Source organism: Marmota monax, unplaced genomic scaffold (assembly GCF_021218885.2).
Source record: "Marmota monax isolate L192 unplaced genomic scaffold, Marmota_monax_Labrador192_F-V1.1 WCK01_AAM20220418_F8-fsc00081, whole genome shotgun sequence".
Lineage (NCBI taxonomy): Eukaryota > Metazoa > Chordata > Mammalia > Rodentia > Sciuridae > Marmota > Marmota monax.
In genome coordinates, this window is record NW_026695234.1 from 4,767,971 (window position 1) to 5,316,436 (window position 548,466).

Consider the following 548,466-nt stretch of genomic DNA (forward strand, 5'->3'; position numbering starts at 1 on the left):
TTTCTTATTTCAATATAGGGTCTCACTAAGTTGCTGAGGTTGGCCTCGAATTTGGGAGTCTCCTGCCTCAGCCTCCCAAGTCACTGGGATTATAGGTGTGTGCCACCATACCTGGTGTTATGGTTTGGATGTGAGGTGTCTCTCAAAAGCTCACATGTGAGGCAATGTAAATGGTTTAAAAGGGGAAATAATTGGGTTGTGAGAGCCTTAACCCAATCAATGAATTTCAGTGGTATTAAGGATTGGATTAATTGGTGATAATTGAAGGCATGTAGGGTGTGGCTGGAGGAGGTCGGCATTGGGCGTGATTTGGGGGTATATATTTTGTATTTGGCAATTGGAGATATCACTCTCTGCTTGCTGATTATCATGTGGGCTGCTTCCCTCTGTCACACTCTTCCACCATGATGTTCTGCCTCACCTTGAGCCCTGAGGAATGGAGTCTGCTGTCTTTAGACCGAGACCTCTGAAACCATGAGCCCCCAAATAAACTTTTCCTCCTCTACAATTGCCCTGGTTGGGTCTTTTAGTCACAGCAGCAAAAAAACTGACTAAAACACCTGTTTTTATCCTGCTTTCCCATACTTGTGCTCTGTGTGTAGCCACCTCCTACACTGTTGGCCTGTGTGGCCAGTAGAATGCAGCAGAAGTAGCTGAGCACAGTGGCACATGCTTGTATTCCCAGAACTTGGGAGGCTGAGGCAGGAAGAGCTCTTGGGCCCAGGAGTTTGAGGTCAGCTTGGACAACAAGGCGAGACCCTGTCTCAGGCAAAAAAAAAATAAAACAAATAAAACAAAACAACAAATACAGCAGAAGAGATTAGACCTCACTTCTGAGGCTGGCCATAAGAGGCAGCTCACCTTTCCCTTGCTCACTTGGGAGGACCTACATGAAGTAATGTCCCTGTGGCAAGAGGCTGAGGCCCCAAGCAATACCAGGGGAATGAGGTCCTCCATTCAGCTTCAGTGAAATCTTAAATGACTGCACCTAGGCCCACACCATCACTGCAGTTTTTCAAGACAGTCAGCGAGAACCACCCAGCTGTCTTTCCCAGATTCTTTTCCCTGAATAAATGTTTGTATTGATAAGTTACTAAGTTTGGGGGTAATTGGGTAGACAGTAATAGATAACTAATACCAATGCCTTGGGAAATGTCCAGTAGGGCATGTTCATAATTGAGCATCTGAGTCTGGAACACAGAGGACTAGGGGATACCTAGGGAGGGAAGTGGGATGGTTAAAATCATCACTGTGGAGGAATATTCCTTGAAGAATAGGAGAGGGAAGGAGAAGGCAGCCATGGACAAGCTTCTGGGGGAGAAGGTAAAGAAGCTGGGTGTGAAGAAAAGAAAAAGGTAAAGGACAGACAGAGGAAGAGAAGCTGATGAAGGAAGAATGAAAATTAGGAAAACCAGGGATTGGGTGGAGAGTTTTAAAAAGGAGGTATTGCTGGGCATGGTGGTGCCCTCAGGGGTGGTGCCTATCTGTAATCCTAGCCCTTGGGAGGCTGACACAGGACATCGCAAGTTCAAGGCCAGTCTCAACAGTTCAGCAAGACCCTGTCTCAAAACAAAATGTAAATAAAGGGCCAGGGATGTGGCTCAGTTGTAGAGCAATTACCTAGCATGTTGGAGGCCCTGGGTTCAATCTCTAGCACTGCCAAAAAAAAAAAAAAAAGGTGTCAAGATGAAGAGAGCAGGACCGAAGGCGAGCAGTGAAAACATGTCCAGAGGAGCCTGGCATCTTGGGGCTCTGTGTATCTGTGCATCCTTGGAGACAGCAGTTTTCTGCAGGTGAGGAAGGAGAAACCAGAATGTCAGATCCTGAAGGGGACAGGGAGATAGGATCTAGGGTTAGAACAGTGCAGACAGCTCTTGGAAGAAGCTGGCTAGGAAAGAAAGGAGACCGCTAACTGGAGGGACTCTGGGGTACAGGAAAGCCTTATCTGTTTTGTTTTGAAGTTAAAAACAGTTGAAAAATAAGTGGGTAATATTGATGGAGAACCTTCTGGAAGAGGAAGAAAATGGGATTCTGATCAGGAGAGTGGAGGCATTAGCCTTGGCCACAGGAGTGACATTCCCCATGGAAAGAAGAATAGGGACAATAATGCCCCCCAAATGCTATACTTTGGGGGGAGTTGAGTAGGGAAGGGAAGTTATAAGTTAAGGGAGCTCCCTCCTGAAGGCCTGTAGTTTTTGAGAAGAAACTCACTCACTACAGAGAAGAATTTGGGGGCAAAGAGGTATAAGAGTTTGAAATAGTTGTTTTGGGGGTCAGAGGTTCCAAAGGCCCTTGGTAGGGATGATCCAGCTGAGTTTGAGGCCAACTGGTCTTTAGTGGCACCAACTATATTAGTCAGGGTTCTCCAGAGAAACTGAATCCATACTATGTGTATGTATAGAAAGAGAGAAATATTTTAAGAAATTGACTCACGTGATTGTGAGCCTTGGCAAGTCCAAAATCTGATGGTAGGGGGCAGTTTAGCAGACTGGAGACTCAAAAAGAGCTTCAGTTCAGGTCCAAAGTCAGTCTTCTGGTAGAATTCCTTCTTTCTTAGGAGATATCAGTCTTTGTTCTATTAGGGCCTGTTTGGACAAGGCCCACCTAGGTTACCAAGGGTAATCTGCTTTACTCAAAGTCTATTTATTGAAATATTAATCTCATCCAAAAGACACCATCACAGAAACATCCAGAATGATATTTGACTCAATCCAAACTCAGAACACCATGGGCCAGCTAGGTGGAAAATTAACCATCATATAAACCTTGACAATTTTTTTTTTCAAATTACTTAAGGCAAACTCAGAAGGTCAGGGGTTGAATGTTTTATCTCATAAGCAGAAGCTAGAGCAGAAAAACAAAAAATAAATATTGGGTGGATCTCCTAAAAATCAAAGGGAGAGCAAAGGAAAAAGGACCAAGGGATAAGAGGGAGGGAGGAAGGGGGGAAGTAATGGGGAGTGATACTGGACAAATTATATTGTTATATTGTGTGCATGTACAATTATGTAACAACAGTTCTCATCATTATGTACAACTATAATACACCAATAAAAAATGAGGGGAAAAAAGTAGTGGCACCCTTTCTTCCCATCATGGACTACTTCTGTAGGAATCTGTTATATTCTGTAGATTTGCTCCCAGATTTTATATATATATATATATATATATATATATATATATATATATATATATATATATATAATGATGGATATTTATTTTTTATTTATTTATATGTGGTGCTGAGAATCAGAGCCAGTGCCTCACACATGGTAGGCAAGTGCTCTACCACTGAGCCACAACCTGAGACCTCAGAATATATTTTTAAGTGCATGAAAAAACAGGTTTAGAAAGGAAACCAATTATTTCAAATACATTTACAAAAGTTTAAAAAATCTGTTATGTATGATATATGTATTTCTTTATAATGTATTTAAATGTATAATTGATACTTAAAACAACCATAAATTTGAAGTAGTGTTGAAAGTAAAAAAATATTAGCTATAGAGAACAATGGATATTATTTGAAAATAAACTTTTTAAAAAAAACATTTATTTTTTAGAAGTAGTTGGATATAATACCTTTATTTTATTTATTTATTTTTATGCGGTGCTGAGGATCAAACCCAGGGCCTCGCACATGCTAAGTGAGCACTCTGCCGCTGAACCACAATCCCAGCCCCTGAAAATAAACTTTAAAAATAAACTAGATTTCTTGCTGGGCACAGTGGCACACACCTGTAATCCCAGCAGTTTGGGAGGCTGAAGCAGGAGGATCATGAGTTCAAAGCCAGCCTCAGCAACTGAATGAGGTCCTAAACAACTCGGTGAGACCCTGTCTCTAAATAAAATATTAAAAAGGGGGAAATGGGCTGTGGATGTGGCTCAGTGGTTAAGCGCCTTTGGGTTTAATCCACCATAGCAAAAAAGAAAAAAAAAAGAAAGAAAGAAAAAGAAAAGAAAAAAGAGAGATGTCTCTTGGTGATCAAGCCATAAAATTTATAATGAAGTATGTTTTTCTATACGTCAAAAAAGTTAAGCAAGCTAATCACTCATTTCTGTTTATACTTCTCATGTTATATAATCTGAAATGCTTGCATCTATTGCAATAAAGATTTAAATGAAAAAAATTAACCATCACATCAACCTTGACATTTTGGGAGTTTTTCAAATTATTAACAGCTTGAGTGAAGGAATGATAATACTGTCAGGTTGTATTGACTTCGGGTTGGGATTTTCAAAGCAAAGAAAGTGTGGGTACTGGTGAGAGTGATGGGACGGATAATAAGATCCGGGCTAGTGATGCACAGGAGTGCAGAGGCAAAGGGAGGAGCACGGAGCCAAGGAGAGTGGGCTGGCGCTGAACACAGATGGTGACCAACTAGTGATCGCTGAGGAGAGAAAGCCCAGGTCCTCACTGCAGTTGGGTGGGTCAAAATACTGTGAGGCCAGGAGAGGGCTTCAGACCCAGCTGCCTCCAGGGACCAGGCAGAAAACAGAAACAGCAGAAAGAGGGGCCAACTGGAGGAGTGTAGCTGAACAAGTCCTCAACGAGGCCATTCCTGGCTCTTGAAAAATTGTGTTGGTGTAAGGGGCAACTAATTGTTTCCTAGTTGGCCTCATTGTTTCAAGAAGTTCCAGAAATCTGGATTTTTAGGTAAAAATGTCCTTATTTTCACAATTTTAACACATTATTAAAATGTACTTTCACTAAATATATATATTTCAAAGCCTTCAGGGACCCCAGGCTGTGCCATCTGGGACAGAGTGTTGGAAGGGCAGAATTTTTGCCAAGTGAGCAAGAAGGAAGGTGTCTTAGTCCATTTTGTGTTGCTATAACAAAATACCTGAGGCTTGGTGAGTTACATATTTAAAAAAAATATTTAGCTCTCAGTATTGGAAGCAGGCAAATTCAAGATCATGGCAACAGCATCTATTTAGCTTCTGTGAGGGTCACATTCTCATGGAATAGAAGTGGAAGAGGAAACAACCATGTACAGAAGAAGTCAAGCACATGAGGGTGGTATCTATTTATAAAGAGCAATCAGCTCCTGAGAGAAGCAATTCATTCCCATGATACCTAACCCACCCCCAGGAGACAGGAATTAATCCCTTCCTAGAGTGCTACTCCCATGACTTCACCACCTCCTAATAGACCCCACCACTTCTCAATACCACTACGCTGGGGACCAAGCTTCCAGCACAAGAACCTTGGGGTACAAACAATATCTAAACCATACAAGGACATCTGGAGCCGAGGGGATAGTGGCTGGAGGTTTCTAGCAAAGTGTTCACTGTAGCCAGAGAACAGAGCTCTGCTAAGAAAGGATTGCACAGGAACGGGGCAGGGTGGAGGAGTGAGGATCCATTGCTCTGGAAAGGCCTGACCCACGTGTTTTCTGCAGACATGAGGGGTCTCTGACAGGATTTAAGCAGGGAAGTGACATACGTTTAATTATTGAAAGATTACCCTGAGACTAGGTGGAGGCTTGATTTGGGGTAACTGAGCCTAAAGAAGAGCTCATGCACACAGGAATAAAGACTGGGCTGGGATGTAGAGCATTCGCTTGCCCATCATGCACAAGGTCCTGGGTTCCATTCCCAGCACTGAGGGGGTGGGGTGGGGGAAATGGTACAAATTCACATGAATTAATTTAATTAGCAAATGTTTATTAAACGATTGTGTGCTAAGCACTGGACATGCAGAGGTGAGACTAGCTGTCACTGAAATTAGGGTCTGATGGGAAACAGTGCTGAGGAGACTCTACCCACTACCGCATTGCACCAGGAGTTCAGGAGGAGAATAAGAACAGCTGTTATTTATGAATGAGCTTCCCATGTGCCCGGCACTGTACTAAATCCTTTACATATACTTTCTTTTCTCTCCCTTCTTCCCTTCCTTCCTCCCCCACCCCCTTTCTTTCTGGTATTGGACTGAGACCAGGGGTGCTCTTCTACTGAGCTACATCTCCTGTTCTTTTTACTTTTCATTTTGAGACAAGGTCTTGCTAAATTGCTTAGGGCCTCACTACATTGCCTAGGCTGGTCTCAACTTGTGATCCTCCTGCCTCAGCCTTCTGCATAGCTGGGATTACAGGCGTGCACCATCATGCCTGAATTTACATATATTTTCTTGTTTATTCCTCATAACAACTTCTGAGGGGTAGGAACTGTCATTCTCATCGGATTCATTGATGAAACCTCAGCACAGAAAAGGTAAGTAAACTTGCCAAAGAGGCTCCTTATCAAAGGGGCAATTGACATGGATGTTGGGCGGGAGTTCTGGAAGGGCTTCCTGGAGGGAGTGGTGAATATGTGGAGACCTTAAAAGTTGAGTAAGAGCAAGGTGCAGGGAGAGGTGGAGAGGGGAGACCTAAAAGAACTAGGGAAGGAGAGGCTTAAAGAATTGCAAAGACTTAAAGTCAGAGATGGACCCGTTGGAGGTTTAGAGTTTAATTTAATTTGGAGAAGTCACTGGAGAAGTAGCCGAGACTAGATGAAGAGATTTAAAATCCCTTAAGAAAGTGTGTGTGTGTGTGTGTGTGTGTGTGCATTATCTTGTTATTGCTGTTGTCATTTGTGGTACTGGGGCTCCAGTGATGATTAGGCGGGGAGGACATGCCTTGGGCAGCTGGATAGAGGAAAGCACTATCACTAGCTGGGGAAGAGACTGTGGGCAGAGGCTGAGGTGGACATGCTTCTGTGAACTTGCTAGTTGAGGTACCTGACAGACAATGGGTGGAGGTCTGGGGAAGATGGTTGGATGCACGCTCTGGGGAGCAAGGAAAAAAAGGAGCCTGTAAAGGAGATCCAGAAACTTCCAGAAAAGAAAAAAGAAAAGAGCCAGGAGGGAATGGTTTCCCAGGTGCCCAAGTGTGGGGGGGAACAATTGCAGAAGACAGTACGGCAATATCAGGACCTCAGGGAATCAAGGAGATTTGAAATGTGCTCCTTGGATCTGGCAAGTAGGAGCCACAGGAGATCCTTTCAAACTGGAGGCGCGTGGATGAGGGACAGGGCTGCACAAGAGGCTGCTGAAGGACTAAATGGCTGTGGGGAGATGGATCTAGGACTCCATGAAAGGCTTCTTAAGCCAGACAGCCTGAGGAGGTCAAGAGAAGGGGAAGGACAGGGGAAGGTCTCCCCTCCCTGCAGTTCCTTAAACCTTTTTGGCTCCTCATGGGCCCCTGTATGGATTGCCTGATGGGCATATGGAGGGAGGGTCAGGGGGCTTCCTGGGAGATGGGTAGACTGTGGAGAAGGCCTGATGATGCAGCAGGAGTGAGCTGATCCTGGAGCTCCTTCCCAGAAGGGGTATGAGGACAGAGACCTGGGGTCTCCAGTCCAGTGGCTAAAGGACCCAAGAGAACTGTGACTTTTTTTTTTTTTTAGTTGTAAATGGACACAATTCTTTTATTTTATTTATATGCGGTGCCGGGAATCAAACCCAGTGCCTCACACAAGCTAGGCAAGTGCTCTACCACTGAGCCACAACCCCAGCCCTGAGCTGTGACCTTTAACCCCTCTTAGAGTCCAGCATTTCCAACTCTCCAATCCAAACAGGGTCTTCCAGGTTAGAGTGTGACCCAAAGCAGTCCCCAGAGTGAACAGGGAGATGTTTCATGAGAGCTACCAGGAAGAAGAGCAAGACATGATGGGTAGGGGCCAGGAAAGCTTTTAAATCTGGCCCCATTTCCTTCTCCTGAGGTGGGTAGGTGGTCTTATCATGCCTCCCAGGCCACAGCCCTAAACATGGCCTTCTTCCACCTTCCCAGGCCCTGTTTGATATGCACATCAGATATGGTGCCCTTTGCAAAACTGTTTTTTTGTTCAGAAGCCCAAGGAGGGGGAGGGAGGGAAGGCGCTGCCTCCTCTTTCCTCCCTCCTCCTCCTGCCACTTCTACTTGCAGGGACCTGCAGGCAAATACCAACCCCAGTCACTCTCACTGGCTAGCTACAGACGGCAAACACAGGGCTGCCACTTCCCTAGCTCCCCACATAGCTGTGTTCAGAGTTTCTCCTCAGCTGCCGGAAACGGCCTGGCCTCTGAGCTTCCCACTACCCACCACAGGGCCTCTCAACCCCAGCCCAGCCTGTTCCCCAAGCCTGGAGCTCAGAGCTCCCCTGTGCCTCCCAGAGTCTGAGCCTGGCTGGCTGTGACATATTTGCCTCATGTCTCCCCACTTCTCTGTATCTCTAAGAATAGAGGCAGACCTTGCACTAGTCCATTCTTTGAGCAGCTCCTATGACCTGTAAGGGTGCAGGAAAAACCAGGGAGAGGGGAAGCAGGCTCCTGAGGTAGGCAGTGGGCTAGGAGAGCAAATGTCTCTGGAACAGATGGGCCAGGGCTATACCTCCTGTTGTCTGCTACTTCCAGCTAATGACCTTGATCTCAGTTTCCTGTCTTTAAATGGAGGTGGTGGCAAGGATGAATTAAAGGAGGCAGCAAGTGCCCAGGACAGTTGGGCACATAGTAGGTGCTTAAAACAAATTCCTGTCTCTTGCTCTTTGAGCCTCTGAAGAAGAGGTAGGATCAAATAAACCAGGGCCCTTGGAGAGAAGCCTCTAAGAGGAAGGGCCACCTTGGGGGATAGGGACACAGGTCTATTCTATTTCACTCCAGGGAGAAGGGCTGAGCTGTGCCTGAGCCCTGGGCCCCTCCTGTGCTGCTGCTCTTGTGTTCCTTGCCTGGCTGGGGAGGGGGAGAGACCCTCAGGAAAGGTGTTCCTCACAGGTGGAAGGAAGTTTGGTGGGGAGCCCGATGTGGCGGAGTGCCTCTGGGCCTTCAACACCCGCCCCCCACGGACTCCCCCAACTCATAATCCGATTTATATTCCTATTTCCTCCTCTGGACCTGTCACCATGGCAACAGTTTTCTCAGTTGCACTTCATCAGCTTGTCGGCAAATCTTTTTTTTTCTGCCCCCTCCTTCAGTCTCTCTTTCTTCTTCCTCTGGGGGTCTGCTTTTCCGTGGACTCAGGGTGCTCACCTGTGTCCTTATCGCTCAGCTTCTCCGATTCTCCTTTGCTCCTTAAGGACACCCTGCATCCTCTGTCCAGACCTCTTTCTGTAGCCTCCCTTCTGTCTCTTCCTTCTCAACTCCACATATGTAGCAACCAGTGGGGGTTGGACAAGAACCTGTGTCCCTCCTGCTATCAGGGCAGAGAAGGGAGAGCCCTGGAGGGGCAGAGTTAAGTGGGGTGTGGGTCTGTCTGCAGTGATGCAGTTGGTGGGTGGCCTGTTCATCTCTGGCCAGGGGCTGGGAACAGTGGGGAGGGACAGCAGTATTGGGCAGTTTCTTCTTCAGCCCTATGTCAGAATCATGATGGCCCTGGGGTGTCCTGTGAGGCACTGCCCTTGTTTGCTTCCCAAATCATTGTCAGAGACCTCAGCCAACGCCTACAATTACCACTGACAAGGGGTGCTTCCTGAAAACCCGACTTTGGCCAACTTCTCTCCCTCCCAAGTTCCAATCAAATCTCTCCACCTCCTCACCAGTTACACCTATTGGAATATCCTACTATCATGCCTAATTCAATAACCCTAAACATGAACCGTCTTCCCCAAACCATCATCCCTCTTTGTACTCCCCTGTCACTACTCAATGTAAAAATCTTGGTGCTTCCTGTTGGTATATCGCTTCATGTCCTGTAACTTTCACAGGATGCAGCATGGTGTCAACGTGTCAGGGTATAGGTACCCCTCTCTGTCATTCTCCGTAGTCCAGAGTGTATCAATTCTCCTTGTGAAATGCCATTCATATCTGCCTCGGTTCCTTTGCCATTCCAAGTATATCACCTTATACCAAACACCCAGCAAGCCATCCTAGGCCCTCACTGCTGTCCCTGAGGTGGATGCCTCTCTTGCGCCTACTGTAATCCCTACTCAGAAATCAGCCCTGTCTTAAGTACAGCTTTCTTCTCCTTCTCCTCACCCCTCCTTAGTTTTCTTCTTCCTGTATTGAGCATCTTACCTTGTTCTATGTTCTACGCTCTTCATATGTGGAATCCCGATCTTCACAATACTTTATAAATGAGATATTATCCCATTTTAATGAAGAAGAAATCAGTGCTTGGAGTGATTGATTTCTTCGATGCTCTTCAGTTAGTAAGCCAGAGCCAGAACGCAAATCTAGATTTGTAGAGTTCCCAAGGTAGTGTTTTTTGCCCATATTACTCTTCTACTCAAACACTTCTGATCCTATTTCCTTATTTTTCCATTAAGCTTTCAAGGCTTATTCTGATCTGACTCCATCCCATACAAATATGTCTCCTACCTACGTATACATATATCTTGCTTTTCTTCCTTTCTTTCTTTCTTCCCCTCCCTCCCTCCCACCCCTTTCTTTCTTTCTTTCTTTCTTCAAGCCAGGGCACTCTACCACCGAACTACATTCCCAGCCCTTTTTATTTTATTTTGAGACAGGTCTTGCAAAGTTGCCCAGATTGACCTCAAATGTGATCCTCCTGCCTCAGTCTCCTGAGTCAATCTTGCTACTTCTCAATGTGACATGAATTGGTATCAATGAAAAACATTTGTGCACTTTAGGGATTGTTTTCATCTCTGTCCTGTTAACTATTTTGATCAGCACCTTAAGTGAAGATCTAATATCACAATTCACAGATAACAAGCCTGGAAGGATAGTAGACATTGAAAGACAGGATAAAGATCCATAAATTGGCTCCAAGCATAGAATGATAGGTAAACCAAATAAGATGAAATGTTCAGAAATGCTAGTAAGAGCTGGCACAGTGTTGCAAGCCTGTAATCCCAGTGGCTCGGGAGGTTGAGGCAGGAGGATCACAAGTTCAAAGCCAGTCTTGGCAACTTAGCGAGGTGCTAAGCAACTCAGTGAGACCCTGTCTCTAAATAAAATACAAAATAGGGCTGGGGATGTGGTTCAGTGGTTGAGTGCCCTTGAGTTCAATCCCTGGTACCAACAATCAAACAAAACTAAACAAAGCAAAAACTTAAGACCTTAGTAGCACATAATGGGCCAGGCATGACCTAGAGGTAGTTTCAGTGAAAAAGAATCAGGGTTTCAGTAAGAAATATTTTGCTGGAAATATGGCATTTGGAATAAAGGACAGGACAGACACTCCTGCTTTACTCTGTGTTGGTCAGATGTTATCATGAAGTCACTGTTTAGTGAACTGGAAATGTTTGAGCTAAAGAAGATAAGAGTCAGGGTCACTGAAGCTCAAATATGTGAAGAATTAGACTTACATTGTGTGACCCCCATGATATAATACATGGACCACCAGGAACTCAAAGTGAAGTTCAGCTCAAAGTGAAGTTCAGCTCAAAGTGAAGTTCAGTTCAGTGGAGACCACTGGGAGAGAGGGTTCAGCTCAGAGGAAGGAAAAGCAGATGCTCATAAATGAAATGGGCTGTCTCGGGAGGCAATAAGCTCTCCATTCCTGGGGATGTTCGAGATGATTCTGGGACACTGCTTGCCAGAAATGTCGGCAGGGAGTTCCACACCAGAAAGAATTTGAACTTGGTAGTTGGCTTTTTTTTTAAACAATTTTTTAAAAATATTTATTTTTCAATTGTAGTTGGACACAATACCTTTATTTTATTTATTTATTTTTATGTGGTGCTGAGGATCGAAACCAGGGCCTCACACATGCTAGGCAAGAGCTCTACCTCTGAGCCACAACCCCAGCTCCTACGTAGTTGGTTTTTGATGTCTAAGAACAGGATTGCTCCTGCTTGTGCTCTTCTTGTGCCCCTTACCCAGCCCTCTGTGCTCCCTGGTACCCACCTGGCCTCTCCTTCCAGACTCAGGTCAGTTTCCTCATTCTCCATCTCCCCGAGCTTGCAACCTGAACTGACTGCATAACCTCCACACCTTTTCATTATTTAGCATTCTTTATTGTGCTTTCATTATCCCCAACTCATTTGCCCCTAGAGGATAGATACCTATGTTATCTGTGACAGGATAAAAGCTTCCTAATCATTAGTTGGATACAGTAGTGCAAATCTGTAATTCCAACTATTTGGGAGGTTGAGGCAAGACCATCACAAGTTCAAAGTTGGCTTGAGCTACTTAGTAAGACACTGAATGAAATAAAATAAAAAGGTTTGGGGATGTAGCTCAGTGGTAGAGCACATGCCTAGCAGGTGTGAGACCCTGGTTTGATCCCCAGTACTACAAAACAAACCAAAACCAAACCCAAAAAAAACCTAAAAATTGACTGCCCCCAGCCTTCCTCTGCCCCGCCTCCTCTCACCCCCAAGATAATTTTATCCCTCACCTGTTGCTGGAAATCTTGTCTTGGCCTGCTCCTCCCAGGGCTTTTGTAATACAGAACTAGGAGGACAGGACAGTAGGTGAGAGAGGGAAGAAGAAAATAATGAAAGTGGAGTGTCTCCACCAATCCATGCAGTGTGCAAGTGGGAGATGACCGTGGACAGAGGAAGACAAAAGCTCTGTTGACTACCAAGGACCGAGGGGCTGATTTGGAGTTTCAGAGTGACCGTGACTGTTGCAAGGTGTAGCAAAGCAGCAAAAGAAAGAGAATTTGAACACATGTGGTTGTAGGTTATGAACTGGACAGCCTTCCAAAGATACAAGTAAAACCTATAATTCAGTTTTACAATTATGATCAGTGTTTGGGTTGTAGGGGTCCAGAATAGATTCAGCTCACACATCCTGTAACTTTCATAGGACTAAGCATAGTACCATGGTGTAAGTGCCCTAGTTCATAGCACCCCAGTCCCTGCAGATAGCACACACATGGTCCCGAAGCTGTGGGATCCTGAAAAAGGACCTCTGAGCTATGTATGTGTGTGTGTGTGTATATATATATATATATATATATATATATTTTAGAGAGAGAGAGATAATTTTTTTAATATTTATTTTTTAGTTTTTGGCGGACACAACATCTTTATTTGTATGTGATCGAACCCGGGCTGCACACATGCTAGGCGAGCGCGCTACCGCTTGAGCCACATCCCCAGCCCCTCTGAGCTATGTTTTTTAAAAACACTTCCCAAGCTTGGATTTCAAGTTACAAAAGGCCTAGGAGTTAGGTTATGGGTCTCAACAGAACTTGAAGGCTAGGGAAGTTAATCAGTGTTAATCAGTTTACTTCAAGTCACAGACCAGGTTTTAGGTCTGACTGGTACTTTGACTATGCCTGGCCCAGGGCTTTGTCCATAATCCAGGGATGCCTTTTTAAAATGACCCAGGGGTCTATATGCATGTCAATAGGGTTAGGCTTGGAGAAAAAAGGGGGTACCTGGGAGACTAGCAGTTCTGAGCACCACGTCCAGGCTCTGGGGGGTCCAGATAAGGAGGCCAAGCCTGCCTTCCCAGATCTTATGGCCTCACAGGGAAATGAGCCAGACACAGGAACAAGTCCAATGGAAAGTTGGAAACAAGTGCTATGGTGGTGTCGTGGAAAGAGTCTGGATGTGGAATTAGACTTCCAGCTATCACTCATCCACCACGTGATCTCAGGCAAGTCCTTTCACCAGTGTGTAAGACTTTCACCTGTGTGTAAGCCTGTCACCTCTTAAAAATATCAGTTCTGTAGTGCTACATATAAGAGAAAAGTAATGTAAGCACTGCCCCCCAAAGCACTCTGCTCCCAGAAGTATCTCAGAAAGACTCTTGCCTTTAACACAAGAATTAAATGGCAAGAATTATGTTCCCAGGACTTAGAACTTCCAGACCAATGGGCAGCAGGCAAAGAGTAGGCTTGACTGGTTTGGACTTCTTTTGAGGATCCTGCCTCTGATAACTTCTCCTAGTTTTATGCTTATTTATTTTGTGGTGCTGGGGATCAAACCCAGGACCCTGCACACACTAGGCAAGCACCTGCTTCTGGGTTTAAGAACTCTGCCCCCTCCCCATGCTGGTCAAAGCTAAGTGTTTATCCCTCTCAACAAGCCTGCTATCTAATTGCGGTCTTCAGAATAAAGATCTTGGAGCTAAATTCAACCCATCTTTCTTTCTTTTTAATATTTGAAGAAAACCAAGATCTTGCCTGAGAGGTAGGTTAAAAAAGAACAAGAAGAATGAAGTAAGGCCCAGAGAGTGGGACTGACTAGGCCAATATCACATACTCTGGACTCTGAGGCCCATCTTCTTTCTTTGGGGACTTGGAGAATTTATTACCAAGGGATTTTATGGAAATTAAGCCTTTAGTGATCTCTTATGACATCTGGTCTAGACCTCTTGCTGCAATCCTGTCTATCTTTGGAACTCCAGTAAGATATGTTCTGTCTGCCTGGATTGAACCACACCTGAGGCTTGTATGAAGTCTCAGTTCAGATGGTGATCCATATTGCAGTTACCCAAAACACGGGTAAGGTCTTTCCTAAGTGCTCCCTAAGCCCTAGTTACACTGAATTGAAATCCTCTCTTTACCTGTCTGTCCCCAGCTAGGCTGTCAGCTGTATAAGAGTAAGGACCTTATCTGTTTTGTCACTAACATATGTCTAGTTCTAGTCCAGTGACTGGCACATAGTAGATCTCAATAGGTATTTGTTGAATGAATAAGTAGGCAGAGTCCTCCATCAGAAAGGAGTTCCTGGAAGAAAAGGCAAATAAATAAGTTAAATATCACAATGTACAAAATGACAGAATTGTCTCCCATTGGGTGAACTGCCTATGCAGGTACCGTAAATCTTAGAAGACAATAGAAAATGAGAAGAGAAGCCAGGTGTGCCTGTAATCCCAGCATCTTGGGAGGCTGAGGCAGGAGGATTGGAAGTTCAAAGCCAGTGTCAGGAAAAGTGAGGTATAAGCAACTCAGTGAGACCCTGTCTCTAAATAAAATACAAAATAGGGCTGGGGGTGGTTCAGTGGCCAAGTGCCTGAGTTCAATCCCCAATACCAAAAAAAAAAGAAAGAAAGAAAATGAGAAGTGAGGCAATTGAAGATGGGGGTGGGAGGAGAAAGGGAACCCTTCAAATCCTTGGCTTTGCTAACCTGAGAGGGCTTTTAGATGGGAAGAGATGCAGCCATGCTGGGAATAAGAGGAAGTGGCTGTGAGCTCCTAGGCTCCAGCAAGGAGAGTCTTTTTATGGGGCGAGATCCAGAAGATGGCTTCACTTAGGAGGGAAACTTAAGGAACAAGGTAGGAGCTGGTAGGAGCTTTGGACCTGGCCTGAGGGTTGTATCTGATGCTGGGATTTAGAGGGAGTAAGAGCTCTGAAACAGCCTGGGGCAAAAAAGGAAAGAAGGTGTGTGTGTGTTGGGGGGGGGGGGCAGCTTCCTCCTCTAACCCCCTCTATTATATGGAGATCCTGAGAGGTCAGGACTTGGTGTCTTCTGTTTTATTCCATGCCCTCCTTCAGGTGTCTCGAATACTTGGGTCCCGTAAGTAGAGTTCCTAGGATAAGGATATGGAAGCGTCTGGCAGCCTTCTGAGTGGGGACAGCACGATAGGCAGGGATAGTGGGAGCTCCCTCTCCGCACCCCCTAGAAGGATCTCTCTCCCTTGGAAGAGGAGGACTTTAGCTTCTAGCAGTTCACAAAGTCGTCCTTCCGCGAACCTCCACGTGAACAGACTTTTGCCAACGGTTGCTAAGCCTGATCTAGCCACCAGGGGGCAAAAGGAAAGCAGCCCTTAAGGTCAGTGTCCCCCGTCTTCCCCACCCACTCGCACCTGAGGCCAAGAAGGGCGGTGCCTCACCTGGCTGTCAAGTTGAGCCCAGGAGCTTCATTAACTCCTTCCTGCCTAGTCTGCAGTACCTCTCGGGCAGAATCATTCGTAGCAGAACTTGGGGGACAAATCTAACAGAGGAGGGGGTCTAGGTAGAGGTGAAGTCAGATTTTCCAGGAACTCAGTTCCTTGTGCTAGCTGGAGCTGGGGAAGGTAAACATTCGGTTGGGGTGCAAGCCCCTCTGTCAGTGAAAGAGGCAAGGGCTGTGGTCACCTGAGAGGGGGCCTTAGAGGAGGGATATAGAGGAGAAAGCTCAGGTAGCTTCCAAACCCAGACTTCCGGGATCCCAGCAGCCTTCTATCCGCCAGGGGCCCCCGGCCCCAACTAGTGGGTGAAGGCGGGGAGGGTGGCCAGAGAGTGGAGGACCGACATAGAAGATGGGAGCGGGGAGGGTAGACGGTTAAGATTGGGCAAAAAGTGGACTGGATTTCACAGTTCCAGGTGCGCGGCTTTGCGTGTGGCTCCTCCTGTACCAGACAGCCGGTCAGGGTCTGACCAGCACAAGTTCCGGGATGGCGTTCCGGGCCACAAGGCGTTAAATTGTGGGTGGGAGTGGGATCTGGAGTCCCTCCCTCCCTCCTTCTTTCCTTCGCAGCGTCACCACCTCAGACTCCACCGAGCTGGAGTGCAAGGAGTTAAGTCAGCCCGCAATCTGCAAGACTGGAGCCTGAGAGGGGGAGGGGGAGGAGGGGGGAGAGCGGGAGAAGGGGGAAGCAGACTGCAGGGAGACAGCGCCAGGAACCCCCTCCCCAGGGACCTGGCCCCTGGGCCCCCAGCCCCAAAAGAGGCCCTGCCCACCCGGGGTCGTGCTCTCTTCCCTCGCCCTGCCCCCGCCCTACAGCTTTGTGTCCCCAGGAGGGTGGGCTGCAGGATTTCCAGCCAAGCCTTGGCTGCCTGCTCAGTTTTTCCAAACCCTCCAGTCGGGGAAGGCGGGAGCTCTGTCAGGATAAAAGTCCCTCCCCCGCTGCCCCCGTCGGCCCCCTCTCTCAGCCTCCCGTTTCCTGCACCCGCACCTTTTCCAAACTCCTTTCCCTTTCCAACCTTGGCCCCTGCGCCCCCTAGCCCCACCTCTGTTGGCTCCCAAGTTCCAAGTTCAGGTTGGAGGGGATCTAGTGGATCCCATAATCTTAGGCGCTGGTAAAGCCACACTCCACAAGCCGACCCTGAGACCTTAGGGACGCCGGCGCGACTCCCCAGCCTGGCGCCCGCCCCATCCTAGAACACGGCCCCAGGCCACCAGAGAAGGTGGCTCTGGGATCCCGCCCCGGGATGGAGACGGTGCTTGGGGCGCCGGCAGAGCTAGGCAGCAGGCTCTGGGCTGCAGGTGCCAGGTCCTACAGCAGGCTTCGAGGAGGGGGCAAAGTGTTCCGAGCGCTGGCACGGTGCTGTCCAGCAAGTCTATTATATAATAATCACCATCTATCAGGAAGCCAGGCAGCTGGAGAGAGTAGGGAAGCCAGGATGCCCGGATCTGCTCTTCCTCCAGGGCCCAGGAAGGTGTCTCCACCGAGATGGGGGTGAAATGATGTGGGGGGTCGAGGGGCAACTGAGGGGCGCCAGGCAATCCGACTGCTGCCTCGAAAACCCCGCCCTCATAACGCTGACTGACAGTACGCTGAACCAATGATTGAAGCCATTGTGGGGCTCCGGGTTAACCCTTTCTTGGGTACCTGGTTGCTTCAGCGCGTAGAGTCGCTTCCCAGGAAATGCTCCCCTGGCCCGACCCGCTCCCACCTTCTCAAGCTACTGAACGAGCAGGTGAGGAACGTCGGCTGGAAGATCCGTTTTTCCCAGTAATTCCAGTAACAGGAAGATACGTAATTTCATGGCTAGGGCCTCCCCTACCCCCATCCCCAAAGTAAATAAATTATAACACAAGATGTGGTTGTGGGTACACACTGTGTTTCCAGAAAAAGCCCCTAATGGCGCTGGCACAGCCACAGTGAGCCACGAACAGGCAACCTCACACACCCTTACCCGTGCCGGCACGTCCACCCACAAATGCCCACACCGACTCTCGCTGACACACCTGTGACATCCCTCGTGACACAGTGACACACAGATATACGGAAACACAGTGGTTCCCCGAGTTCTCCAGTAGAGGGAGCTGCTCGATTCCAGCAATGGGCCTCTCGCCTCCTTTTTCGCTCCAGGGTTCCACCCAGAACTCGTGGCTGCCCAGAGCTCTGCTCGGCATCTCGACCTGGAACCTACGCTGGGGGAATGAGTCACAGCCCCACCCTGGGGAGCGCTCAGCTCCACATGGCTGCTCCACAGAACATACCGAACACTCTTGAACTTGACTGTGTACCACATTTGAGACCCCTTGCAACGAGTCCACCCTCATCCCTACAAACATTGTTTTCTGGACCTACTATGAATTGAACTTGTGCCAAAAGGATCTGAAAAGGCCCATGTGGCTTGTCATATACGTGATACTGACCCAAGTAAATGGAGTGGACCCTCCTAAAAACTATTATGTTTTAGGACCGGCCCTCTGCTTTGAGATCCAGTCTATCCCCTGGGGATCCTGGAGAAAAGAAAAGAAATTAAACCCTAATTCCAGAGCCAGGTACTATCCTAGGTGCTGGGATAGTCACTCTGGGCTTCAGTTTCATCACCTTTAAATGAAGATAAGACTTAACTCAGAATTATGACGATTCAACCCCTATCCTAGCACAGTTCTTAGTAGGCACTTGGGAAAGTTCTGTTGATTGGATTAAAGCATGATCCTGAGATAATGTTCATGAAAGTGCTTTGTAAACTGTGATTGTGTTAGGCACACAGGAAAGGTTATGTTATCATCTGTTTGTCAGGGTATCTTCATCCCCCTACTACACACACATTTGAGCCTCCCCAGACCTTGCTCAGTACCTAGTTTCTGGCACCATCAATCCATCAAGTCAAGATTTACTGAAGTTCTACTATGAACCTACCCAGGACTTGAGCCAACCTTGGGTGAACACAGAGGATAGAAGGCATAGTCTGAGCCCTTAAGAATCTTTTGGAACCAACCAGACATACACACAGGAGAAACAAGGAAAATACAAGTAAGCATTCAGATGGGTGGTGCACAAATAATAGGTGGTCAGAAGAGAGGGAGGTCACTAGAGTTTTCTGGAGAGAGAGGACAATGGGAACAGAAAGGAGCAAATAGAGTTGTTAGTTTCATTTCCTTCTGAAATAGTCAATGCTTATCAATTGTTGGTATTAATTCTGGGTGGGTGGGGAAGGTATCCAGGGATAAAGAAATCCAACTTCTAGTCCTGGGCTTACCATGGTCTAGTTGTGTAATTCTGAGTAAATCCTTATATAATGCAAGTCTCAGTTTCCTCATCTGTGTAATGGGGTCAAAATATCTTTCTTGCAAGTTCATGATGAACACTGAAATAACATGTGATATGTTTTTAAAAAGTGCCTTATAATTTCTTTTTCAATGTATCTACTATTCTATAGGTGGAGGGGGGGGAGAAAGCCTTTTAAGTTTAGGAGAAATTTCTTTTGAGAAGACAAAGGTTTCACTTCCACAAACATTTTCTTACCATCCACTTTACACCCCTGCTGAGACTTGAGATGAAAATTCAGTCTATGTCCTCATGGTGTACTGGGGGGGGAGAGAGAGAGAGAGAGAGAGAGAGAGAGAGAGAGAGAGAGAGATGAATAAAAGAGATGTTCAGTGCATAATGGATGTGGGTGGGTACATTGAAGAGGGAAGCCTGTGCGGGGTGTGTGTGTGTGTGTGTGTGTGTGTGTGTGTGTGTGTCCAGGCAACTCCATCCAGTCCGCACATATAGTAGGGTAGGTTTGTGGGACCTCTCCCTAGCCTGGGATGCTGTTGGTGCGTCTCCTCCCCAGTCCTCAGGAATGGGTAGGAGAGAAAGACAGAAGCCCCCCTCCCCGCCCCCGGGCCAACCTGCCTCGCGCTAGCCGGCTGGGCGCCTTACCGAGTCAGACCACTGGGAGGCTGGGGGAGCCGGGTTGGGCGAGGAGACCAGCGAGATGGGGGAGCTCTTATTTTGACAGGGGCCTCTCCGGGCTCTGGTATGAAGGCAGAAGGAGGCAGCCAGAGAGCCCCGATGCTTATTCAGGCTGGGGAGAGGAGCCGAGTGGAGGGGCGAGCGAGGCTCCGGCAGTGCAAGGGAGCCCGGGGAGGCGGCGGCGCGCGGCGGAGCCAGTGGCCGGACATGCCCCGGACTCGGGGCCGCTGCACCACCGCCGCCGCCCGGAGCCAGCCGGCCGGACGCCCGCACGCCTGGGTCCCCCGGCGCCGCTCCGCCCGGGGGCTGCGACCCGGACCCTCGGCGTCCGACCAACAATAAGCGCCTAGACAGCCCCCTCCCCGCCCCGCGCCCGCCGTCCCCGCGGGCCTCGGGGAAAGTGAAAGGAGGAGGAGAAGGAAGGAAGGAAGGACGGAAGGAAGGAAGGAAGGGAGGAGGAGCTGGAGCAGGACTCCGAGCTGTGAGGTTCGGGGCCGAGACCCCAGCCCCGAGCCCCGGCCGGAGCGGGTGTGCACCCTCTCCCGCCGCTGCCCGGCGCCCACGACCATGCTCCGCCGTCGGGAGGCAGGAACCCAGGCTCCCAGCGATCCCCGGATACCCTCTCCCGGGCCGGGCTGGTATTGAGATCAAGGCATCCAGGATCAAAAGATTACCGCCTGCCCGCCCTCTCCGCACGTCCAAGTGGCAAGCAGGAGGACCCCAATCCACCCTCCGACCCTCACCTGGTCATGGCTTCCAGCTCCGGCCTGGCGTGAGGACCCCCGACCCGCGCGAGGTGAGGGGTGGGCTGGGGGCTAGGGCGAAAGTCATGGCAGGTCAGCAGCAGCGTGAGGAGGGAGATCCAGTTTGAATCGGGGAGGGGAAACACAGTCTGATTGTTTCTTGCCTTCTGGCACGCACCCCCAGACTGTTCAAGGGGAGGGGGACGCCCCCAGGGTCAGTGGAGGCTACTCGTAGGCCCCCAATTAGGTTGGCAGCCCCAAAGCATAGGGAGAAGGGCTTAGGGGCAGCCTGGGGACCCTGCCACCCTAGCATAGAGAACAAGGCCGGCCTTGGGCCAGCTGGAGCAGCGAACCCTGCCCTGGGGGCTTCTGGGAGATGTAGTCCCCCTCCCAGGCTCAACAACCCCCTGGGTCCCAGCACCCCAGCACTTCTTCCTTGGCTGATGGGAGCTTCCAGAAGGAGATGGGTTGGGGCTGGAGAGAGCTGGGGTCACCCTCTGCCCCCAGACACTGCCTTTGAGCAGCAGGAGCCCAGAGACTGGGGGAGCCTTCTCTGCCAAGGATTCTGAGTGCTGTGGGCTTGGCTGGGGGTGGGGCAGTCACAGTTCCTTGGAGGTGTCCCTGTACTGCTAAGGGGAGGTGGCCCCTGCCTTGGTCCAAACAAGCCTTTGGGAAGAATGTGAGGAAGAAAAGTGAGACTTAGGCCTTTTTCCAAATGGGTAGTACTACCTCAGGGCTGCTGGAATTTGGTTTCAGGCAACAGGGAAGTCGGGTCTCCCCTTCTCCCTCTTGGGGGCTGAGAAGGGGAATGTCCCTTAAAGTCTGGGAGTCTGGAGGGTGTCTCCCTGGAGCAGTGAAGCCAGGATCAGCTTCTGTCTGTCTGTCCAGCTTCCTTCCTTCCGGGTTTTTCTGACACCCCCTCCCTCCCTCCTCCTCCTGTCTGTCTGCTGCTTGGGGTGTGTGTCTGTGTCCCTGTCTGGGGGGCCTCTGCTGCAGGAGGAAAGGTGTTCTTCTGACAGAGGTGAGCTGGACTTGTGCCTGAGCCCTGGGAAAGGGTCTCTGCAGCCCCCTTGATCTTTTTCCTTCCTTCCCTCCTAACCTTGTCACACTGATTTACCTGGGAAGGCTGTCTGCATTGTATCTGCCAAAATCCCACTAATGTCTCTGAGCAGCTCTTTCAAAGATACTTGGGTCTGGGGTTGGGGTGGTGAGGGCTTCCATTCTCCTTCTTCTTTCCATCTCCTTGACTCTCCAAGGAGCAGCCACTTCCTCAGGGCAGGGATTCCTCTGCTATCCCCCAGCACAGGCTTGGCTGCCTTCTCTGGGTCAGGACCATGATTTCATGGCCCCAGGGGAAGAGCATGCTGAGTCCCAGTCTTCCTGATGTCTGTTCTGAGGCCTGGCTGATAGAAGCCTTAGGACTGAGTGAGCCTGGAAGAGGAAGGTGAGGGGCAAAGTGGGAGGCAGGGATCTGGTACTAGGAAGGAAGGCATTGCCTTCCCCAAGTGATCTGTCTCCTTGGCCTAGGAGGACCAGACCTGAAAGCCCAGCTTTTTGGCCACTTCCTTCTAGGGGATTCTCAGTTACCCCAATTGGGATACGGGTTCATGTTGGGAGAAGTGCTGGTGAAGGGCAGCAGACCTATAATCTTGGGTCCAGAGTGACTCTTGTGCCCCAGGTAGCAGGGGCCCTATAGCTGGAAATGGGTTCTAGAGGTCCATAGGAAAGCTCAGAACAAGTCTCTAATTACTGGCGTGGAAAATCTGGGAGTGGGCAGATATGCAGGGTCCTAAAGAAGGATTGGTGGTCCAGCCACAGAAATCTGGGGTTCAGCACATCAGTGCTAATTTGGAAACCAGTGATTTTGCTTGCTGAAAGTGCATTGGGCACCCATGACTCTGCTTAGCTAGTTCCTGCCACCTGGTACCTGAGTTAGGCAGGAACTCTAGGCCCGTGGCTCAACTTCCATGACCAGGCAGGGCAGTAGCCTTCTGGGCAGAGGCCTAGCGGGTGGCAGTGTCGACTCAGCAAGGGCTGGAATGCCTGGCACCTGCTTTAGATTAAAGGAGATGCTGTGTAAAGGGGGGGCTGCCTGCCTTTGGGGGGAGTGGCTGGGATGGAGCTCCAGGGAGCCCTGGAGGGTGGTGGGAGGAAAGTGCTAAGGGCTGCAGGCAGCAGCAGCTCTGGCAAGAGTGGAGGGAGCCAGTGCTCACCAGCTCTACAGGCTCTCTCCCGGGAGTCTAAGTGGAGAAGCTGGGACACCACCCCCCACACACTGCCTCTGGCGCCTGCAGGCTGAAGTTCTGTCCCAGCGCCCTGGGGCAGCTCTGGGGAGCCATGGTGTCTGTGTCCAGTCTTCCCAGGATCAGAAGAGGCCCTCAAGGAGGTGGAGGGCACTGTGGGGTTCCTGCTGCCCTGATGCCGTGTTCACTCTCCCTGAAGCTCTTTGGTTGCTGATAGTGAGGAACCTCAAGAGCCTGGGCACCCAAGGGTGACAGGAAAATGGCATCCCTTGCTTCCTTGTACCAGAACCCTGGGCACTGCCCTGTTGCTGACCAGGGGTGGGGGATGAATAAAGGGGGATGGCACCGTGGGAAAGTGGGCAGCTGTGGGAGCGAAGCAGCTACAGGCTGGGTGCCGCAGGCAGGGAGCCTCTGCCAGCCCGCTCTCCCTGGGGTGGGGCTGGCTGTTCCAGGGACTGGCTCAACCTGTTGAGCACCTGGCTGCTCTAGCTTGGCATCTGTGCCCCTGCCTGCCAGACCCAACAGCTGCCCACCCATAGCTACTCTGGAGATTCACACCAGGGGTCTGTGGAAAGAGACTCAGATTGGCTCTAGGGACCACAAGGGCTCTTGTCACGGCTGAGTATCTCTTCATGGAGTGCTAAGTTTTCCTACGTCCCAACCTCTAAGCCCCACAGCTGAGGCTTCAGAGCTGGATAGCCAGGGTCATGGGCTGAGGGGCTAGGTGAAGAAGGCCATAGCCTTGGAGCAGCTGAACTGCTGCATGTCACTTGGATGGGCGGCCCTGAAGGCAGCCTGGAGTTATAGCCTGGAATTTCCTCTGCTGGGTGCCAGGGCCAGGCCTCTACAGCCCCGCCCCCAGCCTGGCCTGACCTCCCCTCTCCCCCCTCCCTCTGTGAGCTCTGCTGACTTTCCCTAGAGGTTGGGGGAGGGGCAGTAAGGGCATCCTGGCTGCCATGGGAGGGGTAACTTCCTGGGTGTGGGGTATGTTGTGTTTCACTGCCTCAGTCTCCCCTAGGGGCCTCTTGTGGAGAATAGGGAAGTCTTGGTCCCTTACCCTATCCTGAATTTGTGGAGTCCTGGAAGACGCCTAACTCTGCAGGCCTGGGCTGCCCCCCACCCTCTCTGACCCCTTAGTTTTCAGCCTACACTGGGGCTCTTCTAGCAGCCAGGGAAGCAGAGCCATAGGCTATCTTGGAGTAGAGAAAGTGGTCACTGCCACTGTCAGTGGCAGGAGCCAAGGCCTCTCCTTTGTCTCCTGTCCTGCAGCTCAGGCCCTCCCTGTCTGGCTCTGGGCCGGCTGTACCTCCTAACCTTGGTGTCTCTTTCTGGGCCCCCTTTCTAATGGTCTGGGACTCAGTCTTCTCCTGCCAGGGTTGGTAGCCCTGGGCGAGCCTGTCTTCCCCTCCCCCTCACTCTCCACCCCCCAGCCTCTACTGGGAATGGCCCTGAATCCAGCATTTCTAGCATTTCGAAACCAGGATTGTTTTGAAATCCCTGTGTGCTTCTCCACCCCCTCTAACTCCCCCGCCCCCAGGGGTTGTCCTCTAATCTGACTTCACGCTGTGCGTTGTGTGGTGGCTCCTTTGAGTTTGTGTGCTAGCACATGGCCATGTACTACTTTGTGTGTATGTGGCTGTGCGTGTATCCCAGAGTAGGTGTATCTTCTTTTGGCAGTTCTGTGTGACTGGCCAGTATCCTGGATGTTTCCTGACCTCTCTTGAGCTGTCTGTACATTTGGGCATCTCTGTGGGTCTTAAGGGGCTACTTGTGAAGAGTTTCGGGTATAAGGAGATACTTTGAATGTGCCTGTTTACTGGTTGCATGCATCTGGGGGTATCTGTGAGGAATGTGTGCTGGGGTGTGTCTGCGATGTGTGCATGTGCTTGTGCTCACACACTCACTCCTGTGCTTTGCATCTCCCCCCTCCCTGGGAACATGTCTGGGGTGTGTAGTCACAGGTCTCCTGCAGCTCCCTGGGACATGGAGTCCTCTGCCCTTTGATAGGGAGGTTTCTTGGAGCAGGGCCGAGGCTTCTGGCAATTCTGTGGTCCTTGGAGTGGGGAGACTTTGGGATAAATGGTTTTTGCCAAGACCTGGAGTTTCTCCTTTTCCCTCTCCCTCTGCCCTTTGCTGCCAGGGGCCTGACAACACCAGTCCACCCTCTTGTCCTAAGGATACAGTGGTGGCAGTTACAGTGTAACAGTGCTCTAAAGTAAAGGGCTAGGGAAAGGAGAGTGACCCCTTCACCCCTAAGAGCATTTGCTTCATTGGGGACAGGGAACAGCCAACCAGATGGAAACTGCAAGCTTGGTAGCAAATTTAAGGTTCAGAACAGTTGATTTCCCCCGCTAGGGGCAAATAACAAAATAAGATAAGACACTCATATTTTCAGCCTGAGCCAAAGACAGAGGACCATGGAATCCAGGCCCAGGCATTTGGGGTGGGACCAGCTGCTATTGTATCCTTGATCCAGGGAAGTCCTTCTTGATGTTTTATCTCATTCCCTCCTACTGCAGTTAGACTGTGTTCTGCAGGAGGGGAGGGCCCAAGGGTTTTATTTTTTGTTTGTTTGTTTCTTTTTTGGTACTGAGGATCAAACCCAGGGGTGCTTTACCACTGAGCCACATCCCCATCCCATTTTATATTTTTTTATTTTGAGACAGGTTCTTGCCAAGTTGCTTAGGGCCTCACCTGGTTGCTGAGGTTTAGCTTTGAACTTGTGATCCTCCTGCCTCAGAGCCGCTGAAAGTATAGGCCCACCATGCCCAGCTATTTTTTGTTTCTTTTGGGCAAAGCAAGGGTGGTGATGGTGGATTTATATTTGTGTGGGATATGGGCTCTAGAAGCCCTGAAACCTTGTTCTGACTCAGTTTCCCATTCTGGAATCTCAGGCAATAACTGAATGCTTTCCTCTAGAAGTATATGTGGCAAGCCAGGGAGGAAGAAGAGGGCCAAGGCAGGGGCTGTTTGTATGGTTTGAAGACCTGTGGAGACAGCAGCAGGGGTGAGCATGAGGATAGGCTGTTCCTTTTAACCCCCCTCCCTGTGGCCTCTGGTCCAGGGCACAGTGGGAAGGAGGGAGGGGGAGAGGCACAGGTTGGCACAGTGTTCAGTGACCCAGCAGGGGGAGGGCCTTGGCAAGGACTTTTCAGTTTGTTTCTCAATCTGTCTCTGAGACACGCACACACACACACGTCACCGCAGACACCTTCAGGAGAGGAGCCCAGAAAAGTCACCCAGGTGTTGGTAGGACAGGGTGGTGCCAGATGGGGCCATGTGGAACCAGCCGTGTTCTTATAGGCTGATGCCCTGTGCCCTGTGCTACCGGTCCCCTAACACTGAAAACTGAGCCCAGCCAGAGGACCCCTCCCAGCAGCCCTGGGAGCAACACAGGCTGGAGAGGGTTAAGTCTGGTTGGCAGGGACCCCCCCCCCCCACACACACACACCAGTGCAGTAAGAGAGAGGGAGGGGTGGTTAGCAGCTTGCTCTAGTTGGCGTCTCTCCCAGAATTCTTCGGAAAAGAACTCCCCTTTGACCCCCAGTACAAACTGAGCCCAGCCACCAGCTTCCCTCCCGCCTACTGTGGGAGCTTCACCCAGCCCCCTTTGTTGAACTGCTCACCCCAGGCCCTCCCACCCAGACCAGGTCCCCAGGACTTTGTGTCTTCAGGGAACCAGGGTTATAGCCAAAGAGACCACACAGGGACATAGGCCCTGCAGCTATTCTTTTTCCTGACATAGGGTAACCTGGGGGTGGCTGCTTTTGGAAGCCAGGGTCCTCAGGCCTCCCTGGCCTCCCTCCCCCAGGTCCTCAGGCCAGGTCGTGGGAGTCCTCTGCCTCTCCTCTCTCCCTGTGGGGCCAAGCTCTCAGGGAGCTCTGAGGTCTTCCAGTGCTTCTCCTTTCCTGCTTCCAGGATAGGGAGGGGAGTGGCGTTGTGGGGCAACTGGGTCAGGCTTGGCTCCCAGCCAGTCCACAGAAGTCCTAGGGGGTGGGGGTTCTGAGCAGCACAGAGACTTCCTGGAGCTGCAGGCTGTGTGTACGTGTCTACATGTTTATGTTGTGGGGGCGCTGGGGCTGGGGTTCTGGGAGGAGCAGGGGCATGGATTGCTGGTCTGGGGCTTCTAGCTGTGACCCTCTCTCCACAGGGAGCCCCCTTCCCAGATCACACCCTTGAGCCTGAGCCCGACACATACTTTTCCAGAGGTGAGAGGTCCATGTGCTCTGTGTGTCCTTTTTGGCCTCCCTGATCTGTGTCTGCAGCCGCTGCAGCATCCTGGCTTAGCCTCCTGCCTGGCAGTTTGTCTTTTGGGCTCCCTTCTCCTGGCTTTCTGCCTCCCCCCTTCTCCTGCATTCCCTTCCTCCCAGAGGAGGGGTCGTTTCTAGCTCCTATTGGGCAAATAGCCTTCAACTTAGGACTGGGAGGGATTGGGGGCAGGGCTGGGACAGGAAGGGTTAAAGCTGGACTCCAGTGAAGGGCCAGTACTATTCCAAGCTGCATCTTTCCCTGGGAAAGTGGGAGAGTCATCCCAGCCCCCCTGGAGGGCAAGGTAGATTTCCCGCTCCCTGGCTTTGGCCTCTCCTGGCTCAGTCAAACTGCCAGCCACCCCAGTGTGATTTCTGCTGCCCAGGCCCTGTAGGTGCACCTCACATACACAAGTACAAGCATGTGTTCGTGCGCGCGCGCGCACACACACACACACACACACACACACAGTTCTCTCTCTCAGCCTCCCTCCCTCCCCTTCTTCCTTACTTAGCAACAACTCCCTGAATTCATAACAAACACTCCTGTGGGCTCCTGTTGGACTAGGGAAAGCTAAAGGAAGCCAGGGATAGGGAGGTGCTTCTCCTGGACCGACCTCAGGAAGGAGAGGCTTCTAGTCCGTTCACCTAATGGCCCCTTCCCTGCTGGAGGCCACTACCCCATGGAACAGGGAGGAAGTGGACTTGCTTTCAACTCAGGCCATGAAAAAAGTGGGGATCAGTGGACAGGTGTGGCTGAGCAGGTGGGTGCGGAGCAGGGCTTGAACTCCACCCTTCCCTGGCAGGTCAAACTTGACCTTTGACCCTTACCTGGGTTTGAGAGGGACCTCAGACTCCATTCTAGCCTAGGGCATCTCTCAGCAGGGATTCTGTTCTGTTGACCTGGAAATTTGCCTTGTGACCTTGCTGACTGTTAGGGACCTGGATGGGTGAGGAGGTAACGGATTGGAGTGGGCGGGGCTGCTGCTAGTACCAAGAACTTTGCTCTCTGGTAGCTTAGGCCAGGCAGGGCACCTGTGTAGAGCGGGTGAGGCACAGTGCTTCTTTGATCTCCTCCCCTGGCAGGAACTGTGACCTCCAGTGCTGGACCTGGACTCATGGGGAACGGAGGGAGGGTGTGTGGGATGAGGATGAGAGACTGGAACGCTTATTTCCATCGCAGCAGGAGGACTGATACCATGGCGCATCTGCATTGTGCATTGGTTAAGAACCCAGTTGCCAAGTTCATCTAGCTCTTCTGACTATGGGCTGTATGTCTTGGGCAAGCTCCTTAATTTCCTGTTCCTCCCTTTTCTTACCTGTAAGATATGAATAATAAAAGTTGCTTTCTAGGGCCAGGCATTGGGACCTGTGCTTTTGGTCTCAACTACGTCAGAGGCTGAGGCAAAAGGATCCCTTGAGTCTAGAGGTTTGAGGGTAGCCTGGGAAACATAATAAGACTCTGTCTCCCTAGTAGTAGTAGTAATAACAATAATAATAGTGATACTAATAAGTACTTTTTACTAGTTGTTCTGAGGATTCAGTTGTACAAGGCAAGTGAAGGACTTGAGTGAAGGCTCAGTAAATGTTTGGGATCCCCTTCCTTGTTATTTGCCAGACTCTTCACAGGAGCTCTTGACCTTCCCAGGGGCTTTAGCAGGGGAAGGCTGGAGAATGGGCCTCCAGCACTTTCCAGCACTCCTGAGTCCTCGACTCTAATACCATTCCAGACACAACTTCTTGCTGCCTCAGTTTCCCCACTGTTGATGTCAGATGACACCTTGATTGCAAGGTTTCCAGATGGCCAGGAGACCTGGAGAAGGTTAGGGAGCTATGGACTTTCTCCCTACCTCCCCACACTTTTCAGGGCTGAGCCCTCCCTCCCCCAGGCTGTTTCCTCCCGGTCAGCTTCAGCACCCCTCCCACCATCCATCCCCTGCTGCTCTGTTCTTTCATCTGGCTGAACAAGACACTCAGTCCTTAAATGACTTCAATGGCTGCCTCCTCTCCTTCCTGGCCTAGGGGTCAGGGTCCTTCCTTGGGGAGAAGAGTGGTAGTGTGGAGCTGTGCTATGGATGGTGGTTGTTAGGCCTGCCTCAGGTCTCAGGGTTCCCTGGATTCCCTGTCTGGGCATTTTTCTTTTTCTTGAGTGTGGAGGGGCAATGCCTGGGCCTGTATGCATAGAGAAGCCCAAGTGGGCATGCCTGGCACCTGCTGGCTGCAGAGGGTCAAGGGTATCCTTAGGTCCAGAGAGCAGCAGAGTCATCAGCATCCGTGGTGTCCAGAAATTCTCCCAGAGCTGTGTGGGGGAGTGTGGGCCGTGCTGGAGAGAGTCCTGCTTTAGGGCTGGAGGTTGTAGCTCAGTGGTAGAGCATTGCTTAGCACATGTGAGGCCTTGGGTTTGATCCCCAGTACTGCAACAAAAGAGAAAGAGAAAGAAAGTAAGTTATTTAGTTTTGCCTTAGCCTGTATGCCCTGGAGCAAAGAATGCCACTGGGTGCCCAGAGCTCCCAAAGGCCTTGGGATGGGAATGGGTAGTGGAGGGACTGAGCCTTGGGAACTTCTGCTTGAGGAGCCCTGGAGTAGATAGTGTCACTTACAGTGAGGGGAGCTATGTAAAAAGATGGGTGGAAATCTAGGGATTAAGATGTGGCAGAAGTGCCTGGGATACCAAAGCACCTGGGTCTGAGGCCTAGGTTTGCTGGCTGGTGCCCTCTCTGGTCTGGCACCAAGAGAGATGAGCTAGAGCCCCTGGCTATGCTCCCTACTTTCTTCTGGAATAGAGAGGATCTCCTTCTTCTATGAGCCAGGGGTTGGGGGTGGTCAGAGATCACTGTCTGCACGGGCCATGCCTCACTGCTGGGCTGGCCATGCCTTCAGTGCCCAGCCTCTGGGGCCTGTTTCTTGGGCAGGCTGGGGCTATTTTTGGGATTGGGCTGGGGCTCTGGGGCTGGTTTCAGATGTTCCAATGTGAACAGGAGAAAATGGGAACAGATGGCTGGAGGGTTCTGATCAGCGGGTCCTGCTGGGAGCAGGTTATTTTTAGGAACTTGTTAACCCTTTGGGAGCTTGTGGGGCCACCCTGAGAGGTATAGCTCTCTCTAGCTTAGAAGAGAACAGGTCTTTTTCCTGGATCTCCTAGTTTCCAGAACTGCTTGTCAATTGCCCTTTTCTTTCTCTCAGGCCCTCCACTCTTTAAAGAAGCCCATGGTGAGTGAATAGGCCATGTTTCCTCCCAGCCCAACACTGCAGGGGGATTACCAAGGGGTCAGGCAGGGAGAGGGGTGTTTGATGGAGGGGATGCTGGTCATTGTGGAAGGGAAATCCCCTTCACTTGCCTCCTGGGGTTTTAGACACGAACCTGAGGCTAAGAGAGTGCACAGCTGCTCTCTGGGTTCCTGCTTTGGGTTTGAGTATGTCAGTGAGCCTAGGGGTGCCCAGGGGCATGGTAGCAGAGGGAGCTGGCCTCGTCAAGGAGACCAGAGGAAAAGCTGAGTCTTTGTACTCGGTAAAACTAATATGATGCTCATGGGCCTTGCTGACTCGGATACTAGAAGGGCAAATATCTTGACAGTGCCTACTTTTACCACATACCCATGTATTTGGGTGCTATTGCAAGAGATTAAATTAAAATTAAAATTAAAAAATTAAAGACCATCTCCTGATGGTCAGAGGAGATTCTGAGTGAATCTTAGTTATTTTATTAGTTAGTTCCACTACCGTATCTCACTCTGTAAACTTATCTTCATTTCAGAGTTGGGAATGTAGCTCAGTGGTAGAGTGTTTGCTTAGCATGTACGAGGCCCTAGGTTTGATCCCCAGCAACCAGCACACACACACTCACACACTCACACACTCATCTGCATTTTGTAGATGAGGCTTGGAGGGATGAAGGTATGGATAGGGTCTCATAGCTCAGAAGGGATAGAGTGTGATTGGCCCCTGTCTGCCTGACTGCAAAGCCAGTTCATATTCCACTATACCATGGTGCCTACCAGGATCCCAGGCTGTGGAGGCCACTAGTCTACCTCAGAGTACAGGTTTATGGAAAAGGTGTGGAAAAGGAGGCCTGGGGGCAGGGGACCCTGCCTGACACTGTTCTTACAATCCCCTAAAGCCCTTCTTGCCTGAGGGTGCCAGGACTGACACCAGAAACCCCATTTGGCCTTCCTGTCTCCCCTGCAGGAGGATCACAGGCATACATCCTGTCTCATCACCCCACCCCCACCCTGTCCTGGCCCACATGCCCCTGCTTCCTGGAGGGTCATGGCAGTCTGGATGTCAACGTGGGCAGAACTCAATAGCCCTCTAGGTGCTGCTGGTGCCAAGAGTTTAGGCCAGGCAGGCAAGGTGAGGGTGCTGGAAGGATGTGTACCTGGGGGAGAGAGCAGAGCCCACCCGGCAGGCAGGCGGGCAGGCAGGCGTTGGGTGAGGTCCCGCCCCATGGTGCGCTGGCTGTGCCAGCAGCCTGCCCGCACTCCACTCCTCCCACAATGGCTCCATTGTTCCGAGCAGCCAGGCAGTTTGGAGGAGGTTCCTCGGCCACCCCTACCCCCCTAAACAGGGGCCAGATTAACCCCTTGGAGGACTGAAGCCAGGTGATGGCCACAGGGAGCGTCCCTGCTCTTCTCTCCCTGTTCTGAGAATCCAGGCTTGTGAAGTCACCTCCCACCCATGTGTACCATACAGGAGGCCACCTCCTGAGATACAGGTCCCCCACAGAGTAGAAGTAGCACCTAGACCCTCTCCCACCCCCAATTTAGTACAGGTGCCAGGGGGCAGGAAGTGCCAATGGGGTGGCAGGCGGAGACCAGATATATTTGGGCCTGGTGGGGCTAATTCCAGCTACCACCGCCTGCCCTACTGGCTCCTGAGCTCCTTTCCTTCCTGTGAAACCAGAGCTGGGTTGGGCCTAGCTCAGGATTTCGGTGGATTTAAAGAGGCAGCACCATCCCTGCCAGCTGGGCTTCTTCTCCCCATCCCCAGGTAGAGAGTGACAGAGAGCCTAGCACACAACTCTTGCCCCGGGCTAACCCCTGGCCCTGGCCTCTGTTGGGGTACCAGGCTTTTGGCACTCCTCTCTCCCAAAGCCTTGGGCGGGTGGGGTGGGCGGGGGTGGGCTGTGGTTTCCTGTGTTGGCTGTTTGTGCCTGGCCCAGAGTGCCCGCCGCCTGCCTGGGCTTCCTGCCCTGTCTTGTTTCCTTGTGCCCCCCACCCTCTCCCCACCCCTTCCCTCAAGGGGAGGAACAGCCAGGCATTGGGCAGCAGTCTTTGGGGGCACCCCTCTGCCAGGGCATGATTACTTCCCCAGGCCTGGCTACACTGGTAATGGTTGAAGGAGCCAAGAGAAGTGAGGTGACCTCAGGCCTGTCCAGGCAATGCCACTTGTCCCTGCAGGCTCCAGAAGGGACAGTGGACCAGTTTGGGCAGAACTGCCTTCCCCCAGGCACTGTGTTCAAAGATCCCAGACTGGAGGGGTCTAGGACCAGGAGTTTCCTTGGTTCTGCAGGGTTAGAGTTGCCTGACCTTACCCTGGGGCTATAGGTGGAGTGGGGCTGGAAACTCCCAGGCAAAACCTCCCAAGCAAAAATGGTTGATTTGCATGGTCTCCTTTAGCTGGGTGTGGGGGGAAATGGGGAAAGTTGCAAGGAACCAGAGCCAGGGGAAGGCCCTCAGAGCCTGGAAGTCCCCATATAGAGGGTCCCTGAGCAACACCTTGGTCCTTGAGCAGATTTCCTGCTGGGCTATGAATCCTTGACCTCCCCACCCCGCTGAGTCACCACCTCAGGAAGAGGAAGTGACCTGAGTGGTAGAGGAGAGGTCTAAGGACCAGGGAGTCCTGACACCCAAGAGAAAGGAGACTTGGGGACTTGTCTTGGGGGCTGTATCTCCTTGAGCCAGAGGCCAAGGATCTCATCCCAGTTGCCCTCAGTAGGGCCCTATCCTTCTTCCCATCATGGGGTTCCTAGCTGCTCATTTTCCTCTTATAGAGGTGCCTTCACACTGTGTGTGGGTACATGGTCCCTTCAAAGCATTTTCTGGTTGCTTCTTTGGGGTGTTCCCCCCACCTCTGTGATGCTGAGGATGGAACCTAGGCCTTGGGCATGCTGATCAAGTGCTCTAACTTCTCAGTGAGGGGCATCTCCAGCCTGAGGGTGATTTCCAGCAGGGCAATGTGACTGACCCTGACCTGTAGGCCAGTTGGTCAACCAAGCAATTTCCCGCTGGTGTGTGAATGCCTGCCCTGCCTTTAGCAGTCTATCCACCTGGAGGTTCTGGGCACTGAGCCTTCCTGGTTTCTCTCCTCTACCTGGGGTCAGGCCCATTTTGACCCTTAGGCAGCTGGCTCCCACCCTCTTGTTACACAGCCAGGGCAGTGATCTTAGGCTTTCTCAGCCATCTTGCCTGGAGGCACATTTTTCTGGGTATGCTACTGGCCTTTCACTCAGGTGACTTGCACCTGCTCCCTGTTTGTGAGCACACGTCGCCTCCCCCCACCCTATTGCCCAAAAGTGACCGTTCCCAGAGTTCCCTTCCTTTCTTTTCACTGTCTCAGGGGCTCCAGACCTACTGCTAGGAAGGCCCCTTCATTGTTTAAAAACCTCCCACCAGGAATCAGCTCTCCTGCCTTCCCTGGCCAGGTCTTCCCAGTGTCTTCTGGGACTGTGTGAAGGAGGAGGGGGTCTTTGGGAGCTGGGGCCAACTCCTGAGGGGTTGAGGGGGGAGGTGTGAGATGGGAAAGTCCTGACTCATCCGTGCTTGACTCAGCTCGCACTGGGGCTGGGTGGGAGCAGGGAGTGGAGGCCTAGAGGAGAGGGCAACTCAAAGAATCTTCTGGAGAGGAGCCTTAGCCTCACTGGGGCCACTGGAGAGGACTAATTTTCTACCAGCTCCTCTACAAATATTACAGGTTCCCAAATTTTGAGGTTGTTAATAGAAGTTAGTGGGTGGCCTTTGCCCTACCCTGACCCCCTTACACTGGATGGGACACAGCAACTGGAATGTAGTAAGTCCGCTTATCTGGTGTAGGCTCAGATGAACAGTCATGGCTCCCAGGTGACAAAGCAGTGCCTGGGGTCCTGTACCAATGCTGTCACCTGAACCAAAAGCAAATTATTTCCTTACCCCAGACCTCAGTTTCCTCATTGTGAAATGGGGGTAGTTTTGAAAATCCACCAGGGGGTGAGGTGAGAGCCTGGAATACCTTTCAACCATAGGCCCATCCCTAAGCCCAGGTGTCTCCAGTGACTTCTGCCTCTGCTTTTCCCTGGTTGTGATGCGGGCTTAGGCGCCAGGGTGGGGGTGGGTTTTCTTCCCAGCCTGGCTATGGACTTTGGAACCTTCCCTGAGGAGCCTTTCTCTCTAGAGGTACGGCTGGAGTGGGAAAGTCTATGTGTTCTTGGGTGAAGTTAGGGTTAGACTCCCACAGGGTGGCGGGTGGGGCCCCCTCCACCCGAGGTCCCAGACTAGGTTCCCGCAGCCACACAGGGAGCTGCGGGAGTGTGCACGGGTGTGTCTGGTAAGGCCTGTCACCGGACAACGCTCCTGAGGCCAAGACTCCTCCCCTTCCCTCCCCCACCTTTTACCGGGATCTGCTGCTGAAGGAGGGGGAGGGGACCGAGCAGGGGGTGGTTGGGTGAGGCGTCTGTGTTTGTCTAAGTCTGTTTGTTGGTGTATCTATGGCCCTGTGTGTTTCTTTGTGACTGTAAAGCTCAACTTTCTATGGCTCCCTCTTAGCGGGGCCTCAGTCTTCGCATCTGCTCAATGAGTCCTTGAGCTCCCACTCGGCTCGCTGGCGGCCCGGTGTCTGTGCGCTCCACAGTGGTCGGTGGCTCCTGTCCCAGCAGCGCTGCTGGGGCCTCCCGCATACTTCCACGGGCTGGCCGTGAGCGCGCCTCTAGTTTCCTGGGCTCCGTGCGTGTCTTTGTCTCCCTGTCCACGTGTGAGCTGTGAGAGTGTGAGTCAGAGTTCGGGTACTTGTGGGTCTCTGAGCCCCAGCCCCACCGCGCCAAGAGCCCGCCGCCGGCCGGCGCGCGCAAAGCCCCTCGCGGGACTTGTCCGTGTGTCTGTCCGCGCGCGCAGGCCGTGAAGAACCACGCTGCAGCCCTGTCCTCCTCCTGCTCCCTGCTCGCTGCCTCGCTGGCTCTGTCGCTTGCTCGCTCTGCCTCTCCGCTGGGGCTCTGCCGAAGGGGGCGGGGTGGGGGTGCAGGGCGGGGGGAGGGGAGGCTCCTGCATTCTTGCGGTCGGGGAGGAATCTGAGCCAGCGTTACTGGTCTCCAGAAGAGCCCAGCTGCAGCCCCGGGGCCCCGCCAGGCCTCTCGCTGCCCGCCTGGGCCTGCTGGGATGGGCACGGGCTAGGCCTCGAGCTGGGGGCGGGGCATTGCCCCCCACCCCGGGCCCCTCGGCGGCTGGAGCGCCCAGGGACTGGGCGCAGCGTTGGGGCGGGGCGTGAGGGATTCCCGAGCCTAGGGTGAGGGGCGTGTCAGGGAGCGGGAGTCCCCCAGGGGCCCTGAGCAGACCTCGCGGCCGCCCCACGCGGCACCTTTGCAACCTAGCCTTTTAGTGAATTCTGCGTCTGCATCCCGTGGGGGGCCAGGGTGGCTTGCTGGAGACTGCAAGCTCCCTGAGGGCAAGGTGCGGGAGGGATGGGGTTAGGACTGGTCCTTAGGATCGTGACCCGATCTCGTAGTCTTCCTTTTCCAGTCCCACCCTACCTTATCCAGTTCCCTAGTCTCAGGGCTATTGGGTCCTCCCTTCTCCCCTCCCCCTCTCATACCCCCTCCCCAAGTCACAAGTTTTCTCTTTGGGGCTTGTTGCTGCAGTCCGTGCTTCAGTACCGAGTACCTGGCTGGGCCCTGGGCACGCACAGGGGCCGTAGCCCCACTGTGTGTGGGAGCCATGAGGATCCTGGCTAACAAGACAAGGTGTGTGGGTGACGTGGAGGGCGGGATATGTGTGTGGAGAGCGGGGAAGGGAAGGGTCCAGTGGTGATGGGACCGAGCTGTGCTGGTTTGGGGAGCAAGTCCACCTGGACACCTGGCTCCCGAGCCACCAGTGGACTACAGCGGGGGTGGAGTGGGAAGAAGGCCTAGCCCCAGGCAGGAGCCGCTGCCAACCTTAGCACCCAGGCCCAGGGGTCAGCGGGGACTGGCAGTCAGCTATGCCTGCTGCTTCTGGTCCCTTCTAGCTCTTCCCTCCAAAAACGGTTAGAGCAGACCCCCATCCACCCTACTGTGGGGTCCGATGGCGCCCCCTGGCCTCAGTCTAGCTGAGGGTGGAGGCTGGAGTGGGGGTGGTGCCTGCCTCCCTCCTCCTCTCCTGGAGAAGCCGGCAGACAGGGCCAGGCGGCAGCAGCAGGACAGCAGAGCTGAAATAAATCTGAGCTGGTGTGGAATGAGGGGGGATAAATATCCTCTCCCGTGATGTGATCTTTCCAGCGGCTATTAATAGGTCTCCGGGGAGGGGGAGGCGGTGGGGGGAGCGGGCTGGAGCTTAAAGGGCCCGCAGTCTAGGCTGCAGGAATCCTTGGCTTCAAGCTGCACTCCCGTCTGCTTGACACGCCGCTCCCCTCCCCCCTCCTGCTCCTGCCTGCCCGCCAGGCCTGCCGGCCCACCCTCTTCAGGTCTTCCCCTCTTGTTCTGGGGAGCTGTCTGGACCAGTGGGTACCACTCTCAAGTGTGCTTTCCCTACCTCCCCAGGGGAGTAGGGCTGGGACATGAGCAGTGTCGCACAGGTCCTGTGTTCCTTCTCTGTCTGTGTTGGGACACATGGGAGTTGAGGTTTGGGACCTCAGAAAGAATCTGAAGACAGTAAACCCTAGAAGAGAGGGTGCTAAAGTATTGGTTAGGTGCTGGGGGACAGGTTTGCCAGAGAAGTTTGCAGTCTGATGGATACTGGGCCTGTAGTGGGCAATTTCTGTCAACTGCAGACCTGGTTTTCATTTGAATTGTGGGAGCTGTGGGGAGGTTGCCCCATCTCCCCTCCCCAAGGTGGGCAAGGGCATCAACTCTTGTCTGAGGGTCCATGGAGGGACATAGGGAATAGCTGGTGGTCTTGATACTACTCATCCCCCCATATTCACCATTAATTAAAACAGGATGAGACAATTAAAATCCAGGCATACCTAGCCCCTAGTAAGGTTAACTTTTCACATCTCTCCTACCTTCTCCCAGGTTACCCCACCCCAGGAGGAGAGAAGCTCCAGGGAGCCCGCCGCTGTCTCCCCGCGGCCACTGCCCCCCTGCCCCAGCCAAGCCAATGCACCCAGAAAATAAATTGACCAATCATGGCAAGACAGGGAATGGCGGGGCCCAATCCCAGCACCAGAATGTGAACCAAGGACCCACCTGCAACCTGGGCTCGAAGGGCGTGGGGGCGGGGAGCCATGGGGCCAAAGCCAACCAGATCTCACCTAGCAACTCAAGTCTGAAGAACCCCCAAGCAGGGGTGCCCTCTTTCAGCTCGCACAAGGGCAAGGTGAAGCGGGAGCGGAGCGTGTCTGTGGACTCTGGAGAGCAGCGGGAGGCTGGGACCCCATCCCTGGATTCAGAGGCCAAAGGTACCTCATTTCATTATCCTCAAAACCTTTGCAACATCTAATCCAAGCCTAAATTGGCCAGGAGACCATCTCTCTGCCCCCTTGCCTAATCCTCATCCCATGTCTCTTCAGTATTTATGCACTGGCACCTTTCCCTTATCCCCATCCCACCCGTGGAAGGGCCACATAGAATGATGGGCTTCTGGTCTCATTCTGTCCTGCCTTCCCACCACAGACCCACACACCTCCCAAAACCTCCTGGTCGCCTGGCTCCTGGCTAGTGGGAACTGTTTGGGAACAGGCACTGGGGCCTGGAAGGGTGGATGCAGCTTCCCCCTCCCCCCCCCAGCCCTAATTAGAACCAGTTGTGGTTGGGGATTATGCTGTGCTTGGTGTTGGGGGGGGAGGGGAGACAAGCAGCTGGGGCTGGAGACAGAAATCAGAAACAAATGGTGGTGTGGTGGGGGCTATGAACTGGCAAAGTGCCCACCATGGTCTGGGCAGTGCCCTCTGGGGTGTGGCATCTGGAGAACGGGCTTGGGAGGGACCCTGGGTTGGGGAGAACAGGACCTCTGTGCACTCAGTCTTACCCCTGCCTGCCTGCATCCTGCCTGAGCAGAGGTGGCACCCCGGAGTAAGCGGCGCTGTGTCCTGGAGCGGAAGCAGCCATACAGTGGGGACGAATGGTGCTCTGGACCTGACAGTGAAGAGGATGACAAGCCCATTGGGGCCACCCACAGTGAGTGTCCATTGATGCCATGATGCTGTGGCTCATGGTTTCCCCAGGGATAGCTGCCCTAAGGAAGCCTCCTACTTGAGTCTGGGAAAAAATACCAAGAGCCAGGATTCCAGGCTTCCTCTCTCCTATCTACCTCTTAGACTGTCTCCTGAACTGTCTCTAGCCTCTACCTTCCCTGCGCTCAGTGGTTGTCTCTCCTTAGGGACCCCTGTGGGGTGGGGCTCTCTTAGGTGGCTACTTTCCTGTCCAACTCACCTGAACCTTTACCATGAATTCCTGGCCTATGCTGCCATCTACTGGTCAGCAGAGAGAGGTGAGGCTCCAACCTCACTGGGAGTTTGGACAAGTTGGATCCGCTGTGCAAAGCAGTGCTAAGCCTGGGTGTGAGTTGACACTTGGCTGGATCTCTGGTGCCCTTTCCTAATCTCTGACTGACTCCAGCAAGTACCTGGGGTGTGTTACTAGGAAGAGGAGTGGTGGTTGTGGATAGATGCCCACTCCTCACGTTCTTTTATCGATCAATGTTCTTTTATCGATCAATACCTGGGCCTTCGTGAGTGATGGGGAGAACGGGCACAGCCACTGACCTTAGGAAGCCTGCATTAATTTATTTGGCGCTTTTCCTTCAAAATTTACATCTTTTTTTTTTTTTTTTATGGGGTTGGGGGCAACTTAATGCATAAGAAACTAGCCAGAAGCTGGGGATGATGCCACACACCTGTAATCCTAGTGACTTGGAAGACAGAGGCAGGAGGATCACAAGTTCGAGGACAGCCTCAGCAACTTAGCGAGATCCTGTCCAAAATAAAATATGAAAAAGGGTCTGGGGGGCTGGGATTGTGGCTTAGTGGTAACACACTTGCCTGGCATGGGTGAGGCACTGAGTTCGATTCTCAGCACTGCAAATAAATAAATAAAGGTCCATCAACATCTAAAAAAAATATTTAAAAAGAAAAAAGGGTCTGGGGATGTAGACAGTGTTAAGCACCCTGGGTTCAATCCCCAGTACCAAAAAAAAAAAAAAAAACCTAAAAGAAAAAATAGAAATAAAGAAACATCAGAGAATGTTAAGTTGTGAACTTCTTGAAGTTAGGGACCATAGAAAGGAGAAAGAAAAAATATACTGGCCACTTCATTGAATCCTTACATCCTTATTGCAGAGGAGGAAACGGCAAATGTGGAATGATTGCACCATGTTGGGGAGGGAAAACGCTGGCTGAGATTTCAAAGACTATCTAGTCCCAGGTCCCCTCTCTCAGGTGGGACTGCCTGGTGGCCCTTGGCCTCTGGCTAAATCCTTCAATGGTAGAACCTTCACTGCTTCCTAGGAGAGGACCCCTCCCACACTTCTCATTCACTTTTGTAATATTAGACTACACCTTGTAGAAACTTTGGAAAACATAGGTAGGCGCAAAGAAATTATACTAAAATTCCATACCAAACCACAATGACTATTTTAGTTTTAATGCTATTGGATTCTTGAAGAGTTCTTAATGGAGGGGCAGAACAGTGCTGACATTAATAGCATAAGGTCAGAGATCAGACTGCCTAGGTTGCATCCTAGAGCCTCCACTTTTTTTTTTTTAATATTTATTTTTTAGTTGTAGTTGGACACAATACCTTTATTTTATTTATTTTTATGTAGTGCTGAGGATCAAACCCTGGGCCTTGAACGTGCTAGGTGAACGTGCTAGGTGAATGCTCTACCGCTGAGCCACAACCCCAGCCCAACCACTTGTTATTTGTATAAATTTTGGGAAAGGACCTCAGTTTCTCCTCTATAATCTTTGCCCAGTGTGGTGGCATATGTCTGTAATCCCAGCTTGGGAAGCTGAGGCAGGAGGATTGCAAGTTCAAAGGCAGCCTCAGCAAAAGCAAGGTGCTAAGCAACTCAGTGAATCCCTGTCTCTAAATAAAACACAAAATAGGGCTGGGGATGTGGCTCAGTGGTTGAGTGCCCCTGAGTTCAATTCCCAGTACCCCCCCACCAAAATAATAATCTTTATCTCAAAGATAAGAGGTAAGAGGAGTAAGTTCATACATGTAACACACTTAGAACAGCATTAACTTGTATTTTTATTGTTGTACTAGAAAGTTCCTTATTGATATAAACTCTGACTCCCTCCCCATGCCTTGTAGCCAGGAGCCTGTTATGCATGCTGAGTTTATATTGTCTACTTCCCAGGGCAGCCCTCATCATTGAGGTCTGTTCTCATGTCTCCCCCAGGACAAACTTTTGGTTCTGCTTTTCTATGTGAAATTGGGGAAACAGGGTCCAGAGCAGAGCCAATATGTGGTGGGTCAATCAGAGGTTTATCCAAGAAGGGATCCTGATGATGAGCTATCGGAGGGTGCCCCTAGCCTGGCACAGGGAGGCAGCTTTAGGCGGTGGTCTTGTGTTACCTGACAGTACTGTTATTGTCTGCAGGCCAGGGCCTTTGACTGGTTTATCTTGGCATGGGAATGGGTCCACCCACTTACCTAGACCCATTGATATCCAGTTGTGGATCTTTTGTAGGCTAGGACTGAGAGTCAAGTTTGTGGCTATGGAATAGAACTTTTGGTGCTGAGAGTAGCGGTTCTATTCTGGGAGTGTTCCCAGTGTGTCAGCCCGTGATATTATGAAATATGTATTTGATCTTGCCCTATTTCCTGGCATACAACTCCTCAAATCTTTGGAATCTCCTCAGTGATGTGTGTTTTTATATGCTAATTAGTTCACTGGTGGCTGGCAGCTCTTAGGTAGCTTCTGTATGGGGACTGGTCTCTGGACAGACCAAGGCAGGATTGGACTCTCTGTCCCATTCTCTAATCTGCGGGGCAGGGGAGACTGAGGGTTGAGCTGACCACCCGTGGCCGCTTTGGTATATTATATAGATTATACAGTTATATAACATGGTGGTTCCTGGAAGTTTGCACCTGTGGAAAGAGGGTGGAAGCTGTGCACCCCTTCCCTCATGCCTTGCCCTCTGCAGTTCTTCATCTGTCTCTTTTGTAATGTCTTTTATGATATAAACCAGTAAAGGGAAGTAAAATGTTTCCCTGAGTTCTGTGAGCTGCTTTAGCAGATTAGTAGAATCTCAGGAGTGGGTCCTGGGAATGCCAGTTTGCAGGTTGTTCAGAGGTAGACAACCCAGGGCTTGCAGTTGGCTTGGCATTGGAATCAGGTGGGGGAAGAGGTGGTGGTAGTGGTGGTGGTGGTGGTATTGGTCTTGTGGGCTGGAGCCTTTAACTTGTTCAATCAAATGCTATTGCAGGTAGATAATGTTAGAATTGAACTAGAGGCCACCCAGCTGGAGTCTGCTCCTGCAGAATTGATTGATTGGTTGTTGGTGGGGAGAAATCCCCACATAATTCTTGGTGACCAGAGTCTGCATTTACTGTTTTGTGAGAGGAGAGGGAAAATAGTTTATTTTTCTACATAGCCTTTCTAACCTTCTCCATTTTTCAAATGGATTTTTTTTTTTTTTACTTGTGACATAGTAAATATATTTCTTTGATCTATCCCTTGTACAGGCTGGTTAAATAGTGTTCCCATTGTGTAGGTGAAGAAGCTGAGGCTTAGAGGGAGAACATGTCTTATTCATAAATCACCAAGTCAGTTAGTGGTGGGGCTAGGATGAATCATTGAATCATCAGTTCACGAAACTTCTTTGCTTTCTCTGTGCCTGAGTTACTAGACGGTACATGGACACACACACACACAGACCACAGCAGGAAGGGTCAGAATAGCTAAGGAGGACTTTGGTATGCCTATCCTGGGTTCAAATCCTGGCTCCGCATTAGCTGGGTGTGTGACCTTAGGTGAGTCAGTTCATCCCTGCCAGGCTTGTTTCCTCCTCTGTAACCTAGAGTGTGATGCATTCCTTCCAAAGGTGTGTCAATTACATGAAATCACAACTGTAAGTATCCAGCAGAACACCAGGCATGTGGGAGCCTATTGGTAAGGGCCACATTTTCCCTCTCCCTCCTCTCCCTGTGGACACCACTCTTACCATCCTGGGCAAGGACTGAGCTTTGGCAAACAAGATTGGTGAATATACCAGACTGAAGGAACAAAGGACCCTCAGAAAGGCACTGGGAGGCAGTGGGCTTCCTGGGCAGGAGATGCCAGCTGATTCTCCTTGAATCTGAGACACTCACCCCTTTCCTTTCCTCTCTCTTTTTGCAGATTGTAATGTAGCAGACCCAGCCATGGCGGCCCCACAGCTGGGTCCCGGCCAAACTGCCCAACTGCCCCTGAACGAGAGCAGCGCGCCAGGCCCTCCACATGGCCCCCCACCAGGCCTTCGTCCTGATGCCCCCGGGGGTGGGGGCGGGGGTGTCCCTGGAAAGCCTCCCTCGCAGTTCGTGTACGTCTTCACCACACACCTGGCCAACACGTAAGTGCCTCAGAGGAGACCAGGTCTGCTGTGTCTGCCCAGTGCCCCTCAGCCTGGGGTTCCAAGTGAGCGTGTACAGGGGGGCAGGGTAGGCTGGGTGAGGTGGGGGGCTCCCTCCTACCCACCTCTCTGAGCTGACCATGCCTGGTTCTCTGCTGCAGGGCTGCAGAGGCCGTGTTGCAGGGCCGGGCAGACTCCATCCTTGCCTACCACCAGCAGAATGTGCCCCGGGCCAAGCTTGACCAGGTGAGTGTGGTGCCTGGTTTGGCTCTGAGATTGATTAGGATGTCCCTTACCTATCTTACACTCTGCTTTTGTCCACCTGCAGGCCCCCAAAGTGCCACCCACCCCGGAACCACTGCCCTTGAGCACACCGTCAGCAGGTACCCCACAGTCCCAGCCACCTCCGCTGCCGCCGCCACCACCCCCAGCCCCTGGCAGTGCCCCACCTGCTCTGCCCCCGGAGGGACCTCCTGAGGATACCAGTCAGGACTTGGCCCCCAACTCAGTGGGAGCTGCCAGCACAGGTGGTGGGACTGGGGGCACCCACCCTAACACCCCAACAGCTGCCACCACAAACAACCCTCTGCCTCCCGGAGGAGACCCCAGCAGTGCCCCTGGCCCCACCCTGCTGGGGGAGGCTGCACCCACCGGCAATGGGCAGCGCAGCCTGGTGGGCTCCGAGGGCCTGTCCAAAGAGCAGCTAGAGCATCGGGAGCGTTCCCTGCAGACGCTGAGAGACATTGAGCGGCTGCTGCTCCGCAGTGGAGAGACTGAGCCCTTCCTCAAGGGGCCCCCAGGAGCAGCCAGTGAGGGGGGCCCACCAGCACAAGCCCCTCCTGCCCCCCAGCAGCCACCCACAGCCCCTCCTAGTGGGCTAAAGAAGTATGAGGAACCCTTGCAGTCCATGATTTCACAGACACAGAGCCTCGGGGGTCCACCACTGGAGCATGAAGTGCCTGGGCACCCCCCAGGAGGGGACATGGGCCAGCAGATGAACATGATGATGCAGAGGCTAGGCCAGGATAGCCTGACGCCTGAGCAAGTGGCATGGCGCAAGCTGCAGGAAGAGTACTATGAGGAAAAGCGGCGGAAAGAGGAGCAGATTGGACTGCACGGGGGTCGCCCTCTGCAGGACATGATGGGCATGGGAGGCATGATGGTGAGGGGGCCCCCGCCTCCCTACCACAGCAAGCCTGGGGACCAGTGGCCACCTGGAATGGGCGCACAGCTGCGGGGGCCCATGGACGTCCAAGATCCCATGCAGCTCCGGGGAGGACCTCCCTTCCCTGGTCCCCGTTTCCCAGGCAACCAGATGCAACGGGTGCCTGGGTTTGGGGGCATGCAGAGTATGCCCATGGAGGTACCCATGAATGCCATGCAGAGGCCTGTGAGGCCAGGCATGGGCTGGACTGAAGACTTGCCCCCTATGGGGGGACCCGGCAATTTTGCCCAGAATGCTGTGCCCTACCCAGGTGGGCAGGGTGAGGCGGAGCGATTCATGACCCCTCGGGTTAGGGAGGAGCTGCTACGGCACCAGTTGCTGGAAAAGCGGTCGATGGGCATGCAGCGGCCCCTGGGTATGGCCAGCAGCGGCATGGGGCAGAGCATGGAGATGGAGCGGATGATGCAAGCACACCGACAGATGGATCCTTCCATGTTTCCTGGGCAGATGTCTGGTGGTGAAGGCCTGGCGGGAACACCTATGGGCATGGAGTTTGGTGGAGGTCGTGGCCTCCTGAGCCCACCCATGGGGCAGACTGGGCTGAGGGAGGTGGACCCACCCATGGGGCCAGGCAACCTCAACATGAACATGAACGTGAACATGAACATGAACATGAACCTGAACGTGCAGATGACCCCGCAGCAACAGATGCTGATGTCACAGAAGATGCGGGGTCCTGGGGACATGATGGGGCCTCAGGGCCTCAGTCCTGAGGAGATGGCCCGGGTTCGGGCTCAGAATAGCAGTGGCATGATGGGCGGTCCACAGAAGATGCTAATGCCTTCACAGTTTCCCAACCAGGGCCAGCAAGGATTCTCTGGGGGCCAGGCACCCTACCAAGCCATGCCCCAGGACTTGGGCAATACCCAAGACATGTTTAGCCCTGACCAGAGCTCAATGCCCATGGGCACTGTGGGCACCACTCGGCTCAGCCACATGCCTTTGCCCCCTGCATCCAATCCTCCTCCTGGGTCTGTGCATTCAGCCCCCAGTCGGGGACTGGGCAGACGGCCCTCAGACCTCACCATCAGTATTAATCAGATGGGCTCGCCGGGCATGGGGCACCTAAAGTCACCCACCCTTAGCCAGGTGCACTCACCCCTGGTCACTTCACCCTCCGCCAACCTCAAGTCACCCCAGACTCCCTCGCAGATGGTGCCCTTGCCTTCCGCTAACCCTCCAGGACCTCTCAAATCGCCCCAGGTCCTCAGCTCCTCCCTCAATGTCCGTTCACCCACCGGCTCACCAAGCAGGCTCAAGTCTCCCTCCATGGCGGTGCCTTCTCCAGGCTGGGTGGCTTCGCCCAAGACAGCCATGCCCAGCCCTGGGGTCTCCCAGAATAAGCAGCCGCCTCTCAACATGAACTCTTCTTCCACCCTGGGCAACATGGAACAGGGTGAGTCAGCTGGATAGGCCAGCGGGGTTGCTGGACTCCAGTTGGGCACCTCTGTGGTGGGTAGGCATGGGCTGGGTCAGGTGGTGGTAGTGGTGTTGAACTTTGTCTGAGGCACCATGTACACGTCCCAGGCATTTTGAGGGGTCACACTTGGGACTTGGGATCGCCCCACTGCCTGGGTCCCTGAGGCTATAGGAATTGCTTTGAGTATGGGTGGGCTGTGGTGGTTGTGAGGGGCCTGTGTTCAGTGGGACTGTAGCTGTGCCCGGTGGAGTTAGGTGGAGATTTGGTAGGCTGACCTCTTCCTAAACCCCTAATAAGAGCAGCAAATTCACTTTACCCTCCCCAGTCACTCCCCACTTTCTTTGTCTCCCTGCTTCTATAGGTGCCCTCCCGCCTAGCGGCCCCCGGAGCAGCTCCTCAGCACCTCCTGCCAATCCTCCCAGCGGCCTCATGAACCCCAGCCTACCATTCACTTCCTCCCCAGATCCCACACCTTCCCAGAACCCCCTGTCACTGATGATGTCCCAGATGTCCAAGTACGCCATGCCCAGCTCCACCCCGCTCTACCACAATGCTATCAAGACCATCGCCACCTCAGACGACGAGCTGCTGCCTGACCGGCCCCTGATACCCCCTCCTCCACCATCCCAGGGCTCCGGGCCAGGTGCGAGGACAGGCAGGGGCCACTGGGAATGGGAAGAGTGGGCATGGCCGGGAGTCGCCCCTGTGGTCGTGCTGGCGTCTCCATGCTTCCACAGGGCTGTAGGCATTGGTGTGAGGTCCGGGGCCCTGTTCCCATTCTGGTAGTCATTCAGTGAAACCCAGCCCACAGCACTCAAGTGGTCTTTTCAGCATCCCACAATGTGTCCATGGCAAATGGGGCCAGATCTTGGGCTCTTGCCTTTTAGCTTCAATTTTCCCAGTCCCTTCCCTTGCAACCAAGGGCAGCTGGTCAGTGGTAAAAGGTGGGGAGTGGGGAGAAGGACTGGTTCTGTCTCCCCCAGCTGGTGCACACAGTTCTGACCTCCTTGTCCTCTTTCTTATAGGTATCAGCAACAACCAGCCCAACCAGATGCACCTGAACTCCGCTGCTGCCCAGAGCCCCATGGGCATGAACCTGGCAGGCCAGCAGCCCCTGTCCCATGAGCCCCCACCTACCATGTTGCCCTCTCCCACCCCTCTGGGCTCCAACATTCCACTGCACCCCAATGCACAGGGGACCGGAGGGCCTCCCCAAAACTCAATGATGATGGCTCCAGGGGGCCCAGACTCCCTGAATGCCCCCTGTGGCCCTGTGCCCAGCTCCTCCCAAATGATGCCCTTCCCCCCTCGGCTGCAGCAGCCCCATGGTGCCATGGCCCCTGCTGGGGGTGGGGGCGGGGGACCTGGCCTGCAGCAGCACTACCCTTCAGGCATGCCCCTGCCTCCGGAGGACCTGCCCACCCAGCCGCCGGGCCCCATGCCCCCCCAACAGCATCTAATGGGCAAAGGCATGGCTGGGCGCATGGGAGACGCATACCCACCAGGGGTGCTCCCTGGGGTGGCATCAGTGCTGAACGACCCTGAGCTGAGCGAGGTGATCCGGCCCACCCCGACGGGGATCCCCGAGTTCGACTTGTCAAGGATCATCCCCTCTGAGAAGCCAAGCAGCACCCTCCAGTACTTCCCTAAGAGTGAGAACCAGCCCCCCAAGGCCCAGCCCCCCAATCTGCATCTCATGAACCTGCAGAACATGATGGCGGAACAGACCCCGTCTCGGCCCCCCAACCTCCCGGGCCAGCAGGGCATCCAACGGGGGCTCAACATGTCCATGTGCCACCCTGGACAGATGTCCTTGCTGGGAAGGACAGGTGTGCCCCCACAGCAGGGCATGGTGCCCCACGGCCTGCACCAGGGGGTCATGTCCCCACCACAAGGCCTCATGACCCAGCAGAATTTCATGCTGATGAAGCAACGAGGTGTGGGGGGCGAGGTCTATAGCCAGCCCCCCCATATGCTCTCCCCACAGGGCTCCCTCATGGGCCCCCCTCCCCAGCAGAACCTCATGGTGTCCCACCCCCTGCGGCAGCGCAGTGTGTCTCTGGACAGCCAGATGGGCTACCTCCCAGCGCCGGGCAGCATGGCCAACCTGCCCTTCTAGTCATCCCCTTGGGGGCTGAAGCTGGGCAATATTGCAAATATGCTAACCTTAAAAAAGTTTCTTCCCTCCAGTGTTGGGATGGCCTGGGTCCAGGGTTGGGGTGGAGGGGTGGGAAGGGGCTTGTGTGGGGAGTGGCATTTGTGGAAACCAGATGTGCTGGCAGCTTAGGGGGAAGTGGCAGAGTGGGGTGGGGGGTTTGGGATTGGGGTTTGTTCCGTTTCTGCCTCCAGGACTACCCCTCCCTTCCCTCCGATTCCTATGGAACCTCTATTTTCCCTCTTTCTCTGCACCACCCCCACTTTCAACTATGCTTTGGGTCCTTGGGGGAGAGGTGAAGGAGAGGAAGGGTCTCCCCTTTTTGTCCCTTTGTGCCGCTTTCTCCTCATTGCCCAAGCTCCACTTCTCTCCTCTCGGTGTCTCTGCTCCTCCCGGTTTTCCTTCTGTCTTTTCCTGCCTCATTTCCTTTCCCTGCTGACGTGGCTGACCCCTTCTCCCAACCCCCTCTGCAGGCGGCTGGCCAGGTGGGCAGGTGCCAGCCGGAGCTGTAAATAGAGCGCTGCGCTTTTGTGCTGGTTTGTGCGTGTGCTGTATTTCTGTGTTTTGATAGAAGTCACACAAAAAAAAAAAAACAAAGGATAAAAGAAACCCTTTCCCCTTCTTCAAATGATTGCCCCCTCCATTCCCCTGGACCCAGGGACATGCAGTCCTACACACCCACCCCACTGTTTGCAGTGTCTCTGGGTCCATAAAGGATACCATTTCTGTCCCCTCTCCAAATAGTAAGACAACAAGATGCCCACACCTAAACTGAGGTCACACCACCGAGGCTTCCACCTGGTGAGTCCTAGCAGGGCTGAGACCCCAGGGTGGCAGCCTGTCCGCTGCTGAGTCATTCAGGGAGAAACGTGTGCACGTGTTTTCCCACACCAGTGACATGGCCCCGGCTTCCTGCTGTGGATGTCTGGGTGCCCCTGCTGCTACATCTTAGCCAGAACTTGAAGTCCTTTATCCCCAGTCTGGGATGAAGAAAAGGAAGAAGGGGCAGTATCTGGTGGCCCCCGTGAGTGGAGCCACAGATGAGGTGGTATGATGCCACTGGAACCCATGGCTGCAGTAGCCCTGGGCTAGGTAACCCAGAGTGGGGGGGGCCCTGACTCTTCCAGAGGCCGCCACCTACTTCTTACCAAAGAAGGAAGGAACAGGGTTTGGCTGAGTCAGTCTGCTCCCCTCCAGCCTCCACCCCCTGAGGATGGAATGGGGGAAGTATTGGAGGGGGCTGGGGAGCATCCTGCCGCCTTGACTCGGCCTGCCCACTTGCTGGCAAGGTTCTTCTGCCCAGGCTCAGGGCTATGGACCAGATCTGTCTATGCCACCCAGGCGCAGCCACTGCCTCCCAACCCCCTCTGCTCTTTCCCAGAAGAGCTCCTTACCCGCCACTAGTCAGAGCTGAAGCCATACATGACTGGGTGTTTAGCCCCCCTTGGTCCCAGGAGTAAAAAAACTTCTCCTTTTCTCACTTCCTTTCCTGCCTTGTGAGGTGGCAGGGCAGTTCCCTGGCTGAGGCAGTTTATGCCCTGCCTCCAGGGCCAAGGGTCATTCTAGACAGGGTGTCTTCTACCAGGTCCCAGTCCTTAGCCTTCCTGACCTGCAGGCCTGGCCTCGCCTTGGCAGCTGTAACACAAAGGGAATTCACGCCCACTTCTCCCAGTCTGGTGCTGTCCTCTAGGTCCACCATCAGCCAGGTCAAGCGCCACTTCCTTCTCCAGGGCTGGCTGCAGGCTCCTGACTCCCTTAGCACCTCCCAGGGGCCATGGCCAGGCCCTCTGCATTGGGTAGGGGGGCACCTGTCCTCCATCTGCCCACCCTCCCTCCACCTGGGCCCTATGCCCTGGAGCCCCCACCCCTGTCCCAAGACTGCCCAAACTATCCTCCTTTAAGTGTTTCCTGCTCTGAGGAGAGGGCTCAGACCACAAAGGGCCCAGGGCCCTCCAGGTCCCCTCTTCTCTCACCTCCGCCACTAGCTTCCTAAGGTGAACTCCACAGGTCAGCCTTCTTCCCTCCATCCATGGCCATACCCCCAGCCATTTTGTACCATTATATAAATATATATATATAAATATAAATATATAAATACAATATGTGAAGACATCTTCTTGGTTTTTATTTTGAAACAATTTTTAGGCTTGTTCTGGGGGTCTCTGTGCTGCCTGTACTGTATTGACCTGTTTTATAGGTGCCTTTTTATTAAAAAGAGAAAATTCAGAATCCAACCTTTTGCCTTTTTGCTTCTGTGTCTGGCTCCTCCACTGCCCAGCTTGCTCTTGGATGCTGGGAGAAAAGGGGGGATGCCAGGGCTTCCCCTTCATTCTGTGGTAAGGGCACAGTCCCCCAGGCCATACTTCTGATTTCCAATGGAGGCCTCCAGTGGTCCTGACTGATTTTAGTGGAACTGGGCTATCCAGAGGGTCCCCAGCAAATGCAGGAGTCCCTGATCCTCTACCCCAGATAGAGGCTGAGAGGGAGAGTCCAGAGTGAGCGAGGAGTAGCTTCCTCTGGTTCCATCTGACTAGTATCCTCTGAGGGGCTGGGCATGGCTTCCTGGGGCTTGGGGACTTCCCTGCCCAGGTCTGCTTCTCACACTGCCCTGCCTAAGGTGACACCATGGAGTAGGGGGTGCTGGATGAGATGACTCCAGAGGACCTTTCCAGGGGGCCTCTGTCACCACTCTTACTCATGGCTAAGGGTCCCCTCTGCTGTGGCCAGGACCCTCTGCTCTAATTTCCATGGCCCCATTGATTGTAAGGAGGGTGGCAAGGAAAGAATGAGTCTGCCTCCTTCCATCAGTGCCCAGAGTTCACCAGGACCCTGGATCCTGCCTCCCCTGGCCCAATCTGGGAGCTCTCCACCCACCTCTGTCTGGCCCCGGGGCAGATAAGACAGCTGGCTTTGATTGTCCCTCTCTGGGGGCTTCAGTGGGAGTTTTTCCTTTCTTCCACCAGTCTCCTTTTCTGCTGGCTTGCCTTCTGCTGTTCCTTAGGACACTGGCTAGCTTCCTACTTGGAGTCTGTCCTCTGTAATCCAGGACCCCTTGGCATGGGGCCAACCCATTGCTGTTTTGGTCACTGTCCGTGATCTAAAGAAGATCAGTCCAAGCTTCCTGCTTGGTCAAGACAGCTGCAGAGTTGATCTGGCAGAATGTCCGAATTAAGGAACTAAGAATTGTTAAGGCCACACTCTTGTCACTAGCTGGCCATCTCGGTTTTAATTTCTGCTCATCCCCAGTTCCAGCTTCTCCTGGCTCCATTTGGCATGGGGCATGGGAGGAGAGGTGGGTATCTGTGGCAGTCAGCAGCCCTTAAGAGGATGAGTGTGTTCTGGGAGGGGATTGACTTTCCCTGTGGCCAGGGCTTTGGCCAGCTAGGGTGGGAGGTGTGTGGAGTCCTCTCAGCCCAGGGTGATGCAGATGGGTACAGAGACCTTTGGCTTTGCTTTTGATCTGCTTTCCCTTCCCTGGACTCCAGCCTAGCCTCAGGGCTGGTGGAAGAGTGACAGGGATGTCCTAGATAGAAGCTGCCTCCCTGCTGGGAGGTAGCCAATGTAACACTCAGGACCCCAGCTCCTGTTGGAAGGGACTCCACCGCCACTGCCTGCCCCGAAGAAAGCAGAAACAAAGGGGGGTGCTGGGACCTAGAAGGTGGTGAGGGAGGTGGCATTCTCTGACTCAGACAGACTGCTCTTGCGCCAGCCAGGGAAGAGCTGGCACAGGGAAGCAGGGCCGGTGCAACCCAGCTTGGTCAGAAGTCGAGACAGGTCACTTCGAAACTTCACTCCAGCGAAAGTGTAGAGCATGGGGTTGAGGCAGCAGTGGGCCAGGCCCAGGAACTCGCATATGGTGATGGCCACCGGGAGAGAGCCATTCAGCTCACAGCTGTTGTCCACGGCCTTCAGTCTGGCCAGGGTGTCCAGGAAGATGACAATGTGGTAAGGTGACCAGCAGAGAAAGAAGATGCTTGTCACCAGGATGGCCACTCTGACTGCTTTCTGTCGCTGAGGGCGCCGCTGGGCCTGGCATAGTCTGTGTACCACCCCCACATAACACCAGCCCATTACCAGCATTGGCAGCAGAAAGCCCCCAACATGGTAGAGGAAGCGGGAGGTAAACCAGGCATTGGTTTCAGCTTGGTTCTCCTGAGGGAAGGTGCAACGTGGCAGGGAGTCATTGCTGTGGGGTTGGCTGACCTTGGCGAAGAGGATCTCCGGCAAAGCGAAGAGGAAGCCTGCCAGCCAGATGGTTGCACAGGTGATGTGGATGGAGAGGAGGCGGCGGTGACGGTAGGCGTGGACGGCATGAACAATAGCCAGGTAGCGGTCCACAGCGATGCAGGCTAGCAGCAGGCTGCTGCAGTAGAAATTGATCTTGTGCAGAGCAATCACAATTTTGCAGAGGGAGGTTCCCAGGACCCAGCCCACAGAGCCTTCAGCGATAGCAAAGGGCAGGATGAAGACTAGTAGGAGGTCAGCCACCGCCAGGTGGAACAGGAAGGTCTCGGTGGAGCTGCGCGTATGCCGGTGCCGCTCGAGGATCACCAGCACCAGGATGTTGCCCATCAGGCCCAGGAGGAAGATGAGGCTGTAGGCCACAGGCATGAACACAGCCTTGAAGGAAGTCAGTAGGGGCCCCTCAACTGTGGAGCAGAAGTGACTTTCCTGTAGGGGGGTCTCTGTGCTGTCATTGTAGTTGGCAAACTCCTTGTACTGCAAGGACAAGGAGACAGAAGGGTGAGAAACTGAAGACTCCATTTTTCCAGAGGAAGCCTAATGATGTGTAGATGTTTTCTATCCCTCCAGGAGGCTTTTGGCCCTATTCTCTCATACGTCCTGCTGATGAAATTCTAATTTTCTTTGGAGTATCCTTGAACAAATCACTTTGTCATTTCTGACTTCCTTTTTAAATTCTTATCTATCTATCTATCTATCTATCTATCTACCTACCTACCTACCTACCTACCTATGTATTTATTATGATGCTGGGGACGAAACCTAGGGCCTCATGCATGTTAGGCAAGCACTCTATCACAAAGTCACACCCCCCGTCTACAATTTCTGTTATTCATCTGTAAAAGGGATTAATCCCTCACAGGTTGATGATGAGGATGAAAGGAGATATATGCTGTGGATATGCTTTGTAGACTCTAAGGGATTGTGTACCTGTGACTTATTTTTTATTTATGTGTCCTTAGGTATGGAAGGCTGCAGGCTGGGGGACTGGCATCAGGATTGCCATTTGGAGACTGGATCTAGTTGGGACAAGGAGATAACTGTTCCAATTCTGAACAGAATAGAGGGCACTGAAACTGGGGATCCCACTGGCGGGGAGGGAGAGTGGGTACTGATGTGATCTGCTGGTTTCTTCTTGATCTCTCCTCCTATTCCTGCCTGTCTTCATTATCATTGAAATTGTGGTAGCAACCTTCCATCTAGTTTAATCCACACAAGAAACTCAAGACATGCCATATGACTCTTATTTTACAGAGGAGTGTTGCTGAAGATCAGGTTTGTTTGAACTCATGTATATCTACCTCTGGAGCCAATGAGCAGCACCGCCTGGGCTTGCCTTGAAAGATGCCTGGTAGGGGCAGATGCCCATCCCTAGCAAACTCTCTAGGCGAGGTGAGCCCCGGAACAGAAAGCCCAGGGGCAGAAGGAAGTGAAGGAGGCATCAGACCAGGCCCAGGGGAGGGAGGGAGCCTGTTTTAACTGAAGGGGGTGTGCCCACTATGTCTCCGGAAGTTCCCTCCTCCCCATCCTCCTCCTCTCTCCATCAGCCCCCCCACCCCAGCACTCGGGTTGTTTACCAGCTAACCACAGAGGAAGACATGGTGCCTGTTTTCATACCTTTCACTCACAGCTGCCCCTGCACCTGCTCCTCCTCACCTCCCAGATCTGTTCTTCCCACCCTCCCCATCAACCCCCATCCCCGTGCAATGCAAAACCAATGATACCCAACTTTGTGTGTGTGTGTGTGTGTGTGTGTGTGGTATTGGAGATTGAATGCAGGGGTGCTCTACCATTGGGTTACATCCCCAGCCCTTTTACTTATTAATTTTACTTTGAAACAGGGTCTCCTTAAATTGCCAAGGCTGGCCTCAAATTTGTGATCCTCCTGCCTCAGCCTTCCAAATAGCTGGGATTGCAGTCATGAACCACTGTGCCTGGCATAATGCCCAACTTATGTGGGTTCTAAAGACAATTCTATAAATGATCAGCCCCAGGGAGGCAGAGATGGGTGGAGTACTCTGTCCCCTCTCTGGGTGGTCTCACTCAGCCCCCTTTCACGGGGAAAGGGTCTTCCACAAACAGTGGGTCATTCACTGGCTGCCACAGGACTTTCTTGCCACACAGGAGCCCCAAAATGGTTCACACCCTCACTCCCAGTGGTGGGAGAGCCCATTCCCCACTTGGGTCTTTCCTTCTGGTCCCTGAAGAAGATGACTCCATGAGAAGGGGATGGGGAAGATACACAGTGATGCAATGGCAAAGCCATCTGCCACCCCCCCTAGCATTGCCCTCTTGTATCGCCTCAGTCCAGCCTTTCTTCACCCTATTGTTCGGGACTGCCATCTCTCCATGGGTCCCTTTCCTGCCAACTTCTCCACTTCTGTCCACTTCTTGCATGGAGGACAGGGTGAGTCTTCTAACACATAAATCCCAACTGAGTGGCACATGCCCATAGTCCAGCTACTCTGGAAGCTAAGGTGGGAGAATTACTTGAGCCCACGAATTTGAGACCAGCTTGAGCAACATAGTCTCAAAAGCAAAACAACAGCAAAGAAGCCCTCCACAAATCTCATCACATCAGTGTCCTGCTCAAAGTCCCTTCCTGGTTCCCTGCCACCTGTAAGCAGTGTTTGTTTCATTTTGTCTTTATCTATTTTTTTTTTCAATTTCACATTTAATAGCAAGGCCATGATAAGAAAAAGGCTTTTTTTTTTTTTTTTTTTTTTGGTGCTGGGGATTGAACCCAGGGCCTTGTGTATGCAAGGCAAGCACTTTACCATCTGAGCTATATCCCCATCCCAGAAAAAGGTACTTTTGTGATAAGGTTCATCAGGAGAAGAATGGAGTAAGTGGAACTCCTTGCATTCACAACAATGACAGTGTGTACTTGAAAGAAATGAGGCTTCTTGGCAGCTCTCCTTGGCAGGGAAAGATGTTCAATATACATTGCTAAATTCAGAATCAGTTGCAGTCATTCCACACAACATGATTCTGTAGACTTAGCAAGTGCCCTTGATTATATTTAGAATGGTTCATTGGAGTCGAGGATCCAGGTTCTCCTTCTTGCTTTTGAACCAGAACTCTTCAATCTTTTTTTTTTGGGGGGGGGGTAGGGGGATACCAGGGATAGAACTCAGGGGAACTCAACTACTGAGCCACATCCCCAGCCCTATTTTGTATTTTATTACAGGGTCTCATTGAGTTGATTAGCAGATTGCCATTGCTGAGGCTGGCTGTGAACTTGCAATCCTCCTGCCTCAACTTTCCAAGCTGCTGGGATTACAGGCTTGCATCAACACACCCAGCTGGAGCTCTTTACTCTTTATTTATTTATATTTTGGGGGGTGCTGGGGATTGAACCCAGGGCCTTGTGCATGTGAGGCAAGCACTCTACCAAGTGAGCTATATCCCTAGCTCTTGATCTGTTCACTCTTGACTGTGTGGTCAAAAACACAGTTTTTTTTTTTTTTAACTTTGTTTTGTTTATTTATTTATTTTTTAATGTGGTGCTGCGGATTGAACCCAGCGCTTCACACATGTGAGGCAAGCGCTCTGCCACTGAGCCACAACTCCAACCCCCAACACATAGGTTTTTGTTTAAGGAAATTGTTCTATTTTCATTTGCAAGTCATGGACCTCTAGGGTGAGATCTAAACTCCTTTGAGGGCCTTTAAATGCCTCCAAAATGTATATCCCCCTGATCTGTCAAACCTTATCTTCCACGGTACTGTGTTAAGCACTCTGTGTTCCAGGGAGCAACACCCCACCTGCTCCTTCCACCAAACTTTTGCTCAAACTCCTGCTTTGGCCCAGCAGGCCTGTCTCCTCAAGTTTGCCTACATAATTCCTGCCCTTCCTTCAAGATCCAACCTCCTACATACAGCCTTCCTAGCTCCTTGCACAAAATTACAGCCTTGCCTGGGGTCAACAGGACTTAGTCTGCTTTTATATTCTGCAGTTCTTGCCTCTTGCATCTATCTAGGGTTCTTTTTGCCTTCTTGGGAATTGTTTTCAAGAGTCGTTTAATATGACCCATTGGCCTCTTACTGCAATTGAGCAGGAGGTCAAGGGGAAACAGAGGTGAGCCGTCCCCCTGCTGAGCACAGGCTTCAGGCAGGGAGGGGAAATGCGGAGGTTGAGGCAGTTAGTGGGGCTGGACTCCACCTATCTGGGCAGTGGCTGAAGCCTGGCTGCCCCATAGTTCAGGGGAGGGCACAGGACCAGCCAGCCTATCTGGCCCACAGGCTCAACTTCTCACCTGCCCTTCAGAGTATCTAGGCTGATTGGTTATTGACTATTTAAAGTCAACACGTGGAACATCTCTCCAGGGACCCCATCTCCAGAGAACCCAAGTTTGTGGGAAGTGGTCTGTCTCTTTCTCCTTGACAATAGGTATTGGCTTTGCAAAGTGCCCAGAAAGAGGGGAAGATGGGAGGAAGCTGGTTTGAGGGGTACTGGAAGTTGGTAGTACATATCAGCAAGAGGTGTCAAACAGACATTTTGGGGGTTTGTGAGTGACATGTGTTAAAGCCACTTCTCATACACAGGAGTGTATTGCTCCCCCCCAAAAAAACAAAACAAAACAAAACAAAAAAACCCTTAGTAATGCAAGGTTGGCTCTGCCCCTAGTGGAAAGAGATGAGGAGTCAGGAATCCCGAATGCTGTGGGGCCTATACTGCTTACCAGAGCGCTCGTGACTTACAACAGAGGGAGCGCAGGGTGGGCAGCTGGATGACAGGCTCACTCACTTTTTGCCATAAGAAGCAGCAGAAACCCAAGGCCCTCATGCCCACTCTGATGGCAACAGACACCCTGTTTGGACACAGACGGGGGCCCATTTGGGGCCATAGCAGCATGTGGCACCAACAGGCACCCACCAGACCACAACCAACACACAGACCAGGAACCCCTGCCCCAGAGAAGGCAAGAAAACATGATAACTGCAGTGAAGCTGGGCACAGAGCTGGGAATCTAGTTAGAAAATTGCCATGAGTACTGGGGCAGATTGGGGCTAGGGCAGCATCTGGCAGTAGGGTGGGGTAGGGAAGGTGGGGTGCAGAGATTCAAAGTACTTGGCCCAAGGTGGGGTCCACAAATGTTCCTCTTCTCCTTCCCTCCATGTAGGACCCAGGCCCCTCCCTGGCAATTAAGATCTCCAAACCCCATGTGACTTCTGTGAATGATGAGGCCACCTTAGTGCCCTGGGCTGGCCAGGATCTGCTGGCTCAGATTCTCTGTCAGCAGGTATTGCAGGGTGAGGCTGGTGGTCTAGGGCATTCCTCAGGGATCTACCCTGGACTCTCTCCTCCTTAGCACTCTCAGTCCTGCCTGGAATGGAGACAGGGCTGGGGGATACTTTAAACGATGCAGAGTTCTCCATGAGCTGGCACCACAGGCCCAAAGTAATCAGGTGGGATTACATGAGTGAAAATAGAAATGGGTGTGGTGGCAGAGGCCTTTAATCCCAGCAGCTCAGGAGGCTGAGGCAGGAGGATCGCAAGTTCAAAGTCAGGCTCAGTAATTTAGCGAGTTCCTAAACAATTTTGCAAGACTCTGTAAATGAAAATGGCTGATACTAGTGGGTTCAATCCCTGGTACCAAAACAAATAAAAACTCTAGTTTTTCTAAAAACAAACAAAACAGAAAAACCTAAGAAGAACCCCCCCCCCCAAACAAATAAATAAATAAGAGGAGAGAGACAAAGCATCAACTGTCCAGGGAAAAGCGAGGGAAGAGCTGGTCACAACAGTTCGTGAGAAAAGACTTGGGAGTTTGTGGACTGAAAGCTTAAAATGAGTCACTAGAGTGATGTGGCTGACAGCAAGGTAACGTCATCTCTAGGTGAACAGAAGCCTCTGATCGCAAGCCTTTGGTTGGTCTGGACAAGGGATGAGGTAGTCACTTTGCTGAGGGGTTTAGAAGACTGTCCTGGAAGGGAGTTTTCAGGTTCCAGGGGTGTAGAGTCTGGGAAAGAGAACACTGGAGTCCATGAGAGCTGTCTTCAAGAATTAGAAAGAGCCCCCGTGGGCAAGAAGGCAGGGATGGACCCTGGTGTGAGCTTCCAAGGGGGCAGGTAGGAGGAATGGGCTGAAGTTACGGGGTGGAATTTCCGTCAAAGGAGGGATAACTTTCCAATGGCAAAATTGTCTAACACTGGGAAGGAGCCCTTGTGAGTGACAAATGTTTAAGTGAAAGTTCATGGGAAGAAATTCCTGCCTGCCCTGGGAAGGAGGAGACTGGATGTGGCCTTCAGCTGCCTAATGCGCCCAGCTCCTGTTCTGGGCTCCCGGCTCCCAGCTCGCAGCTCCCTGATCCCATTTTGATTCTCCCATCCCTTGCCCAGGACTAGTGGTTCTCAGCATGATCTTTCCCCCCTCAGTACCAGGAGTCTTTTCTCCCCCAGCCTGTCCTGCAACCAGTGAATTTCCCAGCCCTGAGGAGGGGACAGGACTACCCACCAAGCACATGGCTCCCCCAGGCCCAACCTCAGGACTCCAAAGACTGAGTCACCCTGGGCTAGGGAGGCATCTACACACAGAAGCTGATGGGTCATAGCTGTGGCCATGAGGACCACACGTATCTCTGCGTGGACATCCCAGCAGTCAAGAGCTGGAAGTGGAGCAGCCAGGGCCTCTGTCGTTTCATCTTTCAGCCGTGTGAAGGCCCAGGGGTCTAGAGGAGTGAGATTGGGCTCCTGGTGTGAATGTAGGTTTGCACACTCTTCTTCCTGAAGGCCCACACTCTGAAGACCATCTGAAACTCTTGCGGGTCATTTGTTCCAGCTCCTCCTTTTCTCTCTACCCAAGGGTTTTGGCCCTTAAGAGTGTGGCACTGCTCTGGCAGTGGTTTTGGGGGAGACTTTAAGCTACTTTCACCTCTGCATTGAATCTTTAGATTTAAAGGGATCCCCACTTTGCACCTCAATATCAGATTGCATTTTAGGGACTGCAAAGCACCTGCAGACATGTCTCCTAGCAAGTTCTTAAAACTATCTCCTGGGATAGTATTGATTTGAACTATTTCACCCCCCCATTCCTGAAAGAATACTAATTTTTGTGTTCTGATTCTCCATTTCAAATACATGGCTACTTTTTTCTTTCTTTTTTTTATGGACAAATACCTTTATTTTGTTGATTTATTTTTATGTGGTGCTGAGGATAGAACCCAGTGCCTCACAGGTGCAAGGCAAGCGCTCTACTGATGAGCCACAATCTCAGCCCCACATGGCCACTTTGAAAAGCTATCCTGCCAAGAGTGGGGTCAGATCCAGTTTGTGACACCAAGGAAGGCAAGAGAAACTGACAGAATCTCTGTGGTCTGTGTGCCTAAACCTAGATTCCCCCCAATGCTGATCCCTTCCAGGATGGCCTCAGGCCTCTCCCTCATTTCTGACCCCTACAGCTACCCTGCAGTTGGGCCTTCCACTGGGTTCCTCTGGGACTTTTGAGCTGGTTGCTGTGGGGGGGTCCTTCCCTGCCCCTAGGTAAAGCCCAGAAAAGCCTGAGCTGGTTTTGGTTCCTCTTCTTCTCACCTCTTGGGTGAAATGTGACAGTGCATGTGGACTGGATTTGTAGTCTGTGATGCTCTGGTCACACTGAGGTCATGGTTGGTGGTGATGGGGTCAGGTAAAATCAGGTTTGGGGGCTTAGACCAGCCTCCCCCTGCTCTATGGCAGTTGGCTGGTATGTAGGGCAGGGCTGGAGGTATAGTTCATGACCATCCCAGGTCCTGCCTCTACCCAGAGGTAGTGCTTTCTTCAATAAAGCTTCCTCTAGACAGGATCTTCTGTCTGTCTATCTAGACCTGTCTAGACCTACCTTCCCAACAAGGTGGTTCCCTGGCATGTCCACCCTGAGGTCCTGGCTCCTTCTTTCCAGTTCTTAGCCATCTAGATTTTTTTTCTGTTTGTATCCTTCATTTATGAAAATTAACAGCCCACCTGAGGAAAGCAGGCATTTCATTTTATTTTTTGCAGTACTGGAGATTAAACCCAAGAGCACTCTACCACTGAGCTGCATCCTAAGTCCTTTTCATTTTTTATTTTGAGATAGGGTTTCACTAAGTTGTGGAGGCTGGCCTCGAACTTGTGATCCTCGTGCCTCAACCTTCCAAATTGTTGGGATCACAGGCCTGCACCACTGTGCCTGGATGAAAGTAGGCAGCTTAAATGGTCAGAGTTGATCTTAGAATTCAAGAGCAGGAAGGGAACACACGATGGCCAGTTTATGGACAAGAAACCCAGTTCCAACCCCAACACTGAAGTGTAGAACCAAATAATCTGGAAAAATGGACCAGTATTTAGTTTGGACAAAGGCAGGGAGGGGAGTAGGAAGCAAAAGGAATAGAAGAAGCTGGACGGATTCCAGAGGGAAATGTGAGCTAAGGATTCAACTGTACCATAAGTCAACAAATATTTTCTGGGGCCAGGTGTGGTGGCACATGCCTGTAATCCCAGCAGCTTGGGAGGTTGAGGCAGGAGGATCACAAGTTCAAAGCCAGCCTCAGCAACTTAGGAAGGTCCTAAGCAACTTAGCAAGACCTCATCTCAAAATCAAAAAGGGCCAGGGGTGTGGCTCAGTGGTTAAGTGCCCCTGGGTTCAATCCCTGGTACCAAAAAATATTTACTGCAGCAAGGGGTGGCTCAGTTGACTCAGTTGTTGTGGTTTAGTATACACAAGGCCCTGGGTTCCATCCTCAGTTCTATAAAAAAACACAAACTCAAAGCAACTGTTTAAGAAGGCACTCCGGCAGGACCCTTCTGCCTACTCTTCCAGCCCAGAGCCTCTGTGCTATGACGCTGCTAAGGACAGTCTACTGAGCAGTGCTGCTCAGGGCCCTACAGGGAGACTAGGCTGGAGGGGGACGGTCTGCATTCCCAAGGGGACAAGAGCCTCAGAGAGAGAGTATTCAGGAGGTAGGTGAAGAAGGGAGGGGGCACTGGCGGTGGCTGATTGAAGAAAGGCTCCAGAGCCTGCCGGGTTTCAGGACTCCTGGGCTCTTGGCTAGACCCTGATTGAGGGGTCCAGGCACATTCAGATGCCTGGATGAGGACCACCGGCTTAAGGTATAGCATGAAGCCAGTTGCCAGGTCTCTCTCCTTGGGATGGAGCTTTTCTACATGACATGGAACGTGCCCGGTTATCCCCCTGCCACCACCTGCCTCTAGTAGGTCACGCAGTGAAGTGAGGTGTGCAGTTAGGGGAAACTTTTGAGGTTTCTCAGAAGCCAGGAACGGCCAGATCTCCAGGTGGTTATTAAAACATCCAACTGGGTCAGGGCTTGTGGACAGCTTGAAGCTTCGGGTAGAGGACACCTGGCAGCCTATGAGGTGCGGCCAGTGGCCGGCCTGGGGCTGGGGCAGGAGCACATTACCTTGGAGGGCTGTGAGGTTGTAGGTTGATCTGGGGCACAGCCCAGACCTGTGGTTAGACTCAGGGCCGGCTGCGTTGGCGTGCCTCTGGGCAGTCACAGAGGGCCTGAGCTTAGAAGGAGCTCTCACTTGGCTCTGCTGTTGCAATCCTGAAATTACTAACACTTTTTCAACAAGGGGCCCTGCATTTTCATCTGGCATTGGACTTGAGACGTCATCAGCAGGACCTGATTAATAGATGGATTAGTTACACATCTGTTTTAACCGGTTAGATCCCAGAGGCCAGACTTGGTGTAAAGAACCTTTCCCTTCGCTTCACTTCTGCCATGTCCCACTGACACTTCCCAGCCTGTGACCTGGGCAAGAAGAGAGGCAGCTTTTTCCAAGCAACTCTGGGATCACAGTGGGTAGAGTTATAAAAGGAGGGAACTGAACACCTGCTTAGGGTGAACTTAAGGTCAGGAGCCAGGGTCTGAATCCTTTATGACCTAGGCCAGAGTGCAGCTCAGAGTAAAGCCCTTTCACCAGGGATGGCCAAAGACCAAGACAAAGTTTCCAAGAAACCTTCTTAATCAGTCCTCTGCTGCCTGCATACCAGATCCCTCCTTGGGGGTCCTCTGGTCGAGCCACTTCCCACATTCATTATTCAGGAGTTCAGTGACAACCAAGTCAACTGAACCATGATGCTTCATTGTAGAGACTCAAGCGTGCCAGACCCTTTTATTGTGTGTGGTACCGGGGACCATTTTTGTAGCCCACCTAAGAAACCCTTCCAAGAATACCTTACCTCTAGAGACTCCAGTTCTTTGCAGAAGGCTACAACATGCTCTATAAGACATTTATAGGATTCACACAGGGCTCTCTCCCCAACTCTGCAACCCCTGTTCCCCAGCTCTGGCCCCGGGGATCCTCTCCCTTGCTACCATCTGGTCTCATGCTTCCTTGGGTCTAGAACATAATCATTGTCTCACAGATTCCAAAGGTTACTTTCTTCTTGGCTGGGCCATAAGCCATTTGAGGGCAAAGATTAAGTCTTCCACTTATCCATCCAACATAGAATGTCATGCCCTGATGATATAATCATATAGCAAGAGATGAACAGCTCTACATTGATTGATTGATTGTGTAGCAGTGCCAGCCTCCCAACACAAGGACAACCTCCAAAGTGCTTTCCTGTGTAGTCCATTCTTCCAGCCCAAAGAGGTGAGGGGAGGATTTGGTATTGAGAATGGAGAGGCAGAGTCCTGGGTCCCTGGTCATATAGCAAGTCAGGGGAAGCTGCCGGGCCTGGACCTGGGTCTTCCAACTCCTTCTAAAAGATGTCCATCAAGGGCAGCAAGTTTACTTATCCACTGGAATGGAAAATAAAACCTTAAAAGGCAAGAGCTGATGGACCCATCTAGATTCTGTAGATCTACAGTAGAAGGGGACTCCCAAGTTGTCCTCTCTCCCTTAGACTTTGGCATAGAATATTTAGAATTCCAAGTAGGGCCTGGGCAACAGAGAGAAGCCTGCCCCTACTCACCAGGTCTCCCAGGTTGTAGTTTGTGAAGTCCATGTCGAGGGCCAGGGGGTAGTTCATGGCTGCAGCTGTGCGTCACCACGCGCTGGTCACTGACTGATGCTGAGAGGCTCTGCATCTGGTGCCTATGGAGAGGTGGCAGGCGTCAGCTGCAAATTTAAACAAATGACTCGCACGCAGTCTCCTGGGGCTGCCTACGGCCCGCTGCCTGCCTTACCACTCACCAATCATCTTTTTTTTTTTTTTTTCCACTGGGTCTTTTCTGTTTTTTTGAATAAAAAGGGAAAATCCCCCACAGCACCAGTGCTCATCAAGCATTTCAACGTCTTTCCTGGCAACTGTAGTCTCAACTGGGGCTTGGGACTGGCTAGAAGGCTGTCTCTCGCTTCTGTCGCTGCACCTCTGAAGCGACTTGTGCCTTGTGTCAAAAACCACAGCTGACAAGGGAAACTCCCCAAGGAAAAGCAGGAGAAGAGACCTTCCAACCACCTGTCCTCCAAGCCACCTCTAGACCCTTTTCACCTTTCTTACCACCATGGTGACCAACCATCTCTGCTTGCCCAGGACTGAAAGCCCCTGGTCCTGGGGAACCCCTGAGTCCTGGGCAAACCAGGGCCCTCAGTTAACCTACATGCCACCATCCTTTTGCCCAGTCAGGGGCAAACACCCTTCTCTTGCCAGCTGAAGTTTGGAAGAGATAGGTTAGGATTTTTCAAAGGGAACAACCCTAAAACAGTACTGGAAGGCAAAGATGAAATTACCAAAGGAAAGCACAGCTTCAACATAGTCACGGGGTCATTTTCTGATTCTCAAATAACCATGTTCTACCTACGGATGAACTTGGTTGGCATATAAATCATTAACATCGTAGCCTACCTGGCTTGAGAGGACGTCAGAGTTCAATCCCTGGGTTTTCTTCAAGAGGACCCTGTGGCCCAGAGAGGGAGAGTAACTTACCCAGGATCCTGCAGCTAACCAGCGGCAGAGCTCAGACTGTAGTCCCAACTCTACATTCAGCACTTCTCTGCTCCACAGGCTGCTCTGAAAGGCTCCAGGAAACCCTGGCTTTGCCCTGCTGTGGGCCTGGGCCTCTTCTTCTGTGGAGCTCCTTTGTTGATATGGATCCATTTTCCCTCCAGGTCTCTTTTTTGTGGCTTTTCTTCCATGAGAGGGTCCTCACGTGTGGATGTGTTGGTCCACAATGGTGTAAAAATGATGTATGCTCCCAGAGGGACCTGCACAGGGTATACTGTTTCTTTGTGCCCCCTTATTATCACCCTCTTCCAGCCAAATCTCACTGAGATCCTACCTTTTCTAATGTCTTCTCTCACCCTCTCCTCCATGTTCATCATTCCCTTTTCTTGCTTACACTCCTTGTTTCATGTCCCACCTCACCCCCAACACATGTGTCTTTTTCAGGTGGTGTAATTTTTAGCTTCTGTGCTGTCTGTGGGTTGTTCTCCTTCCCTTCTCCATCCACTCCCCTCAAATACTGCTTTACAAGCCAAGGGTGGTGGTGCATGCCTACAATTCCTGTGATTTGGCTGGCTGAGGCAGGAGGACCACAAGTTCAAGGCCAGCCTTAGCAACTTAGTAAGACCCTGTTGCAAAATAAAAAATGAAAAGGGGCTCAATGGGAAAGCACCCCTGGGTTCAATCCCCAGGACAAAAAAAAAAAAAAAAAAAAAACAGAAAGAAACCGCTTTTGAGGAGTAAGAATACTAGAACAAGGGGTCAATGATCCTCTCCAGAACTTCCAGTCCTAAAAGGAAGTGCCTCCAAGTTTCCAGGGTCCTAAGCTTTCTGGGCCTCCTCATCCTGTCGACACTACCCACCATGCTCCTGCCCCTCCAGAACATCAGCATATTCAACGTAGCTTTTGCTACTGTGAGTACATAGATCAGGAAGGATGCAGCATAGAGACTTATGGAATCGAAAGGGACTTTCGATTTGAAGGACAAATCAGACCATCTTCACGCCACCCCCACCCTCAGCAAATATAAGATTCTTGTCACTGCGTCCTCATCAGATGATCACTCAGTATAGCACAAACATCACAGGGAGGGGGTGAGAAATTTGCTCCTTTCAAGAGATTATGATTCAATGTAGGATGGTTGAATGATTAGAAACTTATTCCTCAAGCTGAGTCAAAATTTGTCTTCCTGTAACTCATCCCCAGGGGTCCTGGCTGTGCCTTGGTCCAGATCATAAAGCTCTCCTTCCAATAAGTGCCTCTGAAGACAGATATCACATGCCTGTGAATCTTCTCAGTCCCCCAAAACCCCCCTCCCAACTGCCTTCAACTGTTCTTCAAACACTTGGTTTCTAGGCTCCTCGTCAGCCTATTCTTTGGTCTCTGAGTGACTTCTGGGTCATGGTCCAGATATCCTCTAAGACAAACTCTAGGAAGGTATGGGTTTCCTTGTTAAGACTCCATATTTATATAACTGCAATTCACATGATTTTTTTTCTGTGGGTTCTCGATCCCCTTGACAACAATGTCAATGGCTCTCATTTGTGTGGTTTTAGCTCATTGTTTCAGAGGGAGACTTTTATGACCTTGATTCAATCATCTGGTGATGTGATGACAGCATACAAAAGATATCTTTGGTCCATCCAAGTCCTGATAGAAAACATTAACAAGACAAAGTCAAAGTCAAACCCTGCTTCATGTCATTAGGTACCTATTTTCTTTCTCTCTCTCTCTGTTTATTTTTATTTTATAGTTTATTTATAATATCTCACCAAGTTGCTAAGGTTGGCCTCAAATTCACAATCCTCTTGGCTCAGCCTCTTGAGTCACTGAGATTACAGAGATGCACCACCATGCTTGGCAAACTTCCCTCTTTATAAGCAGTCGATTTGGAGCATTTGTTACAGTAACAGAAAGCTGACTAACACATGATCATATGATCTTCAAACTCATAAAGCCAGACTAGCTTCCCCAAAGTAGAGAGGGCAATGCCTAAGCTACAATCCTGACTTAAAAGATGCAATGGCTGGGCTTCTTCCTGTGTGTGACAATCAGATGGGGTGGGATCCTTCCAGGTGAGGCAGCTCAAATTCTGTTTGTTTGCTATTTATGTTTCATCTATGTGGGATCCTACCACCTGCTTGGTGAGCAGCTTCACCGAGGCTGAATTGTGTTCTAGGTTTCCCATTGAAATGACTATGGGTGGCTTTGCCAAGACTGGGTTTGTGTCTGGTGTGGGTGGCTGCTTGGGATCAGCTTAGTGGAGTTTTCTGTCATTATACTTTGCTGTTCAGAGGTTATATTAAATTTCTAATTGTTCTAGATATTAGATATAATAATCACTTGGGTCTACAGAAAAATTCAACCATTCCACAGAGGTTTGAGGTGTTGCTGTAGGGATAATTTGGGATTTTACCCTGTTCCTTTCTTTAACCTGGTATGCTCTCCTTTGATGTGGGCAGAGACCTTGTTCTCTTCTTTCTCGGTTTCAACAATGCAGAACAGAACTCCACAAGTTACTACCTCATCAGCCTCAGGAAGAATGGGGTGTCCCTCTAGGCCCCCAGAGAGACTCATAATAACATTCACATAGCACTTACCAATATATACAACTGACAATTTTTTTTTTTTTTTTGGTATCAGGGATTGAACTCAGGGGCACTCAACCACTGAGTCACATCCTCAGTCCTTTTTATATTTTATTTAGAGACAGGTTCTCATTGAGTTGCTTAGCGCCTCACTAAGTGGCTGAGGCTGGCTTTGAACTCGCCATCCTCCTGCCTCAGCCTCCCGAGCTGCTGGGATTACAGGCATGCTCCACTGCACCTGGCCTCACCTTACAATTTAAAAAATGTATTTTTAGCTATAGATGGACATGATTTATTTATTTATTTATTTATTTATTTATTTAGTGCTGAGAATCGAACCTAGTGCCCCATACATGCTAGGCAAGTGTTCTTCTACCGAGCCACAACCCCAGCCCATATTATAGTTTTTTTAAAAAAAATATTTTTTAGTTGTAGATGAACACAATACCTTTATTTATTTATTTTTATGTGGTGCTGAGGATCAAACCCAGTGCCTCATATGTACTAGGTAAGTACTCTCCCACTAATCTACAATCCCCAGCCTCTACACCTTATAATTTTTAAAATTAGCTTTACTAAACTTTCATATTTCACTTATTAGGTTTTGTGTGTGTGTGTGTGAGTGTGTGTGTGTGCCAAGGATTGAACCCAGGGGCACTTAACCACTGAGTCACATCCCCAGCCCTTTTTATTTTGAAACAGGGTCTTGCTGAATTGTTTAAGGCCTTGTTAAGTTGCTGAGTCTGGCTTTCAACTCACAATCCTCCTGCTTCAGCCTCCCAAGCCACTGGGATTACAGGTGTATGCCACCTCACCTGGCTTTGTACTTATTCTTTTTTAAAAAAAATACTTCACTTATTCTTTACATTTAATTATATTTAACCTGAATCTATAGCTGTACAAGACCACACAACCTTCTAGAAGAGACTGCTTTGCTAGGGATAGAAAACTATGCCTGAACTCTTCACGGGCTGTTTATCAGGTACTTACTATGTTCCATGAGCTGAGCTAAGTTCTTTACACTATCATTTCCTCTCATCCTCTGAACCGTCTGTAAGTGTTAGATATTGGTATTACCACATTACAGATGTGGAAACTGAGTTTCAGACGGTAGTGGGAAGTAGTATAAATGTTCACAGCTCACTCAGGCAACAGGGACCCAACATCACAAATCAACACAGGAAGTGGGTGGTGAAGGTTGTCATTGCTGGGAGGCAGCACCCACGCATAGCTCCTCTGTCATTAGGTAACAGGTAGGAGTCCGCAGGGAGGAAATGGGCTGCAGGTGCTGGGTAGGCACATCAAGATTACTTCAAGGTAATCAGTGTATTTGGGGGCAGACAGGGTAACCAGGGTTAGAGAGGGACTCCAGTGCTTATCTGCTGAGTATCGAGCTGAGCACTAACGAGAAGGGAGACTAACCCAGGAGCAGTGTCTAACAGAGAAGGCAGAACAGATGCATGTATGGAAGTTTGCACACTGGTATACACGTGCATCTTGAGAACATTTTCAGAGCCCTGTACAAAACTGAACCATGTCAATGAAAACTGTACAGGCTGAGTCCATAAAGCACATGGAGTAAGAAGGATACACACAGCATTCTTTCACACAAGTGCTGTGTGTGAAAGCGCTGGGTAAACTGTGAGGCTGAGTGGGTGACAGAATGTAGATTTCATATCAAGAGGCTCAGGCAGACACCATCCTTGGCCAGCATGGCTGCTGTTAGACCAGGTCCTGCTTAATGTCCTAGGACACACGAACACAGAATGCCAATCAGGACATCCTTAAGATTTTGGTTCTCATCTTCATGCCATAATCACCTGCGGAGCATGGTAAATCAGAATGCTGGGGCCCACTCCCAGAGTATCTGACTCAGGAGGTCTGGGTGGCTCTAAGAATTTGATTTTGTAACGAGTCAAGTGTCCAGCTGATGCTGGTCTGCTGGCCTAGAGCTACCCTTTGAGAACCACTTCCTTAAGGCCACATAGGATTGGTTCGCATGAATGTATCAATTGGTACATTTGCCCTAACAAATGTATCCTGAACTGGAGCTCCCACCCCACCCCAGCAGGTCTCTCAGTCCCTCCACACAGAGTGCCAGAGCTGAGGCCTCTATAGAACAATGGACAGCGCTTCCCACACCCAGCGCACCCAGCTGGTTTTCCCCAGAACACCCGGCTTCCCTCAGGCCTAATTGGAACAGCTGAGATTTCTACTGTGCCTCCCAGACTGCAGTACCTCTCTGTAATCTATAATTGGTGGAACTTAAGCTCTGCTAGTTAACCTTTAGCATGTCATATAATCCTGCCACTTTGGCCATGACTCATAGTAAGAGATATAGTTTATATCACAACCTAGTTGGGACACATGCACATACACCAAATATCATGAACAATGCATAGTATACGTAATATACTCCTATTTTCTACTCTTCCTTCCTTCCCTCTCTATTTCTCTTGCTCTTTTTTATTTTTTTGAATGCAGGCCACTCAACCAAATTGTTTTCATGGATCCATACATAAGGTGCAATCTCCAGGTTGAAAATTACAAATATAACTTTTTGCGTGGGCATTTTGGCACAATTTGTAATCCCAGTGACTCAGGAGACTGAATAAGGAAAAAATCACAAGTTTGAGGCCAACCTCTGCAACTTTGCCAGACTCTGTCTCAAAATATAAATAAATAAATAAATAAAAGGGCTTGGGATGTAGCTTAGTGGTAGAGCACGCCTAGGTTCAATCCCCAGTACCAAAAAAGAAAACAAAACAAATAACAACAACAACAACATCATCTCCAAATATAACTTCTCTGAGCCTTAATTTCCTACCAGGTACACTGTTTGCATGGCCAATCTCAGTATTGTTTGTCTTGAATAATATTGTGCACATGAAAGCCTTTTTTTCCAAGGAGAAATTCTCCATGGGGAAAATGTACTATCACACACATACACACCACTGAAAAAACACACTTGTGCTTTTAAAAGGGGAGTTGGAAAGGAAGGAACTTGAGGCGGAACTGCAGTGGGTATGGAACACCTTGGTGGGGGATGGTGAATATTTGGTCTGGGCTGGAGCAGAGGAAGATGAGGGAGAAGGACAGGAGGCCATAAGCGCAGGTCTGAGAGGCCCCAGAAGCCTGTCTGGGCATTGGGATCACAGAGGGGAAAACTGGGAAATACAGCAGAGCTTTCAGAAACAGCACTTGACAATGACAATGGCATTTAGGGAGGTTTAGTCATTCCCACTTCCAAAAAAGCCTTTATTAATTGCCTATGACATGCCAGGCTTCGGCAGTGAGCAATACAGACTAGCCTAATAAAAAATCTCGAGTGAAGGAGGTGTGGGTCCTGAAATAACTTCTCAGTTAATTATTCCTTGAGCCTCTGCGACATTCCAGGCACTGAACTAGGTGCTGGGAGAGTAATGAGAAACAAAATTAAACGTGGCTCGGGCTCTATCGTAGCTTATGCCCTGTTGAGGAGGCAGGCATTAAACACATAAACCATGTGCCTCGTGATAATAGTAACTTACAGTGTAGTTATGAAAATCCATAAATGCTATGAAGAAAAAGAACAGGGTGCTAGGAGAGCAAATAAGAATGTGAACTCAATCTTCATAAACTAATAACCTCCACCGCAATGCTTCCAGATTAATGTGCAGTTTACGGAGCCCTCTCACATCCTTTGTCTCATGAGGGCCTCAGCCTGTGATGGAAGCCAGCCTAGAGTTCTTAACTTATTTTATTTATGAGAATAATAGCCTCTTCAGATCTCAGGAGTCTATCCAGGTAGAAGGGAACCCCAGCTGGTTCTGACTTAGGACACAGAGCTCTGCCCTCCAAGTAGCAAGAGATGAACTGTCCCCTGGGGGTCAGCTAGCCTGCTGGTTCTGGAGGAGAAAATCAAAAGTAAAATGGTACAAAGTTCATCTTCCCCATTTTCAGTCCTCAGAGTCTTAGCGTGAGGAACTGTGGTCAGTGACTAGTTGGTTAGAGGCTTGACCTTGGGTGGCCCAGAATGGGACAGGCAGGAAACGGCCGAAGTAGGATCGTGATGTGGCCTGTGGCATCCTCAGATGCAGCCGCAGGGTCGCCTGCAGTGAAAGTGAAGAGGGCCCAAGGCGGAGGAGATAGGTCAACGAAACTCCCTACCGCATTCACCTCCGAGATTGGGGACATGGTGAGGCGGCCCACCTGCCATATCAGCACCTTGATCACGGAGCTCATCAGAGAGAGGTTTCCAAATGACTTGGCCCTGCTGCCCCAGGAAGGAAACGTTCTGGGCCGCATCGTGGGGGCAGCTGGGTGTGGGCTAGGCACTTGAAAGAGGGCAAGTGATGACACAGCAGTGGGAGACAGGGCTGCTGACACTGTGGGACCAGCTCCGAGAGCGCAGCGGGGGGGAGCTGCCACCTGTCCTTCCTCACCAAAGGAGGGCATGGACGAACACGATCGAAAGAAGTGCCAGCTCAATAACGTGGCATGTTGAGTCCTCTGTAACCTGACCTAAATTTTCCATTTTTTTCATTTATATATATATATATATATATATATATATATATAGTTGATGGACCTTTATTTTATTCGTTTATTATTTACATGCAGTGCTGAGATTTGAACCCAGTGCCTCACACATGCTAGGTAAGCGCTCTGCCACTGAGCCACAACCCCAGCCCCCATTTTTGTTTTTCAAGTAATAGATATTTATAGAGGGTCAATGGTGTGTTCCCAGTGCTCCCCTCCAACAAGACAGACCCCGGTGCCTTCACTGTACCTGTGCCTCCAGCCTTTCCCTCCTCCACACCCTTGCTTATAAGCTTTCTGTTTCTGAACAGAAAGGACAGCCCTTTCCCCACAGCTCTGATAACCCAGACCTAAATGTCCTTGAGGCCCATCTCAGTGTCCTTTCCTCCAAGAAGTCTTTGAAATCAAACACCTGCCCTGACTTGAGCTAGCACCTACCATATTTCTCATTGTCTCTTTGCACTGTAGTTATTTATGACCATAAGCTCTTATTAGACCCATAGATGACAAAGCCATTTATGATTCCTCTTCTTCCTTCCTTCCTCAAAACTTTTGCACAAGTAGATGCTCAGCAATTGTCATTGACCCATTGACTGAATGAATGAAGAGATGAAGAGGCTACAAGTTGGGGCTGGTGGGGGAGGGGTAGGAAGGGCCAAGGTCTCTCTCCTGAGCGTTTCCATCACAGGGCCTGCTGTGCCCATGCTGGGGTTGCCAACAAGGCCAAGAAAAATGACACAAGCTTTGGATATCAGGTTTGGTGCTTAGTAGGTTCATGACACTTGACATATCTCTGTGTTCAAATAATGTTGTCAGATTATGTGACTGAGAGTCTTTTTTTTTTTTTTTTTTTACCAAGTATCTTTTTTTTAGATGGGGGTAGGTGGCATTGCCTGTTTTTCTCCTCCCCATCCCACATCTGGGAAAGGTGAAAAGGTACTGGGTGGTTTCTGGGCCAGTCAACAAGCAAAGGGTGACCAGACTCTTCTTTGTCATACAGATGTCTGTGTACTTATCCCTTCTTTACTACTGAATGACACCCTTGCACGGTGCCAGGCACAGGATGGACTCAGCAGTCCACGAAGGTAATGAATGGATGGATGAACACATATCCGATGACTGAATCAGTAGTCTCTGGAGTTTATAATCCTACCCAGGAAGGCTGGGGTGTAGTTCAGTGGTAGACCACTTGCCTAGCATGTGCGAGGCCCTGGGTTTGATCCCCAGTGCTGCAAAACAAACAAACAGAAACATTTGCCTAAAATTCTACTCAAGAAACTAAATGATCATAAGCTGCAGCTGTCCCTGTTGCCAGCCTCAGGACAGGAAGAATTCTGTTTTCCATGTGATGATCCAGCCCCACCACCCTCCCGAATCCCCACTGGTGCTGAGGGGATGTGCCCTGCAAAGACAGAGTGGCTCAGAGAGTTCAGCTCCCCCGTGAGGACAGTCACCCTTTGCTTGTTGACTGGCCCAGAAACCACCCAGTGCCTTTTCACCTTTCCCAGATGTGGGCTGGGGCAGAGAAACAGGCAATGGACTGGTCACCAAGAACCAGCCAGTCCAGTGTCTGGAAAATGGACATGGGCCAGACTTCCTGACTCTGGAAACTTCTTTCTGGAGACAGATTCTGGGAGCTGAGCCCTGGTCATCGGCAGAGAAGACTCCTTGTCCTGGGCAATGGGAAAAGAGAGTGGCTGGAGAGATGCCTGGGGACAGGAAAGAAGAGTCCCCACATTGGCCTTGCCAGCCTCCCCTGCACCTAGTTTCTTCTTCAATATAGGCAGAATTTGGAAGCCATCACAAAGAGGGTCTCAGGAATGCACAGTGGCACCAAAGGATAATGAAGGACTCCTCTCTATAATCCAAAGCTACTGCAGGGTGATGTGACATGTGTGGGTGTGTCCTTGAGAGAAACAGGCTTTGCAGCTGCTCATTGGTTGTCACTGAGCTGGAGGAATTTGCAGTCAGATGACCCTTGGGAGGCCAGCCTGTCTCCAACCAAGCAAGCTAAACTGTGAGTAATTCACTGGCAGAAGGCTAATCTGCTCTTCCCTCTGGATCTCAGGGCTCTCATGGGAGTTGCTGGACCCAGGGAGAAGGGGAGAGGTGTCTCCTCACCCCATCCATCCCTAGAACAAGCAGAAGACATGGGGTATGTCACCAGGAGCCATGACCTCAAAGGGCGGGGGGGGGGAGGTTCCAGGCCTCTCTCATTTGTGTCTTAAGTGAAGGCAAATTGTGCCTGGACAGGAAAAGAAAATTTTGTTGTTTTGGGACCCTTTAGGATTTCACCCAGGGGCATCCAACCATTGAGCCACATTCCCAGTCCTTTTTTCGGTACCAAGGATTGAACTCAGGGGTACTTGACCACTGAGCCACATCCCAAGCCCTATTTTGTATTTTATTTAAAGATAGGGTCTCATTGAGTTGCTTAGGGCCTCACCATTGCTGAGGCTGGCTTTGAACTAGCAATCCTCCTGCTTCAGCCTCCTGAGCTACTGGGATTACAGGCGTGTGCCACCATGCCCGGCATTCCCAGCCCTTTTGAGACAGGGTCTCACTAAGTTGCTTAGGGCCTTGCTAAGTTGCTGAGGCTGGCTTTAACTTGTGATCCTTCTGACTCAGCCTCCTGAGCAGCTGGGATTGCAGTTGTGTGCCACTGTGCCCGACTCACACTTTATTTTGTTTCAGAATTTTTAAATGCTTTCTTCTATCCTTACAATAATAATAATAAAAAAATCTAATTACACAATATAAAAACACATTCTTTTAAAACATTATAGCAAAAGCTCTTTGATCAGCACCTACAATCTTACTTCCTACTCGTCTTAGACATAACTGTAAACCAGGCTAGTGTATTACCTGTTCTCTGCACCACAGAAAACATAAGGTCTAGTTTTGGTTTGTTTTTATGTTAAGGATATCATGTTCAAATGGTAGTAAGTTAAAGTTTTATTTTATTTAAGACTCAACAGCACATATAATTGTAAAGCAGCAGGAAAAATCCGTCAGAGTCCTATAACAAGAACTAATATAACTTTTGTGTGCTCTCTTTTTTCTTATACACACGTCTTTCAAATTTGTGAGCATAGTATACATGGGATTTTGTAGCATGCCTTTTCATTTAGCTCATAAACATTGTTTAGAGGTTTTCACTTTCACCATGAAATGTCAATGCTCAAGATTGTTCTTTCTCTGCCCCTTACTGTCTCCAAAATGTTAAAATAATTATTAGAATCAGCATGTATTTGTTAAATTTAATCAATACTTATTATGAAGAATCTTTTATGTTTTGGGTTTTGGTCTAAGCTCTGAGGATGAAGCAGTGAATGCAGATGAAGCTTCCTGTCTTCCAGTTTCGTGGAGCTTATTTTCTAATGGGGTGGGACAGAAAAAGAGTACCCTTAAGAAACTGTATCAGAGCCGAGCGCTGGGGTGCACACCTGTCATCCCAGGGGCTCAGGAGGCTTATGCAGGAGGATCGTGAGTTCAAAGCCAGCCTCAGCAACTTAGCAAGGTGCTACGCAACTTAGCAAGACTCTGTCTCGAAATAAAAAATAAAAAGGGCTGGGATGTTGCTCAGTGGTTAGGCACCCTTGAGTTCAATCCCTGGTACTAAAACAAAAAACATATATCAGGAGGGCATGCTTTAAAAAAGGTCACACAGAAGAGGAAGATAGGGAGGACTGAGGCTACCAGGAGAGTCTTAGTATTTATGAGGGGACCTTTAAAACAAACAGGAGCTGCATCCCAAGCCTTTTTATTTTATTTTATTTTGAAACAGGATCTAAGTTGCTCAGGCTGAACTCAAACTTCCGATCTTCCTGCCTCAGCCTCCTCAGTAGCTGAGATTACAGGAGTGTGCCGTTGCACCTGGTTTTTACTAGAGGACTTTTGAGTGAAAATTTGAAGGTGTTCAGAACATGAGGCAGGAGAATAGCTGGGGTAAAAGTGTATCAGGCAGAACAAGGAACAAAGACTCTGAGGTGTGGGAACTTGCAAGGAGGTCAGGGGTTGTAAAGGAAGATGATAGCAGCGAGAAGATGGGGTAGATTGCAGGGTATCACAGGCCCCAGCAGGTACTTGACTTTTACTCGAAATTGAGAAATACTGGGTTTTGAGGGCAGGAGTGACAGGACCGGCTTTTGCTGAAACAGGCTCATTCTGGATGCTGAGAACAGAATACAAGGAAGTACAAAAAGAAGCAGGGAACCAAGAATTTCATTAGTCCAGGTGAGAGATGGTGGTGATTTGGACCAGGATGGTTAAAGTGGGAGTAGTGATAAGTGATCCCATTCCAGGTATCTTTTGAAGTAAAATCAAGAATTCTGGGTTAATAGATGACTGCAAGGATGGTGGCTGAGCAGGCAGGGACAGGGTTGGCCATAGTGAATGACATAGGAAAAGCCTTGGAAAGAACAAGTTTGGGGCAGAGATCATGAGACCAGTTTTTGGCATATTAGACTTAAGATATCAGATGTCCAAGCAGAGTAGTCTTTTAGGCAGTTGGCTACCTAAATGAAGAGTTCAGAGGAAAAAAATGTGCTTTAGCTACAAATTTGGCAACTGTTTTTTTTTTTTTTTTTCTTCCAGTACTGGGAATTGACTCTAGGGCCTTGCACGCACTAGGCAAGCAGGCTACCACATCCCCAGTCCTCGAGATGTAAATTTGGCCAGTATGTAGTTGGCATTGAAAGACAAGGAAGTGAGTGTAGGCAGCAGAGAGATTAAAGACATGGCCTAGGGCACACTGGGGTTCAGAGGTTACAGAGCAGTGTTAATTCATTTCATCCTCACAACAACCCTCTGAGGGAATTGCTATTCTTGTCATCATTTTTCAAGTGATGAAACTGAGGTATAAAGAAGTTACATCGGGCTGCAGTTACAGCTCAGTGGCAGAGCACTTGCCTAGTACATGTGAGGCACTGGGTTGGATCCTCAGCACCACATAAAAATAAATAAATAAAACAAAGGCATTGTGTCCGTCTACAAATTAGAAGAAGAAGAAGGAGGAGGAGGAGGAGGAGGGGGAGGGGGAGGGGAGGGGGAGGAAGCTGTTGCTAATCACTCACCAAAGCCACATGGCAGAACTGGGATTTGAACAGATAGTCCAGCTCCAACTGTTGTATGCTTAACCTCTGACTCTATGGGCTGACCCAGTCAAATGGGTATATATTATAGGTAAAGAAATTGACTCTTAGGTTAAGTAACTTTTAATATTGGTGGCACATCTGTGATACAGACTCTCACTGACTCTACTTTGAGAGATCTCTTCTTCTTTTTGAAACCCGTGCCTCACATATGCTAGGCCAGTGCTCTCCCTGTCCTTTTTTTTTTGTTTTATTTTGAGACAAGTGCTCACTAAGTTGCCCAGGCTGGCCTTGAACTTGCTATCCTCCTGCCTCAGCCTCCTGAGTTGCTGGGTTATAGGCATGGGCTACTGTACCAAGAAAGATCTTTGCTTTTTCATTCACTCTGCTGGATGACCTGAAAGACATTTAGAAGATGGGGTGAAAGGCTTCTGCCTGTCTCTATTCATGGCCCTTAGACAACTCTCTTTCCCACTCACACAAAAGATTTTTCTGGTAGGCCACTATCCTTGCAGAAATAGGACAACAGGTCTAAGTGCCTAGTCAGTCTCACTTCCTGCACCCCTTTACTTTCTCCCTCTCCTGGGCAGGAAGTTCGTGGTTGGACTTCCAGAGGAAGTCAGGTCTTAAGGTAATTCTAAGGAATGGCTGTGTGGCCATCTGCAAATTGCTTCTCTTCCCATCTCAGTTTTCTCTTCAATAAAACAAGGAGAGTGGGACAGGACAGTGGTTCCCAAATCCAGCTGCATATCTGGGTCACCTCTCCAGGGATTATTTACAGCCTGCAGTGTCTACCACAGCCCCACCGAATCAGACGCTCCAGGGCTGAAGTCCAGGCACACACAATATGGTTCCGAACACCCTGCTTAAGAAGCCCTGAGTAAAATGATCTTGAAGGTTTCTCGGTTCTAACATGCTGTGGTTCTAGGGCCTCATCTTGGGCTGTGTTTCTCTACTGTCTCTCTCAGGGCCCAGCACAAGGTGGGACTCTGAGCAGAAGGCAAAAAAGAAAACAAACCGAACAAACAAAACCTGAGTTCTCATTTCCAGCCATACCAATAACTCAGCTCCAACAAGTTACCCCCAAGTATAAGAGGAACCCTGGGCTTCGGTGTCCTCATTTGAAGAAGAGCAGGGTGGGTGGTCCTCATTCAGTCATCCAGCAAGTATTTCTTGAGCACCAGCTCTGAGAGGCTCTTGGGTCTGAGTCTGTCATGAAGTAGGGCAGCAAGGGCCAGGGTGGGAGGGGGCTGCTGCCAGGCAACGGGTGTCTGTTGCCTAGACTTCTGCACAGGGTTGCCACAGGTCCTGTGTTAGTGCCAGTGTGATAGTGCTCTCTCCCCAGACTCTCTCCCCACCGCTGGCAGCTGTAGCTGGTCTCCACAGCAACACGCAAACCTCCTGGGTTCAGAAAGGGAACTGTAGGCAAAACTGGCCAAATAAAAATTATGAGTTTTTCTAGATAATCCCAATAACAAGTTCTAAGGTATGAGACTAAACAACAATCACAGATCAGCACTCTGATTAGGATGGCAGGACCCCAGTTCCACTCCTGGCTCTGTCCCTTGCCTATTTGATCAGTCTGCTTTTAAAGATCCCCTGGTGACTATATGCACATTATAGTTTGGAAAGCACTGAACTAAAAAACAAAACAACAACAACAACAAAAAACCCAAAACCAAAAAAAAAACTGGGCTCAGAAGGCTCTTGGCAAGAAATGTGTGTGAGACCTACACAAGGGAAGCCAGGTCACTTCTGAGAGACAGCACAGATCATGTGCCTGCATGGGGTGACTTGGTTGGTGAAGATGTCAGTTCTCACGAACATGGTACAGGTCAAAGTGATCAGTGAAGTTCACCTGTGCTGGGAGCCATTAGCCAAGTAGGTATGACAATTTCCTTGCCAGCGTACCCCATGTTGCTGACATGTTGCAGTGACATTGAATGTAGGTGACCTTGCTCAAGGACCAAGGCGGATTAGGGCGTTCCCGGTTTAGGTTCCAGGTTTAAGGTTTAAGATTATTCCTGCTGGGAATAGGGCGTATCCTGCTGCCTGAGTTCCCCTTGAGTTCTCACTGGATTCAGACAGTATATTTTGGAGACAGAAGCCCAGTGGAGGTGGATTTGGGCAGAGAACGTGGATTTGGGCAGAGAACGTGGATTTCCCCAGAACGTGATTGTAGACGGCTGGTGTGAGTTCGGGAATAAAGAGTTGCTGTTTGAATCTACAAGCTGTGTGGTGGCTCGTGATTGTGTGCCCAGCCAGACTGCGGCACACCTGAAAGAATAAGTGGACAAGAAGAGTTTGTTCTTTTCTTTTAAGAAATAAAAATAATGAGATGGGGGCTGGGTTGTGGCTCAGCAGTAGAGCACTCACCTAGCCTGTGCGAGACTCTGGGTTCAATTCTCAGCACCACACAAAAATAAATAAATAAAACAAAGGTGTAGTGCCTAAGTACAAATATATATATATATATATATATATGATGGGATTTGCCCCCTCAGAAATGGTGCTAAGGGGCAGGGTATGAGCTCAATGGTAGCGCGCTTGCCTAGCATGTGTGAGGCCTGGGTTTAATACCTGGCACTGCAGGGGCGGGGGAGGTGGGAAGGAGGTGTTAAGTAAGATTTCAGGTCCTGGAGGAGAAGGAGGAGTCTACACCTTGCTCCACCACTTCCTGGACATGTCACTGCTATGGACTGAATTGTGTCATCCTAGAATTCACGTTCCCTAATGCCCCCTCCCTCTGAGCACAAAGGCCATGTGAGGAACAGCAAGAAGGGAGAGAGCCCTCACTAGACAACCGAACCTGCGGGGGCCATGATCTTGGGCTTTTCAGCCTCTAGAACTTCAAAGATACAATTCTATTGATCAAGTCATGCTGTCCCCCAGCATTTTGTTATGGCAGATAAGCAGACTAGGACAGTCCCTTCAGGGAAGCTTGCTCACATCTCACAGCCTCATCTGTAAAGTGGGAGTGAGAACGTTTATCGCAGCCCAAGCACATTAAATGAGATGCCTTAGGTAAAGCACTTAGCACTGTGCTGCTCCATAAATGACAACTACAATGACAATAACTGTGGCCAGGACGAGAACCATAAAAAGGCAAAATTGACAGATGACCCACAGGCACACCTCAGCATTCCTAAAAGCTCCGGGAGAGAAGCAAAGGACAGTGTTTTTATGTACCATCCTCTGATTTCCCTCACATCTAACTCATAGATTGTATACAGGGGGTGCCTAAAAATATTTATTGGCCGTCTGAACTGGAATTTAATCCATACTAAAGAAGTGTAAGAAAGGACTGTTTTTTGACTGATGCTGGGAGAATCACTTAAGTTTGGGATTAAAATAATCAAACTTTATCATTTTAACCTATAAAGGAGCCTGCAAAATTTTTTTGACCATGACCCATAGTAAGAAAGAGGTGAGATGTTTCAGCCTAGGAAAGGAACTATAGTCATATGTATAAATTCATAGTTAAATCAGAATTTTAAAAATAAAGTAATATTTATCCTTATTATGTCAGGGATTCTATTTTCTCTTGTCTTCTATCCTTGTTTTATTAAAAAGAAAATTCTGGTCTCTATCCAGTAAATTGATCTTACTCTTGTATAAAATCAGAACTCTTGAATGTGGCCTCAAAGCCGGTTGCTGTGGCCTCTTCTGCTGGCCTTTTCTCAGTTCCATCTACGTGGAACAAGTCCATTCCCCTCCAAGCCCCATTTCCCTGGCTTCTTCTGAGCTTCTGTCTCTTATCAGAGTGGGGCTCCCCTCTGGGTTTTCTCAAAACATGTACATATTTGCTATTCTTGGCTCACTATTTGTTCACCTCCCCTCCTTAGTCTTCTAGACTGCAACAACTTTAATACCCAGCACAGTGTCTGGCACAAAGTAAGTGCTCAGTAAATACTTTCTGAACACCCTAAGACCAGAACAAGAGCCAATGCCTCCTAATTAGAGCCTGTGCTTCTGAAGGCCCTGCTCTGACCCTCTTTGGGTCTTTCCCCTCCCTAAAGGAAGCACAGAAAATGTGCCCATGAGGAGCTCCTGCCACAGATATACCCCTAGGTTCCTGGAATTCCTTTCCCAAATGCTCCCAGCCCACTTCCAGGCCTAGCACCCCAGGAACAGAGAGTTACCTCTGAGCGTATCCCTGGGCCTGACAGGTAGCCAAGGGTGGAGGGTAGGGTGGAAGTTGGATATTCCGGTTGGGGTGTCCACGTGTATGCCCTTCAGGCCCTGTTGAGGGATAGGACCCTGGCGTGGATTGGAAGGGCGGCAGATACGCCTCCCTGTAAGATCGGGATTTGGGGTGAAGAGAGAGAGGGAGTCTCCACAGAAGGAAACAACCATGAGCCACTGAGATGCAGAAAGCTCAGTTGTAAGTCTTGAGCGACATGCCCTTGCCCCACCTCCCCACTTGCAAAATAAAGGAATACCCAAGCGCAGGGAAAATTGGCACCACGTGTGTGCCAGCCATCCTGGCTCCAGCCCTAACTACTGCTCCCCTTTAAATATTAGATCTCCCACCCAAGGAGGGGCATCTTACACTTGAGATGGCCCCCATTCTCCCTTGAATGTGTGTCTACTTTCTAAACGATACTTTGTCTATGCCTTTGTCTGGCATGGGCTGAAAAATTTTTGTCACATACGCCAAGAACTCTGCTGGTCTTGGACCCTTCTCCAGAGACCTCTCTTCTCCCGCGACATCTGCACCTCCACATTCCTGCCCCTCGAACCCAGTGCCTCACGTATGCTAGGAAAGTGCACTACCACAGAGCCACAACCCCGGCCCCCTCTTTATAACTTTCAACTACTTGTTCTATGGGCCTCCATCTTGTCCTGGCTTTAGATTTTGGCAGAGATGAGATGACCTGGGTGGACCGTGAGACACCAGGAGTAGGCTTTCCTTTGGATGGGGCTGGGGACACACACACAGTCCCTGGAGTCTCAGTTCTGAAACTTGAAATTCCATTCTTAAAATCTTTGCAGCTTTGTTAGAAATGAAGAGGAAATGAAAACTGTCATTTTAAAGCAATTGTTTAATCCATTGTCATTCTAGGAAAACCGCCTGAGGGGACTTTTAGTTATGCAAATGTAGAGCAGAGCTCCTCTTTAATGGAGGTGCCTGTCTGTGTGTGGCCCTGGGACCCCCTGGAGCTCCACTTCCGGTCAGATAGTGATAGAGGCCCGAGCTATAAGCACAAAGGCATCTCTTCAGATCATTACTTTCCTTTAAGATTTTATGATATAAAAATTAACTTATACAATTAACATTTAATGAGTGATCACCATGTGCCAGAAACCATGAGAAACACTTTGCATGCATTATTGCACTCAGTCTTCCTAAGACCCAATTTGTGTGCGTGTGCACGTGGTGCTAGGGGAATTGAACCCAGGACCTTACACATGCCAGGCAAGCACTCTGCCACCAAGCTACACCTTCATAATACCCACTATCTTAATTTCATTTTGTAGTGGGTAAACTGAGGTTCATAGCGTGTAAGTAACTTGTGCAGAGGTCATGCAATTAACAAGCGGCAGAGCCTGGATTTGAACGTCTCTCTGGCTCCATAGCCTGCACGCCACCTCTATTATCTTTGTCATATTCTGGAAGTTTTCCAGGTTGTTCATGATCCTTGGACATGCAGTGCAGAAACTTGAGTGCCATGTCAAAGATCTGCTCACGCTGGAGCAGAATAGTCGAAACCCTTCTGTGAGGTGCGTGACATTCTGGGCCAACTTTTCTGACCTTGAGAGGAACTTGTTTCTTGACCCAGTAGGTGAGGGATGGAACAACTTCACAACCAGGGCACAAAGATGCTACCTTGGCTGAGCACGGTGGCGCACGCCTATAATCCTAGCTACTCGGAAAATTGAGGCAGAAGTTCAAAGTCAGCGTCAGCAGTTTAGCAAGGCGCTAAGCAACTCAGTGAGACCCTGTCTCTGATAAAATACAAAATAGCGCTAGGGATATGGCTCAGTGATTAAGTGCCCCTGAGTTCAATCCCTGGTACCCCAAAACAAACAAACAAACAAACAAAAAGATGCTACTGTGGCAATAGCAATACCAGAGTAGCCAAGACCCTTTCTCCTCTAGGCCAGACCAGGGAAAGAGTCCCCAGTGACCAGCCAGATTCTGTAGGATGATGTTGAAGAAGGTTAGGTGGTGCTGGCCCCTGGTCGGATACCTCTGGCCAGAGCAAATGGCTGGGGTGAGTAATATTCAGAAAGCTGGAGGAAATCAGCACCCAGACGAGGCTGCCCTCATCCATCCCCTGCAGATGGCTGGGGTTAGACCCTGGTGGAAACCAGTGAACCCAGCAGGGGGTTGTCCTTGTCCTTTTGGTTATGAAAGTCTGAAGGACTTGAGAAAAATTTGTTTGTGGATTTAGCTTTCACTTATTTAAACGTTTCCAAGTCACCTTGTTAGCCAAGTGCAAATGTGCACCTTCTATCCATTCCCCTTCTCTCCATACCCTGTCTCCAAGGAACCCTGCCTATCAGCCCCGGCTCAGTGGTTCCACATCTGTTGATGCTTCTTAACATTATGTTTCAAGCTCTTGGTTCGTGTTTAGCTTGTGGTTCACCTACACCACCAGATCTTTTTCATACAAACGGCTATCAGGCCAGTTCTTCCCAGCCTTTGCTCCCAATGCACGTACAAATGATTAAAAATAAAACAGTATGTAAATATAAGGCATTCCACTTAAAATGTAATTTTGTTTCTGATTTGCTAAAACCAAATGCTGGCAACCGATCTCAGGTGGTTTTTTTTTTGTTTTTTTTTTTTAATCACTGAGTTCCATCTCCAGTCCTTTTAACTTTTTAAAAAAAAATTTTGAGTAGGGTCTCACTAAATTGTACACCCTGGCCTTAAACTTTCTTTTCTTTTTTTTTTTTCATTTTCATTTTTTTAATAGCTACACATGACAGTACAATGATCTTGGCAATTCATACATTTGAATCAATTGGGGTATAATTTCTCATTTTTCTGATTGTACAGATTGCAGAATCACACTGGTCATAGAGTCACCTATACACACACAGCAATCATAATGTCTATTCTATTCTGCTGCCCTTCCTATCCCCCCTTCCCCTCCCCTCCCCTCCCATCATTTCTCTCTATCCAATCCAATGTGACACACTTTGTTTTTTCTTTTTCTCCTTACAACATCATACATGTATTCTGTATAACGATGAGGGTCTCCTTCCATCTTCCATGCAATTCCCCTTCTCCCTCCCCTTCCCTCCCACCTCTCTTCCCTATTTAGTGTAATCTTTTTCTCATGCTCTTCCTCCCTATCCCATTTTGAGTCATCCCCCCCCCTCTTATATCAGAGAAGACATTTGGCATTTGTTTTTTAGGGATTGGCTAGCTTCACTTAGCATAATCTTCTCTAATGCCATCCATTTCCCTGCAAATGCCACGATCTTGTTATTTTTTAGTGCTGAGTAATATTCCAGTGTGTATAAATGCCACAGTTTTTTAATCCATTCATCTATTGAAGGGCATCTAGGTTGGTTCCACAGTCTAGCTATTGTGAATTGTGCTGCTATAAACATTGATCTGGCTGTGTCCCTGTAGTATGCTCTTTTTAGGTCTTTTGGGTATAGTCCGAGAAGGGGAATAGCTGGGTCAAATGGTGGTTCCATTCTCAGTTTTCCAAGGAATCTCCATACTGCTTTCCAAATTGGCTGCACCAATTTGCAGTCCCACCAGCAATGTATGAGTGTGCCTATCCCCCCGCCCCCATCCTCGCCAGCACTTGTTGTTGTTTGACTTCATAATGGCTGCCATTCTCACTGGAGTGAGATGGTATCTTAGAGTAGTTTTAATTTGCATTTCTCTGATTGCTAGAGATGATGAGCATTTTTTCATGTATTTGTTGATTGATATCCTCTTCTGAGAAGTGTCTGTTCAGGTCCTTGGCCCATTTGTTGATTGGGTTATTTGTTTTTTTGTTGTTTAGCTTTTAGAGTTCTTTGTATATCATAGAGACTAGAGCTCTATTTGATGTTTGAGGGGTAAAAATTTGTTTCCAGGATGTAGGCTCCCTATTCACCTCACATATTATTTCTCTTGCTGAGAAAAAACTTTTAGTTTGAATTCGTCCCATTTGTTGATTCTTGGTTTTAACTCTTGTGCTACAGGCGTCTTATTAAGGAATTTGGAGCCCGCTCCCACGTAATGAAGATTAGGGCCAACTTTATTGGCCTTAAACTTTCCATCCTCCCATCTCAGTCACCTGAGATTGAGACAGTAGCTGGGAATACAGGCATATACCATTGTGACTGGCTAAAATTTTGAATTCTATCACCTTTTGTGATACTCCCCTTCCCATCTTTGTATCATCTGCAACACTGATCAGTGCTGATTATTTTGTCCTACTAGGTAATGTTTTGTCCTTAATGTTTTGTCCTATGGCATGATTCTACAACAGAGGTCCCCAAAATGGGGTTCGGGATTCTTAAAGATCCCTGAGGCCCTTTCAGAGGGTCTGTGAGATCAGAATTATTTTCCTAATAATATTAAAATGAACTTTTCACTCTTATTCTGTCATGAACAGACCTGGGTTTACCAGAGGTCAAATGATGTAACAGACTATCTGTAGAAACAATTACAAGAACCCAGTTGTCTTCTAGGAAGATAGAGATTAAAGACATTTTGCAAAAATGTAAAGCAAAACCACCCTTTCTCATTTTTTTTTCCTTTTGGGAAGTAGAGTTACTCTTCTTAAAAAGTTGTCTTAGTCCATTCAGCAGAATCCCTCTGACTAAACAATTTATAGGCAGAAATATATTTCTCACAGTTCTGAGGCTGGGAAATTCAAGACGAAGGTGTCAGCAGATTCAGTGTCTGGTGAGACAGGACAAGCAATTCCGCCTGTTTATCATCAAGGGCACCTTCTATGGGTCCTCATGTGGTAGGAGGGAAGAACAAGCTCCCCCAGCTTCATATATATATATGAAGGATATTAATTCATAAGGTTGGAGCCTATGTGATTTTCTCCCTTGCAAAGGCCACACTTTTTAATCTTTCTTTCTTCTCTCTGTGCTGGCAAGGAAACTGAGGGCCTTTGGCCTGCTGGGCAAACACTCCACCACTGAGCTACACCCCTAGTCTGGGCCATTCCTCTTTTTTTTTTTTTTTTTGGTATCAGAGATTGAACCCAGCGGTGCCTAATCACTGAGCCACATCCCCAGCTCTTTTAATTTTTTTATTTAGAGACAGGGTCTCACTAGGTTGCTTACAGCCTTGCTAATTTGCTGAAACTGGCTTTGAACCTGTTATTTTTTGAACCTGTTATACACCACCTCTGTATTTTATTAGCCTCAGCCTCCCAAACTGCTGGGATTACAGGTGTGCACCACCACACCTGGCTGGGTCACACATCTTGATGGGGTTAAGTTTCAACCCATGAATTTTGGATGGAACACCAACATGATCAGACCATAGCAAAATATCCATATTTTGTTAAAAAACAATATTAGTATACTATGAGCGTATTACTGTTTTTTAAAAGTAAATAATAAAACATTTGACATTTTCACATAATTTTAACTTCTAATGCAATAAATATTAATTGATATAACCTCTATAAACAAAAGTCCTTCAGAGACCTCAAGAATTTTTTTAAAAATTTATTTATTTATTTTAATTTGTTACACATGACAGCAGAATGCATTTCAATTCAGAGTACACATACACAGCACAATTTTTCAGGTCTCTGGTTGTTCACCATTCGTGTCTTCATACATGTACTTAGGAAAATGATGTCCGTCTCATTCCACTGCCTTTCCTACTTGGAGCCCCTCGCTTCCCCTCCCTCCCCTTTGCCCTCTCTACAGATCCTCCATTCCTCCCATGCCCCCCATCCCCTTTATGGAACCTCAATAATTTTTAGGAGTGTAAGGGGGATCCTGAGACCACACAGTATAAGAACCAGGACACTAAGGCTTCTCCTGCAAGCTGGCAGCTAGTCCTTACTCTCTGATTGTCATAAATACTGTAAAAATTCTTTTCAGAAGTGGACACTCTCATTCTAAGACAGAAGCAGGGTGGTTGGGCAGACGCTGGAGATGTAAGACTGAGGTTCCAATCTTGGCTGCGCTACTAACTGGCTGTGTGATTCTAGACAAACTCTTGCCTTCTCTAGGAACCAGTTCCTGCATTTGTAAAATGAAAGGCTTTATGGGATGGACCTCTAAGGTCCACATTGGAGTTTTAAATAGGTAAAAACACTTCCACAAACCTCTGGGGGAGGAAGGAAGGGGCAGGAATTTGTTCTCTGTTTCACGGAAAAGGAAGTTAAGGTCCAGAGATGTTAAGAGAAAGGATTGCTCAAGGACACGTTCTGAGTCAGCATCAGATGCAAAAATAGAAGCCAAGGTCCGTCTTCTGGTCTAGGATTTGGTCCACTCAATGGATAATGTTAATAATAGTATTTGCATGTGTATAACATTTAAAAAATCCTTCTTTTGGGACAACTCTAAACTTAGAAAAGTTGGAAGGGACCGAACAAAAAACCTTCAGGAATTTCATACCATGGTAGCCAGCTTTCAAGATGGCCGAGTGATCCTTACCTGCTGGTATTCTGGCCTCAGGTAGTCCCCGCCCACATTCAGTAGTGCTCACCTGTGTGAACACAACAGGACATCATGTGACTTTGAAACTGTGTCTTAAAAGCCATTGCAGCTTCTACCTCACTCTGTCTTAGATGGCTCTAGGGAAAGCCAGTCATGACAATGAGGACAATAGGTCCCCTGTGGGGAGTCACCTGAGGTGAGGAACTGAGGCACCCTGCCAGCCAGCAGCACCTTCCTGTATCCACGTGAAGTAAAAGTGTGTGAAGGTCCTTGCAGATAGATTATGAGAGGCTGCCAAGTTGTTAGTGGCCTGACGTGCACAGGGGTGGGGTGGTGCAGTGTGGCAACTAGAAGATAATGGCATGAACAGTTCAGAGTTAAAAGCCTGTGCAGATCATCAGCAAACCGAAGCCATGGAGGAATTGATTTGTTGTAGCGAAGAAATCATTCCTGGAAGAGCAGCTTAAATTGGCATCATCAAAGTTTGGATAGTTTGTTGTCATTCCCTGAGGTCCACCAGTCCGCTGACAGCAACAAGTGATTTGAGTAGGGATGTGATGGGAGTCACCCTGTCTGTATCTGTTAGAACCTTGTTGATGGCACTAATCTTGGATCCTTCAAGAAACAAGATACTTTTGTTTACATTTTAGTATGCAGACACAGTTCTAGTGACTTTCACTTGGCCTTCATTCCAGGGAACAGAGAACCCATGTGGGGAGTCTACAAGTTGCTAAGTGTATCTGCTTGGATACCTACTATACTAGTCTGGTTTTTGTTACTACAATTAAGCATCTGAGGCTGGCTACTTTATAAAGAAAAGAGGTTTATTTTGACTTAAGGTTCTGCAGATACAAGGTTAAGAAGCCTCAGAATAAGCTTTCCTTTTTTTTTTTAATACTCAGGATTGAACTCAGGTCCTCTATCCACTGAGTCATAGCTAGAGCCCTTCTTTTTTTTTTTTCCTTCATTCCTCTTTTTTTTATTGGTTGTTCAAAACATTACAAAGCTCTTGACATATCATATTTCATACATTTGATTCAAGTGGGTTATGAACTCCCATTTTTACCCTGTATACAGATTGCAGAATCACATCGGTTACACATCCACATTTTTACATGATGCCATATTAGTAACTGTTGTATTCTGCTACCTTTCCTATCCTCTACTATCCCCCCTCCCCTCCCCTCCCATCTTCTCTCTCTACCCCATCTACTGTAATTCATTTCTCTCCCTTGATTTTTTTTCCCTTTCCCCTCACATCCTCTTGTATGTAATTTTGTATAACAATGAAGGTCTCCTTCCATTTCCATGCAATTTCCCTTCTCTCTCCCTTTCCCTCCCACCTCTCGTCCCTGTTTAATGTTAATCTTTTTCTCATGCTCTTCCTCCCTGCTCTGTTTTTAGTTGCTCTCCTTATATCAAAGAAGACATTTGGCATTTGTTTTTTAGGGATTGGCTAGCTTCACTTAGCATAATCTGCTCTAATACCATCCATTTCCCTGCAAATTCCATGATTTTGTCATTTTTTTAGTGCTGAGTAATACTCCATTGTGTATAAATGCCACATTTTTTAATCCATTCATCTATTGAAGGGCATCTAAGTTGGTTCCACAGTCTAGCTATTGTGAATTGTGCTGCTATGAACATCAATGTAGCAATATCCCTATAGTACGTAGAGCCCTTCTTATTTTAATTTGAGATAGGGTCTAAATAGCCCAGACTGGCCTCAAACTTTTGATCCTCCTGCCTCAGCCTCCTATGTTATTGGGATGACAGGTGTGCATACCACACACAGCCAGAACAAGCCTTTTGATCTTTTATTACTCAAAGAAGCTTCATTCTTTAATTTAGCTTTCTGACTCTGTACTTCTGCCTTTAAACTTTCATAATGATTTTCTGCTCCTCCATAAGGAGAGTACACTTGGTTCTGTCACAAACACACTGAGGACCTGTGGAGCCATCCTAGGCCCTGCTGACAGGTTTTAAGTCTTAGATAATCTCATCAGCACTTCAGGTCTCACAGCATGAACCCCTTGAAGTCTGCCTGGGTGTGTACAACATGCAGATCTGGGTACTTTCCCAGCCTTCTTGGTGTAAATGTAAATGATTCTACTACCAGGAGTTTGAGACAGCTGAGTGTCTTTAGAGGCTGTGCTGTAGGAAAACCTCTGATGTCTATGAAACACTGAATGGTTCTGAGCGTCTCTAGACACTGTCTCTGGAAGTAATGATGGCTCCCTTGCTGGCAGAGTCACAGGATGGTACAGAGCATCACGTGGCAAGAGATCTGGTCTCTCTCTCCTTATAAAGTCGCCAGGATTTACTCATGATAGCTTCATCCTAAAGACTTTAGCTAATGCTAATTACCTCCCAAGGAAACCTCTCTGAATACCCTAGTTGGACTAAGGTTTTGCATCTTAATTCATGGTAGGAATTCAGTTTCAACCTGAGTTCTAGGTGACAAACTGTATTCACACCATAGCAGCTGCTGAGTATATTAAGCGGTAGTGTATATCCACTTATGCATTCTGTAACTGAGGAGATAATGACAGAAAGGATTCTGGGAACCATTAGGCTTGCTGTGAGATGGAGTCAACCCAAAATTCCATACACCATCTCACTTCCATCAATTTCTACTTTGATAATGACACCCAGTAGCATTTGGAATCTCTAGAGATTAGTATCAGTTCAGAGCCAAGTTTCAGTAATTCCTAGAACCTGGTCATTTCCCTTTCCCAATGCATATTCAGCCTGTGCAATAACCACAGATTTTGGGGAAAGGCTAAGAGGAATATTTAAAGTCTAACTTTTTGGTGGTCTAGCAAGTCCTTCCTCAGATGAGCCTAGTCTTCCCTTTACCCAATAGGCTTGGGGCTTAAGACCCATCTACAATGTGAGAATTAGTTAAAGGGCCCTGACTGCTGTCAGAGTCAGACTTCTGTTCACCATTGCCAGACACCTATCACTTGTACAAATCACGTAAGACTCTAGTAGGCCATTTACATCCTAGGGGCACCATGATCAGTGAGACAAAACCATATTCTGAAGTCCAAACCACTCTGATGCCTGCTTTGGCTCTGTGGCCCATTAACTACACTACCACTGTCTTGGTTACTTAGTGCCTCCACTAGGCTCCTGACACACCAATATCCTGTTGTTCCCTTTGCATTAATTCAGGAAGCCCATTTCGATTACTGCATTTCCTGTTCCTTGACTTGCCTTTCAAGAATAGTCACCACAGAGTGACTATTTAGGAGCACTGGAATTCTTCTCATCAAAGCATTTCTCAAACCTTGGTGAAGGGAGTATTCTTTGGACCCTACCAAAGAATATGGTTAGCTGGTTTCACATTACAAATCTACTCTAGTGCTCTGCATACCTTCCTCTTCAGTATTGGGAGTTGTTTTAGTCAGCTTCTATATCTCTGTGACCAAAATACTTGACAAGAGAAACTTAGAGGAGGGAAAGTTTATTTGGGGCTTATGGTTTCAGAGGTCTCAGTCCATAGATGACTGACTCCATTGCTCTGGGGCCAAGGTGAGGTAGCACGCATATCATGGGGGATAGACCCAGAGGAAGAAAGCTGCTCAACTCATGGTGAGTGTCAGGAATCTCAGAGAGAGCGAGAGAGAGACAAAGAGAGAAGAGCATGCCCCCAGTGACCCACTTATTCCAGCCATGGCCCACCTGCCTACAGTTATCACCAGTTAGTCCATTCAAACTAGGATGGACTGATTTGGTTACAGCTCTCATAATTGAACCATTTCATCTCTGAATATTCTTGCACTAACATAGGAGCTTTTGGGGGACACCTCATATCTGAACCATAACTGGAGTTTTGACATCTCAGCTTCTTTTAGTGCAAGACATCTTTGGGTTTCATAGCAGATTTCTAAAGCCCTTCTCTCTTCACTTGTGCACATACGTGAAACCCAGGCTCTCTGCTTAGTGCACCTATTTTGCATTCTTTGATGAGATGGTCAGTCAGGTGTAGCCATAAGAAGAAACAGAAGAGAAGCTCAGGAAAACAAAGCTTATTATACTCACAGGTCCCAGAGGCAGGAGGCGGCAGGATCACATGGGAAAGATGGCAGGATGACAGGGTGACAGTAAACAGGTGGGAGGGAGAAGAATGGGTCTTTATAGGAGAATACACAGGAAAGGCAAGGGGGATAGACAGTTTGGAACTTGCTAGTTTGAATCATTTTGGTGGCTTCAGGTGACAGGGTGGCCCCTAGTTGGCTGGCACCTGGCCTGGGATAAGGCAGTGGCATTTTGGAGTGTAGGGGCCAGATAGAGTTGACTCTGGGCTGGTTTGCATGCATATCAAAGATCCACTCCAAGCTGGGCACCTTGCTATCTCTAAGAATTGCCTAGCCCAGGACGGGGCAGTCTCCCCACAGCCAGAAAAGTTTTTTAACATGTCAAAAAGTCATAACAGGGCTGTATTTCTAATACAGCACCCATATTAATGAATTCAGCCAAGGCCAAATTATATTCTTTCATCCATTCTCATACGGACTCCCTGGATTTATTTGTTTATTTATCTATTTATTTAATTTTATTTTTATTGTTATTTATTTTATTTTGTTTTATTTTTGGTATCAGGAATTGAACCCAGAGGTACTTAACCACTGAGCCACATTCCCACTCCCCTTTTTATTGTATATTTTGAGGCAGGGTCTGGCTAAGTTGCTTAGAGCCTCACTAAGTTGCTGAGGCTGGCTTCAAATTTGCATCCTCCTGCCTTAGCCTTCTGAGTTGCTGGGATTATAGGGGTACAACATTGCACCCAGGCTTCCCTGGATTTTCGTCAGTGTAAACAGGTATTTCAGGGATCTTGATGTAAGGTAAAGAGAATCATTTGCATTATACTTTTCAGCTAGTATAAAATTATGACAAAATAAAAAGGGAAATAATGCATACATTGACCAACTCTCAATGTTTTTGGTGTTGCCTTCTCATGGGTCACGCTGGGGTCCAAGGTAATGCTAGGTTCCAGGAAGACCAGCTGTCCCCCACAAGGCACTACCTCTAGGAAGGTCTTTACAGGTTCTGCAGTAAGGAAGACTAACCACAGATAGAGAAAAAGGGTCACTTTTATTTTTCTAATTAATTAATTAATTAATTTTTTGGTGAAGTAGGATCAGCAATACTCAGGGTTAAAGATCTTCAGCTTCATTGGTATTTATTCCAATGTTCCCATCCTAAGATTTTGGGTCTCTTACCCAATTGCTGTGTTGTTGTCATTATTATTATTATTATTATATTATCACAAAAGACCCTATTAGGTTGTAAGTTTTATTTGCATGAAAATTCAGTTCCTTTAAGGTTTGGGTTATCAGAAATCTTGACCCTGAAGTATAAAAGGTAAGAATTTCTTTTAGGGCAATAATTTAATTTTTTGGTCCCTTTCCCAGTTGGAGGATGGGAATTTAAATCTCTGAGCTCATCATTTTCTTTCTCCAAACTTTCCCCATACGTAGAAGCAACTGACATTTCTCATTATATTCCTATTTCTACCAAAATATTTCTATGGCAGCCAATGTTTGGTTACCCAAAGTCTCTCCTTCCATAAACATTTATCACAGGGGACTACAGGTGAGAATTTAAGTAATCGTTTACCACAGAGATAAGCACTTATGCAGTTAAATTTAATCAGATTCAGAGAACAAGATCTGGAGTCTCATCCTTAAGAGTTTGCCCTGAAACCACAGCCAGTACCAGTAAATGTCTCCATCAGGGAAGCAGAACCACTCTGAACGATGAGATAAGGAATTTATTATGGGATAATACCTTACATAATTGTGGTAGGAACTGGGGAAGTGAAGGGCAGGAGAGCAGTCTGAGCATCAGAAAAGGAACCACCAATGTGGGAAGTCAAACACTTCTAGCCACTAACAGGGCACTACGATGGGAAAGCTCTGGAGGGTCTGTGTGGCCGCCACCTCCATGGGTCCATTACCAAGTATCTGGTGGTAGGTCTGGGGCCACTTGTGGAAAACTGGGTCAACAACTTGAAAGTTTCTGGACACTAATCAGGGAGCACAGCTAGGAGATGCTCATCAATGCTTCTGTCATCTCATCTAACCACAATGACCTTCAGGGAATAATACTTGCTGCTTCATTTCTGCCTTCCAGATTATATGCAAATTCCTCTTTTGGCGAAGTCTAACCTGAAATCATTCAGGGGAGGGGGTTCTGGGAAACATAGTTCCACTTAACCAAATTCACTTTTACAAAGCACAGTAATGGATCCTGGACTGTGAGAAAAACAACCTGTGAAAAACACAGAGGGATCTTCTTGTGGCTCATAAATGTGCTGGTTGGGTTTCCACGCTATTGTGGGAGAGGTTTCTGTCAAACCCTATAATGATGTCAGTTCATTGCCCTCAGGTATAGAAGGAAATTGGGATGATTTTTAAATGGACTATCTGTTAGATGATTAAAAGGGATTAACATTAATTTTTATGTTTGATAATAGCATTGTGGAGAATGTCCACAGTGTAAGAGAATGTCATTATTAGAAGTTAATAAGCTTAGGCCTGGTACAGTGGCGCACACCTATAATCCCAGCTATTTGGGAGGCAGACGCCAGAGGATTACAAATTCAAGGCCAGCCTCAGCAACTTATGGAGGCCCTAAGCAAAAAGTAAGACCCTGTCTCAAAAAATAAAAAAAGCTGGATTTGATTCCCCGGTACCCCTCCAAAAATAAATTATGTTTAAAAATTTAGGGATGAACTTTTGAATGAGATAGCGTTTGTTTATTGGCATTACCTAATAGTTTACCATGGCAAAATGTTAACAATTGTTGAATCTAGGTGGTAGATCTGCAAATTTCCACTTTTCTCTGAATTAAAAAAAATAATAAACTAATAGGGAAAATAAAGGCTTCTCCTCTGGGCCCTCTCCCCCATTGTCCCTAGAAGGATGGCCATGTTAATATTTTCATTCTCCTAGCCCCCAGTTGTAGCTCTGAGGCATTTATCACACCACACTGTATTTCTTTTTCTGGGCCTCTTTTCCCCTCTAAAATTTGCAGTCCCTAAAAGACAAAGATGCTCTCTTCAGGTCTAACTCCTCAGCACTTATTCCTGTACCTGCACAGTGCAGGTGACCCAGGTCAACTCCTTCAGTCAAGAACAGAAGAAAGTCACATTTAGGGAATTTTCTTCAGGGCTACCACCCATCCAGAGTGAAGTTTGGGGGTTTTCAATATTTGGTTTTGAATTTCAAAAGTAATATATGCAAAGTAAAATAATTTGGAATCAAAGTAAAAGATGAAATTACTATTTGATTCTAGTCATATATGTATTCTAATTAAAGTCAAGAGTTTACCCTGGGCTGGGTGCGGTAGTCTGTGGCTCTAATCCCAGCAGTTTGGGAGGCTGAGGCAGAAGGATCCTGAGTTCAAGATCAGCCTCAGCAATATAGTAAGGCCTTAAGCAACTCAGCCAGACCGTGTCTCTAAATAAAATATTAAAAAAACAAAACAAAACAAAACAAAAAAACAGACTGGGGATGTGGCTCAGTGGTTAAGCACGCCTGGGTTCAATTTCCAGTACAAAAAAAAAAAAAAAAAAACAAAAGAAAAGAAAAGAGTTTTGCCTGTCTTTCTAGAGCTATTTCTATGCAGTTAGAAACACATAGGTGTATATGCATGCACACATACACACAGTGACTTCCTTTTTCTGAGATTGCTGAGGATTGAGCCCGGGCCCTCAGGCTTGCTAAGCATATGCTTTACTACTGAGCTAGACCCCAAGCTCCACCCTTTTACCCTAATAATGATATATCATAGAATCTACCCCATCAGTGCATACATAGATCTGCATCCTTCTCTGCACAGGCTACCTAGTAATCCAATATATGGATGTGCATTAGGTTATTTAATCACTAATTTTGGATGAGCATGAAGGTGGAGGAGCAGTTTCCACAAAACCAGTAGCCCAGACAAAAAGGGATTTGGCAACTCCAGTGATCAGAGGAGTATTTATAGCTCAGCCTTGAACTGTGAGTTTGAAGTCAGGGTAACCAGGTAAGGAAGGGACTTCGCCCAATATCTCAGCTTCAACATCTTCAGACTTCCACTGTTCAAGGAAGAAAATAAGGAGCGAGGAGGAGAAAGATCCAAGAGTGAAATTGAGTCACACCAACCAACCAACACGAGACCCTGTGAGCCCCTGAGCTGTGTGCACTAGGATTCCCTCCCATGGCGTCAACATGGTCCCCTCATCCAGAAGCAGCGCACTTTCTGCGAACAACCATGGCCTCCAGGGAACAAGCGAAAGTGATAAGAGCAAGGGCTGGGTTCATCTTGAAGGAGAAAGTCCCACTGGTTTCCCGGTGACAACAGAAAGTTACACAAGCAAATGTCGATGAAATATCACTAATGTTTCTAGGGCAGGCTGGTGTCGTCACTGGTGCAGCCACCCCTTTCGCTTTCCTCATCATTTCTCAAGCACAAAAGCAGGCCCCTTTGGCCCTGGAGCCCTCCCTCCTTTCTGAGAGTCCTCATCCAGGCCAATTATCCAATCTCATCTCCTCTAATTCCTAATACCCATCTGTGTCCCGCTCAGACTGTCACTGGGTTGATAAAAAGACGATGGACTCATGGAGGCTATAAAAATTGGCTGTAATGTTTTGATTGGCATGAGCTCATCAATGTTGATTTACCTTCACTGCCGTGTGAGATGTGTGTTTGTGACCCTGACTACTGATGACAGCAAGTTTCCTTGCAAACAAAGTAAATAGTAATGAGTTTATATGCACATTTTATAGAAATCTAAGGAGTGCTAATCCAACAAATACGTTTTGGAGGCAAAGTGAGAACTTAAGTTGGCAATTTCAAGGTGGGATTCTTGAAATAATGTAACATTGGGATTTCCTGTACTGCCAGGAAATCCCAATGTTCCATTATTTGAATGCTACTCAACATTTATTGGCTTTTTTTAGTATTTGAACATTTGCTATGGGTTACAGTCGTTTGCAAATACTTCAACAGAACAAATGCAGAGAGGAGATGAGAGTACTTGTACAATGAAGTGAAATCAGAAAGTGATCTAAAGTCTGAATTTTCAGAAGTGTTATCAATTTCAACAGTAAAACCAGAGTCAGGACATGCTTTGTAAAAGGAAATGAGCCTGCGTGAAGCAACATGTATTCTAATGCCCAACTTGATGCTTTTGTATGTATTTTTAGTAACTCAACTGATGTCAATGAAAATGAAAAAAATTCTTTTACATTGGGAGTATCTGTTGTGAAACAAAGATTAAGACTACTAGACAGGACCATTGCTGCTTTGTGTGTTTACATTTTTCATTTGAAGAATACTTTTTTTTTTTAACCAGCTGTTTAATTTATTTAAGATTACTTGTTCAAAAACTTACACATATAACCAACTTACACAGACCTTCTTTATCACTTACTTAAACCCTCTTAATTACTTAATCACATAGACTCTCTTATCCAGAAACACATTTTCCCTCTATTAAATCCATACCTAGAACCTTTTATTTTTTCTTTTCCATCTGTTAACCTCCTTTTTTGTTTACATTTTGAAACAATATTTATAAATTTTTGAATTTAAGCAGATTATTTTATAGACATCAACATTTTATTAGGGTCTTTTTGAACACCTAGAAAAACTTATAAGCTTAATTTTAAAGACATCTTTACTTTTATCTGTTTACCCAATTTAAATGAACCATTTGAATCACGTGAATCAAAGATATTTGGATCCATTTTTAAAAAATTTTTTATGAGCACTCCTCATCTGTCAATTGTCATATCACTGCATAATATACGGACATACACACAGACATTCAGACATACAACACATAACACAAGTGTAACACATAACACAATAGTAAAGGCCTTGTAACTTTTCTCAGGTAAAATCTACATTGCAATGTTTAAAAACTCCACAGTTGATCAAAAACAGAACTTATCAGAAAAACATTAACTTGTCTGTAGGATCAAAATCATGCTCAAAAAATACAGAATCTAAGAAAAAGCAAAAGTCCTAAAAAATTGACCAGCCATTAATTAGTAAATGCCATACAATTTACTCTTTGGTTTGGTCTAGTTTGAGTTCCGGTAAAAAGACACTTTTACTCTTTTTTTTTTCCTTGGGCCTCAGATCTGTCTCCTACTGAGCTCCAGGCTTCTTCTATTTGCAATTCAACTTAAATCCTGCCTGAGGTCTGGAAGGAGCAAAGAAAAACTGGAATTCTGAGGAGAAGCCTCGTGCCTAAGGCATTTTAACCTTAAGTCACAATTTTTAGGTTTGGATGTTGAAAATTATGATACAAGTTTAGGATACAATTTACAAAATTTCTTACCTTTACATCTTCCTACACTAGAAAAACTTGCTCACACAAAACTGAAAATGGGATCTCTACCATCAGAAGAAATTTCTTTAGGATCAATAAGCCACTTCCTTTGTTCTGAAGTTCCTAAAGTAATATTAAGTTACATTAAATCACCTGAAAAAAGTTTTAAAAGAGAACCACATACTACCATGTATATCCAAAATTAAGCTTTAAAAATTTCCAAGACTGTTGCTATTTAATGTTATTTTAATAAGCCATACCAAAGTTTCATTCAACACTTTTTTCCTAAATCCTACACACTGAGAGAAAGAGATACCATATCATAATTTACTATCTTTGTCCAAATTAATGCACTGGTATACCTAGTGAAATCTTCTCAGGCTACCCAGTTCAAAAATTGATGAAAAAATAAAACTAAATGATTGGGAGTTACTTGCCAACTTGGAAGTAGAGTTGTTAATTTTCCATCCTAAGTATTTAAGTTTTCTAGCATGAACTATCTGAAATCACAAACTAAACAATTACCTAAACCCAACTTTTAACTGCAAGATTATGCAATGCTTCAAACTCATTTAGATACCAGATTGTTACAATGAAACATCATCTTTTAGACACACATTTAGCCTAGATTATCCAAGAAACAATTTATAATAACCTTTAAAACAGACCAGATAAGAGAAAATCTCCCCAGGTTTTGAACTCCCATTTAATTATGACTCCTATCAGTGGCACCATAGATTTCCCCATGAGTGGACCAGATGTTCTCACATAGGGGCAACTATAGATGTAAAATCAAGGGTCTTGGTGTGGCGACTTTACTGCATTTAGTGTCCCCTTCTTTTTAAGTAGTAGACAGAGATGGAGCAATCCTTACAGTGCAGGGAAGAAATGAGGAGGTTCCCCAAAGCAAAATGGCTTTGGCAGCTGCTGGAAGACCCTCATTATCTCCTTTTACTTACAGGATTAGCTCCTTTGGTTAGGTCCAATCCTGGCAATCTGGCATATCTCCTAACTTTCCAGTAGAGTCAGTTTTTATCTGCCTTAGGTCTTGAAGGGAGAAGGGGTTATGTACTTTGATCGGCCCGAGTTCTCCTCCTGGCATTTCCTGGAGAGGTAATATATTTGGTTTGCCTGTTGGAGCAGATGCAGAGAGGCCAACAGATGGAGATTTTGTGGGTCCTCCTGATTTTTCCTCAGTGAGTCCCCAAGATTTTTTTCTCTTCATGGCAGACATCATAAACTGTTGGCATAATTTAGGATTTTCCCTTAGAGCAAAGAAAATCTTAACATAGGGCACCTCACACAATTTCCTTTTTTTGTAAATTTTATCAAGCTATAAAATTGTATTAAAATTGATACTTCCCTCTGGTGGCCAGGTTTCTCCATCAGAGAGTTTGTATTGAGGCCAGACCAAGAAAATTAGGCGCTTTTTCTTGAGCGTCTGAGGGTCAAATCTATCCCACTTTTTCAATATGCAGGCTAGTGGTGCACCTGGCATATTGGAGAGAGAAGCTCCCACCATGGTGTAGAAGAATCTCGGTCTGGGACCTCCAATATGTTACCACTGTTGGCCGGTGACGAGTCCTTGCTTCTCCAATGTTGAAGAATAACACCAGAGAAGCATGCCAAGGCAAGGGCAGAGTAGAAATTAAAAGTTTATTAAAGGACAGCAGAAAAAACTTCTCCCGGAGGAAGAAGGGGACCCAAGAGTTGGAATCCCGAAGAATACTGTTTTAAGGGATGGGGATGTAGCTCAGGGAGTAGCAAAGCATGTGCTCATCATGCCGAACTGGGTGGGGTTGAACTAGTTTCAATGCCCAGTACACACCCTCCCCCAAAAGCCAACATTTTTGCCATGTCCCCCCTTTTTTTTCACTTTAAAAAAACGGGGATGTGGCTCAAGCGGTAGTGCGCTTGCCTGGCAAGCGTGCGGCCTGGGTTCCATCCTCAGCACCACATACAAAGATGTTGGTCCGCCGGAAAAAAAAAAAACAAAACTAAAAATAAATAAATAAATATTAAAATTCTCTCTCTCTCTCTCTCTTTTAAAAAATATAAAAAATTAAAAGATTGTATTGTATAAATGATATTTTGAAGTATATATACATTATGAAACAACTAAATCTACACGCTTTCAATATATACCATTTCTATATCAATTACAACTCCATGAAGCTGAAAACAAATATTTTAAAAATTATTTGTTTAATTTCTATTATGACAATTATTTTTTTAAAGATAGAGAGAAAAGAGAGAGAGAGAGAGAGAGAATATTTTTTAATATTTATTTTTCAGTTTTCGGTAGACACAACATCTTTATTTAATTTTATGTGGTGCTGAGGATGGAACCCAGCACCCCACGAATGCCAGGCGAGCACGTTACCGCTTGAGCCACATCCCCAGCCCCAAATATGACAATTATTATGGAACAATTTCTATGGTTCAAGTAATAATTTTAATAGCCAATACTTATGGAGGGATTCCTTTAGTATACCTTTCACACAAACCCCAAGATGTAGACATTTTTATTGTGTCCATACTCCAGATGAAAAGAAAGAACTGTAGTAACTAATTCCACATCATAGAGCCCGTAAGTGGTGGGCCTGGAACTTGGTCCCAGGCGGTCTGGCTTTGGTATTTGAGCTCCGAGGCCTGTCTCCAAAACAGGCTTTCTTTCTGATATCTGTAATGCTAGGGATTGAGTTATCAAAGCAAGGTGTGAGATCAGCCACTGGGGAATGGCACAAATGTGTACACAAAATGTTGTGGGTGTTTCTCATTAGAGTGCTTATTTCACTGGAAGTGTTGACTAGAACCCAGATGTCTCAATAGAAGTCCTGCTTACTGTAAAAACAGAAACAAAACAAAAAAACTAATAGTTTGGATACTCTGCCATAGATCTCTTTATGCATATTTGTAAATAAATTACGTACAGGTAAATAATGTCGAGTAGGATCCTATCATTTTCCACCTTAAATTTGCTTTTACAATCAGTCCAGTGTCTCAAGTTAAGCCCATCCCTCCCTTGCCACTAAATAAGCCATGGGGGTATTTGAGTAAACTTTATTTCACTGGAGATTTAACACAGAGGGGCTTTTACCACTGTGTCATGTCCCCAGCTCTTTCTTTCTTTTTTAAAATATTTTTCAGCTGTAGATGGACACAATACCTTTATGTTTTTTATTTATTTTTAATCAAACTCAGTGCCTCACACATGATAGGCAAGCACTCTACCACTGAGCCACAACTGCAGCCCTTAGCTCTTTTTATTTTTTTATTTTGAGACAGAGTCCACTAATTTGCTTAGGGCCTCCCTAAGTTGCTGAGGCTGGCCTTGAACTTGGGGTCCTCCTGCCTCAGCCCCCGAAGTCACTGGGATTATAAGCATGCACCACCGTGCCCGGCTTTTTGCTGTGCCTTTCAAGCTTACCTAATTTGGGTCCTCTCACTTTTCCACCCCCAGTTGGCTTCACTCTCCCACCACTTTCCAGCAACATCAGCCTTCTTTCAGTTCCTCAGATTCACCACACCCTGTCTTGACCCCAGGTCTTTGTCCCTGTTCTTCACTGTGCTCAGAGCACCCTTCTCCAATGGCTTTTCTGGTTAACCCTTACCCACCTTTAAATTAAATGTGAGCTCCTCTTACAGGCTTTTCTTAGACCACCCTCCTCCCTGCTGCTGCCATCAAATATAAATTAGGTTCCCAGCCTGCTCTGCCATCTTTTCTATTCCTTCATGGTCCTTATCATTGTTTGTAGTTATATAATTACTCATGTACACACCGGTTTGATGACTATTGCTCTGACTACATTGTAAGGGCAAGGAGTGTGCCTGCTTTTTTTTTTTTTTTAAACCACTGTGTTGTCTGTACTCTTAGACTGATGTTTGGTACAAAGTTGGCCCTCACTAAGCACTGGTGATAGATACTGTAACCATCAGGAAATTAAGTTCAGCACAATTGTTCTTAGTGAATATGTGACAGCTTTCAGGATCACCAAGTTTTTTGTATTGATCACAAACTTCTTCCAGAATTCTACCTGAAGTCAGCATTGTCATTTATTGTTTCTGAAATCTACCTTTCTTTTTCACAGGTCTATTTAAATCTGAAACTGATCCTCAATGGTTGGGGATGGAGGGAAGATATGCAGAGGAAACCTAAGAGGTATGGCCGCCCAAGACAGTGTATGGACCTTATTTGTTTTAGTTTGGGGTAAAAATAAAGAGAGAACATCACATTTATTTCTATAGACATTAAGAAGACAGGAAGAGAACATTACAAAAACTTTATATCGATTAAAAAAATTTTTTTGGTACTGCAGAGTGAACACAGGAGTGCTCTACTACTGAGGTCTAATTTTATATTTTGAGACAGGGTTCCTCTAAGTTGTCAAGGCTGGGCTTGAACTTGAGGGACCTCCTGCTTCAACTTCCCAAGTGGGTGGGATTACCAGTGTGCATCACCACATCCAGTTATATCAATGAAAATTTAACAACTTAGATGAAATGGACAAATACCTTGAAAAGTGGAAATGACCATACTGACTTATGATGAAATATCTTAATAGTCCTATATCAATTAAACTATTTATTTTAGTAAATAGCTATTTGAGATTTGTAATTGAAAAATCTTCCCTTAAGGCCCAGATGGATTCATCATTAAAAAAAAAAAGTTTTAACAAATTGAACCAAAAGCTACATGTAAAAAGGATCATATATGACATTTCAAAGTGGGTTTAACCTAGGAACACAAGATTGGTTTAACATTTGAAAATCAGTTAATGCAATTCACCTTGTTAATACAATCAAGGGGGAAACTAAATGATTATCTCAACAGATGCATAAAAAGCATTTAACAAAAATCAAAACCAAAATTTACCAAAAAAGAAAAAAAAAGAAAGAAAGAAAGAAACCCAAACTCTACCTAAGACTTTTTTTCCGTTATTCATTCTGTAGCATTACTTCCGTGCTTTCCATGGTGCATCAAGTTTCTTTCTCCGTGGTCAACCAAAAAGTGTCAACTCTCAGTCTTAAATAGCAATTCAAGGTCCTAACGGGCTTAGCACTGTTCTAGGAACTGAGAATGCACTTGTGGATGAGCAGACGTGGTCCTTACCTTGCAGAATTCATGTTCTTGGAAATGGACTTAATTTTACTAAGGGTTCCAGGAAGATTCCTTTCACTTTCATCCTACCCATTCCACTTTCAATAAACTGGTGTGTGAAATCTTCTCCCCTTTCTTTCCCAAATACTCCAAATTTCTTACAGATTAGAGTGAATAATGAGTACACCTACAAATTCTTTTGGTAATTTATCTAGACTCCTGGAAAATACTGAGGCTCATTTATTATCTTGGGGTATCTTGGGCACATTTTGAAGCAGGTACTGGGAATTGAGCCCAGGGGTCTTTACCACTGAGCTATATCCACAGCCTCTTTTTTTCTTTTTAATATATTTAGTTGTAGATGACCAAAATACCTTTTTTTTTTTTTTTGGTGCTGGGGAATCTAACCCAGTGCCTCATGCGTGCTAGGCAAGCACTGTACCACTGAGCCACAACCCCAGCCCTTGAGCCACAACCCTGGCCATAATCCTGGCCCTACAGCCTCTTTTTTTATTATTGTTTTTCATTTTGAGACAGGATTCACTGAATTTCTGAGGGTCTCGCTAAGTTGCTGAGGCTAGCCTTGAACTTGCAATCCTCCTGTCTCAGCCTCCTGAGTCACTGGGACTACAAGTGTGGGCCACTGTACTGGCCTTAAGTTCACATTTAATTTCATTCTCTTTAGTGGATCACTAAACAGGAGTTTTCAATATTAGTTATTTCAAGATTGTATAATCATCACTGCAATCTAAATTTAGAACATTTTTAAGGGCACACTTAAAGAAATCCTGTACTTATCAGTAGTCAATCCAAAACACTTATAAAATGTCTTTATGATTGTCCTTAGCTGTTTTTCTCCCCACTTCCACCCGACAAACCTAATTTAGGGTTTCACTCATGCTTGGTAAGTGCTGTACCACTAAGCTGCGTCTCCAGCTCTTCTTAGCTGGTTTTCTGAAGTCTCAGTTTGAAGAAGGCTGCAGCTTCCCTAGAATGCGCCTATGACTTGCGCATACATTCTCTGATACTTACCTTTGAATTTGCCCTTCTGTTTGCCTCTCTTTGCTTGCAGGATTACCTTGAATGGACCACTCTCCCCTAATCAGGTAGTAGGCTGCCTACTCAGAGCTCCAGCTCCTGGCTGGGGGGAGACAATTGGGCTCTGCTTGTCCTAAGGGAGCTCTTTTCTTCTACACTTTTCAGTTAAATGAGCCAATAAATTCCCTTTAAGCCACTTTGAGTTGGATTTTTGGTTAAAGTGATATGGCACCCTACTTAGGATTCATTTGTCCTTTGTGTGTGTGTGTGTGTGTGTGTGTGTGGTTCTGGGGGCAGAACCCAGACCTTATGCACGCCAAGCAAGCACCCTACTACTAAGCTACCCCTGCAACCTACTTGACAATTTCAAGATAGCTTTAATGAGTTTTACCATATGCCATGTGATCCATCCAATTAAATTGTACATACAAAATGACTTTTAGTTTATTTACAGTTGTGTAAACATCACCACGATAAATTTTATAACATTTTCACAACCCCCTGAGAAAACCATCTGCCTGTTAGCATCACTCTCCATTTCTACCCACGTTGGACCATGTTGGACTCATGACTTCCAGAACTATAAGATAATAAAGTTGTATTGTTTTAAGTCACTACAATAGCAAGAGGAAATAAATAGTGCTTATTTGACATTTGCATATCTTTTTTTGAGAAATGCCTATACAAATATTTGCCTGTTTTACAATTGGATTATGTTACCTTTTTATTGTTGAGGTATTAGAGTACTTTATATATTCTGGATGTAAGCTCTTTATTATATATATGATTAGCAAATATTTTCCACATTCCTTAAGTTGTTTTTCACTTTTTTGACATGTCTTTAGAAGAACAAAAGTATGTAATTCTGATGAAGATCAATTTATTCCTTTTTATTTTGTTGTTTGTGCTTTTGATGTCATATCTAAGAAGGCTTTCCCTGACATAAATAATAAAGATTTATTCCTATGCTCTATTCTAAGAAGTTTATAGTTTTAGCCACAGTGCACACCTGCAATCCCAGCAACTTGGGACACGAGGCACAAGGATCTTAAGTTCCAGGCAAGCCTCAGCAACTTAGTAAAATCCTATCTCAAAATAAAAAGTAAAAAGTACTGGGGATGTAGCTCAGTGGTAAAGTGTCCCTGAGTTCAATCCCCAGTACCAAAAACAACAACAAAAAAAGAATTTATAATTTAAACTTTTACATTTAGTGCTATAATTCAGTTTAGTTAATTTTTGTATTTAGTATAAGGAAGGGGTCCAACTTCATTCTTTTGCTTGTGGATTTTTTACTTGTCCTAGCATTCTTTATTCAAAAGACTCTTCTTTCCACATTGAATTATCTTAGAACCCTTGTTGAAAGTCAATTGACCTTAAAGATAATAGTTTATTTATTTATTTATTTATTTTTAATTTTTATTTATTTTTATTGTTTAATTTTTGGCGGTTTATTTCTGGATTCTCTGATAGTTCCATTGATCTATATATCCATTCTTATGCCAGTATCACAGTCTTCATTACTGTAGCCACTTATTATTATTTTTTTAAACAGAGAGAGAGAAGAGAGAATTTTTTTTTGAGAGAGAGAGAGAGAGAATTTTAATATTTATTTTTTAGTTCTCGGCAGACACAACATCTTTGTTTGTGTGTGGTGCTGAGGATCAAACCCGGGCCGCACACATGCCAGGCGAGCACGCTACCACTTGAGCCACATCCCCAGCCCCAAACACTAATTATTTTTTAATAAAAATTTTATTATAATGGTAATATCATTATAGAAAAACTGGGGGGAAAGAGAAGAAAAAAGTTATTTCCATATTACAAGACAACCACTCACTCTTTTTTTATAGTACTGGAGCTTCAACACAGGGGCATTCTACCAATGAGCCACATCCCCAGCCCTCAAAAAAAAACTAAGGCTGGCTTTGAACATTCAATCCTCCTGCCTCAGCCTCCTAAATTGCTGTGATTACATGTGTATGCCACCATGCCCTGCTTCATCATTCATTCTTAATAAATTAGTAAACAGTATTTTATTCCTTTCTTCTATTTTCTATTTTTTTAACATATCTGAGATTAAATGTATATATATATATATATATATATATATATATACAATTTTTATATTTTGCTCTTCTTACTTAACAATTGAAATAAAAGCATTTTCCCATGGTACTATAACTATAAAACATCTTTCCATGGTCACATTAGTGTTCTACTTTGGGACTATTTGTAACTGATTTAACCAGAATATTAAATAATACTCATATTACTCCATATTTAGATAATACTTTTACTTAAATAAGAGCATTTTTTCATATATAAGTTGTTCCCATCTTTCTCAGTCTTATAAAAACACCACATCATTGTGACTAAACTTTACACCTATTTTGCACAATGTTCTTAGGACAATTTAACAGGAATAGAATTGATATGTATCATCTGATCAGTTCCCTAAAATCCATATTGATTAGTATCACCACCATCAGGCACAGGGACAGCCACTGCACTGCATGCAGCTCATCATCACTGTTCTTGGTTTTTTTTTTTTTTTTTTCTTTTTTTAACTTTTGCAAGTTTTGTAGGTGAATATGGTACCTGGGTTTTTTATATTTGCATTTCTTTTGTTATTAGTGAAGTTGAACATTTTCCCACGTGTCTTTTAGCCTGATATATTTCCTCTTTTGTGAACTGTTCAAGTTCATTTATTTTTTTTTCTTTAGGTGAGTCCTTGATGGATTCTGACTGACTGCTCCACATTCCTAGCTCTCCTATCCGTCCCCAACTCAGCTCATGTGGCTATTTTCTTGAAACATATGGAAAGAGGCTTTCTGAATAAAGTGGACAATAAAGAATATATATAGGGGCTGGGGATGTGGCTCAAGCGGTAGCGCTTGCCTGGCATGCGTGCGGCCCGGGTTCGATCCTAAGCACCACATACAAAGATGTTGTGTCCACCGATAACTAAAAAATAAATATTAAAAAAACTCTCTCTCTCTCTCTCTCTCTCTCTCTCTCTCTCTCTCTCCCTCTCTCACTCTCTCTTTAAAAAAAATAAATAAAATAAAGAATATATAGATAACTGGAGACGGGCTTTTCTTCAGATAAGGGAGGGATGAATAAATGAGATCAAGGGTAAAGCCTTCACTTCTGAAAGGAACAGTAGCCCTCTCTGACCTGTTGTAATAGCCAGAAAAGTTGAAAAATACAGTCCTCAGTAGATACAGCACTATAATCTTAAGAATTTCCATACTTAAAAATCAAGTTCCCCATGTCTTATATAGAACCTTGAAATCCTCAAGATGATGATAAAGATCTAAGTGATAAGCGGGGCTCAGTGTGTGCCTATAATCACAGCTACTCAGGAGGTTGGGGCTGAAAGCTTGAGTATTCAAAGCCAACCTGAGCAGCTTAGTGGGTCCCTGTCTCAAAACAAAACTTTCTTAAAAAGGGCTGGAAACTGGGCACAGTGGTGCATACTTGTAATACCAGTGGCTCAGGAGGCTGAAGCAGGAGGATCATAAGTTCAAAGCCAGCCTCAGCCACTTAGCAAGGCCCTAGGTAACTTAGTGAGTCCCTGTCTCACTCAGTAATTAAGCTGGGGATGTGGCTCAGTAATTAAGCTCCTTGGGTTCAATTCCTGGTTCAAAAGAAAGAGAAAGAAAGTGCGGGCTGGGAGTGTATTTCTGTGGTAGAGTGCTTGTTTAGCAAGTGTGAGGCCCTGGGCTCAATCTAGTACTGCCAAAAAAAAAAAAAAAAAACAACCCAAAAAACAAAAAAACTAACTGGTCTTATATTTGGAAAAGACTTCAAGAAAAGGATGGATCACACAAATGAGAAACCATGATCTATATATGTCCAAGACAGGAAAAGAAAGACTAAATTTAAAATGTCTTAAGACAGATATGAGTTAGATATTAACAAGGACTATCTGTCTTTCAGAAATGTGAATCTCTGGAACAAATCATTATAAACATCTATACATGCTTCTTCAGTTATTTTTCAGGAGAAAATGGATAATTCTTTGATAACTCTGTGTCTTTAGTAGGCATGTCCTAAATGAGAATAGGATGGACTTACTAATAATTTGGATTCTAATCGGACCATGTAAAGTGATGAAGTTGAAAAGTATGACCTCACAGGACTGTGATGTCATCACATCAACTAGCAACTTTTGAATCAGACAGGCTTCTTAGCATGCAGGGGCTCTGGGCATGACTGGGAATCCCACAGAGGTCAAGCTACAAATTGTAGGTAAGGGGGGGAATACCAGACCGGAACCTGACATTTCATACTGCTTCCCTAACAGATCCTTTTCACAGAAACAAGAACTGAAATGCCGCCTGAACAGGCATGCAAAACAGGTCGCTATTTCAGTCTGAATCATGAGCAGGGACCATAGTGGGCCATCTGAAACTGAGGGGCAGAAGAAAACCAAACACCAGGGCATGAGCTGTATGTGACAAAGAATTGAAACTGTCCGGGCAACGGGACGATTCCAAGCACTATCTACGCTGGCAGCAGGGCCAGGAAGCAGAATTTTGCTTCTGGGTTAGAGCCTGTAACAGTGACACAATCATTCTCTCTCTCTGTCCTCTTCCCCAGGATTCCTTCTGTCCTCTTGCCTGCAACAGGACTGTGGAACAGTGGGACAGCGTCTCAGCAGTGCTTCGCCTCTCACTGCAGCGCTGCCCTGTCACCTGGTGCTCATCTTCTCCCAGCTCCCAGCCTAGGGTCACAACAGACTGCTTCATTGCCACTCAGCACTGTGCCTGAGTGGCCAGCCACGTCGTCTGTACCCTGGAGTGTTTACGCACTCAGTAGCCCAGCGATGCCAGGATCTGCCAACGTGCCTCGGATTTATTCTGCTTTCTTTGGCTGTTAAGAACTGGATATTTCTTGTTAAACAAACCACAGAAGGTGCTGATAGAATTCCCATGGTTCCCTCTCAAAGTACTTTTCCTGTCTTTTTCCTTTCAAGTCATTTTCCTTCTTTCTACTGCTCTTGCTCATCTCACCTTCTGGAAAACCCTTCCTAACCCTGACCAAGACCTACTCACTCAGGTTCCTGTCCACCTCTCCTATCATCATCAGAAAAAAATTTCATTCAGGCTCCAGCTGCCTCCTAACCAGGGAAGCTGAAGGAATATTTAAAACAAGTGAACTCATTTTAATGTTAGCTTAAGTTACGCAAATGTCATTAGTACATAGTAGGCTCTGAATGTATTTAACTTATTTGAAATGAAATGCAGAAGCACTATGTGCACTTGAGAGCCAAGGAAAATTTAACTTTTAAATTATTTATGCACATGTAATTATCAAAATCTCCAACTCTTAATTTAGACAGACCCCAATTTAGACCTAAGTTTAATTACCGGTTGTGACCTTGGAAAACTCACTTCACTTCTCTGAACTGCCTTATCTATAAAATGAAAATCATAATAACATGTCCCACAGGGCTTTTGAGAAGATTAAATGTGATACTGTATGTAAATGAGCCCTGTGCTCATACTGAACGGTTATAGGCTCAACTGCATCATTCTGACTGTATGGACGTATCTGTCATATCTTCTCTCTGTGCACCTCTGATTTTTAACCATGATTTTTATGAGGCGGGGGGTGCCAGAATGACCCTCTGTGGGAGTGGATTTCCCTAGCTGACTGATCTCACATGCGTACACCCAAGAGAGTTCAGATACAACCCCATGGTATTGGGGTAGATTCAAGAAAAGGGTTCAGATCATTGAATTTGAGACATAAGATTAATACCTGTGTAATGAACAAACAATGCTATACCAGGCTCTGATACATAGTTGCTAACTTTTGGAAACATTATTTATTTATTCATTCATTTGCCCAAACATTTTCTGAAAAATCTCTTATGTCTCAGGCTATGATGGGGTTGTAGCTCAGTAGCAGAGCACTTGCCTGGCACATGTGAGGCACTGGGTTCAGTCCTCAACCCCACATAAAAATAAATAAAACAAAAGGTATTGTGTCCATCTACAACTAAAAATATTTTTTAAAAAATACCATGTTCCTTTCCATATACAAATGATGAGACAAATTGGACTCATTCACTGGAAAACACTTCAATTCAATGATGTAAGGGAACATTGTGCTTTATTACAACAGAATTAGAACCACCAGCATCCAGAGAGGAAGAACATCCTGAAGCTGCCACCGTTTCTGCCTCCCTCAGGTTTCCCATCTTTGTAGTTCCTCTCTGGCCCAAGCACAGATTTAAAAACTGCTGCTGTTAGATGAAACAGATTAGAATTCCCCCCAAAATATTTACTAAATAAAAGAGAGAACAAGAGAACATTTTTGAAAGCACTCTGAAACAGTGCTATGACTTTGGAAAATTATTTGACAGTATCTACTAAGACAGACCAAATCATGCATACCCCTTAGGAACTGGCAATTTTAGAAGAAGTATGTCTAATGTGCTTTTTTCTGTATGTGTTAGAATGTTAATAACAGCACTGTTTGTTAAAGCCAAACACTGGAAACAGCCTCAGTGTCCATATGCAATAGGAAGAATAAGTTAGAGCATCTTCACCCAGTGGAGTACCACATGGTACAAGAACAAACAAACTAGAACTACTTGCAATAGAAGTGTGAGCTCACCAATGAAACGTTGAGTGAAGGAATCCAGACACAAAAGAGGATCCCCTGGATGAATCCATGTATCTCATGTTCTAAAACAGTCAAAACAATTCGAAGGTGTTTAAAATTAAGTTGGTGATTGTTGTTGGAGCTAATGACTGAAGGGGGCACAGAGACTCTTGGGGAGCCAGTAATGTTCTATTTCTTTGATATTGTTTACACGAGTGAAAATTCACTGGGTGTACGCTTGTGATTTGTGCTCTTTATGTACAGTACACTTCAATAAAGGTTTCTTAGAAAATAATTAAAACAAACTGATTTCCTGATCATTCTATAACTAACTCGCTCATGAGTTAGGTTTGAATAATCTACAGTCCATTCTCAGAGACTGCACAAATGCCCAGGCATTTTGCATATGTTCCTATTTTCTCAGTCCCTTGAATACCTGCTAGGAGCAGGTGTGGTGTTACTTCCTACCACACAAGAGCTAATGTCTAGACAGCTCTGACCCCTTTCTTGGTGGACTAGCTCACTACTTCCCTGAGTCTTTCCAGGTCTTATCTACTAACCGAGGGATTTTTCCATCCCCAGAAGATTGGTAGAATGCAGGTGAATGTTTATATCCAGTGAACAAGCATATCTTTTGGGTAAGATCTCAACCCTTATATCTAAGGGGTTCTTTGTTCCTAATGTAAGCTCAATAATAAAATAATGCTTAAACAAAACATTAATTCATTCAAAGCCAGAAATTTATCGAGGCTATAAGCAACTCAACGAGACCCTTTCTCAAAACAAAAAATAAGAAGGACTAGGGATGTGGCTCAGTGGTTAAGCACTTCTGGGTTCAATCCTTGGTACCAAAACAATAAACAAACAAAAACAAAACAATAATTCTTATATCCATACCATAAGTTCTCCACCCCTTTTCAACATGAGGTTCCATGAGAGCAGGAATTTTATTTTATTTACTTCTTTATTTTATGTCACTCATGGCTGCTATAGCCGCAGCACCTAGAATAGTTCCTGATACATAATAGGCACTCAATAAAAATTTCTCGAATAAAACAAATATATTCAAAGAGAAGCAGCATAGCACAGAGAAGGAGAGAGTCTGTCATAGAATAAAATTGCTTTGGTTCAAATCCAAGCTCTTCCACTTATAAACATCAGACAAGTTATTTAATTTACCCATACCTTAGTTTCCTTACATATAAACTGGAGATGGTACTAGCATCTTTGGGTTACTATGAAATTTAAAGAACACTTGTAAAGGTAATACATACAATTTTTTGGTAACCTCTGTGTCAAAAGTGGCATAACTCTTAAGGAAAATTAAGTTCTCCTGATCATTTATGGGGCATACAATAGTATAAGTAATAAAAAAAAGTTAATAAAAACAAATAAATGGAATGGAGAAAACTTGTTTTAAAAATGGGATTCTTTATATATATATATATATATATATATATATATATATGTGTGTGTGTGTGTGTGTGTGTGTGTGTGTGTGTGTGTGTATTAGTTGTAAATGGACTAATACCTTTATTTTATATATTTAATTTTATGTGGTGCTGAGGATTGAACCCAGTGCCTCACAGTGCTAGGCAAGCACCCTATCATTGAGCTACAACCCCAGTCCAAAAAATTTTTTTAATTATTAAAATTTAAGATCCCAGGAAAATTTTCTGTAGGTATACATGAGCTTATTCTAAAATTTACATGGGAAAGCAAAGGAACTGGGATGGTTAAAATAATTCTGAAAAATAAAAATAAAATTGAAGAAATCACTCTGAGACTCACTGTGAAACTATGGTAATCAAGATAGTACATAGTGAGAGACACACAGATCAATAATTAATGCATCCAGGTTGGGGAACCCACAAACAGGAATAAATCCCCACAGGAAGAGACCCCCACAAACAGGAATAAACCCCCATAAACCCCCCTTTTGGTTAAAGGGCAAAAGAAAGAAGGAAGAGTAACCTTTCAACAAAGGTCCTGGAGAAACTGGGCGTCCATATGCAAAAGTGGGTGGGGGAATACTTGACTATCTTATAGAAAGATATATCCAAATGGATTGTGAATAAAACTAATATAAATATATTCAAATTATAAATGTATAATGTGAAAAAAGTCAATCACTGTATCATTTCATTTATATGGCATTCTCAAAATGACAACTATAGCTGGGGATATAGCTCAGTTGGTAGAGTGCTTGCTTTGCATGCATAAGGCCCTGGGTTCGATCCCCAGCAAAAAAAAAAAAAAAATCCCCAATGTTCAAAATGACAACTATAGAGATTGAAAAGTGGTTAGTGTTTGTGAGGGGATACGGATGGTGGTGTGTGTGTATGTGTGTTGCTCACAAATATAAAAGAGAACACAAGTGTGTTTTGTTGTGGTGATAGTACATTTCCTTATCATAATTGTAATGGGTTTACAAATCTATACACAGTTTAAAATTGCCCCAAATCACATGTATACACATATACAAGTGAATGTATACAAAAATGGCAAAAACTGTAGGTCTGTGGTTTATTGTTCCATTGTCAATTTCCTGGTTTTCAGGTTATACTACATTTCTGGCAGATGTTACCATCAGGGGACGCTGCATGAAGGGCAAGCAGACCTCTATGTACTATTGTTTTAAATTCTTGTGTATCATAATTATTTCAAAATTTTACAAATAAAAAAATGGAAAACACATAGTAAGTGATATAAAACAAATGCTCAATGCACATTATTATTCCCTTTTTAATTATTTTCATTATTATAATAAGAGAATTATTCAGCCATACTTATCTGGCATAGAGTAAGCAATTGATAAATATTTGTTGGAAGAATTAATGAGATGGTGAATGAATGATGGGTTCAGGGAAAAGATGGAAGAGTGATTTAAAAATTGATTCCATAGGAAGTAGCTATCATGGAACTTTCATTTTACTGGGAGAAACAGATGTGTAAAGGCCTCATGGAAGTAGTGATTTTGAATTGAGACGGAGAATAGATAGAGAAAAAGGATGAATAATACAATAGGATATGAGAATACAAGGAGAGACTGAGGAAGACTCTGAATTCATCTAAATAGTATGGTCCCAGGCACATGCAGTGGCATTCGCCTGTGGTCCCAGCTGCTGGGGAGGTTGAGGGGAGAGAATCCCTTAAACCAAGTAGTTTGAGACCAATCTGGGCAACAAAGAGAAACATATCTCAAAAAAAAAAAAAAAAAAAATTAAAGCGAAACAATAGTGTGGTCCCTTATCTGTAGGCACCCAAGTGTCATTAAAGAGTTTGTGTAAGATGACTCCGGTAGCAAAGTGAATGGTGGATGACCACAGAAAGTGTGTAGGGCAAGTGAAAAAAATATATAGCTCCTACTAGGAGATTACAGTTTAATTCTAAGCCAATAAGCGTGAATTGATATCAACATGTCAGCAATAATATAGCTACACCACTTTTCTCTGATCTATGTAGGCTTTCTAGTGGAAGGAAATCCCAACAAAAGGGGAAAAAAGATGAAGAAAGGTGAATTCTCCATTTTGGCTTCTATCTATTTTGTAGACTTTCAGTGGTAGAGTGCTGTGCTTGCCTAGCATGTGCAAGGCCCTGGGTTCCAACCCAGTACCAAACCCAAAAGACAAAAAAGGATTGAAATGAAGTCATTGTATGTGTCTGTCTCCAGAGATAGCTCCTAATGTCCCAAAATACCTTTATTGCAGAAAAAAAAATATTTAAAGCATTAAACCTAAAAACCAGTCATTTCTATAAAGATGAATTTTTAGAAACCTCTGCAACCTGCTACCTTAAGGTCCAGTTGAGAATGTCATAATTTGGGGATTTGTACTTCTCTTTATTTCTCCACCTGGCCTATTTCCTGTTTCTAGGGTACTTTGGTTGCCATGGAAACATAAACAAATACACTAATTTCCTCTAGTGGGACTGCTGAATTTCACCCTTAGCTCTGCCCCTGGTTTCTTTCATGGTCACTGCCACAAGATGCAGTTCAGTTACACTTTGCATCTTCCCATAAAGCTGTCTTCTCCCCCAGCTTCCCCTCCCAATCTCCCTCTTCTGGTGTGGATCCACTCTTTTTTTTTTTAAAGATATATATTTTAATTGTATATGGACATACCTGTATTCTATTTATTTATTTTTATGTGGCGTGGAGGATCAAACCCAGTGTCTCACAAATGCTACGCAAACGCTTAACCACTGAGCTACAGTCCTAGCCCCCTGGATCCACTCTAGACTGTATGGATATTTGCCTCCCAACTCATACATTCTGTGTGCAAAGGAACCTCCATGACTAGGATTGATTTTTGTAAAGATTTGTGTGTGTGTTTTTAAATAGATCTGTATTTATTGGAATTAGGAATTATACTTTGGGTATTACTGTTTCATTTCCTATTAAATAGTTACATAAGGCAATTGTAATTTTCTATATATACAAAAGAAGTTTTTAAATCTGTTCTTTTTAGATATACATGACAGTAGAGTGCATTTTGACATATTAAGATATACATGGAGTATAACTTATTCTAACTAAGATCTCTTTCTTGTGGTTGTTTGTGATGTGGAGTTTCACTGGTTGTGTATTCATATATGAGTATAGGAAAGTTACATTCAATTCATTCTATTATCTTTCCTATTCCCATCCCCCCTCCCTTCCCTTCATTCCCCTTTGATTAATCCACTGAACTTCTATTCTGCCCAACCCCTCCATTATGTGTTGACATCTGCATATCAGAGAGAAAATTGGGCCTTTGGTTTTTTTGGGATTTGCTTAGGAAATAGTGATTTTTATGCATAGGAATATAAATGGCACAGAACTTAAAGAAAGCAGTGAGATGTATACATATTGGCACAAAATAATGATCCACAACAAATTCAGAACTAGGTTGTCACAAAGCCCAAATGCAAAGGAAAAGGATTGAGGGGAGCAATCAAAGTCTGGAAGGTTCACAAATGAACTATGTATTAACTATTCTCTGTCTTTCCTTCTTCTTCTCCCCTCTTCTTCCTAGTATAGTCATGACTTGGGGAAGGGTGTGGTGACACACTGCGTAGAGTATGGCCACACTCCTGACAGCTCCAGGGAGGAGAGTTGACTCTGAACAGAAGCTCCTGAAAAGTCCTGCAGCAACAGGAGGCTGTAACATCAGAGCTTATTTGGAAGATGGGAAAAGGGAGAAACACTTCTGGGACAAGCTCTGTCAGCATGAAAATCAACAAGCTAAGCACCTGCCTGTCCTTTGTGTTGCCCAGAGCAAGTTCCAAAACACGCCCAACTAAGGAGGAAACTGCAAAAGAAAACCAAAGAGATTCAACACAGATGTATAAAGAGAGATGTGTTTACATCTTATATGTGAGTAGAGTGAGTATATTTTTAGAGTAGCATGTTCTGGCCAAGCAAGCTTAACATGAAAACATGAAGATTGCTCTACCTTAGTAGACCCACCCAACTCAATATTCTGTCTTTGAGAGCGGAAATGAAAACATAGTTATTGTGTAGAGTTTAATGTGTAAACAACTAACTTGGTTCTCATTAAACACTGTCTTGTAATAAACCTACATTATATTCCCTAGCAGGAAAGAGTCCCTGCTAAATCACCCACCTGGGGACTTTGAGGGAAGTCATTCTGGATAGACTTCTCCAATCACTTGTTTTATTTTTATGTTTTTGGTGGCGCTTGGGATTGAACCCAGGGCCTTGTACATGCTAGGCAAGCACTCTACCAGCCGAGCTATATCCTCAGCCCCACTAGTTTTATTTTTTAACATATATAAATCTTTTAAAAATAGATAATAATGATAATAATGGTTCAATGAAGTTTTCAGAACTACTTTACTATATAACAAATGTCCCAGAAAACTGTACTTCAAAAGTTTTTATGCAGGATTTTTATAGTTTTTCCTGTCAATTTTCCTGTTATTCACTCCCATATCTCTCTGCTTGTAGCTCTATTAGCTTTATATTAGACTCGCCTTCCCTCTTCTCTCATAAACTCCTAATCTGCATGGGCAGGTGATAATTGTTACATTTGCACCATTCATCCCAAGTTATAAAGTGCTCACCTGACATTTGCAATCATTATCTATTGGCCACAGCCCAATCAGAATATTCTGTCTCCATGACTAATTAATAATTGGTTTAGGAATGGACACAAGCTGGATCTGTTAGAATCTGCCCTGGGCTTTTTGTCAGAGTGAGTGATCAGGACAGCAGTTTTCTCGAACTTATCTCAATACTATAAAAACCAGGTAAACCTGAGCTGCCAGAGTCCACCCTGCTGCCACATGAAGAGTCTAGCACAGAGGAAAACAGCTGAGAGAAGGAGAAGGACAGGCTTGACAACATCATTTGACTAGCTTACTCCTCCAGGACTTTGCCGCTTGCATGAGCTCTCCCCACCCACTGACTTGGTGTTTACATTTTTGTTTTATTTAAATTAGTTTCAAAAATTGGTTTAAGTTGGATTTCTGCCTTTTGTAACCAAAAGAATTCTGACAAATACAAACTTTACATTAACATTTCTGTAGTTTGGTTCTTTCTTTTTTTTTTCCCCATCAGAGATGGAACCCAGGGGCGCTTAACCACAGAGCCACATCCCCAGACCTTTTAATATTTTATTTAGAGACAGGGTCTTGCTGAGTTGCTTAGGGCCTTGCTAAATTGCTCAGGCTGGCTTTGAACTCATGATCCTCCTGCCTCAGCTTCCCAAGCTGCTGGGATTACAAGCATTTGTCACCACGCCCAGCAGTTTATTGGTTTTATAGATTGAGAAATTAATGATTTAACGCATAATGAATATAGTTTTATTATAAGTAAAGATCTTCACCTGTCTCACATTTTTTATATAGAACTTTCTATACCATGTAGAATCAAATGTGTTAAAATTCCATATAAAACAAAAGAAAGTATGCTCTGAGAAGGGGTCCACACACATCATGAAGCCTAAATATTCAAAATTTCATTAATACTTGCCAAACAGATTTGTTGAGGCCAGTCTCCTTTCTCTGGACCCCACAGCATGATTTCAGCTAGTAGAGGCCCCAGGACTGCCTGGGGAAATTTTTTTCCGAAACAAAGGATCCCTCAAAAGTTTTCAACAGTTTTAATTTGAACCTTTTTCCCCCAATGTGTAAAGGCTTTTCTTTTTAAAGTTTTGCTTCCCCCCACCCATCGTTTTAAAAAATCTATGCTATAAAACTTATATCTATGCTATATAAACACACACACACAAACTTACACACATACAACCAAAAATAGTACATCTTTGTTCCTCTCTCTTGCTTTTCCACAGGCAACACTTTCCACTCTTTTAACTGATTCTTTTGTTTTCCACCATATTTATTTTATGCTTGGCTTTCCAGAATATTTTAAAGAACATAGTTATATGGCTACTGCTGATTTTTCTGTTTAAGACATTATCTATTGGATTACTCATTATGGAAGATGAGGATTTATCTCTCTTTCAAACACACACTCATACACCTATCCCACCACTACCATATGTTTATATGTCTCATCCACCATTCCCAATATAATTATATCAGAATTTTGGTTATTAAATTGTTAAGAAAAATCTCAGATAAGTTAAATTTAACAAAGTTTACTTGAGCAAGAAAAGTATTCTACACCTGGGCAGCATGCCCAACTAAAGTTGGTTTAGAACACCCTACCCCACCACGCGTGAAAGTTATATTTATAGCCAGAGATTCCGGAAGTAACATACAAGAAACCACCTTATTGGCTGCAATCAGTGTTTGCCTTACATGGGCATGATGTGATAAGTTGGCAGTTTGTGATTGCCTGAGACCCAGTTATCTGTTACAAGAATATAATGTAAGTTAGTTTGCAGTTTGCTTAAATACCAAGTTAGTTTGTAGTTGGCTAATACAGAGAGGCAGCATTGAGTGAAATTTTATCACCCAGGTATAGAAAAAGACTGAGAACAAATTTTTCAGTTTAATAATCTCACTAAGATTATTAAGTCATTATGACTATGTAAATGCCTTTCACAAATGAGTTACATAGTATGCTATGATACTTTTCTTTTTCTGCAAAACTCTTTGCTGCCCTGAAGTTAATGTACAATATTTTGGATGTGCCTGAGTTTTGACTGCAATCCATCACATAAGGCCCGGTGTGAAATCTTCTACTTGGGGTGTCCTTGCTGGTGCTTAGAAAGTTTCAGATATTGGAGCATTTGGGATTTGGGGTTTTCAGAGTAAGGATGTTTAACCAGTATTGCCCTTTACAATAAAAGGATTCAATCCAAACAGTACATTGCATTTACTGCTTCTTTTAAACTGAACAGTTATTTGAGGTTTCCTTGTCTTTCACGACTTGAAAATATTTTTTTTTAACAGGCCAGTTGCTTATAGAATATCCTTAGGTTTGAGTTTCCTTGTGATTGAATCCAGGTCATACATTTTCCAGGAGGAAGCAGGAACAGTACAGAAGTGATTTGTGTTCTTGTTGCCTTCTATCTGGTAGATCCTGATTTCAATTTGTTCCGTTATTTAAAATGCTAATTTTGACCACTTGATTAAAGTGGTGTCTGTTAGGATTTTCCACTGCAAATTTTGTAATTAGTATATATTTTGTGGATAGGTACTTTAAGGTTATGTATATAGCCTGTTTCCCCTCAATACTTTACTCTTTATTTTTAGTTTTTATTTTATTTTTTAACTGAGTGATTATTACTATGATGGTTGCCTAGTGGTGATTTTTCAATTCCATTATTTCTTCTAAATTTAATCATTTTCACTTTACTATAAAAAGTTCTCTTCATTTATTTATTTATTTTAAATTATCTTGATTTTTTAAAAAAATATTTTTTTTAGATGTAGACAGACACAATATCTTTATTTTATTTATTTATTTTTATGTGGTGCTGAGGATGGAACCCAGGGCCTCACATGTGCTAGGCAAGTGCTTTACTGCTGAGCCACAACCCCAGCCCACTATCTTGATATTTTATATTATATTGATATGGACTATTCATTCTATTTAATTTAGTAGATTATACTTTTTTAATATCATTATTTATTTTGATGCTCAGATTTGGTTGAGGGAATCCCCTTTAAACCCCTTCTACATCTTTGTGACATTTCTTCAGCATTCTTTAAGTACTCCTTAGATTTTGACCCAACAAGATGGTCCCAGTTTATCTTGTACTTTTTTAATTTCAGTCCTGGAGTCAACCACGTACCCGAGGATCCGTGGTTTCTTTTGGTGGAGAATGGTATTTAGAGACCAAAATGTGGGCTCTAGAGGTGTTCATTGCTATTGGAATGCAGCTGTTTCCAAGATCTCTTGGTAAGAAAGCTAGGAGGGTGCTGGGGTTGTGGCTCACTGGTAGAGCGCTTGCCTAGCACACATGAGGCACTGGGTTTGATTCCCCAGCACACATAAGAAAACTAAATAAATGAAATAAAGGTATTGTGTCCATCTACAACTAAAAATATTTACTTAAAAAAAAAGAAAGTTAAGGAATATGTGTATGTGTACACATGCACACATGCATCTGTATTTATTTATCTACCCAACACCACAGTTTGTTTTTTTTCATTCTCATATCTGTAAATTTCTTCTTGTTCAGTGAGAAGTCTGGCTCCCATTGTCCTCGATATATGCATTTATTTTATCAACATCCTGTGTATAATCAATGTCCTGTTTTTGCTGTTTCAACCTGGCCTTCCCTGAGGACTGCCTCATGTCATTTGACTCTAAAACCCCCTTGCAGACACCTGCACTCTAGGACACACCTCATTCTGTTTTGGCACCTATAATCCGTTTGGGGGTCACTGTCACATATAGCCCCTACTTGGGCTCTAACACACCACATGGACTGTGAGGATGGATGACTCCTCACCCTCCTCAGATGAAGATCTCCAAGCTGTACCACGTGGTTGCTACTGCTCCTTCAGACAGATACCCTGCTTGCCCTGCTCAGTCTCTGGCACCCAGGTCTTCTCATCCTTCTTAGGCTCCAAAAACCCCACACGGGTGTTCACTTTGCTTTAGGGTTTTGGAATAAATTAGGAAGCCATGAAGACTGGAAATAGGCTTTTGTGTAGTCTGTTTTAAGAATCCTTTTTACTGTTTGCCTTGCTGTCTCCTTCATATTAAAAGGACGCCTGCCCCGCCCAGGCTTGGGGGTGCCCTCCTTAACTCCCATGTGCTCTTCCAGGCTGCTGCTGCTGCCCCTGCACCCCCTGCCCTTGCACTCCTTACTCTGTTCAGGCTCAACACCTGTGTAGATTTCTCCTTACCCTGCCTAGGCCCCAGAACTTCACTCCTCACTGCCACTGACATCAATTGTCCTCTACCCCCCAGAAGCTATTCTCATCCTTCAGCTCTCATAGCCCCTACACAGATGTCCACCTTGTTCTAGGCTTTTGGAATAAATTAGTCAGGAGGAAGGGAAGTGAGAGAGGAAGACAGGAAGTAGGCTTTTGTGTAGTCTGGTTTAAGTACTCTTTTTTGCTTTTTCTGTTCTTTTTACTATCTTCTTCATATTAAGAGGACTTCCTCAGATACCTAGTGATTTTTGACTGTTTCGCTCTCTCTGTAGGAGGATGAGGGTTGCTTATCATTTGGGCACTTTATTGACCCTGTTGGGCAGTTGCATTGAGAAATGTCCAAAGGCAGTATCCGGATGTCTTGTCAGTTTTGCCCGCTCCAGACACTACACCTCTAATGTTCTGCTGGGAGAAGGGATGAGGCAGGAAGGAGTTCCTTGGAAACCCTGAAGGTTTTACTTTGTGGGGATCTGAGGAGGTCTGGAGGAGAACTTCACTCAGACCTTCCAGGCTCGAATCCATTGCAGGAAAGAATTTAAGGATGAGTCAGGTATCAGTTCCTGAACCATTTGAAAGTTCTTTAGTAAAAATCAGGTTGCTTCTTGGCTTTCTCTCCTCAGCTTGTTACCACGCCCTGGTCTTACACTGCTTGGGTAGCCTAGCGGGATTTCTACCCTGCCCTAATCTTGCTTGTCTTTAAGCACAGGATACCTGAAGTCCAGAAGTTCCTGTTTAGGTGGGCTGGCTGAAACTGGTTGGATCAAAGAGGGCTGCCAGAGTGCCTCCCCCAGAACTCTAACTTCATTATAATAAGAGATGCCTTTCACAAATGAGTTATTTGTATGCTATGATACTTTCCTTTTTCTGCCTAGCAGGATTTCTAGGCTCCAAAAACCCTCAATTAGCCTCTTCCTTCCCCTCATTTCTTTTACTCTGTATCTATAACTTCCTGACCCCCATGAGTGAGAAGTTGATTTGTGAGTTTATCTCCCCCTTTTATTCTTAGCCATGTTTAACCTGTCCTCTCTTATTGGATTTCCAGTGTGAACTTTCAGGCTTTTAACTGCCTCCATGTCTCTGTCCCCAGTCACATGTAATGCTTTTAATCCATATAAATCTTTTTTTTTTTCCTTTCCGTTTCTTTCTTTTTGTTTTTTGGTACCAGGGATTGAATTCAGGGGCACTTAACCACTAAGCCCACATCCCAAACCCTTTTTATTTTTTATTTCGAGACAGGGCCTCTCTAAGTTGCCAAGGTTGTTCTTAAACTTGAGATCCTTCTGCCTCAGCCTCTTGAGTCACCGGAACTATATGCATGTGCCGCCATGCCTGGCTCCTCATCCTTTTACTTCTTTTATTTTCTTCCATTTGATTCTTCTTACCATTGACCTCCTGGCCATTTCTTTCACTGTGTCCTATAGAATCCATGGCAGTAGTAGCCTCACCTCAAATTTATCCCTAAGGGCTGTTGGATTCTTCCTTCTAAATATTCCTACAGTCTGCTTCCTGTCTTGTGCCACACTTGATCCTATCTCAAACCCTCCCTTCTCACCTGGATTACCTTCTGATTTTCCTGCCTCTGCTTCAGCTCCATTCCTAGGTGTTCTCATTTCTTTTATAAAATAAAAATGTGATCATGGCACCCCATTGCTTAAAACCCATTCCCAGGATCATGGTTTTACAAGAAATCATGTGCTCTCAAAGTCTTTGCAGTCCCCACTCTCTTGCCTGACATTCCTTTCTGTCACCTGCCTTGCCCCTGCAGGCTTCGTGTTTTGACCACCTGTTTTAATGACTATCCATGCCATCAGGTAAGACAAACTCCTTACCTGACCTACAAGACTGTTCATGATGTGGCCCCCATTTCCCTGTTTACAGCCTCATATTTCTTCATAACTATTCTCCAGCCAACTGAGCTACTTTTACTTCAAGTCAGCCAAACTCCAGCCTGCCTTTGGGCTTTTTTATTCTCATTCTCCCTCTCCCATTGATCTGGCTAATTCTGACTCACCCTTTGGGTCTCAATTTAGACATAATTTCCTTTGAGAAGTCTCGCCAGTTATGTGCCCCCATGGGCTCTTACAGGGTACAAGTTGAAGGACAGCATGGGTAGCATAGTGAGACCCCGTTGCAAAACCAAAGTTTAAAAAAGGGCTGGGGGTGCAGTTCAGCACTTGAGTGCCTGTGTAGCACTCGTGAGGTCCCAGTACTGCAAAAACAATAATAAATTAGAATTTCAAATAAACAACAAATCGTTTTTCAGTTTGTCCCAATTCAATTTTTTTTCTTTTCTTTTTTTTTTTTTTTTCAGTGCTAGGGATGGAATCCAGGGCCTTTTACATGCTAGGCAGGGGCTGTACCACTCAGCTATATCCTCAGCCCCCAAATTCAATATTTGAAACATATTTACATTAAAAAAATCTTTGTTTACACGAAATTCTAATTTAATGGGGTGTCCTTTATTTTAGCTGGCAAGCATGCACCACTGCCCTTTCACCTTCTCTGAAAGCCCCTCTACTTTCAAACTGTTCTACTCAATTGCAATCTATCAGTCATTCATTCCACATTTAAGTTACCCGCTCTATCAGCACATTCTGCATCTTTGTTTGTTTGTTTGTTTTTTTAAAGAGAGAGTGAGAGAGAGAGAGAGAGAAAGTGAGAGAGAATTTTTTAATATTCATTTTTTAGTTTTCAGTGGGCACAACATCTTTGTATGTGGTGCTGAGGATCGAATCCGGGCCGCACGCATGCCAGGCGAGCGCGCTACCGCTTGAGCCATATCCTCAGCCCCACATTCTGCATCTTTGAATTCAACTGCTTTAAGCCAAAAGTATTAGAGATCATGTACAACTAAGTAGAACAAATAATAATACTAAAGTATTAGAGAAAAAATAGCATCTGTACAGAACATGCACAGACTTTTTTCTTATCATTATTCCCTAAACAAAATAACACCTATATACCTAGTATTTGTATTGTATTGGGTATTATAAGTAATCTAGACTTAAAGTATTTGGGAGGATGTATATAGGTTATATACAAATACTATGTCCTTTTGTATCAGAGAGTTGAGCGCCCCCAGATTTTGATATCTGGGGGGAGGTCCTGGGACTAATTCCAAAGGATGATCACACTTATTGAAAAACCAGGTACTAAGAAATGTGCAGAGATGCAACAGCACAAATCCTACAGGGGATGCAGAAGAACACTGCCTTCTAACTGTGTGGTCCTCTTACTTTTTTAAGAAATGATTCTGGGTGTGGTGGCACATGTCTACAATCCCAGTGACTTGGAAGGCTGAGGCAGAAGAATTGCAAATTCAAGGCCAGCCTCAGCCAAACTGTCTCAAACAAAAAAGACTGTGGCTGTAACTCACTGAAAAAGAAACTCTGGATTTAATCCCCAGTACCAAATAATAATAATAATAATAAGAAGAAGAAGAAGAAGAAGAAGAAGAAGAAGAAGAAGAAGAAGACAATGGCAGTGGATATAAACAAAGGGGTTAAATTATAACATTATAATACTTCTAAAGGGCTGGGGATGTGGCTCAAGCGGTAGCGTGCTCGCCTGGCATGCGTGCGGCCCGGGTTCGAGCCTCAGCACCACATACAAACAAAGATGTTGTGTCCGCAGAAAACTAAAAAATAAATATTAAAAAATTCTCTCTCTCTCTTTTTTTAAAAATAATACTTCTAAAATAAAGTTGATCCATTTAATTCAGGGGGTTAGATGAGAAGCATCATAGATAAGACCCCTAAGTTTCTGGGGAGGGGCATGGCTTGTGGTACTAGGATACATGATAAAAGAAGAGGAGGAGATTGGATGTGATCAAAATAAAGGCTAGTGAGATAGAATAGACATATAGGACAAAAGGCAAAGTTACAACAATTTACTTTAAACATCTTAATTAGCTTACTTGAGATTCTAGAACCAGGCAACACTTCATTGCATAAAATAGAATGTGTTCTAATGAGCTAAACAGAAGAGATTGATTTTATAGACAGCAAAGGGGTGAAGAAAACAGAAACACAGAAGAGAGAGTCAATTGCTCATTTTTAAAGTTACTTTCCTTGTAAGGGGGAATAGGAAGGCCAAAATAATAGAAAATCAATACCAGTTTCCTTTTCTGTAAGGATTAAAACAGGGAATTTCATTGTTATGCAATTAGAAACCTGGCTGTTACCTCTGTCTCTTGATTTCTCAGAAGGTCAAGGAACAACTTAGTTTCAGTTAGACAATATGGAACTTTATAGCCTGAGTGACTCCATTTTGATTTTTAGTCTGGTCTGTTGAGAAGTGTAGGAGATTAGTCCAAAACAATGCTTTCGTATAATTTTTGTTTGATATACACAAAGTTGTAAGATGGGACCCCAAACCTGGGTTTGGTCTAGGCTTGGTGGTTGTCAGCACCCTAATGACTGTTTATTCTGCTATGATTTGGGGTGAGATAACCCACAAAGGAGGAAAAAAAAAAAAAAACAAGAAAAGTGGAGTTATGGAAGCCAAGGAAAGAAAATGTGGACAAATAGTGAGCACTACTAATGCCCAATGTATGTGTTTTAAAAGTCCCTCAGGGTACTTGGTGGTATTCTGCTGGGGCTCTGGGAGAGCAAAGAGAGTTAAGGGCAACTGAGTTTAGGAAATCCTGGGTTAAACAGATTTAAACACATTGATTTTTATGTAGAAATTTACATTAGCATGTTAATTCACATTGTGAACTCCCCATAGGGAAACATTTTCATGCATTCATTTTAGCAAATATTACACATCTTTTGGACGCCTGGAATTATGAGGTCATCACAGTAACAAAACAGACAGTGTTCTTACCCTCAAGAATTCTCAGATAAGATAGATATAAATTAATTGCACTGTGCTAAGTGGTTGGCTTTGAAGCACAAGATTCTACAAAAGTGTGTAAGAGGAGGAACAAGGATACACTTTTTCACTAGAGCAGCTCAAGGGATTAGTGTAGTGCAGAATAAAATTTAGGAAATGTGGCTGTGGAAAGGTCAAGTGGCTGAGAATGGGAGCATATGTCACTGGATTAACAATAAAGGTCACTGATGATACCGGTGAGAGCTGTTTTACAATCCAGGTGGATGAAGTCTAGACAGAACTTACCCTTTTTTGGCAGAAGAAATAGGGCAGGAGCTTGGGGGGCAGGAGCTTGGGGGCAGGAGGAGACATGGTCTAGGGAAAGATGTCTTCAGTCTGGGAAATCAAACTATTTGCAAGTTAAAATGATGAAATCAAAAGAGCTAGGCACTTTGCAATTAAAGACAGTGAGGATGCTGGAAATGACAGTAAGTAGCATTGCCTGTGATCCCAGTTACTCAGAAGACTGAAGAAGGAGGATCACAAGTTCAAGACCAGCCTGGGCAACTTAGTGAGACCCCATCTTAAAAGAAAAAAGAAAAAGAATTGTGGTGTGGCTAAGTGGTAGAATATCCCTGGGTTCAATGCCCCAAAATTAACTAATAAAATTTAATTAATAAAAAATAAAGATAGTGAGAGTACTATACAAACATTGTGAATGTTTGTATAGTACATTCTCTTGCTCTAGGATCTGTACGAGGCACTTGGGACACAATGGAGAACAGAATACACTTGGTCCCTGCTCACTGGCAGTTTACATTCTGACAGGGGAGTCAAATAATAAGCAAGTCAGCAAATGAAGAAATTAAATAATTAGATAATTTTTAAAAATCCGATCTTGTGAGAGAGAGCAAGGTGAGATGGGTGACTTTGAGGTATGAACTTGAAGACCTGAAGAATAAGAAGGAAAAGCAGGGAGATATGGTCCAGATAAAGGAAACAGTTGGTTCAAAGGTCCTGTAGTGGAAGAGAATTTAGCTGATCAGGATGCCCAAGACCTTTGTGGCTGGAGGAGAATGGGCAACTAGGGGAGTGGCATGAACTAAAGTAGGAGGGGAAAACAGACTTCAGATCCTGTAGAAACCAGGCATGGTGGCGTATACCTGTAATCCCAGTGGTTTGGGAGGCTGAGGCAGGAAGATTGTGAGTTCAAACCAGCCTCAGCAACTTAGGGAGGCACTAAGCAACTGGGTGAGACCCAGTCTTTAAATTAAATACAAAATAGAGCTGGAGATGTGGCTCAGTGATCAAGTGCTCCTGAGTTCAATCCCCAGTACCAAAAAAACAAAAACAAACAAAAAAATGAAAACAGATCATGTAGAGTCTTATAGACCAGGGCAGGGAATTTGGAGCATGTTCTCAGGTGCCACAGTCTGGCTGGGCACAAATAACCGGGAGGTCACGAGCCACATGTAGGTTCAAACAGGAACTACTTTATTGCCAGAACCCAATGGAAACTCCGCAAGAACCAACAGGAACTCAAAAGTAGCAGGCACCCGAGGTAGCAGGAGCTGCCTTATTGCCGGACAGCAGAGGTTTATATACACAACTGAATACACAGCTTGTTTCAATTTAGCATCATCCAGTTACAGCAATCAGTCATTATCTTAATAATTATACACAGCTTAATTTAATTATCATCATCTTAATGGCTTGCTGGCGTTACTTCTCAACCACTCCTTCTGGTAAAATGCCAGGCGCCATCTTGACTTGGTTGTGGCTCTCAACACTCAGGTCACTGGGAAGCTATTGAAAGTGCAGGTTAGTGATGTCATTAACACTTTTTAAATAACATAAAAGTTCCCTGCAGAATAGACTGAGGTAAGGCAAGAGGGTAAATAGCCCAAGGTAGGACACTGCACCAGGAAACAGGCAAAGGAAAGATAATTCTGTCTGCTTAGGGTGGAGGCAATAGGGCACTAAGAAATGGACAGATTCAGAAAATATTTTAGAGGTTGAATCCCTAGGACTTGGTGAGAGATTGATTGTGGGAACAGAGAGAAGAGTCTAGGACAAGGAAGTGGAGACTGAGCTATCAAATAGGTCTTTTGGAAGGGTTATTTCTTAAAGAGCTGACTAAAGGGAAGGGGTAGTTCAATAACCCTATCTGGCCAGGCATGGTAGTGCATGCCTGTAATTCCAGAGGCTTGGGAGACTGGATCAGGAGGATCAAATTCAGCCTCAGCAAATTTTTGAGGCCGTGAGCAACTCAGGGAGACCCTATCTCTATCTAAATATAAAAAGGGGTTGGGAATGTGGGTCAGTGGGTCAATCCCCAGTACCAAAACAAAAACAAAAAGAACCCCATCAGTAAATGTGTACTGAGCTCTACCAAATGTCAGGCCATGTGTTGGACATATAAGGAATGAGACACAGATAGATCCAGTCCTTGTGGAGGACAAATTCACAGCCAGATTAACTCCGAAACCAAGTGATTTGAACAGTAATAGAAATTTGTTCAATGGTGCCAGAGAGGTGGGGGTGATTAACTTTGTTTGGGGTGTTGGAGGGAAGAAATAGCAGAGAAGGAGGTAAGGCTAGAGTCTGCAGGAAACAGTAGAGGGGTAGAGAAGGGAAATTGAGCAACAGAATTCCGAGACCTTGATTTTCCCCTTTATGTATGAGCCCCTCATCTGCTGTGAGTAGGTATAGATTAGAAGGCTTAAAGAAATGCTCTGTCTTCTTGGCTGTGCTCCAGATAGGTGATATGACTGGGTTTGCACTTTAAGCATCCAGCACAATGACCTGGACCTGATGACAGGGCATTTTGTGCTCATGTGGAGTTATCATTGAGGGCATAGGCTCCCAAATCTTGATTTCTCTCAAGACACTTATTATTCACTCTGTAGTATTTAATAAACATTTATTGTATACCTGGCATTGAATAAATTAATGAAAAATGAATTAATAAAAAAGGATAAGCTGTTGAATGAACAAGAATTATACCTAGTCATTGACACCAGAAACAAGATTTAAATAAAAATTTGAGAACTTATTTACATTAGCTAGTCACCTTTAGCATTAAAACAAGCTTTGGAGCTGCCTAGAATGCCTACTATAAAAACAGCTGTTGTTACTGAGGCTTGCCATGAGTGAGGTCCTATGCTAAGCATTTTATAGGTGTTTCTCATTTACTCTTCTTACAGTCTCCCCTGAGGCATGTATCATCCCTTTTACAGATCAGAAAGCAGACTTGGGGAGGTTGGAGAACTAAGGAATTCAAACCCAGGTCTTATTATTCCAAAGTCATTCTTCTCCTACTTCTGAAAGGCAATGTGGTTTTGTATAAAGATTACTTGATCATTTGTCCCAATATCCTTGTAGTTACTGAAAATGATAGGTGTAAAGGACAATGGAAAAGCTCTGTAAACTCAACAAGCCAAAACAACCGTTTACCTATTAGCAGGACCCTAGCGGCCAGTCACAGAAGAGAAGGGAGGAGAGAGAGAGAGGGAGAGAGGGAGAGAGGGAGCGAGGGAGCGAGGGGGAGAGGGGGAGAGGGGGAGATGGGGAGAGGGGGGGAGGGGGAGAGGGGGGGGGGGAGAGGGGGGAGGGGGAGAGAGGGAGAGGGGAGGGGGAGAGAGAGAGAGAGAGAGAGGGGAGGGGCAGAGAGAGGGAGGGGGAAGGAGGGAGGGGAAGGAGGGAGGGAGAGGGAGGGAGAGCAGGAACAGGGTGTTGATATTTATGGGCTTAACATAGGATGAGGAGGAGCAAGGCAAGTGGGCTGTTACTTCTTCATTGGCTGAGAGTTTGAGCCACTTCAGGGATTGGAGGTGCGCCATTCAAAGTTCGCGCCATTCACAGGGATTGGAGGTGACGGTTCTCGCGCCATTCAGTGCGTCATGGACCTGAGCTCCCGGAAGAGAAGCAGTCTGGGCGCCATCTTTACCAACAATAGGAGTGAAGATATCTGAAACTACATGGAAGAACATGGAGATGTGCATTTCAAAACACAGAAAGTGATCTTGACACTCATGTCACCGACTGTGGTATAACCTACTACCATTGTCAAAATTTCTCTCTTCTGCAAATTAAACATCCAATCAATATTGACATCTTTATATCAACTGGTTTACAAATAAGAACTGGTTCTGCTGTGTGGAACGGAGAACTATAAAATATGATACCTACTTTAAAAAAGCTTTTGATCTACTACAAGGAACACAATAAACTAAAAACAAAACAAAACAAAAACTCAGTAAAGGCAAACAAACCAGTCCATACTTGGGTATTATATTGTATAGTATGGTCACTAAACAAAGACATTGAGACATGACATTTGGAGTTCTCTGAGAAATGGGAAGGTAATATTATTATTATTATTTTTTAATATTTATTTTTTAGTTCTTGGTGGCAGACACAACATCTTTGTTTGTATGTGGTGCTGAGGATCGAACCCAGGCCACACACATGCCCAGGCAAGCGCGCTACCGCTTGAGCCACATCCCCAGCCCGGAAGGTAATATTATTGAACTTTTTTTTAAAAAAAATTGGGCTGCCCTTCAGTAGATGAATGGATAAAGAAAATGTGGTATATTTACACAATGAAATGTACTCAGCATTAAAAGAGTAAAATCATGGCATTTGCAGGTAAATGGATGGAGTTGGATAATATAATGCTAAGTAAAGTAAGCCAATTCCAAATGCCAAATGCCTTCTCTGATATAAAGATGCTGATTCATAATGGGGATGGGTGGGGAAGCACGGGAGGAATAGATGAACTTTAGATAGGGCAAATGGGAGGGAGGGGAAAGGCGGGATATGGGGGTAGGAAAGACAGTGGAATGAGACAAACTTCATTACCCTACGTACGTATGAAAACACAAATGGTGTGACTCTACTTTGTGTTCAACCAGAGACATGAAAAATTGTGCTCTATTTGTGTAATATGAATTGAATTGCATTCTGCTGTCATATATAACTAATTAGAATAAATAAAATTTAAAAATTAAAAAAAATTGGGCTGGGGTTATGGTTCAGTGGTAAAGTGCTTGCCTAGCATCTGTGAGGCACTGGATTTGATTCTCAGCACTACATATAAATAAATAAATAAAGATCCATCAACAACTAATAAAAAAAATGACACATTTACTATATGTAGATATTATACTAGTCTCTTCACATACATTATCTTATTGTAATCTATTATCCAGTCCATTTACCAAATACTTTCTGAATTCTACTACGTGTATGAAAAATATTTTACTGACTGTTTTTGATTAAAGATGAATGTGTTGGGCTGGGGATGTGGCTCAAGCGGTAGCGTGCTCGCCTGGCGTGCGTGCGGCCCGGGTTCGATCCTCAGCACCACATACAAACAAAGATGTTGTATCCGCCAATAACTAAAAAATAAATATTAAAAAAATTTAAAAAAAAAAGATGAATGTGCCTTTGTTTCTATCCTCATTGGGCTTGGAAATAAGAACTGTTTACAAATGTCTTATGATTCAAAGCTATAAAGACTGTGATTCTACAGTTTAGCTATTGTGAATTGTGTTGCTATAAACATTGATGTGGCTGTGTCCCTGTAGTATGCTATTTTTAAGTCCTTTGGGAATAGGCCGAAGAAAGGGATAGCTGGGTCAAATGGTGGTTTCCCAATTTTCCAAGAAATCTCCATACTGCTTTCCATATTGGCTGCATCAATTTGCAATGCCACCAGCAGTTATGAATGTGCCTTTTCCCCCATATCCTTGCCAACACTTATTGTTGTTTGTATGCATAATAGCTGCCATTCTGACTGGAGTGAGATGCCAACCTAGATGCCCTTCAATAGATGAATGAATCAAAAAAATGTGGCATATATGCACAATGAAATATTACTCAGCAATAAAAGAGAATAAAATCAATTATTTTCAGGTAAATGGATGGAGTTAGAGAAGATAATGCTAAGTGAAGTTAGTCAATCCCAAAAAAACAAATGCTGAATGTTTTTTTCTGATATTAGGAGGTTGATTCATAGTGGACTAGGGAGTGGGAGCATGGGAGGAATAGAACTCTAGATAGGGCAGAGGGGTTGGAGACAAAGTGAGGGTGAAAAACCAGCCTCTATCTCAGAGCAAAGCCTGTCCAAGGAAGGGACATGGCCTTTGTCCTTGGAAAAACCCACAGAGCACTCCTAAGCACATTCCCACCCTGCTAAGTTGTTTATCTACAAATAACAAGAGAGATCTTCTTCGCCAGGTGTCCCTGACTCAGTCAGGCTAGGTGGGGATCCAGAGCAGCCCCATAGCAGCCACCAATCAGCAATGAGACAGGGAAATACCTGGGATGCCAGATAACCCTCCCAGTAGTTTATGGTGGTTGATAACAAGTTGGGAAACCATGTAGTTCAGCACGTACACCCCTCTTGGCTTAAACCAATCAGTTCAAACGAATACCCCTTTTGTACTGACCAATCACCCCTACCCAACTTGTTCCCGCCAGTGAATGTGCTAATCATGTTTTAGAGTTGTTATTTGATTTTCCCGCGGTGTGTGATGATTTACTAAAAGAGGCTATGATGTATGTGAAGTCCCTGTCCTCTCCAAAGAATGTATAAAAATGCTGCAAACCCTGGGCTCGGGGCCTCTCAGCGTCACCAGTTGCTGTGTGTGCGCGCGCGGAGGACCGAGCTAGCTCCCAATAAACACCTCTTTGCTGCTTACATCGATCTTGGGTCTCTGGTTGTCTTTGGGGGTCCCAAATAACAAGGGGGCATGGGGTTAGAAATGATGGTGGATGTGATGATCATTGTTATCCCAAGTACAGGTACAAAGACATGAATTGGTGTGAATATACTGTGTATAAACCAGAGATATGAAAAATTGTGCTCTATATGTGTAATAAGAATTGTAATGCATTCTGTTCTCATAGATAGATAGGTAGATAGATAGATAAGACTGTGATTCTATAATTTATTGTCCAAGTTGGGAAACTTTTGAGGATAAGTGAGCACACTATTAATAATTATGCTGCAAAAACCCAGACTATTCTGAACCAACCTGGTTGTACCACCTTAGCAATGAAGGAGCTTTGAGTGGTGGGAACCCAAAGGAACATTTGGAATTAAGCATCAAAGCTCAGTGGGAAAGTGGATCTGAGTTGCGTGTACTTCTTGGGAGGGTAGAGACAATAAATGTGAATAAAATAACTCCAGATAATTTAATGGATACCCAGTAAGGAAGAAGGGACGCCATTTTAAGTAGTGTCCCATCAGGTAAGACATGTAGGAAGAGGTAATATTTAAGCTGAAAGAAAAAATGAAATTAAAAAAGTCAAAGACAATTTTTGTTTTTCTTCTTTTTGGTACTAGAGATCAAACCCAGGAATGCTTTACTACTGAGCTACATCCCCAGCCCTTTTTTTATTTTATTTATTCTATTATTTTATTTATTTATTTACTTGGTACCATCAATTGAACCCACTTAGCCACATCCCCAGCCCTTTTTATTTTTTATTTTGAGATAGGGTCTCACTAAGTTGCTTAGGGCTTTGTTAAGATGCTAAGGCTGGCTTTGAATTTGTAATCCTCCAGCCTCAGCCTCCTGAGTTGCGGAACTACAGGTGTGTGCAACCATACCAGCTCTCAAAGACAAATCTTTTTTTTCCATGTAGCCAATAATTTTTTAAATTTATTTATTTTTAAATACACAACAACAGTAGAATGCATTACAATCCTTATTACATATACATCACAATTTTCGTATCTCTCTATATAAAGTATGTTCATGCCAAATTATGCCATTATACATGTACTCTTTTTTTGCATTACAATTCTTAATACACATATATACCACAATTTTTCATATCTCTGTATATAAGGTATGTTGGCATCAAATTCAAATATTCATACATGTATTTTGTATAATTATGACCATCACATTCCACCATCTTTGCTAATCCCCTTCCCTCTCCCTTTCCCTCCCACCCTTCTTCCCTATCTAGAAATAATCTATTCCTCCCATGCTCTCCCTCCCTACCCCACTTTGAGTTACCCCCCTTATATCAGAGAAAACATTTGGTATTTGTTTTTTTGGGATTGGCTAACTTCACTTAGCATTATATGCTCTAATGCCATCCATTTACCTGCAAATACTATGATTTTGTTAATTTTTAGTGCTGAGTAATATTCCATTGTGTTAAAATGCCACACTTTTTTTTATCCATTCATCCACTGAAGGACATCTAGGTTGGCTCCACAGTTTAGCTATTGTGAATTGTGCTGCTTATAAACATTGATGTGGCTGTGTCCCTGTAGTACGCTGTTTTCAGGTCCGAGAAGGAATAGCTGGGTCAAATGATGGTTCCACTCCCAGATTTCCAAGGAATCTCCATACTGCTTTCCAAATTGGCTGCACCAATTTGCAGTCACACCAGCAATGTATGAGTGTACCTTTTTTCCCACATCCTCGCCAACACTTCTTGTTGTTTGTCTTCATAATAGCTGCCATTCTGACTGGAGTCAGATGATATCTTAGAGTAGTTTTGATTTACATTTCTTTGATTGCTAGAGATAATGAGCATTTTTTTCATATATTTGTTGATTGATTGTATATCCTCTTCAGAGAAGTGTCTGTTCAGGTCCTTGGCCCATTTATTGATTGGATTATTTCTTTTTTTGGTGCTTAGCTTGTTGAATTCTTTATATACCCTAGAGATTAGTGCTCTATCTGATGTGTTAGGGGTAAAGATTTGCTCCCAGGATGTAGGCTTCCTGTTCACCTCACAGATTATTTCTTTTGCTGAGAAAAAACTTTTTAGTTTGAATCCATCCCATTTGTTGATTCTTGGTTTTAATTCTTTTTTTTTAAATTTTTAATATTTATTTTTCAGCGGACACAACATCTTCGTTTGTATGTGGTGCTGAGGATCGAATCGGGGCCGCACGCATGCCAGGCGAGCACACTACCGCTTGAGCCACATCCCCAGACCCTTGGTTCTAATTCTTGTGCTATAGGAGTCTTATTATGGAAGCTGGGGCCTAATCCCACGTGATGAAGTTTAGGGCCTACTTTTTCTTCTATTAGACGCAGAGTCTTTGGTTTAATTCCTAGATCCGTGATCCATTTTGAGTTAACTTTTGTGCATGCTGAGAGATAGGGATTCAATTTCATTTTGTTGCATATGGATTTCCAGTTTTCCCAGCACCATTTGTTGAAGATGATATCTTTTCTCCAGTGCATGTTTTTGGCAATTTTGTCTAATATAAGATAGTTGTAATTTTGTGGGTTAGTCTCTGTGTCCTCTATTCTACCATTGGTCTACTGGCCTGTTTTGGTGCCAGTACCATTCTGTTTTTGTTACTATTGCTCTGTAGTGTAGTTTAAGGTCTGGTAGGGATAAAGACAAATCTTGAGAATATTTTTTTTTTTTTCATTTTTGGGTACCTGGGATTGAACCCAGAGCACTTAACCACTGAGATACATTCCCAGCCCTTTTATATATTTTATTTAGAGACAGGGTCTCGATGAGTTGCTGAGGCTGGCTTTGAACTCGCCACCCTCTGCCTCGGCCTCTTGAGCCGCTGGGATTACAGGTGTGTACCACCGCACCTGGCTGGAGAATACTTTATCTCAAACATAATCAAGTCTACACTAGCTAAATGGGAGAATCTCCATCTATACTAGGTCAAGGGGATGGAGTCTCTATTTACAATGGCTCAAGATGGGGGCAGAAGATATTCCTGATGGACCCAGAGGTGCTCCTGGCTGGAACCTGTGTGGAGAAGCCTGAGCCAGTTTGCACACCTCACTCCTGCAACTATTTGAGTCCACACCTAACAAATGCCCAAGCCATGACGTCAGAATCCACAGGGTTCAGGGTCTTCTGGCTATCCATTGGTTTATCTATCTCAGCTCTGCATTTCTGTTGGACCACTGTTTTTGAATCTAGCATGTTTCTGCCCTCCTTCCATTGAAGCACTTTTTTTTTTTCTAAATGCTGGCCCACAGAAGCATGACATGTAACAACAGTTATTGAATGAAGTGGCGATCTTTGTTGTTGTCAGGGGATTGCTCTGAGGAAGTATGCTGGGAGGACATGCTGCTGTCTGCAGTGACCCACCTAATGAGGATTGTACAGGGGTTGGGCCTATGGGACACAAGATCATGAGGGGAGACTATGCTGGAAGTGGGTGTCCTTGAATGCAGGAAGTGAAGATGAATGGTGGCACATGCTGGCACTTCTACTGCCCTTCTTCCTTGACTGCTTGACCACTTCAGTCAGCTGCTGCTCACCAGGCAAGAGGAAGGTGGGAATGGCAAGCTCACTGATACACTGATACTCCTTGTTTGGGTGGACATTGGAAGTATCTGCAGGGCCTGGGCGAGGCCCAATCCCCTGACATACAGGCTTTACCTTAAACCTGCAGCCTGCCCCAAGTTATCTGGTGCTGGAATATGAGATACATAGTTATGGCCTCATTGTGGTTTTGATTTGCTAGGGACACCCAGGTATGATAGGGGTCGTAACCCATGTCAAACATGATTGTCATAATTGTGAGATTCAGGTATTTGGGGAGTGGCTCACTAGAATGACTGGGTGAAGAGTCTTAACCTTGGCTCAAACATGGGTACCCCATCATTTGCTCTGTGGACGTCTGCATAGAATACACCATCAATATTTGATTTATGAGGCTTCATGTACCCTTGGAAACATGCAGGGGAATGTCATTGCTATTAATGGGTGGCTCCCTGTGACCATAAAATACAGAATAATATCCTGGCTCCAGATATCCACTGGGAGGGCCCTCATATTCTTTCTACTGGGTGACTTCAGGAGCAAAGTACAGGAAGAGCACCCTAGAACTTCTTCAGTTTCTGCTCAACTGTGAACCTGGTGCTCAGGCCAAAGTCAATGAGTTTGATGTTGTCACTGGCATCCATCAGGATGTTCTCTGCCTTCAGTTCTAGGTGCTCCAGGCCCTTCTCATGGCAGTAGACATAACACTGGAGAGCTATCTGAACTCTAGGCCTCCTCCTCCTGCATGCCACCAGCCTCTGGGTTCTGGTGCTGTGGCTATCCCTCACCATGATGATGTAGATATTTTCCATGGTCTCAATGACCTGAAAAAGCTGGATCACACTTCAGTGTCCCATGGCCATCATCATATCCCGTTCAGATAGGATGGGGATGTTCAGCTACCTTCGTTTGGACTTTCACTGCCATCTCCATTTCAGTGAGGAGATAGCAGGCTAGTTTCACCTGTGCAAAACCCCCCTGCTCGATGGCCATCAGGACCTGATAATGGTCCATGAAGGTGGTCTCAGCAGGAGCTGGGCCCCTGTAGCAGTAGTAAATAGAATAGTAGACTATTCTCACTACACATCCTGAGACAAACCAACAACTAAGGATGCTAGCTAAAAACAAGACAAAAGAAAACAACAAATAAACAAAACAGAATAAATAAATAAACCAGTGTCAGAAGACCACAACCACCAGCCACCAACCACCAACCATCAAATGTGCTATCTGGGTGCCCGAAAGTGTCACCACCAAAGCTTCCTGTACTTATGGACAAAAATCCAACTATAGCCAGCCTCTTACATACTCAGTGTTTGAAAATTTCCTCACAGTGGCTCCTTCTGAGGTCAGAGAAGGAAATGTCCTAGTCACTAGGCATAATTCCCAGTGGTCATCTCACTTTTTCGCTTTCAGGACCTTTTTGAGTTTCATAATAAAAAAAGGACATCTGGGATTGTGTCTCAGTGGTAAAGCATTTGCTTAGCATGTGTGAGGCACTGGGTTTGATTCTCAGTACTACATACAACTAAATAAATAAATAATAAAGTTCCATCAACAAATATATATATGGACTCCTGAAGCTTTTTGCTTCAGTGGGTTATGAAGGCTGATATTTACTTGTTTAGAAATTAAGATTTGTAGGATACTTAAAAAAAAAAAAGGACCCAAAGATCAGTAGCCCTAACTTCCATTCACAGGGTTAGGAGGAGGGTGTTCTAAGGGCTTCCTACTTATTCTAAATGGAAATGGGAGGGGTTTAAATTTTATTCTAAAGGTAATGGAGAGTCACTGAAGACTCTTGCAGTAGAAAGTGATATTACTGGGAAAATTATTCTGGCATAGCTGGGAGCAGTGGCCCACGCTTGTACTCTCAGTGGCTCAGGAGGCTAAGGTAGGAGGATTGTGTGTTCAAATCCAGCCTCAGCAACTATGTGAGCAGCTTAGCAAGACCCTGTCTCAAAATAAAATATAAAAAAGGTTGGGATGTGGCCAGTGGTTAGTGACCCTGAGTGCAATCCTGGGAAGATGGGGGAGCAATAACAACAAAGAGGCAGTGAAGAAAATGTAGCTACAGAGTAAGGAATGGACAGGATTTTGCAACAGCATGCCACCTATGCTGCTTGTCCCTAGGAGTTCATCAGTGAATGCTGTTCTTCCTTTTCTATCAGCAGGAAAAATTGTTTCAGTTTGTTGTTTAGAATGGAGAAAAACTTGAGCATCAGTCAAATTTGACAGGCAGAACCAACATATTGAGAGACAGTAAAAACATAAAGAAAAAAGGTGACTGATAGAATATTTTATTTAAAGATAGATTTAAGGGGCAAATTAGCCTAAGTTGGAGATGTGATACTGTATCTTCCAGGACAGAAACGTATAGAAGTCCGTGGAGCAAGTTTACATAGTTCCTATGAAATGGCTTTGGTTTGAAGGTTGGCTTATGGATAAAAGAATAGATTTGAAATGCTGCTATGGGAGATAATTATTCTTTAATAACTGTGGTTCTTATCCTTGTCTGCAAATTAAGAACATGTGTGTAATCTTGAAGCAAAAAAATGATGCTAGATCCCAGCCCGAAAGATTCTGGATTCTTTTTTTTTTTTTTTTTGGTGGGGGACACCGAGGATTGAACTCAGAGGCACTTGACCACTGAGCCACAACCCTAGCCCTGTTTTGTATTTTATTTAGAGTCAGGGTCTCACTGAATTGCTTAGTGACTCATTTTTGATAAAGCTGTCTTTGAACTTGTGATTCTCCTACCTCAGCTTCCCAAGCTGCTGGAATTACAGGAGTGGGCCATGACTTCTGGATTCTGATTTAATTCCTCTAGATGGGCCCCAGGCATTATTTAAGAGTCTCTGTTGCCTGTAATGATCATCCATGCCTGAGAACCACCAGTAAATCTTGGGGAGCAGCAGAAAGGGCATAACTGAGGTACAGGAGCAGGAACTTGTTGAGCCAATCAGCCTAGTAACTGGGCTCTCTCTAGAACCCATGTGCTGGGGCAGAAGCTGTGAGTTTACAGTGTGACACTGGTTTACTAAGGTAGGGCACAGAGCTGAAGAAGCAAGATGTGATCGACTGGAGAAATAGAATTGAATTGAACAACCTCAGGTTGAAATCTGATGGAAGATGTTCAAAGTCTATAAAATATCAATAGCAATACCAACTAAAATTTCTGAGTGCTACCTGCAATTACTAAAATAAGTGATTTTTGCAAATTCTCATTTGCACTTACTATAGTTCTCAGTCCTATTATCCACATTTTATAATGGGGAAACTGAGGCTCAGAAGTTAAGAGACTTTTTCAAGTTTATGGAGTTAATAAGTTGTGGCACTGGAAATTGAACTCAGATCTGTCTGATTCCAGAAGCTGAGCTCTGGTTGGTTATGAATGAAAGAGTGGGAAGCTTGGTGGCATCAGGACTTGGAGTCAATATATGCGCTGGACTTTCAGCAGGACTTAGACCCAGAGGAAAGGAGATAAAAGGGCTTCTAACTAAGGAAAGCAATGGAAGGTGTGTGTCGGGGGAGTGGGGGCGGAAGTGTTCTATGAAGAGACCAGAGCAGCAAATGTTTGCGGGGAGAAAGCAGGAAGTCAGATTGTATAAGTACATTGACAGTCCTTATCTATCAACGGACTGTAGATTTGATGTAGTAAATAAACTAGGAGTGGAGCACTCACCTGTAACCCCAGCAGCTCAGAAGGCTGAGGCAGGAGGATGGTGAGTTCAAAGCCAGCCTCAGCAATTCAGTGAGTACCTAAGCAACTTAGCAAGACCCTATCTCAAAATAAAGTATAAAAAGTGTTGGGAATGTGGCTCAGTGGTTAAATGCCCCTGGGTTCAAGAGAGAGAGAGAGAGAGAGAGAGAGAGAGAGAGAGAGAGAGAGAGAGAGAGAGAGAGAGAAAGAAACTGAGAAACACTAAAGGGGGACATGGGGGATTACTTAGGGGATGGCTAACATAATAAAAAGTAGCCTTTAAAGTTCATCAAACAAGCCAATCGCAAAAAAACAAATGCCGAATGTTTTTTCTGGTATAAGGAGGCTGACTCATAGTGGGATAGGGAGGGGGAGCTTGGGAGGATTAGATGAATTCTAGATAGGGAAGAAGGGTGGGAGGGAAAGGGAGGGGGCAGGGGATTAGCAAGGATGGTGGAATGTGATGGGCATCATTATCCAAAGTACATGTATGAAGACTCGAATTGGGTGTCAACATATTTTATATACAGAGATATGAAAAATTGTGATATACATGTGTATTAAGAATTGTAATGCAAAAAAAAACCCAAAGTACACATATAAAGGCATAAATTGGCGTGAACATACTTTATATACAGAGATATGAAAAATCGGGCGCTATATGTGTAATAAGAATTGTAATGCATTCCACTGCTGCTGTGTATTTAAAAAAATAAAATCAATAAAAAATTAAAAAAAAATAAAGTGCATCAAACCGATGAAGAACTAGGAAAGTCAATATGGAGATCTCTGCACTGAAGAGATCCCTTTGTTCCTGTCCTCAGGATGCAATTGCCCACTCCTTAGCCAGAAGCCCCCTTCCCAGCACGCATGACAGTTCTATTTTCAAGGATCAATAAAAGGCTCTGCAAAGTGTCAAGCAGCAGGAAACCGGAGCTGGGCAGTATTCATGATTGTTCAGGCTTCCTGTAAAGAAGTTTATTGAGAAATTAGAATCTTGTCAGAGTCTTGGGTACAAAGGGACCATGGTAAACATATCAATGACATTGCAATTCAACAAGATCACAATATTGCTTGTCTGTAGCTGCCCTTGAATTAACTCATAAAGTACCCAAGGGGGTCAAGTCATCTGAGACAAAAAAATGCATTAGTTTTTTATCGATCCGAGTTGACCACAGTATTTTTATGCCTAAAAATTTAGTTTCCAGACTTCAGTGTCTTCCTAGGCATACACTATTTTCAAGTCAATAAATAAGTTAAAATTGCTGATGCACAGTAATCTTAGGAAAACTGAAAAGGCAAAATGAGTAGCTAGAATTCTCTTTGATGACCACACATATATAATGCTGAGACCTAATGAGGCTGAAAAACACCTGGTGAGCTGAGTTTGCTAGCTGGTCTTAGTGAGGGGCTGTTATCTGTCCTAAGGAACCAAACTCTACAGTTTGAGAAAATGTGTCCAACCCACATACTTCCCTTCTTATATCTTACTCTGGAGGTAGAACATTTATTCCTGCAAAAAGTGCCTGCTGTGGTCTCAGGGATTAGAGACCTCAGCACAGTCTGTCACCTCTCTGAGGACTCCTTAGTAAGCCTTCAGTAGATGCTGCTGCTTCATTTTCTTCAGGTATATAACCTGAAAAGGCAATCTTTACCTGCTATAAAGTCCAAAGAAAACAGGATTTGCCTCCTTGGACTCATTTGCCTTTTAGTGACCATCAGATGTTACTCAATCACTTTTGGCAAAGAACTTCACATCATAGAACCATCTTGGGAAAAGCAGAATATAACACTGGAAATCACTGAAAGAGGGTAAATGCTATACTATAAAGCTTAGCCAGGTGGGATATAATCATTTTATTGAGAACATGGCATGGGTAAAACTTTTTTTTTTCTTTCTTTTTTTTTATGTGGTACTTGGGATTGAACCCAGGGGCCCAAGGGTACTCTTTTCCAGAGCTACATCCCAGTCCTTTTTATTTACAGATAGGGTCTCACTAAGTTGCCCAGTTTGGCCTACAATTTGTGATCCTGCACCCTCATCCCTCCCAATTTCCACAGCTGGGATTATAGGCAAGTGCCACTGAGTCTTAATTTTTTTTTTTTTTTAGTGCTGAGGATTGAACCCAGGGCCTTCAGCATGCTAGGCAAGTGCTCTACCACTGAGCCACATCCCCCAATTTTTTTCTTTTATGTAATAAACACATTTGTCTGTAATTTGAGTTAAACTAGTTTTTAAACATCCCAGAAAGTTAAGAGTATGGAATCCAATTCAGCATGTTAAAAACATTTGGGTATTTAGCTGGGCATAGTGGCACACAGCTGTAATCCCAGCAACTACGGAGGTTAAGGCAGGTAGATTTCAAGTTCAAAGCTAGTCTCAGCAACTTAAAAAGGCCATAAGAACTTAGTGAGACCCTGTTTCAAAATAAAACACAAAGCTGGGCACGATGGTGCACGACTATAACTCCAGTGAATTGGGTGCCTGAGGCAGGAGGATCACGATTCAAAGCAAGCCTCAGCAACAGCAAGGCTCTAAGCAACTCAGTGAGACCCTGTCTCTAATAAAATACAAAATAGGGCTAGGGATGTGGCTCAATGGTCGAGTGCCTCTGAGTTCAATCCCCTGTACCAATAAGTAAATAAATAAATAAGACTGAGGATGTAGCTCAGTGATTAAGTGCCCCTAGGTTCCATCGCTAATACAAACAAACAAACAAACAAAAATCAAAACCACACATTTGAGTGTTTAGATATTATCACACAACCAAACATTCCAGGTCCAAACCACTTGGAATTCTAGGTTCTAAATACTTTAAATTGAAGTAAAAAATGAAGCCAAGTTTTTTTCTTTATAGGAAAATAAATGAGGTCAGGATATGAGATTGGTGAATATGTACTGAGAGGACCCAGGATTGTGACTGGATTCCAGGTAGCATTTTTAGTCCCATCTCATTTTTAGGAGAAATAAATAAAAGAATCCTATTGTGAACCAGCACAGTGGCCCTTGCCTGTAATCCCAGCAGCTAGGGAGGCTGAGATAGGAGGATAACGAATTCAAAGCCAGCCTCAGCAAGGGTGAGGCACTAAGTGACTCAGTGAGACCCTGTCTCTAAATAAAATACAAAATAGGGCTGGGGATGTGGCTCGGTGGTCCAGTGGCCCTGAGTTAAATCCCCCTCACCCCCGCCAAAAAAAAAAAAAAAAAAGAATCCTATTGTGTTTCAAGTGGAGATATTAAATACCACAAACCTATCTGTTGATGTTTTTCCTTTTTAAAATGTATCTCCTAAAGACAGGTTCAGTAGGAGTCCCCCAATAGTCAAGACCTAATACTTTAGTTAACACCTTCATAGTTCAAAGTCCAAAAAGTGCGATGGGTTGGAGTAGGAATTTGGTAGTTAGATTGACTAAAAAATATCATGAAGACAGGCAAGTGTCACATGCCTGTAATCCTAGTGACTCTGGAGGCTGAGGCAGGAGGATTGCAAGTTCAAGGTCAGGCTAAGCAACTTAGCAAGGCCCTCAGCAACTTCTGAAACCTGTCTTAAAATAAATAAAATAAATAAATAATAAAAATGGCAGGGGCTGGGTGCTGTGGCCCATGCCTGTAATCCCAGCAGCTCAGGAGGCTAAGACAAGAGGATCATGAGTTCAAAGTCAGCCTCAGCAATTTAGTGAGGCCCTACACAACTCATGGAGACCCTGTCCCTAAATAAAATATAAAAAGGGCTGGGGAACGTGGCTCAGTGGTTAAGCACCCCTCGGTTCAAACCCCATTACCAAGAAACAAAACACGGAAATGGTCAATACATTTTGGAAAATTGCTTAATAGGTAAGTTCACTGGGGATAGTACACACTCCAGGAACAATATTTACTACAGACCATCCACAGCTACTAAACTCAATATTAACTAAAAGACCAAAGGACTGAATTTCTTTAACATCTTATAAATATAAGAGTACCATATGCATTAACAAACAATTCACATGTATTTCTAAAGTATCATATTCTGTGTGATTCTTGCTAATCTGTTTGAACTAGGGAAAAAATGTATTGAGACAGTTGGACCTATCAACCACTAAAATGGTACCCCAAACATCTAAGCATTCATAGCTTTTTTTTAATATTTATTTTTTAGTTGTAGTTGGACATGATACCTTTATTTTACTATTCTTATGTGGTGCTGAGGATCAAACCCAGGGCCTCACACGTGCTAGGCAAGCACTCAACCACTGAGCCACAACCCCAGCCCCATAGCTTAATTCTAAACCATTTGTGACTCCGACCAGAAAACTGAAAAGGGTTGACATAAATGAGTAATGAAGGTATTTGACTATCTTAAAACATTATGAAGGCCAGGCACAGTGGTGCATGCCTGTAATCCCAGCAACTCAGGAGATTTAGGCAGGATTCCAAGTTCAAAGCCAGCCTCAAGAACTTAGGCCCTAAGCAACTCAAGAAGATAATATCTAAATGATATATAAAAAAAGGGTTGGGGATGTGGGTCAGCGGAAAAACACCCCTAGGTTCAATTCCTGGTACCAAAACCAAAACAAAACAAAAAATTATTACGAATCTTTAAACACTTTAGCTCCTTAAGTATTGTTTTTGTCATTACCTCAACCTGATTTCTTTTGAAGGTTACAGTTTACCTGTGGATGTGAACCCCATTCCTTTGCCCAGTTCCATTCCTTGAGTGGCCTAGGAGAGACCCCACCAGGTAGATGACTTAGACATTTCACCCTCCAATTCATTTCTTGGCCCACCTCCCCTTCACCTGTCTGATACTTGGGAAGAGTAGAGGAACACTGTCTCACACATTACCACCTTATTCAGAAGCCACTCAGTCCCCTTCTCTCTAGAATGAGCACAACGTACAGGGTTATTCCCTTGCACCAGTAGGTGTTTTACAAACTGGGTGGGACTGGGTGTAGCTCAGTGGTGGAGCACTTGCTTAGCCATGTGTGAGACCCTTGGTTCAATTCCCAGCACCCCAAAAAATGATTTTAAAAAATATGGGTGGGAGATGACATGCTTTATATTTGGAATTTAAATTTTTTTCAAGGGAAGCTTTTCAATCCCAACAGTGTTTTTAAGTATTGTTTTTGTGTTCCACAGCATTCTCATTGTATGGAAATAAATGAGGACCAACGAAGGAAAACAGGTTAATAAAACCTTGCTATCGCAAGGGAGTCAGATGCCATCACTTGGTTTGGTAGATAGACTCAGGCCGACCAAGGAACTGGAAAACTTCTGTGAAAGGGGGGGAAAAAAAAAAAAAAAAAAAAAAAAAGGAAGGCTTTAGATCAGCTCCGATTGGAGGTTGTTGGCACCAGGAAGTTGGAGGAGGGCTAGAGAGGTAATGCGTCTTTTGTAATTGGTTTAGAGAGCATATTTGGCGTCCTCTGATTGGTCCTGAGTTGGAAGCCGCGGTTAAAAATATATGGAAGGTGCCAAACACAAAGTCCTGACCATCCTGGGATATAGAGGTACTAGGTCGGAGTTCTATTATCACATACGGTTTGGCCTGGGTCCCTTAGTACATTCAGTCGCTCAGCTGAGTGAGACCCAGGGTCTTACTTTCCCTTGACCTAGTTAGCTTTTAAACAGTCCAGGATCTGAGATGATGGGAATGAATGCTCCAATTCCTTTATAAATATCTTTACAGTGAGAGTCAGGAGAACCACCACCACCCTTCTTCTGGTTCCGCATTTGCTTGCAGAACTATTTCGCTTGTAACAGACTTTTCAGAAGTATTCCTCCCCTAGTGGAGAATCAGCCCGTTTCTCCACAACCGCTCACGGGCGGCAAAAGCGAAGGGTCGCGCCCTCGCCCCTCCCCGGCGTGCCTTCTCCGCTCCATACTCCCCATCAGGGGCAAACTGGGCACAGCCCCAGCTCCCACGTTTCCCCCAGATGCGCCCTCAGGACCCAGTCCCTCTCCAGGGCACCCTCTCGGCCCCCGCACGCCCTCCCGTCCGGGCCTGCCCCGTCCGGGCCAGGCCCCTTCCGGCCCCGCGGCAGGCGCGCGCCGGCGCCTCCAGGCCATTAGTTCCGCGCGTTCCTGGATGGAGGCGCACCCCAAGGGGCTCGGGCGCGGCCCCAGCACCGCAGCTGCCTCCCCGATCCGCAGGAGCTGTCAGGTCAGCATCCCGTCCCCGAGCCCGATCAGACTGTTTTCAGAACGTGCCCTTGGTCAGGACTAAGCAGGTCCTCCTCATAGCCCCTGAAGTTCCCTTTAGGGCGAAGTCAGGGCAACTCTTCCCAGCCACCATTCCCCAACCACTTCTCAGCTGTGGAAAAAGCAGCCTTCTGTCCCTTCCGGAAGGAGCCAGGGTTTCCCCTCGAGCTTCTCTCTCGTCGGCGCCAGAGAACGGCCCCCCGTTTTCTCCTCAGCGAGCGTTCCCGGCAGGGTTGTTCCCGCCGCCAAGCCGGCAGGCCGTGACGCCGCAGAGGCGGCGGCCGAGCTCTCGCCATCTTGAGTGGAGGAGGAGCCGAGGCCGCCGCCATGCGGAGAAGGCTGGGAAGGAGGGAGGGAGGCAGCGGCGAGGGAGGGGGCAGAGGAGCCGAGTTAGCTCAGCCCGGCGACGACTTCGGCGGCACGGCGAGCGCGGGCAGCAGCGGAGGTAGGGCTGGGAGCCCGCGGCGCGGGTGTGGGCGGCTCGGCCCCCGAAGCGGGCGGGGGCGGGGCGGGGGCGGGCGGAGGCCTTTGCGAGGGGCCGGGTGGGGGCGGGCGGAGGTTTCGGAGGAGGAAGGAGCCGCCGCCATTTTGGGAGCTTCGAGTTAACAATAAAGGACCGAGGGTGCCGAGCGGCAGTGGCCTCGGTGGTAGGACTCGGGCCGAGCCGCGGGGTGTGGGGTGAGGCGGTGGGGCCGAGGCCAGCGGTGCCCTGGGGGCTGCGGGGAGCCCCTCGGGCCGGCGAGGGGGGGCTCTCTGGGGCGGAGGCCTGAGGCCTCTCCGGGCCTTGGGAGGAAAGCTGGCGGCAGCTGTGTGGGGTGGGGGCCCCTGAGAGGAGTGGAATATAGGAATGTGGTGCGCGGCGGGGCCGGGAGGATAGGCGGGCCAAGAGCTCGCAGGAGCTTGGTAGAAGATGATGGAAAAGGGTGCCAAAAGGGGCGGCAGGGACCGGGGGTGGGGGTGATGGTGGAGGTTATAGGGTACGAGGCGGCCCTATAGGGGGCGGCAGGGATATGCCGTATTTAAAGGTTCGGTTCAGAGGAGGACCGGCAGCTGCTTGATTGCAGTAGACCTTGTAGGTTAGTAACACGGTGCTTAGGGAGTCCCCGAGTCGTGGAGGAAAGTAGGGGCTTTTTGGGTTTGGGGGAGCCTCCTAGGGACCTTACAGGGGGAGTCCCTATTGTTTCCAACCGGCGGAGCTCGTTCCTGACTCTTGTTGCGCAGATAGGATTGCACGGCCCCAACCCTTTGTGTTTCTGGTTCGAGGGAGCTGACTTGAATGTGTGTGGTTGGGGGAGGGGGGGGGCCAAGAAATTATCGCCCTGTAGTTATGGGTCTTCAATCATTGGCTTGTCTCTTTCTCCTATCTCCCCTTTTTCTTCTACAGTCTCCTTTTCCCTTAAGAGTAAATCCCAGTCACTCCAACTAGCTGCCAAAGCTTAAAGAAGAAATTGCGCTGCATTTGCAAACAAAAGCTCTTGTTGGAGATGACGATACTGTTTTGGGTGTGAAACTGTCAATTGCTAACTACGATCTGGGAAGTGTTGTAATTAACTCCAACAGGGACTCCTCCCAAGTAGTCTACGTTCCTTCGGGTTTTTGAAAAACGTAGAAATGTAACTTGGAATTGTAAATTGGGAAGGGGGTAGGAGGAATAGTTCTTTCTCTGAGACATAAAGCTGCAATGCAGGTGTCAGTTTAAGAAGGGAGCAGTTATCTCATTTTGGATTTAAGGAGATAGGAAGTCTTACTGTGCTTGATGGACAATGACGACTATCGCTCAGTCTTTAGAGGTTCCTTCTTCATCATCGTCTTAGTGCTTTGCAAACAAGAAAATCTCCCTGTATGAACTATGTGATATTGTTGATCATAATATAAACCTTTTCAATACAGAAAAGTGGATCTTAACCATGTAAACAGATAATAGGGGTCAGGGAAACTTCTAAATAAACAGCTCAGTGTATGTGATACAATCAGGATTTGCTTGTGAGCAACTTGTTAAAAAAAATTTTTTTAAAGGTAAATGTAACTAGGGAGCTTTTCTCCCTAGTTTTTTGAGTTATCTTGGCTTTAAATTTTTGAGATTTTGATGTATGGCAAAACTCATCATCACTGATTAAGCTAGTATTGGGGGGGTAGAGGAGAAAAGGAAGAGGGTTAAAAAATAACTGTTGGACTTTTGTTTTCTGGTATAAGTTGTTATTAAGCTTTAAAATTTTTTATTTTGGGGAACAATTGAAAAATAGAGGAAGTTGACCAGATCTTTTTAAGAACTAGTAATTAGATTTACTACTCTGGGTTGTTTGGAAAGTTTTATTGAAGTCACTAGTGTGTTTAGCTTTTTACAGTGTTTTGGTTTTTTTTTTTTTTAACAGGAAATTTACTTTTTTTAAAAGATGCAATTTTAAATTAGGATGTACTTTTTGAAAAGTGTTATTGAGAAGTAACTAGTAACTTTTTAGTTTCCAGGTTTTATTAAGGTAACTAAAGATTTTCTTGGCTGTTTTTGAAGGCATGTCCATATCCTATTTATTGTTTTAAAGGACAAAAACTTAAGGGAAAAAAAGAATATATTTCTTCATAAAGTTCAATAGTTGAAATTCAGAAGGGAACAAAAGTTTGTTTTTTTTTTTTTCTGAAAGCACAATGTTCAAGTTAAAAGCTAATTTAACTCTTCAAGGGCTCTTGGTTGCTGTCAGAAAAATAAAAAAAAGAACAAATTGCCTTGTTCAAATCTAGAATTACATTAAATAGATTGATATTTCACTGAGTTGTAATGTGATTAAGTATAATGAATCATTAACTTTTAGAGGTGGCAGAGACTTGTAGAGAATTCATTAGGGAGGAAACTGTTTTTTTCCTTTTTTTTTTTTGGTACTGGGTTTGAACTCAGGGTCATTTAACCACTGAGCCACATCCCCAGCCCTTTTTTTGTTTTATATTTAGAGACAGGGTCTCACTGAATTGCTTAGGGCCTCATTAAGTTGCTGAGGCTGGCTTTGAACTTGTGATCCTCCTGCCTCAGCCTCCCCAGCCACTGGGATTATAGGCCTGCGCCACTACACCCAGCTCAGATTGTTTTTTGACTAGTAATGCTAATTTAATCATAGTATCTTTCCACGATATTTAATAATACTATTTAATCATAGTATATTTCCACCATAATTTTCTATGGGTTGCTTTGATCTCACATTTTTAATGGTTTGAGATTGGTCTCACTACTGACTGGTTTTTGAGGCAGCTCATCACTGTCTCTCCTAGCTTCGTTAGTGATTTGACCTAAGTTGGCAGTATTCTTATTTTTTTAAAAGATGACAGTTCTAAAGAAATTCTTTAAAAGGGAAACAGTTTTCTTCTTAACTTTCCTGTGTGTGCTAACTTAATTTTTTCTTTGTTTCAGATTGAAGTGAGTGAATTCAGATATTACTCAAGCTTGTTAGAGGGCTTTTTAAAAATAAAAAGTTGATTCGGTGCATGACAGCAAGTTACTGCTGCTTACCGTTCAGAGACTTACAGGTGCTTGCCTGCATTGCAATAAAGGACTCATATATTGAGCAAGACTTATTTATCTCTTCGTTTTGGAGAGCCTAATAAACTGTTATTACAGTTTCTCTACTGACTTTCAAAAGTTTTGAAGTTTGAAAGAGACACCTTTGCAATTAACACAGCATGAGCACGGCCAGAACAGAGAACCCTGTTATAATGGGTCTGTCCAGTCAAAACGGTCAGCTGAGGGGCCCTGTGAAGCCCAGTGGTGGCCCCGGAGGAGGGGGCACACAGTCACAGCAACAGATGAACCAGTTGAAAAACACCAACACAATCAATAATGGCACTCAGCAGCAAGCACAGAGTATGACCACCACTATTAAGTAAGTGTTAGAAAATAATAAACCCACTGTGGAACCAAGATTTCTTTTTCTGTTATTTAGACCTTAATGTAATCATTTTGATTGTAAAGAGGAAGATGACTGTTTTATGGTCAGTAGATATTTATAGTAGAATAACATAATTTCGCAAGTAATGCACATAGGCACAGGTGATGTATATTAATTTTGTGTAAATTATTTTTGGAAACATTATTGACTTTCCTAATTGTTATATAGGTATTAGCTGGATTTGTTACAAATGAATGAAATTATCAGATTCATTTTGTTTTTGTCAATGTTGTTTTTCCAGTGTTAACACTGCATCTTACCCTAATTTAAATTTTAAACAGCAGTTTTAAAACCAATTGGAAATTTTTTTTAAGAAGCTAATTTGAGGGGCTGGGGATGTGGCTCAAGCGGTAGCGCGCTCGCCTGGCATGCGTGCGGCCCAGGTTCGATCCTCAGCACCACATACAAACAAAGATGTTGTGTCCGCCGAGAACTAAAAAATAAATATTAAAAAATTCTCTCTCCTCTCTCTCTCTCCCACTCTTTCTTTAAAAAAAAAAAAAGAAGCTAATTTGAAGACTCAATTTTTTTTTTTTAATTTTTTTTATTGGTTGTTCAAAACATTATAAAGCTCTTGACATATCATATTTCATACATTAGATTCAAGTTGGTTATGAACTCCCAATTTTACCCCAAATACAGATTGCAGAATCACATCGGTTACACATCCACATTTTTACATAATGCCCTATTAGTAACTGTTGTATTCTGCTACCTTTCCTATCCTCTACCATCCCCCCTCCCTCCCCTCCCATCTTCTCTCTCTACCCCATCCACTGTAATTCATATCTCTAAGACTCAATTTTTAAAACATGACCAGCCTTAGAAAATTTATTCATAACTTTTTTAGTTCATGGATATTCATTTTTCCCTCCTTTTTAATTTTTTTTCACGAATACACAAATCAAAGGGAACTTAGGATATTTAAACTCTTGGAAACACATTTTTGAACAGTCCCAAACCATTTGTTGGCTCAGGCTTAAGAGCTTCATGTCACTACAGAGTATATTTTAAAGCTGAGTGTAGCCTAATTGTCCTCTTTAAGTGTTATTTGAATGGTAATTGTCACTCCAAATATTCAGTATAGGGAATTGATACTTAGACTCTTGATCCCCGTCAAGGTTTGGCTTTTTGTTAAAAATATAACATGAGCATATGATGATGATACTTAACTGAAGTATATATTTATTATAACCCAGATCTTTTCATTTCCTAGGGTAAAATGGTTTCAGAATATCATAAAGATGATTACTGCTATATGGCTCACTAGTGACATATAAGAATTAATTCCTGTCAGCAACTTAGGGAGACTGTTTCAAAGTGCAAGCGGGGATGTAGCTCAATGATAAAGCACCCCTGGGATCAAAAAATAAAGTAAAAATCCCCCACCTCCAACAGAACTTGGATGCCTACTGGGAGAATTGAGATTTTTGCATTTTATTTTTAAGAAGTATGTTTTAATTGGTATGAAAATGAACAGTATTTTCTGAATTATAGTTTGTTTTGACAAAATATGAATAGGCTAGCAAAATTTAGATTGGTTTTATTTCTTGAGGATAGGAAATGTAAAGCTTTGCTACTTCATTATAAAAGTATTTTCCAATTTAAAAATTCTTTTGTAAGACAATAGTGGGTTTTAATCTTTTTCTTCCCTCTGGGATTAATGGTTTCTTTTTAGTTCTGTTGGTTCTCCAGATTTCACTTTCGTGTGCCACCTCTTTAATGAAGCCTTCTAAAATTACATCTACTGTTTTAACTCTTATCACTTATTTTAAATTGTTATTTTACGTTTTAAGATTACAAATACCTTGTGGGCAGGTTTTGTTTTGTATCTTATCCAACATGTACTATTGAATTTGAATGCTCAGGCTGGCTTTCTAGGATGTTGAATTGAAATTTTTACTCAAAGTTTGATGGTATAGCCTGAGATGAAAGGCTTTGGAATTGGTAAGCAAGGGTAACCTGTGTTAGGGTATTTGTATTATGTTGGCTCTAACTTTAAGTAAAATAAATTAACCCTTTGAGATGTTTTGAACAGCAACTATTGAGTTCTTATATTGCTATATATTCTTATATTGGTTCTTATATTCTTATATTGAGTACTTTATATGTTAAAAAATTGTTAGCAACCCATTTTATTTTAGAAATAGAGATTTATAGATGTTTATAAAAGGTTAAGAACTAATAAGTAATAGTCAGGACTTGAACTTTTTAAGTTGAGGTACATTTTTCCTTAGCCTTCTGAATTGCTGGGAATTAGGCACCTTGGTTTTAACTAGTCACCAAAAGTTACAAACTAAAGTGCCTACAGAATAGCGTGCCAGATTATAAGGTTCTTGCCATATTTAAAGGGACAGCTGCTTGATTTTAAACTCAAGTTATAAAGCTTTAATAAACAACATGTTACCCTGTTAAGAATTTGAAAGAGTGTTGCTAAGATTCCAGAGTTTTTTCCTTTTTTGTGGTATTAGGGATCAAACCCAGAGAAGCTTCCAGTTTCTAAAGAAATCTGATGTATCTCCTATTTTTTAAATGTTAGCAGCTAATTTAAATTAAAATACTGTGTAGGTTAAACAAAACACGTTTTGATGTTGCTCTGTATAATACACTGTATACTACACTGCTTCTCCTAAAAGGTTGGATGCCTTGATTGATTGATTGTGGATGGATGGATGCTGGGGATTGAACCCAGGGCAGATGCTCTTCTTCTGAGCCAAGTCCCCAGCCCTTTTTATTTTTTATTTTGAGACAGGATTTCACTCAAACTTGTAATCCTCCTGTCATCAGCCTCCCCAGTAGCTGGGGTTACAGGCATGCGTTATGATGCCCAGCAAGATGGATGCCTTTAAACTCTTCTGTTCCTGATTTTTGATCCCTATATTGTGTTTTTCCTAAGATCACTTCCACTGAAGTTAACTCTCTTGTTAACTATATTCTTAAATACCAGTATATGACAGTATATGAAATTACTGTGCTTTTTAGAACTTAATAATTATCTTGTATTATCGAACTGTCAGGTAGGAGGCTAGGGAGTTTGATATTCACATTTACTATATTTTCCCTCTAGACCTGGTGATGACTGGAAAAAGACTTTAAAACTCCCTCCAAAGGATCTAAGAATCAAAACTTCGGTAAGTTGGGTATAGAATTCAAGTGTAAAAATGGTGGGTAAACTAGAAGTAGTTCCTTTGTAATAGGACAGTAGACATTGAGTTTACTTTAAATAAAAATGGTTGAAATTATTCATATATGTTGGGCTGACACAATTTTTTTGTTTTTACCATTTTTGGGTGGAATTATATATTATGTTGTAAAAAAATAACATGTTTATAAATATGCATATTTTACCTAATTTTCTCAAAAATTTCCTTTCTTCCCAGCAACCTAGTGAGATATTCAGGTTAGGCATTACACCCACTTTGGTATAAGAACTTGGAAATTTAAAGAAGTTAGTTTTTTTTTAACTCAAGTGTTCTCAATCAGGAGTGCTTTTTTGTCTCCCAAGGGACATTTAGATAGCTAGAAACATTTTTGTTTATCTCCCCTGGTGGATACAGGACACCATTTTAAAACAGAATTTTCTTTATACTGAACTTAAGAAACCTAGATGTAGCTGAAGAGTGGTAGAGCTAGGGTTTGACTTAACATTTTGTGGTCAGCAATTCATAGCATTGATACTTGTTTAGAAATAACAGTATTCTACCAGTCTTAGAAGACTAGGACCAGAGTTCCTTTTCCCAAAGCATAATTTTAAAGTGGCTTGTCTGTGTTGAAGGAAAAGTGGTTATTCTCTAGGAAAAGGTGAGATATAGATTAAAACAGTAATAATTAATATATATTTAAGTATGTAAAGAGTTAAAGTCTCCTAGATAATAATCTCAGTGACTCAGGGGGCTAAGGAAGGAGGATAACAAGTTCAAAGCCAGCCTCAGCAACTTAGCAAAGCCCTAAGCACTTAGCAAGACCCTACCTCAAAAAAATAAATAAATAGGGCTGGGGATGTGGCTCAAGCGGTAGCGCTCTCGCCTGGCATGTGTGCGGCCCGGGTTCGATCCTCAGCACCACATACAAACAAAGATGTTGTGTCCACTGAAAACTAAAAAATAAATATTAAAGATTCTCTCTCAAAAATAAATAAGTAAATAGATAAATAAATAAATAAATGGCCTGGTGGCGGGGCTGGCGTTATAGCTCAGTGGTAGAGCACTTGTCTCAAATGAGTGGGACACTGGGTTCAATCCTCAACACCAAATAAACAAGTAAATAAATAAATAAATGTATTGTTTATCTACAATAAAATGTATATATATATATATATATATATATATATATATATAACATTTTTCTTTAATTTAAAATAAAATGGGCCTCAGATATAACTCAGTGGTTAAACACCCCTGGATTCAATTCCTAGTACCAAAATAAATAAATAAATTTAGATTTAAAAACATGCTAACTACCAAACACAGTTGTACCATATTTTATTGTTTGTTTAATTAGGATGTGACCTCCACAAAAGGAAATGAGTTTGAAGATTACTGTTTGAAACGGGAGTTATTGATGGGAATTTTTGAAATGGGCTGGGAAAAGCCATCTCCTATTCAGGTATGTTTACTCTTTTTATCATATATATACATATATGGTTATGTTTCACACATTACAAACTTTCTTTCTGATCTGTGGCAGTGGTGTAACTTTTCTCTCTTGTCTACATACCTATACACACTATTTTTCTGAAAATTTTAAGGTTGAGTTATAGAATTACGTCCTTTACCTCTAAATCTTTCTGTGGATATTTCCTAAGAACAGGAATATTCTTTAACTACAGTATTGTTATCATTAATCATTAATTTTAACATTGATACATATCATTTATATTCTAATTAATAATTGACCCCAAAATACCTTTAATAGCTTTTTTTTTCTATCTGGTACAGAATCTAGTCTGGAATCAAGTATTGCTTTTTTTTTGTGTGTGTGTGTGTGTGTGTGTAGTGGGGGGTCTGGGTTTTGTGTGTGTGGTGGTGCTGGGTTTTTTTTAGCATTTTTTTAATTTTTACATAATTTTTTTTAGCATTATATTTTTATTTTTACATAACTTTTTGATTCCTTTTGACATGATTATACATATACAGGAAATTTTATTTCAGTCCCCATTTTCTCTCTAGTTATTGTTTCTTTTTTTTTTTTTTTTAGAGAGAGAATTTTTATTTATCTATTTATTTTTAGTTTTCGGCAGACACAACATCTTTGTTTGTATGTGGTGCTGAGGATCGAACCCGGGCCGTGCGTATGCCAGGCGAGCGCGCTACCGCTTGAGCCACATCCCCAGCCCTAGTTATTGTTTCTTTAACCTGTTTTTTAATCATGACCTGTTTTTTTTTTTTTCCCTCTTGGGACATTAACACATTAAAACAGCCCCTTTCTTTTTTCCTGATAGGGAAAAGGAGTTTCTCCTGTGGGTTTTTCTGATATTTCCATGTGATTAGCTTCAAGTTATGTTTTCTCAGCTAGAATATTGAAGAAGTCATGTTATAGTCTTCTCAAAGTATCACACTTAAAGATGTACATATTGTTCCTCTAGTTAATTGGTGGCCTTGTCAAAGTGTTATCTGATTTTTATTTATTTGTTTGTTTGTTTATTGCTACTATCTAATTACTACTTTTCTAAAACAGACAAAGCAGCCTGGGGCACATGTGAGGACTGTGCAAATATTCTGCTCTTCATCAAAATTTCCTCATTTAAACATCTTTCTATGATTCTTACTTGGTCTCATCTCCTCTTATGGGTTATAATGAGTTTCTGGCTGTAGCACATCATCCATATTTGACCCTTTTATAAAGAAGAGCCTTCTCTTTCCCCCACCCTGTTTATCTGTTGTCAGTATGAACTCATTAATTCCCTTTTTAACTGATATTTTTATGCCCAGATTGCCTAAACATTTGTCCTTTGAAAACATTTTCATGCCAGTTCTTATGTTTTTGTGATGTACTCCTTTGATTTTTCTTTAGCACTTTCTTACTTTTTGGCATGATACCAGGATTATCTTATGCTTGATAGTGCCCCAGCCTTGAAATTCAAGGAGCCCTGATTTCTTTTTAATGGGAAATAGTATTGGGAACCATGTTGTAGGCACTGGGTACACATTTTGCTACTTTAATCTTTTCAGTGAAAACAAGTAAGTGCATGTGCATTTGCACGTACTTATGTATAAGCACATACTATACCTGTACCAGTTTGATGAAGACAACAGATGTAAGTTGAATCCATGCTGTGCTGAGGTCAAATGCTGTGACATTACTGAGTATTTTATCATTGAACAAGCATGTATTGAGTGACCTAGAAAGTGTTAAACACTTGAAATTCTGTGATAAATAAGGTTTCAATCCTAAAGTCTGGTGGAAGGGACAGCTAATTAGTTGTATAGATGATTTCAATATAATATGATGTGTACCTTTCTATGGTTGCATTTGATTGTAGCCATTAGAGTATGGAAGGACAACCTAATAAGAAGTGGTCTTATTCTAGGCTGTGAGGTAGTAGTTCCCCAGAGATGAACATGTGCTTTTGCCTGCAAAAACACTTGGAGATGGCCATAAACTGAGGCAGGTCTGAATGGCTTAGGAAGCTGTAATGGATGCATTACAACAATTTATATTTAGTTCCTTCTTAGAAGGGAACTTTCAAATGTCCTCAGTTTTGTTATCTGTTTACCACCTGGCTTAGGAGTTTAGCCAAACCTGATTTATTAGAGTGGGTGAAGAAGGAATATAATTCCTTAGAGGGAATTTGGGTTGCTGTTAGGAAAGGGCTACTGGGTAAAATGAAACATAGTAATCATACCTATTGATCAGTTCCTAAACCTTAAAGTGGAACATAGACTTAAAAGAGACCCCTAAAGTTGTGGGGTTTATTGTTTTTTGAGAAGGAGACAGTGACTTGAGATCTAAATCACATACAGTTCACACATTTAAAGAAAACAGTTCTGGGCTGGGGATGTGGCTCAAGCGGTAGCGCGCTCGCCTGGCATGCGTGCTGCGGCCCGGGTTCGATCCTCAGCACCACATACAAAGATGTTGTGTCCTCCAATAACTAAAAAATAAATATTAAAAATTCTCTCTCTCTTTAAAAAAAAAAAAAAAGGACCCTTATGTCTAGACCCATTAAAAGAATCTCTGGGGTAGAGCGTCAAGCAACTGCATAGATTTAAAAAAAAAGAAAATAGTTCATTAATTTTGTGTTGAGTTGTATGATCATTGCCACAATTGGTTCCCCCCCACCCAAAAGAAACACTTTCAGCAATCACCCCTTATTTTCCTACAGCTTTAAGCAACTGCTAATTTTTTTTTGGCAGTAGCGGGGACTGAACCAAGGGGCCTCATGCATTCTGAGCAAATATTCTGCCACTGAGCTGCATCCCCAACCATAAATCTACTTTCTGTTCCTATAAATTTGCATCTTTAGCTGGGCGTAGTGGCACATGCTTGTAATCCCAGTTACTTGAGTCTGAAGCAGGAGGATCACAAGTTCAAGGCCAGCATGGGCAAATTAGGAAGACCCTGTGTCAAAACAATAAATACATGCACGCATGCATACATACATGTGTATGGCTGGGGATATAGCTTAGTGATAGAGCACCTGAGTTCAGTTCCCAGTCCTGAAGGGGGAGGGAGCCCTTTTTGGACATTTCATATACATAGAATCATACAGTGTGTGGTCTGTGACTGGCTTCTCTCATTTAGTGTAATGGTTTCAGGGTCTTTTCGTGTTGTAATAAGCATCAGTCCTCCATTCATAATTTTGCCCTCGTTATTTTCAAAAGTATTATCCTTTAAAAACCTGACCCAGACAGAGACCATCCTTCTTAACTTTTCAATAATATAGAATTGAATAGTGTACAATTAGCTTCTTAAAAACCACAGTCCACAAGTACCACACAACCACAGAAGAGGGTGAACCTGTGGGAGTAGTTGGAATCTCTGAAACAACTAAAGATTAACAAAGTTGACTCAAATCCTGAAGGAAGGGAGAAATAAAGACCCAAGGGGTCAAAGGTTTTTGTCTTGACTGCGTTACCCTAATAAGCAGATTATTTAATCTGTCTGTAAGACTAAAGTAACAGTATTAGAACTGGATCATTTTCATGGGTCTGACAGCTATGTTATTTTGCCCATCTGGAACCTATCTGACTTGTATGACTGGCGTTCTAGATAGAAATGGTATCATGGTGGGAGATGGAAGTTAAGCTGCTTATTAATTATTTATAAATTAATAATTTAAAGTACTGGAGACATTTCTTTCAATCATTAGCCTAGATGTAGAAGGAATAAAATATGTTAGTGATTGTGAATCTGTTTTATTTATTTTCCTAATTTTTTAGTTTTGCAAATTAAAAATTCTGTCCCATTTCCTCTTAACATAATTTTTCGGTCATTCATTTTAAAGTGAAAATTTAACTTCAGGTCACACTGGGTGGACTTTTCTTACTAAAAAGTAAGAAGTGTCATAACATCATTAAATTAGAATGAGAAGGCTAGTTATGTCTAATTAGCTGGCCTGTAAAGTCAAATTGTGGTGGAAGAGTGGCAGAATATATTATTTTTTACTTGATATTTGCCTTAAGATAGAGAATTACAGAGAGTTCAAAACAAACTTTCAAATGTGTAAAACCTTAGTTTTTTAGATGAACTATCCTTCCAGCATATATTGTTTTCTAATATAAAGAGAATCTTATCGAATGACTGGTATAGTGTGTTTGAGATGCTGTTGTCTATTATTTGTTTATAGAAATTTTTTTGGTTTTGGTACTGAGGATGACCCCAAGGATGCTGTACTATTGATCTGTGTCCCCAGACCTTTTGTATTTATTCTTCCTTTCATTTTCTTCTCTGCACATGTGTACTTAATTTTTAATAACTGATGGGAATCCTTTACTGTGTTCCAAGTTAATAGGAAGTATAGTTATCTTTGTAAAACATGCATGACAAAGTAAGCTAAATATGAAAATGAGAAGTCATTAAAGATATGACCATAGGATGAGATAACCAAAATAGGATTGAACTCCCAGTTGAGCACATTTCAGGATAAAGAAGTTTGGTGTAAGACATATCAGACATTGGGGGTTTATGTACTATATAAGTAAATGGACCGGAGGTTAAACATTTCCAGCCTATTTCTGTTTTATGCAAATATAAGCTAAGTTACTATTTTTGGTTTTGGTGCTAGAGATTGCACCTTGGGCACACACTTTTACCATTGAGCTACACCTCCAACCCAATCTACAAAGTCAGATAGGCTGACTGGTTTGAAAATATTATCTATTGTCATTCCTTGGCATTGTTGGTGGGTTGGTTTTTTTGGTATTTTTTTTTCCCCCTTTTTAAGGGAGGAGAGTCTGGGGGCATGTGCCGGGGATTGAACTCTCAGGTACTCGACTACTGAGCTACATCCCCAGCCCTGTTTTTATATTTTATTTAGAGATAGAGTCTCAATGAGTTGCTTAGAGCCTCACTGTTGCTGAGGCTCACTTTGAACTCGAACTCCTCCTACCTGAGCCTCCTGAGCTGCTGGGTTCCCCCAGTATGTGGGGTTTTGTTTGTTTGTTTGATTTTTGTTTTTATATTTTTTTTAGTTGTAGATGGACACAATACCTTTATTTTATGTGGTGCTGAGGATTGAATCCAATGCCTCTTAATGTGTGAGGCGAGCGCTCTGCCACTGAGCCACAATCCTAGCGCCTGCCCCCCATTTTTAAAGAAATATTCTTTGCCTTTTTGTCCATACGTTCAGGTTCTGTTTATGGTCCTTTCTGTTTCCTCCATCTTCTTTGTACACACATATACATTCACATAGTTATTATATTGGGACACAACTTAAAATATACCCCTTTTTTGTGGTGCTGGGGATTGAACCTAGGGTCTTGTGCATGGGAGGTAAGCACTCTATCAGCTGAGCTATATCCCCAGCCCTAAAATGTATCCTTATGAGTTGTGGATATTGGTTGACAATGATGGTGCTGTTCACTGGTCCTGTTAATTTACTTTGATTTTTGTTATTCATGTAAAGTAGAAATGTAAGACACTTAAAAGCAATACCAAAATATACTTATTTTAGAGAAGAATTAGCTTGTATACTGCTTTTATTCAAAAAAATTTTGCATTATCTTGTCTTTTAGGAGGAGAGCATTCCCATTGCTTTGTCTGGAAGGGATATCTTAGCTAGAGCAAAAAATGGAACAGGCAAGAGCGGTGCCTACCTCATTCCCTTACTTGAACGGCTAGACCTGAAGAAGGACAATATACAAGGTTAGTTGGAGAAAAGTTTGTTTTTCTTTTATTTTTAGTTGTATATGAACACAGGATATCTTTATTTATTTTTATGTGGTGCTGAGGATTGATCCCAGTATCTCACACACGTGAGACAAGCACTTTACCACTGAGCTATAGCCTCAGCCCCAAGTTTGTTTTTATTTTAAAGTAGAAATGGCAGTTTAAATCTTGGAACCATGTAGAAGATATTCCTGTCTTTTTTGCAACAGAATTTACATAGTCTGGAGTAATTTTCTTGTTGTTGACAACATTGCACTGACATAATCAAACTAAGTACTAATGCCCTATTGGTAGGAAATTAGTGGACATTCTTAAAAACTGTAGAACTGAATTGTTTCTTGTCATAGCTGTGAGTCTGCAGAGTTCCTGGTAGAAACCTGAACAATCTTGCTTTAAAGTTGTGATTTGGAGATTTTAAGTCTTGTAGAGAAAAAATAAATTTCTGTAGTTGTACCCAGGGTAAGCTAATAGAATTAAGATGTCACCATAAAGCATTTCTTAAGTATTCCACTTTCTTGATCTATAATTATCACTTTTCCATTCTTTCCTATGGTGCAAATATAGAAAGAACCTGGGCAGTTGGAGTTTCCTACTTGGATGCTTAAATTAGTGAATCTCTCCCTGTCAAACAAATGTAATTAGGACTTGTTAAGAATATTGTTAATGATCTTTTAGGCCTGTGATAATTAGACTTAATATCTCTCAGTATCTGATTTACAAGGAACATTATTTTTATATCTTCTTAAACTCTTGACATTCTTTTTTTTTTTTTTCCTTCCATTTTCTGTTCCCTGATATTTTCTAGCAATGGTGATTGTTCCCACTAGAGAACTTGCTCTACAGGTCAGTCAAATTTGCATCCAGGTCAGCAAACACATGGGAGGGGCCAAAGTGATGGCAACCACAGGAGGAACCAATTTACGGGATGACATAATGCGTCTTGATGATACAGGTAGGAAATGGTTAATATAAAGTACAATAGTTCTCTTATAATTTTAGTCACATGTTGCTTCCTTACAGTAAATTAGTAAAAATTGTTAAAAATTAAGATAACAGATACATTGCAATAGAAAATGAAAAGAGATGATTTTATTCAATAAAGGGCAAATTGATTATTGAAAGGTTTTTAATGTAAGTAGTAATTTTTTAATGTAACTGAAAATAGTAAATTTATATTTATCTAATTTGTAAGGCTGAAAAATAATGGTAATGGTTAACATCAGTTATTGGAAATATAGGCTGTCTTACAATTTGGGAGTATAAATTGATCTCTGTTGTGGGCAGTTTGGCATTATATCTCCGTATTATAAATGTATATTTTCAAGAATTTTTCCTGAAGAAATAATTGGGTAAGTACAAGACTAGATAGATATAGATAGATATAGATATATGGATATATGGTTATTTACTAAATGGTGTATAGTGCTGAAAAAATCAGATTACTCTAAATAAATTGGCTAATACATTGGACTTCGATCTGAATGGACTTCCATGTAGCCATTAAAGAGTGAAAATGATTGGTGTTCACTTCTATGACGAGATCTCCATGTACATACTGAATGTAAAGGTAACAACTAGCAAGAAAGAGATTACTTAAAAGATCATACAGATTTTTGTCAGAATTTTATATATAATTATCTCTTTAATTGATACTTTTTTTATATTGCACAACTGTTAAAAATTGTCATTTTATCATTATAACAGTATCGCCTGAATCTCCTGTTCTAGATTAGAGGTATTTCTATTAGTATTTATTGTGGATTGTCCTCAGACAGGATGTATGTCCCCTATTTGGAGCAAATGATTTGGGAAGCTGTAGCTCACCCAGTGTAGAAGTGCAGTAAAGTTTTTTTTTTTTTTTTTAGCTGTCTTGAGGTAAAATGGAAATAGAAAGCCTAAAACACATCCTTGTGTCTTTTTATATTACTCCCATCCCAATGACAGTGTTTATGTTAAAGCCTTTACAGTCCTTTTGGTCCAAACTAAAATTAATGAGAATAATGTTTCTAAATCTTGTTGTAGTGCATGTGGTGATTGCTACCCCTGGCAGAATCCTGGATCTGATCAAGAAAGGAGTAGCAAAGGTTGATCATGTCCAGATGATAGTATTGGATGAGGTAATGTCTCCATTTGGAAAGATATTTTTCTGTACAATTCTATGCTTTGCTTATATTTTCCAGTGAAACAGCAAAGTCTGTTTCTGTTTATGACCTAATAACATGACTAATCAAGTTTAAACTGGTTTGCTTATAAAAAAAAACATGTTTATCTTCCAAGGTAGTAGATGATGGGCATTTATAGGAATTCGGCCTCTTTTTCCCTTAGGGATACCAGATAAGTTTTTTTTGTTTTTGTTTTTAAGCAGTTGGACACAGTACCTTTTAAGATGAGGAGTTACTGAATAACCTCAAAGCCAAGTTGATTATAATACTGTCTGTAAATCCCATTAATCTTTAACGCTTTATATTGGGTTTTTTTTTTTTTTTTGGTCACATGTATTATCTGAATAGGTTATAAGTGCCTTTTAAGAACTTGCTCAACTTTCTATCACTGGAATCTGATAGTGTTTTATAAATGTAGAATATCAGTGTTAAATGTTCTGGCATAGTTAGTTTTCCCATTTGGATTGTGTGGTAAGAAGATAACCCAGCTTAATAGTTGTGGAAACCAAGGTTCAAAATGATTGAGTAATATCCCAACACAGCTAATGAATAAAGGAGACATTTCAACCCAGATGGTTTGACTCTAGAACCTATATTTTAAATATAGGTTTTAAATATATATTTTAAATATAGGTTTTAAATATATATTTTAAATATATATTTTATACTACCCTTTTAATGGGAATCACCTGAAAAATTCTGTCACGGGGATGGGGGGTGGCTTCAGTCTAGAATTTTTTTCTTTTTCCTAAAAAAATAGGGATTATAGACTTTTCCCTTTCTGGATCAGTGGGAGTTTGTCTTGGTGCCATTGTACTTTGTGCAGTGTTGGAGTGAACTTATTTATAACCAGGAATGTTCTATGGATGTTTTTGTTGGATTATGCTTTATTCTTTGTCCACACTACACATCAACCAACGACGTTATACATTAATTCATTGTCTTAAAAATTGTCTTCTCTTTGTACTATAGGCAGATAAGTTGCTGTCGCAGGATTTTGTGCAGATAATGGAGGATATTATTCTCACGCTACCTAAAAACAGGCAGATTTTACTATATTCTGCTACTTTCCCTCTTAGTGTACAAAAGTTCATGGTAAGTATAAATCTGTACTTGTAATCAGTGCCATCCTGTTGCCTTGTATGCTTTTACCCATAGTTACATCTTAGAGTATACGCTTTACACTGGTTATTTCAAGTTTTTGGCTTTTTGAGTTGAAGGGAGAAAAATACTGCTTTCCTTTAAGTGTGTTTCTTCTTATTTTCAGAATTCCCATTTGCAGAAACCCTATGAGATAAACCTGATGGAGGAACTAACTCTGAAGGGAGTAACCCAGTACTACGCATATGTAACTGAGCGCCAAAAAGTACACTGCCTCAACACACTTTTTTCCAGGGTAAGTAGTAGATTTCTGTTGCTGAATATTTTCTATCATTTATTCCCAGTAAAAAAAGTTAAATGAATTTTGCTTTGATCTTCAGTAAATAGCAGTTTTAGTTGTTGACCTGAAGTTGAAACTTTATAATCAACACAGACACTTTTAGTCTACAATAATGTAACCTTACTTACAGTTATCCTTATTATTCACAGTCTGTTTATGAATTTGCCTGGTCACTAAAATTATTTATAGCTCCAAAATCAATGCTGAATGCACTTTCATGATCATTTGAATTATGCAGGTTGGCCATAAATTGACTCACTTGACATGTACATTTCCCAACTAAAGGTCTGGGAAGATGACACTCTGCTTTCTTGTTTTAGCTCTCATACTGTAAACAAGTGTCCATTTGGCACTCTTAATGCCATATTTATCAAATTTTTGTATTTTTTCTTTATATATATAGATAATGTATATTTTAGTTGTAGTTGGACTCAATATCTTTATTTATTTTTATGTGGTGCTGAGGATTGAGCCCAGGGCCTCGCACGTGTTAGGCAAGCGCTCTACCGCTGAGCAACAACCTCAGCCCCAAATTTTTGTGTTTTTTATTATTTTGTTTTCGTGTTGATGATTCACTATTTCACATGGCCCCTTCACATAGTGCTGAAGAGTTTGCTCACTGCTCCTAAACACGAGACTAATTTGCCTTGTAGAGAAAATGTAGGTTGGATAAGCTTTTGGCAGTCATGAGTTATAATCATTATATAATTATCTGCAATTATTAAGTAAACAAAACATTTACAGTTTTTATAACTTTCCATCTGATATCATAAGATTCCAAATTTTAGGCCTTTTAAAAATTTTTTGGTACCGGGGATTGGACACAGGTGCATTTAACTACTGAGCCACATCCCCAGCCCTTGTTTCTTAATATATTTTATGGCAGGGGGTGGGGGGTGCTTGTTGAGTTGCTTAGGGTAATCTGCCATCATGCTGGCATTTTTCTTCTTTGCTAGTTACTAGCAAAACAAAATGAAAGTCTTTGCTTTTCTTTCTCATACTAATTAATTTTTTCTGTGCTCAGCTTCAGATAAACCAGTCGATCATTTTCTGTAACTCTTCTCAGCGAGTTGAATTGCTAGCCAAGAAGATTTCTCAACTGGGTTATTCCTGCTTCTATATCCATGCTAAAATGAGGCAGGTGAGTATAAAGTGGACTTGAACAGATTTACAAAAATAATCTAATTATTTCTTGGATTTTATTTTATTTATTCATTTCTAAAGATTGAACCTGGGGTGCTTTACCACTGAACAACATCCCCAGTCCTTTTTATTTTGAGACAGGGTCCTGTCAAATTGCCCAGGCTGTCCTTGATATTGCAATCCCGCCTCTGCCTCTTGAGTTGCTGGGATTATAGGCATGCACCAGTGTACTGGGCTGGGTTTGGTGATTTTTTGTTGTTTTTTTAATTTATTTTTTAGATGTGGTTGGACACAACACCTTTATTTCACTTGTTTATTTTTTTATGTGGTTCTGAGGTTCGAACCCAGGGTCTTGCACAAGCGAGGCAAGCGTTCTACCGCTGAGCCACAACTCCAGCCCCATGGGCTGTTTTGTTTTAATATGCCTCCAAATGCCCTGAATTTAAGAATAGACTATTCTTCACTGAGGGTATAGCTCAGTGGCAATGAAAGGCCCTGGGTTCAATCTTCAGCACCAGGAGGAGAGAAAAATAGTATTGTTCTTTAGTAGCAAAGGCCCCTTCATTATAACACTCCCTAAGGTTCAGTTATCTAAAAATAAAAAGGGGTAATGGTATACTCATACCTTAGAAGGTGCAAAAAGATTGAGAATAATGTGTGAGTAAGTGTATTCTAAGCTATCAGGCGTGATAGAGAAGTGAAATTTTATTCCTTTTTCCTAGGTAAGCTCTAGATGTGCATTGTTGCATACAATAACCACATATAGAGCGCTCACCTAGCACATGCGAGGCCCTGGGTTCGATCCTCAGCACCACATAAAAATAGATATTTTAAAAAATTAGTTAAAGTGAAAATTAAAAATTAGGGGCTGAGGTTGTGACTCAGCGGTAGAGCTCATGCCTACCACATGTGAGGCCCTAGGTTTGATCCTCAGCACCACATAAAAATAAATAAAGATATGGAATCCAACTACAACTAAAAAAAAATATATTAAAATAAAGGACAGGCTGGGGTTGTGGCTCAGTGGTAGAGTGCTTGCCTCGCATGTGTGAGACCCTGGGTTTGATCCTCAGCACTACATAAAAATAAACAAAATAAAGATATTGTACCCATGTAGAACTAAAAAAATTAAAAAAAAAAAAAAAAAAGGGCTGGGGCTATAGCTCAGTGGTAGAGCGCCTGCCTCACACTCATGAGGCACTGGGTTCGATCCTCAGCACCACATAAAAATAAATCTATTTATTTATTTATTTTTTTAAGGAAAATTAAAAATTAGTTTCTTAGACAAATTAGCAATATTGCAGGGGCTCAGTTAACTACCTGTGGCTAGTGACTTTCATATTGGAGAGTAATGAAGAACATTTCCTTTATTACAGAAAGCTCTGGTCTAGATTTTTAACTTATTGTTATAATAATTTCCTCTTATCTGCGGAGGTACCACGATCCTCAGTAGATGCCTGAAACTTCATAAAACCATCTCTAAATTCTGTTTTTTCTATATATTACACACTTATAGATTAGTCATGGTGATTAGTAATGGTAATAAAATGGAATAATTATGCAATAGACTATAATGTCATATTACTGATGCCTCTCAAAATATCTTACTATACTAAACTCACCCTTCTTATAATGATGTGAGGTTGTTAAATGAAACGGGGTGAATCACATAGGCATTATGAGTGATGCAACTTTGGCTCTTACATAAGAGTTGCTTGAATACAGGCACTATGACAGTTGATCTGATAACTGAGATAGCTAAGTGATGTGGGTAGTGTATACAGTAGTATGTGCACTGTGGATATATGGACAAAGGGATTGTTCATGTCCCAGACAGAGTGGTGCAAGATTTCATCACTCTTCAAAAGGGCGTGCAATTTAAAACTTACAATTGAATTTCTGGGGTTTCTTATCCATTTAATATTTTTGGTTTATTTTGCTACATGAAGAAAAACAAACTGAAAAGGCAGGTAGACAGTCAAGTCAGACAAAGCAAATGGATTTAGTACCCTTCCATCTCTACTCTTGGAATCTTATTGGTATGAGATTAATATGGGTAACAGACTATGGAAAAGCAAAACAAAGGATAAGACTGAGCTATTGTATATGGTCCCCAAACTGATAGGTCCCCCCCCCCCCCCATAAAAGTTAGTATAGACTGATTAAGACATTAGATTTGGTTTTGAAGGGACCTTAATGTCATGGGCTAGGGATGTAGGTCAGTGGTAGAGTGCTTACCTAGCATGTGCAAGGTCCTGGGTTCGATCCTCCATACCACAAATGAAAGAGAAAATAAAGCTTAATGTCGTGGATCATTTTGGTGTAAAGAACTGATTGAAGCGAGGTGTATTGGTGCATGCCTATAATTCTAAGGATCCAGAAGTCTGAGACAAGAGGACCACAAGTTCAAGAGCAGCCTTGGCAACTTAGCAAGACCCTTTCTCAAAAGGTTAGGGGTGTAGCTCACTAGTAGAATGTCCCTGGGTTCAGTTCCCAGTACCACAGGAAGTTAGATGTTAAAAAAGGACTGGTTAGGAGACACAATGACCAAAAATTTGTGCTATGTATTAGTTTTAATTAAATGGAGTGCTTTTCTTCCTAGGAACATCGAAATCGTGTGTTTCATGATTTCCGAAATGGCTTATGCCGCAATCTTGTTTGCACTGGTAAGTATTTTTTTATGTTTCTTTTACCTATTGTTTTTTTCCCCATACTTCTGTTTGCTTTTTTATGTATCATACAATGTAGCTTGTGATGTAGACCAGCATAGCCTACTACCACTTTGAGAATTTCTGAAATTAAGAATGAACCTTTGTTAACCCCCAAAGTTGGGCTCCTTATCTGAATCTGCAGAATACTTGTCTGATATCTATCTATTTATTTATTTTTGTTCTTTTTAGTTATACATGACATAAATTGTATTTTGACTATTATATATGCACAGAGTATAATTTCCCATTTTTCTGGTGAGCACACGCCCTATCACTGGTCATGTATTTATATATAAACATAGGAAATTTTGTCCGATTCATTCTACTGTTTTTGCCATTCCCATCCCCTCATCCTTCTCCCCCACTGGCACTCTTTTAAATTATTTTTGGAATTTGTGTTTTGTTGTTTATTTTTTTTAACATTTATTTTTAGTTGTAGTTGGACACAATACCTTTATTCTCTGTTTATTTATTTTTATGTGGTGCTGAGGATCGAACCCAGGGCCTCGCACCTGCTAGGCAAGTGCTCTACTGCTGAACCACAATCCCAGCCCCAAGAATTTGTGTGTTTTTTGAGTAGTTTTAGCATACAGGAATGAGCTAACACAAAAAGAATACTAAGAAATTCCGTATGTTTTTTGAAAAGAAAAATAAAAAAGAAATTAACGTGTTTTTGAAGTTGTCTTTTTGTTTTTCCTCAGAAACAGACTAGTCTATTTTGGTTTATTTTGCTACATGAAGAAAAATAAACTGAAAAGACAGGTAGACAGTCAAGTCAGACAAAGCAAATGGATTCAGTACCCTTCCATCTCTACACTTGGAATCTTATTGGTATGAGATTAATAATCTAGTGTATATTGCCAGGCGCATTGGCTGACGCCTATAATCCCAGTGGCTTGAGAGGGTGAGGCAGGAGGATCACGAGTTCAACACCAGTATCAGCAACAGTAAGGCGCTAAGCAACTCAGACCCTGTCTCTAAATAAAATACAAAAATAGGGCTGGGTGCCCCTGAATTCAATCCCTTGTACCAAAAAAGAAAAGAAAAAAACTAGTTGTAAAATGGAGCACTTGGAATTTGAGATATATATACAGAAGAATACACTAATTTGTACAATAATTGATTAAATTTTGCCTATGTATACACTCAAACAACAGTCACTCAGATAAAGTTTTAGAATATTTAAAAATCTGGATTTTTATAAAAATGCTATTCTAGAAATAAACTTCAATATTTTTCTCCCGGAATATTAAATTGTGGTGATTGACAAAAAGAAAGAAAGTGATTACAAAACATCTTGCATATTTATAGTGTCTTTGCCTTACATCTGAAAGGACGATTGACCTTTAAGTATACTTAAAATATAAGTAACCTGATTTAATGGAAAAGATATTAGACTCCTTGAGTTCAGAGATTAGGTTCCAGTCCTCAGTTTTGTTTTGTGTTTTTCCTTTAAACTTCTAATTGTGACCTGGGGCAAGTCCTATTTTCTCTTTTATACTGTCTCAGAATTTATAGAGAAATGGTACCAATTGTCATCAGGCATTCCCTTATTAGAGAGTGAATTACTCTTTTTTTTTTTTTTTTTTTTTAATTTGGTACTGAGGATTGAACCCAGTGGTACTCAATCACTGAGCCACATCCCCAGCCCTTTTTTATATTTTATTTAGAGACAGGGTCTCACTGAGTTGCTAAGACTGGCTTTGAACTTGCAATCCTCTTGCTTCAGCCTCCAGAGCCACTGGGATTACAGGTGCCCAGCAGTTTTTCTTTAAGAAAAGGAATTTGAGGCTGAGAAGCCATGGATTCAATCTCTAGTTCCCAAAAATAAAATAGTAAAAGTTCTTAGCATTTGCACATTGAAAAGAATTGTTACACTGGTTAGTTGGTTTTATTTTTAATAGTTAATTACATGGTTGCCCTCAGATAAGGTTTTGGAATGCTAATACTTTGTCCTTTCTGTTTTTTCAGGATAGTGTGTAATATATAAACATTTAAATTTTACCCTTTCTTCAGGGAGCAGTGATTTAATCAGACACAAAAAGACAAACAGCTTTAAGGCAAGGCTTCCACACTTTTTCTTTAAAATGCCAGGTAGTAAATATTTTAGACTGTACACAATATGGTGTCTGTTTACAAGTAATCTCAACTCTGTCATTGTAGTTCAAAAGCAGCCTTAGTACATTAATCAAAGGGCGTAATTTTATTGCAGTCAAACTTTACTTACAAAAAAATATTAGTTGGGCTGGATTCAAAAGAGAGGAAAAAGTGATGAGCAAGTATGAAGTACAAATAATAAGAAATCGTAAGTGTTCATTGGAATGCACAGTAAATTATTAGCTGTGAGGTGGTTTGAGAAGAGATGTAATTTTAATTAGCTTTATAACCTGGGTAAGTTTTAGACCTGCAGAAGAAGAAATTTTAAGTTAGGTGACTGGGATTTTTTAAATAAATGATCCATAGAGGGCCTAGAAGGTAAGTTTGAGAAAGAACAAGTGAATGAGTTTGGTAGAAATGTATTAGAGAATTAAATTAGGACCAACTTGGGGACCTCAACTGTCAATTTAGATTTTATCTAATAACAATTTTTTTGGTTGGAAGTTGGGTGCCAGAGGTTGAACTACGGGGCACTCAACCACTGAGCTACATCCCCAGCCCTGTTTTGTGTTTATTTTTTATTTTGAAACAGGGTCTAGCTAAGTTACCAAGCCTGGCCCCAAACTTGCCATCCCCTTGACTCAGCCTTCCAAGTAGCTGGGATTAAAGACATGTGACACCATGCCCAGCTGTCATGGAGCTGATAGAAATAATAGCTAGGTTTACTTGTTTCTATCTAGGTCTCCACCCACAGAATTTGAACTAGCTTAGTAATTATGGGTCTAGAAAGGAATAGAAGGAATTTTGCCCATTAACTTACTTCAAGTCTGTTGTAAATCATTTAGCAGAGTGGAATGAATGCTAAACAAAACATGCTGATTAGTGAAATTATCTCTTTTTGAAGTAAAGTATAAATCTTAGATTAAATGCTAGAAAATAGACTAAAGGAAATTACTGTTTACTCCTGAGGCTTCTTTATGAATTTAATATACCAGTCATCACGGTCATGTTCCTGCATTTGTGCAATTACCTTAGGCCATTATTTAAAACTCACTTACAGGGGCTAGGGATATAGCTCAGTTGGTAGAGCACTTGCCTAGCATGTGAAAATCCCTGGGTTCAATCCCCAAGACCACCAAAAAACCCCACAAAACTTATAGGAATGGAAAAGGGTAATTTGTGAGTTGTAATCATGAAAGGTATTGTCAATAATTTGCAAGTGCATGTTAATAACTGAAATTTTAAAACTTAGGTTACAAGAAATGTGTTTAAAATATGGTGTCAAGAAGAAGCATGTTTAAATTAAAAGGTATAATAGAAATTAATCTTTTTATTTGTTTTTTAAAGATCTGTTTACCCGAGGTATTGATATACAAGCTGTGAATGTGGTAATAAATTTTGACTTCCCAAAGCTGGCAGAGACCTATCTTCATCGTATTGGAAGATCAGGTGAGGAAGAGAAAGAGGATGGTTTGTGGGAGTTGGTTTTTGAGAAGTGTGATTACTAAAATTTTGTTCCTTTGTGGAACAGTATAAGGGTTGAGTTTGTAGCTCAGTGGTATATCACTTGCCTAGCATGTACAAGGTCCTGGGTTCTATTCCCAGTGTTGCAAAAAAAAAAAATATATATATATATATATAAAAAATACACTATCTACTATAACAGTGAATTTACACTAATTCAGTCATTTGATTAAAACTCCAGTTTCTAATTCTAAGTAATTTATTAAGAGTTAAAATGACTACTTATTTTAAGATGAAATTAATGTGAAAACTTGACTCATTGGATGGTACTGTGACTGTACTGTTCAGTGTGTGTGTTTTGGCAACTTTTGATGATGTGAGCATCTATTTTGTCACTTGAAGAAGGTAAAATAAAATACAGTGGTTTCTCAGTATCCATGTGGTTTTCGTTCTAGTATTTCATATGAATATCAACATCTGGGTGCTCAAGTTCAAGTCTCTTGTATAAATGGCATGGTATTTGGCACAGAACCTGTGCACGTTGTTCCAGTATACTTAGAAATTTTCCTTAACTTGTTTATAATACCTGATACAATGGAAGTAGTAGTTATACTATGGTATTTAGGGAATAATGGCCAAAAAAAGTCTGTACACACTTAGTGTAATTAGACTTTTTTCCATATATTTTCAATCCGTGGTTGGTTGTATCCGAAGATGTGGAACCCATAGATGCAGAAGGCCAACTGTACTATTTTGGACTGAGATCTGAAGATAACCTGGTAATGAGGAGATCATAAGAAATGTTTTCTTACACTTAGACTGGCACTGAACATAGATATTAATTCTTTGTGTTTTTGCCAGGTTAAAGACTTATGCCTATGTATGTATTATATTTAACTTTTTTTTTTTTTTTTTAAGGTCGCTTTGGTCATCTTGGCTTAGCCATCAACTTGATCACATATGATGATCGTTTCAACCTGAAAAGTATTGAGGAGCAGCTGGGAACAGAAATTAAACCTATTCCAAGCAACATTGACAAGAGTCTGTATGTGGCAGAATACCACAGCGAGCCTGTAGAAGATGAGAAACCTTAACAAGCATGTATGTACTTAACAATAGTGAAGTGAGCAGAACTTTTAAATGTAAAGGAAAGAAATAAGAGTCTTTTTTCCTAGGGGAAATTTGGTATGCCACCATGTATAATTGCAAATAGGGTTTAAAAAAATTAACATAAATGGCATAAAGCAGACATTGCTTAGGTGAGGTAGTACTATCATTAGAGAATATATTAGTGATATTCTGGAATGTAGCTTCCTGATGAGTGTAATAGCAGTACTTAACACACATTTGGATTCCAAAAATAAAGTTAAAAAAAATTATGTATTTAGTTTTGACAGTTATAAAGATGGCTTTTTAAAATGCCCACTCTGATTTCCTGAAGAGCCATCTTTTTTTATCTTCATCCAATTTAATTTGACAATAATTTCAAACCCATAGTAAGCATATTAATATAGCTTAAAGAATTCTCAAATTATTCTTTTCACTTTAACTTTTTCCCTAAGTTAAATATCACTGCAAAACCCTTAGACAAACAAAACTACAAATATTTGTTAGTACTTTGGCATACTATTCAATTCATTTAAATCAATATTTTTTTGAGTTGTCGATAGACCTTTATTTTATTTATTTATTTTTATGTGGTGCTGAGAATTGAACTCAGTGCCTCACACATGGTGGGCAAGCACTCCACCACTGAGCCTTTAAATAAGCATTTTTTCCTTGATGTAATTGTTCCTAATGAGGGCTGCAACATGGACTTTCAGGATCTCATTCTGTCTCAGGAATAGCTAGGAGGAGTTCATTAATTGTACCCAGTGGATATTCGGATATATATTCATTCTCTCTCTCTCTCTCTCTCTCTCTCTCTCTGTATTTATGTGTATATATACATATATATTTTTTTTATATATACACACACACACACACACACCTGTATTTTATTTATTTATTATATGGTGCTGAGGATTGAACCCAGTGCCTAGCACATGTTAGGCGAGAGCTCTACTGCTGAGCCACAACCCTGTCCCCTACCCCCAGTGGATTCTACAGTAAACAAAAATTCAGTAGAAACTACTAGACAGAGATTTGGAATGAGAATTGTGAAATGTATATATCCTAGCTTTCACAAATGTTAATTTTAGATTTCTCCACTCTTTCTGTAGGCTTTATGACAAAACTACAGAACGCTCCTTTGGATCTGTGACACATCGTTTTTTGGGGGGTGCTCTTCTCTTTGTGGGTTTTTCATCTTCTTTTATTTTGGAGCTATGAAGACTTAAAAAGCTCAGACATTTTTCTTTTTTTAACTGGTGAAGAGGAAAAAAACTGAAAAGAAGGAATATACCTTTTTTGTTCCACTGATTTGCACTGTGTGCTGACTGAACATTAGTTGCACTAACTGCTGGTTTTTAAAAAAAAAAATGTTTTTTGGGGGAAAGGGGACAAGGAAGGAGGAAAAAGAAGAGAAGGGGAGAAACCCTAAAAAGAGAAGAATCTTGAACACACAAGCTTGTCTACAATTTCAAAATTCTCCAACAGCTGACTCTTCAAGTGCATTTCAACTTCTCCCTAATTGCTCATCCGTTTTTTAAGCCTGAAGAGCTTATTACTTATTTGTGCGAAGTGCCTTATGCTATAAGACCATTCAGAATATCATCTTTTAGACGCAGCCCGAGGAATCCACAATTTTTCTTCCTTTCTTTTTTCTTTCTTTTTTATTTTTAAATTTTTTTTTATTTTTATTTTTTTGTCTTTCCATTTTGGTTTCAAGTTGAAGTCTCTCTCTTCCCTTTTTACCTAGTACCGAAACCCAGGGCTGAAAGATGAAACTTGCTAGTAATGTTAAACACCATTTTCTTTTTCTTTATGAGGAGGAGTTGATATGCAACTGCAGTTCATCCGCACTGTAAATACATGTATTTAAAAAAAAAAAAAAACAATCCCAAGTAAAAATTTCTTCTGGGCTGAGTAGATACATCATCGCTCCCAAAGGAAAGAGCAGTCTATCATTGCAGGAGCCATATGACAAGCCTTTGTGCTCTATAGCAGAACACTAAAGACTGGTTTACATACGCCTCCATTAGCAGTATGGCACTTGATGTGTAGACGTGATGTCGGAGCCTTGACCCTCTTTCCTCTGTGGCAAAGTGTGTCCCATAGAAAATTGGGTGTGTATACTTGTAAAAACTTTGTAAATAAGTTTTTTTCTGGGTTCATATATATATATATAATATATATATATATATACATATATATATATTATTTTTTTTCTTTGATGAAGGTTGCTGGGATTAAGGGGATTAGAGTGATTATGGGAGCAGCTAAAGATGAGAGGGGCTCAGTTTTCTGCAACACTAAATTCTAAAAAGGAGTACTTTGGCCTCTACTGTAGAAACCAGACATCTATGGGACCCTGTGTTAGAAAAGGGACCCAGAGGTCTGGAATGCACTGTTTGCTGCCACACTGTCACATAGTACATTTGGAGTAGTCTTCACCAGAGAGCAAGAAAATTTAAAAAAATCTAATTAAAGGTGATTTTTTTTTTTTTTTTTTTTTTTTTGAGAAGCTCTCTGATTTTGCTTCTTCCTTTATAAAAGTTTGAGGAACTTTTTCAAACTCTGCAAAAGGGGGCAAAGATTAATCTGTGCAGTGTGGGAATTACGTTAAGTAGCAGTGTCTTTGAGCAGAACATGTATAAAGCATGGATTTGCATTTCAGAATATTAGCCAGTATCAGCTTTGGTAATGTTAGCAGTTCTGGAGCTTAATTTTTCTGTGGATCATCTCCTGTAGTGTATAAATGCGTTGCCCTCTGCCCACCTTGATAAATAAACTTCTGCAGAAATGGGCAACCCCTGAGAGCTGTTAACTTCCATGCTACAGAAAGCTGCTTGCTATCCTCTTGTGTTGTGACAAGAATTGTTATGTCATTTTGCATTGTAAATTGCTGGCAAATGCTTTACAGTCAGTAGTGTTGCTTTAAATTGCGCCCCTCCCAACATGCTTGATGTTTGGCCTGATCTCCAGGCAAAAGGAGTGAGATGAATCAAAACCAGTGAACTTTTTTTTTAAAAAATGTTTTTAATTCCCTTTTAACCCAGTGTACTAGGTCTATCAGGAGGCATCTTGGGGAGGAAAAAAAGCAAAAAAACAAAAATTTTTTTAAAATTGATTTCCATCTTCCATTGTTTTTCAAATCCCTAAAATATTACAGATAAATCCTGCATATGCTTTCATGCTCAGTTCATCTGGAGAAAGAAATCAGTTAATTGAAGTTGCTTTTTTGACTCTGCCTAATTCTAAGGAAAACTATTTGAGACTTGCCCCAAATTGCTTGGGGATCAAAATCCTGCAGATGCCTCCTGATCAGACAGCCCTAACTCCTTAACAGCTGTAGCAAGAGCTGCACAGTACAAACCCAAAAAGAGCAAGCTCCTTTATTTGGCATCCAAGTCACATATGCCCTATCTAGTCAACATTGGTTAATAAACAAAAACCCTATATTAAGGAAGTAACTTTTTTCCAAGGGGGAGGGAACTTTAAAGTTGTCATCTTTTGACCAACATATCTTGGCCTTGTACTGATGCAGCTCTCTTATATCCCCCTCCTGCTGCCGTCTCTGGCAAGATAAGAGGGATCATTCATGTAGAACAAGAAAGGAGTATAAATGCAATTTTGTGTCTCGCCAGAGAGCCTGTGGGTAACTAAACAAAAAGCAGTCGTCTTTGTCAATCTTAAGACTGCTGGCTGGTGCCACATGCCTGTGGGTCCCTCTTAAAGCACAGACTTAAATTGAAAGTATTACTGAAGTACAGCCTCTGTTGAGGAAGTGGCACTTAGAAAACTATCTGGGACACCACAATTGGACACTGTCTTTTAGACAGCTGTCTAGTTTTGGTGCTTGACTTGAATAGGAATTATTAAATGGAAAGATGCTCTAAAGACTAGGTCAAAGCCTAGTCCTTTTTTTTTTTTTTTTTTTTAATCCCTTATAAGGAGCATTGTTACTATTGGAAATTGTCTTCAGATTCTTTCCAGTTTTTGTTTTGTTTTTGTTTTTTCAGTAATGGTTATTTTTCTTCCTAGTGGTTCATTTGGATGAGAACTAGGCCCTGTTTTTATTATTAAAACTACATCCAATTCGTGGTTTAGCTTTCTGGTCACGTAGTAGTGTAGTGGGTTATGGATCATTTATTACACACCTTGCTGCCTCTGAGCCTGTTTTGTTTTTCTCTTGTGTTCTAAAGTGAAACTTTCTTGCCTTTCCCTTTGGTGTGGAATAAGTTTACCCTAAAATGATCTTTGATGGAAAGAAGTGAGGGAGAGGAAAACCAAAATATATTTCCAAATTATTTTCAAGTTGGTCCAAAAGGTTGGGGTGGGTGGGTGGGAGGGTGGTTAATCAGTATTTGTTTTCAGAATGAGATGGGAGCATCTTTCCTCTGCTTTGTGTTTGATACCATCATGCTTGGTTAAAACAAGACAACTCGGCACAAAGCCTTGAGTGTAAATTTTTGGAATCAAAACATCTCATTCTGATCATTTGGTTTAATTTTTCTTTTTTTTTTTTTCTTTTTTCTTTTTTTTAATGTGGGTGGGAGGGGAGGGTACTGTGTCCCAAAGGGGAGGGTGTCTGCACTAAGGATTTAGAAACACTTTGGAAGCTCATAACCTCATCAGAAACTGCCTTTAGCCACACTCCTGACCTTCTAGATGAGTAACAAAAAGATGAAATAAGTTCTTGGGAATGAAGCCATGTTATTTTAATTTGCTGCGTTTTCCAGTGTTCTATGTATCTTTACAGTTGTTATTGTGGAATCATTTTCTTGCCAAATATCTGTCAAGCAAAATTATTGGCCTCGTGGGAGCTGAAGTAAATCAGCTTTTTGGTGAACTTAATGTGTACTGGTGAGCTTGTGTAGTTCTGCTTTATATTCATAAAGATGGGTTCCTTTTTTTTTTTTCTTTTTTTTTTTTTTTTTTTTTAACTCCCAAAGAAAAGCTATACTCTCTGATCTGAAAACTCATCTTTGGGGTAAAGAGTTAAGTGTCCAAAGGTTTTAACTTCATGAGGTCAGAGGGAGCTAGCCTGGAACCTGGACTCTGCCCCTCCACAGCTGACAGATTCCAACAGAAGTGTATTTAAATTCTCCAGTAGACAATGCTGGGAAGGGCAAGGGAGGGGGTAGGGCTGGGTTATTAAGATGCAGGCTACTGTATTTTAACCAGTGATTGTCGGGGAGAGGTGCCTGGACAAAACAAAGTCACTTCCCTTTTTTTTGAAACAAAACAAACTTGAAAAAAAATTTTTGTTTGGTAAAAAGCGGGAGAAAATTCTAGTGTCCCTAGCCACAAGGGACCAGTTCCACTGAGAAGTGAACAGTGGAAATTCAAATTTGAAAATATTTGGGGAAAGGGAAAATTGGCTTTCTGTTAATTGGCAAGTGTTCCAGTGGGACTGTTTTTGATGGGATGTGTTATGTTGTATGTACCAGTATATAGACCAGAGTCTCAATTGAGTTTATAAGGTTCAGAAAAGATGGTTGGTAAAAATCTTGATTTTTGTTAATTTATCTCAATAAAAGCCCACTGGAACTCCAATTGTGTGTGTGCTGTATATCCTTGACAGCAGGCTGCATGTCTCAGTCTGAGAACATTTTACTTAAGTAATTCATATGGTGAAGCAGTCAGATGTTTTCAACAGTATTTCTGTGAGTCCCGATGACTAAAATCTGAGTGTTCATCTATCCTAGATAGTGTCCCGCCATACGTTTACAATCTTCATAGCCTAAATAGAGAACCCAGTAATCAGTTGGGAAGGAGGGAGATGTCCACAATGTCAAGGGATTATGTCATTACCTCCCAAAATTATTCTCAGGCATAAAGCTGAGCACACCAACAAAAACTTAAGAGAACTACAGAATACTGATGAAAGAAATCAGAAGACTTAAATAAAGAAATTCAGACACAAAGCTTCTCACACAGACCTTACCACCCCTCCCCTCAATAATAGAGAACCTAATATTTACGATATATGTTGAAAACCACAAAATATGAAAGAAATCAGACCTAAATGAATGGAGAGAGCAGTAATGGTCATGGATTGGGAAGATACTAAGGTGAGGTTAAATTTGATCTGTATAGATTGTGTTCCCAATCAATCCCAGCAGGCTTTTTTAGTTTTTTATCTTTTATCTGGGGCTGACCTTGAACTTGGAATCCTATGCCTTAACCTCCTGAGTTGCTGAGGTTGGTGTGTGCGACTGCTACATGTTATTTAAAAAATGTTTTTTTAAAAAATGAAGACCTAAAGATATTAAAAACTTGGAAAAACAATTTGTGACCTTGGTTGGGTTCTGCAGAAAGCAGAACATGCTCTTACAATTTAGTTCCAGTAAATTCAGAATTCAAAGAGATTGGCCAAAATTTGCAGCTGGTACATAAGAAAGTCAAATTGGGTGACCTGCCTTCAAACTGAGTTCTTTGACTAGGAAACATTTTAGACTTATGAAGTCACATAAGGGGACAAGCCACCAGTCTTTCTAAGGTGTAAGGAGAATCGATGTGAAAATCACTTAGGATTATTGTACAGGCTGGTATAAGGTCAGATTTCCTTGGGAACAGTTCCTAGATGTGTCTATATTTTCCATTCTGATTACACTAATTACAAGATATATCTGCCTTCCCAAGTCTGTTCTCATCTCAGTCTCCAGAATTGACCTGTATGAATCATGTTAACATTTCTTCTATTCCCTGGCTTCCATTTTTTTTGCTGGCCAGGGGTTCTCTGTGGAAATTGAAGGGAAGAGTAAGGTCCTTTGCGTCCCTAGTTAGAATTAGTGTCCCTCCAGTTCCCTACTTATAAGATTATCTCTGACTGCTTTGTCCCTCAGCTATGATAGGATCTACATGACCCTATCCCTCATTTTCTGCCACTGTCCTCCCCTTGTTAGGTTCTGCTACACTTATTACTTTCTAAATAGATTGTGTATAATAAGCTTGGTTGCAAGTGTGTCATCTTTTTCTGGTTGGAACCCAAATTGACAGAGTAATTGGTACTAGAAGTGACCCCAGGAAACACTTTGAAAATTAAATTCTGGGGTTGAGATAGTCATATCTGATGAGCTCAATGATGTCTTTATGAGGGCTGGTGGAGGAACAGAGGATAGAACCTGACTAATTCACTGCAAATGATGGTGTCACAATTCAGATTTTGACTAGGGATATCATGGAATGAAATGCAGGTAAAAGGAAAGACATGGGGAAATGGGGCTGTGGTGATTATTACAGGGACAATAGGTCCTCAGGCACTTACAGAATCAGAAAATTAAACATGCAATCAACATTCAAAGAGAAGAAGGCTTCCTTGGGAGTTTGAAGGGCCCTCATCTTGAGCTAATTGATTACCATGTCCCTAGGACTGAAATAAACAGCAGCCTAGGAAAGCTTTACTTCATCTGTATAAACAGATCTAGATAGCATAGAGGGAATTGACAACCTCAGCAACTGACCGAATCCACAAATTAATTCCCTGGCCCACAGAAATAAGAAACAATTTGACAGAAAATGCTAAATGGAAGCAACTAGAACTGCCTCTATCAAAGTAGTAAACCAGAAACAATACCACATTCTCTGAAAAGATTGAAGAGACTAGTGCTATCAACAAAGACTGATTTAATGCGTATATTTGGTTTGTGAAGAAGAGGCTAGGAGACTGACAGATTATCAAAAAAATCAGGAGGTGACTTCAACTGCTGTTCCAAATGTTTGCTTTGGTAGAGCAAATCAATATGTCCCCTGCCACCTGTTCACAGCTGTTGTAGTGAAAGCCTTTTTTCTTCAGACTTGATAGTAATAACTGTCAAAAGCAGTTTTCTTTCAGCTGATGGGACCAGTGATACAACTTTATTGTCCTATGCAGGGGCTCTATTACTCCTCTAATCACCTCTGAATGCTATAGATTATCATGCAGGTACACTGTATTATGGAAATACAGAGCAGGATGTACCATTTGCCCTGGATACTTTACTAAAACTCAAGCATATAGTAGGATAGGAAATAAATCCCACTGAAAATCCTGGGCTAGCCTCTTCAGTGAAAATTTCCAAGGTTTCAATGGACTTGGGCATGTTGCAAATATCCCATTCTATGTGAAAGACAAATTGCTGTATCTTAAGAAAGACGTCTTTGAGTGTTGGTAGCATTAGATACTTTGAGTGTGCTAACTTGAACCTGTTCACTGGGAAATCTGACTTGCTTTGCAACACATATAGGTGTTATCACAGGTAGTTCTGACATTAGGGGTCTTCTGATCCAGCAGAGCCAATGATCTTAAAGTATCTGGCAGATAGGGTTGCTTTGTGGAGATTTTGCTATACCCCTTTAGGTGAATGACTGCACAGACCTTGAGGGTTTTTAAAGAAAAGTTATTCCATCCTCTGTAATATTATTCCCCTTTTGAAAAACAGCTCTAGTTTGCCACCAAGACCTTAGTAGGTAGAGCCTGACTATGAGACCACTGAGAGTCACCAGGTTAATATGTAACCTGAGCTGCCCATCATGAACCAAGTGTTGCCTGGCTCACCACACCAAGGCAACTCTGGGCTCTACTGGCTCAGAGATGTTAGTTCCCAAGAGAGGAATACCTCCACCAAGGAGCTCAGCAGTGGTTCCACTGATTGGAAATTGAGACTGTCACCTGCCTACTTTGAGCTTCTCAAGCTAATAAACCAATAGGCAAAGAATGACTTTGTGGTGATTGATTCTGATTTGAATAGTGGACTAACTTTATAACTACATGAAGAGAATAAGGAAGATCATGTCTGTGATGCAGATCCCGCAGGGTGACTGTATAATGTGATAAAAGTTAATGGAAAATAGCCAGGCACAATGGTGGTGCACACCTGTGATCCCAGCTGTCAGGAGGCTGAGGCAGGAGTAAGAAGGAAGTAGTAAACACCATTCATAACAACATGATCAGTGGCAAGAGATGAGAACCATTATAGTTTGGAGTATTTCTTCGTTATTTATTAACCATTTCTTCTCGTTCTCCCTCCTCACATTCTCCACCATCTGAGACAGAACTATTTTTTTTTTTTTTTTTTTTGCTGGAAAAAGCTTTAATTTTTATTTGGTCCAAGGCTTGGGAGGGGCTCCATGGTGGTTAAAAAGCTGCCTAGGGGTTAGAGGGAGAGGCTCAGGCCAAACCCCTGATGCCAGGAGATGCAAAGGAGCCCCATCAAAGGCCACTGTACTCCAGGGCCTCTAGTCATGCTTGAGGGTGAGTCTTTCGAAGAGATACTCCCCCAGGCCAGCCTGGGGGCCTGCCAGACGGTGGAGGTTAGTCAGGTGGTCCCCCATCTTCTTGATGAGCTTCACCTCCTCATCAAGGAAGTGGTTCTCCAGAAAGTCACAGAGATGTGGGTCTGTGCGGGTAGAACCCAAGGCATGAAGATCCAAAATGGCTTGGTTCAGGTTCTTCTCCAGAGCCAAGGCAGCTTCCATGGCGTCCAGGGTGTTGCCCCACTCATCTTGAGAAGGTTTCTGCACGTCCTGGAAGAGGGCGCGGCCGCCGCGCTGGTTTTGCATCTTGAGGAGACGCTCTGAGGCCTCGCGCTTTTCCTCAGCCAACTCGCGGAAGAAGGGGCCCACGCCCTCCAGAGCCACATCGTCACGATCGAAATAGTAGCCCAGAGAGAGGTAGGTGTAGGAGGCGCGCAAATGCAAATTAACCAGGCGGTTGACGGCAGCCTCCACCTCGGTAGAATAATTCTGACGAATCTGGGAGGTCATGGTTGGTCGTCAAGAAGGAGCTAACCACAAAAAACAGAGTTGGCTGGTCCTGGAAGCAGGTCCTGGGCGAACAGATGGTCCCGGAGATTGCAAATGGAGATCAGATTGGAAGGCGGTTGGAAGCTGGAAGAAAAGGGAGTCCCCGGCTCTGTTCCGTCCAAACACTGTTGAAGCAAGAAGCAGATCCGTGGGACCTCCAGGCTCGTTGGTTGAGACAGAACTATTAATAGAGATTAACCATCTTACACAAAGGGGATTTTGACCCAATTAGAAAAGCCTTGAACATCATCTGAAGATAAAGTGTCCTCTTCTAGGGAGAGGTTTAGCATGTGTTTGACTTTTTGATAGACAGTGGAGAACATTCTTCAGAAGCATGATTTTGCTATTGTCTTGTTTGGAAATTAAACATGGCTTTAAAAGAGATGTGATTGGCCATGTGGTGGTGTGTGCCGGTGATCCCAATGACTAGGGAGGCTGAAGCAGGAAGATCACAAGTTTGAGATCAGCCTGGGCAACTTAGTTAAGACCGGGTCTCAAAATTTAAAATGGGGGTGGTGAGGCTGGGGATGTAACTCTGTACATTTGATCCTGGATTCAATTCCTAGTATAGCTAGAGATGGGTGTGGGGTGGAAGGTATGATTAATGCCAGGTTAGCAAGTGGTAGAATATGATGGTTTTGTAACTTGCCCACATAGCTAATGTGGAACTGCATTTCCTAAAATCTCCTGTCCTATAAAGTTCTACTCTGATGGATTTGTAGTTTGCCAACTTGACTAAGCTAAAACTACTTTCCCCAGAATCCTCTTCCCTGTTTGTTTCTGAATCAGAATTGGCCAAAAGAAAATTTGCAAAAGCTTTGAGAATTTGTGGGAAATCAAAGTATGTCAACCCAAAATATGTCACTTTGGCACAACATGTCTTTTGAGCTGAAATAGGAATCCAACAGGAATCAAGAAATTCAGAAAGCAGAGCACGAGAACTTCCTTATCGGACTAAAAGCAGAAACTTCGGCAAAGCGAGGGCTGAGGGCTGCCTAGAGGACACACCACCAGTAGAATAGATTTAAAGGGAGCCCTTGAGGCATTCAGTGAGACTCTCCCACAGCTCCCCACACCCCAAGCCATGGGGTATGGCCCAGAATATCAGCAGCTATGTTTCAAGGACCCAATGGCAGCTGGTGACATCCTGATCAGGAGAATGAAGACGGTAGATAGAACAGGCCTGTCTGCCAGTCTAGAGCACTCTCAATCCTCAGGGGTTACCACCAGCATGCTCCCCTGTAGCACATAAACCCCATATTCTTCTGTCTCTCCAGTCTTGGGAGCAGCAGTTTGTCCTGGGTGCTAATGCTCAGACCTCTCCCTTATGTATCCAAATATCCATAAGCTTAAATAGATAACCATATTGTGGCATACCTGTGTAATGAAATATCAGTCAGCAATAAAAACGGATGAACTATTGACACATGAAATAATAGGAATGAATCTTAGAATAACTGTGATGAGTGAAAGAAGAAGAAAAGAATACATACATTCCCTATAAAAGTCAAATTCTGGAAAATATAAACTGACTCATAGTGACAGGAAGTGAATCACTGGTTGCCCGAGGAGAGAAAGATAGGAGGAAGTAGATGATTGTTAACGTGCATGTGGAAGTTTCTGGGTGTGAGGGATGTTTGTTATCTTGATAGTGAGGATGGTTTTATATTGAAACTAATAAAATTGCAACTTTAAATGTGTGCAGTTTATTTTTAAACAATTATTCTTTAATGAAGTTGTGAAGAAAAATACCTAAAGCAGGGTTTCTGGTTTGGCATATAAGGAGCCTGGAAGTTGCCACATTGTCCTAGCAAGTGAAAAGCTGAACAGACTGAAAAAATAACTCGTCTTGAATCCATAAGAGAAGTGAGGACACAGGATGAACTGCTGCCTCCAAACTGGAGAGACAGGCAGATGCCAGGATCCCAGCTTACCCGGAAGACACACAAGCGGAAAACACATTCGTTTTTTTTTTTTTTTTTCTTACATACATGACAATAGTGGAATGCTTTACAATCATAATTATCCATTCACAACACCATTTTTGTAACTCTGTATATAAAGTATGTTCACTCCAAATTATGCCATTATACATGAGCTCTCTTATTATTATTTTTTTGCATTACAATTCTTAATACACCTTTATACCACAATTTATCTGATTGTATATAAGGTATGTTGACACTAAATTCACATCTTCATACATGTAATTTGTGGAAACCACATTCTTGTTCATGTTCATAAATCAGTAAACTCAGTGTTGTCAAGATGTCAGTCCGTCCCAAACTGAGCTTTAGATTCAGTGCAATCTCAGTCAAGATCCCAGGAAAAGTTGTTTTGTGGATATTGACAACATGATTCTAAAGTTTATATGGAGAGGCCAAAGACCCAGAACAGCCAACACAGTATTGAAGAACAAAGTTGGAGGACTGACACTGTCTCGCTTCAAGACTTGATATAAAGATACAGTAATTGAGCCAGGCACAGTGGCAAATGCCTGTAATCCCAGCAGCTTGGGAGGTGAAGGCAGGAGGATCTCAAGTTCAAAGCCAGCCTCAGCAATTTAGCAAGTGCTAAGCAACTCAGTGTGACCCTGTCTCTAAAAATTTTTTTTAAAAAATACAAAAATAAGGCTGGGGATGTGACTCAGTGATTGAGTGTCCCTGAGTTCAATCCCCGGTACCCCCCCCCCCAAAAAAAAAAAGCTACAGTAATCAAGGCAGAATGATATTAGTTAAAGAATAACCGGGGATGTAGCTCAGAGGTCAAGTCCTAGGCTTGTTCCCCAGAACTGGAAAAAAAAATTAGACAAATAGCTCAATGGAACAGAATAGAGAGCCCAGAAATAGACCCACATAAATACAGTCAACTGATCTTTGACCAAAGAGCAAAAGTAGTAATACAGCAAAAAATTCCAGCCATGCATGCAAGAAAACAAATCTAGACACAGACCTTAAATCCTTCACAAACTGAAATCAAAATGGAGCATAGACCTACATATAAAACACAAAATTATAAACTCCAAGAAGAAAGCATGTTCTTGGGTTTTGTGATGACTTTTTAGTTTCACCACAGTTCTAATTCATGAAAGAAATAATTGTTAGCTGGGCTTTATTGAATTAAAAACCGTTCTGCAAAAGCAAATGTTAAGAGCATGAAAAGACAAGCCACAGACTGAGAAAATATTTGTAAAAGACACACCTGATAAAGATCTGCCATCCAAAATACACAGAGATCTCTTAAAACTCAACAGTAAGAGAGTGAAAACCTGATTTTAAAATGGGCCAAAGAACTTAACAGACACCTCACCAAAGAGCTATATAGATGGCAAAGAAACATGAAAAGATGCTCCATATCAAATTAAAACAACAATAAGGGTTGGGTTTGGTGCTCAGTGGTAAAGCGCTTAACTAGCATGTGTGAGGCTCTGGGTTCGATCCTCAGACCACATAAAAAGACAAATAAATAAAATAAAGGTATTGTGTCTATCTACAACTAAAAAATAATAAGAAGAAGATACCACTACACACCTATTGGAATGACCAAAATCCCAAACACTGACAACACCAAATGCCCCAAGAATGTGGAACAACAGGGACTCTCATTGATTGCTGGTGGAAATGTAAGATAGTACAGCCATTTTGGAAGACAGTCTGGCAGTTTCTTACAAGATAATCATACTTGGACCTCCAGTTCAACAATAGTACTCCTTGTTGTTCACCCAAATAAACTAAAGACATGTTCATTCAAAAGCCTGTGTTTATAGCTTTCTTTATAGCTGTCAAAACCTGGAAGCTACCAAGATGTCCTCCTTCATAAGATGATGGATAAAGAAACTGATACATCTAGACAATGGACTGGATGAAGAGAAAATAGACAAGATGGAAAATAGACAAGAGAAATGAGCTATCAATCCATTAAAGAATCAGAAGGAGCTTAAATGCATTTTATTAAGTGAAAGAAACCTATCGGAAAAGGCTACTTACTGAAAGATTCCAACTATGTGACATTCTGGAAAAGGCAAAATTGGAGACATTAAAAAGATCGGTGGCTGCTAAGAGTTAGCAGAGAAGAAAGGATGAATAAAGTGAAGCACAGAGAATATTTAGGACAATGAAGCTACTCTGTATGTTACTATAATGGTGGATCCACATTATTATATATTTGTCATAGAATATATAATACCAATGCAAACTATGGACTTGTGGAGTGATTATGATGATGCAGATTCATCAATTGTGACAAATGTGTCATTCTTGTGGAAGGTGTCTTTGGGTTTCTCTAGGTGTTTGTTTTGGTTTTTGGTGTTGGAGATTGAACCCAGAGCCTTGCACACGCAAGGCAAGTGTTCTACCACTGAGCTCCACCCCCAGCCCTCCAGGAGTTTGTTCTAAACAAATAAAGACATAGGCAGAAAGGTGTTCTCTCCAGCACTGTTTGTAATAGAAAAGGGAAAGAAGGAATGAATTTAAATGTCTGTATCATCTATTTCATGTTCAGTAATAAGTACTTACATAAAATATAGTCATCCGCACAGTGGAATGCAATGAGGACATTAACATTGTATCATAGTAAAATACACAATGATGTAGGGGAAAAAAAAAACTGTGGTAGACAGATCTTGGCCCCCACTGCCTGGTGTTCACACCTGTGTAATCCCTCCTCAGGTTGGGACCTGACTCACTTCCAGCCAACAGACTATGGAAGGGTGAAAGTGCTTTACAGATGTCATTGAGGTCCCAGGTTAGTTGGTTCTGAAGTGATCCAAAGGAGGATTTCTGTGGGCAGGCCTCAGGAAGTCAGCCGGGAAGACTTTGAAAGAGGAGCCAGTCTTTCTCAGAGGGTCAGAGATGCTCCTGCTATTGCTGGCTTTGGAGAAGTAAGCTTCCATGGTGGAGGGTTTCAGGGCAAGAACTGCTGCGGCGTCCGTCCAGTAGCTGAGTGCTGTCCCTGGCTGAAGGCCAGCAGGAAAACGGGAACCCCAGTTCTATCCTACAGTAGTAGGAGATGAACTCTGCCAACAATCTGAGGGAGCCTGGAGGTGAACATTTCTCCACTTGAGCCTCTGATGAGAACACAGCCCCAGCCAGTCCCTGAGAGCAGCCTAGAATGGCCCTGAAGCAGAGAACCCAGCTAAGCTGTGCCTAAATTCTGACTTACAGAAAGAGGTAATGGCTGTGTGTGGTGGGATACACCTGTAATCCCCGCAGCTCAGGAGGCTATGGTAGGAGGATCTCAGGTTTGAGGACAGCTTCAGCAACTTAGCAAGGCTCTTAGGGCAACTTAGCAAGACCACGATTCAAATTTTTAAAAAAAGGCTGTGGATGTGGCTCAGTGGTTGAGCACCTCTGAGTTCAATCTCTGGTACCAAAGAGAGGGAAAAAAAAAAAAAGAGGCAATGTGTGTTGCGAAGCTGCTAACTTTGTGGTAATTTATTACAGAGCAATAGAAAATTGACATGCATTTTACCTGATAAATAAGCAGTTTATGAAACAATACATGGCACAATCCCATTTTTTACTTAGAAAATGAATCTTGATATATACTAAGAAAAATACCCAGAAAGAACAATGCCAAAGCATACATATTATATAAAGATAGTATAAAATATCCTTATATTTTATGTAAAAATTATTTTATTTATATCTTTAATATAAATAGGTGCATGTAAGCAGTTGAAAGCATTAAAAAAAAGAATAGGGGCTGGGGATGTAGATCAGTGGTACAGGGCTTGCCTAGCACGTAGGAGGCCCAGGGTTCAACTTTCAGTACCATTACAAAAAACAATGAAAAAGGGAGAAAAGAAAGAAAGGTGGTGGCAGAGAGGAATGATGCAAGGAAAGAGAGAAGAAACATATGAAGGAAAGAAGGAGAGAGAGGAAGGAAAAAAGCAAAGGAAGGAGAAGAGTAAAACACTAAGAATGAGCATAATCGTCATGAGCTGTTAACATCTTATCAACCATGAACTACATATGTGACAGTTGCAGACGCCTTTAAGTCCTGATGCACCAGGTTCTGAACAATTATTGCCTTCCATAGTACCCTGGGTGTTCCCCCAACTTGGATAACAAGGTGTGGCTCTGTGAGTAGGAATTACCTGCTGGGGTTCAGTTACACCCACCTGTTCCTTTGTGATCCTTCCCCTTTGCCCTTTTTGGGATAGGACATTCCATGGAACCTCCCCTTGTGTGTCCCCTATATAAGAATAAAGAATTCCAGTGGCTCTCTCCCTTTCCGTGGCCCTTAAGGTCGAAGAGCCGTCATGGGTTTTGAAAAGGTTCTTCTGTGTGTTTGTGTGCTTTCTTTGTCATTTTTTTTTTTTTTTGGTTTTTAAAATAATTTTTATTTTTTAAAAGTAAATTGTACATTACAGGAAAAAAAAACCACACACACACACACACAAGCAAAGAACAAAGTCATCCAGTCACAAGAAGCTTAGTTGGACGTGTCCCTCTAGGTTGTATGCATATATACACAATATCCCATTTTGTGTGATTGAGATTGTGGTGTGTGCTTTTCCACACATCATGAATATTCACCAATTCAAAATCCCGAAGCTACATGAGTATTTTTTGATAACCAAGAATACACTACACCAACTCAATCTGTTATCCTTTCTTGGGGACAAAAATTTCACTGAAGACAGAAATGGCAACAGGCCTCTAGATAGACATATTGGCAGAGTTACAACTAAAACAATTCATTCCCTTAATGCTCAATTTAAAATGAAACAGCAACAGAATACACCAAGCTTGTTTCATTAACAGATTTCTACTACTAAAATATTAGCAATAATGCATGTTCCCAGTGAATTAAAATATTCCTATAGTACAGCCAGAAGATGCACACACACCAGTGGCTTACATCAAAATGTAAATCTTTGAGCACTTGCTTCCATCTTTCTGTGTTTCCCTGTGCCCCTCTGCTGCCAGCCTAATGAACAAGTCCTGATACATAATGCCCACAGATAAAACAATTCCATGTCCAAGATGCATCTTTTCTATCAATTATAACAAAAAGATATTTACAAGTTGGCTAATTCACTAGCACTACTTTTTATGATTCACTGTCACCTCAAGCATCTAGAAAGCTTAGATATTGTGAAATGAAGTATGAACTTTGTGCACAAAAACACAATTTACCAAAAATGTACATATAGATATATGGTTATAATCTAAACCTGTCTTCCAAATATGGAGACTTTAGCAAAGAGCACTTCCCCTCCCCCTTCCTCTTCTCCCTCTTCACCACTCCAGTGACTAAATTCAGGACTATCCCTAGCTCCAAGAGCTGGATTAACAAGGGTCACTCTCAGAAGACAGTTCTTTCTAAAAACTAACAAAAGGACATTTATATAGGGATTATTTTGCTATTGTTAACAAACTTTGGGCATTAGGACTTATCCTTTAATACCCAGCAATATTAACTAAAATGCACATATAACAATGGCTAGACAATCTGAACTAATCTAAAGGGCACCCATTGCTTCTCTATGCATACTTTCTCCTTCCCCTACCCCCGACCCAGTGAACCTTCAACCTACCCTCCAAGACATCAAGTTCAACAATTCCATTCCCCTAAATGGCAACCATTCCTAAGTAGCAACAAAACATACTTAAAGGGCATTACTTTAGCTCTCTACTTTTCCCATGTGTTGTGCACTTTTCAACATCTAGAAACACTAGATGTTCCCAACAAGGACTTAAGTTTCCAACTCTACATACGGTAGCACTGAACAAACTGCAACACTTACTTAACAAAGGCTATACTTTCAAGCAAAACTCCCCCCCACCCCTTTTTTTAAAGGCTAGAATTTGAAAGTGTCTTCCAAACAGTAACATTCTGGCCTAGAACCCTTCCCCTTCTAGTCTTATCAACCAGTGGGTCAGTATATGCATCTGTAATGCTTAGAGATGACTTTTAACAAATTTCACTTTCTAACTGGTTTTAATTATAGTCTTTCCTATGAATATAACAACATGTACTCGGTGTGTTTACTAACTCTACTTTTGTCATACACTGGCAACCTCTTTAGCATCTAGATAGACTAGATGTAAATTAGGACTCATTTGTCCTTTATATACACTATTTACACAGAATAGTAAAACAAAACCCACAAATATAAGGGACAATGGTCAATTCTGCTTCACAGAAAATACACTGGTATAAAGCCCTTTATATTTTCTTTTCCTTCTTCCTCCCTGAACCAGCACAGATATAATATGTACTGTTCAGAGAAGTGTTTTGATCATTCCATTTCCAAAAGACAGTTATTTCCTCATGAATTTTAAAAAAAGATATATAACAAAATGTTTTATTTACTACCTCTACTTTTAACATACTTTGTGCACTTCTAAACATCTAGAAAGACTAGATGTTTCAAATAAGGACTTAAGTTTGTCCACTATGTACATAGTAGTGTTAAATAAACTACACACATGTAACAATGGTTATATCTGAAAGTGTCTTCTAAGTAGGATCATTCTGGCCTAGAATCCTTCATTTCTTCTACTTCTTTCTCCTTTTGTCACATGTGTCACATCTGAGTGTCACATGATATGATGTTACAATTTCATTTCCAAAAGTCCTTTTCAGAAGACTGCCTTTCTATGAATTTTAACACAAAGTGTACAAAACATGTGAGTTTACTAACTCTACTTTTGTCATACATTGGCAACCTCTTTAATATCTAGAGACTAGATATTATAAAATTAGGACTCCTTTGTCCAATATATATACAATATAAACAGTACAGCAAAGTTAAATGAAATGCACGGTACAAGGCAATGGGTAAGCTGAAGTTTTCTAGCACACTCTAACAATGTTAAACACCTTTTGCAACTTCTTCCCTCCCACCTCCCTCAACCCAATCAACAAGTACAACAGACAGTATTCTGTTAAGAGGTGGTTTAACAATTCCAAACACAAAATTTCTCATCAGTTTTTAAAAGCTATTTACAAAAAGTTTCAATTCTACTACTTTTACTTTTAAATATATCAAGCACTTCTAAATATATAGAAGGACTAGATATTCCACATAAGACCCTGTCCACTATTCACACAGCACTGGTAAATAAAATTGCACGCGTAGCAATGGTTAAATATGAGGTATCTTCTAATATGACCATTTTGTCCTTGAACCTCTCCCTCCTCATTTCCTTCTATTTTCAGTCCAGTGGACAAGTACAGGCATATGTAACACTTAGAGATGGTCGAACAAATCCATATCCAAAAGTCTTTTTACAGAGGACAAGCTTTCCTATGAATTTCAACAAAAAAATGTACAAAATGTTCTAATTTTACTAACTACTTGGTCATACACTGGCAACCTCTTTAACATCTAGAGACTAGATGTTACAAAATTGGGACTTATTTGTCCATTATATACACTATATACACAGCAAAAACAAAATTCACAAAACATAGAAAACTGATGTCTGAAAATGTCCAAATATGAACACACTAACCTTTTGCAATTGCTTCCCTCCCACCTCCTCCACATCACTGAGCAAATACAGACAGTAGTATACCGCTCACAGAGGTGGTTTAATAGTTCCATTCCCAAAAGACTATTTCATATGAATTTTAGCAAAAAGATATTTACAAAGTGATATTTTACTACCTCTACGTTTAACATACATCGGGCACTTCTAAACATCTAGACAAGACTAGATGTTTCAAGTAAGGACTCAATTTGTCCACTATGTACATGACAGTCTTGAATACACTGCACACATGTAAGAATAGTTCTAATTTGAAAATGTCTTCAAAATATGAGCATTCTGGCCCTTCACCGACCCAGTGGGCTATAATGCTCAAAATTTTCAGAAGACAATCTTTCCTAGGAATTTTAACACAAAATATTCAAAACTGGTTTACTAATTCTACTTTTGTCATACACTGGCAACCTCTTTAACATCTAGAAAGGCTAGATGTAGATTAGGAGGACTCATTTGTCCTTTATATACACTATGTACACAGCAAAGTGAAACAAAACCCAGACAACTCTTGGCTCTCGGTAAGCACAGTGGCACGGTGCTCCCCAGGACCAGCACACAACTGTACTATTCAACAGGGGTTTGGCTATTGCACCCCCCCCCCCAAAAAAAAGAAACCATTTCATAAGAATTTTAACAAAATAAATTTACAAAATGTGTCATATATTTTACCACTTCTACTTTTAACATATATCAGGCACTTTAGAACATCTAGAAAACCTAGATATTTAAAAAAATATATATTTAGCATTTTCAACTATATATACACTAATGAGTAATAAAATGCACACGCAAAACAATGGTTATTATATGAAAAATGTCTTTTACGTAAAACCAGTCTGGCACAGGACCTCCTTCTCACGGTCAGTCTTCTCCACGTCCAACAACCCACTGAACAAACGTGGACAAGTGTCGCTCCTAGAGGTGGTCTAACAAATTCATTTCAAAGTCACTTCCAGAAAACATTTCTGATTTTTTCAAACAAACGGACATTTACAAGACGTTATTTTCTAACTCTATCATGCGTCAGGCATCCTCTTTACATTTAGAATGTCCAGATGCAGCACAAGTTTTAAAAGGTTGGTGGGCAAGTTGAAAGCAGCTTTTTCATATTATATACACAGGCCTTTTACAAAGGGCCAGAAAATGTCCCCAAAGGGTGGCGGGCGTTTCCAACTGGGTAGATGCGGCTTGTGACTACCGTTTCTCTCTTTGGTAGAACGAACACCAACCGCCCGAGGCCGCTAACCGTTCCACCCGTCGTCGTCTTCCGGGGCTTCGCTCACCTTCCAGGACGGTTCCGGTCTTCGTTGGCCGAGACAAGGTGCGGTCTCGAGGAGCCGGCACTGAGCGCTCACGGAGAGCCCTGGTCTGTGCGGCTCCGCTGTCCAATGCGTGGTCGAGCTTTCAGGCGTCCATCCTCCTTCTTGGGACCTTGAAGCCCCTGCCGGCCTCCGCGGCGTTTGGGCGGCCGCCATTCTTCTCGCCATGCCACGCCCGCCGCCACCCAAAGGCGCCACGTCCCAGGTGGCGGCTTCAGCTGGGACGGGCACGATTGAGCCAGGAGACCCTGCAGCCCTCGGGGTCCGGGGCCCGACAGGTCGCCGCCGCCATCAGGTCATCCATCTGGGTGGCAGGTTCACCGGTCCTTCACAGCCAGGGCCAGCCAGTGGGCACTCGCAGCAGGAGCTCCGGGGCTCTGCAGGAGAGGCCGCGTCCTGTCCTCGGGCCCCCCAGCGCACCCGCCGGCCTGGGGCCGGGGGTCCCAGAGGGCCCGGGGGAGCAGGCCGCACTCCCGTTTCTCACCACGCTCTCTGCCGGAACTCTTCTTTGTCATTTTCTGAAGTTATTGGAATAGTCAGATTTTGTGAACCCAGCATGAGGGCGCCACTGGGTAGGTGGCGATATGGAAGAGCACTTAGCGTATAACAGACGCTTAAAACACACCTTTGGAAGGAAAAGGACCAGAAGGTGGAAGCCGTAATAGCAGCACAATTCCTGAACAGAATAAATAAAAATAAGCCTGTACTAGATACATTTCAGAGAAACCACAGAACATGGACAACAGAGATGATTTTAAAAGTCACCTGACAGATCACCTGGGGCAGAGGCAGGGGGTGGGGGTGAGGGGGTGTCCAGGAAGCAGAACTCTCCATAGCAGCAAGAGAAGGCAGAGCCACTGGAGTTCAGATTCAAAGTGGTGACAAGATATAACTCACGCTGGAATTCAGACCCCACAGAGCCACTTGGGAGGGTTCCTGTTCCCTACTGCTGTTTGAACGTGCTCCAAGATGCCACAGTGTAAAACCCACTGCCACCTCCTCACTCAGGGCACAGTCACTTGTCTGGTCAGGGCTCAGCTGGGACGTCCTGGCTGTGCTGTGTGGTGTTGGGGGTGGGGGGTGGCTCAACTGGGGCCATAGATCCCACAGCCTCACTCACAAACATGGTCCTCAGTGGAAGGGGCTGGAGCCGTTGGTGGCTGGCTGCCATCTCTCTCCCCTTGTTGGCTTTCATCTTTCAGGTTGCCCTGCTCTCTCTCAGTAGGGCAGGGGGACTTGGTTTCATGATGGTTGGATCCCAAGAGAGTCAAAATGGATGCTGCCAGACCTCCAGGCCAAGGCCTGGACCGTCCACCTCCTATTGGTCAAAGCAAGTTACAAGGCCAGCCCAGACACTAGGAGAGGGAAAATCAATTCTGCCTCTCCTTGGGAGGAGTCGGGGCATGCACAGGGCAAAACTGGCCGCCATAACCTCCACAGGTCACCCCAAATGGAGTGCAAGCCAAAAAGGACCTTTTCAGATGAAGACTGGAAGAGTTTCTCCCAGCATCACCAACGGCAGAACTACTGAGATATTTATGGTGAGAGAAAGGAAATGGAGCTCTGGAGTGAGATGTAAAAACAAACCAATGGAACCTGTGGATAAACCAATATGGGCACCGCTGTGGAGAACCACATGACGATGATCCGGAGACAGTGAGAAGCCAGGAGTGACCGGGCCAAGTCCCACTCCCCATAAGGACCGTCCCCCACCATAGTTTCTGATTAATTTTAGTCTTGTCAATAGAAGCAAGCACTTAGAATAGGAATGAAATCCAGCACTTCTAAGCCAAAGAAGCGAACAGATGAATGAAACTTTCAAGTGACAAGAGTCTAAAGAAATTCAAAAGGAGTAGGAAGCAAGAGAAGGGAAACTCAGAACAAGGGAAAATCAAACTTAGATAATCATCACCATCATCATCATCATCATCAAAATAACCTTAAATCACTTAAACTTCTACATTAGAAGGCATTAATGCTCAGACTGAATTTGTGTATTATGATAGCTGAGTCTCAAAAACATACCAGCATTAAAAAAAGGCAGCAAACTGGCAAATGATAGTCAAATACCTTGTCCTTTTTTTGCCCCCAGTACCAGAGATTGAACCCAGAGGCACTTTACAGTGAGTTACATCTCCAGTACTTTTTATTTTTTATTTTAAGACAGGGTCTTTAAGACCTTTAACTTTAAAGAGTTACTCAGGCTGGCCTTAAACTTACAATCTTCCTGTCTCAGCCTGCTAAACTTCTGAGATTACAGGTGTGCACCACTGTACATAAGGTTTTTAATAAAGCAAAGCACTGTGACAGTTCCTAAAAAATTAAACTGAGCACCAGTCATGGTGGTGCATGCCTATGGTCCCTGCGGCTCGGGCAACTAAGGATCACAAGTTCAAAGCCAGCTTCAGCAATTTAGTGAGACCCTAAGCAACTTTAGCAAGACCCAGTCTCAAAATAAAAAAATTAAAAAAGGGCTGGGGATATGGCTCAGTTATTAAGTACTACTGGGTTCAATCCTTGGTATTAAAAAAAAAAAGTCATTAGAATGGTAAATTTTATGTAATGTGCATTTTACCATGATGAAAAACCATGCTTTGTTCCTACACCAAGCTCTGTTCACAGACATATCCAAGAGCAGTGTGACTGTTAGGACTGATCTTTAGGCTCAGGAGGCCAGTCATGTCCAGGGCAAGGAGGAAGATAAAGGAGAGGGAATTCAAGATATTTGGGGTGGACCTGTGATGTTTCCATTCCAAAATCAGGATAAGCACCCCTGGGATCAATCTCCAGTACCCCCCAACAACAACAACAAAAAAATCCGGAATCCAATCTGAAGGAAAGAAGACAAAGCCAGGTGGTAGGCACATTTGTGTTTCTTATATTCTAAACATTCCAATATGCCTTAAAGATTCATAATATAAAGATTTTATCCATAGCTGGTTAAGTTGAAGGGAAGGGGCCCTGCAACCATCTGCACAGTGGAGACTGATCAGATTTTTAGAGACTCAGACTCTAAAGTAGAGAGCTACTTTCCTATAACCCTTTCTATATTCTTTTTCTTTTTGTAGTACCGGGGATTGAACTCAAGGGCACTTGACTACTGGGCCACATCCCCAGCCCCATTTAGAGACAGTGTCTCACTGAGTTGCTTAATGCCTCCCTTTTGCTGAGGCTGCCTTTGAACTTGTGATCCTCCTGCCTCAGCCTCCTAAACTGCTGGGATTACAGTCTGTGCCACCATGCCTGGCATCTTTCTCTTTTCTTTTAACAAAGGGTCTCACTAAGTTGCCTGGGCTGGTCTTGAGCTTGCAATACCCCTGCCTCAGCCCCCTAACCAACAAGAAGTAGAGGCATTTACCATTATGCCCAACATGATAAGTCTGTGTGTGTATGTGAGCATGAGTGTGCGTGTGTACATGGGCATGTGCCTGAACACGCACATGTGTGGTACTGAGGGTGGAACTGGGCCTTGTTGCCTGCTAGACAAGGATGTAACACATCCTGTCCAGGAAGGCAGAACCTGGTGGCCTCAACACCTCCCGAAAGCCTACCTCTCAATACTACTGCATTGGCGTTGAAGTTTCAACAACACTTTTGGAGGGACACACTCTTCAAACCACAGCACAAGGAAACAAAAGGCAAGGGAGTTGGTCATGCCTGGACCTCCCCTTCATGAGAGGAGTCCTTCATGATGAACTGAATGACATTAGACAGGGACTCAGAAATGGGTGATGCCACACAAGTCTCTGGATATGCAAGTTCATGACAATTCTAAGAGCTGGAATTACTTTTGTTGTCTACGTGGAAGGTACTAATTTAGAAAAAACACTCAATTAAGAGTCTGTGGGGCTGGGGATGTGGCTCAAGCGGTAGCGCGCTTGCCTGGCGTGCATGCGGCCCGGGTTCGATCCTCAGCACCACATACAAACAAAGATGTTGTGTCCGCCGAAAACTAAAAAATAAATATTAAAATTCTCTCTCTCTCTTAAAAAAAAAAAAAGAGTCTGTGATACCAAAAACATTGTGTATGCCCAGGTGGCTTTGTGACATCAACAACCAAGGGGGATGGGGTCAGGGCTGCACATTAGAATATTATTGTTGGGGCTGGGGTTGTGGCTCAGCAGTAGAGCGCTCACCTAGCACATGTGAGGCCCTTCAGCACCACATAAAAATAAATCAAATAAAGGTATTATATCCAACTACAATAAAAAATTAATATATTTTTTAAAAGAATATTATTGCTGTAGATTCACATCAAACTTTTATCTTCCACAGTTTAAGTGGAAACCCCATGGGAATCACAAAGAAAGGGCCAGAGCACACACCCCAAGTTAGTGATAGGAACAGAAATGTTCTACTCCAAAAACTTGCCCTGGCAAGCCCTCCACCTGGCCACCCCTCCACCCCTCCAGGCTGATATCTCTGGACATACATCCTCCCCTGCTCCCCTCACCCCACAGGATGTCTGGCTCACTGCTCAGCACCCCTGGAAACTCAGGGTGGCTGAAGAGCCCATCCCTGGGTCAGAACTCTCAAAGGGACAGTCCTGTGGAGCTGCTCAAGAGATAAAGCATCACCTTTGGAAGACGGAACTCCTTGCATGTTACGGTCAAACTAAGAAGCAAGCAGCAGCTCCCAAGCTGTTCTGGGGGAGGCACCCACCCATACCCAGACTCCCATCCTGGTCTGCACCACGGGGTCTCCTTGAGCTATTCTGAGTGTCTCCCCAGGAGTATGCTAGCTGATGGCTCCTCCTGTCAATGGTTCCCTTCTGATATTGGCAGCCGGGCACCATCTGTGTCAGGTCACACAAAAGGTCCACATTTCTGCCCCCAGGCAGCTCAGAGTCTTGTCCACTTTAAGTCACGTGTTGCCCTTGGTGGACCTTAGTAGGTCTCTAAAGTCACTACCAACTTACACATTCCTATAACGACATTACCACCCACTCTTCTGATGCTGCAGGGAGGAGGCCAAGGAATGAAATATCTGATCATTGATGGAGCACCAAATTTATGATAAGATCTGGGAGAGATGGAAATGTATTAGGAACTTACTGAAAAGCATGTCTACCCCAGGAACCTGGGAGAAAGAGCAGAGAAGGCAGCACAGGGGCAAGTCCCAGGAAGGTCCCTAATGTCTATTCCCATGGGGCGGAGAGGCCACTGGAGTCTGGCGGCCTGGATTGCATGAGGCAGCAGCCACAGCAGGTTGCTCGTCTCCCTCCAGCAGCTGCAGCTCCTCCTAGGTGAGACCCCATGGGATCTGACTGAGGACACAGATAAGTGAATGGGCAAGAGTCAACCACCCCATGGCGCCCAGATTGACCTAAACCTCACAGCACCCCACAAGTGTGCACGGAGCTGATTTGTGCTTTGGAAAAGGACATCAAGCAAAGCACATGTGAGATCAAAGGCAGCAGTGCCCCTCCTACTTGGCTTTGCTGGTGTCTCAGCTGTGTGCCCCCAGGGAGCCACTCTACTCCTGAACCACCTTCTGTGGTCCTGCCCTCCACTGGGGGGAGTCACTGGGTCCAAAGGTGCAGGTGGTGTGTGTCCTCCTGGCCCGGGAGCCACTGTTTGTTTTCAGGGCCAGTCTTGGGGGCCTGCACACAGCAACAGAGGCTGCCAGACAGGCGGCCATCCTCTTGGCCACTCCTCTCCAGCCCCTGGTGGTGTCACCAGCAAAGCCAGGGGTCCCGGTTGTGTGTGTGTGGTGGGGTTTGCTGGGTGGAGTGGGAGCTCGGTTGGATGCCATGGCCTGGGAGGACTTGCTTTCTGCCTCCCGCCTGCTGCCGCTTGGCCAGCAGCCGAGCAGAGGGGCCACAAGGCTGGGAGTAGGGGCACTAGGCGGCAGGTCACTCAGGGGAGCGGCAGGCAGGCTGGTTCTTCTGCTGCCCTCTGCCCTGACATCTTGTGCTGCTCAGGCGGCACCTGCAGGCGGGGCAAGAGGGGCCAGGAGCAAAGAGCCAGCCTGCTGGTGCCCCTCCTTGGGTCCAGAGTGAATCTGGAAGGGATGGAGGGGCATGGGCCGGCCCAGGCTGCAGCTGGACCTTACAGCTCACCCCGCACCCCTGGGTTTTCTGGCAGTGGAGCATGAGGTAGGTCGCTATGGCTTCATCAAATGGGCAGTTCGTCACCGACACCCAGGTTTCCTGCAGCCCATAACCCAGGTCCAACATGGGCAGCAAGATGTGGGATCTGGGTACTTGGGGAGAAGCGCAGCAGGAGGACTCACCCTGGCTCAGCCAAGGGTGCCCCAGGATCTGCTCTAGCATGGGCCTGTGCTTGGCCTCCATGGTCAACATCTGGGAGATGAGGCTTCGCACCTTGATGGACAAGTTGGACGGGAGGTTGTACCGGGCCTGCAGGACCTGCTTCTTGAACTGCGCCAAGGTGGTGCCGTTAAACAGGAGTCACCCCATGAGCATGCGGTACAGGAGGACACCCAGGCTCCAGACGTCCACCATGGGGCCTACGTTCTCCTGCCCCTGGTACAGCTCTGGGGCCCAGGAGGTGATGGTGGCACAGAACACATCCAGCTACTGCCCAGCCATGAAACTGCAGACCAGGACAAAGTCACAGAGCTTGATGCTGCCTCTGGCAGGATGTTGTCTGTCTTCAGGTCCCGGTGCACCATGCTCTGTGCAAGGCAGTAGCTCCAGGAGTACACAAATCTGCCATAACTTGAGCCTTGTAAAGACCCCATCCTATGTTCTCTCAAGCGATGCAATTCCTCCTCCTTCCAACTCAATTGGTGTCAAAAGCTTGGTGGCACTTCACTCACACCACCATACTGGAACAAAATGCTCTGCCCCCTGAGACCCATGGCCATATTCCTAACATCTGAGAGCCTGAGAGGAAGGGCTCCTCCAACATCACTTCCTCACAAGTTCCTATCACATTGCTCACCAGAACCTGCCTGGAACCCAGAAGGCAGTGGGTTGGTATTTTCAAAGTGATGAAGGGTGATCCTGTCAGCTAAGCATCCTATGGCCAGAGAGTGTCCTTTCCAGAGGGCAGAGAAACTGAGGCATCCCAGATGCCTCAGTCCCTTCATGCTGCTCTATCCAAATAGCCAGAACTGGATCATTTGGAACCTCAGAAACTGATTGGGATCCACTTCTGAGATCTGAGGAGTCTGAGGAGTCCATGGTCAAGGCTCCAGGAGACCAGTTGTCTAGAGAGGCTTACTTTCTCCTTCCAACGTGGTACCTCGTTGCCAGTGTCCCCATGCTGCTAGAGGGGCAGAGCTTTGAACTCACCCCTTCAAGCCCTTTTCACCTCTCTTTCCTTCTCTCTTCCTTGGTACTAGGCTCTTCCCTCCTTCAGGAGCCTGCAGCAGCCCACACTGATTTGGGGATCTTGTTGACAAGCCTGGGGATGAGCCTCCTGTATGCTTCTGTCTCCCCTGGAAGTTTTCATGTCAGAAGACCCCACCCGCCCATCCTCTTTGAGTGGACCGGTCACATCCCCACTGTAAACCCCAGGAATGGAGGGTGGACAAACTGCTAGAGGAGCCAAGCTGCTAGAAAAGCCAGGGCAGGTGGATAGAGCAAGGAATGCTGCCTTGTTCAGGTGGAGACCTGGAAGTGTGTTTTTCAGGCAGCAGTCAATGCCATGGAAAGTTGGTCAATGTTCAGGGTCAGGGTCTGCTGCCAGAGCTTCCTCCTTCCCCTCGAAGCTCTGCAATGGTTTGAAAGTCCCACCCAAACTCATGCTTAAATTTAATCCCCATTGAGAGGTATTGAGAGATGGGACCAGGTGGGACCTTTAAGAAGTGATGAGGTTGCAAGGGCTGTGCACACGATTTGCCGGCATTCATGAGGCCAAGTGTGGCAAAACCAGGACACGTGTCTCCAAGTCCCCCGCGGAGGGCTGCCTCAGCCTAGTGATCAAGAGCGAGCAGTCCAGGGGTGGCGGGCAGCCTCGTCTCAGATGGCTTTGGTCAAGTTCCGCTGCCCTCGCCCAGGGCACTGATTGAGGGTAGTGCGTGGGAGGTGTTAGACTGTAGTAGTTTCACAGCAGCAGAGAATTGTCTGTGAGGATGAGCTTGTCCTTTTCTGCTTTTTTATTTAGTTTTTTTCACTATTTCTCACCACAACAGAAACTGCTTATCTGCAGGTGCGCAACTATTCTAAGAGATGAACAGCTCGCGGCTTCCCAGCAGGGCTCCGGGGTTCAGCGAGAGCCCAACCCCAGACGCTGCGGACCCATCCTCCAGCCAGATGCAGCTGTCCACGTCCCAAGGCGAGCCATTGGCCATCCATGCCCTTTCCCCTCCTGTCCAAATGGGGCCAAAGCATGCTGCCTGATGAACTTGTTGTTAAAATTTCCAAGTGATTTCGTCATGAGCTATATATCGCCTGGCGCAGGAAGATGCGTAAGACTGTGTGGCAGTTTAACAGATCACTGGGGTCTCTGTGGGGTCGTGAAGTTGAGCATCACCAGCACCCAGAGCTGGAAGTGGGTGGCCAGACAGCCCCAGCCTCACTACCCCTCCAGAGCTCCCAGGAGCTGGTTGCCCAAGAGTGCCAATAAGGTCAGGTGTCTGGAACTGCTTTCCTCTGTGTTGGGGCAAACTGGGAGGCAGCCAATGCGCATGCTCAGCACCACCTGCTGCAGGGATATTTGGATCCATGTGAGTAGGGATATTAGGCTTTTGTTGGTTGTGTGCTAGAGGGTATCCTCTCCCTCCTTTTTCCTCCTTCTTACACCCCTAGAGCTGGGCTGGGGTTAGGACAGGCAGCCAGGAGCACAACAGTACTGGGACATTGGAATCTGGCTGAAAATGTCGTGGGGATGGAGGAACATGTCTTGGCCCGAAGCCACCTGGAGAAGAGAACAAGAGCTGTTCTGTTAGAAACTCCCTTCAGCCATAACACCAGAGCAGTCTGAAAACAACCAAGGGGTTTGTCTGTCTCATATAACAGGATCCCAGGGCTCTGGTGACTCACAGAGACCATAAGGGCCCAGTCAGTCTGTTTCCACCTTCCTGCTCTGCTGAAGCTTGCAGCTGTCCATTGCCTCCTGATTGCAAGGTGGCTTCTGCAGCTCCAGAACATTTCATCTGTCCTTCAGGCAGGAAGAAGGGGGAGGGGTAAAAGGTGAGGAACACCAAGTCAGGTGAATCTTTTTTTTTTTTTTTTTTTTAATACGGGGGATTGAAACCAGGGACATTTTTGCACTGAGTTACAGCCTCAGCTCTTTTGTTTATTTATTTATTTTCAAAATTTGAGACAGAGTCTCACTAAGTTGGTTAGGGCTTAAGTTGCAGAGGCTGTCCTCAAACTTGTGATCCTCTTGCCTCAGCCTCCCAAATCACTGGGATTACAGGCATGTGCACTGCACCTGGACCAGATGAATCTCCTTTAAGGAGCTTTCTCTGAACCCTCTCCAGGGAAAGCAAAAGGGACTTCCTCTTGCTCATCCTGTGGAAAACCAATGTCCAAAGTACAAGTGCTAAGGAGAAAGAAAGGCTCTGTTCAGTAGCCAAAGAATGGAGAAGAGGAATCTCAGCTCACAAATCAGCTTCTCTACTACAGGGTTGAGGGGTTAGAGACATAGGACAGGAACAAGGTAGGAGAGACAGAGGCTAAGGACTGGGGGAATATTCATGTCTTTTCTGGGAATAGGTGGAGATCTTTCAGGAACTCAGGTGCCACCTCTTTTCATTCCTTCTGTAGCAGCTAGAAGGTGTCTTTAACCTTAAGGGGTGACAGGCTAGGGAGACTAGGCAAGTCTAGGTCAAGTTAACCCTGTATTATAGTTTTGGACAGCGCATTTCTCAAATGTTCCACATGTCCACGTGCTGAATAGAATCTGACCAAAGGCTAAGGCAGCAAAGCAGACAGACACAATATGAAGGTAGAGATGCCAAGCCATTTCTTCCCGTTCCAGCCCCCAAACCACGTCTGCAGGCCAAGTGAAGAGTGCGTTTTCAGCAAAAGTGGCCTTCAGGCCAGGTGCAGTAGCACATGCTCATAATCCCATTGGCTTGGGAGGCTGAGGCAGGAGAATCATAGGTTCAGAGCCAGCCTCAGCAACTTAGCAAGGCCCTAAGCAACTCATCAAGACCCTGTCTCTAAATACAATATGAAAAAAGGGCTGGAATATGTCTCAATGGTTAAGTGCCCTGGGGTTAATCCCTGGTGAAAGAAAGAAAGGAAGGAAGGAAGAAAGGAAGAAAGGGAAGGGGCCTTCAGGTCCCTGGAGAGTAGCCTAGGCAACTGTTACCATCATTACAGACACATCAGAGGTGTTACCAACAGCAAAACTAGTGGGAGACTAATAATGTATTGATTGCCAAGTTGTGTAACTTCAAAATCAGTAATTTTTAAGCAAAGTTAGAGAGTTTATTTAGGTTTTCCAGACAGAGGTAGCTCTTCCTTAAAGAAATACGTAGGATCAGAGGGCAATGAGACACACCCAAGATGTTGTCAAAGGGTGCCGGGCCAGTAAATCCCAGCACCATTGGTGACAGGAGTGTACTTTGGGATCAGGTCGTGTTACTAGGAGAAGGAAAGCTGACCCCTTAGGCTCGATAACAAAGCCCTGATCCTAGCCTGGAGTGGGGATGTCTCAGTCCTTCTCTTCCCAGCCTGCAATGCCACCTCAAAGTCAAAGCTGAATAAATAGTTTGAAGTGCTGTTTTTCCCATCAATGCTGTTTCTGCTTATAAATATGTAAAAGACTGGGAAGATCAGGGTGAGCCTTAGAGAATCAGGGCACGGGCAACCCAGGGGGTGGCCAGCAGCTGGGTCCTGGGGCCGAGGCCTAGTCCACATCTAGAGAAGAATGAATACAACTTATGTTTATTGACGGGTCATATGTATTCTGTACACTATTTCTGTGTGAAAGCACTATTTTTCTTTCCTTTTAAATTTGTAAGAGATGTCTATCTATTAAGGATATCAGTATACACACAGCACATTGATTTAAGGGGGACACCAATGATTCAGTCAACATTCCAGGCTCAGGGGCTGGGGCTGTAGCTCAGCAGCAGAGCGCTTGCCTAGCACCCAGTGTGAGGCACTGGGATCCATCCTCAGCACCTCATAAAAATAAATAAATAAAATATATTGTGTCCATCTACAATTAAAAATAAATAATAAATAAATAAATTCCAGGCTCAGGCTGGGTTCTAGGACAGAGCCCTGAGCACTGTGGGAGGAGAGGATCCTACACACAGAACCCTCTGGTGATCATGCCCCCTCTTAAATACGTATACCACCACCACCATACACACAGCAATTGCTCTCAGATTTACGGTTAGAATTTGAGACATTGAGACATTGAAAATTGAGAAGATAACACTTAGAAATATGCATTTCCACCTTTCCCACCCACCCTCAACAAATCAGGAACATATCTATATATATCTATATATATCTATATATATCTATATATATCTATATATATCTATATATATCTATATATATCTATATCTATATATATATATATATATATATTAGTTGTAGACGGATATAATATCTTTATTTATTCATTTTTATGTGTTGGTGAGGATCGAACCTAGTGCCTCAGACATGCAAGGCAAGCGCTCTACCCCTGAGCCACAACCCCCCCCCCCCCCAGGAACTTTTTTAAATAAGAAATCCACATGCCCAACAGCAACCATGCCCTGTGGCTGAGCCCCTCATGACACAGCATTGTATGTCCAGGTCACTCCAGTCTCAGTCACGCTGAGCACACCCTACCTCTCAGAGCCATCCGGCTGCTGGCTTCCTTATCTGCAAACTGTTCACTGACAACTTGGAATTTGAGTTTCACCCACAGATAAAGAGCAAAGCCTTCAATTCATAGTAAATGACCTGAAAAGGAGCTGGGACTTGCCCGAGGGCACACGGCCTGTGGTGCGGTAGCTGAGGCTTCAATCCGGTCTCCTGGGATGCAGTTCTGATTTAAAACGTCTCTTGTAGGGATCTATGAACCCTGGGGATTGCAGGGAAAACGCAGGAGAACACGTGACTTGAATTGGGGTCACCGGTGGCATCTGACTTTGCTGACATAGGCAGCGGCAGTGGGACTCCCCGGCTGGCAGAGAGAAGCCCAGGAGCCCAAGCGTGGTGGGTGCCCCTGACCCCCTGCCCTGTTCCCACGGGGAGAGAGGAAGCCACAGTGGTTGAAGTGAGAACAAGAGGTCGGGCTGGTGCTGTTGGTGGGCAGAGGCGGCTGCAGGCAGCTGCAGCTCACCAGCACCAGGCCCAGAGGCGCACTCTACACCCTTGCTTCAAAATTTGCTGCCATGTGCTGAAATGCAGAAGCGTGCAGACGCTGAGGGTGAGCGCTCAGAGTCCCCGGTGTGTGCAGGAGCAGTGACTCAACTCCAGCCCCAGTCATGCACATCTTTCAGGTGCACATCTTTTGGGCAATTGGGGGTTAAATTTAAAAGAGAGAGAGAGGCCTTGTTGATCCACAGGTGGCGGCTGTGGTTTGACTGTAGATGAGTTTTATTTTTTTTTTTTTTTTGTGGTCCTGGGGATTGAACCCAGGGCCTCACACATGCTAGGCAAGCATTCTGCCACTGAGCTCCACCCCAGCCCTGGTGGCTGTGGTTTGAGTGAAGGAGTAGGGGGAGGGGAGCTGAGCCTTCCTTGTCTTGTACCAGATCTTGGCCAAGTGGGAGGCTCTGCCCTGGGAGGAGAGGGCAGCAGTACACAGGCCAGGGGTCAAGCTGCAGAGGAGCAAGCCCCATGTCCAGCCCCCTCACTACAGGCCCCTGACTCTTTGCCCTAATTCTAGGAGGCTCTGCCATCAGGCATCCTGGCCTGCTTCTGCTGCCAAGTCACCATCTTTGGGCAAGTCTGCCCTACACCCCTGGGAGGTTCTCTGTAAGATGCAGCCTTAGCCTGAAGGAGCCTGGGGCCCCGTTTCCCTGCACAGTTGGCACAGTGTTCAGCATGGAGCCCCCAGACCTGGGACGAGGTGAAGCTGCCTGAGAATGGCCTGTGCACAGTCCAGGAGCTGCTGACCAGAGCCTGCCCTCCAAGTCGCTCCTTGAACCACAGGACTGTTCTAGCAAACATTCTGCCCAGTGTCCCCAGCCTGGGTGTGAGAGGGGGCCTAAGGCCTCCAGAACTCCTGGGTAGGCCCTGACCTGATATTCTCTCTCTCTGCCCCAGGGCAAGTCAGACCTCCCTCCTGAGTCTTGGTTTACATCGCCAACTACAAAGTGAGCCCATCCTGCCTCCTGCAAGCAGGGCGCCAACCACTCTTCATTCCAGGTGGACTTGCGGAGCTGTCTTCGCCCACCCTGATCACCTCACTAGCTCTTGCAAGAAGAGCATGAATGGAAGTTAGATAGGGAGAGAGGCACAAGTCACAGTGAATGCAGCTGAGGAACTGCTCAGGGTGAACAGAGGGTGTTGGACAAGAGGAAGGGGGTGTCTCTGGGGAGCAGAATAGTGGAAGGAACGGTCCCTGATTGGATCAGGGAGGGGACAATCCAGGCATAAAAACTGCATGCAGAGGCCCTGAGGCACCTTTCAAGGATCAGGAAGAAGTTTCTTGTGGCCAGGATAGAGGTGAGAACAGGCTGAGTGTAAGGAGGAGGGGGCTCCCAGAAAGAGGAGACCCTGGTTTGTCTCCAGGGGTAGCCTGGAATGGTGCTGAGTGGTTCGATAAGGGGATTTATTTTGAAGATTGAACTTGTTGGTGATCAGTTGTGGAGCGTGAAGGGAAAGACAGTATCTGGAACAATCAGGCTTTGTCTTGAGCAGTAGCAGTGAGGACTTCAGAGAGGCTGGTTGGCTGAGTGTTTTCTGTTGAGCTCACTGCCATGTCTGGGAGGAGGACCCTCCTTCTCTCAGCCATGTTTGTCACTAGACTTTTAAGACCTCCCAACAAACACACACAAACGTGTTCACACGCACACCGACACACCAGGCCTTCTCCAGTCCCTGGGAACATCACATCAGCGGGCCTGGCCCTGCCCAGGACACTGCCTGGCTCCAAGTTCCCCAGCACTCCAGGGTCCGCAGCGCCACATGCCACAGCCCTGGCAGCAGCAGGCAGTGGCCAGGCTCTGCTCCAGGTCTGCGGCTGCTCGTCCAGGTGGTCAGGGCCTGATCAGGCCAAGCCTTGGTGTCCTCAACCCCCTGCTACTGGCCCTTGAGGACCTGGCTCAACTGGATTCTGAGTAGAAGGCTGACCACCCAGCTTGGCACTGGGCAGGTGACCACCCGGCAGTGACTGAGAGGCTGTGTCCCCCCGTGTCCCCTTATCCTCACATCACAGCTGTCACCAACAAGCCAGATCCAAGGGGCCAGCCTCCACCACAGTGTCTGGCCAAGAGGGAAGGAAACCCCTACGCTTTCCCCAGGTGTGGTAGATATGGAGGAATGTGTCCCGGGAACAGCAAGGGCAGGAGCCGCCGGGGCTTGCACATCAGGTCCTCTCTGCCATTCCTGCCGGCTCTAGTGTGGGAGGTTCAGCGATTCTGAGGAACCAGCAGAAGAGGGTGCAGGTGTTTTCAGGTCAGGGAGGAAGGGGCTGTGCCAGCACAAACATGCTGAACAGCTCTCAGTGCCAGGGAGGGCCAGGGCCTGGGTGAACTTGGGCAAACTGCTGGCTTCTCTTAGCCTCAGAGAAAGGGGAGGAAGTTCCCCACACACAGGGCACGAGTCCCATCCCTGGTGGAGAGGCCTGGCCCAGGAGCTCAGGCAGGGGAGAGCCAGTGGGGAGCGAGTTGGCCACGTGGCACAGGGGGCAGCACTCGGTAGCCTGGAGGTGGCCGCAGTCTAGGTTGGCCTGAGGAGGCTGGGGAGGCTGTTTGGTTGAAACGAGGGGTTAGAGGCAGATATTCCACTTCAGACCTCAGAAGCTCTTTCCTTAGGACCCAAGGGCAGGTCTCTGCTTGTTCAGTCCAAATGCAATGCCACCACCAGGGAACGACTCCCAGGCTGAAAGGTACAGAAACTTGCGGGCCCAGCGCTTGGCCGCCCTCAATGCCCTCCTGTGGGATGAGCAGAAAGGCGCCTGGTTCGACTACGACACAGAGAAGGGCAAGAACCTGGAGTTTTACCCTTCCAACCTCGCCCCGCTCTGGGCCGGCTGCTTCTCTGACCCTGCCACCGTGGACAAGGCTCTGAAATACCTGGAGGTGAGGGACAGCTGGCCGCTCTGAGCCCCTGGAGACAGGACTGCCCTCTACTCACTGAGCAGGGACCTGGCAGGCCAGCCACCTACCCACTGCTGTCTGTGCCTGTCCTGCCTGCGGGTCCCACTCAGGCCACCAGGGGACAGCAGTGAGCCAAGAAGAGGAGGGGAGGAAGGGCCCCTCTGCTCCCTGAGGGCCCAGCATCCTGGCTCCCTGCCCAGGCTCCACCCACAGTCCCAGCAATGTCTGGAACCTTCTAGGACAGCCAGGTCCTAACCTACCAGCATGGGATTCCAACCTCTCTCCGGAACACAGGCCAGCAGTGGGATTTCCCCAATGCCTGGGCCCCCCTGCAGGATCTGGTCATCAGAGGTAGGCAGGTGGGAAGGGGATCTGTGCCAAGGTGGACCCCAGCTGCTCCGGGACTGGGGAGGTGACTTAAGGATGCGGGACCCCTGGTCCTTTCTCTGTTCTCTCTGCCCCGCAGCTAACACATCCTCCCCCCTGTCCAGTATAACCAGCCCTCCTCTCCCTCCAAACCTCAGCCCTGGGTAAAGTGCAGGGTGGCCTCTGGTTCAAGAGGTCTCAGGACCCAGCCAGGCCTCATTCCCTCTGTGGGACAGTAAGATTCAGGCTTCTGTTGTGCCAGGGAAGGGGGCTCTGAAGATTCAGGTTCTGCTTGGGGTGGAGTCTAGGCTTGGCCAAGTCCTCTTCGCCTCGGACCAAGGAAGTGACTTTTCAACTGGCCCAGAATTGGATCCGAACCAACTTTGATGTCCCTCACCTTCCTCCCCCAGGTGAGGTGGGGAAGAGTCAGGCTTGGCAGACCCTGGACTGTGCAGCCAGGACAGTGGCGGCGCCCAGTGGCCACTGCCAGGCACTGCAGGGGCCAGAGCTTCAGGCCAGAGCATCTCCCAAGGGCTCCAAGGCTGGTTGCCTGGGGCTGGAGTGGTGGCTTGGGGACAGCTCCTGACCTACAGCTTGCCCTCTTGTCCCCAGTATGACATCAGCAATGGTGGACAGCCAGGTGGAGGAGGGGAGTATGAAGTTCAGGTGAGCAGGCCAGGGCTGAGCTGGCAACACCTTACAACTCCTGGGCTCCACTGTCCACAAGAACCGACTTGACCCTCTGGGCCCCAGTGTGCCCTGTCTGGGGGCCCACAGGGAGGACCTGACTGGTGCTCCTTGGTACCCCTGGGGATGGGCGGGACAGAGCTCCTGGGGTAGGGAATCCCACACCCTCAAAACAGAGGCTTGGGCTCCCCCGAGATCTGGCCCCACAGGCCTTGCCTGTCTCCAGGAGGGGTTTGGCTGGACCAATGGAATGGCCCTGATGCTCCTGGACCACTATGGTGACCGGCTGACCTCGGGGACCCAGATGACTCCTCAGGTGCCCCCCTGCCTGGGGGCTGCCCTTCTGTTCCACCTCCTGCTCAGCTTCCTGCCGTGGTGACCAGGGACTAGCAGGGTGGCCTCACCACTGCCCCTGCCTGCTGCACTTCCTCCTCTGCCCCATCTCCCAGCCTGCTCTGTTCACAGTGCAGGGGGCAGGGCAGTGGCCTGGAGGCCAGGTGGTGGGGCTGGGGCCCTTCTGGAATCTTTGAAGGGGTGTTAATCCTGCAGGGTAGAGAAGACACCACCCCGCCACCTGTGAACCCCAGCCCCATGCCCCACACAGTCCGTTCTTCCACACACTTACATTATTGTTCTGCTTATTTGTAAATGCTTACCAATACTGAAAAACACCCAGCCTGGCCCAGGCCACAGGGACCCGGGGCTGGGGAGGAGGGCAGGGGAGATGCTGTCAGAATGAATATCTGACTCTGTCTTCAAAGGATTCCAGACCGTAATGGATTCCTCTCTCAAATCAATTTATATTCCTGAGTCTTGTTGAAGACAGTTGAACAATTGGCTTGCAATTAGTGGAGCTTAATTGCTGGGTGTGCTCAGGGAGAGAGCCCTGCCCAGACCTTGGAGTGACTAGGCACACCCAAAGCTCTGGCCCCTCCAAGGAGTCACACCATGGCCTTAACACCTCAGGTAGGTGCCTACAACACATAGGGGACTGTTATAATCCAGTCAGACAGTCCACACATAGGTGAACAAATAATAATGAACTCAAGGAAGAGGAAATGCACAGATTGCTACAATATATAACCTACAATGCCTATTTTTTTCCTTTGGTACTGGGGATTGAACCCAGAGGGGCTTTACCCCTGAGCAACATTCCCAGCCCTTTTTATATTTTTACTTTGAGACAGAGTCTCTCTAAGTTGCTTAGGGCTGACGTGCCAGATTCGTGGGACCCCAATAGATCTCCAGGAGCCGAATCTGATGCAATCACACAAGAGTCTTTATTGCAAGCTGGAGCCTGGACTCACAACCGTTTCCTACGCAGCGGTCCCGAGAGTGAGTCCTGATCCTTAGTTCAGTGAGGATTTATAGGTTTTGGGGGGATACTCTATGCGTCACAACATCACACAGCAAATCATTTCATACTACGGGAAAATCAAACAACAACTCTTAACATTGATTAGTACATTCACTGGCGGGAACAAGTCAGGAAGGGGTGATTGGTTAGTTTAAGTGGTGGATACATTTGAAATGATTGGTTTAGGCAGCAAGAGGTTGCGAGAGTGTATATGCTAAACTGCAGGGTTGCCTAATCATATTATCAATCACCGAAACTACTGGGAGGGTCACCGGGCATTTCAGATATTTTCCCTGTCTCACTCTGATTGGTTGTCGCTATGGTCCGAATCAGGCCTCAAGCATTCTTTTGGTCTTTTCTGGAACTTGCATTAGCTGAGTCATGGACATCTAGTACAGATGAATGACTCAGCAGGGTAGCTTATGTGCCTAGGAACAGGTTTTCCAAGGACAAGGGTCATCCCCTGCCCCCCTTTGGACTGGCCCTGCTCTGAGGTAGAGGCTGGTTTCTCAAAAATGGAGTCACATCAGTTTCTCAGGGCCTTGCTAAGTTGCCAAGGCTGCCGTCCTGTGATCCTCCTGCCTCAGCCTCCTGAGTCACTAGGATTATAGGCATGCACCACCATGCAAGGCCTCAAATGTCTATTTTCTAACAAAAACAAACAAAAATCTGGGATACATGTCAAGAAACGGGAAAGAATGATACACAGCAAAACACATTCACTCAGGCAATAGAAACTGTCTGGGATTGTAACCACGGTCCACTTTATGCTTTGAACATAGCCCTGCTGCTCTGCCACTGCAAGTGATTTTTAAAATGATGTGTTTCTCTCTCTTCCTCTTTCCCTGCTCTTTCCTGATCTCTCCCCCTTCCTGATCTCAGAAGAAACGGAATTACCTTTCTTCCCCACCCTAGGCTGGGTTATCTGTCCTTTGAGGACTCACCCACCGCAGGAAAGAAGTAATCCAGACTTTGGGGATGGTACCAGAAGACCTCAGAAATGGCTATTTCCCAAATTAACACGTGAATTCCCAACTCCAACAGAGAGCATGTGAAATGCAGCCTTTGAGTCACCTCTACAAAAGCCCCCTCACAGCCTCTGGGACAGGAGTGCCCCGTGGTTCACCTTTGCTAGCAAAGCAATCAACTTTCTTTCTCCCTTTTCTCAAAATGGTGTTATTATTGGACCAGCACCCGGGACAAGGACCGAGATTTCCACCACAGGATGTTGTCCCAGTGTTGGAGACTCTAGGACTTGAAGAAATAAACGACAGAAAGATGGCAACTCACATCACATAAAGAATACTGATGGGAAGAAAGACAGAGCCGGAGGAAGAACCCGGTGGGGCGCCTTGTTTCTGGTCTGGCACGGGAGGGTCACTCCATCAAAACAGGTAAACACTGAACAACAGAAAATCGACAATTTCTTAGATCTGCCAGAGAATCAAGGTCACGGGCAAGCCGCTGCTCTCCAACACTGGAGGGGCAGACTGGCAGGTACGGAGAGCTAGTCATGTCTAGCTTTCAACAAAAAAATCCTGGGCAGGGCAGAGGGAGGAGGGGAGGAAACGAGAGGGCTAATGGGAATTGGAATCGAATTCCTTGTCTGTATAATTGTGTCGAAAGGAACCCAGACACCATGTAGAAATATAATGTTCTAAATTTAAAAAAGAAAAGAAGAAGAAGAAAGAAAGAAATGAGAAAGGACGGAGGGGGCTCAGGGAGAAAGAAATGAAAAATGCCAAGGCAGGGCTGGGGACGTGGGTCAGTGGTAAAGCACTTGCTTCGTATGCACAAGGTCTTATGTTCAATCCTCAGCACCTAAATAAATAAGTAAATATATAACAAGGCCTAATAAAAGGCAAAAACAGTTTGAAGAAACTGATAAAGTATCTGAACCAGACTTGGATAGAGCAGCGTGCTGGAATTTTCGGACTGGGGATAACCATATGCTAAGGGTTCTAGTAGAGAAGGGAGACAACGTAAAGGGCACTTAGGCAGTAATAACAGAACGGAGAAAATTCAAAGAAAGAATAAAGGAAGTGCTGCTGTACACTTTGTCCCTCCAGGGGTCCGTGTGCAGAAGGCTTGATGTTCAGGTGGCATTGTTGAAGCAGTGAAAACTTTATAGGTAGAACCTAGAGTGAGGTTCTCAGGTTAATTGTAGGGTGTGCTCTTAGAGGGGCCCCAGTTTCTCTCTGGCTTCCTGTTTGGTGATATAATCTCTGCCATCCACTGCCCTTGCCAGAATCTGCACCATGCTATTTGGACTTTCTGCCTCCAAATCTGTGAGCTAAAGCTCTTTTCTTTATAATGTTAGCCTGCCTCAGGTATTCCATTATAGTAACAAAAAGGAACCCAATAAATTAAAAAACACTGTAACAAGTGAAAAGTGCCTTTGATGAGCTTATCAGACCGGACATGGCTGAGAATCAGTGAACTTGAGGATATGTTAACAGAAACCTCCAAAACTCACCTTTTCATTTATTTGCTGCCATAGTCTCTCAGTGATCTGAGCAGTTAAACATGAGGGATAAAATAATATTGAGCCATTATAAATTGAGGTGAAGTAACTTTTATCTCTTCTACATGGTCTAGACATTGTTTTTGTAAGAAAAAGAAAGAAAGAAACTTCTGAAACTCAAAGACAAAGAAAAAAGCCTGAAACAGAAAAAATACTCAAGCACTGTAGGACAACTACAAAAGGTGCATCATATATTTCGGAAAACAGAAGAAGAAAGCGGGAAGAGGACAGAAGAAATATTCGAAACAATGATGAGAGTCTCTCAATATAATATCAGACACCAAACACTGGATTCCGGAAGCTCAGAGGACACCAAGTAAGAGAGACGTCCCCAAAATCTACACCTAGGCCTCTTAGATCCACACTCACAAATTCAAAGTTAAAGAGAAAAATCCCAAAAGAAGCCAGAGGAAGGAAACACCATGTGTAGCCAGAAGAAGAATTAAATCAGAATTCTTGGAAACCCGAGCAGTGAAAAGAGAGCAGAGTGAAATATTTAAAGTGTAAAGAGAAAAAATAAATAAATAAACCCCATCAACCTAGAATTCTGTATTTTGTGAATGGATCCTTCTGATGAAATGAGATGAAACGAGAACTTACACAGACAAACAAAAAATTGAGTCCTGGGGCAGGAGAGCTACTTTGCACGAAGTGTTTAAAACAAAACAACAACAACAACAACAAAACTTGCAGGGGAAGGAGCTTCATGCAGGCCAGAGGCTGAGACGATATAAACTAGGTAAGAGCATTAGAGAAGGAGCTACGGCAAAATCAAAACTTTTTTTTATTGTATATCGTCTGGGGATCAAACCTGGAGCTTCACACATGCTAAGCACACATCTACCATCTTGGGCCCTATTTTTCATATTCTGACCACAGCCACATATTGAGTGATTGCAGTCAGTGGATAAGTGAGATGAAAGGCCCAGGGCAGCAGGGAGGGAGTCAGGCTACTCGGGTTATTGTGTTCTCACGGCCCAGGAGGTGGCACCGTATTTATTTGAGTGGACTCTAACTTGTCAAAATTTGTCATAGACAGTGAACTCAGTGATTGAAGGAAATTCATAGCACGGACTGCATTTATTAGAAAAGAAGGAAGATCTAAAATCAATAGTCTAAGCTTTCACCTTAGAAAACTAGAAAGAGCAAATTGAATCCCAAGTAAGCAGAAGAAAACAAATAATGAAAAATAGAGCAGAAATCAATGACATGAAAAACAGGGAAGCAAGAGGGAAAATCCATAAAACCTGAAGCTGCTTCTTGAAGACGTCATTATAACTGATAAGTCTCTAGCCCAAGCCAGGCATGGTGGAGCACACCTGAATCAACTCAGGAGACTGAGGCAGGAGGATGGCAAGTTCAAAGCCAGTCTCAGCAATTTAGTGAGGCCCTAAGCAACTCAGTGAGACATTGTCTCAAGATAAAACAGAAAAAGGCTGTGGACGTGACTCAGAGGTTAAACACTCCTGGGTTCATTCCCTAGCACCAGGAAAAAGAAAAGTCTGTAGCCCAGCTGTGAAAAAAAAAGGCATGAATTACTAATGTCAGAAAAGCAGGGGCTGGGGATGTGTCTCAAGCGGTAGTGCGCTCGCCTGGCATGCGTGTGGCCTGGTTTCGATCCTCAGCACCACAAAGATGTTGTGTCCGCCGAAAACTAAAAAATAAATATTAAAAAATTCTCTCTCTCTCTCTCTCTCTCACACACACACACACACACTTTAAAAAAAAGAAGAAAGAAAAGCAATAGGAACATCACCACTGATCCCACAGACATTAAAAGTATAGCAAAAAGCCAGGTACAGTGGCACACACCTGTAATCCCAGCAGCTCGGGAGGCTGAGGCAGGAGGATTGTGAGTTCAAATCCAGCCTCAGCAAACGCGAGGAGCTAAGCAACTCAGTGAGACCCTGTCTCTAAATAAAATACAAAATAGGGCTGGGGATGTGGCTCAGTGGTTGAGTGCCCCTGAGTTCAATCCCTGGTACCAAAACCAAAAAAAGTATAACAAAGAATGTTGTGAACAACACTATGCTCACAAATTTGATAACATAAATAAAATGGACCAGTTCTTTGAAAGACAAACTTTGCCAAAACACAAACAAAAAGAAAGTATTTGAATAGGCCTATAGCTATTAAAGAAATGGAATCAATAATAAGAGGCCAGGCCCAGATGGGTCCACAGATAAATTCTACAAAATGTTTTAGGAAGAAATTATACAAGTTCTCTACAATCTCATCCAGAAGACAGAGGCAGAGAAACTATTTCCTAACTCGTTGTGAAGTTAGCATTACTCCAACACCAAAACTAGACAAAATGTTGTAAGAAAGGAAAACAAATATAGAAGCAAAATTCCTCAAGAAAACTATTTGGCAATTGAATCCAACAATTCATAAAAGGAACAATACACCACCACCTCTTGGGATTTATCCTTCCTATGCAAGGCTGGTTCAACATTTGAAAGTCAACTAATGTAATTCAACACATTCATCCACAGGCTAGAGGGAAGAATTGCATGACTATGTCAATAGATTAGAAAAGGTATTTGGCAAAATACTTTGTAGTCCCAGAGACCTGGGAGGCTGAAACAGGAGGATCCCAAGTGCAAAGCCAGCCTCAGCAACTTAGCAGGGCCCTCAGCAACTTGGTGAGAACCTGTCTCAAAATAAAAAGAAAAAAAGGGGTGGGGTACCGAGCCAGGTGCAGTGATAAGGGCCTGTAAACCCAGTGGCTCAGGAGGCTGAGGCAGGAGGATGGAAATTAGCAAAGGCCCAAGCAACTTAGTGAGACTCTGTCTCTAAATATAATAAAATTTTAAAAAGGGCTCAGGAGTTAAGCACCCCTGAGTTCAATCCCCGCTACCAAAAAAAAAAAAGATCAGTGGTTGGTAGGAGTCAGAGGAGTGGGGGAATGATTTGAAAATGTCCTGTGTGATACGACAGAGGTGGGTACATGCCACTCTACATTTTTTAAGACCTACAGAACCTGTAACACCAAGAGTGAGCCCCAGTGTGTACTTTGGCCTGTGCGTGATGACCACGTGGCACTGGGAGTTTTGATTGTACCACAGGTGCTCTTGTGGGGCCCAGAGCTGACACAGGGGAAGATGGTACCTGTGCAGAATCCCAGGCTCTGGGAATTCTTTTACTTCCTCTTCAAATTTGCTATGAATCTAAAACCAAAAAATCATTCAGTCAGTGACAGATCATATATACTGCTGTGGTTCCATGAGATTTTTGTTTAGTGCAGCTTTAGACTCAGTTTAGCTTTGTTGGACAGAAGATTCTGGGTTTGCACTCCGGGAAGCAGCATGGAGATTCCTCAGAAAACTTGGAATGGAACCACCATTTGACCCAGTTGCCCCACTCTTTGGCATATACCCAAAGGACTAAAATCAGCACATTACAGTGATGTGACTTCATCAAAGTTTATAGCAGCTCAATTCACAACAGCTAAGCTATAGAACCAACCTAGGTGCCCTTGAACAGGTGAATGGATTAAGAAAATGTGGTATATATACACAACAGAATATTACTCAGCCAAAAAGAAGAATGAAATTATGGCATTTGTGGGTAAATAGATGGAACTGGAGACTATCATGCTAAGTGAAATAAGCCAGTCCCCCCCACACACACACACAAAAACAAAGGCCAAATGTTCTCTCTGATATGCAGATGCTGACTCACAATAGTGCACTGGAGAGTGGAGGTTCACTGGATTGGATGGAGGGAGAAGGGGAAAGGGAGGGGGTTGGGAATGGGAAAGACAGTAGAATGAATCGGACATAACTTTCCTGTGTTCATATGTGAATACACAGCCAGCATAACTCCACATCATGTACAACTGCAAGAATGGGAAGTTATATTCCATGTATGTATGATATGTCAAAGACCAAAAAGAACAAATAAAAAAAGGATTCTTGGTTGGCAGGTTTTTCCTTAAGTACTTTAAAGATGCCACTGGCTCCCTTGTTTCTAATGCAAAGTCAGATATTACTTGTGTTGAGGTTTTCCTGTGATGAGTCATTTCTCTTTTGCTTAAAGCCAGAGAGTTTAAAATACAAATTTGTAGAGCTTGAATCTAATAAAGGACTCCCCCATGAACTCAGTTGCTGCAGCAGATTGAAGGTCACTGTGGGTCCTAGTGGGTCACTTTGCTTGGGCACTTGGTACTCCTGGGGCATCTCTGGAGGTCTGCGTTGTTTTGCTTTGTTTAGTTGTTGTTGCTGTTTTGGGGGAGAGTATTGGAGATTGAACTCAGGACTACTTGACCACTGAGCCACATCCCCAGCCCTTTTAAAAATATATTTTATTTAGAGACAGGGTCTCACTAAGTTGCTTAGGGACTTGCTAAATTGCTGAGGTTGGCTTTGAACTCAAGATCTTCCTGCCTCAGCCTCCAGAGCCACTGAGATGACAGGCATGCACCACCAAGCCCTGCTGTAGGTCTGCTTCAGATTGCACTTCTGATACCAATCTGTTAGAACAGAAATTTTAAACAAATTTAATTCAGCAGCATTTATTTGAACAAAGAAGTGATTCATGAGTCAGGCAGCACCCTGAACCAGTAAAGTCAGTATTTACAGGGAGAAAAAGGAAGTGCCATACAGAAATAGCCTATTAGAGAGATGGGAATGGCAGCTCACGACTGTACAGCTACTCTGGAGGCTGGGGCAGGAGGATCGCAAGTTCAAGACCAGTCTCTGTAACATGGAAACTTATGGAGACCTGACTCAAAATGAAGAATGAAAAGGAATGGGGAGCTAGCCCGTGGGTAGAGTGCCCCTGGGTTCAATCCCCAGTGCTGAAGGGCTGGGGATATAGCTCAGTTGGAAGAGTGCTTGCCTCACATGCACAAGACCCAGGGTTAAATGCCAGCAGCACGCACACACACACACGCACACACACACACACACATACACAATCCCACGATACTAAAAACGAAAGAAAGAAAGAGAAAGAAAGAAAGAAAAGAGCCTGATGGGTCTCCACTCAGTGCTTGCCGATTTGAACACACCTGATCAGTTTGAGACCCAACGGCTTGGTTTCAAGAGTTTATTCTCAAGTTAAGTTGCAGACTGGTCAATAACATGTGAAGGTAGTTTGGCCCTTAGGGAGGCAGCTTTAGGCTCAGTTTAATTTCTCAACTCAGGCAAGGTGGCCCAGTTCAGAGAGGCCCCTTGACAGGGCTCCTCTCCCTACCACTGTCACCCCTGATGGCCAGATGTCATACACTTTCTTCCTTCCTTAATTTTTTTTTAAATGATGGTCAAATATGTGTAACATAAAATTTGGCATTTTAGCCATTTTAGGTATACAGTTCAATTATTTATATTACATTCACAGTGCACAACACCTCTGCATTCCTTGAATAAATCTCACTTGCTCATAGTGTATCTCTTTCTAATAAACCATTGGATTTGGTTTATTAGTATTATTTTGTTGAGGACTCTCACACCTGTATGCACAGAGGATATTGGACTGCGATCCTCTTTTCTTGTTATGTCTTTATCTGATTTTGGTGTCAGGGTAATGGTAGCCTCATAAGACAAATTAGGAAGAGTTTGATTTTTGCGGGGGAGGGTACTAATGATTGAACCCATGGGTGCTTAACCACTGAGCCACATCCCAGCCCTTTTTAGTTTAGTTTAGTTTTGTTTTGGGGGGTACCAGGGATTGAACTCAGGAGCACTCAACCACTGTGCCACATCCCCAGCCCTACTCTGTATTTTATTTAGAGACAGGGTCTCGCTGAGTTCCTTAGTACCTTCCATTGCTGAGGCTGCCTTTGGACTGGTGATCCTCCTGCCTCAGACTCCTGAGCCGTTGGGATTACTGGTGTGCATCTGGCTTTATTAGGTTTTTGATCAATTACAAAAACTGAGGCCTCTATAAAGCTGAATTACAGCTTTTCTACAATTATGTAACTTTCCATATTTTCCTTTGATGTCTTAATTATCCCTTTGTCTAAATGACTACTGTTCACACTGACCTGTGATCCTACTTTGATCAAGTGTTTTAAGCCAATTTTTGTTTTTTATTTAAATATTTTTTAGTCATAGATTGTCACAATACCTTTATTTTTCATTTATTTATTTTTATGTGGTGCTGAGGATGGAACCCAGTGCCTCACACATGCGAGACAAGTGCTCTGCCACTGAGCACAATCCTAGCCTGCCATTGTTATTTTTTTACTTCCCCAAATCAAACTCTAAATTCTCTTTCTTGACCTCAAATTAACTTTAGGATTTTCTAGATGAGCTTTTGTGATACCTCAGAAGAATCCCTCTTTCTATAATAAGAGAAATAGTAAACTAATTGGACTTATTTGGTGTATTAGATTATACAGAAAGCATTGTCAATAAGCAATGCTAAGCTGGGCACCGTGGTGCATGTAATCTCAGCAGCTCAAGAGGCTGAGGCAGGAGGATCTTGTGTTCAAAGCCAGCCTCAGCAATTCAGTGAGACCCTGTCTCTAAATAAAAAATATAAAAAAGGGCTGGAGATGAGGCTCAGTGGTTAAGTGCCTCTGGGTTCAATCTCCAGCATAAAAAAAAAAAGCAAAGCTAAACCTTCTTTGAATTATATTTGTATGGATATGTTATTAATAACTGTTTCAGAAGTTGTATGAAACTCACAGAAATCTGCTTGTCCTGGTGTACCACTATTGCTCATAATCATAGTTATTCTTTTTTTTTTTTAAGTTGTAGATGGACACAATATCTTTATTTTCAGCTTGGACTGGGGTTGTGGCTCAGTGGTAGAGTGCTCGCCTAGCATGCATGAGGCACAGGGTTCTATCCTCAGCACTACATACATACATACATATATACATATGTCCATCTACAAACAAGAGAAGTACTTTAAAAATGCCTTTATTTATTTTTATTTTTTTTTTTGTGGTGCTGGGGATTGAACCCAGGGCCTTGTGCATGATATTTATTTATTTTTTAATGTGGTGCTGAGGATCGAACCCAGTGCCTCACATGAGGTAGGAGAGCGCTATGTCACTGAACCACTCCCAGCCCCCACCGTTATTAACTTAAAATGTTATATGCAACAGAATAATAAGTGTCTTTCTCATTGTAATGATCTCTCATCAGATGTTTAATGGTAGTTGTTTTGGGTCTTGTCATAGATGGTTAATGTTCACTATGATATACTTCTGCACAACTAAAAGCCAAAGTATTTTGTCTTCAAGAGATTCACAGCAAGGAATCTGACACTTATATATTTCTGATCACTTTAAGATCACACCGTTAGGCTGGGTGCGTTGGCACAAGCCTTAATCCCAGCAGTTTGGGAGGCTGAGGCAGCAGGATTGAAAGTTCAAAGCCAGCTTAGTTCGAAGTTGAACAGCAAGAGCCTGTCTCTAAATAAAATATAAAAAGGGCTGGGGATGTGGCTCAGTGGTTAAACGTCCCTGGCTTCACTCCAGTACAAAAAAAAAAAAAAATCACACCATTGGATGAACTGGTTCATTAAACTGCTAACTCAACATTAAGCAAAACAAGAATCAATTAGATAACGAGGAAATTATTTGGCAGATTTTCATGCTAAGTCAGCCAGTACTGAGATTAAGACAGGCAATGTGAGTGACATCCAAGTCAAATTGCCTATGACAACCTACTTATTCAATGGTGCTATACACCTGAGTTGGAGGGAAAAACCTGTGTTTAACTGGATGTTCAGACAATGTTAAACACAAACTAGTGGAGAGGCTGCATGGTTGCCTACTCTTTCCTGAGTCCTCAAAATTTCCATTATTAAAAGTTTTTTGTGAAACAATTCATCATGAGAAAGGTAAAATGACCCCATTTATGAGAAAACATGGTTGTGGTGACTGTTCTAGAATTATTAAAATGGTGTATGACAATGTTTGGTATGTCAAGTCCATAATTCAGGTGAGACAATAAAAACCTCAGGTAAGCCACACGTGATGGTGCACACCTGTGATCCAAGTAGTCAGGAGGCTGAGGCAGGAGGATCGCAAGTGTGAGGCCAGACTGTGCGACTTAGTGAGACCCTGTCTCAAAAAAAGTCAAGGGACTGGGGATGTGGCTCAGTATAGACAATTTGCCTAGCATGCGTGGGTTCCATTCCCAGTACCCCAAAGCAAAAACAAAACAAGCTTCAGAGGACACATACCTGGTACCTGCTGGATCATTCGAACACATACAGATGGATTTTATTCAATTGTTACCTTGCTTTCTGCCTGAATAGAAGCTTTCCTGTGAAGGACATTTGGTGCTAGAATAGTAGTGACAAGGTTATTAGAAATGTATTTCCTTTATGGGGCGCGAATGGCAAAGTCCTCACTGATAGAGGTATGAAACTGTGAAGCAATTAAACAAATACAGTGGCATCAGGCAAAGTTAACCGAGAGGACTGGATCGCCCTTGGTCAAAGGTATTGCCCATTGACAGGCTTCAGGTGCCCTCCTCTCGAAAACCTTTGACACCTTATGAAATCATTATCTCCCACTCACAGCCTCTGATACGACTCCACAGGTCAAGGTTCTGGTGCATTATGCCAAAGCATATTTCCACCAGGGAAAAGAAGAGACCCCCCAACTGATGACAACCAGACCTTTCATGATCTAGAACCTAGAGATTGAGGCTCTTGGAAATGACACCACAGAAAGACTGCCCTTGGGCCCCATTGGAGAGGACCACACCAAACGCTTCTCTACAGCAGGACTTCAGGGCCTGAGTCTTGGATCCATGCCTCTCAACTCAGAAGGGCCAGATTCCGGGATCTGCACACCTGTGCAGACCTTACTGTAAAGCTAGCCAGGGAGGAGCTTCCCCAGAAGCAGAGGCATCCCAGATGTGGGCAGCTTTCCCAAGATTGTGGATCAAGACTTCTGTTTCATCATAAAAGTCTAAAATAGTCTCCCTTTCTCCTAGTTCCTGTGTCCCATCCCCCTCCCTTTCCTCACAGGAAAATCCACGGGACCATAATTTGTGGATAGCTTTTGATATGGTCCCTTCCGGTGGAGTTCAAGGGCAGTCTTTCTCTGGTGTTATTTCCAAAAGCCTCAAACTCTCTGGGTTCTAGATGATGAAAGGTCTGGTTGTCATCGTTGGTGGGTCACAAAGGGCCTCTTGTTATTTTTTATTTGTTCTTTTTAGACAATTTAGGACAATAGAGTGTATTTTGACATATTATATATACATGGAGTACAACTAATTCTAATTAGGATCCCGTTCTTGTGGTTGAACACGATATGAGCATAGGTAAGTTATGTCTGATTCATTCTACCGTCTTTCCTATTCTGATCCCCCTCCCTTCCCTTCATTCCCCTTTCTCTAATCCAATGAACTTCTACTCTTCCCTTCCTCACCCTCCCTTGTTGTGGGTTAGCATCTGCATATCAGAGAGAACATTTTTTGGGGGGACTGGCTTATTGCACTTAGCATGATATTCTCCTGTTTCATCCATTGACCGGCAAATTCCATAATTTCCTTCTTCTTTATAACTGAGTAATATTCCACTATATATATGTACCGCATTTTCTTTATCTTTTCACCTGTTGAAGGGCACCTAGTTTGGTTCCATAGCTTAGCTATTGTGAATTGAGCTGCTATAAACATTGATGTGGCCATGTCACTAGAGGATGCTGATTTTTAAGCCCTTTGGGTATATACTGAGGAGTGGGGTAACTGGGTCAAATGGTTGTTCCATTCCAAGTTTTCTGAGGAATCTCCACACTGCTTTCTAGAGTGGTTGCCCCAATTTGCAGTCCTATCAGCAATGTATGAATAAACCTTTCCCTACATCCCCGCCAACATTTATTGTTACTTGTGTTCTTGATGATTGCCATTCTGACTAGAGTTAGATGGAATCTCAGTGTCATTTTAATTTGCATTTCTCTAATTACTAGAGATGTTGAACATTTTTCGACCATTCGTATTTCTTCTGTAAAGTGCCTGTCCAGTTCCTCTGCCCATTTATTGATTGGCTTATGGGTTTTTCTGGAGTTAAGTTTTTTGAGTTCACGAAGGGCTTTTTCTACCTGGTGGAGTATGCTGTGGCGTAAGGCTTTAGACCCTTGCACTGTAGGCTGCCTCAGGGGTTAGGAGCAGGAGTTACATGAGGTTTTATACAGGAGAACAGGCTTTCTATACTCCTGCTCTGGCCAGAAACCAGAGCAGTTGCTGGGTTTGTAGATTAATGCCTCCAAGTCAGGAAACATTTCACTAATGTCAGTGCCTCTTCACCATCCCAGTGACAGCCCCTCGAAGCCCCAAAGGAAGAATGGAAAGCTACCTTGAACTTCTAAACATCACTGCTACTTGACTTCCTGCACTTGCTCAGAATAGGTCCTGTGGTGGTTTGGAGGGATGTTTCCCAAAGACCCCTGTGTTAAAGGCTTCACCCCGGGAGGTGCTGGTGGAAGATGCTGGAGTCTTTGAGAGATGGTGCCTGGAGGGATGTCCTTTAGATCACTGGGGTCCTGCTCTTCAGGGAGACTGTGGGTTCCCAGCCTCTCAGTCTCACTGCTTCCTGGCAAATGGCTTGCTGCACCACATGCTCCTACCATGATGTGCCACCCTCCCTCACCAGAGGCCCCAAGCAAAGGGGTCACTCAATCTTGGACTAGATCCTATAGAAACCCTAAGCCAAAATACATCTTTTTTTCTTTGTAAGTTACTTGCCTCAAGTATTTCATTATTAACATGACTAATACAATACCCGGATTTTTTCCCCAATTACTATCAAATGTATAAGACCTATCGAGTGATGAAAAAGTATTTTGTGCTTCCAGGAAAGAGTCCTCATGACCTGGGGACTATCTACATAGGTATGAGTAATCACTTTATGATTTCACGTATTAAATCCAATAAAGTTCCTTTCCACTAACTGTGTTATGTATCCTTATAGCATATTATTCAGAATCCACCATAAAGTAAGTTTTCTACTGGACCCTGTTCAAGATCAGCACAAAATTACAGGCAAACAAATTTAACTGAACTCTGCTCTAATGACGCCAGGTGGCGCTCTTTCCCAGCCTCTGAGGGCCTCTATTGAGTGGAGGGAGTTTTGCTTACTGTGTTCAGCCTCCTGTCTGGTTGCAGAACCTGGCTATGTGACCTGGCTCTTTCTTGCCTTCCAAATAGCTTTCCCTGAAAGCTCCCAAGATACCTCCCACAATCAGAGGCCTCGGTGTTCAATAACTGGAATTAGTACTAACCTCAAAGCGGATAAAGATAAGTTAGTTTCACCAAGAAATGTTCCCAAAAGTGTTCCTGGGGGTGCAAGAGTATTCTTGGAAGTAGGGTACAAGTGGTATGGAATTTAAAGCTAATCCATAAATTGGGAGAAATCTTGGATTTTGTAGCCAATCATACCTCCCAAGGGTTCAGGTGGGTAGAAGACACTCCAAGGAGGTAAAGAGAACATTTGTGACCAACAAAAGCACTTAACAGCTCATCCTGAAGCTGTAGGTCCCTTTGCCCAAGTTTGAGGTTTACAAACAGTGCTGAACCAACTGAACATTGTCTTGTCTTTTCCCTGACTTTATTACTACAAAAGCTACATTTAAAAGTGACCAAATCCTAGATTTAGTTACTAAATCCTAGATTTGCTCTAGATCCTGCTTCTGGATACATGAAGGAAATTTCTCAGAAGGAAGGAACACAGGAGATATTTCTGAGAGCAGCTAATAGATGGTTTGCAGGCATCCTGAATGGTGGACAATAAGCTGGACTATTCTAATTTTTTTTTATTATTTTTGGTACAGGGGATTGAACTCAGGGGTGATTTACCCCTGAGCTGTATCCCCAGTCCTTTATATTTTTTACTTTGAGATAGGATTTCACTAAATTGCTCATGGTCTTGCAGAGTTGCTAAGGCTGGCCTCAAACTCGTGATCCTCCTGTCCCAACCTCCCAAGTCCATGGGATTCAGGTGCATGACACTAACCCTATCCCCAGTTCCCCATCCCCCCCACTCCAGGGTAATTTTCCAATCTTTTCATTTCTTCCAGTGGGGTATCCAGGTAACTATAACTTGTATTACCAGGCTAACAACAAAAATGGATGCCCCTTTAAATCAAACCATTTTATAGTAACCCATGGTCCTTAATTGCAATCATTCCTGGAACAAAGACTATGACCAATTGAACTAGAATAGTATTGAACTATCTTTATCGTGTGAACTTTGAATTGTTTAATTTTTGTCAGTTAAGTTCATGGAGACATGTGTCAAGAAGCAACTTAAAAAAAAAGTACACTTTTACAAATAACCTATTGAAACTCACCCTTTAAGTGTATGGTAATCAATAGGTGCTTGAATTAGGGTCATGCAGCTACTTACACTGAAACTGGAAAAAAAACCCGCAAAACTCTTTGGGATGTTTCTTACTTTTGAAAAGACTCCTATTTTCCTCAGGGAAGTAATTAATCATTATAATCAAAATCAAAATAAGTCAATGAAAAGGTATTCCTATAATAATAAAATACTTGTTTTGAAGGAAATAACACAAGACAATCCCTGCCTAACAGCGGTTCCACTTACAATTTTTTGACTTTACAATGGTGCAAACATGATAAACATTCAATAAATACCATACTTTAAAAAAAAAAAAAAGCATACATCAGTTTATTGGCATCCTCTCCCAGATTGCCACTATAATCATCTCCCTGGTGTGTTGTATCCCTTCAGAAGTCCTAAATGCGTCTCTGTAGACATCCTTTGTAACTAAATGATTCATATGCACAGAACAACAAAAAGATAAAGCATAAAGCACTGCCCAACCGCCCAACTAATTGGATTTTTGTGAATTGTGAATTTCATACTGAGACAAAACAAGTCCATTATGATGATGGCAGAAAGTGGTATCAGTGTTCAAGGTTTTAGCCAATCCCTTTAAACTGATTAGTTTACCAAAACAAGAACAATTAAAATCGTCCTAAAGCTCCTCCAACAGGTAGGTGAAGGCAGGCTCCCTTGGGAGCACAGTTTCCTAAGCAGTGGCCGAGTCTCAGCCAAGCACTGCACCTGCGCTTTCAGCCAATCACAGGCTGCAAACTTCTCAGACAGGTCCACACGAAGCCAAGGCCAAGCGGTAACCAACCGGGTTATTCCTGCAGGCACTTCCTTCTTCCCTCTGTAAATACTGCTCTGCTGCTCCGGGGAGCTCCCTGAACCTTACTGTTTCCAAGCGCTGCCTGGTTCATGAATCCCTTCTTTGCTCAAAAACGGATAAATTTAGCCGAAGTTCTTTGAAACGTGGCACACACTGCTCAGGCGCTGAGGCTGACAGCCTCCGACCACAAGCCTGTGTCCTGCAGGAGAGGTCACGCCAACCACTAACTCAGAGGTGACAGCCTGCAGGAGGCACCTCCCCGTGGGCCCCCCAAATCCCACCCCGTTGCTTCAAGCCTGAGGCTTGGCCTGCTTGCATCATGGCTGCGCGGCCTCCTTGCTCCAGCCTCCTAACTTGCCTGCCCATCCTCCACCACTCTTCTTCCAAGCAAGCCTGCCGGTTCAGCCAGCTGCCTCCTTGGCTTGGCAAAGCCCTCTCACAGACTGGTGCCAACGCGACCCGCCAGCTTGTCTCACAACCTCCCCTGCAAGGCCAAGTTCTGTGGAGCTGGCCCAGCTTCTCACTATTCCCTTAACAGCACACGGAAATGGCCTCCTGCCCATTCCCTTGGCAAACTCCTATGTGATCTTCAAGACCCACTGGGTCAATCTGACCCATCCCTGCCAGAATGGTTAGGCTGTCCTGGGTTCCCACATTACTCCTGTAGATAATAATGAGGGTCCCTGAGCTTTATGCAACACTGAGGATAGACTCTTCAGCCATTCTGTTTCCAGTGATGAAGAAAGGGTCACCCTCTGAGGCTAGCAGTTTTGGAGCCACACAAGGAACTGGTATCTAGCTCATGGATGTGTGGCCTTAACTATCTCCCTGGCCATCAGGGGCCCATTCCCCTAAACCTAACCACATGACTTTGAGGGACGGGCCGGAGCAGGTGGCCCCAGTTGAAACTGGTGAACAGAAAAGGCAAAAAAAAAGTGGAAAGAGAGGGGTGAGCCCTGTGGCCAGAGATCAGTAGGGGTAGGTAGGCCACATCCCCTCAGGTGGCCACACCTCAAAGCCTGGACTTTGACTGACCTGGATAGGTAGTGAAGCCAGGCTGTGCACAGGGAGCTGGAGGTGCCAGGGCTTGCTCCCTCTGCCACAGTCAGAGCCACCATGGCCTGGAAGACCTGGGAGCTGCACCTGCTGCTTTTGCTGGGGCTGGGACTAAGGTCCCAAGGGGCCCTACCGCCACCCTGTGAGAGGTAGGCTTCTGGGGGCAGGGAGGAGGGCTGGGATGGAAGGCTGGAGTGAGGCCTCAAGCTCTGAGATTCAGCTCTTCAGAGGGAAGAGGGAATTAGGTTTTCTTGTGTAGCAGGCTCTGTGCCAGGCACCAAGCCTCCAGTCCTGGGACAAGGTGAAGCTGCCTGAGAATGGCCTGTGCACGGTCCAGGAGCCTGCTGACCAGAGTCTGTCCTCCAAGCTGCTCTTTGAACCACAGGGCTGTTCTCAGGATTATATTATTCTAGCAAATAGTGATAAGTGCCTCTGGGTCCAGTCCCGGGTACCAAAATAAACAACTGAGCAATGCAGAGATGGGGGGGGAACGTAAACCTATTTCTTTACGTCCCTCTAAGGCCTAAAATGCCAATAAGAGCTGTTCTGTCTGTCAGCAAAAGAGACTGAGGCCCCTGGCTATTGTACAGAATCCCCTGGGAGAAGGCCCTGAACACAGGGGCAAGTTGGACTGATGCCAGGGATCCTGGAAGGCTGCAGGTGTGTCCTAACAGGAAGGGACAAGGCTTTGTGTGGCAGTGCAGGCGGAAATGCTCAAAGTACTGCAAGAGGACCAGGACAGAGGACGCTGCAGTTGAAACATTTCTTATCTGCCACAGAGCAAGATGAAGGCGTAGAAGGCTGCTTACACATCTTTCCATACTCCACAAGGGGGAGCGCCTCAGGAGGGTCCCTGCTAGATAGAGGGCTCTGCTTTTCTGGGGAATTAAGAGAGGTGGGGGGCTGGTATGATGATCCAGTTCTTCCCATGGGGGGAGATGACAGCATAACTATACTTTTTTCCTTGGTACCCACGTCACCTTTCTTTTTATTTTTAATATATATTTTTAGTTGTAGTTGGACACAATACCTTTATTTTATTTATTTATTTTTATGTGATGCTAAGGATCCAACCCAGTGCCTCCCCCATGCTAGGGGAGCGCTCTACCACTGAGCCACAACCCCAGCCCCCCACCCCCAGCCCCGCCACATCACCTTTCTCTATCCTGCGTGATACAATGGTCTCAGTACCAACTGCAAGAAGCTTCGATGATTCCTAAGTTTAGAAAATGTAACTAAACCTTTAAACCTTCATGTGAGAATTTCTAAGGGCCCCGTGGGTGGGCCAGGCCTTCACTCCCTCTGACAATATGGGGCCAGCCGTAGAGGCAGCCGCAGTGCTGAGTTAGCCCACCTGGTCTGTAGGGATGCAGCCCTGCCTATGTGAAGGCACTGAGGGAGAGGCACTTGCTAGACCAGAATTGCTAACTGCAATCTGCACAGGCACAATGGCGGAACCTAAAGTCCTTTCCAAAGGAGGAAATGTTTGGGTATCCATGGAGAGAAGGAAGGATTGCTGCTGAGAGAGGAAGGGAATGAATAGATGGATCAATGATAAGTGCAAAGAGGGAATTCCCCTGTTCCATTAATGTTCTGAAGGAGGCTCAAAGGAAAGGATGACATCGCCTCTTAGTCACTTACACCAAGTGCCTGCCTTGGCACCTGATAAGATCTAATGGAACCCTGTACACCTGAGTGGCCTTATCCTGGAGGACATTTTGTCCTGTGATATGATGATAGCCTGTCATTTAGGGCAATAGGGCTCTAGTGTTATGCCAACATATTTGCACTTTTATTGTTCTGCCATATGGTGATATTGTAAAACATTGGCATTGTTGATACGATTATAATGCTAATATTAATGGTCATATGTATTGTAAAACCACCCATCTCTTCCTCCTTGCTAGTTCCTCTAAATTTTAATTGCAGCATCTTGATGCTGTTTCTTTATCTGTTAAAAAAAAAAATGCTACACCAAACATAAATGCTGAGAAAAAGTATGACTGTTTTGGTGGCCAAAGACTAGGGGGTGGACTGTTGTATAATTAACAGTTTTGTTCTTTGACCTCAGTTCTTGGGAGGTGACCTCTAAACTCTTGGAATTTCCCAAATGATAGGATTGTCTTTGGTATTCATGGCCATCTTATGCTAAATAGCTTTTGCTAAGGAATTGACTCAGCCAGGGGTCAGGCCACTGGGGAAAGCCTGACCACATGGTTAGGAGGCCGGTTCTAAGCCACCTGGTACCAGCCAGACTCCTCCTTCTGGGTGGGGGGCAGGGGCCGGAGATGGATTCCAGTTGTGGTCCATGATTCAATCAGTCTTGCCTACACAATGAAACCCCAAGCTCTGGATACCCAGGATTGGAAAGGAAGTCAACCCGTCACTGGGCGGGAGGGCGATGTGTCCTGATTTTACAAGGAAAAGACGTGGGAGCTTGCCCTCAGGACCTTCCCACACCCCCTTGTGTGTTACTGTTACCGTCCAGGGGTCTTAGGTTCATTGTTTCCAATCAGCAAAGAATTAATGACTGGGACAGAGATAGCAGTTGAACAGAGATGTGTTCCAAGCCACAGCAACAGACTTCAGAAAGGGGCCTGGAGCTGGGAGTCGGCTAGAGAAGTTCTGGATGGTTCTTTTTATGTCTCTGGAATCCCTCCTTTGCTTTTCTTCTCCCCTGCCCATGCTCTCCTCTCTGTTGGTGTTCCCTGTGTCCTTGTGTCTGTCTTACTTTGTCTGTTGGACACACTAAAGGAGCACCAGCTCACAAGCATCTATCTAATTGTGTCTGACTATTTCTCGCCCGTGTCCGTGAGCACTTGCATCAACCAGGAAGTTGACCTCCTTGGCGGACCTTCTCCATGCTCCCTTGGTCTGGAGGCGCTCTGACTTCCTCATTCACCATCCTGCCTGGCCGCCTCCCCCTTCTACATCTCCCTTGTGTTTCTTCATTTCATTATTATGATAACGCTGTTGTGGAGCTGGGGCTTTTCAAGGAACTGAGGCGGGCCCAAAGGCCCCTCTCAAACCCCAATTCTTGTAATCGAGTCAGAAAGATTTCAAACATGTCACTCAGAGTGATGAGTTTATTGAAGGGACACGAAAAGGGAAAGGGGACACTTTCAGGGGAGAGAGTGGATCCTTTCATAGAGGAGGACAGTGTGCCTCTCCTGCACTCCAGTTTTATTGGGGATCCCGGAGAATTCCACCCAGGTCCACCTCTTGACTTTTGACTGACAACAGATTGACAGACTTTCTAGTCCCCATGACCATGACAACTCTATGTCACCTTGGCCCATGGTGACTGGTTATATTAGATTTTTTTTTTAAGAGAGGGAGAGAGAGAGAGAGAGAGAGAGAGAGAGAGAGAGAGAGAGAATTTTTTAATATTTATTTTTTAGTTTTTGGTGGACACAACATCTTTGTTTGTATGTGGTGCTGAGGATCGAACCCGGGCCACACGCATGCCAGGCGAGCATGCTACCACTTGAGCCACATCCCCAGCCCTATATTGGATTCTTAATCATCTTTATAGGTTTTTATGGTTAGGAAGAATTATCCTTATCTTCTGGGATCTGTTCTATGAAAAGGTCACAAATGTCTCTCCCTTCAAAGTAACTTGGGTTCTTCTTATCGATGTTATTTCCTGCCTCCATTTCCTTGCAGATAACAGGGAGTTTGCTGAGGAATGTGACACATAGTCTGTCCACTTAGACCAGGGAGGGCTGCAGGTAAATTGCTTTTTGGTAAAGAAAGCCTGTGGGGTCAACACAGTTGGCCTATTTTATAGAATTATTCTCTTACCCTGTGTTCCCATCATCCTCATCTCTCTGTCTCCTAACAAAACTATAATTTTAAGTATAGTTTGTATACTGTGCTGATTTGTATAAAACTAGAATTGTAAGAATAGCACCTCCCAGGGCTGGGGCTGTGGCTGTGGCTCAGCAGTAATGCACTTGCCTGGCATGTGTGAGGCACTGGGTTCAATTCTCAGCACCACATATAAATAAGTAAAAATAAAGATCTATCAACAATTTAAAAAATTTTTAAAAAAAGAAGAATAGCATCTCCCAGAGTTCCATGAGCCACTTTAGCAAATTACCAAATGTAAGGGATTATGGGAACCCCCAGATTTGCAATGAGTTGTCTGAAGTACAAGTAGTCTGGGGACCCCCAAACATGCAGCTGGCATCTGAAGTGAGTATGGTTTTATTAAGCTGTGCCCTGAAACCTGTGCAGTCCACTCAGCATCACAATTGAATTGCATATACCAACATTCCTCTGACCTCTGCTCTCTTATGACAAAACCATTGTATTTGCTGGGTATTTAGTATAGAATTAAGTGATAGATACAGCAATAATATCAGTCAGTCTGTGCCTGATATGAGAAGAAAGTAATGATGGCTAGGGATAGATTTAAAGAAACTACTAATGTGACCTATTTGCATCTTATGATAAACTTGTGCAGATCTAGCCACGCGTGGTGTGCACACCTGTAATCCCAGCAGCTCGGGAGACAAGCAAGGTGCTAAGCAACTCAGTGACTCAGTGACACTCTGTCTCTAAATAAAATACAAAAATGGTGGGGGGCTGGGGATGTAGCTCAGTGGTTCAGTGTCCCTGAGTTCAATCCCCAGTACCCGCCCCCGCAAAAAAAAAAAAAAAACTGTACAGAACTGATATAGGACATATGAGGCTGGACACCTGAGGAATTTTCAGGAAGCAGTTTTATTTAAACTGCAGTGGTCCAGAGGGGCTAATACCCAAAATTCTCTGGACCTCAAGTCTGGAAATTCTCTTAGATTAATACTCAGCGAGGTGGTTATTACACAGTGGGTGGGTACATGACAGTTATTCCTTGTCCCATGTTTTAGGCTAGACAGAGGTTTTTCAAGTTTTCACCATGGAAAACAGATAATATCTTTAGCACAACAACAAGCTTGGTGGCAGACCTCGCTTTTACAAGAGAGAGAAACTTGGCCTTTACAAGATAGAGGAAGCTTCAAATCACACTGAGTTCTTTGCAGAAATCCTGCTGACATTCTTTGTAAAGATCTTGTTGACTAAGAGAAGCTTGTATGTTACAAATATGGTGGGGGGTTTCTGGAGACACTTAATTATGGTGGGGGTGGGGAGTACTTGGTCTGCATCAGAACTGCTTAGTATAGAAATTAGCAGCAGGTGTGGTGGCACATGCATGTCATCCCAGAGGCAGGAGGATGGCAAGTTCGAGTCCAGCCTCAGCAATTTAGTGAGACTCTGCCTCAAAATAAAAAAAAATTTAAAAAGGGCCAGGATGTGGCTCACTGGAAAAGCACACCTGTGTTCAATGCTCAGTACCAAAAAAAGGAATAAACAAAAATTCCTCTTCAGGCCGGTCACTTTCCATTGGTATTAGATCCTCAGGAAGCTCTGACTCAGTCTCCTAATATGTTCAGTCGTCACTCTCAGTACTATCATATGATTTGTTTATATAAGGTAGTTAACTCTTACCAACAATGCCAGCATTATGCCATATCATAGCATGGTCACAGAACAATTCTGTTTCCTTATAGATGTGCCTGTAAAAATTACAGAGATGTTTTCTATAAAGCCTTCCCAGTAGAAGAATAGACATTATGAATAGACATCAGTGCAGGTGGCATGACTTGATAATTTTCAGGGTTCCAGGTTGGTTGGGGACAAGGCCAGTTACCCTGCCTTAGTTCGCAGGCTTGCACTGAGACTGGTTTCACTGTGTGCACCAATAGTACAGGACCCCCCTCCTACAGGGAGGACATGGTGGTATTCAGAATAGTCCTCTTCTTGCTAACTGGCCTGCAGGGTAAGTAAGGACAGAAATAGTGCATCAGTGCACGTTGCAGGTGCCCCCAGAGAACCCCCACAAGTATGAATGCCCCTAAGATCCCCAGAACTAAGGCCTTGGAGCCTCAGCAGCTGGAATGGGGGGTGTTGCCGTGGTTGCTTTGGTCTTAAGTCTGTGTTCACTAATGAAGAGGCCCTGCTGGGGCAATGCACTGGCCCTTGCCCACGCTGGGTCCAGTCATAATCCAGCATGATTAGCACTTGGCCTGACTCTTCACTAGAGCGTCCTCGTTGGTCATTATTCCAGGATGACTCCTACGGCTTGATCCCCTCCTGGGAGAGAACACAACCTGCTTGATCTAGTTAATAAATCATTTTTCCTCTGAGTGCTGCTCCTCATTAAAAGCATATTCATCTTGTTCCACAGTAGGGGAACCTGTCTCGCCCCAAAGCCCCCTCTGTCTCCTGGCCAGTGGTGTTCAATCCGTCCTGTCATTGCCTTTGAGTGTGGAGGGCCTGAGCGCTGGGTTCCCCACTGAAGAGTGAGAGGCACAGTCGGTCATGGTACTGAGGTGAAACTGAGTATGCTGGATGGGGATGTTCCTCGGGAGCAGTTGGACGGCCAGGTGCTGCCTCGCTTTGATCCCCTTAGAAACCCATCTTCCTCTATTCTGTTGGGTAATCATCTGTCTCCAAAAACAAAGGTGGCCGGCCTCTGTGCATATAGCATGCAGTGGCGGCTCAAGTGTGCTGCTGCTGCCGCTGCTATATTTTGTCCACCGTAACCAGGAACTTTCTAAGCACTTGATTATCAAGGTTTACAGTTACAGTGATTTGTCTGCCACACGGTAAACCACCCACTTCAAAGGGCCAGTAGGGAGAAGTTTCCGGAAATTCTTTCCCAAATGCTCTGCTCTCCTTGTAGTAAATGTAACCTGAACCTAAGAGTCAAAAGACTGGCACATTCCTCAAGTGACATCCAGTCCTCAGCAATTGGTCCAGCTCATCAGCTTATCATATGACCAGCATGTTTCAGAGCAGTGCCACTCGGGTTCCCAAAGCAGGAGGACTCCTGGCAAATGCGTGGCTTCCCGCCCGCAGGCATCTGGTATGCCCATGCTAAGAGACGGTGTTATTCTCTTGTTCCAAGTCCCTCTCAGGCGCCAACGTGATGTTAGGTTTCCTTCACTGCACAGCTCATTTATTTATTTATTCACCTACAGCTACATTTCTCCTCTCCATTACCCATCAGTTTTTTGGTTTTTTTTTTTAATATACTGGGTATCGAACCTAGGGACATTTTACCACTGAGCTATGTCCCCAGCCTTTTTTAGTTTTTGAGACAGGGTCTCAAAGTTGCCTAGGGCCTAGCTAAGTTGCTGAGGCTGGCCTTGAACTGGTATCCTCCTGTCTCAGCTTCCTGAGCTGCTGGAATTCCAGACGTGCGCCACCACACCGGCTTTACATTGTGTTTCTTGATCTGAAGGAAAGTCGCCCAGCAGTCCACAGAGCTGCAGGATCTTCTGTTCCAAGATAGCATTTAATAGAATTCTGAGCATTTGCATCTATACACAGGTGTGCTCTGTCACTTTAGCACCCCCTCTTAAATTTCTATAATGACTCCCATTGGGTTCTGCCCCGTAGGGAGGACATCTCTAATAGTTCAGTTTCTCACTGCCCATCTACCAGGCCATTGGCCACTGCCTGTGAGTCAGTAAAAACCCAAACAGAGGGGGTTTCATCATCCAGCTTTGCCTTCACTGCAGGACAGCAGCACGCAATTCAGACACTGGGCTGATTTGTTCTTACCTTCTTCAGAGATCCTCTGTTAGAGTGAGTGGCCTCTTAAACAAACCCCAAAATCCACCAGCTTTTTGTTGGTCAATAGAGAGCTCCCAGGTGGCCATAGGATCCATCAACCCCTCAGGGCCTGCCAAAGTTGGCTATGGGGGAGGAGAAGCTGCCTGCTCCGGTACAGCGGCCCCTCCTGGCCTCCTTCCTGCGGCACGAAGCTCATCCCTGAGCACCACTGCCATTGCATGAGGAGCTCTTCTGGGCTCCGCTTCTCGATCAGAAAACCCCGTTGTCATCATCAAGACCTTACGGGCATTTCAGGTTTCAGAATAAGTATCCTGCAGTCATGAAGCAGTTTCAGTGAGCATCCAAGAGCAAACTAGTCACTCTTTTACATGGCACCCATTGTACACCACATCTGGAAATTTTCTGGTCTGAAATCTCAAGTTTCCACCGGGTGCAACTCACAGGCTTTTGTTATAACACTTCCTGGTCCTGGTTGATCCACACGAGGCTGTTGTGCAGAGAGTTGGTCCATGCCAGCCCTCCAGGGCTGATTCATCACTGACTGAAGCACTCGGCTTCTTTCTTCACCAGCTGCCCTGCACTGGGTCCAAATAACTACCAGCCGGGGCCTGGCCACTGCGCACTTCCTTCACTATACAAAGACCCTGCTTGTTCGCCCAGCCGTGTCCGTCACTACCTCCCACAAACTGCCACCACAACAAACACACACCAACATGCACGGTCCTTGTCCAGTCCCAGGGAACACTCCCTGAACAGCCTGTTCAGGCTCTAGCCTCTCTCTGACCCTTTTCACCCATGAATGTCGCTGCAGCCAGATTTACTGCCATGGGGAACTCCTGCACCAAGTTCAGATGGCCAAGCTCTTTCCAGACGACAAGCAGTTTGTGGACATGTCGCTCTCCACAGCTCCAGGTGAGGCCACCTCCTACCCAAAGAAGGCAGGGGAGAGCAGGGCGCAGTGGTGCATGCCTGTAATCCCAGTGACTTGGGAGGCTGAGGCAGGAGGATCACAGGTTCAAAGTCAGCCTCAGCAACTTAGCAAGGCCCTAAGGAACTCAGCAAGACCCTGTCTCAGTGGATTCCTGGTACAAAAAAAAAATGGCAAGGGAGAGAGCAGGTGGAGAGGCAGCCTGCTGAGCCCTCCCTCTGCTGGTGCTCTCCAGACCAAGTCCTGCAGAGGTTCAGGGAGCTGGCTGAGGCCCACAACCACAGCATCCCCAGGCAGCAGCTGCAGGAGTTCATACAGCAACACTTTCAGGCTGTGGGGAAGGAGCTGCAGCCTTGGACCCCCGGGGACTGGAAAGAGAGGTATGACTCTGGACAGGGGATGGGAAAGGACCCTTCTGTCAGGACGGCCTCCCTGAACCCTGTGGGGCCGGCACTCTTCCAGTCCCCGCTTCCTGCAGAAGATCTCGGATGCCAAGCTTCGTGTCTGGGCACAGCAGCTGAACCAGATCTGGAAGAAGCTGGGGAAGCAGGTAACACTGTCCTGGGGATGCCCAAGGGTCTGGCCCACAGCTCTGGGAGTGGGAGATGGATGGTTGTTGGGCTCCTGGACCAGACCTCTGCCTCGGGACAGTAACTGCTGCTGCTGTGTGTGGGGAGCCCTCCCTCAGCACAGTCCCAAGGAACTTTCTCCCAATTATTTGAGGCTCAGAGAGGTCCGTAGTTTGTCCACCTGGAGGATCCCCCTGAGTGGTCTCCCAGGACCACCTGAGCGCTCTCCAGTGGCCTGTTTGCTGGCACTGAGAGCTGCTCGAATCACCCTCGACAGCTTGGCCACCTTCTTCCTCACAGGGACCCACCTGTGCCCCGTTCTGCTAGTCCCTCAAAATGACTGAGGCAGGCTGAGCTTCCACTGATACCATGCACACTAGAACTTGGACAAATGGGCAGAGAAAGGAGCTGCTGAGCCCTGTGCAAGCCCCACACTGCTCCTGCCCTTTCTGTCCCTCGGCCTGATTCCTGGGGAAAGGCATTCACCACAGCTGGGGAAGCATTTGAGATTTTGTTCCCACCTGCCAGAGCTGGGGGTGGGAGGCTCGCCCATGGGGCCTGACTTGGATTGGTGATAGCCACAGAGAGGTGGGAGTGGAAGGGAAATGAGGGCCAGCACCCCCTCTCCTGCTTAGGCCCCCAGGTTGCTGCCTGGTGGTCACCTGCCAGGTGCCAAGCTGAGTGGTCAAGGCTTCCACACACCGATAGGTTGAGCCAGGACCCTGAAGGCTGTGGAAGAATGAGGATCCAAAGGCTCCTCATGGCCATGCAGCAGCAGAGACAGATCCTGGCTCCTCAGCCATGGCGCCAGGGCCTCTGCCCCCATCACCATAGCCTCCACCCTTGTGTGGCAGGTAGGCTCCCCTGTACCCTCTCTCCTGACTCCAGATAAAGCCAGAGGTTCTCAGCCAACCTGAACGATTCTCTTTGATCTACTCAAAACACCCCTTCATTGTGCCTGGCGGGCGCTTCGTTGAGTTCTACTACTGGTGAGAATCCTCAGGGGTTGGCAGTGGTGGGGGACGCAGGGATAGTGCCCGACTGGCCTGGCTGTTCAGGGCACGAGGGCTGACACCTGACTGCCCCCTTTCCCAGGGACTCCTACTGGGTAATGGAGGGTCTGCTCCTCTCTGAGATGACAGAGACTGTGAAAGGCATGCTGCAGAACTTCCTGGACCTGGTGAAAACGTAAGCAGGCTCCTTCAGATGGGACTGGGCAAAGCAGGCTTGCAGCTGGATCCGCCTTGGCCATTTCACCAGGCCCCCCCCTTTTTTGGCAGCTATGGGCACATCCCCAATGGCGGGCGCGTGTACTATTTGCAACGGAGTCAACCCCCGCTCCTGACCCTCATGATGGATCGCTACGTGGCTCATACCAACGACATCACTTTCCTACGGTGGGTCCCCCCCACCTTGTGCTGCCCTGCAGGACTACCCTTACTGGAAACCTCCCAGGAGGGGGGCCACCCTGTGCTTGGGCTGAGGCTCCGCTGCCTGCACTGCAGGGAGAACATCGAGACCCTCGCCTTGGAACTGAACTTCTGGACAGTGAATAGGACCATCTCTGTGTACTCAGGGGAAAAGAGCTATAACCTGAATCGCTATTATGTCCCTTTTGGGGGACCCAGGTAGGGAGCTGCGCCCTGCCACACACACACACACAGTCTTCTTTTCCATTCACTCTGGTTTGAGCATCACAGACCCAGGATTGGAGGAGCTGCCATTTAGCCTGGCCTCTCAGATGGGGATGCTGAGAGCCCTGAGCCACCTAGGGCTGTGGGGCCCAAGGGCAGCTGAGTGAAAATAGCTCAGTCTCCTGCTTGAGCAGAGGGGCCGAGCACCTCCTAGTGCTAGTCCGTACCTCTCCTTTTTGCTAGGCCCGAGTCCTATAGCAAAGACGCTGAGCTGGCAGAGACCCTGCCCGAAGGTGAGCAGCACGAGGCTGGGGGGAGGGCAGCTGGGCTCCTACAGTGGGTGTCAGGCCTAGGTCAGCTGCTGCCTTGTTCTGCTCTGTCCTCCCAGGGGACCGAGAGGCTCTGTGGGCCGAGCTCAAGGCTGGGGCTGAGTCTGGCTGGGACTTCTCTTCTCGCTGGCTGGTTGGAGGCCCAAATCCCGACTCACTCAGCAGCATCCGAACCAGCAAATTGGTGCCTGTTGATCTGAATGCCTTCCTGTGCCAGGCAGAGGGGCTGATGAGCAACTTCTACTCCAGCCTGGGTGAGCACAGCCCCCCTGGAGGAGGGGACTGACCAGCTTGGTTTTCTGCCTTGGCTAATGGGCCTGGCGGTAGGGAAGGCCTGCCTGCTCAAACCCCATCATTGGCAAGGTCAGTGAGTCATCTCTGCAGTAGCATAAATGTACTGGGCCCCCCTCATCATCACACTACCCCTCCCCTTCCTACTGTGAGGCCTCAAGGACCTGTGGGGGGACACCCCAGTCCACAAATCCAAATTCTCCCATTCCCTTTTTCTAAAGCTACACCTGGCCCTCTCAGAACCAGGGGGACACACACAGAGAGACCCAGGCAGGCCCAAGGAGCAGTCCAGGGCCATTTGCTCAGGGATTTTATGCCTCAGAGGCTTGAAAAGTGGTGGGCTCTGGAGAGGCATGGCCTCTTGACCAGGATGGCTCAGCCCCTGGGGAGGAGCACAATAATGCAGATTAAAGGAGAGTCAACAAGGGCAGGTCTCTGCTTGTTCAGTCCAAATGCAATGCCACCACCAGGGAACGACTCCCAGGCTGAAAGGTACAGAAACTTGCGGGCCCAGCGCTTGGCCGCCCTCAATGCCCTCCTGTGGGATGAGCAGAAAGGCGCCTGGTTCGACTACGACACAGAGAAGGGCAAGAACCTGGAGTTTTACCCTTCCAACCTCGCCCCGCTCTGGGCCGGCTGCTTCTCTGACCCTGCCACCGTGGACAAGGCTCTGAAATACCTGGAGGTGAGGGACAGCTGGCCGCTCTGAGCCCCTGGAGACAGGACTGCCCTCTACTCACTGAGCAGGGACCTGGCAGGCCAGCCACCTACCCACTGCTGTCTGTGCCTGTCCTGCCTGCGGGTCCCACTCAGGCCACCAGGGGACAGCAGTGAGCCAAGAAGAGGAGGGGAGGAAGGGCCCCTCTGCTCCCTGAGGGCCCAGCATCCTGGCTCCCTGCCCAGGCTCCACCCACAGTCCCAGCAATGTCTGGAACCTTCTAGGACAGCCAGGTCCTGACCTACCAGCATGGGATTCCAACCTCTCTCCGGAACACAGGCCAGCAGTGGGATTTCCCCAATGCCTGGGCCCCCCTGCAGGATCTGGTCATCAGAGGTAGGCAGGTGGGAAGGGGATCTGTGCCAAGGTGGACCCCAGCTGCTCCGGGACTGGGGAGGTGACTTAAGGATGCGGGACCCCTGGTCCTTTCTCTGTTCTCTCTGCCCCGCAGCTAACACATCCTCCCCCCCTGTCCAGTATAACCAGCCCTCCTCTCCCTCCAAACCTGGGCCCAGGGTTGAGTACAGGGTGGCCTCTGGTTCAAGAGGCCACTCTGGCCCCGCTCAAGAGGTCTCAGGACCCAGCCAGGCTTCATTCCCTCCGTGGGGACAGTAAGGCCCAGTCTGTTGTGCCAGGGACGGGGGCTCTGGGGATTCAGGTTCTGCTTGGGGTGGGGTCTAGGCTTGGCCAAGTCCTCTTCGCCTCGGACCCAGGAAGTGGCTTTCCAGCTGGCCCAGAATTGGATCCGAACCAACTTTGATGTCTACTCCCAAAAGTCAGCCATGTATGAGAAGGTGAGCTGGCAGGGGGTGTTCTTTGTCCCTCACCTTCCTCCCCCAGGTGAGGTGGGGAAGAGTCAGGCTTGGCAGACCCTGGACTGTGCAGCCAGGACAGTGGCGGCGCCCAGTGGCCACTGCCAGGCACTGCAGGGGCCAGAGCTTCAGGCCAGAGCATCTCCCAAGGGCTCCAAGGCTGGTTGCCTGGGGCTGGAGTGGTGGCTTGGGGACAGCTCCTGACCTACAGCTTGCCCTCTTGTCCCCAGTATGACATCAGCAATGGTGGACAGCCAGGTGGAGGAGGGGAGTATGAAGTTCAGGTGAGCAGGCCAGGGCTGAGCTGGCCAACACCTTACAACTCCTGGGCTCCACTGTCCACAAGAACCGACTTGACCCTCTGGGCCCCAGTGTGCCCTGTCTGGGGGCCCACAGGGAGGACCTGACTGGTGCTCCTTGGTACCCCTGGGGATGGGCGGGACAGAGCTCCTGGGGTAGGGAATCCCACACCCTCAAAACAGAGGCTTGGGCTCCTCTGAGATCTGGCCCCACAGGCCTTGCCTGTCTCCAGGAGGGGTTTGGCTGGACCAATGGAATGGCCCTGATGCTCCTGGACCACTATGGTGACCGGCTGACCTCAGGGACCCAGATGACTCCTCAGGTGCCCCCCTGCCTGGTGGCTGCCCTTCTGTTCCACCTCCTGCTCAGCTTCCTGCCGTGGTGACCAGGGACTAGCAGGGTGGCCTCACCACTGCCCCTGCCTGCTGCACTTCCTCCTCTGCCCCATCTCCCAGCCTGCTCTGTTCACAGTGCAGGGGGCAGGGCAGTGGCCTGAAGGCCAGGTGGTGGGGCTAGGGCCCTTCTGGAACCCTTGATGGGGTGTTAATCCTGCAGGGTAGAGAAGACACCACCCCGCCACCTGTGAACCCCAGCCCCATGCCCCACACAGTCCGTTCTTCCACACACTTACATAGTCCAAATGCTTTATTGTTCTGCTTATTTGTAAATGCTTACCAATACTGAAAAACACCCAGCCTGGCCCAGGCCACAGGGACCCGGGGCTGGGGAGGAGGGCAGGGGAGGTGGGCTTAGTGTTAAGGCGGCAAAGGGCTGAGGCCAGACAGCTGGAGGCTGGTCCTCCACTCCCCTTTTCCATCATCCTTAGGAGGCTGAAGCGTGGGCAGTGGAGCTCAGGCCAGTCCCTCTGTGGCTCCCTCCTGCCCAGTCCTTCCCTCTGAGAACTCTGAGCCACCCCCCTTCCTGTCCGGAACTCAACCCTGTAGGACCCAGAGGACACCCTTTGGCTTCCTCTCCCAGGTGCTGGCTGTCCCTCTGGTCACAGATCTCCTGCATCATCCCTTCCGGCTCTAGGCAAGGCACGAGTGAAGGGAGAGGGCTGGCGTGGGGTGCCGCAGGCTGCATGTCTGGGGACTAGACACAGGCAGGGGGCGGAGAGGTGCTCAGTCCTTTCCCCCTGCATGAGATTACCCCGCGCCTGGGCTGGAGAGATGATGGCGTGTACCCTCAGATGGCCCATCACTGAGCAGTGGGCTCAGCCATGGAGCCACTGCAGTTAGTATGTAACCATGACAATGAAGCAATCACCATGGAGATCATGGTGATGGTTCTCCAACCAGGGAATGGGGCTGGAACCTCAAGGGTGACACTTGAAGTGTCTGTCCCTCAAGCAAATTAAAAACAGAAACGAGGGAGACAGTGAGGCAGAGGGCGCTGGAGCAGTGCGCTGCCTGCGCTGGTGCCCCACGGGGTGGCTCTGCTCGGCCCCAAGGCCCTGCAGGGCGGAGGCAAGAGGATCTTTGGCAGAATCTGGTACCATAATTAGTCCTTTACAAAGAGAACACAGACTGGGGAGAGCAGGTCAGATTGAGCCTCTGTGGCAGTTCCTCCACGGTGTGGGCCGGGCACCGGGCAGCATTCTGAACAGGAACTGCGAGTTCTGGGCTCCCAGGAGGCAGCAAGTCCCCTCCCACCTTCCTCTTCTGAGCCCAGAAACTCATAGGACTGAATCCCTACAGAGTACCACAAAGTCTTCTTGCACAAAGGCCCTGGCCGCTCCATTACATCCTGCTCCTGTGAGGGCTGGCGCCCGCTGTGCAGCTGCCCACAGGGGCCAGCAGAGCAGCAAGAGGCTGGCGTGGGTCCTGGGGCCAGCCTGAGGGTCCCGGAGGCCACGGCAGTCAGTTCATAAACTGAGTGTAGCCCTCAGCCCCTGTGACGATGACATCCATCCAGATGCGCATGGCCTCCGCAGACGGGGCCACCATGTAGTACAGTCGGTCATGGGTCTTCACGCAGAAGGTGAGGGCTGGGTTCGGGCTCTGTCAAGGGAAGAGAGGAAGGGCTGAGGCAGGGCTCGCCAGCCTGGAATATTCTCCTCACCTGCCTCCTGTCTGCCTTTCCCTCAGCCCCAGGAAACCCCAGAGCTGAAGGCTATGTCCACACGCGCCAGGTGGAATGTTCCCCTTCTCACACCATGGCAGTCCTGGGCTCTCTGTACTGGTTTTTTTTTTTTCTTTTCTTTTTTTAGTACCAGGGATTGGATTGAACTCGGGGATATTCAACCACTGAGCCACATCCCCAGCCCTTTTTTGTATTTTATTTAGAGACAGGATCTCACTGAGTTGCTTAGTGCCTCGCCCTTGCTGAGGCTGACATTGAACTCGAGATCCTCCTGTCTCAGCCTCCCGGGTCACAGGGATTACTGTTTGTTGGTCCCCCTCCAGTTTCAGAAGCGAGTATGAAAGAATAGATCACAAGAAGACACTCCAGTGGGGATCAGAGTTTTTCAGCAAAAAAGAGGCAGGAAAGAGCTATCAGCAAGGTGCCAGGAGGGGACCCAAAGAGCAGAGGTCAGGATAGAGCTGGCATGGGAGGAGCTGGCGAGAAAAAGGTGGCACGCAGTAGGGCTGCTGGCCCCTGCCCCAGACACCTCTTGTTCCCTCCCAGATCTAGTCTGAGGCCCCTTGACCCCTTCTAGCTCCCGCTCTGCACTGCCCGCCCCCACCCCCCACAGCCCAACATCCTGCTGCCACCAGATTCAAGCCCACGGGGGCTTCTTGCTCTCTCTCCTCCCTCAGGCCTGGGCAAGTTAGAGCGATGGAGGGGAGAGTCAAGGTCAGGACAGTGGACTCAGAGGTGTTAATGTATGTAGCTATGGTTACAGGCACGTGGGGAAGGGTACCTCAGTCACCATAGTGAAGTGGAAAAACCTCTTCTGAGAAGGGGAGAGGGAGAAAGGAAGAGGAAAGTGACAAAGAGAACAGGGACTCGGCCGGAGCCTCCACAGAGGGCAGGCTGGAGGCCTTTGCTCCCAGAGTCCAGCTGGCCCACCCTTCCCTGTGGCGGCCCCTGCTGCCCCCCTCTGGTGCTCCACCTCTGACCTTGGCTGCACTGCGCAGGTGGTCATAGTACACTTCCTCGATGGCCTGGAAGTAGATGACCCCCTTCAGCTTCGTCTCATGCTTGTCTGCAAAGGGAATAAGGTCCAGGTGAGGAGGCCCGCCATCCTTCAGGACCCGGGCCTGAACTTCCCCGTCTGGGAAACGGGGTGATGGTCCTAGCCTCCTGGACTCCGAAACAGTGCTCAAAAAGGGAGCCCCGAAGACATGGATAATGCTCAGCACATAATTAGAAAAATGCAAAGTAGAACTCTAGAGAGAGGCCTCTGCTCACCTGTCAGAATGGCAAAAGTATACAAAAAAACACACACCACACTTTTGGCAGGGCTATGGAGAAAGAGGTAGTTTAATAAATGAAAACAGGAATATAAACTAGAAAAACACTTTTGGACAATTTTCTCATGTCTATCAAAATTAGTAGGCAAGTAGTACATGCCTGTAATCCCAACTACTTTGAGGCTAAGGCAAGAGGATCATAAGTTTGAGGCCAGCCTCAACAACTCAGCAAGACCCTAAGCGACTTAGCCCTATCTCAACAGAAAAAAATATAAAGGGCTGGGGATGTGGCTCAGTGGTTAAGTGTCCCTGGGTTCAATTCAGGGGTACTCTACCACTGCAAAAAAAGAAAAGAAAAAATTTAAGCTGATAAATATGCCCCCACCTAGAACAGGGAGCCACTTGAGTTGAACCCAGGGGTGCTCTGCCACTGATCTACCTCCCCAGCCCTTTTTACTTCTACTTTTGAAATAAATGAGACAGGATCATTAAATCATCCAGGTTGGCCTGGAACTTGTGATCTTCTTTCCTCAGCCTCCAAAATCACTGGAATCACAGGTGTGAACACCACACAAGGTTTCAGTCTAAACATTTTCCTGATTGTTTGTTTATTTGAGTGTTGGGGCCAGAACCCAGGCCTTGGACATGCTAAGCAAGTGCTCCTAGGGATGCTTAACCACTGAACTCCATCTCTAGCCCTTTTTATTTTTTATTTTGAGAAAGGTTTTCAGTAAGTTGCTTAGGGCAGTGCTGAGTTGCTGAGGCTGGCCCCATATTTGTAGTCCTTCTGCCTCAACTTCCCAAGTTGCTGGGATTACAGGCATGTACTACGGCACCTGGCCTATATTTTGATTCTTGAACCATATAGATACATTTACTTCATTTTAAAACAGAAAGAAGGCACAACACAGAGCCCTGAAGTGCTCCATAGCACATAGCATCCAGAGGTCGGGGTGGCAGGAAGTGGGAGCATGGCCATTGGATGCAAGAGCAACAGGAAGGGAGAACTTAGGGCCTGGGCCGTCTTTGTGTGGCAAACACTGCGCAATCGCTACAACCGATGCCCTCAACCACGAGCCTGGGTCCTGCAGGAGAGGTCACGCCAATCTCTAACTCAAAGGTGAGAGCCGCAGTAAGCTCCTCCCTGTGGGCTCCTTGGGTAACTTTAAGTCCGGGTCGTGGCTCACCTGCACCCGTGTCATGGCCGCGCTGCCTCCTTGCTCCAGCCTCCTAATGTGCCTGCCCATCCTCCACCACTCTTCTTCCAAGAAAATCTAAGCCTGCCGCTTCAGCCAGCCGCCTCCTCAGCTTGGCAAAGCCCTCTCACAGACTGGTGCCAATGTGACCCGCCAGCTTGTCTCACAACCTCCCCTGCAAGGCCAAGTTCTGTGGAGTTGGCCCAGCTTCTCACTATTCCCTTAACAGCACACGGAAATGGCCTCCTGCCCATTCCCTTGGCAAACTCCTATGTGATCTTCAAGACCCATTGCATGTGTGACCACTATGATGCACTCTCCACATAGAATCTGCTATGCTGAATTGGACCTTCCTCCCTTCATGAATCCGCCTCGCTACCACCAATAGGTTCCAGGCCCACAGCAGGCGCTCAATCATTGTGGAGTGAATGAGCCCTAGGCCCTGGTGTCCGGAGGGAATTCAGAAATTCCTCTCCTAGGAAACAGCGGCACAATAGGGAGAAGGCACAGACAGCCTGTTCATTGGCAGGCATAGCTGGGGAGTCCATGCGCACCTACGCATCCTGGGTTGCCAAGAGTATTAACGTGAGAACACAAACAAAGTATGCGGTGTGGTGTCTGGCACATATTGCACATCTGTCACTGCATCATTATGCCCTGGGCTGATGTCACACGGCAGACAGACCCTGGATAATGGCAGGAGCTCAGAGGAGGTTGGGAACCTCTGCAGTAGGGTAGAGCCATGGAGGCTTTGCAGAGGCAGTGTCTGACCTGATCCAGTCCAGGGGCTTCCAGCAGGAGGCAGGAGGTGGTGTAGGCTGAACAGGCCAGGCCCCTCCAGTCCGGATCCAGCCCCACGCCCATCTCCATCTCTTCCTCGGGACAAGGACCCCGGCTCAAGGCCTGGCCAACAGCTAGGTTCCCATTATCTCCTATTCCTTCCTTCACTGGAAATAGTAACACGCTCTGCCTCCACTTCCTTACCACCCACCTATCCTTGATCTTGTGCAATCTGGCTCCTGCCCCAAGCACAGCAGAAACGTTTCTCTCCACAAGCTCCAGTTCCTGAGTTTAATGGCCTTCAGGCCACATCATTCTTGGCCTTTCGTGCAGCATTCAGTAATGCTGGTGACACCCCCGGCTTCCAAATGCCTGCCCCTTTGGCTGGCTTCCTTCCCTGTATTCACTGCCTGCCTGAACTCGGTCCCCTTTTATTTCATAAACAGTAAGGAAGGTCACATATGCCAAGAGCCAGCCCTGTGGCACCTGACATATGGTGGCACTGGTTTCCTGCTGCCTGCCTCTCCTGTCTCTGCTGGTCTCTCCCCCTTTCCCAAGCGGAGGCCTGCCCTGGATACAGCTCTCTCTCTCTTCTCTGCTCTACCTCGCAGCAGCTGTGAGACCCAGGGAAATCTATCTAACCTCTTTGGGCCTCATTTGTAAAATGGGTGTAAACTTATGCTTTTCTTGTAGGCTTGTTACAAAAATTAAATCACTAAATCAATGCATAGAGGGTGCTTAGCCCATCTCCTGGCTCATACAAGTACCTGATAAACAGGATCTGTTATATTGTAGTTGTTATTATTATCAGTCCAACAAATTCGGCTATCACTCTGCCTCTAATACTTTTTCCACACCTAGAAGTCTCGGAGGACCACAACATCAACAGGCCAAACCTGGAGTTCATCTCCCCAGCTGTGTTTCTCTCTCTTCCAAAAAAGTCCCTCTACCTTCTCAGTCCAGGTAGAAAGGTGGGGACACCTTGCCTCTTCCTCTCTACACCTAGAGCCCAGGGAGGTCAGGGAAGGCTTCTTGGGGTATGTGTGTGGGGGCGGTGATACTTGATAAGGGACCAGGTTAGAGGAAGAAGTGGGACACTCCACATCTGGGTTTCCATGATACCAAATCCTGCAGCCTTTCCCCACTTCCAGGTTTCTAGTGGGATTGCTCTTCCTGGATTTGTGGCAGTGGGACTGTGTGACTCACTGAAAGGCCCTACCCATGGCTTTGGAACAGTTATGATGTGTGTCACTTCTAGGCTGGGGTATTTAATGCCAATGCAAGGCCCATTTAAGTATCTCTTTTCCCTCTGTCACTGTGGCCAGCAATGGTCTAGAAAGACATATTCTAAAGCAAAGACAACCCACAATGTACACCATATACATACTGGGAATAAAAAGGAAGACTGAAATTCTGAGCTACCAGAATTTGAGAACTGGTTGTTACTACAGCTTATCCTTGCTTAACCTGACTAGGATATACTCCAAGAGGTAAAAGTCCAAAAGGAGTTCCAGGGATAGAAACTACACCAGAGACAGAAGAAAGGGAGTTGAGGGAGCAGTAGGGGCCAGTTGTCTATCCCTGGACTATCCTGAGAGCCCCTTGGCACTGCTTAACTGCTTATCTTGGATAATTTCTAAGGGAACTTATCCAAAAGGGCATCCTCAGCCCATCCTGTGCACCTGCATTGTGTGGGGTGTCCCCTATCAGCAAATACACTGTGTTTTGTTTTAATCTTTGTTCAGTGTTTGCCTTCATGGTAGTGAGTTCCAAGGGACAGAGCTTCCACTTTGCTTATCATCAGAACTTACAGTGGTAAGTGAACCATGTAGACTCCATACACTTTCAGGAAGGGGAGGTCAGTTGTCCTGGGTGTTAAATCCCAGGGGTCCCAGTTCTGGGGGCCCCAAGTGGTACTCACCCACATAGTAGGAAAGGGTGCGCTTGAGCCGGTCAAAGACAAACCAGCGCTTCTTCCAGGATTTAATCTTTCCACCCATCTTGACCAAGTAGCCACGGCAGACCTGGTGGGAAGCAGGAGTAAGAAAGGACCCAAAGCGCAGCCCCTAAATCCTTCTCCCTGAGCAGCCTCCATAAGTATGTGCTGTCCCCTGCGCCTGTATCCCCAGGGGCTATTCCCAGTATTTCTTCAGGCCCCAATCTCTCATTAGGCCAGCATACAGGTCCTGGGACACAGACCTCCTGAGGCTGGGAAAGGAACAGAGGCCACTATCCCAAGGCCCCAGGAATGCCTCTGATCACAGGATCCTGTCCCCAGCAGTCTGGGGCCACATCAGCCTAGTACCTTACTGCTGAGCACCACATGCAAGCAGGTATCCACACCATGGCCTGATGACTCGATGTGGGTCTTCAGGTCAAAGTCCTCCTTCCGGATAGGCAGGTAGCGGGTCAGGGGCCGTGCCTGGAGCAGGGAGCAGGGTCAGCATTCTCTTCTCTTTCCCCATCATTCCCTTGTCCTGGCCCCATGGCTTCTCTTGCATCCCCTACAACCTGGCACTCTCTCCCAACCCTCACTCTGTCCCTCAGGTTTCACAGGCCTGATGGCAAAAGTGAAGACTTACATGCTAACTCTACTTAGGCCTGAGCAAAATGCCAAATGAATCCTTGCCTCAGTTTCCCCACCTGGGACCAAGACAGTCATCCTCACCTGGCTCCTGCCCCTCCTTCCTCCTCCCTCCTGGGCTGAACAAAAGACCTGATATGAACATCCTCCAAGAAAAGAAGTCCAATAGGAAATCTGCTCTCTAGAGCTGGGGTGTAACTTGGTGGTGGTATGTGCAAGGCCATGGTCTAATCCCCAGAAATGTAAAAAACAATAAAGCTGGGCATGATGGCACACACCCGTAATGCCATCGACTCGAGAGGCTGAGACAGGAGGATTGCAAGTTCAAAGCCAGCCTAAGCAACTTAGTGAGGCCCTGTCTCAAAAAATGAAAAGGGTTGTCGATGTGGTAAAGCCCCTGGATTCAATCCCTAGAACCCCTAAAAGTAAATAAATAGATAAAATAAATCTGCTCTCCAAATTCAAGTCTTATTCCCATCTGGGCCTCACTATCCTTACATGTAAAAGAACTAGATGATCACTAAGGTCTCCTCCACTTCCCACACTAACTAGAATCCTCAGTCAAGTGGAATGTTTTTTTACTCTTCCTTTCCTCGTAGAATCTTAAAACAGCAGGAAAAGGAAAAATCACAAATTAGTTAAAGAACCACAGAACATACAACTTCTACAAGGAACCCCAAAGATGGACTGATTCTAGCCCCCTCTGATACCAGACACTGGCATCCCCTGCAGCATGACTGAGCCACAGAACAGGGACTGGAAGAGACAGTCACCAACTGAGGCAGGGAAAAGAGAATTAGGCATTTGACAAAGATTCCGAGCTAAGCACAGTGTAATCCCAGCGACTCGGGAGCCTGAGACAGGAGGATCACAAGTTCAAGGCCGGCCTCAGCAATTTAGCAAGATCCTGTCTCAAAACAAAAAATAAAATAAAAAAGGAGCTGGGGTTGCGGCTGAGTGGCAAAGCACCCCAGGATTCAATCCCCAGTACCAAAAAGAAAGAAAGAAAAAAGATTCTGACAACAGAGGTGAACTAACTGAGTCCCTGATTGCTTCTTAATTCCCAAACCCACCCAGGTGATTTGCCCTTTAGCACTTATGTTGTTGTACTGCAGAAAACAGGTGACTGCTTGTCACCACTGTGGGGAGATCCCAGAGAACCCCCACCTGGGGAGGCCTGCAGAGAACCAATCAGAAGGGACGGCTCATCTGGATCCTACAGGTCCTCATAGGGCCAGGGGTTGGGAGCAGGGACACAGGTAGATGCCCTTTCCCAGCCGCATTTCTCCTTCTCCTGGCCCGCGTCTCCTGTGGAAGGGCTAGCTCGGGGCAAGGAGGGATCTCTGTCCGAGGAGAAGCTATGGCCAGGCTCTTGGAGTTGTGAACCCAAAGTCAGAGTGAGGTCATCTACCAACGAGGGATGGAGTGGAAAGATCCCATGCGGCTAGGGCAGGACACCATGGGGTGCCATATGCAAGACAGGCAGCAGGGCAAGTGGGCGAGAGCGGGCAGCACAAATTCACAAAGTGGATGGGGGGCCAGAGAGAAGCCAAGGACGTCACACTGACTCTTGACTCTCAGCTCCCATGTCTGAGAGGCCTGTCCAGACCCTCTTCTCTGACTCCAAGGGTCTGTAGGTGGCCTGCCACAACCTCACAACTCACCCACCACCACCACCACCACCAACACACACACACACACACACAGACTTGAACAAGCTCCAGTGGGTCTGTTTTGGGGGACCAACGGCAATCTTTTTGGGAGAACAATTTTGACAGCCCACCAGAGGACATCCATCCTCCTCTACAGCCTTCACCATCAATCTGACCATTGCCCTACCCTAGCACCCACTCACCTGAGAAAACTGTTTCTCCCGCATCTTGACCTCCTTCTCCACCAGCTGCTGCCTCCGAGCGCTCTCACTCTGCAGCCTCCGTTCCACCTGTTCCCGCCTCCGCCGCTCCTCCTCCAGGGCCTGCCTGCGCAGCTCCATCTCCCTCTCCTGTCCCCAAGGTCAGGGGTCAGTTCCCAAGGAAGCCCTCTGTGCCCCCTGCTGGTCCTCCTCAGGCCTGCAGAGGGCTACAGGAGGCCTGGGACAGTGGCCAGGGCAGAGGAGGCACCGTCCTCAAAGTTCACCTTCTCTGAAAGCCCTGCTGGCTAAGGATAAGCCCTTTAAAGTATGACTGTCCCGGCTTCCAATGCTGGTTCTGCCACCATTATTACCCTCACAGAATCATTAAACTCTCTAAGCCTCAATTGCCTCATCTGGAAAATGGGTTTAAGAATGCCTATACCTGTCAAGCACAGAGGCACACACCTCAAATCCCAGCAGTTCAGGAGGCTGAGGCAGGAGGACTCCAAATTCAAAGCCAGCCTCAGCAACTTAGCAAGGCCCTAAGCAACTTAGCGAGACCCTGTCTCAAAAAATAAAAAGGGTTGGGGATATGGCTCAGTGGTTAAGCACCCCTGGTTCAATCCCTGGTATCAAAAAAGGGGGCATGGGGTGGATTAAAGAATGCCTACTCCTAGGATTGTAATAAAAATTAAATGAGATCATGTATATAAATGTCCATCACTGATCCCAGAAGTAAAGTAGCACTCAATAAATAAATGGAGCTCTTAATACTTTATCTGAATTCCTAGAACATGGATTATTTGACAACTTTTTTTGACAGCTAGTATATTCAGTAGTCCTTCCCTAATCACTGATTTAAGGCCCTTGGAAACTTCAAATTAGTTTTCTGTGTAGTTAATATTTGTTATTGAACCTTAAACTTTATGGGGAAAAATATGATAGGACACCAAGTTCACAAAGAACTTATATAAACCATCCCAAAAGGTATCAGGGTCAATAAAACAATTCCTAAATATGGAGCATGTCTCAATACTTTATATGTCTTAAACAATGCTAAAAATTTTGCCATTTGCAATTTCTTCCCAGCTTAAAACTCAGCAGAACATCTTTCCCTCTCCATTCACCAAGAGATGCTTTGTTCTACTTTGATGTAAATAAGACTGAGAGGTACTCTATTCTGGTCTGCCATCTATATGTTTAGAGTCTTTTAAAACGAACAAACGAAAATCTCTAGCTGCTGACTGTCACTCTCATCTCAAAAGATGAAGAGCAAAACAAAACAAAATATTTTTTTAAAGTAAGCCAAGTGTGGTGGCTTGAGCCCACAAGTTCAATGAGATCACCTGGGCAACAGAGCATGATCCACTAAAATAAATAAATAAATGAAAATAAAGATGCAGAGTGCCTGGTCAGCCTCTGCAGACATTCTGCTGAACTTCTCTCCCAGGAACAGCTTCCCTCTGCCTTTTAGTTGCCCAGGATAAACCACTAGTCCCTCTTTTCTGAATCCCAGCTCCAAGCACACATGAAGAAGATGGGACTTTTCCAGAGCTCCCCAGCCAACACCTCTGCTCTGGCTTGGACAACTGCCTCCTCTCCCATCCTGGGCCTCAACCCCCAGTTCCTGATTTTCCTAACCACCCCCAAGAGGTATGACCTGCTAGACAGAAATCAAACTTCCCATGGTTCCCAAAAATCCCACATAAGGAAGCAATCAGATTGGAAGTTCCCATTCAAGAAATGCACGCTGGACAGGGTCGCTGTGCTGCCTTCCCCATGCTGAAGAGCTGTGAGGCTACATCCTGGACAAACCTCCTGTGCCCATTTGAGGAACACAGACTTTTTAAACACTCTATTCCCAAGGGAACAATGGGCACTTAATGGGGTGAAAGGGCTTGGGACAGAGCACAGGCCCTTGGCAGGCGGAGGGCAGCTCTGGGCCCCACTGCCTTCTGCCTCTTGGCCCAAGTTAGCCTCACCCTAGACTCCATGAGCCGGCTCTTCTCTGCATGAGCTTCTTTTAGCATCTTCTCCATCTCCTCAATCTTGCCCACGTCCAGACCACTGGCACTGGGAGGGAGAAGGAAGAGAGGCTGCATCAATGAGCCAAGGGGACATGGCGGAGGCGGTGGGCCTGGCGCGGAGGTACCTGGACATGTTGTCAGGAGAACAGGCCGAATTGCCCCCAGTGGAGATGCTGGTCTCCATGCTGTCCGAGCTCTCCAGGCTCAGTGTGTCATAAGCGTGCTCACCCTCGTCCCCACGCTCCCGCCCGGCTGGCAGGTGGTGCAGGATGGAGTGGTGCATGAGTGGGGGGTAGCCCGAGGGGCCTGCCTGGAAGGGCACTGCCCCATGCAGGGCATCCCACTGGCACTGCGCCTCCGCCGCCGCTTTCTGCTTCAGCTCAGCCAGCCGCCGCCGCTGCTCCTCGATCACCTGCTGCCCTGCAGGAGAGACAGGTGAGAGTCACAGTGGGCTACCCACCCAACCAGGAGAGGAGATACTAGCATCATCACAAATCATCACAGACAGAGGGAGGAGGCGAGCAGGGACAGGTTAACACAGGGCAGCCCTCTCCCAGCACCAGCTTCCCTGAAGCCCCAACAGCTCCAGACAAGCAACCCTGCCCAGGCTTCGCTGCCCGCACAACTGGCCACAGCGCACAGTCTGGTTTCACCATCCTTTCAGCATCCCGAGCCCACACAGGGCATGAAACTTGGCCAGGTGGTACCCTGGCAGCACGATGGCCAGCTGGCTGCAGCTTACAACCAAGGCCTGATCAGGGGAACAGGACACATGCACCCACTGCCTGCCAGGGGAGGAAGGAGACACGGACGCTGTTGGAGTATCGGGTTGCCAATGCAGCCCCCTGCAACGCAGAAGCAAGAGCAAGAGCAGGACAGAAGGCACCAGAGACAAGGAGCAGAGCTGAGGGCAGCCTGGGCGAGCTAAAGGGGCAAGGCAGCAGGGCCCTGGGCAGGACACATCATGCTGATGCTGGGGCGGGGGTTGCCTGGCCAAAGCAATGCCCTCAGTGACCAACGCTCTACCTGCTGGGTCGTCAGTTGGGAGGGGCTCGGCAGGAAGCAACTCGACTGATGTGGGGAACCCCAGGTAGAGGGTACGGAAGAGAGACACAGGGGGAGAGAGGAGAGAGAGGCACAGACATGGGCTTTTCAAAACAACCAAAATGCAAACGAGCAACAGGGACTCCTGGGTCCCCGGAGCCAATGTCTCAGGGAACCATTCTGGAGGTCTTCCAATCCATCCCCCTGCCTCCAGACAGGGCAATGTCTAGACCTACTTAGTTCAACAAACACTTCCCTTATTGGCTGGACTCTCTAGGAGAGAAGATGTCACAACCCCCTAGACCCTTTGTCCCCTGTTCTGGAGTCTTCTTAATATCCAGTGATGCTCTTCCTTAGGCACCTAATCAAAATCCTTTCTGCTCTTGCCCAGAACCCAGTGAAGGAAAAACAGCCTGTGAAAGGTGGGGAGGGGGGTCCCCCAGGGAGCAGTGGGGCTGGCACCATGGCCACTCACCCTTCTGCTGCAGAGCCAGTTGGCGCTTGGTCTCAATGTCCTGCAATGTGGCTGCCAGGTTGCGGGGAAGGCTGCCAGTGCCATTCTGGGTGAGCAGAGCACTCTACAGAGGGAACAGAGGGCCGTCACGGGGGCTCAGCACCCCACCTCACCCCCAAGGCCTGCATGGGTGGTCTTGGCCTCTCCCCAACATGGCAGTCTCCATTTTCCCACCACTCTGTCCTCAGACCTTTGGAGAAGGGCTACGGCCCAGAGTAGCCACACTGAGCTGTGAGGACGAGGAGGAAGAGCCAGAAGAGGAGGGGAGGGGGCCACTGCGAGTCCGGGGCAGGGGACTGGTGGCCTCACCATCCATCTTGGAACGGTAAACCTGGAGGGAAAAGACACTGCTCTGTGACCTCGGGCTCCCCCACTGGTCACACCCCCTTGTAACCTAGGCAGGCTGTGATCTCAGGTATTGCCTGGCACCGGGCCTCTGAGACCTTCTGGCTCCAGCTAACAAGAGCTTGAGCTTCCTCAGCCAGGCCAGTAGGGAGAGGCTCTCTGCAGCTGCCAGGCCTCTTTCGCAGACCATTTATTCCAAGGCCAATCCTTGGCTCAACCCTGGGTCTGAGAAAGGAACTGTAAATTGACCCATGCAAGGAGTCCATGTCAGTCAGGCAGATCTGCCTAGGACACCAACTGGAGACCAGTGTCCTTCCAGTCCTAGCTCTGCACTAACAGGCTGTGTGACCTCAGGCCATGCACCTCTGGACTCCGGGCCTTGGCTTCCTTATCTGCAAAAGGAAGGGGCAGCTCTAGACTAAATAACTGCCAAGCTCTCTTGCAACACTAACACAGAGAATATGATCTTTGGAGTCAAGAGACCTGACTCTCTGCAACTTTCTAGCCGTGTCACCTTGGCAAGAACACTCATCTTCTCCATGCCCCAGTGTTTGATCCGTAAAATGAGAGTTAACATCATCTCAAAGGTGAGAAGTGAGAATTAACAACACCTCAAAGGCCTGTGGGGGTAATTAAATGAATGAGAACATGTCAGAGTCTCAAGGCAGCTGGACACAGGAGAGGTACCACAGATGTTCTATGAACCAACTTCTCAAAAGGAACACGGAGCCAGATATGGATTACATATGCCAACACATGTAATCCTAGCAATTCAGGGGGCTGAGGCAGGAGGTTTGCAAGCTCAAGGCCAGCCTCAGTAACTCAGTGAGGCCCTAAGGATTTAGTGAGACCCTGTCTTGAAACATAAAAAAAGAGTTGGGAATGTGGCTCAATGGTTAAGTGTCCCTGTGTTCAATCCCCAGGTCTCAGCCTTAGAGGTACAGTGCCTTTACTCAAGAATGAATACTGAATGGTGGAAATCTCAGGCAGGGCAGCAGGTGGTAGGGCAAAGCTTAGGGAGGAGACTGCCTATCACCCTGCCCCATGGTCACCAGCTTGCTGCAGGCTCAGGAAGGCCCTGCCCTCTGTGACAACTCTAAGGAGGCTGGGGCATGTGTCTGGGAATGCAACTTCAGAAGGGGATGTCCCCTTCTTTTCTGTCCCCCAGTGTCACTCCTGAGAAATCAGGAGAACAAAATACTGACTGTTCTCCAAGGACACACTGGTTCTAGCTGCAACAGGCCCAAGAGTGTGGCCCCCATACTGGGAGGAAAGCTCTGGGGAGAAGCCCCTTCCACCCCCTTCCATCATGTCACCCTAGGACTTAGGAGGCTCATCCTCCAGCTGTCCTAAACACCAAGATAGCTGCCCACAGAGAGACCCTCATTGCTCTCTCAGGGCCCAGAGGCCCTCCTTGCCAGGCTGGGATGACCCACTACCCAGAATGCACTGTGTGGCTGAGGGATTAGCAGGAGGACTCAGTGTAGACAGGAGCAAGACTTGGAAGGCTAGATGGTGAGGAGGTTACCTGCAGTTGACGGGAAGCTTTGGCGGGCAGAGGCGGGGGGGAGGAGCGAGGGGAGGCTGCAGTGGGACCAGTCCCCAACCCGGCCATCAGCTCCTGGTACCACTGCTCTAAGTCTACAGCAGGGAGCAGCAGCTTCTCCATCTGAAGGGGCAAGTGGAGGGTGGGGATGAAGAGGAAGGGCCCGGACAGGAGGGGAAAGGTGATGGGAGGAAAAGGGTGCAGGGAGGAGAGGATGGGAGGGAGGATAAAGGAGGGTGAGGAGGGAGAGATGGACAAGGAGGTGAGGGAAGAAAGGAAGGGAGGGAGGGAGAAAGGAGAGCATAAAGAAAAGGAAGAGAAAAACAGTGAGATGACAGTTGGCTTTAAAAGGGCAAAGAGAAACAGGGGACAGCTCCCAGAGCACAGACCCTCACCTGCCAGCCAGCCAGCCCTCAGGCACTGTGCGAGCACTCCCCTAGGGCCAGCCCAGGGCCAAGGCCGGCAAACAAGGGTGGCACACACACAAACAGCCAGCCAGCCATGGTGGGGCAGCAAGAACACACAGACCACCGACCTTGGGTGAAGGCGTGATGGAAGCGAAGGAGGAGGGCAGCGCGGGAGGAAGGCAGGTGGCGGGAACCAGGTCCCGAGAGGCAGAGGCCCAGGGAGGCAGGCCCGGCGCGGGGGCTGGGGGTGTGGGTGAGGTGCCCCACAGCACCTTTAGCTGCTCAAGCGTCACGTACTTGGGGGAAGGCCAGATGCAGAAGGGAATATAAGAGGTTAATGGGACTGGAACCCAAGAGACGCCCTTCCCACAGAGGAGGGAAAGGGAGGAAGCACAGAGCAGAGTCCAGCCCAGGACGGCCAGAGTCCCTGGGCAGGATGCCTTCCCAGAGCAGAAGGCCCGCTCCTCTTGGGGCCATCAGGAGCTGAGAACAGCTCCCTAGGCTCAAGGGAGAAAGGGAACCAGTCTTGACCCCGCTGTGCCAATGTCCTTCTCCCTCATTGCTGAAGACAGACCCTGCTGTTCCTCCACCCCCACCCAGGCCCAAGGGGAAATGGAGGGCATCCACAAGGAGGCCCTTGGGCACAGATGGGCACACTCAGTGGCTGGTACCTCACTGTCAGGCAGGGGCTGTGTGAGCACGCTGGGGGAGGTGGCAGAAGCATAAGGGTCCAAGCGGAAGCACAGCTGGAAAACCTCTGCCAGGCTCACATACTCCTAGGATGCCCGAGGGGGCGATGGGGGGGGGGGGGCAGAAAAAAGGTTAACAGGATTGAACCAGGTTTCTAGCATCCCACGTTCCATGCCAGGCACAGAGCCATCACTCCATGTCAAAACAGAGCCCAGAGCAGGAGTAGGATGCTCACGTTAGCCACCGAGGGCTTTGAGAGCGAAGAGACTTGGAGAGGCCTGACTACTGAAGGCTCCTCCTGACCTCCACTTTGGGACCAAACTGGCATTTAGTCACTGCCTCCAGAATATCCTAAAGGCCCATCCCTGAGTCCTGGCTAAGGCAGGTGAATAAGCTCAGAGAAGATCTTCCAAAAGCCCACAAGGAGCAGCACCCAGTTCCTAGAAACCCTACCCATCTTAACCGCTGAGCATCCCCAGTGGGGCACACACATGCAGCATCGAACACGGGGCACACTGTTCCCCAGGGCCCCTCACACCCCATTCACCGGGGTAGAATTGGAAAAGAGTGAGTAAGTGGAGACCCCACTAGGGCCTCAGAAGGCAACCTCTGAGAAAGAGCAACTAAAAGCCCTGGCAAGAATATGGGCCCACTGCCTAGGGTAAGTACTTGCAAAGATGTTGGCACACTTGACTGAGTTGGGGGACAAGGACAATCATACTTAGAACTTAGAACCTGAGCTCATCTATGTGCTGGAGGCACAGCAGGCACCCACAATATATGCTGGATCAAAGCATAGATTCCTTGGCCTGCCCTATGCAGGGCACCCACGCAGGATGAGCTCCACAGCCAGACTGTCCTCTGGGGTAACTTAAAGGGAAAATGAGCCAGAGTGTCCAGTGTATTGTGAAAACTGATGAGTGGCATGCAGAATACATGCAAATTTAATATGCAAATCAATGTTCTCATTTTGCAAAGGCTGATCAGGCACTCTGTGACGACAGAATGGCACACTCACACAAACTCCCACACTCTGCCCAGCGAAAGGATAGTCATCACACGCCCTTCAGCTGGGCCCTAGGGAGGAGCTGTAGGCAGGAGCTCAGTGGGCATGCAGACAAGGCAGCGGGCAAAGAAGAGCAGGCAGTTAGCTGCAATTACCTCTTGTGCTTTGGGGCAGAGTGGAGTGGAAGCAGACGGGGTGAAGGAGACAGAGGAGACCCCAGCCTGAGAAGACCCCGGGAATGGGCCCAGAGCCTTGGTCCCCAGCCCCATCTCTGAGGATTCGGAGATGAGCAGCTGAGCCTACAGAGAGGGTACATGGTGAGGGGCTCAGCCCAGTCAGCCCACTCAGGCCTAAACTGCTTGTGCAATGAAAGAGATAGGAAGGCTGGAGAGAGGTGGGGAAACCTATCCTAGGTGTACTTCACACACAGCATGTACAGATGGGGAAAGAACTGCTTGAGGGGCCTCAATGCCCACTTCTGAGATGAAAGCCTGTCTCCAGACTACAGCCTAGGGAACCCCAGCATCAGGACCCCTTGATCCCTACCCTGCCCCTTGAGATAAGTCCACACAGCCCGTACCCCACCAAACCCTCACATACATTCAGCCCCCAAAATGATGAGATTGATGACTCCTGAAAGCAACTAATAGGAAGCAAGTTGGTGGCCACAGAGAGCCAATCCCTCAGGGAACTCCTCAAATCTCTCCATTCAGGAAGATGTCATTGGGGTGAAGGTGGCACATGTTGCTCCAGGCCTCCCAGGACCCCTCCCTTGACCAGAAGCTAGGAGCTGACCCAACAATGTTACCTCTTTGAGGGTCGAGGTGGTCTTCGGGAAAGGCCTGCCCCCCGTGAGTGAGTGGTACCTTCTTTCCAGCACAGTCAGTTTCTCCTTTTCCTGTGAGCCCCAAGTGGCAGAGTCAGAGGAAAGAGGGAGCAAGGGTGATAGAGGGGGTACTCTGTGACCGGGGCTCCATGCTGGCAAAGGTCCACCCCAGCCCTCTGTGCTCCCTGCACTCACCCTACTCCCAAGCCCCATCCAACCCAAGGAGCTACCTTCTGCAGCAGCTGCAGGGATGCATTCTTGTCCCGGGCCAGGCGCTCCGACTCCTGCACAGCCTGGGCCCGGATCTGCCCAGCTTGACTGTCCAGGATGGCCAGGCGCTCCTAAGGAGATGGGGTGATTAGTCAGGCCCTGGGAAGATGGGGCTGAGCCCAAGGTGAGGAATGGCTGACTCTCTCCTGCCCAGAGACCCCAGGCTCCGATGAAGGGAATCAACCACCTCTTCACCTTGGCCTTGACTCAACCCAGGAAGACCTGGCTGCCATGGCCAGCTCCATCTCTGCTCCTCCCTCCCTCAACCAGTGACACTGTGCCACCAGGCATTACCACCAGAACCCAGATCCCCAAATCTCCCTTCCCTCACACCATAGCCAATGGGTCCTGAAGCCTAGAGACACTGAATAGCTCCCTGCCTCATGCACCCACAGCCACCACCCAGCTGGGTCCTCTTACCAACCTCCTGCTTCCACTCTCAAATTTCTGATCTATTCTACATTGTCACAAAATGTCTTCCTAAAATGGTCTCTGGCTTTATCTGAGTTTTCTAATCTTTCTAAAAATAATATATATTACTTGAATTCTTTTTTTTTTTTTAAATCCACAACTAAGGTCATACTACCTCTTTCCTCAAAATCTTACAGTGGTTTCTCATTACCCATAGGCTACAGCACAAACTCCTTACCTGGCAACCAGTCCCACCCTTTACAGTTCCCTGCCTGCTTGGCCCTCTGTACCCCTAGCTCGGCATGCTGTATACCTAGCTCTGCGCCTCTGGACTCAGGCCTTCCTCAGTCCAGGAGGGCTGTCTGGGGTTTGTCCACTCATCCTGAGTCTCCTCATCCTCCCAGAACAAATGCTACCCCACCACAAGCCTTCCTTGATCACCAATTTCTTTGCTCCCTTCTCTGTGCTCATATGATTCCACCTCACTGCCCTTCTTATCCTATTGCTATTTGTGAATACATCTGTCTCCACCACCAGCCCCGGCTAACTATAAGATCCAAGGGCAGGACCAGTGTCTTTTCCATCTCTATAACCCCAACAGGGCTTAGCACAGTGCCTCACTCAACAATCATGTGCTGAAAGGAAATGAAAAGACACTAGTGAGGGGGAAGCATGAGGGCTAGGGACAATGGGCTGGGTTATTCCCAGGAGGGTTTTCTGGAAGAGAAGTTCTTAAAGCATCTTCAGAGCAACACATGGGAGAGGAAGGCATGACTCTCTAACCTGGAGTCAGCCCAAGTCAGTGCTGCAGCAGGCCAGGCAGTCCCTCAGCAGGAGTGCCATTTACCGAAAATCTAGTAGGAGCCAGGAACTCTGCTAAATGTTTTGCATTTGTTACCTCATTTTAATCTTATGAGGCAAGTGTTCTTATGCCCATTTCATAAGTGAAAACAGACATATTTAGGAGCAAACATCGTTTAGTTAGTAAGTGGTATAGCTAGAACCAGATCTGTTGGATTCCAAGGCCAGTACTTTCAACCGCTCTGAACCAGAGTAGACAGAGAAGCACAGAGCTCCAGGGCAGACACAGCCTGGGGTGAGACACTGGGAGCCCAGGATGAAGGTTAGGCAAGGCTCACCAGGAGGAGCATGGGGAAGAATGTGACCCCCAGGGCCTCAATGGTTGAGGGCACCCAGAGGCCATGGTGGGCGTGGAGAGAAATGAAGTAGAGCCCACTACCACTGACCCCTCCCAGACTTCCTGAGCTCACATCCACTAGGGCTTCAAAGGCACAAGATCAGTTGATCTAAGGCTCTTTGCTGCACTTCCTCTAGGAGGAAAGAAAAAGAGGCTGAAGAAGTGCCAGCCCTTAGACCCTGTGGGCCACAGTACAAGAAACATGGATTGTGGACCAAGCTGGCCTGGGTTCCAACTCTAACTCTGAAATCCATAGATGGGAGGCTTTGGACAAACTTGGCTTCTGCAGGTCCTAGTTTCCTTGTCTATAAAAAGAGAATAAGAGCACCTGTGAGATGACCTAAGGACAGCAAGGAGGCCTCCTGGTAGGGTCCCTGGCACACACCCATGGGCTTGGGAAATGCCAGTTTTCTTCTTTCCTTGCATCAGCCTTACATTGGAAAGTGGATGCAGCTCTGGGAAGAAAGCATGGACTCTCTGGACTTGGGAGGTCCAGCAGCTCCACTTTTGCCACCAAACCAGCAAGTCCCCCAACTTACCACTTTTGGACACTGTTCCCCAGATCTGCATCCTTACCTTCCACACTCATTTCAGCCAGGCAAACTGCAATGCTTGTATATGGATGCACAAGCTTGAGGCTCAGCCAAGAGCATGTGAACCACCTGGGCTATCTTCTCCATTCCCTCCCCTGCCTCAGCCTAACACACACCTGCCCATCATCCTGTCACCATTTGTGCCTGGTCTGGCTGAGATCAAAAGCAGATTATCAGAGCACTAGTGCAGCAGAACCCACCAGAACACAATACTCAATCCCCTTGATTTATAGCTCAGCCATGTGGAGCCTGAACCAGAAATGGAATCTAGAAGATGCCTATCCTAGGGCCCCAGCTAGCTCTAATATTCAGATCATAGATCTCTATATGTGTCCCAGCCTTACAAGGGCAAGGGCAGGACTGGGGATAGTGGTAGAGTATGTGCTTAGCATGCATGAAGGAGGGGCCCTGGGTTCAATGCCCAAAACTAAAATAAATAAATAATGACAGGAGCAAGCCTCTTCCTCTTCCACTTCATCTTTCTTTTCTTCTTCTTCTTCTTCTTCTTTCTCTTTTTGTGGGGGGGAGGTACTAGGGATTGAGCCCAGGGGCACTCCGCCACTGAGCTACATTCCAGCCCTTTCTATTTTTTTTTTATTTTGAGACAGGGTCTCACCAAGTTTCAAAGGCAGGTCTTGGATTTTTGATCCTCCTGCCTCGGCCTGGCCTCTAAGTGGCTGGGATTACAGGCTTGGGCCACCATCTTTTACTTCTCTGACCAATCAGTGCCCAACTCTCAAGGTGAGCCCACTCCACTTTCTACTGGAAGTCAGAGCTTAATTTTAGCCATCCTTTGTTGAGCACTTTCTACCATCATGTCCTGTTCTGCCTCTACATTCTAATTCTCATAGAATCTTGTTAAACTTCTAATACTACAGACAGGGAAATGAGGCCTCAAAAGTGAAGTTAAGTCTCATTACATCACCAACTTCGATTTTAACGCAGGTTACTGGCCTCCAGCCCCCTTCCCCACGGGCCGCCCTTAGCAGGAGTGGACAGGACACACCTTCCTCTGGGCGACACTTCGCAGCAGCTCGGCCTTGCTCCGCAGCAGCCCCTGGCCCGCCAACTCGCGCTCCTCCTCCACGCGGCTCTCGCGCTCCAGCTGCTGGAACTCCAAGTCTTCAAAGAGCTTTGTCTCCGTCTCCAGGGCCTCTGCCTCCTTCAACGACAGCGACATCGGGAATTGGGTGGTGCTCACAACGCCACTCTGGGCCAGGAAGGCCAGGCCACAGAGGTGTGGGTTTGGGGGGCTGCACCCGGGAAAACTGGGGAAGGCACCTGCCCCCACCCAACTCCCTCTGCTCTTGTTCGGCTGTGCGCCTTTAGCGGGCATCACAGCCTGGAGCTCTGATCCCCCCAACCTTGCCGGTCCCCTCCAAGCCACAGCACAGACCCTGGTGTCCGGCAGGTACTGCAGGGGCCAGACGGTCCCGTCCCACTGCTCTCCTCTCTTCTGTCTGGGCGGTGGCCCGCGGGGGCCGGGGGAGGGGGCTGGTGGAACTGACCCTTCTCAGCTGCTCCTGTAACTGTTCCCGCACTGACTCGGGGCAGTTATCGAGCTGCGTCTGGAGCTCGGCGTAGAGCGCCTGGCGGGCCTCCAGGTGCCTCCGTCCCGCGGCCAGCTCCGCCCTCTCCTGGTCGGCGGGAGGGGAGGGAGGCGGGGCACAGGGGAGAGAGAACACACACTCCTCAACTCCGGCCCGGCGGGGGAGGGGCGCGGGCGCAGCGCGAGACCGCGGGCGGGGCAAGAAATCAAAGAGAAGGAAGAAGAGGGCAGAAAGGGAAAGTGAACAGGGTGGAGGTAGAGGGAGACAGGCCAGAAGCAAAGGTATAAAACAGGGCTCAGTGGCGCAGGGGACAGTGTAAGACAGGCACAGGTGTAGGGCAGGGTGGAAATTTTGGTCTCTTGGAGTTCCTTGAACTAGGAATGTCTGGGTAGGTATTAACGTAAGGCCTTCTGTTGCCTCTCCAAACCAGTCAAGGTCAAAGTTGATTCTACCTGGTAAAGCAGAGCCTCAAGCTTCACGCGCTGCCCAGAGACCAAAATTTAACCCAGGGAGAAAGAGGAGTGATGAGTTAAATCCAGGGGCTGGGGAGGATGTTAGAGCTACAGCAATGCAGCAAGGGGACCCCAGCCCAACACCCTGGCTGCCCTGCAGAGCTGGGTGGGGTGCCAGCTCTGCAGGCTGAATTTCAGCAGGGATGAGGGTTACAATTAGTTCGGCCGTTGCCATGGTAATAGGAGCCCCAGGAGTGAGTACAGAGAGGAGGTGGATGGCTCTGTCTGGGCGAGATGACACTCTGAGGGCGGCAAGGGGGACGAGGGGAGGAGTTGGTGAGTCACCCCTCTAAAGGACAGGCAAAGGAGAAACTGTGATTACTGATACCAAAGCCAAAGTGGGGCCATGGGCTGAGGGCTGTAAAGGGAAAACAAATGAACCTTTTCCACCACCACCATCACTACCACCATCACCAACAGCACCTTCACTGCCACAACCTCAAACAGCTGGGCCCAGAGAGAAGGCAAAGCCCAGGCCTCCAAGCAATCTCAAGTCAATGAGAAGTGAGGACAGGCAGGTTCCTCATGAAATGTTGAGCTTCATCCCTGAGAGTAAGCCCCTACACTGCACTCCACCACTCACCCCGCCTCTTCCCTCCACACCACCCACCCGCCTACCCATCTCCAAAAGAAGGCCCTGATCAGAAGCTCCTGGGGTCCAGGCACTTCCACATTCTTGGACCCTGCCTTTAAAATAAAGGCAGGGTCTAGATGGCCTCTAGGGGAGTGGGGGAAAGATGGGAGAGGCTACCCCTTCTTCTGATTGGGGTATGTGGATTTGGGAAAACTAGGTGGGGAGCCACTGAGTTGACACAGAGGTCCTGTCCAATCCCTCCAAGGCCATGCCCACAACTGGACCTCCTTACCCCTCATCTCCAAAGGGCAGGTGGTTGAAGGAGTACAGCCTGCCTCCCCCTGCTCTGCAGGAAGCTGCTAACTGTCCAGTGGGAGGGGCTGTTCAGGCTGAGCAGTTCTTGAGCCAACCATCCCCCCCCACCACCACCACCTTTAATAGCCCTTCTGCCAATACCCCATAGAGAAAAGTTTAGCTGCTGTGCCCTCCTGCGACTTCCTTTCTGATCAAAATCATAAGATCCCACATCAAGAAAAGAAGGAGACAATATTAGAAGGGAGAGGTCAAGGCACGAGGCACCTGTGGAGTTAGTGCACAAGCAGGCGTGGCTCAGCCCTGCCTGGGTGGCCTGGCAGTTAGGGGCATGCGGAGAGCCCAGGACAGTGATTAGACAGGGCGTTAGTGCAGGCCTGGTTGACAAGCATGGAGTTAATTTGGCACAGAATTTGGGAGTGTGGTTTTGGGGGCCAGAGCCAAAGCTCAAAAAAAAAAAAAAAAAAAAGAATTTTTAAGACTTTCAAAATTGAGGGCAAGAGGAAGATACTCTCAAAAAATCCAAAGGGAAAATTTAATTCTTGGAAAAATACTGTCAAATCCAGAAATAGATGACCCCTCTCCACTTCAGAGCTTTTGGCACGTTGTTGGGCATCTTGGACATGCTGGAATGGCCCCTGTGGGATGGAGCGGCCCCTGCAGGCTGGCACGAAATCTGAAAGGGGCAGGGGCAGGAGCTGGGACCATCTGAGATGGGAGGGTGCGGATTCTGAAGACTTGGGAAGCAGAGGCCTGTGGACCATCTCCCAAAGACCACAACCTAAGCATCTGAGGCATGCTGGAGGAAAGTGTCCTCCAGATGGCGGGACCCAAACTTGAATCACCTCCCAGCACAAGTCCCTCCAGCTGTACTCACTGCCCAAGAAGGGGCCCTGACACTTCCTAAAAGGGCCACGAAGGGCCCAGAATGGCAGGAACCCAGGCACCCAGAGGTAGCACAGAGACCCAGACAGAGAAGACCACAAACACCAGCCCAGCCCCAGGCAGCATCCTTCAAGCTGGTACCTTCCAGAGAGGACTAGGCCCCTGGCCCTCGAGGACCACAGAAACCACCTGGTATGCAGGGTGGATCATAAGGTGAGGGGTTCAGGGCCCCAGGGAAGGCATTTCTCCTTCTCTCCTGGGTCACTGCTTCCTAGCACCAAGCTGGACCAGGTGTGGATTACCTTGTCTCTCTCCTTCTGGATGCCAGTCTCCAAGGCCACCAGCTTCTCCTGTAGTTGGTCCACTGCCTTTTGCTCCTTCTGCAGCAGTGCCCGCTCTGCTTCCCTCTCCCCCTGCAGCAGCGCCCTCTCCATTTCGGCCTGGAGGTAGATACCAAGATCCCTATTAAAACAGTGAACTCGGGCCCCTATTAGGGGCCTGTACCCTACCAGCCAGCTCACCTCTCTGGCCGCTTCTTGTAGCTGCTGCTCTAGCTCCTTCACGTGGACCTTGAGCTGCTCCACACGCCCCAACACCTGAGCCCGCTCCTCTTCTAGGGCTAGCAGCTCTCCTTGGAGCTTGGTGCTAGGTGCATCTTCATGCTGGAGGGGAGGGCAGCAATCAGCCAAGGATGCCCAGTGCCTTCCAAGATAACAGATTAAGAGACCAAACCACATATTCTTCAGGGCACTTAGAAAGAGTGGTTGAACTGAGACAGGAGGCTACCCGCCTGCCTGCCAGGGAAGCCATAAAAGCTCAGCCTCAGGGAATAAAGATTTACCAGAGTGCCAGGCCTGGGTGGGGCCCCAAGGAAAGGCAGGTGAAAAGCCTATTAATAACTCGGGAAAGTCAACACCACCTCTATTCTTTTCCTCGCCTCCTCATTTCTACACCTCTGATCTCTGGTCTCTTCCCAAACAATGCTTTCATTACTTCCCTCCCACTGGGTCCTGGTATTCACCACACCAGCCTCCCTCTAGTACCCTGGCCCTGCCCCTCATCCAGTCCAGTCCCTCAGCCCACCCCACCTCCTGCTGGGTGCTCTCTGTGCTACTGCACTCCTCCTTGAGATTTTCTTCATCTGAGCGCTCCACGCTCTCCCACAGGCGTTGGGCAGCACTTCCAGGCTCCTCGCTACTCCGTCCAGAGGCCACAGTGGCCCCGGCAAAGCCTCGTGAGGGCCTCCGACCTGCCAGTGCCAAAGCTGCAGTGGCCTCCCCAATGCTGGGCAGCTCCCCGGCCTCTGGTCCCCCATCAGCCCGGCTGTACTCAGCACACAGGTTCAGGATGGTCTCCAAGCGCTGGCGCTCCTGGGAAGGGTAGACAGAACAGGGCATGAGGGAGAGGCCGAGCCCTGCGGGGAGGGAGAGCTGGAACACTAAATGCATGGGGCCCAGCGTCAAGTCAGGAGAGCACCAGCCCCAAGAACTGTGGGAGACCAAGGCAAGGTGAGTGCCCCAGAAGTGGACATAAGGAACCAGCCTGTGTGCCACCTGTCCATGTGGCCGGCCCCTCCTATCTTCCTGTTTCCTCTCCCTTCTCATTCTGTCCCAGGATGGGGCTTCCACGTGGTCACAAGGACACACCTGAACACACACAGAGACATATGGGTAGTCAGACTGAAGACCACAATGAGATACATGTCAACTCAGGTGCTCACGCTGACACAGGTACACACAGATCTTACGCACAAGGGCACAATGACACACGGATATGCACACAGGCAGGTGCAGATGCAACGTGTGCACTAGCCCTACTTTAACAGGTAGATACACACACAGACACCAGCCCTGACATGCACAAATACATACTCACACAGATAAACACAGTCCACAAACAGCTGGGTGGGCACCAGCAGACAGACAGGCTGGGAAGCAGACCCAGGGGCCCACAGGACCTGACACTCAGCCCAGACACACATGAAAAAGAGGTATAGCTGAGACCCAGTACTCCCTGTCCCCATCCCAGCTCCAAGCCACCCTCAGATTCCTTACCAGCAGGGAGGGCTGCTGCTAGCTGTTGAATGTGCAGACCCAGATACAAGTGCTCTGTGGCCCTGACACTTACAGCCTTCCCTACACACATCAAGAAGCAGTCACCTCTCAGAAGATGGAGATGTGAGGACAAATAGTGCAACCATGCTCCTGATCAGCGTCCCAGTCTCCATTCACAATACTCCAGCTCTGACTCCTGGTCCTGAGCCTCCCATGGCCCTCTGGGGTCTGTTAACCTCTTCAAAGGTTTCTGACTACATACAGTTCAGCCATGACTCCTCACCCCTCAACACTTACCCGGTTTTCCTCCTGCTGCTTGCCCGGTTCCATGGCAAAAAATGCAGGAACAGAATCCCAGCACCCAGAAGGCTGGGCCCATGCCCTGCCCCCGCCCTAGGACCCAGATAAGCAGCCTGGTTGGGGTGGGAGGGGCAGGGCGGGCAGCCTCCAAGACTTAAAGTGGCAGGTGGGGCAGGTCAGGGCTGGTGGTAAGGTGTGCCTGTGTGACGGGATGGGGGTGGGGAGGCTCAGTGGAAGAGTTGAGGCACTCTGCCTGTGTCTGGGGCCAAGCTCACTGCCCCTCGAAGGAAGAGATCCCAGGGTGGCCAAGCACTGTGGTGTAGGCCAAGGCCAAACAGTGACTGAAGATGTAGCAATGGGAAAGACCGGGAGCCCACTTCCCACCCAGCAGAAGCACACTGTCGCATACCCTCACCCCAAACTGTCCAGCTTCTTCCCGAAGGGTCTCCAGTTCCAGTTCCTCTCCTTAAACCAATCCCACAGTTCCTGGGCCCTCAGGAACCCCATGCTTCCACTCTCAAGGGAAAGTGAGCAGAATCCATTTTCCTGTATGTGGGCTCAAGTATGTATACATTGGCCAGAGCCTCTGGAGCTCCTTGCACTATCTGGAGAATCCCCGGCCCCAACCCAGCTCAGATGCCAACTCCAGCACAGCTGCCCAGAGCCACACCCAGCCCTGCATGCACCCACATGCACACATGCAGATGCATAGGTCACAATCACACATGCCAGCCAGGGGCTGCCCACCCTGTTCTTTCCCTATTCCCTGCTACCATACTCCCAGTTATCCTGCTGGGGCTGAGATGAGCAGCTGCCTTCCATTTGTAGAGGTCAAAAAGAAGCAAGAAAGAAGGACCAGGAGCTATTCTAAAGAACAAGCCTCAATGCCGGAAGAGTTGGGGAACTCTGCCTGTGTCTGGGGCCAAGCTCACTGCCCCTCAAAGGAAGAGATCCCAGGGTGGCCAAGCACTGTGGTGTATGCCTATAATCGCAGAAGCTCAGAGGATGAGGCAAGAGATCACAAGTTCAAAGTCAGCCTCAGCAATTTAGGGACTTAATGAGATCCTGTCTCAAAATACAACAAATAAAGGGCTGGGGATGTGGCTCAGTGGTTAAGCACCTCTGGGTTCAATCCCCAGTACCAAAAAAAGAACAAGCCTCAAGCTGGACATTGTGGTGCACACCTGTAATCTCAGCTACTGGGGAGGCTGAGATGGGGGATCACAAGTTCAAGGTCAGCCTGGTTAACTTAACAAGACCCTCTCTCAAAACAAAATAAATAAATAAATAAAAAGGGATGGGGCAGGCAGTAGTGGAGTGTCCAAGAGTTCAATCCCCAGTACCAAAACGGGGGAAAAAAGCCCAGACAGAGATGGAAAGACAGCAGATTTGGGTTCCAATTCCAACTTTGCCAAAACTTGATGTATTACTTCAGAAAATCCAATTCCCTCTCTGGGCCTCAGCCTTTTCATCCCCACAACCTGCTTCTCAAACTGAGAGATACAAGGCCTCACCATAACTAAAACTAAAAAATAAATATTAAAAAAAAAAGTGGTATGCTTTCCTAGAGATTCATTGTACTCGAGTAAATAATTAAAACTTAGTTTATACATTAAAACAAATGCTCTGTTGTAGAATATATGCAAAATTAGCAAGAATTTAAAATAAAGCCTTAGAGGTTTCAAAGTTACTCTTCAGGGCACCAGAACTATGAGATACTAGTCATTAAGGTGTATCCTGAAGTTGGGGATGCATAAGCCCAGGCCCTATCCAAGGGCCCCCTTGCTCTGCCAGCTGGCCTGCCCACGCCCTGGCAGAGACCCTGCCTTGGATGGTGGCAGTCTCCCTGGCATCTGCTCACCAGCCTCTCCATCTCCTGCTCCCGGAGCCGCTCTTGGCGCTGCCGCCGGTGGTACTCCAGGAGGTCATCTTCATTGTCACTGATCTCTGTGATGCTATTTTTCCTTTCCCTAATGACAGGTACCCGCAAGTCCCCACTGGAGAGCTTCCTCTGGGCATGAGGGCTCTGGCGTGGTGAAGCCCCAGTAAGAGAACCCAGACTATAGGCTGGGCTCAGCCTGCCACTGAAGCTGCCCTTGCGAGGTGCCAAGGACTCCCCCAGGGTAGGTGAGGGACTCCGTGTTCTGCGGCCTCGTGTCCCCAAAGTCAGGGAGAAGTCCTCCGGTGAAGCTCCATGGGCTGCCCACCGCCGGGGCCGTGGACTGTCTGCTACCTCCCTGGTGAGCTTGGGATCTGGGGTGGTCCGAGCAGGCAGTGGGGAGAGAGCTCGTCGGGACAGAGACGGGCTCAAGGGAGGGAGTTCTCGCATACTGTCCAGGCCCCGCCGACCCAGGCGGGGACTCTCAGGAGGCTGCAGGGTGCGGGTGGCTGACCCATCTGAAAATGTTCGGCCCACCAGTTGGCGAGAGGGACTCGTTGTCAATACCCTCTCCGTGCCGGGAGGGTCACGGAAAGGGCTTGGAGGGCGGTCCTGGAGTGTGCTGATCTTGTTGCGAGGAGCAGGAACTGGAGACTGGAACTTGGGGCTGCCAGGAATGCTGGTGGGTTGGCTGCGGGCACCGGCAGCTGGGTATTCACTCAGGCTGATAGCTACCACAGGCAGCTGCCCTCCCAGTCGGGGGCTCTCAGTGGCTTTGCGGGCTTCTGCCAAGACCGTGGCTGAAGGGCTATCAGTCAATAGCCCCCGGAGGCCAGGGCTGGGAGGCCTCTCATGACCTCCTTTTCTACCCAGCCGGGGACTCTCAGAGGAGCGGGCACCACTTGGGCGGGACTGTGGGGGCTGCAGGGCCAAATGGTAGCTGGATGAGCGAGCAGGCACCAGCGGGGGTACAGAAGACAGTCCTGGCTCCTGCCCACTGGGTGAATGGCTGGCACAGCTCCCACTGCTAGCTGGTGAAGAGAGTGGAGAGAAGGCTGGAGAGGTGTTCTCATAGCTGGAGCCCACAGACATGGCCCCAGGACTGGTTGGAGGGGACAGCAGGTAGCGGCCACCATTAGCCATTGGCGACAATGGGGAGGTTGCAGCAGGCTTCTTGCCAGCAGCTCCAGGTTCCTCTAGCACCAGTGAGTCCATGATTTCCTGTAGGTCCTTCTCAATGGAGCTCACTAAAGAACTGTGGCTGGCACAAGCTGGGGGTCCCCGGGTCGCAGGCTGTGGGGTGTGGTTCCCATTCACCAGACTTTCTGATTCAGCTGAGGGAAAATGCAAAGAGGTCTCAGGCTCTGGCCTTGGGCTTTGGAAGCTACATATGCACAAGAGCAAGGACACCACCCCACCTCTTCCAAGCACAGATCTGAAGAAGCCAGGATATCCGGGTTCTTCACCAGGTGCTGGCACCAGCCAGCTCTGCCACTGCTGTGCTCTGTATCCTTAGCCAAGTTACTTGCCCTCAGTGTCTCCTTTTGTAAAGGAAGAAGATGGGCAGGACCCTCCTGGCTCTAACATTTTATGACATAGGACAAAGTTAACAAAATGCCAGGATACATCTAAGCCTAGTTTTTGCCAACTTGCCCCTGGACTAGACTCCTTCCTGTCTTGGTTTTCTCATCGTCCTTACATCCCTCTTCAGGAAGGGTAAGGGGGCATTCTGCATAGGAGATGGGACCTACTGTGGAGTGGGCCAGAAGTTCCAGGGCCTCCTACTCTAATAGGACATCATTTCCTCCCAACACAGCAGCCAGAGACCCAGAGAAAAAAACAAAGCCTCAGGGCTGGGCAAGGGTTGTGCGCTGGAGCCCTCTGTCCAATCAGAGGCAGGGGAGGGATTCAGTGCTAATGGCTGGTTCCTGGAAGCCCCGCTGGCCAGCCACGAGGTGCAGCTCAATGCCTCCAATTATCCCATTAAGCCACGCCAGCAAGAGCCTGCCTTTGCCTGGCCCCTTGTCAACCAACCAGGGGACTGCAGTCCCTGGAACCATTGCCTCAAACAGCTCTGAGAAGTGGCATAACAAGGCTGGGGTGGAGGCAGGGTAAAATTAACCAGGGAGTGGACTAGGAATCTAGGCTTCTGTGCTCCCAGGGGACTAGAAGAGACTGGGGTTGAGAAAGAGGAGAAGGGAACTCCTATGCAAGACAGAGCATGGGTCCAAAATTCTGGGACTGTGTGCAACACAGTCAGATGGGGTTGTCATGGACAGTGTTGATCCCAATGACCACTCAACTTTCTTCAAGTTCCCGGACTATACATTTAGGTCGCTGATAACTACTCCACCAGATGTCCCAGACACATGTGTCCATCTGCCCCATAGCTACATTGGCACCTATAGCCCTGCAGCCATTGAATGCCACTGCAAAGTCTAGAGGGGCAGACTCACTGCCCCCCACCCCTAGGCAGCTGGCTGAGGAGGCCTGTGTTGGTTCCTAGAACAATCACCGATTCTCCTCTGGGGATCAATAATTCACACACAAACTGCAGCTGCTCCTCTGAGTCATCCTCGAGCATGGCAAGGCCTGAGGGTTGGGTAGGGCCCAAGAACATGATCACCAGCAGGTGGGCCCCACCAGGGCTTACTGGGGGTTCAACCTAATGCTCAGGCCATTCTTGAGGGTGAGGTTCCTGGTGGTATCACAAGAAGGCAGGGTCCCAGACACTGAGTGGCCTCTTCTAGGTCAGTAGGATAAAGACAGGCAGACCCCTCTATCCCTCAAGGTACATCAATTCCCAATTTCAGCCAAGCAGCACTGCCTAGGCTCTCTCCCAGTAGCCCCTCTGCCTGGCCTTCTCCAGCAGACTATGGTAGGTGGCAGCGAGACCAGACCCAGTATATTGTCCCACCCTAACACTGTAAGAATGGCTGAAGTGGGCGAGAAGAGGTCAAAGGGGTACCACCAACCCAGCATCTCCCTGCCCCAGACTAGACACCTACCAGAGCCAGGGTTGTAGGGGGGCCCAGGAGCCCGGCCCCCTGCTGGAATCATGCTCTTCATCCACTTGGCTTCAGCAGGGTGGTTAAAGCGGAGGAAGGTGGACTGACCCAGGCACAACATGCAGCCTGCAGAGAAAGCAAATGCTTGCAAGGGACAAGCAGGGACAACCCGCAGCACTAGTAGGTTCACCCCCAGCTCCAAAAAGCAGTTCCCACCTATACTTACAGTGTCCCCACAATGCACACCTGACCCTGCCTGTCTCTGAGCTGGGCCCGTGTGGGGCTCCACAGCACAGAGCAGAGTAGAAAGAACACTGGCAGGCAAGTCCCCAAACTACATCCTCCTAATTCCTCTTCTCACTACCGCCTGTGAGATCTTTCAGTGAAGTTACTTCACCTCCAACTCTAGTTCTCTCCTCAGAAAAATGGGACCATACCACTGAGCTTACTGGGCTAAAAAGACCATGTGTGAAAAATGCCATCAGTGGAGAAAGTTCTTCAGAGAACATGAACACCACAACCTCCTACCCCCAACCTAGATTCATGATACATCCAATCATCTTCTGAATAGAAGGGTTAGTCTGTTTTTTACTGTTTTTCCAGTACTAGGGATTGAACCCAGGGTGCCTTACCACTAAGCTACATCCCCACATCTCCAGCAGTTTGGTTTTCTTTTCTTTTCTTTTTTTTTCTTTTTTGCAGTGCTGGGTATTGAACCCAGGCTTTCATGCATGCTAGGCAAGAACTCGATCCCTGAGCCACACCCCCAGCCCTCCAGCCCTTTTATTTTTAATTTCAAGAAAGAGTCTCACTAAATTGCCCAGGCTGGCCTTGATCCTTCTGCCTCAGCCTCCCAAATCACTGGGATTACAGGTATGCGTCACCATGCCCAGCTAGAAGGGTTAGTTTAAAAGGCAGCAACTACCAGAGTCACAAATAAAACTCTGATATAGTAGACAAGGGAAAAGCCATGGTTTGGTCAGATTCCTTCTTGCTGTGTGGCCTCAGGAGAACTGGCACCCTCTCTGAGAATCTAAGGAGTAACCTCCACCCTGTTTCTTTTTTCTTTCTTTTCAGCACTGGGATTAAACCCAGGGATGCTTTACACTGAGTCACATCCTCAGCCCCTTTTTTATATTTTATTTTGAGACAGGGTCTCACTAAGTTGCTTAGGGCCTTACTAAATTGCTGAGGATAGTCTTGAACTTGTGATCCTCCTTCCTCAGCCTCCTGAGTCACTGGGATTACAGAGGTGCCCCACTGTGCCTGGCCACCCTGTTTCTTGCTTTTTTTTTTTTTTTTTTAACCCTGTTTCTTTTTGACATGGCATCCTCTGGCTATTCCTCTAGTCTCACCTGGAATCCAGTCAGACCCAGACCACTGGGCTCAGTAAAGCCCATTCCCAGGCGGTAGACACAAGCCTAGTCCTGCCCAGGAAGTGTGAGTGCATAGAAGGGGGAGGTTATTATGTGGGAGCCAGAAAATGTAGCCAGGGGCTCAGGAGTGTGCACAGCGGCAGGTGTCCCATCAGGCGCCTAAGCCTGGCTGGCAGAATTCCACCTCCCTGCCATACCAGGTGCTAAAGGACTCCTACAGAAGATGCTATGCTAGGAGAGGCCAGAGCCCCTGCTCTCTACCACCCACCATTCCATTTGTCCACACCCCTGGTCTCAGCCTCCTGTCTACCCAATCCAATGCCACTTGGCACCCCAAACTTCATGCCAGTCTGAGCTAAGACTGGCAGGGAAGTCTACATTCCTGGACGCTGAGACAGTGCAGCTCAGGGAGGCAGCAAGGGCAAAGGGCATCCCAGGCCACGTGGGTACTTTGGCAGGCCCCCTACTGAGAAGCTCAGGAGTCCATTCTTAAGACCCCTGGCATTGCCATGGGGCAGAGGACTAGCAGGATAAGAAGCCCATATCAGACAAAGCCGCTCACTCCCTTGGCACACCCAAAGGCCCGCCCAGGGTGATGGGTGGTTAGGAAAGGGGATTGCCTTCTCTGCCAAGTCACCAATCAGAGAAGCTGATCCAGAGTAATCATAACTGAAATAAATGCCAGTCAACCACACCGTCCACCTAATTACAACCACAGCTGTTTCAGGAACGGCCCTGCCTGGCCCCTCTCCTTCCTTTCAGCCATTTAACAAACTAATTAATGATGAGTTTGCAGGGTCTAGACAGACCCACTCAACTCGAGGTTGATGGAGGGAGAGGGATAGAGGTTAGGAAGAGCCTGAACACACAGTCCAAACTGGGAAGGAGGGGGTGTCTGGGTGGATCCCATCCCAGCAGTGCCAGGCCCACCCAAGAAGGCTGTGGGTATCTATGGACCCTCTTACCCTAGCCCCTATAGGACTGGAGGCACCTGCCCCTCCCCCTACCCCACGTGGGGGTGTGGCCTCGCTCCCTCTGGGCTATAAATAGTGATGCCAGGCAGCAGAGCTAGAGCTGTATTAATAGAGCGGGCAGGAGGGCAGCAGGACTGAGAGCAGCCCAGCTCCTGCCCAAATTAACTTTCTATTTGCACTCAGGGGCCTCAGGCATAGCCCCAACTCTGGCACTATCGCCCCCAGGGGCCTGGCCAGTGGGTATCTGGGAAGAAGTGGCCTCTCTGTCCACTCCTGCTCCACACCCACAAGGCTAGCCCTGTCTAGAAGCCCAGGAACCCAACCAAAGTCATGGTCCCTGACCCCCATGCACAGAGCACCTAAGGTCCAGCTGCTTCAGGTGGGTAGAGAATCTGCACATCTGGAGGGAAAACACTGGGCAAAGGAGAGGGTGGATCCTGCCTCGGAGAGATGCACAGGGGAAACACCACACACCGACACACTCATAGGAACACACACAGAATCATAGGCAGCCATGCTCACTCGCACACACAGAGCGACACTCACTGCCCTGCTGGTCACACATAGAATGGACTGGCCAAAGGGAGGGTGGACGAAGGGAGAATAGGAACAAGAGCCTTGGTTTTTCCCATCAGAGACCCCTCTCGGCCATGACAAGGCTCCCCTCATCCTAACCGTGATCCCTCGACCCCTTGGGAGGCGGATCCCAGGAGGAGACTGCCCAGCGCTAGGAGAGATGAGGTCTGCACAGCTGAGAAGTGGCCCCAAGCCCAGAACCCCACTCAGAAATGTTCAGGGACTCACAACCTTGGAGTCTCACAGCCTCAAGCTCCCAGAGGTCGAGCACCCCATCCCCCTCCTCCTTGCACCCACCCTCCCAGGACGCCCCAGCCGCCAGGGGCTGTGGCTGACCGGGCTGAGCACTCACCGCTGGACCCGGACCTGCGGACGGTTGGCCCCGGCCAGCGCGGGCCCTGCAGGTCCCCGGCCCGCCCGGGGCCTTTGAGCGGGGCGGGCCGACCTCCCGCGCCGCCGGCTCCAGGCTCCGAGCGAGCAGCCAGGCAGCGAGCAGCCGCCAATGCCCAGGGAGGGGCGGGCCGGCCACCAGCGGCGGGGGAAGGGAGCCAGGGAGGGAGGGACAAAGGCGAGGAGGAGGGGAAGAGGAAGTGATGGAGGAGACGAGTGTGGAGCTGGATGGAGAGGCGGGGCGGGGCGGGAGGATGCAGACCGGCAGCAAGCTGGGGATCCCGCGCCAGGGACAGGAGGAAAAGTGGGGCGGAGAGGGAGGAGAGGTTCGAGGGAGGTAACTCCTGAAGGAAAAGTGAGAGGTAAATATAGAGGCCAGAGGTTGAAGAGCCAGGAAGCTGGAGTGAGGCCAAGTGCAGGTTTTGCCCAGGACTCTCTGGGGTAAGTCTGTGGCGGAGGTCTGGGGTTCAGGCCAGTGTCACCTTGGGCCAGTCACACCCTTTGGCCTGGGATGACTTATCTAGAGAATGAGGAGGATGTCCTTAGTGACCATAGAGGACATTCCGTGGTTCTACTGAGGAAGAGTAGAAGAGTGGGGGCCCAGTGGGTTCCAGGTAGGTCACTAGGTTCAGCTCTGGACCTCAGTCTCTACTGTGACAAGGTCACCCAAGCTGGGGACTCAGGTCAAGCAGTGCTCTGTGCAATACAGGCAGCACAGTCCAGATCCTGTCTCCATCCTAAATATCTACTCTTCCAGCCCCTACTCCCCAGAGCTCACCCCCATTGACCCAGGCTGGACCAAAGCATTGCCCCTTCCAAACCAGCCCACTTCCTGGGGCACCCAAGTGCCCTCTCCCCCAATAAAATACCCTTTCTATCTGGAAAACAGTGCCATCTGTCTCTGGTGCCTCCAGGGACAGGCTGAAGATTCTGAGCCAGGCTGGTACCTACCACCCAACTGGAGCCCCAGAGAGTTGCTCTTGTCCCAAGGAACTGACCCTGGACACTAGAATCTTAGGGGACACACCACATTCACCCTGGGACACAATACATGTTAGGCAGCTCACACATCCCCACACCAACTCTCAAAGACATACCAACACTGTTCAGTCACATTGACACCACATCAACTGGGCACAGGGTATCACAAACACTCCATTCCACACAGACCACTCTTATGTCTCACACACATTTATTCTCATGCACACATTCTCCCAGGCCCCACTCCCTGTCTTAGTTTCACTCTTACTCGGGAACAGCTATCCTTTTGCTCAGACCCTGGAGAGACTCTTAAATAAAGTTAATCTCCAGTGGTGCTTGCCTGTGATCCTACCTACTCGGGAAGCTGAGCAGGAGGATCTCAAGTTTAAGGCCAGTCTGGGCAACATAGTGAGACCCCCATTTCAAAACAAAATAAATAAATAAATGTAGCCAGTCGTGGTGGTGTACACCTGTAACCCCAGCAACTCAGGAGGCTGAGGCAGGAGGATCACAAGTTCAAGGCAGCCTCAGCTTAGAGAGATCCTGTCTCAAAATAAATAAATAAATAAATATATGTATGTGTGTGTGTGTGTATGTATGTATGTATATATATATATATATATATATATATATATATATATATATATCACTGTAGCTCACTGGTAAAGTGCCCCTGGGTTCAATCCTTAGAATATAAAAAAGTGTGTGTATGGGCTGGGGCTGTAGCTCAGGGGCAGAGCACTTGCCTAACATATGTGAGGCACTGGGTTCAATCCTCAGCGCCACATAAAAATAAACAAATAAAATACAAGCATTCTGTCCATCTACAATTACAAAAATTTTTTAAAAATAATAAAGTATGTGTATATACACACATACCAGCCTCCTTAGAGAAATAATGAGGGAAATTTTCCACCCTTGCTGAATAGCCGATCACTACACGCAGTCACTGCCATGTTACACACACACACACACACACACACACATATGAAACTTATTCCCCTTCTGAGGGAAAAAGGAAAAACCATATAGGGTCAAATGCAAACTGAGGGGAGGTTTTAGAAAACAAAACCTCCTCAAGGAAGAGTGATTCATAGATCTGGAAACTGTGATGGCCAGCTGGACAGACCCAGGCAGGCAGAGGATGCCCGCCAGTGAGAACCAGGGCAGGAGACAGACACAAGGAAGTGGGAAAGCTCCGAGGCGTCGCTTGGCCTCTCCTTTCTTTGAACCGTATTAGTCAAGATCTTCATCAATCTCCTATCAGAAAGCTTGGAGTCTTCCCTCCCAATTTACAGAAGGAATAATTGATAACTGGGTGGGAGAAGAAGAGGCCCAATGTCCTGGACTCCAGAGAGCACACTCCTCTGCTGGCCCCACACAAGCCCCCACCCACCAATGTGGGGTTTTGAAAGTAAAGGACGCTTGGAGGCAAAGACTGGCAGTGTGCATCAGGAGCAGAAGGGGACCTCCTGTCTAGACAGCCAGCGAGCCAGCGCCCTGAGCTGTGTGGCTTTCTGGACCCTCCCCTTCCTAGTCCCCTCCCTGATCTTTCATGTGGTCTGGCTCTGTGATCCCAGGGTGGGGCAGCCTAGACCCAGATTGAGATTCTGCCTTATTTCCTTGGTCCTATTCCCAGCTCCACCTCTTGCTCTGTAGAGGAGAGGGCAGCATGGGATGTGCCAAGATGCTCCCATACTGGGAGGAATCAAGGTCCCCCTGGGTCCCTCACTTCATGCTCCCATGTTCATAGCCCTAGGATAAAGGTTGGCATCTGCTCTCTGCCCGCCTCCCCCTTCCCCTGGCCCAAGCATACTCCTGCTGGAAGAGCCTGTCACTGCCATCTCTGCCTGTCATGAAGTGTGTCTCTCCAAGTTGCCCATGGCTGGGCACAGTGCCCAGAATGATGTTTCTAAGGCCTGGCCCAGCCAGAGCAGACTCCTTGTTATTCCCAAGACCCCCTCTGTTTTTTAAAGAGGAGGGTCCACTCTATAAGGCCATATAAGAGAAATAAGACAGGGAAAATCCCCCCTCCCCGCCACCCAGTGCTAAGGATGGAATCCAGGGCTTCACACATGCTGAGCAAAGGCTCCAAAACTGAGCCACAAAACCCAGCCCTAAATAGTCCTCACAAGCATCTGCCCACCCGAAGGCATATGGCCAGTGAGTTCTCATATAAACACTGAAGTACACTCATGGGCATTTTGGTACCATCAGTCCTGGATTCACCCCCACACCCACTTGAACACACTGATCTATAAACACAAGGAAAGACACAAACAAATGCAGAAATACACAAGCCTAGAGTCACAAACATATCCGGAGATACGTAAACACACTCCTGTTACACAGACACACAGATAACACATGCACCCCGAGCCACCCAGTTCCCAAGGAAACGCACTCCCAAGAATGTCCGGAGTGGGGCCAGGCAAGGCTGGGCTTGGTGCCTTGCTCCAGAGATGAGACAAGGAAACCCTTAGCTCCTGGAGCCCAGGGAGGGGGAGGGCTTCGGAGAAGAACACCCATTCCTTTGTGCTTCCGCCTACCCCTCCACAGGCTGCCAAGCTTCTGAGACAGGCGAGCCCAGACAAGAAGGCTACTGGGGGGTGGGGGATAAAGGGAGTTTAGGGTCAAAAGAGAGTGGGAGGGTACATACTTGGCAGGGTGGGCTTCTGGCTGAGGAAGGGGGGTCACTGGGGCCACAGGAAATGCTTAAAAATTCCATCATGGCCTCAGGCCCGCCCTCTTCTAAGGGAACTGAAGATGCTCTGGGAAGATCCAACAGAAGCATAGGGAGCACTGCTCACAACTACCCTGCTCACAGCACCAGGGGCAAAGGTGTTCTTAACAATGGAAGCAATGGGATTGGGGGCTGGGGAGTAAGGGCTGGGCCACCTTTGAACTTTGCCCTGCTTCTCCTTATTTCTCTGCTGTCTCACCTGCACGCACCCAAATCCTGGAGTAGATGCTCCCTCTGAGACTGAACCGGACCATCAGGAACCAGATGGCATCATGACCAAAGCCCCATTTCCTGGGTTTCTCTTTCTCAACCAGAGTCAGAAATCCTGAAGCCCTAGAGAAGGCAAGGACTTGCCCTACTGCTGCTGGGGACCTGTCTCTCTGCAGTCTGTTTCCCTACCCTGTGCTCACCTCAGGGGCAGGAGGAAGGAGTGGGGCATGGTCATTCCTAGGCCAATTTTGAAGAAAATGGCACTTAAAGGCCCCAGGCATGTGAATAGAAGGAGCTTGGGAGACAATGGAATGAGTGGGATTTCCCCTGACAAAGGGCTTCTGACCAGTGAGAGTCCCTCTGTGCAGAGCCAGGCATAGTCCAAAGCTCTGGTCTTCATTATAACCTCACCTCTGGCCCCACCCACATCTGCTTTTCTTATTCCTCTGATGGAACAACTCACTGTATGAAATGATGCTCAGAACCTAGTTTCCAGAGGAACTTCCACACCTGGCCTGTCAAAGTGCCACCTGGCCAGCCCTTTACCAGCCTAATAACCATCGTAATTAGGGGTCCTTACACAACAGGGTCTCCCTTGCATAAGAGAATGGCTGGTGCTTTGGGAAACAGAGCGATGACCATATTCATGACAGTCTTGTAGCAGGAACAGGCACGTCCTCAGATTGTGCCATCAGACTCGGCTAACTTGCCCCATTTCCACAGGGGTTTCATCTTCCTCAACAGCTTCTCTAAATTCCCTTTTGGCATCGAGGAACAGTACCATTGATCCTCTTAAGACTGCTGTTCCACTTGCTTATCTCCCAACAACCATTAACAGCCACACACACTCGCTCCCAGGCCCTCTGACAGCAGGAATTAGAGCCTCTTCTCTCCGCATGGTGTGGGGAGGCAAGGTAAGGATACCCAGAAAAGAAAAGCAGGTTGAAGACAAGTCTGGCTGCTGGAGGGGTTTTGTAAGTCCAGAGGCACCTGACTATGACCATTCAGGCAGTTACCATGGTAACCACCACGTTAGGTTTCCCCTACACCCAGCATGCACAAGCTGTGACCAAGAGGCTCCCTCCTCAGTTTAGGGGCGTCAAACCTTACCCTGAGTGAGCCGGGTAGGCTGCCGGATGGGGAGCCCATCAATAGTGCAGGCATTGCCACAAGGATAGAGGGTAAGGGTACCCCGCAGGTTCTCGATGTAGCAGTGCTCTGGAGCCAAGCCTGGACCCTGAAGTGAGATGTCTCTGGCTGCGGAGCCAATCACTGTTCTCCCTGAAGACAGAAGGCAAACTAAATCAGGGGACTGTCCAGGCGGAGGAGGCAGAGAGAGCAAGAAGGGTCACTGTGGGAATCCAGGGAGAATCTCTGCCCACCACAGCTCACCCCTCCTGGGCCCCTGAGTCTGGTTGAGACTGTAAGTGACAAAAGCTCTTCTCAAACAGAAAACTCTGCCTTGGAATGGGAAGGCACAAAGGGCACAGGAGCCAGACTGAGAGAGTAGAAAAGGAGGATACCACCTTTAGTTTCTCTACCCACTAAGTTCCTTTTTCTTTTCCCCCTTCTGGCTGTTCCCTTTTCTTGCTCTCCCCTTTTCCTTCTGCCACCTGCAACCCGTCCCTTCCCTTCCTTCCTCTCACCCAGTGCAGCCTCTCCCCCAGCCCCTCCTTGGCAGAGTCCCTGGGACTGGTATTTGGAGAATGTGGGGAATGTAGTATCACCCAGGCAACAGGTGCAGCCAGGAGAGAAGAGGGGAGGGCAGAAGCTGAGAATTATAGGGAGCCACGCCAGGGCCTCCTCTTGGGAGATGGAGCCCCCTCTTCCATCTCACCATTCTCCACTGGTCCTGCCTCTCACGCAGGCATCATCGTGGAGTGGGATCCCTTTTTCCCTGGGACATACTGGTTGCTAAGAGCAATGTGCTCTCCTTCTTGTTTCTAAACTGATCTTTAATCCTAGAATGGAGCCAGATTATCTACCAAAGAAGGCAGGCGGTCTGGGGAAGCATTGCTGAGACAAGGCCAGCATTGCTGGCAGAGGCAGAAGGGCCCCCAACATATGCAAGGGAATGGCCTCCAGAACAGAATGCCTGTAATGATGAGGGTGGGGAGTCCCTGTCCACGCTTACCTTCCTCCAGTGGCAGAAGGGTGATGGCTGTGCTGAGCCGCCCGCTGCCCAAGCTCACCAGATGCGGTTTGTCCGTTTGCACTTTCAGCCCTTTGCCTGTCTCGATCAGGTCCAAGGGTCCTTTCTGCAGGTAGTGGGGGTAGGAGATGAGCATCATTATAGACATTAGGCCAGCACCTTACCACCCTAGTCCCAGTCGCACCAGCATTCTCTCCAGCCCTTGTCCCTCTCTCTTCAAAGGGCTCTGAGGTGCTGAAAGGCTTAGCACAAAATCTTACACAAAGCATTATTCCACTAAATTGTAATTAGATCTGAATCTAGGCCACTAACTCGCCCCACTGGATTTATCTCAAGTCTTGGCTCAACTGCCCCTTTTGTCTATTAAAACAGAAACAAGGAGAGAAGTGGGGGGCAGAGCACTAGGTAAGGAGGAGGGGGCACTGTAGAGGAGGGCCAGCCCAGCTCCTTTCAGTTTTGTCCCTGGCTATCTACCTGGCTGCTGCTTGCCCCTACTAAACTAAGCTACAAGGAAGGGCGGAGGCATCGATCCAGGATCCAGCCCAGTGATACAGTCCAGGGACAACCTGTAAACCGCTTCTGACTTTCAAAGGGGAGTTTCTAGGTGAACCAATTAACCTGATTCAGATAAAGACTCAGCTGTTAATAGGCTTGGTAACTGGGGAAGGACAGAGAGGAACAGAACTGCTGCTCTCATCCTTAGGCTAGGGCCACAGATGGGTAGAACAGCTGAACACATCCCCATCAATAACCCACTTACGCCATGGCCCCAAACCCACTCACCTGCACCACAACCTGGGTCTTGCATCCAGGGCCTACCTGGCTCCTATTGAGAGCATCCATGGTCCTAGGACTCCAGAGTTCCTGGGGGCACAGGATAAAGGTGAGATGGGGAGCTCAGGGTAGAAGAGGGAAAGAAATAGGCTCTGTGGCAGGGTTCTCAGGGCCGAGGCAGCAGCAGCTACCCCCTCCTCACCAGCCACAACACAGCCACCACACCATACCAGTCCTGGCCCTTGCCAGGGTAAACACAAATAGCCTAATAGGGCCTGGCCTTATTTCTTTCTTTCTTTTTTTTTTTTTTTAAAGAGAGAGAGAGAGAGAGAGAGAGAGAGAGAGAGAGAGAGAGAGAGAGATTTTTTTTAATATTTATTTTTCAGTTCTTGGCGGACACAACATCTTTGTTTGTATGTGGTGCTGAGGATCGAACCCGGGCCACACGCATGCCAGGCGAGCGCGCTACCGCTTGAGCCACATCCCCAGCCCCTGGCCTGTATTTCTGTGCTTCCTTGCTCTGTGCTACCTAGAACTCAAATCTTACCAGCTGAAGACCCCCAGCCAACTGGACCCTTAAGTAGGTTGGGGGAAATCCCACTAATGGGTGGGTAGAAGAGCAAAATCCAGGGAAGCCCCTCCAGGGACACCAGTAGACAAAGAGTCTCCAGGTGGGTAACTTAATTGAAAAGGGCTCCATCCCCCATCCTTTCCTTTTCTTCCTCTGCCTCTTTCCCAGGGGTCTCAGTAGGATGTTTTTTCTTTCTTCCTTCCTTTTGGGAGGGGGTACCAGGGATTGAACCCAGGGGACTTTACTACTAGGCTCTATTCCCAGCCCTTTTTATATTTTTTTAGTTGTAAGTGGACACAATACCTTTTTTTTTTTTTAATGTGGTGCTGAAGATTGAACTCAGTGCCTCATGCATGCTAGGCGAGCTCTCTACCACTGAGCAAGTCCAGCCAACCCTTTTTATTTTTTGAGACAGAGTCTTGCTAAGTTGCCCAGGCTAGCCTTGAAACTTGTGATCCTCCTGCCTCAGTGTGCCCTCTTAAGTTGCTGAGATTATAGGTATGAGCCATTGCCCCAGCTAGCAGGATGTTTTCTTAAAAGAGACACAGGAAAAACACAGCTATTCTTGCCATCTCTGTTTATCTCAACTCTTATGTCTTCTCTTCCCCAGAAAGCAACCTCACCTCAACCTAATCAGCTAAGTCTCAATGGTGACTATTACTGAGAATGTAGGACTATTGTGTTCTTACCTAGCTTGGTGCTGTAGGAAGCTTAGATTCCAGAACCAGAACTTGAATCCCCACCCACCTACCACCACCACCCATCCCTCTTTCCCTGGTTTATGATTCTAGTACCTGAGAAATGTGAGGAAGAACCTTTGTGTGTTACTGTGTGTCTACATGTCCATCATCTGGCCAAAGTGTCAAAGTGAGAAACATTCATTGGCTGCTGAAATATTGCCCGGGAAAGCTAAGGGCTTAGGGAGGTAGATAAGGAAAGCAGGGTGTCCTTATACTGTTTCTTGCTGCCATCTACCAGGTGACTTACAGAGGAAGTAGGGGCAGGAGCCAGCATTCCAGGAAGTGTCTGACCCTGGCAAAGGGTCCCAAGGGCCTCAGTCATGGAGCTACTAAATTTATCCTCCCAGGTTCCACCCTTCCGGGCCAGGACTACATCATCTCCGTCACCATTTCCAACCAAGCTGGCGGAAGAGAGGCCAGAATAGTGCCTGGGGCCCACCCCAAGCTTGCCTGGGAAGAGGGAAAGCAAAGGCCATTAACACACCAAGCCCCAAGCTGGCTTGGCATCTGCCCAGGCATCCTGGCCACAGGGAAGTTTCCAGGGACAGATTGCTATCCTGCTTCCTTAGACTCAGGAAAATCCCTCAGCATTTTCTGAGGGATAGAGACAAGAGAGTGGATTGGGAATGGGGAGTTTATGTAAAATAATGGGTAAAAAAAGTTAAAAAGTACACAATGGTGAAGAAAAGGCATCATCCTTCAGTGAAGAGTTTTATTTTTATTTTTATGTGGTACTGAAGATTGAACCTAGGGGCATTCTATCATTGAGCTACACTGCCAGCCCATTTTATTTTTTATTTTGAGAGAGGGTCTCATTAAATTGATGAGGTTGGCCTTGAATTTGTAATCCTTCTGCCTCAGCCTTCTGAGTGGCTGGGATTATAGTCATGTGCCACCACTCTCAGCTGGAAAAAATTTTAAACTGGGATACTATAGCCTTAAATTCTCTGCTGACTTTATTATTTATTAGCTATAAAATCTTGGACAAGTTATTTAACTTCTCTGATTGTCAAGTCAATCTTCTATAAAACTAATAATAATAATTTTAAAAGATTGGATTAGTGTTTGCCTGAGGCTAAAGGTAGAATAGAGAGTGAATAAATGGGCATAAAGATTTTGAGAGGGTTGATAGAAATGTTTTAAAATTAAATTTTGATGATGGTTGCACAGCTCTGTAAATATACTAAAAAACATTGCACACTTAAATTGGGTGGATTTTATGGTATATAAATCACACATCAATAAAACTGTTAGTTTTAAAAAAAAGATTGGAGATTCAGTATTTTACTAAATGACACTCTACAAAGTGCAAAGCACTATAAAAATGCCAGCTCTTATTATGAGTTGTGTGACCTTGAGCAAGGCACTTCACCTTTCTGGGCCTCAGTTTCTTCATCTGCCACCCTGGAGTGTTTGTCACTCTGAAGCCTTTCCTGTGATCATTTATTTACACCAAAGAAATTCAAGTGGAGATAAAGAATTATGTTGATGGGGAATAAGAGTGATTAGATGAGAGGTGAGAATGGAACAAGGAGGTGAAAGGAGAGGGAGAGATAAGGAGAGAGTTGTAGGAAGAAGATAAGAGAATATGTAGAGACTGGGAGGTGCAAGGCTGTGGCTCCAGCTCAGAAACCTAACCCAAGTCAAGTGTAAGACATCCAAACCAACCTGCCCCAGCACCAGAGCTGCGTTGACTTAGGGGTCTCGCAGCGCCAGAGAGAGCGGCCACCTGGGGGCGTCCCTTCCTCAGACCCCAACCCCAGCCAGGGCGGCTAAGCGGCTCTGCGCCCGGGCGCCCCCAACTGGCTGGCCCGCTTCCGTCCCACCCGGCTGCTACCCACTACCCTCGACTGTAATTACTCACCCGCCCCGGCCTCTGCTGCCTTTCTGGGAAACTCTGCCCCGCCCCGCCGCCAAAAAAAGGCCGCTGTGGTGTGAGTCCCACTCTGGGGCAAGGAAGCCGGCTCCCACACCCTCACACAGATGCCCAAATGCCTCCTCCGGAGCAAGGTGTGGACGCCTAACTGGCCAGATTTGGAGAGCTACAGGGAAGGTCCACGACTGCGTCGAGGAGGTCACCCCGGACTGGCCCCATTGGCCTCCTCGCCTAGCGGGAACGCGCGAGCAGCTGGGCAACACGGGACACCGGTCCCAGCCTTGTCTGCCGAGTGGGGCGCTCAAAGACTCCCCTCGGGACCTCTGCACCCGAATGAGTGAAGTGAGGCCCGGGCCAACCAGCTCTGGCACCTGCAAGCACTGAAGGAGGCTCCTGGGGCTCCCAGTGACGCCCGAGATGCGAGCTCTATAGCCAGCGCCGAGGGAAAGGCCTGTCCCCCGTGGGACCACTGCTTGCGACACCCAAGCCTTTGCGGGTCACTTCGGCGCTCACCTTGGTCCCGGGAGGCCAGCCGAGGCCTCGCCCCCAGTGTCGCATGGCTGTGGCCGTTGGCCTGCGGCGCCGAGCTGGGGTCCTCTCGGCCCGCTGCGGCTTTCGCCTTCCCGGGCACACATCCGCCCTCCGGGAAGGGCCACAGTCAGAGGAAGGAGTCAGGACAGGAAGGAAACTGAGGCTAGGAGCCCAGAGGGCGGGACGCCCGAGAGGGGCGGGGGTGTCCAAAGGCCCCCAGAAAGGAGAAAACTTAAATAAGGGCGTCTGCGAAGGGACTGGGAGGGGAAAGCGACACGCGGGGGGTTGGAGGGGGACGTTTAAGAGTGAGCCTGGGGATAAGAAAAAAATGAAATCAGAGGAGAAGATTAAGTGCAGAGGATGGCGGGGGAGAGACTGAGGATAGACGATGGGGAAAATTGGGAAGGTCCCAGGAGGTAGAGGGGCAGTGGAGGGGGTGACCGTAGAGCGGTAGGTAGGCGAAGTGGAGGAAAAGAGGGAGATTAGGGGCAGGCCAGCGGCCCCACAAGTGGGGGAGAGGAGATGCAGCCAGATGACAGAGGATACAGCCCCAGTAAGAGATGTGAGTGTAGTTTGGGGGTGTGATTTTTAGTTGGGGGATGCGGGAAAGGTACATCTCGTTCACCTCTCTGAAACCGGCAGGTCGCGTGGGATTTCCGTACGCTAGAGGCCCCTGTCACCCTCTTGGTTGCCCTTCCCCAGGCCGCCGGGTGGGACAAGGCCGCAGTGTTGGGCTGACTGCCGCAGCTGCCCCGCCCGCCCTGACTTCGGGACAAGAGGCCTTTCTTTGGTTGGGCAGAGAGAAGGAACCGCTTGTTTGCGCGGAGGGGAAAAGGAATGGCCCCTACACACAGCAGCTTGCAGCTGGGCAGCTGCAGGAAGGGGACTGGCATGTGTGAGGGACTGCATGTGTGAGTGAGGCTGCCTGTGTGGGTGGGGACTAGGTGTGTAAGCGGGGCAGCGTGTGAATGGGGCTGCGTGAGCACGGGGTACGGTTTCCTATACGTGAGTCGTGCAGTGTGAAACGTGTGGTGGGGTCTAGGCGTGTTAAGGTTTCTGCGTGTGTCCCAATAGCGAACGTAGCACAGGGGCTGTGTGTATGTAACGCGTGGGAGTGGAGGGTGGGGAGCTATGTGTGTGTGCTGTGAGGATGCCCGACGTGAGAGCTTGCGCTTGTGTGACAGCTGTGGATGAACCCGCAGTCGGATGAATCAGCCCCCGGGAGCCTCCGGGACCGCTGAGCTAACGGGCCCAGAATGCAGCCCCGCCCCGGCGCCCGGGGTCCCCCGCCGGGCGGTGCGATAGCGAGCCAAGTCCCGGCTAACGCGCCCACCTCCGCGGAAGCGTCTGGGGCGCCTCGGCAACCCTGCGCCCGGCGGCCCCACCCAGTCAGTCGTCCGCCTGCACTTCCCCATCCCGGGGGAGCCCGATGACTTGGCTCAGCCTCGGCTCGGGGGAACTCCGCTAGGCATTCGGATCCAGACCGCGAAGGCGTGGCGAAAACCTGCGACTTACTCTTTCAAGGTGCCCCATGTGGCCTCCGGGACCCCAAAAGACATGGGGTCTTGAAGAGTGCCTGGGAAACCTCAAACTCTCTTCCCATCTCCTGGACAGCCCCAAGGATCCCTCCTGGACTCCCGTTCCTCCGAGCAGGACTCCTTATCCCTTCGAAATCTATCAAGGCGGCTGACCCAGGGACAAGAGCGGATACGCCACTGGGGATCCCCCTTCCTGTGTTCCTGCTTTTGTCGGAGAAGTTGGTGTGGGCTTTGGAGACAAGGGCACGCACGCACACACGCCACCGCAAATGTCCGTCTAGCCGTGGTGGTGCCTAAAGGAGAGTTTGGATCCGCAAATCTCAGAATCCTTTCGGGGGGCGGGGGGGAGTCCACAAGGGCCCCCTCTGGCGGCAACGTTGGCAGCGGCTTGGAAGGGCAAAATCAAGCTGCTCACGGGAAAGCAGCGAAGCTGACTCCCACAAAGCCCTTTTCATCTCCACGCACTCACCTGAGATGTCCCCTCCTTCCCTACGGGTTTCTTCCGAGCTCCCTACTCTAGAGCTGATCTCGCCAGTACCTGGGGACTTTCCCTTATGCGGTCCCAGCCGTGCAGTGAACCTGCCGTGAGAGTAATGAGAGGAGGTGCGCTTACCTCGAGGGGTGAGGGGGACACCGGTCCCTTGGCCCGGCTCCGCAGCGGCGGCCTCAAACTGGGGAGAACACTGTTACTTTTCCTTGGGAGTCCTCTGAGTAGGAGGAGAGTGAGCCTGTCCCGCCCCCCACCCCCGCGAGTCCCCGCCCCCACCCCCGTCCTGTCAGCCTGGCCAGCCAGAGAAGACGCCCTTGTGGGGCTGGAGCCCAAGGTCCCCCACCCACCCTTTCCCACAGCAGCACCTCCCCCCCGCCTGCACAGCGCCCGCTTTGTTCATCTGTACAGCTGGCTCTCCACCGCCACTGCCACCACCACCACCACCACCACCACCACCACCACCACCACCACAGCACACGAGCACACAGCCTTTCCTTCCGCCCTCCCCTCTGGACTCTCCTAGACCACCCTGGACCCCTGTTTTGACGCTGTTTTGAGAGGGTGTTTTTGACAGCTTGCACTCCCTCTTGTCTCCTATTCTCTTCTCTGTCATCTTATATGCCTAAAACCTCCACTGGTTCCCACTGACCCTCCTAGTCGGCGCAGCCCCAACATACTCTCAATTCAACATTTCCTCCAGAACATCTACTGGGGACACCTAGGTCTTCCCTCCTTACCACCTCTCCTCACTCCATTCCAAGGCCCACCATGAAAAGCCACAAATGAGGTTGAGAACCCTGCATATGAGGCTTCACAGTTTCCTAAGAATAGGTAAAGAAGGCATGTTAAAGTGCCACGCAATCTGAAAAGCAGAGGAAAGCCAAGTGGAGTTACTACCACCAGCTCCCCATTAGCTCCACCCCACCACAGATCTACTGGATTGAGGTTGGGCAATGGGGAGGCAGGCTAGAGACACACACAAGCCTATAGTAAGTTGAGTCTTTGAAGAATGAGGGTTAATAAGAGAAAAAAAGAGGAGCATTAAACACTTAAGAGCAGCCTAGAAACTGAGCCTGGTCAGTCATTCTCTGTCTCAATCCCCACCTAGAAATTGAACACTGACAGTGGATCCTTAACTTGCAAAGCCAACTCTTGCCTCAGGAGACTGGCTGGGAGGCCCTAGGGAGCTGAACTCAGCTAGAGTGGATCTCTTTAACCTGAATGCTATAGAGGGACCCCAGAGACTCTTCCTGGCTGAAGGAAGGAGCAGGAAACCCCAAGTCTAGCCTAAATTCCAGCTGAGTGGATAGCAAAAAAATAAATTGTCTTTGAGATGGAAAAGCCTTGTTCTGATCTGGTGGTTTTAGTTTCTGCCCTCTCTCCCTAACCCAGAAACAGCAGGAGTCTGAACAGCAGGAATCCCTGGTCACTCATTGACAGGGCTAGCATTAGCAGGGGGCCCTTCACCACCAGAGACTGATCCAGCCAAGCAGTGGACAAGAAGGGGGAGAGGGGAGGGTGCTTTTTGTTGCTACCTGTTCTAAGCAGTGGAGGTGGGACAGTCAGTTTCCAGTACACACTGTGGGTACCAGGAAACCTCAGGAGTTGGGAGGCAAGCCTCATTCTTCCTCTGTTCATACAGTTTGAGGTTCATGAAAGGACTTTAACTCTGGCCAGCCTTCATGAAGCAGTTCACAACAGTAATTTTCAAGCTATTCTGTTGTGTTTAAAAAAGAAAAAGAAACAAAATTGTTGTATCCCATATACCAACACCCAGCATTTGTGGAGGGGCTCAGATTGGGGTACCTCAGAATTTTTCATTTCCAACCCTAGCTCCTCTTTACTGTCTCGGTAAAGAAGAATTTCAAGGAATAATTGAGCTGATCATAGAGGCAGCTGCTGCTGAGGCAGGGGGTTGAAACAGCACCTAACTGTCCTCACTGTCCTCCCAATCCAGGGACCAGCTGACCCCTTGATGAAGGCTCTGTGCAATGTGTCCCCTCTCCTGCTGTGTTGGGTCTCTATGTTCCCACAGTAAGAGCACTCAGGGGACTGAAGACCTACTGCCCCCATCCCTCCACCCTCTTCCCACTCCACATCTGGAGCCCATCAAATAACTCAGTGCTTTCTCACAGTTACGCAAGAGGTCGAGCAGCTGGGAGCTCAGGAAAGGGGGAGGAAGAGAGGAGAAGAAAGCAGAAAACAGCTTTCCAGGCATGCTTCAGACTTTCCGAAATGGAAGCAGGGGGAGAGGGCAAAGACTGGGTGTGGAAGGAAGAGTGGATTTTTTTCAAGGCCTCTGCACTTGGCTATGAATGTCAGGAGTGGATTCCACACTCCTCCTGCCTTTGCTTTGGCATATTTCTCACTCTGTCCCTCTTCTCAAACTGCACTCCCTCTACCCCAAAAAGAGGTGATTGTTGCTCACACAACTAGCAGTCCCTGTAGATACACACCCTCTCCCACAAAGCTATCCCTTTCTGACTTCTTTGGATTCTGTACTCAGGCATCATTAGTGTTAGGTGTGGTAGCAGCAAAGATGCCAAACAACTCCTCGCTGCATTCAACTTGGGAAAATGTTCAAACTTTGTTTCAGTGGCTGCAAAGCAGCAGAAGCTCCTTTCTCAGCTTGTCCTAGAAAAATTACACAAACCTAATAGATCCAAACTGAGTGGGAAATTTGGGCAGGACAGATGACTGGTTCTGTGTCTGGGGCTTAGGATCTTCCTGTGGGCTGTAAAGAACAAGCATTAAAGGCTTGGGGTACACATAGTGGTAGAAAGCCTGTTGCGTTAGCTCTAGGGCCTGCCTTCAATTTCCATCATCACACTCATTTGGACAAAAGAATGGGAAACAAGACCTGTTTCCATTTCTCTTTGCCTTGGATTTGTAATGCCTTTCTTTCAAATAACTCCTGTCCTGGTTTGGTAACCAACCTGATGTTTCCAGAATTGGATTAAACCACTTAGGAGTTAAGTAGTTAACATGGCAAAAACCTTCTTTTTTGGTGAAGAATGGGAGAAAGTGCCTGGTAGTTTGGCTTCTTTTGTTTGTGAGAGGGAAAACAGCCTGGAATGGGAAAGTTAGTCTAATTTCCCTAAAGGCCTACCTTGTATTTATCACTAACTCCCCAGGGTAAGATAGAAGACATTTATAGAGATGGGGTCTGCCCTTGGGTAACGGGAATGCACAGCAACCAACCTACTTGTAGGTATAATAGGAATTTCAAAGCTCTAGAGTTGTAAATATACTTGCCAAATGAGGTAAGAAGAGGGAATGGACATGTATGTATGTGTATGTGGTGTTACTATAAGATAAATGTGCTTAGTATAGAGGAGTCATTCTGAGTTTTTGCCTCCCTGCCCCCAGTACTAGGGATTGAACCCAGGGCTTCACACATGCTAGGCAAGTGTTCTACCACTGAGCTACATCCCCAGCCTTATGTTTCATTTGATTCCCCTGAAGCCTACCTGAAAAGAAGCCATACTCTCGGGCTGGGACTGTAGCTTAGTAGCAGAGCACTTGCCTAGCATGCATGAGGCACTGGGTTCTATCCTCAGCCCACATTAAAAAAAAAAAAAAAAAAAAAAAGCAAATAAAGGGATTCTGTCCATCTATAACTACAAAAAAAATTAACAAAAACATACTCTCATTTAGACCCATGTTATCACTAGTTGTAGTTAACATTGGTCTAGCTTAGAAAAAGATTTCATAACCAGGTAATCACTGCTTCCAGTTGGATTTTTTTTTTTTGAAGATGAGGACTGTTTCTCTCCTATCTCCTTAAAATAAACCCTGCCAGAGGTGAACTTTAACAAAAGGCTATTCTACATCCACCCTGGAAATCTCTCAGATCCTACCAAGTATGAACAATTTTAAAATCAATTTAAAGGCAAAAATTTCCATCATCAGAGATGGCACAGGTTGAGTTTTGAGATTTGTTGCTAGCAAGAGTGATTTTTTTTAACATGGAACTCCTGTCCAGAGAGGTATGATCCCAATCTTCTCTACATGGGATTAATCAATTCAGAGCATGAACCACAAGCCTCCTACATTAAACAGAATGCTTGACTAGATCTATTTTGCTAGACTCCCTCACAAGAGGCCAACAAAAAAATCCATGTGATATCACAGAGGAATTAGCAACCCTAATTATGACACTTGTGGCATGATTTTGGTATTCTTCACTAGATTAAGGTTACAATCGCAGCAAGGCAAGCCATATTTTAGCATCATTAAATCAGATACTATTTCATTAAGAAAAAAATTCATAATCTTGGCCTTTATCATTACAATGCTTTCATTTTAGACATTTATTATTCAGAGTTCTCTGTTTTCCTAACAATTTGTTTACATTCAATATTTTTCCCAAGTTGAATAAAAGAGGAATAAAAAAGTAAGACACCTTCTCTGAGGGAATTAACAATTCCCAAGGCATTCATTGCCTCTTCTTGGTTCTCTTAAAAAAAAAAAAAAAAAAGAATAACTAGTAATATAGGAATCCACCCAGGACATCATGCATGCTAGCCAAGTACTCTACCATTGAGCTACATTCCCATCCTTTTTCTATTTTGAGACACAGTCTTGCTGTTTCCCAGGTTGACCTACAACTTGTGATCCTCCTTCCTTAGCCTCAAGTAGTTAGGATTATAGGGGTGTCCCACTATGGCCAGCTCCTGATTCACATCTTACCGCTGCCTAACAGGGAGAATAATATGCTGCATAACATTATTCTTTGAAGATGATACTTCATTTTTCTGATTGTACAATTGCCCCTGATAAAATTAAGACTTCAAATTAAGACTCACTGAACCCACAGCCTCCTCCCCAAAGCCATAAATAGTAACAAATTCAAAATCTATGTTGTTAGGAACATATGTGTGCATGCTCAAATGTAGAAAATACATGAGGCGCAATACCTGTAAAATGGAGGAAAAGGCAATGAATACTCTTGCTTAGAGATTATTTTCTCTTAAAAAAAAGTATCATCAATCTTTAATCTTAGATCCTATTACAGCATCCTGAATCAGCAAGCAGACACCTAAGTGTAAGTCAAGAGCCTACTAAACATCTCATTTTATAATACTCTTTATTTGATTAAAGAATTTACTTTCTTTGTGTACACTGGAATGTTATATTCCCTATGTATTTTACAGGGTTACAAAATGTCTTTCATTTTAAATATTACCCCAAAAGTAATTTCAGAAAAAAAAATTGTGAAATTAAACTTGACTTTTTAAAAATCATATAGACAAGCAACTCTCAAACAAAAAAATGGATTAATAAGATTTCTTGCCTACTTAACTACATGACAGACTTCTTGTCCCAGTCCCCTTCCTCAGAAAAACCTCATGTGGAAACCAAGCTAGAGATAAGGATTCTTCCCTGATACAGTTAGGGGAAAGGGAAAGGCCAGAAATTTCTTTGGCAAGCAATTCCAGCCATGGCCATTTGTGATTACTTTGCTTCAAGTACAGTACACTCTTTGCAGGGAGGGCCGGATGTTCAGAGGGAGCAGTGGTCTCCAAACAGCTCAAAGAGCAGGAGGTCATCTATGGGCCTGCAGCCACTCAACCCTCACCCTACCAAGTGCAATACTGGGTTAAAGACCAAAGCTAGGCTGGCTGATGTTGTTCTCCACTGAAAAAGTAATGGATGAAATGGAGCTGAGAAACAATCATTACATGATGATACTCAAAATATTTAGGGGGAGGAAAAAGATTTCAAGAGACAGGCTGGTGGAAAATGGTGGGTTGGCTGCAAGAAACATGGTACACAAGAATAATCCCTCCACAACCAATATAATCAACTGCCTCTTGAAACACTACAACTTCAGTGTTAGAGATGGAGTTTCTCTGATAGTTCAGGGCTAAACAGACTGGCAAAGACTCACTGAACCCACAGCCTCCAAAATCATAACCTCTTTTCTGCTAGAAAGGAGAGGACTGATGAAAGAGTGATCAGGAAGAGGGAGGTGGTGAAGTTGAGGAATGTGAATGGATTCCAAAGACTGTTTTGGCTCAAGTACCCAAAATGTAGAGAACTGGAAGCTTGGGTTGCACTAGCAGCAGACATGATTACATGTAGATGTGAAATTCCTTACTGAACACAACTATTCTTCTCCTAGACATCCTGGAGAGGGGACTGCACCATCTGAAAGCTGCTTCTCAGCTATATTTAATATTGACACAAGTAGGAAAGTCAGGCCTTAAAAGGAAAACAACTTGGCAAATGGTAGAGGGATAGATGGACAGAAAACAACCTTTTCCTTTAACTTCTAGACTCCATACCCCTTAATTAGTTCACCTGTATTGTCCAAAAATCAGTGGGTTAGATAACCTTTGTTCCAGGAGTGCCATATATAATGCCTATGTACAGATGATCCCCGTGCTTGATTGGCTGTACAGAAAGAAAAACTAATGGTAAAGGAAAGGAGTATGAAAGATTAAAATCTTCTACAGAGAAAACTTTCTAAAAACAAATGAAATATGAAATATAACTATATTTAGGGATTAAAAGAAAGGAGCAACTTAGGTGAAAGCAGAGTAAGTGTTTACAGGGGGCATTCTCTGGAGAGCTTGCTTTCCTGCTGGCCAGTAAAATCTGCCAAAGAAATCAGCAGCCTTTCCCTTTATGTCTGTGTCATGTCTTTGTCAAAGAATGTCTCCATGACACTGAAACACTGGGGGTGAGTTGAGGGTCCTTGAGTGCAGAGAACGTGCACTGTATCAGAAAAAAGGGTCTCCAATGGCTTGTAAATTTGGAAAAATTCTTCAGCCACTTTTGGCTTCTTCTTTATAAATTTGAAAATTTTCCTTTCTGGTTCTTTCTTCTTGGTATTACAGGATTTCATACTTATCCACTAGGAAAGTGGTCTCTGTGGAAAACCTGACAGGGCTGTTTCCATCTACCTGGGTCACTTTGGTAACCTAGGAAAATAAACAAAGAATATTGTAAAGCAAAAGGAGGATGATTCTAGTCTCCAAGAAGCTAACTAAATCCTCATTACAGAACAGATCAAGTCCCCTAAACATAGTATTAAAAGTAGCTTAGAAATACTAAAAACTCTTCAAATCATAACTGCAGTTCACTGCCTAACGCTTACCCATCAACATACCCATGACTCATCTGCTCTCCAGAGAAGGAGAAAGGGTAATTTGTCATGAGATGTAGAGCAGAATTAATAATATTAAGTAAAAGCTCCAGAATGAGCGACCACAGCCCAGCTCTACCCTTCAGAACCTATGAAACTCATCAACATTCTATCAAAATGATCAATTAACATGTTAACCCAAAATGCAACATTTTAACTCTTTAATATTATTCATTTCATCTGTTCAAAAAAATTTCTTGTGTTCAATGTTCTATTAAGGTATTCCACAATACTGATTTTCTAAGGCATGGCTGGTTTCTTTCAATGAGATTCTTTTTCTAATAATAGGACCAAATAGGAAAACCCATTTTGGGTTTTAACCCAATACGGATGGGGTTATGCCACTAACTGAGAGTGAGTACTGCTCTTCAGAATCTACAGAAGAAGCTGTAACTTCCCAAGAACTTCCCAGATAAACAGAATCCATATGGGAAAATAAGGTAGTTGCAGAATAACAAAGAAGTCAAATAGACGAGAAGACTCTATAAACTGGGTCCTATTAATGCAAATCGAAACACTAGAGGTGAATTTAAAATGCTAAAGGAACAGTTTACACATTTCCATTGCTCTGTCTACCTAAAAGACAAAGTTTGCAACAGAAATGGTTCATGATTGTTTGCAGTAATTCAGGGAGCCATGCCATAAATAATCTGAAAATTGGCATGTATAAATATGACATAATGAAGCTCACTGTTCTACATAATATACACTAACAAAAATCCAGAGCTTTGGATGTGGCTCAGTGGTAGAAGACTTGCCTAGCATATGTGAAGTCCTGGATTCAATCCCTAACACTGGGAAAAGAAAAAAAAAAAATCCCCAAATCATTTCCATTTGTTAGAACCACTTTTTTTTCCTTTGGTGATGGTGGTGGTGCTAATGACAGGGCTTCCGGCATATTAGGCAAATGCTCCACCAGGGAGCCATAGCCCCACTCTTAAAACTTTCTTTTTCTATGGACTGGGGTTATGGCTCAGTGGTAGAGCGCTTGAACATGTGAGGCACTGGGTTTGATCCTCAGCACCACATAAAACCAAATAAATAAATATATAAAAGAAATACTTAAAAAAAAAACCTTTCTTTTTCTTTTTTTAGATTGACACAATATTCTTATTTCTATTTCTATGTGGTGCTGAGGATTGAACCCAGTGCCTCATGCATGCGAGACAAGTGCTCTATCACTGAGCTAAAATCCCAGCCCTTTCTTTCATTTCTTGGGTAGAACTGAGAACAAGACATTATAAAATCATGCATTGAGTATTTGGACAAATGGATTTTAAAATGGACACAACTAAGTGTATACCCTACAAGTACTTTTATGCACATTCCATATTCAATTTTTTTTGTCTGACCTACATAGAAAATCTTAGGTGAGGCAGGTGAGAAATTTGACCATAATCAATTGGTCAGAAATGGAATCTGCGGGGGACATTAGCTTTGATGATTTTTGCTCTAACATGAAACCATACTGCCCAAAAGCCATCTATCCCACTTTTCTTCTCATACATGCACTCTATTAAAATGGAGTACCTGTATGTTACAGTAATTTTTTTTGGAGATGAAAGAAACTTGAACCGGGAAGAAGTCATTGGGCTGCCCAGCAATGCTAAACTCCAGGCTGCCACTCTTATTTTTGGCATCAATCACTGGCAGGCACCACTCCAAGGTATTTCGTCGACTGTCATGTCGATATTCCCCATCGATCTCACCAATAACTGGTGCACCAACACCGGATCTGTCATGAGAAATATCTGGTCAAGTTAGGTGTCCAGAGATTGAAGAACTGCAAGGAAAACCAACCCCAAATTTGATTACGCTTCTCAAATTCAGCTTCAAGTTTTCTAGAACTGCAATATTTATGCAGTCCTGGAAAAATTAGACTCCCTAATAATAACTTCAATGGTCAAAGTCCCAGCACCCTGGCTAAGGATCTTACTCAATTCTCTGTAGATATGGGTATATACAATGATAGATACTTGGCAGATAAACCTGGGAGCTAATAGGGGACTAATACTGCAAATGAGTGAAGCAGGACATGTTTCCAAAAATTCTACACTAATGATCTGTTATAATTTTAATACAATTCAACTCTCTTTATAGGTAACAATGGAGAATAAAGCAGTATTGGGGAGAGGCAGTACTTTAAACACGTAATGGAGATGAATTTGTCCTGTGAGAGAATTTGTTTTCAGAAAACTGAGAAAGATTCAAAACTGCCTGACGCTGATGCCAAAAGATTTATCTGATTTATAATCAAGTGGACTCTCATTTGATAAATTGAAGCACAATTATCCCTGGGCAAAGTGGAAACATGACGGGAGAAAGAGATATATATGGTTGTCTTTATTCTACAAAAGAATCAGGGCTAGTTTGAATGTACTGTATACCCTCACACATGGCTGACAGGCAGTGTCATCAACTCCTACACATTCTAAATTTACCATCTTTTAATTCACTAGTGACATTCAATGCTTGTATCAGGGGCAAGGTAAATATGGGAGACAGAGAAAACTTTAAGGGTGGCATAAGACATTTATTAACTCTTCTCTATCAATTTTATGGTCCTAGTTCTTTTATATTCCTTCTCTGTGCCCCTTATTCCAATCTGATCTCTTCTAATTTGATCAGTTATAGACAATGGAGTAAAGTGCTGTCTTAAGGGTCTCTTCTACAGACTATTGAACTAAGACACAGGAAACCACTGAAACCACAATTATAGGGTGGACAGAAGGGCCTAAAAATTGTGGCATCCTAAAAATAGTCTAGTAAAATAAATCTTGACAAACAAAACCCCACCTATTACCAATGCCCAAATCCTACAACGTTTCAAGGCAGCCATCTATTGTTCCACAAGAATAACCAAATTGTGAATAACAGGATTTATATGTGCGTGTGTGATATATGTCAATACTTATATCTGTATATATGTCTATTTAACATATATATATGATATTGGTTATAAAGTATATCTTTAAAAATGGAAATAAGAGCCAGGCACATTTATCAAATGAGAATCCACTTGATTATAAATCAGATAAATCTTTTGGCATCTCAGAAAGCTGAGGCAGGAGGATCTAGAGTTCAAAGCCAACCTCAGCAACTTAGTGAGACCCTATCTCTAAATAAAGTCTAAATGAGTATAAAAAATGGCTGGGGTTGGGGGCTGGGGTTGTGGCTCAGCAGTAGAGCGCTCGCCTCACACCCACACGTGTTCGGCCCTAGGTTCGATCCTCAGTACCACATAAAAATAAATAAATACAATGATGGCATTGTGTCCAACTACAACTAAATAATAAATATTAAAAAAAAAAATGGCTGGGGATGTGGCTCAGTGGTTAAGCCCCTGGGTTCAATCCCCAGTACAAAAAAAAAAAAAAAAAAAAAAAAAGAACTAAGAATGACAAATGACAAACCAGACTTGACAATGTAAAGGACTGAGTTAATCAAAAGGGAACAAAAATATAAATTAAGTTAGTACCATTTTCTCCACAACAATAGTAAAGTTCCTCTAAAAAATATACTATTTTTCATAATTAAACCTGGTACTTATTCAGGGTTAAAGGAGTGCAGCTGAGATTCACTGAGGAAGTACAAATGTACAAGTCATTGAAAATGTAACTGAGGAAATAAATTTAAGGTGGAGAGTATTTCAAGATGATCCTGGGGAGTAGGTCATTTAAGTGCATGGCACTAGAGGGGCTGGAGATGTGGCTCAAGTGATAACGCGCTCGCCTGGCATGTGCAGGGCGCTGGGTTTGATCCTCAGCACCACATGAAAATAAAATAAAGATGTTGTGTCCACGGGGGTGGGGGGGAGGAATTACTAGAACTAATTTTGAAGGGGTAACTGGCATTTTCATTTTCTTGATTGTATTGACAGTTGCACAGGTACACATGTCAAAACTTAACCACTTTGCACAACTTAAATATGTGTAGTTTATGTTAATTATACTTAATAAAACTATGAGAAAATTTACTGAAACTGATGTAGATATCTTGTTTCAGCAAGAATCAATAGTTCCACTGAATATATTCTCATCTTTAGTGATAGTTAAGACAGTCAGTGAAAAATAAAAATTCAGTCTGACAGACTCAACTTCTTTGTGAAACAAAACAAAGAAAATGTGACTGAAAAGTGGCTCCTCCTTTTGGAAATCTTCATTATTACATGAAGATGCTAAGAACTAATACCTAGCCCCAGAACTACAACTGGCTTTTTTGTTTGACTGGTTTGAACTGAAAGCCAAAGCTTATACACTCAATGTATTTTAACAAATGTATGCAGTCTTGTAAGCACCATCAAAATCAAGTCATAGAACATTTCCATCATCCCCTGAAATTCCTTCTGTCCTTTTGTAGCCAAATACTTTCCCCTCTACTTCCTGATGTTGTTCTAAGAGTATTACCTTTTCCAGAAAGTCTTGGAAGTAGAATCATATAGTAAGTAGCCTTTGGTGTCTTGCTTCTTTTACAATTGGTCTTTTTAAAAAGCAAATATCTTAGAATGCACTGCAGCAAGGTGCTTCCTCCAAAAAGACCAGTTCTATAAGCTAACATAGGGGACACGATTATGTGGGGGACACCACTTACGGAAGTGGGATGGTGATAACTACATCATTCAGTTCTAAGTTGTCTTCTTGTAGCTCGTATTCTATGTTGACATCACAGCCATTTCCACTCTCTGAGGGCCAGCAATTAACTGAGGAGTAAAGCAAAGCAGTCATACTAGAACATCAGAAAAAAGTAAAATTGCCTCAACATTTTGACTAAAATGAAGTATGGAAAAAGAGTAGATAAAAGTTAAGATGGCAGGGGCTGGGGCTGGGGCTGAGCAGTAGAGCGCTCACCTGGTACATGTGAGGCCCTGGGTTTGGTCCTCAATACCACATAAAAATAAATAAATAAAATGGGGGTGTTGTGTCCAACTATAACTAAAAAATAAAATATTAAAAAAAATGGGGCTGAGATTGTGGCTCAGTGGTAGAGTGCTCACCTACCATGCATGAGGCACTGGGTTCAATCCTTAGCACTACATAAATATAAAATAAAGATACTGTGTCCACCTAAAACTAAAAAATAAATATTAAAAAAAAAAAGGTAAGATGGCAAATCCAAGCTAATTAACATCTGCAGGCTTAAAACATTCTAATATAAACTATATATATGAAAAATTTAAGTGAAGTCAGACACTGTTGTGCACACCTATAATCCCAGCTACCCAGAAGGTAAGAGGATCGAAATTTCAAGGCCAGCCTGGAAAACGTAGTGAGACCCTATCTAAAACGGAGGGGAAAAAAGGGTGGGGTGGAGAGTAAGGGCTGGGAATATAAGCTCAGTGCCTCTGTTTTCAATATCCAGTACCTCAAAAAAACAAAACAAAAACAAAAACAAAAGTAAAGCAAATGATTAAAAGCAATTTTGAAAGGTCATTTTGTCAAAAATAACTTTGCTATGGCAAAGAAAATGAAAGTGCACAAGCTAGGATTATTTCAAGTTTTCAATGTAGACTAGCTCAGTGGAAATGGTTAGAGGCACTTACTTGTCAGTGGAATAAAAGATTCCTCTGTGGTCTGTAGTCTCCACTTTAGCACTCCTACATCACTATTGACTGGAAACGACTTCTCTGGATTCTTTAAGCCAATTAGAGACTCTGAGGTGAAAAGTTTTTTATCCACATTTGGATGGGTCTGGAATGAGTCAGGAAGGAAAACTTAGGTTCAGAAAGGATAAGACAAGAAATAAACTCCCTCTGGGTTTACATGGCCCATAATCTAAACATCTAAGATAAAGTGTCAAAGCTGAGTACCCTGGTGCATACCTATAATCCCTGTAGCTCAGGAAGCTGAGGCAGGAGAATTCCAAGTTTGATGCCAGCCTCAGAAACTTAGCAAGGCCCTAAGCAACTTAACAAGACCTTGTCTCTAAACAGAATATTTAAAAGGACTGGAGATGTGGATCAGGTGTTAAGTGTCCTTGGGTTCAATCTCCAGTACCAAAACAAAGAAACAACTTATAATTGAAAAAGTCAAAGAATAATAACCAGGTCCTTTCCAAAAATACTTCAACAGGGAGCTATTTCTTGCAGAAGACTAAATCAGGGAATAGGAGTGAGGTTCAGTGGTAGGGTGTAACACAAAACAAGTGCATGCGCGCACGCAGAGGATGACTGAAGTCAGATGATAATCAGCTGCCAGGGTCAGATAGCAGTCTTGGCCTTATATAAAAACAGATAAGAAAGGAAAAAGCTAGGGCTAGGGATGTGGCTCAAGCGCCTGGCATGCATGCGGCCCGGGTTCGATCCTCAGCACCACATACAAAACAAAGATGTTGTGTCCGCTGATAACTAAAAAATAAATATTAAAATTCTCTCTCCCTCTCTCTTTAAAAAGAAAGGAAAAAGCTATCTGTAGAGTCTAGCTGTAATTTTGCCTTAGAGAACGTAAGCAATTTAGTGAGACCCTATTTCAAAATAAAAAGAGCTGGGGATGTGGCTCAGTGGTTAAGTGCACCTGGGTTCAATCCCTGGTTTTGGGGAAAAAGTCTCATCTTTTTAAAATAAATTGTATTAGAAGAAAAACAAAATAAGTCACTTCTGGGTAGCAGTCTACATATACTTTAATAGCCAGCAAAGATGTTGTTAAATTATAAAAGCACTGCTTCCAAAAGAGAATTCTGCTGATTGTGGGGAAAATAGACAAAAATACACTTTTCCCTGAAAAGGCTTTGTTGTTGAACAAGATGTAAAATCAACCACCTAAATAAAATGTGAAAAGAACCACCATAATAAGAAGATACAAGGGCTCAAATACATTTAATATTTGTCCACACATATTTATTCTGGTAAGTATTTTATGCACTGTTTATTTATTTCATTATTTATTTAGTTGTTGATAGATCTTTATTTCATTTATATGTGGTGCTGAGAATCGAACCCAGTGCCTCACACATGGCAGGCAAGTGCGCTACCGCTGAGCCACAGCCCCAGCCCTGCACTTTTCAAATATACCATTACTAGATACTGCCATTCATCTAATAAAACAAACTCTGGCAGTTTATAAAGGACAGAATGACTAAACTGATTGTCATACCTGTTTTAATAAAATATCTCCTAGTAAAGTTTTTTGCTAAGTTGCTTATGATCCTCCTGCTTTAGCCATCGGAGTCACTGGGATTACAGGCATGTGCCACTATGCCTGGTAAGAAAACCATATTTCAAGTAAGAAACTAAATTACTTTACTTTTTTCATAATAGTTAAACATCTCTTTGCCGCTATTGTTAGTGATATGAAGAAATCACCTACTAAATTTCAAAAGGATCTTTCATTCAATCCCAATATTTGAAAGTCATTCTAATACTGCTACAGTCTATCACTGAGGAACCACTGTATGTAACATATTAACTTCTTTCCTATGCATCTACAATGGCACTAGCTCTATTACTTAAATAATTTTCTGTATTCTGTGGTTCATGAGGACTTCTAGTTGAGAAACACTATGCTTTGGGTTAGGAATGTAGCTTGGTGATGGGGCACTTGTATACTATGTATAAGCCCATGGCTCAATCTCTAGCATTATAAAAAATTTTTTTAAAAAAAGAGTAAGAAGATGACAACTGTGCTGGGTAGACCAAAGTCTAAATACGTACCTGTAGCTGTACCCCTTTCTTATCTTCATTTTCCACATGAAGACGAATTCGGCCAAATTTGTCATCTGAGATCCTAAGCATGATCATGCCATGCAATTCCATGTTCTGTAATCCTCCATCTCGTCCACAGGTTAGCGTGATCTTTTCTTCAATCTTCATATGCACACTATAAAGAAAAAGTAGTTAATTTGTTGAGAAAGGTAGAAACCAAAACTCTCTTTCTCTGGGTGATTAGCCATCAAAAAATATTTAAGATGCTGCTGCTTTATCAAAATCTAAAGCATTATTCTCTTTGATTCAGCAACTCTCTAGAATTTATTCTATAACTAAATTGTCACCCGTGCAAAACAACGTATTATTATTTTTTAAATATTTATTTATTTATTTATTTTAGTTTTCGGCAGACACATCTTGATTTGATGTGGTGCTGAGGATCGAACCCCCCACCACGCGCATGCCAGGCGAGTGCGCTACCGCTTGAGCCACATCCCCAGCCCCAAAACAATGTATTATTTTTCACAAAAAATTGTTTGTAGACTGGGTATGGCACTATGCACTTATAATCCCAGCAACTCTGGAAACAGAGATAGGAGGACTGCAAGTGTGAGGCCAGCCTGGGCAACTTAGTGAAACCTTGTCTCAAAATAAAAGTAAAAATAAAAAGGGTTGGAGATGTGGTTCAATGGTAGAGTATCTAGTACTACAAAACAACCAACCAAAAATATTATTAATAACAAAAAGAATCATTTGTGGAAAAAAATTGAAGGCATTCCCTCTAAAAACTGGAACAAAACAGGGATGCCATCTTTCACCACTTCTATTTAAACATAGTTCTTGAAACACTGGCCAGAGTAATTACATGAAAGAAACTAAAGGGAAACACAGAGGAAAAGAAGAACTCAAATTGGCACTATTTGCTGATGATATGATTCTATACCTAGAAGATGCCAAAAAAGTTCCACCAGAAAACTTCTAGAACTAGTAAATAAATTCAGCAAAGTAGCACGACATAAAATCAACACCCATAGGGCTGGGGATGTGGCTCAAGCGGTAGCGCGCTCGCCTGGCATGCGTGCGGCCCGGGTTCGATCCTCAGCACCACATACAAACAAAGATGTTGTGTCCGCCGAGAAATTAAAAAAAAAAAAAAAAAAAATCAACACCCATAAATCAAAGGCATTTCTGTATATCAGTGACAAATCCTCAGAAAGGGAAACGAGGAAAACTACCCATTTACAATAGCCTCAAAAAAAACAAAAACAAAACAAAACAACAACAAAAAAAACCCTTAGGAATCAACAAAAGAGGTGAAAGATCTATATAATTAAAATTACAGCACAATTCACAACAGCTAAACTGTGGAACCAACCTAGATGCCCTTCAGTACATGAATGGATAAAGAAAATGTGGTATATATACACAATGGAATATTACTCAGCAATAAAATAGAATAAAATCATGGCATTTGCAGGTAAATATGGATGGAGTTAGAGAAGATAATGCTAAGTGAAGTTAGCCAATTCCAAAAAACCAAATGCCAAATGTTTTCCCTGACACAAGGAGGCTGATTCATAGTGGGATAGAGAGAGGGAGCATGGGAGGAATAGATAAACTCTAGATAGGGCAGGGGTTGGAGGGGAGGGGAAGAGGCATGGGGTTAGAAATGATGGTGGAATGCGATGGTCATTATTATACAGAGTGCATATATGAAGACACACACTGGTGTGAATACACTTTATATACAACCAGAGATATGAAAAATTGTGCTCTATATGTGTAATAAGAATTGTAATACATTCCACTGTCATATATAAATAAAAAAAATTTAAATAATAAAAATTTAATATTTTACTTTTTAAACAATGTATTAAACATGTAATTAAAATCAATGTATTTAATTTTTTATAAAAAATTTTTAAAAAAGAATTATTTGTAGTAAAAAAAGTTTCAATGTCCATCTGTGGGGAACTGCTTAAATATATAAAGGAGGCTGGGGATATAGCTCAGTTGGTAGAGTGCCTGCCTCACATGCACTAGGCCCTGGGTTCAATCCCTAGCACCACAACCTCAGCCCCTACCTGTATGTATGTATGTATATATGTATGTGTTCACCACAAAATAAATAAATACAAGCATACATACATAGATATATAAATACATACATAAAGGTAGGGGCTGAGGTTGTAGCTCAGTGGTAAAGTGCTTGCCTCGTATGTGTGAGGCACTGGGTTCAAACCACATAAAAATAAATATAGATACTGTGTGTTTATCTACAACTAAATAAACATTCTAAAAAAATACATAAAGGTATATCAATATGAATGAGTACAAGGCAGCTGTGGGGGGATGATGAGAAAAAAACTGAAAAATCTTTTTATTTAAAAACAATTTTAAGGGGCTGGGGATGTGGCTCAAGCGGTAGCGTGCTCGCGCCTGGCATGCGTGTGGTCCGGGTTCGGTCCTTAGCACCACATGCAGGCAGGGATGTTGTGTCCGCCGAAAAACTAAAAAATAAGTGTTGAGAAATTCTCTCTCTCTCTTTAAATTAAAAAACAAACAAACAAACAAAACAATTTTAAATTTTAAGAAATTATAGGTGTATGCCTATAATCCAAGTGTCTTGGGAGGCTGGGACAGGAGGATTGCAGGTTCAAAGCCAGCCTCAGCAACTTGGCGAGGCCTTGACCAACTTAGCAACACCCTGTGACTCAATGGTTGAGCCTCCTGGTTTGAATCCCTGGTAAATAATAATAATAATAATAATAATAATAATAATAATAATACTGCAGGGCATGGTGGTACACTCCTGTAATCCCAGTTACATGGGAGGCTGAGGCAGGAAGATAGCAAGTTCCAGGCAAGCCTGTTTTTTAATTTAGGGACACCCTATCTCAAAACAAACACTGAAAAGGCCTGAGGATGCAAAACAGTGGTAGAGCACCCATGGGTGCCCCAATTCCAATAATGATGATGATGATAATAATAATAATAATAATAATAATAATAATAAATCCCTCAAATGAGGAAATTCTTATCTATAAATAATTAAATGCAAAAAAGCAATTAGACAATGTGTTTAGAATGCTACTGCTATGCTTTGTTTTGTTTGGTACTGGGGATTGAACCCAGGGGTGCTCAACCACTGAGCCACATCCCCAGCCCTTTTTTACCTTTAATTTTTGAGACAGGGCATCAATAAGTTACCTAGGGCATTCTTTGCTAAATTGCTGAGACTGGTTTTGAACTCCTGATCCTCTGCCTCAACCTCCCCAGATGCTAGGATTATATCTTTGCACCATGGCACCTGGCTAGAATGCTGCTGCTTTGTATAAAAATGAAAAAGAAGCCAGGTATAGCCTGTAATCCTAGCTACTCAGGAGGCTCAGGTAGGAGGATCTTAAATTTAAAGCCTGCTTGAGCAAATTAGCAAGACTGTCTCAAACTAAAAATTAAAAAGGCTGGGGATGTGGCTCAATGGTTGAATGTCCTTGGTTTCAATCCCCAATACCACAAAAATAAAGGAATAAAAAAAGATACATTTTTATTCTTCTATACATCATAGACTATCTCTTCAGAAGGATACACAAAAAGCTAGTTGATGTCAGTTGCTTCCACAATGAAAAACTTGCATGTCTAGATGGGAGGAATACTTTTTATATTAATGTCTTTTGAAACCTTTTGAATTTTGTGCTATAGGAATATATAACTTAATAACAAAATAAGTAAAATTAAAAAGTGCTGCTACTATGGGTGATTATTAAATACAATCTATCCAAATTCTATAATAAAACTATTTTTAGTTGGGTGAACTTCAGTTCATTCTCTATTTCAACTCTTATTTTCCGCAAAACAAAGGTTTTCAGACTCAAGATCACAAAGGACTGTGTATCTTAAGATAATGCAGGGTCTCATTTTACCTTCACAAGAGTTTTTCTGCACTCAAGAGGTTCTTCATGATTAAAAAGAACCTTAATCTCTAATGTGATAGTCTCCAACCTGTGTTTAAAAGTGTGATGCCTTTGTCTCACTTAAAACAGCCAATAGGGATAGGACAGGCACTTCAGTGAGTCAAGAGAATTATCTGGATGTAACTCTATTCATTTTCACACAGAATAGAACATCTAAAGAGTAAATACTCTACTATTATGTAGACCTAATTGAGGTATCCTCCCAGACTCATCTTTCACTTGACCTCAATACCATCAGCAACAGTAGAAGGTCTGGACTCAAGAGAAGAAATCTGAGTCATGAAAATGTGAACTTGATCAACCACCACTTAAAAATGTTATAAACCACTGTCTCAACCCTGAAATAAAAGACAAACCCAAATATTCTACACCGGGTTCAAATACTTAAAAGGCAAAATATGTTAACCTGCTGTTAAAGTTACATACAAATTTTGGATTAAAGAATGGTTTTTCTTTACAATTTAATTAGAAAAATATGCCAAAATATAGTGCAGAGTCATCAGACCCTTCATTCAAATCCATTTTTAAAACTTTTTTGGTACTAAGGATTGAACTCAGCTACTAAGCTGTATCCTTGTTTTTTTTTTTTTTTGTTTTTTTTTAGTTGTCAATGGACCATTATTTTATACATTTATTTATTGTAGTGCTGAGAATCAAACCCAGTGCCACACATATGCTAGGCAAGTGCTCTACCACTGAGCAACAACCCCAGCCTGCCCAGATTCTTTTTAATTTTCTATTTTGAGACAGGGTCTGCAAAGTTGCTGAGGTTGTCCTCAAACTTGGAATCCTCCTGTCTTAGCCTCCTGAGTCTCTGGGATTACTGGAGTGCGCCACCATGCCCAGCTAATTCAAACTTTATTTTAAGAGACTTGCTCCACGCTAGACAAATCACTTTTGCTTAACTTACCCAATAAAAGGCAAAAACGGGTGACTGAAAAAAAATTTTTAAAATACCTTAAGTTAATATCTAGAATATGTTCTGTATATATCTTTCAAATCAGGAAAAATTAGGGGCTGGGATCAGTTGGTAAAGTCCTTGCCTCATATGCATAAGGTCCTAAGTTCAATCCCCAGCACACACACACACACAAAAAAAACAACCACAATAATAATAATAATAATAATCAGGAAATATTAAAAAGTACAAAAAATGGGACTGAGGGTATAGCTCAGTGGTAGAGTACTTGCTTAGCATGTGTGAGGTCCTCGGGTTCAATCCCCAGTATACCACCCCCCCAAAAAAGAATTTATAGCACATCGAAAGAGGATTTTTTAAAAAATGTAATACTCTACTTACTGAAAGAATTAATTCTTACCTTTCCATATTAATAGGTGGAGCATGCACTTTGGTTGCTTCAGAGGTACGTTTACCCATATTAGAGGACATGATAGTTTCACCTTCAGATTTCAATTTGTCCACAAAGTTATCTACTTCCTTTCCTTTGGCTCCAAGTTTCAAAGCCTTGCTGGGGCCTGAAGGCCTAGGTTGAAGAATACAAAATAAGAACACACATACATATACACAGAAGCCCAAAACATTAATGACCCCACATCAAAGAAGCTTTCCCTGAAGCTATTCTTCATTTATTTTTATGTGATGCTGAGGATCAAACCCACTGCCTCACATGTATGAGGCAAACACTCTACTACTGAGCTCCAGCCGCCCCCGAAGCTATTCTTTTTTTTTTTTTTAGTTGTAGATGAACACGATATCTTTATTTTTTTTTTTTAATATGGTGCTGAAGTTTGAACGCAGTACCTCACACATGTGAGGCAAGCACTCTACCACTGAGCTACAACCTCAGCCCCTGAGCTATTCTTAAGAGGAATGTGAAGTCCTCAAATGGAAAATCCAAACTTCCTACTGTTGGTAGACAAGTAGACTATGATAGTCTAATACGAACCCGCCAAAACTTGATAGTCATTTTAATATGTAAGCTTACAGTACCCAAACCAAATGTGGGTTTTGGGGTTTTTTTTTTTGGTACCAAGGATTAAACCCAGGGATGCTTCGCCACTAAACTACATCCTCAGTCCTTTTTATATTTTATTTAGAGTCAGGATCTCACTAAGTTGATCAAGCCTTGTTAGTTGCTGAACCTGGTTTTGAACTCAAGATCCTCCTGTCTCAGCCTCCCAAGCTGCTGGGATTATAGGTATGCACCAAGGCACCTGGCCCAAATATGCATTTTTTTATTCACATATGATCAGACGAAAACTCTGTAGCTTCCATTCAGATAAAATAACTACACAAACAAAATTCTGCATATAACTTCGTAGTTCAGAGATTCCCCTTAAACATTAAGATTAAACATCCATGTTCCATAAACAGTTAAACACCCCCTCCCTTCCCTACATAAGGCAATTCTAGTAGGAAACTGAGGTCATAGCATGATCTGTAAAAGAACTCTCTTTTACATAAAAGTAGTAATACCACATTCACTAATCACTCCCAAGTATACAAATACAGCCTTCCTCTGGCTGGTAATACACTGGACTATACCTGGCTGGTGCAGGTGCCACTTTTGGTTTATCAGTCTCAATGATGGTTTCTGTGATCATGGCAGCTGTGCTGCCTCCAGATACTGCAGAGCTACCAAATCCCCCAAATCCTGGTGCTTTTTTCCCTTGTCTCTCCGCATCTCTCCGTGCCTGTTGTAATTCTTTTGCTTTACGCCGCATCTCAGCCTTAGCTTCACGTTCTTGAGTCTACAAAAAGAGACATGTGGATATAACTTTGTGTACAAGCTACATTATCAAGTAAAAACAGGAAAATCATATTAGTGAAAGCTAAAAGACATTAAAACCAGCAGTCCCAAAGAAGACCCCACTCACCTCTCTGACTGCTCTGAACACTTTCTCCTCATGAGAATCCATTTCTGTGAAGGTTCTGATCTGTGCCAGGTTAACATTCTCCCGGTATCCCAGGGCAACAATCTCATCAAAAGCAAAAATCAAATCAAAACAGTGCTCAGATATTTCATTCTCCTCTAAGGCTCGGCAATACTCAGGAATCTAATCATGGACAGCAATGGAAAAGAAAGATTTTGCATTTACTAGTAGTTTTTTCCAAGTCTTATTTTTTTTTTGTTAATATTTTTGAGTTGTTGATGGACCTTTATTTATTTGTATGAGGTGCTGAGAATCGAACCTAGTGCGGCACACATGCTAAACAAGCGCGATACCAGTAAGCCACAACCCCAGCCTAAGTCTTATTCTTTGTTTTGTGTGGGGGGTGGGGTGGGGTGGGAGCATGGATTAGACTCAGGGGCACTCGACCACCGAGCCATATCCCCAGCCCAATTTTCTATTTTATTTAGAGACAGGGTCTCACCGAGTTGCTCAATGCCTTGCTTTTTTGCTAAGGTTCGTTTTGAACTTGGGAGGCAAGCGGCTGGGATTACAGGCATGTGCCACCAAACCTGGCTAGGTCTTATTCTTTCAAGTACAGAAATTTCATTAAACCTGAATACCTTTCTTAGCTCCTTCCAGTCTTTATTTTAAGCAAGACTTTGGCATAAAGTCTTTGTTTCTGTGTCTGCATCATTTAGCCTTATCTAAAATACATAGCCAAATAAATTTCCTAAATATAAAGGCACTAGCCATGCATGATGACACATACCTGTAATCCCAGGTACATGGAAGACTGAAGCAGGGAAAAAGTTTGAGATCAGCTGCTTGATAATTTAGTGAGACTGTTACAGCCTGGGGTTGTGGCTCAGTGGCAGAGTACTCGCCTAGAACATGCAAGGGCTGGGTTCAATCCTCAGCACCACATAAAAATAAATAAATAAAATAAAGAAGGAAGGAATGAATTTCTATATTCTCTCCTGGGATACTTAGAGTTCAGGAGAGGACCTAATGTCTGCTGAATGAATAAGGAGTTGGAGCAATAAACTGCTGAAATGGGAGAAGCAGAGCCTACAAACTGATAAGCATAAGCTGTCTTGGAGGAAAAACTAGCTTCACACAAAAATGTGGAACCAAGCCAGGTGTCGGGTCATGCCTGTAATCCCAGCAACTTCGGAGGCTGAGGCAGGATCGCAAGTTCAAGGCAAGTCTCAGCAATTTAGCAAGGTCCTAAGCAACTTAGTGAGATCCTGTCTCAAAATTAAAAATAAGAAGCTCAGTAGTAAAGTGCCTCTGGGTTCAATCTTCCTGTATCAAAAAAAAAAAAAAAGTGGAACCCAGAATTATTACAGAAAGACTCTTACCACTCTTGAGAAGAGCCTTAGGGTCTCCAAATCTTCTAAAATGTTGCTGTTTTTGGTAGTGATTAGTACCATGTACAGTTTCTCCATAGGCTGGTAGACATATCTTACACTCTCCGTTTCAACGAATGTATGCTGTTTTCCAGTGTTCATGAGCTTTGGGAAAGCTGCTAATAAGCCTTCAATCCGAGTTCGGGTCATTTCCACAAACTGTCGAGAAACAATAGCCTTTCCTGCTTTCGTGCAGACTGCTGCTGCCAACAGCACCTGCCGGGAACACACATTATAAGTACTAATTAATATTTCTTCATCTCTGTTTTCTCAGTGTCTCAGGGGATATTATACAGATTTGACATATTCAGGTTATTTAGTAACATGATTACTATTACAATGTTTTCACCTTCCACTGCTTCTTTAATTGTAGTATGTAATTTTTAACATTAATGTAAAGTAGAGGAAAATGAAACTATTATTCCATTTCTCAATAATATACATAAAGAAAATTATTATTTTAAATAATATTTATTTTAATTATTTTAAAATTATTATTTATTAATTAAATAAATAACCTTTTCTAATTCTACATATATATTAGTAATGGGTTGGTTGTGTCCCAGAATTGGGTTATTCTCCGATTTGGCACACCCATAAAGAATAACTTTTTTGGGCTGGGGATGTGGCTCAAGTGGTAGCGCGCTCGCCTGGCATGCGTGCGGCCCGGGTTCGATCCTCAGCACCACATACAGACAAAGATGTTGTGTCCTCCAAATACTAAGAAAATAAATATTAAAATTCTCTCTCTCTCTCTCCCTCTTTCTCACTCTCTCTCACTCTTTCTTAAAAAAAAAAAAGAATAACTTTTTAAAAAATATTTATTTTTTAGTTGTAGTTGGACACAATACCTCTATTTTATTTATTTACTTTTATGTGGTGCTGAGGATCAAACCCAGGGCTTCATACATGCTATGCGAGCGCTCCACCACTAAGCCACAACTCTAGCCCTGGTAACTTTAGTTTTTTTCTAAAAAAAATACAGAAAATTTCCAGTCAAAACAGAAGTCTAGTCTCCGGTACCAAAAAAAAAAAAAAAAAAAAAAAAAAAAATTTTAATTAAAAAAAGTAAAATTAGGGCTGGGGTTGTAGCTCAGTGGTAGAGTGCTCACCTAGTATGCGTGGGGTATTGGGTTCGATCCTCAGCACCACATTAAAATAAAATAAAGATACTGTGTGTACCTAAAACTAAAAGCAGATTAAAGGTTTAAGCAGCCTTTTAAGAAGCCCCTGACCTTTACTTTTTACCTAGAATATGAAACCAATCTAGCCAGTCTAAATTTATCATTTGCATTCCCATCCCCCACTATGCTATTCCCAGATAGTCAAACAATCTGTAAAATAAAAACCTAAATACTAGGCAATGAACAAGACCCAGCAGCCTTCTTCCAGCATTTCATTAGACAAAACAAAGCACCAAACGAAGAAGGGAGACCTTCAATGCCAATACAGAGGAGTAAGAAAATTAAGTACAGAGTCAACAGTCTCTTGAGTGTTAGAATACAAGAGTTCCTAAGCACAAATAACAAAAAAAAGATTTTTACACATTTGGGAAGCCTAAATGCTAAGATATGACCTCTGAAATATCAAAATCCTATTGATGAGACTTTTCATTTTTTTCCTTCTATTTATTTTCAATTTTATAGAAATCTGTCCCCTACAGATGAGCAGTTTGAGGGAAAAAGTCAGTTTGAATAAATATTCTTATAGTTTTAATATATTAATGCTTTTAGAATAATTATAGGAGAACCCATCCTCATCTTTCAAGGATAAATAATTAGGAACTAGGTGTGGTGGCTCACATTGGTAACCCCAGGTACTCAGAGGGTTAAGGCAGGAGGATGACAAGTTCAAGACCAGCCTTGACAATTTAGCAAGACGCTGGCTCAAAATAAAAAATAAAAAGGGTTGGGGTATAGCTCAGTGGTAGAATGCTTGCCTAGCATGTGCAAGGACTACATTCTATCCACGCACAGTTTAAAAAAGGAAGAAGAAAAAGAAGAATTAGGATATTTGGGAGACATTGAACAGCATGCTTATTTCCAAGCAGTAAGATAAAAAACAATTCATTCTAGAAAATGTTTGATTGATACCTTGCACAAGTAATTTCCCTCTATTGAACAGAATTTTGTTTTTACAGATTGATTTACTTCAAATGGGTCCAGGTTTTCTTGTGTGAAATCTCAAAAAATAATATTATCAACTGTTCCATTTCACAAATAATAACCCAAGTTTAGAAAGAAGTAGTGTTAGGAGTTATACAGTTCTGTTTATGTTTATGAAATTTACCTGTTATCCCAAATAAAGTTAGTTTTTTTTAAGTCATAAATCACCAAGCAGTTTGAAAGCTGGCCACGGTGGTGCACACCTGTAATCCCAGCAACTCCTGAGGTTTAGGCAGAATTGCAAATATGAAGCTGGCCTCAGTAACTTAGTGAGACCCTAAGCAACTTAGCAACACCCTATCTCAAAATAAAAAAGTAAAAAGAAGAGGGCTGGTGTTGTAACTCAGTGGTAGAGCACTTGCCTATCACCTGTGAGGCACTGGGTTTGATTCTCAGCATTGCATATAAATAAAATAAAGGTCTACTGACAACTTAAAAAAAAAAAAAAAGTAAAAAGGAATGGAGATGAAGATATTCCTCAGTACTTAAAAAAGTCCCTGGGTACAGTGGAACATGAAAAGCTGAGGTAGAATTATTTGAGCCCAGGAGTTCAAGGCCGTCCTAAGCAACACTGTGAGACCTCCTCTCAAAAACAGACAGCTGGGCTGGGAATGTGTCTTAGTGGTCAAGTGCCCCTGAGTTCAATTCCCAGTACCAAAACAAACAAACAAAAATCAGCTGGACATGGTGGCACATGCCTATAATCCCAGTGACTTGGGAGGCTGATGCAATCTAGCAAGGCCCTAAACAACTAAGACACTGGGATGGGGTTGTGGCTCAGCGGTAGAGCACTTGCCTAGCACATGCTAGGTATGGGTTCAATCCTCATCACCACATAAAAATAAATAAATAAAATTAAGTTATTGTGTCCAACTACAACTAAAAAATATTTAAAAAAAGAATAAGGTTTCTGAGCTGGATGTGGTGGCACACACCTGTAATCCCAATGGCTTGGGAGGCTAAGGCAGGAGGATTGAGAGTTCAAAGCCTGCCTCAACAATTTAGCAAGGCCCTAAGTAACTCAGTGAGACCCTGTCTCTAAATAAATACAAAAAATGGCTGAGGATGTGTCAGTGGTTAAGCACCCCTGAATTCACTCTCCAGTACCAAAAAAAAAAAAAAAAAGAAGTTTCTTATAATTTTGACACACAAATAATGATAATACCCTAGTACCTTACCAGAAATTAATCTAAAAGTATCACCACCCACAGGTTTTGTTTGTATGTCAAAGACTAAACATACTCAAGAAATTTGTTTTCACATTAATTTTTATCATAGGAGGTTCATGTTTCAACCATATACATATGTCTGGCAAAAATAAAAAGAACAAAATTAAAATGTGATTGTTGTTTCACCTTACCAATGACAAGCAAGTAAACTTCTGTGCTGGTTCACTAAGGGTTTAAATGCCATATATTTCCAAATATAAGGTAGATTTATCCCAAAATTCCCCCAGAAAAGAGTTGTACCACACAAAAACTTGTACATGAATGTTGATACTTAACATAATTCATAATACCTAAAAAGTGAAAATCAGCCAGGTGCAGTAGTGCATGCCTGTAATACCACAGCTTAGGAGGCTAAGGCAGGAGGATTGTAAGTTCAAAGCCAGCCTCAGCAAAAATGAGGTGCTAATCAACTTAGGGAGACCCTGTCTCTAAATAAAATACAAAGTAAGGGGGACGAGGCTGAATGGTTGAGTGCACCTGAGTTCAATCCCCAGTATCCTTCCAAAAAGTGAAAATCAATGTCTATCAGCTGATGAATTGGTAAATAAAATAAAGAATATCCATACAACGGAAAAGTTATTTAGTCCTAAAAGGAATGAAGTATTAATACATGCTAACAAAAATGAACCTTGAAAATATTATGCTAAGGAAAAGAAATCAGATGCAAAAGGCCACCTCTTGGGCTAGGTGATGTACTCAATGGCAGAGTGTTGCAAGCTTGATACCCAGCAACCACAGTGCTCCCCACCTCCAAATAGGTTATATGTTACATGATTCCATGTATATGAAATATCCAGAACAAAGTCATAAAGAAATAAACTAGTGATTGCCAGGGGATTAGATAAGGGAAATAGGGAGTGATTACTAATAGGTATAGAGTTTCTTTTTGAGTGATGCAAAGATTCTAAGCTTACAAATTATAAGCCAAAGTACTATAGACTTAGATTACACATGTTCACATTGTAAAACAGTACCATTACTAATAATAAGCATATATCCCATTAAATGATTTATACCACTTCAAGGCAGTGGATTTGTACATTTATGGGCCTGTCCATATTTTGATATTCAAATAATAGAAAATTTTTTCCATAAAAAAGTTTAGGAAAAAATTTACATATTAAGAAATGTATTGATCTTCTAGAATAATAATTCTCTTATGATCCATAGAAAATCAGCTCATAGCAGTGAGAAATATTAAGAAAGGGGAGCATATTGTAAATCCAATTCTTGTACAGCCTTCATTCTCACTCCAAAAGGTTGAGACTAGGGGCTAGGGTTGTGGTAGAGTGCTTGCCTTGAATGAGTGAGGCACTGGGTTTGATTCTCAGCACCACATATAATTAAAAAATAAAGGTCCATCAACAACTAAAATGCATAAAATAAATAAAATTTTTTTAAGGAAAGGTTGAGATAATAGCCCTATGAAGTTATACTCTACTACATTAGAATTTTATGTCTTGAGGCTTATGAGTAAAGATATATCAAATGTTTATCTAGAACAGGATCAAAACTTCAGACCTCAAAGCTCATACCTAACATATGTAATATTAAGGAAGATAAAAAAAACAATGCTTAAAATTCAAGGGTAGTTCTCAGGGTTCAAGCTGTCGTTAAAAACGCCACCACACATGCAGAGAGAATTTAGCTAAAAATTAACATCAAGGGCAACATGAGAGAGAAAAAGGAACAAAAAGATGCATGCTATGGAGGGAGCAACCCATCCACTTTATCGACTGGGCATGTTCAAAGGCTAATTATAGGTATTGGTAATCTTTATTTTAGCCATGTTATTATAAGAATAACTGAATTAACTGGGTATGGTGGTGTATACATGTAATTCCAGCTACTTGGTCAGCTGAGGCAGGAGGATGGCAAGTTCAAGGCCAGCTTAGGCAACTTAGTGAGACCCTGCCTCAAAATAAAAAGGGCTGGGATGTAGCTCAGTAACAGAGCACTCCTGGGTTCAATCCCCAGTACTGGAGGAAAAAAAAAAACTGAATATTTACTGAATATCTTCTCTACTTACTAGATGCTCTCTAGGAATGAAGAAGAAAACAAATTGGCATTCTAATGACAAGAAGTTCAGTAGAGAACATAAAACATTTAAAAACAAAAAATAGAGGAAAAAAACCAAAACTGTAATAGGAGGCAGACTATGGTAAATAACCTGAGAGTTGCTGATAAAGTGCTATGGAAATTCAGAGAAGGAAATTATCTCTAGCTAGTAAGATCAACCTGATGGAAGAAACAGCATCTGAATCATACTTCCATGAATTCAGGGATTTGAGCATGTAAAGATAAACAGTAGGGCTGGGCATGGTAGTACATGCTTTAATCCCAGCATCTTCGGAGGCTGAGGCAGAAGCATCATAAGTTTAAAGCCAGTCTCAGAAACTTAGCAATATCTTGTCTCAAAATAAAATAAAAACCAAAAAGAGCTGGGGATATGGCTCAGTGGTTTAGTACCCCTGGATTCAATCCCCAATTCCTTAAAAAAAAAAAAAAGATAAACAGTATGGTAAAATAGGTCACAAGCAGGAAAACTCTGAGATTCTTTTTTGAGTTGTTCCATCAACTACACATAGCAAAACAAGGCTCCCAAAGTAGAATCAAAATTCCCCATACCAAGTGTGGCATAAACCTCAAACATCCAGGACACCACAATCACAGGGCCCACCAAAGTTGACACAAGTCTGTATTCACTATGTTTCAGTTACTAAAATGGCTAAATGGCATGGTCACCTTAAAACAAGGTATCTATTCTACAGTAAGTTAACATATGTCCAGTTTTTTTTTTTTGGCGGGGGAGGGGGGGGGACAAGGTAGCAGTTCTGGGGATTGAACCCAAGGGCACTGAACCTGAGCCACATCCTCAGCCCTTTTATTTTTTGAGACAGGGTCTTGCTAAATTGCTGAAGCCTGGCTTTGAACTTGCAATCCTCCTACCTCAGCGTCTTGAGCCACTGGGAATACAGGTGTGTGCCACTGTACCCAACAACATGTGTCTTCTTAAATGCTTTGACAAAATAAAAGCTTCTCTTCGTATCAATGTTTACCAATTCCTATCAATTATTAAATATGGCATGTACTAAAAGACAAATTAATTTTTCCTTCTGCAATTTTCTTTGATGAATTTTATTTTTTATAAAATTGATTTTATTTATTTATTTACTTAATTTTTAGAAAAGAACTTTTTAGACTTTTTAAAAAGAAACTGTCAAGAACCCTTGATAGGAGCAACCCCTATCAGGTCCCTTCTCACCTTGTGGGAATTCTCTCTTTTCTTCTCGATTGAATAAATCCTACTCCTTTCAAAAAACAAACAAACAGTTGTAGCCAAACACATTTCTCTTCATATTTACGTGGTTTGAGTACACTATCATTTGTGCAAATTTAGCACTTGGATCAGAAAGTGCCTTGAATAAAGAAACATGGAGAATAAGGTTTCTGTCCTGACTATGCCACCTAATTATGTAATCTTGGGGATTAAGTCAATTGCTTACTGATATATCCCTATATATATTCATATAAACTTACTATTTAATTTTATATGAAATTAAATAGTAAGTTTATATGAAATCCAAAGTGCCTTTTTTTTTTTTTTTTTGGTACCAGCATTGAACACAAGGGTGCTTAACCGCTGAGATGCATCCCCTTTTTATATTTTATTTAGAGACAGGGTCTCACTGAGTTGCTGAGGCTGGCTCTGAACTTGTGATCCTCCTGCCTCAGCCTCCTGAGCTGCTGGGATTACAGGAGTGCGTCACCATGCCCAGCTCCAAAGTGCCTTTTAATCTATAATATTCTATAAATTGTTGAGCAGGATAGGACACATCTATAATTCCAGCAACTTGGGAGCCTGAGGTAGGAGGATCACAAGTTTGAAGCCAACCTCATTAATTTAGCAATACCCTTTTTATTTTTATTTTGATTGAACCCAGTGTGCCATGCTAGGCAAGTGCTCTAACACTGAGCTACTTTCTAGCCCCAAGATTCTGTCTCAAAATAAAAGATAAAAAAAAGAACTGGAGATACAAGCTCATTGATAAAGTGCCTCTGGATTCATTCCCCAGTAACAACAATAACAATAACAACAATAAGATTTATAAGTCTACAATTGGGTAGGCTCAGGTAGGATGACTGAAAGTTCCAGGCCTGCCTGATTAACTTAATGAAATCCTATTTCAAAATAAATTAAAAAGGGTTAAGGATGTAACTCAATGTGTAAGGCCCTGGGTTCAATCCCCACTACCACCCCTAAGTCTAAGCATTTGAAAACTTCACAGTAATAGAAAATGCACAATACTTCTATTTCATACCCACTGCTCCAATAACAACTACTTGGGAACCCTATACTGCTAGAAGGCAAATGGCCTAATCCAAATAAATTGTGTGTGTGATAAGAGACAGAAGAATAACAGGTGGCAGTTCAGCATAAATATACATAATTCTCTAAAAAAAGGGTTTTTTCTTTTGGTACTGCAGACTGAGCCCAGGGGCATTTTACCACTGAGCCACATGCCCAGTCCTTTTTTTCTTTAATTTTTTTTTTATAGTTTTTAGTTATAGATGGACATAATGACTTTATTTTATTTATTTTTATGCGGTGCTGAGATCAAACCCAATAACTCATGCATGCTAGGCAAGTGTTCTAGTATTGAGCCACAACTGTAGCTCCCCAGTCCTTTTTATTTTGAGATAGATCTTGCAAAGTTGCTGAGGTTGGTCTCAAACTTGCAATCCTCTTGCCTTAGCTTCCAGCGTTGCTGGGATTACAAGTGTGTGCTACCACACGGAGCTAAGGTCTTTCTTGAACCTCTAAATGTTTCAGGATTCCAGAATTAAATACACATACATAATTCATGGTTTTAGTAAGGCTACTTTCTACAACTGTCATAGAGGACTATTTTATCTTTCCTATCTATATGAAGTTAATTATAAATAAAACCACAGTGAAGATTACAATAAAATCTAGACCACAAATAAAACCTTAAATTCGAAAAGTAATTTACTCAGGATTTTAAGTCTATCACTTGCGTGTGTGTGTGTATACACATATATTTACTTGTAGGTGGACACAATACCTTTAATTTTTTAATGTGGTGCTGAGGATTGAAGCCAGTGCCTTACGCATGCCAGGTGAGCACTCTATCACTAAGCCACAGCTCCAGCCTTGAGAAATTTTTTTTAAAATGACATTACTGGTTATTACTGTAGTGAATTTCCTATATCAAGACACAGTAGACGATAAATCAATGAAAAATCCTTTTCATTCTCTGCGGTACCCTCAAACAATAATCAAAAAAGATATATAAAGAATACAATAGTTGTGCAGCTACAGTACTGTACATGAAAAAGGAAAAAAGAAAAGCAATACTAATTCCTTAATTAGGACCTATTATTAATAGATAGGATTTCAGTTTCTCCTTCATTATATGTAGATTTAGTCACATAAATTCCAACTCTAGTTTTCTAATAATGAATAATTTTGGGGAACTGTACTTACTGTGATCATTTATATTAATGTCACCACAATAGGTTTGCTGTCTGTACTTAGTAAAGAATAGCATTCTTTAGATAAGTAAAAATTTTAAAGATGGGGGCTACTGTGAGACTTAACATCGAGTTTATTCAAATATAAGTTTAGTGAGAAAAGGAACTGAGTAAAATGATATTTTGACAAATGTTAAGAAAATAAGAACATACTCTCATTACTTTGCAGAAAACTAGAAGGATCAATTTAAGAGATAACTTGCTCACCAGGTGCCCACCTGCCTATAATCCCAGTGGCTTGGAAGGCTGAGGTGGGAGGATCCAGAGTTCAAAGCCAGGCTTAGCAATTTAGTGAGGTCCTAAGTAACTTAGGGAGACCCTGACTTTAAATAAAATATAAAAAAAGGGCTGGGGAAGTCTCGGTGATTAAGTGCCCTGGGTTCAATCCAAAACAAAAACAAAAACAGTTCTTTGTTTTTCATGTTATATGAAATCATCATAACCCCCCACCCCCACCTTTTTTTCTTTTTTTGCAGTACTGGGGATTGAACCCAGGGGCTTGCACATGCTAGGCAAGCACTCCACCACTGAGCTACATCCCCAGCCCATAAACCATTTGTTCATTTATGTATCTATTAAGACTTCACAGTCGAGGATATTTTACACTAACTTCAACAACTTAAGCCAAAGGGAACTTATTTCCCAAAAAAATAATCTTTATGTATCTATAATTTACTTTGAAGTGTATTTTTATAAAGATGGAGAGGAATGGATGGATGAGTAGATGTGTGACAAAGGACGTATAGTGAAATGTTAATTACAGATTCTAGCTGGTAGTTATAAAATTGTTCACTGTAAAGCTCTTCAACTTTTCCAGATGTTTGAAAATTCCATATCAAGGAAAATCAACTTTTAGAAGTTTCAATACAACTTGTAGATCAAAAAGTTCAACCTATTTGGACATGTCTAACATACAGAGATTTCTTTGTAATACAGTAGGATCCAAGAACATTACACAGAAACAATGCCATGTAGACAACAGAAGTTGGGTTTGGTGGCGCACGCCTATAGTCCCAGTGGCTTGGGAGGCTGAGGCAGGAGGATCATGAGTTCAAAGTCAGCCTCAGTGATTTAGCGAGGGCCTAAGCATCTCAGTGAGACCCTGTATCTAAATAAAATGTAAAAAAGGCTGGGAATGTGTCTCAGTGGTGAAGTGCCCCTGGGTTCAATTCCTGGTATCCCCCCCTGCCCCCAAAAGACTTAAGACAGCAGAATGTACTGATACAAATTGCTCTTCTGAGCACATAAAATGGATATCTGGGTCATGCCAAGTCCCTAATAATTCAGAAACACCTGACACAATTGTATGCATATGTGCACATGTCAAAATAATATGTAAAATTTACATATACACGTATAAATATACACATTTATTCATATATATTTATATTACTCAGAAATTTATCATCCCTGAATTATCAATGAATTTTTAAAAAACTAAGTTTCAAGAACATTTTTTTTTTTAATATTTATATTTTAGTTTTCGGTGGACACAGCATCTTTATTTTATTTGTATGTGGTGCTGAGGATCGAACCCAGCGTCCCGCGCATGCCAGGCGAGCGCGCTACCGCTTGAGCCACATCTCCAGCCCTCAAGAACATTTTTTAAAAACAAGATTTTTGTAAAGATCTGTATTTCATTTACATAATACAAGACTTTAACTTTGCTATTAAAATTACAATACAGTCTAAAATAAACTATTAATATGTCCCAAATGTAAAAGAAAATGGAGTTTTTAAAAACAATTACTGTCCAAATATTGAGCCTCCTAGTGGAATTGAAAAAAAAAAAAAGTTTTGACAATTTTACATCTAATACAAAAGTTGTAGGAGGCAAACCTGCTTCATGTAATTTTTATACTTGAGGAAGAAAAAAAATTTTTTTCAATGGTTTCAAGTCCAAACACAAATCTTCCCTCTATCCATGTTCACACCTAAAGACTGTCAGTAGAACTTAGTAAGACTGGCACCAGGGCTGGGGCTGGGGTTGTGGCTCAGTGGTAGAGTGCTGGCCTAGCACGTGAAAGTCCCTGAGTTTGAGCCTCTGCGCCACAAAAAAAATAAATAAATAAAATAAAGGTCTTGTGTTCAACTACAACTAATAAATAAATAAATAAATATTATATATATATATATATATATATATATACATATATATATAAATAAGGATAAAGACTGGCACCAAATTATATTGTCACCTCTTAGATATACAGGAAGATATTTAAATCAAAATATTTATTGTCAAAACAACAACAAAAGGACTTCTTCAAAGGACTGAAGGGCATAAGGTGTACTAAAATAAATTACTAGCTCGTCTGAACCAAGGAATTTCTTCTACTTCATGAATAGCCACAAATCACAGAGCTAAGGCAAGCTAGTGGAGTCAGCAGTTGTGTGTTTTCCCCCATCCTCACCCAAATTAATTTTTCCTATCTCTACAAAGATAATGCATCCGAAGGCAAGTAACAGGTCCCAGAGTACGACCCACCCCTTACTCCTCCTCCTCTGAGGTATCTGATTACTATATGCCACATACACATTTTACTCCACCTGAACAATGTGTTCCTTGAAGACAGAAACCCTGTGTCCTCATAACTCACGTTTTCCCAGTGTTCTATACACAGTCGCACTAACAAGCTCTACTTAAGTGGAAGGTCCTGCGACACTCGCGTCCTAAGAATGAGTGTTAGAAGTTACTCCCCGCTCTGGGCTTCCATTTCCCCCTTTCGAACAAACAAAAGGCAGCTGATAACAGAATGACGGGAACCTCCCGAGAGAGGCCCAGCCATCTGAACGCTCAGGGAACCGGGTGGACATTAGCGCCCAGGGCCCACGCGACAACCACCGCCAGGTTCCCGCAGTCGTTCTCAGGGGCCGGTCCCGGCAGAGGCGGCGGTCCAGCTGGCTGGGGGTAGGGTGCGGCGGCCACGGCCAGAGGGACTGGAGTCGGCTCTCCCGGAGCTCCGGGAAGGCTGGGCGTGGGGCGCGGGCGGCCACACTGCAGTCCCAGGAGAAGCAGCGGGCTCCAGACCCTCGGGGCGGGGCCCCTCCTGCCCCAGCACCAGGCCCGCCGGCAGGGCGAGGGGTCGAGAGAGTCCCGGCCCCCCAGAGTTCGGGCCTGGCTCGCGTCTTACCATGGTGAGGACGGTGGTGGCGCGTACCCGCGCTCTGGCTCCACTGAGGATAGGGCCGGGTCCGGGCAAGGGGAGCACCGGCCGCTCTGGACCTGCTGCCCCCCTGACAGGAGCAGCTGCCGCTTCGCCTCTTACCAAGATGGCGGCCCCGAGCCACGTCTCCAACCGGAAACGGCGCGGGTCAAAGGGCGGAGGGCGGTTCGGCGGGGTGGGGAAAGCCTGGGTACTGGGATGCTGCGCCGGCTTTCCCCCCGACTTAGGGACGGCTCGACTCCAGCCATGGAAGCTGGCACCTCTGTCCTTGCTCACTGTCGTCGCCTTCGTTCATTTTGCGTCACCTCTTACAGTTTATAAAGCCATTCTCACAGCCACTGAATAATATAATATACAAAATAATCTGTGTGTATAAGGGACTAGTATCCAGAATACATAAAGAACTCTAACAACTCAACAATTAAAAAAAAAAAATCTAAAACCGGACAAAGGATTTGAATTGGCATTTCTCGAGAAGATACACAAGTGGCTGATAAAAAAAAAATTAAAAAATGTTTAGCAGGGCTGGGGATGTGGCTCAAGCGGTAGCGCGCTCGCTTGGCATGTGTTTGGCCCAGGTTCCATCCTCAGCACCACATACAAACAAAGATGTTGCGTCCGCCGATAACTAAAAAATAAAAATATTAAAAATTCTCTCTCCTCTCTCACTCTCTTTAAAAAAAAAAAAAATTTTTTTTTTTTTTTGGTTTTGGTTTTGGTACTGGGGATTGAACTCAAAGGCACTTGACTACTGAGCTACATCTCCAGCTCTATTTTGTATTTTATTTAGAGAGGTCTGCGGCTGGTTTTGAACTCTCAATCCTCCTGTCTCAGCCTCCAGAGCCTCTGGATTATAGGCAAGCGTCACAGCATCGGGTTTGAAGCCACTTTAGAACAGTCCTGCAGTTTCTCAGAAAGTCACCACACAATCAGCAAATCCATTGGTACTACATACTGAAGATAATTATAATTCAGCACAAAAATGTGTACTCTAATATTCATAGCAACGTTATTCATAGTAGCCAAAAAGTAGAAACTATTCAAACAAATCCAATCATAAACAGATGGACAAAACGTAGTATGGCACTGAAGTTGAATATTGTTGTTATCCATAAAAAAAGGAATAAAGGCTGGGTGCAGTGGCATATGTCTGTAATCCCAGCTAATCAGAAGGCTGAGGCAAGAGCATGGTAAATTCAAGAGGAGCCTGAGTAATTTTTTTTTTTTTTTTTTTTTTTTTTTTTTTTTTTTTAATATTTATTTTATTTTTTTTAGTTTTCAGTGGACACAACATCTTTTGTATGTATGTGGTGCTGAGGATCGAACCCGGGCCGCACGCATGCCAGGCGAGCGTGCTACCGCTTGAGCCACATCCCCAGCCCGAGCCTGAGTAATTTAGCAAAAGCCTGTCTTAAAAAAAAAAAAGGAGGGAGGGTGGCTAGGGAAATAGCTCAGCCTTGGGTTTGTCTCTAGTGCCACAAATAAACAAAAACTATGTGCGAAAGCAGGGTAGTTATTGTGCTTATGCCCGTTTTGCATGTGAATAAAATGATGACAAGTGTGATTTACCCAAAGTTTCTAAACCAGAACTCAAAGCTAGTCTTCTGATTCTTTCTGAAGTTCTCTCATGACAAATTTCAGGTTTTACAGAACATAATTGATTCAGTAGTTCTGACCTTTATCATTTTATCCCATATCCCTATGGGTTTGACCCTACAACACTCATCCATATTAAACCTACATGTCTGCAATGAAGGATAGCAGCAAATTTGGGGGGTACTTATTTTGTGTCAATTCTTTATATATATTATCTATAATCCTTTACAACAATCCAGATAAAGACACTGAAGATCAAAGAAGTTAAACACTTGCCCAAATTTACACAGACAGTCAGTGGTAAAGCCAGGATTCAAATCAAGCTGTTTTATTATAACACATTGCTTCTTTTTATTTGTGTATTCCTTAATACTTATGGAACACGTAAAAGTTACCAGACATTAATTTCTTTACAGATTATCTAGGAATAAGTGTGATAATAAGAATTCTCTAAGGTAGGTACCATTATTTTCTTCATTTCACCTCTGAGCAAATCAAGGTACAAAGGAAAAATTCTACCAAAGTTCTCATGGCTAGAAAATTTTCAAATGACGTCATAATCCCAACTTCAGAACCTGTACCCTTAGACACTGTATTATAGACTTCCCACTCTTATTCATTTAAATTCCATCTCCAATGGAATGATGACATATTTTAAAACTCTGCATCTCTGGAAGGATTTATGTCAACCTGTATTTTAATTTTTGTTATAAAACACACTTTTTCTTTTTTTGGTATAAGGGATTGAATTCAGTAATGCTCAACCACTGAGCCACAGCCACAGCCCTTTTTATATTTTTATTTTGAGACAGGGTCTTGCTAAGTTGCTGAGGCTGGCTTTGAACTTGTAATCATCCTGCCTCAGCCTCCTGAGCCACTGGGATTGCAGTCATGAACCACCACACCTGGTCAAAACTACATATTTTAAGAAAAATAAACAAATTCTTTTTTTATTTTTGTGGTGCTGGGGATTGAACCCAAGGCCGTGTGCATATGAGGCAAGCACTCTATCAACTGAGCTATATCCCCAGCCTGCAAATTCTTCTGTTTAAAAAAGTAAAATCCTGGGGCTGGGATTGTGGCTCAGCAAGTAGAGTGCTTACCTAGCACATGCGAGGCCCTGGGTTCAATCCTCAGCACCACATAAAAATAAAAAATAAAAAGATATTGTGTGTGTGAGAGAGAGAGAGAGAGAGAGAGAGAGAGAGAGAGAGAGAGAGAGAAATCCTGGGCTGGGGTTGTGATTCATTGGTAAAGCACTTGCTTAGCATGTGAGAGGCCCTCAGTTCAAATCTCAGCACCACATTAAAAAAAGAAAGAAAGACATTGTGTCTAACTACAACTAAAAAAAAATCAATATTTTAAAAAATAAAATCCTTTAAGAATTATTGCCTTGTTGTGGCAGTTTGCAAGGCTTTCACTATAAAATTCAGAAGAGATGCGATTCAATGGTAGAGTGCTTGCCTAGCATTCACCACAACCTGGGTTCCATCCCCACCAAATAAATAAATACATAAATAAGTGAAAGACGGACTGATGCTGATTCTTTGGAAATGTGATGATAGCTGAATTAAATTGAAGGAGAAAATGCATCCCTGCAAGCAGGCTTTGCAAGGAGTGCCTAAGAGGAAGTATATTATAATGGTTTAAAGCAAAGACTTAGGAAAGACTTAGGAGTCAGACTAACCTGCTTTCAGAACTTTCTAGCTGAGTGACTAGGCAAGTTATTTTAACTCTCTAAGCCTTAATTAATTACTAATTACCTGATCTGTAAATTGGCAGTGACATCTATCTCATAAATTTAGGAAGCTAGAAAATACAGAATAGATTATATAATTTCTAAGTGCTTCCACATAGTCAATGCTCATGTGTATATATATATATATATATATATATATATATATATATATATATATAATTTATTAGGGGCAATAACACATAACAAATAGAAAAAAAATTGTAGGTGTGTGTGTGTGTGTGTGTGTGAGTGTGGTGCTGGGACTGAACTCAGGACCTCAAACACACCAAGCAAGTGCTCTACCACTGAAATACATCTTCAATCCTGCAGTTCCATTTTATTTATTTATTTATTTATTTTTAGAGAGAGGGAGAGATAGAGGAGAGAGAGAGACAGAGAGAGAAAAATTTTAATATTTATTTTTTAGTTTTCGGTGGACACAACATCTCTGTTTGTATGTGGTGCTGAGGCATGCCAGGCAAGCTCGCTACCGCTTGAGCCACATCCCCAGCCCCCCATTTTATTTTTTTAATTAATTTTTTAAAATATATTTTTTAGTTGTCAATGGACCTTTATTTATATGTGGTGCTAAGATTTAAACCCAGTGCCTCTCACATGCTACGCAAGCACTCTTCCACTGAGCCACAACCCCAGCCCCTGCAGTTCCATTTTAAACTAGAAGTCTCAGAAGAGGTGACTTTCAATAGCAAAGAAATGGAATTGGGGCTGGGGTTGTGGCTCAGTGGTAGAGCTCTTGCCTAGCACATGTGAGGCACTAGGTTCAATCCTTAGTACCGCATAAAAATAAATAAATAAAGGTATCGTGTCCATCTACAACAAACATAAATAAATAAATAAATGGAATCAACCTGTGTCCATTAACCAGTAAACGTATAAAGTAAAATGTAGTATATACGATTTTTTTCCCCCGTATAGGGGATTTAACCTAGGGGAAGTTAATTACTGAGTCACGTAAAAAAGCCTTTTTTAATTTTTAAGTTTTGTTTTTGAGACAGGGTCTCACCAAGTAACTTAGAGTCTTGCTAAATTGCTGACACTGACCTTAAACTTTCGATCCTCCGGAGGTACCTTAGCATTCTGAATGCTGGGGTTATAGACCTGCACCAAGATGCAGGGCAAAATGTGGTACATATATACAGAGGACTGGGGATGTAGATCAGTGGTAGAGTATTTCCCTAGCATGTGCAAGGCCTTGGGCTCAATCCCTGGTACCTCCCCGTCCCCACACACACTGAAATACTATTCAGCCATAAAAAGGATGAAATTCTGTCATTTGCTATAACATGAATGAAACCGGAGAACATTCTGTTAAGTGAAAAATCCAGGCACAGAAAGACAAAGACCACTTAATCTCACATATATTTGGAATCTAAAAATACTGATTCATACAGAGGCTGAGAATAATAGGAGGGAGAAAGCAAGTGGGAAATATTGGTCAATGGGTACTAAACTGTACCTTGCAGAACTGAATTTTGGTAGAATCATTACAGATAACAATAATGTGCTATGTGCTGTATACTTCAAAAAAGCTAGAAGAAAGGATTTTGAATGTTTTCAAAACAAAGAAATGATAAATGAGGAGAAAGATAAATGAAGAGAACTTGATTTGAAATTACACAATGTATATATGTATGGAAACATCACCTGGTGCTCCAGAAATATGTACAATTTTTAGGCACCAATTAAAAAATTAAATTTGGTGCATGCCCGTAATCCCAGGGTTTGGGAAGCTGAGATAGGAGGATCTCAAATTTAAGGCCAGCCTCAGCAATTTAATGAGGCCCTAAGCAAGTTAGTGAGACCCTGTTTCAAAATAAAATATAAAAATGGCTGGGGATAAGGTTCAGTTGTTAAATACCCCTAGGTTGAATTCCTGCTACCCCATCCAACCCCTTGCAAAAAAAATTAAGACTCTCTCTTCCCTTTCTTAGTTATTAGGGATTGAACCCACCACTGAACTACACTCTCCACCCGCCTGTACTGTTCTTTTGAGTACAGGGGTTGAACCCAGGGGTGTTTTACCACTGAGTTATATCCCTAGTCTTATTACTTTTTTAAATTAAATTAAATTTGTTTATTGTACCAGGGATTGAACTTGGGGCACATAACCACTGAGCCACATCCCCAGCCCTTTCAAAATTTTTTTTTATTTTAGAGACAGGATCTTACTGAGTTGCTTAGGGCCTCACTAAATTGCTGAGGATGGCATTGAAGGTGCCATCCTTCTGCTTCAGTCCACTGGGATTACAGGTATGTGCCACCAAGCCTGGCCCAGCCCTTTTTATTTTGAGACTGGGTCTAGCTAAATTGTTGTGGCTGCCCTTGAAATTGGGATCTTTCTGCTTCAGCCTCCATAGTAGTTGAGATTGTAGATGTGTGCCACTTCACTCTGTCCAATAAGCACTTTTAAAGTTACTTATTATGCAACAATAAAGTAAAAAAAATTAAAAATTAACAAACACACTCAGATCCTGCCTTAAACTCATATGAATTTTTAGTAAATAAAAATATGTGGCCGGGCCCAGCGCGGTGGTGCACAACGTAATCCCAGCGGCTCTGGAGGCTGAGGCAAGAGGATCGCGAGTTCAAAACTAGTCTCAGCAAAAGCAAGGTGCTAAGCAACTCAGTGAGACCCTGTCTCTAAATAAAATATAAAATAGGACTGGGGATGTGGCTCAGGGTTCAAGTGCTCCTGAGTTCAATCCCTGGTACCTCCAAAAACAAAACAAAACAAAACAAAACAAAAAAAGGGCTGGGATGTGGCTCAGTGGTTAAGCATCCCTGAGTTCAATCCCCGGTACCAAAAACAAAACAAACAAATAAACAAACAACACCAGGATACGGTTAAGTTTGAATCTCAGATAAAGGAGGAATAATTTGTTAGTGTAAGTATGCCTCTGTAATGGGACACCGTGGAACCAAGGAGTATAAAATAACATAAAAGCCATAAAAATACCTTAAGGGGTTGGGATTGTGGCTCAGAGGAAGAGCGCTTGCCTTGTATGTGTGAGGCACTGGGTTCGATCCTCAGCACCACATAAAAATAAAATTAAGATATTGTATCCACATATAACTAAAAAATAAATATTAAAAAAAAAGAACCTTAAAAGTGGAGGGGCTGGGAATGTGTAGCTCAATGGTAGAGCACTTGCTTAGCACGGGTGAGGTACTGGGTTTGATCTCTAGCACCGGGGGAAAAAAAAGTGTTTGGAATAACTGGAAAGTATGTCTAAATTCTGATTAGACAGATCTAGGATAAAACGCATGCCTCAGGATCCTTGCTCTTAAACAGGGAAAAACATGATTTCCAATTGGAGGGCTGAAATTAATAAACCAGCTCTGCAACATATGGCCGCTAGGTGCCGCAACAGAAGCATTTGCTGAAACCATAGACAAACAGGAGAGTTGGCCGCCCAAAACGCCCAGAGCCCATTTGGGCTCTTTGATCTCCTTCCGGCGAATAGAGATCCTACGCTGGAAGAGGCGTAAGTGCGGGTGAATGGGAGAGATCTCACGATAGTAGGACCAAGTCTCGCGGTTTTTTCTTTCTTTCTTTTTTTTTTTTTTTTTTCCATTTTACCTAGCGACTGAGAACAGGCCGGTTGCTCCTAGTAGAATCCTTGAAGTGCCCTGTTGTGAGATTGGAGTGAGACCCCAGTCCTAGGCTGGGGTTCTTTCCATATAGAGGAGACGGATTCAGAAGGGCTCCAGGTAATTCGTACTCACCCCATCGGAAAGGGAACGACCTTCCTCCCTCCCAACAGGACGCCTCTTGCCATCTCTATGACAACTCTTCTTCCCTTTCCCCACCCCACTACCAACTGTCCTGTTTCTTTTACTCCCCACGAAACTTAAGTGGAATTTTATCTGCCAAACGAGTGAAGATGGAGGTGACGCTTTTGGATTACTCAGTGGGACCCATAGAGAGACTGCAGTTGACCCTCTCTTCGGGACTCCGCCCCCACCCCCAGCCCGGTCCCAGAGGTGACCACCAAACAGAATTGTTTCTAGAACCTCTATAACCTCCCCTCAGAAAACCCAACAGCTTTTGGAAAAATGACCGAACCTGGGAAGAAAGCCGCTGTCTGCCTTTGCATGTACATCTAACAGCTTTGCGGGAGCTGCTAGAGAAGTCATTTCCCTCCAAGATTCCCTGGGTCCTCAGCCAGCCTGCTGGCAGTTCCTACACAAGAGCTACAGCAGAATGGCTGAATTGTTTGAACCGGGGCCAAGCAGTCTTAAGGAAAGTTTGGATGGGGTTGAAGGTTTTATGTAGAACTGGTGTCTTGGGTGAGGAGGAGGAAACCATGATGGTTTGGAAGGCATTTCCTGGCAGAGTGTTTAATGTACAATCCATGATATGTAATCATATCTCCTTTTGCTTAGACCAAGATTGTTGAGAATCAGGCATATGATGAACGTATAGAGGTTAACGACCCCGAAGAGGTTGCAAGTATTTGTACTCCAACCCCAGGGCAGCAAGGTAAGAGAAGAATGAAGAGGAAAGAAGAGAAATGGTTGTTAAAACAAATAGCAGGATGGATTTCATGTTTGTCTCAAGTTCCTGATTTATAATAGCAAATTTTGACTTTCAGAGTCAGATACTTCATTTGCCGTTGTTTCTGTTTTCTAACTAGTTAAGGAGGGAGAAATCACAGCTTGTTAATTGCAGGATCTTCCTTAACCCAACCCTATCACTTTTACTTCATGTTACTACTCAGCTTATGGTCTGATCTGTAAAGCATTTGCTATTTGTGATGCTAGACATCAAACTCAGGCCTCCTGCATTCTAGACAAGCAGTCTACTACTGATCTCTAGTCCCTGTTGTAGCTGTTGTTTTAACTTATCAAAACTGTTTTTTACACTGCTTCTGCCCTTAATCAGCAACCCTAGCCAAAATATCAACAGAATAGTTTTAGATGATTTGACACCATTCATTTGTTCAACAAACATTTTTCTTTTTTTTAAAGATGGGAGTCTCACTATGTTTTTCAGGCTGGTGTTGAACTCCTGGGCTTAAATGGATCCTCCTGCCTCAGCCACCCAAATACAGGTGCATACCACCACATCTGGATCTGGCTCAACAAAGTTTTTTTTGTGTGTGTGCATTATAATTTTACATAATAGTGGGATTAATAAACATTTTTGAATGCCTACTCTATGTCATGCCAACCTTATGCCTGGCACTGGATATACAGTGTTAAACAAAAGACACATTGTCCCGCCATCCTTCTGCTTGTACTCATGGGAGAAAGATGACAAATGAATTAATTAATAAACATGGCTACAAATGTGATAAGTGCATTGATGGAGAAAAATTGCTGTTAAGGAAAATAATGGTGAGGAAGGAGATTTTTTTTGGTACCAGGGATTGAACCCAGGGATGCTTAACCACTGAGCCACATCCCCAGCCTTTTTGTGTTTGCTTATTTGTTTGTTTTTGTGGTGCTGGGGATTGAACCCAGGTCCTTGTGCATGGGAAACAAACACTGTATCAACTGAGCTATATCTCCAGCCCATTCCAGCCCTTAATTTTTTTTTTAAGTTGTAGTGGACACACTACCTTTATATATATATATATATATATATTTTTTTTTTTTTTTCCAAATGTGCTGAGGATTGAACCTAGTGCCCCACATATGCTAGGCAAGTGCACTACCACTGAGCTACACCCCAGCCCCCTTTTTTAAAAATTTGAGACAGCATCTCACTAAGTTGCTGAAGCTAACCTGGAACTTGCAGTCCTCCTGCCTCAGCCTCCTGAGTTGCTGGGACTCCAGAGGTATACAACTACACCTGTCAAGGGAATGTGTTTTTGATAGGGTAGTCAGGAAAGATAAAAGGAGAAGAGTCCATCATATGGGAGAGGAAAGTGGTATATGGTTAGATTAGAGAGGTAGGCAGGAGGCAAAACAAGTAAACTTTTTTTAAAAAACATTTTTTAGTTATAGGTGAAACCAATACCTTTATTTTATTTTTATGTGGTGCTGAGGATCGAATCCAGTCACAACCCCAGCCCAAACTTTTTTTTTTTGATAAAATTTTCTTAGTTGTAGATGCTACAATGCCTTTATTTTATTTATTTATTTTTATGTGGTGCTGAGGACCAAACCCAGTGCCTCACATATGGTGCCTCTATGACTGAGCCACAATCCCAGGCCAAAACAAAACAAGCACCCTTTAGCAGCTATGTTGCTGTTTTGTTTGTTTGTTTTGGAGTTTTTTTTTGGTTTTTTGGTACCGGGTATTGAACTTGTGGGCACTTAACATAGAGCCACATCCACAGTAATTTTACATTTTATTTAGAGACAGAGTCTCAAGTTACTTAGGGTCTTGCTGCTGAGGCTAGCTTTGATCCTCCTGCCGCAGCCTCTCACGCCCCTGGGATTACAGGCATGCGCTACCATGTCTTATGTTACTGTTTTTAAAATTTATTTATTTTTTAGTACCAGGGATTAAAGTCAGGGGCACTCAACCAATGAGCCACATCCCCAGCCCTATTTTGTATTTTATTTAGAGAAAGGGTCTCACTGAGTTGCTTAGTGCCTCGCTCTTGCTGAGGCTGGCTTTGAATTGGTGATCCTCCTGCCTCAGCCTCCCAAGCCACTGGGTTTATAGGCGAGCGCCACTGCACCCAGCCCCTTTGATCTTTTTTTTTTTTTTAATATTTTTTTTATTTTTTAGTTTTTGGCGGACACAACGTCTTTGTGGTGCTGTGGATCGAACCCGGGCCGCATGCCTGCCAGGCGAGCGTGCTACCGCTTGAGCCACATCCCCAGCCCCCCTTTAATCATTTTAAGTATAAAGTTAATGGCATTAAGTACTTTCACAATGTTGGGTAACTGTCACTACTGCCTATTTTTCCAGAACTTTTTCATCATGCCAACCTATTGAACAGTAACTCCTGATGTCTTTCTTCTGAGTCCCTGGTCCACTATTCACTTTGTTTCTACAATTTGCCTATTCTGCATACTTCATAAGTACAATCATATTGTATTTGTCCTTTTATGACTTCTTTCTTTCTTTTCGTTTTCTTTTTTTCAGTACTGGGGATTGAACCCCATCCCCAGCCCTTTTGTTTTGTTTTGAGGCAGGTGTCACCACGTTGCCCAGTCTGACCTCAAGCTTACAATCTTCCTGCTTTACATTCCCAAGTAGCTGGAAGTAGAGTGTGGGCCACCAAACCAGGCCTGTGGCTGACTTATTTCACGTAGTAAAATCTTTCAAGGTTCATTCATGCTATAGTGTGTCTCAGAACTTCATTCCTTTTTATAGCTGAATCATATTCCGTTGTATGGATATGCTACACTTTGTTTATCTGTTCATCTCTTAATGGATACTAGGGTTGTTTTTACCTTTATGCTGTTGAGAATACTGCTGCTATGTACAGAGGTGTACAAGTGTCTGTTTGAGTCTCTATTTTCAGTTATATTGAATATGTATCTAGTCACCAGGTTTTTGACTTGAGCATCTTTGTACTCTTGCCAGCTGTGGAAATTATAACTTCTTTTCAGTTGGCTAATTTAGTAAGCCAAAAAATGGTGTTTAATTTGCATTTACTTGATTTAGAGTCATCTAACAAGTTTTCATGCCAGTTTATACCTTATATCTGATTATACTTTAATTGTTCAGAATATTTTTATTACTGTTACAGATACTGATTCAGATTCAAATTTATAACTATCTGTTATTTGCCAGGCTCTAGTTTACTTCCTTCTGTGTAAGTTTTATCACTTGATCCTTACAATAGTCCTGGGTAAGAAATATTACTGACCGTACTTAGAGATGGGAGTACTGAGATTGAGAGAGATTAAGGCATTTTGTCCAAGTGAGAGAGTTTTCTATCATATCCAGTCTTCTGAATTAATCCATCACTCTTCTCACTTTACAAATCACTTACCTCATTTTGCCAATGAAAAAACTAATAATAATAATATGCTATAATATGATAGTGACCATATTATACTAATTTACTTATTTATTTTTAACCTTTATTTATTTTTTATGTGGTGCTGAGGATTGAACCCAGTGCCTCACATGTGCAAGACAGGAGCTCTACCACTGAGCTCCAGCCCCAGCCCCAGCCCTATTATACTAATTTAATAAAATTATATTGTAGAGTGGAAGATAATCATCTAGTATAACATCTAACCCAATCCTTTAAGCACAGTAATGTTTAGTAAATATAATTTGAATTGAATTGATACAGCCATTCTTAAAAATCCTGTCCATAGAATAGTTAAAGCATAAAATATTATAAACTAAAACTATTTGTTTTTAAAAATCATTTAAATAGTAACCTAAAACGGAAATTTTTCTTCTAAGGACTTCCTCATTCTGGCTGTCTTCCTAACAAGACTATGGCTGATAATAGCAGTGATGAGTACGAAGAGGAAAATAACAAGGTGCAGTATAACCCACAGCTTCTTGTAGAATTTCTGCTTTAAGTTTTTAATAGGTTATTTGAAATGATATCAGCTCAATAGTGAACATTTCCTGAATGCTCAATGCCAGTGGTTGGGTACATTTGTACTCATGGAGGAAATTCAGGAGCAAAGAGCCTTGAGATTTTGACTTCAGCAAAAATAAATGCTTCTTTTTTGGGGGGTGGGGGTGGGGGTACTGGGGATTGAACCCAGGGGCACTTAACCACTGAGCCACATCCCCAGCCCTTTTATATATTTTATTTAGAGACAGGGTCTCACTGAGTTGCTTAGGGCCTTGCTAAATTGCTGAGGCTGGCTTTGAACTCTTAATCCTCCTGCCTCAGCCTCCCAAGCCACTGGGATTACAGGCATGCGCCACCATGCCTGGCTTTTCTTTTTCTTTTTGAGGTCCTGGGAATGGAACCCAGGGCCTTGTATGTGGTAGGCAAGTGCTCCAACACTGAACTACATCCCTGACCTAAGCCTATCATTACAGATGACTTTTTGGTGAAAATTTGCTATAAAGTCTGCCAGTGCTTCACAAACTTTACTTATAATAAGAATCAACTGGTATACTTACTTTTAAAAATATAGATTCCCAGTCCCTATTCAGAATCTCAAAAGCCAAAGAGAATTTATATTTAATAAGTAGTTCATGTAATTCTCATGTTAAATTAAGAATTATTGGTCTATGAATTTTTTCATCATCAACACTTGTGATATTGCAAATATTTTGTGAAAGAGATTTTAATTTTGAGGTCTTAAGAAACAGATGACCCTATTTTCCTATCAACCTAGGAAATCACCCTGTTTCTGAAAGAAAGTTGGAAAGATACCTCTATCTCTATCCAGGGAGAAGTTGCACGTGTAACAACCTTTTTTTTTTTTTTTAATCAGGGATTGAACCCATGAACTCTTAACACTGAGTCATATCCTCAGCCCTTTTCTTATTTTTTATTTTGAGACAGGGTCTCACTGAGTTGCTTAGGGCCTTGCCAAGTTGCTGAGGCTGGCTTTGAACTTAGATCTTTCTGCTTCAGCCTCCCAAGCCACTGGGATTACTGATGTGTACCTTAACACCTGGCCAATGGTCATATTTTAATTGTCCTTTAAGAAAAGGAACTATCAAAAGTCAATTAAAAAATAAAAAAAAGCTGTCATTTATTTTTAAAAAATCAATTAAAAAAATTTTTTTCAGTATGTTCACAAAAATCTATTTTAAAGTTTTATGACAAGTAAATATGTATATGGTATATGTATGTCTGTTATTTGTGTGCAGAGAGACTGGAAGTATATATACATATACATATATATCATATTTCTATTCTCATCATTTTTTAAAATACCAGTTTGGTAACTGATTTTTTTTTTTCATGATACTTTTTTTTATTAGTATTTATAATGATCTTGACATATCATACATTTGATTCAAATCAATTAAAAAGTTTTAAAAAAAGAAAAGGAACTATAGAAATTCAGGTGAAGAATATTTGAGGTAATACAGGAAGCTGTAAATATATAGGCTGACTTTATAAAAAGACTAAAAAGTAACATTTTAAGGTAGTCTTTCTCCATGACTAGGTACACTGTTTTAGCATCTTATATACATGATAATCTCTTAGGCATTTGATCATAAAAAATCCTCCCCTATTATCTTAAGGATTTTATAAAGCACAACTTTCAAGAAGCAGACAAAAGAAAATAGAAAAGTTTTCTTTAATTGACCTTCAAATTTGGTATATCCGCCCTCAATTGTTTTAGTCTACATGCCTTAGTCAGTATTTAAGCCTCATTTATCTTTCCAGTTTAGTATGTACCCAGCATCAGCAAAAAACCATCTACTTTTGAGTAATCTTTTTTTGGGGAGAGGCAGGTACTACAGATTGAACCCAGGGGCTCTTTATCATTGAGCTACATTCTCAGTCCTTTTTATTTTTTATTTTGAGACAGGTCTCATTAAATTGATCAGGCTAATCTCAAACTTGTATGCCTCTTGCCTTAGCCTGCCAACTCACTAGGATTACAGGCATGCACCATCATGCCTGGCTTGAATGATCTTTAAATCAACAATTAATACTCTTAAAAATTCCTTTTGCCAAACCTGCTTCCTCTGACCAAGGATAATTTTGGCAAATGTTATTCTAGAAGATTCTTATCAATTATATACCAATAGTCATTGACTGAATTCTGCAACAACTGTGTATTATTATCTGTCATAAATATTACAGATAAGTTAGAGTATATTTTTATCTATGTATAATAAATCTGTTATTTGTAGAGGAATATGTGACTGAAAACAGTTTTTGGTGTCTTGGAATGTGCCAAAGTTTTATGTGCCAACAGCTGCTTTACCATAAATGAAATATTTTTAAAAACTGGAATCAGTATAAGCCATATAGCATATGGAAACCAAGCTTTCAAAACATACTTTTAAAGGGGGCCAATTGGTCATCCTTCAGGTCCTAAGGGAGGGAATGCCACAGGCTCCAGGCCACAGAGGCAAAGACATGGACCCCATCCCAACTGCCCCTGCAAGTCCCAAGCGCCACCAGACCCCTTCTCATGGACTTGAGAGGGTGGGTTGGTACATAGACAGCCAGAAGCTCAGAAAGGTAGGTTATATTGCCAAGAGCAAAAGATCCCTTGTCCTGAGATGGAATATATAGTCATTGTACTTAACTTATGGGGGAAGGGAAGGGAAATATGGCTAGGTCAAATACCCCATGAAGAGAAATATCACTGAGCAAAAGTAGAAAACGCATAGTCTCTGAAATTGCTGGTCAGAATTCAGGCTCAGGGTTGATTATGAAATTTCTTTTTTTGATAGTTTCAAGCAGATTACTCTGAGCAGTCTTGCAAATTAAATGCTAGATTTCCTTGTGATCTTTGTGAGTATTAAAACCCTCTAGTTTGTCTTCCCTGTTTCATCTTCCCCCATTTTTTCCTTCAATAATTATTTAGAGTTGTCATCCTCTTCTTGGAAAGTCCCTAAATTTTAGGGTTGAAGCTCTTTGGATAAAGTTTATCAGACCGCTCAGGATCTCCTAAGTAATAAGTATAATAAGTATAATTTGGATAGAATTTGTACCCCAGCTTCAGGTAGATTAATACAGTTGTAGAAAGTGGGGACTCAGTTTGTAGCTAACCAGGAGAAATAGACTCTGATGCCCCTTCTGGAAGTACACCTTCCCTTTCTGGGGACTAGGTGCCAGGTGTTTGGGGGTGGGGGGGTATAGGTTAGAGCACTTTTAGAACTAGGCCTCTGAGTCATATTATATTTCTCTTTGTATGAACATTTCTCTGTCTACCTGCCCTATCCCAGGAGAAAAAGAAGACCTCACAGTTGACACCTCAGCGGGGCTTTAGTGAAAATGACGATGACGATGATGATGACGACTCATCTGAAACTGATTCTGATGATGATGATGATGATGAAGAGCATGGAGCCCCTTTGGAAGGGTGAGGAAAGGCCTATCACTAAGGATACCCATGCCAAGGAGGAAGCATCTCCTTTAAGATACTGGGCTGGGAGGACATCATTTAGAAGTGAAATTGCAGCATCTCTCTTTTTTTTGGTAGTAGGGATTGAATCCAGAGACTCTTTACCACTAGGCTACATCCCAAGTCCTTTTTGTTTTTTATTTTGAGACAGATCTTACTAAGCTACTTTGTCAATGTTCATTACATTCATTACATTTTATTTAATTACAATTAATGTTATGTGTTCTACTGTTTTTTTAATATGTATATTTTTATGTATTAATAGAAATACTTTTAAATAACTGTGCAATATTCAGTTTGACATAATTAACCATCTCCCAAATGATGGATATTTTATTTGTCCCAATCTTTTGCTTAGTAGTAACACTACTAAAAATAAATAAATAAATAAAGTAACACAGCTAAAAACATTTCTGAGCTGGATACAGTGGCACATACCTGCAATTCCAGTGACTCAGGAGGCTGAGGTAGGAGGATTGAAAGTTTAAGGTCAGCCTTGGCAATTCAGCAAGACCTTGTCTCAAAGTAAAAATATAAAAAGGGCTGGAAACATAGCTCAGTGGTAGAGCACCCCTAGGTTCAATTCCTAGTACTGCATAAACAAAAACAAACATAAAAATCCCCCTTGTTTTTTAGTGCAAACTATTTTATATGTCAGAAATTAATATCTTAGGGTGTTGGAGGTATAGCTTAGTGTTAGCATGCATGAGTCTGTGTTAATCCCCAGCACCAGCAAGGAAGAAAATCTTGTTTTACCCTTCAACTTTTCTCATTATCTCTTTCATATAAAAAAGGGAAAGTGACTAGGGATACAGTTCAGGAGGAGAGTGCTTGTCTAGCATGTGTGAGGCCCTGGGTTCAATCCCCAGTACTGCCAATAAATAAATAAATAAATTTAAAAAATAAATAAAAAGGGAAAAACAATATGCTTTTAACATAAAAATTTTAACATAAAAAATTATGCTTTAGATTTTCTCCAGTTTTGTCCTTCAGCATCAAAAACAATTAAGAGCTAATTATAACTGATTTTAAAGTTGCCTTGCAAGCCACCAGGAAAGGCACATGTGGGTGGGGCAGAAGCTAGGTTCAGGGTCACTTCTTGTGGTCACAGGAACACACATGTTGACCCAGGGTTCTGCCATCTCTGCTCTTCTTGGGCATCCTAAAATGAGGTGTTTTCCTTTCCCCAGGGCCTATGATCCTGCAGATTATGAGCATTTGCCAGTTTCCGCTGAGATTAAGGAACTCTTCCAGTACATCAATAGGTGAGAATGAGAACCTTCCAATGAAGCACACTCTGCTACCTTGTCCCTGAACCTTTTCATTCTCTATCCAGTCTGAAACAAGACCAGTTTCCTTGGATTTTTTTTTCAAAAGCCTGAATAGCAAGGAAACATTCTCTACCTGCCTTCACCTTCCCTTGGCAATATCTTTTAGGTACACACCTCAGTTGATTGACCTGGACCACAAACTGAAACCTTTCATTCCTGATTTTATCCCAGCTGTCGGGGATATTGATGCATTCTTAAAGGTACAGTCAGTGTGTCCTAAAAATGACTTATTAGATGTTAGTTCTGATTCATGTCTTCTAATAATTCTGCTAATTCTTTTACTACCATAATATATGTCATTTCATTGCCATTCTTTACCTTGTTCTGTTCTCCAAGTACTTATTGTTGCTAAGTAATACTTTATCATCTCATTATATATTAAAAAAACACTCTCCTGTATTTGCATTCTAATTGTTCATGAATCCAGCTTTGTATTTAAGTTCTCAAAGACCATGTTTTTTTTTCTAGACAATATTCAGTATGATATGATAAACAAGCATGCTTTTTAATACTATAAATAATAATGAACCACAAGACTACTTCCTTTTCAGCTTATTGAAAACAGCAGGTATGGCTTTCTATGGTCCTCATGTTTGTTTTCCTTCTACTTTCCTACCTTTTCCTTAACCAGGTACCACGTCCTGATGGAAAGCCTGACAACCTTGGTTTGTCGGTATTGGATGAACCTTCTACAAAGCAGTCAGATCCTACCGTCCTCTCACTCTGGTTAACAGAGAATTCCAAGCAGCACAACATCACAGTAAGAAACTGGCCTTGGGGCTGGGGTTGTAGCTCAGTGGTAGAGTGCTTGCCTAGCATGTGTGAGGCACTGGGTTCAATCCTCAGCAGCACATAAAAATAAAAAAAATAAAGGTCCAACAACAACTTAAAAAAAAAACTGGCCTTGTACAGGGCTCAGCTGGAGAGGATGGGCCAAGAGTAGAAGCCTTGCCAGCATTTGTATAATTGACTTTACCACCTATTAAAAGGGATGGGTGTGACATCAATCCAGCCCCCTGCCCCACTTTTTTATGGCACTGGGAATTGAACCCAGGGTCTCAATGCTTGTAGGTAAGCCTCTACTTGAGCTACATCTCCAGCCCTTTTAAAAACCTTATTTTGAGACAAGGCTTACTCTAAGTTGCCCAGGCTGGCCTCAAACTCGTTGTTCTCCTATCTTAGCTTCCCAAGTATCTGGGATTATAAGTGTGTTCTACCACACCAAGCCAGCTCCATTTTGTAAAATGAGTTTTATTGAAATATAATTCCATGCCGAAAAATTCACCCTTTTAAATTATAAAATTCATTGGTTTTTAGAATATTTACAGAGTTGTACAACTTTTGTCACTTTTTTTTTTTTTTTAGAGAGAGAGTGAGAAAGAGAGAGAATTTTTTAATATTTATTTTTTAGTTTTCGGCGGACACAACATCTTTGTTTGAATGTGGTGCTGAGGATCGAACCCGGACCGCACGCATGCCAGGCGAGCGCGCTACCACTTGAGCCACATCCCCAGCCCACTTTTGTCACTTTTTATGCCTAGCTAATATTCCTCTGTCTGCATATACATTTTATATATATGATTGTTTCCACTATTTTTTTTTAAATTGAATTCTGGGGTACTCGACCACTGAGCCACATCCCCAGCCCTATTTGATATTTTATTTAGAGACAGGGTCTCATTGAGTTGCTTAGCACCTTGCCATTCATTGCTGAAGCTGGCTTTGAACTCATAATTCTCCTGTCTCAGCCTCTAGGATTACAGGCATGTGCCACTGCAGCTGGCCTGATTGTTTCCACTTTTATTAATAATATTGCCATGAACATTTGCATACAGGTATTTTTGATGTTGATTTTGATTTTTCTTTTTATGATCTGGGGATTGAACCCAGGGCCTTGTGTATATTAGGTAAGCAGCACTCTACCACTGAGCTACATCTCCAGCCCTTTTTATTTTATTTTGAGAGAGGGGTCTCACTAAGTTGCCCAGGCTGAACCTATGATCCTCCTACCTTAACCTCCCATGTAGCTGGGAATATAGGTGTACGCCACTGTGCCTGCCTTCATATACAAGTGTTTGCTTGAGCATCTATTATTATTTCTCTTGAAAATATATGTGGAAATGGAATTGCACAGCCATTCCAAGTGCTGTGTCACTGAGCTGTCCCCACTGAGCTATATTTAACATTTTGGGGAACCATCAAACAGTTTTCCAGAGTGGCAGCACCAGTTTACAATCCCACCAGCAATGAATGAGAGTTTCAGTTTCTCCACATCCTCACCAATGTTTGCTATTGTCTGCCTTTTTAATTCTAGCTTTCTTAGTAGATGTGAAATGGCATTTACTGTGGTCAGCCCTATGACCTCCCCCCCCCCCCCCCCCCCCCGCCCATGGCTCTAGAAAAATTTTTTTTTTATATTTATTTTTTAGTTGCAGGTGGACACAATATCTTTATTTTATTTTTATGTGGTGCTGAGGATCGAACCCAGTGCTTCATGCATGCTAGGCAAACACTCTACTACTGAGCCATACCCCAACTTGGCTTTAGAAAATTTAATTAGGGTTTTTGTTTCAGTCAGCTTTCTGTCACTGTAGATAATTTTTTTATAACTATATTTGATTTGTTTATTTTTATATAGTGCTTAGGAACTATATGTGTGAACCCAGGGCCTCACACATGCTAGGCAAGCATTCTACCACTAAGCCACAACCCCAACCCACTATAGATAATTTATGAAAAGAAAAGATTCAGTTTGGCTCATAGTTTTGGAGGGTTTGGTCCATGATCGACCCTATTGTTTTTGATCTGTGGTGAAGTAGTAAATTATGGCAGAAGTGCCTGGTGGAGCAAAACTGTTCCCTTTCTTTTTTTGCAGAGAGTACCGGGGATTGAACTCAGGGCACTTGATCACCAAGTCACATCCGCAGCCCTATTTTTGTATTTTATTTAGAGACAGGGTCTCACTAAGTTGCCCAGGCTGAACTTATGATCCTCCTGCCTCAGCCTCCCGAGCAGCTGAGATTATAGGCCTGCACCACCACTCCCGGATAAAACTGTTACCCTTCTGATAGCCAGAAAGAAAAAAAAAAGAAGACACTGAGGTCCAATGATCCCCCTTGGGGCACACTCCCAATGACCTAAAGAATTCACAGTTAGGCACCAACTCTTGACCTTTCCACTATCTCCCAATAGCACCACCCTGGGAGCAAGTCTTTACCACTTGGCCCTTTAGAGGACACTTAAGATCCAAACTCGGGCTGGGGATGTGGCTCAAGCGGTAGTGCGCTCGCCTGGCATGCGTGCGATCCAGGTTCGATCCTCAACACCACATTCAAAGAAAGATGTTGTGTCCGCCGAAAACTAAAAAAAATAAATATTAATTCTCTCTCTCTCTCACTCTCACTCTCTCTTTAAAAAAAAAAAAAAAAAAGGCTGAGGATGCACCCCTGGGTTGAATCCCTGGTACAAAAAAAAAAAAGATCCAAACTCAAGTAGTTTCCTTACCCTGCACTTGGCTGCTGTCAGTCCTCTCTTTTCATCAGCTATCTCACATGTACAATAGCAACAGATATGAAGAGCTAGTGAAAAAAAACTTAATTTTAATTAATTTATTTATTGTAGTACTAGGGATAGAACCCAGAGCCTCACACATGCTAGGAAAGTGCTCTACCACTGAGCTACATCCTAGACTAATCCAGTCTATACAAAACAAGAAAGCTACCTTAATATTTATTTTCAGTCAGCTGTCTCTTTATTTTTCTAGCAACATATGAAAGTAAAGAGCCTAGAAGATGCAGAAAAGAATCCCAAAGCCATTGACACATGGATTGAGAGCATCTCTGAGTTACACCGTTCTAAGCCCCCTGCGACTGTGCACTACACCAGGTAAGACAGCATGTTTCTCACCACAGTAACCCATAGTAACTTTCACCACCTATGAACCATTACTTGTGAGGAGAGGTTCAAAGTCTAGGGACAAATTTGATTAACCTGAGATCCTGGAAAAAAAAAGTACACTTTCACTATACTTTTTAGAAATTGAGAAGTTGTCAGTTGCTGGCTCAGATTGCAGGCATAAAGATTGGTAGTTCTCTGTTATCATTATTTAGCCAGTTCCTCCAACCCCAAGCCCTGGGTAAATTTGGTTTGCTCAATCTAGGTTTTCTTGAAATCCTAATATGCCAGATTGAGGATCTCTCCTTTACCCTAAAATATATTGATCCACATGCTGCTGTCATTTGCCTGTGTTTCCTTTTCATATTTAATCTGTACCTTTAGGCCCATGCCCGATATTGACACATTAATGCAGGAGTGGTCCCCAGAGTTTGAAGAACTTTTGGGCAAGGTGAGTATAAAATAGCATGAGGTAAGAGAGTGTGACATTCATTCTAGGGCCCAATGTTTTCTGTATTCCTGTACTACCATTATCATCATTGATTTTTTTCTTTTGGGTCACTGGGGATTGAACTGAGGGGCACTTGACCACTGAGCCACATGCCCAGTCCTATTTTGTATTTTGTTTAGAGACAGAGTCTTATTGAGTTGCTTAGTGCCTCACTTTTACTGAGGCTGGCTTTGAACTCATGATCCTTCTTCCTCAGCCTCCTGAGTTGCAGGATTGTGCCACCATGCCCAGCTCATTGACTTTTTAATTGAAGTTTAATACGCAATCACAAGTATACATGTATTCTAAGTGTTAATCCATCTTTAACTTGGGTAACCAGCACATTGCATTAGTGAACAAAACATTGTCATCATTCTCAGAGCCTCTGTGCTCCCAGATTCTGAGGTAACCAGAGTCTTGTTTTTGACTTTCTCTGAATTTAAAAGTACTTTTTTGTGCCTTCTTTTTTTTAACATTATAAGAGATGCATTCATATTGTTTTGTGTGGTGGTTCATTTGTTCTTGTAACTGTAGTGTGTTCTACCATTTATCACATATATGTATATGACAGTTTATCCATTCTGTAATAGGCATTTGGGTAGTCTCTAAATATTTTGGTCATTAAATAGTGCTATTATGAACATTCTTATGTAACACATACTTTGGGGAACATATGTACTTCCTGCATTATTATTTTAGGTTCCACCTCCACAGGAGCGTTTATGATATTCTAAGAAGCTGTATCTATTTAGAATTACCCAAATTTTTTTTCTCCAATTGCTGGAGATTGAACCCAGGGCTTTGAGTTTGCTAGGCAAGTACTTTACACTGAGCTACATCCCTAGTATTTAAAAAAATACCCAAGAATCAACTTAAGAAGAAACTGTTAAGACCTTTTTGAAAACAATAAAACTTTAATAGAGGACATAATGAGATCTGAATGATGGAGGATTCAATCTTACAGAGCTGCCAGTTCACCCCAATTTCCTATATAAGCGTAGTGTCAATTCTAATTCCATTAGAATTTTGTTGTTTGTTTGTTTGGTACTGTGACTTGAACCCAGGGCCTCCTGCATGGTAGGCAAGTGCTATACCACTGAGCAACTTTCCCAATCCTTTTAAAATTTTGAGACAAGACCAGGTGTGCTGGTGCATGCTTATAATCTCAGCAACTAGGGAGGCTGAGACAGGAGGATTGCAGTTTCAAGGCTAGTGTCAGCAACTTAGTGAGGCCCTAAGCAATTTAATATGACCCTCTCCCAAAATAAAAATGAAAAGTGCTGGGGATGTAGCTCTGTGGTAAAGTATCTCTGGGTTAAATCCCTCACACCAATAAAACAAAATAAAACTCTTTATTGAGATAGAGAGGCCAGCACTGTGGCACATGCCTATAATCCCAGCAACTCAGAAGTCTGTATTAGGAGGATTGCAAGTTTAAGGCCAGCCTCAGCAACTTAGTGTGAAACCTTGTCTCAAAATGAAAATTTAAAAAAGGGCTGGGGATATCTTAGTGACAAAGCACCCCTGGGTTCAATCTTCAGTACAAATAAAATAAAATTTGGAGACAAGGGTCTTGCAAAATTGACCAGGCTTGTCTCAAATTTATGATCCTTCTTCCTCAGCCTCCTGAGTAGCTGGGATTGCAGGCATGTGCCATTATGCCTGGATTTACTATATTTTTTAAAAATTGCAAAGTTCATAATAAAGTTTATATACAGGAATAGGTTTTTAAGACAAATCATGAAAATTTTAGAAAAAAAAAATATGGAGAATTTGCCCTGTCAGAAACCAGAACATATAAAATTATAGTACATTAGAAAATCAAGAATTGGATATTTTCTTTGATATGCAGAAGATGGGGGGGAAGAATATTAAAAAAACAAAGGGCTGGAGCTGTTAGCTCAGTGGTAAAGCACTTGCCTCACACATGTGAGGCACTGAGTTCGATCCTCAGCACCACATAAAAATAAATGAATAAATAAAGATTTTGTGTCCATCTACAACTAAAAATATTAAAAAAAAAAAAAAGGTGGGGGAAATCTTATGGATACAGTAGAGGATAAGGATCAAGAGGGACGGAGAAGGTGAGGGCATGGGAAAGTCTTGGGGAATGAAACGTCAAGTTATGCTGTGTCTTTGTATAACACAATGAATCATATATGTAAGGCACTAATTAATAATAGAAAGAAGATCAATAGAGTAAGTAGGTCAGGGGAGGAAAAGGCAAAATACTGGGGAATGAGATTGATCAAATTATGTTATGTACTTCTATAAATATGACAATGTATCCCACTACTATGTATAACTATAATGTACTAATGAAAATAAATGAATATAAAAAAATTATAGTAAATCAAATAGAAAGTTACTGGAATAGGAATAGACAGGTCAGTGGCACCTATTAATCCAGAAACAAACCCATGTATATATGGGAGTTTCATATAGAAGTTTTTGTTTGTTTTATATTTTGTAGCTCAGGGGATTTTGAACTTATGACCTCACACATGCTAGGCAGGTGTTCTTATACTGAGCCACACCCCCAGCCCTTGATCAGGGAATTAAATAGCTAGATTGTAGTACCTCCATTCAGCGAAATACTATGCAATGGAATATTATTTGGTGTTTTTTGCTCTGATATGAATAAATAGCAATGTATGTATAAGTGTGTGTGTGTATGTGTGTGTCTGTGTGTGTGTGGTAGTGGGGATTAAACCCAGAAGCCTTCTACCATTTAGCCATTCACCTAATCCTTTTTATTTTATTTTGAAACAGGGTCTCACTGAAATTGCTGAGGCAGCCTTTGAATTTGTGGTCCTGTCTCCCAAATTGCTGGGTTTACAGGCAAGCACTACCAGGCCTGGCAGCAATGATATATTGTTAAATGAAAAAAGCAATTGCAGTTGAGCGTGGTGGCATATGCTGTAATCCCAGCAGCTCAGGAGGCTGAGGCAGGAGGATCACGAGTTCAGAGCCAGCCTCAGCAAAAGCGAGGTGTTAAGCAACTCAGTGAGACCCTGTCTCTAAATAAAATACAAAATAGGGCTGGGGATGTGGCTCAGTGGTCAAGGAGTGCCCCTGAGTTCAATCCCCTATACCCTCTCCATCAAAAAAGCAAATTACAGAACTGTGTACACTCTTAATTATTTTATAAAAAAGTTTTAAGAAGCTAATGGTTTTTAAATTGATAAGCTTGGTACTGAGGCTTATGCCTATAATCCCAGAGACTTGGGAGGCTAAGGTGGGAAAATCAAAAATCTGAGGTCAGCTTCAGCAATTTAGTGAGGTCTAAGCAATTTAGCAAGACTCTATCTCAAACTAAAATATTAAAAAGAGGGCTCAGGGGCTGGGGTTATGGCTCAGCGGTAGAGCACTTGCCTTGCACATGTGAGGCCCTGGGTTCAATCCTCAGCACCACATAAAAATAAATAAAATCAGGTATTGTGTCCAACTACATCTTAAAAAAAAAAATAGGGCTCAGGATGTAGTGCAGCTGGTAGAGCCTCCCTGGATTCAATCCCCAATATATATATATATATATATATATATATATATATATATATATATATTTTTTTTTTTTTTTTTTTAAGTAAACTTACAACTTATTTAACTCAAAGCCTGAGTAAAATGATATTTCCATTTTCTCTGTTCCCATGGTGTCCCAGGACCTTTAAGCATTACAATACCAAGTCACTAAATACTTGAGTCATAAACCTGGGACCAGTTTCTTCTTGAATCCAAAATATATTTTTGTGGGCAGTATATGTTGCCCACAAAATCTTTCGGCCCTTCTTGTTTTCTTTTTTTTTTTTTTTAATATTTTTTTAGCTGGACACAATACCTTTATTTTATTTATTTCGTTTTATGTGGTACTGAGGATTGAACCCAGGGCCTCGCATGTGCTAGGCCAGCACTCTCTGCTGAGCCACAACCCCAGCCCCCTTCTTGTTTTTTTAATATTTATTTTTTAGTTGCAGTTGGACACAATACCTTTATTTTACTTACTTATTTTTATGTAGTGCTGAGGATCGAACCCAGGGTCTCGAATGTGCGAGGTGAAGCCCCCAGGCCCTTCTTTGGTAGTAAATTCCATCCCGCTGATTGGGGGTGGGAGTGGGGGAGATGTTGTTTTAGTTTGCTAGGGCTACTGAACAAAGCACCATAGAGTGGGTGGCTTAAACAACAGAAATTTATTTTCTCTCAGTTCTGGAGGCTGGATGTCCAAGGCCAAATCAGCAGCACTGATTTCTTCTAGAGCCTCTCTCCTGGATCATCTACTATTTGTGGCTTCACATAGTCTTCCCTCTGCCAGTGTCAGTGTCAGTGTCCTGATCTCTTCTTGTAAGGACACTAGTCTTACTGCATTAGACCTCATTTTTACTCAGTAAAGATTGCATCTCCAAACAGTTACATTCTGAGGTGCAGAATGAGGGTTTGTTACATTCTAAGGGTTAGGACCTCAACATAGGAATTTGGGGGAACCCAAATTGAACTATAATTCATGTTTTATGCTAGGAGCTCTTTTCCTTCAGAGAGTGGCTCTTTTGGGCTCACTTACACTTTAGCTTTTTTATTGTGGTCTGTCCCACACCTCTTCCAGGTGAGCTTGCCCACGGCAGAGATCGACTGTAGCCTGGCTGAGTACATTGACATGATCTGCGGTAAGGTTCTCTCTCCTTTCCCAGCCCCTCCTCTGGGTAGCTACATCCTAGGCCTTCAGAAGGGCTTGCTGACTCTGGGAAGATGGCATCTTGACTAACAGCCTTCACTTGTGCAGAGTGGCAGCTTCTAGGGGTGTTCAGGCCTATGTGACTACTTGTTGGGTATTTAATCCACAATCATAGTAATATATCCCATGTGGGAAGGGGTTGGCTATCCTAAACAGAAATGCCCCCTAAGTCCCAGAGTTTGTTTGGTTCTGTTCCTGAGAGTTCTTCTTTGTTTCAGCCATCCTAGACATCCCTGTCTATAAGAGTCGGATTCAGTCCCTCCACCTACTCTTCTCTCTCTACTCGGAATTCAAGAACTCACAGGTGAGATGAGGATCGGGGACTGGACTCAAGCTGTAGTGTGGGGTCTCTGCCAGCCTGGGCCTGCTGCAGTTGTTTCCTGTGGCAGTGGGGGAGTTATTATCTTCATGAGTAAGAGCTGCAGAGAAGGCAGAGGATGGGGAAGTATCAGAGATGGGAGTCTCCATGGAACTTGGTGTGGATCTGTGGATTATACCCGTGCTTCAGGAGAACCAAGTGGCCCAATGAATAGAAGCAGGAAAGAAGTTTAAAAAGGGTGGGGGGTCACTTTTGAAGGAGGTGGGCAAATTTCTAGCTATTTTTCAAAGATAGCACAAGGTATCTGTTTGTAAGCAGAACTGGAAGAAGATTAGAAGCTTAAAGGGTTTTAAAAGAGGTTAGTTCTTGTGAGAAAATGTAGCAATTAGCATATTCCAAATACTTAACATTCTCTCTCCCCTTTCTTCATAGCATTTTAAAGCTCTTGCTGAAGGCAAGAAAGCATTTACTCCTCCGTCCAACTGCATCTCCCAAGCTGGAGATGTAGCAGAGACACTAACCTTCAACTAAGGAGAGAGGCCTGTCGGCCACCTGCTCTGCCGCTGGGCTCAGGACCAGGCATGTGCTGCTACCTGTCTGCCAGAGAGCACTTCACACATTTGCTCTTCCTGTCTCAAATTGCCTTCCCAAGAGAGTTACCACTGTGGGGATTTGAGTTAAAAAATTGAATTTCTGAGATTTCCCCAAAGTAAAAGCTGGGAAGAAAGATTAAAAGGTGTTCTTTTGGGGCTAGGGATGAAATTCTTTCTTTTATTCTTAAAGGTAGTTGGCAATGATTTTACAAATAAAATGCTCTGTCAGTTTTGATATAATTCATATTTTTTGTTTTTTAGCCATGGTTCCTGTTTCATTTCTTCTATTGCCCTTATTATTTCCTAAGTGACTAGAATAATGTTGAGGGCTTTAGCCCTCAAGTCTCTCCTCTCTGATCGCCTGTCCTCCTTTCACCTGTTCCTTTTTCTTCCCAAGGCAGGCCACAGAAACTGAATTTGTCTTACCTAAGGCAGATTATGGAAATGTAGTCTTAAATGCTTTGACCTAACTTGGCTGATGGTAGATGTTAAAACATCCATTTCCGAAGATTCTGCCAGTTACTCACAAGGAAGGAATACTAAAGAATCTGAAGACAAGCCTTGCTAGGTTTTCCCACCCAGTTTGTTTGCACTGGGTCATAGCCACCCCTTTTTTTTTTTTAATGAAACAGGAATTGAATCCAGGGGCACTCAATCACTCAGCCACATCCCCATCCCCATCCCCTTTATTTTCTGTTTTGAGACAGGGTCTCGCTAAGTTGCTTAGGGCCTCACTTAATTGTTGAGGCTGGTCTCAAATCTGTGATCCTCCTGCTTCAGCCTCTGGAGTCATTGGGATTATAGGTGTGTACCACAGCACCTGCATGATCCTACCCTTTTTGTCTAAATCACTTCCAGCACAATTGTCTATATTTCACGCATGCCAATGCAATGAAGTCTCCATAAAAACCCAAAGGACAGGGTTGAGAAAGCTTCCAAATATTGGAACAAATGGAAATTCCTGGAAGGTAGCATGCCTGGAGAGGGCATGGAAGCTCTGCATCCCTTCCCTCACCCTTCACCCTACACCTCTCTTGTCTATATCCTTTGATAGGAACTCAAATGCTCCATTAGGGTGTTTTGTTTTTTTTTTTAAATATATATTTATTTATTTTTATGTGGTGCTGAGAATCGAACCCAGTGCCTCACGCATGCCAGGCGAGCACGCTACCACTTGAGCTACATCCCTAGCCCCTCCATTATGTTTTTAAGGAATAACCAGATGTCCCTGTTAGAGCTGAGACTCAGCACTCATAAATTCAGTCATTTCTCTTACTCATGATTTTTATGTTCTATAATGTCACTGCAAACACTGAATTAGCAGATTCCGATCCATTGTTCCTGATACATACAAAGGTGCATGCTGTATTTTCTCTACTTTGTGACTTAAAGACTTCATGTAAGGGCTAGGGGAAAGGCTAGGTGGTAGAGCACTTGCTTGGCATGCACAAAGCCCTGGGTTCCATCCCCAGCACTACAAAAAAAGTTGTTTTTCTTTTTCTTTTCATTTAAAAACATGTTTGACGAGCTGGAAATGTAGCTGAGGAGTGGAGTACTTTCCTAACATTTGCAAAAGTTCTGGGTTCCATCCCCAATGCCACCAAAGTAGAAAAAAAAAAAAAGTCAAATGAAATAAATAGAGACATTCATTCAGTCAAGTTTATTGAATTTTACTGTGTGCCAAGCACAGTCCTAGGCAGTAACATGAGAAAAATCACAAAACAAGATAGTAACAAGGGAAAAATATATTCTGCATCTTGGTAATTTCTGGTTATTTCCATGTTGCTTTTCAAAGCATTCTTGGAACATTTGGGGATATGTGGTCTACCCCTAAATCTTCTGTGCCCACTGTGACCATCTACTAAACAACAGAGGTTGGGCGGGATCAGTGAATTCCTTCTGGTGGAGCAGCCAGGGGTTGGTCACAGCTGGGATCCCACGGGTGGGGGAGGTTTACGCTGAGAGAAAACTGTCAATCCTGAGGGCTCAGGACACTCACAGTGAATAACAGGAAGGCCAAATTTTGGGAAGCCAAGAGGGCCTTGGGGCCCTCTCTTGCCCCCTCCCCGAGGGGATGTGCTTAAAGTGCTAACACTGTAAAAAATGATGCATAGCTTCTTGTTATTCTGGGCACCACCATACTTGCTATCCTGGGGACCACTCTTCCTTCCCGACTTGTGCTAACACCTGGCACTACATCACTGGAAGCCAGGCCAATGGGGAAGTCTAATGCCCGTTGAAGAGGGTCCAGTGTATAACCTGTGATGCCCAAGAGGAGGTGGGGCAAAGGAACAGAGAAGGGCAGAGATGTATGCAGCAAAAGGGACTAATTTGTCCTTGGCCAGGGCCCCTGGGCCAGGGGTTGGCTCCTGTGCAAAGGGCAGTTTGGTTCTATGCAGCAGGCAGGGTACGAGATGTTCCTGAGGGAACAGAGCTGCATAGCACAGAAAGGACATCCAGGACATGCAGGGCCTCCCCCATGCCTACTGTACAAGGTGCTAAGGGGTACTGATACGGGGCATGTAGCCACGCTTGGATGCTGGGTGATACCTGAACACACATGGCCAGAGCGCCACTTGCTAAGGCCCAGTCATCACGTGTAGGCACCCAACCTGAGTTGGCACAGGGGCTTAGTTCTGGCTGGCAGTCTTGCCAATGATACCTGTGCTCCATGGGTCATATCCCAGTGAAGCATATCTTGTGCATGAACAACAGGGGACCCCAGAGAGGAGACCCAGCAAGTGGCAGCTGCATGGCCTCTTCATGCTAGCAGTATAGCCAGGCAGAGGATGACCTGGAAGAGGAGCAGGGGGTTAGGGTGCTCAGGGTGTCCAGAGGCTGGGGTGGGGTGGGGAACTCCCATCTCACCCTTAGCTCAGAGCCAGATCTCATCACTGCTCACGCTGGACACTCGATAGATGTAGCTCAGCATTGGGAGGCGGATGAAGCCTGTGGGGTCAAAGATGCCCAGAGGACTCAGTTCTGGATGGCCCTTGGCACTCTTTGGTCCTTGGCACAGTACAGGGCTTGACTAAAGAAGAGGAAAATGGCAGGCCCTTCCCCAGTACCTCTGCTGGTGAGGAGGCCACCAGGCTCAGGGTCCAGAAGCTCTGGCCGGCTGCTGTTGCGAGCAATTGGCTGGTCTGCTTGTTTCCCTGTTTAAAAACAAAGGGGGTCGTGCCCAGGATGAGGGGTGTGCTTCATGGAACCTAACCCCTCTTTCAAAGCACTTCTGAAGATAAAGTAGGGTCATTCCTGGATGTACCTCTGGAATCTGGAGTGAGGTCATTGAGCTGAAGGTTGGATGGGAGGGACATGTTCTCCCGTGGCAGGCGCACATTGTTGAGTTTCAAGTTGTTGGAGTCACTACAGGATGTACAAAGGCTGAGACATGTGCTGTTGTCAGCAGCCACTGGCTCCTGCTTTGAGGCCCATTCCAGGCCTCCTAAGAACTCCAGGTCCCCACCAGTCCCCAGCCTGTATTTAGGTTCAGCCCATTCAATCCAGTCCCATGAAGAGTTACCTAGAAATCAGAGATGGGCGCCGGGAGGGGCCTGTGGAGAAAGAAACTTCACTGATTCTCAGTGTACTCACCCTTGTTGGGTTCTGCCCTCCTGCCCTTTCACCTCTGATCCTCAGAAAAGTGATTTCAATGCCTAATTTTGGCCCCAAGACCAGAGTGCTCTGCCACTTGCCAGAGATGACCTGTTCTGCCCAGCTCCACCTGCTGGCTGTCCCTGGTGCTCACCCCCCAACCTCCTGCCATTCCTCCAGCCACCCTCTGCCCCACTGCTCCTACCTTTGGTCTTCTTCTCTTTCCTGCAGACCAGGCAGGCCACCAAGGTGCTAAATCCTACTAGGGTGCCCAGGGCAAGCCCTCCAGCCACAACGATGCCCAGCAGTGGCACTTCCACCCGGGTGGCCAGGAGTCCTGCAGGTTGTCCATTGGTTAGATTCCAAATGGGTAGCACCCCCAACCTTGAGACACCATAAACTGAACTACTCTGTCTTCCTTACCCAAGATGGCTGGGACAATTCATTCATAGCACCCACCCAAAGGGCATCAAGTCCTCCCATTTCTGAACCATGATCCCTGTGCCCACCTGAAGCTTTGCTGGGTCAGTTGTTAGCAAAGCTCACCTGGGGCCGGAAGCGAGGCACTGGTGACACCCACATCATTGGTGGCCACCACTGAGAGGTTATGTGCCAGGCTGCGGAGTTGCAGCTGAACAGTATGGTTGGTGAGCCAGGGATAGTTCTGAGCATCCAGCACCAGGAAGTCAGAGGTGTTGACAGTTATTGGCCCATCCTGGTCGATCCAGGTGACATTGGCTGGTGGGTTGGCACGTACCAGGGCAAAGAGGACAACCAGGAGGCCTGGACCTTGAGCTTCCTGGTACTTGGCTCCAACCTGGGCAATCTCCGGTTTAACTAGTGCAAAACAGAGAACAGTACGCTCTCACCACAGCCCTTCATATTCTGGCCCTTTGTTCTCGAATCCAGATAGGAGCCAGAGGCCTGAACCTCTCTTTAGCCAAGGCACTGAGAAACAGGATGGCCAGGCCTATGCTTGAATCCTGGCCCTGTCTCTTACAACTTTTATAACCGTGGGCAAACTGCTTAACCACTTTGTGCTTCAGTTTTCCCATTTGTAAAATGGTAATACAAATAGTAATAATCCCTATAGGATTGCTGTGAGGATAAAGTGAGTTAATATTTGCAAAATGACAAGTGTTTGTTAAAAGTTCTGTGCAACAGCTTCCCCATGGCTGTTGGGGGACCAGGAACCTTTCTTCTTGCCCACCCCAGGGACACTCACATTGCACATTGAGGATGACAGAGGCGTTGGCTGACCGGCCACTGCCTGGGTCCTGTAGGGAGCAATTCAGCTCATGCTGGGCCCGCTGAGCAGTGACAGTAAAGGTGCTAGTGCCTCCAGAGAAGGCCTCCCCGCCCACACTCAGCAGTCTTGAGGTGCTGGCTTCCTGAAGCTGTCCATCCAGGTACCAGGCCAACTGGGGAGTGCCAAGTCCTCCTGACACCCGGCAGGTGAAGGCATGGCGTTCATTCTCCCGAAGTGCCCGTTCAGCCCAGGTCTGACCATCAATTTGTGGCGCCAACTCCCCCCAACCTGGAACACAGCAGGCAGCCTCTGGAAGGAACTGGGAGAAGGGCTGGTTTTGTGCTGTGACTAGGATAAGGTTCCCTAGCTGAGGGGCAACAGGCCAAAAAAACAGGGCACCTGGTTTCTCTCATTAGGGACTGGCTGGACCTAGGGTGGGTCAGTGGGAGGGGGGGCACCTGGCTCTGGAGTGGGTACCCAAATGTTAGATGCAGGCAAGGAGGGGAGGGATGGGTCTCTAATTTCCAGAAGTGCTTGGCCAAGGAATATACAGGGATGTACCTGAGCTCAGAAGGGTTGGCAGGAGCAGCAGTGTGTGCGGGAGGGTAGCTGGGCCCTGAGGCAGCCCCATGGTGGCCGGGCCTGGGCCCAGGCTGCTGAGAGAAGGGGGCAGGCCTGGTGTCAGCCAGATAAAAGCCGACAGGCCTAGCAATTCTTTCAGGAATTTACTCTCCCAAACCAAAAAGGCCCATGCACGCAAACATGAATGTAGACTGGCTCTCGGTGGCGCGGCACCTTCAGCAAAGCCCAAAGGCACATACCTGGATACCCTACGAGCGCAGAATCCAGCACTGAACTGCCAGAGACAAACAGCATACATCCGCAAATACACAGAAGCAAAAATCAACCGTGCAGCCGCACCATACGTATATGCGCGCGCAACAGCGCAACACAGACACACACACACACACACACACACACAGCGTCTACATATGCCCCTCCCCCAAAGGGATCGCCCTTCTCCCGACCCAGTCCTCTCCTGCCGCGTTCCTCCTCCCATCTCTCGTCCTATACCCCTTTCCCCATTCCGATTGATTGCTCAGGTGGACTCGGATGCCGGAGGCAGGGATCGCTGAAGCATCCTTCCCCCGCCTCTCAGGCAGCTCACCTGGCTCCCTCCCGAGTGCAGCCAGAGCAACTGCTCAGGTCTGCAGAGCACCGCGGTCCTCTGAGAGGGCGGGGCCTGCGCCAGGCAGAGCCAATCAATGCCCGACCTCGGGCAGGTGGGCGGCCGTTCTTTCACTGCTCGGCACGTGCTCAGGGCCCGTGAGGGGTCCACCTCAGTACCGCCTCCCCTCACGTGGGCGCGTGGGTAGGACGCAGAAGCAGAAGCAGGTGCAATGGGTGAGGCTCCGCAGCTTTATTGATTCAGGCCCCCTCCCGTCCCCGGACTGACGAGTTCAGCGCCCGTTGCGGGGACTGCGCAGCTGCCCCATCATGTCTGCCAGCATGCGGTTGCACAGCGCGGCGTACGGGTTGAGCAGCACAAGCTGGCGCCTCGCGAAGGGACTGCCCAGCCGTGCCGCCTGCTCGAAGTCCCTACGGGCGTCGTCGTCTCGGCCCTGCAGCCGCGCCAGGAGCCCTCGCTGCACGAAGCCTTGGCGGGCGGCGCGACCCCGGCCGCCACTCAGCGCCAGGGCGCGGTCCAGGTCCGCCTGAGCACCTGTGGTTGGGTGAGCAGGGGTTATTGGCGCGGCCTGGCAGCCTGGCTTGCGAGCCCCCGCCCACCTGCTGCAGCGCGGTTGGGAGAAAAAAAACCGGGATCATCACTGAGGTTGGGCAAATGTTTGAGCTGATTGGAGGGGATTGTTGTTCCTATTACTCAGATGAAGCCTGGAAGGACTGAGAAGACTTGTCCTGGACTGCACCACCACTTAGGGGCAGAGCTGGTACGAAGTTCATGTTTTGCCTTATTCTTATTATTTTTCCACCATAGTTACACCGAAACATGAGTGGAGGACTTTGCTCACCATTATTAGTGAATCTGTCCTATTGACTCCCCAAATAGTGGGTTGTTCATTTCACATATAAGTTACAAAACATTTACTGTGTGTGTCACTGACTCTAAATCCCAGAGTTTAAAAACGTCATTAGCTGCACAACTGTTTCTTAGGCTTTTCCTTTTGTTGGCTTTTTTTCCCTTCTCTTTTCCATTGCACACTTCAGAACAGCTGCTCCCAGGGTTGGGGATGTAGCTCAGTGGTAGAGTACTTTTGCTAGCATGTTCAAAGCGTTGGTTCTAGCCCCAGTACCACAAAACTATTACAACAAAACAATCAGGTTCTTGCTTCTTTATTTCCATGTTTTGATTATCTCTATGATCTGTATTTTTGTACTTAATTTCTTTGGAAGGAGGTCATGGAGCCAGAGCTATCCTGCAGTGTTTTTGTTAATATTCTCATAAAATACTTGGATTGAACACTAAAAGGGGGCTGTGGGGGAATTCTCCATTGTTCCCAGAATGTAGTCCAAATTCTCAAACCTGGTATTCCTGACCCCAGGAACTCCTCCACCACCACTAGTCCTAAGAATCACTAAGCTCCTTGCTAGGCTTCTGTAGTTTCCACCTTTTCATCAGCCTGACTTCTGGTCCCTAACATGACCCCTTCTGTCCCATTGTTCCCACTCTGGCTGGAGTGACTGAAAGCAGCTGATTTGATCTAGTCGCCACCAACAACCCTCCTACAGTGAAACCCATGTTTTCAAGACTCAGTCCTATGAGGGCTGGTCAGACACTCCCAGCCCACTTCCTGCTCCAGACAGCCTGGAGATTTGAAATTCTCCAGAGGGAACCTATGCATGCCTTCAGGGTCCCTGCAGACAGTAACCTTTTCTGAAGCCTTCCCACTTGCCCAGCTAACTCCCACAACTCCCACTCATTCTTCAAAACTTTGGTTGGAGAACAGGTCCCATGCTGACCCTTCTTGAATTTGCCGTGCCAGTAACCTGATTACACATCTGCTGTGCCTGCTGGAGTGAGCTCCTGAGGAGCAGTATCATGCAGGGTTAAGAACCAACCATTGGCACAGTGGTACACATCTGTAATCCCAGTGTCTTGGGAGGCAGAGGCAGGAGAATCGTGAGTTCAAAGCCAGCCTCAGCAAAAGCTGGACACTAAGCAATTCAGTGAGACCCTGTCTCTAAGTAAAATACAAAATAGGGCTGGGGATGTGGCTCAGTGGTTGAGTGCCCCTGAGTTCAATCCCTGGTACCCACAAAAAAAAAAAAAAAAAAGTACCTACCACCTGGTTTAAGTCCCAGCTCTGCCACTTCCTGGCTAGGGGATACTGGGCAAGTTAATCTCTGCATGCTTTAGTTTCATTTTGAAAATGGGGATAACAATAGTACATATCTTATTATAACCTATGTGTGAAGTGTTTAATGCCTAGCAGTAGTAACTACTATATAAATGTTAGCTCTTAATAGCACATCTTTTTCTTCTTTTTAGAGTACTGGAAATTGAACTGAGGGTCTTCCATATGCTAGGCAAGTACTCTACCACTGAATTATATCCTCAGACCTTTTAAATTTTAATTTTGACACGGGGGCTCTCTAAATTGCAGAGTCTGACCTCAAACTTGTGATCCTCTTACCTCTGTCTACTGAGTAGCTGGGATTACAGGTATACAGCGATGCACAGACCCAAATAATGCATCTTTATGTTCTCAACATAGCCTAGGGTCACACAGTAGGCTCTCATTAAATGTTCCTTAAATTAATGAATGGAATGCAATCTCTTCTTTCACAATGGCCTTGAGATTACAGGGCCCATACCACATCTCAGGCTTTTTAGGTAAGAACACCAGCTCCAGAGGGATTTGATGACTCCTGGTCCCTGTTCCCCCATCAACAACCAATTCATTTGTCTGTGCTCTTCAGGGTCCCCTTCTGCAGAGGCTCCTGGGCATTGCCCCTCACCTGCCGTATCTCCCTGGAGCCTCCGGGCCTGGGCACGATTGTTGTAGGCTGAGGCTCTCTCAGGCAGCAGGCAGATGGCTTGGCCAAACCTTTCCAGGGCTGTGCTGAAGTCGCCAGCCTCTGCTGCTATCACTCCCTGAAGCTCTAGGGCCTTAGATTGCTCCAGCTGTGCTCCAGGGAAAACTCCATCTGTGCCAGGGAAGAAGCCAGGTGGGGATACAGGATCGATGTGCAGTTGAGAACAACAACAAAAAGCCTCTCAGAATTCGGAATCTGGAGACCTGAGCCAGAAATGATTGGGTGTGTCACAGCAGGAGTAATTTCATTGTTTGTGGTAGTGGAGCTGAGGTCACCAAGTCTGAGAGTAAGCACTTAGTTTCAAAGGGACCTGGGAAAGGGACCTCAGATGGCTACCCATGGCCAAGAGAATGAAGACCAAACTCCTTTACCTGTAGGTCAGTAACTAGTCATAGTCCCTGAGTTGCAGAGCTTGAATTTGAACCCTGATTCTTCTGGCTCTTCAGTCTGTCCTCAGCTCTGCTTTACTGCCTCCTACTCAAAGCCTGCCAGGACATTACCAGATGGTGAAAATACTCTTAATTTTTACCATGAAGTTTCAGTAAGGCTTAGGCTTCTTTTTCTAGAAATAAGATCAGTTCTCCACTAGGGACCAGTGAGGATGCACTCCCTCAGCAGAAGAGTTAGCTAGTAAGAACATTTAACAAGTGCTTCTTGGAATCATGAAACTCAACCCCTACCCATTGCCCTACTTCTGCCCTCCATTTCATGGAGGATAACATTGTTATAGCAAAGATTTGAGAGTTTAATATCACTCAAGACTATTAAGCCTGGATATGGAAAGAAGTAAGTGGTAAGTTCAGAGGTTTGAGGGGTAATGGACTTGAGAAACCTTGGCCTTCTTCTCTTTGACAGTTTCTGTTGCCAACCCCACTTCTTGGGACACTAAGGAATCCGTCAGCTTCTGATTTGAATCTCAAACCATAATCCAAGGGGTGGAACAAGCAGCCCCGCATTATCACTTCCCTCTCTCATCATGGGAAGGGGGGTGGGGGTAGTGGGCCAGCTTATGTGAAGTGTCGCACACCAAGGTCAAATGCTCACCTTCATCTGCTTCTTCCTTCTCTGCTTCCTCTCCCAAGTCAAACCCAAAAACATCTCCAAATGGGGTATCAGGGTTGAAGATGGCCTGCAACACAGCCTGATCATTTGGGGTCCCCATGGTGCTCAATGCCTAAGTTCCAAAAGGTGACTCAGGATAAGAGGGAAGAAGGAATGAGGGCTGAGCCTCTGCAGGCAGTTTATATAAAAGGGGAAGCTCTGCCTGGGGACCACCCCCATGAGGAATGTCTCTCATTCCTTAGCTTTGATGTGTCAGCTCACCCCCCTTGGCCTGGGGTTAACAACCCCTGGCATGGCAGAATTTGTATAATTATTTCTCAACTGAACCTAGCCCCCAACACAGAATAAACAAATCTAGTTCCAGCCTTAAGGTGGAGTGGAGCAAAGAGAAAGTGCTGAAATGTTTTTATTTTATTATATTCACAGTTATCTTAGAAGTCTTGTTTGACCTCCCCTGGATAAAAGAGGGGGGATATGTAGAAAGTAAAGAACTATTCCCTTGTCCTCTTGACTCCTTGCTCATATTCAGAATGTTAAATTGGGTCCTGAACACACATCATTGCTAAGGGAATAAAATCCTGCAGTTAGAGAACCAGTGTGTGTGGGACCTGAAGGTGGCTATGGGGAACGATTCAGTGATTCCATCTTAAGGAACGATTCAGTGATTCCATCTTAAAACATAGCCCTGTGGAAGGTACTCTGTGATCAGGTCACAGTCCACACCTCTCCCCCTTTCTCCACCCATCAAGGCCAAAAGGAAGTTCAACTATGTGCAGCAATAAACTTGACATGTTTATTAATTAAACTATCACTTAAATAAAAAAAAGTGCATAGAAAATAAACATGTTTAAAAACTCCTTTTTTTTTTACAACTATGTACACTTTTTTACTTTTACATTCAGTCTTTCGTAGAGAGCTTTCAGCATTATTATTTTTTGAACTATTAAAGTATTTTCCTTCGTCCCTGTCACAGGGAGTTAACACTGATGGACTTTAGACACATTTTCCTTTTTTTTTTTTTTTCTATTTTTCTCTAACCAGAAGCTTGGAAGAACACAAGGAAAAAAAAAAAAAACGAAACAAAAGATCTGTTATACATGATAAAGTTGTCAAGAAATGTCTCATTTCTAGAAAAGAAGCTTGTCATCTGTTGAGCTCTTGAAACAATTATTCAACTACCTGTATTTACTAAAGAGACTGTTAAAAGTTCAATAAAAGAAACACCACAAGTCTATTTTCTTGGTTGAAAGACAGAACTAGAGTACCTCGGAACAAGATACCAGGAAAGCACAGAACACAATTTTCCCCTAAATGCAGGTGGTAACCCCAACATTCATAACCAAAAATAGAGAAACAAGGAGCACAGGTGCTGACTGGCAACGTTCATGGGCAGGAAAATCCAGGTGACACCATTTCTGCATCGCTCTGATCCTAGGAATGGCCTGTTTTATCGTCCCTTTGTGGTTTGGGGTTCCCCATTAGAGAATCAGAGGAACGCTGGCCTGATGTTTTCCTGCCACTACCAGCAACTGCAACACAATCCTTATCTATAGTGTTAAGAGAATTAAAAGCCATGGACTGAACTAGGCTTTGTTACATGGTGCATTACTATATTAGTTCCTATATATATCATATTTATATTTATTTGAAAACCAAACAAACAAAAAGGTTGCAAGTTTTTCAGAGTGTGAGACTTGACTGGTATTCATGATTCGGCACAAAACCATCTGCTCAATAACCTTGTATTGCTTTAAAATGAAGGAAATGAAACAAAATTACACCCAGCCCTTTGCAATGACCCGCTTTTCCTTAAAAACAAAAGCAACTTAGTTTATATGAAAAAGAATCCCAAATCAAACTTAAAAGTTAACATCTGACAAGGTTTTCACCTTTAGTATTTTCAGATATTTGATTGAACAAGTCAGTCCTTTAGAAAGATACATTCATTAAAAGTGTGTGTGTGTATGTGTGTGTGTTGTTGTATTTTTTTTTCTTTTTTCTTTTTTTTTTTAAACTCAAGATGGCTGCATGGCGCTCACTGCATTGGCGGGGGGGGGGGGGGGACGTTGACAGAGGAAACAGGGTGGTGGGCTGGGTCCTGGCAAAAGGAGTCTGGATGAAAACTTATAGTGCCAGGGCTTCCCCTTAATTCTTGTTACTGGTCTAAAAACAGGAAGAGGGGTTGTGTTGGACATGGTGGGTACCAACAGAGGGAGCCAAGGGACCAGGTTCCGGCCAAAGGGTCAGTGCCATGCAGCTATTCTGGTTACACAGTTGTTACTGGCCACCAGGAAATGCAGCCACAACAGGTTCTAGCAGCAAAGCGTTGAGTGAGCTGGCTCTCACTGAGAACTGACCAGGTTTGCAGCTGTTATTCCTTAGGGATCTGAGGTGCCCCTTGGGGGATTCTTGGGAATGACCCACCACAATTCCTCAATCTGCATTTCTGTGCAGAAATTCCCTTGGTCACTTTCTAAACAAACTCATGACATGTTTTGGAGATAGAAATGCTGTTTTGCCTCATTCCCTCCCACAGGGAAACCTTAGCTTATCCTCCAAGTTGCTGGCAGGTATGCTGACATTTTGGCAATGGACTCAAGGCTGAGCTGTTAAGAGGGATTTCTCATTTCTGTGGTTGACGGTTGGGGGTGGAAAGGCAAGGCAAACCATCTGCAGCTGGCAGGAGAAGGAAAGGTGTAGGTTCCTCCCCTGACCTCAGGGTTTGGGATTATAGAAAGAGGAGGAGGAGGGGGCTCACAGTACAGCATGGCCTAGCAGGGCAGTAACTAGGTCTATTTAGCTGAGTTTCCCCCACCCTCAGACTGGCCTTTGGGTCTTTCTCAAGATGAATTCATGACCCATCAGTGCATTATTCATTTCAGTAACAAATGCAGCTTAAGGTTTTTTTTTTTTTTTCTTAAAAACAAAAATAGGAATACAAGGATTTACAAAAAAACCTCACACAGTGCAATAATAAAGGAAACCAGACACTAGTGGAACCCCTTGGGCCACTGCATCTTGTTCATGGGCAAAAGGAGGAAGGGAGGTGAGGTCTGGGTAGAGTGCTTTTCCCCAGTCCCCTGCTGGCACTTCTCCACGATGACAAGAAATTCTGCCATCCTGGCCACAGTGCTGGGCTCCCCTGCATGACAGTGGAAATAGTGACAATGTTCCAGCAAAGCCACCAGACAAAGTTCTTAAGGTCACAGAAGGAAAGGGAGCCCAGGATGGAAGGCACAGCAGAGCCATGAGTCCTGGGGCAGAGAGTGCTGGGCTGAGTCGTATTGCTTTGCTAGACTTAACAGAGGAATGGGCTTCTTGTGGCAAGAAAAGGGTGCCCCAGCCTCTACTTGGACTGCACTACTCTGAAACCTTGTGGCAGGGGCAGAGAAAAATCTGCTTTATCGTGAGTGGTCAGACTGTGCTTCAGTTTCAACGGGCTGCCCCAAAAGAGGGCACAAGGGAATCAATGGGTTCTTTGCAGATATGAGGACTTGGTGGGCAGAGGGAAAGGAAAGGAGGTGATCTATGAGGCAGATGGTGATGAAGAATGTCAAGGTGCATTCAACTTGTTAGTTGCTAACTCTGAAGTAGTAAAGATGAGGGACAACGCAAAAGAGCACTGCCTTTCACTACTCTGGGGTCAGTGCCAGAGACAGAGGGACAGTGTGGGAAAGAAGAGAAGAAACTGGTGTGTTAACATACTACAGTAGCCTTTTGAGGAGCTTCAGTGTGGAAGGAGGGGAGTGGCTTAATGGAGCTGGGTGACCTTCCTTCTCCATTATGTCAAAGAGCAGACCCAGGAAACATTACGTCAACAGGGCACAAACAAGCTACACATGAAACAACAAAAAGTACACCTTCCAGGGGGAAGTTGGGCAGGAAAAAAACCAGACTTTGTGTACAGCTGAATATTTTCTCTAACTTCATCCTATGAAAATAAAAAATTATTAAAAACCGATCTTCTTTTAAATTAGGATAATACCGCGGTTTAAAAAATAGCCTTGTCATAAGTGCTTCTCCCTATGAAGTGCTTCTCATAGAAAAATATACAAAATATATTTACATTTATAAAACCTTAAATAGTAAACTGTAAACAGAACAGAGTAAAATCCAATGACTTAATTTAACAGGTTCAGGACTGTCTTGGGGGAAGGAAGAGGAGAAACATTTGATGCTATTTTGACGACATCCTAAGGAGTAATCAGGGCAGTAGTGTCATTTAATTTACTTCATCCATGGATTGCGCACAGGTGGCAGAGGTCCCTCAACACAAGGTGGTCTAGTCCCCAAGTTTTGGGCCTGGAAATCTGATTAGTGTTCTGCCGTCAACTGGTCACTGACCATTTAGAAATTAAGTCTTCCTATGTCTTAACAAGGGGAAAACAAAGTAACCATGCCCTAGGAATGGGGCCCAGGGGTTGTCCTGGTTGTGACACTCTGGTTGTTGCATGATCAAATCCTATTTAAATAACCTTTATCCTCTTCTAAAAAATCATGCTACATATATTTCTTTAAAACTCTCAGAGGAGCTTTATGAAAACTTCTCCAAATTCTGTCTGGTTATGGCCAATGGCTCCTGTCCACTTCCCCACCTGGAGTGCTTACAGGCTCAGGGAACTTTTTGTAGGCACATCCTACGCCCAACAGGGAGTGTCCTTGAGCAGGGAGTCAATCTCCCCTACCACCCAGAAAGAAATGGAAAGCAGTGGGATGAAGGACAGGGAAAGGGAAGAAAGTAGAGTGAAGAGAAGGAATGGAAGAGGGAAGCCGCTCCTACTGTCAAGAAAGGTAATTGGCTGAGATAAGGCTCACTGGGGTAACACTCCCACTCAAAGCCCACAGGCTCAATGTTTGGTAATTAATTGGCACAACCCCAAGACAGCCTTTTGACACCAGAGGTGCTAGGAATCTTGTCTCCCAACTGGAAGTGAACTCTTAAGTGGGAAGATAGTAGGGAAAAATCACCAGACCTTCTCTATTTGTTCAACAGACGGCCACACTTGGGGCCTGATGAGCAAACTATTAGGTATCCAACCAGCCCTGCATCTGGGGTCTTGCCTGACCCCTCACTTATAGTGCTTGGGAAAGGGCCAAGACAAGGATGACAACTTGTTCTCTGAGATGCTCAGGCCTCATCTACCATATAACTAACCCTCTATAGGCTCCTTCCAGACAAATCTCCTAGGGAACCTGTTTCCCACTTTTAATAGCAAACGGGGGGCCCTAGGAAAAAGCCAATCAAGGATCTTCAAGACCTCCTCTCTTCCCCAGGACTACGATCACATAATGATGTGAATATGGGACATAAGGGTGTGAAGCCATCACGGAGGCCCCTCAATTGTGCCCGCTCAATCCTGGAGCTCCTAGATGCTGGAAAAGGCCTTAGCATTGCTTTGGATGGCCCTGGGTCCTAGGACTCCAGCACAGGGGGAGGAGAGCAGCTTTAATTTAGGAACTTCCGGCACTTCTTGGCGCCACAGTTGCAGGGCAGCTTGTTGCTCGCATCCTCAATGGGGAACTTATAGTCATAAGTGAGTTCCTCTCCACGGTAGATTTTACGCATGGCAAAGATGACAATGTGCTTCTGCCCATCAATGTTGATGACCCGAGAGTAGCAGTTAGGCTCACATGAGTGGTTGATGAAGCGTGCAGCATTTCCATGCATGGTGGCATCTACCACCTCTGAGTCATCAATTCGGAACATGTAGCAACCAATGCCCTATACACACAGGAGAAAGAAGAATTTGTTATTTATTTATTTTTGGTGCTAGGATTGAACTCAAAATTTTGCATATGTTAGGTAAGCACTCTTCCTACTGAGCTACATTCCCCGTCCTTTTCTTAATTTTTGCAGTATTGTGAATTGAACCCAGGGGTGCTCTATTACTGAGCAACATTCCATTCCCCACCCCCCCACCCCCACCTTTTAATTTTATTTTGAGACACAGTCTAAGTTGCTGATGCTGGCCTGGAACTTGCAATCCTCCTGCCTCAGCCACAGCCACTGATGAGCAGGTTTTTTACTAACTTATCCAGATTTCTCTCTGTTCATACCCTTCAATACTTCCAGGAGGGGTTCCCAGACTACAGGTACTAGACTAGAGGTTTCTTAATGTCTTCACAGGAAAGATAAACCTAAACTTATGTAGCTATGTACTCTCCCACCCCCAGTATGGGAGATTGAACCCAGGGGTTACTCTACCACTGAGCTACATCCCTGGGACTTTTTATTTTGGGAAGGTCTTGTTAAATTGCCCTAGCTGCCCTCAAACTTGCACTCCTCCTGCTCAGCTTCCTAATTTGCTGAGATTACAGGGGTATGCACTGTGTCACCCTACCTATGTGCTTTTAATCCTGGGATACACTCAGACAAATCTTCAGAGAGAATCTCTGTGTACTAATCCTTAAAGTGGATTCTGAACTTTTATAGGGCCCATTATAAGTTTCAGAGATTTAAAATGCTTTTTAAAAAAGTTTTTGAACTGATAGAATACAGAATTCCTTATGGGACAGTTGATAGTGACTTCCTACAATAAAAGAAAGAACTAAGAGAGTACTCTGGAAGCCTCACCTTGCTATCATAATACTTCTCCCGCTTGTCAGTCTGGATGGAGCGGATGACGTTGCCAGCATACTCAATGACCATCTCTCCAGCATCTATGTTTCTCTTGCAGAAAAGCCCCCGGCCATGGATGGGAGACCTAGGACAGAAGGTGGAACAAAGAGCAGGCACAGAGCTTCAAGTAAGGTTAAGTGAATGAACAAACAATTGGGAACTCTAGACCTATTAGTTCTGCAGGAAAGACAGACACTTGAGAGAGAGAGAAAGAGAGAGAGAGAAAAAAAAGATTTGGATCCCACCTGATTTATGTATTAGCTATGCCAATGGATGGGCAAAGATTAAAAATTTCTCCATTCTGTATCCCACTAGAAGTAGTAGCAGTCTAATTATGTCAAGTTCCTTGTTCAACACAAGGAGTGCCAGGTCCCAGGATATCAGGTTTAGTTAAAAATATCTATAAAAACCTTGCTGAATGAAGAAGGTAAGTCCAGCATTTGATCCTCTTTATTTTAGAAAACTTTTATTAGTTTTCTGTAATTATTTCTAGGATTTTAGCCATACCTGTAGACACCAACTGCTTCCTTAGATGTCTTTTTTAAGTGCCGGAAACGCATAGGCATTGGCAGGTCCATGCTAGTTGCCCTCCTAAAAGACAAGGCATATTACTAATGAATTCTCTTCAGGAAATGTTTTCTGTCTTGAATCAAAGTATTCTAGAGAATATGAATATACTGGTTGATCAATGCCAAGCATAATAAACGCCTAATAAAATGCACTCCTCCCCTTTTAGTACTAGGGATCAAACCCAGGGGTGCTTTACCACTGAGTCACATCCCCAACCCTTTCTATTTCTTGTTTTGAGACAGGGTCTCACCAAATTGCTGAGGCTGGCCTGGAACTTGCAATCTTCCTGCCTCAGCCTCCTGAGACACTAGGATTACATGCCTGGCTGAGGCCCATTTTTAATATACACAACAGTATTTTCTGACCATGATGACTATGGTGAGACATCTAAAACTGATAGCACAGACTATAAAGTAAATATGCTTCTTAAAAAAAAAAAAAAGAGGGCTGGGATTGTGGCTCAGCAGTAGAGCACTCGCCTAGCATGTGCAAGGCAGGCCCTGGGTTTGATCCTCAGCACCACATAAAAATAAATAAATAAAAATAAAGAAATTGTGTCCAACTAAAAAATAAATATTTTTAAAAATAAAAAAAGAAAGAAAATATGCACCTTATAATTATTAAGTTTCTTCTAACTTATATTCCTCTCTTTACTAGCTTGTTACTATTACTGCTTCAGTCTTCTTCAATGTAGCCAGGAAACTGTGATTCATGAAAAACTACACAGTGCCCTGAAACACTTAGGTAAAAGGAAAGAAGGGTACCCTCTCCATGTAAGACTTACCGAGCTGACTTTAGCTGTACCTCTTCCTCTTCCTCATCGTTTGGGTTGTATTCAGGTGGCTGTCGATGTTTAGAAGCCAGGAAGTTAAACATGTCAAATGCTGACTTCCTGGAGTCAAAAGATCAAAACATATTTAGAGAAATGCTTTAATAAAGTAGTATGTAAGACAGTGGTATCATCACTGGAAATCTCAGAGTGCATGGGGAAATAACTGTATCATTAGAAAACTCCAAACTGTTTCCACAAAAAAAGAAACTTGCCTCAGGTGGACTTCAGCCCTGGCTGAGCCATGAGGGTTTAAGGGGGGTTCATTGGCCTCCTCAGGTTTGTGGAAACGGAATTTATAATTCCGACAGTGCTTGGCACCAGATAGCTGCTCAATCAGGAATACAACTGCATCGTGGAGAATCCCCAGCATCCTCAAACCGTTAACACCTGTAGAACAAAAGGCACCTAGATGGTGAGGCATGCAGCCAACAGGAAACTGCACAGAACTTTAATGAAATGCCTGTGTAGAGAGAAACTCTGCCAGAGTATGCTCAAGAAATCAGCATTAGATAGCTGTTAAAATAATGCTGGTACAGATCTATCAATACTGAAAACGTTCATGATAGATGGCTAAGGGAAAAAGTATGCCACCAAACTGAACTGTTTTCTATATGCTCTATACACAGAAATGAGACATGCATTATACTGTTTCATGCTCATAATAGCCACCCAAGGCAGGAGTTCCTAGCTGCTGCTGCTGCTATTTTGTGATACTAGGGATTGAACCCAGGGCATTGTGCATAACAGGCAAGTACTCTACCATTGAGCTATACCCTCAGCTCAATACTAACTTCATTTTAAGGGGAGTAGACCTAGTCTCAGAATTTAATACACCCAAGATCAAAGAGCTAGTGTGTCAAGATTTTGTATAACTCCAAATACAATTCCATTTTTATTTATAAGCAATGGAGTACACATGTAAGCTGATATGTACACAGGTATCTCAATAATTTTTGAAAGGAACATTAGCCACATCCCTAACAGCACAGAACTTTTCTGTGATGTATAGTGAATGCAGGGAGTAACACACTTAATAGCTTCTTTGTTTTTTGCTCAGTTTTAGATATGTGCACAAACCACACAAGGTGAAAAATGTAAAGCTTTAGTAGAAAGTATTGTGGGAGCTCTTAGAGGGAACAATCAGTAGTCAAATACCACACAATGCTTCAGTCAACAACAAATTTTTTTTTTTGTAGTTGTACATGGACAGAATGCCTTTATTTTATTTGTTTATTTTTATGTGGTGCTGACGATCAAACCCAAAGCCTCACACAAGCTAGGCAAGCGCTCTGCCACTGCACCCCAGCCCCCAAAACAACACATTTGATGCCAAATATGATGGTGGTCTCCTGACATTACATTGGAGCTGAAATATTCCTACCCTCCAATGACAAAGCAGCTAACATAACAACCATCATAGTGCCATGTTCCATGTCTGTGGTGATGCAAATCTCCACAAACCTACTGCACTGCTTGTCACATAAAAGTATAGCATATACAATTATGTACAGTACAGAATACTTGATAATGATAATAAATGACGATTACTGGTCTATGCATTTACTCTCCTATAATTTTTAGTGTTATTTTGGACTGGATTCCTACTTATAAAGAAAAAAAAAAAAGTTAATTTTAAAACAGCCTCAGGTAGGCCCCTCAGAAGGCATTCCAGAAGGTATTGCTCTCACAAAAAAAAAAAAAGGATAGCTTCATGTGTTACTGCCCTTAAGTACTTCCAGTAGGACAAGATATGAAGGTGGAAAACAGCCTGTGGTGATGTGTGTGTTTATATAGTTTTTTTTTTTTTTTTTGGTGGTGCTGGGGATTGAACCTAGGGCCTTGTGTATCCGAGGCAAGCACTCTACCAACTAAGCTATATCCCCAGGCCCTAGTCTTTTTTTTTTTTTTTAAATATTTAATTTTCAGTTGTAGTTGGACACAATACTTTTATTTTATTTATTTCTATGTGGTACTGAGGATTGAACCCAGGGCCTCGCACATGCTAGCCGAGTGCTCCACCCCTGAGCCACAACCCCACCCTATATATAGTTTTTTTAACACAAAACCTTTTAAAATTTTAAAATAGAAAAAAATTAAAGAATAAGAATATGGAGAAAAATATTTTTAATACAGCTGTATAACATGTATTAAGCTCTAAAAGTTAAAGTAAAAAAAGTTACAGCAATATGGGGGAGATGACAAGAAAAAAAATTACAGTTAAAAGATAAGGTTATTTATTATAGAAGATAAATACTTTTTATCTCCATTTTTTAATGTTGGGGATTGAACTCAAGGCCTCACACATGTTAAGTATAATGTATTCTATAAGTGTAATCAAGCTTCACCCCCTGCTCAAGAAAAAATAATTAAAAATAAATTTAGGGCTGGGGATGTGGCTCAAGCGGTAGCACGCTCGCCTGGCATGCGTGCGGCCCAGGTTCGATCCTCAGCACCACATACACACAAAGATGTTGTGTCCGTCGAAAACTAAAAAATAAATATTAAAAAATTTTCTCTCTCATTCTCTCTCTTAAAAAAAAAAAAGGTTTTAATAAATAAATAAACAAATAAATAAATTTAGTATAGACTAAGTTACAGATTTTATGAAGTCTACAATTATGTTGTAATCTTTTACATGCACTCACTACTCAAACTATTGTATCAATTGATCCTGATGCTTTGGACTTTTTGTAATGCAAGATGATAAATTATCTTACTGTTTAAATCACTTAAGAGTTGGAGTTTCCATATGTACAGAACATAATGGTCAAAAAAGGACAAAGAGGTGACTCTGAGCAGAAACTTGAAGGATTAATAGGAGTTTGTCAAGCACAAAAGGGAAATTGGGGAAGACAAGAGATGAAGGAGAGCAGGCCATTCCTGGTGGGGGAACTGCATGAACCATGGTATGCTAATGTGAAAACATGTAATGTACATAGTAATAATTATTAGGGTACACAGGTTAAAAATTCAGCTTTCTCAGCCCTAAGCCCTGAGATTCTGATCCACATTTTCAGACCACACATTAAGACACACTGATGGATCTGAACAGAGGACCCTGAATGGTGAGGAAAGTGGTGAGAGCTTAGGCCGAACAGATGGTGCAGGCTGAGCAGGATCTTATCATGTGAGGATTCAAACTGGAAACCTCAGGAGAGCAGGGCCAATCTACTTCTACACAGGATTATATCCTTAGTGCTCACCATGGTGCTGGGCACATCACAGATGTTCAATACCTATTTATTAAAAACAAATACTTAAAGAGATGAAGATTTTGGGGCTGGGGTTGTGGCTCGGTGGTAGAGCACTTGCTTCAAATGTGTAAGGCACTGGGCTCGATTCTTAGCACCACATATAAACAAATGAATAAAATAAAGGTCCATCAACAACTAAAAATAAATAAATAGAGAGAGAGAGAGAGAGAGAGAGAGAGAGATATGAAGATTTTGTTCTACAACCAGTATGTTTGTAAACAGTAAGAGGATTTTGAGATTCCTCTGATGACAACAAATACTATACAGAAGGAGAAAAGGGAGTCTGAGGCACTAGTTATAAGGTATCTTAACATTACAGGTGAGAAAATATTGGGGAAGAAAAAACAGATGGGAATGATGAAGAAAATAAGGATGTCAGAATTGAATGGAGTTGTCTGAGCTGAGCTCTGGGGAATGGTGGAACAGTAGAAGGATTGAATCACAGGTACAATGTGAGAACATGGGAACTGCTGAACAAGCCCAGGGAATATGCAGAGTGAGAAGAAGAAGCCGGGCACCCAGGAAAATCCTAACTTTTTCTTAACTCATTTGCCATCTGTTCTTTTAAAAAATTAAATGTAATTGAGCTAATTTTTAAAAAATTTATAAGTAAGGGCTGAGGATTTAGCTCAGTTGGTAGAGTGCTTGCCTTGCATGCACAAGGCCCTGGGTTCAACACACACACACACACACACACACACACACACACAAAATAATATTGGAGGGCTGTGGTTGTAGCTCAGTTGTAGAGCACCTGCATAGGACATTTGAGGCACTGGGTTTGATCCTCAGCACCACATAAAAATAAAAATAAAGGTACTCTGTCCATATACAACTAAAAAATATATTTATAAAAAATAATCATGGAAATAAAGTGAAACAGTACAAAGAAGTAGAGTTGCCTATTCTAATTCTCCAGGTCCCACTTCTCAGAGGCAACCACTATTACATATATAATTTAAAAGTCTGTATCAGATTTTTTTTTAAAAGCTCAGATTCCTCTTTTTTTCTTTTTAAGAGAGAGAGAGAGAGAGAGAGAGAGAATCTTAAGATTTATTTTTTAGTTATTGGCGGACACAACATCTTTGTATGTGGTGCTGAGGATCGAACCCGGGCCGCACGCATGCCAGGCAAGTGCGCCACCACTTGAGCCACATCCCCAGCCCCCTGTATCAGATTTAAAAGACTATGATCATATGAGATACACACTGTTATCAACATGCCTTTTTAATCAGATTACTTTAGAATTTTTTCTAAATTCCCGTATTGAGGAGTATTTGAGTTGCTTCCAGTTTGGCTCATTGTGGTTTTATTTTACCTCCTTTTTAAAGTTGAAATAGTTTCTCATTGATACTAGGCTTCAAATGATGTAACCTAAAATTTTTTTTAGTACTTTTGTTTGAAGTGAACATGAAGGATTTTAATTAATCTAACACAGAAACCATCCATTGACTTTTTAAAATTTTTTCCAATATTCATCTCTACCCCTCCTATCTTCTTTCAAATTGGTCCTGGGAAGGTAGGTGAAAGGTATTTAAAAGAATTTTTTTTGCTGGGTATGGTAGCACACACCTATGATCCCAACTACTCCAGAGGCTGAGGCAATGAGGAATTCAAATCCAAGGCTAGCCTTGACAACTTAGTAAGATCCTATCTCAGAATAAAAATGGACTGGAGGTGTAGCTTTGTGGTAGAATACTTCTGGGTTCAATCCCAGTATCACACACAAAAAAATCTTTAAAAAAAGAAGTATTTACCTATGATACTTTAGTTTTTTTCTTTTAACAAGGAAGAGAGGATAAGTATTTCAAATACATATTTCAAAATATTAATATTTGTTAATTTTAGATGGCAGGTACTATTACACAGCCTGTGTATTTTCTTGTTTTAATCTTTGTGTGTGTGTGTTTTTTTTTCCTTTCCTTTTGCAGTGCCAGGGATCAAATCCAGTATTGCTTTGCACATACTAGGCAAATGCTCTACCACTGAACTAATCTTCAGTCTTTAGGATTTTTTTAGTTAAAAAAAAAAAAAGTCAAAGACCAGGGGCAGTGACACATACACGTATTTCCAGCAACTCGGGAGGTTGAGACAGAAGGATTACAAGTCTGAGGTTAGCCTCAGCAAGGTAGTGAAACTCTGTCTCAAAATTTTTTAAAAATAATAATAATAATAAAAAGGGGATATAAGTCAGTGGTAAAGTGCTCTTAGATTCACTCCTCAGTACCAAAAAAAAGAAAAAAGAATCTAATAGGTGACTTATCTCCCACAAAATACAAATGGCCAATAACATGAGAAGATAATCTTACTTAATTTTTTTTTTAAAATATTTATTTATTTATTTTAATTCTCGGCGGACACAACATCTTTGTTTGTATGTGGTGCTGAGGATCGAACCCGGGCCGCACGCATGCCAGGCGAGCGCGCTACCGCTTGAGCCACACCCCCAGCCCCATTACTTAATTTTTAAATGCATATTAAAATATGATTCCATCTTGATTAACAAAGATTCAGAAATTGGAAATAGTATAGATAAGAACGGAGAAGGTAGGGCTAAGCGAGGTGGTGCACGCCTGTAATCCCATCGGCTGGGGAGGCAGAGGCAGGAGGATCCCGAGTTCAAAGCCAGCCCCAGCAAAGACGACGGTGCTAAGCAACTCAGTGAGACCCTGTCTCTAAATAGAATAAAAAATAAGACTGGGGATATGGCTCAGTGGTCGAGTGCCTGTTCCAAAAAAAAAAAAAAAAATCCACAATGAGGAGTTGGGGATGTAGTTTACTGGTAGAAAACTTGTCTAGCATGCTTGAAGCTCTAGCACCCCTGCCACACACATACACACACAAACACACACACATCATGAGGTACTATTTTAAATTAACTAGAATATCTAAAATATAAAAAAAACAGGCAATATCAAGTTTTGATAAGGATATGGAGAAACTGGAACCTTTGTATACTGCTGGGAACATGAAATGGTGTAGCCACTTTGGGAAAAAAGAATTCTGTAGTCCTTTAAAAAGTTAAGGAGAGTTATCATATGAACCAGCAATGCCATTTCTAGGTACAGACCCAAGAGAAATAAAAACAGATTTGTACAAAAACTTGTATGTCAATAATCATTAGCAAGAATAAGAAAGTAAAACAACAAACAACCCCAAATATCCATCAACTGATGAATGGATAAGCAAAGTATATTCACACAATGGAATATTATTTGGTAATAAAAAGGAGTGGACTACAACCAGAGTAATGAAAAATTGTGTTCCATATGTGTACTATGCTTGAAATGCATTCAGGCTGGAGTTGTGGCTCAGCAGCCGAGCACTCATCTAGCACATGTGAGGCCCTGGGTTCAATCCTTAGCACCACATAAAAATAAATAAAATAAAGGTATTGTGTCCAACTACAACTAAAAAAAAAAAACAAAAAAACAGAAATACATTCTGCTGTCATGCATAATAAATAAATAAATTAATTAATTAAAAGAAAAAATTTTTAAAAAGGTGGTGCTGAAATGGGCTGAGGATATAGATCAATTGGTAGAGTGTTTGTCTTACAGGCACAAGGCCCTGGGTTCAATCCCCAGCACCACACAGAAAAGAAAGAAAGAAAGAAAGAGAGAGAGAGAAAGAGAGAAAGAGAGAAAGAAAGAGGAGTGGAATATGAATGCAATGTTACAGCAGGCAGGAATCAATCAATCTCTCTCTCTCTCTCAGCTTTTTTTTTTTTTTTTTTTGGTGATAGGGGTCAAACCCAGGCCTTCACAAATGCTAATCCCATGCTCTACATTGAGTTATACTCCCAGCTCAAGAAGGAGCCTTGAAAGCATTGTGAAGTGAAAAGCCAGTCACAAATATATGATTTCCATTTATATGAAAAGGTCTAGAACATGGTGTCAGGGGAAAGAGATGGGGAATTGACTAATAATGAGCAGGAGGGGTTCCTTTCAGTGACTATGAAAATATTCTGGAGTTATAAGGCAATGATGGTTGTGCAATTCTGTGAATACATAAAAACCACCAAATTATACGCTTTAAATGGATGATATGTGAATTATATCTCAAAGCTGTGAAAAATACTTTTTTAAAAAAAGTTTGTTTTTTTTTTTTTTTAAATAGAATCAATTCTATGGCTGAGACTAATAAATTGACAGAATATTCTGAGGGAGGAGTAAAATAATTGCTCTAGTCATTACCTGCAAATGAGAGCTGCTTCAGGCGGGCATTTGATCGAGCTTCCTGGACTTTATCTGTCAGTGATTTCCAGGCATCTAAAAGAAATTAAAAGAAAACTGTAGGCTACAAGATATTCATGCCAACATCTCTTAATACTAACAGTATGCACAGGCATTATACTTAGAATCCCTACAGTTGGAGCACATAACCTGTTCAGACAGTGTTTTGTTGTTTTCTTATGGTTTTAATCAATTGGGTGCATGGGGAAGTAGCTGAGAAGTTACAATAGCCAGTTGTGTTCCCTTCTTAGGTCACAGAAGCAGTCAGGAGATTTCTGCCCTGAGTCCCTAAAGCATTCACATTCTCTGGTGGAAGATTGGGTGCTACACCTAAGCATTTGAAATTAATTGTATTCTGTGACCCTAACCCAAATAGTGAAAAGATGCAACCAGGAATGTGGGTAGTTCATAACCTTAGTTCCTTAAAATTAAGGTCTGGGACTAGAAAACCTTTACAATTACTTTGATTTCTTTTTATTTATTTATTTGTTTGTTAATTCCTTCAATTTCTAACCTAAGATTCTATAATCTTTTAGCTAGGCAAGTGCTCTACCACTGAGCTACAACCCCAGCACTGTACTTCTATAGACCTGCCATTCTACAATTATTTCTCATGTAGAACTCATACTTTTGGCTGGGCATGATGGCACATGCTGTAATCCCAGCAGTTGGGAGGATGAGGCAGGAGAATTGAGAGATTAAAGCCAGGCTCAGTAATTTAGTGAGGCCCTAAGCAACTCAGTGAGACGCTTGCTCTAAAACTAACATTAAAAAAAGGGCTAGGGAGCTGGGGATGTGGCTCAAGGGGTAACGCGCTTGCCTGGCATGCGCAGGGCGCTGGGTTCGATCCTCAGCACCACATAAAAATAAAATAAAGATGTTGCGTCCACCAAAAACTGAAAAATAAATATTAAAAATTTCTCTCTCTCTCTCTCTCTTAAAAAAAAAAAAAAGGGCTGGGGATGTGTCTCAGTGGTTAAGGCCCCTCTACATTAAAAGTACTAGAGAATTTCAAAGAAAAGATCACTGTTGAGTAACTTAGGGTTATCCAAAAACCCATTGAGATTAATAGGATATTGAGTTTAAGTAATAGAAATTAGGTTAGGCAAATAAGAATGGGGAGTAGTTCAATCCCCCATACACCCCCAAAAAAGAAGAGCTCACACTTTCTCATACTTTCAAACTAGCTTTTTTTTTTTTTCCTCCTTACATTATTATTATTTGTACTGGGGATTAAACCCAAGGGTACTTTACCACTGAGCACATTTCCCATTCCTTTTTATTTATTTTTTAGAATTTTGAGACAGGGTCTTGCTAAGTTGCTGAAGCTGGCCTTTAATTTGTGATTCTCCTGCCTCAGTCTCCCAAATCACTGGGATTACAGGCATGTTCCATCACACCTGCTCAGAAGAGACATCTTTTGGGGGAGGTAAGGGGTACCAGGGATTGAACTCAGGGGCACTTAACCACTGAGCCACATCCCCAGCCCTGTTTTGTACTTTATTTAGAGACAGGGTCTCACTGAGTTGCTAGTGCTTCGCTTTTACTGAACCTGGCTTTGAACTTGTGATTCTTCCTGCCTCAGCCTCCGGAGCCACTGGGATTACAGGTGAGTGCCAATGAGCCCAGCTTAGAAAAGTCATCTTTGGCTTTGTCCTCTCCTTATTATCTAAGCAGTCACAAAATGCGTCCATTCTTTCTTTTCCTACATGGGTTTTATTACTTGGCATTTCTATTAGTAATACTCTCATGAATGACTTCTTGCCTCCCAATGTCTCCAGTTCAATCTATCTTGTATGGAGCTACACATTAAACTTTTGAAACTCTGCCTTTATTTTACTCCCCCAGAACTGCAGAGGTCTCAGGGCTTGGAAGTGCAGGTCCTCCAAAACTTGTGACAAATTCACCTTCTCAATTTTTCTTTCACTATTACCTGACATGAATTTCAATGTCAACTTCTCATCTGACACCACTCTAAACCTATCATGTGTGATTACATCTATCTTTGTTTACATCCTTCTTCAAAAGCCCTCCTCCCCATTCCTGTTTGCCTAACCCAATTTCTATTATCTTCTTAAACTCAATCTCCTATTAATCTCCATGGGTTCTTGGATAACCCTAAGTTACTCAGAGTGATCTTTCTTTCCTTTGAGATTCTCTAGTACTTATAACCTAGAGAACATTCCCTACTTTTTCACCTACATACCAGGGATACCAATATGAATAAGAAAGTAAAATCCTTTATGTTAATTAAGTCATAAAAAATGAAAACTTTTACAAAGTAAGGCTTAAGCTAAGAGAGAGGAACATATAAAATTTAAAATGAGCAAGTGGTAATGATACGTACTCTGTATCATTAACTTCTCACATGAATTATGGATATTTCTCTAAGACAAATTTCTAAAGGACACAGAAAATATATAATGCTTCTTAATATCCTTCATAAAATCTGGCACAATCTGTCACACCTCAATGACATAATATATAAGAACAGAGATAGCTGAAACAGGGCCTCTGTTGCTGGGTCTACCTAATTTAACTACTCACCTTCAATACTTTCTGCACAGATTTGAAAGCCATCATCACTTGAAATTTCAAAAACTAGTCCTTTCTTGGGCTTTTTCTCAGCTATGCTTTCCTTCCGCTTTTGTTCTTGCTGGAGCCAAAGCATCAGCGGAGAGCTGAAATTACTTTCTTCTTCTTCTACTGCTTTAGGTTCTATGAGGAGGCAAACGGGAACCAAAGTGGTTGCAATGACAAATGCTTACTGAACACTGATTCTGCAGAGTACATGCACTATCTCTAAGCTAACAACATGTCATTGTTGGTATTACTACTCCCATTCACAGATAAAAAACAGAGGCTCAAAGAGCTTGCCCTCCATCATAGCTAGAAAGTGATTACAACCATTTTATTGTTTTGTTTTCAACATAAAGTCTTGTAGTTTCTGGTATGATAGACAATCTGATAGTTTTCCCATAAGTAATTGTTCTCGGTAGAGTCAAGGCTAAAAAAAAAAATAATGGTTAACATGTGAAGTACTTACTATGTCTCAGATTCTCTTTCAAAAACTTCACAGATGGACTCACATAAACCTTATAACAACCCAGCAAAGTAAGTGTTATTATAATCTCCATTTTAAAGGTAAGAAAACTGAGGCAGAGAAAGGAGAATAACAAGCTAAGTTCACAGAGCTACTGGGTGGCCAGGCAGGGATTCTAACTCATTTGGTTCCAAAGTCCTCATTCTCAGTCCCCACCCTCCCTTGCCTTCCTCCATCAATAGATGTGTCAGCCCCCCTGCAACAGCAGCAAATTATCAGGATGTGACAATAAATCTCATGCCTGGGCCCGTTCTCCACCTTGTTCTCTTCTGAAGAAGAGAACCCTCTATCCAGAAGAGAACCCTCTATGGAACAGGGAAAGGCCTTATATTCATGGCTTCTGATCTTGAATGCAGGGCCCAGTTGTTTCCTGACCGAAATTTGTCACAAAAGATGAAAAGTGCTAGGATATGTACCTGGTGGTGGAACCAAAATCCATCTAATAAAATGGTTCTTGGTTTCCTATGGCAACACCTAAGGGATAAAGTCAGATTATCTCTAGCTATTTAAATTTCATTGTTAAAGCCAGTAGAGCAGAAGAGATTTTACAGGCAATGTTTTGTGTCCCTTAGCTGACAGATGATCACAGATTATGTAGTGGAAGAATGCTAGAAGACAGGTGCTGACTTTCTGTCTAACTTCAACCAATCACTTAACTGCTTGAAGCTTAGAAGTAAAGTAGGTAATTTTAATACTCCTAGCTTAAAATTGTGACTCTAACCAATTAGTCACATACCTGTACTTTCTTGCTCATTTGCTGGATTTTGGGTTGCTGGAATCTCTGGAATAGCTGCTTGTCTAAATGAAAATAAAACCAGGTGTAAGATACAACACCAGCTAGGCATTATATACTGTCCTTGTTCTTGAACATCATTCAGTTGTTAATTATACAAAACTTGTTAAATGACCACCACCACCACCACCATACTACTGAATGGCCCACAAAATAAAACTGTCTTTGATGAGATTCCTTTCCAAATACTGACATTTGCTTTTGAAGTTGTGAAATGTGCTCTTAAAATTCTTCTCATATCGTTAGTTTTAGGAAAAAATGAAAGGACACTTGTCAGAAGCTATTCTACAGTTACTCAAATAAGCTAGCTGGTTTAACTAAAAGTAAGCTGCATGAACTAGTAAACCATCAATTTTCACTTTGTAAAATTAATAGATCTTTAAACAATCCAAATGTGTATCAATATATATTAAATAAAGAAGTTAAATACATCATTATAGATCCTCATAATAGTACTGGAGGCAGCCACTAAAAAAGTGACTTTTACTAGCACAGAAAGATATATAGAAAACAATCCCGTACATGGAAAAAAAAAAAAACAAGAAAAAGATAGTAGCTATGCTGTTATTCCTTTTATATATAAAAAAATACATATTCACATACAAACTAAACCATATATTATTACCAACAGCCACCTTTAGGGAATAGATTGAGAAGGGGTGGGCAGAACAAATAGGAAACTATTATCCAAATGATTCTATGCCCTGATTTTTATAAGCTTTTATTAATTCCATTAAGCAAAAATGAAAACAAAACCAAAGCCTATGAAAATAGGGAGGAACTATTTTTTAAATGACAAAGTTGAGGTATTAATTTTAGAGAATTAATTTTTAAGCTTACCCTGCAGGCTGCCCACATTCCTTTTGTGAAGACTGTTCCACATTAGCTGTATCCTGCTGCTCAGCCTCTGCTCCTGGAGTCCTGGAGTAGAGAAGAAAAGTATTTGTATCTTTGCATGAAACTATAGGTACATATGTTTCAAATTAAATGTGGAGGCCAGTCTAAAGAAATGACTCTATCAAGAGCTGATAAAATTTGTGAGCCGACAATAAATACTTATGGTCGTAAAGGTTAGAATAATGGTTACCTGGAAGGGTACTGACCAAGAGATAGCACAAGGAGCCTTCTGGGGCACTGAAAGTATTCTATATCTTGATCTGAGTGGTGGTGACATAAGTGTATACATATGTAAAAATTCACTTGTAGGCCAGGTGCAGTGGTGCATGCCTGCAATCCCAGTGGCTTGGGAGGCTGATGTAGAAGGATCCTGAGTTCAAAGCCAGCCTCAGCAAATTAGCAAGTCCCTATGTAACTTAGTGAGATTCTATCTCAAAATAAAATATCAAAAAGGGGCCGAGTATGTAGCTCAGTGGCTTGAATGGCCCTGGTTCAATCCCTGATACCAAAAAATAAAATAAAATAAAAATCGCTTGTTGGGGTGAGGTTGTAGCTCAGTGGTATAGTGCTTGCCTAGCCCATGTGAGGCCCTCGATCCAATCCTCAGCACCGTATAAAGATAAATAAATAAAGGTATTGTATCCATCTATAACTAAATATATATACATATATATATATATATATATAAATCACTTGTATATTTTTTTAAATTTTTAAAAAATATTTATTTTTTTAAAAGTTTTTCGGTGGACATAACATCTTTATTTTATTTTCATGTGGTGCTGAGGATCGAACCTAGCGCCCTGCGCATGCCAGGCAAACACGCTACCGCTTGAGCCACATCCCCACCCCCACTTGTATATTTTATATAAGGACATTTTAAAAAAGGACTCTGAGCGTACATCAGGGGGCTTTGCCCACCAGTTAGGAATAAGCATTTTCTAGTATCTGTAAAAACTCGGCAAAAAAGAAACAGGAGCAAACAGCAACACCATTTGAAATCAGAACAAAGTATATTTACAGGTAGAGTTCTATCCAAGAGTCAAACTGTTCACTTGTGGAGTTGAATTTTGCTCTATTAATCACCACTGGTAATTAAAAAAAAAAAATCAAAGTTAATACCTAGAAAACCCAACTAATGCAATTTACTTCCAAAAAGTCCCTCCCCAAAGACTTCTATTTCAACAGCCCCTAATCCAGAGCATAAAATCCTGCAGACACAACAGAGACAATACTGCATGGCTCACCCTATGACTGAGGTCAGGGATGCTGTGTTGGCTTCTTGGTCTGGAATGTGTGCTTCAGAAGAACTGGTCCTCAAATGGGAAACTTTGTGCTTCTTGCCATTCCCTTTATCCAGGGGCAGCTGAATCCGTTTGATTTTTGGTTTGGGTTTAGTGGGGGCCAGCACTGAGGGGCTCCCGGACTGCTGTCCAGAGGATGGAGAGGCCCCTGGAGAGGATGAGCTGGCTTGCATGGCTGAGGGTAAAGCCTTGTTCTGCTCTAGCCCCACATTATTAGGAGCATCTACTGTCTGGGTGAAGTTGGATACCTGGGTCCCAGAAGCAGAATCAAGGTCACGCTGGGAAGAAAGGATCCCGGCTTTGCTGGCCAGGAGCTGGTTCACGTGCTGCAGCTGATAATGTTCTTCTGCCTCGCCAGCTGGTGATGGAGCTGTCAGGCCCGTAGTCTGAGAAGAGGGGAGCACACAGATGCTAGATGCTGCAGTCATTGCAGCAGTAGAGGGAGTCTGTGATGTCGCCATTTGTGGAAACATTCCTGAACTTGGTGGTAGAGCCACAGGCTGTTCCTGAATGCCCAGGCTCTGCTGGCTGGCTTTGATTAGAAGATTGCTTATTGAGCCAATATCTGGAGTACCAAGCAACCTCGGGTTAGTTAAGGTGACATGTCCTGGAACTGATGCACTACTTGTAGGAGTTGTTGTAGTTTGCATGGATACCACATTCAAGACAGAGGAACTGGATGCCAAGCCAGACACAGGCCCTGATGTGAGGTGGCTAGTGTCTTGGCTTATTGTTGATGTGCCCACCGCTGTGGCAGCAGTTCCTCCCACACTCTGTGGTGGTAACAGGGGTGCCTGTTCAAAATACATGATGCCAGATTTAGATCTTTTTATGATGTTGGGGACAGTTCGATGAGATGAAGTATTAAGTGACCCCAAATCTAATAGATTGGGATGATTTGAAAGCTGGGAGGGTGTGAAGTTAATCAGTGTCATATTAGAAACCACATCAGAGGGGGCAATGTTTGAAGGGGTACTAGAGGGAGCAAGTTTTTTATTCTTTCGGGTATGTAGACGAGATATGGGTCTTTTCTTGAGTCCAGAGGAAGGAGTGGCTACTGTGGTATTGAGGTCTGTCCTCTGGCTGGCTTCTGAAACCAAAAGCTGGGGATCTGGAGGAGGCTGAACCCCAATAAGCAGGCCTGAAGGAGGACTGCTGATGTTGGGTGGGAAACTACTTTGAGTAGCTGCAGGGAAGGAATGTAAGTGCTGGTGATGAGGCATGGGGAGCAATCCTTTGCTAGCAGGAGGGAACAGAGGTTGAGAAGTTGGCAAGCTTGGATTTAGTCCTGTGGTTAGGGTGAGGCCACCTCCCATGGGTCCCAATACTGAAGTATTTGTCTCCATCACACTGGGTGTAGAACTAACAGAAGAGGTCAACTGGATTTTTTGGGTCACTCCATTTGGAAGAGTTTGGAGAACATAAAGTGGCTGCATGTTCTGGTTAACAACAATGAGTTTCTCAGTGGCTGGTTTCAGGTGGGGTGGAGTGGTCTGGACAGCTGCATTAGAAATCTGAGATGGGCCGGGACTATCAGTAGAATTGGGCACATACTTCTGGTTCTGGATGGGAACAGTGGGGGAAACAGGTACCTGAAGGCCAGGGGTGCTACTGTTTCGAGTTAAATCTTGACTGTTGCCGTGACCTTGCTCCACTGAACCACAAGGAGGGCTGGAGATGTGGTCTGCATCCATGTGTCCTTGGATAAAGTGATCAGGAGTCATGTGGCCTTCAGGAGTAGGATCTACTCCTGGACTCAGCAGTGCTGAGTCACCTTCAGTGGGGGCTACAGATTTCTCTGTGATGGTTACTCGCTTCTCTCCCGAGTCTGAGATGACAGCCAGTCTACCGGGATTCTGGCTAGGGACCGTAGGACTTCGGGTGGTCAGGACAGAGAGATCAGATGGCAGCTCTAGAGGCAACTCAAACTGCTCCTCTGCTGAGATAGAGGAAGAGACACTACTGTCCACAGGCTCTGTTGTGGGCAGCTGCTGAGAAAATACCTCAAAAAGACCCATGTCCTTTTCCCGATTACTATCAAGACCCAAACCTTCACCAAGATTCAGGAGTTCTGAGGAAGATGACTCTGGGCTCTCACCCAAAGCCTGCATGGATGGAGTATTCTTCAGTACAAAGTCCATAATGTCTGAAGGCAGGATATTCCCACAGTCATCACTGTTGTTATTGTCTGAATCTGATTTCAGAAGCTCAGTATTATAGGTGTCCAATAAATTTTTGTCTGAGGGGGTACTTGTATGGACCCTGCGGCTTGACTCCAATGAGCTGAGCTGAGCTTCTAAGGAATCCTGTCCCTGTGTTTTAACTCTGCTTACTGCATGACAGTTATCCATCTTTGGCTCATTTTTGTGGCCAACAGAACTCTTAATGACATGTTCTTTTTCTCCAGCATCTTCAGGTCGATCAATCTTTAAGTTTTCTGTTCCATTTTCTTTACTACTTCTTTTTGGAATCTGGCTGCTCTTCCTTGTTGTTGCTGTGACACTGGTATCACTCTCTGTCCCATCATCAACACCATCCAACTGTGAAATTTTTGGAAGATCGCATTGCTCCTCTTCCCGAAATAAATTATGGGATGCCAGCCGTTCTTCTCCACCTGAAGAAATGACTGTTCTTGTGAAGTTGTAGTAATACAAGTCGTCCTCATCTGAAGTGCTCAAGTCATCGGCCCCATCCACCTGCCCTTCAGCTGATCTCTTGCCTCGCTTCTTCCCGGTGGAGCTGCTATAGAATGGAATATCTTCTTCGCCATAGGATCTGACTCCATAGAGTGGGGTTAGCCCAAAGAACATGTTAGAACGTGCACGGGCGCTGCGACGGGGATATCTCCTCTTAAAAGAGCCATCCTCCTGAGCTTTGGGGCCATCTGGAAGCATTAAGTTTCTGTCCTGTACTGGAAGATTCTGATAGTTGTTACTTTGAGAATCCTGGGATGAGACATTATTGGGGCTTGGTTGAGCCACTGGCCCATCTCCTGAACTTTCGGAAACTGAAACTGGTTCTGTTGGTGATGCTGACTCTATTTGCAAAGGGGAGGCAGGACCACTTTCTTTCAGTGCATTTTTGGACTGATTCTCACTTTCCATTTTTAAAGGTGTCAATGTCACTTTGACTGTGCGTTTCCGGGGTGCTTGTAATTCCTTGGCAGGTCCTTCTACTTGCATGGATGGAACTTTGGGGACTCCTGAAACAGAAAGGACTTTATCTCCAATCTTATCAGAAGAAACATTATTACATGGCCGTTGCCCCATAAATTCAGAAGTCAAAACCTCATCCACATATTCTGGCTTTAGGTTTCCTTCCTCACCAGTTGTCACCTGTCCAGGTTCCAAAAAAGATTTACTGGCATGCTTTTCTTTGAAAGTTTCTTTACAAGACTTTTTCCCCTTTTGTCTCCTGTCTCTGGAACTAGATGCCACATGTTCACTGATAATGGATGATCTGTTGCTCACTCCAGAAAGCTTTAAGGTTTTGATTTCAGTATCTTCATCTGGAGAAGGATTAGTCAGTTGGGTAGAATCTGTGTGTTGGTCTCGATCATTCCTTTGTCCTCTCAAATGGAGTTGGGGGAAGGAGAGGGCCTCTTTAGAAGAAAATGGCACTGAAGAAGGTTCAGCAAAATTGCTGATTTTACTAGCATTTAATTCTCCAGAAGCTGTGTTATGAACCTGTGGAGCTAATTTAGGAATTCCAGGGTAAGCCAGGTTATGTGCAGATCCCTCTGAACTCTTGGAACTCAGCATTTTGATTTTTTCTCCCTTTAAAGAGGAGCCCTTGGATGTCACATCTGAAGCACCAGAATGCTTCATTTCTGAAGATGAAGATCCATCCAAGTGACTGGTTTTAGAGCCTACAGTGACTACCGTTCTTTGCAAACTTGAAGATGTGGGAGTGCTGTGCCCTACGGTAGCACTTGAATTCAGTGGCCCTAAGTTATGATCAACTGCTTTGGCACTTGACTCAGGATCTGTAGGGGTCCCAATGGTGGAGGCTGAGGAAACACTATTCCTGGAATAAGTATTCCCAGTTCTCATTGGAGACATTATCCTGAGCTTAGACCGCTGGGGTGACAAGGAAGAAGTACTGTGTCGCCTGGAGCCAATGCTTCGCAGTCCAGAGGAGAGTAAAGGATCACCTACTGTGACTATTTCATGAGTGGTTGGGGTAGGACTTCCTGAACAAAAGAGAAAAAGTAAGAAATTCTATTACAGACAGAACAAATATGTGGAAGTCACTGGTTTTAATGACTTGTCTACATGTAACTACAGGTAATTGAAAATCTATTTTCAGGGGCTGAGGCTGTAGTTCAGTGGGCACTGGGTTCAATCCTTAGCACCACATAAAAATAAATAAGGATACTGTGTGTTCATCTACAACTAAATAAATATTTCTTAAAAAAATCTCTTTTCTGTAGCAAAAGTCACCAAGATAAGGTTGCCTAAAAGAATTACAAATTCGTCTTTGGGCTGACCCTGGGTCAAGTAGGTCATTAAAGTCCTTTACCTGCAGAAGGCAATGGCCGACAGCCAGGGGATCTCTGTGTAGGAGAGTAACTGGGTGTTCGAATCCTAGGGACTTTTGAGATGACATGATAATAACAGGAGCTAGAGGCTTGCGAATGAGGAGGTCGGTCTGGTGATGGAGGACTTAGAATTTCAGCTGTACTCTGACTCTCTTTAGATGAACTTTCTGTGGTAGAAAATAAAAACTCTTAAATGAAAAAGATTAAAATAAAATATCAAACAAATGAGACAATAAAAAGCAAGCTATTTGGTAAATGTCAAGCTAGAAACAAAGGAGACCTCCCATATAAATGGCTTTTCTTTCATCTTTCAGTCTCAGTACATACTCCCCAAACTCAAGTCCTGTTTCAACTAAAAACTAACCTAAAAACGATGATGGACTGTGGGCAATGGTCCGATTTTCATCGTGTTCAACAGTGCTGTTGATATCTGGCTCTACAACTGGAGGACGGCATTCCACTATCTTGCACGTGTACACACAGCGCTTGCGAGCATCTGTGGTGCTCCAGTACACTCGGGAACACCTGGCAAACAGATAGGGAAAAATCACAAATGAGAGAACAGAAACAGAAACTGACATTGTCAAACCTCTCCTCATCCTGGGTTACCTGTCTTGATTTAGAGAATTTACCTTTATTTCATGGGTTCTTGGTATAGATTCCACTGATAATGGATGATCTATTGCTCACTCCAGAAAGCTTTAAGGTTTTGACAAGTTTTTGAAGTTCTTACTATTTCTTAGACTCTCAGGAAATAGCACAAGATCTTTTTAAAATTAAATTGTAAGCAGGTACATAAAATAGTAAAATATCCTAAACTCAGAAAAAGAAAAACACCACCACTACTAAAAATAGTTATTAACCTCCACAATGTATACAAAGTGAGGTCCTAAAGTAAAGAACAAACCAGAGGTGTTTCCTTTTGGAGAAACACAAGACAAAAGAAATACAATTGCTTCAAATCTGCTGAATGTTTGTACAATGAGCTGCCAACTACATGTCAAGTATAGTTTGTGTTATCAGAATTAGAATGCAGAATAAATTGAAGCATAAACTGCAAAATGAGACTCCAATAAGGGAGAGGTAGAAGGGTAATTTTGAATTTATACTGTCAGCTTGTAGGATACTTAAACTACCTATTTCATATAAAAGATATAAGTTCTGACTGGAGAATTCGATGATTATTATGGGGACTTAAATTTTAGAAAGATCTATAAAATAAATCCGCAGCACTGTAAAAGAAGCGGGGGGGTGGGGAGGGGGCGGGGATTGGGACAGGATATGAGGTGCTTGATCTGTGAAAAGATCTGGATTTTTGAATCCGAGACTGGGATTTAGAGGAATCTTAAAGAGACTGATCCTGTGTTTTCTATTTAGGTTTTATTTGGAAATTATTCTAAAATTATATCAATAACACTTTGCTTCTTACAGGATTTACCTGACTTGAAAGGTTAGTCCTAATCTACAAGCTAATGAACTAGGGAACTAGGAAAAAAAGTAAATTTTTTACAGCAATTAAAAACTAGCTAACAAGCAATGCCTCTACATTTAATGATCTGTATGTACATAGCTTCAGAGTGCTCAAGTTGTAAGGGTTGCTGTCCTCTCTTTACTCACTGATATCCAATAGGAAAGAGCTTGTCTTCACAGTCAGAGAGATCATTCAGAATTCCTAAGCAGTCAATCGTCATTGAGCCTGATCAAGAAAAGAACTGATTAGAAGTCATAATGGGAGGAATCATTTTATAACTGAGGACTAGAAAGTGCCCAAATAACAACACAGTCCTCCCAATAACCCAGGTCCAGGTCATACCAATCATCATGTGGATATTTTCTGGTTCTAAACCATTGAGGAACTTCCTTCTCAAGCTGATTCCTTCAAAGTCCACAAAGACTCTTCTAAAAACTTCAAATCCATTCTCAGGAACCACCTTAAATAAAAACCCAAGATTGCTGTTAATAGATTGTCTCTTTACACATTATATTCATGGTACTGGCTCTCTCTGAGCATCTCAAAATCACCTTTCAATCTTACTAGAAGCACCTCTTTATTTTTCATAAATAGGTGACCCTTGGAATGCCTAGTAGGAAAAGCAAAACTGAATTTACCATTTTGCTATTTTTTTTTTAGTATTTTTTCCTAAATTCCTGAAGAATTCAAAAAGCTACTATAAGCCATAAAAAGATGTGGAAGAAACTTAAAGGTATATTGTGAATTGGAATAAACTGGTTTGAAAAAGCTACATACTATAGCATTCCAACTATATAGGAAGCTCTGGAAATGGCAAATTCATGGAGACAGTAAAAAGATCAGTGGTTGCCAAGGGTTGGTGGTGTTGACAGGCAGAACACATTCTAGGGCAGTAAAAACATTTGCTTGATATTATAGTGGTGAATACCTGTTATCATACATTTGCCTAAACCCATAGAATGTACACTACCAAGAGTGAACCCAAGTATAAAGTATAGTCGCTGAGTGGTAATGATGTATTGATAGAGGTTCATCAATTGCAACAAATAGACAACTCTGGAGGGGGACACAATTAATGAGGGAGGCTGCATATTGTGTAGAGGCAGGGAGTATATAGGAAATCTCTGTACCTTCTGCTTAATTTTGCAGTGAACCTAACACTGCTTTAAATAAATAAAGTCAAACATATACATAAAAGCAACTAAAGCTATCTCACCTCGCCTTTGATCAAATCCCGATGTCGTTGGCAATACACTTTTTTATCATCCAGGAAGACACAGTTCTTGGCTCGGGAACACATGAAATGATAGTTGCTGGTGCAGGATGTAAGACAGCAACCCACAGTGGCTCCTGGCTTTTGGCAGAATTCACATCGCTTAAAAACAAAACAAAACAAAAAACAGAGCCCTATTCAGACTTTCAGATGTTTTAAATGTTTGTCATCTCCTCTATAGAATCATCCCATTCTCGCTTTCCTAAAACTAATTTTGTTGAATGGTAATCCGTTGAACTCCAGAAAAATCCTGAGGATCAGACTAGCTTCCTCAAATCCTCTCTCTACGACTATCCATACCATACAGCCTTTTAGCTATACATTTAAACACTACAACTGGATTTAGAATTAGATCTAAAACATAATTTTTCTAGGATTAATGACTGATTTACAAGACATGAAACTCTTAAAAATCAATCCTGAAAACATCTCAAAGCAACTCTTTTTTAAAAAGGTTTTACTAGTCAGAAACATAATGGTTCTTCAGTTATTAGACTGACATAACAAACTTATCAAATGACTCCAAGGTTTTCTTCAACTGGCCCTGTATGTTACCACCTTATTTTATTATTCAATCTGGACTCCTCCAGGAAGGACTTTCTGTTTATACTCACCACACAATTTACTACTGCTTCTTTGCAAGTGCTGTTTTGTTTGTTGGACAGCTTGTTTTATAATCCTTCATTTTCTCCTCTCCTTCAAAACAGAGCTTTTAAATTTTTCTCCTGCTGTTTCTGATTACTCTCAACTGCAACTGATCACTTCCCATATCTCTTCTTCATGTATTTATATGAATTTATTCTGTGGAACCTTAGAATATTGACTCAACTGAGGCCTCAGAGATCTCATTCAGTCTAAATCCCCTAATACATTGATACTTTTCTCACATATTTGAATTGTCTCCCAAATTAGGTAATACTTTGTTTTGTATTGCTTTTGTATCCCTTTTCCAAAGATCAGAATAGCAATCTGTCTATAATGTATGTCAATACTTGTTGGCTAACTACTCTGAAGACAGAGTAGTTAGCCAACAAGTACTTTTGTATAGATTGGAAATTTTTATAAATCTAGAGAATATAAAAATGAGCAATGTGGTAAGTTTATATAAATATGCATTGACTTCTTTAAAACCATATTTCTTTACCCACAGAAAGAACACCTAGAAAATGAAAGGACATCTCTTTCATAAAATTTACACATTAAGTTCTTACCAGCTGCTTGCCTCTGATCACAGCCATATGCACATTCTTTAGTGACCCATCATCATCTTCAAACACTTCCGCTGACCACAAAGCACAATTTACATGTGTCCATTCATTTTGGCCAATGTATAGCAAACGGCCAGCATCCTATGAAATAAAAAAATTTTTTTTCTTAATGAATAAAATGTTGGGCTGGGGTTATGGCTCAGTGGTACAGTGTTTGCCTCACACATGTGAGGCACTAGGTTCGATTCTCAGCACCGCATATAAATAAATGAATAGAATACAAGTCCACAAACGTCTAAAAAAATTCTAAAAAAAATAAAGGTCCATCAACAACTAAAATATAATATTAAAAAAAAAGAATAAATTGTCAAAGGAGGCTTTCCTTGATATTAGCTTTACTTCAGAGAAGATTACCTCAAGAAAACAAATTTAATTCTGTAATTTAGGAATGTACACAAAAATCACAATTCAGCTTTCAATGTTTCTGTTTTCTACTTCCCTCTTTCCTAGCTTACTTTTTCTATAGATTGGAAATTTTTATAAATCTAGAGAATATAAAAATGAGCAATGTGGTAAGTTTATATAAATATGCATTGACTTCTTTAAAACCATATTTCAAAACCAATTCTCTCAGACTGTATTAAATAAATACTTTTTGAAAAAAATGAAAGCTTAGCCAGGTGCAGTGGCACACGCCTGTAATCCCAGGGGCTTGGGAGGCTGAGACAAAAGGATCACAAGTTAAAGTCCACCCCCCCCCCCCAATACAAGGACTAAGGATGTAGCTCAGTGGGTAAATTGTCTCTGGGTTAAATCCCCTGCCCTGCTTGCCCAAATTGAAAGCTTACTATGTGCCAAGCATTAAATGAAGGCTTTGCATACATTATTTCATTTAATCCTTACAATCACCGTGAGATAAGCATTATCATCTTCATTTTAAAGCTGTAACTAAGGGTCAGAAATTACACCACTAACTAAGGTCAAAGGGTAGGTGGTAAAGCACAGAAGAGAACCTAGGCTGCCGTCACAGATGGAGCTCTTAACCACTCTGCTGGCTTACATTAAACTAAACAAGCTATGTAAAATGTAACTTATATTTTATTGACTTTCATGAAATTTTTGAGAAACTTCTAATAGAAAATACTGGACATCAGGGCTAGGGATGGAGTTCAGGGGCAGAATGCTTGCTACCATGTGTGAGGCCCTAGGTTCCATCCCAATACCACAAAAAATGAAATAAAATTACTTGACAAATTAATTTAAGGCAAATCAATTAATTTAGCTTTGAATCAACTAAATCAATTATTTAAAAAAAAATTTAAGAGCCACTTTTAAGGAAACATTCATTAAACAGTACTCAGCCAACAAGTGTTGACACAAAGGATAAACCATCCATGTGAAGTGCTTGTTAACTAGGATCTCTGGTCCCAAAATACTTACATTAGCACTGTCATCACCGTACATTAAACATAATGCACACTGTCTATTATCTTCTATGCCTGGGGGTGGGTTCAGCTCTGGACTGTCTTCTCGGCTCCTGTCAGTACCTTGGAACCCAGAAGACATTCAGTTAAAATTAGCAGTACTATTTCTGATTTCCAGCTAAAATAGTGTATAAAAAAATACTTTGGGGAAAAGTGTTCAAAGTTATGCTATTTCAGCATCTACATAATACTCAAATATTTTTACCTTAAGGTCTTGTTAACATCTCAAGTAAGCAAAAACAATGATGCTATTACATTTAAGGATGACCTGAAAATTGGTTTTTGATATCCAAGCATATTAAATTTTTTTTCAAGTATGTTAAATTTAGATTCACAATGTCAATTATTTGCATCTAGCAAAAAATGGATAACTCTTTGGTGCCTTACTCAAAATTGGTGGAGTAGGAGGATGTAGAGGAGTTGGTGAGTCTGGTTCTCCAGGCCCTTTGGGTTTGGGAGCTGGAATGATTTTCTTCATTAAAGGAGGCTGCTCAGTGTGGCTGTTTTCCTCTCGCTCCTGCCACTGAGCATAATTATGGTCAAGTGAAGGTGGAAGCACTGCGTTTGGTAACATCCCACTGCTGAAAATAATTGATTCAACAAGTATTTATTGAACTCCTACAATATACCTAAAACCATAAAAATCAAATTCTTGATATCATCAGGTCTTGGACCCATGTTTGAGCTATTTACAAAATGTAAGAATAAGTCACAGAATTGGAAAACTGCCAAAATACACAGAACTTTAATTTTAATATCATAATCTCAATATATGACTCTTGCCTAAACTTCTAGAAATAATTGATAACCCTTTCAAATATCAAAAACAGGCTGGGGTTTTGGAGCTGTAGCTCAGTGGCAGAGCGCTTGCCTAGCATGTGTGAGGCACTGGGTTTGATCCTCAGCACCACAATAAAGAAAGAAAGAAAGAAAGAAAGAAAGAAAGAAAGAAAGAAAGAAAGAAAGAAAGAAAGGCATGCTATTTGTTTACAACTACAAAAAAAAAACAACAAAAAAAAAACAGGCTGGTGACGTAGCTCAGCAGTAGATTGCTTGCCTAACATGTGCGAGTCCTTGGGTTTCATCCCCAGTACTGTCCTTTTCCCCAAATCAAAAGAATTTACTGGAATAAAATTAAAGGTTAAATATGAAGAATCAAGAGTAGTACACAGCATCGTTTAAACTAAGTAAAACAGAACCCAATTATAACAACTATGCAGCTGTAAGACATATGTTTTGTCCGTATGCCACAAATTAAATAAAATTCCCTAAAACCTAACAAATATGTAAGTGAAAAAAGAGGCAATAGCCTACAATGAACTAAAATGCTGGCTCCAAAACCAGCACTAAAAAGGCATCTCAACAGATTCATTTTTTTTTAATTTTATTTTTTTAGTTGTAGATATACACAATACCTTTGTTTTATTTTTATTTATTTTTATGTGGTGCTGAGAATCGAACCCAGTGCCTCACACAAGCCAGACAAACTAAGTGCTCTACTGCTGAGCCACAACCCTAGCCTTCAACTGATTCATTTTTAATATTAAAACTTCCTAGAACTCTGATTTCTAGTTGACAAGAAAGTACAGTACTTAATTAACTTACTTGCTTGACACTTTATTTGGCTCCCAAAACCTTGACTTTTTGACGCTGAACCATGGAAAAACTCGTTCCATTTGCTAAAAGAAAAACAAACAATGTAAACATGTTACCATTCATTTGGAAACCACAAAAAAACTGACAACTTCACACCAATATCACTGTTAATATTGAAAATAATTTCAGGCTACCAAGGCAAAGAACAATCCACTCAGGCAACTTCCTCCCAAAGAAGCAGAGGAACAAATAAAATTAAAAGGTGTTTTGTACACTTGGCAAAGCAAACAGAAAAGAGAATAAGTCCATTGTATTCATGGAGCAATTAGTCATAGGTAAGCAATAAAAACAGAACTGTTAATATCATTTACCCGAATAAAGAAGGACTTGACCATGCTGTTGGCTTTTTTAATCTCTGGCTGCCCTCCATCTGAATTAATGGCTGCTTGAATGATCTTCACGATATCATCACTGAACTCCAACTGTATACAAAAATAAAATATTAATTATTCATAAAACAGCAAACTCTCAAAATCACTTCCTCTTCCAGCACAGAGATCCAACAGAAAACTCACACCCTATTTTAATAATATAGTGTCATTCCTCTTTGGCTGAGGCCTGTGGGATTCACTTCACAACTAACTTAAAGCAATCAAGAGATGCAAGGCTAATAAGGCAAGAATGCAAACAAATTAGCTCTATCATGGTAAGTTACCTAGACAGGCTCACAATTTTTTACTTGGAACAAAATGAGTATAGAATTGAAGAGCAAATACAGACCATGAGATAACAAATGATAAATCCCTATACATTCTTAAAATCATAAAATTAAGATAATCTATCTATACTTGAATATCATAAAGACACATTATTCAGATTTGAGCTCAAAAGAGAACACATTAACCTCACATTAGCATTTTTCCCATAAACAGTTCTTAGCACTTCCTCTCATAAAAAATAATTTTCAGAGAACTCAGTTGAAAGCCAAATAAAAAAATAACATTTTAAGATATCACCATATAATAACCAACCCTTCTATTGAATCACAGGGCTAAAATAGCTCATATACTTTTAGGTTATTTAAAGCCAGATGACATTTCTAAATATAATACAAATAATTTTTAAAATTTATTTATACCCAGCATCATTCCACAAAGATCTAAGAAAACTAAATTGGCACTTGAAACACTGGTGGTTTGCTGTGGAGACATACCACAGATGTGTAGCTCCCCTGGTCCATTTTCCTCTTGACTCCCTCCAGATCTAAAGGTTGTTGATCATCCTGCTTGCTGAACTCAGTAAGAACTGGGGGATCAGGTCCTTCTGGAGAGCTGCGAGAAGGTATACTCTCCTCTGTCTCAGGGTTTAAGTCTGGAGGCTTCGCAGCCTGTTGCCAGAAAACAGATGTTTCTTTAACCTAACTCTTAAAATGAGGCATCCATGCACATTCTATTAAAGTTAATAAAGATGGTAAAAAAAAGAGAACACAAAAAGAACCAAAGATTTCTCAAAAGTGAAAATGATTTCTGAGAAGTTAAAATAAGCCTAGTACCTAACAGCTTAGTTAGGCTAGCTTAGGAGTTTTCCTTGATAATTTTCAAACCTAGTATAAAGAACTGAAACTGTGGGCTGGGGTTGTAGCTCAGTGGCTACAACTTGCCTAGCATATGTGAAGCACTGGGTTCGATCCTTAGCACCACATTAAAAAAAAAAAAATTTAAATAAAGGCATGCTGTCCATCTACAACTATAAAAAATTTTGAAATTGAAACTATGTCTATAACTCCTTTGGAATATGACATGGATAATTCATTTTCTTACTCAAAAACAACAAAAAAGGAGCTTTATGGTGAAACATCAGCCTCACTTCGAGTTAAAGTTATCTAGGTGGTTCTTTCCATATTATACCTTTTCCAATGACTGACTACTTTATAGACACATAGTTCACAACTTGGACAAAAAGCAGAAGTTTTCAAGTAGATTACTATGCCTGCCTCCCAATATTGCTCTTGCCTCTAGGCTTAAACCTCTCTTAATCCTTCTTCTCTACTCCAGGGAGAATTTTTTTTTTCCCTCTAAATAAACAACTTGACCCGTGGGTAAACTTCTTCACTGGCTCCCCATTATCAACAGAGTAAAAAATCCAAATTTCTTATTATAGTAGCAACGCCTTTGAAGATACAGTCCCTTTCTACTTCCTATTATACAGAAGAACTTATCCTAAAACTTTTCCCTAATGGTTATCACCAAAACAAGTAACTATAAAACTAAAAGAAGAAAAAAGCAAAACAAGAAAAAAAATCCTTTCTATTGTTAGGTAATATAAATATAATACAAATAATTTTAAAAATTTATTTATTTAGGTAAAAACCATGTAAGAACAAGCTTTCAGAAAACAAAATGCAACTTCAGTCTACCTGCCGGAAGCGTAGCAAATGGCTGGTAGTCCGTGAATTCAACAAAGCTGTCAGAACTTGCTTCAGAGAAATCTGTAGCTCTTTTTCAAGAGCCAATCGCCACTCAGCAGGATGCCGCTCAGTACAGTTGACACAAGTGTAGGCCACACTTTCCGGCAAATTAGATAGAATCTCATACATCTCATCTAGGAAAACAAAAAACTACAATAAGGAGGGCCTCTGAAGAGCAAGAGAGGGAGAGAAGGTAAACTATGCCACTGACCTTACTATAAAGCTGTATGTTAGAAACCCACCTAAGAGGCTACAATACTGTAGGACATTGTATACATTGATCTCCCAAAGGGACTTCATTAATTAATACTAATCCAGGATTTGGTTATTCGAGAACCAATAGGTTATGGTACCCACAAAGGACAACAAAGAAGTAAAGGGATGTGTTCAGAAGAAGTGAGCACAAACAATACAATGCTACTTATTCTAAAGACTAAACAATAACTTATTTTTAAAGAACTTTAAATAGCACTACCACAATTTTAGGTTTATAGTGCTCTGGGGGCTATAAATGTAGCAGTACCAAGGGAGAAAGAAACTGTAATAAAAAGACTCCAACCTTCTGTACCTGAAAGATTCTCACATTTGGAATGGACCCAGCGATCACACTTCCCACACTGCATCATCTTACTCTCATAGTCATCATCATCATAACACTTGTCACAGAGAGGGCAGAAGTTTCCTGAAAGCAGAGTAAAGATTGTAGTAGTGCTTTGGGCTCACATACCAATACTTTTAAGGGCCTCAACCTAATCTAAAATCTGTATTCTTCCAGACTAGCATTCACTTCTGAACCGTAGCATGGATCTGCTATGAACCTTGACACATCTACTAAATGTTAAGATTATTCTGGGCTTCTAGAATATTCCTAGGAAAGATTTGTATGTGCCACTATTTCTCTTCTTTAGACCCATTTATAACTGTCATGAGAATACCTTAAACATTTGAAAAAATGTTTAAATTTTCAAAAAGAGGTGGCAATATAGGAGTACACAACAATTAATTTAACTTTTCTCTATTTCCAGTGTTTCTACTGGAAAAGAGCTCTGAGCAGCGTTTTCTAAAATCCAGTATTATATACAGCCTTCATATATTTGCTTTATCTGTGTATCCCCTCTATTATTTATTACTTAATAGAACTCTTTAGGGGCTGGAGTTGTGACTCAGTGGTAGAGTGCTCGCCTAGCACATGTGAGGCATGGGGTTTGATCCTCAGCACTACATAAAAATAAAATAAAGGTATTGTGTCCACCTACAACTAAAAATAAATATATATAAAATAGAACTCTTTAAATTGATCTGCTTATTTTACTTAAAATAATTCTAGTAGTGACTTTATATCATTATTAGTCTAGGTCGATAAAATAACAGCTCTAAGGTATTGGTTACCTTTTTTTTTTCCCCTAGCCTAACTATTAAAGGCTGAGGCGGGAGGATTAAGTACAATCAAATGTATATAAGTCACACTTTGGCTCTATTGGCTTAGAGCATTCATTTGCAGTTAGCTACGATAAAAACTTCCCATGGAAGTTAACAAAATATTCCAGTTTCTAAGTAGTCTCTGCAAAGGAAAGAGCAGCAGTGGGAACATGGAATGTGTCTAACTGGCATCCTTGACACAACAAGTCAGATTCTGTTCTTCATTCCCCAAAGAGGCCAATTCGCTTTCAAAACACCATACACGGGCAAAATTGGATTTTTGGGTACCTTTAGCAAAGAGTTTGGCACAATCATGGCACAGTGAAAAATCATGAGACCACTGTGCATCCCACCCTTTGCCTGGAGTTGTGGATCCACAGCTCTTGCAGCGAACACACTTTGTACATATCTGGAAAAGAAGAAAAGAAATTCAACAGGAATTTTAGTTTAATTAGGGGCTGGGGTTGTGGCTCAGCGGTAGAGTGCCTGCCTAGCACATGCAAGGCCCTGGGATTGATCCTCAGCACCACAAAAAATAAATAAAATAAAGGTATTGTGTCCAACATAATATCTTTATTTAATTTTTTAAAAAATATTTTTTAAAAAATTAAAAATAAAAAGATCACAATGCTACTCATTTCTAGATTTTACTTCTTTATTGAGATGACTTTTCCTAATGAGGCAAAAAAATTATTACACTGAGATACTCAAGCAAGGATATGCCTATTAAAAGTTATATAAGCATAACCAATCCATGACAATTCTTTCTGAAACAGCATAATGTGCGTACTCACCCAAACTTTCTTTTTCTTTGTGGGTTTGGTGGGATAGTTTGGTCCCAGGCACTCAGGGTGATAGCTGTTTCGGCACTTATTACACTCCAGCAGTTGCTATAGGAGAATACAATGGCAAAAAAAGCAGGCATCACATCACCTTCACTAAATACCTCTACTTAGCACCCCATTTCATACATATCTTTAAGTGAGTATAGCACACCATTTGAACAACTTAAAATTTTCTCATACACCACTTACTCAATTAAAATAGAGATTTATTTCCTATGAAAAGCACTCAGTAGGTAAATTATCAGATAGATTTTTGGAATTTTTTCCAGTATCATTTTCTCTGCTAAATTTCCAAAATTCATTTTCCACAGAATCAGGCAATTGATTACACCCAATTAAATAGTCAAAACAGATTAAGTCAGAGGAGAAAAGAATATAGACATAAAACCTCAAAACAGAAGGCAGATATGGAGAGAGGAATCCTCTACTAGTTCTATTATTATGTTTTGTACCTTTGTAGCCTGATGCTGCCTTCCACAAACATGACAGAACTTGCATCGACGACAACACCAATTTTCCAGCTGGTCCTCCAGAGGGCGCTCGTTCTCCTCTAAACAAAACTTGTGGAAGGGCTCACAACACACTTGGCAATACACAAACTAAAGCAAGAAGATGGGAATACAGAAGCATGTCAAAAAACGGTGCAGGAAAAAAATATCAAGCATATCCCACTTAAATACTTTGAATTTTAGGAATCCACTGGTATTATACAGGTTGAGCATCCATAACTCCAAAATTTGAAATTCAAAATGTGCCAAAATCTAAAACATTTTGAGTGCTGATATGAGAAAATCCCATACCTGATCTCCAATGGCTCAATGTACCCAAACTTTGTTTCATGTACAAAATTATTATAAATAATTTATAAAGTTACCTTCAGGCTATGTGTATAAGGTATATGTGAAACAAATGAATTTCATGTTTAGAACTGTGTCTCACCTCCACCATATCTCATTATGTATATGTAAATATTTCAAAACCCCAAAAATAGCCAAAATCCAAAACACTTCTGATCTCAAGTATTTCAGATAAGAGACACTCAACCTGTATTTAACTAAACCCAGTGAATTAAATAGTCAATAGGCAATGCAGAAAATTCAGGGAACTAAAGTAGTAATGACAATAGAATTACAAAGTAATGAAATAAATATGACCTAAGATTTAACAGAAAATGCAAATACCATAGACGACATAAAAACTATGGGAATATAAGGGAGTTGGTTAGGAGGGCTTTAAAAGCTCATTACAATATGCCATATACTCTGTTTTATCCTTTCTATCTGTAATTTTTAAAATAAGTAACTTTCAGTTGCTACAGTGGTGCACATCTGTAATCCCAACACTTGTAAGACTGAGATAGGAGGATCACAAGTTCAAAGCCAGCCTCAGCAACTGAGAAGGCCCTAAGCAACTTAGTGAGACCCTATCTTAAAATAAAAAATAAAAAGGGCTGGGATGTAGCTCTGGAATAAAGTGCCCATAGGTTCAATCCCCTCCCCCAAAAAAGGTTATTTCCAAGTTCATAAAGCACTGTCAAAAATACTGACGAGAACCCCCCAATTTTTGCTTTACTGGGACAATTGATCAAACCTAAATAACTTCCTGATTTTGATAATTAATTACACTGTGGTTACAGAAGAAAATATTCCATGATTTTAGGAAATACAAACTAAGACAATTATTGACAAAAGGGCCATGTCTACAACTTACTCTCAAATTTTTAGGAAAAAAAATTTGTCTATATATATTACAAAAACGTGAATATATTTCATTTCTAATTTAAAAAAAAAAAAATATATATATATACAAAGAGAAACAGAGGAAAAAATTCACTTTTTAGGAATTCTGTAAAATTGTTGTGCACATCTATATATAATTTTGGTTTTTTTTAAAGAATTTTTTTTTAATATTTATTTTTCAGTTTTTGGCGGACACAACATCTTCGTTTGTATGTGGTGCTGAGGATCGAACCCAGGCCGCACACATGCCAGGCAAGCATGCTACCGCTTGAGCCACATCCCCAGCCCCTATATATAATTTCAATTAGAACAATACCACACTAAAAAAAAACATCAATTTAATCATAGAAGCTGAAGGACTGGTACTACAAAAAGTTAAGTTATTCCTGTGGGTAGTGTATGTATGAATGCAAAGCATTAGTCTACAGAGGAAAAAAGAGATACTGTGGACCCCTGACACTTATAAACCCACTATTCTTAGTCTCAGCAACATTTGAAGCAACCCCAGCACTTAGTACAATGTTCCTATGAAACACAAACAAAGTATCTCCTTAATGAACCGAAGACCAGTCAACAACTTGTAATTTTGCTAATGTATAACTACAATAGCAAGTGAGCAGAACTGAGTCTATGCTAGTTCTGAGTATCACTGACTATTCAACATCCAGATTTTAACCAGGCTTTGGATTTTGTTTGTAATTACTGAATACATATGTGATGAATAAAAGTTAACTAGGTATTCAGGAACTTGAGAATTGTATAGGTCTTAAAATTTATCCCTTATCAATGACAAAATACTGCTTCCTATTTAAAATTGTGCTATTCTCTTCCTTTCTCATCCTACTGCATCGACCTCAAGAAGATAAAAACAGAAAACAAAGGCCACCCACAATCCAACTACATTTTAAATATTATGATATAAATCATTCTCCATTTTTCCCCTCCCTCCTTCCCTCCCTCCCTCCCTCCTTTCTTCCTTCCTTCCTGTGCTTTACTACTGAGCCTCATCCTCAATCCTTTTTCATTTTGAAACAGGATCTTTCTAAATTGCTAAGGTTGGCTTTGAACTTATGATCCTCCTGCCTCAGCTTCCCAAGTCACTGGAATTATAGGTATGAGCCACTGTGCCCAGCTCTATGTATATAGTTTAAAAACATTTATTCAAACCCAAATGAGATCATGTATTATGTATACTTTGTAACCTTCTCTTTTCACTCGGTGACCTGTCATGAACATCTATGTTAATATCAGACCATATTATCATATTTGCCCATTATATACATGTCCTATCATTATTTTAACCCAGGCTCCCTATGATAGACTTTCAAGTTGTTTCTATTATTTATATTAACATGAAAAATATGAAATAAAGTCATATATACAAAGATAGAGAGAGTCACAGAGGTAGAGATAATCTGTCAACTTTTCTAAGTATTTCTTTAAGACAAACATGTAAGCCAGGCATGGTGGGACACACCTGTAATCCTAGCTACTTGGGAGACTAAAGCAGCAGGATAATTAAGTTCAAGGCCAGCCTGGGCAACTTAATGAGACTCTGTCTCAAAATGAAAAGGGCTGGGGATATAGCTCAGTAGTAGAGCACTTGCCTACCATGTGTGAGGTATTGGGTTCAATCCTCAGCACCACATAAAAATAAATTAATAAAATAAAGGTATTGTGTCCATCTACAACTAAAAAAAAAAGTTCCCATTTCTGCATGATTCTTTTTACCATGCTTTAATTCCCAGTTTTTGGTTACTAGAAGAATTAAAAATCCTCCCCTACAATGCCACGTTTTTTTGTTTCTCATTTTGTGAATTATCCATTTCTGTCCTTTGCCCACTTTTCACTAGATTTTGTTCCTTACTGTCAAAAAGAGCTTTTTATAAATAAGCGGGTTTTTGTAGTCAATGTGAAACAACCACCAATATTACGTTGTATATACATATAAATATGTAACATTGAATCCCACCATTACATAGAATTATATCAATAAAAAGAGAAAAAGAAGACAAAAAATTAAATAACCATTAACAATATTCCTTTTTATAAAGGGACACTATCATTTTCCTCATGTTTAAACATCTAATAGAAATACCAGAACTCTAATAAAGATTGAATTTAAAAGACTATTACTCTAAAAAGCAGGTTTCTTTCTGAAATCTCCAAAAAACTTTAAAATATTTCATTAGCTGATTTAAACAAGGATAGTACCTGCTAAATACCAACAAAAGGAATAGTTTCTTTTATCACGGCAAAATAATCTGTTACAGTTTCTAGGGTGCAAAGAAGCAGGATACTTACCTCTACATGCCCACTACTGGCACAGAGAAAGCAAACCACCCTGGGTGTTATAGGAACAGAGGTCAAGATTCCTAAGCCTCCCATCTCCCACACGTTTTCTGCTTCACAATCCTCCTGTAGGCAGAGATAAAGATCACTTACACAAGTTTTACAAGAGCCTGGGGGTGTAGCTCAGCAGTAAAGCACTTGTCTAGCATGTATGAGGCCCTGGGTTTAATATCTAGCAGTGCAAAAGAGCAGAAAAGAAAGTTTTATAATGACAAAATGAAGGTAAAAAACATTAATCAAAAGTGATATCAAGAGTTATTTCATTTCAGTGAGTCCAAACATAACTGTTTTTAAATTTTTAAATTTCAGATTCAAACTATCACCTCTTGGTTCAATTCTTAAATATACAGCCAAAATATACTTGGACTGAAATTTCCTTAGTTTTGCTAACTGAAGCAATCATCATAGTTTGAGCATTCCTATGTGAAAGAGTTACTCCCTCAGATACTGCTTAAGATGAACGGGTTTTTCAATGGCTATGTTCTTCAGGAAATTTAGAAACAATGATCACAAGAGTGACTAAAGCTCTTACACACCTGAGCCCATAATGCTAACCTGTAGTTATTACACATTTCTTCAAGTTGGTACTGATTTCCTCTCTTTCAACACTATTCATCACCATTTTCTTTTATTTAAAGGCCATGAATAAACTGCATCATTACTAAATAGCTTTACCTTAAAGTCCACTCTGATCCTGTGGACTCCATCTGCAGGGATTTTTTGCTTAGAACTATTGCCATTTGAGAGAGTGCTGAGTATGTTCAAAGTGCCTGTATTCTCCTGCTTATTGACTGGAGGAGGTTTTTCCTAAGGAGACAAAAGATGGTTATAGAACAAAACCACACCCTACTTGCCTTCACATTTTCAATTAATAAATCTGGAACATATGTTTACAACATAAGTATCCTATAAACAGAGAAGTAATCTTCAGAAAATTCTTAACTTGACTGGGATTGTAACTCAGTGGTACAGCACTTGCCTCACATGCAGGAAGCCCTGGGTTTGATCCCCAGCATCACAAAAAACAAAAACACTTAAATCCTCTGTTTCTGTCCATAATAAATAAAAACAGTATTTTTTTCCACAGGTAAAGATCATTTTTACAGACAAATCTTGATAAAGTATATTATATGTTGAGGACAGAAAGTGACCTGAAGAATAAACACATTCTTAGGTTACAACATGTGAGGTTCACAAAGAAGCAAAGAGAAAAAGACACCCCCCCAAAAAAAAGACATGGGCTAAAGCCTAGGCCTGAAGTTGGTTAATTTTAAGAAATTCCACCACCATTTACATAATTTTCCGTTAATCATGAAAATGTCAAGGACAAGGTTTTTCCCTGCATAACAGAACACAGAAAAACAAATCTCTCCTCACCTTTTCTTTTGGTTTTTGTTTTACAGGAATACTTGGGCGGGGAGCTACTTTTTTCGGTTTGCTTTGCTCTGGACCTAAAGAATTGAAAATATATTGCTATGAATGCTGGCAATGAATACTTTAGGTTCAACTGCTGTGAAGAAAGGGGCATTAGAAAAAAACAAAGAACTCCAAGAGTCACACTGGAAATTAAGATAATCTCTCTCTCTCTCTCTTTTTTTTTTTTTGCTTTTGTTTGTTATTACATAACAGTTAAAAAGAAAGTTAATTTTCTAGAACTGAATACCTCAAACATTTTAGGTTTCCAAATGTTGTTCCAGACACCAGTAGAACCACACTGTATAGCACTGTGGTTCACCATTCCTTCCTGCCTTCCTTGCTTACCTGACTCTGGTGGTACAGGCTGCTTTTTCTTAGGCTCGCTCGGAGTGATCTTGGGAATCTCTTTCCTTGGTGGTGCTGTGCTAGGTGGCTGAGGGGGGATGACTGGTGCTGTCTGGGAGACCTGCTTGCTGGACTTCCTAGAAGCAGGAGTGGTGACTTGTTTGGGCTCAGGCCCGGGTGCAGGGGCATTCCCTTCTTCAATCTTTTCCTCCACTGGCTTTCGAGGTGGAGGCTCATTGCTGCTCTTCTTTGGGGCAGGATCCTCACGTGCTGATGGGGGAGGTTTCTGACTAGAGTCCACCAAGCTTTTCACAATAGTGCTCTCTTTCTTTTCAGTGGTCTTAGACTTTTTCTCTTTCTTTTTCACAGCTAGGGGAACAACACAATAAGATAATCTATAAATATGAGAAAAATTTTTGTTAAAATAGAACAGAAATGTAACATCATCTTGTTCTCAGTTTCCTGCAGCTAAAGTTGGCACTGAAAGACTCAAGAAACAATGCCAAGTTGATCAGCTGAAGTAGCTACATTTTTATTTCTCTAGGAAGTGGGATGAACTACAATTTTTATGAATTTATTTATTTATTTATTTGTACTATGGATTGTCAAACATACCCCCAAATAAGGAAGAGTCAAATAGTCAAATGAACCCCCACGTACCTATCATCTAGCTTCAACAACCATCAACTCCCCGGGAAAGAGTAGAACTTTAAAAGAAAAAAAACAAAACAAACAACAACAACAACAACAAAAAACCCCTAGTATTCTCTTTATACTGAAGGTATACAACAATGACATAAAAGCAGGGACATCTGGGGGAAGGCCTTTTTACAACACTACCTTTAGCTTGCTTCTGAAGGTAGGCTTTGGAAGGCATCCATTGTAGATTCTGACATTTTCGCATCCTAGGAAACAAGGGATAAGCCATAAAATAAATTGCATTTAAAAGAGAAGCAACTGAAACGAGTGATGATTTATCTGCAAAAATCAGTGAATCTTTATTCAAGTTCATCCTAACAGCTGAAATAAGGACTAATTATTACCCAAGTTAAATCTGAGCCTTTAAAATCCTTGGATCAGCAATTTTGCCTACCTTTAGGATCTTAAAAACAGCAAATTATTTTGGAAATGGGCCTCAAATTTGTTGTAATTCAATAGTGACTATTACCACACACAAAATGATCAATTAAAATTTTTTTTAAATATTTATTTTTTAGTTATAGGTGAACATAATATCTTAATTTTATTTTTATGTGGTGCTGGGAATCGAACCCAGAGCCTCACGCATGCTAGGCAAGCGCACTACCGCTGAGCCACAACCCCAGCCACATAAAATTTCTTTTTTTTTAAGGTTTTTTTTTTTTAGTTGTAGATGGACACAATACATTTATCTATCTATCTATCTATCTATCTATCTATCTATCTATGCATGCCGAGGATCAAAATCAGTACCTCACACATGCTAGGGGAGTGCTCTACTACTGAGCCACAACTCTAGCCGCCAATTAATATTTCTTGTAATCATATGAGTACTGCTTCCTTTATAAGATTTAATATTCATATGCACATAAAACTGACTAAAATCACCCAGGTTCTGTCTGCCACTGTAATGCTATAGGTATATCTATCTCATGGCTTTGATAACTGTCATCCTTTGATTTAAATTTAATAAAACAAACTTAATATGAAGTCTAAAATTGTACAGTCTATTCCAACCCCTAAATTCTGTGCAGTTGTGTCCTATTATCATGTACCTTTTTGTAATAACTCACTTTTTACCATTAAAGGACCTAAGACAAAATTCTTCCTTAAGGACAAACCAAAGCACAGAAACTGTCTGCCCTGGTACAGTATTTCCTCCAACTATGCTTTAAAATAATCACTTTCATGTCATTCATTCATTCAGCATCTACTTGTGTCAGGCAATTTATGAGATGTTCAATTACCAAAATTTCTGACTATGTGACTCTTCTGATTCATTTTAAACAAATAAAATCACAGATGGCAAAAGTTTGACTAAAATGGGCGAAAAAATAGTATTCTGAGTCAGAGAGCCCAGAAATTCAGGTAAGATGTCTCTAAAGTTTCCTAACTGTCATGAAGATAAAAGTTGTTTCAATTGGCTCAATAAATATTCTGCTTAAACTTGTCAACTTTTAAGCAGAACCCTTCCAGAACTACACTAATATGGTAGTCACTACTCACATGTGGTTATTTAGATTTAAATTAACTTAAAAGAAATGAAATAAAAATGCAGTTCCTCAGTTAAACCTAGCCACAAGCCAAATGCTCAATAGCCACATGTGGCTAATGAGTACCATATTGAACTGAGCACATACAGAACATTTCCATCACTCCATTCTATTAGACAGCACTGCCCCAGAGCATTCCTTATTTAAGGACAGCCCAAATCTAAACACTTCACAAAACCCAACTCTGCAACTAATCTTGCAGCTCAAGGAGATTCAATACAATCACTTTCAGTTTCCTAATGTATCTTTGCAACAATTCAGGGATAAATAAGAAACCTTCATGATTGAGAGGCCAACACCTCAGAGTAAGACCCACTTACTTGCAGCACTGCTTCTTTATATTGCGGCCACCAAACTTGGGCTTGTCTAAGCAATTAGTGCAAACGCCACAGTCCTCAGGCACCTGGCAGCCAGGACACTGCCCACACCGCCTTGATCTTCGTCCTTTCTTTACTGGAGGTTCCTGAGGGGCCTTGTTTCTGGTGACAGGCTTAATTGGTTTGATGGGTGGAGCAAGAGGTTCAGCATCTTCTGAGCCAGCAATTGATGACTTGTCTGTTAAAGAAATGTGCCATTAATTCCAAAGGAGTATCCATTTCCTTTTTGGAAGTAGAGGGAAAAACCCTTAAAATCCCTTTGAATCATTAGATACATTCAAACTTCATTTTAATTAGTAATCAAAAAATGAAAATACATTTTTTGGAGGGTACTGGGGATTGAACCCAGTGACACTCTACTTTTAAGCTACAGCCCAAGGCCTCCCCTCCTTTTTATTTTTTAATTTTTTCTATTATCTTTAAAAATTTTGAGAGTGACTTGCTAGGTTGCCTAGACTCATGATCCTCCTGCCTCAGCCTCCAAGTTTCTGGGATTACAAGTATGTACCACCACGCAAAAATATTCATATGTAGAACTCAGATTTTTTTCTAAGTAATAATTTAGATGTTTAAAAAGACCTGTACCTTGCAGCTTAATGAAAACAAAAATCCAAATACTGAAAATAAGACAGTCTAACCTAGAATCAAGAACATGAATTGAATGCTTCTAAGGATTCTCTAAATCTCTAAATTTGTTAAAGCTGCAACCCAACATTTCAGAACTATATGGCAATTATGAGAATGTGTCTCACAGACCTCCAATTCCAGGGAGCATAACTGACCAAGGGCCCCTCTGAAATCCAATGATAAAGAGGCTACATGGTTGCTCCCCAGCAGTAAGTTACCAAGTAGGCTTGTTTCTGAGACACACAAGTCTTCTCTGATAGCCAGCTTTGTTGGAAGACTCCCTGACAGCCTTGCCAAACCTAACACTACATGGCAATCTAAGAAGGTTCTGCCCAACCTTCCTTCCCTCTCTTCTTGCACTAGAGTCTGACAGCTCTCCCAGTTTTCCCTGGCTACTTGTCCCTTTTTTTAATCAGGCATTTCCCGTAATAAAATCTTTACACATTTAACACCCTCTAGTTATCTGTTTTTTGAAAGACCCAAACTATGAACAGCCTACTGGTTATCTTTTTTTTTTTTTTAATATTTATTGTTTTAGGTGTAGATGGACACAACACAATGCCTTTATTTTTATGTGGTGTTGAAGATTGAACCGGGTCCCGCCCATGCTAGGTGAGCGCTCTACCGCTGAGCCACAATCCCAGCCCTGCTACTGGGTATCTTGGAAAGACTGGTGAACAAGTCAAAAAACTGTTTATATCCCAATACTAACCCTCTGACCTACCATCATTTCCCATGGAAGACAAAATCTTTTCTCGTTCTTCCCATGGTAAGGCACTCAGGGTGGGCATGTCATCAGGAAACACAGCTCGTTTTCGGCCAAGGGCAACAGCAGCTCTTCTGCAGACATGTTTAATTCGAGGTCCTCGCACAGAGGTCTCTGATGAATCACTTTCTTGACCCTAAACACAAGAAAGGCCAAAAATGATGATGATCATGCATGCTGCAAATATAATTAAATGAAGCCAAGGTATACTTGAGCACTTCATTAGATCCATTATCAAAACATGCAACTAATTACTCCCAGCTGATAAGCCCTATCAATACACAGAAATCAACTACTTCTGCATTCTGAAAATGGCAGCAAAAAGGCCTCTCATCAAAAAACAGAAATCTTCCATTTCCAATTATACTAATTCTTTACAGTTTCCCTCAAAATCCAAGCTGTCAATCTATATTACAAAAAGGTTCAGTCTGGTGTTCTAACTATAGATTGTTTCCTATATTTCCTTATCAACAGAGAAGTGGGTGAAATAGTCTATAAATGAAAATATAAAAGACCATGGCTCCAAACATAAGTATCTCACATACTGAAAAGCCATTGGTCTTATCACCAGAAGGCAAACCAAAACCATCCAACATAGTGTCAGAAATAAGTCTTGTCACACTGCTACTAGAACTCTCAATTGGTAGAATCATTAAATGTAAATATGGCTCAAAGGGGAATTACAACATAAAATCTAAGTTTTTGGCCATCTTAACCTAACTCAGTATGTTGAAATAAATAAATATACATCTACTACAGAACAAAAATTGCTGATCCTGGTAAAAATTAGTTTGGTATGGTGTCAACTTTTTTGAGGGGGTGGGCAGTGGGGTACTGGGTATTGAACTCAGGGGCACTCCACCACTGAGCCACATCCACAGCCCTATTTTGTATTTTATTTAGAGACAGGGTTTCACTGAGTTGCTTAGCGCCTCACTTTTGCTGAGGCTGGCTTTGAACTCGCAATCCTCCTGCCTTAGCCTCCCAAGCTGCTGGGATTACAGGCGTGCGCCACCGGGCCCGGCTTGTTTGGTGTCATCTTAATGAACTGAATTCTACATTTTTTCTGCTCCACAAATTAAGGATAAGCTTCCCATTTGTAAGTCACAAACAAATATTGTCTATTGCTCTAATCACTCACTACACAGAGGAAGAGAATATTCTCGTTTTTCTCTTCTTTGATAAATATTAAAACGTAACTATAAAAATGTACTTTCAAAATTTAAGCCCCAGATTATACCTCAAACAACTCAGCAGTCTGTAATATCGTTCCAACCTATCTTTTAGCTATTTAGTTCACACTTTCTCATATACGTTTTATACTTTTACATCTCTATCCACACTGTTCCCTCTACTTAGAATGTTAATGCCTTCCCATTTTCTAATTATCAAAATCATACCAGTCTTTGAAAAACCATTGCACACACCACCCCTCTACCATACTTTTTACACAATTGGACGTAACTGAGACATTTAGCTTAATTAAATCTAGCCTGCAGAAGGGGTGCAGTAAACTGATAGTTTTAAAGGCAAGGTCAAAGGAGTACCTGTGCTTTGGGCTGGTCAGTTTGTTTAAGACTCTTACTCTTCTCAATCTTGCAGAGCTGGGCTTTGGCCTTTTTTAGGAGGCTGGCAACCCTCTTGTCAGTCATTGGAAGCTTGTCTGCCTGAGCCAACATGGAGCCTATGGAGGAAGTGGAATGTTTAACAGTGCTAGATGAGGGAGTGGAAAGGCAGAGGGTTTTCTCCTTCTCCAGGGATGGGGCAGTTGGGCCGAGGTCCAAGTTGGTTTTTTCCAGATTTCCTCTCCCTTTCTTTATAAGTATTTTGGTTTTGACAGCTGTTGTATCCCCAAGAGTCACAGAAGCAATATCAGTCCCAGAATCAAGTGATGAAGACTTCTTCCGCCCTGTTGCTTTTTTGGCAGAAGATGAAGTGGCAACATCTTCACCAACCACCTTCTCTTTGGAAACCCTACCCACAGGATACAAAGCAGAACTACTCTGAATTTCTGATCCCTTTTTCCTTTTCTCTTTCTTTGACTCCCGCTTATTCTCTTTTTCTCTCTCCCGGTCTCTCTCTCTACTCTTGTCCTTCTCCACGCTCTTCTCAGCATCTCGATCTTTGGACAGCTCCTCAGGGGCCTTGTCTTTATTTCTCCCCCTCTCAGTCTGAGAGCCTGGGGTAAACCAAGGAAAGAGAGGAGTAGGACTACTTGATGAAAATGGCTCTGCTGGAGCACTAGTCGGCTTCCTTGGTCTCTGATTTTTCTCTGGAGATTCCCCAGACTGAGTCAGGGAATGAGAAGGAAAAGTAAAAGTTGGGTTTAAGGCACTAGTGGCAAGAGGACTAACAGAAATGCTTAACGAGGAAGAGACAGAAGACGGGGGGGTGAGAGGTGACAACTCAGAAGTACTTAGCCTTCCGCTTCTTGTCCTCATAGAGTGAGAAGGAGATCTTGGTTCAGATCGAATAGGACTAAACACTTTTCTTTTCCTTTTTCTATTAGATACTCCTGAAGAGGATGTTCCAGCAGAAGTTCGATTACTAGGCAAGGTTACAGACTCAAATATTCTAGAGTGTGCCTCACTTGGAGTAAATCTTGGAGCTCTCAGAAGAGGGCTCCTTTTGTGCATATCAAACCTTGTTCCAGAATGGAGTGGTGAAAACAACCTGGCTGAAGCAGCAGAACCAGATGTAGAAAAACCAGACGCGAAGCCAACATCCTCAGGAGTTAGTGGAGGGGGTCGGAAATTATCAAATATTGGTTTGCGAATCAGACCTTCTTTGGCATACTTTGCTGAGGAAAAGTATTGTGGCTCTGACCTAGAATGCTTTAAAGAAGTCCACCTAAACGTCGGCTCTCGCAAAATAGATTTTCGCTTCCCTTGCATGGGAGCAGCAGAAGCAGGCAAAAACGGTGATGCTAAGGGGATTGTTGGAGGCATAAGCCAGGGTGTGTGGTCAGAGATACTGGAGGCTGGCTGCAGTGGAGGAGGGGGAGTAAGCAGAGGTGGAGGTGGAGAGGAGGAGGTCTGCTGCTGGGGGGCACTCTGCAGAGTTGGTAATTTTTTAGTTGTTCTAGATCCAAAACTTCTCTCTGACACTGAATACCTTCTGCTTCTCCGATCATTACTCTCGTTTTCTGGGGACTGGGAAATAGGCAGTGGAGTATGAACTTCAGGGGTGTCACTCCGCTCTTCAGGAAGTACCTGAATCTCCTCAGAGGCCTGAGAATCTGTGGAAGTAACACTGGGGCTGCTAGATCGGGAGGAGTCTGAAGACATTTGAGAGGAGTGCTGAGAAGCTGCACTTGATTTTTCAGAAGATCCACAGGATGTGGCACTGAATCTACTATTTGGTGTAGACTCCAGCCGGGCAATTTTAATGGGAGGGTCATAATCCTCATCCTCTATAAATCGCCGAGGGGTTTTAATGATCCGTGAGGAGATAGCACTGACAACAGGCATGATGAACTGTCGGATGTTTTTGACCTGTGTCTTCACCTTTCTTCCTTGCAGCTGTGCTGCTTCTTTCTCAATTTTCTTTTGAGCCCCCTTTTTTGCCCTCTGCAAAAGTTGCTTAGCAATTGTTGCATCTGTCCTTTTAGAAGAAGGAATAATCCTGACCGGCTTAATCCTTCGAGGGCTTTGTCTGACAACTGTCTTATCTTCTTTCGTGGGTGGAGGTGTTCCTTCCTTGTCTTTCCGAACCTTCTGGGACTTTTCCAGTTCAGAATTAATGAGGAGACCCGAAGGGGTCTTTATCCGTTCTGTTGATGGAGGCCTTCCTCGCCGTCGTACAATCTGCACCCCTTTCCTTCCTATTTGAAGCTTCCCTGTCTTAAACTTAGACTTGAGAGGAGAGAGTTTACCTGCTCTTAGTTTTTTAATCTTTGTGGCTTGTTGAAATGTAGCAGAAGGTGTCCGTTTAATTTTTTTCAGGCTATCTTCTTTGTTTCCCTTTGGTAACTCTGAAATGTCCTTTCCATGTGTTATTTTGATTTTTACTCCAGGGAATGTGGGAGGTCTTCCTCTTTTCTTTTCTATACTTTTAGAATCTTTCTTCTTGATCTTATCTCCAGATTTGGTCTCTGATTTATTTAGAGGGGAAAACACAGATGGGTCTGGGAGGATAGCTGAATTTCGGTCAGAGCCACTTCTAGGTCTCCCGCGAGGTTTTCGAGGACTAGTTTTAACTGTGTATAGAAATTAAACAATGAAGAGCATATATTTAGCTATGTAGTTCAGGGCTTAACTAAGCTGATTATAATTTAGTACAGGCCATTTTGTACTGAACTCAACTTGGGTCTATTGAGTCAACAGAACATCTTAATTGTGCTTAATTTCACCAAAATTTTGTCTCAAAAAAAAAAAAAAGTAAATAACATTCCTCCTGAAAGAACATTTAATTATTTTTGACACAGAAATCAAGATAATAAGAGGTTTTCCATTGAAAACTAATTTTTCTACAATTTTCAGATGAGCAAGTTCTTTTCTGAAGTAAATTTTTTTCTTTTTCAAAATTATACTACCTTATTCTAGCCACTAACAATAACATTTAGAAATCTGCTTCTAGTAAATAATCTCACTTTTATTTGGGAGGGGGTGTTTACTGGGGGTTGAATTCAGGGGCACTCAACCACTGAGCCATATCCCCAGCTCTATTTTGTGTTTTATTTAGAAACAGGGTCTCATTGAGTTGCTTGGTGCCTTGCTATTGCTGAGGCTGGCTTTGAACTTGAGATCCTCCTGTATCAGCCTCCAGAGCTGCTGAGATTACAGGCATGCACCCCAGCAATCATCCTACCTTTTTACTTCAACATTTTGGCTTTGAATAAATTTGAACAAGGTGCTCTTCAACCAACAACATACTAACTTTCATAGGAAAATTCTCCTGGGCAGCTCAGGATCCTACATATTCAATCTTTTTTACCCAAGTTTTGTTTTGGTTTTGGTGGTGCTGGGGATTGAATCCAGGGCCTTGTGCATGTATGGCAAGCAATCTACCAACTGAGCTATATCTCCAGCCCATATTTTACCAAAGTAAACTAAGAAAGTTTTATTAAATAGGAAAATAATCATTCATAAGATCTCAGAATAAGGTCACTGAACCCAGTGGTATGTGAAGTGACATAATGTGTCCACTAATCTACTTTCCTATCTAGTGACTCTTGAACTACGTAGTCCCAAGTTACAAAAAGATTTAACCTTAACTGATATCAAGAATAAATCAGCAATATATTAAATTAAATTACTTCTATTCTAATAAAGGAAATTTCTAGCTCGATTTGCTACTTATCAACAGGACTCTCAAATACTTACATAAACCTGAATTTTAAAATGTATTAAAATTTCCTATGATATCACATTTTCTCTCTTGACTTTTCAGTGTTTTATAGGCTTTGTTTCGTTTTATTTTTATGGTACTGGGGATGGAACCCTGTGCCTCGTGCATGCTAAGTCCTCTATCACTGAGGTACATTTCCAACTCTCAGTGTTTTACAGGAGAACATTCTTCTGAAACTAAAACTTCCCTGAATAGGGATTGAAAGAGATTTAGGCCAGTATGAACATTTTACGATGGAGCCACTTTCTAACAAAATAGAAATCTACAAAAGTCTTATTGTTGAGCTTTTAAAATATAAATTCATTTCTTACCAATTAACTTAACGAGACTTCCCTTAATAAAGATTCGCAAATCCATTCTCAATATATACTAATATAACAAATGTAACAGACAAGAAGACAGCAGAGAAACTACTTTTCATTTTATAAATAATGAAGGATATCCATATGGCCAAAAAAAAGTACATGATTCAAAGTAAACGGACAGCCAAGAAAAAAAACTTTAGAAGAAATGATCCTAAGAGTTGTAAGTTAAAAATTCATGCCCAGGGCTAGGAATGTAGCTCAGCAGTAGAGTGCTTGCCTCACACATGTGAGGCACTGGGTTAGATTCTCAGCACCACATATAAATAAATAAATAAAATAAAGTTCCATCAACAACTAATGTGTGTGTGTGTATACATGCACACACACACACAAATATATATATACACATATGTGTGTGTATATAAACTCATGCTGTAAAGTACATGAAGAGATTCCTGATTTTGGTAGACTTGAACATGGTTATTCAGAGGGCTTAATCAATCCAAAAAACCTCTTCCACCCTACTTTTTCAAAAAGTGTTGGTAGATAAGTAGAATAAAGCAGAACAGACAGGGTTCCAGCTCTGCAAACTTCCTTAATCCACAACATATCCAAAGAACTCACACGTTGGTTATAAATAAATGTTCATCATATATTTTCTTGGCCTCATTTTGTCCTCTGTAAATGAAGGGTTGGACCAGATGATCCCTAAAATTCCTTTCCAATATGAAGTTTTAAGGATTCAACACATCTTCAAGAAACCACTGCCACAGTCTAAATAGCACAGATACTCAGGTAGTATTGGCAAACTTCTCCCAACTAGAATGGCAATATCAACACCATTTGGATAAAGAATAATTGTGAACTTGGGTATTAGAATTAGATTGCTATGTAACATATCATGACTTTAAGTGTGACCCAAATGCCAGCAAACATCACAAACTAAGTTAAAGAACAAAACCAGCTAACTATATCATATTTACCATATTTAAATACATTGTCTATTCATATAAAATCCAAGATAATCATATAATAAATTGGAATGTCAGCAGGATGGGAGAATGTATGTTCCAACAAAAAATCTTTAGCCCTAGCTGGGTGCAGTGGCGCGTGCCTATAATCCCAGCAGCTCAGGAGGCTGACACAGGAGGACTATGCGTTCAAAGCCAGCTTCAGCAATAGCAAGGCACTAAGCAACTCAGTGAGACCCTGTCTCTAAACAGAATACAAAATAGGGCTGGGGAATGTGGCTCAGTGGCTGAGTGCCCCTTAGTTCAATTCCTCGTACACCCCCGGGCAAAAAAAAATCTTTAAGCCCTGTTCTATACAGAATTGAATTATGCAAGTCAAAAAAATGTTATTTACATTGAGGACCTTCTCTTAGGAAACTGCTTGTAAGTCTAGAATGTCAAGTTATTCTAGATATTTTGTTGGTGAGAACAATGACATATATTGCTAAATAAAAGGAAACACCTCATATAACTTTTATTTTCTGTTATGATTTGGTGTGGATGTCCTCCAAAAGCTCATGTGGGAGACAAATGCAAGAAGGTTCAGAGGACAAGAGATTGGGTTATGAGAACCTTAACCCAATCAGTGAATTAATTCCGATGGGATTAATTGAGTGGTAATTGAAGGCGGGTAGGGTGTGGCTGGATGTGGTGAGTAATTGGGGGCATGCCTTTGGGGTACATATTTTGTATCTGGTGAGTGGAGTCTCTCTCTCTGCTTCTTGATCATCATGTAAGCTGCATCCCTCTGCCTCACTCTTCCACCATGATATTCTGCCTCACCTTGAGCCCCAAGGAATGGACCCAGCTATCCATAAACTGAGATCTCTAAACCGTGAGCCGCCCAAATAAACCTTTCCTTCTCTATAATTGTTCTTGTTAGGTCTTTTAGGCCTAGCAGCGCAAGAGCTAACCACAATGTTTTCTTTCTTTAATATACCTTTTAAGAACCAGATAAAATTGTTTCATATCGTCTAATTTTGTGTTTAGTTCTTTGACAATAGACCAAATTTCACCTGTAAAAAATAATAGCCAAATTATTTCCAAAGGCAGTATATACTAATACATAATACAAAAATGTGTAACTGAGGAAGCACTTAGTAGGGTATCTTCAAACATATCAGGTTTCCCAATCATTCTGTGGAAACCCATTCCCATTCCACAAGTAGCTCCCAGAGAGAAACATACTGAAGAATGAACCACAAGTGACCTGACAGAGCAGCATCCCCCAAAAGTCTAGCTCATAAGCCATTTCCTGTTCCCCGGATTATAGATTATTCTCTACATACCAAGAAGACAAAAAAGAAACCTCAATACCCTAACAAACAAAACTTCAAGACACTGTGAGCTTAAATGGCCATACCTGAAGGAGACCTTGTGGGACTTCGCACTCTGACTTCTTCATCTGAGCCAAAACCTAAGAACTGCTCATCCTACAACAAAGGAAAATTATTTTAAAATCAGAAGCAAAAACACGAACATGAACATATCCCAAAGAAATGCCCAGACTCCTCTGAATGAATTTGGGAAAATTATCCTCTCATATTAAACAACATCCAAAAGGAAGCTATAAAATAACTATTATTGAAATAGATGGGCCCAGCCATACAGCTTCATTACAGACAAATAGGAGCTGTGTAGTAAATGAACAAAGCATTAAAATTTCATCTTTGATGTATAGTACACAGGGGATAATCCTGAAATTTCAAACTACAGATTTAGCCCAAAACAATTAAAGGACAACTTTAATACAATTCAGGTAAGCAAATTAGCACAATGGTAAAAATATATAGCCCCAATGAAACAAACAAATGCTTTTCAACAAATATTTAAGTCTACAGACAGATAAGGAATAACATAAATAACACAATAATTTCCTGCCTACTATTAATAGAGACTGAAAGTGCCATAATTGTCAGTTCCTTAACTCAGGAATTGACATTTAGATGTGATTTCTGTACATCTGAGATACAGAGATTCTCAACATGCATTTTATGGCATCATTTTTAAATGCCCTGTGATAAGAGACTTAATGGTGGGCAGCAGCATTGGTGAAAGAGATCATAAATTGACCACATATAGGTGAAATCCTTTTGCTAAAACTTAGGGAAACATCTTATTTTCAGATCTACTTAGAAAAGACAGAAAAGCAAAAACTTCTCCTTACCTCCAACTTATAATATGCCTTTAAAAAAAACACTAAGGATTCATTCAACTTACTTGGAACAAGTTCTCTATTGAAACAAACTGATTAATAGAAATTCACCAATTCAAAGTAAGTTCTTTCCAGAGAGAAAAGCAGATAAAGAATTTCAGATTCCAAAGACAAAAATCCACATAAAACAAGATCAAAATAAAGAATGAAAAAACAGACTTATTTAAATTTCCAATTAATTTTGGTAAATCCCTAAGTTTCATCAATTAAAGCCCCCCAATTTTCCTCTTAGGAGCTAAGCTCCCATGTATGTGGACAACACTGGTGGATTTTCTGTTTAAGAGTTAGTTCTTTCCCAGGTACTTTAAAGCTGAAGTCAGGTGTTAATCTGTTTAAGTACTTTTCAACCAGGAATATATTAAAAAGTAAATGCAACCTTTTAGATAAATTAGCAATTTCAACTCTTAAATTTAAATACTTTTGAGGAACAAAATATTTGGGGACAAGCCTCTGCCCACTGTCCAGCTGACATGCAATTTGTTTTTGTTTTGTTTTGTTTATATGGTACTAGGGATTGAACCCAGGGGTGCTCTACCACTGAGTTACATCCCCACCCCATTTTTATTTTGAGCAAGGTCTTCTTAAGTTGCCTAGGCTGACCTTGAACTTGCAATGCTTTCCTCAGTCTCCTGAGTAGCTGGACCTCATTGCCTGGCTGAGACATAGTTCTTATTAAACTCTAAAAAAGTTTTTGCTCTGAAATTGCTAATATTAGAGTATTTAAGAAACAGCTAAAATTCTCTTAAAAGAGATTTTAAAACTCATCATAGGGCTGGGGATGTGGCTCAGCAGTACAGCGCTCATCTAACATGCTTGAGGCACTGGGTTCGATCCTCAGGACCACATAAAAAATAAATAAAATAAAGGGATTGTGTCCATCTACAACTAAAAAATAATAATAAAAATATACTAAACCTAAATTTAAGAAATACATACTAGGGCTGGGGTTATAGCTCAGCAGTAGAGCATTTGCCTAGCACTTGTGAGGCCCTGGGTTTGATCCTCAGCACCATATAAAGATAAATAAATAAAATAAAGGCTAAAAAAAGAGAAAGAAATACATACTAGAGGACTTATCCACATAGTTTCTTCCTTTATCAAGAAGTTAAAAGTAGACACTGGGGTTCTGGCTCAGTGGCAGAGCACTTGCCTCGTACATATGAGGCCCTGGGTTTGAACCTCAGCACCACATATAAGTAAACAAATAAAATAAAGATATTGTGTCCATCTACAACTAAAAATATTAAAAGAAGTTAAAAGTAAAATTATTAAATATTTTTACTTCAAAAAAATTTAAAGTGAACTCATTGTGAACATCATTTGTGAATAAGAAAAATCTTATCTCTTCATTTAAAACAACTTCAGACCTAGGAAATGTGGGAACTAACCCCAAATAAATTTCTGCAATGATTTTTCCAGGGTTTATACTTGTAGGTTAGGATATTACCAAAAAAGAAGACAAAACTCAGAAAAGCCTAATTAGTCCAAAAATCGTATCTGGATAAATAAATCCTTCCTGTTGCACACACTGCACTATCATAAGCAACAGGCTTCTTAACTGGCTCCATCACTTTAAACCTGTGGGCTCCCTGGAGAATGTAAACAAGGTAACAGTCTAAAGGATTCAGACTTGCCTCTTAGCCAAAGGACTAAGGTAATAACTATACAAAGAGAGAGAGAGAGAGCACAAGAGAGAGAGCGTGCTACAATTAAGTCCATGTTTGCCACTATGTCATCATAAGCCTGGATAGCCCTGAGGTCAGGAGAGGGCACAGGAGACATATGCTACACTTGACCAAGGAATCTAGGACCTGGGCCCAGACAGTAATTCATCATACCTATTTTTCCTCTTGACAGGGCTTTCTCTGATGGGCACAGCATTCCAAGAAAGAGTATAGACAAGAGCCCTGAAACCCATTATAGGCAAGAGCCCTGAAACCTATTCCTTCTGCACAGTGATGTTCTTGGAGACCAGACTGCCAACACTGTAACATTTTCTTACTTCCAAAGATAGAAAAGACAGAAAAACACCCTTGTTGAGTTGAGCATAATGAATTGCTCACATTTAGCTTCCAGTGATTAAGATGACAAATTAAGCTATCTAATGTAACTTCCTAAGTGAAATCTAATTGTGAATTAATACACATAAAATTTATTACTCCTACCCATAACTCTGGGATAACCAGTTATCTAAGAACTTCCATGCATACATTTACTAGTAAATATCATTTTACTTATAAATATCTTAACATTTGGGATTTTTCTTTTACTGGCAGAATTTTAATTCTTTAGTTGTTGGTTATATTTGTGATGAAGCAGTAGAACTATTTCTTCCACAAAAGCACTTTAACTGGGTTGGGGTTGTGGCTCAGTGGAAGAGTGCTGGCCTAGCACATGTGAAGACCTCGGTTCGATCTTCAGCACCACATAAAAATAAATAAATAAAATAAAGGTTTGGTGTCCATCTACAATTTAAATAAATAAATAAATACACACACACACATATACATACATACACATACATATATATTAAAAGTACACAACTGAACTCAAAATAAGTGTTACAAATAATTATGTTTGAACATGAAATATATTGAAAGCTTTTTTGAAAAATACATTAAATTCTGCATTTCAAGGAATTATGTACTATGGACAGTTTTTCCAACAAAATAATACTTCATTTATTTGTTCTTTCAAAGAACATTTACATCCTTGTCCCAGGGCTATCTGTTCCAGATGCGAAGTTGAGAAAGACATGATTCTTGCTCCAGTACTATCTAAAATAAGAAGCATGTACTATTTCAGTCTTTCTTTTAAAAAAACAAATTCATTATTTTGTCACTAATGAACCATGCACAGTGGTACATGTCTGTAATTTTGGCAAGGTGAGAGGCTGAGGCAGGGAAATGTCAAGTTTGAGGCCAGCCCAGGTGAGATCCTGTCACAAAATAAAAAACAAAAAGGGTTGGGGGTCATAGTTGCATGGTAGAGTGTCCCTAGGCTCAATCCCCAATACTGCTCAAAAAGTCACTACAGGGGTTATGGCTCAGAGGTAGAGCACTCGCCTACCATGCGTGAAGCACTGGGTTCAATTCTCAGCACCACATAAAAATACAATGAAGATATTGTATCTACCTATAATTAAAAAATAAATATTTTTAAAAAGTCACTACAGAACAAAATACCATATAATTCATATTCCAGAATAAAAAATTTGCTTACATCTAAGAATAATTAATTTTTTTCTTACACATGTTTGGTTCATGAAGAAAAACTCAACAAGTTTCAAAATTCTTTGAAAGGATGACAATGTATATTGCTATTCCTCACCATTGTATCTAGCACCACTCCAGGGCTAGCAATTGGCGACCTAAATCATCTGCATTGATTAGATGTGGCACAATTCCTAGTGATACTAGTGATCTGATAAAAATTCAACAATGGGCCAGGCATGGTGGTGCACACGTGTAATCCCAGTGGCTCAGGAGGCTGAGACAGGAAGACTGCGAGTTCAAAGACTGCCTCAGGAACAGCGAGGCGCTAAGCAACTAAGTGAGACCCTGTCTCTAAATAAATTACAGTAGGGCTGGTCATGGGACTCAGTGGTCGAGTGTCCCTTAGTTCAATCCCTGGTACCACCCCCCCCCCAAAAAAAAAAAAAAAAAAAAACAAATTCAACAGATGGATCTCAATGCTCTTTCCTCTCTATCCCAGCTAAAATACAGTTTTCAGTTCCTCCCTTGAGTACTTCCCAATTTACCAGAGTCAAAGAGGAATAAACCATCCACTTCAAGTTCTTCACTTCCTGGGCTAGGTGGAGTTTCCGAAGATACTCTGAAAATTCTATTCAACAATCTTGGCCAACCTTGGCCTCCACAACAAAGCCTGCTATGACCCTGTTCACATCTTTCTTCTTTATCTTCTCTCAAGAGGCTCCTTTGTGATGACACTTCATTAAATGGTAGGTAACCCAAACATGCCCTTTAGCAACTGTATCTTAGCATTTTTCTGTCTGCAAAATCTTTAGTCTCAAGAGCCTAAAAACTCAAATTCCTTCAATTACAAAATTAACTTCAATGAATCAATTGAAAATAACAACAATAACCCGAGACAGTATCAAAAATGCTCCTAAATCACACATTTTTTAAAATTTCTTTTTGAAGAGCTCTAATTATTGGTATCATCAAATATGGTTCAATCAGATGAGCAGGCCACAGGAGAACTAAGAGAATGACTAAGAACAGCTAAAGTTGAAGAAACATCCAGGAGGCAAACTGCACGTCTTGGCAGCTATAATAAGAGTAACACCTCCTCTGTGGGAATTGATTCCAGTTAGCTATCACTTCTGCTGGCACAGTTCCCTTTTGTCTCCTGCTACATGCTCCAAAATACCCTTCTTGATGTTGCATTTCAGAGACACATGCACATAATTACTAGTTTAATGAGTGGAAGGGATTTTAAAAATGCATTCACATGTTTGTCTCCTTCTCAAAGTGTGCACTCTTTGAGGACAGGGACAGTTTCCCTACTCATTTTTGTACTCCTGGTATCTGACATAAATCTGGCACCCAATACATGTTTGTACAATGAAAATAAAGGGAACTGCAATATACTATTTAAAAAATATTAAAATACCTACAATGGTAATAGAACTGTAGTAGACTTCAAAGAATTACACAATATGATTCTCACTTTTAAGAATGTGTAGGGAGGCTGGGTTGTAGCTCAGTGGTAGAGCACTTGCCTAGCATGCGTGAAGCACTGGGTTCCATCCTCAGCACCACATAAAAATAAATAAATAAAATTATTGTGTCCATTTTCAACTAAAAAACATAAATATTTTAAAAAAAAAAGAGTGCGTAGGGACCAGGGGCTTAGCACTGTGATAGAGCATGTGCTTATACTATATTAGCTGAGTTCAATACCCAGCACCAAAAAACACACACAAAAAAGACACAGGGACCAAATTAAAACCACAATGATATCACCTTAGAATGGCTATTATCAAAAAGACAAATGATAGCAAGTATTGGTGAGGATGCAGAGAACAGGGAAACTTTGTGTACCATTGGTAGGAATGCAAATTAATACAGTCATTTTTAAAAATAGTATGGAGATTCCTCAAAAAAAAAAAAAAAAAGACAAAAATAGAATTACCATATAATCCAGCAATCCTTCTTCTGGGTAAATACCCAAAGATATTGAAATTGGCATGTTGAAGAGAGATCTATACTACCAAGTTCATTCCAGCACTATTCACAATAGCCAAGATATGGGGGCAATCTAAGTACCTATTAATGGATGACTGAATAAGGAAAACATGGTCCATATATATATATACATTGGAATACTTTAAAAATAAAGAAATTCTGACAACATAGATGGAAATGAATACATTACATAAAGCGAAATAAGTCAGACACAGGAAGATAAATACTGTGTAATCTCATATGTGGAATCTAAAACAGTTGATCTCATATAAACAGGAGTAGAAAAGTAGTTACAAGAGGCTAGGGGAGAGGAGTGAGGAAAGGAGAGATATTGCTCAGAGGACACAAAGTTTCAATTAAGACTAAAGGAATTAATTTTAGTGTTAGATCTCAGTTAATAATTTAATAATGAGTTAATATTAAATAATGAATAAATTGCTGAAAAAGTGGAACTTTACATTTTCATCACAAAAAAGTAAGTTGGTGAGGTAATGAATATGTTCATTACCTTGAATGAATCTTTCTAGATCAAACCTTAACTCTGGATTGGGTGTGGTGGCGCATGTCTGTAACCCCAGCAGCTCGGAAGGCTGAGACAGGAGAATCACAAGTACAAAGCAAGCCTCAGCAATAGCAAGGCACCTAGCAACTCAGTGAGACCCTGTCTCTTAATTAAAAATAAGACTGGGGATGTGGCTCAATGGTTGAGTGTCCCTGAGTTCAATCCCCCATACCAAAAAAAAAAAAAAAAAGCATAAGAAGAATTCTCTTAGGTTGGGAGACAAATGAAGCCAATCCATTCAATCACTCATATATGAAAATATATGAGTTCCATTACTGAGTAAAGGACAAAGATAAGAAAAGCTTCTAGCCTGGAGCAATGGCACATGCCTATAATCCTAGTGACTCAGGAGGTAGAGGCAGGAGGATTACAAATTCAAAGCCAGACTCAGCAACTTAGCAAAACTCTGTCTCAAAAAATAAAAAGGGCTGGGGATGTAGCTCATTGGTAGAGTGCCCCTGGGTTCAAGTTCCCAAACAAACGACAACAAAAACCCTTCTGCTTTCAACCCTTCTGCAGATGAGTTAATTGATGGAACAGTGTGTTGCCTACTATGTAGAAGAAGACACCTGCTGGAGAAATGCATGTGGGAGCACAACGGAAAGACAACTAACCCAAGTAAGGAGAAAGGGCCAGGAAAGCCATTGCAGACAGGGTGAAAACTTTATCAAGCTTTTGAAGGCTGATAAAATGGGGGGGGGGGTGAGCATGGTGCAGACTGAGAGAGGGGCACAGGGGCACAAAAGAACACAGCATTAGCAAATTATAAACAGCTCTGTATGGCTAGGGTTCTAGCTCAGCTCACATAGAAAAGGGGCAGAAAATACTGGGGAGTGAGGGCAAGAGGCAGATGATAAAAAGGGCCTATATGCCCTCATGAGGTTGAAGTTTATCTTTGAGCAAGGGTGGACTATACCCTGAAGTACCTATGGAGTCACCAACTCTCCATGAACTAAGAGAAGCATGATTAGGATGTTCAAAAGATCATTTTGACACAGTGGAAAAGTAGAGATTGACTTTAAAGCCAGAAATGAGGAGAAAGGACACATTCCGAAGAGAGAGAGATAATTTTAATATTTATTTATTATTATTATTATTTTTTTAGTTATCGTTGGACACAACATCTTTGTTTATATGTGGTGCTGAGGATCGAACCCGAACCCGGGTCACACGCATGCCAGGCGAGCGCGCTATCACTTGAGCCACATCCCCAGCCCCCCCCCACCCCCCCGCCAGGATCGTTAAGAGGCAAAACAGGTAAAGTTTTGATATATAAACAGTTGAGGGAATGGAAAGAATCAATAAAGAAATGCAGGTGTCTGGCTTAGGCTGAACAGGTTTCTGGTGCTATTTATCAAGACTGGAGATACAGAAAGAGGTTTATAGAAGGAAGAAAAGAGATAACTTTAGATATTTGAGTTAGAAATGTCTAAGTTGTCTATAGGAAACAATGATATGGAGAAAATACATCGAACTCAATGAATATATGAATGCTAAAACCGTGCATTTGAATGCCATCACCCAAGGAGATAATACTGAGAATGAAGAAAGAGCACCGAGGAGCAGATACAGCTGAACAATACTCAAGAGAAGGGGGAGCCAAGGAAGCAGTCTAGATGGAATATTCACAGAAGATCATGAACCAAGGGATAAATACACATCAAGGGAAGGTTCAAGCTGGGTAAGAACTGAAATGAAAAGTAGCATATCAAAACTGGGAGGTCACCTGTGACATTACCAAAGCCAATTTCAATACAATGTTAGAAGCAAGAGGAGGCATACTGTACTGGGTTGAGGTAAATTAAAATGAATATAAATTACTCTTGAAAAACTCAGTAATATGAGGAAGAAAAGCTAGGGCATAAGGTAGGGAAAGACCATCACACGAAGATTATTTTGGAGTTGATTATGTTTTTATGCTAAAAGGGGACATAGCAGGAAAGAAGGAACTGAAAATCCTGAAAACCAAATGGTAATAAATGGAAAACTGGAGTTGACGATGAAGACAGCAGTAGGAAAGAATGAATACGCAGCACAAAGGAGGGCAGTGCTCTTGAGAAAGAGGAAAGAGGACTAAGCATGGATTTAGTTGCAGAAAAGCTTACAAGCAGGAGTAAGATTATAAACTCGAAATTACAGGCAAGTTTAAATGTGTATACATATCTTTCAGGTGAGACAACAGATTTCTTTAGAATATCAAGGAGGTTCACAACCAGCAATTTTTTAAGAATATAGTTCAGAAGAAAATAAATCATAATGGTGGTAATAGGCAATAACAGATTAAGAAATGGGGAGAAGCTGGGCATGGTGGTGCATGCCTGTTATCCTAGCAACTAGGGATGCTGAGGCAGAAGAATAGCAAATTGCCTGGCTCAGTACACAGGCCTGTAATCCCAGGGAGGCTTGGGAGGCTGAGTCAGGAAGATCTCAAGTTCAAAGCCAGCCTCAGCAATGGCAAGATGCTAAGCAACTCAGTAAGACCCTGTATCTAAATAAAATACAAAATAGGGCTGGGGATGTGCCTCAGTGGTTGAGTGCCCCTGAGTTCAATACCTGGTACAAAATAAAAAATAGCAAACTGCGTAAGCCTGGGCAATTTGGTGAGACAAAGTCTCAAAAAAAAAAAAAAAAAAAGGAATGGCCTGGGGTTGTAGCCCAGTGGTAGAGTGTAACATGCATGAGGCACTGGGTTTGATACTCAGCATTGCATATAAATAACTAAAATAAAGGTCCATTAACAACTAAAAAATATTTTTAAAAAGTAAAAAAAGAGAGGGCTGGGGCTGAGTGATAGCGCACTTGCCTGGCATGTGTGAGGCACTAAGTTTGATTCTCAGCACCACATGTAAATAAATAAAAGACTATCAACAGCTAAAAAAAATATATTTAAAATAAAAAGGGCTGGGGATAGAGCTCAGTAGTAAAGCACCCCTGGTTCAATCCCCAGTACCGAATTAGTAGTAATAGTAATACTACTACTACTATTACTAAGATGATCAGATGCAAGGATTAGTAAAAACTTACTGGCTTGGACAGGGAAAACCTCAGCAGGGACAAAATGAAAGACAAATCAAGCACTAAAACCTTGTTAATTCCAGGACCGTCTGGTCAGAGCAGGGGCTATCACTGGTTCTTTTTTTTTTAAAAAAAATACTTTTTACATGTTGATGAGCCTTTATTTTATTCATTTATTTATATGCAGTGCTGAGAATCAAACCCAATGCCTCAAACATGCTAGGCAAATGCTCTACACCAAGCCCACTACTGGTTCTTAAATGTAGAAAAGGTCTAACTGTATTGAAGCCTATTCCAGAAATGGATATAATGACCTAGAATAGGAAAAAGATTTTTAAAAAGGAGAGAGCAGTCTACAACCATAATTCAAATGTGACTGGCATTTAGTCATTCAGCAAGTATTTACTGAGTTGTTGCCAATTACCATTCTGGACTCTTAAGATATGCTGACAAAATCCCTCCTTGATGCTACAACCTGGAGAAAGTAAACACTTAATAAATGAATAAATGACACTAAGGCAATAAGGATAGACAGGGGTTAGCTGTGGGATGGTATTTACAAGAATGGTCCAGAACTATTCACTCTAAGCTAAGTTTACCAAAACTAGGTAAACTAAGCACCACAGACTTTGGCTAGATTTGCCTAGCCCATTTTTTTTTTTTTGGTCCATGAATTAAGGTTAAAATAGGTTTTATTATTTTTAAATGTTTGAAAGAAATAAAGGGACTATTTTACTCACAGGAAAATTTTATGAACTTCAAATTTTAGTGTCCATAAAATTTGAATGCACTCATTCATTTATGTATATTGTTCATGGTTAATTCTGCACTAGAACAACAGAAACCACCTGTCTGGCACTTTGCAGAAAATCACTTGCCAAACCTGGTTATACCTAAATGAAGGGGGAAAAACAGTTTGTAAAGACACTGATGGAATAGTATTTTAGTCCAATAGCAAGTACTAAAGCCCAGAGACTGCAATAAGCACAGCACACATGACAGATAGAAAAGGTCAGCATGGCTCTGCAGCAGAATGAATGAGAGTAAGATATGGTGATGAAAAACAAGCTTGATCAGAGGCCAGCTCACATACATATTTGTTGGCCATAGTAAGGAACCTGGATTTTTTTTTTCAAGCAGTACAGAAGACACTGCCAGGTTTAATGTGAATAAATATTATGATGTAATACTGGAATTCATAGTTGCTGTGTGATGAACAAACTCTGGTAAGGAAAGAACAAAAGCAAGGAGAGGAGAGAAAATAGTCCAGCCAAAAGATTATAATGGATAAGTCTAGAGTTTTGGTGGCTGAGTTGCTGAGAGGAAGCTGAGAGCTGGGGTATATCTGGTGCATTGCAGACAGAATTTGCTGATGGCTCAGGTTTGGGATGTGAATAAAACAGAGAAATCAGGGATAACTCTTGTAAAACTTTGGTCTTCAGCAACTGGATATATTAGAGTCATTCCAAAACAAAAGACTAAAACTGGTAAAGGCTTGAGAGAGGGAGGGGAAAAAATTATATATATTTGGTGGTTGTGCTGAGGATGAAACCCAGTGCTTCATGAATTCTAGGCAAGTACTCAACCACTGAGCTATATACCCTGTCTTTTGAGGGAAAAAAATCAAAACATTTTGGACATGGTAAGTGCAAGGTATTTATCAGATATGCAAGTGGTTCCAGGCATACTCGTCTTCTTATGTGCAAACTGAGAATAATAGTGGCACCTCACAGGGTGGTCATGAAGATTAGGTGAGATACATGTGAAATGCTCAGAGTACAATCTGGACCACAATAAACACTCAGTTAATGTTAGCCATGCCTATTGTTATGTAAATGGAAATATCAAATAGGCAGGTGGTTGCACAGGTCTAGAATTCCACCAAATAGTATCAGAGACAAAGATTTTGTTGGTAGTCATATAGATGAAGCCTGGATGAGATCACCAGGAAGAATGTGTAGACAGAGAAGGCAGGCAAAAATAGACTCTTGAGTACCTTCAACATTTAGCAGAAGAGGGGAATTACACAGAATCCTGAAAATTAATAACTGATGAGTTAAGTAGATAAACAGTAAGTATAGTGTTATAGAATCCAAATAAAAAGGGTATGTTTTTATTTTTTTAAATATTTTTTATTTTATAGTTGGACACAATACCTTTATTTCACTCATTTATTTTTACATAGTGCTGAGGATTGAACCCAGGGTCCCGCGTGTGCGATATAAGCACTCTACTGCTGAGCCACAATCCCAGCCCAAAAAACAGGATATTTGAAGAGAGTTATCAGCTGGTTCAAATGATGCCAGGATGAAGACTAAGAAATATCTATTCAACCTAGTAAAATGGAGGTCCTTGAGAATCATGATAAAGAGTTATTTCAGTGGAGTCCTGCGAATAAAAGCCCAATAGGAAAGGTTGAGGAGAGAATGAGAGGTGAGAAAGTAGAGACAGCAATTACACATAGCACTTTGAAAAAGTTCTGTCAAAAGGAGCAAAGAATCAGGTAGTAGCTGGAAGAGGACATAGGTTCAATGGGTTTGAGGGTGGTTTCTGTTTTGTTTGTTTTTTATACTAGGCACTGAATCCAGGGGAATTTAAGCATTGAGCCACATCAACAGTCCTTTTTATATTTTTTAGTTGTAGTTGGACACAGTATCTTTATTTATATTCTTATGTGGTGCTGAGTATTGAACCCAGTGGCTCAAATGTGCTAGGTGAGCACTCTACCACTAAGCCACAACCCCAGCCCCTATTTTTTTGAGATAGGATCTTGCTAAGTTGCCAAGGCTGGCTTGGAGCCTGAAACCCTCCTGCCTCAGTCTCCAAAGCCAATGGGATTATAGGCATGTGTCACCGCACCTGGCCTTTTCAAGAATTTAAAAAAATAATTATATTCAGACAGCTTTATATTGTGATGGCACCAATCCAGTTGTGAGAGATAAACTGCAGATGCAGGAAGAGGTACAATCCTGAATGGATGAGAGGTGATGGAATCCAGAGCTTGAAAGTAGACACTGGTCTTCAACAGAAGGGGGGCACTTTGTACAAAGTGGCAAATAAGGTAGTAGAATTAAAGTTCCCTTTAAACAGGAAGAGAAAAGCTGCTAAATATTTCATATATTTTAAAAAATGTCTTCATTCAGGTGCTGGGGCTGGGGCTGAGTGGTAGAGCACTTGCCTAGCAAGTGCAAGGCCCTGGGTTTGATCCTCAGTACCACATAAAAATAAATGAATAAAATAAAGGTATGGCGTCCAACTACAACTAAAAAATACTGGGCTGGGGATGTGGCTCAAATGGTAACGTGCTCGCCTGGCAGGCACAGAGCACTGGGTTCGATCCTCAGTACCACATAAAAATAAAATAAAGATGTTGTGTCCACCAAAAACTAAAAAATAAATGTTAAAAAATTCTCTCTTTAAAAAAATATAGATATTTTAAAAAATCTTCATTCATTCTTATATTTCATATAATACAACTGCCTCTCAAGAGTCAGTAGTACATCAGTAAATGAAGATTAGTAGCTAAATTACTCCTAAGGACAATTCTGTTAATATTAATTTTGAGAGTTTCAATTTTCAAATAATCAATTTCCAGAATATCTTGCAAAGTACTACAATTTTAGTACTTATGCTCATATTCACACTATTCTTTAAGCTGAACTTATTAAAAAGAAAAGTAGAGCCAGGCATTATGGCACATGCTTGTAATCCTAGCAGTTTAGGAGGCTGAGTCAGGAGGATCACTAGTTCAAAGCCAGCCTCAGCAACAGCAAGGTACTAAGCAACTCAGTGAGACTCTGTCTCTAAATAAAATACAAAATAAGGCTGGGGATGTGGCTCAGTGGTTGAGTGCCCCTGAGTACCAAAAAAAGGTAGATAGTAAGCTCCCTGAGAGAAGAGCTTGTTCAATACTAAAGTCCCAGCACTTAATAATGTGCCTAGAACATAAGATGATCTTTCAAAAGTTAATTCTATTCTCTAATCTCTGTCCTTTTCTTACTTTATAGAGTACAATATTTATGACTGCCATTTAGGAAGATGAGCCTCTTTGCAAGTACTTTTTCATCATTTTTAATATAAGTAAATGTAGTGATACCTGTAAAACATTTCTAAAATATAAAAATAATGATGTGGGATCAATAAGAGAAAAATATATTCAAGCATGGTCAAATATGCAGACATCCAGAGACGAATTTTTTAAGCCAACAAGGTTACTGAAAGTAGTCAAGAAATGTAACATGGAGCTGGTGTAGTGGCTCAGTGGTAGAGCATTCACCTAGCACATGCAAGGCACTGGGTTCAATCCTCAGCACCACATAAAAAGATAAATAAATAAAATAAAGGTACTGTGTCCAATTAAAACTAAAAAATAAACATTAAAAAAAAAATGAGGGCTGGGGATGTGGCTCAAGCAGTAGCCCGCTCGCCTGGCATGCGTGTGGCCCGGGTTCGGGTTCAATCCTCAGCACCACATACAAACAAAGATGTTGTGTCCGCGGAAAACTAAAAAATAAATATTAAAATTCTCTCTCTCTTTAAAAAAAATAAATAAAATAAAAAATTAAAAAAAAAGAAATGAAATGTAACAGTTATTGAATAGATATCCTAGTATCTTGTGAACAGATAGGCAGGGGCAAGGGCTGATTCTCTGAGGTCATTGGTACATCACAGAGAAGAATGGTTTTCTCAATGCATTAACAGAGAGGAAGAGATTTAAACTGCTTTAAATATAATCTCTGCCTGATGTTGAGAATATTAACACAAAAAGATCACCTAGGATTTTAGAGTACAAAGACAATAATACACTTTCTTAAATTACAACAGAAGGTAAAATTTTCATCCATATAAGAATGAAGTCCAATATTCAGATATTTAATTCAATTCTACCTAGCAACTATCACTCAAGAAACACAAATGCTGCCTATTTTGTAATCAGAGGAAGAAGCAGTTCTCCTCATGCCTACTCTACATTAACAAGATCAAGAAGCAAAGATGTCCAGCAGCTTGGGAGGCTGACACAGGAGGATGGCAAGTTCAAAGCCAGTCTCAGTAACTTAGACCCTAAGCAATTCAGCGAGAACTTGTCTCTAAATAAAAGATTAAAAAAGGGCCAGTGGGGGCGCTGGGGATGTGGTTCAAGCGGTAGCCTGGCATGAGTGCGGCCCGGGTTCGATCCTCAGCACCACATACAAACAAAGATGTTGTGTCTGCCGAAAACTAAAAAATAAATATTAAAAAATTCTCTCTCTCTCTCTCTCTCTTAAAAAAAAAAAAAAAAAAAAGGGGCCAGTGGGTGCTGGGATTGTGGCTCAGTGGTGGAGCACTTGCCTAGCATGTGTGAGGCCCTGGGTTCAATTCTCAGCACCACATATAAATAAATGAATAAAATAAAGGCCCATCAACTTCTAAAATAATATTTAAAAACAAAAGGCGGGGGGAGGCTGAGGATTTGGCTCAGTGGTTAAATGCCCCTGAGTTCAATCCCCAGTACAAAAACAAAAACAAACAAACAAAAAAACACACACTGAGCAAAGATGCTCAAAACAGCCATCAAATGAGACAGGTAAACTTTACCCATCCTGCTTCAGATTACATTTTTGTAATCCCAGCAACTCGGGAGGCTGAAACAGGAGGATCATAAACTGGACAACTTAGTGAGACCCTATCTTAAAATAAAAAGAGCTGGGGATGTAGCTCAGTGATAAAGCCAAAAGAAGGAAAAAAGGAAAAGTAGTCATAAAATAGCTTGTCTTTAAAAACTAAACAGAAACAGAAACATGAATGTCTTCAGATATTAAGCTATTCAGATTCTTGGCAATGTCCCTAATTACTTTTCAAAGTCATTAAAAAAAAAAACACAAGAAGGTATATTTCCTCAGTTTCTAAGTCTAAACTGACTTATCAGCAGAAGCAAAAGAAATAAACCCATCTGGCAAACTGTAAAAAATTAAACTAATCATCATAATCACAAGGTTTATACTCCAACAGGAAAAGTACCACAAAATGACCAGATTTATTTGTATAGGGTGAAAAAATTAATCAAACACCAACTTTGTTTTCAGAGATGGTTCTTTTTATTACAAGAGGACTTGGTCCCTCATATGCCAACTTTAAGTAGTTAACTTCAGTTTGAGCCAAATCCTCATTCAACTACAAGTTTCAGTTCTTCTCTTTCAGCTTGTTGTTCTCATCCTGATGCAAAAGTCAAGCTGCATCTTTCCTTCTGGGAAGATGGGCTGTTGGATGACCAACAGCAACTGGGGTAACACCGAAGAAGCCACAACTTCCTTCCCATTCTCAAGGTAAATAGGGTCATCTCTTCTTTTTTCTTTTTGGTGCTGGGGATTAAACCCAGGGCCTTGTGAATGCAAAGCAAGCACTCTACCAACTGAGCTATATCCCCAGCCCCAGTCAAAATGATTTTGATCTAATATTTTTTAGGAATTAATGTTCAAATATAGAAGGTGGGAAATTTTGTGTTCTTAATTTTTTGAAAAGCTAATTGGTGTCTTCAGATTACCACATCATATTTGGAAGTTTGCCATCACATTCTGAGAAGACCACATTAGGTGGCATTAACCCATTTAAAAAAAAAAAAGTCCCTGGTATTTTTTATTATTCTAATAGTAGAGACTCTCAAGAAGAATAAAGAAATCATAATTACTCTTTGTTTTTTTATTTTTTTGCTTTCTGAATTTATACATCTATGACTAGCAATTAAAAGTTACAGGAATAGTATGAATCTGTTCTATTTCCAATTCCCAGAGTTTCTCAGAAGATGGCCAGTTTTACAATGAGGGAGTCAAACTGCCCTTCATTTTATCATCACTTGCAGATTTCCTGAAACAATCCAGCTTCACCTATGAACTCCAGTCATTTTGAGAAAGACTGGTTAAAAGTGTACCCCATTTATTAAAAGAATTTAGAAAATATTTGAAATATATAATTAACCTTAAATAAACCTAGTATCCATTCACCTAAAAGAAAAAAATTCATGCACAGTGCCAGTACTAAATTCAAAAGTGCTAAAGCTTCAATAACCCAACCAAGGTTTTGGAGCTAAATGTTGGTAGGAAAACTAACTGGTGTTAATATCAACTCTGCCCAGAGTTTTGGTGATCTATATGAATAATCCCAATTCAGAGTTTTCATTCTGACTGTACAGGAAATGCTTTCTGCAACCCAACACATCTAAAAAGGTTTCATTCTGAGTGATGCAAGCCCTCCACACAGCCTCAAAAGCCAAGGGTCAGAGGCTTTTTATAAAACTAATTCACATGAAGCAAGATTGGAAATGACTTGCAAGCACTTGTGATAATGCATCCACAGGCAGTGATAATCCTAAGAAGGGATATTTTTGCAGTGTTACTCTTTAATGTAAAACTAAAAATGGCATAAAAGCTACAAATGCTTGTTTTCTACTTTAAGTCCACATCACTGTTTTCCTGATGTTAAGATTTCTCTCTTAGCTCCACTTAATAAAATTTTTATTCTCCTATAAAACCACTACAAAAATCATTATTTCATATAGGCATTTCTCTAGAAACTTACTACTAAAAATTATTTTGTCACAAATCGACAGTTCAAATCAAATACTTTTAGGGAACCAATGAGGTCCTAGGGCCCCTTGGGGAATTAAAAAGTATAAAACATGATCCATGCCTCAAGGAGCGGAATAAGAATACATTTATTGATTCTCAGAAGGGGAAGGTCATAAAAATTCATCTCCAGAGAAGATTATTTTGGTAACTTTTTTACCAACATTGTAATGAAAATGATCATTAGTAGCAAGGTTTACCTACTACTCCTTACTTTATTTTAAGCCTATTTTTTTTTTATTCTAATATCAGTGGAACTAGAAAACAGCTGGTTACCATTCCTAATAATGGATCCATTCATGTTTTCTGAAGTTATAAGTTGCCTCTTAACCTTTCATTTTTTCAACCTTTCCTCATAGGACTGACTTCCAATCACATAATCATCTTTTGAGTCTCCTCAGAACCGTCTCCAAGGTCTCCTCATCCCTTTTAAGTTGAGGAACCTAGAAATGGAAACAACACTCAAGTAAGGGGATGATCAGTGCTAAGTATTATCTACATAAAAGATAATGCCATCCCATCAGGATACCTCAACATCACTTCCACAACCTTATAGGACTTTGTAAACCTTTACAAAGTCCTATAATGGCTCTTAGGCTTTCCTCTGCCATACTTAAATGAGTTTAGTATTTTTTAAAAATTAGTCAAAATTATCCTATCATCTGCAAGTTCTTCTAGCTTATATAGTATATCCTTGCAAAAATGTTCTTTTTGGGGAGGCAGTGGCTCCAGGGATTGAACTCAACCACTGAGCCCCATTGCCAGTCCTATTTTGCATCTTATTTAGAGACAGGGTCTTACTGAGTTGCTTAGCACCTCACTTTTGCTGAGGCTGGCTTTAAACTCTCTATCCTCCTGCCTCAGCCTCCCGAGCTGCTGGGTGGGATTACAGGCATGCACCACCACACCTGGCTACAAAATGTTCTTAAAACTTGTATGTACATTTAATTTTCAATTTAACAAAGTCACTAATCACCTTCTATACAAAAAGTCATCACCGTAAACAATGTAAAACATAAGTGAAAAAAAAAATGATGACCTAGAAATGGTCTCTGCCTTAATGGAATCACAAACTAATAGGGGAAAGATACACACATTCAAAAACTGTTCAGAACAAAAGAAAGCCTGGATATTCTTTGAGGACAGTTATAAAGTGCAATAAGAAGAGGAAATGATAAGTAGAGTTTTCACTAGCATTAGCATCTATGAAAGCTTCATGGGAGAGCTAGGATGTGGGGATCTGAGTTGAGTCACAGAAGATGAATAAGCTATAGGCAGGTCAAGAGGGAAAGACTTTAAGGCAAAGGGAGGGCTTTAAAATGTAGAAAGGCAGGACCACAAAACTCAGGAGAACACCTATTAGCTTAGAATTCCAATGCAGGTACAGCTGAAAAGAGAGTATGGATGTTGAGGAGATAAGGTTCAAGATGTAGAAATGAAGGCCAGCTAGACTACGAAGGGCTGAGAATTTTAAATTGTATATTAGTTAAAAGTCAGAGTTTTAGGAAAATAGTGACATAATCAGATTATATTTAAGAAAACTACTGGCAACCCTGTATAGGGTGAAAAGGGAAGGCAGAGAGACCAGATGTAGGAGATTATCCCAACAATCCATGCAAAGGTAATGAATTTCTATTGGGACTGTAGAAACTGAAAAGTAGGGACAGATTAAGGAAATGCTATCACAGTCTAATGGATGTGACTCAGAAATCCACTGGATGGGGGCAGGAACAAGAAGGACTTGAATAAAGAGCAAGAATGAACTGTCAAGTAGATGTAGGTTAAGATTTTAATCACAGTTTGGCCACATACTAACCATATGACTTAAACTACTTGTCTGCGTGTGCCTCAATTTCTTAATCTGTAAAAGATGGTGTTCTGAGTATATTCACAAACCTTTTTTTTTTTTTTTTTTTTGGTAGTATCGGGGATTGAATACACAGCCAGGTGCATGCTAGGCAAGTGGTCTACCACTAAGTTACATCCTCTGCTCCCTTTTAATTTTATTTTGAAAAAGGGTCTCACCAAATTGTCCAGGCTTACCTGGAACTTGCAATCTTCCTGCTTCAGCCTCCCGATCCTGAATAACTAGGATTATAGCTGTTCACCACCACAACCTGTCAATTTTCTTTTTTTGTGATATGTACAGCAGAACTATATTTTGCCTTCTACAGCATACAGTCCTCTACTAGCTATTCTTAAACTTTAACTTGCTTTGACTATTTGAGGGTTTGGGGGTTTTCTGCAGTACGGAGAATTGAAGCCAGAAGAGTTCTGCCTCAGAGCTACCTCCCCATCTCCTCCCTGACAATTATGCAACTCATGGGGGCATTATTTCTTGGTATCCTACCTGCCTATTTACTTATTCTCCTCCTCCTCTCTTTTTGCCTTGTCCCTAATTATGTTTTGGTTGGACACCAATATTACCAAGATGAGTGGCTGACCTTCAGTTTGGTTCCACTGAATTTACAGAAGAACTCAATATGTGCTAGGACAGACACTTGGGAGGCTGAGGCAGGAAGAGTGCAAGTTCAAAGCAGCTTCAGCATTGGCAAGGCCTTAAGCAATTTAGCAAGATTTTAAAATAAAGAAAAAGGATGGGGATATGACTCAGTGATTAAGAGCCCCTGGGTGCAATTCCCATACAAAAAAAAAAAAGCTGGACACCCAAAGCAAAATTAAGAACATCTTGAAGTCAAGATGTGTGTAGCATTCATGGTGGCAAATGGAGAGAGCTTACAGTACTCAAATGGGCACACATATAAAGGTATACCTCAAAATAATAAAAACCAATTATTTTGGTAGAAAATAAAAAAAGATTACAGTAGTTATGTCCTTTTAGTTTCTTTATTCTAATAATAATGAGGGCTTCCCATGTGCCAGGCAAAGTGCTAAGTGCTTTGCATGCTGGTCTCAATTGAGCTTCACAATAACTTAGAACCTAGATTACCCCTAATTTACAAATGAAAAAAACTGAGAAGTCAAGAAACTTTCCAATACCTCCAGCTAATAAATGGCTAAAATGAGATTCCAGAGCCCACAGTTTTAGTAGCTCTTAAGTACTGTGCTATACTATCTCACACTATTCCAGATTAGATTATATGAGATTCTGCCTCTCCTTTGTAAAGGTGTTTATATATGCATGAATAAAAAATCCTAACCAGAGATCACCAATAGATTTCCTCATTAACTAATCTTAAGAGATATGTTATCCCAAGATTTTAAGGCTTATAATTAAAGGCAATAATCCAGGGACAATGTTGTGTTTGATCTAAAAATTGTCAATATTCACAGATGGACAAAAATTGATACTGGCATGTATAAATATTTGTTCTTCTAGGAGTAAGATGATGACTAACTTTTCCCTAGTTTTTAGAACTGAGATAGTTAAAGGAGAGCCTAATGAAAAAAACGTCTTCAAAAACACTCCTCATGGGTTGGGGTTGTAACTCAGTGGCAGAGCGCATGTGTAAGGCACTGAGTTTGAATCTCAGCATGGCATATAAATTTTTTAAAAAGTCCATCAACAACTAAAAAAAAAAAAAATTTTTTTTGAAAACTCCACTCCACAAGGGTCTTATATTCTCCTAATTCAAGACAGAAAACCATAATTACTTTGATACTATAAAATGAGCATAAAACGATGCTTCAGCAAAGCACCGACAAGGGACAGATCTCTCAAATAGTTCCAATATTAGAAGGGTTCACAATTCTCACTGCTGATAACAAAACATCTCCACCCATGGGCTGGGGCTGTAGCTCAGCGGCAGAGTGCTTGCCTAGCATGTGTGAGGCACTGGGTTCAATCCTCAGCACCACATAAAAATAAATAAATAAAATAAATGTCTATCAATAACTAAAAAACCTCCACCTAAACATTCCAACCAAACACAAAAATCCAAGAAATAGGTAAAATATATGCCAGAAACTCCAAGTCCTGAAATAAATGACAGTGAAATAGATCCTACTCACTGACTGGTGCCTAATAAGGTATTGCTGTAGCAATAATTAAAGGTAATATATCTGGGGAAACCCCTTCAGTCTATTTGTCAAATAGAAAAACAACTACTCATTTCAATGAAAGGGGAATTTTCATACACTGTATATAAAACTGCCAACTAACTCTTATATTTACATCTTTGTTAACTGTTTCCTTAAAACTAAAATTCACCAAGGAGATATATGCAACATCTAAAAAAGTTAAGCCAAACTTGGCTTCTTAAGAAGTTTTGTACTAACCCTACAAGGAGACTTTCATCACCTACAACTACTACAAATCATACAACAAAATTCTCCTTTCAAATACCTTAGTCTATAAAAGCAAATGTTCCACAGTGGCTCTAGCCTCATGGTTGGCTTCCCCTGTTGTGTAACCTGACAAGGTAAAAAGCTCACTGAAATATTTAACAGTGGTGGTATGGATTTCTTTGGATAGGTCAAGAAAAGCAGATCATCCTTTTTAAAAATATAAAGAACCATTTTATGGGAAGTCATTCTCTCAGTCCAAGTGTCTGTGCATTTCCTCAGGGCTTTCTCAGAGACCTTGTTGAAGGGGGAAATGAAAAGGCTGACAAAAGGACCCCTTCTCCCTCCCTATTCCCAGCATAATCTACCTCAGCCACAGGGCCAGTAGCATCCACACAGTCATAAATGCCAGCAATTAGAGAATAAAGCCATAAAACCACCCACTCAGGTATAAGAGTGCAGGCCTCCAGCTTTATTTAATGCATGCCATAAATGATCCTGTACTTCCTTCTTTCAGGTCTTCTTCATGACCAATGAAATGACAATAACAACAACAAAAAAAAATAGTCCTTTGTCTGCCTACCTCATACTGATGTGATCAATGAAACCATCTGGGCCCAGGTGAAGGACTTAAGAATCCTTTTCTTAATAAAAGACTCCCTGTTTCCTCTAGCATGCCACATACAGATATATGAAGGGACCATATTTTGAGCACTTATAGAACTAAAGTCAAATTACTTTTTCCAGTGGGGGAAAAAAGACTTATTCTGAAACTATTCTAGAAGTCAGCCAATTTCTCACTTCTCAAGCAATATTAGCACTACAAGAATATTCTTTAATTAGTTCAACAATTTCTAGAGCCTCCTAAAGTCCATTCTAATCTAAAAAGTTAATTTGAATCTCAAAGCTAACTTTCAGTCTGTTTCAAAAAATCTGACATAATTTAGGAGCAACCAATAATTTCATTTGATTGTCTTCACAACCTGCTGGTACACAAATATCACAAGTCTGTGATTTACTCCATGACAAGATTTCATTCATTAAGCTTCATAAACCAGTCTAGATGAGATCCAAACAAGTGCTTTATATCAGTGAACACATGAGCATCTTCTTTTCTACTAGTGCCTACAGGGTTAAGAATCTGATTAAAATAGGTGTATCATGCCAGACTCATTAGTAATTTAACCTTTCTTAATCCCTGAAAATAACATGCAAACAAAGGAAGGTCCCACCCCAGCAATCCTTAAATAAGTTCCTCCCAAAGTAGTAATGGTCACAAAGCTTCCCCCTTTCTCAAAGGTCCAAGGCACTGGGCTCCACCTTGGCAGAAGAAGAATGAAGAGACAAGATATTCACAAAAGGTTCAATTGAAGGCCTTCAGTTAAGTGCTAGAAGGAAGCTGTGCCAACATTAGTGGAATGTGGGCCGGCTCAAAGAGATCTTAATTAGGAGACCTACAATTAAAACACATCAAGTCTCCAAAAGAGAAGCACTGCAGTCTGTTATGCCTCTGAGCGAAAAAGGCATGATTGCCACCCCCTCTAGCCACAAGGCAAGGGAGGCAACAGATATAGAATCTGCAGTTGTTCTCTGGAAGGACAGCTTCAAGGTGAGCAAATAGATGAGAATTAAGTCAAAATGAGAATATTTTTTCTTAGCTTCCAATCAGAAGGTAAATCACTATTTTGTGAATGATTTCAGCAAGGACCATGTGCTTTAATATAATTCAATGGAAGATAAAGTTACGGACATTTCATAAGGTTTTTAGTGAGAGATGACTGAAAAAGACTGAATTTCTAATGCTCAGTAAAAAACAAAGAAGTTCATTTTGAACATAAAGTAGGGATTTGGACTAATAAATACACTGATCTACTGAACTTTTCATTTAAAAGCTTAAGGAATATACTACTTAGACTGAAAATAATGTACAACAATGAAAACAAGAGCCAAACAAGAAATTTAGCCAAAGAAGAGGGCTTCTCTACACACCAGATAATGTCTGGAATTCCTACAGGTTCTCAGAACTTTGTTTAAAACTATCTTCAAGCCAGGCAGTTGTGTACGTCTGTAGTCCTAGCTGAGGCAGGAGGATTGTTTGAGCTAAGAGTTCAAGGCCAGCTTAGGCAATATAGTGAGACCCCACTTCTTAAACACTTTTTCTTCATTTTTCTTTATTGGTTTTGTTTGTCTTATGTGGTGCTAGAGATCAAACCCAGGGCCTCACAATGCTAGGCCACCGCTCTACCACTGAGCTACATCCCCAACCCTTACGTGTTTCTTATAAATGAAATTGGCTAACTTCAGTTATATTTTTTCCACAAAATCAAAACTTCCCACCAACTTGGAATTTCTCCTAATAATGATGCCAGTTAAGTGGGCAAATGTACAAACTGATATTAAAAATCACAGTGGCTCATGCCTGTAATCCCAGCAGTTTGGGAGACTAAGGCCCTAAGCAATTTAGAATTAAAAATAAAAAGGGCTGGGGATGTGGCTCAGTGGTTAAACATCCCTGGGTTCAATCCCTGGTATCAAAACCAAAAGCAAAAACAAAAACAAATCATCAAACAAGAGCACTGATTCTCGTTCTTGAAATACACACAAAAGAAGAAATTCTGACCTGATCAAAAATTTAATATAAGTCAAGATAACGGAAAAAAAAAGGATTCATGAGCTATTTTGTGCAAAGTTTTCGTTTTACGTATCAGAAATTTAAGATTAAAAATGAATTGTTGGTCTGGAGTTGTAGCTCAGTGGTAGCACATATAAAGCACTGGATTTTATCCTCAGCACCACATAAAAGTAAATAAAATAGAGGTATTGTATCTATCTACAACTAACATACATATATACATATTCTTTTTGTTTCATCAACACAATGACATGTCAATGGGCACAGTGGTGCATGCCTTTAATCACGGTGGCTTGGGAGGCTGAGACAGGAGGATCACAAGCTTGAGGAGCCTCAGCAACTTAGTGAGGAGCCTCAGCAACTTAGCGAGGCTCTGAGCAATTTAATGAGAGCTGTCTCACAATAAAAAATAAAAAGGGCTGGGATATAGTTCAATAGTAAAAGGCCCTTGAATTCAATCATTGGTACAAAAAGAAAAATAAATTGTCCAAGGTCTTCTAACTACCCAGTGACAGAGAAAGGGAGAGAAAGGGCTAAAAATGAACCTCTGATTTCTTAAAGTTCACAATAAAATAAATTCTACTCCTATTATACAGAAAGCCCACATAGGAGATCAGCAACACCTATGTACTTTTAAAAACAATCCCTTCCAGCCAAGAATAGTGGCACAAGCCTGTAATCCCAGCAGCTCGGAAGCTGCAGGATTGCTAGTTCAAAGCCAGCCTCAGCAACTTAATGAGGCCCTAAGCAACTCAATGAGACTCTTTCTCTAAATAAAATACAAAAAAAGGACTGGGGATGTGGCTCAGTGATTAAGCACCCAAAAATTCAATCCATGGTACAAAAAAAAAAAAAAAATCCTGTTTTAACAGAATTTGGTCATGAGGAATTTTTTTAAAATTTTATATATATATATATATATATATATATATATATATATATTATATATATATTTAGTTGTTGATAGACTTTTATTTTTTTCATTTATTTATATGCAGTGCTGAGAATCGAACCTAGTGCCTCACACGAGCTAGGCAAGTGCTCTACCACTGAGCCACAACCCCAGCCCATGAGGAATTCTTAAATACAGTTGTTACCAGAGAGTTATTCAATAGGAGCAAAGTTAGGAATCAATGATAGTAAAAGATAAGTCTCCTCTGGTAACAGAGTCCCAACAGGGAAGTGATATGGAAGTTCTGTCACCTACTTTTATTGGTATTAACTTAAAGGTTTTGTTATGGGCAACTTCTAGTCATTATTCAATTAAAGAAACCACAATTTACTATTTAAAGAGGTCAGGATCATTTGGGGTTATAGAACCATTTCTTCTTCATGAATCTAGACAAGACTTGATATGGAGCTGTGAGCAAGTTCTGAGAAGCAATCTTTAGAATTCTATATCAACCCAGGTGAGCCCTTTTGGAACTTTATCATTGATTTGCAAGATTATATAAGACTAATGCTTAGTTCTTACATTGAAAACTACCAGATCAAAGGAGATAGTCACTCTGGTTTAGCACTAACAACACATCAACCTATACCAGATTGCTTCAAACTACCACATAAAAAGATTACCAAGAGCTCATTCAAGCCTAATCAGAAAAAATTCTGAATTTTAATGTAAGGAGTCAACTACTCTTCTCATAGTTAAGTAGCAAGTACTGTTCAGGCAACAGTTTAAAAAAAAAACCCTTATTAGTATCATCTTATTTAAATTAACTGCAACTCTTGACAAGCTTTACATTATACACTAATGTGAATCAAAATAAAACACCAATTGGCAATCACTTCATAACACCAGTAAATAAGATAATATATAGCACCTGATTAAAACTTTTAAGGTGATTTTTCAATGACCAACAGATAAAATATTCTGGTGCCCAGACATTAGGTCCCTGAATCCAGGTCTCTCTCTTTCTAACCAGTCTCTTGAAAAGCTGTGATTGGAAGTTGTCAGCATAAAACTTTGCTTTAGAATATGTGATAACATTTGGAAGGTGAAATTTGGTCCTTCATTACAAAGTATATAAGCATGTTAAACAAGAAGAAAATGCTTCTTAGGATCCCTTAAAACAGACTAACTTCTCTAAGACAGACTTTCTTATTATACTCAAATATACATGGGGCTAAAATTCTATATATAACCAGGCAAGTCTCAGTTTCTAAAATAAGCAGGTAAATTAATTTTTTTATTTTTATTTTTTTGCTGCTGTATCTTTTAAAAAAACAAAATCAACTCACATTTAAGCACCAACTCCATGCAAGTAACCTGAACGGTTCAGTCTTTTTGTCATGTATGAGGCCTTTGGTTCTCCAACTACATGGGATCTGTGTTGTTAGCTTAAAAAATACAGAATTGGCCTTTCAAAAAAAATAATAATCTACAGCAACCAATAAATAGTCTCAAACAACCCTGCTGATTGCAGCTGCCTTCTGAAGGCTGGGAAAAGGAGGTGGAGATAGAGCAGAGAGAGGCAGGGAGAGGGGACGCTGCTGCTAGCTACATAGCAAGGAACACGCCCCCATCATGTCCTCCTTGCTGTCAGAAGGCGGTTGTTGTCAGTCTCCTGATCAGGCTGCCTTAGAAACATTTTTAAAAAGGAGGCACTAAAAAATGTCAGCTCCTTGAGAGAAGGGGCTGGGGTCCCTGGGATCTCCTCCCTCCCCATCTTCCCAGGATCTTTTGGTAAATCTAAAGGGGTGTGGGGCACAAAAGGCAAAAAGGGGTTTGCCCAGGATATTTTGTGTGCACCAACGGCAGAGCACGCAGGAAACGGCTGGTTGTTATCTTTCCCTTTCTGTTTCAATCAAGAGCACTCCAGAGCAGTAACCCCCTACCCCCCTTCTCCTCAGCCCCTAGCAGCTGCTCTTCCTCCTCCTAGCATCCCCCATCCCGTTATCCCCCCCCTCCCCGTGTTTCAAACTCCCCCTTCTGCATCCAATGGAAAACAAATGCGCAACGCCACTGGCTGAACCTGAACTCAACTTCCCTTCCCAGGGCAACTTTCCATTTTACTAAAGAAGGCTGCATAATGACTGTCAAAAGCATCCCCATTCTACCCCTTTACTAATGGGGAAGGGGCAAAGTCTGGCCCTTCATTCAAACTGGGTTCTCTTATAAGAATCAGAGATAAACCTAACGCCTCCCTCTAAGGAATAACTTTGCTTCATAATTCTCCTCTTTCTCCCAAACCAAAGCAAACACGAGCAAAGTAAAACTGTCCCTTACCTACTCTCCTCACCCCAACCCGGCTTCCCCCATCCCTTGCAAGCCCCAGGATTGGCCTAGGAAAAGGTAGATCAATACTGAAATGTCGAGAAAAAGAAGGGTGGGAGGGAGCTAGGGCTGGAGACTGCGTGCTCTCAGGCGCAGTGGGTGGGGTAGGAGAGCAGCTGCTTCCCATGGGAGGATGCTGCCCAAGTACCCCTACAAACACCTCCCATCACAGGGCCACCTTCCCCAGAGCTGGAGGGAAAGCCTGTTCCTCTCCAAAAGAGTGCTGGAAAGCTGCTCTTCTCAAAGGCTAGGGGACGCTGGACTATTTCCCCTCAAAGATGCCACTGATCCTTCATTCTGAAGGAGGGACTGGGTGGAGTGTTAGGTAGAGTAATTAATTCCCTGCTACCAGTAGACTAGAAACGGTGGCTCTGGAAGATGGGGGAAGAGACCACTGCAGGAGGAGAGCACCGTTATGTTATCTTCGAAGGGAAGGAGGTGAGGGCTGGCAAGGTGGAGAGGAAAGGAGATTTCCCCGTGGGGTAGGGCGGGACGCGGGAGGATCTGTCTGCTGGGGGTGGGGTGGGGGTGGAGGTGAAGGAAGGGGGAGTGGCCGGCAAGGTAAGGACCTGGCGGGGATTAGGCGGGGGCTCGTCAGGTTTTTGGAAGCAAGGTGTTGGGAAGGGACACCAATCCCCAGGGGCTAGAAGAACGGGGCCCTGGACGAGGATACCATCCCAGAGATGCCCGAGAGGAAAAACTGCCCTAGGAGTAACACATCTGCCCAGAGAGGGAGGCGGGGATGTGGCGGGATCAGGTCTCTAGAAGGGAGGGAGGAATCTTGCTCGGATGAGGTAATCTGTGAAAGGGAGGAGGGGTTCAGGCCCGGGATGGGAAACCCCGGCGAGGGGGTCTGTGCCAAGGGATTTGGGGAAGGGTCCGGGGGAGGAGGCGAGGGGCAAACGCCTTGGCCAGAAGGGTCCAAACCCCGGGGTGGGGGCGTCTGGGGTCTGCAGCCCTGTATGGGGATCCCAACATGGGAGGGCTCTTTGCCCCGGGTCAGGGACCTCAGGATGGTTCCAGAATTGGGATGCTCCTCAAACAAGGATGGGGGAGGGGAAGGGGCTCCTCAGAGGGTCGGGACCCCGGACCTGGGGGTTCCTCGCCCCCTTACCTCTCCGCTGCCGCCTCCCCCGCCGCTCTCCCCAAACACTGCCCGGAACCGGCGCAGGTTGGTGCCGATGGCGGCCGAGACCTGCAGCGCCGCGTCGAAGCCCGGGCCCACCCGCAGCAGGGCTGGCCCAGAGGAGGCTGAGGACGATGACGAAGACGAAGACGAGGCGGACGACGAAGAAGCTGCTGAGGCGGCGGCCGCTCCCCCTGGAACCCCAGCCCCGCTGCTTCCCGCCGCCGCCGCCGCCGCCGCGGCCGCCACAGCCGGGGGGGAGGGGGGCGCCCCGGGGCCGCCACCGCCGGCCGGGGGCCCGGGGGGAAGCAGCAGGGCCGGGACGCGTTGCCGCGGGGCGCCCCCTAGGCCCCGGCGCCCCCCGCCGCCGCCGCCCCCGGTGGTCCCGGGTCGGGCGGGGAAGCGCCACCGACAGCTGTGCGCCATGTTCGCCCCGTGAAGTGAAGCAGGAGAGGGAGAGGCGACAACACAGGGGGGCGGGGAGGCGAGGGGGGGTGCTGAGGGCCCCGGAACCTGCCTAACCCGCTCGGCGCCGCCTGGCTGCGCACACCCGGCCTGCCGCTATGCAGACCGCCGGGCCGCGCCTGACCGCCCCGCAATCTGTATACAGGTCTCGGGCCTCCGCATCTGACGCCGGGCGGCTGCTACTCCATGCCGAGGCCAGGGTGGCCTCCTCCAGCCCGCCCGCCCGCCCCGCAACCTGGATAACTGTATGCCCCGCCCTCCGGGAGCGGCATTGCTAGGGAAAAGGAGGGGGGAAGGAAGCCCAGGAGCCCGGAGCGGCGCGCGGGTTCCGGGGAGAGGGGGAGGGGGCTAGGGCTACAGGGAGGATGGAGGCGGAGGGATCCCAGCCGCCTGCAAGCTCGGGAGCCGAGAGGCAGATTACACACGTTCCCGGGACGCGCTGGGAATCGAACCGCCCAGGAGAGCAGCTTCCAGTATAGCGCGGGTGCTGGGTCCGGGAGGAGCAAACCTTCTCCTCCGCCTCAGGGCACGGATACGAGCAGGATTAGCCCGAATCGAACGCCACTGGAATAAGAGCTCTTATTGTACTACATGCAAAACAGAAGCGTTGCCCAGTTTACTATATGCAAAATAGGCCCTCAGTAAACGCGCCTTAAAAAAGGAGCCCCTCCCATCTTCATGCTGGAACTCTCTCTAAAATGCACACACCAAGTGGCAGGTCTCCCGCCACCTCCTGGCCCTACTGTGCACACGGGGCAGAGGAGCTTCTGGCTTTCGTGCCCTTCTGCGGAGTTGGGTTATGTTTCTCCAGTCCAGGCATTGGGGCCACGGCATGCTCCGCTAACGAGGCGGTGTTACAGCGAAGCTGAAGCTGGGTGGCTAACGGGGCCTGGAGGGAAGAGGCGGGCAAAAGCGCCCCCGCCCCTTCTTCCTCCGGTCCCAGCCTGCCGCTGCATGCAAAGCAGACCCTAATGTATGCACACAGAGGGAGGGGGGCTCGCGAACACGTTTCTGATTAAGAGAGGGGGAGAAAAGAGCGTTGGGCATTATGATCCTCGGGTGGAAGGGGCCCGCCAGCGGCGAGCTCTGTGCGCGGGGTTAGCTTGGTGAGGGGGGAGGGGGAAGAAAGGAGGAGGGATAGGGCGGGGGATGAATATCCACCGGATTTACTTTATTGCGGAGGGCGCCTCTAGCAAGGCGTTAGAATCCTGCAAGGCTGGGAAAGCCGCGAAGGGAGGGAGGGGTTTGTGCCGGGAGAACTTGCGTTGGTTGAAGCTGGGGGATCGATACCCAGCCAGCAGGCCCCGGGGCAGCCTCCATCCCCCGCAGTTGAGGTGGAGTTCGCTGGAAGGTCACGCAGCCTTTCTGGACTCCCGCACCGGGACTGCGCACTGCTTGTAATATTACAGCCTGGGGCGGCAAATTTGGGAAGGAGGGGGAGGGTCGTGGTGAGCAGGTTGCAATCAGCTCTGGCCCTCTGGAGGGTGCACTACACGCCTCCAGAGAAGGTCCACGGCCTCCTGGTGCTGAAAACCTACGTCCTTCCAACGTTTGTGCCGAGCGATTGATGGAGTGGGAGATGGAAGGGAGTAGATAAAGGGAGAAGACACAAGCAAACCCCAACTCCCCGAACTCGTCCCGGATCGATCATCGTTCCAACTGGGCAGGATGGGACCCAGATGGTTTGCAAAGCGCACACTCACACAACGCACGCACATAACCAGATTCCGTTGTTACATCGTGTGGTTTACTAGGTGCAAAAACGGGTGAGAGAAGTGGGAGAGTATTAAACGGTAGCTCCAAGACTGCTAAGGACGTAGACACCCCATTGTGGACGATTTCTCCATTACAATATATTTAACGTTGGGCTCTGGGGGTTTTGCTTCAGTGTAGCTGCACTGATCAGTTACAGATTGGCGACCACGTGGAGTCCCTCAAGCATCCTGATTTGTTCCTTCTTCCACTCTGTCTCGCTTATTTTTCTTTTGTATTTGCCGCCCCCCCCCCTTCTTTAATATGCATAACGGTCTGCAGAGGTAGTAGGCAGGGGACTGAGTGACAGGCTTTTATATAACTGTGTCAACAGGATTTCTTCCCGCCCTCCTCCCTTGAGAAAACATAAACGTTCTGAGTAACCTCCTCACTTCAAGCGCACTTCATTTAGCACAGGTGGGAGGTCTGCAGGTTGGGTGGCAGCAGCAGCAAGAATGTCTTTGAAGATTGTGAAGACTCAAGCCTCTGGGCAGGAAAAACTCCTTGAGAAATCATCTAGTTTGTATCTTTGCCTCTAGACTAGTCCAAAAGGAGCCAGAAAAAAATTTTTTGTTTATTGTTGGAGTTTTTAGGGCAGAAATAACAATAGCAACTAACACTTATTGAGTGCTTTCTGTGAGCCTCAGGGGTTTTTTTTGTTTGTTTGTTCGTTTTTGAAAAGAGAGAAAAGTGAATTTATTGAAACATTTGAAGGTTTCCATCAGGCCCACCCATTTCACCTTCAGCATCCAGATGAAAATCCACACCCAGTACAGGTGACACAAAGTTCCATCACAGAGAATGTGAGCCTCAGTATTTTACATGCATTCAATTTTCACCAATCCTATGAGATAATTCTGATTTTACAAGTGGAAAAATTGCACAGGTAATTAGGACCAAAACTCATTGAGGTCTGACACCGATATGCACTAATCAAACTACTGATCATGAAAAGTCATTCTTGGGGCTGGAGGTGTAGCCCAGCATGAGTGAGGCCCTGGGTTCCTTCCCCAGCACCAAAAAAAAAAAAAAAAAAAGGGGGAGGGGGCTGGGGGACAGGGGGACAGTGGGGAGGAGTCTATACTTACTCATAAATTACCTTAAATTACATGGGCTGGGGCTGGGTTTGTAGCTCAGTGGTAGAGTGCTTACTTTGCATATGTGGGGCAATGGGTTTGAACCTCAGCGCCATATAAAAATAAATCAATAAAATGAAGGTATTGTGTCCATCTACAACTAAAAAATAAATTTAAAAAATTACATAGGCTGTATTTATTTTTTAGTTTTAAATTTTAATTCATTTTTCTTGAATACCTAATACATTCAAATGATTAAAGTTTTAAATTAATTTAAAAATCTCATTCCACTAATTCTGAACAACCTCCCCAACCCTTATATATCTTACCCTTTGTAGGGGAAAATGTTATCAGTTGTATATTCTTTTTATTTTTAATTTTTTGTAGTTGTAGATGGACAGCATGCCATCTTTATTTTTATGTGGTGCTGAGGATCAAACTCAGTGCCTCACATGTGTAAGGCAAGCACTCTGCCACTGAGCTACAGTCCCAGGCCAGTTGTATATTCTTCCAGAGATAATCTATGCCTACTCAAACAAGTACACAGAGAAGTTTTTCTGTATGGAAGCATATTAAACCCACTTCCTGTATCTCAATTATTTCATTTAATATAACTTGGAAATCATTTAACTGTAGACAGTTTCTCTATTCTTAGGGCTGTTTCAAATACATGTAGCTTAATTTAACCATTTCTCTATTGGTGACCACTAAAGTTGTTTCTAATCTATTGAATTTCAAACAATGCTGCTGAGTACAACCTTGAACATATATCATTTTGAAAATCTGCAAATATATCTGTAATATACATTTCTAGAAGTGGAATGTTGAGTCAGAAGATGTGTACATTTGTAATCCTGATAGATATTACCAAGTTGTCCCCAAAAGGTTTTACTGATTCATACACTCACTAGCAATGTATAAGAGTCCCTTTTTCTCCACTCCCTTCCTGAAAACATTTTTTAACCTTGATTGTTGCCAACCTAATAAAAATACACATCTTTTAAATTTTTTTCCAAATAACAGAACTAAACTTTTAAAATGGAATCCCAAATTTTGCCCATTTCTGCAAATTCACAAATTATTTCTGGCTTCAAAGGGACCTCCAGATGTTTGCTACTTTTTCCCCTCCCCCAAAGATTTCTCATCGGAAACCAATACTTTGGAGGAATTAACATGGGCTCAGAGTTACAATTAATGACCCATTAATGTATGTAGAGGTCGGGCACAGTGGCACAAGCCTGTAATCCCAGTGGCTCGGGAAGCTGAGGAAGAAGGATGGTGAGTTCAAAGCCAGCCTCAGCAACAGCGAGGCACTAAAGAGCTCTGAGACCCTGTCTCCATAAATAAAATACAAAATAGGGTTAGGGATGTGGCTCAGCAGTTGAGTACCCCTGAGTTCAATCCCTGGTACTAAAAAGAAAAAAAAAATGTTTGCAGAATAAAAGTCCCTTCCTAGCTGCACTCTTGAACCTTGGGATTCATACCAAGGGGTCTGGTTTTATCAGAGGATTTTGACAGTTGCATGTACTGGGCTATTTTTATTTAAAATCAGTTAAACTATCTCCATCTGAAATTGTACCAGTGATCAAAGTTCATATTTTCCAAGGGAAGAATATGACATAATTATTACTTGACTATAGTTGTTTCACCTTTCAGAAACTTGAAAGAAAGGTTGCACTAAAGCATTTTCTTTCCCCCCTCTTCCCAGTTGCCTCTAAATTATACTCGAATAGTAGACTTCTGGTGGGTATCTTTACCTTCAACCTTTGTCCTTTCTAATTTTCATTGTTTCATTTATTTAGTAAGCACCCACTTTGTCCCAGGTACTGTTAGAGTTGGAGACACAAATGTGCTATCTTGCTGGATGTTTGGCTCACGCCTGTAATCCCAGCGACCTGGGAGGCTAAGGCAAGAGGATCTCAAGTTCAAGACCAGCCTCAGCAACTTAGAGAGACCCTGATTCAAAATTTATAAATAAATAAATAAATAAGCTATCTCAAAACTTCACAGAAACACAAAAAAGGTATGGAGTTTTGAGAAACAAGAGCCCTTCAGGGCTATTTGAATGTAAGGTACATGTAGGATAATGACAGAAGGCAACTGGCCAGTTTATATTAAGGAGTTTGGATTTTATCTTAAAAAAATGGAAAAAAAGTTGTGGCGTATGGTGGCACACATCTGTAATTCCAGTGGCTCAGGAGGCTGAGGCAGGAGGATTGCAAGTTCAAAGCCAGCCTCAGCAAAAGTGAGGCACTAAGCAACTCAATTAGACCCTGTCTGTAAATGAAATACAAAATAGGACTGGGTGGGCTGGAGATGTGGCTCAAACCGTAATGCGCTCGCCTGGCATGTGTGGGGCGCTGGGTTTGATCCTCAGCACCACATAAAAATAAAATAAAGATGTTATATCCACCAAAAACTGAAAAATAAATATTAAAAAATTCTCTCTCTCTCTCTTAAAAAAAAACAGGACTGGGGATGTGGCTCACTGTTTGAGTGCCCCTGAGTTCACCCCTGTACCTACCTGCCAAAAAACAAAATAAAATAAAAATGGAAAAATTTCAAGCAGGGTTCAAATTGTTAGAATCTATGAATCTATGTGACATCATGGTAGCAGCTGTGTGTAAGAAGGCAGGATGGTTATTATAACAGTGAGATATGTAAGAGGCAGAAATACAGGTAGGGTATTTCTGACCTCTTCCCAGAACCTCAAACCCATGTATCCATAGGCACTAATCCACTCATGTATAATGAATGGAGTGGAAATAAATGTGCAGAAATGAAGACAGACTCCAGAGAAATTTGGCAAACAGAATGGCTTTTGATGACCACTGGGACGCAGTGGCTACAGAAGAGGGCCTTTCTTGAGTTGTCAGCTAGGGTAGATGGGGATGATGGAGATAACAACTACCAAAATAAGAACAGGAGGAAGGGGAGAGGGGAGGTTTTTGCTCAGAGGTGATGAGTTTGGTTTTGGAGTAGTTGAGTTTGATACCTGCAGGATCTGCAGCTGGGGGCTGGATAAATAAATTTATCTGATAGGCAATTGGATAAATTAGACTAGAGCTCAGGAGAAAATATAGAAAACAAAGACCCGAGACTGAGCAGCACAGAGACAGTACTTAAATCCATGGATACGTATGAGACCCCACAAGAATGTATGTAGCACATAGAAGCAAAGGGTCAAGAGTAGAGCCAGAAGAAACCCAAATCTGTGGGATGAGCTAACCCAAAGTACTCAAAGGAAGGAGATGGAGAAAGAACGAACCCAGTGAGGTAAAAGGGCAGGAGGGAAACCAAAGACAAAGAGCTTCAGAGGAACCATAAACAACATCCAATGCAGCACAGAGGTCCAGAAGAAAGGGGAGTGAGGAGTGTTCATTGTGTTCAGAGGGAAGCCACAGGTGATGTCTGTAAGAGCAGTTGTAGGGGAAAGGTGAAGTCCCAAGTCAGACTGTTAGGTGAGGTGGGAATGGGGAAGGCAAAGAAGAGCAGGGGAGGCAACCCTGAGGAAGTGTTGTTGAAGGAAAGGAACTTTTAGCTGGAGTCCCTTAAGACGTGTTTAAGAATTCATTTAGTTTATTTAATTATTTTGATTTTTTGGGGACCAAGGATTAAACCCAGGGGCACTCTACCACTAAGCCACATCCAAGCTCTTTTTATTTTTTGAGACAGGGTCTCACTAAGTTGCATGGGGCCTTGCTCAGTTGCTGAGACTGGCCTCAAACTTGTGATCCTCCTGCCTCAGCCTCCCAAGCCTCTGAGATGACAGGTGTGCACCAACAAATTTATTTTTAAATTAATTTTTGGTTATTATAACAGTGAGATATGTAAGGCAATAATTTCAAATCTTATGGAAGAGCAAATCAAAAAGTCTAAATATCCCTTCCTTCCCTCCAACAATAGTCCAACTCCCCAAAGGCAGTGACTGTTAAGTTTGTTGTCTGGTATTTCAGAATACATAAAGTATGGATGGATGAAGGGAAGAGAGAGAGAGGATGGGATAGGAAAGACAGTAGAATGAATCCAACATAACTTTCCTATGTTCATATATGAATATACCACCAGTGAAACTCCACATCATGTACAACTGCAAGAATGGGATCCTAATTAGAATAAGGTATACTCCATGTATGTATAATATGTCCAAATACATTCTATTGTTATTTATATCTAAAAAGAACAAATGAAGAAAAAGGTATATGTGTGTACACATATGTATACACAATATGTCCCAGTAGCCTTTCCTTATCTTTCTGACCTTATCTCCTGCCTCTCTGTCCTGGAGCTCATTCTAGCCCTACTTCTTTGACCTCCTTGCAGTTCCTGGAACACAGCAGGCACACTTACACCTTAAGGCTTTTGCACTTGCTGTTCCCTCTGCCTGGAATGTTCTTCCTCCAGATATCCTCTTGGCTCACTCTCTCACTTCCTTCAGATCTCTGCTTAAATGTCCCCTCCTCAGAGGCCACCACTGTCATCTGTGATACCTCACCCTACTTCCTTTTCCTCCACAGCACTTATTACTGAAGATTTGTTTAATATCAGTGTCCCCCACATGGAAGCTCCATGAAGGGAGGGTCTTTGTCTGCTTCACTACTCAGCACCCAGAGTCTAGAACAGGAGGGGACCCTTAACAGAACAGGTACTCAATAAAATATGCAGAGGCATAGAGAGCTGCCACATTACGGTCTTATAGATAACAATATGGTGGGCTGGGGATGTGGCTCAAGCGGTAGCGCGCTTGCCTGGCATGCGTGCGGCCCGGGTTCGATCTTCAGCACCACATACAAAACAAAGATGTTGTGTCCGCCGATAACTAAAAAATAAATATTAAAATTCTCTATCTCTCTCACTCTCTCTTTAAAAAAAAAAACAAAACAATATGGTGATTAAGAGTGCAAGTTTGGGCTGGGGTTGTGGCTCAGTGGTAGAGCGCTTGCCTAGCATGCGTGAGGCACTGGGTTTGATTCTCAGCACCACAATTAAATAAGTAAATAAGTAAATAAAATAAAGGTCCATCAACAACTAATAAAAATATTTTTTTAAAAAAGATTGCAAGTTTGCCTGTAATCCTAGTACTCAGGAGGCTAAAATAAAAGGATCGCGAATTGGAGGCCAGCTTTGTTGAGGTTCAAAGCAACTTAGCAAGACCAAGTCTCAAAATAAAAAAATAAAAGGGCTGGGGATGTGGCTCAGTGGCTAAGCACCCCTGGGTGGTTCAATCCCCAGTACCAAAAAAAGGAAAGACAGGTTCATTACTATATTATTGGTAGTATTCTTTTTCTTCTTCTTTTTATTTTATTATTATGTTTTTTGTGATGCTGGGGTTGTCACCCAGGGCCTCGCATATCCTAGGTAAATGCTTTACCACTGAGCCACACTCCCATCCTGTTGGTAGTATTCTATAAAAGAAATATAGAAGCTCGTCCTTCGGTGCCCTCACTCACCCAGTTCTTCTTCACTCTTGTATGCCTGCTTTTCCGTTTTCTTTCTCTGTCCTTCACCCTTAGACACTGGTGTCTCCTGAGTGCTTGTCATTTCTCTCATTCTCTTAGAATGATCTCACAGTTTTAACTACTACCCAGGCTGCAGAGTGCCATAACTGCCGCCCCAAACCACACTGCTCCCTGGGGCCTCAGACTCTTGCATCCAACTGCGCTGAGCTTTTCCATTCTAATTACTTGGTAGGTTATATGACTCACTAAAGTGTGGGTTCCTCAGGGGCAGGAATAGTTTTTTGGTTATCTTTATCTCTGCTCCTCCAGGCAGGTGTTCTTGGTAGGTCTGCTTTGTAGGTGTTCACAGTCTGGTGAAGGGAAACAAACGATAAATAAATAACTAGATGGAATCAGCTGGAGATGAGTGCTATGTAGGTAGGATAAAAAGTAAAGAGCTAGGAGAAGCTGCAGGGTGGCAGCTGATAAAGGATGGACAGGCTTTAGGTTAAGGTCATAATTGGGGCTGGGGATGTGGCTCAAGTGGTAGTGCGCTCGCCTGGCATGCGTGCAGCCGGGGTTCGATCCTCAGCACCACATACAAACAAAGATGTTGTGTCCGCTGAAAACTGAAAAATAAATATTAAAAAAAATTCTCTCTCTCTCTCTCTCTTAAAAAAAGGTCATAATTGAAAAGGACATTGAAGGAAGTCAGAGAGTGAACCAACTGATGTCTAAGAGAAGAGAATTCGAAGTGTAAATCAGCAAATGCAGAAGCCCTGAGGTACTTGTGTTTGGTGGAGAGTTTGGGGGACAACAGAGAGGCCCAGTGTGACTGGAGAAAGGGGATATAGTGGGTATGGCCACTATAGGATAAGAGAGAAAGAGAGGAGGCAAGAACAAATGGATGAGTAAGTAAGTGAATTGGATACACACACACGTGTATATATATATATATATATATAGAGAGAGAGAGAGTGATATATTACCAGACTGTTGAGATCAGGAAATAAATGGAAGGGAAGCATTAGGAGAACCAACAGAAGAAAGAGGATTCAAAATTCACACACTTCCATCCACTGACAGAGAAGAAGGGTAATGAAAGATAGGTCGGTAGCATGAGAATGAAGGGAAGGTTTTGTTTTTCTTTTTTAACTTTAAACATAGGGAGACTTGAACCTATCTAGTAGCTTGAGGGAAGGACCAAGGAAAAGGAAAAGATAAACGCTTAATGAAGATGTAGCCAGGTTTCTAAAGAGTAACTGATATTCACAGGTGACTCTTCCACATACTCTTCAAGCCACTATGATCTGACTGCCACCTCTGTTGAAACTATTGTCACAAAAGACACCAATGATTTTCTATTTACCAAACTAGTGGACACTTTTCAGGAAGGCTCTTGGTTTCTGTGACCTCACTTACTCTCTCTTGCACTTTCTCCTACTTCTCTGACTTTCCATCTCAAACCCCTAAAATGTTGGTTTCCCATGGTCAGTTGTTGGCTCTACTTTCATTATTTCATTTATTTATTCAAATACTGAATACTTCCAGGTAGTGTTAAGTGCTAGGGATATAGTAATAAACAAAACCTACACAAATGCCTGCCTTCTCTCAGTTTGGGATTTCCTTCTAAGCAATCTCACCTATTCTTGGGTGCTTGTGACTTCTGAATGAACTAACTAATTTCCTGCACTAACTCCTCTTTTGAATTTCAGATACAAGTAACCAGTAATCTGTTGAATGTCTTCACCTGTACATCCTTAAACTGAATTCTTCTTTACACTGAAATTTGTCTCTTCCTGCATTTCTTGTTCTTCTCCTCCTTCTTTTTTTGCAGTATTAGAGCTTGAACCCAGGGCCTTATGCATGATTGAACTACATCCCCAGGTCTTTTTATTTTTACTTATAGACAGGGTCTCACTAAGTTACCAGGCTGGCCTCAAACTTGTGATCCTCCTGGCTCAGCCTTCCTCAGCTGGGGTTATAGGCATTTGCCTCCATGGGCAGCCGGTATTTCTTCTTCTAATTATGTACCCACACTAGCTTCAGGATTACTGCAATAGTTCTCAGTCTTATGCATTGATATAATATTAAAATTCCTAAAATGCAAATCTGACTATATTAATTTCATTCTTAAAATACTTTACTATTCCTATCACTTTCAAGATTCTTTATAATTTGTTCTAACTCTCCCTCATTCCTTGTCTCCAAGACCCATCTATCTATTCCTTGTGTTCCTGCCTCATTGAACCAATTTTATTTATTTCCTTGAATTATATTGTCTGATCCTGCTTTGGAGTATATTCTCTCTGTTTAAAATGTCCTTCTTTCCTTTCTTATCCTTAGTTGACTTCTACACCCAGCTCGGTACTATCCCTCCACTCAAGCATTCCTCAGTCTCTACTGTACAACCCTAGCATAAGATGTGCACTTCTAGCTAGGCAGGAATGGTGGTGCACACCTGTAATCTCAGCACTCTGGAGGCTGAGGCAGGACGATCTTGTGTTCAAAGCCAGCCTCAGCAATTTAGTGAGGCCCTAATTAACTTAGTAAGAACTTATCTCTAGGGCTGGGGATGTGGCTCAAGCGGTAGCGCGCTCGCCTGGCATGCGTGCGGCCTGGGTTCGATCCTCAGCACCACATACAAACAAAGATGTTGTGTCCGCCAAAAAATAAATATTAAAAAAACTCTCTCTCTCTCTCTCTCTTTAAAAAAAAAAAAGAACTTATCTCTAAATAAAATACTAAAAAAGGGATGGGGATGTGGCTCCGTGGTTAAGCATCCTTGGGTTCAGTCTCTGGGACCAAAAAAAGATGCAGACTTTTCTTGTTGATATTTGTTTTGTTTTGTTTTGTTTTGGTTTAGTTTGTTTTTTTGTTACCAGATATTGAACTTAGGAGCATGCAACCACTGAGCCACATCCCCAGCCTTATATTGTATTTTATTTAGAGACAGGGTCTCACTGAGCTGCTTAGCGCCTCGCTTTTGCTGAGGCTGGCTTTGAACTCCCAATCCTCCTGCCTCAGCCTGCCGACCCGCTGGGATTACAGATGTGCACCACCATGCCTGACTTCTCTTGTTCTTTACACACTGTATAAATTGGTACAGTTTGTACTTTTTAAATTTTGCTACAACCTCTTCCAGTAGACTATGAGCCCTTTAAAGACAGGAAACGTCTTTTAAATTTCGGAAACACAAGCAATTAATCTGATGTATAACAAGAATGTAATAAATGTTTGGGCTGAGGTTATGGCTCAGTGGTAGAGTGCTTGCCTACCATGTGTGAGGCGCTGGGTTTAATTCTCTACACTGCATATAAATAAATAAATAAAAGGACTATTGACAACTGAAAAAGAGCAGAAAGGAAGAAAATCAAGTGCAAATATAGAAGGATAGTTTTGGAAAGAATGTGCTAGTTATGTTCCTCTAGGGTAGGAGGAAGGAGGGAAGTCACTACAGGAGAAGGGACAATCAGAAGATCAGTTCAAGGAGAAAGGGAGAAAATTAAAGGAGTTCATGCTGACAGTTTGTATTCTCTTTAACATAGTAGTTACCTAATTTTTTGAAAGACACTGCACACCAATGAAGGTACATAACAATTTCTTTAAATCTCAAATTTCATAACTTTAAAATTCTTTATTGTTCTCTCTCTCTCTCTCCTCTCTCTCTCTCTCTCTTCCCTTCAGTACTGGGGACTAAACCTAGGACCTCGGACATGCTAGGCAAAAACTCTACTATCCCCAGCCCCTTGGTTGTACTGTCTAACTCATGTGCCTTAATCTCTCTGCTCCATTCCAAAGCCCCTCCCATTCTATCATTCCTTTTAATTTTTTCTTTGTATTGACCATGCTGCAGTTCCTGGAATTGGAAACATATTTTTCCCTCCAAATTACTCTTTTTTTTTTAAGAGAGAAAGAGAGAGAGAATTTTTTAATATTTATTTTTTAGTTTTCGGCGGACACAACATCTTTGTTTGTATGTGGTGCTGAGGATGGAACCCGGGCCACACACATGCCAGGCGAGTGCGCTACCGCTTGAGCCACATCCCCAGCCCTCCAAATTACTCTGATTCATTAGACTCTAGCATTACCAAGTGATGTCTGATATTTTTTATCATAGGGAGAAAAGGATAAAAGTTGGGGAATATTATCCCCCACTAAGATGTTTAGCTTTGTGTAAGTCATGCTTAAATCTAACTATATGACTTAAAATTGGTTTAAGATTCCTTTCAACCACCAATGCCAACTTATCTTAGGCTAACAGGACTAGAGTTCAGTTGATCTAATTTAGAACAAATTTTTATCCGTAGATGGGATGGAAAATCTAGGTGAAGATTAAGGTCATGGCCAAGGTACAAGAGGAGGAGGAAGTCTGAGTTAATTATAACCTAGGTTCTGCAGTCTTAATTCCAGGAAGCTGTCCCTTAGCTAGGTGGACAATTTGTTGATTGAGGGATATTCTTAGAGGAACTAGAAGCTACCAGTTCCTGAGTTGTGATATGACTTTCCACAAGTGAAAGTATCAGTATTGAAAGACTAGAAATTCTAAAAGTATGTCACATGGAAAAAAAAAACTTGAATAAATGTTTGATTATTTTTTTCCCAATAATCATGACTGGCCTGAAAGATTTCCCAAAGGTTATCATTTTCAAGACCAGTTGGGTTAGGCTGTTTTGATGTTTTTGAATATACATTATAATGCATGCATTCTGTTTCATTGTTTATTCCTAGGCTTTAGAAAATATTAATATTAGCTGGGCACAGTGGTGCATACTTATAATCCCAGCTGCTTAGGAGGCTGAGGCAGAAAGATGACAAGTTTGAGGCCAGTCTGGTCAACTTGGTGAGACTCTGTCTCAAAATGAAAATAAAGTCAGGGACACATGCCTCTAATCCCAGTGACCTGGGAGGCTGAGGCAGGAGGATCACAAGTTCAAGGCCAGCCTCAGCAACTTAGTGAGATCCTGTCTCAAAATAAAAAGGACTGGAGATGTAACTCAGTGGTAGAGCACTTATCTAGCATGTGTAAAGCCCTGCCTGAGTTCAATCCAGTACCAAATAATAATAATATTACACAATATTAAACATTATACAGTACTCAATAATACTATATTAATAGTACTCAATACTAAACATTATATAGTACTCCATAAATATCTACAATTTTTATGTTTTTGTGTATTGATTAAGAATAAATTTTATTAAATAATACAGCAGGGGAAACAACTGTACAAAAAATAAGGTATATCTTTTAGTAGATAAAAAAGAAAACATACAAACAAAACCATAAGAACAAGGCCATCATTGCACAAAGCAAAGACTTCATACTCTAGTATAAAAAATGTAAGACAAATAAAAAGCTAAATTTCTTATTGTCTTTCACATGCGAACTTATATGAGCTATCAAGTAGATTGGTAGTAAAGTGTTTGCTTAGCACATGCCAGACCCTGGGTTCAACCCCCAGCACCCCCAAAATAAATAAAAACAATTTAATCTGAAAATTCATAAATAGAGACTGGGTAAATGATCAATGGCTAATTAGGCTTTTAAAATGTTTGAATTAGGCATTAACTTCCTCTCTTTTGCTTTATTCTTGTCTCTACTCAGAACACTCTCTATCAATATATAGCCAATCCATTACTTAAGACCCAGAAAGTCATGGTACCCAAAGCTCTGATACATACTACATGGGAGTCATCGTCTGCTCTCACTAAAGTTGAAATGGAGTGTTTTATACTTGGTTTAGAGTTTAGATGTAAGTTTCCAAATAGAAGCATAAAAGGAAACCATCCCCTTCCTCATTCCTGTCCCCAGTGTAATAACCAACTTACATATCCCAGAGTGGAGAGGATGTGGTTAGAAGTAGGGAATAAGGAATCAAGTCCTGCATTCCAGCCCTCTACCCTTGCCTCACTCACCACAGGCAAATGGTTCCACTTCATTTTGTTTTGCACTGAAAATGAGGAGGGTAACATTTTGCTTCATACTTTCTTAAATGAGTAGCGTCTGCTAACCTGCAAGATGCCTTGGCTGTACTTGAGATGGGAAAATGAAGGAAACATGCAGCTGTGAATGGTGTTTTAAAGTGTGTGGGGGGGTTTGTTGCTGATTGGTGTTCTTAGGCCTTTCTGCAAATAATTTTGAGAGATTTACTAGTCAGTCCTTAGAGGCAACTTCCCTCTGGAATGGTGCTACTGGGCAGCGGGGTCAGATGGTGATGGCAGAGCAAACAAACTCAAGGATCCCAAATCAAGGACCATTTGGCTTCAGTGTTTACCTTTAGTGAGTGGGGGTGAAATGTGGATCTTAGGGGGAAGTGGAAATTAGTCCCATTGTAAGTTGTAGTGTAACTTGGGTATCATATAATATATCAGCATATTCAAGGTAGATAAAATCATAAGAGGGTTCAAGATAAAGCAGTCATCACTGATTTCACTTTTCCGTTAGTCCTGGGCTTTACACCGATTTCTTTCCACTGCTCTACTGAAGGTCACTAAAATTGGTACCCTCTCTTCTTCCACCACCACATTATCATTCACTACATCTGAGAACTATATTCATTCGTTTGAGTTCCCAACCCTGTTGAGACCCAAAAATGAGACAATGCACTAAACTGAGGTGGAAATGCAGGTTGTCCTTAGGGGAAATGGGAGCTATTTTAACAAATAGGTTATAATTCAAAATCATATAACAATGCTTTAGTTGCTTTTGGATTTGATGGCAGTGGGATGCCTTAAAATTTGGAGCTTCTGAAGGTAACCTTTCTTAGTTCATGCAAGAAGTTCAAGCCAGTTAGAATATAGATTGCAAGATCCCACTCCAGAGTCTCTGGGATAAAACTTGAGAATTCTCATTTCTAAGATCCCTGGTGATGCTGATGCTGCTCTGGTTCAGGGACCACAGAAACTATTGACCTATGTATATGTTGAAATTACCAAGGATTAAGATGGAGGTAGTATTATAGAGAACAAACCAGGAGACAAAATTGTCAAGAAAAAGAGTGGGGATGGGAGTGGGGCGTGACCTGGTGATTGGTAGAAAACTAAAACTATCAGGACCAGTGAGAATACAGTCTAATTACATGAAACTTTTTTTTTTTTTTTAATGGGGACTGGTTAGAAATTATGTAGCTGAAACAATGTTTGGTAACAAAATGAGATTAAGGCCAAAGGCAGTCCATCAAGGGCCCTGCATGGCAGTGTTTTATGTATGGAGGACTTTTGTCTGATGAGTAGGTCTTGTGTACATTTTCTGCTAAGGTATTATCTTAGGTAGAGCTGTTACTGTACTCACCATAAGAGTGATCACAATCATATCAATTCATGTGCTGGGGAAAATTAAAACCACACTAATTAAGAAATAGTAGGAAGCTTCACAAAGCCATATATTATCTTACATAAGATATCTATTGTCATATATATGTATGTCATACATATGTATATGTCATATGTATGTATATTGTCACATACATGTATATGTCAAAAATATGCATATAAGGGAGGCTCCCATCACTACAAACAACTATACAACTATAATGCACCAATAAAAGAAGCTGAAAAAAATAGAGAGGCTGATATCTAAAGGGACAATACATCTTGGGCTGGAGATGTGGCTCAGTGATAGAGCTCTTGCTTAGTATGCACAAGGCCCTGGTTTCAATCCTCAGTTCCACAAATGAAAAAAACCTCACAAAACTTAAGTAACTTGGTAGTAGAGCAAAACAGGACTGCAATGAGAAAAAATAATATAGAATGAACTGTACACAAAGCAGAGAGGTCAAATAATAGTCATGAGTAAAGAACACAATCAACAGGGGCTCATTATCTGGGCCCCACTTGTGCATCCACCACTTGTTACTCACAGGGTTCTAGCCACATCATTAATATTTCTGTTGTTCAGTTCCTGACTTGTTAAATGGGTATACCATTTATGCCATGTGCTTCAGAGGAAATTTGACTGAATGAGATAGTGCATATGTCTTAAAAATGTAAAGAGCTATACAATATGAAATACTGAAAAAAAAACCAAAAACATATTGGACTAGAAATACAGGCCAAAAGAAAGAATCTGTTATCCAAGGAGAACAATGAGGAGATATATACAACAAAAGATTAAATATGCAATGTGAACAGTTTCACATTAACTTCTGCCCTATCATCTATATTTTTGGTGCTGGTGATCAGACCCAGGGTCTCATGTGTGCTAGGCAAGCACTCTCACACTGAATTATACTCCCCAGAGTTTACTATTAAGTCTTGAAATGATGAAAGCCTCAACAAAAAGCCTTTGCTGTTTATTAACATTTATGTTGTTATTTTTTAGATAGTGGTTTCCTTAGGAATCATATTTCTTGATCATAGTGACTATTTGTAACTATAATCTTCTGTCTCCTTATGCCTACTACTATATAGTTTTATATACTGAGAAAAACACAGGACCATACACTCTTTTTTTTCTGTGTGTGTGGGGCGGTACCGAGGATTGAATGCAGGGGCACTTGACCCACATCCCCAGCCCTAGTTTGTATTTTATTTAGAGATTTAGAGACAGGGTCTCACTGAGTTACTTAGTTCCTTGCTTTTACTGAGGCTGGCTTCGAACTTTCGATCCTCCCGCCTCAGCCTACTGAGCCGCTGAAATTACATACATGTGCTGTCGCACCCAGGGGACCATACACTCTTACGTGCATCCCATGCTTTTTTTGTTTTTGAGACTAGGTCTTGCTAGGCTGGTCCCAGGCTCATGGGCTTGAGTAATCTTCTTGCCTCAGTCTTCTGGGCAGCTGGGACTACAGGTATGCACCACCACACCTGACTCACCCCATGCATTTTCTTTCCTAGGGTTAGGTGGAATTGAAATTGCCAGCTCATACTGCACATTTTAATGGCTTTTTCTTAACTGTGCTTAAGATGTATATCTTAAGATATACACACACACATATTTATTATATTTATTGTTTGCAGTGCTGAGGATTGAACCTGGGTCTCAGGCACACTAGCAAAGTGCTCTACCACTGAGCTACACCCCCACCCTTTTATTGAGATAAAGTTTCACTAAGTTGCCCAGGCCTCCCAAGTAACTGGGATTACAAATGCGTGCTGCCTGACTTAATATTTTATTTTAAAAAATTTTTTGGGCACCAGGGATTGAACTCAGGGATGCTCAACCACTGAGCCGCATCCCCAGCCCTTTTTTGTATTTTATGAGACAGGGTCTCAATGAATTGCTTAGTGCCTCACTGTTGCTGAGGCTGGCTTTGAACTTGTGATCTTCCTGCCTCAGCCACCCCAGCCACTGGAATTACAAGTGGGGCCACTGCGCCAGCAATATTTTTTGTAAAGGCTGTTCTACCTGCCTAGTATACCTTGATCCATTTTTCTTGGCTCTTATTTTCCTGGTTTACTTTAGATACCCATCCCCTCTACAACCCCCTTGAACCTTCTTCTCAAATCTGGATTAGCCTATCCCTCACAGCATATCCCCCACAGCACCAGACTCAACTCTGCAAACAGGTAAGTCTTATTCATGTTTCTTATATAGTGCCTGGAATTAGGAGGTGCACACTGAACATCTGAGTTAAATAATATTTAAGTTGCCAGTGACAAACACTTGGCACCCACATCCAGTGAAAGATTGCTTGAACAGTTCTCCACTAGGAGACAAGGTATGTGGAATTGATAAAGGCAAAAAGAAACAAGCCTGGTGAAGTCAAGTCGCTACTTTAAGGAGCCCACTGCTATTTTAACCTCCTAAGAAAATTCTGTACATGCACTATTAGTCACAAGGGAGCTCAGAGGAGCTCTGTAGGGCAAAGGAGGAGGAAGTACCAGTGAAGTGAATAGTAACGTTTACTTTGAGGACTTTCAGGTGTGAGTATGTGGTTTAAAAAAGTAACATTATATATCATGAATCAACTAGGCCTCTATAGGTTATAAGGAGAGCTAGCGGATTTCACACCTTTTTCTGTTTAATACTTCTGCACTACCTGAAACAGAAATACAGATCATCATCATGGTTGTATTTCTGTGATCTTCTGTTCTGCATATTTTAAGTTACTGAATACTTTTTAAAAGGTTAGTTTCAGTTTTGATCACCTGTGTTTATTGCAGAAGCAGTAAGTTGGGCATTACTTTCAGAAGAGTAGAAACCTCTATGGAAACTTTCTTTTTAAATTATTTTTTTAGTTGTAGATGGATCCTCAACACTATTAAAAGATTAATACTATACTGTGAACCATATTGCTTTCACAAAAAATATGCAACAACTTTTTAGTTATCATTAGTTGGCACTGCATGTTTTGCTATGGCTGTTAAGAGTAGGAGAGGATTAGAAACATGCCAATGAGCCAACCAAGGACTTTAAGGTTCCCAGGCAAAGGCTATGATCAGTTATCTACTATATATATCTCCTATATCCTTAATAAAATGGCTCAAGACAGACTGACACCAATTACTTCTATTTATTTCAAGTCACAATATACTATTTAGACCCATAGATGATGCTAAGTTATAAACTTGTTTAATTATCTGTGGGATCTTTTGAAATAAGTTCTAAAAATCATACAACCAGAAAGATTAACAATACACGTGAAAATTATACTTAAAAATATAGGTCATGGTTCTTATTTACTCTGAACTTCTGTTAAAGATGTTACAAACATTCATATTCAGAACCACCACCACTGTTATTCTTTTTGGGAAAGTAAATACTTTAGTAGACAAGTATCCCAACATTTATAGACACAACTGTTGTCAAATGGGTCAATGATTACAGCAAAGACAAACAATCCAATTTTTCTCTTTGTTAACGTGTCTTCTTTTAAGACAGGTTCTCATCATGTTATCTAGGTTGGCTTCAAACTCTTGAGCTCAACTGACCCTCCTGCCTCAGGCTCTGAAGTTGCTGGGACTAAAGGTTAGAAACATGCCAATGAGCTAACCAAGGACTTTAAGGTTTAAAGTCCAGCTTTTACCGATATGATTTAACTACATCACTCTGGCACATGGTATTACTATATCTTTTGCTATAGCAAGTTCTAGTTCTCTCAAGACTTTTCCCCTCAAGTTTTCTGGAAAGCTTAAATATAATTTTTTTTTTCTGTTAGTATTGGGGATGTAGCCCAGGGAGGCTTTACCACTGAGCTACATCCCCAATCCTTCTTAATTTTGAGACAGGGTCTCACTAAGTTGCTTAGGGCCTTGCTAAGTTACTGAGGCTGGTCTCAAACGTGTGATCCTCCTGCCTCAGCCTCCCAGACTGCTGGGATTAGAGGTGTGTGCCACTGTGACCAATTTTAAATATTATAAAAACATTATCCTCATATATTCACCTACCAGGTTGGTATAGTGACATATTTTCCAGTTTCAGGATAAACAGACATGCATTTATTATTATATTTTTTAGTTGTAGATGAACACAATACCTGTATTCATTTTTGTGTGGTGCTGAGAACCAAACCCAGTGCCTCACATGTGTTAGGCAAGTGCTCTACCACAGAGCTACAACTCCAGTCTCCTAGACATGCATTTAGAGCTATATTAATATATCCCCTAAACAATCAAACTTAATATCAAGAAAAACTGTCCTGGGTAACAGTGGTTCAGACCTGTAATCCCAGTGACTCAGGAGGTTGAGGTAGGAGGATTACAAGTTTGAGGTCAGCTTCAGAAATTTAGCAAAATCCTGGTTCAAAAAATAAAAAGGATTGGGGATATAGCTCAGTGGTAGGGTGCCTCCTGGGTTCAATGACCAGTACCACTCCCTTGACAAAAAAACCCCCAAACCCAAACCCCCAAAACAACAACAAAAACCTATGACCTTTTATACAGTACTTGACAGAAAAAACACTGATATCTGATACATCTTATTCTGATACATCTTTATTCAGATAGCAATCTGATCATATATGGTCCAAGAAAACTCAAATGATAAATCAAATATAATCAGATGTTAAAGATAGGTCTTCAAACGTTATAGCCAACAATGCCACGCTTGCCTATGATCTCTCCGATATAAAACCACATCCATACTTCAGTAGCCACCAAACCATTCAGCACAGCTTCCTGGAAAAAAAAAAGGTAGTACAAAAATTTTTTTTTGCAGTTGTAGATGGACAGCATGCCTTTGTTTATTTGTTTATGTGGTGCTAAGGAATGAACCCAGTGCCTCACATGTGCTAGGCAAGCATTCTGCCACTGAGCTACAGCCTCACCCAAAAAGTAGCACCAATTTTAAGGTACCTTCCTTTCTTTATATATTTAAGACTATTATTTTCTAGGACTAAGTGACATAGAATATAAGGACACTATTCAAACTAGAGGGCAATTTAGTCAAAGCCAAGAGTTAATAATGTTAACTTTGCTTAACTGCTGAGGACCCCTGAACTTTCAAATTTTGTAAGTTAAGTAGTCCAGAGCTTATAAATTCTTTCAAAGCATTCTTTAAAGACCTGAACTGACTTAACCCTTTCATTATTAGTTTATGAGACACTTCATGGGCCCTAAAACGACCCACATCCAGAAATAGCTGACACATTTAGATAGGGCATTGATATGAAAGGATGGCTAAAGGAAGGCCAAATCTCTGAAAAGACATTTCTGCCTGGCTGAAGATAATCTGCTTAAAGATGAAGGACTGTTTTCCCATTTGTATTTCCTTTTTATTCACATATTATTTGGTTTAACTCGAAATATTCAGTACTCAGTTTCACAAATCAACATTTTATTGCCCTAAAAAATATATATACATATGGTTCCAGAAAGCAATGTTTCATACAAGTACAAATATGGACCTTGAAACTGGTTGAAAAAAATACCTTTATATAACAAAATTGAGCCTTTTCCTTTTAGTACTTCTAGAAATGAGTTTTCCCCTACAAAATTAGACCAGAGGTTATTAGAATCTTCTGATAAATAACCATATCTTCCAGGATGTAGATTCTAAAGTCAATAACTATTGTTTAGGCTTTTTATACCCTGTGCTCACTTGACTTATGAATGGCAAATTTAAGTAAACATAAAATTTAAGTTCTAATTTTTATGATATTTAATATTCATGTTAATATGATAACCCAGATTTGGTTAGCTTGCTGACTAATATAGTTTAAGAGATATTGTGGCCGAATTGGGGACAATTCCAGGACTAAAGATGAATAAAAAAGTATAAACCAGGAAGTAAGCAATCATTTAGTATAGTAACCAAAATTGGAAAGGAAGATGTTTTCCAGTTTTAAAAAAATGCTTACTTTTCTGTTATAAGACTATTAGGAAAACCAAGAAATAAAATAGCCAATTATTTCTATGTAGATGACAAAATTAGAAAAGTAAATATCTTCCTTGGCAGTCAAAAAAAAAAAAAAAAGAGACTATCTCTCATTATGTTGGATTCAGTCTCATTGAAAACACACATATTAATCAAAACAATCAGAAAAATCCCAAGGGAAGACATTTGCTGTTATGTACATACGTTTTCACTTAGCCCATAGTTACCTTAACTGTAAGCTGTTTGAAGCTACCAGTTTGAGCACTATTGACTATTTTTTTCAGGCTCTGAATAGCTGTAGGGATCTCAGCAGGGGTTGGAGGAACGAGCTCAACCTTGGCATAATGCCAAAATGTGGCCAATCGAGGCTTGGAGTAAGTCACAGCAGCTGGAAAACAAAACAAAACAAAACAAAAAAACCAGGATGAACTCACTAGAGACCGAAAGAAGCAGATGTGTGGGTTGGACACAAATATTTATTCATGCATCACATTCATTCACTGCTTGTACCAAATGTGCACCCGGTGTGAAAAGTCAAAGCTGCTCCTTGGTAACAAGAGGCTTTTAAAGATGCAGAACACCTGTGTCACAGGGAAGTTCAATCAGGCAGGAAACTATAAGCACATTCAATTATGCTGGGATTTCACTAGTGGCCAGCTAGTATGCTACTTCACTTATGAATGGCAAATCTAATTAACTGTAAAGGTACCAGCATTTGTATTCAAACAGAAGAAAACAGCAGAAATTTATTCATATTTTATTGGTAGAGAGATCAGAAAATCAAGGGAAGAGGTCCAGAAGGGGAATGGGGGGAGGAAGGACCTACACAGAATGGCACCCTTAAGAACAAGATTAAAATTTATCATAATATTGGCTACAAATCTAGACAGAATTATACCAATTAGTATCCATTTTTGGTATCCTCATCAATATGTGCTGGATTAAATCTTTCTCTAACAAAGGCACAGCTGTTCCCTTTAATAAAAGTAAAACCTACATGTATTGTTAAAAGCAGCCCAAACTAGACTCTATTACTAAGCTCAAATTCTTCAAGGCATTAATATTTCAAGAAGAGAGATTTTTTTTTTTTTTTAATTTGATACCAGGGATTGAACCCAAGGGCACTTTACCACTGAGCCATATCCCCAGCCCTTTATTATGAGACAGGATTTAAGTTGCTTAGGGCCTTGATAAATTGATGAGGCTGGCTTTGAACTGGTGGTCTTCCTGCCTCAGTCTCCTGAGTCACTGGGATTATAGGAGTGCACCACCATGCCTGGCAAGAAAATAGACACTTAATAAACTGGGAAGATGTGAGACTAGTGACTTCAGCAAGGTGGAGGAAAAAAAAAAAAAAATCAAGCCAGATGTGGGTGATGCATGCCTATAACTCCAGCAACTTGAGAGATGAAGTAGAAGGATCACAAGTTCAAGGCCAGCCTTAGAAACTTAGTGAGATTTTAGCAATTTAGCCAAACCCTGTCTCAAAATAAAAAGGGCCTGGGATATAGTTCAACTGTAAAACGCACCTGGGTTCTCAGTATGAATAAATAAAATAATAAAATCATAAGAGGAACATAAAAATAGCAAGAAGTTGGAGGTAAGCTCAAAGAGTGCTTGCATGAAGCCTGGGTTTGAGCCCCAGTGCAAAACAAAAACAAACAAAAACCAAAACACAAATCCATGAACATTCATAAAATGTCTATCATTATTATTTTTTTTAATTTATTTTTTTAGTTTTCGTTGGACACAATACCTTAATTTTATTTATTTTTTTAATGTGGTGCTGAGGATTGAACCCAGGGCCTCGCACATGCTAGGCAAATGCTCTACCACTGAGCCACAACCCCAGCCCCCAAATGTCTATTATTTAAAGATGGGTTACCCAAGGTTGTTGGAGTTTTTTCTATTAAATGCCTGTATTTGAGTATTTTACTATTTTCCCCCTTAACTGTAGATGGACACAATACCTTTATTTTATTTATTTTATTTTTTTTATGAAGTGCCAGGGTTCAAACCCCCAGTGCCTCATGCATGTTAGGCAAGCACTCTACCACTAAGCCACAACCCTGGCCCAGGATATTTTACTATTCTTAGAATCACTATCTCCCTGCTGGATGCAGTGGTACACACCTGTAATGCTAACGGTTTTGGAGGCTGAGGCAGGAGGATCACAAGTTTAAAGCCAGCTTCTGCAACTCAATGAGACCTTGTCTCAAAAGGGCTGGAGATGTAGACAGTGCTTAAGCACCCTTGGGTTCAATACTTGGTACCAAAGAGAGGAAAAAAAAATAAGAATCACCATCTTACTTATCCTGTGCTTGGGGCCAGGTAGTAACACTAGGTAGACATGAAACACTAAGAGACTATTCTAAAGAGAACTGCCAATACCTACCAAATGGGACAATTAAAAAGTACAATGTCTTATGAAATAGTCAACAAACCATCTTTAAACTTACCTTCAACACAGATATTTGTCCTTTAAAAACAACAACAACAACAACAACAACAAAAAACCCAAACAAACCCAAATAACTGGGGGCTGGGGATGCAGCTCAGTGGTAGAGCCCTTTGTTTAGCATGTATGATTCCCTGGGTTTGATCCCAGCACTGCAAATCCCTCTCTTCAAAAAGAGGAGTACACTGTACATAAAATACTATTTGAGTTGGTAAATGTTTCTTAGGAGCACAAGTTAATATACAAGGGATGAACAAAACATAAGTAAATGAATGATGGATAGTATGAACCAGATTTCTCAGTGATAAGCAAGAAAAGAAATAAGAATAGCCAGGGGCAGTAAGGTGTGCCTGTAGTCCCAGCTACTCTGGAGGCTGAGATAGGAGGGCTGCTTGAACCCAAGAGTTCAGAGCAAGGGTAGGCAACAAAGTGAGATCCCATCTCATATAAGAAAACAAAAAGTAAAAAACACAATAAAGTTGAGAGGTTATGGGCTGGGGATGTGACTCAAGCAGTAGCGCGCTCATCTGGCATGCTTGCGGCCCGGGTTCGATCCTCAGCACTACATACAAACAAAGATGTTGTGTCTGCCAAAAACTAAAAAATAAATATTAAAGATTCTCTCTCTCTCTCTCTCTTAAAAAAATAAATAAATCTTCTCTGTTAAAAAAAAAAAAAGTTGAGAGGTTATTTTGGGCTGGTGGCATACAGAGGTAGAGCATCATGTGCTCAGCATGTGTAAGGTCCTGGGTTCAAGCCCCAGCACAAAATAAACAAAATCAAAACTCATGCTACTGGATTACAGTTGCAAACATCCACGTGAACTCATGTTCACCTTAATACATGGGTGGTATGCATGCCCCGTATGGATTTGTATACGTATCTTTGTCCACTGACAGCCCCTAGAAGCTAATAGTCTAGTAGCAAGGAACAAACTCAACACCAAATCTTAGTTTCTAAATTCCATTATCAACAAAACAAAACAAAAAACTAGTGCTCCTTGGAGAAATGGCCAATACTAAGGCTGAGCAAGAAAAAAAACCAAGATGAGTCTGAAACACCAGATAAATCCTGAGGGATATTCTTCAGGATACAGAGATAGACACCCCAACAGGGTCAAGATCATGAAAGATGAGGAAAGACTGGAAACTTCAGAAAGTAAGGGGGCACATCAAAGGAACAGAAATGCCAACTTAAAACAGTTCTCAATGGCCAATTTGAGCAAAAAATAAAGAATATTGGATAGGCAAAGTGTGAAATAAATGTAAATGAGCCAATACAGTAAGTGACTGAGTAAATAAACGAAGAAGAGACAAATCTTTCTTATAGAAGAATTCCATTTAATATTTGCAGATATTCCCCCCTACAGGAAATGGACCATCCAACCACCCTGGTTTCTGGCTGCAAACCCTCCTACCCCAGGGGCCAGACATAGTTACTTGCTTCTAAACATCAGGTAGGAGTTAGTGCCAGGCATGAGGTAGCACATGATACTCAGGAGGCTGAAGCAGGACCTGGATCACAAGTTCAAAGCCAGCCTGGACTACTTAGTGAGACCTGCTTCAAATTAAAAAGTAAAAAGGGTTGGGGATGAAGCTCTGGGGAGACAACCCTGGGCTCAATTCCCAGTACTGAAAAACAAACAAAAAACCACTACCACCACAGGAAACCCCAAAGATATAGAAAGGGAAAATAATAACTCTACAGGGGAGGAATATATGAAATGCTACCTAAACCAAGGAATAAAAGCTATTACAAGTGATATTATATAAATACACCTTTCTATAGATTGAGGGTATCTCATCTCTGTGGTATTCTTTCTCAAAATCCATAGTTCCAGACTAATCATGAGAGAAACAGCAGATAAATCCAGATTGAGGGATATTCTTCAGGATACATAGACAGACATCTCAAGACAGTCAAAGTTTTTTGAAAGATGAGGAAAAAATTGGAAATGTCACAAATCAGAGGAGATTAGGAAGACATAACAACTAAATGTGATATCCTAAATTAGATCCTGGAATTACATTTAACACACAGGCCTATTCTATAAAGCAAGATACATTTCCATTTCAACATTCAGAGCCTAGTGAATTCTTCCTTTCTGAGTACTTTTGGAAGAATAAGAAGTTATCTTTCAATTGTTCACAATAACAGAGGAAAAGGATTTACACAACACACACACACACACACACACACATACACACACACTTCTTTTTCTTTTGTGATACTGGGGATTGAACCCAGGGCACTCTATCACTGAGTTATATAGGGTCTTCGTAAGTTGCCAAAGCTGGCCTCAACCTTGTGATTCTCCAGCCTCAGCCTCCAAGTTGCTGGGATTACAGGCGTGCACACCATGCCCAGTAGGGATTATATATTTCATAACAAAAATTTATTTTGTTAATACTTTTCCTTTTGAATTTTATCACAGAAACGAGTTCATTTCCCAATATGTGAAAGCCACTAGGAAAAAAATCCATTTGAAATTATTAAAAGTTTTGCCTTATATTATCCACAAAGTCCAAAGATTGAAGCATTTTTCTTTTTATTTACACAAAAGTATAGAGCTTTTTAAACAGATAATTCAAGGATCTCAGTAATATAAAAAATGCAAATAAAATGGGAAAATGTATAACGTGTCTCACCAATAGACTGTGGGGAACACAGACTGTAGGAAGAGAGAATCAAGTATATACTATTGGGCACTGCAAGATTTTCATTGACTCATTGGTGATGAAGTGAAGAGAGAATGAATAAGAAAATCAGACAGCATAATAGGCTTAAAAACATTGCACGTATTTTTCAGAATTCTGCTTTCTGGCCACAATTCAATTTTGATTAAATTTGAATAAAAACTATTTAGCAATTTGATCTTCAACCACTTACTACAATATACCACAACTAATGAAGAAACGTCAATTTAGCTCATCTCACTCTACGAATAAAATGAAGAACTTACAGAAAACAACTGAAGGTTTACCCACAGAACAGACTATTACTCAGGGCTGTGAATATTCGGGACTGTTCTGGTATATAGCGGGCTACAGTGAGGTTCTTCGAACTGAAAAAAATTCCATGAATGTTAAGCTATAATAACAAAGATTATATTATTTATACGAAAACCTTTCAATGCTTATTGGGACGGGGACACTCATCCATAAAGTCCAATTTCGCCTACAATTCCCTTGGGTTAAAGCAGGGCAGAAGGCAAAGGCACCGTTCAAAGCTCATCCCTGCTTCGACATTTCTACTGACTTTTCAATACTCTCCAATGAGAACAAGACTACCCGATGAGGTCAAATTTATGTACTTTCTCAAGTTTCTGCCCTTCCCCTTCCTATCTCTAACAGAGCCATCCCCTCTGCCTCCCTGTTCTGGGGGATCTAAAGGGGCGTAATGGCGCCGGCCGGGAGGTACTCAAGGCTTCCTTCCCCCTACCCCTCTTCACTGTCGTGGTTAGAATTCAGCTCCTTCTAGGTGGTAAAGAGAACCCAAGATGCAGAGCAGAGGAGATGAGGAGCAGAGGAGATGAGGGTCAGAGGGTCACAATCCTCCCACCCGCTCCCTGCACCGCCAGGCCGTCCCGCCCCGGTTCCTGCAGCTCCCTCAGGTCACCACAGCCCCCTTCTTCCCCTCGGGACCTCTGGGCCTCCCCGTAGCCCGTGTACCGGCCTCGGCAGCCTCACACCGCGCTCACCGTTCACTAGCGCCGGGGCCTTCTCCGCGAGGTTACGCACGAACTGGGCCATGGTTCTAGGGCAGAAGGTCCGTTGCCCCAAAGGCCGGCTGAATGTCACCCCCCGGAAGGACTCACTGCAGGACCCTGTGCCACTTCCAATGTCAGGCCGCCCTTTTCCGCGCCGGCTCAAGATACTTAGATGTCCTAGCGCCTTTGAGGAATCTAGTCAGACAATTTATTTTTTTCAGCCGCGGACAGGAAGTGGATTTGAAAAGACGACACTAGAGGATAAATAGGAAATAATGGGATTCCTCAGAGAAAGAGGCATTTCTCGGGGCAGCCACTCGCGGAGGCCCGGAAGGCCGGGGAGGTGAGGAAGTGCGCATGCGTCTGTGCTTTTTTTTTTTTTTTTTTTGGCGCTGACCCGCACAGTTTTGCTTAGGGTGCTCTGGGAGCTTCTCTGAGGTTGTCAAGGCTGGAAGCCATCGTTAAAATGCTCCTAGATCTACACTGTTTTAGAGGCAGAGAGAGTCCAAGGCCAAACAAAAAGTGCAAAAAGTTGGGTGCCGAGCACACTACAAACCAAATCACTAGACTCAGCCCCCCCCCCTTTTTAACATTTTAGGTAGACATAATATCTTTATTATTATTATTATTATTTTATGTGGTGCTAAGGATTGAACCCAGTGCATGCTAGGCGAGCACTCTACCACTGAGCCACAACCCCAGCCCATGGACTTGGCCCCTCTTTAATTGATGTTTTCTAATGTCAATGTCTTGTATCTAGATTGGAATCCAATTTCCTCAGTTCTTTAACTAGTCACAAGGAGCAGTGCAGTGCAGATAGGAGGGACAAAATCCCTTTGATTGAGGGCTCCTTTATGTCAGGCTTTTTTTTTTTTTTTTTTTTTTTTTTTGGTGCCTGGGATTGAACTCAGGGGCACTCGACCACCGAGCCACATCCCCAGCCCTATTTTGTATTTTATTTAGAGATAGGGTCTCATTGAATTGCTTGGTGCGTCGCTATTGCTGAGGCTGGCTTTGAACTTGAGATCCTCCTGCCTCAGCCTCCCAAGCCGCTGGGATTACAGGCGTCTGCCACCGCGACCATATGCCGGCTTTTCTGAAATTTAACGAAAGTGTGGGTGTGTTAGGTATTACCTTCACCGGGAATGAGATCGATGAATACCTAGGGAGTGCAGAGTTCAGAAACGAAGAGGTAGCAGTGTAAACGCCAAGCGGGGAAACATCAGTATTAGATAGGCATGGTGTGGATCTTAGAGATCCTTGAGGGGTGGTTGAAACTTCATAGTTGAGTATGACTGGAATAAAGAGCTGGAGTTGTAGCTCAGCGGTAGAGTGCTTACCTAGCATGCGTGAGGCGCTGGGTTTGATCTTCAGCACCGCATTAAATAAAAAAATTAATGAATGGAATAAAGATATCGTGTCCAACTACAACTAAAAAATAAATATATAAAAAAGAAATGATATTTGATGAGATGAACAGAAGTTATCCAGGCGAAACATGAGCAAAAGTGAAACTGATGAAATGGTTAAGAGATAAAGAAAAGGTTAACTTAGCAATATGAAAATCTTTGACGTTAACTAGCCGTTTCAAAAACAGGCTAGAAGCCAGAGTGATTGGGTGAAGAAATGTGGCTTTAAGGGAATACAAGTCAGAAAATCAAAGCGGGATGTGGAACTCAAGAAAACCGAACACAGAGGAGGGGAATTCACAAGAGCCCTGAGGCAGGAAAGGTGGTGGAGGAATTAGCCTGGGAACAGTGGGACCTTTCCTACCGATTGGGGTGATGGGAGAAGAGCGTGAAAGTGGAGACTCTGAAGTCTTCTGTTCTCAGGGAAATAGAGAGCAATGTCATCTGGTAATGGGTAGGGTGAGAGAATTTGAGGAAAGAGGTTTAAGTTAAGGACACACAGAAGGTTTGTCAGGAAATGTTCAAGACCACAAGTTTGTGGTTACATCACTCTAAAAAAATTGGGTTGGTTTTGATCCAACAGTGGTCTCTTTCTTGGATACTGGGCTGAGGGGAACAGCCGGATTAATCTAGGCTGAGGTCTTGTATGGATGGGTTATAGAACAAAAAGGGGTCAATAAAGGAGAACATGGTGGAAAATGATTAAAATGAAAGACCTGAGGTTTAGGCCAGCTAAAGAAAATGGAGCCAAACAGGGGCTAATTGGGAAAAAAACGTTTTGAGACTCATCTTCTGAAGTAACTCCAGGGTCCCCCCAGAGGCCTAATGAATTGGGTTAGGTCAGCTAGGTCACAAATTATTTGATATTGATAATACCTACCAAAAAACAGCGTAAGTTAGAGTCCTCTAGATTTTTGAGGTATTTCTGAAACTGCCACTAGCTTTTAATACTATAATAAAATGACAACAAAGGTTGTAAGTCAGGTGTTCATTTATTAAATACAAGTTTGAACAATCACCCCCAGGCAAGTAGGACAAGAAGTAACCTTCCTGGAATGTTTCAAAATAGTTATGTTGATCAAGTTTTACTTTAGTCAACCATTTTGATGTTTTGCTCTTCATTTTGTTTCTAGGTTCCTTTCCTGTTTTGCTGTTAGAGCATGTACATTATTTCCTTGCATGACAACAGTGCAGCATCAGCCTCTGGCTTGTAAAGGCACCCAGTAGACTTATACCCCGAACAGTGGCTGCTTAGAAACCAGCATCAAATAAAGTCATGAAGCTTTTGTAGGGTGTGATCCCAAACAGCAACAGGTGCCTTCACCTGCACCATTAAAATACCTCTAATTTCCTTCAGCTTTCACATATTAAAAACTATACTAAAAAAAAAAAAACTGCTTGATAAAACCTATTTAAATAATTTTCCAAAGTATTAGCCTCTTGGTAAGTTATGAGCAATACCAGAGCTGATTAGAGTCTTCATTTTCCTATCATACTCCAGCAAAGCCAACACATAAAACTATGTATGTCACATATCTACTCTTAAAGATTTAGAACTGCTGCTGAGTTCCGGACAAAGCACCTCCTTACATATCCAAATGCATATATGCACCATATTGTACCAAGATGATAACTTATTTAATGTCTCAATTTTTTTGACATCCTAAGTTACTTCACAGAAAGAAAGAAGGCACAGAGGACACTTGGTTCCTTACCAATAGTGTCCTTAAGCTACACACTTGCTTTTGTGATAAGTTTAAAGATATTCAGCAGCATTAATGGTGCCACAGCTATTCATAAAGAGGCTCAGGAAAAGAGTTTTATATATTACAAAAAAAAAAAAAAAAAAAAAAAGCTTGCCAGAAAAGGCGTACAATCTGAAGGCAAAGTACAAAACAGATACTGGAGGCAGCATAGAGGTTGTTAGCTAGAAAGCTTCTGCAAACAGCTGCCTTCTGAGGTTTTGTGCCCATTTTCCTCTTTATTCTACAAAACTGTTTTTTCCTCCTTCTTAAAATGAAAACATCCTATTAGATTGGATTCGGAAGATAATGCAAGTACATATACGTAGAAGTTTATTTTATACACAGGTCACTCTCAGAGAAAAAAAATAAGGAAAATAAATATGAAATGAAACTGACTTTATAAGTCCTATCAACCCACACCTTAAGGCCTGGGGAACACAATGAATTAATCTTACATTCTGGCATTTTGCAGGTGTCCCAGATTCCCTTTTCATTTATAAGTGCAGCAATAGACGTCTATTTTCTATCATGGGTGGTAGGCCCAATCTGATTTGAGTTTTCCAGCTGATTATCAAAAACACATCAAGGACTCCTTATAGCAACTTGTGCTAGAATATTGTAAAACTACTATCATATTTGAAAGAGGCCGTAGTTAACGATGTCCTCTAAAGAAAGCAATGATCCCTATTTCTAAATTGTATCACTTTTCTTGTCCCTTATGATATCTCTGGGCTTAGATGAATACTAATATAAAGACAATCCATAGGGGAATGTCCCTCACTCGGCATGTTAAGCTACACAATTAAGTAGGGAACTCAGGCCCAACTTGTAAAAGTGGGGTACTTCCACTTACTAACTACTTGGGGCTAAGTGGATACTAAATGGCTTGTGGACAAGGTTTTGCTCAAATTCCTACTTTATTAATTGATGACCCAAGGCTATGTTAGAAGCAGCTCTTAGAGGCCAGGCCACAAGCCCAAACAAACATTAAATATATACATTTTATAGTCTCAGAATTTCACCTGTCTAGAATGAGTATCTGAGTAAACATGGCCACACACTGCATATATCTTACTATGGAAGAGACAACAGAAAGTGGCACTCAATTTATATTATACCAATATAAAAAAGTACATGATATGTATGTATGTGTGAGATATACTGTTGATATTAGTGTCTTATATGATGTTTTTCATGTTTACAATATTTGTTGCCTAACTTCTAATCAGGTCTAGTCTTTGTAACAATAGATTTTTTTTTTTTTTTTTTTTTTTTTTTAAATAATTTTTTTTTATTGTTTAATTTTCGGCGGACACAACATCTTTGTGTGTATGTGGTGCTGAGGATCGAACCCAGGCCGCACGCATACCAGGCGAGCGCGCTACGGCTTGAGCCACATCCCCAGCCCCAACAATAGATTTTTATAAGAGAAAAAAGGTCTAATAGTTTATTAATCCCTTCACCCCATAATTTTTTGACTTAAGTGTCTAAAATGCAAGTTTGCCCAATCATTAATCCTCATAAAAAGGCTGCAGGGCTGAAGTTTTGGTGGTGACAACCCCATGAGAGAGTGTGTGTTTGTGATAATATCTTGAGTTACAAGATAACACAAAATTAAGAGCTATCAACAGAAGTTGCATAAGATTCCTTTTAAAAAAAAATCTATCATCTTATTCAAAAGTCAACACGAACATCAAGGTATCTGCTTTTATGTGAAATGTTGTTTTGTAACATCATAGAGCTATAACAAGTATAAGGGCTTAAGTCCAGATCATGAGGACTAGTAAATTTGCAGGATAATGCAGGATTTTCTGGTTATATCAACTGTCATTGAAATACGTGACACTGCAGACTTACAAAGTACTGCTCACTAAAAATGTCTGGGCAGTACTTGGGGAGAAAAATAGTAAAGTGGAGGGAAGTTTTAGCAGTTGAACTAATAAGGTAGGAAAAATAGGAATAGAGAAAAAAGGCTGAAAATTAGTGATTTATAATCACTGGGTGATTATAAGAAGTATAATTTCCTGCAAGCCAGGGGAGCACTGACAAATTCTCAGAAATCTTAATTATCATAATTTGAGCAAAAGCAGTTCTAAAATTTAATAAAGAAGATAAAAAAAAAAAAAGAAAAAAGAAAAGGAGGAAAGAAAAAAAAAAGGAAAGGAACAGAACTAAAAAAAAAAAAGAAACCAATTGTTTATCTACACTCTGGGGTTGGTTTTTGGTTTGCTTAGTTCACAGTATTTATTCAAGTTGCTCCTTTTGCTGTTGTTTCCTCTCTGCAAGCCACCGTTGGATTTTTTCTTTTAGTTCAGTGTTTGGCCGGATCTGATCCATGGTGAGGGGACTGCGGTTAAAAGGATCTGTTTGGTCACTGGGACAGAGAGAGAGAGAAAGGGGGTTATTTTTATGAGTTCTAGCATCCTAAGCCAAAAATAAAGCATCTTACTTGGACTTTGACTGAAGCTAACCATTCATTGCAACTATGAGTCAAATATTGACCTGGGGATTAGAAAGAGTGAGATGAGAAAAAGAATGATTCAGGAGTTGTCTCTTTTCTTTTTAACAAACTATCTCAACACTGCTTGTTCAGATGACTTTTGATTCCAGTGGCTTAAAAAATGCTATTTTTTTGCATCTGTCACCAGACTTTAGCTTCTCTAAGACAGAGACCCTATACATTCATGTCAATGTAAAACACTATTTGTAGTTTTTTTTTTTTTTCCTTTTTGGAGATGGGGTCTCACTGTTGCCTAGGTTGGCCTCAAATGATCCTCTTGCCTTAACTTCCCTAACAGCTGGGTCTACAGATGCATACTACCATGCTCGGCTAACTATTTGTAGTTTTAGTGACAGATGCAAAAAATAAAAAAACAAAAGATTCATGACATACATTAAGGGCTAATATATCTTCTGTTTATATTCTGAGATAACTACACAATAAAACTTTCACTGACACTTTAGAAAAGACATACCACCTTCTATAGCATCATGCATACAGGGAAAGCTTAATACCTAATACCATGAAGCATAAAATTCATTTTATTATTATTTTTTTCTTTTAGTGGTATTTGGGATTGAACTTAGTAATATTCTGTCTCTGAGATATATCCCCAGTCCTTTTTTCTTAAATCTTATTTTTGAGACAGGGTCTTGCTAAGTTGCTGAGGCTGGCCTTGAAACTTGTGATCTTTTGTCTCAACTTCTTTTTTTTTTAAAATATTTATTTTTTAGTCAGACACAATATCTTTATTTATTTATTTTTGTGTGGTGCTGAGGATCGAACCCAGGGCCTCACATGTGCTAGGCGAGTGCTCTACCCACTGAGCCACAACCCAAGCACTCAACTTCTTAAGTAGCTGGAATTAGAGTTGTGTGCCACAGTACCCAGTTATTTTTTTGATATTTAAAAACTGCCTTAAATCTCGGTCAACTTACGTAACTGTAAAACATGAATAGTCTTTCAATATTCATTTCTATTTAATGCTATACTTAAAAAAGTTAAGGGGTTGACAGGACAATGGAGTATACATGTAGTTCCAGCTACTAAGGAGGCTAAGGCAGGGCAGAACTCCTGCTTGAGGCCAGTTTGGGTGAAATGGTGAGACCCTGTCTCAAAAAGAAAAAGAAAAAAAAAAAAAAAGGAGGTGTTTGGTAGCAAATAAGCTACCATTTATCTTTATTCCTGTCTTTTCTATAGATATTAGGAGGCAACTATCCAAATAGCAAGTGAACTGGGGAAAATTCATAGCTACCCCATGGGTGGGGTTCAAAGAGAGAAACAGAGTTAACTCATATAGTATAAAATCTGAATTAAAGCAAAAAATAAAACCTTTGTCTTTTATATTTAAAAAAAATTTTTTTTAAGTTGTAGCTGAACACAATACCTTTATTTTATTTGTTTATTTTTATGTGGTACTGGAGATCTAACCCAGTGCCTCATGCATTCTAGGCAAGTGCTCTACCACTGAACCACAACCCTGGCCCTGTGTTTTTTACTTTTTATAATTTAAATAAGCTCTGCTTCTGGGGCTGCTTTTGGGAATGACCTACCTGAGCAAATGTCTGGCAATGGTGGACCTATCCACAGTGACTCTGGAAGATGGCAGCACCACAGGGTCAGACATCAGTGTGCTCATGATAGGATCCAGGAACTCATCACAGGCATCTGCATAGGTCTCCTCTTCTTGTTGTTGGAGGTCTGCAAGAGACTGAGAACACAATACCTGTTAGTTAAAGTGTGTTCACAGTACAGCTGAATTCATAATGCTAAAAGGCTATAACTTTCTTTGTATGTGGTGCTGAGGATCGAACCCGGGCCGTACGCATGCCAGGCGAGCGTGCTACCACTTGAGCCACATCCCCAGCCCCTAAAAGGCTATAACTTAATCTTGGTCATTAATAAATCTTGACAGCAATGACAAACCTTAGCTTTATTATTTTTAATTATTATTATTTTTGGTACTGAAGATTGAGCCTAAGGGTGCTTTACTACTGAGTCATATCCCTAGCCCTTTTTATTTTTAATTTTGAGATAGGGTCTGGCTAAATTGCCCATGCTGGCCTCAAAACTTGTAATCCTCCTGCCGTGGTCTCCCGAGTTACTGGGATTAAGATGTGTGCCACCATGCCCAGTTCTTAGTTTTAAATTCTTAGTTTTAAGGTATGTACCATCATGCCTGAGCTCTTACCTTTATTGTTATTTTTTTTTTTAAGAGAGAGAGAGAGAGAGAGACACAGAGAATTTTAATATTTATTTTTTAGTTATCGGCGGACACAACATCTTTGTCTGTATGTGGTACTGAGGATCGAACCCGGGCCGCACGCATGCCAGGCGAAGGCGCTACCGCTTCAGCCACATCCCCAGCCCCTTTATTGTTATTTTTTAAACCAGCCAAAATAGATATTTCAGAAGCAAATTTAATATTGCACCCCAACTCCGAACTTGCAAGTTGGGTCACCTGCTGGCAGTCATGACTAGAAACAGGTATAAGTATTAGCAGGAAAAGAACTATACCATATACAACATCTTTCTGGCAACAGTTCTATTATAAATGCCATAATCAAAAGGGGATGGGAAGGAGGGTTACTTTTTGAGTTAGTCACGCAGCCTGTGTGTGAAAAACAATTTATGGATTTTGATATAAACAGAAACAGGAATTTAAAAGTAGCTTAAACATTTGATCCCTATACCTAAATCCTTAGAGATTCATCTGGCTAAGCTCTAGGCCAAGAATGAAATCTAACTCCATAAAAAAGAAACTTACATCAGTAAGAATATTGATTTTCTTTTCTTTTTCCCTCCCTCCCTTTCTTTTTAGTACTGGGGATTGAATCCAAAGGTGATCTACCACTAAGCTACATTCTCAGCCCTGTTTGAGACAGGGTCTTGCTAAGATGCCTAGACTTGACATCTTTCTGCCTCAGTCTTTGAAGTTACTCAGATTATAAGCATGCTCCACCATACCCAACTCAATAAGAAAGGTTTTTCTATTAGACTTCTGCACCATTTTTCCTTCTTAACCATTTCTGAAGGAGCTGTCATATTCCAACCAAAGGGACTAAGTGAATACAATGCAGTAGTTTAATCTTTAAAATGTATGCCTATTTCAGTGTAAGTTACCTACCAACTACATATGTAGAGAACAGAGAAAGACAAAAATCAGTTACTGAAAACTATGCATCTTGAATTTCATCCTAAAATGTTCTTCTGCATTAACATTCTAAATTTTCAAGTCTACTAGTAACTCTGGGAAGTTTTCATAAAAAGCTTCCAAAAATGTATATTCTTTTCTTTTAGAAGTTGTTTCTTTAATTTCTGTTCTTGTTCTTAGGTGAAAAAAGAGTAATTTTTTGGATATATGTCATGTATATGTATATGTATATATGTTATATACACACGTTATAAATGTGTGTGTATATATATATACACACACACATACGCACACACATATAAAAATATATAAATATATGTTACAGCCAGGCATGGTGGTGTATGCCTATCATTCCAGCAATTTGGGATGCTGAGGCAGGAGGATCTCTAGTTCAAAGCCAGCCTTAGCAACGTTGAAGCGCTAAGCAACTCAGTGAGACCCTGTCTCTAAATGAAATACAAAACAGGGCTGGGATTTGTCTCAGTGGTCAAGTGCCCCCGAGTTTAATCCCAGTACCAAAAAAAAGAAAAAAAAAAAAAGTATAATATATATATACTATATATTGTTATAAAATATATTATACACACACACTATATATATATATATATATAGTTATATAAAAAATATATACAACAAATGTATATATTTTTGGTATTGGGGATTGAACCCAGTATGGCTTAACCACTAAGCCATATCCCTAACCCATTTTATTATTATTTTTTTTGGGACAGGGCCTCACTAAGTTGCTGAGGCTGGCTTTGAATGTGTGATCCTCCTGCCTCAGCCTACTGAATACATACTGGGCAAAATAAGAAGATGGAAGCTCTGGTTACTGACTGACAAAGAAAAATCACCTATTTCTAGTTTCTCAAGGCAAACTTTTTTCTCCCTGAAATAGGGCAAAATTAAGCATAGTTGAGTTGGCAATGTGATTTTTGCAATCAACATTTTGTTACAGTGCTGAGAACTGAACCTAGGGCTCACACATGCTAGGTAAGTGCTCTGTTACTGAGGTACAACCCCAGTCCCTGTCAAAGTGATCTTTTTTGAGTGTATGTATGGTACTAGAGATTAAACTCAGGGCCTCAAATGATCTAGGCAAGTGCTCTACCATGAAGCCACATCTTCAGTCCTTTTTATTTTATTTTGAGGCAGGGTCTCACTAAATTCCAAGGCTGGCCTGGAACTTGTGATCTTTATGCCTCAGCTTCTTATGTAGCTGGTTTTATAGGTGTTTAGCCCCATGCCAGTGACAATGTGATTTTTATTGAGCATATGAGGAAACAAATTCTCTCCTCACCTTGATTTTCTCTGCCAGATTACTAAAAGCCACAATCATATTCCCAGGCTTATTTATTTTCTTCAGGACTCGAACTGTCTGTGCAAAGAGAGTTGGGGAATAGGAACGTCCATCCTTGGGCACAGTGGCACAGAAATTCTCCTCATCCCTGGAAAGTTGGCATTAGAAAGAAACTGAACATTAGAGGGTAGGTTGATGGGAAGATAACAGATGGGCATGGAACAAATGGAACAATCATTCTCATCACTTATCTTATAATGCACTTTTTTTTTTTTTTGTGGTCCTGGGGATTGAATCCAGGGCCTCATGCTTTCAAGGCAAGCACTCTACCACAGAGCCACATCCCCACCCCTATAATGTACTTTTTTAAAAAAATATTTTTTTAGTTGTAGATGGACACAATATCTTTATTTATTTATTTATTTTTATGTGGTGCTGAGGATCGAACTCAGAGCCTCACACTTACTAGGCAAGAGCTCTATTACTGAGCAACAACCCCAGCCTCCGTATAATATACTTTTAATGTAGAAAGACTTCTAATTTTCTAGATAGGATATCTATCAGGTATTCCATGGTCATAAAGGAATACTATTTCCCAAACAACCGTACAATTAGCAAAGTTTATCTTAGTACAGATCAAGGCAGAATGTTGAAAATCCTCAACAATATCCCATGAATCATAAAGTCTCAGTTAATAATATAAAGATTCCTTCATCAACCAACTAGAAGTAACCATTCCTTTTCCACTTCCATGCAATAGCAACCAGTCCTTCTACTATCAAAACATCAGCATCCCTTCTGCTTGCCCAATTGCAATCTCAGGTACCCAAGATTTAAGTAGATAGTGCAGATATCTGATACAAGCTGCTGGGGTTTGAAGTCAAATTCGCTGAAGTCCTTGACTTTTAAGGCACCCATCTTGGGCCCAACCAGGTGCTGCAGGAAGTAGTTCAGCATAGAGATGATGCGCTCAGCCAGAAAAGGATGCACGAAAAGTGATTTGATCTCTGGAAAAAAAGTCAAGAGTTTCTGAAAACTCAATCCATTTAATAATCTTTTACTTATGTCTTGTTTACTCTTTGGAGACCTGTGAGGGCTACTATTTTTTAAATTACATAAGTGATATGTTTTCACTACACAAAGTAGTAGGTAAGCCAAAATCAAAAACAAAAAAGAAAACAAAAACTACCACATAGAGATACTGTTATCATTTTGCTAGATATCCTAGTTTATTTGTCCATATTTATACACATAACATACATCTTTAAGAGAAAAATGATTATAATGTATATTGTATATATAGGATCAAACCCAGTGCCTCACACATGCTAGGCAAGTGCTCTGCCACTGAGCTATAGCCCCAGCCCTCTGTAACCTTTTTCAATAACTATTACAGAGATATCTTACCATTTTAGTAAAGAGAGGTTCCTGTACTATGCAATAGGGTACCAACTGGCCACATGTACTTTTACAATTGATTTATCTATTTTTAGTTATAGGTGGACACAATCACTTTTGTTTATTTTTAATGTGGTGCTGAGGATCATACCTAATGCATCATGCGTGCTAGGAAAGTGCTCTACCACTGAACAACCATTGCCACTTTTACAATTTAAATCAATTAAAATGAAATTAAGGGCTGGGGATGTGGCTCAAGCGGTAGTGTGCTTGCCTGGCATGCGTGCAGCCAGGGTTCGATCCTCAGCACCACATACAAACAAAGATGTTGTGTCCGCCAAAAACTAAAAAATATTAAAAAATTCTCTAAAAAAATAAAAAAATAAAATGAGATTAAAAGTTCAACTCCTCAGTCATATTAGCCAAATTTCAAGTGTTCAACAGTCATGTGTGGCTGCTATGTGTAGCCCTGGGCAGCCCAGAATTATAGATCATTTCCACCATCACAGAAAGTTTTATAGAATAACATTGATTTACACCATTTTCAAAGACTTCATAGTTTTTCAGTTTGTGTTTGCACCATGAGATATTATTTATTTTGCAGTGTTGGGGATGGACCAGGGGCTTTATACATGCTAGGCAAGCCCTCTATTGCTGAGCTACATCCCCAGCCCTTTTCATTGTTTATTGTGAGGCAGGATCTTGCTCAACTGAGTTGGCCTTAAACTTGTGATTCTTGTGCCTGAGACTCCTGAATAGATGGGATTAGAGGCGTGTGCTACTTTGCCCAGCTGGCATTGATCTTCTTTTTGAAGCTTTCCTAGTGATCTGTTTCCCTCTCAAATATAGAGGATACTATCACAGAGTGCACATTCTTAGTTTCAAGTGGGCTGATCCCCCAAGTGAAGCAGATCTTGATGACTCCATTTTTTGTGTGTCCTTACCTGATGTTAGGAAGGCAAGTGTACCAATTGTTTCATTGGACATTATGTTATGAAAACGTGCCAACTGCCCAAACATCTGCAGGCCAGCCTCTTTCTCTCGGCGGGCTTCTGGGGTCAGACTATCCCATTCACCTCGGTCCTTCTCAATCTGCTGGATCTTTATCTTGCTCAAATACTAAAGAAACCAGAGGTGGGATATATTAGAGAAGAAAAGTGCAATTGAAGGAACATGACATTTAAGAGGTCTTGTTTAAAATCCACTCTTAGCTGGGAAAACCAGAGATCATATAAGAGATATGAGTCTTTATTTGTCAGCAAAGCGTGAAGCATAAAAGAACTTTTGATAGCTGGGTGTGGTAATCCCAGTGATTCGGGAGCTTGAGGCAGGAGGATTGCAAATTCAAGGCCAGCCTCAGCAACTAAACAAGACCTTAAGCAACTTAATTTACTGAGACCCTGTCTCAAAAAATAAAAAAGGGATGGGGATGTGGCTCAGTGGCAAAACATCTCTGGATTTAATCCCCAGTACCCAAAAACTAAAAGGAAGAAAAATGGCATAATACAAGAAACCCAGGCCCAAACACTAGGCTACAAGGAAGAAACAATGAATCCTTCCTGAAAGATAAAAAATGAAAAACACAAAACCCCAAAAAACCCCACAAATCAAAACCCATTTATCAAAAATGAAAGCTCTATCAAATATGCAAGATGTCTGGAAGGAGAACCATAATTATTTAAAACTCTACCTCTCATCATCCTTACTGTTATAGCAAACAAGTCAAGTTATATTGTCTCATTGAAAAATGCCATCAGCTTCATTCTTTGGCTCTACTGCTCTTCCTTATCAGGGTCTGTTTATAACAGAACCTGTTTCATTTTCTCAGAAAATCTATTTTAAGAGTGTAAGTTTATGAAAAGAGCAGGAACTTTTCCATAAACCAAACCAATAAGAGGAGCTCATGACTGTCCAATAGGCTACCCTCAGGATTTACCTATCTCATCTTCCTTTAGGTCACTATTGTAGTTTATAGGGAAGGGAAGTTTTTCTGTCTGGGTACCCAGGTTTTTAGTGGAGTAATGAACAGTTTCATATGGATGGTTGAGGAAAAGATGCACTGCAGGAGCTAAGAGACACTCAGCTGTATCTTACATTTCAAGAAACACATGTTTCATAATATAGCCAAGGATTTAGGAGGCAAAACAAACAAACAAACAAACCCCCAAAACACAAACACAAACCAGATACGTTTTAAGTAGTGATAAAAAAATCTGGATCTTTTAGAACAGAGGACTAAAAATCATTGTCTAGTGAACCACTGTTACTGATATCTTTGGATGGAAAAATAGTTGAAACTTACTGACCAAAAACAAGATCTTTTGATTATTTTTTTGGGTGATGCTGGCCTGATGACTTTTGCCAGTGTACCTTGGTTTGGTTTCATCAAACTATGTTTTTAACTCTGCCAAAGTACCCATCCTATGAGGCTTCAATGACCCTTGATCTTTTCTGTGATGGAACAATAACCTAGAAAGCTCCATAATGGTAAACTCAAAAATTTTTGTGTTCAAGACTGGATACTCATGGCACAGGATTGTTCTACAATGATTAAAAAGATCAAAAATATGTACTGACAATGATTTGGTGATATAGTAGCAGTTAAATGTTTGTTTTTTACCTGTATAGCTTCATCCAAAAGGAAGATGGCATCATTCATTAGCAGGTTAAGAAAGCGGAGGAAAAGTGGAGGGTTCATAGCTTCTAAATTCTTAGAGGCATAGTCAGCCAAATCCTATAAGTTCCAGCCCAAGAGAAAACTGTGTCAGTAATAATGAATCACATCATTGGGATTCATCTGACGCAACTGGTTTCACCAAAAATTCTCTTACCTTAATGCTCTCCCGATACGTATCTGTTCCCCACATGTATCTTAGGATGGGATACATGGGACGGCGGTAATTAAACTTCTGTTCAAATTGATGGGGGTCTCCTAAAGTTAAGCAAGAGCAAGAAATCAGTAAGGGTGGTCTATTTGTGAGTGGCTAGGAGTTTATGCCTATGTGCAGTCACTTTCTTCTATCTTGAACGTGTCAAGGTTACTGACAAAATCTTCTCTAGGAGTTTCAAAAAAACTAGAGTTGGACCAAGTGTTTGCTCATTTGCTTACCAACAAAACAAAAACAACAGGGAAACAGATGTAAAAGATATTTTACTCAACAAGGGTAACAGATGCTTCCTCACCCCAATGTGCAGCATGCAAATGAGGCCTCTGTGCTGACTGTGGTGTTGCTGAAAAGTCATGTGCAGAGTGGGACACTACACAATTCCTGCATTCTTCATAGACAATACCCCAACTGTGCAGCCAATTAGTTTTTGATTATTCTGAAATATCAGGTCAGGAGCTAATTTGAGCCTATACTGCATCTGAAGAACCAAAGTCTGGGTCATATAATGAAGAGTGTAAGATTTGGAGTTCAAAGACCCAAATTTTCATTTTGGTTCTACTAAATGCAAGTCTCCACTCCTTTGGGGAAAAAATAGAAATTGTAATATATTGTAATATATGACAAATCTTTGGTTATATAGTTACATAATGAGATAACCACAATAATTTATTGTGCAGTTCTTTAAGTACGATGAAGATTTACATGTACTATTCCACCGAATCATTGCTTTGACTCATTTTATATCTGGTTGTATTACTTATTAGTTACATGACATGGACAAATAATGTAATCTTTTGATTCAGAGGTGAGCAAGTAACAAAGCCAGAAACCAAACAGGGAAAGGTTACTGAGCACAGTGACTCATGTCTGTTATCTCAGCAACTCGGGAGGCTGAGGCAGGAGGATCGAAAGTTCACTGCCAACCTCAGCAAATTGCCAAGACTTCCAGTAACTTAGTGAAACCATGTCTGAAAGTAAACAAAGGACTGGGGTATATCTCAGTGGCAAAGTGCCTCTGGATTCAATTTTCAATATCAAAACAAACAACAATAAAACCCCAAACAAACACAAGTATCGAAAGGTAGCCAGTAAAATGTTAACAGTTCTTTTAAATGTTAGTTATATGTATCATTGGATGGCAGGACATTTCCTTGAAACTGGTCTTATACAATTGCTTAACATATCTTGCCTACTAGTTGTAAGAGGGTACTGTCGAATCAAACAGAGAAGCTCAGGGTTAGAGAGAATCTGAATGCTGCTTGTTGGTATTTTGTTTTGTTTTAGTAAAATAATTTATTTATGGTGCTCAGAATCAAACCCAGTGTCTCACACATGCTAGGCAAGTGCTCTACCACTGACTCCAACCCCAGCCCTGCTGGTATTCTTTTTTTTTTTTTCTTTCTTTTTGGTACCAGGGATTGAACCCAGGGGCATTCAGCCACTGAACCACATCCCTAGCCTATTTTGTATTTTATTTAAAGACAGGGTCCCACTGAGTTGCTTAACATCTCGCCATTGCTGAGGATGGCTTTGAACTTATGATCTTACTGTCTCAGCCTCTGGAGCTACTGGGATTACAGGCGTGCACCAGGGGGCTCTGTGGTATTCTTAATCCAACAATCAGATTTTTAGAAAATTAGATGGTATGGTTAAAATAAAGAATCTCTCAATCATTATAGTCTCATTACAGTATTTTACCATCTTGGGGCAGACACAAATAAGGAGTTAGGTTTTAATCAGATAGCCTAATTTGAGTATAATTTGACTAGTAATATATGGTTGAAAAGAGTATATAGGATTTTTTTTTTTTTTTGGGTGAGATGGACTTATCACTTATTAGTTATATGACATGGACAAATAATGTAATCTTTTGATCATTCATGTCTTCATGTGAAAAATGGGGATAATAAAGTCAAATGGTAACACATTAGTAATATAAAATAGCATTTAGCACCAAGCCTGGCACACAGAAGATATTTGGTAAATGATGGCTTTAAATTTATCTGATGTTCAATAAATGATCAAGCTATGGAACTCCACTGGTATCAATTCTGTAGTTCCCACCTGGCTGCATGATTGCTTTACCTGTGAACTCGATGTCCACAAAAACCTTGATTAGAGCTTCTGCAAGTTGGGGTGCATGTGGAAAATTGCAGAACACACGCTTCCGGTGGAACACACTGGATACCAAGGGATTTGGGGTCTGATCCAGGTGGGGCATCACTGCTTCCAGCACCTCAGCTAGTTTAGCCCTTAAGTGAGGATTCTTCATTCTGCAAAACAGTGCAGAAAGCAAGATGAGTAGATAAACTTAACTCCCAAAGTTATTACTCTGTTCTCTCTACAAGAGGTGCCAACGCATGCTATACTCTCATTATAGGGGAGAAAAAAAAAAAGAGGCACTTCTACAGTTTTAAGTTTGTCAATATTGGGTGATTCAGGGTACACCACTTTTTTTTTTTTTTTGTGGTGCCAGGGATTGAACCCAGGGACTTGTACATGGGAGGCAAGCACTCAACCAACTGAGCTATATCCCCAGCCCACCATTTAACTTTTGAGATGACTGTTTACCAAGTATGAGGGTGAGTACTAAGTTTCTACTTAATACTTAGCCATTCAACTTTCTTGTCTACAATAAGGCATTATTTAAAAAGTACTATTCTCTGACAGTTTCATCTTGGATAAACTTGCCTTGCCAGGCCTTCTGAGGGTAAAGATTAGGTTTTACTTATATTATCTACAATGCTGTAATGTTTGCCTAATCAATACTTTTTGGTTTATGACTAATTACGTTTGCTCAGTTCAGTGACAGGCTGGATTCTACCTACTTTTCATTGATGTGCCTAGGGGAACTGTGGGTCATTCTCTTTATTATGAAGCAATGTGCACTTCTGTACACAGAATTTGTTTCCTTTGGCCTACATATCAGAAAATGAAGAAAGCAATCCTAGAAGTCATAGTATCTTCCTTTGGGAAAGAGGGCTGGAGGTTATGAGTGGGAAGACCAGAGATCAGAAATAACATTGACCTAAGTTTACTGCTCATCCAACTCCGAACAGCAAGAACAAACTTATGTATCATACAATTAGCAGAGGAACATTAGCACCTGACTGCCACTGGTAAGGTTTCTGGCAGTACGGTAACTATTTTAACCAGGGACTAGCAGTGGAATTCCCATCAGGTACCTTAAATGCAGGTTCAAATTCTCTGTGGGCAAAGTCCTTTGCTTATTGTGCCTCTCAACAGTGGGATTTTTGGCTACCCATAAGGATGCTCAGGTGGTTCATTAATGTTAACATAACTTCTGAAGGCAACCCCTTATGATTCAGGCTTGTTTATTTCTTGATTTAGAAGTCTTCTGAATGTTTTGCAGCTCTAAACAGTGACAGAGCCAAGCTTTCAGCACTTCACCTTTCTATGCTCCCAGTGAAAATGGTGATAAAGTGAAGGACATGCTCCAAGGAATCTGCTGATGTCTCCAAGATGTCATCGGCAAAGCGGCGGAGAAAAATGAGGAAATCACCGAGGTTATCTGCAAAAAATTCTGAAAAAAAATATTCACTAGAATTAGCCAAATATCTGTCTGCTGGTATTAAGTAACATTTATATTCCTCTCTTTCATGTTACTTAATGAAGGGTTTAAAAAAAAAAAAAAAATCAAAGGTCTTATTGGTCTTAGGATCTTCTTTAAATGTATGTCATTTTTAATTTTTATCCAAGTAAATATATGAACAGTAGTATACAAAATATTATTAACATTAACATGTGTTAACAGTACCAGGTTACAAGATTAATACAAGGTTAACCATAATTTAATTAATTCTTCAGGTATCTGAAGAATTGCTTATCAAGACTTTTACATTAGGTAACTATGGCAGCCAGTCTCTAGGATGATCCTCATTTCCTGGTATTCATGCCCTCACACAGTCCCTTCCCACATTCTTCTAGAGTAGAAGCTTCACCCTGCAGTATACAGTAGAAGTGATGGTATATCATTTCTAAGATTAGGTTATAAAAGCTTTTAGTTTTCACCGTGGTCACTCACTCTGGGGGAAACCAGTTACCTCATCATGAATGGTACTAAGGAGAGATGTGTGAGGCCTGGAGAAGAGGCTGTTGGCCAAATGTGCAAGAAAATGAGGTCAGTTAACAGCCACATGACAGGGCTTGTAAGTAGATCCTCCAGCTGTAGTTGGATCCTCAAATTCCTATGGCTCTGAATGACAGCTTGGATGCAATCTCAGGGGGTACTCTTGAGCCAGAACCATGCAGCCTAGTGTGCCTGAATTCCTTACCCATGGTAAGTGAAATAATATTTGTTGTTTTAAGCTGATATGTTTTGGGGTAATTTGTGATACAGCAATATTTGTCCAATACAGTGATCAAGAGAATTTAACCTGATTTGATGCATGTCTGCTAACCCCTCACTGACATATAAATACAATCTCCCTTTTAGGTTAACTGATAGATTTTTTTTTTTCTTTCTAAAAAGAGCACAGGAGAGTTACAAATTTGTAAGTTGAATGACAAACCATATAAATGACAGAAACTAACAGCTATGAGAATCCTGGCTTCATTTAATCTTTTTTTTTTTTTATACTGGGAATTGAACCCAGGGGTGCTTTATCACTGAGCTCCATCCTCAACCCTATTTTTTATTTTGAGACAGGGTCTCACTAAGTGCTGAGACTGGCCTTGAACTTGCAATCCTCCTGTCTCAGCTTTCTGAGTTGCTGGGATTACAGGCATGCATGTGCTACTGTGCCTGGCTTTGTTTTAATCTTTTGAAGACTGTTTTCTGATATGCACAGCAGTAGGGTCATAAGGCCAGAGAACATACTGTTAGTAACTTCATACTTTGATCAGTAGATATTTATAAGTTTGAGTTGTTTCTCCAAAAACAAATGATAACTAAGGAAAGATATCTTGAGGACTAAACTTCCAAAGTGACCCAGTTAAACTTAGATGGCTAAAAATAGGAAGTTCCCAAGGGAGAACTGCTTACCTGGCACATAAGCCAAAGAGCTGTAGCCATCTGGCAAAGGAAAAGTTAGCTCTATTGGCTGTGAGCCCTCATTGCCTATGGCCAGTTGAACCAGCAGAACAGCCATGGACACCTGCAAATTTAGGCAGTTTTGTAGCATCTGTGGCTCAGTCATGGCAGTCTTGGTTGAAAGATAGATGGTCATCAGTCGTTCAAACTGTTCACGGAGGTTGTCAGCAGCAGGGCTAGAACTCTGCTGAGCATCCCTCCAGGCAACCTGTAGCCGATGCAGATTTTGGTTGATTTTTACCATCTGATCATGCAACCTGCCCCCAAGAAAGCAGAAGAGACTGGGTCAGGAAGGCTCATAGGGAGATAGTCTAGTTGAGATCATTCTAGAAAAATAAATTCTCATTTATTTATTCTAGCATTCCCTGGGAAAATGTTACCAACTATTCAACACAATTGAAGCTAATTACAAATAGTTAGCAGCCTTCAGCTAAAGTGCACAATTCAAACAGCTGCAACTTAGGTGAGCAGGGTATAAAGTGAGATATTATGTAAAATAAAAATTATTAGGCAAAGTACAAGAAGCCCAGCAGGATAGTTTTACACAACAAAAGTGCAACGATCGTGCTTTGAGGGATTATGAGGATGTCTTACAGTTAGTCTTCAGCTCTCTGTTTAAAATAAAATTAAACCATTCTTCATGAAAGTTCACCCAAATATTCTCTACTGAAAGGAAGACCTATAATTTAAAGCTAAGGATAACTGATTCTATGTGTATAATCCAAAATTATTTCCTTTGATCCTATAGGTAATGTCTAAGGCCAGCTAAGAAACTAGATGACATTCATTTTTGTGTTTGAATCTAAATGGTTAAGTAGATTAAGCACATGCTGAACATTGTCTTATTTAAAATGTCTTATTAGAGAGTTACAAGGTTTCTTTGTCCAAACCTCAAAGAAGTTAAAAACGCTTTATTAGAGAGTTTTCTATATCCACCATTTTTCGGTAATTTGCTGGTTTTTGAAAAATGCCTTTTATTAATTTAAGTATCCTGAGAAGGCATTAAAAACTGCTATTCCTTATACCATTTCCAAGAGCGAGTTGCTACCTCCCACCCTTATTTATGCTGAAAGTCACACTTAGTTAAAAAGGGGGAAAAATTATAGTGACGTAAGGCTAGTCAGAACTAGATCCCTTTGGAAAATTTTAAACTACAGTTCTCAAACCTTCACACTTCTAGAATCTTCTTTATCTTAGATACATAGATGGTCTCACTGGAATCCTTTATTAACATTTTCTTAATTTTTGCCAATTCTGTTTCTTGGCTTTTTCATCAGAAGTAGTAAGTAGCAAAATTTTCAAGAGTAGAAAATGAAACAGAAAATAAAAATAATTCCATTTCCTAAATGACAACAGGAAGACAATGATCTAAAATTTTGAAAATGTAGAAAAAAAAATAGTGTATCTTTAATTTAAAAAAGTTAACAGGTCAAAAATCGAAAATAAATTTAACTGGACAAAGCTGATTCGTGTAAACAAAAATAAATTCAAATAATTCTCTTTTCCTGCTAGATTTTCTAATGCTAGCCTTGAGAATTAAACTCTCTTTTTTTTAAAGAATTTAACCTTTATTTTACTTATTAGTTTGTATGTTGTTCTGAGGCTTGAACCCAGCGCCTCACCTGTGCTAGGCAAGTACTCTACCACTAAGCTCCAGCTCCAGCCCCTAGAATAATTCTCTTAAGACTCACTTTCAACCTTCTGGTTGTAGACACAACTAAATAGTTCATTCCCAAATAGTTCTTTTCTAGTGACAGCAAAAGAATTACCTGTGAAATCCCAAGTACAAGGTATACTCTGTCAGTGCAAGGTTCTCTGTTACAAGGTTGTAGTTCTGGGGAAACTTTGGCTCCTGCACAGCTGGGATCAAACAGGTTTCTTTGTCCAAACCTCAAAGAAGTTAAAAGCAATGGTAAATGGCTTGCCACAGACATGAATCTTGGTCTCCAGTCTCCCCTTATTCTTGTTCAGCTTCCATACTAAACCAGTGACAACTTCTTTAAAACAAATCTCATCACATTACTTTCTCTAAAAATATCTTTTATCTACAGAAATAGTTAAATCTCTTGCTTAATCAATGAAATCACCAAAAATTAAAAATAATTATAGTACTGTAATTTTTCCAAGTGATAGGCAATGGACCAATTGTATTTATTTTATGCTTTTCTATATTTAATATTATTTGCTTTTGAGAAGTATCATTTTTATAATTGCAAGAATCACAAAACTGGAAGAAATATATCAAAATTAAGAAGGGATTTGTTCTGCATGGCAGAATCATGAGTCCTTTATTTTCTTTTTCTCATTTCTCTGAATTGCTCAAGTTTTTCCAATCTGGCCTTAACCTTCTTTTTCCTCAGACCCATTTTCTCCACTTCCTACCACCCACTTCTCATCCTCCTCTGCTCTAAGATACCTGGAACGTCTCATCATTCCTTACTCATGACTTTCCACAGCTTTTACTTCTATGCTTGCTATTCCCTTTGTATAGACTCTTGCTCCTTTGCCTGGTAAAACCCAACTTATCTTTCAAGCTCAGCTATGAAGACCTCCGACTCCTGCAGAATCGATTACTCACTCTTTCTGTGTTCTCAGAGCTTAGTTCTATGGCACATTAAAATTACCTGACTTTTTCTGGAGCCTCTGCAAAGAGGATGGCAGCTGTATTTTATTCATTTTTGTAAAGGATGAATGAATGAATACTGAAGGCTGCCATATCCAGAGAGGTCTCACTAAAGCACAACATTTAAAAGCTAAAGTGTTGATTTTAGAAAACTGCTAGCAGAAGACAACAGTCATTAATATGGTATTATGTAAAAATGTGGATGAGTAACCGATGTGATTCTGTAATGGAAAGTAAGACCTAAGTTTCCCTACTTCCTACTTCAGATTTATATTCAAGAATCATGTGGACAAAGTTAGTCAGTAACCATGGGGATGAGATTATATATCTGTAAAAATAGTTCCTGGGTACCTGAGTTGAAGTCAAGCAGTAATACTGATTTGTTTGCAAGAATATCCCCATGACATGTTTAGAAATTTTCTCTGTCTACTTTATTTCTGATAAATTGTATAATATGCCAAGAAAAAAAAAATTAAACCTTTTTTACACCTCATTTTTTTTTTTTTTTTTTTGAGAAAGAGCTACTTTATAAAAAAGGATAAGGGAGTGAATGCCTTAGAAATTATACACACACACACACACAAACAGTTCTGAGAAGGCCAGTTCCCCCTACCTCTCATGTGTACATTTTTAATTTTTCGTTCTTCATCATTCAACTCCTTCAGGGCACAGTAAGTAGGATTAAAGGTGAGAAGCCGAGAGGACTTGGGTTTGCAAAATGGCTGGCATAGCTTCAGGAGAGCAGCACCCAGATTCAGAAAGAAGGCATCTGAGGCATACATCTGGAAGAAGATTTCTGGCATCTGATTGGCCCAAATCTTGGTGCGGCCTGCATTTGCATGCAAACAGTTTCCCAGCCAGGATAAGATACAGTGTTTGGTTTCTGGAGAGAGCTGGAGTAAGTTCTTCAGCATCTGGTAGATCTTTTCATGGAACTGAGCCATGAACTGTTTGACCAGAAAACACAACCACAGAACATTCCAATTTCACATTTAATTATTTTCTTACTCTCAAACCTTAGCAACTGGCAGTTTCCAAAAATATGCTAATCCTAATCTTTCCCCTCATTCTCCTTGAGCCCCATTCCCTGATTTTAATTTTTAAAAATGTTTCTGGGTATTTAGGAGAAATTTTCTGATCAGCTGCCAAATTGCACACAGCATTACTTAGTTTCATAGCAGTATTTGCTAAACTTTTTCAGCAAAGCACTAGATTATAGTTTTGGCTTTGCTTGTCATATGGTCCTTGAGGCAGTTATTCAACTTTACCATGGTAGCATAAAATCAGGCCACAAACAATACATATATGAATGGATGTGGCCGTGTCCAATAAAATGTTATTTAAAAAAAAAAAAAAACAGGTGACAGGTTGGGTTTGACCACTGCTATAGTTTGCCAACATCTGTTTTACAAAGCTGTGAAGATTAAATGGTGAATGGGAGACTTAAACTATTCCCACTTCAACCATTAAAATGTCTCATGTTGGCCAGATCTCTACTATAATTTATGTCAAGAGGCCCAAACAGAAAGGGCATGGGTCGAGGAAAAGAAAGGGGGATGGAGAAAGGGAGTTATATAAGCTGAGGTTCAGTCAAAAGATTTTAGGAGCTAAGTGGTAAGAAATAGTTCGGTGACAAGAGCAAGAGTTGAGGGGAAGTGGAAGTGCTACCACATAGGGCAAGAGTCACAACAGCTTATTCTCACCCTAAATGGTTTTACCTCCTGCTCTTAGCACATGCTAAAAGAGGGCAATTTCTTCACATCATTATGGAGAAAGTCATCCATACCAATTTGCTTTCCTAAAGAGGCTCAAGCAGCCTTATGTGTATGTGGTTCTTGAGGACATACACAATCTAAGACCAGGGGGCTAGGATATCCCAGGAAACAGTTCGACCTGATGGATGTTGGCCTCCTGTACTTTGATCTCCTGAGGACTGGACCGAGATGGATTCAGGAAGTAGCCATGATTTTCTACCACACCCGGAGTCTTTAATAAGCAGGAGATATTCAGAATGACTCCCAGCAAGGTCTTCTGGTACATCTGCCCATTGCTAGGGTCCTTAGGTTGAATGTACTCTACAAAAACCTGTAGGAGAAGATAAGTACTATTTGTCTGCATGGTAAGATAAAGACAATAAAGTGAGAGGGCCTCAAAGAGTTTTGTCTATACAACCACCAATCCAATTTTCTCTTTTTCTATAAGTAATAGTATAGAATCCTCAGGACAAGGAAGCATCAAGTATTAATTAAATCTCCAATACAATGAATACATACCATCTTTCAGACCTACCTTTGCCATATCCTTTTGCCTAGTGAAATAGAGAAGAATATCTAGATATGCATACAACAGGATCTGGCACAGCTCCAGATCTTTTATTCGGCCCAATAAAATATCAAACACTGGAATCATGACTTCAGGAAATGTTCGAACTTCCTCATCTAGTATCAAGGCTTCAATGACCTCTTCTAGAAATTCAGTTACATCTTCAAAATCTAACAGAAGACATGAAAGAGAAAGGAGGCCATAGGAATTTTTATATGTTTTACATGCTGGTACTCTTTCTCTCCTTCTTTGAGGTGCTGGGGACTAAACCCAGGGCTTTGCACATGCTTGGCAAGTGCTCTACCGCTAAACCATATCCCTATCTTCACAAACTGGTTCTTTTTCTTTTCTTTTTATACTGTGGATTGAACCCAGGACCACTGAGCTACATTCTCAGCCCATTTACTTTTACTTTTGAGAAAGGGTCTTGATAAGTTGCTGAGGCTGACCTTGAACTTAAGAGCCTCTTGCTTCAGCTACCCAAGTTGCTGGGATTACAGGCCTGTGTTACCACATCGGCTACACAATGGCTCTTTACTCTTCTCAAACTCTTTGATAATTCTATTGTTATCAACTCCAAAGATCAAAGTGTGAGGTCTCTTCCTTAATTTATACCAGAACCATAATGGTGCTGAGGCTTTCTAATGAAATTAGAGAAATTTTAAATTTGGAAATCAAAATGTAGAAGCTCAAAGATCTTCTTATGCACTCACGGGCTCCTTGGATGGCTTCCAACATCAAATCTACCAATTGTTCATGGATGTTTTGGTCAACATAGATCTCTGGGGTGAGGAGAACTGTTCGGGTATTTGACACAGTGAGGTTCCTGCACTGTACTGCAAAGGGTAGCAGGTTCTCTGGAACTTTGGTAATCTGCAAACATAAGGAAGAAAGGGAAGAGTAGAGCTTTAGGACCTGGAAAAAGGGTAGATATAAATAGAATGGAAAAGACACCGTGTCCCAAAACAATATTGGTCTCTTGTGGATATCTGCAAATTCATGACAAGACTTGTTCTTTGGCTTAAAAATCACCTACCTATTAAAATTCCAATCTGGAAGTGTCAAGTTCCTATTCTAATGCTTACACCTCAATGGAAATGAATTTATCACTTTACTTTTATTTTTTAAGGGTGTGATATGTAAAGAAGTTTGTAGAGAGAATGGGAGGTATTGGTTAACTGGGGAAAGAGATGAACTCCAATCCACAGAAAGGAGATTAAATTAGAAGACAAAGATACTATAATGTATACAAATCAATATGAAAGACACTGATTCAACTCTGACTTATATGCTAAAGTTATACCCAAGAGGATAATAAAGCATTAAATAGGAATTATTCTTTTACCTCTTCCTTGGCTCTTTGGAAGCAGGAATAAAGGTAACAAAAAATGTGCCTCTCTCCTGCATCTCGATCAGCAGACAGATTTAATGTTGTAGAAGAAGTCATGTTAATCAAGTGGTTTCCTGGATCTTGAAGTAATAAGCGAGCAAAGATGGCCTGTTAAGAAAAATAAACAAATTAAACAAATTCAAAGTTAATCTTAGAACATAAAGAGGTAAAATAATTTTGACAATAGGTTATTACAAGAATCACAAGGTTTAGAGTGAAAAGGAAAAAAGGACCCAGTATCTTATTACTTTAGAAAATGTTAGAAAATAATCGTATATGTAAAGTTATTCTAAATAAAGCCTAAAGTGTTTGGCATAGAACAGGCATTAAAAGACTATTTGTTGAATGGTATTGAGAATCAGTGATTGAACTTACATGTGAAATCTATTACTCTATGTGATTTCTGGCTTCACTCGAAGATACTCAAAATGTGTAAAGTTAAACTGCAAGTTGTTAAGTGTCTTTCCAATCAAACTTTTATCTCTTTAATATTAATCAGGTATTTGGAAGGTACAATGCACTTGCCATGGCTTGGATTCTCCCAAAGATTTATATGTTAAAGACTTGGTCCCTAGGTTAGTGCTGTTGGGAGATGGTGGAACCTTTTAGGAAGTGGAGCCTACTGAGAGGTCCTTAGATCATTGCCCTGAATGTTGAATGGGATTGTCATATCCTAGTCTCTTTCTCTTTGCTCAAAGGTCCATAATAAAAGCAGTTTTGCTTTACCACATGCTCCCACCATAATGTACTGCCTTATCACAGGCCCAAAACAAGGGGGCCAATGGATCATGGACAGGAATCTTCAAACGGGGGTAAAATAAACTTTCTCTTTATAAGTTACTTCTCTTTGTATTACGTCAGAGTGATGGAAAGCTAACAGCATTCTGGATTTTGCAAGGATATAAAGAAGAAAGAGGGCTATAGATACTGCACAGTGGTAGAGCACTTGCCTACCATGGGTAAGGCCACGGATTGGATCCTTAGCATCTTAAAATCACCCCCACCAAAACCAAAGCACAACAAAACAACAAGAACAAAAAACCCTAAGAAGATAGAGATGAGTTTTGTCCTAAAGAATTGAACAGTCTGACAGGTGAGATCAGACAGGTGCCTAAAAAAACACAACATGAAACCGAAAGTGACAATTCTCATTAAGATACATAGAAAGATTAGGAGGATGTAACTCCTATTTGGCAAGCTTTGTAAATAAGATGGCATTTTAACTGTTTGTAAATAATGGGGTATATTTGGATATGTGGCCATAGTAGCGAGAAGATTCCAAAGAAACCAAAAACAACATGAGAGATGGAGGTAAGCAATGTCACAGTTAGAGAATGGTGAGTACAATTTGACTGTATGTTAATTTTTACTGAGGGCACCTGTTAAGAACATAAAAATGGTACCTGCTCAACGTTGCTCATATCAAGCCAGTCTTGATCTTCCAGTTCTACTGCCATTTCTTCCAAATACACACAACGGCTGGGGATGCCATTCCCACTTTTCAAGCTAGGATCACCTGGGAAGTAGTTTTAATCTGATAGGTTAAGGACACTGGGGCAATGTTCCTGGTCTTATACAGACCACTATTTTTTTTTTTTTTGGGGGGGGTGTCTTTTTTTGAGACAGGACCTTGCTTTGGTGCAAAGAATGGCCTTGAATTCCTGGGACCTTAGGTGCATGTAATTATACCCAGTTCCAGATAGTTAATCTTGATAGCCTTTCTCTTAAATCCAGGTTTGATCCAGGTAATACCAGAGTGATCTTGATACACAAAGTAGTATCTAAAGATTTAAGTCCTCCCTCCCTAGCTACAGAGCACCAGCTTTGTTATAAACCTATTGTCATGACATTTAAAGAGTAAATCCCAGACACTGTTCTAACTTTGGGGTTTAACTACAGATACAGCACAGTGGGAAATCACTGTCTAATGTCCCTCAGGGTTCCATGTGAGAAGAAAATGGGTTTGATTACTATTTCCATTTTCCTCTAAAGGTAGTTAATGCAAGTAGTTACATGGCCTAATCATTATCAAAAAGGGAACAAAAATTATATCTGTCTAAATACTGCTTTTAGGTCATATCAAAAGCTTTACAGAAATATAAACACCATGCTCCAGGGAGTACTGTGAAATAATTTAACCACTAGATGAAATAGCTGGAAAGACAGAAGAATGAACAGATTGGCTATAAGTCTATAACTCACTGTTATCCAGAGTAATGAGGAAGATCCTTTGGATCATGTGATTGATGTTGAGTTGCTCACATATCTCTTGCTGTGACCGGAATGAGCGGCTGATCTCAGCCACAGAGTAATCAAATTCATCCAGGCTCTCTGACACACTATTATCCGAATCATCCGGGCTAGCTGGGAGTTCATCTGTCAGAACATGTAAGCTGTTAAACATCCATCTCCCTTTCTTTTAGAGAGAACCAAGGCTACTACCAAAATAATGAAGAATAGGATAATTTCAGATGTGAAACATGTTAATCATCTAATTAGTGAATATCTCAAGTCAGGCAAGTTAAGTGCAGGATTCTGAAATCCCTGGCTATAAATCTTACCATATTTTTCAAAGCAAAAGTTTTATTACTTCTACCCATAATTGTACTCCACACTGCTGGGGAAAAAAAACAGCTTTACCTTCCTTATAGAATCCTAGTGAAGAAAGAATTACCTAATACATTAAAGTGCCTGTAATTATTTTAAATGTCTGGCTTTTTCCAGGAGACACATTTGTTTTAATAACTCAAAACTGTACAGGAGGAGCTGGGGTTGTGCATCAGTGGTAGAACGCTTGCCTAGCATGTGTGAGGCACTGGGTTCGAGCCTCAGCACCATATTAAAAATAAATAAAATAAAGGTATTATGTCCATCTATAACTAAAAAACAAAACAAACAAACACAAAAAACTGCACAAAACGGTACAGGAAAATATAGTATAGAAAGTCTCCTCTGAACCACTTCCCTACAGTCAAACCACTCAACTTAGCTGTGTTCCAGACTCTTATTTTTCTCTTTTTGTGTTCATTATTGTAGTTTTTCTTTTTTCTAAAAAATGGGATCACATAAGACATAATGCTCTTTAGCTAGCCTTTTAACATGTCCTCCCCACCCCCACTGAGGCAGGGTCTCCCTATGTTGCCCAGATTGGTCTTGAACTTGAGATCCTTCTGCCTCAGCCTCTCAGTAGCTAAGATTTTACAGGGATATGTCACTGTGCCCAGCTCTCATTCCTTTCAGTAGCTGCACTATATTGCATTTATCTTACATGCACTGTAACTAATGTAGCTGCCGAAACTCTAGGTTTATTCATTGCCTGATTTGGTTGTTTCCAGCTTTTTTATAATTTCAAATAATACTGCACTTAATGTAACTCTTTGTTCACTTGTGTATTTCTATAGGATAAATTCATAGAAGCAGAACTGCTGGCGCAAAGGACTTGAACATTTTTTTTTTTTTTTTTGCAGTGTTAGGGATCAAACCCAGGGTCTCACCCATGCTAAGTAAGCACTTTATCAATTGAGCTACATCTCTAGCCTGAGCCTGGCCACTTAAAAAGTTTAACATATACTAGTAAATTGCCCTCAAAGATGCACTGATTTATATGCCGACCCACTAGTATATGAGGGAATGTCTGGGGCTGGGAAAGTAGCTCAGTGGTAAGAGCCCCTGGGTTCACTTCCCAGCATTGGGGGAAAAAAAACAAAAACCTGAGAATGTGTGTTCGAATCTCATAAATTTCTTTTTTATTTTCTTTCTTCCTTTTCGTCTTCTTCTCCCCCCCCCCCCAACCCCCCAGTGCTAGGGATTGAACCTGAGGGCTCTATCACTGAGCTACACAGCCAGTCTTTTTTATTTTTTATTTTTATTTTATATTTTATTTGCTAAGTTGCCCAGACTGACCTAGAACTTGCAATCCTCTTGCCCAGTTTCCTGAGTTGCTGAGATTATAGGCATGTGCCACTGTGCCCATTAAATTTTCAAAAATTTCACAGGTAAAAAAATGACCTAATTCAAGCCACATGTGGTGGTATATGCCTATAATCCCAACAACTCAGGAGGCTGAAACAGGAGTATCACAAGTTTGAGGCCAATCTCAGCAACTTAGCAAGGCCTTAAGCAACTTAGATTCTGTCTCAAAATAACAAAATAAAAAGAACTGGGGATGTACCTCAGTGGTTAAGTACCCCTGGCTTAAATCCCCAGTACCAAAAAATAAAATAAAATAAAAATGACATAATTGTTGTTTTAGTAGGCTCAGCTGGGCATGGTGGGCACACATATGGCTCATGCCTATAATCCTAGAAATTTGTGAGGCTAAGATAGGAAGACGGAGGAATTTAAATTTGAGATTGGCCTGGGCAACTTAGTAAGATCCTGTCTCAAAACAAAACAAAACAGCATTAAAAAAGTGAGATTGGTGCACACCTGTAATCCCAGTAACTCAAAGAGGCTTAGGCAGAAGGATCACAAGTTCAAAGCCAGCCTCAGCAACTTAGTGAGGCCCTAAGTAACTTAGTGAGACCCTGTCTCAAAATAAAAACTAAAAAACGCCTGGAGATATTGCTCAGGGTTCAATTCCCTATACTTAAAAAAAAAAAAAAGTGAGATTGGATTTTTTCATCATTTGATTATTGTATATAATATATAAGTTGTTTGTTACAGCTTTTTTTTTTTTCCCTCCCTGGTTTCACTTTTTCCTTATTGACTGAGTCCCTTAAATTTGTTTATAAAGACTGCCTCTTAGAATGCACTCATGTTGAATGATTATAACAGTCAGTACTATAAAAGCCATATGAACTCATATTTCTTTTCTCTTGATAGGATGGGTATTCTGAAAGTCCAGACAAAACTCTCAGAACTAAGAGTTGCTTCAGTATTTTGAGTTCTGAGTTTAGTAAAAGTGAACTTCAATTTTGGAGGTCAAAGGTTTTGGCAAAGTACTAACTGGTGGTGGCAAACAGTTTGGACCTAGTGGCACAATAAAATCAGCATAAACAAACTAAAATGATGAGTTGCCAAAATAGTAACAGAAGGGCATGTGCCTCTGCCTCATTCCCACAGTTTGCCATTTGCAATGCTCTCCACTCGCCAGCCTTACGTCTATTTACTGCTGGTTAAGAAGTTAGCATTGCACTTGTCTCTTGCTTCATCTATCACTCTGTCTACTATAGATCTGTCTTGCCTTTACCTCCTTTTTCTTCAACCCTAATCATAAAGCAAGGACAACTCTGCTATGCATCTGACATTTTTAAAAAATAAAAAAAGGGAAAATATAAACATTCTCCTTTTCTCAAAAGAGAAACACCATTATTCTTTTTGGACAGAGAAGAAAGGACAAATTTGTAGTTTAAAGATTGTGAATGTTTTCAAGACACTATTATATTTAAGAGATACCATAGTAATTATTTTAATCTATGTCTCCTCATAAGAGAAGGAAATGAACTTGACCTTAAATTTGATTTAAAATGAGGTAAGCCACTTTTCTGGTGAGAGATCATTTTGATTTTGTTTCAAAACAGTTTGTTTTAACAGTACTAAGCTACAAAAGAGAGGCAGAAGAATAGAAGAAGTACTTCGCTTGAGAAAGCCTCTTAAGTACTAGGTAAAATGCTTTTATAAATTTTCCTTTTATATCTGCTATCTACAGCTGCTTGTGACTTGTTTTCATACCTACCACCTTGGTTTCCTATGTTAAAAAAAATTTTATTTAAAAAACTTTTACTAGGCTCTTTTTTTTTTTTTTTAATGAAGCAGCTTGACAGCTTTAGGATTACAACTGGCATGTGTTCCTGTGTAACCACCAGTTATCTGATTTCTTTCTAAAAAAGAAGAAAAGGGGAAGGGAAGGCCTCCCAAACAAAAAATCAACAGCAAAAAAATAAATAAATAAACTTCTGTCCTAAACAGACAGACAAAAAACAACTTCTGCCCCAAACTTAAATTCCAATTATAAATTAAGTGTCCAAAGATTACTTAATTTGGGAAGACTCCATTCTAGGTTATCTCATCCGCTGCTACTGACTCCTTCACTTACCAGATTGCTGCTTCAGCTGCTCTTTTTGGATTGCTGCAAACTGCTTGGCATCAGCCAGGGAGCCAAAAAGAGCAGCAAAGGGGTTACTTGAGATGTTGTTGTTATTCTCCTGGTCTGTCATTTCACTTTAAGGTATCCTCCATCCAGACCTAGGGGGAGGGGCTATGCAAAGAACAGGTATTAGACTCAGAAGGGCAGACAACATAACAGCTATAACTTACTATTTCCTCCCCACCACCACCCCCCATTTAAAAAATACAATTAAAAAGGCTTTGGCTCAAGATTTGTCAATTCCCATTTCAAAACTCAAGATGTTTCTGGCAAGATGGTTACAAACCCACCAACTGAACATGATGGTCTGATCTGGGGATAGCTAAAACCACAAAGTCTACAAAAATGTTCAGCTGGAATGCATTTATCTGTCCACATGTTTCCATCTGCTATACCTTTAAGAAAATAGGTTAAACAGAATTATTGAAGTGGTAGAGAGAATTTCTATTAACTGTAACAACAACATGGTACTTAGAAATAATGAGACCTATGGATTTCTATTAAGTCTGTATGCTGGCAGACTAGTTTTCATTCACCATGGGAGGACAAGGTGGAACCCGCTCAGACTTGTATGACTTAAGGTTGAAGCTGGGAATTCCTTAGCTACAAACTCTGGGATTTGGAATGACAAATCAGGATTGGAACTAGATGAGTCTTTAATATATATTAAGGAATTGCTCTCTCATAGTGGGCCTGAAACTGATATTTATTCAATTAAAATCTAAAGAGTCTTTGCTTAATTTTATTTCTACATTTCACTGTTTATCTGATTTTTTACAATACCATAGAAATAAAAATTTCAACTGTCAGGTGTACTGTGGAACATGAAATTGTTAGATACCTCAAACATGTTTAGAAGAGCTGACTTAGCCTGCATTTGTATTCTTCTGATTACATATCCTCATTCAAGGTCAAGTTGAATCAGTGGTACAATGGGATGTACAGAGCTCTCTGAAAGGCTTTTCCCCATAAAAATACAACACTGAAAAGGGTGGGAAGAGACATAGGGCATGAATATTCTGCTTATAAGGATGTTGCTACAAGGACAGAGCCTTAGAAAGAAAGTGGGCAGGGGTATAAGAAAAAAAAAAGTTTGATCTACTCTTAGTTTATTGAGGAGAGACTCCTTATAGAATCATATGAACAAAAGCTAATGCAAATCATAAAGTTACCCTTAATTACGAGAGGAAAAGAGTTTATAACATTTCTGAACAATTCTTCACATCTTCTGCTATTTTTCTGCATAAGAGCTAATGGTTAATTAGCTGTAATAACAGGCAGAATGTCTAGCCTCCTTGCAGTATGATGTAGGACCCTACTGCCTCAAGGAATTGAAATGTCAGCTACTGCTCTCTATGTATTTTATTTTTTGCCATGTATATTTTAATTAATTAATTAATTTTTGTGCTATTGGGGATTAAACCTAGGGGCCCTCTCCCACTGAGCTACATCCCCAGTTCTTTTTACTTTGAGACAGGACTTGCTAAGTTGCCTGGACTGGCCTTGAATTTGTGATCCTCCTGCTTCAGTCTCCTGAGTTGCTGGGATTAAAGATGTGCACCACTACATCCGATTTACCATGCATATTTTATTTGAGATAAATGTGAAAAAGGATGCCTATTTAGTGTTGGAATTAACAATAGTCCTCAAGATGGCTTTCCCCCATGTAACCACTGCACAAGTTTAATTATCACTTCTAATTCAAGTGGAGGTACCATAAATTGTCTCACTGTTAGTTGGCTAATATCAGAGATACCGTGCATTTCAAGGTAAGGTAGTAAGTAGCAAAAAGTGTAGCAAGCTTCTGGTTTTTTTTTTTTTTTTTTGGTCTCCAAAACAATGTCCCATTTTTTCAACATGACACCCTCAAAATTTTCTCTGGATATTCATTCCACTCAGTTCATGGGTTCCAAATGGGTTGTGTATAGGATGTGTATAGGAGTCTGGTCTTCTTAAAGAGTATGGCCAAAGTGACTGATCTAAGAGTTGGCATAAGACCTTATCAAGGCCTGTAAGAGTCAGGCTTTTAACTGAACCTATAGAAAAGGGAACTCTTTCTTTCCTGTTTGGTCGCTAGACTTGTAAGATTAAAACCTAGAGTTGCCATCTTTACAATATCTAAAAAGGCTGATCTTAATTACTAAATTAACAAAGAGAAAAACAGTTGAGAGATGGAAAGAGAAAGTTTTCCACACTTCTCAGTTATAAAATTCAATACATTCCTCTAAATTGCATAAGCCAGTTTGAACATTAAAAAAAAAGAAAAAACAAAAAAACGCTGAAGAGTCCAGATCATTGCAAAGAAGATGCACCATCATGCAGAAAGGAATCTGAAAGCCAGGAATACAGAACATATGGCACAGGCTCTCAAGACCACACACAGAAATAGAGCATTTATCACCATATATGGCATTATGTCCTTCTTTCTCAACACTTCTCTGCCCCATTATATAGAACTGCTACTTTTCTATTACAACTTTATATTTTTTCCTGAGAGTTTCAACTTTCTATATTGTATCCCTAAGCAGATTTTCTGCTTTACTAAACTGTAAACTCTTGGAGTACAGGTTCATATCGGATTAATTTTTCTTCATGTTGGAATTATACTTCACAATCACAAAATCCTAAGTAGATATTTATTGAATGACTCAATCTGACATATAATTATTCCTGAACCCCTTGTCATCAATAGCATTACTCATGATCCTACTTCAAGGTTAAGGGCTTTACTCCTTGTCTTGGGAATGCAGTGGAAGGCAAGTTACAGACCAGGCACTGTGGCTCTTTTGTTTCTAAAGATGTGTAGAATTAAGAATGAAAATATATCTGTTATCTCAAATGTCTGTTGAAAACAAAAAAGGTTTATGCCTACCTCTCTGAACAACTTACTTCCTCCCTTCCTTTCTTTCTTTTGGTGGTGGTGGGGTGGTGGTACCTGGGGATTTAACCCAGAGGCACTTCACCACTGAGTTACATCCCCCAGCTCTTGTTATTTTTATTTGGCAACAGGATCTCTAAATTGCTTAGGGCCTCATAAAGTTGCTGAGGCTGGCCTTGAACTTGCACTCCTCCTATCTCAGCATCCTAAGTTGGTGGGATTACAAGTGTGTGTCACAGCACCTGGATAAGCTCATCTTTTTCATATGTACTTAATATCTATGCAAACTCTTCATAGAAAAAAGGCTAAACTGCATTAACTGCTTACAGGAAAAAGGAGGACTGATCGCTTGAGGAGAACCTTTGTGGAGATACTGCCTTAGATTTATTCAATGAACTTACAAAGTAAATAAGAGTACCTAGATATCACCCACTCCAAAAGAAAGGTCTTTTAAAATGGAACCTTGATATTTTGTTTTAATATTCAATAATGCCCTATTTTAATCCTCGTATTTTCAATTTCCATACAGAGATACAACACTACCCTGTTGTCAGTCTTTGGTGTGGTACAACTAATAATCTTCAGAAGCTTTTGAATTTGATTTTGAATATTTCTGAATAAGTCCTCCTTGAAAACAAATTTTACAATGTATACCCACTGAAAGGGTCTACATCTATATATATCTACCTCTGGTTCTACAGAATTCTTTCACCCTCCCCAGAATCAAGTTTGTTTATAAGCAGTGCTAATAATCCTTTAATGGCCACTGTCAGCTCTTGTGAGCACCCAAATGTTTTAAAACCCCAGTTGACACTATTTTTAAACAGAAATATTTGAAACACTTTGTAAAACTTGAATTGTTAAAATCAAGGCTTGTGAGCTGTAGGTGTAGCTCAGAGGTACAGTGTTTGCCTAGCAAGTGTGAGACCTGGGTTCAATCCTCAACACCACAAAATACATATATATATATATATATATATATATATATATATACATACATACATACATACATATACATACATAAACAAACAAATCACACTCTTTTAAGTCAATCCTGTAAAGTCTCTGTTCTTACAAAGAATAAACAATACATCAAATAAAAATAGGTATAAAAAATGCTACGAGTGTAATATATTCTACCCAATAACACTTTCAGGTGATCCTAATGTAGCAACAAATCCTTTCAACACATCTGTATGCAAGCTAGAAAGACCTTATCAAGTAAGAACTGTGGTACCCAAACAGTTAATGATGGTGAAGCTAAAGACATTTCTGCTCTGGACGTAAAAAACTGATCCCAAAGGGAATACCCATTAAACATTAGCTCCTGAGCTGTGATCAATTTTAGGACTGTCCTCTGAACCCAAGAAAACATGAAGCAGAGTGCCAGGAGCCCATCACTTGCCTTAAGAACTGTCAATATTTTGCCATAAGTACTCAACTGGTTTGATCACTATGTCTGGTGCTTAATTTAACCCTTTTGGCATATGGCTATCTATTGTTTATTCTATATTTTATCCCTCCGGATTCCATAAGGGATTCACTGGGAGGAGGGAGACCCACCCTCAGGGAGCATGTTTTAGAGAAAGGAAGTCAAAAGATATTCTGGCCTTTTCCAGGAGCGGTGTTGCAAAGGGGGACAGAAATGTGCTGAGAAATTAGAAGTTGGAGCAATGTAAAGGTTTCCGAATCAGGGTCAAAGTTCACGAAGGGGAGAGGGTCTCTGGTTAGAAATGCACAGGAGAAGGAATTTGGAAGAGGCCTGTGCTGGCATTCGACTGGCAGAAAAGCTGCCACTGAAGACTCAACGGTCCCCTACCCTCAAGCTAAGTTCTCTCTTACCAGAGCCTGAAGGGCCAGCAGCGACAACACGACAGTCTCAGGGGCCAAAGGGTTCCCACTTCCGACTCAGCATGGCAACCGGAACTGACATCATCACTAAGCGCCTGGGCGTGTGGACTCTCACCTCCGCGCCGGAAGCGGGATGCGTCCGCCCTTGCAGACAAATGGCACGCAAACACCCCCACTGCGCACGCGCTAGCTTGTTTGAAGCCTGCTGGGGCGGGGCGGCAGTGGCCGAAAATGGCCCTGGGATCGGGTTGGGGTCGGAGGTGGGGTCTGTTGGGCGAACTGGTTTGGAAGTTAGTGGTGTATGAGGGTGGTCTTTGGAAATCGTAGCATCTAGCGCAGATATAACTTTGTGATCTCTGGCTCTGGTCGTAAACTCTGTAGGGATTTTCCCACTGGTACCATACCTTTCCGAAGCAGTTTCTGTAACTTTTCGTAGATTATTATTTGTGAAGCAGTAACAATGACAGCAGTAACAACTAAGATTTGAGCATGTGTAGGTGCCAGATAATGTACGATTTTTTAAAAAATTGGATTTTACAGTGGCAACAGCCTACAATCCACAGGTTCGTTTTGAAATATGCAAGAGTAATGGGAGCTGCATACTTTTAAAAACAGAAGCACTGTGCAAGTGAAAAGACAATTCATAAAATGAGAAAAATTTTGTAAGCCATATATGTGATAAAGGATTAATATCAAGAATATATAAAGAACTCCTACAATACATTGACAAAATACCAAACAATCTAATTCACAGATGGGTGAAACACTTGATTAGATATTGCTACAAAGAAGATACCTAACATCAGTAGTCATTGGGGAAATGATGATCAAAACTGTAATAAGATACTGCTTCACTACTACTATTGATGGGTTTTATCAAAAAAATAGAAGACAGATGTTGGTGAAGATGTTAAGTTGGAAGCTTATGCAATTCTGATGGGGATGTAAAAAAAATGCACCACTTGGAAAACAGTTTGATGGTTTCTCAAAAAGTTAAACATAGTATTATCATATGACCCAGCAATTCCACTTCAAAACAGATGCTCAAAAGAATTGAAAGCAGGGACTTAACTGGCACTTGGACACCCGTGTTCATAGTAGCATTATTCATAATAACCAAAAGAGAAAAAAAAAAAAAACCCTGAATGTCTACCTACAAATAAATGATAGACAAAATATATAAATACTGCAGACTATCATTTGATCTTTAAAAGGAATAAATGCATGCCACCACATGGATGGACTTTGAAAACATCATGCTATGTGAAATTAGCCATATATGACAATTCTATATGATTCAACTTACATGTAGTACCCATAATAGGCAAAGTCATAGAGTCAGTCAGTAGAATAAAGATTACCAAGGGATGGTGGAGAAAGGAGTGGGTAATTGTTTTCTAATGAATACAGGATTTTTGTTCAGGATGATGAAAAAGTTCTGGAAATATATATTGGTGATAGCTGTACGGCAATGTGAGGGTATTTAATGTCATTGAATAGTATACTTAAGACTTGTTAAAATGATAAGTTTTATATTATGCATATTTTAACCACATACACACAAAAAGCATTATACAGTCTTTAGAATGCCTACACTGTTCTGGTTCCTTGAGATAACATAGTGAAAAAAAAAAAAGCCAGGTTTTTTTTCCTTCCTGAAACTTATAATCCTTTGAGAGTGGAGTTGTAACATAGTATTTAACTGGGGATGTTGCAGTAGTAGAGCCCTTGTCTAATGTACAGAAGACTTTGGGCTCAATATAAAATAAATTAATGGGTGCAAGATAGATTATTCAATAAATATTTCTGGAATATCTAGGCAGCTATCTATCTGGCTTAAAAGTGGGTTCTATGGAACATGCCTGTAATCTAGCTACTAGGATTGCAAGTTCTAGGCTAGCCTGGTCAATTTTGTGAGACTGCATCAAAATTAAAAATAAAAAAGAGCTGGGGATTGCTGGTTGTGGTAGCACATGTCTGTAATCCCAGCAGCTCAGGAGGTTGAGGAAGGGGGATCATGAGTTCAAAGCTTCAGCAATCTAGTGAGGTCCTCAGTAACTCAGCGAGACCCTGTCTGGCACAGTTCAAATATTTTAACAATATATGATGTGTGGAGTAACAAGCACTTTTGTTTATTGTTATTGGTAGTGTATATTAGTATAACCTCTATGAAGTACACTTTTGTCAACATTTAATAAAACTACAATGCAAATGCATGATGGTTCAACAATTTCATTTATTTGTTCTTGTTATAAATAATCTTTAAGCTTGTTCAAAATGACATTTATCATTAGAGCTAAAACAATAAAACTAAAAATTATAAAAATAAGGCAGGAGAAAAATCTTAGTGATCATGGATTTGGCAAAAACTTCTTAGAGATGACATCACAAATATAATCATTAGGGCTGGGGTCTAGCTCAGTGGTAGAGTGCTTGCCCAGCTGGCACAAGGTCCTGGATTCAATCCTCAGTACCTGGGGGGCAGGGAGTGGGGAAATGCAACACAGCTAGGTGCAGTGACACACGCCAGTAATCTCAGTTTCTTGGGTCTTTGAAGCAGGAAGATTGCAAGGTTCAAGGTCGGTCTACGCAATTTAGACCCTTTAAAAAGGGGGATGGGGAAGGCTGAGGGGTATAATTCAGAGTGTTGGCTTGTACCAATATGTGTGAGGCCCTGGATTTGATACCATGGAGGTAAGTGAAAAGTGCTGGATTTGGTGGTACACTCCTGTAGTCCCAGATACTTGGAAGACTGAAAAGGAAGATTGTAAAATTTCCTGGGCAATTTTGACAGACTCCATCTCAAAAAATTTTAAAAAGTGCTGGGGATGTAGCTCAGTGGTAGAGTCCCTGGGTTCAATTTCCAGTACCAAAAAAAAAAAAAAAAAAAAAAAGTGGAAAAAACTGCAGAAAATATTTCCAAATTATGTATTTGATAAAGAATTTGTATTAAAAAATATGTAAAGAACTTTTTCAACTGAATGGTAAGAAGATAAACAAACCAATTAAAAATGGGCTAAAGATCTAAATAGACATTTCACTAAAGACATATGAACAGCTAATAAATTCATGAATAGATGTTCATTAGCCATTAAGGAAATGCATATTAAGACTATGGTATTGCTGGGTGTGGTGGTGCATGCCTGTAATTCCAGCGGCTCAGGAGGCTAAGGCAGGAGGATGGCAAGTTCAAAGCCAGCCTCAGCAAAAGTGAGCTGCTAAGCAACTCAGGGAGACCCTGTCTCTAAATAAAATACAAAGTACGGCTGGGGATGTGGCTCAGTGGTTGACTACCCCTGAGTTCAATCCCTGGTACCTACCCCCAAAGGCTATGATATTATTTTATATCCACTAAAATAACTATTTTAAAATGGACAGTGATAAGGGCTGGGGTCATGGCTCAGTGGTAGAGCACTTGCCTAGCATGTGTGAGGCAGAGGGTTCAATTCTGAGTACCACATATAAATAAATAAAGATCCATTGACAATTAAAAATATTTTTAAAAATGGACAGTGATAAATATTGGTGAGGATACAGAAAAACAGTGGCCCTTATACATTGTTGATGGGAATGTAAGATAGTTTGGCCAGTTTGGGAAAAAAATTGGCAGTTTCTTAAAATGTTAAACATGAATTTGACATGTAATCTAGAAATTCTTCACTTCTAGTTATCTAACCCAGAAAATTGAAAACATATTTACACAAAGAATTGCTTGAGAATGTACATATTAGCATTATTTATAATAGGCAAAAATGGAAACAACCCAAATGTCCATTTATTGGTGAATGGATAAACAAAATGTGGAGTATCCATAAAATTAATTTCAGCAACAATGAAACAAAATTCTGAAACATGTTATAACATGGATGAACCCTGAAAACATACTAAAGGATGTAAAGATTTCATGCTGATTCCATTTATATGAAATGTTCAGAAAAGGCTGGGTGTGGTGGTGCACACTGCAATCCCAGCAACTCAGGAGGCTGAGAAAAGAGGATGGCAAGTTTGAGGCCAGCCTCAGCAATTTAAGTGAGGCCTAAGCAACTTATTGAGATCTTGTCTCAAAATAATAAACAAAAATGGCTTGGGGTGTTCAGTGGTTAAGCGCCCCTGGGTTCAGTACCTGGTAACAAACAAACAAAAAACAAGACAAAACAAAACAAAAATCAGAAAAGATTTGTGGTTACCTGGGGCTGAGGGTGAGAACAGAGAGATGGCAAAACAGCACATCTTAAGAGAATGATGTTATAAGGAAATGTTCTAAGACTGAATTATGGTAATGGTGAAGGGTAAATTTGCTAAAAATTCTGAGAACAGGTGAATCACTTAAAAATAGGTGAATTTTGTGGCACACAAATTTCAATTCAATGCAATTATTTTAAAATGACAGTAATATGTTAGCCATTGTAGCACTGTTTTAAGAGAAAGATTAGAACCAACTTAAATGTCCATCAATAAATGACTAAAATCAATCTATACAATGTGACTGCATTTTATAGTTATTTTTATTTGGAATATATAATCTTCAGGTTTTATTAGGGGAAATGAAATATATCTAGTATGCTATCATCTATGTGAAAAACAGGGGAAGGGAAAAAAATGTGTATTTGAGAATTTTCTCTTTAATGCCCAGAAGATACACACACACACACACACACACACACCTTTGGGAAGCTATATAAGAAACTGGTTTACCTATGGAGAAGGCAACTGGTAGATAGGAATGCAAGTGAACACTGCATGTTTGAGCCACATGAACTATGACCTATACAAAAACTCAGTAAAAATTTAAACTTAAAAAAAAAAAAAATCTGTTCTAATAGAGGGGTTATTTTTTACTTTCAATTTACATTTTTACCAATAGGTGGCACTCTTGAAACACCACATTGTGCTTATTTTTACAGCCCCCGCCCACCCCGGTTTGAACCCAGGGCCTCACAGAGTTCATACATGCTAGACAGATAAACAAGTGCTCTATTATTGAACCATATCTCCAGCCTTGACTTTTATTTTGAGAAAAACCCAAATTTGCTCTGGTGGCCCCTCCTCTTGGTTTGTCATTTCTGCAATCCTGGAGTTTAGAATTAGGGCTGAAAATCTCTTTGCTGAGAGCTCTCCAAAATGTATTGCTTTGATTCTGAGAACTCAGTAGAAGGAAGAACACCTGGATTAAAAAAAGAAAAATTGCAATTGGTTGGAAAATCAAATAACGCTTTCAGTAAGCCCCAAATAATAATGGGGCTACTACTGGCATCTGCACAGGACAACCCAAAGAATCAACTAGACCAAAATGCTAATAGGATGTGGAGAGACACTAATAAGGTTAATATTTAGCATCTCTGTGGCTTGAGGCCCTGCTCTAAGAGGATTTAGCTACACACAGCATTCATATTTTCTTAGGTCAAGGCAACCAGTACTGGTCTCAGTATTTGTAGAAAAGGGACTCCACAGTCAACTGCTTCTCATGCGTGTCTCTCTCTCTCTCTCTCTCTCTCTCATACACACACACACACACACACACACACACACATCTTTGTAGTTGCTTGGGGAAGAGAGTCATACTTGGCAGCAGTTGGGGGAGAGGAGATGTAAAGGCACTTACTCTGAACTGGTGTTGAAGAACCACCTACTCTTGAGTCCTGAGGTCACTTCTTCCTTTGGTGGTTTCCTTGAAGACGGCTGTACTGGTCATCTTCCCGATCCTTGAGAGGCTGAAGAGGACAGCAAAGTAGTAAACCCATCTTTCCTACCCACTCTTAATTAATATGGTGCATACTGATTGAATTCTTTTTCCTTCCTCTTCTTTCCTCCTCCTCCTCCTCCTCCTCTTCTTCTTTTGGTATTGGGGATTTAATCCAGGGGTGCTCAACCACTGAGCCACATCTCCAGCATTTTTAATTTAAAAATTTTTTAAAGACAGCCTTTAAGTTGCTTCATGTCTTTCTAAGTTGCTGAGGCTGGCTTTGAACTTGAAATCCTTTTGCCTCAGTCTCCTGAGCTGCTGGGATTACAGGTGTGTGCCATTGTACCTGGCTTGTCTGTTTTCTTCCTTTCTTTCTTTCCCTTCCTTCCTTCCTTTCCTTCTTTCTGGTTTGAATCCAGTGGTGCTCTACCTCTGAGCTACATCCCTTCCCTTTTTGTTTTTTTATTTTGAAATACAGTTTTGCTAAATTGCTGAGGCTGGCCTCAAACTGGGATCCTCAGCCTCCCAAGTCTCTGGGATTACAGGTGGGTGTCACCATGCCTGGTTAACTGAATGCTTTTTATGTGCAAGGATATGGAGTGGGTGCTTTATGTTCCTAGGGGCCAAAAGAAGATGAGGAGAGGGAGGATCTGTGTATAGCTTCTTTATGTGTCCCTCTCAGTATATTCTTCAACTTTTCCTCAGTCTCTTTCAGTCCTTCTCTTTATTTTTCCCATTCTGCTCAAAAGGACAATCATCTTATCATTTGGTATGCTGTAAGTGGTTCATTCTCTGAACAGTAGTTTCTAAATGATTTGCTTCTCTCCCTAAGTTTCATCCCAACTAATGATGGCATTGTGTCTTTCATTCCTTATCCCTTACCTGGTAAAGCTGGTCATTGGGCAACAGAGTCTGCTTGTCTGAAGCTGCACAAAAAATAAAATACACATACATAAGAATGATAAATTGACATTGGTATTTTGATAAAATTTTCAATCTCATATTATTTTTTTTTTATTTCTTGGATAAAAACAAAAGGCATATTTGTGTTTAATATTAAAAATATGGTCCATCTGGGCATGGCAGTGCATTCCTAAAATCCCAGTGGCTTAGGAGACAGGCAGGAAGATCATGAGTTCAAAGTCAGCCTTAGCAACTTAGCAAGGCCCTTAGTAACTCAGGGAGACTCTGTCTCTAAATATAAAAAAGGGCTGGGATGTGGCTCCATGGTTAAGTGCCCCTGAACAACAACAACAAAAAGACCATATTCACACAATGGAATACTAAATAGTATAAGAATCAACAATACACAAGAACATGGATAAATCTCATAAGTGTATTTTTGAGTGAGAGAAGCCACGCACAAGAATTCTTATTGCATGAGTTCATTTGCCTAAAGAACAACCACAATGAAATAGGATACATTGATCTCTGTTGTTAGAAGTCAGGATAGTAGTGGGGTAGTGGGATGGGTAGTGGTTGAAAATGATCCTAAGAGGAGCTTCTATGGTGTTGGTGATATTTTCTTTCTTTCTTTATATTTTTTAAAAATTTTAGTTGTTGATGGACCTTTATTTTACTCATTTATTGGTATGTGGTGCTGAGAATCAAACCCAGTGTCTCACACATGCTAGGCAAGCACTCTACCACTGAGCCACAACCCCAGGCCAATACTTTCTTTCTTAAACTGGGTGCTGGATGCATGGATGTTTGTTTTGTTGAATGTTTTCAGCTGTAAGCTTGTGATTCACTTTTCTATATGTAGGTTTTACTTCAGTAAAGAGTTTTCAAAAAACACAGAGAACAAATCAGAGGAAGTTGGGTCTTAGAACAGGTAAATATACTGGGGTAACACCAAATGTCTCTTTCCTGCCTCACCCAAGTCTGCACATTAGCAACATGTGCCAGCATGGTCTCTGTTATTGGATCTATTTTGGTAGGAAGGAAAGGTAAGGTCTTGGGTGGTTCCACATCTCAGGTAAGAACATTTTTTTACCTCCTCATTTTGTTTTTGTGGTGCAGGGGATCTAATCCAGGGACTTCTGCATGCTAGCCAGGTGCTCTACCACTAGGCCATACCCTCAGCCCTCTTTTACCTCTTGACTGGCGAACTCCGTCCTGTCCAGCAATAAAGTAGACTCCAACAGCAAGGAAGAAAATGCTGATGATTTCAGCGAAGATGAAGCCAGATACAGTGGCTGCATTTAGCTCAATGCAGTTCTGACACACTGGGGGAAACCAGGCACAGTGAGGGATGAGCCTCCCATAGGGTGTGAGTGTTGTTCTTCCTGGATCTTTTTCTCTTGCCTACCAGCAACAATGCTTCTGTCTGGGGCGGCAGGCTTCTCCCTCTGTTAGAGGTATGGTTAGGGAAGATCCTTGGACCAAGAACTCAGTGCTTCTCAATGTTCCTCACTGAGAAGTCCTAGGGAAGCCCAGGAACTATGTGGAATAGAAGAAAACCCAGGTCCTGTTCTCCCCACCCCTGTATCCCTCTCTTCACTGCTGCTCACCTTGTAATCTTCCTTACATTCCCACTCCCCCACCCAACTCAGTTTACCAGTGTTGCTAAGCTTCTCCAATTCATGGGACCCAACCAAAAGTAAGCCAGCGTTTACAGGACTAATTATGCTTTTTCAAAAAGATGAGAAAACTGTCTTGTTAAAAAAGCAGCGCCTGTAATCCCAGCGGCTTGGGAGGCTGAGACAGCAGGATTGCGAGTTCAAAGCCAGCCTCAGCAAAAAAGTGAGGTGCTAAAAGTAACTCAGTGAGACCCTGTCTCTAAATGAAATACAAAATAAGGGCTGGGGATGTGGCTCAGTGGTGGAGTGCCCCTGAGTTCAATCCCCCAGCAAAAAAAAAAAAAAAAAGAAGCAAACTGAGATGAAGAGAAATGGCTATTACTGTAGTCACTGTTCAGTATCTATTTCTACCTTCATCCTAGACAGTAATCTCACCAGAAGAGTAAGCACCACTTAATTTCACAACAAACAAACCAAAGGGGATTACATACTTCTATAATAAACTTGGAATGGCTTTGAAGTGTACTCTGATCCTCCACACCAATATATCCCTTGAGGGTCTTTGGCATTACTTCCTATATTGAATGTTTTTTCACTTGTATTTTGGACAAGTGTATTTGGAGAATCTTTAAACCATTGTATGTATTTGTCGGTCAAGTCACAAGTCAGAAGTACTGAACCATCTTCTCGATCTTCATTCACTGTTATCAGACGTTTTTCTGAAAAGGAAAAGCCCGATATTCTGTTAAGGGTCTTGCCTCTGAAATTCTCTCTACCTCAGGGTACCAGGAGAAGACCTTTAGTGTAGTAATAAAGTTGTGCCTCAAACTTCAATGTGTAGTCCTGGTGAGGAGAGATTCTGCATTATAAACATACTCCTAGGAGATGCCAATGCTACTGGCTCGCAGGTCACAGTTACGTGTGACCTGTGTATTTACCAGGTTCTTCTTTCTCCTGCAAGGACCAGACATTGCTTATCTATAGGAAAGCTGCCCAGAACAGGTTGCAGCAGGGCTGATTTGGTGGATAATGGAGATAGCAGCTATCTATCACCCTTCACCTCATCCTTTCTAAAACTGTTTCCTCCTGAGGGACTTTTTATTTTCAGTATTGGGCATTAAATCCAGGCATGCTTTACCACTGAGCCACATCCCTTTTTATTTTTTATTTTGAGACAGGGTCTCACTAATTGCTAAGGGTCTTGCTAAGTTGCTGAGGCTGGTCTGGAACTTGTAATACTCCAAGGAGTTGAGTTTAGAGGTGTGCACTACTTCTGTAGCAAGTCACATTTCTATGAATTTCCTCAGAGTTTGGGGACAGAAAGAAGTCTGTTTTTTCCTACCTTTCTTTGACTGGGCCACAGCACCTGTAGACAACAGAGAGAGGATCAGGTGGGCATGGAGTTATTGTGATGCCCTGAAGTATTCTCATGGTCATTTGAGGTCAAGATCAAGAGGGATTCTAACCCATGGGAATGACAGAATCTGTTCCCACATTCCTGGATGTAGCCTAAATTACTGAATTGAAGTCAACATTATAATGAAGAATTTGTTTGGTTTTTGTCCCAGCTTCCTGGAAGGGAGTTTCTAGCCCTTGGATTTTATGAGTGATGCAGTGCATCTGCTATTCTTGGTACCCACTTGGACTGTACTTGAGCTCATGCTAAGGCAATGACTCAGGATGGGCCTGGTCAAGACCAACCATATGGGGCTTTGAAGTCACTGCTGCCAATCCTGGGAGGGGAGTGGCTGAGATGGAATTCAGTTAACTGGCCAATGATTCAATTAACTGTGACTCTGTGGTGGCACCTCCATAATAACGTAATGGAGCTTCATGGTTGCTGGGAAGGTGATGGGTTCTGATTCCCCAGGGAGAGGCCATAGACACTTTGTGTTTAGAACTTCCCAAGGCCTTGCCCTCTCTGTTTCTTCATTTAGCCGAATATATATATATATATATATATATATATATATATATATATATATTTGCTGTAACAGTAAGTAAAATACTTTCCTGAGTTCTGTGAGTCATTCTAGTACATGTTCAAACATGAGGAGTCATGGGAACTCTCTGGATATACAGCTAGTTTGTCAGTTAGTGAGGTCTGGGGACTCCCGCATTTGTGGGAATACCTTTGCAGGGAGGACAATTTTGTTGGCAGCTATGCTCTTAACTTGTGAGATCTGCCATTAACTCTGGGGGGTTAGCATCCAAATTGTATTGCAGTATATGTAAAGGTATTGACTATACAGCCCAGAATGTTCTATTCTGTTAGCAACTAAAACCCTATCAAGGGGTAAGTGTGGCCAAAGCCTTTGAAGTTGCCTTATTTCTAAAATCTTGGCAATCTATTTCTTATAGAAACCCTGAAAAGTGAGTTTATTATAGAAACCCTGAAAAGTGAGTCCCAGGAAAATGAGCTATTCAATTAGCCCTCAAATCTCTCTCCATAACAGGTTGCATGGTAGAGTAGTACAGATAAATAGCTCTGGAATTAATTCAATTTGATTTAATTCAAACATTTACCGAGCATTATGATGACCTAACATGATAAAGTATTGTGAAGGAAAAGGGTGGTGATGTCAAGAACCAGTTGCTCTTCCAAAGAATTTAAGATGAAGTGGAAAAAATAAGCATATGTAATTAATGTAATAGAACTCATAACTTATCTTTTAGTACTAATGTGAATGCATTTGAAAAAAAATAGAAGCTGTTGTGAGAAATTTGGCTGAATCCTGAAGAACGAACCTGTAAGAATTCATTAGGCAGAGAAAGACATTTGGGGTAGGAAAAAAAACAGGTGAGTGAAGATACAGATTTGGTAAAGGACAAGAGAAGCAGTGTGGCTAGAGGTAGAATGTATGATGAAGAGAGCTGGTCAGGAGTCAAAGTATGATAGAAATTGCTGGAAGGAGTCAACTATCTTAGAATTTTGTGCAGGGCTGAACTGCTTATGAATGGTCCCCAACACAATGCCTACACATGGTAGGAGCTTCTTATTGTTGGACAAATGCCTGAATGCATAAAGGAGTAAATGCAGAAGAAAGGCATAACAGTTAAATAGATTTCTTAGCAGCCCTTCTCCCCAAGAATTGATCACCAAATTGCTTCAAACTCAGATTCCAAAGGAAGGAAATGGAACTATTGCTGATGTTTGTTACATCTGAGTGTTGCTTCCTTTCAGAACTTGAGAGCTCCTATAGCAAAATTTCTGGATTGATTGTTTAGAGAACTGAGCCCAGAGAGGGTTGGAGGCCTTGTTCCAGAGTGCACGCACAGCTCATTGGTGTCTGAGCTGGACCCGGAGCTCACATTTCTATTGCTTGATCCAAAGCTCTTTTCACTATATGCAGCTAAGCTCCCTCCAGCTCCTGGGCTGCCCTCTAACCTGTGTTACCTCTCTCTTTACCCCTTTTCTCTCAGAAATAATTCCACACTCTCCCTGTCTTCTTAAGTTTCCCACTTGGCTATCATCAGCGCAGTTTCAGCGGGTGATATTGCCTTCCACTTAGTTTTTTTTGAGAACACAGGTCCTGTTAGACTTTTCTCCAGCTTCTTTCTCTTTACAAGTCTCCCAATGGCCAAGCCATCTGTATTTCCTTTCTGCTAGTCCCAGCAGGTAATATTGCCTTACCCTCTGTGCCCTTGACTCCCTTCCTAGCTCTGTACTTCCGACATCAACAAATGTGCTCAAGTTTCTCTTACCCTCAAAAATATTTCTTTTTAGACTGTACTTTTACCTCTGCCTCCTGCTCCATCCGACCTGCCTTTCATTCAAGTTTCTTTCAAGAGTAGCCTATACTCACTGCCCTTTGTCACCTGCCTTCATCCATTAGGTTTTCACTCACACTATTCCACCAAAACTGTTCTTATTTAATTACTCATGACTTTTATTTTGCCAGATCCCACAAACTTAAATTTTAAATATGTTGTTATGTGGTTGGACTCTCGATAACATTTCACAGTCTTGGTAATTCTCTCCTCTGGAAGCTGTCTATTCCATGCTTTGTACTCTTCTGATTATTTCAGGTCCTTGATCATTCTTTCATTGCTTTCTTGAGGTTTTTTTTTTCCCCCCTCTAATTATCTCATAAGAGTTGGTGTCTTACAGTTCCATCCTCACATATCACATGGTACTTGTGCAATATCAATAACTATAGTGGTTTTGGCTTCCCTCCATGTGTCCAGACTCCAGATGACCATTGGATATTTTAAACTGGACATTCATTAAGGCAACCCTGATTGCACCTTATGCTTAGTATGGCAACATTGAAATTTAACTCTCTAATTACACCATAAGCTCTTTAGAGCAGAAACTTTTTATTTATCTTTTTATCCTTCTGCACTATCTGCCCATTTGGATCTTACCCATGTTTGTTGACCAGTTGGCCAACTGACCAAGTGAGTGAGTGAGTCATTCACAGGTCTACTGCTAAGCCCATCTCTGAATCAGAGAACAGGTACCTTTCCCTTTCAGTTTTCTTGCCTGTGCCCTTTTGGGCTACATTCAAGCCTAAGATGGCGGCAGCAGGTCTTCTCAGTTAAGCCCTCTATTTTGATTTCTCAGAGATAAGAACCCCTTTGAGACATTACTTCTCTCTAGTTGAGAACAGTAAGAAGTTTCATTTTTGCCTTTCCTTCTTTGAATTCCAGGGTGACTGCTGAGGTAGGTTCAAGGTTAGGATTCCAGCAGCCCTGTCTTTCTGGTGATGGCCTCTACCAGTGAGCCCTTCTCCAGGTTGCCAGACCCCCTAGCGGCTCTTACCTTGAAGAAGAATGATAGCCAGGATGAAGCCAGTCAGACCTTTCCCCTGCTCCATGTCAGTTTCTACTCTTCTTGGCAGAAGTGTGGAGCAAGCCTTAGCAGCCAGCCAGCCTGAGCAGCAACTGGTTTGGCTCCGCCCAGCACCTAGGGCCCCTGCACAAAGGCAAGAACCCAGAGCCTACACCCTCTGCTTCAAGTGTGGGCAGCAGGGGCTTTCTCAGGGCTGCAGGTGCAGATAGATGCCTCTTGTTTTTCTGTTAAGGAGTACAGAGGAGGTGGTAAGGAGGGAGAGGGAGAGAGAACTGAATTTCCACTCAGAGACTTGGCTTGCCCTGAGAACCCCTTTGGATGCTAGGTTTCGGGTATGATCCTGACCTCTTTTCTTCATGAGAGAGATAAACATCCTGCTTCCTGTTGTTGCTAGGATTGCAGCCAGTTGTCACTTGATGCTATAACTAATGACTTTAGGCAGGATTCTTGGGTGCTTGGAGCTGGAACTCCATGTGCAAAAGCACCTCTGACTAGGCCTTCATTCAGGAATTTTTGTCACTATTTTTTTGAGATCATAAAGTGGTGCCTGCCTGGAAGAGAGTAGATGGGAGAATTTCAACAGGACTGCCAGCACATTTCCAGGGGTAAGGCCTGGATTGAGTTTCAAGAATCTGAGGTCCCTGTCTCCCTCATCCAGTCAATCAGTGACCAACAGAAATTCACAGAGCTCTGTTATGTGCCTGTCACAAAATCCCAGCAGTGAGCAGGACAGACATGGCTCAGTCCTATTGTAGAAGTATGGAGTTTCAGATCCCTACAGGTCACAAGGGGAAAAAGTACATTGTCTCCTGGGAAGGCTTAATTTTGCCAGGGAGTTGATTATATTGTTATTAATAACTTCCTCTTACGGAGCACATCTGATGTGGCAGACACTATACAAACACTTTTTTCAAATCCTTATAATGATACTGAGAATGAGGCTCTGGAGAATTCCATGCCTGGCTCTCGAAGTGGAGCTGGGATTCAAGTCTTTGGCTGGCGATGCTCTGAAGTCCAATTTCCCAGTGGCTAGAAGCTGTTCCATCTGGTGTCCCAGTCTGCCCAGGGAAGGGTCCTGAGAAATACCAGAAATGGGAGGAACCTAGCTGATAGGATTGTGCAATGGGGGTCATACCTTCTCTCAAGGGGCTGTGAGAGGTGGCAGTTTTTAACTAGTAAGTAAATGTAGTTAGGTTGTCAACAGGGACTGTGAAGTTCTCATTTTTCACCAATGACTCAGGAAAGGCTGTCCTAAATCTCCATTCACCTCCTAGAAGTCCAGGCAATCTTCTCCATATTCTCTACTTTGACTTCCGTCCCAACCCCAAGCTCCCTGCTCAGAGAAAGAACAATTTGCAACTGCTTCCTTCCTACCCCACCCCTGACCTACTCCTTTCATCAAAGGCAGAGAGCAGAGAGGCAGACATCTTACAGCTCCTCCCCAACTCTTTACTTTTTCCGCATACCCATGAATCATTTGGGGGAAGGTATCTTTCACTCTGGTTGGTAGTTCCTTGACCTGGCTCTATCTGCTGGGTGAATTCTACCAAAAAATGGAACTCAGCAGGTTTCTGTCCCATCTGATACTGGCTGCCATTCTCCATCAAGGTAAGTAAGGCTTCTCCAAGCAGGTGGCGGAAGGTCCCTGCAAAGGACATTACTACTGGGAGAGAGGTCCACTGGAAAGTGCTTCTCAATGTTGTTCCAATTCACCAGGCACCCTAGGTGTCAGGAGGGCAGGGTTGAGAGGTAGAAAAGAGGTGCTTAGCTTCAACTTACTCTAGCCAGGGCACATGTTGGCCCTGAATGTCTCTCTTTAAAGAGCTTAGGCCAGAGATCTGTAGGAAATTGTTCAGTATGTGTGTGCCTTAGTGGAACTATATGCACTCCTTCCAGTATTTTCAGGGCTCTTATTCATTTGTCCATCATTATGTGACCATCTGGAGTCATGTTCCAGGACTCAGGGGAATGCTTTAAGAGAAAAATTAATTTTAGGTTGAGAAAGCAGAAGGGCAGATTGGTGTGTGGAGATCATTACATGGTCAATAGTATACCAATACATCCCTGTTTGTTGTGGTGCAGGGGATTGAACCTAGAGGTGATCTAACAGAGCTACACCCATAGCCCTTTTTTTTTTTATTTTATTTTTTAGTTTTCGGCAGACACAACATCTTTGTTTTGTATGTGGTGCTGAGGATCGAACCTGGGCCACACGCATGCCAGGCGAGCGTGCTATTGCTTGAGCCACATCCCCAGCCCCCATAGCCCTTTTTTATTTTTATTTATCTTAACAGAGGATCCTGTTAAATTGTAGAAGCTGACCTTGAACTTGCTGTTCTTCTGTCTCAGTCTTCTAGCAGCTGGGATTACTGGTGTGCTTCACTGCACCCAGCTCTTGTCTTAAGTTCGTTTTAAAACAGAATCACAGCTGCTTAGGAAGGTGAAGTAGGAGAATTCCTTGAAGTAGGAGAATTTCAAAACCAGCCTGGGCAACATACTGAGACACTGTCTCAAAAAAAAGAAAAGAAAAGAAAAAAAAGTAAACTGAAATGGAGCTGGGGACGTAGCTTAGTGACAGAGCACTAGACTAGCATGTGTGAGGCCCTGGGTTTAATCTCCAGTACCACAAAACAAAAGAAAACAAAACAAGAGAACTCTGAAAATTCCATGTCCCAGAATCCTCTTACTCTCAGGAAAACTGGGTTAAATAGTCATCCTAGGGGCTGGGGTTGTGGCTCAAGTGGTAGCGCGCTGGCCTGGCATGTGCGAGGTACTGGGTTCAATCCTTAGCACCACATAAAAATAAATAAAGATATTGTGTCCACCTAAACAAAAAAATAAATAATTAAAAAAAAAATAAAATAAATAGTCATCCTAATTCACAGCAACCCTGGAACACCCAGCAATCCTGCTAGAAACAATTCCAAAGAAGACATGGCTCTAGGAAGTAAAGTACTTGATATACATATGTCTCCCTGAGTGTGCACACATGTACTCCTGACTTGCTTCAGATGCAGGAGAAATAACTATTTTCTAAGAATGTTTTTATATCCAAATCCCTGAATATGAAGCTCAGGGAGAACATAAGTTTCACTTTTCCCTGGGATGGGTATTATAGATTCCAGTGCCCTTGTGGAGATGCTCTCAGGCTGTCAAAGAAATTCAGTGGCTCTAGAAAGAATCTGGCCTCACCTCTGGCCTTAAACTCCCCACAAGATTTGTGTGTGAAGCCTCAATAATAAATTTGATAAATATATTTTTTCTGTCCTTCTTCTCATAAGCAAGTGTGAAACAACTGAAAATCTTTACATGGGATTTGCTCTCGTAAATCTGGATCGTTGGGCTGGTAGTTTATAGCAGCAACTCCCCACTCCAGCCATCATCTAAAGCCTGGGGAAGGCTTGAGGAGTGAGTGCCCCATTCCTCTGGTGGATATTGGGGAAGAGACAAGGGGGAGGAAAGAGGATGAGTCGTTGAAATGGTAGTGTTATAGGGGATTGATTGGGGAGTAGAATTAGAAGACTTCTAGTAGAATAATTGCAGACCTCTCCAACCTGGGAACATTCTTGAGCCTTTCCAAGTTTCCTGGGAACTGCAGCAGTCTATTCTTCCCTCCTTCTTCTAATCAGTGGTCTGAATGCATTTTCAGGAAGGTTCTTGGATCAACCCAGCTTCACGGCTTCTTCTTTTGCCCCAAGTCCCTCAGGGCCTGCTCTCTGCTTCTACTACGGCTTCATAACCTTCCTGACTGCAGTTCACTTCCTGAACTCTTTCTCTTATCACTTCTGCCTCTCTCATTAGAAACCATGACTATCCTGTACTCCCAAAGTGATCCTCAGCAGAATAGGGGTCTGGTGTAGACCAAACAGCTGTCTCTGATTATGGTATTTTTCTTTCCCTTAGTGAGCCCCTCGAGTCTGAGCCCCTCTGTGGAGGAAATTGAGGACAAGGTGTTTTTGCGTTGCAATTCCAGTGTCGTGTGGCTAGAAGGCACAGTGGGAACAGAGTTAGCAGTCAATAAAAATCTGGACTTGGGAAAACGCATCCTGGACCCACGAGGAACGTATATGTGTGAAGGGATTGACAAGAAGAAGTCCACTCTGCAAATATATTATCGAAGTATGTGCCTCCTGGACCCATTGGATTGGAATGGCGGGCCTCTGAAATGAAACAATCTGTTCTCTAAATAAACTGGGGTTACTCTTGTAATGTCATGAGTCAAATCTGGAGGTCTTCAGAGAGGGAGAGAGAGCTTGATCCAGCAAGGCAGAGTGGTAGGGACCTTGTTACCACAGGCTTGGTTGGCAGAGGGATTTAGCCCATTACCTAGTTTAAGGTTCCATCAAGCCGAGATTACTTCTTGGGTCTCTTTGGGAATTCCTTGGGATAGGGGAGAGAAGGATATAGCAAGGCCATCAGTAGGATCTTAATGAAGTTTGGGTCTTAGTATGAGAGATCCTACGGCTGCCACAGGAGGCAGATATGGTTCCCTGATCTTGGAAACTCTCTACTCCTCCTCTTCCCCAGTGTGCCAGAACTGTGTGGAGCTGCACCCAGGCACCCTGGCTGGCATCATCATTGCTGACATTGTTGCCACTCTGCTCCTTGCTTTGGGAGTCTACTGCTTTACAGGCCATGAGACTGGAAGGCTCTCTGGAGGTTAGTAGAGAAACAGAGAATATAAATCAACAAACTCATGCTCCTTCTGAAGAATGGGGCTGGTGGTAGATTTGGTCTCATCTGGGGGTCATTCTTGCCATGTTCTACCACTGGATATTGAAAAAACTTGTGCACCCATATTGCTCATGTAGACTTTTGAGGGCATGGGAGGGTATGACCAGCTGCAGACCCCTCTGTAGCTTTCATGGGTATCATTAGCCCTTCCCCCCTCACCCCTAATGATACTCCTTCCCTTGTTCTTCTAGCTGTGGACACTCAAACTCTACTGAGGAACGAGCAGCTCTATCAGGTGAGCCCTGAGAGGAGGGAGACAAGATTAGGAGGAGGAGTGAGTGGGAATGGAGAAGCTGACACTATGTGTCATGTGCATTTGTGGAGCGTTCTAGAAGGAAGCCATCATTGAGGGTGTCGGAGAGGGCAGAAGAACTTTGACCCTGTCTCACTGTCTCCCTTTTCACCTCTTAGCCTCTCCGAGATCATGATGATGGTCAGTACAGCCGTCTTGGAGGAAACTGGGCTTCAAACAAGTGACCCTGAGACCCAGTGGCTTCTAGAAGCATCACTATCAACTGTGCCTTCTCTCTTTGCTCAGCCAATAAAGATGTCCCCTTTAACCCAGCAGGTGCCTGCACTTTTCAAGGCTCTGGGGCAGGGGATGGGAGTTGTCCTGACTTGGCTGGGATTTGGCCCTCCCTGCCTCCCTTCATCTTTTCCCTTCCTCTGTCACACATGGACACTGTGAGAGGCCATCTCCCACCCTGGAACCCATCTTGTTGCTAGTCCAGTGGGCTTCCAGGGTGAAGGGGTCTGTCCTACCATCCTCCTCTGCCACTTGTTGACTCCAGTCCCTTATCACAAGCCTGTCACACTTTTAGCTGCCTCACCACGGATGAGGGCTGGCTGCTGTGTTTAGGAGCCAGTCACAAAGAAGTTTCCATTATGTCACAAGTGGGGGTGGCAGAGACATCAAGGGACTCATTTTTCTCCAAAACTCACAGAGTGTTGTGTGTGACAAAGTCCCAGTGCTACTAAGGGTCTGACCTTGGCTTTAGGACCCTGTTGAATAGTAGCCTAGGTTCCTTCAGTCCCCCTTTTCCTAGCATACCTATCTTTCCTTCCTCAAGACCTATCTTTACTTGCAGACATTCATTTCATCAGAGACAGAATAAAGTTTAAATGTACACATGCTTCATTCACAGGCATGTTTTTTTCCTAGCTTTTAAATTCCAGCCACTATAATTCTCCCTAGGTCCTCCTTTCCCATTGAACTCCTCTACTGTGGGCATCCCTTCCTCGGCCTGTATTTCTCCTACACTTTGGATCCTTTTCATGCCCTGCATGCTTCCTTATACCTTGCTTTCCTCAAATTTGCTTATATCCCACATCCACCAGTTCTCAACACTGGCTACATGTTGGAATCTCTGAGGGAGTTAAAAAAATATGGATGCCTGGATGCCACCTTCTAAATTTACAGATCTGGGTTGCAGATGGGCCCTAGGACTTAAAAAATTAAGTTGGGGTTGTGGCTTAGTGGTAGAGCACTTGCCTAGCATGTGTGAGGCACTGGGTTCCATCCTCAGCTTCACATAAAAAGAAACACATATATAAAAAAGAAATACATAAAATAAAGGTACTAAAAATTTTTAATTGCTACATAATAATTGTAAAATTTGGGGGATATTGCACGATGTTTCAATGCATGTATACAGTGCATACTGATCAGATGAGGGTAACTGGTTTACTTATTGCCTCAAACATTTGTCGTTTCTTTGTGTTATGAATATTTTAAAAATCCTATTAGCTATTTTAAAATATATAATTAAGTATTTGTCAATCCTAGTTATCCTACTATGCTATAGGACATTAGAAATGATTCCTCCTATCCAACTGCACCCATTAACCATTCTTGCTCCATACCTGCCCCCACTGCCACATGGGCCCCAGGTGTTTTAAAGCTACCTACAGTGATTCTGATGTGAAACTGAGGTTTAGAAACACTTCCCTCCATCTGAGCTTTTTGGAAAATTGTGTCCCTTCTGGGCTTTCTCTTTCTCTCCTCTCTCTCTCTCTCTCTTTTTGTGTGTGTCCCTCTCTCTTTCTTTTAAACAACAGGAAACAAGAATAAATTGTCCATGGGGCTGTGGCTGTGGCTCAGTGGTAACGCACTTACTTGGCATGTGTGAGGCACTGGGTTCGATTCTCAGCACCACATATAAATAAATAAAATAAAGGTAATCGGCAACTAAAAAAAAAGAATAAATTGTCCATACTTCAAATATGAAATGCATATTTGTGTGTGTGTGTGCTGCGTATTCAACCCAGGGCCTCATATATGGTAAGAATGAGCTCTATCACTGATCAATTTTGCAAGTTTTCAAGTACATACTTATATATGTACTTGTGAAATATCAACAATCAAGATAATGAAAAATATTCGGCACCCTGAGAAGATCCTTCTCCTCATTTCTCTTTCCCCAGGCACCACTGATCTGCTTTCAGTCACTGTAGTTTTCATTTTTCTAGAGTTTTATATAACTGAAATAATATATGTACCATTTTTGTCTGGCTTCTTACACTCAGCATAATTGTTTAGAGAACCATGCATTTTGTTGCATGCATTAATAGTTCATTCCTTTTTATTGTTCAAGGGTACTCACTGTGTGGATATACCACGGTTTGTTTATCTTTGTACCTATTGATGGTTTTTTAGTTGTTTATTGGTTTAGGCTATGCAAATAAAGCTGCTATGAACTCTCAGATGCTAGTCAATATGCAAAATATATGCTTTTTTTGTATAAATGACGGGGATATTCTTTTTCTTTTTGGTACCATGATTGAACTCAGGGGTACTCGACCACTTAGCCACATTCCCAGCCCTTTTTGTATTTTATTTAGAGACAGAGTCTAACTGAATTGCTTAGCACCTCACTTTTGGTGAGGATGGCTTTGAACTCACAATCCTCCTGCCTCAGCCTCCTGAGCAGCTGGGATTACAGGGGTGCACCACCCTGCCCAGCGGGGACATTCTTTTTTAAAGAAAGTTGTTTTGACTGCTCTAGATTCTCAGCTCTTGCATTTGAATTGGCTTTTCAATTACTACAAAAATGCCTATCTGGATTTTGATCAGGATTGCATTGAATTTACAGATTGATTTGGGGAAAGTCAACATCCTAACAATATTGAGTCTTCTAATCCATATTCATGTCTTTTGTCAAGATTTATTCCTATTTTATATTTTTCATGCTGTTGTATGTGGTATTTTAAAAATTTAAATTTCTAATTGTTCATTGCTAGTGTTTAGAACTAAATTGATTTTTGTGTATTGATCTTGGACCTTGAATACTTGCAAAGCTCACTCATTAATTCTAGTTGCTTTTCCTATGGATTCTTTTCCAATGACTTTGTCATCTGTTAATAAAGATGGTCGAACTTTTCCCTTTGTGACTGCATGTGATTTATGTCTGTGTCTTAGCTTACTGTGTTTGCTACACACTCCAGTAACATTGGAACAGAGGTGGAGAGGAAGACATCCTTGCCTTGTTGACCAACTTAGTGGAAAGCAGTGTCCTTCATCATTAAGCATGTTAGCTTAAGGTTTTTCTGAGATATCCTTTAACAGACTGAGGAAGTTTTTTTTCTCTCTTTCTACTTTTCTGAGAATTTTTATCAAAAAATAGATGTGAGAGGGGGCTGGGGTTGTGGCTCAGTGGTAGGGTGCTCACCTGGCACATGTGAGGCCCTGGGTTCAATCCTCAGTACCACATAAAAATAAATAAAGGTATTGTGTCCAACAACAACTAAAAAATAAATATTTTAATAAAAAACAAACAAACAAACAAACAAAAAACCACACATGGGATATTGTCAAGTGTGGCTAATGCGGCCATAGGATAATTATATGATTTTACTTTTTTAGTCTGTTCATATGATAAATTAAACCAATCTTGCTTTCCTGAAAAAGTTCTTCTTGGTCATTATGTATTAATCTTGCTTATATTATTGAATTAAATTTGCTAAAGTTGTGATAAGAAATTTTGTTAAGCTCCTGGGACCAGCTGGGTACCGTGGCATGTGTCTGTAATCCCAGCAATTCAGGAGGATGTGGTAGGATGATAGTGAGTTCAAGGCTAGCCTCAGCAATTTAGCAAAGCCCTAAGAAATTTAATGAGACTCTGTATCAGAATACAAATTAAAAAGGGCTGGGACTGGGCAGCTTGGTGATAAGAGTGCCATAGAGTCAGTCCCTGGTATTGTGGGGCGAGGAGGGAGGGAAGATTTGGGATTGCCTGGTGGTTTCCTCTTGCCAGCTCCTCTTTCCTGCTCGAAGACTCTATATACTGCCTGGGCCAAAGGCAGCAGAGCTGAGCCTCTGAGAGAAAGAGAGCTGATTTCCTGGTGTAAGCATTTTGATGAGGAGATAAGACGGTTTTCCCATTTTGGTAATGGAGAATGTTCACCACATTTGCATTTGCTTCACTTCTTGGATACAGATTGCACCAAGATAATGTGAGAATTGGTGAAGATCGAGAGGGAAAATGCAAACTTCACCTATAGCCAGATTGACAGCATATTTTTTCAGAATTAAGACTCAACACTGGGTTCCTTCCTAGTTAAACCATGAAAGCCTACTTGGAAGCAGCAGGGGAGCACAGCCATCTGCACACTTGGACACGAAAGATTATCTTCCATTAGAGAGGTCTCCCTCTTCAGCCAAACCATCGCAAGTGGTGAGAAGGGATCCTTTCCACTTGAACTCATCCAGATGAATCAAACTAGTCCTTTGGAGCAAGAAAAGGAGCTGCACCAGGATAGCTAGGTCACCATCTTCTGCCCACACCACTACTGAGCACCGCCCTCCAGGACTACCACTGCCTGCAGGTTATGCCCTATATGATGGCACCTGGAGTCGGAGCTCTGATCCTTCCCAGGTGCCACTCATGGAGCAGTGTGAATTGGTGTGCAGCTGTGTCTACCCAGAAGATGTAACTCCTTTAATGTGCACCAAAATTCCTTTATGGGCTAGTGCTGACCCAGGCCATCCTGTTCCCAGATCAAGGCAGGGATTGCACGTCCTTCTTTGGTCACCCTGGTAAGTCTAGTTTTCATGAAACAGTGATCAGCTTAACTCAAATGCTGCTGACTGGCAAAGAAAAAAACATGGAAGGAGGATCTGTATTCACGAGGGATTTTGGTCTGTGGTTTTCTTATGTCTTTGGTTTAGATCTCAGGGTATATTAGGGTTCTCCAAAGAACAGGCAACCACATATATTCATCTCTTATTGGTTCTGTTTCCCTGGAGAAGTTGGGTGATGTATTTGTAGAGTCTGGCATGTCCACAATCTGCAGGGTATGCTGGCAGGCTGGAGATCCAGGAAAGAGTTGATGGCCTAGCTGTCCAAAGAGAGACTAGAGGCAGAATCCGCTCTTCTTTAGAGGACCTCAGTCTGTTTTCTCCAAAGGCTTTTGACCAATTGGATGAGGTCCATTTATATTGTGGAGGGCCATTCTGCTTTAGTCAAAATTTGCTGATTTGAATTGTCATAGCAACATCCAGATATGTATTTTTTCTTTTTTTCCTCCATTTCTTTTTATTGGTGCATTATTATAATCCTGTTGGGATTTGTTGTAACATATTCGAACGTGCATACAATATACAATATAACAACATAATTTGGCCAGTGTCACTCTCTAGCACTTACCCCTCCCTCCCCATCTTCCCCTTTCTCTACTGATCTCCCTTTAATTTTCATTAGCTCCACCCCATCTTTCTTTTCTTTTTTTCTCTCTAGCTTCCACATATGAGGAAACATGTGACTCTTAACCTTCTGAATTTGACTTATTTCACTTAACATAATGATCTCTAGTTCCATCTGTTTGCCTGCAAATGACACAATTTCATTTTTTTCTTTATTGCTGAATAAAACTCCATTGTGTGTATATCTTCCATTTTTAAAAAATTTTTTTAATATTTATTTTTTAGTTTTCGGCAGACACAATATCTTTGTTGGTATGTGGTGCTGAGGATCGAACCCCGGCCTCACTCATGCCAGACGAGCGCACTACCGCTTGAGCCACATCCCCAGCCCTTCCATTTTCTTTATCCATTCATTCATTGATGAACATCTAGGCTGGTTCCGTAGTTGGCTATTGTGAATTGTGCTGCTATAAACATTGGTATGCATTGATCACTGTAATATGATGACTTTAATTCTTCAGGATAAATACTGAGAAGTGGTATAGCTGGATCCTATGGTAGAGAAACTTTTGAGGAACCCCCATATGATTTCCTTAGTAATTGAACAAATTTACAATCTCAACAATGTAAAAATGTTCCTTTTTTCCCACACCCTCTCCAGCACTTATTATTATTTGTATTCTTCTTTTTTAATATATATATTTTAGTTGTTGTTGGACCTTTATTTACTTATATGCGATACTGAGAATTGAACCCAGTGCCCCACACATGCTAGGCAAGCACTCTACCACTGAACCCCAACCCCAACCCTTATTATTTGTAATCTTGATGGCTGCCACTCTGACTGGTGTGAGATGAAATCTCAGTGTAGTTTTGATTTGCATTTCCTTAATTGCTAATGATGTTGAACATTTTTTCATATATTTGTTGGCCATTTGTATTTCTTCTTTTGAGAAACTATTTAATTCATTTATTAATTGAGTTATTTGATTTTTGGGGTAAAGTTTTTTGAATTCTTTATATATTCTAGACATTAATCCTCTGTCAGAAGAGTAGCTAGCAAAGATTTTCTGCCATTCTGCAGGTTTTCTCTTCACATTCTTAATTGTTTCCTATGTTGGGCAGAAACTTTTCAATTAGATGCCCTCTCATTTATAGACACTTGGCATTATTCCCTGAGCTTTGGGGGGTCCTATTGAGAAAGTTATTGCCTACACTCAAGTATATTTGATCAAATATCTGGGCACTGTGGCCTGCCCAAGTTGACATATAAAATCAACTAGACTAATCAATACAAGTAAGTCTGGTTTCCATAGGATAAGTCTTCAATTTTCTGCCTGAGTTTGCATAGAATTGGTATTATTTTTTCCTTAAAGTTTTGATAGATTTCTCTAGAGAACCATTTGGACTGGGGATTTTCTTTTTGAAAAGGTTTTTAACTACAAATTCAACTTATTTAATAAATAAAGGGCTATTCAGGATCTATTTCATCTTCAATGAGCTTTCTCAAGGAGTGTATCCTTTCCATCTAAGTTGTTTAATTTATTGGCATAAAATTGTTCATAACTGTATGGCCTGGATGTTGTATCACCCCCTCCCCCTGCAATTTGTTGAAGTCCTGAGCACTGGGGTGATAGTATTAGGAGGTGGGACCTTTGGAAGGTGAGCAGGTCATGAACATGATTATTGGCCTTATGGAAGAAACTCTAGAGAGATCACTTGCTTCTTTTGTCATGTGAGCACACAGTTTTTCCTAACCTCCCTTGAATTATGAGGTCATAGCAGTTATTTCTAGTGCTGTGTGAGACCCTGTCTCTAATTCTTTCAAGTGGTTCTTGGACCTCTTGCAGTTTCCTCTCTGGCGTATATTGATCACTATTCAGCTGAAGACTGCAGGGGTCCTCTTCAGATCTCTGGTGTCCTTATTAAGAATTTTCTTCTCTTACACTCTCTCCTGCAAACTCTCCTCCAAGACTGCTTGGCCTCCCATCTTCCTTGCCTGCCCTCAGGGAGATCTCTGGGCTCTCCTTAGGTACTTCCTCCTTGAGCCACACAGATGGAAATTATTTGTAGACCATAAACTGGAGCAATCCTAGGATTCACCGTGCTTCCCATTTCTCAGGAATCATTGTCCACAGTTGCCTGATGTCCGATGTCTTTAAAATTGTTTTAACTTTTTTTTTTTTGTCTCATGTTTTAATTGTTTAGGCAGAAGGGTAAATTCAATTCTTGTTACTCCATCTTGGCCAGTGTCAGAAATTGATCTTCTCTCTTTTTAATCTTTCCTTTATTCTCCATTACCCCTCTCCACTGTGCCCACCTTTACTGTAATCCTACTGCAATCTGTGGTTCTTCTAAAAAGTATAACCCTCCTACTTTCTGCATCCCTGGCATCCTGCTTATCTTCCTCACCTTTATCCTGTCTCTGCCCCAAGTAGGAACCCTGCTCTCTATTTTAATTCCACGTTCAACCTGTCCATCTATTTTTCCAAGGACATTTGACAGGATGGAGAGCAGTTCTTAGATCGCAGTCAGTAGGGTAGATGTTGAGACCATTGTAGTTGGATAACCCTGGCTACTGATTCCAGCCCTGCCCTTCACTAACTGTGACTTGAGCAAAAGACCTAACTTCTCTGAGCCTCACTATCCTCATTTGTAAAGCAAGAGCAACACATCTATCTTGTGGAGTCATTCTAAAGATTAAATCAGATTACAGCTGTGAAGAAGGGCCAAGCACAGTTTCTGGAGCATAGTAAATGTTCAATAAGTGTGAGCTATTATTATTGTCTTTATCATGCTGAGCTATGTCTTCCCTTGACTGTGCATAATCAAATATACCTGGGACAACACCTGCCATCCCTGGGCCAGCCTACTGATCAACAGTTAGCGATGGGCAAGGTCACTGAGGCTCTGAGCTTAAGTGCTGATGCTTACAGGAAAAGAAGTGACCCTTCATCAGGGGCCAACAATCAGAATCTGTAGCCACAGCCCAAGGCTGAGCATGTGCAGGATGCTCACGCTTTTGTGCTATTCACAAAAGGTAATTTTAGCTGTGGTCACACTTGTAATTAGCTCTTTGGTCAAGGGAGATTTCTGAGTGCAGAGAGAGCACGCTGGTTTGAGCTGGACTAGCACAGTTTGCTCATGCTCTGGCTTCCTCTCTCAGCAAGCTGACTGTGAGTCAGGGGAGACTGAGAACGAAGCCTTCCCACACTGGCCTGGGCCCCCGGCTGCTGCACCCCCCCATGCCAGTGCAGCCCACATCCTGTGTGGCTTACCCGCAGCAGCGCTTCTAGCTGCAGGCAGCTGCCTCTAGAGCAGGAGGGAGGGGTACCTCCTTCCTCCACTGCCCCCAGCCCAGCTCAGCAGCTCTTCCTGGCAGCTTGCAGAAACCTGTGTCCCATCCCCAAGGCCCCCCTTATACCTCCACTGTTCATTTCTGTTACCTGGATCTACCTTTTTATGGACTTTTTTTTTTAATTTAACCCAGGGGCGCCTAACCACTGAGCCACATCCCCAGTCTTTTTAAATATTTTATTTAGACACAGGGTCTCACTGAGTTGCTTAGGGCCTCGCTAAGTTGCCGAGGCTGACTTTGAACTCATGATCTTCCTGCCTCAGCCTCCCGAGCTGCTGGGATTACTTCTATCTTGTCCATTTTATGACCTGATTTCTCCATCAGGGACCCATCAGTCACTCTCTGCCACCTTTGGCGTTTTCCTCCAAGAGGAATTAAACTTTCTGTATCTGCACCTCCCCATCTCTGCCTCTATTTCCCTCTTTAAAGAGAGCTTCAGATAATACCTCTACCAGCCGGAAAAACAGGTAGTACTTGCAGTAGTAAATGGAATATTAAATGTGAGTACTAACTGGAACCAAAGGTGGGGAACACCTGAGTTATCTTGTGAAGCAAGGTAGCCTCTGAGGACATGCCAGAAAAGAGAGACAGCAATTCTTTCAGCCAAACACACTTTATTTGTTTTCTCTGTCAGTAGAGAGGAGCTTACATGCATTCATGGAGTTGCGAATGATCATCCAGTAGCCTGCAGTAAGAACCAGGGAAGGGGGCTCAGGGCTGACTCTGGGCCAGGATCTGTGAATGGGACAGGGCTTCTGCCAACATTTACCCAGTCCCCCACAAAGAAGGCTGCAGAGAGAGAGAGCTGGGAAAATGGAAAGTTAAATGAAATTGTTAGTAATGAGGGAACATTTTTTTTTTTGGTACTGGGAATTGAACCCAGAGGCACTTAAATACTGAGCCACATCCCCAGCCCTTTTATATATTTTATTTAAAGACAAGGTCTCACTGAGTTGTTTAGGGCCTCACTAAGTTGCTGAGGCTAGCTCCGAACTTGAGATCCTCCTGCCTCAGCCTCCCAAGCCACTGTGATTACAGAATGAGGGACAATTTATATGCAGAGAAAGGAGGGATTTGAAGGCAGAAATATCTGTGTGGGGGAAGGGAATAATTGGCCGGGAGTGAATCACAGAAATAAATATCCTGACAGGCAGGCTGGGTGTAAGGGGTTGAATAGCCATGATGTTTCAAAGGACAATGAAGCAGAAAAATCCTAGAACTGGGCGGCAGGTAGAGATGGCAGGAAGGAACGAGCCAAAGACAATTCTGCAGGATGTTGTGAGTTCACCGTGAGACTGAAGAACAATTCTCTTGTAGGGTCCAAAACTTGTCCAGGGAACAAGGAATTGCAGGGTGCCTAGGGAGAGGCAGACGTAGGCGATCCTCCAGAGCTGTCAGATTCCTCTCTGATTCAGGCCAGAATACAGGTCCCGCTGGCCTTTCCGGATGGGCTGTGGGTAGAACAGAGAGGGGTGGCTAGAGGGGTGGAGGAAGTAGCTCATGGGGGAGAATGGCTCTGGAGATCTAGCTGTAGTGCAGTAGAAAGATGCTGTGCTTCGAGTCAGGAGGCACCTGGGAATTCCAAGTTGGTCCTTACAGGTAGTAGACTTGCATGGATTCTGTACTTCTGTGAGCCTCAACTTTCCTATTTTAAAAATGGGAGTCTAAAGACTCACCTCTCAGGTGAGAGAGAGAGAGAGAGAGAGAGAGAGAGAGAGAGAGAGAAATACTGGGTTTTGAACCTAGGCCCTTTCTTATGCTAGGCAAGTGCTCAGGGCTTTTGTCAGGATTAAATGAAGTCACTCATGGGAAAGTAAATATCACATGCTTGGCTGGTGCTCAATAAATATTTGTAGAATGAGTCCAAGTGTGACAATAAAAATATGTGATAACTATTAGTGCACACCCACCAACCAATGAGAACAATTCTGGTGGTCCTCCCCTATGCCAGGCATTAGCTGCTTAGTCACCAGGTCAAGAGGCAGAGGGATGGGCTGTGATGTCTGAGAGTGTATGTGTGGGTGCGATGGCAGGAGGCTTGGGGCTACTTACCAATGAAACCATTATCATATTTCAATAACTGATTGACTACATTAGTATATGCTAGTGCAACATCAGTCCTGAATTTATCATATTAGACCTCACATACGTGATGTTCCACAGCTATATCCCAGCCAATGAATGAACCAGAGAGAGAGGTATATTCCCACCTTCATGGGTGTGGAAGCCACACAACCTCTTAGTCTGTTCTGCCATGAAAGAGGCAGAAGTGGTCCCATGGTGAGTTGTCCTAGGAACCCTGAGTGAGGGCCTTCAAAGTATCTGGCAGGTGAGAGAGGGACAGTCCTACCTGTTCCCTCCCCCTAGAAGGGCATGCTCTTCCTCCCCACCTCTCCCTGTCCACTCCATCCCTGTTACCTCATAGTCCGGGTTGGGAACAGGTGGTGGCCTCTCCTTCTTTTGTCCTACAGAGGAGGGAAGGGAGAAGTATTCATTTCCAGGGGGAACCCCAATGTTGCAGTGCTGAGTGCCCCAGTGAGACCCAGCTCAAGGTTGACAGTCCCCTTTGTCTCTCCTCCACAATCTCCCATTTTCCATCCAGTGCCCTTTTCATTTTCTTTCTTCAATCCCATCCCTAAGGACCCCCACACTGTTCTTATCATTTTGTGACTTTCCTTAGCCCAAGTCCTCCCATCATTTCTTTCCATGGAGGAACAGAAAGGAAAAGGCAGGAACACCCCAAAGTCTCTCTTCTCACAGCCTGGGGGGTGGGATCTGATTACTGCAGAGCACTGATAAGCATTTGAGGAAGCCCTTCATTTTCCTAAGTGGGGTCACACTTTTCTAGGGTGGGAAGGAGAGGAGTGGTCTTGGAGAAGGAGACTTTGGTAGAACAGTAAATGTTCTAAGGAAGCAGTTTCAACTTTCCTGGGGACTTGCCCACCCTGTCCCAGGCTGGACGCCACCTTGATGGGAATGTTCTCTGACACAGCTCTTACCCCTGGGCCTGCCACCAGCGCCTGCTCCACGTGTCACAGGTTTGGACTTGGCCTTTCTATTCTTGCTCCAGTAATAAACCAGCATCAGCAAGCCCAGAGTGACAATGATGTCGACTACGATGACTGTGGCCACAGCCGTCAGATCCACCTCTACGCAGTTCTCACACACTACAGGGACCAGGGGCAGAGAGAAGAGAAATGACAGAGAAGGGAAGATATCAGGGCACTGGAAAAGGGGGAGGAACAGATGAAGGTGATTTTCCCCTCAATACTCACACACTTGCCACAGGCCCTTCCCTTCAATATGTTTATAACAACGATAACAATTAGCAAGCTATAGTTCAACGGTCTTGGGTTCAAGTCCTAGCTTCATTACTCACTAGTTATGGGAATTGTGCAATGTATTTTTGACTCACAAAATCTCTGTTTCTTCATCTACGAAATGGTAATAAAGTAGTACTTAACTCATATGGCTTTTGAGAAGAATACATGGAAAAAAAATCCCTGGCAAGTTCAGTGCTTGAAATTTTATAAACACTTGATAAATGTTAGCTCTCCTTGTGATTTCATTATTATACTCTAGTTTAGACGGTTTAAAAACAGTGGCTATGGCTTCCTTTGCAAGTCCCTCTAAAGAATGTATCTCTGGATAAAGCATCAGATAAACTCATATTGTAATTCTGGGTGTGACATAATCCAAATGACCCAAGCCTGTCCCTTGGGAAGTTGCTATTTTAGAACAAGAGCTGACTGAGATTATCCAAACAGCCCCAAATTGTGTTTTAATCTGTTCTAGAAAATACTGATGCTGTGTGGCCTTGGACACTCCCAGGGTTGAGTATACAAGGAAGCCCTGGGACATCAGAGGACTGTGAGTTGGGTTGGAGAAGTCATGGAGAATGTTACCTCTAGCTCTCAGGTACAGAAAATGGATATTCTCTTTTTGTCTTGGGGTTGTGTAGCAGGCGTAATAACCACTGTTATCCATTTCTGAAAAATTCTTCAGTATCAGTTGTTCGTCATTTTCGCCTTCTAGTTTTTTGTCATTTCTTTCCCAATTTATTGTGCCCTGCAGAGCTTTTGGAGGGCATGTCAGCATCACATCAGTTCCCGAGATGGAGACTTTGTATTCTGAGGAATGAGAGAAAAGAGAAAGGAAATTGGAGGGAGAAACCAGAAAAATTCTCCAAAGGTCAAACTAATGACAAAAGAATCAATAAAATTCATATCCTGGTTTTACCCGCTACTGGCTAGAGAGTGTGTGAGGAAGGGACCACCCTCTGAAAGCTGGCTTCAGTTATAGGCAGGAACACTGGAACTTGGGGAGGGAAGGATGGAAGTAAAGAAAACCCCACAAAGGTCCCTATTTGAAACTTTTCTAAAATGGGAGTTCGGCACATAATGTTGAGGGGCCCTCAGTTCTTTTGTTTTTTGGTTGTATACATAATATATTCATACAATTTGTGTCTTAATACATGTATTTTGGATAGTAATGATCATCACATTCCACCATCATTAATTACCCCATGTCCCCTCCCTTCCCCTCCCACCCCTCTGCCCTTTCTAGAGTTCGTCTATTCCTCCCATGCTCGGGCTCCCTATCCCACTATGAATCAGCCTCCTTATATCAAAGAAAACATCCAGCGTTTGGTTTTTTGGCGGGCCTTCAGTTTTTGAGGCTAATCTTTCTTGATTACTTTCTTTACAATCCACCAAACTGCATCTTCAGACAAAGCATAATTAAAGGACCATAAACTCACGTATCTGTGTTAGGTCATCTGCAAATAGAAAAAAAAGAAAGATTAGAAAGAAAAAGTCCTGGTTTAAGTTTAATTTTTTTTTTTTTTTTTGTACTGGCAATTGAACCCAGGGGTGTTCTCAGTGAGCCACACTCCCAGTCCTTTTTATTTTTTACTCTGAGACAGGGTCTCCCTAAGTTGTTAAGGCTGGTTTTGAATTTGTGATCCTCCTGCCTCAGTCTCCTGAATTACAGGCGTGTTCCACCATGCCCAGCTTAAGTTTAAATTTGAGGTAAAATTTTTCTAATGGGTCTAAACACTTTCCCTATCAGTCCCCAGAGAGGGGAGCCCCAGTCTTGAAAATGATGTGTGCACTTAGCCTCTGAGATACACTTATTGACATGACTCACGTACAGCAAATTGCAAGTGTGGCAGCATGTGCTCCTAGGCCCAGGACTGCAACTCAGAAAGTCTAAAAACTTCAGGTTTATCTTCTTGCATTAGCTAGATTATCTTTCAGATAAATATCAAAGGATCTTCTCAGAGATAAAAAAAAAATCTTTCACATATTTGGGTCACTGATTCTTGGCCTTACCTATGTCTCTTTATTTAGGAATTCACCCCCCCCCTTTTTTTTTGCAGTACTGAGGATGGAACCCAGGGCCTTGCTCATGCTAGTCAAGTGCTCTATCATTGAGCTGCAGCCCCAACCCCAGAAATTTTTTTCCTTTTTTTTGTACTGGGAATTAAACCTAGGGCGCTTAACCATGGAGCCACATCCCCAGCCCTTTTTTATATTTTACTTAGAGATAGGGTCTTGTTGAGTCACTTAGGATCTTGCTAAGTTACTGAAGCTGGCTTTGAACTCATGATCTTCCTGTCTCAGCCTCCAGAGCCACTGGGATTATAAGGATGTGCCTCTGTGCCCAGCCAGAAATTCTTTCTTATAACTAACAAAGTCTTTTGTAATAGAAATCAAATACCTTTCTTTTTATTCCATGTACTTTTCTCTGTTATTGCCTTTAAATGATGTGAATCACTCTACACATTTTAAGGAAATTATTCTCCCAATAAAAAGTGGCTTTATATTATCTCAGAGACACTGTGGTAATGGATAAAGAGCACTGGACTCTGAGACATAAATCTTGTGTCTGTATCTCAGATCTGCCCTACTCTATGTGTGCAATGGAAGTCATTTAACATCTCTGAACCTCAGTTTCTTCATCAGGGAAATCTCCATTTGTAAGAATTAAATGGATTCTGGGGTCTGAGGTTGTAGCTCAGTGGTAGAGCGCTTGCCTGGCACATATAAGGCACTGGGTTTGATCCTCAGCACCACATAAAAATAAACAAATAAAATGAATGTATTGTGTCCATCTACAACTAAAAAAATTTTTTTAAAACTTACAAAAAAAGAAAAATGTTAGTTTCTTTTCTCCTTTCTTTCTTGGGGTCCTGATACCATAGAGAACAGAATTGAGCTTTGACTCTGCCACCCAGATAGTCATTTGGCTGTGACTGTACACAACATAAACAAATCCTTCTCCATCTGGTGATAAATTGGAAGTTGAATATAATGACAATAGATGGTATTATTTTGATTTAATAATTTTTCAGCACTTATTTTTTTAGAAATATTATGTGAATCAGAAATCGCAAATAAGTTAAAAGTAAATAGACAGTATGCTTGGCTTGGTAGGTTTGTTTGAAAAACAAATGTAAAAAAAATTGCTTACAACCCTTATTCGCACAAATTCAGTAGCAGAGCTTAGATTTACATGTGCTCATACAAGGGCCTAGATGTGTCTATGTCTACAAATAGGTATGTTCACAAAGATTGTAAACACATGCATGGTATTTCATAATGGTTAAGAAAATGAACTTCAGTATCTTATAAATTTACACTTATGCCTTATGATTGGGCTATCTATCCATTTTCTAAGTCTTTGTTTTCTTATCTGTAGAGTAGGAATGTTAGAAGAACTGAATGAGGAAATCTGGGTAAGATATTTAGGGCAATATCTAGAACACACATATCTAATACCCTTTAATGCTTATTATCTAGATTCAGTGTGCTTTCTATATAATAATAGCTAAAATTCACATACTGCCTTCTATAGGTCAGGTAATGTCTAAGAATTCAAAAGAATTACTCTTTCAACAGTTATAATAACATAAAATGGGTATCATTATTATTTCCATTTTATACATGATGATGTACAAAGAGAAGTTAACTGTTCAGACATATAGCAACTAGGGAGTTGGACCAGGATTCAAACATGGCCATCCAGCTTCAGAGTTAGACCTTTAACCTCACACTGTATGCCCTTCTCTCTTCTGCCTAAAGTCTCTCTCTTCTTCAAAATACCAGTTCATCCTTTAAAACTCAGCTCAAGAATTGCCACCCCCAGGGAGCCTTCTTCAATTACATTCTGCAGAGTTGACCATTCCTCTCTTTATACTTCATTTTACTCTGTATCTACCCATATCATGGCATACAACACACTTTAATATCATTTTTTGGTCTTTCATACAAGACAGGTGGATCCCCGAGGAGAAGGAATTAGCAAAGCATTTATATTTTTGTTCATTTACTCATTCAAAAAATATTCACTGAGCACCTTCTGTGGACTAGACATTGGACCAGGTAAACAAACTCATGGATAAATTTTTGTACAAAAATCCATGGATGCTCCAACCCACGCCCAGATGTGTGTTTTTCTGTAGCAGTAAGTTCAGGGACGGATGTATACATGCATAGCTATTATAGTCCAGCATGACAGCTAGCAACAAAGACAGGCATATCTCATACAGATCCCATTGAAAGGTGATTGTATTTTTCCTGCTACTGGTTCTGGTTCTCACTATTTACTACTGAGAGTGTTCTCTATGACCATGTTGTTTCACATTTGAAAAGAGGTTGTACAGAAGGAAAATGCCCTTACCATTTTCTTCATCATCTGAAAAAGAAATGATAAAAAACCATGAGTGACATTCCTATCAGCAACTAAGATAAGCCCTGACCTCAAGGGTTAGGACTCTTCCCTCAATTGTCAGAAAGCAAAGGATCTTCAAGTCTCTCAGCTACATATCACAAGCTGTCTTGGATCTTACTTCTACCTTAAATACCTAATGGCCATTTGTAAAAATAACTGCCAAGGACACCACAAGTCAGGCAGCCCAGTGGAAAGTAGACTGGCACAATTTCTGCTTTTGAACATAGTAGCTGTTCCCTCAGTTTGGAGGAGCTATTGAATAGACTTTTCCAGTATTGGGACACTATGGACTCTATTGCTGTGGTTGAGAAAGTAAGTCCAGGCCCGGTTCACTTGTATGCATGTGCACACAAAGACACACCTGGCACACACATTCAGAGTATTCAGATGTGATTCTGAATGTGCAGCAAAATGCTGCCCTGAGGTTGATCCAGGCAACCATGAGCATGCATTCTGGCCAGCCACACATTCTTTACAAAATTGCACATCAAATAGGAGAGGCTAGCAAAAGAAAACTGTTGGTACTTTCAACTTATTTTAACAGTCTCAATTCTTTTTTGGAATCAAGACTGGCTTCTTACTATAATCTCTGATTCCCTATTCTGGGCTAGCTTCATCAGGAAAAGGCAAAAGAGAATAGTAGAAAACCCTTTCACTGGTCTCTGAGGAAGCTCTGTGGGAGGCCAAGAGGAAGCTCTCCACTCACAAATACAGTTGGTTTCTGAGAATATGATGTTAGATGATTTTGTCATTATATGAATGTCATAGAGTGTCACACAAACCTTGATGGTATAGCTACTATACATTTTAGGTTATAAAGTGTAGCTTATTGCTTGTAGGCTACAAACCAGTATAGCATGTTACTCTATTGAATACTATAGGCAGCTACAACACAGTGGTATTTGTGTATCTAAACACATCTAAACAGAAAATGTATAGCAAAAATACTAGGTGATAGGGAATTTTCAGAGTCATTACAATCTTATGGGGCCACTATTGTATATACTGTTAGTTGTTGACTGAAACATTGTTTGTCAGCACACGATTGTACTAAGAATCCTGGATTGATTTCATAGTGAAGAGAGCATATCTTACCTTCCTGCCCCCAAGCACCAACTGGAAAATAAATAGTTAAAAAAAAAGAGTTAGAAAATATTGTGAGTGCATGCAATTCCAAATAATTATATTAATTATATAATTATATTAATGACCATCTAAAGTTCTTTCCAGCCACTGTATGATCTCAGTGGCTTCTACACTTTAGAAAAGTGCCTTTTACTGCTGGGGATTGATCCAGTCAATTTGGGAAGAAAGAGAAAGGAACCGTCCAGCATTAAACATGACAACACAATATTCAACAAACAGAAGTTAGAATAAGTTGGGGCTGCTTTTTGTCTGACAAGAGAAATAGCAAAAGAATTTTGCAACTAAGCCTCCATTTTGAAACTGGTCTCAGACTGTGGAAAAAAAAATGAGCTTTTGTTTGGCTACAAACGTCGGGATTCTTGTTCCATTTCTGGCTTCTGCTTGTTGGATGGCTCAGTTTTTCCATTTGTTTTCTGCTAGAGACAAGTGGAAATATTTGAAACCCCAGTCACTCATAACCTAGAGCCTATGCGTTAAAGAGCCTGATCACATTTCCTCTGGACTCTCCCAAATCACTTAAGCATGACTTAGATTCATTACAGTGACCAGTTTCCCTGGCTCTGCCTGAGAGTTTTCTGTTCACCAATAGCCTCTATGTTGGGTGAGATACTCTTTAATCCCCAGAGAATAACAGGTACTTAGTTAGATAGGTTGCCTTTGCTAAAAAGTACTGACTTTTCACTTGGGCCTACAGATGCCCTATGGGTAACTAAAAGTTACCTTCATTTAGTATCCAGTAGTTTTTTTTGTTGTTTGTTTGTTTTTTGGTACTAGGGACTGAACTCAGGGGCACTCGACCACTGAGCTACATCCCTAACCCTATTTTTTATTTTATTTAGGGTCTCACTGAATTGCTTAGTGTCTTGTTTTGCTGAGGCTGACTTTGAACTTGTGATCCTCCTACCTCAGCCTCGTGAGCTGCTAGCATTACAGGCATGTGCCACTGTGCCCAGCTCCAGTTTTATTTATTAACTTAAACTTTTGTGTTAGAATCCTGCTCAATTTTGCACATAGGTATGTTAATCATTTAAGGAGTGTTCATCTCAAGCTGGCATTCTGTCCCCTTCAAGACTGAAGACACCACAATAAAGGTAAGTAAGGTATTTTTAAGATTTTCAGGGACATTCAACTGCTGGCTTTTAAAAAGCTCCTGTTCCAGACCCCCTGGAGCAATGCGTAGAAGTCTCCAGTCATTCTCCTAGACATTCCAGGAATAGTGAAAAATTGAAGGCAGATAATTTCCTGATGAGACCATCCCCCTACCCTGAAGCAAGAGCAATCATCTCCTGGGAGCTGAATTGTCCCCACCAGGATCCAGGTCTGATAAACATCCTGTGAAGCAAAGGGAGATTGTCTCTTCAAGAGACAAGGACTTCCCTGGAGCCACCTTGTAGAACCAGAACTGAGATAATAATCAACCAGGACACAGTTTAACCAAGATTATTTAGTTCTGCATACTACTTGTCCACTGCCTCAGTTTTTCTTCTGTTTAAACCTAACACATCAGTATCCCAAAGACAGGACTGGGAAGCTTGATCTCATTTGCCTTCCCAATATGGCCATCTTGATTACAGTTCCTTTTCTGCTTTTCGTCATTACTTTTTCCATTTGGTTTTTGGGGCAGGTGGCCAGATCTGATTTGTTGGGACCCCCAGAGTTGGGCCTATGGCCCAGCAGTCCGGTAACAAGAGCATTTTGGGCACATTCTCATAATGCCCACATTCTCAGTCTCCATTCCAGGCCTCTTGAAATAGAAGCTGCAATTTAACAGGGTTCCCAGGTGATTTTTGTGTTCAAGCTTAAGAAAACAACCCAAGATGAAGCAGGAAGTGAAGACACCATGGCTGTGGCTCTGAGTTAGGAGCCCCAGCTGAGACAGTATTTCCTAGGCTTATGAAATAAAACTATCAGGAGCCATTTTGCCTCATGCAATGCGGCCATTCTGAGCACAGGCCTTGTGGACAGATAGTCCCGATTTCTTGGATCCGCTTCTGCAATTACTAACAGTATGGTTTTAAATGTTATTTAACTTCTTTGAGTATTAATTTCTTCATAAAATAGAGGGTATAACATCTTTCCTCCAAGGTGGAGGTAAGGATTAAATCAGTTAATGCATGTAATGGAGTTTTCTTTGTATAGTACAGACACTCAATAAATGGCAACTTTTTTTGTATTATTTATCTCATGAGATATGCAAATGCTCTCGGTTATTTATCAATTCATGTCCTGCCTTGTTTCAAAAAAGACTAAACTAATTGAAAGCTCTTGGGCATCCAAAAAGGACTGAAAATTGTGAGGTGTTTGTTTCAAAGGTACTAAATTTGTTCTACTATGTGCAGAGTTTAGGTTTAACTGTCTGATTTCCCCAAAACAAAGGCTGGGGCTTAGCTCTTCTAATGTCTTGTGTTAGTTCTTAAGGGCTTAGTAAGAACTGGGGTGGGCTTCTTCTTGGTGGCAGAGAGACCTTTTTGCTCTCAATTGATATGATCTTGTCAACTGCTTCTCCCTGGCTATTCCCTGAATGATGCCCTAGGCACCTGCACATTTCTTTTGTTTGCTTCCGACCTCAATCCCCAACCCTAACCGATAGCACAGTCCCTTACATCTTCTGGTAAATGAGGCTCTTTGGTATGACTGGGCTGCACGAGTAAGTCTCTGAGGCTTCCAGTGGACTGGAGAAACACCACCCTTCTTTATTCCAATCTACTTACCTGATAGGAGGCAGAGTCCCAGAACTCCCCAGAGAGTGCTTGACTGCATCCTTCTCTCACTGGACACTCACTCTACTGAGACGGTGAAGAGTCAGCTTATTACTTCTGAAAAGGAAACCAGAGGATGTCTTCAAAACATCTGCTGGATATAAGGGCCCTAGAGTCATTGTTCTCAATGCCAGGATGAAAAAGGGAGGCACTATATGAGGAGACTCACCATTTTCTGAAGCAAGCACCTGAGGCTGAGAGGGGAGGCGGGCTTCTGAACACCACACAGGAAGTGCAGAGGGGCCTCTGGGTCTGTGGTTCTACGTCACTTGGAAATGTTGGAGGCAGAGGCCTCCACCTGGACTGGCCGAGGAAAGCTGGGCCTCATAGACTTCTCCTAAGGTTGTGCAAGAGGACTTGAGACAAATCCTGAAGGAGCTGTGAGAAACCCTGCCATTTAGTTGCCTGGGCCATGTGTGGAGTACCTCCACATTCAGGGCGCCTTTCTCAGATATCCGCCCCACCCACCCACCAACTGTTACAGGAAGAGAGAGAAGCACCGAACATTTGCTTTCTTTATGGTGTCCCTGGCATGGAGTTGCAGGATGGAGCCATCCATTATAACAAGAGCTTTCGGCTTGAAAATACATGTTGGTGTGAAATCATGATAAACCCTGTTTCCCTGTGTTACCTTTACAACAATAAAACATAATACTCAATATTAGAAAGAGTAAAGAGTAGCAGCCTCAAAATCTGCTTGTCTAAGTGTGAGTTGTTTACTATGTCCTGGCACTATGCTCAGGGCTTTACTGATACATCTCATTTAATCCTCAAAATGACCCTCCAGCTGGGTGCAGTGGCACACATCTGTAACCCCAGTGATTCGGGAGGCTGAAACAGGAGGATTGCAAGTTTGAGGCTAGCCTGGGAAACTTAGCAAGACCCTCAGGAACTTAGTGAGAACTTGTCTCAAATCAAAAAGGGCTGAGGATGTACTCAGTGATAAAGTGCCCATGCATTCAATCCCTAGCACCAAGAACAAAAACCCTCCAAGGAAGGTATTATTATTATTATTAGGCACTGGAGACTGAACTCAGGGGCACTCAAAACACTGAGTCACATCCCCAACCCTATTTTTGTATTTTATTTAGAGACAGGGTCTCACTGAGTTGCTTAGCACCTTACCATTGCTGAGGCTGGCTTTTGAACTTGTGATGCTCCTGCCTCAGCCTCCTGAGTGGCTGGGATTACAGGCATGTGACACCATGCCCAGCAGTAGGTATTATTTTTATATTCCCATTTCAAACTTGAGGGAACCTAGTCTCAAGCAGATCATCTAACTTGTTGCAGGCTAGGACACTAGAAAACATTTTGGCAAAATTCACTTGGTAAATATTTAGTGCCTTCTGTGCTGTTGTTTTGTGCTTGGTGATGGTAAGACAGCAGGAATGAGATCTGTAGTCCTTGTGGATGAAGAAAGTAAGGTGATCAGGAAACAGATCACTTCAGGAGAATGATACTAAGAAAGAGGACACACTGGTGCTGTGGGGGTGAAAGGGGGCACCCAAGAGGGTCTGAGGGTCGAGGTCTCTCTGAGCAGGTGACATATAATCTGAAATTTGAGGATGAACAGGAATGAACCAGGTCGAGAGGAGGACAGGCAAATGTCCAGAGGAAGCGTCATGTCCGAAGCCAGGAGATGAGGAAGAGAAAAGGCGAGTCCAGAACAGGATGGCTTCTCAGGCTGGGAGGACCTTTTAAAGCTGTCCTGGGTTTGGGTGAGGAGCACACCATCCAGTCTTTGGATGGGAGCTGTTTGTTCCCAGAGACGGATGTGAAGGGGGGCGAAGCAGCTGCTTCTCCTGAGTTTGGTACCTGACAAGGCTCACCTGTGAGTTCTCACGGCACAGTGATCCCAGCATATGGGGGAGGGGGCAGTCCTAAAGGGGAGCCTGGGTGGTGCCACACCATCTCCCCATGATTCACTCCTGCATTGTTCAGAGCCATTTGCTCCTATAATAATTTTACTCCATCCATAAACAGCCCTTCAAGAATCCTGGTTGATCTCTATGCTGGAGAAGCTTATAAAAGCAGTTAGTGGGACAAGCTACAGTTGTACTCCCATAGCTGTTCGGGCGCTGGCGGGGGGGGGGGGGGCTCCATCTGATCCTTGTTACCTCTTTTCTTTGTTATCCAATTTGGATGATTCCCAGCCCCCAGCTGGCACCTCCGCTGACCTAAGGGAAGACATGGAGGCGTCTGAGCCCCTGGTCCCCACAGGCTTTCAGGTTCTAGCTGCTGATTGCCCACTTACTGTCAACTTTGTAGACGTGTCCCAGAGAACCCTTGGGTGCTGTCTATTTCCCCTGATCCCTGTGGCCCTGCCTCCTCCTGATGATAAGGAGAGATATACTCTATTGAGAGGGTAAAAAAAATTTTTTCTACAGGTCTCTTAAAGTTATTAGGAATCTTGCTGTTTGCTGTGGTGCAAGTATCTGCCTCTAGAAACCGTGGCCTTTAGAAACTTGAGCCTAGAGTTATGGGATGGGAAGTATAAATGTCCTAAGTGGGTCACCGGGAGTAATGGTGAGCACGGGTGCTTCTACTTCTGACCCTTGATCCTGGACACATGTATTCTAC

General features: G+C 43.2%; 17 protein-coding genes, 2 long non-coding RNA genes and 2 other non-coding genes across 79 annotated transcripts; 9 read left to right on the plus strand and 12 right to left on the minus strand.

The window, feature by feature from the left end:
- Positions 1-17,566: 17,566 nt before the first annotated feature.
- LOC124088802 (uncharacterized) lies at positions 17,567-20,010 on the minus strand. Its single transcript, XR_006850475.1, has 3 exons — positions 19,629-20,010; positions 19,227-19,288; positions 17,567-19,068 (listed from the first exon to the last, which is right to left on the minus strand). It is a non-coding gene; the product is annotated as an uncharacterized LOC124088802 (long non-coding RNA).
- Bcl9l (BCL9 like) lies at positions 19,741-49,585 on the plus strand. 5 transcript variants are annotated; one of them, XM_046438576.2, is made up of 11 exons: positions 19,741-20,457; positions 25,567-25,654; positions 26,798-26,855; positions 35,716-35,817; positions 37,066-37,451; positions 38,050-38,169; positions 42,341-42,551; positions 42,713-42,797; positions 42,880-45,172; positions 45,558-45,839; positions 46,222-49,585. In XM_046438576.2, exons 4-11 carry the CDS (start codon positions 35,792-35,794, stop codon positions 47,313-47,315), a joined length of 4,497 nt encoding a protein of 1,498 aa, XP_046294532.1. In that variant the 5' UTR covers positions 19,741-20,457; positions 25,567-25,654; positions 26,798-26,855; positions 35,716-35,791; the 3' UTR covers positions 47,316-49,585. The 5 variants fall into 5 exon arrangements, with proteins under 5 accessions (XP_046294532.1, XP_046294531.1, XP_046294533.1 ...); XM_046438575.2 differs by lacking the exon at positions 25,567-25,654; XM_046438577.2 differs by lacking the exons at positions 25,567-25,654; positions 26,798-26,855.
- Positions 49,456-62,659, minus strand: Cxcr5 (C-X-C motif chemokine receptor 5). Its single transcript, XM_046438581.2, has 2 exons — positions 62,490-62,659; positions 49,456-52,070 (listed from the first exon to the last, which is right to left on the minus strand). The coding sequence occupies exons 1-2, from the start codon at positions 62,544-62,546 to the stop codon at positions 51,003-51,005; spliced, it is 1,125 nt and encodes a 374-aa protein (XP_046294537.1). The 5' UTR covers positions 62,547-62,659; the 3' UTR covers positions 49,456-51,002.
- Positions 62,660-72,528: 9,869 nt separating this feature from the next.
- Positions 72,529-109,512, plus strand: LOC124088927 (uncharacterized). The gene is made up of 3 exons (XR_006850512.2): positions 72,529-72,585; positions 100,682-100,752; positions 107,335-109,512. It is a non-coding gene; the product is annotated as an uncharacterized LOC124088927 (long non-coding RNA).
- Positions 92,553-92,653, plus strand: LOC124088967 (small nucleolar RNA U13). Its single transcript, XR_006850537.1, has one exon. It is a non-coding gene; the product is annotated as a small nucleolar RNA U13 (small nucleolar RNA).
- Positions 109,513-144,454: 34,942 nt separating the features above from the next.
- On the plus strand, positions 144,455-173,822 carry Ddx6 (DEAD-box helicase 6). 3 transcript variants are annotated; one of them, XM_046438817.2, is made up of 14 exons: positions 144,455-144,594; positions 148,030-148,498; positions 151,632-151,695; positions 153,065-153,169; positions 158,740-158,869; positions 159,699-159,845; positions 160,916-161,010; positions 162,028-162,150; positions 162,323-162,451; positions 163,521-163,637; positions 166,242-166,305; positions 169,795-169,896; positions 170,830-171,012; positions 172,134-173,822. In XM_046438817.2, the coding sequence occupies exons 2-13, from the start codon at positions 148,299-148,301 to the stop codon at positions 171,003-171,005; spliced, it is 1,452 nt and encodes a 483-aa protein (XP_046294773.1). In that variant the 5' UTR covers positions 144,455-144,594; positions 148,030-148,298; the 3' UTR covers positions 171,006-171,012; positions 172,134-173,822. The 3 variants fall into 3 exon arrangements, with proteins under 3 accessions (XP_046294773.1, XP_046294774.1, XP_046294772.1); XM_046438818.2 differs by lacking the exon at positions 144,455-144,594 and adding an exon at positions 144,939-145,077; XM_046438816.2 differs by lacking the exon at positions 144,455-144,594 and adding an exon at positions 145,177-145,279.
- Positions 173,823-180,078: 6,256 nt separating this feature from the next.
- On the minus strand, positions 180,079-180,987 carry LOC124088963 (ferritin light chain). Its single transcript, XM_046438819.2, has one exon. The coding sequence runs from the start codon at positions 180,760-180,762 to the stop codon at positions 180,235-180,237; it is 528 nt and encodes a 175-aa protein (XP_046294775.1). The 5' UTR covers positions 180,763-180,987; the 3' UTR covers positions 180,079-180,234.
- A 25,491-nt stretch (positions 180,988-206,478) lies between these two features.
- LOC124088960 (trehalase-like) lies at positions 206,479-212,234 on the plus strand. Of its 7 annotated transcripts, none has more exons than XR_006850529.2 (7): positions 206,479-206,737; positions 206,995-207,106; positions 207,384-207,531; positions 207,734-207,787; positions 208,035-209,143; positions 210,081-210,559; positions 211,764-212,234. XR_006850529.2 is itself a non-coding variant. In XM_058577149.1 (4 exons), exons 1-3 carry the CDS (start codon positions 206,510-206,512, stop codon positions 210,218-210,220), a joined length of 513 nt encoding a protein of 170 aa, XP_058433132.1. In that variant the 5' UTR covers positions 206,480-206,509; the 3' UTR covers positions 210,221-210,559; positions 211,764-212,234. The 7 variants fall into 7 exon arrangements, 4 of the variants coding, with proteins under 4 accessions (XP_058433132.1, XP_058433133.1, XP_058433134.1 ...); XR_009226180.1 differs by having other exon boundaries at positions 207,430-207,531; XR_009226181.1 differs by lacking the exon at positions 207,384-207,531 and having other exon boundaries at positions 206,480-206,737.
- LOC124088966 (small nucleolar RNA SNORA20) lies at positions 211,642-211,769 on the plus strand. The gene has a single exon (XR_006850534.1). It is a non-coding gene; the product is annotated as a small nucleolar RNA SNORA20 (small nucleolar RNA).
- A 13,577-nt stretch (positions 212,235-225,811) lies between the features above and the next one.
- LOC124088788 (trehalase) lies at positions 225,812-239,688 on the plus strand. Of its 2 annotated transcripts, none has more exons than XM_058577208.1 (15): positions 225,812-225,984; positions 234,273-234,373; positions 234,625-234,769; positions 234,852-234,939; positions 235,847-235,947; positions 236,054-236,146; positions 236,239-236,355; positions 236,464-236,586; positions 236,836-236,885; positions 236,981-237,175; positions 237,683-237,897; positions 238,155-238,266; positions 238,612-238,724; positions 238,973-239,026; positions 239,258-239,688. In XM_058577208.1, the coding sequence occupies exons 1-15, from the start codon at positions 225,896-225,898 to the stop codon at positions 239,306-239,308; spliced, it is 1,647 nt and encodes a 548-aa protein (XP_058433191.1). In that variant the 5' UTR covers positions 225,812-225,895; the 3' UTR covers positions 239,309-239,688. The 2 variants fall into 2 exon arrangements, with proteins under 2 accessions (XP_058433191.1, XP_046294513.1); XM_046438557.2 differs by having other exon boundaries at positions 239,275-239,688.
- Positions 239,670-286,916, minus strand: Phldb1 (pleckstrin homology like domain family B member 1). 31 transcript variants are annotated; one of them, XM_058577185.1, is made up of 27 exons: positions 286,807-286,916; positions 280,947-281,027; positions 280,146-280,269; positions 279,122-279,292; positions 270,762-270,887; positions 267,736-269,087; positions 265,074-265,166; positions 264,609-264,890; positions 264,042-264,182; positions 263,823-263,960; positions 261,196-261,324; positions 260,694-260,849; positions 257,446-257,556; positions 257,198-257,287; positions 256,545-256,688; positions 254,269-254,409; positions 252,586-252,726; positions 252,357-252,459; positions 251,864-251,908; positions 250,963-251,257; positions 250,793-250,883; positions 248,814-248,960; positions 246,680-246,796; positions 246,296-246,398; positions 242,105-242,190; positions 241,906-241,938; positions 239,670-241,042 (listed from the first exon to the last, which is right to left on the minus strand). In XM_058577185.1, the coding sequence occupies exons 2-27, from the start codon at positions 281,004-281,006 to the stop codon at positions 240,902-240,904; spliced, it is 4,560 nt and encodes a 1,519-aa protein (XP_058433168.1). In that variant the 5' UTR covers positions 281,007-281,027; positions 286,807-286,916; the 3' UTR covers positions 239,670-240,901. The 31 variants fall into 31 exon arrangements, with proteins under 31 accessions (XP_058433168.1, XP_058433171.1, XP_058433166.1 ...); XM_058577188.1 differs by having other exon boundaries at positions 280,983-281,027; positions 286,807-286,884; XM_058577183.1 differs by lacking the exon at positions 286,807-286,916 and adding an exon at positions 284,638-284,787 and having other exon boundaries at positions 280,983-281,027.
- Positions 286,917-291,755: 4,839 nt separating this feature from the next.
- On the minus strand, positions 291,756-321,972 carry Arcn1 (archain 1). Its single transcript, XM_046438695.2, has 10 exons — positions 321,799-321,972; positions 309,667-309,930; positions 308,288-308,467; positions 307,956-308,161; positions 306,769-306,933; positions 301,482-301,647; positions 299,376-299,523; positions 298,427-298,535; positions 295,367-295,571; positions 291,756-293,612 (listed from the first exon to the last, which is right to left on the minus strand). Exons 1-10 carry the CDS (start codon positions 321,799-321,801, stop codon positions 293,523-293,525), a joined length of 1,536 nt encoding a protein of 511 aa, XP_046294651.1. The 5' UTR covers positions 321,802-321,972; the 3' UTR covers positions 291,756-293,522.
- A 6,766-nt stretch (positions 321,973-328,738) lies between these two features.
- On the plus strand, positions 328,739-348,707 carry Ift46 (intraflagellar transport 46). 2 transcript variants are annotated; one of them, XM_046438710.2, is made up of 13 exons: positions 328,739-328,897; positions 329,573-329,669; positions 333,513-333,592; positions 336,073-336,225; positions 336,936-337,072; positions 338,305-338,379; positions 338,552-338,645; positions 339,077-339,205; positions 342,209-342,330; positions 342,724-342,790; positions 347,427-347,487; positions 347,774-347,859; positions 348,307-348,707. In XM_046438710.2, the coding sequence occupies exons 3-13, from the start codon at positions 333,548-333,550 to the stop codon at positions 348,403-348,405; spliced, it is 1,068 nt and encodes a 355-aa protein (XP_046294666.1). In that variant the 5' UTR covers positions 328,739-328,897; positions 329,573-329,669; positions 333,513-333,547; the 3' UTR covers positions 348,406-348,707. The 2 variants fall into 2 exon arrangements, with proteins under 2 accessions (XP_046294666.1, XP_046294667.1); XM_046438711.2 differs by lacking the exon at positions 336,073-336,225 and having other exon boundaries at positions 328,741-328,897.
- A 1,405-nt stretch (positions 348,708-350,112) lies between these two features.
- Tmem25 (transmembrane protein 25) lies at positions 350,113-354,602 on the minus strand. 7 transcript variants are annotated; one of them, XM_046438639.1, is made up of 10 exons: positions 354,479-354,602; positions 353,872-353,963; positions 353,287-353,598; positions 352,608-352,898; positions 352,267-352,398; positions 351,991-352,021; positions 351,733-351,851; positions 351,536-351,622; positions 351,336-351,416; positions 350,113-351,261 (listed from the first exon to the last, which is right to left on the minus strand). In XM_046438639.1, exons 2-9 carry the CDS (start codon positions 353,939-353,941, stop codon positions 351,343-351,345), a joined length of 1,116 nt encoding a protein of 371 aa, XP_046294595.1. In that variant the 5' UTR covers positions 353,942-353,963; positions 354,479-354,602; the 3' UTR covers positions 350,113-351,261; positions 351,336-351,342. The 7 variants fall into 7 exon arrangements, with proteins under 7 accessions (XP_046294595.1, XP_046294594.1, XP_058433148.1 ...); XM_046438638.1 differs by having other exon boundaries at positions 353,872-353,966; XM_058577165.1 differs by lacking the exon at positions 354,479-354,602 and adding an exon at positions 354,339-354,363.
- Positions 354,603-354,715: 113 nt separating this feature from the next.
- Positions 354,716-358,628, minus strand: Ttc36 (tetratricopeptide repeat domain 36). Of its 2 annotated transcripts, XM_046438651.2 has the most exons (3): positions 358,411-358,602; positions 357,289-357,477; positions 354,716-355,033 (listed from the first exon to the last, which is right to left on the minus strand). In XM_046438651.2, the coding sequence occupies exons 1-3, from the start codon at positions 358,526-358,528 to the stop codon at positions 354,771-354,773; spliced, it is 570 nt and encodes a 189-aa protein (XP_046294607.1). In that variant the 5' UTR covers positions 358,529-358,602; the 3' UTR covers positions 354,716-354,770. The 2 variants fall into 2 exon arrangements, with proteins under 2 accessions (XP_046294607.1, XP_046294608.1); XM_046438652.2 differs by lacking the exon at positions 357,289-357,477 and having other exon boundaries at positions 358,411-358,628.
- Positions 358,629-359,199: 571 nt separating this feature from the next.
- Kmt2a (lysine methyltransferase 2A) lies at positions 359,200-443,214 on the minus strand. 7 transcript variants are annotated; one of them, XM_058577164.1, is made up of 39 exons: positions 442,745-442,763; positions 440,595-440,693; positions 431,753-431,919; positions 414,240-414,309; positions 407,760-410,410; positions 406,171-406,348; positions 404,763-404,997; positions 403,031-403,095; positions 402,191-402,559; positions 401,807-401,880; positions 401,105-401,236; positions 400,382-400,495; positions 396,791-396,937; positions 396,288-396,383; positions 395,782-395,902; positions 394,634-394,756; positions 394,024-394,208; positions 392,821-392,994; positions 391,979-392,089; positions 391,617-391,690; positions 390,399-390,592; positions 389,968-390,074; positions 388,531-388,668; positions 387,263-387,421; positions 386,389-386,506; positions 386,193-386,271; positions 384,940-385,100; positions 384,557-384,742; positions 381,628-384,227; positions 379,979-380,829; positions 378,675-378,755; positions 377,778-377,839; positions 376,486-376,656; positions 373,900-373,974; positions 366,658-366,836; positions 366,402-366,505; positions 365,555-365,638; positions 365,003-365,132; positions 359,200-364,150 (listed from the first exon to the last, which is right to left on the minus strand). In XM_058577164.1, exons 3-39 carry the CDS (start codon positions 431,771-431,773, stop codon positions 363,875-363,877), a joined length of 10,695 nt encoding a protein of 3,564 aa, XP_058433147.1. In that variant the 5' UTR covers positions 431,774-431,919; positions 440,595-440,693; positions 442,745-442,763; the 3' UTR covers positions 359,200-363,874. The 7 variants fall into 7 exon arrangements, with proteins under 7 accessions (XP_058433147.1, XP_058433145.1, XP_058433142.1 ...); XM_058577162.1 differs by having other exon boundaries at positions 379,979-384,227; XM_058577159.1 differs by lacking the exon at positions 431,753-431,919 and having other exon boundaries at positions 379,979-384,227; positions 394,643-394,756; positions 442,745-443,214.
- Positions 443,215-463,345: 20,131 nt separating this feature from the next.
- Positions 463,346-471,148, minus strand: Atp5mg (ATP synthase membrane subunit g). Its single transcript, XM_046438656.2, has 3 exons — positions 470,907-471,148; positions 464,976-465,136; positions 463,346-463,550 (listed from the first exon to the last, which is right to left on the minus strand). The coding sequence occupies exons 1-3, from the start codon at positions 470,956-470,958 to the stop codon at positions 463,452-463,454; spliced, it is 312 nt and encodes a 103-aa protein (XP_046294612.1). The 5' UTR covers positions 470,959-471,148; the 3' UTR covers positions 463,346-463,451.
- Positions 471,149-473,297: 2,149 nt separating this feature from the next.
- Positions 473,298-507,641, minus strand: Ube4a (ubiquitination factor E4A). 2 transcript variants are annotated; one of them, XM_046438633.2, is made up of 20 exons: positions 507,506-507,641; positions 502,735-502,896; positions 498,900-499,073; positions 498,101-498,213; positions 496,653-496,805; positions 496,021-496,180; positions 495,275-495,477; positions 494,879-495,070; positions 493,599-493,932; positions 492,132-492,252; positions 490,315-490,619; positions 488,721-488,853; positions 487,395-487,582; positions 485,253-485,353; positions 485,042-485,155; positions 483,366-483,540; positions 481,850-482,030; positions 481,024-481,171; positions 478,123-478,280; positions 473,298-476,443 (listed from the first exon to the last, which is right to left on the minus strand). In XM_046438633.2, the coding sequence occupies exons 2-20, from the start codon at positions 502,853-502,855 to the stop codon at positions 476,314-476,316; spliced, it is 3,204 nt and encodes a 1,067-aa protein (XP_046294589.1). In that variant the 5' UTR covers positions 502,856-502,896; positions 507,506-507,641; the 3' UTR covers positions 473,298-476,313. The 2 variants fall into 2 exon arrangements, with proteins under 2 accessions (XP_046294589.1, XP_046294590.1); XM_046438634.2 differs by lacking the exon at positions 507,506-507,641 and adding an exon at positions 503,627-503,772.
- A 4,360-nt stretch (positions 507,642-512,001) lies between these two features.
- On the minus strand, positions 512,002-520,832 carry LOC124088858 (T-cell surface glycoprotein CD3 gamma chain). Its single transcript, XM_046438654.2, has 7 exons — positions 520,485-520,832; positions 517,062-517,085; positions 516,211-516,438; positions 515,294-515,425; positions 514,080-514,123; positions 513,117-513,225; positions 512,002-512,678 (listed from the first exon to the last, which is right to left on the minus strand). Exons 1-6 carry the CDS (start codon positions 520,537-520,539, stop codon positions 513,160-513,162), a joined length of 549 nt encoding a protein of 182 aa, XP_046294610.1. The 5' UTR covers positions 520,540-520,832; the 3' UTR covers positions 512,002-512,678; positions 513,117-513,159.
- A 1,104-nt stretch (positions 520,833-521,936) lies between these two features.
- On the plus strand, positions 521,937-528,627 carry LOC124088859 (T-cell surface glycoprotein CD3 delta chain). Its single transcript, XM_046438655.2, has 5 exons — positions 521,937-522,122; positions 524,418-524,633; positions 525,042-525,173; positions 525,440-525,483; positions 525,660-528,627. The coding sequence occupies exons 1-5, from the start codon at positions 522,068-522,070 to the stop codon at positions 525,723-525,725; spliced, it is 513 nt and encodes a 170-aa protein (XP_046294611.1). The 5' UTR covers positions 521,937-522,067; the 3' UTR covers positions 525,726-528,627.
- A 6,214-nt stretch (positions 528,628-534,841) lies between these two features.
- On the minus strand, positions 534,842-546,309 carry LOC124088856 (T-cell surface glycoprotein CD3 epsilon chain). Its single transcript, XM_046438650.2, has 9 exons — positions 546,056-546,309; positions 545,839-545,943; positions 543,077-543,097; positions 541,931-541,945; positions 539,007-539,024; positions 538,153-538,377; positions 537,247-537,414; positions 536,666-536,712; positions 534,842-535,698 (listed from the first exon to the last, which is right to left on the minus strand). Exons 2-9 carry the CDS (start codon positions 545,885-545,887, stop codon positions 535,642-535,644), a joined length of 600 nt encoding a protein of 199 aa, XP_046294606.1. The 5' UTR covers positions 545,888-545,943; positions 546,056-546,309; the 3' UTR covers positions 534,842-535,641.
- Positions 546,310-548,466: the final 2,157 nt, after the last annotated feature.

Bases quoted from the DNA above. Each gene is read 5' to 3' on its own strand.
- Cxcr5 (XM_046438581.2), bottom strand. From the start codon at position 62,546: ATGAACTACCCCCTGGCCCTCGACATGGACTTCACAAACTACAACCTG. The intron at 52,071-62,489 runs GTGAGTAGGGGC...TTGTCCTTGCAG, and splicing joins ACTACAACCTGGGAGACCTG to TACAAGGAGTTTGCCAACTA.
- LOC124088788 (XM_046438557.2), top strand. From the start codon at position 225,896: ATGGCCTGGAAGACCTGGGAGCTGCACCTGCTGCTTTTGCTGGGGCTG. The intron at 234,770-234,851 runs GTATGACTCTGG...GCACTCTTCCAG, and splicing joins CCCGGGGACTGGAAAGAGAG to TCCCCGCTTCCTGCAGAAGA. The intron at 237,898-238,154 runs GTGAGGGACAGC...GGAACCTTCTAG, and splicing joins AGGCTCTGAAATACCTGGAG to GACAGCCAGGTCCTGACCTA.
- LOC124088963 (XM_046438819.2), bottom strand. From the start codon at position 180,762: ATGACCTCCCAGATTCGTCAGAATTATTCTACCGAGGTGGAGGCTGCC.
- LOC124088856 (XM_046438650.2), bottom strand. From the start codon at position 545,887: ATGCAGTCAAGCACTCTCTGGGGAGTTCTGGGACTCTGCCTCCTATCA. The intron at 543,098-545,838 runs GTAAGTAGATTG...TTTATTTTCCAG, and splicing joins GGGACTCTGCCTCCTATCAG to TTGGTGCTTGGGGGCAGGAA. The intron at 535,699-536,665 runs GTAACAGGGATG...TTCTACCCACAG, and splicing joins TTCCCAACCCGGACTATGAG to CCCATCCGGAAAGGCCAGCG.
- Ift46 (XM_046438710.2), top strand. From the start codon at position 333,548: ATGGCTGATAATAGCAGTGATGAGTACGAAGAGGAAAATAACAAG. The intron at 336,226-336,935 runs GTAGGTTATATT...GCCCTATCCCAG, and splicing joins ACAGCCAGAAGCTCAGAAAG to GAGAAAAAGAAGACCTCACA. The intron at 338,380-338,551 runs GTGAGAATGAGA...AATATCTTTTAG, and splicing joins CTCTTCCAGTACATCAATAG to GTACACACCTCAGTTGATTG.
- Ttc36 (XM_046438651.2), bottom strand. From the start codon at position 358,528: ATGGGGACCCCAAATGATCAGGCTGTGTTGCAGGCCATCTTCAACCCT. The intron at 357,478-358,410 runs GTGAGCATTTGA...TCCCTGGCACAG, and splicing joins GAAGGAAGAAGCAGATGAAG to ATGGAGTTTTCCCTGGAGCA. The intron at 355,034-357,288 runs GTGAGGGGCAAT...ACCCAACCACAG, and splicing joins GCTCCAGGGAGATACGGCAG to GTGCTCAGGCGGACCTGGAC.
- Tmem25 (XM_046438635.2), bottom strand. From the start codon at position 354,190: ATGTATGCTGTTTGTCTCTGGCAGTTCAGTGCTGGATTCTGCGCTCGT. The intron at 353,967-354,131 runs GTATGTGCCTTT...CCCTTCTCTCAG, and splicing joins TGCGCTCGTAGGGTATCCAG to CAGCCTGGGCCCAGGCCCGG. The intron at 353,599-353,871 runs GTACATCCCTGT...GCTGTGTTCCAG, and splicing joins GCCAACCCTTCTGAGCTCAG to GTTGGGGGGAGTTGGCGCCA.
- LOC124088859 (XM_046438655.2), top strand. From the start codon at position 522,068: ATGGAACTCAGCAGGTTTCTGTCCCATCTGATACTGGCTGCCATTCTC. The intron at 522,123-524,417 runs GTAAGTAAGGCT...TCTTTCCCTTAG, and splicing joins GGCTGCCATTCTCCATCAAG to TGAGCCCCTCGAGTCTGAGC. The intron at 525,484-525,659 runs GTGAGCCCTGAG...TTCACCTCTTAG, and splicing joins GGAACGAGCAGCTCTATCAG to CCTCTCCGAGATCATGATGA.
- Kmt2a (XM_058577158.1), bottom strand. From the start codon at position 443,182: ATGGCGCACAGCTGTCGGTGGCGCTTCCCCGCCCGACCCGGGACCACC. The intron at 406,349-407,759 runs GTACTCCTTTGA...TCTTGTGTTTAG, and splicing joins CTGACCAGCCCAAAGCACAG to GGTCAAGAAAGTGATTCATC. The intron at 392,090-392,820 runs GTATGTCTCCAC...TTTTGTATACAG, and splicing joins AGGGGAGCTACACATCTGTG to TTGGAGTTCAGTGATGATAT.
- Atp5mg (XM_046438656.2), bottom strand. From the start codon at position 470,958: ATGGCCCAGTTCGTGCGTAACCTCGCGGAGAAGGCCCCGGCGCTAGTG. The intron at 465,137-470,906 runs GTGAGCGCGGTG...TTTGTTTTCCAG, and splicing joins GGCCCCGGCGCTAGTGAACG to CTGCTGTGACTTACTCCAAG. The intron at 463,551-464,975 runs GTAACTATGGGC...TTTTTTTTCCAG, and splicing joins TCAAACAGCTTACAGTTAAG to GAAGCTGTGCTGAATGGTTT.
- Ube4a (XM_046438633.2), bottom strand. From the start codon at position 502,855: ATGACAGACCAGGAGAATAACAACAACATCTCAAGTAACCCCTTTGCT. The intron at 496,181-496,652 runs GTAAAAGAATAA...TTATGTTTGCAG, and splicing joins TCCAAAGAGCCAAGGAAGAG to ATTACCAAAGTTCCAGAGAA. The intron at 495,071-495,274 runs GTAGGTCTGAAA...CTTCTCCTACAG, and splicing joins GGCAAAAGGATATGGCAAAG to GTTTTTGTAGAGTACATTCA.
- Arcn1 (XM_046438695.2), bottom strand. The intron at 306,934-307,955 runs GTATAGTCCAGT...TCTTCAACCTAG, and splicing joins GTGGCACCTGCACCAGCCAG to GCCTTCAGGCCCCAGCAAGG. The intron at 293,613-295,366 runs GTACTCCATTTT...TTATTTTCCTAG, and splicing joins AAAATTACTGTAACATACAG to GTTACCAAAGTGACCCAGGT.
- Ddx6 (XM_046438817.2), top strand. From the start codon at position 148,299: ATGAGCACGGCCAGAACAGAGAACCCTGTTATAATGGGTCTGTCCAGT. The intron at 151,696-153,064 runs GTAAGTTGGGTA...TTGTTTAATTAG, and splicing joins ATCTAAGAATCAAAACTTCG to GATGTGACCTCCACAAAAGG. The intron at 161,011-162,027 runs GTAATGTCTCCA...TTTGTACTATAG, and splicing joins AGATGATAGTATTGGATGAG to GCAGATAAGTTGCTGTCGCA.
- Bcl9l (XM_046438576.2), top strand. From the start codon at position 35,792: ATGAGGATCCTGGCTAACAAGACAAG. The intron at 42,552-42,712 runs GTAAGTGCCTCA...TCTCTGCTGCAG, and splicing joins ACCACACACCTGGCCAACAC to GGCTGCAGAGGCCGTGTTGC. The intron at 45,840-46,221 runs GTGCGAGGACAG...TCTTTCTTATAG, and splicing joins ATCCCAGGGCTCCGGGCCAG to GTATCAGCAACAACCAGCCC.
- LOC124088960 (XM_058577149.1), top strand. From the start codon at position 206,510: ATGCCACCACCAGGGAACGACTCCCAGGCTGAAAGGTACAGAAACTTG. The intron at 206,738-206,994 runs GTGAGGGACAGC...GGAACCTTCTAG, and splicing joins AGGCTCTGAAATACCTGGAG to GACAGCCAGGTCCTAACCTA. The intron at 207,107-210,047 runs GTAGGCAGGTGG...TCCTGATCTCAG, and splicing joins GCAGGATCTGGTCATCAGAG to AAGAAACGGAATTACCTTTC.
- LOC124088858 (XM_046438654.2), bottom strand. From the start codon at position 520,539: ATGGAGCAGGGGAAAGGTCTGACTGGCTTCATCCTGGCTATCATTCTT. The intron at 517,086-520,484 runs GTAAGAGCCGCT...TGTTGTCTACAG, and splicing joins GGCTATCATTCTTCTTCAAG to GTGCTGTGGCCCAGTCAAAG. The intron at 514,124-515,293 runs GTAAAAGAGGGC...TTTTTTGTGCAG, and splicing joins CGGAGTTCGCCAGTCAAGAG to CTTCAGACAAGCAGACTCTG.
- Phldb1 (XM_058577181.1), bottom strand. From the start codon at position 284,682: ATGCGACACTGGGGGCGAGGCCTCGGCTGGCCTCCCGGGACCAAG. The intron at 264,891-265,073 runs GTGGCACACAGG...TACCCTTCCCAG, and splicing joins GGGGCCGGCCACATGGACAG to GAGCGCCAGCGCTTGGAGAC. The intron at 251,258-251,863 runs GTAGAGCGTTGG...TCTCTCCTGCAG, and splicing joins CCCAACTGACGACCCAGCAG to GGCAGCAGGTGATCGAGGAG.